This window comes from Centropristis striata, chromosome 8, assembly GCF_030273125.1.
Source record: "Centropristis striata isolate RG_2023a ecotype Rhode Island chromosome 8, C.striata_1.0, whole genome shotgun sequence".
In the NCBI taxonomy this organism is placed as follows: Eukaryota; Metazoa; Chordata; class Actinopteri; order Perciformes; family Serranidae; genus Centropristis; species Centropristis striata.
In genome coordinates, this window is record NC_081524.1 from 11287815 (window position 1) to 11739370 (window position 451556).

General features: G+C 38.7%; 31 protein-coding genes and 1 long non-coding RNA gene across 56 annotated transcripts in view; 15 read left to right on the forward strand and 17 right to left on the reverse strand.

The window, feature by feature from the left end:
• ube2s (ubiquitin-conjugating enzyme E2S) overlaps nt 1-750 on the reverse strand; it is a 5179-nt gene extending 4429 nt beyond the window's left edge. The window contains exon 1 of the mRNA XM_059340112.1: nt 568-750. Within this exon, the coding sequence (XP_059196095.1) occupies nt 568-570 (3 nt within the window). The 5' untranslated portion in view covers nt 571-750. The remainder of the gene's footprint in view (nt 1-567) is intronic.
• Nucleotides 751-3137: 2387 nt separating this feature from the next.
• Nucleotides 3138-10093, forward strand: josd2 (Josephin domain containing 2). The gene is made up of 5 exons (XM_059340118.1): nt 3138-3591; nt 3847-3975; nt 6010-6135; nt 8127-8321; nt 8709-10093. The coding sequence occupies exons 2-5, from the start codon at nt 3854-3856 to the stop codon at nt 8818-8820; spliced, it is 555 nt and encodes a 184-aa protein (XP_059196101.1). The 5' UTR covers nt 3138-3591; nt 3847-3853; the 3' UTR covers nt 8821-10093.
• Nucleotides 10094-10205: 112 nt separating this feature from the next.
• On the reverse strand, nt 10206-43720 carry ttyh1 (tweety family member 1). Of its 3 annotated transcripts, none has more exons than XM_059340049.1 (15): nt 43408-43720; nt 37415-37580; nt 34793-35022; nt 28923-29034; nt 26447-26781; nt 20998-21093; nt 20748-20820; nt 19126-19201; nt 17626-17681; nt 17243-17335; nt 17054-17146; nt 16169-16308; nt 14730-14897; nt 13073-13151; nt 10206-11321 (listed from the first exon to the last, which is right to left on the reverse strand). In XM_059340049.1, exons 2-15 carry the CDS (start codon nt 37547-37549, stop codon nt 11238-11240), a joined length of 1770 nt encoding a protein of 589 aa, XP_059196032.1. In that variant the 5' UTR covers nt 37550-37580; nt 43408-43720; the 3' UTR covers nt 10206-11237. The 3 variants fall into 3 exon arrangements, with proteins under 3 accessions (XP_059196032.1, XP_059196034.1, XP_059196033.1); XM_059340051.1 differs by having other exon boundaries at nt 14837-14897; nt 43408-43718; XM_059340050.1 differs by lacking the exon at nt 13073-13151 and having other exon boundaries at nt 14837-14897; nt 43408-43719.
• A 2954-nt stretch (nt 43721-46674) lies between these two features.
• On the reverse strand, nt 46675-55146 carry leng9 (leukocyte receptor cluster (LRC) member 9). 2 transcript variants are annotated; one of them, XM_059340052.1, is made up of 8 exons: nt 54896-55146; nt 54466-54593; nt 52123-52216; nt 50087-50211; nt 49641-49967; nt 49274-49523; nt 48385-48502; nt 46675-48296 (listed from the first exon to the last, which is right to left on the reverse strand). In XM_059340052.1, exons 2-8 carry the CDS (start codon nt 54587-54589, stop codon nt 47634-47636), a joined length of 1701 nt encoding a protein of 566 aa, XP_059196035.1. In that variant the 5' UTR covers nt 54590-54593; nt 54896-55146; the 3' UTR covers nt 46675-47633. The 2 variants fall into 2 exon arrangements, with proteins under 2 accessions (XP_059196035.1, XP_059196036.1); XM_059340053.1 differs by lacking the exon at nt 54896-55146 and adding an exon at nt 54677-54833.
• On the forward strand, nt 55028-66057 carry flcn (folliculin). 2 transcript variants are annotated; one of them, XM_059340054.1, is made up of 12 exons: nt 55028-55430; nt 55590-55802; nt 56817-56975; nt 57079-57300; nt 58303-58469; nt 58568-58659; nt 60258-60421; nt 61145-61258; nt 63661-63784; nt 63874-63999; nt 65044-65146; nt 65429-66057. In XM_059340054.1, exons 2-12 carry the CDS (start codon nt 55590-55592, stop codon nt 65634-65636), a joined length of 1692 nt encoding a protein of 563 aa, XP_059196037.1. In that variant the 5' UTR covers nt 55028-55430; the 3' UTR covers nt 65637-66057. The 2 variants fall into 2 exon arrangements, with proteins under 2 accessions (XP_059196037.1, XP_059196038.1); XM_059340055.1 differs by having other exon boundaries at nt 56817-56963.
• Nucleotides 66058-67791: 1734 nt separating this feature from the next.
• On the forward strand, nt 67792-72705 carry zgc:174888 (uncharacterized protein LOC558116 homolog). The gene is made up of 5 exons (XM_059340114.1): nt 67792-68146; nt 68498-68604; nt 69069-69140; nt 69396-69542; nt 70285-72705. The coding sequence occupies exons 1-5, from the start codon at nt 68134-68136 to the stop codon at nt 70636-70638; spliced, it is 693 nt and encodes a 230-aa protein (XP_059196097.1). The 5' UTR covers nt 67792-68133; the 3' UTR covers nt 70639-72705.
• Nucleotides 72706-73649: 944 nt separating this feature from the next.
• grwd1 (glutamate-rich WD repeat containing 1) lies at nt 73650-87379 on the forward strand. Its single transcript, XM_059340084.1, has 7 exons — nt 73650-73896; nt 75905-76022; nt 78927-79089; nt 79207-79417; nt 82430-82575; nt 83773-83964; nt 86768-87379. The coding sequence occupies exons 1-7, from the start codon at nt 73674-73676 to the stop codon at nt 87074-87076; spliced, it is 1362 nt and encodes a 453-aa protein (XP_059196067.1). The 5' UTR covers nt 73650-73673; the 3' UTR covers nt 87077-87379.
• An 879-nt stretch (nt 87380-88258) lies between these two features.
• Nucleotides 88259-91117, reverse strand: cdc42ep5 (CDC42 effector protein (Rho GTPase binding) 5). The gene is made up of 2 exons (XM_059340109.1): nt 90962-91117; nt 88259-90102 (listed from the first exon to the last, which is right to left on the reverse strand). The coding sequence occupies exon 2, from the start codon at nt 90098-90100 to the stop codon at nt 89204-89206; it is 897 nt and encodes a 298-aa protein (XP_059196092.1). The 5' UTR covers nt 90101-90102; nt 90962-91117; the 3' UTR covers nt 88259-89203.
• Nucleotides 91118-95184: 4067 nt separating this feature from the next.
• leng8 (leukocyte receptor cluster (LRC) member 8) lies at nt 95185-105026 on the forward strand. The gene is made up of 15 exons (XM_059340025.1): nt 95185-95541; nt 96265-96400; nt 96756-96932; nt 97124-97201; nt 97488-97923; nt 98056-98227; nt 98308-98478; nt 98609-98857; nt 98950-99111; nt 99244-99538; nt 99803-99904; nt 100026-100094; nt 100183-100312; nt 100426-100633; nt 100722-105026. The coding sequence occupies exons 1-15, from the start codon at nt 95501-95503 to the stop codon at nt 100882-100884; spliced, it is 2589 nt and encodes an 862-aa protein (XP_059196008.1). The 5' UTR covers nt 95185-95500; the 3' UTR covers nt 100885-105026.
• A 4066-nt stretch (nt 105027-109092) lies between these two features.
• rbfox1l (RNA binding fox-1 homolog 1, like) lies at nt 109093-122923 on the reverse strand. Its single transcript, XM_059340106.1, has 12 exons — nt 122837-122923; nt 116240-116476; nt 112600-112779; nt 112430-112483; nt 112243-112335; nt 112089-112158; nt 111940-111999; nt 111003-111138; nt 110872-110911; nt 110715-110785; nt 109660-109741; nt 109093-109559 (listed from the first exon to the last, which is right to left on the reverse strand). The coding sequence occupies exons 1-12, from the start codon at nt 122921-122923 to the stop codon at nt 109515-109517; spliced, it is 1155 nt and encodes a 384-aa protein (XP_059196089.1). The 3' UTR covers nt 109093-109514.
• A 1246-nt stretch (nt 122924-124169) lies between these two features.
• Nucleotides 124170-126613, forward strand: rps9 (ribosomal protein S9). Its single transcript, XM_059340117.1, has 5 exons — nt 124170-124202; nt 125105-125217; nt 125323-125445; nt 125626-125812; nt 126350-126613. The coding sequence occupies exons 2-5, from the start codon at nt 125121-125123 to the stop codon at nt 126525-126527; spliced, it is 585 nt and encodes a 194-aa protein (XP_059196100.1). The 5' UTR covers nt 124170-124202; nt 125105-125120; the 3' UTR covers nt 126528-126613.
• A 587-nt stretch (nt 126614-127200) lies between these two features.
• mboat7 (membrane bound O-acyltransferase domain containing 7) lies at nt 127201-133957 on the forward strand. 8 transcript variants are annotated; one of them, XM_059340068.1, is made up of 9 exons: nt 127201-127329; nt 128221-128300; nt 129052-129181; nt 129733-129859; nt 129951-130107; nt 130513-130708; nt 131416-131568; nt 131757-131933; nt 132726-133957. In XM_059340068.1, the coding sequence occupies exons 2-9, from the start codon at nt 128225-128227 to the stop codon at nt 133129-133131; spliced, it is 1422 nt and encodes a 473-aa protein (XP_059196051.1). In that variant the 5' UTR covers nt 127201-127329; nt 128221-128224; the 3' UTR covers nt 133132-133957. The 8 variants fall into 8 exon arrangements, with proteins under 8 accessions (XP_059196051.1, XP_059196055.1, XP_059196056.1 ...); XM_059340072.1 differs by having other exon boundaries at nt 127240-127329; nt 128218-128300; XM_059340073.1 differs by having other exon boundaries at nt 127257-127380.
• Nucleotides 133958-136293: 2336 nt separating this feature from the next.
• tmc4 (transmembrane channel-like 4) lies at nt 136294-146913 on the forward strand. Of its 2 annotated transcripts, XM_059340038.1 has the most exons (16): nt 136294-136823; nt 136982-137168; nt 138477-138625; nt 138750-138899; nt 140073-140158; nt 140614-140759; nt 141525-141672; nt 141776-141934; nt 142018-142175; nt 143094-143220; nt 144201-144298; nt 144438-144621; nt 145219-145349; nt 145573-145728; nt 145885-145963; nt 146085-146913. In XM_059340038.1, the coding sequence occupies exons 1-16, from the start codon at nt 136769-136771 to the stop codon at nt 146154-146156; spliced, it is 2085 nt and encodes a 694-aa protein (XP_059196021.1). In that variant the 5' UTR covers nt 136294-136768; the 3' UTR covers nt 146157-146913. The 2 variants fall into 2 exon arrangements, with proteins under 2 accessions (XP_059196021.1, XP_059196022.1); XM_059340039.1 differs by lacking the exon at nt 136982-137168.
• LOC131976907 (uncharacterized) lies at nt 138146-147405 on the reverse strand. 3 transcript variants are annotated; one of them, XR_009394830.1, is made up of 5 exons: nt 147349-147405; nt 146083-146149; nt 143052-143156; nt 140055-141781; nt 138146-138869 (listed from the first exon to the last, which is right to left on the reverse strand). It is a non-coding gene; the product is annotated as an uncharacterized LOC131976907 (long non-coding RNA). The 3 variants fall into 3 exon arrangements; XR_009394831.1 differs by lacking the exon at nt 146083-146149 and having other exon boundaries at nt 140055-140184; nt 147349-147395; XR_009394829.1 differs by lacking the exon at nt 146083-146149 and having other exon boundaries at nt 147349-147395.
• leng1 (leukocyte receptor cluster (LRC) member 1) lies at nt 146957-152593 on the forward strand. 2 transcript variants are annotated; one of them, XM_059340111.1, is made up of 5 exons: nt 146957-147038; nt 147354-147551; nt 148549-148740; nt 149896-150209; nt 151133-152593. In XM_059340111.1, the coding sequence occupies exons 2-5, from the start codon at nt 147420-147422 to the stop codon at nt 151350-151352; spliced, it is 858 nt and encodes a 285-aa protein (XP_059196094.1). In that variant the 5' UTR covers nt 146957-147038; nt 147354-147419; the 3' UTR covers nt 151353-152593. The 2 variants fall into 2 exon arrangements, with proteins under 2 accessions (XP_059196094.1, XP_059196093.1); XM_059340110.1 differs by having other exon boundaries at nt 146973-147221.
• Nucleotides 152594-153690: 1097 nt separating this feature from the next.
• Nucleotides 153691-184565, forward strand: lmtk3 (lemur tyrosine kinase 3). The gene is made up of 16 exons (XM_059339114.1): nt 153691-153899; nt 156607-156740; nt 157950-158097; nt 159277-159350; nt 159558-159676; nt 161667-161754; nt 164869-165017; nt 165110-165194; nt 166336-166457; nt 170051-170200; nt 170321-176573; nt 176679-176842; nt 178135-178268; nt 179226-179560; nt 179647-179731; nt 183050-184565. The coding sequence occupies exons 1-16, from the start codon at nt 153809-153811 to the stop codon at nt 183181-183183; spliced, it is 8265 nt and encodes a 2754-aa protein (XP_059195097.1). The 5' UTR covers nt 153691-153808; the 3' UTR covers nt 183184-184565.
• A 705-nt stretch (nt 184566-185270) lies between these two features.
• On the forward strand, nt 185271-194690 carry prpf31 (PRP31 pre-mRNA processing factor 31 homolog (yeast)). Of its 2 annotated transcripts, none has more exons than XM_059340066.1 (14): nt 185271-185439; nt 186470-186728; nt 186806-186866; nt 187015-187098; nt 187196-187293; nt 187863-187969; nt 188079-188248; nt 189022-189179; nt 189287-189376; nt 190138-190265; nt 190520-190592; nt 194033-194161; nt 194252-194350; nt 194434-194690. In XM_059340066.1, the coding sequence occupies exons 2-14, from the start codon at nt 186513-186515 to the stop codon at nt 194545-194547; spliced, it is 1527 nt and encodes a 508-aa protein (XP_059196049.1). In that variant the 5' UTR covers nt 185271-185439; nt 186470-186512; the 3' UTR covers nt 194548-194690. The 2 variants fall into 2 exon arrangements, with proteins under 2 accessions (XP_059196049.1, XP_059196048.1); XM_059340065.1 differs by having other exon boundaries at nt 186513-186728.
• A 2906-nt stretch (nt 194691-197596) lies between these two features.
• On the reverse strand, nt 197597-208316 carry cnot3a (CCR4-NOT transcription complex, subunit 3a). Of its 3 annotated transcripts, none has more exons than XM_059340019.1 (18): nt 208179-208316; nt 207518-207588; nt 207310-207377; nt 207145-207219; nt 206937-207026; nt 206689-206817; nt 206378-206473; nt 205873-206092; nt 205633-205760; nt 205361-205417; nt 204146-205076; nt 203939-204044; nt 203499-203640; nt 201177-201285; nt 200408-200606; nt 198804-198936; nt 198554-198679; nt 197597-198452 (listed from the first exon to the last, which is right to left on the reverse strand). In XM_059340019.1, the coding sequence occupies exons 2-18, from the start codon at nt 207540-207542 to the stop codon at nt 198354-198356; spliced, it is 2733 nt and encodes a 910-aa protein (XP_059196002.1). In that variant the 5' UTR covers nt 207543-207588; nt 208179-208316; the 3' UTR covers nt 197597-198353. The 3 variants fall into 3 exon arrangements, with proteins under 3 accessions (XP_059196002.1, XP_059196003.1, XP_059196001.1); XM_059340020.1 differs by having other exon boundaries at nt 201186-201285; nt 205633-205766; XM_059340018.1 differs by having other exon boundaries at nt 205633-205766.
• A 169-nt stretch (nt 208317-208485) lies between these two features.
• Nucleotides 208486-213967, reverse strand: tfpt (TCF3 (E2A) fusion partner). Its single transcript, XM_059340115.1, has 7 exons — nt 213830-213967; nt 212138-212239; nt 211492-211614; nt 211036-211106; nt 210887-210956; nt 209655-209813; nt 208486-209442 (listed from the first exon to the last, which is right to left on the reverse strand). The coding sequence occupies exons 2-7, from the start codon at nt 212237-212239 to the stop codon at nt 209368-209370; spliced, it is 600 nt and encodes a 199-aa protein (XP_059196098.1). The 5' UTR covers nt 213830-213967; the 3' UTR covers nt 208486-209367.
• ndufa3 (NADH:ubiquinone oxidoreductase subunit A3) lies at nt 213965-216001 on the forward strand. Its single transcript, XM_059340121.1, has 4 exons — nt 213965-214106; nt 214370-214444; nt 215320-215397; nt 215813-216001. Exons 1-4 carry the CDS (start codon nt 214049-214051, stop codon nt 215902-215904), a joined length of 303 nt encoding a protein of 100 aa, XP_059196104.1. The 5' UTR covers nt 213965-214048; the 3' UTR covers nt 215905-216001.
• Nucleotides 216002-217364: 1363 nt separating this feature from the next.
• On the reverse strand, nt 217365-236470 carry zgc:158689 (uncharacterized protein LOC791177 homolog). Of its 2 annotated transcripts, XM_059340041.1 has the most exons (15): nt 235951-236341; nt 233298-233438; nt 231995-232070; nt 231823-231909; nt 230300-230361; nt 229684-229755; nt 229228-229365; nt 227834-227986; nt 226395-226571; nt 224860-225508; nt 223780-223996; nt 223510-223572; nt 222260-222428; nt 222086-222126; nt 217365-220309 (listed from the first exon to the last, which is right to left on the reverse strand). In XM_059340041.1, the coding sequence occupies exons 2-15, from the start codon at nt 233343-233345 to the stop codon at nt 220237-220239; spliced, it is 2025 nt and encodes a 674-aa protein (XP_059196024.1). In that variant the 5' UTR covers nt 233346-233438; nt 235951-236341; the 3' UTR covers nt 217365-220236. The 2 variants fall into 2 exon arrangements, with proteins under 2 accessions (XP_059196024.1, XP_059196025.1); XM_059340042.1 differs by lacking the exons at nt 229684-229755; nt 230300-230361 and having other exon boundaries at nt 229228-229298; nt 231871-231909; nt 235951-236470.
• Nucleotides 236471-246069: 9599 nt separating this feature from the next.
• On the forward strand, nt 246070-255090 carry si:dkey-283b15.2 (neuronal pentraxin-1). The gene is made up of 5 exons (XM_059340125.1): nt 246070-246988; nt 249578-250118; nt 251422-251669; nt 252954-253133; nt 253902-255090. Exons 1-5 carry the CDS (start codon nt 246308-246310, stop codon nt 254109-254111), a joined length of 1860 nt encoding a protein of 619 aa, XP_059196108.1. The 5' UTR covers nt 246070-246307; the 3' UTR covers nt 254112-255090.
• A 3680-nt stretch (nt 255091-258770) lies between these two features.
• Nucleotides 258771-276877, reverse strand: cyth2 (cytohesin 2). The gene is made up of 12 exons (XM_059340087.1): nt 276724-276877; nt 274288-274438; nt 272754-272820; nt 272546-272664; nt 271763-271843; nt 271418-271530; nt 269889-270037; nt 269685-269796; nt 269016-269092; nt 268146-268217; nt 266769-266923; nt 258771-260277 (listed from the first exon to the last, which is right to left on the reverse strand). The coding sequence occupies exons 1-12, from the start codon at nt 276788-276790 to the stop codon at nt 260190-260192; spliced, it is 1251 nt and encodes a 416-aa protein (XP_059196070.1). The 5' UTR covers nt 276791-276877; the 3' UTR covers nt 258771-260189.
• Nucleotides 276878-278104: 1227 nt separating this feature from the next.
• Nucleotides 278105-291043, reverse strand: sphk2 (sphingosine kinase 2). The gene is made up of 8 exons (XM_059340024.1): nt 290968-291043; nt 287479-289057; nt 285036-285185; nt 284856-284950; nt 284248-284363; nt 283375-283578; nt 281533-283138; nt 278105-280557 (listed from the first exon to the last, which is right to left on the reverse strand). The coding sequence occupies exons 2-8, from the start codon at nt 287939-287941 to the stop codon at nt 280495-280497; spliced, it is 2697 nt and encodes an 898-aa protein (XP_059196007.1). The 5' UTR covers nt 287942-289057; nt 290968-291043; the 3' UTR covers nt 278105-280494.
• A 1447-nt stretch (nt 291044-292490) lies between these two features.
• Nucleotides 292491-297515, reverse strand: rpl18 (ribosomal protein L18; the record flags this gene model as incomplete). The annotated part of the gene is made up of 7 exons (XM_059340122.1): nt 292491-292623; nt 293683-293752; nt 294992-295115; nt 295287-295385; nt 296409-296516; nt 296654-296740; nt 297411-297515. Coding segments are annotated over 7 exons (669 nt in total), but the record flags the coding sequence as incomplete, so codon positions are not given.
• A 1809-nt stretch (nt 297516-299324) lies between these two features.
• si:ch211-120k19.1 (uncharacterized protein LOC563199 homolog) lies at nt 299325-304734 on the reverse strand. Its single transcript, XM_059340119.1, has 7 exons — nt 304632-304734; nt 303208-303361; nt 302847-303040; nt 301621-301949; nt 300098-300168; nt 299976-300005; nt 299325-299854 (listed from the first exon to the last, which is right to left on the reverse strand). The coding sequence occupies exons 4-7, from the start codon at nt 301937-301939 to the stop codon at nt 299735-299737; spliced, it is 540 nt and encodes a 179-aa protein (XP_059196102.1). The 5' UTR covers nt 301940-301949; nt 302847-303040; nt 303208-303361; nt 304632-304734; the 3' UTR covers nt 299325-299734.
• Nucleotides 304735-311644: 6910 nt separating this feature from the next.
• myh14 (myosin, heavy chain 14, non-muscle) lies at nt 311645-353515 on the reverse strand. The gene is made up of 44 exons (XM_059340007.1): nt 353359-353515; nt 348995-349172; nt 346832-347038; nt 344306-344462; nt 342376-342403; nt 339959-340070; nt 339222-339269; nt 336464-336556; nt 336299-336362; nt 335707-335805; nt 335481-335624; nt 335169-335383; nt 334932-335084; nt 333482-333655; nt 332621-332794; nt 332407-332521; nt 331252-331320; nt 329933-330138; nt 329277-329398; nt 329023-329092; nt 328773-328933; nt 327903-328011; nt 327386-327517; nt 327095-327301; nt 326818-326955; nt 326608-326731; nt 326239-326410; nt 325925-326137; nt 325446-325590; nt 325154-325360; nt 324205-324309; nt 323838-323990; nt 323353-323601; nt 323148-323261; nt 322439-322537; nt 322140-322352; nt 321888-322049; nt 321673-321801; nt 321494-321582; nt 321270-321393; nt 320944-321152; nt 320249-320357; nt 319594-319766; nt 311645-316631 (listed from the first exon to the last, which is right to left on the reverse strand). The coding sequence occupies exons 2-44, from the start codon at nt 349157-349159 to the stop codon at nt 316442-316444; spliced, it is 6141 nt and encodes a 2046-aa protein (XP_059195990.1). The 5' UTR covers nt 349160-349172; nt 353359-353515; the 3' UTR covers nt 311645-316441.
• A 4712-nt stretch (nt 353516-358227) lies between these two features.
• On the reverse strand, nt 358228-372521 carry kcnj14 (potassium inwardly rectifying channel subfamily J member 14). Its single transcript, XM_059340063.1, has 7 exons — nt 372449-372521; nt 364701-364858; nt 363677-364486; nt 363508-363548; nt 361268-363098; nt 359514-359831; nt 358228-358619 (listed from the first exon to the last, which is right to left on the reverse strand). The coding sequence occupies exons 5-7, from the start codon at nt 362321-362323 to the stop codon at nt 358389-358391; spliced, it is 1605 nt and encodes a 534-aa protein (XP_059196046.1). The 5' UTR covers nt 362324-363098; nt 363508-363548; nt 363677-364486; nt 364701-364858; nt 372449-372521; the 3' UTR covers nt 358228-358388.
• Nucleotides 372522-386496: 13975 nt separating this feature from the next.
• On the forward strand, nt 386497-387953 carry uts2r3 (urotensin-2 receptor 3). The gene has a single exon (XM_059340095.1). The coding sequence runs from the start codon at nt 386497-386499 to the stop codon at nt 387631-387633; it is 1137 nt and encodes a 378-aa protein (XP_059196078.1). The 3' UTR covers nt 387634-387953.
• A 13403-nt stretch (nt 387954-401356) lies between these two features.
• khdc4 (KH domain containing 4, pre-mRNA splicing factor) lies at nt 401357-410506 on the forward strand. Of its 5 annotated transcripts, none has more exons than XR_009394826.1 (14): nt 401357-401493; nt 402233-402416; nt 403155-403283; nt 403386-403465; nt 403555-403607; nt 403698-403876; nt 404335-404546; nt 404667-404727; nt 405798-405858; nt 405952-406238; nt 406316-406459; nt 407751-407835; nt 408284-408369; nt 409687-409749. XR_009394826.1 is itself a non-coding variant. In XM_059340043.1 (14 exons), exons 1-14 carry the CDS (start codon nt 401465-401467, stop codon nt 409917-409919), a joined length of 1851 nt encoding a protein of 616 aa, XP_059196026.1. In that variant the 5' UTR covers nt 401357-401464; the 3' UTR covers nt 409920-410506. The 5 variants fall into 5 exon arrangements, 3 of the variants coding, with proteins under 3 accessions (XP_059196026.1, XP_059196027.1, XP_059196028.1); XR_009394827.1 differs by having other exon boundaries at nt 409696-409738; XM_059340043.1 differs by having other exon boundaries at nt 407723-407835; nt 409687-410506.
• A 230-nt stretch (nt 410507-410736) lies between these two features.
• Nucleotides 410737-420337, reverse strand: LOC131976870 (NADH dehydrogenase [ubiquinone] flavoprotein 1, mitochondrial-like). The gene is made up of 10 exons (XM_059340077.1): nt 419758-420337; nt 416507-416589; nt 415738-415908; nt 415448-415631; nt 414693-414882; nt 413649-413861; nt 413376-413542; nt 413209-413290; nt 411109-411254; nt 410737-410979 (listed from the first exon to the last, which is right to left on the reverse strand). Exons 1-10 carry the CDS (start codon nt 419839-419841, stop codon nt 410884-410886), a joined length of 1416 nt encoding a protein of 471 aa, XP_059196060.1. The 5' UTR covers nt 419842-420337; the 3' UTR covers nt 410737-410883.
• Nucleotides 420338-423630: 3293 nt separating this feature from the next.
• On the reverse strand, nt 423631-448844 carry zbtb7b (zinc finger and BTB domain containing 7B). 2 transcript variants are annotated; one of them, XM_059340046.1, is made up of 4 exons: nt 448514-448844; nt 446333-446438; nt 428714-429762; nt 423631-427654 (listed from the first exon to the last, which is right to left on the reverse strand). In XM_059340046.1, exons 2-4 carry the CDS (start codon nt 446432-446434, stop codon nt 427030-427032), a joined length of 1776 nt encoding a protein of 591 aa, XP_059196029.1. In that variant the 5' UTR covers nt 446435-446438; nt 448514-448844; the 3' UTR covers nt 423631-427029. The 2 variants fall into 2 exon arrangements, with proteins under 2 accessions (XP_059196029.1, XP_059196030.1); XM_059340047.1 differs by lacking the exons at nt 446333-446438; nt 448514-448844 and adding an exon at nt 431337-431370 and having other exon boundaries at nt 428714-429759.
• Nucleotides 448845-451556: the final 2712 nt, after the last annotated feature.

Below are 451556 nucleotides of genomic sequence, written 5' to 3' on the forward strand. Positions count from 1 at the left end.
GTAACTAAATTATTAGTTTTATTAACGTTTTGTTGCTATTCATCATATTCTCATAATTATTTAATCTTTTAGAGAATCTTTTAAAAAACCTTGAGGTGTTTAGGCCGAGCTCATGTTACAGAGTTCTTTCATCACGTAAACATCCTATACGTCAAGAAAAAGTTTTGAAATTATAAGTTAATTTGTTGAACGCAAGCTTATCCGACATGTACACAATGGAGAAACCCAGCCAACATCACTCTAACGGGAAGGTAACTGTAACGACCATCCAGTCGTTAGGTAACTTTAACGTTACGTTACCGTTAGCTACGTAGCCTAGCCTCAATCCCATTACATTCGTGTTAAAGCTACTCGATGATTTTAAAATGTTTGATACCGCATTTAATACCTTCAATTTATCTATAACATTATACAAATGTAGATGGTGGTTCTTAATTAGCGCCAGAGGCACCAGTAAGTAGACAGAACCCAAATGAAAAGCTCGACGACTGGCGACGGCTAAACATTGGATCAAGCTAGCTGCTACTTCAGTTAGCCGTTAGCAATAAGCTTGGGCACCCGACTTACCATCTTCAAAAGGAGTTCTGTTTAGGCGGTGGATGTCTGGCTGCTGTCAGATATTGGGACACTTTTCCGTAATATTTCAAAAAACTATATTTGATGAAAGCTTAGCCGGTTCTCACTGGCTACTCTTCTTTTCTTCTTTTCGTTGACACAGGAACAAAAATACGATCCTCAGTTTAACCTACTGCCACTGACCAATGGGCGTCTCAGTGAAGTTATACGTCACGAAACATAAGCCAATCATGATACGGGTTTGCACTGCGTCACAATTAAAAACCCTATCAGCCACACAGAGTTGAAAATCTGACTGATGCCAGTCAGCCATAGGTCCGTTTGAAAAACTCACACACACCCCTGAACAATACTGGAAAGATAAATCTGTTCTAAGGAAAGCAGTTTGAAAGCACAAGAAAATGCATTGCATGTCACTTCTAACCAGAAGCAGGGGGAGGGAGAACATTAATGAACAAAAGAGTGTGAAAATGATTCACAGAAAACTGCATTCAAATGTGCAGCCTTTATGAAAGCATGCAAATGCAAACCACAGTCATTGGAAGCAGCAGAAGCAGACATGGCTCATATCAGTACAGAAAAGGTAGTGTTGAGAAATGCGTTGAGGAAACCTTTAAAATTAAGTTATCTGACCCCAACAGTAAATCCTCTCGCCTATTTCTCTGCGCAGATCGTTTGATGGGGAATGATGAGCAGGAGACGTCCAAGTTCTCAGTTTAACAATTTAATTACAATACTTCAAGAAATTTGCAGTTACAGAGTCTCTTGGTTCAAACTACACTTCTCTGATTTACATGATTAAGGCGGATCAGTTCATGAAGTCTATTCTATTCTAGCAAGCCTTTATGAAAGCATGCAAATACAAACCACAGTCATTGGAAGCAGCAAAAGCAGACATGACTCATATCAGTAAAGAAAAAGGTAGGCATTTGCAAGAGTAACACAAACACACACACACACACACACACACTTAAATCAAAAAACAACATTAAAAAATCTTCTCATTCAGTCAAATACAGAATGATACCGTTCCCAATATGCAGGGGGGGAAATCAGCTGGTTTCTCTTTAAAACATGAAAATAAATCCACATTATGACAAGATGTTTTTCTTGGTTTAATTGGGGACAAATGACCAAAACCCATGGGATTGCTGTTGAATATCATATATCATTATAACCATACAGCAGCATCATATTATTGTGAGAAAGTATGTGCCTAGTATAAAGTGACCACTTTTCAACCAAGACTGTCCTTGTCTACGTTTATTTTATTTTATTTTATTTTATTTTATTTTATTTTATTTTATTTTAATGTAGTTTAAATTACAAGAGGGAGTAGCATAAAAACCCACACAACTACAATTGCAAGGATATCACAATATTTAGTCTTAAGATGCAGGGGTTAAGTTGGACGGACAATTTACTACCAGCAAAACCAACACAAATAATCAAGACAAACAACCAGGAAGGCATTGTGAGATTGAAAGGAATATTAATAACCCTCTTTACTGCCAACCAGCTACACAGAGGCCACACCATCCTGACCAAGATTGCCCATAATGCTAATAACCCAGTTGGAACAACAAATTTCTGCTTTGTTCTCACTGCAGCAACAATACACTGCTGTAATTTAGTGAGATGCTTTTATTTGATATCCAGATTTATGAGCTCCAGCTACCCCTGCAAATATCTGTATCTGTAAGATTATGAGACTTGATCACAGTTCATGTGCTAGTTGCATCTTTAGTTATTTAATCACTGTAGCTTTTGGATATCTCTGGGGAGGCTGCAGCCTAGTGGTCAAAGGGCATGCTATATGATTGCAACGTCCTCGATTTGATTCCAGCTGAGGACCTATGTTGCATGTTACACTACTATTCTCTTTCTCTCCCTGTATGTCACTAATACAGGGGGAAAAAATCTGTATTTCTAAAATCACTGGTCATAAATGGATTTTTTGCATTATGATATAGCCTACTCTCTACATGCAAATAGAGCCTCATGTATAACTCTATGTGAGAAAGATGACCATAACTGGGTACTGTGAGGATTGCAATTTTTTATTTAATATGCTGTGTTCTACTGTGAAAGTGTATACAGTACTTTACTGTGTACAAACCCAGTAAAACACTGTGGATTTTCCATGCATTTTTCTTTTACAGTGCAGCCATCTAGTCATTTAAAATTCCTTTAGAGTGTATATATAATAATAATAATATATCAAATCATTGTCAAGAAAACCATGGAAAATGACTAGATATCAGCTCTTATACTAAACTATTATGAGCTATTTTTGTTGTTATCATTATATTTGTCCAAAAAAATTACCTTCAGTTGTACCAGGCATTAAAATGAACAAGAAATTGAAGAAAACAAGGTTGGTCTAATAATAATATTTTCCATGACTGTATACCTATATATATTTAAATCTTAATCTTTGTTTCACAATTTCATAATTTTTGTTTTTGTTTTGACCACAGTTTTGTATTTGCATTTTGTTTTATTGTTTTGTATCATGTTATAACATATATAGGGCCTACTGTAATATGGACTGTGAATTTAAAAGTTATTGTATTTAGGTAGAGGCAATCCATACACTCTTTGATGGATAAATAGACACAATAAACGTTTTAAATAAGCTAGAATCTGTTTTTTAGACCTAAAATTATAACCAACCACCACAAACATCAATACCCGGGATGAGCACGAGAGGGCGCTTTAACACAATGTCCACCGTGTTCGACTGGGAACGTTTGATCCGTATCCAAGGGGATAACTTTCCTTTGACGTTTATTTTTTACCCTATTTTCAACTAAACACAATCAATCAACAATTAAAAAGACGGTTTGTCTTGCTCCAGTGCGGCTGTGAATACTGTAAATGGGCGTGACAGCTGCACAACAACAACATCGACATCATCACAACAAAAACAACGGATCTGCTTCCGGTTTCTGGATGTAGCTGTCAGACTCCAGCATCTCTTTTTTATTTAACGGGGAAACGCTTTATCAGCAGGTCAGTAGCTTCATGTAGCTTTTGTCGATTAATAATAGTTCACTTTGCAGCTGTTTTGCTGCCAGCAACCAGACACGGAGTCTAATCAGCAGGCTGTGACAGTTGTAAGCTAACGACTTTTAAGTTATCGTTAGCCTGAATGGACTGAAAACTGTGCTGCAGCGATAGCTGCCCAGCTAACTGTGTGACATTACAGCTGGTGTTCATCTGGTAACGGTGCTTTCATTCTTCCTCTGTGTGCTTCTGTGTGTTTAGCTTTAGTATGAGCGAAGGAGAAGTGTTTCATGAGAAACAACGGTTGGAGCTGTGCGCAATCCATGCCCTCAACAACGTGCTCCAGGAGCGGGTGTTCACCAAGGAGACAGCCGACGACATCTGCAAACGGTAGGGCAACGGGTGGAGGATGAGTCGTTAAGAAAAAATAAATTTAGCTACTTTACATCAACCAAAAAGTATGACTCCAAAAGACATTAGTGAACAACAAGGGTGTTGCTTGTAAACTGTCCCCGGACAGAGTAATGACCCATAGTCCCATTAACTGACCTCAGCCCTCGTCACACTGTTAAAATAATCGCCTAAGTCATTTTTTTGTCAAATTGTTGTTGTTTTTTTTGCCTAAATCATCTCCTCAGGACGCCAGACACATATGGTAAAATCGCCTACATCCTCAGTTGATCAGATCATGTGATTTTACCCCTTTAAGATAATGGCCTATGTCAAGTGTGTGACTTAAGCGGATTTATTATGCCTTAGGCAATTTTTTGAACATGCCTTTGTGACTTAAGCAAGATATGGTAACACTTTATTTTGAAGGTGTCTATATAAGAGTCACATGAGCGTGTCATAAACATGACATGGGATGTGTCATGAACATTAATGACACTTTGAAGTGACATTAATGCTCATGATACTTGTCATGTCATGTTTCTGACAGGCTTTTGTGACTCTTATGTAGACACCTTCAAAATAAAGTGTTACCATATCTTGCTTAAGTCACAAAGGTATGTTCAAAAAAATTGCCTAAGTCATTTATTTCTCTTAAGTTACATAATTTACACACAATGTTATTACTATGCATTGGCATGAGTGAAATGATCAATAAATGTCATATGTTACACTTTTGGTGAAGTTTTTTGTGTTTCCTGCAATACTTGAAAAAATGAGTTAGGCGATTATTCTAACAGGGTGATGATATAGTACTCCATCATTTGGATACACAGTTTCCCTATCCAAACATACCTGTTATGCAGCAGCTGGTTGTATCTGCACAGCGTCTGCTTTCTGTCCAGTGATGCTGTTACTTATAGTTGTCATGTACTTGACTGATCGTTTGGATCTATAAAATATGAGAAAATAGTGAACATCGTCTTTCTCCAGTTAAGGTGATCCCTTTTTTTTTTTTTGTTCATCTAAAACCTAAATATATTCATTTTAATATGACATAAAGCAGGAAATCTATTTTTCGGTAAGACAAATTGTTGCAGCTCTACTGTCTAGAATGTTTTTTTAAAGTTTGCCAGTCACGAAACCAATGTTAACATGCAATATTACCACAGTCTGGCATAACTAATGCTGCAGAGAGGACTGCTTCAGTCTTGGTTTCGCTCCGGGCAAAGATTTTATCTTTATGCATGTGGGTTCACAAAAATACATTTGAAAATCTAGCCTACTGCTAGCATACCCTCACTAATAAATAAAACACATTTAGATTTTTTTTAAAGGTTTGCAAAGAGTACACTTTGTGGCTGAATTATGGAATAACATGCAGATGTTGAGGCAGATTGACATCTTAATCTAGTTTCAGATATAGCTGTAATGCTGGTTAACAGCGTGTTTGATAAAAATCACTTCTACGGATGGATGTTTTAACAGGGAATCAAACCCCAAACATAAATCACTCTGTTTTTTCAAGTCTGGAAATCCACAGCATCAAGATTTAAATTATTGGCACTTTAGGAGATGGTCAGCTTACTATAAAGTTATCACTACTTCTGGATTTCTTACAGCGTTTTGTGAAATATAACATTAACCTTCAGGGAAGAACTGTCTTGGTACAATTTCACACTGCAAAAGGCAATGCATTTCGTCATTTACTAACCTAATTCACTATGAAACAAGATGATTCATGATCTGGTAGCTTGTGACCTAAGTTAAAGAATTTCCTGAAGTAAACCCTGTGACTTTATTGACGCACAGAAACTTGTCTCTAGGTTGTTATGAACACATGAGTTGTATTCAAATGTAGGGCAGTTCTGAAAAAAATATGTAGCCTTATCTTGGTTACATCACCACAGATAGTGAGATGGGTGTGAAGGTCTTCATGCAAAAAAGACGGCCAAGTTTGAAACAGATCTTAACTTAATAAGAGGTCGATTTTCCTCTAAAATGCTCTGTCTTTCTGTTGCTCTCTACGTGCAGGCTGGCTCCACAGTGTGTGGTGAACCCTCATCGCTCAGTGTTAGGTACAGGAAACTATGATGTCAACGTCATCATGGCGGCACTACAGAGCCGGGAACTGGCTGCAGTGTGGTGGGACAAACGCAGGTGAGTGAGACACACTGTTACAAAATTCCAGCTTTACTGCACTGACTGACAGTCCATCACAAAATACACATTACTTTCCAATGTACTTTGCATTATCAAGGCTTATGTTTCTCAGTTTGTACACACTTAAAGATTAACACTAAGCGAGGACGCTTGTGGGTAAAAACGACAAAATATTTTATCGGAAGTGCCTTTCGTTTAGACGGTGACGGCGTTTTGGGGGCTTAAAGACGCAAAAATCTGTAACCACCCTCCATAGTGGAAAAGTTAAATCCGCTCCTCCGTAGCGTGTCGTCTACACTGACAAGACACAAAACTCTGCTCAGATCTGCTTATGTCACGTATGTGTTTACGTCACATACATGCTCCAGTACAGGAAAATAAACAAACGTGGGATTATTTCCATGCGTCGGACCTTCAAGCTGCTCTGGCAGCTCTAATAAACTTACAGGAGTCTTTCCACCAAATGTACAGGATATGTACAGATAGTATTAGTGAACAGAGAAGGATCTGTAATTACCTCTATCACATTTTGGATGCAGCAATTCGTCGGAGGCAAGCCAGACGGCTGTGAACGAGACCTGGGAGATCTAGTGGATGGTGGAGAACTTTGTGGAAGGAGTAGCTGATGAAAATGTGTGGCGTGAAAACTTCTGCATGCCCAAAGATGCTCTTATCGCTTTAAGCGCCTTTACCGACTGGCTGCATACAATCCAATTCACACACTTTTGCGTCACCGTATGCACGCAGATTTTCTCCCGAAAATGCTCGTCTAAACGAGGAATAAAAAGTAAAGACGCGACACCACTTTTGCGTCTTCTGTTCAGACCGTCCTTGTGTAAACATAGCCTAAATTAGAGAATAAATGCATTCTTTTTAACTCTCAGCCAGGATGCAGAAAACACAGTTTCCCTACAATCATGCAATGCAACCCCAAGGCACGTCATACTGTAAACTAGACTCTACTGAGGCCACTGAGGCATTCAGGTGCTACTCACATGGTCCCATGTCCAGAGTTTGGTAGAAGTTCTACCGACTTCAGTGTGTTCAGGAGCTTTAAATCGTAATGCAACATGGACGCTATAAGATGTGTTGTATTTTCTTACTCAGAGCATTTAAACAACACATTGATAGCTGTTCAGAGAGAGCAAAGGTAAGCCATGAAATTGTTACTGAGTGTCTGAGGTGTTGTTATGACATGAGGGGTGGTCACATGAGTTTTCCCAGTCAGGAACAAATTTTTCTAATTATTATGACACCACAAGTGCCCTATCTTGCAATGTTAAATGTCGTGGAAAAATAATTTGAGTATCCAACTCTGGATCGATTGGGTTCTTTCTTGGCACATACGAAACTTCCACCAAGTTTCTTGACAGTAATAGGGCTGGGCGATATATCGATGTAAAAAATATATCGATACATTTTTAAATGTGATATGGAATTAGACCATATCGCATATATCAATATAGTTAAAAAAAATGACGTTCTTTATATATAAATGCTGCCCTTACTAGGTTTGTCATAGTTCGTTTTTTTGTATTGTTCATTATTCTTCTCTCATATGAATATATTTAATTCAGAAAAAGATTGGCCTATTTTATTTCATAGGCTATTTTTATTTAAGATACATTTTTATTTGAATGTGCACTTTATGGAGCTTTGATTAAAAAATCTTGTCATACAGTATTTATGTTCACTTAAATAAACGGTTTCAATAAAACTACTTGTTACATGTCATGTTTGGCTTTGGCTTTGACTGAACATTTGCTCTCATTTTGCGATAAAAATAGTGGGATATATATCGATTCTCAGCTTAAATGTATCGGGATATGACTTTTGGTCCATATTGCCCAGCCCTAGACAGTAATAAGAGACATTATTTGCTTTTTACTCACACTCCTAACCATCTCCAGCTTAAGTGGCTATAGTCTATAACCATAGATAAGAAGTCATTTTTAATACTTCCTTTTTTCCCTTTAAAAAAAATACAGGACGGTTCAGAGCCTCTGCATGTCAAAGGTCCAGGGTTTTATTCTTAATGTCCCATCACGAGTATCTCTGGGGATCGTGTCCCTTCCACTCAGACGGCGGCACTGGCTCGCGGTTCGCCAAGTCAACGGTCAGTACTACAACCTGGACTCCAAACTGAAGAGTCCCGTCTGTATCGGGGGAGAAGCAGAACTACGGTGAGAATCTGCATTCACATCTTTCAAATGTCACGCTAGAGCAGGGACGTGTGTGTGTGTGTGTGTGTGTGTGTGTGTGTGTGTGTGTGTGTGTGTGTGTGTGTGTGTGTGTGTGTGTGTGTGTGTGTGTGTGTGTGTGTGTGTGTGTGTGTGTGTGTGTGTGTGTGTGTGTGTGTGTGTGTGTGTGTGTGTGTGTGTGTGTGTGTGTGTGTGTGTGGCTTTGGCGTGCTGCTTGATTTCTGTCTCAGCGAGTGAGTCACCCCATATGAGCAGTCACATGGGGCTTACCTCACTGTTTGTTTGTGTTAGAGCACTGCACTCTAGTGATCTGTCTTCTGTCTGTATTCATGTCATTCTAACCTTTTATCTCCTTGTTTTCTCTTTCAGCACATTTCTCAGCGAACAGCTTTCTCAGGATGTGGCAGAGATGCTCCTGGTGGTCCGGCGGGAGGTGGAGGAGGACGGTTCGTGGCTGAACTCTGACATCCCCAAGAAGTGATGTCTTGGGACATACCTTTGCATAGCATGGAGAAAAAAAACTCCTCTGGGAAAATGGCAGACTTTTTTTTAAAAAACAAAAACCTCATTACAGAACACTCTTCAGGGAATGCACTAAAATACATTTAATATCTACACACAGAGGAAATTCCAAAGAGAAGCAGAGATGGCGTTTACTCCTGACACGAAGAACTGTTTTGATTGTAACAGCTGTAGAAGCTTTTGCTCCGGTATGACCCATGTATCTGCTTTGTTCTTCTTTTAGTACAGTTGTTTTTAACACTGGGAAGGTGCGTTTAAGATAACAAAGTCTGAGCAACTGTGGGCTTGTTTGATGATATTTGAGTTGTGACATATGACTGAACTATCACTGTTTTATCGTAGAAGGATTGCAGTGTTTGTGCATGACAACCATAAGGATTATTAGACTATTTGGTTAGTTTAACTGTCCTAGACTTTTACGATCAAGTCACCAAAATCAGATCAGTATGTACTCTTTGAACAAATGTCAGAAAGGATCAGTTATCAAGCAGCACCTGAATGCACCATCTCTTCCCACAACAATTGTTGTAAACCTTCTATGCACTGCGGTTAGATTTGTTGGCACTGTTTGTCTGTTTGTGTGTTCACACAGATACTGTAAAGGCATCACCTGGTGAGGCATTGAAGGACCACCGGTGTCTTTGCATGTTTTCATTTACCAGAAAGCGCTTTCCATTTTTCATAGCGTGCCACGGTTCATTTAGATCTTTAAATGTGTTTTGTTCTCCTCCAAGCTGCCTTTGTCTTCCTCTCATTTAGCTTCAGTTTAAAAAGAAATCAATTTGTAGAGATTTGAAATGTGGTTGAGATCTGTAATCCATCAAAATTAACATTGTGAGCCCTTTTTTTTTGTCAAAGTGACGTTATCGATGTGTGATAACGCATCCATTTCCATTATCCATTTCATCAAGGTATCAGGTCTCTACAGGTTGAGTTTCACACAGATATAGCATTTCATTTTATTTTAAATCTAAAAAAAAATCCAGGTATATAAAGTACACTATTCTGGATTAGTTTTAAATAACTCTTAACATGCAAAAACACTGGTTCTGTGACTGTATGTAACCTTTATGTTTGTATTTTGTCTCCTATTGATCTATGCATATCCAAAATAATAGGAGTGCTGTCTCTGGTACACACTAGTGACTAACTCACACATAAGCCGAAGTTCAGAGGTTCATATTAGTGAAGCTTATTTATATTAAACTTTGACCTCTTGTTTTGACTATGAATCTCTTGTAAAGCATTTTATTTGTTATTTTAGTAACACTATATGAAGATCACATCTAGAAAGTGTTACGGTTACTTCAGTTGCACTGACTTGTAGACACGATGAAGACCAGCTGAAGGTTATTGAAGTTATTTTTATTTATATTAGACTCTTGAGTGTAAAAGGATGCCATTCAAAAGGAGCATTGATAACCATACAAACTCAATTCAAGGGTTAACAAGGTCAGTTGGCGAGGAAGGGGGATTCAATGAAATCTCCAACATACCAGACCATATATACACAAAACATCTTGGAGAGATCTCAGAAACCCAATGCTATACATAGTTATTATTGCTAGTTACGGTAGGGCTACTGCAGCACCAGTAGCAAGAATCATATTGCTATGTACCTGCTGTCGTTGCATGGGATTTGTAGTTCTCCACTCTCAAGACTTGAGTGGCAGTTGTAGTTCTCCATTCAATCATTAAAACAGGGTCTTTGTAGCCCTCGAGTATTTTTTTTCTCTTTTATATAAGACCAAATGTTCATGATTATTCAGATATTATAGACAGTGAGATATACAGAATACCATAAGGTAATACAAGGAAAATACAGAATTGCCACCTATAAAAAGTAATAATAAAAAAACATGATACCAGGTGAGGGAACTGCATAACCATTCACAGAAAAAAATGTGTCTTGTTGCTACGTGCCAGTGCTTTTCTACAACAATATTTATATAAAAACTTAAAAATAAAATTGGTGGTACTGATACATTTAAGAATATAAAACTACAACGTAGTAACGTCAATACCATTCTGACTTGCCTCACCACTGTTCACAGTTTACACAGAGCTTGGACAGACGAGGGGAAAGAATTTAGACCAAGTCCACTTGGTTCGTAGCTTTTCACAACCATATACCAGCATTATCATTGTCGGTTATATCAACAGTCCATTTGGACCTGTTTCTTTTAAGTGCTTCTAATATTCATAATGATAACAATAATAATAATAATATTCAGTGGTACTGACGTTACGCACTTTGAATTCACACCTAGCATTCATTTTATTTAGATTAGTTTCTTTTTCGTTTCAGTAAAGTGTCCATTCATATGAAAACTAAACATTTTTTTTTCTATACATTTCCTAACAAAAAAATAATAATCAACGTGAATACAGGTTCCTCGAATGGGCGGGGTTGGGGTGTGATTGACTTCCCCCGTAACCAGTCAGCATGCTGGGAGAGTACTGTACGCCCAGAACAGACGGAGAGGGCAATAGTAGAGACGACGAGATGGTCCACAGGAGAGAAAGTAAAAGAGAGGAGAACATGATCAGTTAGTCACACACGTGATCAGATAAAGAGTAAAAGACAGTGTGTTTTATTCACTATCTGACCAACAGGATTTAATATGTTTGAGCAGTCTAGAATACTGTAATGCAGCTCTCAATATGTTCATTATTTTAAATCAAGATCCACTTACTATCTTTACCCAGATTCCAGCTGCATTTTATGATCTTCCTAAATGCTTTTTTGTCATGGAAACTGTCAGCACAAGACAGCGTTATGGTCATGTGATAAATTGGAGGTGAGAGGGTTGCAACTCAAGACTTCATCTGCTGAAGAAGACCATGAGATGCGACTGAATTTCTCATGACAACTGAGAAAACTCTTTCCACTGACCATACGATGCAGCTGAAAGCTTAAAAAAAAAACTATTAAGAGGACCTATAGTCATGGGGAAAAAAATAGACCACACTTGTTTTCTCCTTGCTTTATTGTTCATTTTAATGTCTGGTACAACTAAAGGTACATTTGTTTTGGACAAATATAATGATAACAACAAAAATAGCTCATAAGAGTTTAATTTAAGAGCTGATATCTAGCCATTTCCTATGGTTTTCTTGATAATGATTTTGGTTATTATCAAGGAAAACATGGAAATGACTATGAGCTATTTTTTTGTTATTATTATATTTGTCCAAACAAATGTACCTTTAGTTGTGCCAGGCACTAAATGAACAAGAAATTGAAGAAACCAATGGTCTAATATTTTTTTCCATAACTGTAGATATTATTTCCAGCAATTTCATTTTGTCTGCTTCTGAATATTATTTCTTAGTTTCTTTTGTTCAGACAAGGTAAGTAGGAGATGTTTTTACCTGACATGTTTCGACTGACAACTTCAGTCTTCTTCAGAGGTGTCAGCTGATCGCTGTGACGTGTCTTTTTGTAGGTAAAAACATCTCCTACTTACCTTGTCTGAACAAGAGAAACTAAGAAATAAAACTGTAGATATTATTTTATTATTTCTAATTGAAGTTAATTGCCGTTAGTTAAATTATCAGTAATATGAATTCAAAATCCCTTAAATTATCATTATTTAAAGGGGCTTAAAATCGTTTAACAAAAGTATAAAAAGAACCTTGTAACATTATTACATGGTAAATTAATAATTAATTGAACTTTAGGTTATAGTTATTTTAGAGCTTGATGTTGTCAGCTCCTCTTACAAGTTGTTGTTTTTTAAGCTTTCAGTTTCACCACAGTAGTTTGAGGTTTCTCAGTTGTCATGAGACTGTAAGTTTAGTCATGTGATAACAGTGTGGTCATATGTATATATAGTACATATATATATAGTCTTCCTCAGTTGACGATCATGAGATGCCAATTTCACACTAAATATTCCTTTAATATTAATTTAAGGGAAGTTGGTCTATATAATGGTCAGAGAGTGATAATAACACATAAAGAGCTTTTAATTTCTGTTAGTAACAAAGAGTTATGTACAAGTAAACCAGGAACAGTGAATTTTTTTTTGGTTCATGTTTTTGCAGCATTTAAAAAAGAGAAAAAGAAGAAAAGCCCAGCCCCCAGGGTCCTGCGAGGTCACCATGTTAGTCCGTTTGCTACTGATTATTAAAGCGAGCGTGTGCACTAGCAGCAAATGATCAAATGGCACAGATAGCGATGGCGTCACAAGTACAGAGGAACTCACAGAGGGGGGTGGGGACTGCCTGTCAGTCAGGGGTAGGCTCTCATAGCCAGGGTTGCCATTGGAGGAAACGTTTGGAGTCCTGTATAGAGATAGAAAGAGACAAGGACAGAAGAGAGAGGGAGAGGAGGAACGGAGGATGAAGGAGAGAGGGAAACAGGGGTGAGACACATTGAGAAAGACAGACGGGACGGGACGGGGGGGGGGCCGCGGGGTGACGGGAGCCAAGGACAGGTAACAGGAAAGAAGGAGAAAGAGCGGTTAGAAATATAGTGCGGAAAAACACAGTAGAACTAGTAGGTATTAGTACTACTGGTACTACGCAAGGCACTGAGAGCAGCAGCAGCAGGCGTACAGTCCACTCCTGACTGGTGATGCACTGCAGGATTTATACAATAATCTGCAATTACATGCATTTAGAGCTGGGTGTGACTCACCAGGCCCATTTCAGCCGTGATGTTGTTTTCCTAATGAATCTGTTTATCTGCATGATAAACCCCAGAAAGCTTTTAAAGCAATCCCAAGCTTTAAAGAGGAGTGGACTGTTTTTTTTTTTTTTTTTGTGCTAGCTGAGTTTTCTGAGCCTTGACAGTTTGGTTCAGTCCTCGCATTTCTGTGGTAATATGAAATATGGGAGGAGTCAAGATGGTCAGCTGGCATTAGAATAGGGAGTTACATAGTCCACGATTAGGTTTCTCAGAGCTCTGACTAAGCTTGGAAACATCAGTGAGGGGAGAAAAGGGAAAAATATAATAAGATGAGAAAATTGAAAGAGAAGCGAAAAGGAAAAAGGGAAGGGATGATAAAGAGCAGAGGACAGATGCAGAGAGATAACTTGAGAGATTTGGACGTCACAGTGAGGAGACAGATGAGAGTGAGTGAGGAGGGAGGGAGGGGGGGGTTGGGGTTTGGGGGTTGGGGGGTTGGGGTGGGGTTACCTAGAGTCAACCTGAGCCTCACATCGCCGGAGTATTTACGAACGCGGCCTCGTCAATGACACCCTCCCCCCAACACAGCAGTACTCTACTACTGTTTAGGAGACAGGACGCCATTTGAGACAAGATCTGTAAAAAATGACCGATCGGCCTACATCGTCTGTCCTGAAACACTCGACAGACGGATAGACAGACACACAGACAGACAGACAGACCTCTGGAGTTGTGTCTGTTTCTCTGCCTACACTGTAGTCCATATTGACCTGTCTGTGTGTCTGTCTGCAATGCATGTGCTTAACCTGACAGCTCTGTGGATTTGGACTACGTGTCTACTTAGAGACAAAAGTGTGTGAACCTAGCTGACTGGACTGCACTTTCACTACACTGGAGTAATGCTAGGTGTGAAACATCTGGTGTGCATGTCATGAATAGTGTTGTGAGGGGGAAATCTGTGATCTTTTCACCAAAAATACTATGTGTGTGCAGAAAAATGTCTCCATCAGTCTCTATGTGTTATTTCAGTGTACTCTGTGTACATCCTGGACCTTTTACATCCCTGATCTCGGGGGCTTCAGTGTGAAAGTTGCCCATAGGTACAGATCTGGACATAGAAACACAAGCTTGATGCCAAAACTGTATCTAAGAGCAACCTCCTCTTCCTCCTCCTGCAACATCTGGGACGTTCTGTCTGTCTGTCTGTGTGTCTGAGTGTCTGTGTTACTCACGGTAAGGGCGGCGCGCTAGAAAAGGGGGGTGTCCACCCGGCCCCCGGGTAATTATAGAAGGGGGCCATGGCCCCTCGCTGAGACCCCGAGGCCGTCTGTCTACGTGCCTGATGGGAGGTGAAGGGGTCCTCACTCTCGCTGTCCGAGTCTTCGTACTCCTCTGATTCGCTGTCGTCGTCCATGAAAGAGACAGAGAGGGACACGTGTGAGCAGAGGAGTGATGAATACCACTGCGTCTTCATTCTTATAGTTCGTCTAACAACACGTCTAACTTCATGCTTCTCTCTGTAGCTCTTCGTGATTTGTTAGACCAGCGGTTTTCAACCTGGGGATCGGGGGCCCCAAGGGGGTCGCAATATAATTTCTATGGGTTGCCAGATGGTTGTGGAGAAAAAATAACATATCTAAATAAAACTAATTTTTAGAATGGGAAACAGTTTTCACATTACTGTGCCAGGCAGCTTTTATGTGTTATGTTCAGTACTTAATGTATAACTCAGGAGGTTCTTTGACGCTAGACGCTAATATTCCAAGATAATAACAGGTATACGATTCACACTTCAGATGATAAAAGTGATATATTTATCCACAAATTGATAACAACCTGCCCTCAGTAGATTCAACTAACCTGTGCCGCTGCTATTAAACTCCTGGATACACAAACAAGAAACTAAATCTAAGTCATTTTTATGTAATGCTGTAGTATTTCCAAGGATACATTTGAACCAACCACCTTTAAAAATGATATATTATGAAAAACTTTCAGTGCTTTTTGTATATATTTGATACATATAACAGCTGAAATAAGACACCCCAGTCAGCTTTTTTGTTGGCTGAACAGAAAACACGGGATTCAACAAGCCGCTCAGACTTGGCTCTCCTTTTCATGCCGTATGCTTGAGAACTACCTTTCCAAAGCTGTGCCATATTTTTCTTGCAAGCCAATCAGAGCAGACTGGGCTTTTCCAGGAGGGGGGCTAAAAAGAGGCAGGAGCTAAAAAGGGGAGTGTTATAGACATTAAAACATGTGAACATTTTCAAGTATGGACCTGAAGATTAGCACAATATGTCTCCTTTAACACACTTCGATGTTTTTCTACACTATACGCCAGGCAGCATGCAGAAACTCCAGCATTTTCAATCATTATCTGATCTGATTTATGAAAATGAATGGAGGAGCAGGAGAGTATTTATCCTCCCTGACACTGTGGGATGAGATGAATTTATTGCTTTTCAGGAACATCAATCTACGCTGTCTCGCAAGGTCTTTTTCTTTTACTACTTTTGGCAGTGATTACGCGAGGCAAGTCTCAGTGTGTAAATGAGCGTGAGTACATGAAAATAACAAGGTCGTATAAATTGACAGCCGATCACAGCAAAAAATAACACCGCTTATACCTATGTACTACTATACACTGCATCATCATGCTCTCTCTCACCTGGGGAAGCTTCTCCAGGCACCGGGCAGAGAGCAGAGGATGGCAGTGAAGGCCAGAGCAGAGAGGAACGAGTACAGGGAGAGGTAGAGCAATCCCTCCATCCCATCATAACACAGGCCTTTCAAAGAGTCAATGTAGTCCTGAAACAAAAACACATATATCAGTGAAAATAGTAAGTAATAAAAGGGTCCATAGACACTTTTAAAAAAAGGACTAAAAACTTTTTTTTCGCAAAACCTTTGGTTCCTCCCATCCAGAAGGTTTTTAGATTGTGTATGTATGTATATACAGCTGCATCTCAATAAATTAGCATATCATAGAAAGTTGATTCATGTCAGTAATTAAATTCAAAAAGTGGAAATAACACATTATATAGCTCCATTACACACAGAATGATACATTTCACGTCTTCATTTATTTAATTTCTTTTAATTATAATGATTTTGGCTTACATTTAATGAAGACCTAAAATTCAGTGTCTCAATTTTTTTTAAATATAATATTACAAAAGACCAATTTTAAAAAAGTATATTTAATATGGAAATGTTTGCCTCTGAAAAGTATGTCCATCTATATGCACTCAATGCCTGGTTGGGACTATTTGACTTGAACTACTGGAAATGGACTTTTCCATGATATTCTAGTTTATTGAGATGCACCTGTATGTGTATACTCTTTCTTCTGTTTTTAGCTGTTTCATCCTTTTTAATCCTTTTTATAGGAATACTGTTAGTTTGTTAATGCTGTTAATGCTTTTAACCTGTAGCACTTTGAGATTTCCTTTAATGTAAAGTGCATTATAAATAAAATGCATTATTATTAATATAATTAGGTGTTAGTGCAAGTGCTGTTACACACACACACACACACACACACTGTGGTTACCTTATTCAGACCTCTGCAGTTCAGCAGCGCCACCAGCTGATGAAAGTTGCCCTCTGTGGAGTTGAGTATCTGCTGCACCTCCCTGAGTGATTTCTGCAACAACAAAAAAACAACAAATTAGGAAAAAAAACACTTTAAAATGTGGCATAATATTTAATAAGTTTTGCATGTTTATTTATTATAACATACCTCAGCTTTGGGGAACTGTGTGAGAGCATTTCTGTCCAGACTGGAGAGGTGCGTGTGGATGTTGGACAGTGCCCTCTGCGACTGGGTCAGCAGCTGCAGCCAACAAGTCAGCAGAGTTAAAAGCTTTAAATTTGCATTATTCGCTCAAATATACCATTAATATGCTCAGGAGGTAGCTATTTATATAGTGAGTGAATCATTTAAGGACAGGACGTGCAGCAACAGCTGTGCCTCCTCTCCTCAAATAATTTGTCCTTAACCGGCCTTGAGTAAGTCTGACATGCAACCTGCTCACTGAAACCAGTGAGGTGGAAGAGTCTCGGCTAAACGCCTGCAATGTTCTACGTTATTTACATAAGACGAGTGACAGAAGGTCACATTACCTGCTGGAACGGACTGTTCATGCGCCTGCTGCAGGTCAGGTAATAATCCAACACGTCTGAATGGCCAGCAGAAACACCAGTGCACAACAGATCAGTGCATAGCAGAAAAGACGTATGAACATTTAACATTCGTTATATACTTTCAGTCATTTTATTGGATTGTGCTGCCGACCATGGGTGGATTAAGAGACAACGGGCCCCTTGGCACAGACATGCAAAAGACCCCACCACGTCTCCTACACAGGAACGAGACACACAGACTATACAGTTGTTGAGCCTTTTTTTGTGGTCGTTTTCAGTGGTGGAATGTGGAATGAATGTATATTTTGGAGGTCCTCTATTTGACTTTTTCCATTTTACACTCTTTATACTTCTACTCAACTACATTATGGAAGCTAATACAGTACTTTGGTAACACCCTCTATGAAGCCCATGTCTATGATGCATTATAAACAAACTTCATGATCATAATGATCTGCTTATAACACTGTATAATTGTAGTTGGAAGCACCCGGAAATCGTCATCATGCTTTATAACAATTATCAAAACACATTATAAAGCATTTTATAATGACATATTAGGTGATTTATCATAATTTTTCACTGACATTGATTTTACAAGCCCGGGTCACTGGGGATTATATATATACTTGTATTAGTTATAGGGTTAGGAATAGCCAAACCCCTACCCCAACCCTTATAATGCACAGTGGTGGAAAAAATATCCAGATCCCTTACTTGCATAAAAGTACCAATACAACACTACAAAATTACTCCACAACAAGTAAAAGTCCTGCATTCAAAACTCACTTGAGTAAAAGTACAAAAGTATCAGCATCAAAATGTACTTAAAGTATCAAAAGTAAAAGTACTCATTATGCAGAATGGACCCACTCAGATTATTTTACATATTCTAAATATATTTAGATTATTTGTATTGATGAATTTATGTAGGCAGTGTCTTAATTTGGTAAAGGTAGGGTTCATTTCAACTACTTAATATACTGTTTTGAGGTTTGATTTTTTTAAAAGTCTAATCACTTTATATTTATCATGTTTTTTATGTTAAATCTCGACCTGAAAAGAAACTAAAGCTGGCAACTAAATGTAGTGGAGTAAAAAGTACAATATCTGCCTGAAAATGTAGTGTAGTAGAAAGTAGGAGTATAAAGTTACATAAAGTGGAAACACTCTAGTAAAGAACAAACACCTAAAAACTTGTGAGAAAGACTGCAGTACTTGAGTAAATGTACTTAGTTACATTCCACCACTGATAATGCATTATAATGTTTTGGCATCTCTTTGTAGTGTTTTTCTGCCTTTTTTATAGTCAAAAAGGGGGGGGGGGGCTGACATTTTGGGCCCCTGGTCTTGTGCCCGGTAGGCCCGCTCAGTAATCCATCCATGGTGCTGACATAAGCACAGTTGGGAGGTTAATCAAGTACATGACAGAAAGGGGAAACAACCAGCACTTTGTAAAGGGACATGCTGATACTGTACCTGAGCTGGTCCCGGTGTTGAAGTGGGTGGAGTTGACTACAAACGAGTTTGGATCTGAGCAGAAGTCACTGAGAGCCTGGCGGAGCAGCGAGAGTGACGGGTAGAGTGAGAAAAGATGACGTGGGGGGGAACAGCAGGAAAGAGAGAGAGAGAGAGAGAGAGAAGGACAGATGAGGCGAAAGAGGGAGGGCAAGAGAAAATGATCACAAGGGAAAAGTTAGTAGGCACACTGACCGACTGACATACTTACCTCAACAGATATCTGACAGCAGCTCACAATACAGTGGCAGATATTGATATTGACCTGCCTGTATCACATGCTGTCCTGGATAAACCTGCGCCTCGCTCTTTCCATCCTCCCCTCCTGTTTTTCCATATCATCTCTATAGACTGCTGCATATACGTCTGGCCTACTTTTCTGAAGAGGATGCACTCAGGGCAGAGACAGCTCGCCCACAGACACACTCAGCTTGAGATCGCCCCACCAGAAGAGGGAGTGAGAGCCACACAGAGAGCCCCGGCGGCTGACGGGAAAATCGGCGACCCGGGACAGGATAAAGTGGGCCGGCCCACAGCTGGCCTATTGTTTCCCTGTCAGTGACCAGGGACAGAGCGTCTCTGTGTGGACTCACAGGCCTTGGGACCATCTCCCGCCAGCTCCACATGACACAGAGTCTCTTAAAGTGGGCAGCAGTGCAGAAAAACAGCCACCATTTACCCTCCTCTCCCACACAGTCTCCCCTTCAGAGAGTACGACCAAACTTCACAGGGGAAACTGAAAAAGGACACGACTCTTGTTTGAGACATAAAAACTCTCTCTGTGCTTTGTTCTCGATAAATGTTACTGTCTGGATTTAAGCCTGTGAGACGCGGCACACTGGCGGTGTTGTCATGTTTAGGCGTTAAAAGGAGAACATTGTGCAGCAGCATGTTTGTGAATTTTACTTTCACAGGATTACACTCACACTTCCACCTCCTTGCATGCTCAGTCTGAAGCCCCGAGGGGCGGCCGAGGTACAGCAACAGCTTCAAGTCTTGCACTGCTGATGGCAAGCTGATGGTTTACCCTCTCTCTCTCTCTCTCTCTCTCTCTCTCTCTCTCTACTTCACTTCACTTCAGTTCCCTCTCTCTCTCAAACTGATCTCGAGATGCACTCTCCCGCTCTTCCTCTCCCTCCTCACTCCCGTTGAAAGCACTTCTCTTCATCTTGCATCTTTACTTCTTGAAGCCAAACGCCTACACACTTGCAAACACACTTACACGGAAAAAAAACACACGCACTTTAATGCACAAACACAATTTGTTCACAAACACGCTTGTGCACACGCGCATTGAATCTTTAATCTCTGCCCCATTTTCCTGCCTTCTTGGTCCTCTGCCACGACTGCAGCGTTCCCTAGGAGGCAGATCTTTTCACAGTTTAGCACAATGGGCACAGAAATCACACACACACACACACACACACGGTTTTGGCCTCCTGTGTAGCTTTCTTCCCTCAGCCAATCCCTCCCATGACAGTCCCATTCACTTCCTATTCCTGCAGCCCTTCATCCCTCCGCTCCCTCCCTCCCTCGAGCCCCGGCCTCCGCTCCCCCAGAGCAGCTTTACTGGGTCTACTCACCACTACAGTGGCCGTCTCCAAGCCCAGGGAGCCCCAGCTTAGGAAGAGGGCCAGCCACGCCAGCACGGTCATCCTGTGGGGGAAAAAGGAGCACAAACTCTTCAGCCAAGAGGACACCCCAAACATCAAGCCATTGTATGGTTGATGTTTGTTGTATGGTTCGTTTCTAAAGATACAAGTGTGTGTGTGTGTGTGTGTGTGTGTGTGTGTGTGTGTGTGTGTGTGTGTGTGTGTGTGTGTGTGTACTCACAGGATGAGCAGCCAGCGGGCTTGCTTGGCCAGTCCCAGCAGGATGAACAGACACACTATGAGGTCGAGGAGCAGCAACAACACGTACGACAGCCACCTATCACAAAAAGCACACAAACACAAACACAAAAAAAAACTTAACTCAGGGTTCAATTACACGTTTTTTTAAATTGTATTCCATTAGTTAAGATTTTGTTTTTGAGAACTGAGTGCAAAACAGGGGGGTTTTTGTGGTAACCATGGCAGATTATGGCCTGTGGGCACAGATTTGCAAAAGGGACATTTATTTTGCCCTTATTATTCATGTAAATGTAGATATATGTAGGTGTGTGTATATATGAGATAGCCCTGACTATTGAAGGGTTTACATGTATGTACTAATCTACTCCATTTCTCCTTTCTTTTCTTTATTTTTTCTTTCTTTCTTTTATTTTCTCTCCTTTTTTTCCTTTTTTATTTTTATTTTAATAATTTGTTTACCTTATTGATTACTCTAAGTTTACAATGATTATCCACTATAACACATACAGTCATGGATAATAGGCAAAATAATTATCAAGAAAACCAAGGAAAATGGCTGGATATCAGCTCTTAAATTAAACTTGTATGACCTTTTTTTGTTGTTATCATTGTATTTGTACAAACAAATGTACCTTTAGTTGTATCAGGCATTAAAATCAACAAAAAAATTGTAGAAAACAAAGGTGGTCTAATAATTTTTTCCAAGACTGTATACATTTTGCAGGAATGCTACAAGTAACAAGAATATGATATGTAAATAAATGTAAATGTCTATTAACTCCTGCAATACAGAAAACACTACTTTTTGTACACTACTCCTTGTAGTTGCATTGCCTCTTTTTGTCACAGTTTTTTCACTTTTCATACTCGTTTGTAGTCTGTTTGAATCCCTTTGTAGTCTTTTTGTGTTTCTCTGTGGTCATTTTTATATTCTTTGTGATAATTTTGAGTCTCTTCTCGGTTGGTTCGTATCTCTTTGAGTGACATTTTGCAGGTGAAGTGCTGTTTAATCCCACAGGGAAGACTACACTGCAGCCAGAAATTGTATGGAGGGACTATAATTTTTATTAAATTCTATGTTCTAAAGTTGTATGTTGTTTTTGCTTTTTATCTTTACATTCATTATGAGGTTCTTTAAAGTAGCAGCAGCTCCTCACAGAGCAGTGAAGACAGCTAGAGTCAGTCTTGTCTGTTGCAATTTTCTTTTCTTGTCACCTTGTTCACTTATAAAAAAGCTTATGAGTTTTAACTTGTCGTCTTATCCAGTCTGTTCCCGGTGATGTGTGAAATATGCAGCGTTCCTTTCATCACATTCAGATTTTTCCACCTGATCTGGGATTAAAACCTGCTATCCGTTCCCAGAATTAAACTTGCTGAGAAGTGTAATAAGATTATTGAGATTCTGTTAACACTGCCGATCTGGAATATGTATTATGAAATGAGACGAGTGCCTGTGGTCAGATGAAAAGCTCCATTTCCTCTTTCAGATAAGGCAGACACAAGACTCCAGTTTATGAGATCAGTGAAATGGTGAAGTTGAGAGGAGGCTGAACTTTATTTCACCTCCCAGTGTTTAAAGTGAGGGAGACATTACATCCCCTGTGTTTGCTGCGTGTGGTTAGTTTACGGGAAGCAGCACTTTCACTTTGTTATCATTGTGGAATATGGAATATAAAAGCATCCCATAAAACCCATTACGTGTCAGAACATTTTTGAAAAAAGGTTTCCGTTGCATTACCTCAGTAAACCAGCCGTCTTAATAAACACGTTTATGAAAGGCTGGTTCAGATAGTCTCCTCACCCTCTTAGCAGGGGTGTGTCCGTGTGGATAAACAGCTCTGCTTGTTGATCATTGTGAAACTGCTGCAGATGGTTAATGTTCATTCTCCTACAAATGTGTTTATTTACTACATTCACTTGTCGGAAAAGGAAATGGTTGTAAGAGCGGACTGGAAATGTTTGCACATGGTCGCCTCGTGACTTAACTTGAGACATGATGACTTGTCCGTGTCCATTTTGTGTTTTTAGGCTTAGATTTAAAACATAAAAAATGTTTGATGTTGTTAATTATGACATCAAAAGTGTCTGTGTAACGTTACCAGTTACTGCAACATCAAACTTTGTTCTTAATTTCATTTGTCTCACAACTGACATCACTCATCAACACAATCGACAGAATAAAACGTCTGCATTTTTATGGTTATGTTTCTGCAAATCATGGACATTTTGAAACTCAATCTCTAAGTTATGTTACGTTTAATTGTTGATTACATTTTTAATTTTTCACATCATTTAATGCTGCATTAAATGGCCATTATCTGTTGAATACTTTAGGTTAAGTTAAACTTTTTTGTCCCTGAATGCAAATCAAGAAGAACCTGAGAAGCACTGACATGTTGTTATATTTCACACGATAAAAACATAAAAACAAAAGAGAAAGGATGCTGTTGACAACATGAAGCTAAATATTCGGTGAATTGAATTTGCTAAAGTGCTGGTGTGGTTGTTGCACATTGAGCTACGGTTTGAAAAAAAAAAGTACATTTGCTAAAGTGCTAGTCTGTTTGTTGTTTTACTTACATAGTTGCATACGAAAGTTGTTATATTTTAAATCCAAACCCTGATCTTTTATCTTTAAATAACCAAGTAGTGTTGTTGCCTAAACATAACCAAGTATTTTATCAAATCAATCAAATCAAATCAAAATTACTTTATTAATCCTGAGGGGAAATTTAGTTAGTCTGTTACCTCTTATGTAAATTATTGAAGAATTAGACAGCCTGGTGGATTATTCACAACATTATTTTTTCATTATTATTATTTTTTCTGCAAAGCTTTATTACTACCACGGGAATAAACGAGTTGCAGCCAGAACTCTCAGATCATCTGGGTCTGGTCTGCTCCGTGTTCCCAGAGTCACAACTAAACATGGAGAGACAGCGTTCAGTGTTTATGCACCACATATCTGGAAAAATCTCCCAGAAAACAGCAGGTCTGCTGCAACTCTCAACTCTTTCAAATCAAGACTGAAGACTTTTATGTTGTCCACAGCCTTTCAGTAATACTGCACTGTAACTTATATTATTTTCATATTTGATATTTAAAAAAAATAGTTCATCACTCCAAAACTAATGCATTTGAAAGAATATGGAACCCATTTCTTGATTATATTAATGTAAATATCTCTGCTATATTGACAAGAGCATTTATATAAAAAAAATATTATTTATTTTTGTTCTTCTTTTTAATTCAGCTCCCATTTTATTAGTATTATTGTTTAGTCTTAAAATTTTATATTTGAATGCCATTTCATATATGTGTCTTTCTAATGCTTTAAGTGTTTTTTTGTTGTAAAGCACTTTGAATGGCCCTGTTGTTGAAAGGTGCTCACAAACTTGCCTTGCATTAGCTCAGAAACGCTGAGATTTAACGTGTTTGTGGTTTGCTAGAAGAAAAGCTGTTACACTTGAATGATGGATAAAATTGGCTTAGCAAATACAGTAATGAATCCTTTACTAAATAAATATTTTTTTTCTCTTATTACCATAAAATGTACCCTCAGATTGATTGTATTTAAACTCCTGCTGCTTTTGCATTAACTTCTGTAATATTTGACTATGTAGGTAAATCGACGTGTTGGCGTCCACAATGATCTACTTTAATTAATCTACTGGACTGATTAGCAATGTTGGACAATGAGTTTTATAAATGGGAAAAACAAGAATCCAGATTTACGGGAAAATTGGACTTCCGCCACCTATTTTTATTGGAGTGTGCTTCAGAGGAATCATCATTTCTTGCACAAGTACTGAGAAACCTATTTGTCAACGAACAAAACTGCCAGTCTGTCAGAAAAAGAACATAAACAGCTACTAATCAAGATAAACTGGAATAAAGCTTTATTTCCCAGAAAGCTGATCATCACTGCCAACATTCTCAATTTAGTTTACACCTCTGTTTAAATACACAACACGCCTGTTTACACTCATCACAATCACCGTCTAATTTATATTACTTTAGTTTACATTTTATTCCTTGCACTATTTTAACTTCTTCCTCTTCTTTCTCTTATGCCTATTAAATTAACATTATTAAAAGGGGGCCTGAGGCTGAAGACTTTCACTGCCAACAACAGCTTCCATCTAATTGTTGTGCATGTGACAAATAAAGACCTTAAACCTTGAAACAGTTGCTGCTATGGTGATAGAGCCGACTGGCCCTGGGGAGTTGGTGTGCAGATTTCCTTGTTGATGCTGATTATTTTGTTGAATCTAGCTCACATCCCATTGTCCACAAGCATGCATGTCTTTTTCATATTTGTTTTCACTTTTCTGAGTTTAAGCATGAACAAAAAAAAAGGGAAATATGTGTTTCTTTTTAAATGTAGTTACTCAAAACTAATTCCAGTTGCTAAACAAGTAAAACTTTTAAATCCTGCAGATTCTGAGATTAAGCAATATGATGACAAAGTGAGACATTATTTCACAGCTCAGATTTCCTATGAAATTCCCCAGAAACAAGTATGTTATTTTAATACTAATCTTAAAGACATCTGTTTTAAGTTTGAACATCTTCCTGTAAAACAACAGGATGTTGCATCAATCGTACATTACTAATTTCTAAATGGATGGCTCTTTGATATTTCTGCATGTTCAGGTGAAAAATGAATCACTGGATTTTCCTTCCAGTAAGAGCCAAATTACATTGTTACATTGTGACGCAAGTTGAAACTGTTGGCCTCGAGTTGCAGTGTACAGTACCAGTCAAAAGTTTGGACACACTTTCTTTTATTTTAGATTCTTCACCTCGTCAGGAGTTAATTTGTGGAATTTCTTGCCTTCTTAATGTGTTTAAGACCAGCAAAGCAAAATGTTAAAGGCTACTATGAAGAATCTAAAATATAAAACATATTCTGGTTTGTTTGACACATTTTCGTTTGCTATATAATTTCATACGTTCCATCACAGCTCTGATTTCTTTTAAATATTAATCTACAATGTTGAAAATAATAACAACTGAATGATGCCCAACTGCTACAGACATTTATATTAATTTATTCATATTATGTATTTACTTTTTGCCTCCATACCTCTCTGGATGTAGATAGTTAAATTGTATGTCTTTGTTTTTGTTTTTTCTCTACATATTCATATTATTAAAAAGGGAATGGACAATGAACATTTGGACAAGAAGCTATTGATACAAAACCTTTGGCTCTGTACAGTTTTGATACCAACAGCTGTAAATGCATTTGTACTTGTCAATTGTTGTGAAATTTCCTAATAAAAAGATAATAACAAAAAAGAAATACACACATCCCTTATATGAATGATGGAAGGGATTTGAGCACACTAAAAAGTATTTCCAATGTGTATGTGATCCACGTTAAACATCTACTTTCCAAATGGCGCTCTGGCCTGCAGCCTCACCTGTAGTCCTCATTGACCATCAGCGTGTTGGCGGCCCAGCCGGGTGAGAAGGGGCTGGGCATCAGGCCGCCGCTGGGCACCACTGTGGGGGCAATGGAGGGCGGCACTGGGGTCAGAGGAATGATGGACGCCCCGCTGATGCTGTCGTTCCCCAGGCCCGCGTCCATACTGGAGCGAGCCAGGGAGATGGAGGAGAGAAGGCTGATGACGTTCTCGGACAACCTCCGGCAGTTCCGCGTGGACACCAGGAAGGGTTTACTGCCGGTAAACAGCTCCTCCATCGAGGTCAGGGGGCCAGAGACGGACAGCTGCAGCCCAGAGATTGTGTCTGAAATCTTGGAGAGGGGGGAAGGAAGAATGTGAGAGGCGTTAAGTGGGACGGAAACCACAAGCTAGACATGATGATGATGCTCATAAAATCGTGGTCGGCTTAAAGTGGTTTTGTTATAGATAGAGAGAACTGAAGATTATGGGCATCTTGGTGCCTCAGTCTGCTAATGCATGTCTCTCATAATGTATAGCTCAAGTTAAAACTCGCATAAAAAGTATTTCACTTTTGCTACTTGCAAACTTCAATAAAAAAGCAATTTATCTAATTTCTTTTTCTTTTTCATTTAAATACTTCACAAGGTATCTTAAGTCGGCTACACCACAGATTAATAGGTGAAACTGCTCCAGTTGGTTACTTACAATAAGAAAATTATAAAATCTTTTCTGAAATGTTATGTTTAAATATGCAAATATGGCATTATCAAATAGTAACTTGATTCATTTTGGAGAATTCTACAGACACAAATAAGACAAAATGTAATAAATTAAACACCTAAATGTGTATTTTGGATGTTTTCTCTCCACTAGTCTGAAAGAAAACATGTTATAGAAGCAAAATGTCAACCAGTGCATGAAGAAACTTTTTTTTTTTTGATTGCAGCAGTACAGACAGAAGTGACAATTTCCGTTCGAGACATGTTTTGTAAGACTGTGCAGTCATGATGAATAATTTGTTGTGTCTCAATCAGAATCCGGTTGTTTTAAGCCTTTTGTCTGCAGCTACTGCTTTTTTCTAAATCGTCGTGCTCATTAAATAAAAGTAAAACTGTGTGCATGTAGAGATTCACTGTGTCATTATCACCAAGACTAATGTTTGCAATTCCAATGAGGCACCTTGTTAAGCAGTCTTTTTTAAATAAAATGTTGAAAACAAAAAACATATTGTTGAAAAACAGTAAGGTTGCACAGTCTGAGTGTTGTGTGTGCAATAAAAAAAACCCACTATGAAGAGGTCTCATGGTTTTAAACAGTTTATATTTTAAAGAGTGGGATAAATCTTTTTCTCCAATCAGATACTCATGCTCTGACTTAACAAATTATTCTTAGTTAGTATCTTAATTTAGATTACAGATGTTATTTACTTTCTTTAACTGGAAAAAATGAGGCTCACTCTGAAGGCCTCATCAAGTAAGTTCCTGAAAGTGTGGCTCCCTTTTTGATTATGTCAAAAGACTCTATATTCTAACAAAGATAAGACAATAAAGCTGAGCAGATATATCGGCTATACACCACTGAATCTCTCTGTAAATTGTTATTTATTTTATGTTATTGATTTTACTTACTCATTTCTATATTTTTCCCCTTGTCATTTTCTCTTGTTCCCCCTTCTCCTTTCTGGATATGATGCATTATTAATATATATATATATATATATATATATATATATACATATATATATATATATGAATAAATATTATTTATGTATAATTATAGTAATATTATATTAATTAATTAATATAATTATAATTAATTAATTAATTACTAATAATTTTTAACATATAGTAATTATATCAAGTTATATTGTAATTATTAACATTTATATATATATGAATAAATAGTGTCAACATCATTATTTTGGTGCTCGTATAGTTAATTTATTTTAATTTATTTTTTATTCAGTTTTTTTATTAGCTCCTGGCAGCACACTGATTATGACAACCACCATTTTGCTGTAAAAATTCTGTGTGAAACTGAATAAATAAACTAATAGTGTTTATACTAAATATTATAACTATTGTGTCTATTCCGCCCCTTCCTCTCTTTCTGTATTTAATGATATTGCTTTGTGGGGGTCAGATGAGATACCCTGCTCTGATTTAATTATTGGTTCTTGAGCATATATGAGCTGCACTGATTAACTCAAGTGTGTTTTCCCCACTCATTCAGGTATTCTTTATCTGTGTGACTGTAGTTCTCCTGACCTGATTATCTTCTACAGTAGAAGGAGGACATTTAGCAGTCTGACACATAAACCACTGTCTGACCACAGGGAAATCGATAAAAACACAACTTTGTATCGGATTTTCTTTCTCTCCCTCTGCAGACCACACACACACACACACACGAGCACGCACACGAGCACGCACACACACACACACACACACAGGTTAGATATTCTGCATGACAGTTTACTTGCTGCACTCACCAGCAGATCGATGGAAGCTAGCGTATAATTGGCTGTGAGAAGAGACGAGGTCAACTGATACATCCCATCATTAGCCTCACTGTTGCCATAGAAACCGATGCCTATGGCAACACTGCAAAGGGAGGAGAGAGAGAGAAAAAAAAGGAAGCATGACAACATTGTGGGAGGGTGTATATTTACAGTATGTGTGAGAGAGAAAGAGAAGGGGATAGAAGAACAGATAGCAGAGGCATAAATGTAATGTTTAATTCAGTGTGTATGTACATTTTAAATGAATGTGACACAAGGAGATGGAGCTGGAGAGGATGGGATATGTGTGCTCTGGATGGGCATACCACCAGTGCAGCGCAGGGGAAGGAATAAACAGATGATGGGGGAAAAAAGCTGACTCTTAGCACTCAACAGTTAAGCTTCAGCAAGGAAAATATTCAAAATGTTAAACATAGCGACATGTTTACACATCTTTCTGTTATTCAAATATTCAGATTAAGGCTTGAGCCAGATGTTCGTCAAATCCCTGCAAACCCGAGAGGAATGGTATGACCCAATCTCCCACAAAGTATGTGACCCAGATTAGAAAGCAGGGGGAAAAGGAAAAGGAGGAATGTGTGTCTGTGTGTGCTTTGCATTTCAAGCTGCCAAATGTGAACGCTGTCTGATGCAGTCGCATTTCAAACAACTCTTTTTGCACTTGTGACAAAAAGGCCACCATCTGGAGGAAAGGATGTCACATGAAATATTTTCAAGAGGTAAACTGCCGCATTATTTTTCCAGAGTGCTCTTGTATGGAGCAGCAGAGGAGGAGACGTCTACATTTATATTACATTATGGGCCATAAGGGGGAGACACGAGCCATATCAACCTACAGTCTGTATATGATGACATCATTATGACAGCTGAAATCAGACCCCCAGTACATTATGTTCTGTGATATAACAATACAGTCTCAGTGCACATAACCGTGCAGCGGATGGACTGGAACATAATAACAAGCACTGCTGAAGCATTAAATTGTGCTATAATTGTATTACAGCACACAGCTGGGCCTGTAGCTTTAGATTTAAAAGGTCTGACAGGCAGCACAGCTTCCCCTCACTGACTCCTGCAGCACAACAGCATCCTGGACACATGTCAGGCAGCATTCCTGCATCAGGACCATGCAGGGACCTCATTTATATACAGGGACAGAGTCCTGACTTGATGGCTGCACGGTCACCAGATCTGAGGGGAACACCGGTGGGTAAATGACGACTGTACTGAAGGTGGGCGAACTGAGATCATCCTCACACACACACAGTGATGAGGAAACTGCACACAAACTAACACACACACACACACACACACACACACACACACACACACACAGTGCCGTCATAAGCCCGTGGTCGGTAAACAGCAACTTAACGTGACCATCAGCTGTCATGCAGGCCTCCTCTCCTCTCCAGTCACATTGTGACTGTGTGAGACACTAAGAAACACATGACGGTGGGGAGGGTGATGCCTTGTTGCTGTTCTAACTAAAAGAACTGAGCTTTAAAAGGGATACTTTGGATTTTTTAAGTGAGGTTGTATGAGATACAGGTGCATCTCAATACATTAGAATATCATGGAAAAGTCCATTTCCAGTAGTTCAAGTCAAATACCACCAACCAAGTATTGAGTCATATAGATGGACATACTTTTCAGAGGCCAACATTTCCATATTAAACATACTTTTTAAAATTGGTCTTTTGTAATATTCTATTTTTTTTAGACACTAAATTTTAGGTCTTCATTAAATGTAAGCCATAATCATAACAATTAGAAGAAATTAAATAAATGAAGACACTGAATGTTTAATTCTGTGTGTAATGGATCTATATAATGTGTTATTTCCACTTTTTAAATTGAATTACTGACATAAATAAACTTTTCTATGATATTCTAATTTATTGAGAAATACCTGTACTAATCGATAGTGTATTATAGATGCCGGTTGGCACGACAGCAATGTAGTGCTTTAGACGGGGGCAGCAGCTGAAGGTATAATAGCCACTGAAAGCCCTTTCTGACGCCTTTATGTGCATCTATGCCAGGGCTCGGAAACCTTTACTAACAAAAGAGCCATTGTTGGCCACAAAAAGAGACATAGTGTCAGATAATGTCGGGACGGAGCCCCAAACCTTATTTTGAGCCTTACAATAAAGATAAAACAGCCTACTACGTCTAAATAAGCCTACAAACAATATTATTAGTGCATAATGAGCATGTATTAATATTATTTTGTCTTTGATATCTTTAATATGATTGCAGCGAGGACCCACATGTAAATGAGAGGCTGATCACCAAAGATATATCTCAGGAGATTCAGAGTTGAAAGGGAAACTCAAGACTTATTTTTTATATTTAGAGGTTAAGGCACCAGGCCAAAGACCTTTTAACGCCATTTATAAAGGTCACATTTTTTACAATTTGATACAAATTGCGCCCGATACCAACGATAAATTCAAATTAAAATACAAAATAATATTTGGCCTGAAGAGCCACATGTGGCTCAGGAGCCGCAGGTTGCCTACCCCTGGTCAATAATCTCATCCTAGCCACCAGACTCCATTGACAAAAACAGTAATTTTATGTCACAGAACATAGGAGTTGAAGGTCTATCAAGTCCTGTTGTTTTTTTGTGTTGTTGTGTGACTTTGGTGAAACTAAACTAACTGTTGAAAACATTAAAGTCACACAATTACACAAACAAACTAAACAATCAAGGCAGCGGTGGACCAGCAACTCCTGTGTTCTACAAGGTTAAATTACTGTTTTTGTAAATGGAGTCTGGTGACTTTGACAAGAGCCTAGATAACAGCTTCAGTTCCCCCTATAAACAGGGCTGGCGGACAGCAAAGTAAAAAGCGATAATACTCTATATACTAAATATAGCGCACACTTAAACTGATATGGATTTTTTAGGAGGCTAAAATATTGCTGCTGCCCCCTGTCCACAGCAGTACATTGTTGAGATGCAGTACTCCTGTCTGGTTTTGAACTGGGGGCGTGCCAACTACCATCTACTGTAGGTAATACAATGACTATAGATAAGTACCTCATAAAATCACACTACTAAAAATGATCCTCTTCAGTAAAATGTTGGGGTACTTGGCTTGAGTATTTCTGCTTTATGTTACTTTATACTTCAACTCCACTACATGTTTTACAACATTTATCTGATAGCTTCAGTTACTTTACAGTTTAAGTTTTATTTTACATATTAGACAAAAGACACATTAATGAAAGGAAAGATTTAAACCAGTGGCTCCTCATCTTTTTGAGTTGAGACCCTTTGCAAAACCAAACCCTGCCTACCTGCATCCTGTTGTACAATTTTTTTTAAATCTGCAAGTTGTTAGCAGTTTAACCAAAGAATGATTCACCTTTTAAAGGGGACATATTGTGCTAATTTTGTAGGTTAAAACATACACATAATATGGGTTTCTGATAGATTACAGGGGTGTCAGACTGATCTATGAAAGGGCCGGTGTGGCTGCAGGTTTTTATTCCAACCAAAGAACAAACACACCTGACTCGACTCATACAACCACCTGAATATCTTTACTCAGTTCATCTGTTTCAGGTGTGTTTCTGCTTTGTTGGATCAAAAACCTGCAGCCACACTGACCCTTTGGCCGCGTTCAGACTGCCAGCCAAAATCCGATTTTTAGCCCATCCAGATTGGAACTGGATGGCTCTTTTGAAGTCTGAACAGTCATAAATCACATGAAATCCGATTTTTGCAAACCGGATCGAAACCACCTTCAGGAGGTAGTTTCAGATCCCATTTGGACAGATGCCTCTCAGTCTGAACCGCTCCAATCACTCAGATCGGTTTTGACTGTCCGTGACGTCACTCTACACAGCGTAGCGCCGGCAGCGCGGAGACGAGGTGTCCACCGGCAGCGGCGCCCGACTCATACGGGCCTGACGGGGGCGTCCATCCGCCCGGTTTCTCCCCTGGTGCGTCTGAGATGTTCTGCACCTCTACTGGACAGTAATAAGGCCAATATACTGAGGTGACCTGCCTCCATCATGTTTGTTGTTGTTGTTCTTGTCGCTGTCGCAATCATATGACGTCAGACAATCTGACGCCGTTACTACAGCAACCTGTCAGATCAGTCAATAATGTGGCCCAGTCTGAACAGAGCCATATCCAATTTGGACACTTGCTAAAAACAGTGTGGACAGTCAGCCCTAAAAATCGGATTTGAGTAGGAATCTGATTTGAATCAGATTTGCCTGCAGTCTGAACACAGCCTTTGATGAATCAGTTGGACTCCTCTAGAACATGTTCACATGCTTTATATATAAAAAAAGGCCCAGTCAGTGTTCAGTCAGATTGTTCAGTGTTCTGGGTCTTTCTACCTTTATATTATATAGTTGTGACATAATAACCTTACACAGTTCAGTGTAGCTCATTTAAAGGCACAGTAGCTGAATCCTGGCTTCCCTGTGGATTGAGAGGTTTCACAGTATTCTTATTTGTATTCGTTTTTATCACTTAAATCTCTTTTTACAACATGGAACCTTACAATTTCTAAAATGGATATTTTTAAAGGAATAGTTTGGGGGATTTGGGGGAGAATAAGCTTCTTTGTGACTTGCAGAGCATCAGATGAGAAGATTGATGCCAATCTCGTGTCTAAACAGTAAACATGAACCTTCAGCTTGCAGCAGGTTAGTTTAGCTTCACATTAAGACTTGAAACAGGAACATAGTGAGGCTAGCTATTTCCCCCTGTTTCCAGTGTTTATGCTAAACTAGGATAATCTAAGATAGCTGGTTTGCTGGCTTATGAGTAATATTGATCTTTTTATTTAACGTCCTGCAAGAAAGCAAATATGCATATTTCAACAATGTTGAATCATTTCTTCTAAAAAATCACGAAAAGTGACATGAATTAGAAGTTTCTCAACTTCTCAGATTTGACCAGCTACAACACTAAAATGCTGCTGATGCATTAATGTATCAGTATATTTTATTTGCTAATCACATTTTTTAGACATACAGTCATGGACAAAATGATTAGACCACCCTTGTTTTCCTTAATTTCTTGTTCATTTTAATAGCTGGTACATCTAAAGGTACATTTGTTTGGACCAATATAACGATGACAACAAAAACAGATCATAAGAATTTAATTTAAGAGCTGATATCTAGACTTTTTCCATGGTTTTCTTGATAGTAACCAATATCATTATCAGGAAAACCATGGAAAATGTCTAGATATCAGCTCTGAAATTAAACTCTTATGAGCTATTTTTGTTGTTATCATTATATTTGTCCAAACAAATGTACATTCAGTTGTACCAGGCATTAAAATGAACAAGAAAGCAAGGACAAAACAATGGTCTAATAACTTTTCCATGACTGTAGATTATAACAAAATAATCTACTTAAAGCAAAAGTCCAGAATTCAAACAATGGAGTATTAGCAAAGTGTACTTATATAATGTTGTATTTGTGTTATTGTATTATTATTTCTGGGTTATTATTATCAGAGATGCAGTTATGTCCGAGGGCAATTTTAATGTTGAAGCTAATTGATTGCTTTATATACTGCTGGTTGTTTATCCTACAGTACAGCAGTGTCACATGTTTTATGTGCTAACCACATGTTCTTTATGAAAAATCTTTCTTGATTACCGGTATGTTGTTATTGATTAGATATATCTAATTAAATCCAGGACTTTTACTTGTACTGGAGGAATTAAGAATGTTTCACTGGTATTATTCCATTAAAATAATACATGAATAATTCTTCCTCCACTGCTAAAAAGCAGCTTGTGTATGTTGAGGTTAATTAAAAGAGCTCCTGGTAAAGACTGAATCCTCCTTCTCACCAGCACAGCGTGACAGACGCCACCGCCACCCACGTCACGCAGCAGATGCCCCGCCCCTTCTTCCCACTGTAACCGTGACCCGTGCTGCCGTCTTCATCCTCCTCCTCCTCCTCTGATCCCTCGCTCCGGTCACCACGGTGACAGCAGCAGTAGTGTATGAGGAAGGAGAGGACCACCAAGAGCGAGATGACGAGAGCGATGGCTGACAAACTGGACAGAACCAGCAGAGTCTGAGAAGGAAGGAGGAGGGGAAATGAGTCAGTGAATGTGAAAAATGGCACTTTAATTCCATTTTTACAAGTAGAGAAGAGCAATTTGAGAGGGTTAAATACCAACTAATCCTGTTAAATTCCATCACTTGTCACATTGTCCCGCCCCCATTAAGCGGTGGCAGGAGATGGCGATTAAAAAGGTATGAGAATATAAATTGTGTGCTTCAAAGAGGCAGGAAACATCAAGGATACACACACATGATACATTTATAACGATGAAAATTTAACTCAATCAATTTTAGGTTGTTTTTTTTTTTAGCTTTTACACGGTTTAAATTTGGGAGCAATTTGTTTGAGTCTAACCCAAACTAATCAGCAGCTGTTTATAAATTCTTTATTGGCTGGAAGAGTCAATAACAATTCCAATCAGTGTTGTTTTCCCATCCATCCAAAAATGCACTTTATGGCTTCATCCGTTGTCTAAATATCTTGTAAACAAGCTTAGCTCTCAATTAAAACCTGATTTCTTTTTAGTTTAGATTTAACTTAAGTTTCAAACAGTCATGGAAAAAAATATTAGACCACCCCTTTTCTTCAATTTCTTGTTCATTTTAATACCTGGTACAACTAAAGGTACATTTGTTTGGACAAATATAATGATGACAACAAAAAAGCTCATAAGAGTTTAATTTAAGAGCTGATATCTAGACATTTTCTGTGGTTTTCTTGATAAAAAAACAAAATCATTATCAAGAAACCCTGGAAAATGAGAAGAGTGGTCTAATATTTTTTTCCATGACTGTGTATATTCTCATTATTATCTTCCCAGGGTTGTCCTTGCTGTCAGTGTTTCCATTCATTTAAAAAAAAATACAGTACATTTTGTAGTACCTTGTCATTTGTGAGTGCCATCATTTCAGCATCATCATTTCAAGTCTTAATTTTAAAAAATAATAAATGTTTCTCTCACTGAAAGGCTTTAACCCATGAATCCCTGATCTGCAGCAGAGTGAATATTAATGTCACTAAGCCATATCAGACTTTGCTTTTGATCAGGCTCCATGTCGTAAAGTCAACATTACTGAAATGCATTTTGCTCCGACACATATCTCCAGTATTATCCTTCATCCATCTGCCCGTCTGTCACTCCCCATTCCTCCACCTTCTCTCTATCTCACCTCCCGCTCTCCGACGCCGCTCCCCTCCGCCCATCCCTCTTTCCCCACGCTCCCACTCTCTTTCTCTCCCCCACTCTCCCTTCTCTTTCTTTCTATCCACACCACTGAATCTCTATTAATAATCTGTGACCTACTTAAATACATTCACTGCCACTCTCTCTCTCCCTCCCTCCCTCTCTCTCTCTCTCTCTCTCTCTCTGCCCGGTCTTCTGTTCAGCAACCTCCTCGCATTACTCATTCCCTCTCTCGTTCTCTCTCTCAGAGCACTTTCACTCTCTTTTGTCTTTCTGTTCTGCAGGATAATTTGCGTCCCCCCCTTCTTTGTACCGCAGAGAAGTCACAAACACGCACTGTGAGACACTGCTGGCTGGAGCGTTTTGTATGAGAGCCTGTTGGAGGAGAAGGAGGGATGAAACCTTGCATTTTGCAGTAGAAACTGCACAGCTCAGAGCTACACAGACAAAAGCAGCTGTGGAAACCTGCACTGTGTTGAATCTAATGCGCTCCCTGCAACTAAATTGCACAATATATCTCCAATTTGCATGCACAGAGAGGTAGAGGTGCAAGCAACAGTTTAGCATTTCTACATCTAGAGCAGGGGTGTCAAACTCAAATACACAATGGGCCAAAATTCAAAACTTGAATAAAATCGCGAGCCAATATTGAACAAATAAACCTTTTAATATATACCAAACATGTTTTGCTTTAACATTAAATATGGAACCAGCAACGCTTATAAACATACAATATATAACTAAATAGTGCAGACATGCAAAATCAAATTTCAAATAAAAAACACATCAATGTCATTAATTTACTTATAATATAATAATTTGGTATTGCCTCGCGGGCCAAATAAAATTACACTGCGGGCCAAATTTGGCCTGCGGGCCAGAGTTTGACACCCCAAGGTAGAAAATGAGACAAGGGGCTCTTGGAGGAGTCTAGTGCAATCTTCCCACCAGTAATTAGGTCAATGAGTTGGCATGAGAAGGTGTTTTAAAGGGCTGTAAATGCAGTCATCATGGCTCTGCAGATTGCTGTTACATTCAGGGATTTATGGAGCAATTTAAAGTGTGATGTAGAGCAAATTGCCCATCATTAGGTCACTTAATTGGAGCAGAATATACCTGTACAGTTCTAACCACAAATGGAGCTGTAATGATTATGCAATGTGGCGCCTCAGATTGGACAGTTACAGTGCAGCATGTGGCGTGGCAGGTGTCTGTTACCTGCTGGTACTCCCAGCTGTCCGGGACAAAGATGTTGTCCTTCATCTGCATGGTGAGGTCCAGCCGGGGGAGGGCGTGACACATTCTCACCCACAGCGAAGGGGCATAGCTTGGCACCGTGGTCATGGCAGCCATTTTCTACCTCCACTGGTCCCCCTCCTCCACCCTGTGGGGAGAAGAGCAGAAGAAGAGTCAGTGGATGTGAAGGAAGAGCAGAGGGGAGAGAGGGGAAGGAGGGGTGAAGGACTTCCCCGAGCTGAGAGGACAGAGAGGTCAGTGCGAGCTCTACCAGCCCACGTTCACCATCAGCGCTCAGTGGAGGCAATTTATGAGCAGTGATCCCCTGCGCAAAGTAAGGGTCAAAATGTCAGTCATAGTTACTTGAAACACGCTCTTGGGAGTGTAAATCAGTCTTCAGTGAAGTTAGTGTGACCTGTTTCTGTTGGCAACATGTAAGTCAGGAAGATACAGCGGTATGAAACGTCTTTTTCCATCTGATATTTATGTCATTTGGTCAGCGCTTCACATTCTGATTCTGATCTTTTAATTAACTAAAATTAACTATGACATTATTTTAAAAATAATATCTACAGTGATGGATAAATTATTAGACCACCCTGGTTTTCTCCTTGCTTTCTTGTTCATGTAATGCCTGGTACAACTACAGGTACATCATAACCAAAATCATGATCTATGGAAAATGGCTAGATATCAGTTCTTAAATTAAATTCTTATGAGGTATTTTTGTTGTTATCATTATATTTCACCAAACAAATGTACCTGTAGTTGTACCAGGCATTAAAATTAACAAGAAATTGAAGCAAAAGGGTGGTCTAATAATTTTTTCCATGACTGTATATTGATATTGTAACCGGTAGGACTGGGCAATCTCACTACAAATATTGTCAAAGCGATACAAAATGTATGTAGTCGATATTTATCTACATAATATCTACATAAACAGCAGCCAAACTGCGTAATGTGAATATTTACAACTGTTGGGCGATGCTTTACATTCTGATGCCTGAAAAAAATACTCTTTTCATTTGTTGAGTATCTAATTCATACAGATACAAATTAGGCTGAACCATGTGCTTATTTCTTAGTATATATTGTGAAATTCATCATAATCCAGATGTGTTTAGATCTGTGTTGGATAGAAATTTTTGGTCATATCACCATGCCCTACCATGATGAATGAATACAGATAACTTGTTTGCCCGTTTGTTGTTCAAGATTTTCTTTCTGTTTCCGTTTTTATCTTTGAAACTCTGGAGTCCATGAAAGCACCAACACTTCTTCATGACGTCATGATATAAAATCGAAGCAACATCGAGCCGTCAGGTTCCCTCTAAAGGATTGGCTTAAACTACAATCTTGTTTTTGATTGATGGTGACAGTAAAAAGAAGATATTTAATATATTTAGTATAAGAAAGTTTAAAAAAACAGATGTTATCCTCATTTTACCTTTTTATATATTATATTTGCAACCAATTTCAACATTTAGAAACTTTAACTCACATGTAGTCTATGCACTTTACTCCTATGACTAAAACTAATTTGCATGAACATGTATTGCAGGCACTTTATGTATTTGCACTCTTTGCAGTTTTTTGTCTCCGTGTGAAGTGATCATATTTAACTTGATTTAAAAGTCTTCATTGAGGATGAACGTGATTTAAAAATATATATATATATTTTTTTTTTTAAATCAGATTTTATATGGCGTTTTTTTGTTTCTTTTGGGCTCAAAATGTTGATCCAGTAAGTCAAAGTGAAAAAATAACTCTCAGGTCATAAAGGTGAGGTTGTGCTGAAAAAATTATTCCAACACCACAGCATGGCAAACATTTTTAAGTGGCAGAATGAAAAGTGTTCAATAACCGACAAAATATCCCAAGACTCCAAAGGGTTAATTGAATATCTTTGTGTTTTGTGGACAAAAAGAGAATATTTCCGGATGTAATCTTTGGCTCCGGGAAAAAAAAAGATTAATCAATAAGTAAAAAATAATCAACAGATTACATGATAATAATCGTTAGTAGCATCCAGAGGGGGGTTTGCCTTGAACACAGAGAGATTACATGACTATATATAACGAATGGCTGTTATTCACAGACCTCTCTTAACCTTATAAAAAGGGTATCTGCTATAGGAGCAGCGTGGATTATATAGGGGGATATATGGGGTCTTTGAAGAAGTCTTCCTGGCAGAGCACATGCAGGAGAAGAACGCTGTATAAGACACCGAGAGGACCAATATACAAAGAATAAGATATTTGACTGCATCATCAACCGCTGCTTGCTAAAGCTGGCCAGGGGGGAGAAAGTAGGGTAAATACAAAGGGCCAATCCGGTTAGCCAAAACATACTCTGAAATCCTCATTACAATGACGGAGCAGAGGGGGAACAGAGGGCGAGATGGGGGCCTGGTAGCCTTCTGATAGCGGCTGCACAGATTAAGAGACCGTCAGAGCTTTACTGTTTAAGAAAGGAGCGTTTTAAGTCAGCTCAAGAGAGGAGAGCACGGCCAGAACCAAAACAACAGCACTGATGTTTAAACACAAAGGGTCATACAGCTCCGCTCAATGCTGATATTACACACAGATACAATCCTGCATTTTAAGCTCCAATAATGTCAGATAGAGTCTGAATTAAAGGCTTGTATTATGTTTTAATGCAGCTGTTATTTGTTCAATACAACCATCAATCAGCACAGTATTCTACACTGCTGGGGCTTTTTACTGCCCCCATTGATTCAGTCTATTGCACATCATTGTGTGCATGATAAAAGTTTAGATTGAGCCACATGTTCAAATTCAATGCCACACAATTTCCCCCATTCAGATTTGGGGCGTTTATGGCTCAGAACAAGTTAACAGCTCGCCCACAGGCCAGACAGGGCTGCTGTAAGCCCATTACAATAAGCCTGTTCACCTTAATGGTTCCAGCAGCCCAACTGTCACAAATCGAATCATTGCCAACACTCCATTTCCCTTATTAAAATTGTGCTGAACATAATGGTTAACATGCTGCGAGAGTTGCATCCATCCACCACACATCTCGCAGCAGCGTGTAAACACACTGCGTGCTGTTTATGTTTATGCATTCCTTCATGACCGTTTGTCTTGAGTGAATTCATTAGATTAGATGTATTATAGGAGCTGTGAGGCGAGAGGTATGAGGTGCATTCATCAGACTTTGGAGGCGATAAAAGCTTTTTGAGCGGCATAATAATCAAATGAGGGAATAATTCAACAATCAAAGGAGAATCAGTCGACCTGTTGTGATCAGCACCACCAATAAACCTGTTCAATGACAGAAAAGCATTACCTGAGATGGATGACCTGCGGTGGAATGTAACTAAGTAGATTTACTCAAGCATTGTGCTTAAGTACACATTTAAAGTACTTGAACCCTACGCGAGTATTTCCATTTGACGCTACTTGAAAATTCTACTCCGCTACATCTCAAAGAAAAGTATTGTACTTTTAACTCCAGTGCATTTATACGATAACTTTAGTTACTAGTTACTTTCTGGATTTAGATTAGTGATACAATCAACACATAAAATATTATATTATTATAGTTTAAGCTCAATAATTATAATCTAGTGTTAAAATACACAGTATTCTGACATGAGCTTTTACTTGAGTTCCATTCTGAATTAGGGCTTGGCAATATATCAATATTATATCAATATTATCATCCATTTTGGATATCATAATATGGTATAATAAATGTCTTTTCTTGGTTTTAAAGACTAAAAGTAAAGTGATGTACATTTCTGAGCTTACCAGACTGTTATTGCTTTTCCATTCTTTGCCTTTACACACTTTGTTATTATATTCACATTACATATGATTATTTATCAAAAATCTCATTGGGTGAATATTTTGTGGAAGCACCAATAGTTACCTCTACAATAGTCTTGCAATAGGGCTGGAAGATATGGCCAAAGTTTTCTGTCCTGACATAGGCATTTCATACATCGAATAACAATATTTATTATGATATAGCATGTTTTCTGGTAATTCATTAAGTAAATAGTCTATATGAAATAACCACATGGTAAAAATGAAAAGTACTGAGTATTTTTTCAGAGATCAGAATGTAAAGCATCGTCTAAATGATGTAAATATTTACATTTGCAGTGCAAAGTATTTTTTGATACAGAACGATCCATTATATGCATTTTTATATTACTTTGACAATATCTATCGTGAGATCTATAGATATTCCCGTGGGTTGCAATATCAATATAAAAGTATTTGGTGAAAAATATTGACATAGTTAATTTCTCTGTACGCCTGTTTTGAATGCACGACTTTAACTTGTAATGGAGTTTTTTTACACTGTGGTATTGCTTATGTTACTTAATTAAAAGATCAGAACAGTTCGTCCACCACTGTGGATGCCAAAATGCACTAAAATTATTTTCATCATGAGGCAATAAGAGGCAGAATACACCTCTTATACACATCTTAATCACCAGCATGACAGCAGGTTATCTGTCCAACTGTAATTCTCGCAATAAATCATATTAAAGATGCATGAAGGATAAAAAAGCATTGGTGACGGACATGAGGTCAAAGTTCAGGTGAGATTCTCAGAAACCCAGGAAGTTATTGGGGCCACCTGAGGAGGTGCTGGTGGGGGTGAGGGGGGGGTCTCAGTCCTCTGGAGCAGCAGTTACTCAGCAGTTGTCACAGATAGGAAGCCTCAAGTTGACGTGATGTCTCCTGCCAGCTTGTTATCATGCCTCTTACCATTGCATAACTGAAGCCAAATAAATGTGATTTTGAGTTCAGACGGAGGAGGAAAGGAGAAGAAAAAAAGGGAGAGTCGAGGAGAGGGATGCTGAAGAAACCAACGACTCTCACCCAACTCCTTAAGCTTGTGACCAAAAAAAACAAAAAAAAGGGAACAATTCTGTTGCTTTCAGTCTGCACGGAGCTCAGACGGCACAGAATGAAATCACTTGCGTGATATGAGACTCCATGATGTCTGAATGTAAAGAAAAGGGCCATTTTGTGAGGCAGCTAATGAGAACAAGGCTGAGGCATCTCTGTCAGCTGAATTTAGGATCATATTTAGCACAGGAAATTCATCCCCACCTTCATCTCTTTATCACAATACAACTCTCTTGAGCAGAAGATATAATTAATGGGGTCCTTTTGCTGCTGAAACGAATCCAATTTGCCTCATAAAATCTGCTACGATTCACATTACAGCCCGAGTGGTCGTCTAACAGCCTCTTAACAACAACCTTAATGACCGTAATTTATGAGAAAGCGTTCAGTCCCATGACACACCATGTCAGCCAGGAGAAATTAATTAACATCTCTATGAAGGGTGCAAAGTTACCATTATCTACTGACATAAAACGACGGGAGAAGGACAATATTCTCAATTAAAATTAAATTTTTGCTTCACGTCCGTCTGTAAAATGAATGCTCAGCTCTGCAACAATGAACCTTCAAAGTGAGTGCAGCTGACCGAAGGTAAGTGAGTGCAGCTCATAGTCAGTAAGTCAGAGCGAATCAGTGCTTTGATGTGTGCAAGAGTCCAGCATGACAAGTTGATGGTGACAAAACGCTTCCACACTATCTGACCGAACAGACAATCCAGTGCAGAACAAAATATATAAATTATCCTGCAGATTTAAAAGCAAATATGAGAGAAATAAAACTACAACTGGGTGGAAAATACATGCAATCAAATCATTACAGCATCTTATTCTGCAAATGGGAGAAGATTCATCCATTAGGTGTGATAGTTGCAAAGATGAATCCATTTTGGCAATCTGGTGAAATGGTCTCATGAACATCCATTATTTAAAAAAGAAAAGCATGCATCCAGATTAGCACTACACTGTGATGTGGTGTAAAGTGCATTTATATCATAAATCACTTGATTGATGTTTGATCTTTGCAACTATATCAACAATTAAGCCACACTACATGGACAGGAGAGCAAGATGAGTCTCTTACCTCAGTCGGTTGTGTTGGGAGGTTTCTCTCTCCTCGTCTTCTCTTCGCCGGTGTCCGTGAAATATTTACCCACTCAAAGAGGTATGCTGCCAGCCATCAACGCTTGATGCTCTTGAAAAAACATCATCCTTAAAAAATGGCTTGGAGACATGCCAAAAATATGTCAAAATGAAGAGGGGAAAAAAGGAGAAGGGGAGGAAAAATGAGCCAATAATTCTTGCAGTTATTGAAATATTAAATAGCCAATAATTGTATGGTTGTCTGGTGACAGTGGAGAGGTGCTTGTGTTGATGGATGAGAGAGGAGCTCTCAGTGAGAGCGAGCGAGTGAGAGAGACAGAGAGAGAGAGAGAGAGAGAGAGAGAGAGAGAGAGAGAGAGAGAGAAAGAGAGAGCGAGGGATTAAGATTGAGGAGACACCCCTAAGGGACCCTTTATCGTTGCATTGTAGCCTTTCGTAACTCAACGCCCAATCGACTTCACAACACGGCAGCAACACGATATTGCCCAAAGATAATTAATCTGTTAACGGGGATTAGCAGGGTCTAACCCCTCACTCACTTCATACCGAGGCACACTTCTGATGCCAACCCCCACCAAGCATCCACGCTCACTCCCATCAACCTGACCAATCTGCATCCAGACTACCACACTGAACCCTGACCAGATTACTGAGAGAAAGAGTGAAAACGCAGGCGACGGTGTGTGTGCTGAATAATAGTGAAAAGAGATTTTAAAAAACACTCACATGTTGGATGCAAAATAGTGAACTCCTGCCTATGACAGCAAGGCTGCAAAGTGTCGAGAGCTAATGTGAGGTAGAGATGCACGTAAAATTAGTGCATAGATGGATATGGGGAGGGGGAGATGCAGGGGAAACAACATGAAATACTGAGGAGGGGGAAAAAAAAGTGGGTTCCCAGGGTGTGATGCTGAGAGAAAGAGGAGGGAGGGTGAGAGATGGAGTGAACAATGAATAGAGAGAGGGGATGAAAGCGGCAATGGATTTTTAGGCAGCTTTCAGTGGAGGCTGCAGAACAGCATCAACACTGATTCAGTGGTTGGGAGGACGTGACAGGAGTGATGGAGATGCTCTATGGGTGATTTGAGTGAGAAATGCAAATTGGTGATATAATTGAGAGTAAAAAAAGTATGGTGTTTGTCTGCCATTGGAGAAAGGGGGGCAGAAGCGAGCGAGCAAAGAGGGAGGGGGCGGCGTTAGTTTTTCTGTGTCACTGAAAGAGAGTGGGGGAAGGGAGGCAGGGAGATAATGCGAGCGAGGAAGCAAACAGTAGTGAGCAAGAGAGCATACTCACTGACTCATATAGCCCTATGTATAGTGTATGTGTGTGAGAGAAGATAGAAAATTATATTATGTATGCAAGAGTTGTTCAGGGAGCATTTACGCAGCCTCCATGTCTGTATGTTAAACCACGGCAGCAGCAGCAACAGTAGCGCATCCAGGCCATCCATCACTGCACTGATAAAATATCACCACGCACAGGATTTAAAATAACCAATTCAATATTTAATGTCCTTCACAATCTCGTGGTTATAATTCATTGTAAAAGGCATACAAAGTCATCGTTCTTGTGGAACACCCAGCCATGCAATATTCATATGAAAGAGATAAATTGTGGAATTATGAGCTGCATAATACAACTACTTTGGTTAATTCATAGCTGTAAAGAAAACATAATCTTTTCCCCTCATAAACAATGCATGCGTCGTACAGAAGCTTTTATGGCAGGTGCATATGTCCTGTCTGTGTAGCTGTGAAACAGAAGTGAAGCAAGAAGTTGGCCCACAACACCACATAATAGAGGAAAAAATGTTTAATGACTAAAATCGGAATTAAAAATCCTTTACAACTACTTTTATGTGTTTCCTTCAGGGCCCAAAGGCAGATTTGACCCAACGATACATCTACAGCAGGTGATGTTTACACTGACAGTCCTCCGTGGTTTATACTGTGATTAGTGCTACAACTATTGTTATTGTATGTTATTGTGATTATCAACAAATATTTTCTCAATTAAATGATCAATTTTGATCAATAAAACTGTAGCACCAACGGTCCTTTTCTTAAATTCCAAGGTGAAGTCTTCAAATTGCCTCTTTCAGTTGTGCTGAGTGTTTTAGATCTGTCCATGCTTCACAGCTGAATAACATGATCAACTCGTTAGGGGTTATTAATGACTTGATCATTTCAAGCTGTGATCAAGCAGGGACGGATCCAAAACTTGTAAGAAAAGTGATACTTCACTATTGTAACAGTCTGTAGATAGGCCTGTCACGATAATTACTATATCGACTTATCGTTCAATGTATAAAAATGGACACGGTAGTTTTTTCTGGGCTCAATATATTGTCATTATCATGCGTGACTTTTTGTGCTGTTGTTATTTTGATAATAAAATATAATACATAATGATTATCTCAGTAAAGTTTATTGATTTATGTTTTATTTATCTAGGATATTTTAATAGGATAGGATATTTCTTTTCCACATTTAAATTCCAATGTTTAATATTCTCGAGATTTAAAAATGAATTGCTGTGAAAAAGGATGTACTTATTATGCTCTAATATCATTCTAAAACTAAAACGACATTGATTATGATAGTATCATTTGATCGTTTATCGTGATAGTTTCTGGGAAAATATATCGTCCTTAAAAAATGTGTTATCGTGACAGGCCTATCTGTAGAATATGTTATGTAGGCCAGAATGGTATTTCAACACATATTTTTAACTAGAGATATTTCGGTTGACAGATATTATCAGCCGATATTGGCCTTTCAAAGGCATATTGGTGTTTATGCTGTCTGATATGTGCAGCTATGAAAACTTCTTTTTACACAATAATAATACATAATGTAGAAAATGTTGCTTGACATCATTTAAAAATGATTTTAAACTTCAGCCTTTAACAAATATTAAACCTCCTGGGATTTGGATATAGTACTCATCCAATTTGTATATAATTTTGAATAATTGTGCAGCCTTAATTTACACTGAAGGCTACATTTAGACAACTAATGTTGTTTTGATCAAAATAATCTGAAGATTTTCTTTAAATGATCCAGGAAATTGTAAAAAATAAAATAAAAAAAATTAAAATAGAATAACAAAATTTCTAAATTATGTCTTCAAATTGCCCCTTAGTTTAACCAACAGTGAACAAAGCTACATTTTTACTTTACTCATGAGAAAAAAAAAAAAAATAATATATATATATATATATATATATATATATATATAGCAGATTGGTTTGGACCCCGTTTTAAAACCCATATAAAAACAGAATGCACAAATTTTGTGAATACATTTTCAAAAAACAAACGTTTTCCAGTTTGAACATTAGATAACTTGTCTTTGTACTGTATTGAGTTGAATGTAGGTCACAAAAGATTGGCAAATAATTGCAATCTGTTTTTATTATCTTTTTCACAGTGTTCAAAAATTGGAGTTGAACAGTGGAGAAGACTGAATTACAGAAGTGATTTTCTTTTAAAGTGAAACTTTGGTGATTTTCAACCAGCTCTGTGGGCAGTCTGGTTATTCACCAGCCAAAACTCGGATTTTGGCTGGTGAATGAGCGGGGAAAAAATGGAAGAAAGTGAAACACAGTTCTTCCACTTATACTACCCACACTGTGGTGAAATATTGGAAAATTATCACTTTAATCGAGTGATTGATTGATAATAATGTAAGTTTTTAATTTGAATTATGTGTTATATTTGAAACTTTACTTTATTGTGCATTTTAACTTCTATCAACTAAACCAATAAAAAGTAAGACAATTAAGTGCTTTTGTTTTTAGTCTTGATATTCTTCTGTTCAGGCAGGCAAAGTAAAAATTTGTGCTTTCAGCAAGTTCTGGATGTATTGTATCAGCTTGCATTATCAAGTCCCTGTAATCCCTGTATAATCTTAAAAACATCAATATATGACAAATAACATAGCTCCTTAACAGATAAAAATGTATTTACTAAGGACAATAAATATATTATTTAATTAGATTATAATTAAAGTGTAGTGGGATCTTAGTATTGAACCAGGATACCTTTAGAAGTGCATTTTATCTGCATTTAATAACGCAATTAAAACACAAACATCAGATGTGGCTGATAAGGTCACATGGCTAGTGCAAATCTCAGTGGCATTGCTCCCATTGTTTGAACATTCATGCATGTAGTGTGTGTACAGTATGTGAAATGGCTCACTCATCGAAGAGTTACTGAGCACACGGTCTCATAAAAACCATCTACTCTGGACATTCCCATGGCACAAAGGTGTAAGGTGTTTATAGGCAGACGGCCAAAATTTAAACCCTTCCCCAACTTCAGGTCCCCGACCCCTTCAAACACCCTCTCTCCCTCCCTGCCCTCTACCTTGGCCAGGGTGAGGTGGTAGCGTGGGTTGAAGGAGTCCTTGTGGAGCCAGCCCTCCTTCCTGAAGGCCTCCTGCAGGCCACTGTTGAGCTGCTGGAGGTGAAGCTGAGGCTGCGGGCTCAGGTACAGCACCTTCCCGCCGAAATGTTTAAGCTTCACAGGGAAGCTCAGAACCACAGGAGGGTTACGATCCCAATGGGCGAACTTTCGGAGAATCTCCCCAGCGGCGGCTACCTCCGCCGGGCCGGACAACTTCAAGAGGCACATGGTGACGTGAAGGCTGGCGGCGGTCTGCCAGTGAGGGGCAGAGGAGGGCAGGAGGGAGGTGACCTCCTCCTGCAGCTGCTGGAAAGAGGAGAGGATACCAGGAGTGTTGGCTCGAAAGGTGATGAAGTGTGTGGGTCGTTTTTTAGGCGGACGACCCCCTCGCTTCTCCTCTCTCTGCTCCAGAGGTGCTGAGGGGTTCTCGCCGATGTCCAGGGCTCCGATGCAGCTCTGTGTATCAAAGAGGAGAGCATCAATGTGTTAACCTGAAATGTTACAATAGGAGTTTGTATTTCAGGGTGAACTGTGTTGTACCCACCAATTCATTTTCATGGCTGTCCCAGGTTTCTTTCCATTCTGCCTCTTCCCCACCCTCCTCTTTTACGCATGTGCCCTCTTTTTGGGAGACAGACATTTGGTCTGTAGAAGCCTCAGGTCTGAAATCAAAACAAGGAAAGTATCTTGTAAGATTGCTTTCACAAAGTATCATCATAGAACACAGAACAGTAACTTATAATCTTATGTCATTGTGTTAATTATATTCCAAATATGTGGAATACATATTTAATGTGTTTACATATTAATACGCATTTAAAAAGGTATAATATGCAACTTTCCACATAAAATGTGTAAAAAAAACCCACTAGACCTATTTTATATATTTTGTTCAGATGTGTAATTACATCATCCCAATTGTTTCCAACAATATTCAAACCCTCAGAAATCTGTAATTTTAATCAAGGTAACGGTCTGTTTCATTTAGCCACCTGACAATGCTATCATATCTTCTTTGTGCATTTGTCAGTGTTGTGGTATAAATATGTGGGATAAATTTACTATTTATCCATTTTAAGCAACAATTTTGCAATACACTTTGTTGTTTTTAACTATATATTTTGAGCGGATGCAAGATTTCATCAAACGTCTGAATCTTAAGTTTTCAAGGTGAGTAAACCTAAGCAGCAGCTTGGCTCACAGCCACCAAACAGCATCGGATGGGTGTAATATCATGTGCACTTTTCAGTTATTTAATCAAATTGACCACTTTTTGTCGTTAAAATATCAGAAAATTGTAGAAATGCCTGTTAGAATTTCCCACAGGCACTTCTGACTGGCTGAGTTTAGACAGCTAAAACGCTGTTTTGGTGTGTACAGGAGTTGTTAAATTATTCTCAGTTAAATTTAAAGGATGAAGATGAACACCAGACCTAATTTCAGCCTCCTCCATAACACATGCTGCTCCTCCTGCTGCTTCCTGTTGTTCCTGAGAAGTGTTTCCTCGGCACTTTGGGGCTGGCTGTGTTGCGTCAGAAGTGTGAGTTTTCATCTGCCTCTCTTCTTCCAGATGTTTGTTCTCAGTTTGAGCACACTGCTCCGTTTCATTCCCTTCCTGCCCACTGACAGCAGGTGGCTGCTCCTCTGTTGTGTCAAGGCCGTCCTGTTGTTGCTCTTGGACTTCTGTGAAATTTTTTGGTATTAGAAACAGTTATATTGGGTAAGATTGTACTGGCTTTTGTACGTTTTGTTTTTGGTTGTGTATGTAAGGTGGGGTAGAAATAAAGGGTCCTCTCTTACCCTTTACTTCCTCCTCCCCTCCAAAGGGGGGAGCCAGAGATTGGCCGGTGGAGCCAAACACCCTGTCAGTCCTGCTGTGGCGGTCCCAGACGCGGTGCCCTCTGTAGGTGAAGTACTGGATCCTGTGTCTGGGCAGGGCCAGCTCAGAGGAGTAATCACAGTCGCAGGGGTCCGTGTCCCAGTTGAAGTCATTGAAGGGACGCTCCAGCACCCCGAGGAACCGGTCCACATACCCCACTACAAATTCTGATCCTTCCACAGAGGAATCCCACAGGATCCGAGAAATAACATCATCTGCTGTGCGCATGCGAGGCTTTTTGTTCACCACTGCACAAGAGTAGGATATAAAAAAACAGAATCATGTTGAGGAAAAAGTGAATCAGCTTCTTAAGAAAATGTCGTCATTATCAGATGACATAAGAATTTTTAGCTCAATATGAAGTGACCTTCTGTCTCATATTTTGGCTTTGATGCTTTGTTCACTTTTTTCTTGTGTTTTTCTGTCGTTTCTTCATCCTGTTTGTCATCCGGGTCAGGTGTTACAGCTCCTGAATCCTCTGTGGATGGGTTACTAACATCAGAGAGCAACAAGAGTGGAAAACATGTCAGAGTCGATATGTGAAACATGACAGATGGAAGAAAAATGCTCTTAGTCTTAATTCCATTTGACACAGATTAACCTTCATGTAGCACGATGAACTTTGAACAGCTCCCATATTTAGTCATGGCTAAGTGTCAGAGTCTGTCTGGTATACACTATGAGCACTGATTGACCAACAGAAATAACAAAAAAAAACACTAAATACTTTTCAATTTACAAAAGACGCTTCACAGATTGAGGTTAGCGATCAGAAATTAGCATTAAGGCTGCCGTCAGTTTGATGTTAGCTGTTGTGCTTGAATTATTTTCAACCTCTTCAGTGTTGTAGTTATTAAAAAAGAAATTATGTAGTAAATAAGTATGCTCCAAAGTTATGGAATACTCTACCAAAAGCTATAGTAGAATATATAACATGTGGACTCTGTAAACAACAGCTGAAAATCTTTTTATTAAATTTGTCTTTTAATGAATGTCAATCTTAATATTTTAAACTACTTCTCTCACTTTTATTATACTTAATGATCTGTTTTTTTAATTAATCTATTGTTGTTTTATATTCCCTTGTTTAATTGTGTTGCATTTTTATTTTTATTTTTGAAGGTCTTTGAGCTATATAAGTATGTTAAATGCTCTGTATAGTGTCATTATTATTATCATTATTATCGTCATCATTAAAAAAAAAAGACAATTCCAATTCATTCTCTGTAACCAGCTGACTCTTAGCAATAACTGGTTGAAGGTTCACATTTGTCTTAAACCATACTGATATCCCCACAAGTACAATGAAAGAGATATTAGTGGCTGAAATTGTTGCAGAATAAAGAATTTAGATTTGCTTCACTATCACTTTTATAGAGCTTTCTTTAAGAAAGGATCTCTTGGCTGCCAGTATGAACAGGAGCCACAATAACAGTTCTGTCTCTGAGCAAGAGACTGAGTGCACGCTTTCATAACTAGCAGGCTAGACTACGCTCTGCTTTCTGGTCCACTGCTGGAAACAATAAATCAGCTGCTATTAACTCAAAATTCTGCTGAACAAGTGCTGACTAAGACCAAAAGGAGACGTCTATTTTAAAGTCTTTACACCAGAATCAGAGAAAGGTTTAATGCAGAGTAGGTCTTCACTTACAAGGCATGTGTCCAGGTGTTTGTTGAATAGAATAAAGATATTAACAGAGACAAAAATAAAGGCAGAGACAGTTAGTCATATGCACAAATATAAAATAGAAAAAATACAAAAATGTATGAAAATACTATAAAAAATATATATAACAAATATGCTACAAAAGAAATAATAAATAAATGGTCCCTCAGATCCTCTGGTTCTCCTCTGTTCCACAAAGCAAAGCAAAAAGAGCAAAAATCGCCGATGCTGCTTTCAACTGGAACAGCTTTTCAGAGGAACTGAGACGAGCTGAAAATATTAAGATTTTTAAATGTAAACTAAAAACTATTGATCTATTTAGTCTTGGTTGCTTTTTTGTAGGATTTTATAATTAAGTGGTCATTATTTATTTTAATTTATGCTTATCTATTATTATCATTACTATAAATGTTATTCTTTTTTATTTGTTTCATTAACGTTTTACTGTTGATTTATTATTATATTGTATTGTTTTATTTTATTGAGATTTTACTATTAGTTATTTTGGTTGAACACTAAACCCATTTTTTTTATTTGTTAAATGGAAGTATCGGTAAAGAGTCTACATTATTAAGAGAAAATTTTTTTTTACTGCTGTTGTTTTTGGATAGGCCTAAAAAATGTGAACCTATCCTTTAATATTCAGGCAGCCAGATATTTCCTGCGAGCCGCCTTGGTGCTACAATCATTTGCAAACCCCTTTAATTGTTGCAGTTACTAAAAGTTTGTGAGCAGACCTGTGAGAGAAACGACATCTGTGGCCAAAATGACACTTTCCCATCAGGAAAAACCGGCAAACGGTGACTCCGTTCTCATCCTGTTCTGCTGATTCTGTCAATAACAGAGCAACAGAGAGAAAGGATTAATGTAAGCATGGGCGTGCAATAAAACTGTAATGACATACTGTAATCAAAGTGAGCTGCCTCTTAATAAAATATAAGTATTTGTGCAGGTAATTAAAGGTTTTGGGATGATTGCCCTGTAATTTCACACCAATAGGTTGAGAGTTCTTGTAGTAAAATATTAACAAACATGATCAGCCAATCTTTCCTACTCAACAGCCTGCAGGTCCAGGTACAGGAGCACAGGAAAGAACACGTTGGCATTTTATAGGTATTTTATAATAATTTACTCCTGTGAAAAAAACAAATTTTAGAAATTCCCTAAAATAGGGAGGACGTTCGTTTAGAGTTTTGATTTTTTTTTTTTTTTTCGCTTTACTTAAACCAGCAGGCTGGATAAATTAAAATATTACACTGTAAACAGTATTATGTAAAATGTAAACTTAGAGCAGGAAATGGGGTATCTGTTTCTGCACGTGTTTTCAATACATGGCTGGGTTGGACCCCTGCATGAGCGTTCATGCCAGAGAGATGTGTTGAACAGTGACTGATCACTCAAAGACGTTAATGTCCTGCCCTCAAGTTTTAAACTAGATTCCTTCACATCCGAAACAGCTCTGAAATTACAATTAACAATTCAAATCGTAAATGATTAATCACCAAAAGGGAACTGATAGTGGAAAAACACCACTATATTTCCTCTCTAATACACTACCACAGAGTACAACTCATGTAGCAGGTGGCAGTGATTCGCCCCCGGAGACTCAAATGTCAGCCAAGTAGTCGGAACGTGGTTGCCTGTAAACTCAAACGCGTACCACACACCCTGCACTGCTATTTACAGATAGAAGTACTGGAGGTGACTCACGCTTCAAATCTTTTAATTATTAGCTGCAATATCTCCCTCCCCAATGAGATAGCACAGGTTGACCAAGTCATGTGAGAACATGAGCGCCTTTCATATGCTTCCAGTCATAAGATTTTAGTTTAAAAAAACAGACCAAAAGTGACTTAGTGAAATAATACTTGGGAAATTCTTTGTTCCTGGGAAAGTTGTCTGGATTTCCAATCAGTAATACATCAAAGGGAGATCAAGATAGCAAATCTGACTGATCTGGAGGTCGGACACCATGCCAGCTCTTGACTCACTTCCTGATCTCCAGACACATTTCCAGTCGAGGCATAAAGTGAAAATGTGGGCTGTCATTACAGTGGTCACCACACTCACTCAGCTCCGCCTCTCAGGGGATTCAGGACAGGCACATGATAACACAACTAAGAACTTACCAGAAATCAAACTGATCACAGTAACACAGAAATGTATCACAGACTGAGGATTGTGACGACAGAGAAAATTACTTAGATAGAATAGAACAATAGATTCAGACTGGTTTCAGTAGTGGCATTTACTTAAAAAAAAGCTAGGCAAGTTTTTCCACACAGAAAGTGTTTATAGTCTTTACTCAGGCTGTTTCTAAGTAATATTTATTTAATAGAACCACTTTTTTAAAAATGAAAATACCCAAAATTGCAGATTCGCCGATGTCCCTAAATTACATTTTACTTGGAAATATCAACTAATACAGCCAATGAACTGGTTTAGTGAATATTAATTAGAACGAATGATTCAATTTACATACAAAACTGAGGACACATAATAACAAACAATCACTAAGTAATGCACTACATGAAAAACTGCTGTTTTAAAGTAAAAGCACTGAATTCATATTTCTTTGTGGAATTTATATAGATAATTAAAATAATAATTACACACTTAAAAAGGAGGGTTTTTTTGGCCCTGTAATTATTATTTCAATCATCTATATAAATTCTATAAAGAAATATGAATTCAGTGCTTTTACTTTAGAATAGCAAATTTTCATTTAGTGCATTACTTAGTAATGTCAATTGAATCATTGGTTCCAAGTAATATTCACTAAACCAGTTCATTGGCTTAATTAATTGATATTTCCAAGTAAAATGTAATTGATAAAATGTAATCGGTGAATTTACTTGTATATTTTCATTTTTTTTAAAGTGGTTCTATTAAATAAATATTAATTAGAAACAAACACTTTCTGTGTGGAAAAACTTGCCTAGTTTTTTTTTTTCAAGTAAATGTCACTCCAATTTTTTTCAGTGTAGGGACAAAAAAAATTGTCAGTGTATCATAGACCTCACATAAAGATAGTCGCCAATTGACAATCTGAACAGTCACTGTGTATCAGAGTGATTTACCTGCTGTGGGTTTTAAGGTGTCTCTTTCACAGGTGGGCTCAGCGGGGACCCCTGCCTCTGGACGGGGGGTGTCTGTCAAGTTGGTCCCCTCATCTGAGAGCACCACCACTCCGTCTGACGCCATGCCTCTAAATATGTGATTTAAAAAGGCAACGTTACTTCAGAAACGTCTGCTGTGCCACTGTGATGTTTGCTGCTTTACTGGTCTGACCTGACATACAAAGACAAAGAAAAACCGGACACTCCTAAAACTCAAAAATTAAGTTGTCAACAGCAACAAGGAAAATGCGGAAGCTGTTCATTTAACGTTAAAAAGAACCTTTTAAAATTCAATAACCCCTGAAGTAATTAAGTGTCATGTTTAGATATGACATAAGCATTAAAAATCACCGGATATGTATAAATATTTTAGAATATTTGACATACTAACCGAAGAAGCACACGAATCTGATTTTGTATCGCACTTTGACCCTGAGTGTATTGTCGCGCAGGGGGTCATGGGTAATGTAGTTTTTCAAATGTCATCGGCCAAAAATGCCTTTCCAGGAACATTATATAAAGTCTGATATTCGCAAATGAATCTGTTGTTAGTTTACTTTCTTAACGCTTTAAAATTACTTCACAAATGTTCGTAATTTTTGTTAAAATTGCGAAAAAGCTCTAACGGCTGACTGCCATGCGTCATCTGTGCTCGAGCGCGTGACTCCGCGTCATGTGACAGGAGCTGTTGTTGCCATTTAGCAGCTGCACAGAAGAAAACAGAGCAAGAAAAGGGAAGAAAACCTCAATCTGAGACATTGAGAGTCATGGCTTTATGTGAAACAGACTGAATCAAGATTTGAGTTCTCTATTTTAATATGCTGCTTTTTATATAATGTTTTTTTTGGACGCTGCGACCAATGAATGTCTCTTTGTGAGGTAGCATAGAGCACCAGTCATTTGTGGAAGTTGGCTCTGTGCTGAAGGTAAGACTATTATTAGTTGTAATAACCACGAAGTAATCCTAGTGTAACATGTCAGTGACTGGCCAGAAACAAATGCTATGTTTTGAATTGTTTATTAATGCTGTCATCAAATATATTCAGCCTATTAAACATTTGAAAAACTTGTCCATCTCCTCTCAGATGAATGCTCTGGTGGCACTCTGTCACTTCTGTGAGCTCCATGGGCCTCGGACGTTGTTTTGCACCGAGGCACTGCACCCTCCATCCCCATCCCCTTCATCCCATTTAGGTGCTCCAGTCCCAGGGGACAGGGACCGAGATGGTGACCGGGAAGGTGAAGGGCTGACCATGAGGGCCAACAGCTCGGCCACACAGAGAGGAGAAATGTGTGAGGTGAGCACAGAGCAACAGGTTGAGTACAGAATCTCAACTCATCATGAACTTATCAGAAATTTGCCTCCATGTAAACCAACCCCCCTACCTATCTAATGCATTATTACACAAGGGCTATATAATATAACTGTCAAGGTTTCTTTATTGTCAGTCAAGAAGCAGTCATTGGCAATTAAAATCTTGGCTCTCAGGTTTCCTCTAACATTCATACATTATCCTTAATTGCTTGTCCAAAGTCTGGTCGCGAGTTGATCCCAGCTGGACAGGTCGCCAGTCTATCGCTGACACATGAGACAAACAACCATTCACGCTCTTTATTTACACCTACAGGAAATTTAGAGCCAACAGTTAAACCGAACCTGTGGGGAAAAAACCCACTCAGAGAGCATGCAAACTCCACACAGAAGAGCCCAGATTTTAACCTGTGACCCCCTTGCTATGAGGCAACAGTGTGGTGTGTAACTGTGTGGCCTGCTTCCTCCAACAGTGCTCATGAAATATGTATTATAAAAGAAGATCACACAAGTGAAAGCAAATTAAATTATGGGGTTTAAATATACAGTCATGGAACATTTATTAGACCACCCTTGTTTTCTTCAATTTCTTGTTCATTTTAATGTCTGGTACAACTAAAGGTACATTTGTTTGGAAAAATGAAAATAGCTCATAAGAGTTTAATTTAAAAGCTGATTTCTAGACATTTCCCATGTTTTTTTTGATAATGATTTAGGTTATTATCAAGTAATCCATGGGAAATTGCTAGATATCCGCTTTTAAATTAAACTCTTATGAGCTATTTTTGTTGTTATCATTATATTTGTCCAAACAAATGTACCTTTAGTTCAGGTCGAATCAACAAGAAATTGAAGAAAAAGGGTGGTCTAATATTTTTTTCCAGAATAAAATGATATCATTTGTGTAGAAAGTATTTTCTAATATTCTGGTATGCAGCCGAGTCTAGAGTCCTTTTCACCTTTCTTAAAGTGGTAATTTTCTCCAATCCTCGCCTCACAGGGATGTCGATCTCTTCCTGCATCTCACCCAGGCTTTATGAGCATCGATGATGAAACAGGTATACGCTTCCTGAGCCACCAGCATCCCAGACAGCCACAGCTCTTCAGCGTGGTCCGTCAGGCCTGCGTACGCAGCCTCAGCTGTGAGGTAAACAGCGACGTACGTCTGCATGTATGTGTGTGTGAGTCACACATCTCGTACACCAAATAAACCTCTGTCCCCACACACATTCTACCTATTTCCTCTCCGTCTGCTTCATCAGGTGTGTCCCGGCCGTGAGGGACCAATTTTCTTTGGTGATGAGCAGCACGGTTTTGTGTTCTCACACACATTCTTTATCAAAGACAGCCTGGCCAGGGGCTTCCAGCGCTGGTACAGTATTGTCATGGTAGCAATGGACAGGATCTACCTTATCAACTCCTGGCCTTTCCTGTTACGCCACCTTAGACTCACTATACAGAGCCTGCAAAGCACAGCCCTCAAGGTAGGTGCACACATGGACACAACATGCCTTGATTCAGTCTAGAAATGTGACTTTTTCCACAGACACGTATCTGGCTGGGCAGTTAAACAAAAATTAATCGAAACCAACATTCAGAGCCTCTTACCCACGTAATCTTGCCCATGGCAATTATTTTTATTATTTTCAGGGCTCGAGTGGCTTTTACTCAAGCTTTTACTCAAATAGAAGTCAAATGTAAACACTGCAGAAAAACTGTTCGCAAGAAATACAAGTTATTTATTTTCTACTGTTTTAGAGAAGTTGATTTCTACTTCATATCTAAAATGTGACGTTTTCATTTCAAGCGATGCTTTGATTTCAGTTCGAAATATTCTATAAATAACCACAAAATAGTTAATCTGTTTGTGTTTACTTTATTTCTTTAAAATCACAAAGGTATGTAGATACAGTCATGGAAAAAAATATTAGACCACCCTTTTCTTCAATTTCTTGTTCATTTTAATGCCTGGTACAACTAAAGGTACATTTGTTTGGACAAATATAATAATAACAATGAGCTATTTTTGGCTCATGAGAGTTTGATTTAAGAGCTGTTACGTAGCCATTTTCCATGGTTTCCTTGATAATAACCAAAACCATTATCAAGAAGGTCATGGAAAATGTCTAGATATCAGCTCTTAAATTAAACTCTTATGAGCTATTTTTTTGTTATCATTATATTTTTCCAAACAAATGTACCTTTAGTTGTACCAGGCATTAAAATGAACAAGACATTGGTCTAATAATTTTTTCCATGACTGTATGTCTTTCATGAGAAAAATATCTAGCTTTAATAGTTGAGCATATTTATAGAAGAGACCATATCAGTGAACTATTTGGTAAAAAAAACAAAAACAAAATGTAAGTCATTAATCGTAATCACAGTAAAATGTTCAAATAATCGAGATATTTAAGGTCATATTGCCCAGCCCTAGGCACGTATCTATAAGGGCACCTAACGCCTTGTTCCTGTTCTCTCCTCAGGTGTTTGACAATGAACAAGGAGTTTGTCCTCAGCGAGCCGTGAGGATGAACAGTGTCTTCTCACCTGCAGTTTTTCCACACCAAAGGAGCGGCAACGCAGCCCGTTCACTAACGTCTCTTACCCAGCATCCCAACCTGTGGGCCAGCCTGCACTCCTCCTTCAGCTGGTGAGTCCATCTTCTGTCAGTCTCACTGCGACATACAAGCTGCTGTCTGTAACAGCTCACCTTGACCTGTGGATCCTTGTTTTTACGTCTGTCTCCAGGCTGCTGAAGGCATGTGGCTGTCGTCTGACAGAGAAGCTGCTGGAGGGCGCCCCCACTGAGGACACACTGGTGCTCATAGAGAGACAGACAGGTAGTGACACTGTCTTCAATCAAACGGGATGATATTCATGCCTCCACACTGGTGATAGCCACCACCTGAGGCATTATGTTTTCAAGTTGTCTGTCTGTCCAATCCAATCCAATCCAATCCAATCAACTTTATTTATATAGCACAATTTTAGCAGACACAAGGTTTCCAAAGTGCTCCACAACAATTAATAGATAACACAATAAATTCAAAATAAAAAAGAGATGAAGTAAACAATAGAACAATAAAATACAATGAGATAATATCAATTAAAATAGAATAAAATAAATAAAATGCACTGCCCGCACAAAATAAAATATGCATGTATACACATAAAAACATAAAATCAACACTCTACGTGGTGTCAAAAGCCAAAGACAAGAGGTGGGTTTTAAGAAGAGATTTAAAATGAGACAGTGAGGTGTCCATCCCATTCTCGTTAATGTAATATGTCAGGAACGCCTTGAAGGAAATTCTTCAGATCTGGCACAAACAATCACAAACTTTGGTGGTCATAATATAAGATAAGATATTCCTTTATTAGTCCCACAACAGGGAAATTTCCATAGGTCACTGTGACCTCTCAAAACACGCTTTTGGCCTTAACTCTTGAATTCATATGCTAATTATGATAAAATACACCTTTTATCAAATTCCTACAAAGGTTTTAACTACATATATTTTGAGTCTGAACAGACATGTGACTTAAACTGTAACTTGATTCATTGGTGGAGGCCTACAACCATGAGGTGGTAATTCTAGAAAGACTTAACTTTCGTATTGAACATCTGTTCAAGCCTGTAACTGGATGAAATATGTCTATTGGCATAGAGCATAACACAAACAGGAAGATGATTTAACTTGGCAATGTTTCAACACGTCTTGGCTTCCAGGCAAGGTTCGGCCTCTTGCTGGAGGATGATATCACCAGATGTCATGTGCTTCCACAGAGTGCCATGGTTTTATCATCAGTCTGAAAAGTCTCCTGTGAAAGTATGATTCACTGGGTCAGTCAGTGTAGAGACCAGGAAAAAAACAAGGTTATTCAGTGAGCCATTGTACTCAAACACACTGCCTTTCCAGAAAGTGTTTACACAATTATTAGTCAAGATTTAGAAAGTGATTAAAAGATTTACAGCGATATTTCCGGGTCCGGCACGGCTCTTAGGTTGTGAAATTTTAATGCCCTATTTCCTTTTATTAATAGTGAGAGTACATACACTTTATTTCTGTAGCACTTACCACAGTTATATAGTGATACACGTGAAATACAACACGTGAAAATAAAAGCATCATCAATATTAAAGCAGTATACATTAAATGTCAGTTTGTACAAATAGTTTCTATTTGATCTTGTAATGTTGTTCAGACTCAGTCTATTGCAGAGGAAGCTGTAATATACATTATGAGTCATAGATGAGATGTGAGATTGTACAGTGATGTTAGTTCAGAAAATAAGATTCCACACTATATATGGTGTGATATACAATGAGCCTTGTGTAAAAAAAAATTCCTGTGGAATTTCCCCCACATTGGTAAATAGTTTGAAAACATGTGGTCATCACTATTTCTGTCCTCGTGTCATTCTCGGTTTGCAAAAGAGCAAGAGGAGGAAATGAGCTGCTGGGAGGGAGCAGAAGGAGGCGGATCCACGCCACAGCGGCACCTGTCAGAGAGCGACCTGGGCCTCGACTTCCTGTGTGATGATGCAAAGTTAAATGAATTACCTGGCCCGAAATTTAGGTCCTTGAGGCATTTGAGACAGGTAAACTTAGGTACTTTTTCAGCTTGCTGAACAGAAAACTGAAACCTCATATTTTTATTGTTTCCTCACATATTTGTGCAAGAATTCATGTTTTACGGCACTAATCTGATATATTTTAGTTAACGGTCCATGTAGTGGCAGATTATATATATAACAATAAAAGAGAGAAAAAAGTTATGTTTCAGTTGCCAATTAGAGTTTAAAAAAAACAGGAAGAGAACATGGATTATGTTTTTTTTATTTTCACAAAGAAATGTAATAACAACATAATCAGAATCAGAAAGACTTTATTGGGAAACTGCTTGTTACAGTTGCTGTTGTATAAGAATAATAAAGAAGAAGAAAAAAAGGATGCTACACTAAATATACAACAATATCAAATACAAATGCAACAAGTCTAAAGCACATGAAGACATTTACACATAGAAGAAAAATAGAAATATGGAAATACAGACATCATTTGAAGTAATGTACAAATATGTATATATGTAAAAACAGTGTGAATTATTGAATTATTGCATGTGATTTCTATAGAAAGTCCGTATTGGACAAATAATTACTATAATTATTATTATAATAATGCATTGTGTTTTTGTTTATTCTGCTTTAAAACAAGTTGAAGACAAGTTGATGGCTATTGTAGGCATTATTTCACATTTTTTACACTAGCACATGTGGCGTGTCTGTGAGCTGTTGTACATTACAGTCTGATTTGTTCTGCAGGTCCTCGGGGCTGCTGAGTTTCGTCAGCTAGTGTGGCACGTGCTCATGGGAAATCAGGTCATATGGAGAGGCGCAGACCCCGGGCTCATCCAGTCAGCTTTCACAGTGCTCAAGGTAGTTTGCTCCACTGCTGCATCCCTTCCTGCCTCGTTAGAAGAGATGGTGGTGTTGTGATGTGGGTAAATATCACTTAGGACAAGTGATAACACCTCTGAGGGCGAGTTCAGCCATTGTAGAGTAAAACACAGTGCAGTATAACACAATTGTGACTCTTGCAGTCATTTAATCCTTGCTGGAAGTAGGGAAAAAGTTATAGAAAAGGAAAAAACTAATTGAATTTCTTTAAAAAGTTATTTTACAGAAGTTGGGTTGAAAATGGAATCTATATAAGACAATTTCAGCGTCAATTTCAAGTGTTACCCATATCAGGGAGAAAAATGCAGGCTCCACATGCCATGCACATTAAACTATTTACATGTAAACCATTTTATCGTCTCCTCCCTGCTTTGTGTAAACAGCCTGCAGTTCAGTCCAAGTTTTCACATGACTGAGTCACCAGGTGCACTCAGGAGCGCCGGATTAAATGTTTTTATTGAGCGCTTTATTATTGGTAATGAGGCATGTAAAATAGTGATTGTTGAAATATCACTATTTTAAGCATAGATTTGGGTGTTTTTGTACAGCACTAAAGAAACATTTATTACACATGATTCGTTTAAGGATCAGTTTTTAAAGGAAAACACTTTCAAGCCTGCTAGCAGTTTATGAAAAGTACTTGTCAAATTTGATTGATTAAAATGATAAATACCTTCTTGTATAACCATATTTGATGTCATAGAAACTGATTGTATTCGATTGGGTTCCACAAAGATACTTTTGTGCCTTCACCTTTGCTTTTCTCACTCCCAATACTTGCCTGCAGACATGTTATTATTTAAGCTTCCATTACACGCCTTGAAATTGTCCTTGCCTGTACTCGTCTTTCCATGCAAAATACACAAACGAGACAGAGCATGTAGCTGTTTTCATGAGACGATTACTGTTGGTTTACACTGTGGAAAGATATTTGAGGGTAATGTTTCTGTGATCACCTTAAAAGTGTTGTAATATATGTCTTTTTTGCAATTGTTACAGATTAGAGTTACATTGTTGTATGTTTCCCCAGCTCTTTTTCACAGTGGAATTTTTTCCTTGTCATTATGGGAAAATCCGTGGTAACATAAACTATGACTCAGTCGTTTTCAATTGTTCTTGTCAGCCATGACCGTGTGAATTTGAGCCAGCATGCACAATGCCAGGACCCTCAAACCAAAGCAGCGAAATGGAGTTTAGCGTTCGTTCATTTTACTATTTTTACCTGAGACTTTCCTACTGTGACATGTCAAAATCAGGGCCATTAACATGCTTATAATATTTTTGAAAATGAGTTTCCGACTGTGAAGATTCATGTGAATAATTAAGTGATTTAACTTGGAAAAACAACTTGTCAAGTCCTTTAGAATTTTGGTACACGACTTGTGGAGCTTTAAGTAAATGTTGGGTTGATGGCAAAAACCTTTTTAAGAATTTATATATTGCATGTCACTTATTTGTTCATATTCAAATTTGCGATATGGCATTAGGTCGTAATCATTAGTTGCTGTTCACATAAGGCGTGTTTCCACTGAGTACTTTGTGGAAAGCGGTGTGTTGCGAGTGTTTTGGCTCCGCCCATTAGTTAGTTCCCCTCGGCCTCTGTTCCCATACAGGTACTTTTGTAGCGGCTGACCAACAGAGTCTGAATGTGACAACAGACCGACGTGGCAAGCAGTGTTGCCAACTTAGCGACTTTGTCTATATTTAGCGACTATTCAGACCGCTCCAGCGACTCTTTTTCAAAAAAGCAACTAGCAACAAATCTAGCAACTTTTTCTGGTGTTATTGGAGACTCGTTCCTACTCTTCTTAACAAGTAGCCCCATCCCAAAGCACTCACAATCGGCCCAGCCTTCCTACAGCAGTCTCTCCCAGCTGCAGTCATCAGAGTCGGAGCTGTTAACCCCTCAGCCTCCAGTTTGCACCGGTCTTCAAATGAATCACACATGCAGGAAATCGCTGCTCAGTAGCGGCTCAGGAAGTACCTACCTGAGGCAGGTACTTTCTCAGCTGCTACCTGAGCCGCTAACCGGTGAAGTTGGGCGGATCCTCTCTCCCAAGTCACACCCATAGCAGCTCACTAGAGGGAAAAATACCTAATGGAAACACGCCTATAGAATGACCTAGATAAATTAGAGAAAGTTATTTATTAGCATTAATCCTGAAAACAAGTCAGCTAAGACTACATTTTAGTGGTTTAACAACTCTCAACGTGTTTAAATGTTCTGAGGTATAAAATATAAAACATCTTCTTTGTAGAGTCCATGTTGTTTCCACATCACAACTCATGGTCGCACTGAATTCCCATTTCAGGAAAAGAACATGAATGCAGCATGAGCAAACCATGTTTATAATCTGAATCTCTGTCCTGTGTCCCATCAGTCTTTGCTCCCAGTCGGCTGTGTGCGTTCGGTGCCCTACAGCGCTCAGTACGAGGAGGCCTACAAATGCAACTTCCTGGGTCTCTGCCCAGATGTGCCAATTCCAACACACGTCAGCTCCTCAGGTACAAGAGTGACGGATCACTGTATTTAACCTCAAAGGCCTGTACATAAAGGTGTTTGTTATACCTTTTGTTATTTGTTTGTCCTGCAGAGTTTTCAGTGCTGGTGGATGTCAGCTCAGAGCGGAGCTGTCAGTTCGCAGCAGTGGGTGAAGACGATATCTCCTCACTTTATCAGTTCACCATCGGCAGTGCCAACACACAGCCCACAGACAGGGGTGAGCGTGCATACCTGACGTTATAAATAGTCGCTGTACATTTGCTGCCACTTTCGAGGTCAGAAAAATACTTTGCCTTATGGTCAAACATCAAAAGCAAAGAGTGCATATGTCTACCACTCTGCCCTGACTAATTCATTTTCATTAATCACCGAAAACATTCTAAAAACATAATTTGGATCTGAATCAGCATTTAAATACACACAGAGTTGGGTTATGTAAGTTTATTTAAGTGAGATGTGAGGTGAATGTGAAAAAGGCAAATGTTCAGACATGCCCTGTCCCAGGATTCGCACCAAAAACCTGATTTGTTCTTTGGCTTGCAGCCTATCTTTCGACCCTGTTTGATTCAAAGCTCTTCTGTCAACAGGTTTTTGACGTAAAGTACAAAAAAACAACAACATCCCTTTTGCCAACACCATCAAAGAATGGATGGAAAAATATATGATAAATATACATGATGGAAAGCTTAATTTTCCCTTAAAATCCCCCCAAAAATGTTTTTTTGGATTAAGACCAAGTAGACTCAGTACACTGGACTTAAGCCAACTTGTGAGAATCAACAAGTGAGAATATAAAATAATATTTAATTTAATAATAAAATTGTAAATAATTAAAGCTAATGTTATAAAAACAAACCTTGTGTCTTTAGTATGCAATCAAAAAAATAGATTTAAGAGCAAAACTTCCCAAACTGCAATTAGAAAATGTTAAATGGCTAAAAATAAATGTGTGATTAAAAATGTATAACCAATTTTTTTTTCTCACATTAATACATTTTTAATCACAAAATGATTTACTTTGCAATGAAATATTTTTTTACTTACAGTGCTAGTAGTTTTGCTCTTTAGTCATTTTTTATTGCATAATAAAGACACAAAAGTAACCTCACATTGGAAGGGCAGTAAAACATACTGCATTAATTTCTGTTTTAAGTTTGTACAATTATTTGTGAATCAAATGAACGAAGTGCTTTTTCAGAAAACATTTTTTAAAGAGTTATCAAATGTTTAACTGTCAAACTATTTTGTGCTCTTCCTGCAGGTCCCACTTTACTGAACAAGCTGGAGGTGGCTCTGTCTAATGAAAACTTGTCCGTAGACGTCGTGTCTCACTGCCTGCTGTGTCTAAAAGAAGAGTGGATGAAGTGAGTAAAATCCCATTCACTCTTATTGAAGACCACCTGCAACATGAGTTAGGGGGGAGGGGACGTGAGCAACCGGGTCATGATTTCTGGAAAGCGTCATTGCTGTTGAGTTGTTTCCAAATCTGTTTTTGGTGCTTTGAGCTCCACGAGCGTAGTCCAATATAGTTCTATTATACTGAAGAGACGGCAGACATCTCTATGGCCGATCTCTCCAATAATCTACACTCATAAATAGCACTACAGGTGAGAGAAAAGACTCAACGCTGATTCTCTGTCTTTCAGTAAAGTCAAAGTGCTGTTCAAGTTCTCCAAAGTGGACGGGAGAGGGAGGGAGGACACCCAGAAGGTTCTGGCCCTCCTTGGCGCCACGGGGCCGGGCGAGGAGGACAACGTCAGGCTGCTCAAGTTCTGGATGACTGGACTCAGCAAAACCTACAAGAGTCATTTAATGACAGCCGTCCGAGGAGGGGAGAGGAGCCCCAGCCAGTGAAAAAGAGAGCGAGGAGGAGGAGGACGAGGAGGAGGAAGAGGTGAAAAGGGAGCTGGAAAGAGGGGGAAATACTAATGAAGGGAAAGTGAAAGCAAGAATCCTTTGAACACTATTTTTCTGAGCTTTTTGGGGACTTTTAGTGAGATGAAAGAGGAATGTGAGTGGAAGACAGAAAGCTCATCCATTATCGTATTTTTAAGTAATGAGAAATCACCTGTTCCTAACCCTGATTATTATCCTGCACAGATTAACACATTCGGTCAGTTTGGATAATGTATGAGGGCTTTTGTTTGTCAAAGGGAATTATTGTACAAGACCTCTTTATACTAATATGTGAAGTTTAACTTATTACAGACAGACTTTGCACTTCGTCTACTCTTTTTCTGATGTTTTAAAATGAAATAAAAGAGTATGAACAGTTTGATCTGATGATATTTTTTAATTCCACACTTGGCTCCATCTTGTGGCGAACAGGAAGAATAAAGAGGGGAGTTGGAGGAGACGAGAGAGCAGCGTTTCTCTGCCAGCTCCCACTCACTTGTTTGAGTGGCCGTCAGCCAACAGGCCCCAAGTGGTGTAAGACAACACTTTTAAGGTTTTCTTGTGTGCTGAAATGTACAAAGTGGTTGCATAACACGGCCTCGCTCCAGTACAGGCGACCACATCAGCAGGATTTTTGGCTTCTTAATGAGCCAGTCGCACACAGATCCTCTGAAAAGCTTTTTTCATACCAAAGTTAATTTGAGCCTGTTGCTTTGTTGAAGCGTGCAGACTCAGTCAATAAAATCCAGCAACATACGGCTTTGTTTAAATTGGGTGCTTTTTATTTTTTTTATCTTTTACGTGTCGTGATTATGCAAGAAAAGCAATTAAAAGTTGTAGTCCAAATTCATTTCAAACACTAGGATTGACTGACTTTAGCTTTCTTTCTGAAAAGTGAATCTACTTCTCGGTATTGATCGTCTGCTACTGTGTAATAGAGTTAAACTTTCCATTGTTATGTTTTCCTCTGAAATCTGGTTTTCATTTTGCAAGTTTTACTAAAAAAAAAAGCCCAAATACAATTTGCAGCATCCACACAAATTAGTTACACATTTAGTTCCCCTGAATATGCAAGCGATGTACGCAACAGGAAGACGGCACAATGACTGGATATTTATAGCCGTCATTAAAACACATAGTATATGTGAGGAGGTCTTGAGTTGATGATGCCTCTGGGAGTGTTAATGCTCCGCTGCTGCTCTCTAGTTTCCTTTCCCCTCTGCAGAGATGGGACTTCGGGAAAGTGTCTTGCTTCCTTTGGCTCGCGTCCAGAAAAGGACTCGCAGAAGAACAAGTCCTCTTTGACAAGAAGAACTTTGTACTTCCTTCCTTTCATTAGTAATTACGTCCTCTTCTGACATCTATCAGAAAACCAAAATAACACGAGGCTTCACACGACCTGAGGGGACACAGCAACACGTTACAGACGGGATGATGACAGCTGTTCCCAATATTAGACGTCACACTCTCACTCTCAGCACCTCTTTGGAAGTGATTTTTGCAGAAATGACTGCAGAAAGCTGCAACACATGGAATGACTTGCATGTTCTGGCGACGACGTGTTGCAATCCTGTTTTTCAAGGAATGTGATTGTTGATTTGTGAGGGGGAAAAAAGGCAGATCATGTGATGATTAAACAGGATGATATTGCGCACTGACTCTAAAGGGATAAAGAGCAGGGATCCACATAGGCACAGAGGTGTGGGGGAGAGTCCAAATGAAAAACATACGCTCCAACTGCATGACTAAGCCTCCTTGGGCCTGGTTTGGAGGGGGGAGGATTGGGGTGAGAGGGTGGGTGTCAGGGAATGTGGGGAGCGCGGGGGAGGGGGCCGGGTCAGTCAATAGTGAGGTAAAACGTGTGTCGGTGGGAGGGGCCGAGACTTAAAGGGAGCAGACAAGCAATCTATCCAGCAGAGCACTTTCACTTTGAGCCGAGTGAGGATACACACAGTGGCCAGAGGGAGAGAGAGAGAGAAGAGGAGGCCAGTGTCTCTCCCGCTTTATCCATTAACCAGTTTCGAGGGAGAGAGGAGTGGCTCAAATTAGGCTGTTCAGGAAGATTCTAGGTCAGTAGTGAGAGGGCGAAAGGGAAAGAGACATAGTAAAAAAAAAAAGCAAACAAAAGCTTTCATAGGAAAAGGCTGCAGTCACTCAGGCTTAAGTGGGAAAATCCAAAGTGAGGGAGCAGGATGGCGTGAGAGGATAAATGAGGCATTTATTGGAAAGTACCAAAAGGACTCAAAAGGAAGGAATGTATAAGGGATGTCAACAAGAAGACTGAACATCAAGCCGTGAAGGAGAAGACACAGCAGCGCACTCTGTGTCAAAGACCTCAAGAAAACCACAGAGGAGGAAACTTTGCCTTTCACAGACTGACACAGAAACCCGCCTGCAGAGTGATTGTCGTCAACAAGAGAAATGGAGAAGTGTCCATTCTTAGAAAGATAAAAGGATGTCACTGCCAGGTGAGATTTAACTGCATGTTTTTGCAAACTTTCTTTCTCAGGTCTGTAGACAAATAGTTGAACACTTGAACATGTTATTATACAGTCATGCTCAATCAGGGAAGAAAGCTAATTTTGTTGAGTCACTTTGATTGTCACAAGAGCATTTCCTGTGTCTTAATTCAATTATATGTGTTGCAACAATAGGCCATGTTTCATGTTGTTTTCTGCAGAAACTGCTAATGGAGGCAGGAAATGATGTAATGCTTTTTAGTAGGTATGCAGTTTGAACAAGCTACAAAACCACAGAAAGTTTCCAGCAATTATCTTAATGTGGTCCGTCTCTATTCTTCTTACTCATGTCTCTAACAGTTTTGCTGTTGCTATCACTCTTGACTGTCCGATGTGGTGGATGTGACATTGACTGGGAAGGTGTGAAAAACATAAAAGCGACTATCGTCTCTAATCCAACTGGATTTGTAAGTTAAAACCTTTGGACTGTTTTTTTGTTGGTGGTGGTTTTATGCTTGTTTTTTTCTGAAGTTTTCTCTCTGTTGTAGGCATATTTTCAATGCCAAATGTATTTACTATCTTTTAAAGAATACAATAACTTGTACTGACTGTCTTCAGTCAGTTGGAGTAAAGATATGGTCAAAGGTGAAGATCTGAAATGAATGAGAATAATCAGCTCTGCCTTGTTATCTGATAACCTGTCATGTTATCAGAAGACAAACAGTGATATCGACCCGCACGCGTAGATTTATAAAGTCAAGGGAATCAAACAGTGTGTGGTCTCACCTCAGTGCTGTTTTCTACGTAAATACTCACTCCTGCCAAACTCAGTCATTACTAGTATAGTAATCCTGAAAGTACAAATGTGGGTTTATTCCATCATCTGTGGGTGTAGTCTCAATTTTTTCCTTTCTTTTCTTCTCTCTTCCAGCGGACAGTGTTTCCAAAAGATTACTATGTAGTGCACCGCTACACAAAAAGTATGCTCTGTGACAGTGACCCGGTGAGTTTCTTCTTTGGATTTGATGTGCATTTAATGGGTCATACATCTTCAAAGTCATTAATCATTAGCTCCTAATCTTCAGCAGCTTCTATAACACGCCTTCAATTCAGATAAAAGATTGTTGTGCCTTTTAGCCTTAAGTGTCACTTGTAATTGAGCAATTGATGTGGTTCTTGTGGTTGTTTGTCAGACGGGTTTTACACACTAAAGCTAACTTGTTGTTGGGCTTGCTGTGTTGCTCCCTTTTCCCTGCAGTGTTGTGTGTTCCCTGCTGCAATAGTCCTCCTGGAGTCCTGGCATGTGCTTCTCAGAAACCTCTGGGACGAGCACCTGAATCACTCCTTAATCCTCGATCTGAAGCTGACACTGGATAAAATTATAAAAAAGAACATAAATACAGAGGTAGGGCTGTTTTTTTCAAACATACATTACCATAATGTCTTCTTATATGACTTGCTTCATTCTATTTAAAAAGACGTGACTCAAATGCAAAAAAGGACAGAAATATCTCTGTCATTTGACTTCAGGGTTGTTATTATTAGTTACTTATCTTATCTTATCTTATCTTTTCTTTTTCAATTCAGTTTCGTTTCAGTAAGTTTCCAGAGTGGGTTTAAAGTTAGTTTCCAGAGTGGGTTTAAAGTTAGTTTCCAGAGTGGGTTTAAAGTTAGTTTCCAGAGTGGGTTTAATGATTCACTTTAGTTATTAACAAAGACGATTTGTTGGAAGTGGCAAAAATGAAGAAGTTCAGAATATGTAATAAAGTAACCACAACATTTTTGTAATTTTTGTGACTCACAGTCATGTCAACATCCTAAAATGACACATATATACATACTGTATATTTAATATTTTTAGTTGGTTATTTTATTCTAATTAGTTAAGTTAGTTGGAGGAGCACAATGTTTATAATTTCACTGTGTTTTTTCCCATCAAGTTTTTCTATTTTTTAAGTTTAGTTTAAGATGTTAACCTTGTTTGACTTGTGATTGTCATTAAGTTAAATTCATGATTTTTGTTTCAATTATGAATTTATGAAAATGCACATTAATAAGAGTTGTGCTCCTGAAGATCCTGTACATATGTCTCTTCTTCTTCCTCTTCTATTGTAAATATTGATTTGTTGCTTGTTTTCTTGTCTCAGAGGTTCCAGGAGGAGACGGACCTGTCCCAATTCGCCAAATTATCTTCCTCTCCTGAGGAACTCCTCAAGCTAACGTCAGAACTTTTCACCCGATGGCTCGAGGTCGGGTGCTTGCCTTCGATCGAGACCTGCACCCTGCCCACCTTGCCCCCCTCTATTGAGAGGAAGGACTACGGTCCGTCCAGGGCCAGACTCTTGACCACCCGAGCTATCAGCGGGGAGGACGAAGGTCAGCCTGACACCATGATAGACATTAAACAGCTTTCGTCCACCGGTGGCCGTCCATCCCCATCATATTACGCTTCTGTCTGGAGCCCCTTGCTATTCAGACTCTACTGGTGGTTGTTGCCATAGTTACTAAAAAGGATTTTTTTTTCTTCATGATGCACATAAAATGCAAGACATTTCCTGGCACTGAATGTTTGTTTTCTTATACTTGTGTCTTTGTGTTTTATTGCAGCAAGCTTTGTGAATATGAAGTGGCGTGCACGTTGCATTTAAAGGCGCAATGAGTAGGATTCTCCTAAAAATAAACAATGTACAGACTCATAAAAAATAATCAAGCATCACTTATGGCATAACTAGCAGCTTGTTGCAGTGTATCTGCAGAGACTGCCCTCTGCCTGTAGACATTTTATTTTGTTGTGTTCGTGACATTTCTGGGAGACTTTTCTACCTCCCAAAAAAACAACACCATTATTCCTTTGTACAAGCAGCTTATTAGGACCCATATTTATATTTATTGTTTGGCACCAGACTCTAGTGACTATAGGAATTATGACTGGAGCAAAGAAGTCAGGTGATGTAGTATAAAGACCCGAAAGTCAACAGAGGGAGGAGGCCGCAGTGGTTGGATGGATCAAACAAACAGGACTTTTCATGTCTCGTTTGAAACTAAATGTCAAAGTGGAGATTAAAACTGTAACATTTAGGTATGCGAACATGCTTGTCTCCTGTCATCAGTGACGCCGCTAATTTAGGAAACACCCCATGTGGTCGTATGGGTTGGAGGACGCTCGGGAAGCTCTTGTTGCCAATTTGATATAGTGGCAAACTGTGGAATTACAACTTCCAGTCCACATCTGTGCCGCTGAATAACTTTCATAGGAATGAATGGGGCCCTGTGTCCAATGTGTCCAGTTATCTGTAAACATCCAGGGTCTGGACACAAATACTACGCTCATTAGCTGAAACTAACTCCAAACTCCCTGCCTAATATCTGTTGTTGAGCCAGCAAGGATGGGTCGTCTTTTAATGTTTTGTTGTTTAACAACCGCATGGACAAATCCTGCTCATTGTGCCTTTAATGTCCAAAGTTAGTTCACACAGCTAAGTCCTCTGTGCAACAGTGCTCCGTAACAACTGATATCACAGATATAAACGTATAGCCATCCTCTCTAGGGCAAAGCCACAAGCTCCAGCTAGCTTTGCTCTTCATGCTAACCAGAGATAAATGCTGAGCAATGCACATAAGCCATCGTCTATTGATGTGGAATTCATCACTGTTTACAATGAATGTTATGTAAATGTAAGATATTACAGTCTGTGGGTGTTTACTTTTGTACATAATTGTAAATTAAAGACATTTAGATATATATTACATTGTTAGTTTTTGATATAATATCCCAAGGATTGTAAGCTATATTTATTGTGATCTCTGCTGTTTGTCATCAGTGATGGAAAGTAACCGAGTGCGTTTAATTTTGAGGTACTTGTACATACTGGAGTATTTCAATTTTATGCTACTTTATAATTCACCATTTATATTCTATATTCTGCAACATTTGAGAGGGAAATATTGTACTATTTCTCCCACTACATTTATCTGACATGTTATTCTACAGATACATTATTATAAATTAAACTACCTAACAGATTATTAACTACAACAGTACAATGTTGACACATTAGCCCATCAATGATACTATATAATAGTGTAACAACCACACATAGCATTTTCTGCATCATATACTTTTGATACTTTAATATATTTTACAAACAAAGCTTGCATAATTTTACTCCAGTATCCTTTTTAATGCAGACTTCACTTGTAACAGAGTATTTTTTCATTGTGCTATTTTTGCTTAAGTAAAAGATTTGTTTGTCAGTAAGAACATGTAGATATTTATATTTTTTGTCCATTCTGCTTGAAGAGATCACAGATTTGTTTATAGTTTTGCATTCCAGTAACATGACACAGAGTTTGTGTCGGGAGTCCACATTCATGTGAGCCCAACCGTTACTGCCGGCTCTTTTAAAGAATCATTCCTAGTGTGCAAAAGCTTCACAACTGTTTTGTTACTCTGATAAAAACTGAGATGAGTAGCAGATGAGGCAGGAATGCGCTCTGGATCCAACAGGACTACGGAGATGTTTCTGACTCCTGTCAGGATTTACTCGAGAAATAAAAAGTCCACCATTTGGTGCTCGCACTTGCCCCTGCTTGTACACACCCACGCATATAATGTGCATTGTCGTCACAGGATCTTTCTTGTTTTATAATCCTTAAAATACAGAGGTATGTAGCATTGGCCACTGTGGGAACAGACTTTTGGCTTGCACCCCAAGTTTTCTGTGACCTTTTTTCCATCAAGTTTATATCAGAGTTTGGAAGAATTGGACAAACGTAATGCAGCATGAATGCAGATTGCAAAGAGTTAGATAATCATAGTGCAAGAAGACAAAACTTTGGACAAATTAAGGAAAACAAAAATCCAGCCAAAGGCACAAATGCTTTCCGTCCAGGCTGTGGACAGTGCACTGGCAAGTAGGAAGTATTTTTATTAATCCCGCATTTGGGATATTCAAATTTTCCACTCTAATTTTAACCCTTTAAATATCAAGGCTGCCGCCAGATGTATTGTTTCCTGTCAGTGATTCAGGGAGTGCTTACCACAGTCTCGGTACCAGGCTGTGCTGCTGCTGCAGGTAGTACACATGTTGCAATTCATTGTAATAAATACAATAATCTGACTCACTGAGAGCCTGTGGGAGATCCTGTCTCTGGTCAGTACAAGCACATGACCCTAAATGTGGAAATGATTCATCTGATTTCTTAAGCAAGTGTTGGTAACCCAGGAAAGACGAAAGGAAGGAAGGAGGACGACCCTGAACACCCACTTAACTCCCCTTATATCAGGCTGAATTAACATTTGTATTCCAGCATCTTAGTTTGGGCAGTTTCCGAGACAAATACTTGCAAGTCTGATTTTTCCTGGCAGTAGGGAGCCAAAGGGGCCAGCTGAATTCCCGTAAAAGGGGGGAGAAGAGACAGGGTGGGAGTGAGGGAGCGAGGCAGCAGGGGAGGGGTGACAGTGCGTGCAGGGTGTTTAAACCACGTGGCCGCTCCATCGACATACCGGAAGTAAGCAAACGCTGCCTCTGCCAAGATGTCTGCGCCTGATGAAGACACGTTTGCCGAGGAAAGAGGCGACATGGAGGAGATGGATGAAGTTGGTAGCGACGACGACGAAGGAGTAGAGATGGAGGAGGAAGGAGCGGACGGAGAGGGAGACAAGAAAGTGTACGTGCCCGGGATACAGCCACTTCAGCCCGGAGAGGAGCTGGAGATGGACCGGTCCGCGTACCGCATGTACCACGAGTGTCAGACAGGTACCGAGAGTTAGCGACTAGTTAGCGAAACTTAAAGGTATAACATGTGACTTTACCGCATGGAAATGTCTGGGTGTGATGTTTTAGTTAAGTTTCTTGCTTGCATTATCCCAAATGTTTCAAATAATGTTCAAACTTAGAGAAATCTCTAGTTTTATTCAGTCTAACGGTAGGTTTGTTTTGTCGCCTGTCTATGACACCAGATTCACTCTGCGCATGCGTGTACAAGAAGCTATTATAATATAAAGGGGTGGGAAAAGTATTCAGATCCTCTACTGAAGTAAAAGTACTAACACTATGTGATTACAAAAATAGCTCATAAAAGTTTGATTTAAGAGCTGATATCTAGCCATTTTCCATGGTTTTCTTGATAATAACCAAAATTATTATCATGATAACCATGGAAAATGGCTAGATATCAGCTCTTAAGTTAAACTCTTATGAGCTATATTGGTTGTTGTTATCATTATATTTGTCCAAACAAATGTACCTTTAGTTGTACCAGGCATTAAAATGAACAAGGAATTGAAGAAAAAACGGGTGGTCTAATATTTTTTTCCCATGTCTGTATAATATCCAGTGGTGGAAAAAATATTCAGGTCCTTTACTTAAATAGATGTAGTAATACCACACTGTTAAATTACTCCACTATAAGTAAAAGTCCTGCATTCAGAACTTACTGAAGTAAAAGTACAGCAGTATCAGCATCGAAATGTACTTAAAAGTATCAAAAGAAAAAGTACTCTTTATGCAGAATGGACCCACTCGGATTGTTACATACAGTCATGGAAAAAATTATTAGATCACCATTGTTTTCTTCAATTTCTGCTTTGCACTTGGAGCATTCACGTTTGCATTTACACATGACGTACATCCACACACAAGGTGTTGCAACACTTACAAAACGCAATATTACAAACATTACGAAAAAGAGAACATTGGGTTATGGGCTTAACCAAAACCTCTGTTTGTTTCCACTTGAGCAGCTTTGCAGTTACAAAAACATCTCAGTATCATTCTGTAACACCTCATTGCAACTTTTTTCAAACAAATAGGAATATTCAAGATATTTGGTTTGTCTGTGACTTCCACTAGAATTAAAATAACATTTTGTAGGTTTGACAATTGTTTGTCAGCACAGGGTAATGAGTGGGAACCTGTGGGTCAGCAGGTCTAGGAGGACTCTCACCATACTGAAGACACTCTGTTCCTAACTTGATGAGGACATCACACCTACTGCAACACAAATTTCAACACAGCCTTCGTGACTACCATTAACACAATATACAGTCATGGAAAAAATGATTAGACCACCCTTGTTTTCTATAATTTCTTGTTCATTTTAATGCCTGATACAACTAAAGGTACATTTGTTTGGACAAATATAATAACAACAAAAATGGCTCATAAGAATTAAATATAGGAGCTGATATCTCGCCATTTTCCATGGTTTTCTTGACAATAACCAAAATCATTATAAAGAAAACCATGAAAAATGGCTAGATATCAGCTCTTAAATTGACATCTTATGAGCTATTTTGTTATCAATATATTTGTCCAAATAAATGTACATTCAGTTGTACCAGGCATTAAAATGAGCAATACATTGAAGAAAACAAGGGTGGTCTAATCATTTTTTCCATGACTGTATGACTAATTTTAACTACTTTAATGTACTGTTGAGGTTTAATAAAAAAAAATGTCTTTATTAACATAGTATAACAGTATGCAATTAATTTTACAGTACATTTGGTACATTTTTGAGAGACAAAAACTAGTAAAGGAAATACAAAAAATATATTAAAGGCAATAACACACTAAAAGGCAGTTATTTAAAATATGTGCATATAAGTGCACAGTGGATTTAGAATAACTGAAAATATACACAGTTCTATGTATTTCTATATTCAAGTTTATAGGACGATATTCAAGCCTACAGCAGAAACATGCTCCCTTTTAGTGTTGTCACCCTGCAGAGGCTGCTGTATTAATTGTTGTTTGTGTTCAGGTGCTCCATGTCTGAGCTTCGACATCCTGAGAGATGGAGACGGAGACGGCAGGGAGGAGTTTCCTCTGTCCATGCTGCTCTGTGCGGGCACACAGGCCGACACAGCTCTGAGCAACAGGTACAAACCTCCAGACAAACTGTAAATAATGCTGTGTGTTTCACGATTATTGCTATTATTATTAAATTAATTGAACTTAGGCCAAAGCACCACTGCTTTTAAGATTATGATGACAGCGTTGCTTCCCTAAAAGGTATAAATCGTCACACTGTTAAAATAATCGCCTAAGTCATTTTTTGTCAAAATTGTTTTTTTTACCTAAATCATGTCCTCATGACGCCAGCTTACAATGGTAAAATCTCCTACATCCTCAGTTGATCATATCATGTGATTTTACCCCTTTAAGATCATCACTTCTTTGATAATTTGCCACATTCACAGGCATCAGATAAGAACCCAGCAAAGAAGAGCTAGAGGGAGATTGTTTAGTTATCAGTTTAGTTTATCAGTGTTTTATTGTTGACACTAATATTGGTAACACTTTACTCTAAGGTGTCTACATAAGAGTGACATGAGCATGTCATAAACATGACATGGGACGTGTCATGAACATTAATTACACTTTGATGTAACATTAATGCTCATGATACTTGTCATGTCATGTTTCTGACAGGCTTGAGACTCTATGACTCTTATGTAGACACCTTCAAAATAAAGTGTTACCATATCTTGCTTAAGTCACAAAGGCATGTTCAAAAACTTGCCTAAGTCATTTATTTCTCTTAAGTTACATAATTTACACACAGTGTTATTACTATGCCAATAGCCATCCTTTGTTACATCCTTTTTGAGTTAAATGATTAATAAATGTCATATGTTACACTTTTGGTGAAGTTTTTTGTGTTTTCTGCAAAACTTGAAAAAATGAGTTAGGCGATTATTTTAACAGGGGGACGAAATGATATGCATACACAAACAAATGAAAATGTTAAAAAAAAATAGCACACCCCATTTAATTAACTCAATTCTAATAAGAAATGATAGTAATTTGACATTGTTGTCCACAATGTTTCTGAAGAGATGGGATGTGTTTTTATTCATTTTATGACTCTACCGGATCATAAAAGTCATAACTTCAACACAAAAACATTTTTTGGAAGAAACTTTGTGAATAAACCAAGGACACCACAACTTTAACTAGATTGTTGTTAGACTCAACATTCAAAAGCAGGTCCATATTTTCTGTAATAGGGACCAGGACCAAGATTAATAAGGTTGTTTGAGTCCAAAAGTTTATTCAAGTTCATGCAGAAGGAACATAAAAGGGTAAAGATCTGTTGAATTCCATCCAAACATTCATATAAATGCTACATTCATGTAATATGAGGTGAATGATGGAGATCACATAAGAAAAAGAGATAAATTGCTATGTGGCTGTTGAAATACAAACTGGGAAGTCAATAGAAGAAAATAGAAATGTACACAGTTGGTATTAGTGTCCTGTTGGATGTGTCAGAGTTTACAGAAAAATTAGTTTCCCTTCCAAAGTTTATTTTCTATTTTGCTCAGTGTGAACAAACACACTGCTTAGAGTTACTGAGTCATGTGGACTTTGGACACAGCTACAGGGTTTGGTGACCTCATAAGACACATAATACCCAGAATAACTCTGCCCACAGGAAGAAATGCCACACTATAAAATACTATAAACTTAAACTATAAGCTTCTGATATCCTCGAAGACATGTGGTAGGATTCACGATCCTAAGTATGCAGAATAATTATACTGAAGTTAAAACGGGGACATCCTCCCACTGATCCTACAATGATCAAAGATGTTGTTCCCAAATACCCATGTAAAGCAGTATGTACATTCTGTCTGTATTTTCTAATAATATTTTCTAAATTTATACAATTTATATAGTGTTTAGATGTTAATATTACCAACAAACATGCATTAAAAACCAGTAAAAAAAGTCCTAAATATAAGATACAGAAGTCAGTTGTTCTAGTTTCTAGATGACTTCTGTAATTAAAGACACAGTGTTCATTTACTTTTGTTCATTTTAATTAATAATTAATTGATTGTTAATTGTTCTTTCACTCCTCGGGGTAAACCAGACTGCCAACACATCTTTATATTTAAGAACACATTTATTGGAAACCTGAATATTGTAATGAGACTCTTAAGTTACTTTTTTATTAAAGGTATATTAACCATGAACCATGTAGGCAGCACCAGGGCTTTTATACATACAGGCATGGAAAAATGATTAGAGCAACCTTGTTTTCTTCAATTTTTTGTTCATTTAAATGCCTGGTAGAACTAAAGGTACATTTGTTTGGACAAATATAATGATTACAACAAAAATAGCTCATAAGAATTTAATTTAAGAGCTGATATCTAGTCATTTTCCATAGTTTTCTTGATAATGATTTTGGTTGTTATCAAGAAAAGCATGGAAAATGGCTAGATATAGTTGTATGGGGCATTAAAATGAACAAGAAATTGAAGAAAACAAGGGTGGTCTAATAATTTTTCCATGACTGTAGCTCTTTTTTATTATGACTTTAGGGGTATTTACAATACTAATAACTAATAGAACTAATAGTATTAATGTTCTTAAATGCAGTCTATTCAGTTGCTACTAGCAGGATATATTATTGAAAGGATAAGTAGAAATGAAAAAATATGCAAGTTTGAACAGCACATTTTTTTTAAAGTGTGCTCACTGAAGCACAACTCACAGTAAAGGGTTTATTTGGTTTCAGTTCTGTTTTGACACTATGCACACAGCAACTGAAACAGTCAGGAATTTTTAGTTTTTTTAATGTGTCAGTTCAAGGTTAATGCAAAACAGTTTTGAGAATTGTTTAGACAAATTAGTTTCATACTAAAACAAACACTTGTATCCAAATAATAGGCTGAGATGAAGATTAAACAACCCTCTTAAATAATGTAATTAGAGTGTCCGGTAATTTGTCACCTCCTTCCTCTTGAATGAATCATTTGACTCTGTTGCAGACTTCTCGTCATACGCATGCATAACCTTCATGGAACAGAGAAAGAGAAAGAAGAGGGGGAAGAAAGCAGCGATGAAGAAAGCGATGAGGAGGAAGATGAAGATAAGAAGCCACAGATGGAGCTGGCCATGATGCCTCACTACGGAGGGATCAACAGAGTCAGAGTATGTTGGCTGTCAGTTTCTATGCAGACATTTAGATAAATGAAGCCACAATGTCTCCTGTATCAGAGCTTCTCTTATCTAACGCTCCTTAATACTGTTTTTTCTTCCGACCTTCAGGTGACCCGACGTGGAGAGCAGTCATTGGCTGCCGTCTGGTCAGAGAAGGGTCAAGTAGAAGTATTTGACCTCCGACCTCAGCTGGAAGCCGTGCACAGCTCTGCTGCCATGGCTGCTTTCGTCAAACAGCAGAAGGAAGCCACGGCACTCTTCAGCTTCTCAGGACACATGACTGAAGGCTTTGCACTTGATTGGTCACCGACAGTACCTGGTAGGTGTCTCCTTCACCTGCGAGGCCGTTTATAGGTGGGAAAGGAGGCCGACTGCTCACATACATTCTGACAGTTGTGTGCAATAAATAAACAGTAAATCAGAGAGTCACATGGGAGTGGATCTTCTCTCTCCGTTTTACTGCACAGATGCCATTAAGAATTATAATTTGTGTAGCACTTTTCATACAGAAGAAATATAACACAGTGCATCACATAAAAAAGAATGAAAAATATATAATAATTATAATAATTGTAAAACATAAAAACAAGCAAACACAGACAGCCCATCCCAAACCATCCACCCCTGACCCTCCATCCCACCCATCCCATTATAAACAAAGCACAAAGTGAGGAAGCACCATCTCAACGTCGTATATATGTATATGTGTATATATATATGTATATGTGTATATATATATATATATATATATTTATGTATATGTATATATATATATATATTTATGTATATGTATATATATATATATATTTATGTATATGTATATATATATATATATTTATGTATATGTATATATATATATATATTTATGTATATGTATATATATATATATATTTATGTATATGTATATATATATATATATTTATGTATATGTATATATATATATATATTTATGTATATGTATATATATATATATATATATTTGTGTATATGTGTATATATATATATGTATTTATGTATATGTGTATATATATATATATATATATGTATTTATGTATATGTGTATATACATATGTATATATGTATGTGTGTATGTATATATGTATATATGTATGTGTGTATGTATATATGTACATATGTATGTGTGTATGTATATATGTACATATATGTATATGTACATATGTATGTGTATGTATATATGTGTATATGTATATATATGTGTGTATATATATATGTGTGTATATGTATATGTATATATGTATATATATGTGTATATATATGTGTTTATGTATATATATATATAGACTTGTAGATAATGGCAGATAAATAAATAAATAAATAAAAGAGAAGATGTTGTAACACTAAGATGCATGAGCAGAAAAATATTTAAAAATGGTTAAAGTAAACACTAAGTCTTAAGTTTAGGTAAGTTTATTATAAAAGATCTGTCTTATCCCAAATCTGGAAGAATTACTTGCATCCTGTCCTGTTTCTGAGTTAGTTAGTTAGTTAGTTAGTTAGTTAGTTAGCTACTTAGCTAGTTAGCTAGTTGCCAGAGCAAACAGGATAGAATAAATGAGATTTTAAACAGAAAGATTAGCATTATGTTCAAAAAAGAATGTAGTGTTTATTCATATTAGAACTGCATATTTATGCATAAAAACTGACCTATTAATATTATTATAATACTCACTCCTACTTTTTTCCCCCTCTGTCCCGTTATAATCACATAATTAAGTTGAAATTGACTCCCATCCTGTGGGATTCCCACAGCAATCATGTCACCCACAGGATTCCCCCAAAAATATCAGCTTTGAGTCTAAAAATGTCCCTGACTGCCCCAACTTTTTAGCATGTGAGGAACATGAGAAGAACAGTTTGTACTCGGTGTTAAGTAACTTTTCATCACTCACACCGAGGGAGGGGAATCGAACACATGTTCTAGTTGAGAACTGGTTGTAAATTGTTCAATCCTTTAGAGTCGTATTCTTATGAGCTTATCAATTCTTTTTAATAATACTGCCATGTTTTTCTGACATGGCAGGCATCATTTTCTGCATAATATGTTCTGTAAAAAAATGTTCCAGTTCTAGTCCAAACATCTTTAAACACTTAGATCCAGATCCATTCGGCTATGGAACAATTACTCCACGTGGCACATGGCTCAATTTGCCACCAAATTACATTGAAACTTTGAGTATTTTGCTAAATATGAAACAAATGGAACTTAAAACTAACTCAAAACCTGCTGTGCTTTGCTTTGCAGAGATGGTCTGCAGTAGTGTAACAGATGCACACGTAGTTATAGTTCAATGTGCACAACCACAAAGAATAAAATTGGAAGAATCTGAGTGGGACAACTCGGGTTGACCCTCATCAGGAGTGCAGGAGGTGTTGTGACTGATACATTTAAGATTTAAATATTAATCAAACCCAGTTCTAGTTCATGCACAGTCTTGGAAAAAAATATCAGACTACTAATGTTTTATTCAATTTATTGTCCATTTTAATGCCTGGTGCAACTAAAGGTACATTTGTGTTTAGATGTTAATAATATTACCAACAAACATGCATTAAAAACAAGAAAAAAAGTCCTGACTACAAGATACAGAAGTCAGTTGTTCTAGTTTCTAGATGATTACTGTAATTAAAGACACAGTGTTCATTTACTTTTGTTTATTTTAACTAATAATTAATTGATTGTTAATTGTTCTTTCACTCCTAGGGGTAAACCAGACTGCCAACACATCTTTATATTTAAGAACACATTTATTGGAAACCTGAATATTGTAATGAGACTCTTAGTTACTATTTTATTAAAGGTATATTAACCATGAACCATGTAGGCAGCACCAGGGCTTTTATACATACAGGCATGGAACATTTTGTTCATTTAAATGCCTGGTAGAACTAAAGGTACATTTGTTTGGACAAATATAATGATAACAACAAAAATAGCTCATAAGAGTTTAATTTAAGAGCTGATATCTAGACATTTTCCATGGTTTTCTTAATAATGATTTTGGTTGTCATCAAGAAAACCATGGAAAATGTCTAGATATCAGCTCTTAAATTAAACTCTTATGAACTATTTTTGTTGTTATCATTATATTTGTCCAAACAAATGTACCTTTAGTTGTACCGGGCATTAAAATAAACAAGAAATTAAAGACAAAGGGTGGTCTAATATTTTTTTCCTTGACTCTATCTTCTTTTTTCCCCATTTTTGTTCAGACTTCATCTTAGATATGTAGATGGTGTGTATTGATTCATGAGGTGCAATAGATGTGTGTGTCTGGCGATAAGAAGTGTTATGTCTGTGTTTTATTAACAGGTCGTCTTGTCAGTGGAGACTGTAAAAAGAACATCCACGTATGGGAGCCACGAGAGGGCGGGACTTCATGGCAGATTGACCAACGACCTTTCAGCTCCCACACCAAGTCAGTGGAGGATCTGCAGTGGTCGCCCACCGAAGCTACAGTACGTCTGTAGGAAAACAGTGACACCGTGGGTCACACTGAGGCTCTGTAGACGGTGCTCAGGCTGGCGGCACGCTGGTTTAGTGTTAAGCACTGTCTGCTCTGTGCATGCAAAGTATTAGACATGCATATGGGGATTTGACATGCATGTTAGGTGTCCTCGTTGCCCCTTTGTCACAGAGCTGACCTCAGACCTGGAATACAGCCAAATATTTAGCATGATTTAAATGCAGCGGATGAATTTCTCCACGGTGATTAATAATGTGAGACCGATCGAACCGGCTCACTGGTGCTTCACAGGTGTTTGGGTGTAAGAACAGGGTGTGTGGAGGGGAATGAATGATTGGAATGGAAGAAGCTATGTTGACTTTAAAACACCACCTATTAAACACTGTAGCTATGCACCATCACAGAACTGTAACCAAAAACAGAGTTAAATGTGCAATTTAACAAGTCACCAGACTAGTTTATAATAAGTGGATGTGAATCCTGCTGCCTCACATGGGAGTTACCTTTTTTACTTTGATTGGCAGTTTGTCTGGTTTATGAGATTCCTCAATGACAATGTTTACATGCACACTATTATTAGATTACTATCCCAAATATGACAATATTCTGAATGTGGTGTGTGTCATGTCAACAGCGTATTCTGTATGGATAATCTGAATTAGGCCTTATTCCTAATGTAGAATTTTCAGGTCAAAACATATGGATTATGCAGTTATTATTCAGCTTTTAGAAATATAGAGATGCATATCCAAAAGAAAAAACTGCATTTCTGGTTGGAAGGAGAAACATTAACTGTTTTTTTGCACAAATATCACAACACCAACCTTAATAAGAAGGTTGTTAAAGGAGTAAAAGAGGGAAAGAAGGAGGCTATGTTGGTGTTATGGAACAAGTCGGTCACCAGAGTGTCCACAGCTGCATTTAAATGGGAATATTGGTGGAATATTTATTCATATTAGCCATGTTAAAGACTAAGTAGGAATGTTAGATATGTATTAACAGAAAATGTATTCTCTGTTGCAAAGTTTTTGCAAAAAGCATTAGACACAAACATCTTACACACTAAAAGATGTTTTGCATTGAATACAGTAGAGTATCTTGTTTGGAATGACCCATTTAGTCTTGTTTTTTTTATACATTTGATCTAAAGGTTCAGATCTCAGATTCTGTACTGTGTTGTTTGCCTCAGGTTTTTGCATCTTGTTCGGTGGATCAGTCTATTCGTATCTGGGATATTCGCGCCCCGCCCAATTCGATGCTTTCAGCCGATGAAGCTCACTCGTCAGACATCAACGTGATCAGCTGGAACAGGAGCGAACCGTTCATCCTGTCAGGAGGCGACGACGGCCTTCTGAAAGTGTGGGACCTCCGACAGTTTAAGGTAAAAACCAACAGTTTAATTTTTCATATCTTAAAATAACACAGTTTTATAAATGTGTGGTGATGTTAGTCCCCATTGTAGTGAGACCATTTTAAAACTGGACCTCACTGTATAAAATGACCTGGATTATCTCATAATTTTACATATGTCACAAGTTTTTGATACCAAATCACAGCATAGATTTTTCTATGCTGTTCCTCAAGGTCTTGGAGTCGTACTGTGGTATCTTGGGGGGGGGGCATATGACCTTTTTTTTTTTTTATCAATCTTTGATCAGTAAAAGATTGTTAAATTTTGCACCAAACCTGTGGAACAAATGGCATCAACCCAAAAAAAGTTGCAGCAACTTATGAGACTTAATTGACCATGTGAATGTCCATCTTATGCTCCATCAATCCAATCCAATCCCCCTTTATTTGTATAGCACATTTAAACAACACAAACGTCTCCAAAGTGCTGTACATAAAATCAACAATAAAACAAACAATTCCATATACCAATCAGCAATAAATAATAAGTGTATCAATCTAAAATGATGCCATAAATAAAACAATACAATCAAACAGATAAACATAGTGAAATAAAATAGAAGACGTAGTTAAAAGTAGTAAAAGAAATAAAAGAAATAAAAGACACAGAGGACCACAAAACTCGCGCAGTGTTAAAAAGCCAAGGAATAAAAATGGGTCTTCAGACGAGACTTATAACACTCCACTGTGGGGGCTGTTCGGACATGAAGGGGGAGGGCGTTCCAGAGTCTGGGGCCCACCACAGAGAAAGCCCTGTCCCCCCTTGTTTTAAGTCTCGCTCTAGGCACCACGAGCTGGAGCTGGCCCTCGGACCATCATAGTGCCCTAAGCCCTTATACACTCTCACACTTTGAATAGGCCTAATCAAAACACAATGTTTATTTCACATTATTATTAAAAAAAACATGACACACATGCCTGAGCCTCGTCATAATTTAATCTTCAGGTTCCCAGCTTTCAGGTGATGTACACCACTTCTATGTGGCATCTACTGGTGACCTGTTATCTCCCCTTAAAGAGCCCCTGCCTCCCTATTAAACACTGGACCAGATCTAGTCTGGCGGGTCACGAAGGGTTAACGTGTGACACAACGTGACGATCTGTTTGATCAGCGCGTGTCATCACATTACAATAACCTGCCATTACTGCTACAAAACAAACAATGCTTACAGTGTTACGCCATCAGATAGTCAAACATCTTTACAGTTTGGCCCCACCTAACTAATAACATTTGTTCCATCATGAGTTGCACAACAGTGTGTCATTACTGCAGTCACCTTCCTAATGCAGGAATCCTGTTTTAATCTGCTCTTAAGACGCACTTCGCCACCCTGTCCATTTCTTGTTGAAACCTGTGAACAAAAAGGTATTAGATTTATAGGTCAGTCTTCATGTTAGGACTGATATTTTTTGAATCAATGAATATGATGTGTGACACTGGGAGTCAAAGCTGATGATGGGATCGTTTGATTTCAAATATTAAAATATTTTTGGTTTACATACAGTCACGGAAAAAATGATTAGACGACCCTTGTTTTCTCTGATTTCTTGTTCATTTTAATGCCTGGAACAATTAAAGGTACTTTGTTTGGACAAATATAATGATAACAACAAAAATAGCTCATAATAATTTAATTTAAGAGCTGATATCTAGCCATTTTCCATGGTTTTCTTCTTAATGATTTTGGTTATTATCAAGAAAACCATGGAAAATGTCTAAATATCAGCTCTTACGTTAAACTATTATGAGCTGTTTTTGTTGTTATCATTGCATTTGTCCAAACAAATGTACCTTAAGTTGTACCAGGCATTAAAATGAACAAGAAATTGAAGAAAACAAGGGTGGTCTAATAATTTTTCCATGACTGTAGCTCTTTTTTATTATGACTTTAGGGGTATTTACAATACTAACAACTAATAGTAAAACTAATAGTATAACTGTTCTTAAATGCAGTATGAGTCTATTCAGTTGCTACTAGCAGGATATATTATTGAAAGGAACAGTAGAAATGACAAAATCTGCAAGTTTGAACAGCACATTCTTTTTAAAGTGTGCTCAGTGAAGCACAACTCACAGTAAAGGTTTTTTTTTTCTTTTAGTTCTGTTTTGACACTATGCACACAGCAACTGACACAGTCAGGAATTTTTAGTTTTTTAATGTGCCAGTTGAAGGATAAAAATTGTTAAAATGAACAAGAAATTACAAAAAACAAGGGTGGTCTAAGAATTTTTTCAATGACTGTATGTAAATCAAAAATCTTTTAATATTTGAAATCAAACGATCCCATCATCAGCTTTGACTCCCAGTGTCTCACATCATATTCATTGATTCAAGAAATATCGATCCTAACATGAAGACTGACCTATAACAAATAAAATGGCAAATGTACCTTTAATTGTCCCAGGCATTAAAATGAACAAGAAATGGAAGAAAACAATGGTCTAATAATTTTTTTTTACATGACTAAGTAAATGGGTAGATGTAAAACAACAGATTATGTTCAAAAGAAAGCATTTTTAATTTCCATTATATTCTTAATATTGGAAACAATACTGGTGAAAGTAAGCTTTTTCCAAATGTCAAGACTTTGTATGAACCCTGATAGAAGGATCTTCACACTGAAAACGCATATTTTTGTCCTTTTTACCTAGGAGAAAGAAAAAAGAAAAAAAAAGGTCCAAGACTGATTTTAAAAAAAAAGTTGTGTTCATGTTAGGATTGATATTTCTGGTTAAACAGCTGTCACACCTTTTCCTCCACCTGTACCTGCAGACCGGGCGGCCCGTGGCCAACTTCAAGCAGCACAGCGCTCCCGTCACCTCCGTGGAGTGGAGCCCCGTGGACTCGAGCGTGTTCGCCGCCTCGGGAGCGGACGACGTGGTCAGCCAGTGGGATCTGTCCGTGGAGTCAGCTGACGTGGGTGCCAGGGTGGAGGGGGTGAAGGACTTGCCCCCGCAGCTCCTGTTCCTGCACCAGGGTCAGTCCGAGATCAAAGAGATCCACTGGCACCCACAGCTCCCCGGAGTGATGGTCTCCACGGCTCTGTCAGGGTTCAACGTGTTCAGGACCATATCTGTGTAGTGTGTGTGTGTGTGTGTGTGTGTGCATGTTTGAGAGAAAAACATGATTTTTGCATTTCCATGAGAAGTACACATTTAATGTGTAATGAGCCGTAAACTCTAACATGTTTCATCATTAAGGAGCTTGTAATAATGTACATATCTCAGCAGTGTAGGTAATAATTCTTCTTTTTGACATTTATTGGCCAAAATAGGCGCCATATGGTGCTATAATCTTTATCTTTGAACTCTGTACGATTTACAGATGTGTGAACTATTTTAGGCATTTCCTACCGCCTGCTTAAAATAAACTGTTTAAAAACTGTTTGTTTTTTTATGTTCTGTTTTCTTGAATTCAGGTCAACTCAATTTAAAAAGGCTTCAGAAAGTTTCCAGAGCAATTTTGCCAAAGCATTTAAATAAAGTATGGGACAGTATGCACTAATTATATATAATTATATTTTGTTGAAATAATATTTTCAGAGACTGGCATACTGTTTTTCTAATGGAGGGTAGCACAGAATTACTTTATTTCAGCTTTTAAGAGTAAAATTATTTTTTTTTACAATCAATTTTTTCAAACGGTGCAAAAAAAAAAAACCCTCATAAGATTATACATTTTCCTCTTTTTCTTCCCCCACCCCCCTATAGCTCCATTTTCCATTGTTTTCTTGATAATGATTTTGGTTATCTAGAAAACAATGGGAAATGGCTAGATATCAGCTCTTAAATTAAACTCTTATGAGCTATTTTTATCATTATATTTGTCCAAACAAATGTACCTTTAGTTGTACCAGGCATTAAAATGAACAAGAAAATGAAGAAAAAAAGGTGGTCTATTTCTTTTACCAGCTGATTCTATTTGATCGTTTTGATTACAAGTTAAACCTAATTTATGTTGTATAGAATCAATGAATATGATGTGAGACACTGGAAGTCAAAGCTGATGATAGGATCATTTCATTTCAAATATTAAAATATTTTTAGTCTACATGACTGATTGGGTAAATGAAACACCAGATTATGTTAAAATAAAGCATTTTTAAAATGAGTATTCAAGCATATTCCTAATATTGAAAACATAACTGTAGAAATTAAGCCTATTCCAATGTCAAGACTACAAACCCTGATAGGAAGATCTTCACACTGAAAACCTGTGTTTGTCTTTTTCACCCAGAAGGAAAAAAAAAAGGTCCAAGACTGATTTCAAAGTCCCAATAGTTGTTTTATTGTTTTCACTGTAATCCTCATTAAACCACAGGATAACACGTGTTTAAACCAGCATTTTTTTAACACATGAGCATAACGGTCTCTCCCTTTTGCAGCATCATGAAATAAAATATTTTTTTCAAAAATATAAGCATTATACAAGCAAAGAACATGTACAAAAATACGCTGCTGGTCCTGATTTACAAATCATTGACCTTAAAATCCCATGATTGTCTTGAAGAACAAGTCAAGCCCCACGGCCCAAAGAAAAGCTTTGGTAACTTGAAAACATGCAAAAATAACTGCACTAAGAAAAGAGATCTGAAGCAGATAAACACACACTGTCAGATTTGGAATGTGACAAATTCACAGTAATTAATTATACAAAGGATGACTTTATTTTATTTCTCTGGGACTTTTTGTAAAGCTTGTCAAATGCATTAAACATCAAGAGAAGACATGGATAATATAAACATGCAATATGAGGAACAATTCTTAAGACACTGATATAGCACATGGTACAATAATGTAAGAATACAGCTCTCTTTAAGGCACTATAACATGAGGCTCACCGTTTCTGTGCGCTTCAGATGGCAAATATAAGAAAAAGTAAAGCGTCATTAATTTAGTCTGTTTCATAGCAAAGCTTCCAGATGAATGAAATAAATCAAAGTGCTACAAATCTTTCACTGTAATAACCTCAACGACATGTTGATTTTGTAAAATGAGTCTAATGTAAATCTGTTACCCTTAAAGATAAAACACAAAGTCTTTTCCAGTTGAGCAACATCGTCGAACTGTAAATCTTTTTAAAAATCCAGTTTACGTCATTTTTAAACCTCCCATTAAAATTATACTGAAGTGATGAGTTTAGGAAAATACAGTATACTTGATTTTGTTGACAGCAAAGATCTGTTTAAGGGGAACCCGTGTCTTTCCCCTATAGACCAATTTCATCATCAAACTCATCTTCAAAAGTGTAGCCCCGTCCTTCCTCTTCCTCTTCCTCTTCCTCTGAATCAGTGTCTGAGTGGCTGTCCACCCTCCTCCTGTCCAATGACGTGACTCCTTCATACTCTGAGCTATGTGACGAGGCCGGACTAGGAGGCAAATCTACTTTGTGGTTGGTGAACTCACCTCCACCTACTGTGCTCTCGCCCCTCGTTGGACTCTGACACGCCAGCTGATCCTCGTCCTGGAAGTCAAACCCCTGACCCTCTTCCTCTTCCGACGCTTGACGAATTATCTCCTCTCGTTTGTCACTGAACCGCACTTTTGGTCGTAACCCCTTTGGCTTGATCCCGTTCCCATCTGGTATCCGGCTGTCTCCCACCTGGTTGCCATCCAACCCAACCAAGTTCTTTCCGTTCAGCTCGTTCTGCATGTCCACAGACATCTCCGAGGCTGCTTTCCCCTGTTTCGTTTCCACCGAGGATGTGGCACTTTTGGGATTGAACACATCCTCCTCATTGGAGTCCAGTCCCAAACCGTCCATCACCCCGAGTACATCCCCCAGCATAGACGGGCCCAGGTCCAGGTCCAGGTCGAATGAAGACACTGACTCTGAGTGCTGGAGCTCATTGTTCTGTGGGCTTCCCGGAGCGTCTGAATGAAGGTCGCTGTGGTTGACCGCCACCTGGGAGTCCGCGGCCGCCATCGTCCCTGAGCTGGCCTGGTCGGAGCTGGCCTGGGACGGGCCCAGGGTGGACAGGAAGGAGGTGTCCCCGAAGGCGTCCCCTCCTCTCCCTATGTGCATGGTGTGGCGAAAGTCACCCAGCGGGGCTGAGATCATGGTGGGGTCCAGGCGAGGGGCCCGGGTGGATTTGTGCAGCGGCATGACTGTAACAGATGGAGGAAGAAGGAGGCATATGATCGCACAGAGTGAACAAATCAGTGACAAAAACTGTGCAGGAAGCTGGGAATTCTTGATCTCCAGTCCAGGCTCATGATAAGACAGAGCAGCGTCAACACTTCACCACGTTGCGCAATATTGTGGGACACCAATGAGCATTTTGGCAGTGGTGCTGCTGTGAAGGCCATGCTGAGACTTGTACTTGAAACACTCATGCAACGCTAGCACATACTTTTCTCTACCCTCAGGGGTGTATGCGGACAAAAACAAGACTGTAACTTTCTACTGAAGCACAAATGAATCTATAACACTATAAGCCACTCATCCATGCTTCTCTGGTGGTCATTACATTTAGATTTCAGCATGACAAAAGGCAACAATTTAAGTTAATAATTAATACAGTAAGTGGTAGCCAATATTGAGCCATAAATTTGATAATGTTTTACAGGCTGAAACATTTGAATGACAATTCCTTTATCAACATCTACAGTTAAAACTAGAAAATACATTTGAGAAATCATTATTTTCAGTGCAGATGTGTGTGTGTCTGTGTGTGTGTGTGTGTGTGAGAGAGAGAGAGAGAGAGAGAGAGAGAGAGAGAGAGAGAGAGTTAAATTTGGGAGGGGAGGGGGCTCACAGGCCTACCCCAACCCTCAAGACTTCCCAATAATAATTAAAGTAAATAGTAGATTATGTTAGTTAAATATATACTTTATTACGTATCCGAAGAGCACGCGAGGGTTACATTTATTGACAAAGCAGTGAAAGGATCGTTTGGATCAATGTAAAACTAATCAATTGATCTGAGTGAGCGTCACCGACACATTCAAAGTTTTGAAAACTTACTTTAAAGGGAATATTCTGGTCTTTGGTTGGCTCTCTCCCCAGCATCCAACTTTTTCATCTGGCTTTTTGACTTTCGCTTCCCTCCCGACTTTTCCCTCGCTCTTTTTCTCGCCGTCCTTTGCCTGTGTGAGTTTTCTTTTTCTTTTTTTTTCCAAAGGGATGGGCATGGGCTCAGGAAGTGACGCGACACTTATTGAGGAGCGCTGGATCAACGTATCAGTCGACTTTACCAGACGTTGTTAAATATAAACGAGACTAACAGTCACCTCTCCGCAGACTGCCGCACAGCACATTTTTATTCAAACATTGTGAATGATTGTTTAATAATTAAGCAAAGCTATTTAATTATATTACTGTCTATTTGCTTTTTATGTATATTCATATATATTTGATATTTGATATTTTCATTATTGTCAGCAAATCCAATGGAAAGGTCACAGTCTATTTTTTATTACATTTCATTTATTTATTTATCTATTTATTTATTTATATAGATATATTACTGTCTATTTGCTTTTTATGTATATTCATATATATTTGATATTTGATATTTTCATTATTGTCAGCAAATCCAATGGAAAGGTCACAGTCTATTTTTTATTACATTTCATTTATTTATTTATTTATCTATTTATTTATATAGATATATTGCTGTATATTTGCTTTTTTATGTATATTCATATTTATTTTATATTTTAAATTTTCATTATTGTCAGCAAATCCAATGGAAAGGTCACAGTCTATTTTTTTTATTAAATTTTATTTATTTATTTATATTACTTGCTATTTGATTTTTATGTATATTTATATCTATTTAATAATTTACATTTTTCATTTTTGTCAGCAGATCACATGAAAAAGGTCATAGTCTTTTTTATTAAATGTAATTTATGCTATTTATCTATATCACTGTGTATTTGCTTTTTATGTATATTTATATTTATTTAGTATATAAAATTGTATTTATCATTGTCAGCCAATCACATGGCAAGGGTCATAGTCTATTTTATTATTATAAAATTTGATTTAATTCATTTTACTGTTAGCTTTTATTTAGTTTTAAAGTATTAGTCATTCCACCCCTATTTCTATTATATATATATATTATCATTAAAGCACAACATTAAACACCAACACTGTGTAAGTGAGTCTCAATATTTTCTAACTCTAATCATGTTTGTTCCACTCGGTCTCAAGGCCATTAATTCCTCCTGAAGGTGATTATTTTAAAAAATAGTATATCATTTTTTAAAAAATGAATGCTTAAGAACTGTATAAAACAGCTGGATGCTGTAGTTTGTTTGCAAAAAATACTCAATGATGCATATCTGTTTATAAGTAAAAATGTATACAGTGTACATAGCCATTTTATTGTATTGTATTGTTGTTGTTTTTTATCTCATGTCTTATCTTTTGTGTTGTTTATTTTGTATTATCACCCAATCAATTTTTTTATCTGCTTTTAATGACTCTTGAGTTGCTTTAAACAATGAATGTCCCCACTGTGGGGAGTTTATTTTTTATTATCTTATTAACATAATAAAATATATTTTTAAAAAATACTGTAATGCAGCCTAAAACGTGTAGTTTTTAATTATCGATAAATAAACATAATAACATAAACTCTGTCCAAATTCCAGAAAAAGATATTGAAATATTAAATTAAAAATGTTTTCTACAGTTAACCTTAATGCTGCAGGTCTTAGTGCTATACCAGACAATAATTTTCAGCCTGAAACTATTATGAAAGGTTTGGCTTAAAATTGACTGAAATTATGGTGGAATGCAGTCAGTGAAGTTAACCCTCATGTGTTGCATCACTTGGCTGTCAACAGCATATTTCTGTCAGACTCGTACATAATTACTCTCATTATGTAACTCCACATACATTCACTCATACAGCCAACATGAAAGAAATTCTCTTGTAAAAAAATCTGAGAAAATCTCAGTTTGGATCAACAACAGGAGTGGAGTACAGATGCTATTTAAGAGCTTCCTCTTGTGGGTTAAAGAAACAGAAGCATTACCGAACAGGTATTCACACAATGGTCGAGGCTGTGACTCATTGTTGGCCAGATTTTGTCACAAATGCTCGACATATTTATGTGATGATGTAGCCGACAAGACAACAATGGAAACAAACAATCCATTCAGCAGGCACATGATATCATTCAGTGTGAGAAATGGGCTGGAAATGACACCGTTATATGAAAGCTGTGTGTCCTGACATCACATAAGATAATATTGTAGTAACACATTCCTTTTTTTTTTTTTAAATGTAGATTTAAAAGGGAGCCACTAAGATATCTTTAACATCATGGTATTCATTTTTGTCAACCAAATATTTCAATATTAAAGCCATTTCATTAAAAAAAGATATGACAAGACATTCAGTTCATTGCTGTGCAGTAGATTTATGAACCTTTAAACAGTTAGACATATCATGCACACTCCACAGAGACTTTCAAAAGGCTTGAATTATTTGGGGGGTTAAGAGTGGGAGAGATTGTCTGACAGGATATGACTCCCCTCTTTGTAATACACTCACTTACTCACACACACACAAGGTCACACTAACACACATCCTGCAGCTGTGTGTGTGGTTCACAGGAAGGTAAGGGGGAAATGTATACTCCCCAATAATAGAGTATGCCTAGGATCTATGAATTTTGTAAAACACTTGGTAAAAACATACATTGCATTGTTGATTGGCAGTGGCGGTTCAACACAGGGGCCTCCAGGGGCCACTGCCCCTGTGAAGAAGCTTTTGGCCCCTGCTGTGGCCCCTGTGTCAAATTAATATTTAAATGATCAATTTATAACAATGAACGACAGAAGAATTCTGACCTATTTTTTGTTTAAACAATATCTCATTGTGCACAAAAGGAACCCAGAATGTGTACATTGTACAATAGTTTAATTGTGCAATAAAAGCTCGTGTATATGAAAAAAAGATCATTCTCACTATACTGCACTTTCAAAATAAAAAAAAAGTAATTGTGCACAAAAATGAGAAATGTCATTGTCATGCAAAAATAATTATTGTTGGTAAGTCTCAATCAGTTTCAATCAGTGTTTTTGTATTTTCCAAATATACTTAAATGAGATTTTTAAATTAGCTAAAATAAAGGTTTTGGATGCTTAAATATAATCTTTGCCGTTTTTTAATGTGCCCCTCTGATTAAACACTGGCCCCTGCTTGGCCCCCACAGTAAAACTGGTCTATAACCGCCACTGTTGATTGGTTATAGCTTCCTAGACTCTCACATTCAGCAAATCACAGTGAACAATGTTTCTGTTGGCAACACATGGTCTAATAACATCAGGTGTGATCAATACTATTAACCCTCTGGAGTCTCCAGAAGCGCCAAAGCATGACTTCTTCATGACATCCAGATGTAAAAACAAAGCAGCGTGGAGCCCTACCATAAATGTATCTCTTAAGAACTGGCTTGAAACTCCATGAGGCCAGTTTTAATTTGATGATGATATACCAAGTAAAACTCGAGACAAGGTCAAATATATTTTGTATAAAGATATAGAACTGGATGGAACCCTCTTATATGTTATATCTGCAACCTTTGTTCACATTTGCAACATTTCAAATTCTTCATTGAGCATGATAGTGTTTGGAAAGTAGAAAAAAGATTCAAAATCTAATTTTATGTTGGACTAAAGGACTAAAAAAAGACACAAAAGAAGACACAAAATGACCCAAAAAAGACACAAAATAACTAAAAAAAAGACACAAATTGACCAAAAAAAGACACAAAATTACTTACAAAGACAGACACAAAATGACTAAAAAAATACACAAAAAATATACCAACATGGCATTTAAACATTTTTAATTGGTGTATACAAGCAGGATGAAAAGGGTTCAAAATGGACAAAATAGCCCAAGACTCCATAGAGTTAATTTAATGTCTTGTAAAGTTTTGTTTTTCTTGACACTGCCAACTTGAGCAAAGGGAAGATTAGTTGATAAATTGAGGCCCTAAGTTTAGCCTGTCAGGCATCGCAAAGCTTTCCCACCGTTGTAATTGACTGCTTGTTAGACTAATAAGGCTCTAACCTAAACCCAAGGCTTGCTTTTGATTGGCGGGGCATGTAGGGGCAGTACATCAAAGGCGGGATAAAGGGGGAGTACGCTTTGCCTGAGAGGATGTACTCTGGGCAAGAAAAACTCCCAAACCACAGCGTCCGTTGGCTTGGCCAGTTTAACTGATCTGCCATTTTGTATCTTCACGTTCTGGTCAGACGAAGTTGGTTGTCAACGAAGAAGGAAGCAAATATGTTCACTCAATTTGTTAATTTGCACCTTTAATGAAAGTAAATTTGAGTTAGTCTTGTTTGGGTAGACTGACGTAAGTCGCGGTCGGTTGACTGCTCTGGTTGTAACCAGTTAATTATCGTGTCAGACTTCATTTTGTTTACCTTTTTTCTTTAGCAGGAGAGCTAACGACGTTAGCCGTTAGCCAGCTAGCTTAGCTAGCGAGCAGCTGCCCAAACGTTAGCTTCCTAACGTTCACTGGCGAAATGGCCGCCAACACGACACAAGCAACCCCTACTACAAACTGGTAGGTCGTCGTTTTTAGCTAGAGAAAACATACAACACACAGAGAGTTAAATACAATTTAATTTACGACTACAACATGTTCATGACACCATGGAGATGTGGCTATAATTGTGAGTTAATGATGTTCAGCTGAGCTCGGGGTGTTTACAAGTGCTAGCATGCAGAGCTACATACAGGCCATTGGGTCACTTAACATAAAGATAACTTGTTAGCCGCTAAATGTTAGTCTTTCTTAGACGGTCAAGTCATATTTTCTTAAATGTGATTTTGAATGATGTTTTTTTTAGTTTATCAAACTCTACTGTTAAATAGTATAAACACATGTCAGGGCAGGATTTTCATCCACAGGCTATAATTAACGCTAACACGGATAACTGCTCGGCTAATGATATGCTAGTCGTTAGACGAAGGATAAGGCAACTTCAAAGTAGGTCACAGTGATCTTACAGCAACACTTAAAGCAATGTTGTTTACTGTGTTGGCTGTTGTAAATATTTACACCTGTCAGACACAAAATGACAAACGTTAACTTAACCAGCCATAGCTGTTCTGGAATAAACTGTTATAATAACAAACTACACATTTGCTTTAGGTTTAGGTTAATGTGTTTATTATTTGATTTTCAACTAGTTACTCAACCTGAAGAGATCTAAGCTAACAGTTTTGCAACTGATATATAAAGCATATCCTGTATGAAACGATCATGTTCTTCTGTTGATGGCAGGTCCTATGGCGGTGCGGCGGATGGCCAGGTTCACGAAAACCCAGAATGGGAAAAGGCTAGACAAGCACTAGCTTCTATTAATAAGAGCCAGAGCTCTGCCAAGACTGCACAAGCCAACCGGACAGCAACAGCAGAGGTGTGTTTTAATCTCTTTGTTTGTCTCCGTTTGTTTTTATACCTTGTATCGGAATCAATGTTGCATTTTCTTCTGTAATATCTAAAAATTCGGATGTGAACACAACCATTCATCATACATTTATGTGTCCTGACTGCATTGGACCCCATGAGTCATTTGCAAAGGAAACTGGTATTCGTATATGCAAGCATGGGAAATGCCTTTAAACACAAGTGTTGGTTCTCAATTCGTTTCACTAACATTTCTTTTTATTTATTTATGTAGCTTTGTTGTTTCTATCCATGCTAATAAATCTGTTTTTATCTCAGTTGAGTCTTAAAATAACAAGTCTATTTGCGCATGTGTGTAATTTCAGGCCGGTCAGTTTCAGCCTGCGGTGACAGACTCTGCTGCCATTCAGCAGCAGCAGCAACAGCAGCAGCAGCAACAGCAGCAACAACAGCAACAGTACTATCCATGGTACCAGCAAACTCAGCAGCATTATCCTGGATATACATACCCCTATAATAATTACTACTACCCCATGGGTCCAGTAAGTATAGACAATAACTTTGTTCTTATCAGTATGTTACCATAATTCCATTTAAAATGAATGCATCTGCTGCATTCAACATGCATGTAAGCTAGGTTGACAAGCAAGGCATGTACCTCCCAATAATATCTGATACTTAGAAAGTTGGAGAAGGTTCTACAATGACAACATGGGTTTCTCTGAATTTCCAGTATGGAGCTGCATATCCACCAAATCAGTATGGTGTACCCCCAGGGCCTTATCCGGGAACTCCCACCTCTAATGGACAGGTAGAATGTGATGTTATTCATAGACCTCTAAGTTATGCCATGTTTATGATCATGGACCTAATCCATGAGGTTTTGTCCTTTACCGTTACAATTTCACAAAGCTAAAACTATGGTCAAGTGACAAGCTAATGCCTGAGTCACTGCACATGACAAGTGACCATGTTAAACCAGTTTAGATGAACTAATTCATGTGAATTTGGAGTAGCTGATGTACTGTGTAAGGTATGTCTGTAGCTTTTAGCAAAGAGCTGCTAATACAGCTATTTTTCCTCCTTTCTTTTCTTAGCCTCCTCCAGTGCCTGGAATGGAAGACCAGTCCTCTGGCTACCCCTCTCAACCACAACCCCCTCCCCCTTCAACTCCCCAACCACCCCACAGCCCGACCACCTCAGAGAAACCCCCTCCTCCTCCTCCCCCACCTATTCCTCCCCCACCAAACTCCCAATACCCCCCTCCTCCATCCCAAAATGCTTACACTGCCAATAACTCCATGCCATACCCACCTGGTGACCCCAGCCAAATGCAGGTTTACAATCATTCCCAGGGAAGGCCGAACTATGGACAAGGCTTCCAGGCACAGAACACCTATCAACCCCCTCAGAATAACTCCCAGCAGCAGCAGCAGCAGCAGCCAGGCCAGTATGTACCAGGGCTCGGCAGAGGAGATGCAAACAAAAACAAAAACCAAAAACAAGGACAGCAGCTGTGGCACCGCATGAAACGTAAGATTTGTTCTTTAAGTAGCTGAAATGTATTACATTTTTTCAACTCTATTACTTCAATGTTGTTTTTATTCAGCGTTTTTATATATGTAAAAAATATTGTGTTTTTATTATTATATATTTTTCTCACAGAGGCACCTGGGACAGCTTCAGTGAAGTTTAATATTCACAAGAGGCCCTATCAGGTTCAGTGTTCTCCAATGTCGAATCAGAACTTCCCTCCAGGCGAGCAGCCCACAGGAATGAATCCAACCCCTTCTTCCCCGTCTACTGCCAGTGCTGCAGCTGGAGGTGCTCAGACACGGTGAGAACTGGTCTGTCTCTACTCATTAAAAGACAGAGAATCAGTGGATAATATGTTGACTTAAAGTGCTTTCTCTCCAGACCCCAGGACTGGCCTCAGGCCATGAAGGAATATGTGCAGCGCTGTTTTACTGCCTGTGAGACGGAGGAAGACAAAGACCGTACAGAGAAGGTGCTGAAGGAAGTTCTGCAGGACCGGCTGAAGGATGGCTCTGCTTACACCATTGACTGGACTCGTGAGCCATTGCCAGAGTGAGTTTATTAGTGGATTAGTGTCTGCCTGGTGTTTATAGTAACTTATCCAAGATCTGAAATTTCTTCAAACTACTACTCGTTGTTTGGAGCATTGCCTGCAGGATTAACACACTTTTTTTTTTTGCAGTCTAAAGGTCAAGCAGTCACGGTGGGAAGCTGTTCCTTCCCAGAGGTCATCAGATGGCTCAATTAGTCGTGGTGGTAGTACAGTGGCTGCATCTTCAAGAGGCAGGGGTGGAGGACACAGATTGGGCCACTACAGGAATATATTTTCTCAAAGGAGTCCATCTTCTAGTTCGTCTCGTTCCTCCTCCCGCTCCCCATCCCCCTCCCATGGCCGACACAGGGATCGCAGCAACCAAAGGCACAGACGCAGGTAAGACACTATATCCCCACTTTTTCTTTTGGTTACTGTAGGCTTCCTCTGTATTTCCGTTTTTAAAATGTCTTGTGGCTCTATGCTTCCAGTGATTCTGGCTCACAGTCAGACAGCAGCATCTCCAGTGATCTCCGACCTCAGCTGTCACGACGCCAGAGAGGTGCACGTGGTCGTGGTAATGACAGGGATAGAGGACGTGGCGGTGGAGAGAGAGGACGAGGAAGAGGAGGAAAAGCAAACAGAGGAAGGCGGTAAATAAACATGTTATTACAAAAAGTGAACATCTAATCAGCCCCTACTTTTATTACTGATAACCGCTGAGAAAGGCATACTACTGTATGGCACTGGAGAGCTCGTGATTAACCTTTGACTTATTCTCTCAGAAACATGGACGATTCTAATGCGCCTGGTGGAAAGAAGAGGAAAGGTGGCAATGCTGGTCTGGATTTCCACGACCCCAACAGAGAAGCCAAGAAGCAGAGCAGAGCAGCTCGCTTCCACAAGCAGCTTCGCTCCGAGCCCCTGGTCCTCTCCATCAATGCCCTGGACCTACCGGACGGGACACAGGAGGGCCTCAGCTGGGAGGACTGCCCCATTGTGGGAACGTGTCAGGACATCACCAAACACTACCTGAGGCTCACCTGCGCCCCAGACCCGTCCACTGTGCGCCCTGTGCATGTAAGTTGTACTCTTCCGTCAGACTTCTTTATGTATTCTTATTGCAGTTTTTTCAGTCCTGACATTGTCAGCTTTTTGGAGATCTGTCAGTCTGAGAAGAATACCTTAGCCACACATTTATTCAGTATTTAAGTCAGTTTTTAGTGTACTTTATACCATGCAGACTGCATTAAACACAACACAAGGGGATATTTATGTCTTCTTCTGAATAACAGAGGGTCAAAATCCAGGCTTTGATCCCTGTCTGAACTTGTTTTTACCCAGGTTCTGAGAAAATCTCTACAGGCTGTGAAAGTACACTGGAAAACCAACCAGGACTACACCTACGCCTGCGAACAGATGAAGTCAATAAGACAAGACCTCACGGTTAGTTATTGTTATGAATGTTTCATTTGTACCTCTATCTTTTGTCTTGCTACGATATTTTCTTCTTTCTGTGTTTATCTTTGTTTTTAAAATGTGTTTATTTTTCCTTGTCATTCTCCAGGTCCAAGGGGTTCGTACTGAATTCACAGTGGAAGTGTACGAGTGTCATGCACGCATTGCTCTGGAAAAGGTGAGTCTGTTTTCCTTTAAGTGTTGCAGCAGCCAAAAGGGTTTTTTTCATTTTTTAAAATTTCATGCTTCATGTTTATTGTCTTCAGGGAGATCATGAAGAGTTCAACCAGTGCCAGACCCAGCTGAAGGCACTGTATAAGGACAATCCCTCAGAAAACATTGGAGAGTTTACAGCATATAGATTGCTGTATTACATTTTTACTAAAAACTCTGGAGGTATACTCACATCCTTTTTTTTTTTTTATCACTATTGCACATCATATACACATTCTCAGCATTTCTTCCTTTTCCTTCTTATTTTAACTTTGACTGTTCATTCTCCCCTCCAGACCTGACCACTGAGTTGGTGTACTTGACCCCGGCATTACGGGCAGATCCTTGTGTGGCTCATGCTCTTGCACTCCGTGCTGCTTGGGCATTGGGAAACTTTCGCCGTTTCTTTAAGCTGTACCAGGAAGCTCCCCGCATGGCTTCATACCTCATTGACAAGTTTGTCGAGAGGGAAAGAAAAGTTGCACTTCGGGCCATATTCAAAACGTAAGTCAAGTTCCTGAAAGCTATCTTTGCACATTTAAGTTCCTTATAACTTATGATTTCCTCATGATTCCGTTTCCTCTGTCTGCAGGTTCAGGCCTGACTTGCCGGTGCAGTATGTGCAGTCCACTCTGGGCTTCCAATGTTTAGACTCCTGTATGGCCTTCCTTACTGGGCTAGGTGTCACTTTCTTCCCTTGTGACCCCGAAAAGATAGACTGCAAAACCAGCACAGCTGCTTTGGCTGCCTCCTGAGAGGGTGGGGGGTTAGCACCATGAAGGGAGAGTTTAGGGACCATCACGAACCCTGAGATATACAATGCACTGCACTTAAGACACCTCAGCCTGTTCAGATAGAGTAGTTGGCAGACTATCCGCTATCTAAGACCAACACAGAAAGATACATGCAAGAATACTCTGCTGCAACATTCAGATTTTACATCTAATTTCTGACACATTTTGAACATGAGGAGTCCGCACACATTGTCACTCAAATATTGTAGGTTAGCTTAAAGCCCAAGTTACCTCATTGCATTTCTAATGCCAGAAAAGTGAGTGGGATTAATACCAGGCCCAAGAAATCACAGATGCAGATCAGGGAGGCCCCTCATGGTTCCTGTTCCGTAACCACCATCAGATGTCAAAGCTAACAGTGTTCTGTTATGTTTTTTTCCTTCCTCAAGTCAACAGCTCCAAGATCTGAAGATTCAAGCCTTGACAGCCAAAAGGGAAATACAAACAGCTCTTCCTCAAGTTGCTCATCCAGCTATCTCCTGTTTAAAGTCAAGCCTACAGATTCAAATCAACTAACAAGCTTCTCTTAGAGACTGTGAGACATCACAGAAAGAGAAGATGCCAGCAGTTATTCTGAAAGAAGAAGAAGAAGAGGTGGTGGTGGTTTGTATGTGCTGTCCTACGCCCGGTTTCATCAAGGTATCTACAGTTGGCTGTGCATCCTGTTCCTTTTCCCACAATCATACGGCCTGTGAGAGCAGTGGACTGAAGTCTTGTTCCTGATTGAATTAAGTTGTATTTATTCGCTGGTTAGTCATGAAATAGTTGGCCAGCTTTTCGGAAAAAGGCTCAGTCTGATGAGCATTGACTTTGTCTATGATAAAGGATGCAGGCAAGTGTTCTTCATCAAGGTGATCTCCTCTCCGTACCCCCGAAGCGCCAGCTCCAGATTCAAAGCAGCCAGCAGCAGAGAGGGAATCTGCCTCTGTCATCCTCAGGTAGAAATCCTGCCAGCACCTGGAATCCAGCACAGCTCGATCCATGCAGCAAAGCGATGAAGCCCCTCTGTCGTCCACATTGGCCGTCCTAACCTTACCACCTGAGCTGAGCTGCCATCTTTAAATACAGCTGAAGGTGAATTCTGTGTGGTGGAGCATCAGCGGGAAACGTGCTGCTGCGACAAGGAGAAACGACGAGTGGTTTGTATGCTACATCTGGCTCTGGTGTTTGAAGGCTGGTAAGCGAAAGGGACTTCTCTGGAAGGAAGTGGATGACGGCACAGCAGAGCCTCACATTTCTTCTGTGTTCATTGTTTTATGTCTTGTGTTTTTGGACAGCAGTGTTGGCCTTTCTGTTGGCAAAAGAAAAAGGAATTATGGCAGACTTTTATTGATATAGGACAGATGAATTAAGTGTCATAACAATTTGACAATATCATCAAATGCCAGAAATGGCACCAGTTCGATCCCAATAACCTTGAATGTCATATGGTAAAGTATTTAATCCAAATATGAATTTAAAAACTGATGTAGACAGTCATTTAATAAACAGGGAGATGCAAGTTGAGTGAAGGCTAGTGCTTTTATATCCATTTTCTCACGTAGTTATAAAACATTTAATCTGCGGTTGTAGCCCATTTACACAAAGTGAAAAAGTTTCCGTGGCAGTGGACTTGCTTCTATCTGATTTGATTTTGGTCCATTTATCTTAAGCAGTTTTGTGCTATTCAGGACCTAGAACACTATTGGTCGTAGTGCACACTATTTTAGGTGATAATTGGGAAAGATTTGTTTGACAATACTTAAAACAGTGATTGGATTGCTAGATATCAACAAACCTTCTCACACCGACCACACACATCTGACCATTTGGGTCCTCAGAATGATTGAGATAAAATTGAAAACAAATCAGCATTTTTCTCAAAAACTTAATTCGAGGTTGTTTTTTTATTATACTTTGAAAAGTATTATTACCACTGTAGAAATATTGAGCCTGAGGTGTTGAAGATTGTAGTGTAACTGACCAGAAGATTAGTGGAAACAGGCTTGCTGTACAATCTACACGTTTACTTGTCTACAGAGTATATTTTTGTAAATACTGTATAATATTGCTGTGATTTCTTTTCACATAGTGTATAGTGTAGGGTTTTTTGTTCACACATGGGTAAGTGTGATTTTTTTTTTTTTCTCCTGTGTTTTGCAAAACTACTCAGACCAATGGTGTGAATATGTAAAATTTAATGCAGACAGGTCTGGATTGATTTGTGTGCTATGTCTTCATCATTAGAGTGGATTTGATCATTGCCAGTTTCCAGAGCTAGTTTCTCCCACATCCTCTAAACAGCACAGGCTCTAAAAAAAACCCAAATTGTGGCAAGATAGAAAAGATCAATTTCCAGTTTTCTGACAAATGTCATTGTTAAAATTGACCCTTTAGGCAAAAATAACACAATGCTGCATTTGTGCCTGTTTCGGCAGTTTAGTGTTGGCAAATTGTTCCATGCAAAGCTGATATTTATTCAGAGATGAATGGGACTGCTATTGTCAAACACGTAATGTTAACAGCTTCCACAAAGGGACAAAAAGATTGACAAAATGTTCTTGTAATCCTGGATCATTAATTTCTTTGTCAAACTGTTCATTGTTGACCATTATTCCAGCTTGTAATGACAACGATCTCAACATGTTTTCTTTCTTCCCTCTTCATTTACCTGATCCCCTGTCCTCTGTGCTATTCCCTCCCCTCACTCCCTGAACCTCCCTCTCACACGCCACCAGCTCATAATACTGCTGCATTGCAGGAGCACACGGAGGATAAGTGGGCGAACCACCTCCAGACGCCAGCCGGAGAGAGTGAATTGTGAGCAATCCAAGTCTTGGTTTGACCCACTCAAGCTCACAGCTGATGAATTTCATGGGAGCCTAATATAATGAAATGTAGAAAATGTTGACGCTAAAGTGATCTGCTGCTAACCAAAACGTTTAAAATGTTCTTTTCTGTGCAACATGATACCTGTATAGTTTTTAAAAAATGCTTGATGATTGAATTCACCATGTACTGCTGTTTTCTGTCTGTCCAGATGCATTTATACTTTTTTTAATAATTCACCCACATTTGTTTGCTGGTAAAATTAGTCATGTAGCATTTGTTTTCTTTCACCCTGTTTCTTAATAGTTGGTTATAACTTGGCCCTTGTTTTCTTGATGGACAGACCTGCTTAAGTCAGTCAGTTTCAGTAGATCCTGCTTTTATAGTATAATCCCCCAACTAAAAAAAATGTGTCTGGACATACAGAACATGCTATTATCCTCAAAATTCACCTACATTCAGTAACATTTTTTTATTTTTCTTGGTATTCAGTCTTTAGGCAAAAGTTTCTCATTTGCTGGCGCGTGCTCCCATGCTAAGAAATGAACTTTTGGTTCCTCATGTGAACGAGCTTGACTGACTTGTTTGTCGCCTTTGGTTTGTGTAAATGTTAGATCCTTAACAAATAGACGAGTGTGTACATCTGATGTCTCAGGTTTTCAGCTTTGAAACAGGCCAGGATGTTCGCTTTGTTGTTTTTTTGTTTCTTTTCTTTTTTTAGTAGAGAATTCACCTCAGACAACTAACAATACACATTTTCATTTTGAATGTTTTGTTCTTCCTCTCCAATGCCTGAGTCATGTTTTCAGTATTTTTTGCTCCCATGTTACTGTATACCTCCCATCAGTCTTTGTAACTCCTTCCTTGATATTTACTGGAAAACTCCCTCCGTCCCCCAACTCTGCTCTCATCCTTTCCTACCATTCCCTTTAAGTTAATCTTTTTTCCCACTTTATCTTACTCCCTCTCCCTGCATGCTGTCCTCTCTTCTCTCTGACAAATCTCTAACCAGTATTTCTTCCCCCCTCATTCTTATCTCTTCCTTTTATGTTGAGTATGTTTGTGACCGCTTGCCCTGTGCAGTTAGTCACTCTCACTAGTAAGTATTGTATTGCGTCTGCAATGCTTCAGTAGTTAATTTATGTTGCCGCTCACTAACAACTGAAGCTGAAGGTTTATCTGCAATGCCTCCTCCCCATCTACAGATCTGACATGATAAACTGCCATTTTGTAAATATTGTGTATATATATTTTTGGAAAAAAAAACTAATAAACTTCAAGTATAAAGAGCACAATGTGTTGTTTTTAAATCCTGTAATGAATGCTGTTAGAATTGATTAAATAGTACAAAATATAAGAACTGAAGAATCAAGTTTTGCATCAACACTTTATTGTTAAACATGATAAATATTGAGAAGCACCTGTGATTAAGATTTTCTTTAATTCCTCCTATATACAGCTAATCAATGTGTAACATTTTTATTTGACCAACATATTTGCAGTATAAAAACAATGAATTGAATGGAGTAGTTGGAAAAGAAAAGAGGAGTTAGAGATAAATAATTGGTAGAAAAACATTTAGAAAACTTGAAGTTAAAGGGAAAATATATAGAAAATATATCATTATTCAAAGAATAATGCGGAAGAAGTGAATAATGACACAAATACACACTTGGTTTAAAAGAAGAAAAGAATAGCAAAAGTTTGAGCTCATGCAGTGAAGTTGAAAAGGGAAAAATAAAATAGGAAGCAAGTACAGCAGGAAAAAATAGTTCTAAATGGTTAAAAGCTTTGTACAGAAAGATAATTGAAAGTGAAAAAATAGACATTTCTGCATAAACCACTAATGAATTATATATACATATGCATCTTGATCATCTTTCTGAATGCCCATATAATAATAGAAGTTGTAAAAGGCAATTTAACGTTAAATCTAATATGAATTTGGTCAAAAGTTCTGCAAAAGACCAGGACATCTTCAGTTTTATCATTTAAGTAAAACTACAGCTGTGTGATTCATCCCAAGTGCCAAGTTTGAGATTATTAAAATGCTCTTTTCCATGAAACATAGCCTGGCTGTCCAGTTAAAAATAGTTTAAAAGCAAGCGAAAAGTAGAAAAATAACAGGAAATGAAAAAGACAGCAGATGAAATAGAGCTATATAAATAAAAGCAGAAGACAGAACTAAGCACTAACAGCTTAAGAGCAAGCAGAGAATTTAATGAAAATAAAATAAAGCTGGACCAAAGAGGTACGCAGAATAGAAGAATTATGCATCATGCAAAAAGAGAGAAAGTCATTAGCAAAGGTTATAGTCACTCAGATGAAAGTTAAGAAGAAAATTAAAATCTATATTGAGGATTAAACTGGTACAACTACGGCTACTAAACTACAACTAAAGATAAAGAAAAGGATAAAATGCAGAAAATAGAAGACGGACTGAGGCTACATTTCATGTATAAGTATTTACATATTCACCTCAATACATTAGAATATGATGGAAAAGTCCATTTCCAGTAGTTCAAGTCAAATAACCCCACCCAAGTATTGAGTCATATAGATGGACATACTTTTCAAAGGCCAACATTTCCATATTTAACATACTTTTTAAATAGGTCTTTTTTAATATTCAAAAATGTTTTGAGACACTGAATTTTAGGTCTTTATTAACTGTAACCTATAATCATTATAATAAGAAGAAATTAAATAACTTAAGACATGAAATGTTTCATTCTGTGTGTAACAGATATATATATAATGTGTTATTTCCACTTTTTGATTTGAATTACTGACATAAATAAACTTTCTATGATATTCTAATTTATTGAGATGTATGTGCGTTCTATAGTGGTGCACACAGAAGGAAGAAGAGAAAATAAAAGCTAGAGTAGCAGCAAAAAGAAGGAAGCAAGGTGGCAAGCTAGTAAGAATTGAAATTAGGAAAGAAGCAAAAATAAATAGAAGCAAGAAATAGAGAAAAGAGGCTGCTTTGGTTTCCATATCAGGCCTGATGGAAATTATCCAAACACATAAAATTCCAATCTGTCATAAGTCAAGGCTTCTTTGGCATCAGAGCAGCACAGAAACAACCCAAAGACACAGAGATGGAAATAAAGACGGGAAAATGTTAAGAATCAATAAAGGACAGAAGAGGAAAAGAGAGAAACCAGTTTTATTTAGAGGTAAACATCAAACACAGCAGAAAAGAGTGCAACGGAAACGAAAGAGAAGGCCAAGAAGAAATGATCAATACACGTCAAGAAGTCATTCAGCAGTTCTGAGTGAGAAAAATACAGGGAAAGATAGTAAAATAAGGCAGCATTAGAAAAGAGTGTGAAGAGAAGAGAAAGGGATGAAAGGGTAAGCCTCTGACCTGAAACATTTAAACGCTACAGCCTTTAATCCTGCAGTTTGTGCAGGAAAGCCGTCAGCAAAAGACGGCTTCTCGCTGCAATTCCCAGGTGTGTGTGTGTGTGTGTGTGTGTGTGTGTGTGTGTGTATCTGTGTGAATGTAAAACAGGGTTTAAAGCTGCTCAGAAAATAAAATTTCCCTGGGTGAGTAGAGGAGAGATCACACCTCACAGACATCAGAGACACAGAAACAGAAAATGTTAAATGTCTGTACAGAAAAGTGAAGAGAAAAGGAAAAAAAGCTCTGCAGAATCAAGGATCACAGACAAAAAAAGGATACAGGATTAATAAAGAGAGCTGTATTAAAAGCTACAAATGTATGAGAGGTAGATTGTTAGAAAGGCAAAAGAAAAGGAAAAAGAAAAGAAATCCCAGCTACATCCAGACAAACATTAGTTCTGCTGTTTGTAATAATGATACCAGAGTCACAGCTGTCTCTCTGTCGATGCCTCACTCATACGCTCTCACACACACACACACACACACACGCACGCACGCACACACACACACACACACAAACACACAAGCAGAGATTTAGTAAATAATTATCATCATAAATAAGTCATTTAACATTGTACAAAATCTGTTTTGTGTTTTGTACAGTTTGACACGTGAAAAAAATCTCAGATTTTACTCATAAAATTCATTCTCACAGTATTTTTCACAACTTCGACAACAACAACGGCTCTGCTTGCAACTATTTTTTAATGCCGTTATATCGTGGGATCATGAGTTATTTGGGTTTTTCATTTTTATTTTTTAAAGTTTTTTCACTGACCTTTATTTTGACAGTGAGAGACACAGAGTGAAAGCCCAGACTTGTAACGAGAACCAAGAAATATGATCACATCACTCCTGTTTTAGCGTCCTAACGCTGGCTCACAGTATGTTTTAGAATTGATTTTAAAATTTTACTGATTACTTTAAGGCCCTAACTCCCTGCTACATCTCTGACCTCTTAACACCCTACACACCAGTCCGTACTTTGAGATCCTCGGGCAGAGGTCTCCTGACTGTTTCAGAGGCCCGGCTGAAAACTAAGGGGGACAAAGCGTTCCCAGTCAAGGCCCCGAGGCTCTGGAACAACCTGCCTGAGGAAATCGGCTGAGTCAGTGAATTCTTTTAAATCTCTTATTAAAACATACTTTTATCGGAGAGCCTTTCCTGATTTTACCTGAACTTTACCGTCTTTTAACTGTACAGGACTATGTCATTTTCTAACATTATTTTTATCTGTTGTTTAATGTCTCTTTTAACTTTGTAAAGCACGTTGTAACATGTGTTTTGAAAAGTGCTCCATATATATATATATTAAAGGGGGAGACAGAGAGAAAGACCTGCAGGAAACGGCTACGAACCCAGGCCAACGGCTGAGCCTTAGTGGTATGTGCTCTACTGGTGAGTCACCAGGACGCCTCTAGGCTATTTAGTTATTTATTGTTATAAGAAAATTAAATGCATGTGGATTCTTGAGCAAGTAAAAGGCGAATTTCTTAAAATAACCAGTTCATTAATGGTTGGAAAAATACTTAATGGATAATTAATGTAAATCTCAAAAACGGGGGCCTGATCCAAACAAAGACCGTATACGTTGTCTTTCCCAGCAGGTCATTATATTTTACATGTAGTCAGGCATTGCCCTTTAGTGGATGTAGTAACTATGATGGGTGGAAAACAGTGAGGTGAAGGAGCATAAAGACCAGTTTATCCTGTTTGTGTTCCCTTTAAAACAAAACAGTCAATTGAGTTATTTTAACATAACTGTATCCCAAATCGGACACCGTTCGAATAAGAGTCTATCAAAATTTCACATAAACTGCTAATATAAATGATCATGTTATGCTTCCAATTAAATAAATGGTGTGAATCTAAAGAAACATTAAAAGTTTCAAGGAGAGACAACCATTTGTTTTCTTGTGATAACAGACTGATTATCTCAAGATAGCTACGCTCGTTTTCTTGTTTTCTTGTTTTCTCAAGATAAATAATTAAGTTGTGATCTGGAGTTTGCAGCATTAAAAAAATTATGATTGCAAGCACGGCCGTTCTCGGCTTCCGTACATTATGTTACATCATTACTCTTTAAATTCAGAAAACAATAATATTTTAAAGGTTTTAAGCAACTTTGTATATATTACATAACATCCTCTTCCAGGTGCTAAGTATTCATCAAGAGACCGGACAGTAAATGGGTCCTAAACTATTTACAACTTCAGTCTGTTTAGTCTCTCGAGGAGAGGTTGTGATGGAGGCAGGAAGTCAAAACATTTCCACATTTCCAAGGATCTCACACTCTGTCCTGCAGCGTCCACGGATCAGCCAAACCCAGAGCTCTGAAGAGACGTTTTCCCGTCCCGGGGGGGCGACTCGGCTCAGTACGGGGTGAAACGGTTATATCCTCCTCTGTACAAACTGGCCTGTTGACAGAAGCAGAGTGCCAGGTGTGATCAGGGTCTGCTGTTAGCTGCACATGTAACCAGAGAGCTTTCAACACAGGCTGTGTGTGTCTGGACTCACCATTGTACCAACTCCATATGTCGTTGTTGGTCCAACTGAGTGGTGATAGGGATCCGCAGCTGTGGCGTAGACGCGTCCGTATCTGCTCAAAAACATCAGAAGCAGATGGAAATGTCATGTGCAGGAGCCGAGATTAACCTCCTTTATTTATTCATTTAGCTGCTCAATTCTAAGTTCTCTCGTCACACTATTTTTTTTTTAAATGTGCATAAAAATGGTCCAAGTGAGAGAAAAAAAGAATCTGAATTAGCATTAATATAAACTGCCACATACATGTGCATCTCAATAAAGTAGAATATCATAGAAAAGTTTATTTATGTCAGTAATTCCATCCAAAAGTGGAAATAACACATTATATAGATCCGTTTCACACAGAATGAAACATTTCATGTCTTAATTTATTTCATTTCTTCTAATTATAATGATTACAGCTTACATTTAATGAAAACCAAAAATTCAGTGTCTCAATTTTTTTTATATTACAGAAGACCAATTTTAAATGTTTTATACGGAAATGTTGGCCTCTGAAAAGTATGTCCATGTATATCCACTCAATACTTGGTTGGGGTTTTTGACTTGAACTACTGGAAATGGACTTTTCCATGATATTCATGATATTTAATGTATTGAGATGCACCTGTATAGTTTGTATGTAATTATATAGAGCGTTTATTAACAAGGCCTAAAAAAACTAATTTAACTTCTTTTACCAGCTAATTTAATTATATAAAGTATTATTAGTGTTAGCATAACAGCTTGTTTTAGTTATCTATTTATTATTTCAATTACATTTTTGAATCATCACTTATTTAAAAAAAAAAAGAAAGAACAAAAACATTTGCAAGAAAATAAATATTTAATAAGAACATTTGAAATGCTCTGAATCACTTGTGCAAATGTGAAAGAACATAGCTGGAACCTAATTGGATTTTTGAGGCTTGAAAAAAATATTTGAAAGTCCAAAAAAAGACACTTAGTTAATTGTTTAATAACTGATTTATAAAGTTGTTGTGAGAAGCACATGCGAGGACTGTTTGTGGTGTTCTTCTGCCTACCCGTCACTGTAGGCTGCTGCTGTGGCTGCAGATGCTGATTGAGCCACTCTGTAAGCTGCAGGATAGCCACCCTGCACCGAAATAAAATAAAATAACGTGAATATATTATTACAGCACTTTAAAATAACTTTAATGAAAAGTTATTTCAGCGGCTTACATAAACTTCTGCTCCGTACAGTCCATCCTGATAAACCACCCTGACAAAAGTGAGTAAAAACAATATTAAAATGTTAAATGAGTGAATAAAGTGAATGTAGTTCAGGCAGTGGTAATTGGACAGCGTCTTACCCGGGGTAGGCGGGCACAGCAGCAGGTGTGGCTGCAGCAGAACGAATCGTGTTGTAAACGGCTCGGCCTCTGCCACGCAGCGCAGAGCCCCTGTAGGCCAAGGTGGGGGTTGCTACGGGATACGGGAAACTGGCAACTAAAGAAACAAAATAAATGATTGAAAAAGTGGATGGTACAATGCTGGTGATCTTATATTCCTGGACACACGATATTGAAATATTGCTGATATTTTCCGACTAATTTTGGCTGATATATGCACATCAAGTCTCTCCTGTTGTGGAGAAGAAAAATATCATTGCAAATAGTGACTTTGTATCCATTTCAATCATTTCAGTGGAAAAAAATTCTGGCTGAGATTTTTGAGTGTTTCCAGAGGACACTTAAAAGTGAAAAGATGATGATAATTTCACATTATAACCTTATAGCGTTATAACAATCCTATTGTGCTAATGTTAGCCGGTGATCGATAGTGTGCTAGCAAGACCAAGACCAACTTGGTGCCGTGGTGAGAGACCAACTAAAACGTGTATTATTCATTTCTTTGATTTGTTTAACTGCAATTCGATTGATACGGGCTAGGGGGCTAACACTAGCAGGCCAATGCTATATATCATGTTATAACATGAAAATATCATTATCTTGAAATAACGTGACAATATCACATGTGTGTCCAGACGTGTGCATCACTTTTAAGTGTCCTCTGGAAACACTTCTGTTGTGTTGTGGTCTTTGCAGCGTGTGTTCTAAATGTTGCGCTTTTGTTGTCAAATTGATGAAGATGTTTTCTCAATTTCTTTGTGTTTTGTGTATTTGCATGTGTTTTCTTAAGTTGCAGCACTGTGAGCTCGCAGGGCCAACGTATTTATCTTCTGATGTGCCTATATCATTGTGCATCCCTTCTTATTGTAATAGTCCAGTGTCAGAGAGAGGACCTTACCTGTATAGAGTTCAGGTGCGTACATCGCCCCCATGACAGGGTTGATCTTCCATCCAGAAGCTACACAATAAAAAATAAAGTGAGAATAAGTTCCACAGAAGCCTCCCAGAAACCCTCAGCGCCCAATGTGCAAAAACCAAATGTCTTACGTGAAATTTCACCATTTACAAGAGGCGTCTGGGGCTTCTTGGTAACTACTCTTGCAGTGGCATTATTAACCTGCAGAGACAGAGCAGCGATAAAGGAGAAGTACACAGAATATTAATGTGAAGAACCTTTGGATTGTTGGAAATTCTGCCTCACCTCGATCTTTCTCCCCTCCACGATTGTTCCATTCAGCTTTTCTCTCGCTCTGTCAGCCTCGCTCGCACTCTCGAAGGTGACAAACCCAAAGCCCTGCAAGTTCACACGGTAATATAATTTGTTTAGGTTTTTTTTGTTCATCAAAAAAATTCAGTTTCAGCTCTGATAATGTTTGTGTGAGGCTCACCTTTGACCCCCTCTCATTGAAGATTATTTCTACATCAAGGATCTTCCCAAATTGCTGAAAATGTTAGAATAAGTGATTTATATGAATATAATAAAAATAGATAAAGATAATTTAATTTATCCTACACAACAAATGTATTGTAACACTGCATGATATTGAGAAATTCCTACCCCAAACATCTGGCGGAGGTCCGGGTCTCTGAAGCGGAACGGGATGTTTGAGACGTGGAGGCGTTTCGGTTGCGCCTTACCTGACCCCTCCTCATCACTTCCACTTCCTGCTCCGCCCCCTGATGACACGGACACGCTCAGAGACTGGGGGTCAGAGGTCACAGGGGCCAAAACATCCTCCTGACAGTGAGAGAGTAAGAAAACAGGAGGAAGAGGAGGAGGAGGAGGAGGAGGTGGAGGAGAAGCGAGCATGTGGATAGAAGAAGAATGGACAGGAAGGAACAAACAAAAACAGAAAGATGGAAAACAAAAGATGGAAAAAGAAGAGAGAGATGAGAGTAGGTGAGAAGAAAAAAACGGGGAGAGGGCATCAGTAGAAAAGCAAAGAAGGAAAAGGGAAAAAAAATCATAAAGTCAATTCAGAGAACGAATTCTGCAACAAATAAATCTGTAGAGAACTTCAGTCGCGTAAGCATCACATGGCATTAGGCAAAGATCATTTTCACGAAGTGATTCAAACCAAAGTTCAAAGAGCATTCAGCAACCAGTGATCCCTCTCAGGCAAATGTGAGGAGACACGAAAAGGCTCCATTTTAGTGTCTTTGAATACATGCCTGTAGGACAGTACTGTACAAGGTCAATAAAGATGGTTCATCCCACACTAAAACTACTTATGTTCACTCAAGCTGTGGCAAAGAGGGTTAAATAATAAAAAGTTTGGGCTCCCCTGAAAAGCAAGAAACTGTAACTTAGTCCTCATATTAACAAAGCAGTTGTAATAATCTGTAATAAACATAGAGAACTACAGTAATATTTAACTAATTAATATTGCCCCATGCAGAAAAATTCAAGTACTAATGTGCCAAAACCAAAACATTCACTGTCCCACAATGCACCACGATGCTAGTGTGTGCACATGTGTGTGTTGGTCAACCAGCATCATCAACCATTGCAAAAATAAATGTTAAATATATGTTTTTTAAGTCAAATGAATGAGTCCAAACAAAATGAGAGTGAAAAAGGTCTGCAAGAACAGAAAGAAAAAAACACAGTGAGCTTCAGCAGTGAGAGCAAAAGAAAAAGAATCATTAAAAAGCAAAAGAAAAAATACTGGAAACTAATTGATATATGAAAAAAATGCAGTTCTGTAAGACTTGAGTATTAGCATTCTAGTACCAAGAGGCAGATAGTGTAAAAGGCCTCAGTGCAGCAGTGAAGAGTAACATTAAACCAAAGTAAACAAGGCAAAGAAGGTGCGCAAAAAGCTTGAAAAGGAAGAGGGTGATGGGGCAAAGAGGTCAAAACTCTGGGGGTCACGGTGCTGCTTTTCTGCCAAGGGTTAAAGGTCATCGGTCAAGGGGCATCATTAATAAGTTTGGGGATAGAAGGAACAGAAACACGTGTACACACAGGAGAGTTTTACACACATAAACACACACTGGATTACACTACACTGGCTCGTGACTAACTAGAGCAGACACATCCACCCACACACACACACACACACACCACAGACAGGCCACAGTGGAGGGAGACAGGGGGAGAGGGTTGAGTTGGGTGGTGGTGTCATGTCACGATGCAGAACTGTGTTTCTGGACCTGAGTGATATTTCAGAGGGGAAAGGGGGGTCATCTGGTCAGCCGCGCCCCCCCCTTTTGACCCCCTCCCTCCATGGCGACGTCTCAACTTTTCCCCGAAAATCAGCACGGACCCGAGTATGTCAGGGGCTCTAGTAATAAAATATATAGATGGGGCCACAAAACACCATTTATGAGAGGAGGAAGAGAGACGAGCGGCAGCAGGACACAGAGCTGATCAGACTAAACACCTCCGACCTCATCACGGCCGATGTGTTCAAGCCTGAAGGAGATTTCATTCACATGTCATATGTCATGTGTCTAAATAAAGTTATTGTCTTAGAATGTTTCAACCTGTTTCCAAATAATAATAGTAATTATAATAATGCATTTTTATAGGCACCTCATGGGCAGGCACAGTTAAAGACAAGAAGCAGTTTATCAAAACATCATAAAATGTAACAAATATACAATAATAAGTTAAAACAATATTCAGTGCAAAACACATATCCAGTAGTGGAATGTAGCGTACAACTGCGTAATGTACATTTACTCAATTACTGTACTTACATTCATGGAAAAAATGATTAGACCACCCTTTTATTTGTCCTCTTTCTTGGTCATTTTAATGCCTGGTACAACTAAAGGTACATTTGTTTGGACAAATATAACGATAACAACAAAAATAGCTCATAAGAGTTTAATTTAAGAGCTGATATCTAGTCATTTTCCATGGTTTTCTTGACAATAACCAAAATCATTATCAAGAAAACCATGGAAAATGGCTAGATATCAGCCAAATGTACCTTTAGTTGTACCATGCATTAAAATAAACAAGAAATTGAAGAAAACAAAGGTGGTCTAATCATTTTTTCAGTGACTGTAAGTACAATTTTGAAGTACATGTACTAACATTATACTTCTACTCCACTACATCTTGAGGCAAATGTTGTAATTTTTACTCCACTTTATTAGCTGACAGTTTTAGTTACTTTTCAGGTCGAGATTTAATATAAAAAACATGATCAATTTAAAGTGATTAGACAGTTTTTGTAATTTAGTTAATAAGTCAGTTAATTAATTAATAATAATATATATATATATATATTTAACTTCAGAGATGCATATATATGGTCCTTTTAATGTTTATGTTTAATTTTATCTGATAAATATTATATATCTTATATATGTTTGTCTATTAACTTGCCCCTGGCCTAATGTCAAGTGTCCCTGGGCAGAGTAAGATGAGAATCAGCTGCTGCTGTTGAGATATTTATGTGTGGAACAAATAGTTTGACCGACAGATAAACAGCACCATCTCAAGTGCCGTGCAGTCTGTCACGGTTAAAGAAAAGAAGGCAGGTCGCTGCACTAGAACAAAAGAAAATCGAATTTGGAACATGTTGATTGGTTTGTTGGAAACAGGTTGAAATAATCTTAGTGCACTGACAGATGTTTTAAAGTTCATTTAAGAAAATAAGACTTCAAGGACACATTACAGACAAAGTGTTTTTTTTACAGACAAAGATGTTTTTTGCAGTGTGTCAAGTGTTGAATTTTCATTAAAAAAAAAAAGTAATAGATAACCATTTTCTCACAATTAAATGGTCAAGCAAATCATTGTATTCCCTCTGTAACTAAATCTGTGTGATTTCTGAACCACAGAAAAACAACATACTATATAAGTTTATGTTACTTACATCCTCTACACACTCTGTAAACTGTCAACATCGTCACTAAATGTCACCGCTATAATCTTGAAAGGCAATCTGTTTTATTGCCTGCTAAATAAGACACAGGGGAGACGGAAAAGTGGGGATTTATTTTCATCAACAAATCCCCACTCAGCTGCCCCCCCCCACCCAGCCCCCCCTCACTTTGAGTGTGAGCGGCATCATTCCCGTACATGGACACAACAAGTGGACGTGGGACTCTAAATATAGAAGGAAACTCTATCTGGCCACGTTCCCCTGACAGGACATATGGATGTACTACCTGAAGCAGCAGGCCTTCTTGTGACATTAACTGGCTGGAGATCAGATTTTATTGGGACATGTTCTTACCGTGTTACTGGAGGTCAGAGGCTCCACCCCGTCCAGCTGAGGGCCCTGGTACACTCTGAGCTGGGGGTGCTCAGCGTACTCAGAGCTCTGGTGTGCAGAGGTGAAGTCCAGAGGTGGCAGTCTGCTCGCAGATGTTGGTGGACCCTGACCTGGAGGGGGGTAGGAGGGAGGAGGGGCGTAGACCTGAGGCAGGGCGGGGTCGCCGCTGCCCGGGCCGGCCTCCTGAGTGGGGCCTCCCTGCAGAGAGAGAGAGAGAGAGAGAGAGAGAGACAGAGAGAGAGAGAGAGAGAGAGAGAGAGAGAGAGAGAGGGAGAGAGAGAGAGAGAGAGAGAGAGAGAGAGAGAGAGAGAGAGAGAGAGAGAGAGAGAGAGAGAGAGAAATCAGCCACTGATTCCAGACAACATATCAGATGTATAAACAAACTAACCACCATGTTGTTCTTCTGCTCTCACAATGATGAAGTGTTGTGAGTTTGAATAGAGTTTATGAAACAAAAACAAACATCAGTAAACACAGATCTCTCCAAAGAATGAGAATAGCTGCAAAAAAATATATAATTTTAACTTCTAAACGTCTACATGCTTGTTTAAGCATTAAAAAGAATTAAAAGGAACTTTAACTGCCAGTGAAGTACAGTTACCAAAGTACTGTAGCTGAGTACAGGTTTTATTATTCAACTGTATTATTTTTTAACTACACTTACACCTATGCCTTATTAAATTATTATTTTTTATTTCTTACATTTCCCTTTTTGGAAATTCCCCATTTTCCATTTTATTTTTTTACTTTTTTTAGTATGATTTTTGACAACATTTTTTACGTGTGTTTCTGAGTACCTAGTTTATTTTGTTTATTTTATATAATTTTGTTTTATTTCTGTATTTTTTCTATTTTAGGGAGATACTTATACTTGAGTATTTCCATTTTCTGCTACTTTTTGTGTTTATTTACTTACATAACATTTTTTACAGGTTATTTTTCAGATTCAGAATGAGAAGAAAAATACAATCAAAATATTTATGCGAATACTTTTTTCCATTCACTTAAGAAAAATGTGAATGCAGGACTTTAACTTGTCACAAAGTATTTCTGTACTGTGCTACTTTAACAGCTAGAGCTGAAACAAAAAGCTAATTAATCAATTAATTTAAACAATCATTTTGATAAATTGTTAACCATGTTAGTCATTCAAACATGCAAAATATAGTTTTCTGCATTTCTTTGGTTTACATCATAGTTAAATTAACTTTTTCAGTTTTTCAGTTGTGAGACAAAAACACCAGGAAAATAGTGAAAGGAGTTTTGCACAATTTTCTGACATGTTACAAAATGAATGATTGATCAGCAGATTGAAAAAAATGATGGAAAGATCAGTGAATAATGAAAATAAGGTTCTTTAGTTCAGTTTTGAGTGATTGAAACCATGACTTAGATTCATCTACAGCTAGATATGTCCAGTACAGCTTCATCAAGTCAGACCACACTAAAAACTGAACTTTAACTCCTTCAAGTCTTAAACAGAAACCGTGAAGCTGTAAAAGGTAAATTGAAACAGATCACAGAAACAACCATCACATACAGCCTTGATACAAAGTAAAGTAAAGAAAGAGTTAAAGAAGCTAAAAGCATTGTCTTACCGCTTTACTGCATTCCTCGATCTCTGCTGCATTGTTCAACAACTGCTGCATGTTTTAATACCAGCTGACCACCCGCCTACCGCACCATAAGTCCTACTCATCCACCAATCACATCAAATGATCGCCAGAGCAAAAGGGACCAGCAGGCCACACCAGCTGTGGTCATCTGTAACTGTCAATCACCTCATCCCCCTCTACCCACACACACTTTAAACACTCAGGAACACAGACACACTGAGACCGCAGACAAGATGAAGTATGTATGAATGTAAACGCTCCTACAGTTGCAAGTCAGTATATCACAGTAAAGGTCGACTCTAAGAATACCACGTTTCAGAGGCCAGCATAGTTTTATTACCTTTCCACCTATATTTTTTAAATAAAATATATCTCTATCTGCTACTGCTCTGCTGGTAAAAACACACTTCCATTCCTTTCAGTAACATTTATGACTTCATGCTGAAATATTTAAGAATTATAAACATTTTTTTTTGGTGACAGTAAAACAGCCGAGATAATAACATCACACTAAAAGATATGGTTAGTACAGTAGTAGGCTACTTTTACTGTTTTATGCTACTAGTTTCAGTACTTTGCAGGTAAAGATTTTACATACGACATGAAATAACCTCATAAAAATACAGCTGGTTAAAATCATCTCATGGTTTCCGGTGACAATGAAAAAATGTACAGAGAGGAAGGTTAGCTTAGCTTAGCATAAGGACTGGAAATATAGCATGGCTCACAGTTCACTTTTTTAAAAACAGACTAAAACAAGATATGACATATTGATTAGTAGGCTTTAAATGTGCTGGTAGGTTGATTTTGTTACACTTTGATGTAGGCTAGCTCTTTCCCTCTTTTTTCAGTCTTTCTGCTAAGCTAAGCTAACAAGTTCTGGCTGTAGCTTCATAGTTAATAGTCTCAATCTTTTCACTTCATCAACATATTTCCAAAAAGGTCAAACTATTCGTTTAATCGAGGAGCATTTTTCTACTACAGTATTAATATTTTCACTTAATTAAAGGATTATAGAAGTTCTTCATCTCTGAAACCTAACTAAACTTATATCCACGTGCTGCCTTGCATACAAAAGGCCACATGTTTGTCAGCCAGCGTTGGGATTAAGAAGGATTTATAATAATTAAAAACTGTCTCAGCTGTCATTTCATAACCTCTCATATATCTCTATCAGCTGCTGCACTCGAGAGGTGAGAAAAACAAGAGATATGAAAATGTAGAGAGTACAATAAAGAAGGAATTGGTGGAAGCATGGTGGGTCAAAGTCTGTAGCTGGCTGCAGCAGGGGCTCGACCCCGGAACAAGGCCCACAGGGGGCCGTGCAAAGGTCTCTGCTGGTGGAGATGAGGGGCCTTATTTGGAATATTTTGTCCGTGTTTATAATTCCTAACGTAAATGCTAACGTCACCCTGTAACATGCTCTCACAATGAGAGTGTTAAATGCTGGTATAATGTTTGCCATGTTCACCATGTTACTTTAGCATCAGAGTGTGCTAATGTTAACCATTAGTAGCAGATGGAAATGGCATTAGTTCTGCAGTATTTGGTCATAAGCCAAAGAATTGAGATTTAAGTTTTAATGTGATAATGACGCTAGAAAAACAACAATTCATCCTGAGGGGGATATGACCGTGTGTACCAAACGTGTACCAGTCTGTCCAATAGCTGTTAAGACACCTCACACACACACACACACACACACACACACAAACACACACACACACACACACACACACACGCTGCCATATGTACAGGACATACAGAGAATTTAAATTGTGTTTCCCTCTTTTCCCCGGTGCAAACGGCAATAAACATTAAATATAAAATATAAGTAAAATATATAAAATATCAATGTAAAAACATATATATAAGTAAGAAGACATCGACGAAAAGACAGTGGCAAGTCCGGAAGATGTAAATAGTATAAATATGACGGTATGAACAGATTAATGGTATAAATATAGCGAATAGTATCAGTATGGCAATATGGCACAGTATAAACAGTATCATCAGTATGAATATACATATAAATATGGCAGTTTATTGTCTATTGCAGTTTTGCATTAAAAGTTGGCCTCCGCTCAACAACATCTAATATGCCAGAGAGTTTAACTAGCTACTATGCCTATTATTTGTGTCCAGACAGGAACATTTAGTGACGCTTCTAACTTAGTTGACATCCATTACAGTGTGTATGCTCAGAGACATCCTGAACACAGCAAAATGTAAAAAAAAAAAAAAAAAAAGAGAGAGAAAAGAGAGAATATAAAGGCAGGCTCTCTGTAGATACAGACACCGCCACACACTTCTAGTAGGTCATAAAGGATGAATGAGTCTTTTGTTTATTAGAAAATTCCCACTGTTGTGCCTTTAAGTCAGTAGCTTCATTCTCTGTAGACCATGAGTGTCTGAAAATATCACAAAAATTAAATTCTGGACTAAATTTAAGTCTGGACCAAAGTGGTGCACCAACTAACTGACGTTGCAGACACACTGGAAACATAAATCACTTTAGTTTATTTAATTCTGATGTAATGCTGAGTAGTACAGTATGATGAAATGAGAGATTCTCCAGTGTTAGCTACAGTATGTCATGCTGGAACATGTTTCCAAACACTAACTCATGTCTGTCCCATCAATCTCAAGAAACAACCAGAGTCTCACTGTCTGCTCCCTCCTCGCAGATAAAAAAGTGACGCATGAGTGAGCACAATCTGTTAGATGTCACTACCAGTGTTTGTGTTCCCGCAGACTGAAACCAGCAGCCACTGTGGCTGATTCAGTATCACAGTGTCAGCAGGCGTACAGACAACTTGTCCACCCTCTTCTCCTGCAGGCTTTTTTTGATTTCCATTTGTCTCCCTCCCTTCTCTAGTCTCCCTCCTCAGCTGTCAGTTGGCGGTCAGAGGTCAACGGCTCGGAGCCAGGTGCCTGCTGGGACAGCTGCCACAGGATTTACACACAGACGACACTAAACTGCAGATGTGGCCTTTTAGTGCCGGCCGAGTTACAAATGTTAACCAACATAGGTGGAAGAAGCACGCAGATCTTTAACTTAAGAAAAACTATCAATACTACAGAATAAAAAAACACTTTGCTGTGAAAGTCCTGCATTCATAATGTTCCTTAAAGTATTGAAGTATTAGCATCAAATATACTCAAACTAAAGTGAAAATACTCATTATGCAGAATGGTCCATTTCAGAGAAATATTTATGTTACTGAATTATAATTATTAATGGAATAAAGTGTTTATCACTTTAATGTAGTAAACATGGGTTTAATTTGGATTTTTCATACATTGGTGGGTAACTTAATCTATAATAATATATCATTATTTAACGCCCATTTCATATTTTGTATTAATAATCTAAATCTGCAAAACTGCAAGTAAATAATTGAGTAAAAAGTACAATATGTGCCTTAAAATATGGAGCAGGGGCATAAAGAAGCATGAAATAGAAAATGCTCAAGTAAAGTTCCTGAAATGTTTACTTAAGAACAAAGGAAATGTATCTATCTATTAACAAACACATAGCTTGATAAATTCAAGCCCAACCATCCATTCATGCTGCTTTTTCCTATTCAGGCTTTAATAATATGTTAAACTATATTTTTGGCTTTCATCAGATAGTTGATAGTGAAGGAAAACAGTGCAGACTATGAAATAGAGACACAGGGCAAAGACTGACGTGTGTCAAAGGTTACTCTGTAAAAAGATGCTGAGGTTTAATTATAAAAGACATTTCTGGGATGGAGTGCTCAGTACTTGGAAAACTGTCATTTAAAAGTTATAAAAAACTTCAGGATGTGCCAACGAGTTCAGGAGAAGTGTCTCATTCCTAATGCCTTGAAACTCTTTTTTTGGTCCCAGTCACCTCGAAACAATACCTCTCTCTCTAATTGTTTTCCCAAAGAACCCCATTAGATTTTCTTACATAAACAAATGGTGTAAATATTATGCTGGAACAGACAAATATTCAGTATTTAAATGCACAACCGGCAGAATTCACACCTATTTTAAGTGGAGTTGAGTGCAGAAAACAAGATAGGTGACAGAATCTCCTCCTGTGATTATCTGCTCAGGAGAGGAGTGCTAAAAATACAGCTGGTGTGAAGCACAGAGACAAGGTAGAGAGATACCAGACGCATTGTGGCATTAATGGTATGTCAGGGACACTTAGACACACACGCACACACACACACACACGCACACAGAGACCAGTGGACTAAAGATAACACCCAGTGTGTCCTTACTATTTAATAAATACGTTCTTTGGCATTCGGTGTGCTTCACTCGGCTCCCATCAGGCCTCTTTTATTAGTCATTCCTCTAATCTCTTCTGGACATGACACATTAAGTCACTGTTAAGCAATAAACCACAAAACTAAATTAGAAGAAAGATACGATGCATTAACTCAAGGAAATAAGGGCCCTTTTGTTGCTTCTGGTGAATTAAATGTTTCCCCCCTCACTGGGAAAATTATGTTTTGTTTTACTGGCTACACTTGACATTTATTTCTAACTTATAATAAAAACTGATTCAAAGCTTTAAGAAAAAGTTGATCAACAGACATAAAACAACCTTCTTAAATGTGAACCTTAATAATGCCATAAAGTTTTCTATGATTAAAAAAATGACAATTTATGGTTACCTGTCAACTTGGGATCACAGAAATGTGAAAAACAAGAAAGAAAAATCAGCAATACAATCAAATAATTGTTATTGCTGCCGTCTTATCATTCAACTATGCATTTTATCTATTTTTTTATTCATATAATGACACATCTAATCTAATCTCTTATTTCCTACCCCTGAATCCTGGACCTGAACCCCCTTCATGAAAACTCAACAGACTGCACATTTGTAGATGCAGGCCTGTGAAGACAAACACAACTGAGATTTTGCAGTTTACAGAGCACATTAAGGAGCGTTTACCTGAACTAGGCTGGGGTAGCATGTGGTTGTCTGTGGGTAGACAGGGAGTCCATAAGGCTGGAGAATCACAGTGGGTGAGGAGAGCATGGCCTAAAAACCACGCACAAGGAGAGAGGGGAACGGTGGAAGATTGAAGGAAAAGGAGAAGGAGAGCAGGGGGAAAGGAAGGGTTGATATGCACACAGGAGAGCAGGAAATCAGGCTGAGGAAAAAAGGAGGAAAAATCCCAACAGGAGAAAACTGAAGATCCAAGAGGGCAAAGGGGGAGAAATTTAAGACTCAAATTAAGCTCGCAGTTGAGTCAAAGAAGAAAGAAAGTCCACAAAACAACCAAATGTCCTGTCCAGAAAAGACAGGATATAGAGCAGTGAAACAGAAAGCTAGTGAGCCTCTGTGAGTCCATCAGTTGATCATGCAGCCTGACAGACAGAAACACATGCTCAGGGTCCGCTTTCAGAGTTTTATAAATAGTCACCCATGTCCTTCTCTCTGAGTTTACCACCTTACCACCTTCACTCTTACACATGTTGTCATGCAAGATTTCTCACTACACTACTTGTTACACACTCATACAACAACAGCCAATTCAACCGTGTATATGAGAAAACCCCTGAATTCAAAGCAGGTCAGCTGACTTCCCATTAATCTTGATATTAATCTTGAAATGATATGCTTCACCAGCTGAAAGTCGGTAAACATTTAGAATATGTGACTACATGATAACATGTTAATTCCCCCCCAACACCTTTATTAAACATCCTAAAATAACAAATTATTATTCTTAATAATATTAATATTAATATTATCATTGTTTACCACATCTAACAATAACTCCAGGCAGCATATTTAAAAAAAAAAGAAAATAATATATTTTTTATAATAATAATTCTTCTACTACTACTACTTCTACTACTATTACTACTACTACTACTAATAATAATAATAATAATAGTAATAATAATAATAATAATAATAATAATAATAATAATAATAATAATAATAATAAAGATAATATACGTTAATTTATAGGGGATTCATCAATATTTTACAGTGTTAAATCAGAGAGGCTTTTAAGGCACTCCACTATGTCAGATTTGTAAGGGTTAAAAAACATTTTTTAAGGAATTTTAAATAGCATGCAGTATATCATTGCAGGCATGTACGGACATTCACTCACATTTTTGAAGCGTCAGTGTTTTCTGCTGTTTTTATTCTTTTGACCAACAGAGTGCGACAACACCAAGATTGCCACTTCCGTTTGGGACGCAGAGTGGCATGCTGGGATATGTAGTGCACACATCGGCCTTATAAAGCAATGTGAACTTCCTTTTACTTCCTCTTTACTGCGCTGGCCTGAGCGAGACAGGTACGAGTCACCGCCTCATGCTACAAGATAACACAAACTCACAGTATTTAGACCGTTAAATGTACAAACCTTCATAGAACGTTGAAAGGAAAGCAGTTGTATCGGCTAATGTGTAATTTACGTAACCAACGTGTAATTTTGTAACTGTTAAAAGCGTATTAGGTAGCTAAGCTAACGTTAGCTTGTCACATTGAACAACGTGGTGCGCTGCAGCTGCGGCCTAAACCTAGTGCTCATAAAATGCCGGTTTCTAAAACGTATTTATGCATCTTATTTAGCAATATAGACACATTTAATGAAGCTTTACTGCCGTAGCAGTGACGTGACTGGATTTCGACACGTGTTGTGTAGCTGCTTGTCAACGACAGCAGAGCTAAACGTTAGCTTAACAGTGCAGCTCATCGTTTTTAACTGGGAGGTCTAAGGGCGACTTAAACGATAAAGCCTAAATGAGGATTCAGATTAATGTGCTATTTGGTAAATTATAAATTTGTGTTGCGTGGCCTGAAGCAAAGCTTTCATAGGCCTTTTTTTATTATTCAGATAAAGATATTCAAGTATACTAGTATGGACTGTAATAAGTTATCTGCAGTTTCCTTTCTTAACTCCAAATATGTCAAAATGCCATTCAGAAGTATTGTGACACTGCAAGCATATTCTTGCTAGTCTTATATTTTTTTTATTAAAATGGGTAGTTATGCATAAGTTGCATTGCCTCCAATATTGTGATATACTGCAATATCAAAATAATGGACCCCCCCAGTTGTGCAATCCTAGTGGATAAGTGTAATGAGAATAGTTTGAGTGTGTGCTGAGTAGAACTTATTGAGTTTATATTCTATAAAATTAGCATTGATTTACTTGCACTGACTAACTTAATATCTGCTATCTTGATGTTGCAGGCACATCTAAGCCGCCATGCCCGTTGCCAGGAGTTGGGTTTGTCGCAAGACATATGTCACCCCCCGTCGTCCCTTCGAGAAGTCCCGTCTCGACCAGGAGTTGAAACTCATTGGTAAGCTGCATTTTCATGATTACCAGTGTGACTAAGTAATGCCCTATTTTGCCGTCTGTTGGACTGGACACCACTAAATGGTTTACTGTTCCATCTTCTTTCAAGGCGAGTATGGTCTGAGGAACAAGCGTGAGGTGTGGAGGGTTAAGTTCACCCTGGCCAAGATCCGCAAAGCTGCCAGAGAGCTGCTTACTCTGGATGAGAAGGACCCCAAGCGTCTGTTTGAAGGTATGTGAAATTACTTAAAATTCAGGGTTGAGTAGTTTATTGGCCAATGATTTAAATATCAATTGTCAGACTTTCCTATGGTGTCAAGAATTCCTCGTCAATGAGGCCAGTATTATCACTGCTCAAATGGACATGAGTGCTGTAAGTTTGTGATTGTAAATGGCTCCTGTGTTTTTCCAGGTAATGCTTTGCTCAGACGTCTGGTGAGAATCGGTGTACTGGACGAGGGTAAGATGAAGCTCGATTACATCCTGGGTCTGAAGGTTGAAGACTTCTTGGAGAGGAGGCTGCAGACACAGGTCTTCAAGCTTGGACTCGCCAAGAGCATCCACCATGCTCGTGTCCTTATCCGTCAGAGGCACATTCGGTAAGCACCAATGCTTCTGGGGAACAAATATTGAAGGGGTCATAAGTCTTCTGAGAGACTCATCAGAAACTCAATGCTTCCTCTTTCATCAGAGGACCGTCAACCTTTAACGCTCCCCGCTGAGATAAACTAAACTTTTCAGCAAGGTCAATTCGGTATCAAAACCGTATACCTTGTCAGTAGACATTGCCCAGAGCCAATCCTGCCGCTGAGGGCTTGGACTGTGCCACTGTGGTGTGGTGGCTGTCAGGTAAGGTTTGGGGGATTGCACCTCGGGCAATTGTTGTTGTAGGCATTACACCTTGTGTGCTTTGATGTACCAAATACTCAGGCTGATGATTTAACTCACATGTTCAGATTTTCTGTGGTGTCAAGAATTCCTCGTCAATGAAGCCTGCAGTAACCCATATAAAAGATAAAATTAGAATATAATTGACACTTTGTCATCCAGTTAAATTTAGTTGTATCATAAAAACAAGACGTGAAATGGACAATTTGAATGATTTATTTTATTTTTTTAAATGTCTGTTTCTGCAGTGTGCGCAAGCAGGTGGTGAACATCCCCTCCTTTGTGGTTCGCCTGGACAGCCAGAAGCACATTGACTTCTCCCTGAGGTCTCCATACGGTGGTGGACGCCCAGGCCGCGTCAAGAGAAAGAACGCCAAGAAGGGCCAGGGTGGAGCCGGAGGAGCTGACGATGAAGAGGAGGATTAAGAAGGATGTCGTCCAGGAAGTGTGTTCTGATACTTCCTGTCCGGTCAATTTTCAATAAAAATGTTTTGGTCTAACCAGAGAACTGAGTTATTGCATTTCTTTTCTTTCTTTTTTTTTTTTTTTTTTTTTTTAACACTCCCTAGAATATTGGCTCTCATCAGGACCTAAAGGGTTTTTATCTTTGGTAGAAGTTTATAATTTGTGTACATGAAAAGTATAAATGGCATATTGAACTGAGTGGTTAATATAAAAGATGTACCAGATGAGACCATCCTGCTGAAAATCGGGATGGATCACCTCACCGGGGTCAATGATGTGATGTAACCCATTGTCAGTTTGTGTAACCAGTAATTTTTTCATAAAAATCTATATACAGGAAAATAAAAGTGAACTAAAATGAGAAATACAATCCACGTTTAAATTGCAACATTATAGTACAAAACAAATTTTACCTAATTTGTCAAAACTTTAGAAAAAAATAGTGGTTTTAGAATATGTGTTGCTCAATATTGACGAAATGTAGAAATACTCAAATGTGTTTCAATGAAGTAGTATTTAAATATACAATTAAATACCCTGTAGATGGAAAGTGTTTCATATTCATCTGTGGTTTCATTTTGTGGTTACACCATTTGACACCTTGCCAACCCTTGTCACTGACCCACCCCCCACATTTGGAATGGTACCGTCCAAGGCGACGTCATCACAACCACCCGGTAGTAGCTGTAGATTGAAGGTGTGTGTGCAGGCACTTCAAGACACCGGAGTTATTAAAAGCCGTGGTGATTTAAACGTTACAAACGTAAGTTAACTTTTTAACTGACTCTTGCTGCTGTAACGGTCGGTGACTGTGGTAAGTTAACGTTAACTACTAGCCTAACGGTCGATTGATTTGGACTTCCAGTGCTAACGGCTGCTCAACGTTTACTCCCTGCAGACTGATACCAGTAAATACAAATAACTACAGCGGGTTAGCCTCCAGCTATTTCATTGAGTTTGTGCCGTATTTATGTCTTATCTGTCACCATTTATAAAGCAGTGACTTAACTTGTCAGGCTATGTTGCCGTTTGCTAACGCTACCACAAACTCGCCTGAAGCTGCTTTTTTGAGGGTGAGGGTACATCCACAAGTCTATATTTGAGTCGAGAGTAAGTTAAACTTAATCATTTCTTTATAACGCTGTACAGCGAATGAGATTAAGCCACGAAGCAGTTGTTTGCCCCAGTTTTCTACTGTGAACTGTATCACAGTGTCATTATTCCGTGTTAAGTAATATTGATATGTCTTTTTTCCTCCCATTTTATGTCTTTATGAACGCCTGTTTTTGCGACTTATCAAAAAGTTACAAGGTGTTCTTGTTCTTGCACACACTTAACCGGAAATTGCCAAAATTAGGAAGATATTGGCATCACATATTGCGAAATACACCCTGACGATTTCCTGCTTGTTGTTGCTCGAGTTGAATTTAACTTATTCACTGAAGTTACATCCGAATTAACTATCCCAGAATTAACTATCCCAGAATTAGAGAAGTGTTAGAACAGAAACGTCTGCCCTCATGAGTTGCTTTGTCATGGCACGACATGCTGTCATTTACTCATAATTATAGATTGTTTATGAATGATGTTTCATATTTTGCATACTATTCTCAATGAAAAAGTTTGTAGCTGATCTGTGTTTCTGTGCCAGCAGAGCGATGTCTCCCGATGAGCTGGTGTACTTGGGAATTCTTGCTGCCTCCATCCCTGTTGGATTTCTCTTCCGTTACCTCAGTGAGTATTGTTTATATTTTATTGGTAGTATAATATTTTATGGGTCAATGTTGATGATTACACCTCATAGTCCCTGTAATTGACTATGCAAAATAAATTGTATCTTTATATTAGTCTTCTAAAGAGCATAAACTAGAATGTTACATTTGTAGTTTTGCATCTTGCATATCTTAAAAGGGTCAAATAGGACACTGGACCATTTATTAATAGTAAAGCTTTCTGTTCTGTGACCGGATGAATAAAGTAGAAATCTGCTTAACAGTCTCAGCTTCATAGCCGACTATTTTAGGATTAGTGATGTTTAATCTGGTGTTTAGGGAGACCGTGAATGATGCTGAAAGATGATTTATTAATCTTTTCCTTTGTTCAGGGTTTTGTGCGCCTTATCCTAATGTTAAGCCGGTCCATATGCTTTGCGGGATCAGTCTTTTCTTTTGCATCTCCGGTTTATATGTTGTGGAATGTTATACTTTTATATATATATTTATATTAAAGTTGTTGGACTCAAGATGGACAATTATGGACCGATAGATACAAATATAATGATCAAAATCATTGAGCAGAACCAGAGATAACATCTTTTTTTGTCCACACATTCTTCTTTTTGTCAAAACCAGTTGCCTACATTACCCACAATGCAACACATCTTTGTCTATTTTCATTACCGCTGGAGGAGACCACAATGTGGAGAGTTATAACACTTTCCATGCACCCTGGTTGTACTAATTGTATAACATTGCTGTTACTTCAGGTCCTCCGGTGAAGCAGGGGGCGTCTCTTCTTCTGGGCCTCTCTATCGCCATCGCCACTTGTCAAATCCACACCCTCCACTCTCTGGTGACGGTGATCGGAACATGGATTATTATAAAGAGCAGCTGGCGGTGAGAAAAGAGCTTTCACATTTCACTGAAGCACACACTGTTAGTTACAAGTCAGGAAAGTCGGCCTGTAGCTTTCAACCATTTCTCTTTGATTAATCTATTGTAATAATATGCCTATAAAGTCTCCAAAATGTCCTATGCAATTTAGAATTAGTTAGTAAACTAAAACTAATTTAATTTTAGCTTTAAACTGAACTTGAATGTATTTATCGCGCATCGGGATCATAGGAGAAGTATTCTGCACAAGCTTTTCTTTGCCTTAAATTCATGTATATCTGAGTCTATGTTGGTTAAAGTGTTTTATACACATGCATGCCTTTGTATACATACCATATCTTACAGCAAGTGCATTTCCTTATGTGCAAATACAATAAAGTAAAATAGCATTTCTAATTATTCAACTACTCCCTGAACAATGACTGTATTTTACAGTCAATGCTGATGCACAGAACAGGTGTCAACAAGTGAAAAGGGGACAAACCTGTCTACATGAACTAGACTGTAGATACTGTGCAAAAATAACTTGATACTAATGTGTTTTTGTCTACCAGGCATGCCCCAGCTCTAAGTCTCAGCTGGACCTTTGTCTACCTCCTCTTCTTCCGCCTGGTCACTTGGTTCGGTCTGCCACAGCCGACACCCTTTACTAACGCCATCCAGCTACTTCTCACTCTCAAGGTACATTAACCTCATCAGATCTATTGAATAAAAACTTAGTGTCTTTAAAATGTGTCTGATGTTTGATGCCCCCTCTGTGTTTTTAACACAGATGGTGAGTCTGGCGAACGAGGTGAAAAGCTTCCACATGGAGAAGAAAAAGGACGTGAGCTCATTTGCTAAGTCTCCCGTCATTGGTGGCCTGTCTCAGGAGCCCTCCCTCTACGATATTCTGTCCTATAGTTACTGTTATGCCGGTATAATGACCGGTAAGTCCATGGAAATGTCTTCTCTGAATAATGCCACTCATTTCTGATGTTTAAGTGAATGTTTAAAAATGAAACATTGTTGGTGTGCAAGCTGTTTACATTCATGTGTGTTGATGTTCATTTGCCTCTTGCATGAATTTTAACAGTTGTCTCTCTTTGTCTCACTCTCTGCTACTTGTTCAATATTGCGTGAGTCCATATCGTTTTCAGTATTATTTAGAATTACTTCTCTTTTTGTTTTCTTACCCCCCCTCCTTTAAAACACCACCCTCTCTTCTTCTGGAACACACTGTCCTCCACTGTTCCCGTTTGTGTCTTGCATTATCCTTGTTGTCCATTTTTGTCTATCACTGCCTTCTAAACACCGCCTTTATTCCTTACTCACCTCCCTCCATCTCCCTAAAGGTCCGTTCTTTCGCTTCCAAACATACATTGACTGGCTGAAGCAGCCGAGCCCGCTGGCCCTGCCCAGCTGGGTCCCGTGCCTGCAGCGTCTGAAGCTGGTCCCTGTCTACGGCGCTCTGTTCCTGGCCGTCAACTCCGTCTTCCCACTGGCCTACGTTCGCACAGAAGAGTTCCTGGATCGCAACTTCTTCTTTAGGTATTGTTACAGTGCATCATTGCCCTGATAATGTCTTTAATTTATTTAATAATTATTAATTTAATTTATAGTAGCAATGTCCGTCATAAGGGTTGTAGATTTAATATGTAATTAATGTGTGTTAATAATGTGAGCAACAGACAAATACTAAATTAGAATGAGTCAGTAAAGAGAAGAGAGCACTTAATAGTATTTAAGCAACTGACATAAAAGAAAGACCTTTTGCCCTGATAAAAACAAGCATAGAAATTACATTTTAAAAGTATTTCTTTTTCTTTAAAAAAAAGATCATTTTATTTAATAGAGAATAATTTGTCTTTCGCTTAAAAGCTACATACAGTTTTGTATGGAGGAGTGAAACAGCAATGAGTGACTAAATAAACGATAAATTAATTATTAGTGTTAAATGTACCAATATAATAATATTAAAAATAAATGTAGTGATTTATTAATTGATAAAATGTGACATAAATTGATATTTCTGTTTGAATTTGCTTCTTTAACTATGTATTGAATCCTATTTATTTATTTACCTATTTAATTGGACCTCTTATTTATTTATACAACTTTTTAAAGTATTGGGGTTTTTTGTTGTTGTTTTTTAGCATTTTTTTATACTTGCATACATTTGTATTTATTTATTATTTTCCCTTTGTTTGGTAAGAAAGAGATGAAGAATGTACTTTTCTCTTTCTCTCTCTCACTAGGTTTTTCTATATGATAGTAGTGTTCTTCGTGTTTCGGATGCGTTTCTATGCAGCGTGGTGTGGAGCTGAGGCGGGCTGTATCAGTGCAGGTCTGGGCTGCTATCCAGAAAAGGCGCTGTCCAAACCTGGAGGAGGACCCACCATCAACTACAGGTACATCTTCACAGGACCAACACGTATATTAAAAGATGATGCATCAGTATTTCTGTATGCTATGAAATGTTATTGCATTGCTCACCAATACCTACTTTTGTAAAAAAAAAAAAAAAAGTTAATATTTTTCCAGTTAAAAGGTGATAATAATGCCAATTTGTTTTGTCAATGTTTGCTCTCGTGACCAGTCCTGATCCCTCCACTGAAGAGAAATATGACTTCAAAACCATCCAGAACATCGACTGCTACAATACTGACTTCTGTGTGAAGGTCCGTCATGGCATGCGTTACTGGAACATGACAGTGCAGTGGTGGCTGCATCACTACATCTACCCCAATTCCCCCTTCAAAGCCTACGCTCTCAGGTAAGACTTTATGTGTGCAGCAGTTTCTGATGATTGTACAACAACAGCAACAACACCTGGGCACTTGTATTTTTTAACAAACACTACTCTAATAGTGCATTTTTTGGGACTGTTGGCCACGGATTTGGTTAACTAGTGAGTATTTAATGCAGCAGGATGGTGTTAAAAGGGAGTGATTAAAAACAAACTGCAGTGTTCATGTTAATGGTGCAACAATGTGGCTCATGTATGTGTTTTTAATAGTTTTTATGGGCAGATAATACTTCCTTGAAGTGGGATCATTGTTGGTTTTGGTCTTTTCATGAGATTTAAAAAACAAACAAAATAAATACAGACTTCCACCAGACTTACCTTTTAACCCATTGAAGCCTGGAAAGCGGATATATCGTTTTGTAGTATTTGTATAAGCTCTCAAATACTTTTTGAATTTCATTTCTATCTGCTACAGAGGCTGAAAAATCTATTATTTAGTAGAAGCGTTGACACTTCTGTTGAATTTCCAGAAAAACTTCAGGTTTTAGGGGCTTATTTTAAAATCGCCCAGAGGTTTTACAGGCAGTTTTAGGCGTCAATGGGTTAAAGTACATTTTTAAATACAGTTTCTGCTGGTTATTCCCTGAGAGAAGGAGAACATAGTAGTGATTATTTCATATCCTACCACACACTTTAAATAATACCTTTTGCACATAATCGATGTTGATCTGCCCCTGCATCTTAATTGTTTTACCTGAAATAACTAAAAGAAAAGGAGACAGAAACCCTCACATTGGCCTGTTTGTCTGTGGCTCTCAGGGCCGGCTGGACCATGTTCATCAGCGCCTACTGGCACGGACTACACGCCGGCTACTACCTCTCCTTCCTCACCATCCCCCTGTGCATCGCAGCTGAGTCTGCCATGGAGGGCTCCGTCCGAGCCAAACTGGGTCCTTTTGGACAAAACATCTTCGACTGGGTTCACTGGTTCTTGAAGATGAGAGCGTACGACTACATGTGCATGGGCTTCGTGCTGCTGAAGGCCTCTGACACCATCAACTACTGGTCGTCCATCTACTTCACCATGCACATCATCGCCGTTTGCTGCATAATAGTCGGCAGGGCTCTGAAGGGAGGGAAAAGGGAAGGTAAGAGAGGGGACAAGGAGGAGAAAAAAGAGGGAGAGAAGATAGAAAATGTGAAAACTGGAGAAAAAACAGACTAAATGGAAGCTACAGAAAAGAGCTTGGTGGATACTTTTTTTGGACATGAGGAGGAGTTACTTCAAGACTAGAACAGTTATTGATCGCACCAACACTCATATTTCTAGTAACAAACATCACACAGGTCCAATAAGATTTCTTGTGGAAAAATGTTATTCAAGGGATAGTTTGTATGTTATCCTAGTCAGTGTATTAACTACAGTAGATGGTGGTCAGCACACCACGAGTTTGGAGAAACAGGCAAAAGTACAGACACAGAAGCTAAGAAATGTACTGCTTTTGACGCAGGCAGCGGGATAGAATTTTAGCCACCTAAAAAAAATCAATATCAGTTTAAGTGTATGATATATTTAGAATATTTCCACTGCTTTACCTTGCTGTCAGACAGCCCTTTAGGACAAGGAAGTGAAGCCATTCTGCTCTCTCGTTAAATCCACCAGACTCCTTTAACAAAAACAGCCATGTTCCCCTTGCCGAACATGAGAGTTGCTGCCTTGTTGGTATTATTGTGTGACTTTGGCTAATTCAGATTCACCAAAGTCACGCAATAACACAAACAAACACACTGATCAAGGCAGTGGAAGACCAGCAACTACTGTGTTCTGTGAGGTCAAGTAACTGTTTTTGTGAATGGAGTCTGTTGGCTTTGAAGAGAGCAAACTGGGGGTGTGGCGACCACCATCTACTGTAACACACTGACTATGGGTAAATACCTCATACAACCCCACAAAAAACAGAACCATCTCTTTATGTAGTAAAACACATGAAAGTGTGACATGAAAAATCTGGTTGAAGACATTCCATGTATGTACATAAAAGAACTGTGAACACTGAGAGAGGAATGTTTGAGCTCAATGAATGTTACTTTTGTAGTGTGAGTGGCAACTTGGTTGTAAAAATTCACCCCGTCATCTGAGCATCTGCCTGTACAGTATGAGTGCTTTTATTTCACAATACCATTTCTAGTTTTAAGGTGTTTAAGTGAACTGTATTACTGGTCAAAATGAGGTTGTTGAAATGTCAAGATGCTGTTTTAAAAACAGGCAGTAGTGCAAGTCTAACAGTAACGAGCTGAAGCCTCATAATGATCTTAGAAATTGTTAAAAGAAAAGCAATTCTATGTGATTAAATTGATTTTCTATAACCAACAACACTCTGTATTGTTACAGTATGTTTATACCTGAGTACAGAATGGATGGATTGTGATCATTATTGGGTCTCAGCCATCATTTTTTGTGAGAATTATTAAAGAGAATTTATTATTTGTTACAGAACCAAATATTTTTGCTGCTATTTGGCGTTTTAAATCAGCACCTTGACCGTTTTTGACCACGATTACAAGTCTTAATAAGATGTATGTTGGTGGTTGATGGTTAAATGCAGTTAAATTATAATATAAACTTCCTGTACAGCACGTATTATAGGTTCAAAGGAGCAATACAAGGTCCAGATTACATTTGTATTGCTGCCTAATTACATCAGGACTTCATTAGGTGTTTTAGATTTTAGTTTAGAGTTTTGTTTTCCGGGATTTTAATGTATTGTTTGCTGAACATTTCTGTGCTTTGGTTTACTCCCTTGATGCAGTGAATCTGGAGTGATTCTCTGTTTGGATTTTTTTTCCCTTCCTGTTGTTCTGCCTGTAACTGTAAGCATATGAGGAACATCTTCACTGACATCTCTATAGCAGCGTTGCATCCAGTGAAGAGTGTGCCATGAGTAAGATTGCAACAGTTCATTCACTGCCAAAATGTCTGTACTGCCATCGTGGACCATTCAGGGTTGGGACCAAACATTTGATACAAAAAGTCGCATGTTTCACATCATAACTCAAAGCTGCCAACGTAAGTAATGAATTACAGCACAGTTAGGGCTGGGTGATACGGTTGAAATCATTATCACAGTGTAAACGAAGTTATTTTACAATAGTAGCTCCTCCGAGACAAAATGCTCTTTTTTGCAATTTTAGAGAAAGTGAAAGATAATTTGTGTATTTTCCCCGTGATTTGGATCCACCCCTAAATTTTTTTTATATTCTTCCATGGCCAAGCTATAACCTTCCAAAGATTAATGATAATCAGGCCAGTAGTTTTTCTCTAATCCTGCAGACAAACAAATGTGTGGAACTGAAAACTACTCCCTTGGCAAAGGTAAAAATGTTCAGTAGCCAACAACTGATGTTCAATGTAATACATTGTCAATTGACGATTCCACAAATTATTTTTAATTCAAGTTTGCTCTGAAACATTTATTCGGACAACAGATATGTCTAGAAGGATAACATTATATGATCCAGGAGTGTCACGATTTAAATTCTGAATAAAACATTGATCGAAATGAGCTTTCTAGCTCAAATATTAAAATCAAAAGCAGGATCATCGATCAACAACATTTGACCCACTAGCCTTAGTGTGGAATGTTTCCCCCCATAAATATGGCAGGCATGTCACACTTAATATGAATAAAATGTTGATCTTTACAAATAAGGACATGAAAGTCTAACAGTGGCAAAGCTGTCAGTGCTGATTGAAATCAAAAGTCGTGACACCCCTAATATGATTATACCTTCAACATTCGCTGCTGATGAACATTTATAAATTAGTATTTTGAGTTCTCATCTGGCCCTGATCCCGATAAACTGTGAACAACTGGAAAACACGTTGAGAGTTCTTTCACTCACTCCTGTCTCAAACTGTGATAGCTTCACTGTGTCTCTGTTTAATAATATAAGCATGGCTGACCACAGAATTGAAACTTCCTGTGTTTTGTTCCTGTGCATCTGTTAACCGAGATTATTTGAACAACAAATGTATTTTGTGACATGCCCTTACCTCTCTGTGCCAAAACTGCAGAAATAATTAATTTTGTTTTTATTGTTCCACTTGTACTGTTGACTGCTCCAGACTATTTATTTTTCACCCTTTTGTCTGTTGTGTTTCTGGCTTCACATACTGCACCGATTGTAACACTCCCTGCTCTGTAACGGTGTTACTTCTGGAATACATATCAACATTACCTCATCAATGTATTCACTTGCTTTTTTTATTCCTTTGAGGTCTATTTAATGAGATTATCTGTGCTTGTTCTGTTCATTTTGGAATTCCTAATTACACTGTGCAAGTCAGTAAGATGAAGCTTGTAGAAAAAGGCTTTCATACATCTCATTTTTTCAGTTGTCAGACTGGGAAATAATTAACTCTCCTCATTTGTGAACGCAAACACACCTGCTTAGTTACCTCACAACAGTGTTTCAGTGCTTCTTTGAGCTAAGGGAAGCAGCATCTCTTTGATAAAAACAAGACTCCTAAACAGCTCAAATCATATCATGTTTAACTTGTTTTCTCGCTGTACACTTCTTTTCTTCGAGCAGGTTATTTCACTAATCTAAATGGTGAATGAATAGTAATCTCTTTGGAAATAATGGGTTAAATCATACAAGGAAGTACCTGTGTGGTCATTACAGAGGGAGTAAAGTCCGTGAGAGAAGACAACAGGGAAGTGTTCCTGGATAGGGAGTATTCCCTCATGACGAGCTGCTTCGCTGTTTGTTTTACTCTGGATTTCTTGCTGGTAAAGTAGACTTTTAGATGTTACAGAGGAAAGTCTTTAAAGCTGGTTGTGTTAAACTGCATCAGAGAAATGGCCAGTGAACAACTGAGACAAGGATCAGGAGACGAGTATGACTATATTGAAGGTGTGTATCATATTTACTTACATAGTAGTACATTTGAAAATCGAAATAATGTCACTGCTGATATGGAATCATCTTTTAATCTGACTCAACTGTGCTGAAACACGTTGCTTTGGTCATTTTCTTTCCTATTTTTCTATCCTTCACTCAACCACACACAGAAATTAGCTACCCTGGTGACCAGCGGTCACTAAGGTTACGACGGGCTTCATCTCGAGTGTCCAATCAGAATCACCCTCAGTTCGACTGGAGCTCAACTCCTGCAGAGGAGGATGAAGAGGGCAACAGCAAACCGCCACGGGACCTCAGGGGCATTCCTATGCCCATGGCACTGAAAAGAGCTGTGAGGTACTAGAGTCCAACTGATATTGTATTTTTGAGACAGATGCCAATACTGATTTTAGAGGGGGGACATTCATCATTAACCGATATGGTATAATGTTGATTTTTCACAGATTTTTCACCACTCTGCAAATGTACCCACAGAGTGACTTTCTCCAACCTAAAACTTTATAAATTAATATCCTACATTGTTATACATTATTATGCATTAAACAAGCAGTGTATTACATTTTCAGTCAATTCTAGAAATGATAACTGAGAAAATAAAGAATAAGTAGCAATAGAATAAATAGCTATATTACTGTTCAGTTGCTGGCTGTTTTTAAAAAAAAAAAAAAGAATAAAAAAAGTTAATTACCGACACTTTCTTAATCACACAAAGCAACATTTTTGCATTTTTTATTGTGTACAAAAAGTTTGCATAAAAAAGTTTGGGCCAATATCAACTGTATATCTGTTGGGCTTAAACCTACTGTTGAAAGTTTAGTTGTTTTTTTTCAAAAACATTCGCTAGTTAAATATCCCCTCTAGACATATCTGGTTGATACAGCAGCACAAAGACAGCAATAGTATAAATAAATAGAGGAAAGTAAAAGAATACATCATAAGTGGTATATAAAAAATAAAACTTAAAAAGTAAGCCGCAGCTTTAAAGGTGTTATGTCGGTTTGGTGTTCATATTCTGTTTCAGCTGCTCCAAAAAGTGGCCAAAAATCAGTTATTGCAGGTTTAAATCAGTTCTTAGTGCAGTGTGTGTGTGTGTGTGTGTGTGTGTGTGTGTGTGTGTTTCACTTTCCACATTTGTGTAAGCTACATATAGACCAAAATTGGCTGCTGAAACTAGCTGTAATGTCACAAAAGAGCGCTCATACCCACTCATCTTTTTTTAAACATGTTTTTATTTGAAGAAATGAATATTGATCACAGATATTCTTATTCCCCCCCCCCCACCCCCCACCCATCCCCATCGTGCTGTCAATACGAAAAATAATGAAAATAAATACCCACTCATTTTAAACTCAAATGTAAGGTGAGCACAAAGAGACGTTTCTACTTCAAACACTCATACAGTCTTCACACATATATGGTGCAACATGGGGGTGAATTAACAATAAGCAACACATTTCTGATGGAAGAGGACTTTACTCATTTAAATTGTACACAGTTTAATACAGAGAATACTAATGTGACAGAAAAGTCACCCACGGTAATTATGTGGAATGAATTATTGTACCAACTCTCTAGTTTCCCTATAATTAGAACCAAATTACACATTTCTTTAAAGGGAAATGTCTTGGAATGTGTCCATTACAGGCAGGTGCAGCAGATGCAGGTGCCTGTGGTTTCCAGCAGGGAGTCCTGGAAACGGAAAAGGGCCAAATCACTGCTCAAACTCAAAAATGGCGCCAGAGCAACTCTCAACTTTTTCGCACTGTGGAGCAAGACTTTGCAAAAGATCGGAGGTACACCTTTAACAGCTGATTTCAGGATTTTAGATCATGCAAACTTAATATGGTCAAAGACAAGTGTTGTACACATGGTTTAAATCAATGTTTGCATTTCTTTAATTACCCTTTTCTACTACAGGGAACTTTGGAGGTGGTGTCCAGTCTTACTTCCTGTTCCTACGATTCTTGGTGCTGCTCAATTTTTTCTCCTTTTTACTGATCGCTGGATTTGTCCTCGTCCCCAGCATTGTCTTCAGATCTGTCGGGGCCAGCCTTGTCAACAGCACTGGTAATGAGCTCACAATATTTCATTTTGGATAGTTCAGATTTTATTAAGTAGGGTTGTATGAGGTACTTATCCATAAAACCAGAATCCGTTGACAAAAACAATAATTTTATCTTGCACAAAACAGGATTTGCTGGTGTACTGCTACCTTCATCTGTAAGTTTGTTTGCTTTATTGTTTGACTGCGGTGTTTTAAAGGCTTAGTTCAGATTCACCAAAGTATCCATAACACAAACAAACTAACTGATCGAGGCATAGGTAGTCCAGCAACTCCTGCGTTCTGCGAGGTAAAATCCTATTTTTGTCAATGGAGTCTGGTGGACTTGAAGAGACCACAGATGGATATAACAGCTTCAGTTCTCCATCTGAGAGTTGTGAAAATATTTGAAATATAGTGTACACTAAATTTTTATGTGGATAAAATACATTTAGCTGCTGCCCCCATCCACAACAGTACATCACTTAGCTTCAGTGTTACTTCTCCCTGTGTCTCCAATCTGGGGGTGTGCTGACCACCATCGACTGTAGGTGATACACTGACTTTGAATAAGCAGCTCATACAACCCCACTTACAAAAAAAATAATCTATCCCTTTAAAATGATGTTTTAAAGCCATGACATGGCAGTGGTTCATTGTGTGTCATGGTTCTTCCATTCTCCATGTTTCCTCAGTTAAGCATTATTTTTAATATAAACAGGAAGCCGTCTCACAGTTTGATTCAACAGTTTCCAGGCAACAGAGGCTTAGAAGCATTCACAGTGTAAATGCACTGCAGCGACAGTAGTACAGGCTGTGGTTATCTACTTGAAAATTAAAGTCACCAATACATGAGCAGAAGTCATTCAACATAATATAGAAGATATTACGCCGAGACATTTTATCATGCAGGAGTAAGAACTTAAGCTTCTTTTCTTCCTGCTCTCCAACCTTAAAGTGGTTTGTATCATTTTGTCCTTAGTCAAGTGTCACAATTTCTACCCTCCGCCTCTGCTATCAAGTGAGTCACAGTCCTGCATTAAATCACCACTGCAGCTCTCACTTGCATGTTACGTTTAAAACATTAAGACATGACCTATTGTTCAGAGAAGTGCAGGGAAGCCTATAGACTATATATACTATAATCTCTCAGAATGCATACAGAGGTCATAAAGCTTTACCCTTTCTGTGTTTTCCAGGTCCAGAGGTATGCATGGAATATGAGCCTAATCCTGAAGGCCTGGTGGTGTTCTATAATTACTTCCTTGACTTACTTTCAGGAACGGTGAGAAACTGCAGCATCACAATGACCTACAAAGATATGAGACATACAGAATGTATAGTGAAACAGATATTAGTTGTTGTTGTTGTTTTTTCTTTATTGGACATTCTGCTTCTTTATACATTTGTTTTTTTATATATGTTTGAACTCTACAACACAAAATCATTGCTAAGATTTTAGAAAGAATAGAATAAGTCCTCCAGGTTTATGTAGAATAAGGGTATAATGTTGTCATAGGCTATTTCCACACACAATTTTTTAACAAAACTGAAAGTTACACATAGCAACAGGATGAAAAATCCTCCACATCCCCCAAAATACATTAACTTGACCTCAGTGTTCTTCTGCTATCACATGCTTTTAATCTATTTTCTGCTGATGAAAGTACATATAAAGTCCATCCATTACCATTTTGTACATCAGAGATGCTCCTTGACTGTCCTCTCCTTTTTGTTCAGGGTTTCATGGAGTATTCATACCTGTTTTATGGCTACTACAACAACACAATGGTGACGGACAGTAACTTCTCCTACAACATTCCCCTGGCCTACGTCTTCACTGCCGTCTTCTACTTTGCTTTTTGTTTCATTTGTATCATTGCACGGTCAGTCCCACAACAAACTGGTTCACTGTTAGAAATCAAGATGCAGCCTGTGTGATGCATGTGTGTGAGTGTGTGTCCTATTACATTCACTTCCCATCATAAATGTTTCTTATCTTAAGAAAGTAATAGACTATAGGATTTGTATTACAGAGGTAAATCTTTGTCCCATCTGATCTTACAGGTGCATCTCAATAAATTAGAATATCATAGAAAAGTTTATTTATGTCAGTCATTCAATTAAAAAGTGGAAATAACACATAATATAGATCTATTAATCATAGAATTAAACATTTCATGTCCTAATTTATTTAATTTCTTCTTATTATAATGATTATGGCTTACATTTAATGAAGAGATAAAATTCAGTGTCTCAAAAAAATGTTAATATTACAAAAGACCAATTTTAAAAAGTATGTTTAATATGGAAATGTTGTCCTCTGAAAAGTATGTCCATCTATATGCACTCAATACTTGGTTGGAGCTGTTTGACTTAAACTACTGGAAATGGACTTTTCCATGATATTCTAATTTATTGAGATGCGCCTGTATATTACTTCATCCTACCATATCTCAGGTTGGGAACATTCAGTTCTGTTCAGATAACTCCCACAACAATTTATTCTAGCTATTAAATGTTTAACTCTGCCACAAGTTTCAGTTATACGGTCAATGAGTGAAATAAACAGAATGACATTTAAAAGCAGAGAGTTCAGTCACCTTGACCTGCGTCTGTATTGTCCTCTCTGACTGACTGCTCACGCACAGCATGGGGACTGCAGCGCGGGTTGCTGTGGCAACGGGAGGCAGCGCTGTGGGCAACTACAGCATGATTGTGTTCACCAGCTGGGACTACGGCTGCCCGGGAGAGCGAGCTACCAAACTGAAGCAGAAGAACATCCACTACCAGCTGCAGGTCAGAGGGGATCTGTCCCACTTAGCAGCACAACCTAGTTCTGCACAATCACTCCCTGCATGCTTTCAGATGACCCCTGTTCTCTTCTCTCACCCTCTGTCAGGTGGATCTGGAGGAGGAGAGTATCAAGAAAAGGGCAGCCAGTTTGACAATGTGTCAAAAAATTGTTTTATACTCTCTACGTGTGTTTATGGGTTTTTTTTCCTTCGGGCTCATTATAGCAGCTTTCTATGGCATCTTCGAGGCCACCAACTACAGCCAGGTAAACCATGTTAAAGCAGAGGATGATGTTCATGTGGTCTCTGGTCTTTTGATGACCTTTCATTTCCCATCTCTGACACACAGGACAGGAGCGGGCAGGACGGGATCATGGGTTTGATTTTTGAGTATCTGCCTTCCATCGTCATCACCGCCGGAAACTTTGTGGTGCCGCTGCTGTGTGACCAGATCGCCCTGGTAGAGCGATACTCCCCCAGCACCACTGTCATAGTGGCACTGTTAAGGTTTGCACTGGTGTTTCTGTGGGATGGTGATTATGTTACATTACTTCCATTCAGTTTATTGGTGTTGGTGATCACAAGGTATTTTATTTAAGGTGTTTTTGGCTGACCACTGAGGTCAGCCCTACACATGTTTGTGTATGTGAGTGAGTGAGTGAGTGAGTGAGTGACTGAGTGACTGAGTGAGTGACTAAGGGTACCGAGATTAATCTGAGGAGTTGTGATATGATTAATGGGAAAGGATAGAATAAAAGTTTATTCTGCAGCAAACAAATCAAATTCTCAAATAATTCTAAATGAACACAACTGAAATGTTGAGAGGCGATATCACCTTTTAGTAGATTATGCTATGTGAATACAGGTGCATCTCAATAAATTAGAATATCATAGAAGAGTTTATGTCAGTAATTTGAAAGTGGAAATAACACATTATATAGATCCATTACACACAGAATGAAACATTTCATGTCTTAATTTATTTAATTTCTTCTGATTTGAATGACTATGGCTTATATTTAATGAAGATATAAAATTCAGTGTCTCAAAAAAATTGAATATTACAAAATGGAAATGGTGGCCTCTGAAAAGTATGTCCATCTATATGCACTCAATTCTTGGTTGGGGCTATTTGACTCAAACTACTGGAAATGGACTTTTCCATGATATTCTGATTTATTGAGATGCACCTGTAATGTGACAAGGGGCCACACTTTTGTATTGTGACAATAACAGTCAAATAAGACAGATCTCTCTGAATTATAGTGAAGTGATGTAGTAGCATACTCGAGGGTGTGTATGATGTGTATAGTCACTCTGTTATATAATTTTAAACAAAATGATCTCTCATTTTTGTTTAATCGCTAAATCTGTCAAACTCACAATTGTTTTGATATTGACTTGCGTTTTGTCTTCCATGTTCAGGGCAGTGTTCCTTCGTCTGGTGAGTCTGGGCGTTCTCCTCTTCACCCTGTGGAGTCAGATCACCTGTGATGGCAAAACAGATAGTGGAGACTGTGAACCGTGCCATTACAACCATAAATTCTACCCGGTAATTATGCTAAAAGGATGCATGTGAATCATTTCTAAAGAGGCTTCTCCTTCACAAACAGGTTTCGGAGGACTTGCTAAGCTGTCAGCCAATACACAGGGATTGGGAACAACAAATAGGATACAATTCTGCAGTTACAAGATGGCAAAGTGTTTGTTTTTCTAGTCTAACTTCCCTGTTATGGCTGTGTTTACACGAGCAAAGGATTCTGTTTGCAGTTTGTTTTTGCATCACTGCAGAGACAGAGTGAGCTCAAAGTTAATCACACTAAGAATGAGAAAGAGAAGCAAACAGATTGACAGTAGTTTTGTTTTGCCAATCACCTGTGAGTCACTAGAACAAAGAGAGAATATAAAAAAGGATTCTGTAGCTGTCTAGCAGAGTCATAATTGGAAAAGATCAATCATCCTCACTTTGACAGTTTCTCACTAAACCATGATGGTGGCAATGATGGCCTCATTTAGCTGACACTGTAAAATGTATATCAAATATTGAAATTGAGCCCCCCAAAAAATCATACTTACATTGTTGTGTCAAAACTCACTTAAATTTATATGAAAAAATTATAAAATTATGTTAATTTACATTCACGGATGTAAAAGTTATAGGATATATTTTGAGATTGCAGCAGTGTAAAAAAGGCAATTAAAAAGAGAAAAATCTTTTAAATAAAGGCAATAATTAACAAATATGAAATAAATGTGTTTAAAAGAGACAGATTCAATCTAACATAAGTTAGATAAGGCAGTCTAGGATCATTTATTTCCAACCTTTATCTTTCCCCTTTCTTCTAAATGTGTATACTTCACAGCTTGTGGGTACAGTGTTAAGATTGGAAAATAAGGAACCTTCACTGAGTGGCACAGTCCTAATTTAAAAACTATAGAACGAAGAATACAGAACAAAGATAATTTATAATGTCTTCATCATTTAAATATTGTAAGACACGTTAATGTTTCACTGTTTGTGTCATCATGTAGTGCTGGGAAACACGTATTGGACAGGAGATGTACAAGCTGACGCTGTTCGACCTCCTCATCAACATCGCTGTGCTCGTCCTGGTCGAGTTTCCACGCAGGTACAAATCACAGTGTGAATCTGTGTTAAATAAGATGGAAATTATGCCGGTGAATACAGTACATTATGATTTTGGTAAACAAAAATTGTTGTCAGAGAGACATCCAGCTGTGTGATTACACTATGTTTGTGTGTGTCAGGATTGTGGTGGACAACTGGTCCAATAAGCTGGCTCAGTGGGTGGGCCGGCAGGAGTTTGTGGTTCCTGCCAACGTTCTTGGTCTGGTTTATGGTCAGACCGTGGTCTGGACAGGAGCTCTTTTTTGCCCTCTGCTGCCTGTCATCAACACCCTCAAGTTCATCCTCCTCTTCTACTTCAGGAAGGTGAAGATGTTGTTATTCTGTTTGACACAGCCAACATTTCATACAATGCTAGTTTGTTGAGCAAGGGAGGAGTAGATCTGTCTTCGACTTAAGAAATTCCAACATAAATACAATTTTTTTTCATACGATTAATATTTTTTCCTTGATTTAATCAACAGATCCAGTTTCTCCACAAAGAATCAAGCAAAAGAACCATTTTAAATGTGGCGTTTCAGAGATATGTGCTCCAAGTTTCTTGGAAATAGCTAATTCACAGTGAAGAAAGCATTAAATAATATAATAATCGCCTAAAGTAATCTTAATCAACTAAAGCTGTATTTTCACCAAGAAGTTCATGGTTATTTTAGTCTTTTCACTTTTTTGGAACAAAAAGGTTCATTCAGCCAACCTGCATAGATTAGTAAATTAGTCCACAGCAAACGCAACCCCATTTGAAGGGACCATTTCTGCGGTTGAAAAGGAGGTAAAGGCCGAGACGACCAATTACTCGAGTAATTGACTAAGAGGGAACAGCTCTAGGGAGGAGAAAGTTATTCACCTAAACACTGCTTTGGTTTTTGTCCCTAACACTGTGTACATCGTCACTTCCCTCCACAGATCACACTCTTCAATAACTGTCGGCCAGCACTGAAGACGTTTCGCTCCACCACCTCCACCTTCTTTTTTCTGGCGGTACTCCTGTTTGGCTGGATCCTCGCTTTAGTCGTCATGATTTACAGTCTGGCTGAGTGAGTGCTTATTGCTGCTTACTGCTCTGTAACAATCATTCACAGTTTAAAGCTGGCAGTGACAAATATTTACTGTAAAATAGCAGTAAAAAGTGGACATTGAGGTCTGTTACTCTGCAGGTCAGAAGATAAATAATTGTAAGAGGACTGACATGATTAGGTTTGATTTGATCATGTTTTATATTACATTACAAAAGAGAAGCGTTTTCCTCTTCCCACCCAGGATCCGGCCTTCTATGGGTTGTGGCCCTTTCCGTTTCTTCCCCACCATGTGGTCGATTGTTCCAACATCTTTCTACAACCTCTCCGAAGTGACACAGGAGTTTCTCTTCTTCATTGGTTCCCAGGCATTCTCCATCCCTCTGTTTGCATTGTTATTGTGAGTGAACTTGTGCTTTCTGTAGGATTATCATTCTAGTATATACACTACTGTACCAAACCTAAATACAGAATGCAGCCTATATTTTTCAAGTATTATATGGCCATTAACCGTGCATTATGTGACGTATAATCACTTCTTCTTTCTCCCTGGCAGTGTGGTGATGTGGTATTTCATAGCCTTGGCCTCCGTCTATGGGAAAAGTGTTGCCCTGCTAAGAGCTCAGATTAAACTGGTAAGTTGTTGGTATTTACTCGTTCAGTGTGTTGTAAAGCAAATTATTACACGGTCTTGAATCTTGACAATATGTAAGTTAGCATTTGTGACTAATGCAATGCTGCGTGTTTGGCTTACAGGAGGGCCGTGACAAGCAGTTCTTGTTGAAGCAGATTGAGCAGCTGAGTCGACAGCAACAGATAGCCTACTAAAACAATGGGACCATTTTTAGGTTTTACGGCCTTATAAATGTTAAAACAACATAATGAGGCATCTGAAAAGACTGAATGGATCCTATAATTTATAAAGTCAGTGTCAAATAAGGCTAGCCGGGGTTTAATTTATTGAACTAAAGATGTTATGGTTCTTGGCAGGTCAAACAGAGATATTTTGAATAAAGGGAAATGAACCTGTTCATTCTTAACCTACCAAAGCTAGCAGTATATCAGAATCTGTTTTTTTTTTTGCCAAGCAAGTGATTTGCTTTGGTGTTTTGGTGGATAACAATAAGCACTTAATACAAAAGTCAAGCAGCATCCATATAGAATTAAAAGATTTACATTAAAGTATAGAAAATACTATGAAAATGTGTTCAATATATGTATTAAATCAGAAGCTGGTTTATTGCCAAGTACGTTTTTATATACAAGGAGTATATACAGTGAAAGAACTGCACAGTTTTGTGCAGAAATGTGCAAATAATTATCAAAGGAATATAATATATAAAGTTTTGAGAATGCAATGTAAAAGATGATAATAATCAGGAAGATGTCTAAAACTGTAAGATACTGTATGTGTTAATGTAAGGCATTGTTGACAGATGTGGAGATAAAGCTATTATATATGTAGAAAGTCCAAGAGTGGAAAGAGTGTCTTTATAAATGCAGTTTTACTCTACTTCAGTTTATAAAAATAAACCCTAAATAAACAAGTATTTTTCCTTTTGGACAATAAAATGTAAGGACTTGTAGCACCCTCTGGTGTCGAGGGTTTTGTGTTGCATAAATGTGTTAATGTTTACTTCCTGTTGGTGTCAACTTGTTCCTGTGGGATACTACAACTACAGCCAGCAAGATACACTCTCCTCCCAGCAAGTTAGTGACAGTATTTGCTGCTGTTTTTAATATAAAATTGTTAAAAAGATGAGTTTATTATGAGGGAGCGGGTTAACTGTCTCTGCTGGCAGTGAATGGAAGTGAAGCGTTCAGTTGGGAAGTAACGTTAGCGAACCCTTGCTAAAATTAGCTTAGCCACAACGGAAAACAACTGATACTTAGGTTGGCATTTCTCTTTTTTCCGACTTCCTATTTGGCTTATTTTCAGCTCGACTCATTCACCACTTGCTTTTGCTACAGACATTTTGGTTTATGAGCAAACTGGATGTTTAGTCGTGTTTATACTCACTTCAGTTCGATCTAGCTAGCTGGCTGGCGGGTTGCTAACGCCCAGTATCAACAGTCACCAAGGCAACAACAATGAACATCCTCCCGAAGAAGAGCTGGCACGTGCGCAACAAAGACAACGTTGCTCGCGTGCGGAGGGACGAGGCCCAGGCAGCGGAGGAGGAGCGCGAGGCCAAGCGGCGTGTGGAGCGTGCTGAGCAAGAGGTGACCCGCTGCTGGCACGTTATCTCCCCACAGGATGATGAGACACGTACAGAGAGAACAGAGACTGCGTGTCCAGAAGTCTGAGTCCAACTCCATCACCACAAACACTGTGTGTCATTGTTATCAAACAATCAGTGGTGGGGAAAGTAATCAGATCCTTTACTTAAGTAAAAGTACTGATACTACACAGCGAAATTACTCCACTACATGTCCTGCATTCAAAACCTTACTTAAATAAAAGTATATAAGTATCAGCATGAAAATGAACGTAAAAGTTCATCAGTAAAGTATCAAAATAATCAGAATGGACCCACTCAGATGTGTATACTCCAAATATATTATTGTTTTATTAATATTATTGATGATGCATTTATGTAAGCAGTGTTTTTCTCAAGGTTGAACTATTTCATATACAGTTAGTATATTAAGTAGTTAAGAGGTTTAACTAAAGAAATCACGTATATATCAGATACAGTCATGAAAAAAATTAGGCCACCCTTGTTTTCTTCAATTTCTTGTTCATTTTCATGTGTGGTAAAACAAAAGGTACATTTGTTTGGACAAATACAATGATAACAACAAAAATAGCTCATAAAAGTTTAATTTCAGAGCTGATATCTAGCCATTTAACATGTTTTTCTTGATAATGATTTTGGTTATTATTTTTTCCATGACTATTTTAAATATATTTTGGTTGTAGACTCAGACTTTTGGACCTGACTCTGTGTATTTTGAAGAATTTCAAGACAAAGACAAAAGACAAAAAGACACTTTATTGTCATTGTCAGTGTAATTTGATAACTTTCAGTGCCCAGCAGCAACAGAAAACAAGTGATTATGGTGTTGAATTGAATAGAAAATAGAAAAATGTAATCCATAACCCTGAAGGAGACTAACTTCAGCCCGTGGAATTCCTATGATATGATGAATTATAAAGGTTTTATTTTTCTTCATATATTGAGTTTGGAATAATAATATGGACTGTTCCTCTCCACAGGCTCGTACAGAGTATCTGAGAAGGAAATCCAGAGCTGCTCTCCCTTCAGATGGAGAAAGGAGGGAGGATGATGATGGTGGTGAACGGAGTGGAGGAAGTGGAGTGCTGGAGCATCTTAATCTTTTTCCCCTGGAGGACTCCTCAGAGAAGAAGGGGAATGAAGAGTATCTCAAAGAAAAAAAAGAAGAAAAGGTGACTGTCACTCTCATACACCTCAATCCCACAAATGCCTAAATAGAATATTTAGTTTTAACTTTGAAAAGATGCATTCCATTTTCAACCTTTTGTCTGTATCTCAATACAAAATCCACTTATTTTGGTTTTCCAGATCTTTCAGCTACATCTTGTTGCCTCCATCAACAGTTTCCTAACTTGCAATGGAGATAGTTATCAGTTGACCTCCAGTAAATATACATTTAGGTTTCAGAAGTAATCAGAAGCAGGTCTAATTCATGAGAAAACTTTAATCACAGGAAGAGGGTTACTCTCTTTTGAACATATTGCATTGTGCGGTGGGCTGCCAAAACCAAAAAGGTACTAATGAAAGTCTTCATTTTTTAGACATATACATTATTATTTTATACATTTACATATACATTTCCTATCCCAGAGTGGCACGATGTTATAATATCGAGACAGCATTTTGACAGTAATATAAAGAAAAAGTATTGGAGAAAAAAGTACTTTTTGCCAGCTAGTTTTCATCGCGATCGCAGTGTTCTTATTGAAGGTCTGTTTTTTTTTTTTTTTTGCAACCGGCATGCACACGCATTGTCAATGTTTGTATACAAATAACTGGTCTATGATGATGATCTGACTGATCAACTCCATCCAAGACAACCAGATGTGGTGGAAAGCTCCCTTAAAATAAAACAATGAAGTACCTTGGGAAACTGAAACAAAACTTGGGGGGAAAAAATGGAAATATTCTCTTAGCTGTAGTAAGTATTTTACTGTAATCCTTTAGTCATGCCAAGGTGCTGACATATTGAACCAGATATTTAAAATCAGTGGAAGCAGTCAGTCAGTCTCGTTGTGGTCAAACAGCAATATATATTCTGGATGCAATCCAGCCACATTATGCATACAAGCAGTGTAAACAGATGGAGCATGAGAGCAGAGAAAAACGAATGCAGACAGAGAGTTGTAATAATAAAACCACAGGAGAATTATTCAAATACAAGGATGTGACACATATTTATTATCTCAGGCAAAAAATTAGCCAAAGTCAAAGTGAATCATTTGACTATTTTCACCCTTCTCTACATTTGGCATCTTTTGACACTGCTGTCACCACACAACACATTTTAATTACTGTTTTTTTTTTTCATTCTTTTTGCTTTTCAGGAGAAGCAGGAACGAGCCATCGGCCTGCTGGTGTCTCTCGGACCCCAACCAGGCACTGAGGTTACTCCGTGGTACATGAAAACTGGCAAAGAGAAAGAAGAAACCAGAGAAAAAGAAGAAAGGAAAGAAAAAGAAAAAGATAAGAGGAAGGGGATAAGCGAAGAGGAGAGAGAGAAGAAAGATCGCAGATTGAAAGACAGTTTAGACCCGTTGAACGAGATGAAGAAAGCCCTGGCTGTTAAAGACAAAAAACACCACAAAAGCAAGAAATATGAAAAAAGAGGCAAAGGGGAAAAGAGTAGCAATGGAGAAAGGTGAGAAAATGAATTTATCTTGTTTCTTAAAATATAATTATAAGCATCTGTTATAAACATTTAATTTAGTAGGTTGATTTGAACCCAATAACTTTTAGACATTGTGTGCATATTTTTGCAGACTCCATTGGCAAAAACAGTAATTTTACCTTGCAGAACACAGGAATTGCTGCTTATTTGTTAGTTTGTTTGTGTTACGGTGTGACTTTTGTGTTTTAAAGGTTTAGTTCTGATTCATTAAAGTCACAAAATAACACAAACAAACTAACCAATCATGGCAGCAGCAGATCAGCAGCTTCTGTGGTCTGCAAGGAAACAAAATGATGAGAAGGATGTGAAAGGAGTCTGAGAAGAGAGCATACAGGTGCTTCTCAATAAATTATAATATAGAAAAGTTTATTTATATCAGTAATTCAATTAAAAAATGGAAATAACACATTATATAGATCCATTACACACAGAATGAAACATTCATTAACATTTATTTGATTTCTACTTATTATAATGCTTAAGGCTTACATTTAATACGGACCTAAAATTCAGTGTCTATTGCAAAAAAAAAAAAAATTTTTTAAAAAGTATGTTTAATATGGAAATGTTGGTCTCTGAAAAGTATGTCCATCTATATGCACTCAATACTTGGTTGGGGCTGTTTGACTTGAACTACTGGAAATTGACTTTTCCATCATACTCTAATGTATTGAGATGCACCTGTAGATAACAGCTGCAGTTCCCTATTGGAATGGGCTTGCTGAAAGCAAATAGTAAAAATATTCTAAATAAAGCATAAACTTAAAAGGAAATATGTGTTTTTTTATGGTGACTAAAATATCTTGTATATATCCTAAATAGAAGCGTGTCGTAACTATCCATACTGAGATAAATAAAGCATTACAAAGCGCTGTCTTCTCTGTGTTTTCCAGCTCCATAGAAAGGTTGCGTGCCGAGCGCTTACAGAGGGAGGCTGAAGAAAGGAGGAGAACTCAGGCCCTGCTGGACCAGAGGAGCGGCAAAAGGAAGGAGCCAGGGAAGGAGGCGAACGAGAGGGAGATGCCATACAACAGTGCATACTTTCCTGAACTTGCACGAAAGCGCCAAAGGCGCGATCGAGAGAGCTGGAGAGAGGAAATATTAAAATCGTGAACTATTTCTATTTATCGTTTGAGGAGTGTGACCTCAGCTGACTGATATTGGGACCAGTGTGTTTCCAGATAAAAGTGTGCCAAAGTAGAATTACAGCCACTTTAAGGACATACTTGTTTTTGTCTGTAAGGTAATGAAGGGGCAGCTTGTATTCTACTTTTATATTTATTTCTGTTCACGGAGAAAGTCAGAGGTCAGGTTCACTTACAGTTACTTTTGCCCCCTGCAGTGTTTTGCTCATGATCACGTCAGCGGGGCAGATGGTTGCCATCACAGGGGGCGTGAAGCTCGGGCTGTCCGCAAAGAAAACACGCAGTGAACAGCTGTTAGAACCATTTGTATTATTGCTAAAATTTAAAGAGATGAAAGAAAATCTGAATGAAAAACAGTCTCTCGGTAGAGAATTTACACTGGAAAGTAGAGCTGAAACAAATAGTCTATTTGCCTTTTAGATGAACAACAGAAATGAATAATTTTACTCATTTTTTAATACAAATTGCCAACCAGCTTTACTTTGACATGTACATATATTTAAGCTGAGTTTCTTTGGGTTTAGATTGTTGATGTGTCCTTGGCCTCTAGGAAATGATAATGGACATTTTTAACTGTTTTCTGACTTTGTATAGACAAAATTATTAATCTATTAATTGAGAAATACATTCTCAGATTAATCAATAATAGAAATACTTGTGAGATCATACAGTATGTCTGCTGCAAAAGAGATTGTTTACAGTTCATTTATTTCTGAAAGTAAAAACATCCTTATTTCAAAACACTGTTTTTTGATCTCATATTTAAATGTCTACATTTTAATTTTTAAAAGCCATATAACATTTTTCACAGAGCACATATTGACCCATCACAGCAGGAAAACTGTGTAAATAATGACATTGAATTGGCTGAATTCCATTAGTTGGACCTGCTGTCTCACTGTCATGACTTACTGGGATTCTTAAATAAAACAAAGCCACTATAAATGTTATTAGTTACACATGCAGGTTGTTTCTTTTTTTGGCATTAAAGGTCATAATATCTGCTGTTAAAAAGCCCATTGCATCGTAAACCAACATCAATGAGCATCACAAAAGATTCACATTTACTTTCTTTTTTCAGTAATTTACAAACTTGGTTTAACTTAAGTTTATGCGGCTGATTAGTGTTATCGGGTTACAATAAGATCTTTCTTTAATGTTACTGTTTTGTCCGTTGCTTACCATCTAAATAAATAAAAAATAAATAGCTCAGCCCAAGCATTATTTCCTGCATTACATATTATGTAAAAAAAGTGTTTTCAAATGTGCATAAAGCAGACAACATATATGCCAATACTGATAAATACAAATATGCCTTTGTGAATATTGGCCGATAATATCTGTCAATGGATATATGTTGAGCTCTCATAACAATATAAATTCAACAATATACCCACAGAAAGTGTAAGTTGTTTTTATTTTTTAATGAAGTCTTAAACACTTTTAAGGCATGGTTAATAAACATGTTATATAATATTATTATTCGTATTATTATTTATTATTATTTAATAGTAGTAATTAAATCACATCACACCCAAAGAGTCCTCATACGAGTACAAAATTTACATTTAATGGATATATAGCTCTTATAAAAATACTAATATTTGGACATTTCAACAATGAACCCACAGAAAGTGTTTTCATTTATATATTTATATTCATTTTATTTTTTAAACTGAAGATTAATAAACACATTTTATTATTTAATAGTAGTAATCAAATCACATCATACCCAAATAGTCCTCATATGAATACAGAATTGATATTTAAAAGATTAAAAATCCAATATGAGATCAATATAAACCCACTACAGAGCACCACATGCACACCATCACCTCCCTGTGGGAATATTATCACAGATTTTTTTCTTCTTCTTCTCTGGGTAACATTATGATGATCAAGCTGGACCATGACAATGCGCGCCGTGTGTGTCTGACGTAGGCTGGCGGAGGAGAAAAACACAGACAACCCTCCAACACTGTGAGATAGGGGGAGAAAGGCATATTTATATAAATATATATATATGTGTAGGCCTGTGTGTGGATATAAAGCAGGAGAAATAGCGGGTGGTTGTTTTGAGCAGCGGTGCACACAGACAGAGGCAGAGCAGTAATGTATGTGCAGCGAGCGGCGGACTGAGGACGCACAATAGAGCATCTCGCACACCGTGTTTAATTGCGGATTAGAGCAGGGGGGAGGAGGAGGAGAGAGAGGAGGAGGAGGCGGGAGGGGGGAGAGCACAACAAGGAAGGCAAGGAGACGCTCTTTATTATTAGGAGAAAAAGCGGAGGGGGGAGACACAGACAGCGTGCGCCCGGAGACGGCACAGACCGTGGCGGGGGTGACGGGAGAGAGGAGGACACCGACACCGACAGTCGGCAGCGTCGCTCGGATGGTGTTGTTGTTGCTCCGGACGCGGCGACGATGCGGCCACACTGCTGGGTGATGGTAGCGCTGGCGGGGATCATGTCGTACTTCAGCCCGGAGAGAGCCCTCGGAGCCCCGCAGAGGGAAGGTGAGCGCAGCCGGAGGAGAGGAGGTGGAGGAGGAGGAAGAAGAGGGGGGTTTGGAAACCTGTCAGTGATGCTGGAGAAAGGAGCAGAGAAGGGGGGATGTAGTCAGTTATGAAAAGGCCTCTCTACATACTGTATTGTCAGCCAGACTGAGACATAATGCGAATTATTATTGCAGTACGTGGCTGACTTAATCAAAACAGGAGCGAGGCTGATTTGGTGATGGGTAGGGTACCATATTTGCATGCAGTGATGAAAATATTAGGGGAGGGAGGGGGGTAGGTGTTTCGATCTCGGGCCTCACATCATCGATGGCATTTAAAAACAGCATATACTGTATGAATAGCAGGCTAAAACCGTCGGTCAGTGCGAGATATTTGGTCTAAAAATAGCCCCCGCTTGGCACTGGAGATTATTTAGCCTATTAACCACTGCTGGCATCTTTATTTTTCTCAATATGAATGTGCCTTCTTCCCCCCAAGACCTGGCAGAGTGTTGTGTTTGTGTAATGTGTGCAGTCATTGTATTGGTGGTGTATTGTTTTGATAAGAGCTGCTGGCTGGCACCGGGCTGGTGGAAAAGGCCCTATGTTAGGTTCCTATTTATATGCAGTGTCTGTCTGGACATCTGTCGAGGGAAAGATGAAAGAATAGCACTGCACAGGAATTGTGCATCAGGAGTGAATCCGTCTGATAAATGTTTGTGGTGCATGACATGTTTAGGGCACCAAACTGCTATTTAGTTTTCATATTTAGTTTGCAGGTGCAATGATCAACAATTAGCTGTATTTGTCTCGGTTTGGGCTAAAACTCATGCTAGAGTGCTTATGTACAGTTTATTCTAATCCAGAGTACCAGTTGTGTTTTAATTAGCAACAGATTGGACCAGTGTGCCTCCACTGTGATACGAAGGTGGTTTTATATGCTGAACACATCTTTACTTACCTTTGCGCAGGATGTGTGAAACAAGTGAGATCCTGTTCTGTTTGTGTTGCAACTTTTTGTAAACAAGAATACACAAGAGGTGCTAAAAGCGTTGATAGAAATGAGGCCTACATATTTATCGTGAAAATAAAAGAAACATCACTTCAAGTCGAAGAGTTTTAGGGGAATGCTGGTCCTCTTTTTACAATATTTATTAAGTTGGTAAATTATTAAGTATACTTTGAAATTTATGTATGCAGTGTTTACAATATCATGACCTTGTGAATGAATGTATTTTTAGATTTGTGTAAGAGGGACGCAACATGAAATTGGGATATAGCACATACTTAAAAAAAGCATGATGAGAGTGATTGTAACATTATTTATAATACTTCACATGCTAATTGTTATTTGAGCTTTTAATAAAGTTTGTTTTAAGTGTAAGGTTGTTAAAAGAATTGGTACCTTGATACTTTTTGTGTTTAAAATTATACAATCTCAGTTAATTAAACATTCAATAGTATCTAATGTACTGAAGCTGCAAAAAATAATTTGATTTTCAACCCAGGAAATTAACGTATAAAACACAGTATATCGTTTCACAATAATCTTAATTCTTATTAATATTACAAATGTGTTATAATGTGCTCCTTTTCTGCACCAGGAAATTTTATCTATATTAATTTGCATAACAGGAAATTATCCTTTTTTGTATGTCTATGATTTTTTTGGTATCTGAAGATGTATCGAGTATCATTTTTTAATTCTAGTATTGCATTGAAGTTTAAAATTCTGGTATTGTGACAACCTTATTAGCAACTGTTTTAAATATGTGTTTGTAGTAATATCAGTAAGCTTTAAAGAATTGTTTGGAGAACACACGTGGTGAAATTCCTGCCAGCTACCTTCTTAATGTTATGAAATATACGTAAAGCCTTAAATGCTGCTTTATTAACACAGACTTTGAAAAGATAGGCTATGGTTTGAATATTAATGTTTATATTTAATATAAAAGTCCTTCACTGTGTTGAGTGTGAGTTGAGTGCCTCTCTGTTTCAAGGTGTCCTCTCTCTTGTCATCTGTCGTAAGTTATGTAATGTTTGACATATTTTGGCTACTAAATGAAGCCTAAAGATAATACCTGAAGGGTATGTAACCACCCTGCCCTGCCCCTTTTCTTTTCTACAGATGGTTCACTTCCCACAATCGACTACGTTGAGGTACAAATATCAAAATGTCCCGATCCCTCCCTCTCTCACCTGAGTAGTAAACCTTCCTGATTTGAGTAATTCTTTTCCAGTTTCCAACCCTTCCCAGTTAGCGCTCCTTTTTTTACCTAAATGACAACTCCAGCCACCCCTCCCCTGCTTCTTAACTGTGTTTCCTGAGTGGAATGCCATTTCTGATATTTCCCCTTTCCCCCCGTGCTTTTTTCCTTACTGGAATGGTATATTATCCCACTTTCAAACTTTGATTCCAGTCTCTATTTTCTTTTACTGATTCAGACAATTTATCTTCAGCTTAGTTTGTTTTCCTGCTTTTATTCCCCTAAATCCCTGATGCAAGCTGTCCATTGGGGTTCTCCACTGTGTCCCCAAACCTGCCGCTTAGAAAACGCTCCAATGGTTTCCCTCTAAACAAAACACCTGTGTAACAAGATTTTACACTTTCCTGATTCAGTGAAGTCTCTCTTCCTTCTCACTGACTCAAACCTAACACCTTGTCCCCTTGTATTTCAGTATTAACTCCTTTCCTCCATGGTATTGTCTTCCTGTCTTCCTCTCAGTTTCTCAGACCAGGGCTGCATCCCTCTCTCCTCCACCCTACGTCGTCATCCTCATCTCTTGCTCGGGGCTCGTCTCTTTTGTCCTGCTGCTCTTGACCTGCCTGTGCTGTAAGAGAGGAGGAGTGGGGTTCAATGTAAGTCTTCAACATGTAAGAGATCTATTCACCTCTCTGCTTTCTTTTGTTTGTCACACCTTTTGTGCATGCCGGGATGGTTTTCATTCAAGCTTGACTTGATAAACAGCGGGACTCAATGATTCCAATTTAAATGGACAATTTGGGTTTTTTGAAGTGGGGTAATTTGAGATACGTTATTACCTGAAGTAGATGGCAAGCAAGCCCCCAGTTTGGACAAACAGGCAGGAAGCTAAGCAACATACTGCAGTGGTTGGGGGGCAGCAGCAAAATTTATTTCAGCCACCGCAAAAAATAAACATCAGTTTAAGTGTACGCTATGTTTAGAATATTTTCACCGCTTTACCTTGCTGTCGGACAGCCCTGTTTAAGTTTACACAGAAACTATCCAATGCTTACATGCTCTGATAAAAGCCACCAGACTCCATTAACAAAAACAGTAATTTAACCTTGCAGAACACGAAAGTTGCCGGTTTATCATTTCTTGGATCGTTTAGTTTGTTTCTATGGTTTGTTTGCATTATTGTGTGACTTTCATGAATCCAAACTAATCATTTTAGACACCAAAGTCACCTAATAACACAAACAATGTAACCAATCCAGACAACAACAGACCATGAACTCCAATGTTGTGCAGGGTAAAATTATTGTTTTTGTTAATGGAGTCTGGTGGCTTTGAAGACAGCAGAGACGGATATAACAGCTTCAGTCACCTGTCCCAAAGGGCTGTCCAACACTAAGGCAAAGCAGTGAAAATATTCTAAATATAGTGTACACTTAAACTGATATTTTTTTGAGGTGTCTAAAATACATTTTGCTGCAGCTTCTCTTCACAGCAGTACATTGTTTTGCTTCTGTGTTGCTACTTTTGCCTGCTTTTCCAAACTGGGAGCGTGCCGACCTCCATCTACTGTAGTTAATACACTGACTGTTGATAAGTACCTCATACAACCCCACCTCAATGAATCTGAACTATCCGTTTAATGAAGTAGAAATGGTCAATAACCATCCCTCAGTCTAATCTTGACTAAGCCTCCATTTTTCGACCGTGTTGTTGTCCTGGGTGTCATTAGTTCAGAGTGGCTGCTCCTTCATTGTCTGCCCTTGATAGTTTCTGCTAAATCCAATCGTGTTATTATGTGACAGAAAACAGCTTATTTTATGCTGTAATCATACCAGTGTTGTGATTTGTTTTTGTTGCTCAACCAGGAGTTTGACAATGCAGACGGGGAGGAGTGCTCTGGAGGCTCCAGTCCCATCCAGGAGGACAGCCTGTCGTCGTGTCCCTCGCTCCCTGAGGTCTACACCTTACCAGTCAGAGACAGGCCCAACTGCCCCGCCCTGCAGGATGGAGCAGGTAACAACCTGAAACAACTTTCCTGTTCTCTCATTTCAGCACAAAGCCCTCAGAATGAAGCTGAAGTACTGTCCTGCATTAAACTCCCTCATGGTCTGTTGCCTGAGTCACTGATGTGGATCCATTAAAGGTCTCAAACCGAGTGTTCAACCAGTAGAATTTGGACTCCCCACTGAAGTTCAATGAAGTGGAAACTTTGATCTGACAAAATTCTGCATCAGTGCTTCGTACAGGGAGGCCAAGTTGGATGTTTGTCCACAGGCAGGGATGGTATCACATTATGAGTTTTTGTCTCAGGAAAGGTCTTGTGTTTTCTTATTGTTCCTTTGCTGTGAATTATGATGCATGTGCAATGGAAGTCTGTCCTCATGTTCTTCTGATGAATGTTTTTTGTGCTTAAGTTAAAACTGAGTTTAAGACATATACATATGAGCAAGATTTTGTTACATCACAACTGGTATGATGCACAAATGGCCTGATATTGATACCATTACCTGAGCTTTGAAGCGGTACAGAATATTGATATGAGCGCAGTGTTTATTTAATAGCCTTTATGCCTTTCTGTGGTCATTTTTTTATGTGTACAGCACAAACATGAGGCTTGACTTAAACATTATTTGTCCTAACTGTATAAGACAAAATATATACAACTAAAATATCATTAAAAATGATAATCTTTAATCAAAATGATAAATTATGCACCGGCAACTAAATCTTAAAAATGAAAACGAGTTACAATTGAAGTGTCAAATTGGTACATTCTTTTTAACAGGAATTTAAAAAAAAACAGTTAAAATTGGATATAGTCTATAAACATAGAATTACAACAACAACAACAACATCTTGTGTTGAGGAGTTGAACTTTTTGGACTGATTCATAGATTCTGGATTTTTCAAAAGAGAATATGGTGTAGATTTAATCTAATTGTAAAGGACAATATCATGCTCAAATTATTAGTCAAAGCAGCGAGTCTTAGGACACGTCTGAAGCGATATTTAATGTTTCTTTGATGGTCGTGGCACTGTAAATATTTTTCTCTGAGTAGAGAAAGCACTCCAAGTATATCAGTCTCTTAAAGTGATTTTTGCTCCTTTTGTGAATTCTGATGTCAAAAAAGAAAATGAAATGCCGACGTGTGTGACCCTGATCTTTTTTTATTTCTCCTCTTTTTTTTACAGACTCCAAGTCTCAGTGCTTCAAAAGACACACTCTAAACTATCTCCAGGAGATAGGAAATGGCTGGTTCGGAAAGGTAAGACGCTTGTCCTCTCACATTCAGATATCATTGTGTTTTAATGTAAAACACGACTCACATGATAGATTGTCTGTCTAGCAGCATGCTCTGCTCTGTTATATTTAATGCTGGCCAGCGACCAGATCAGGAGTCTTAACTCAAAATAGTTCTTTTACTGCCTCTCCTGGGCACTCTCCCATGTTATTGCCCATCGATCTCTCCTAGGTGATCCTGGCTGAAGTGCTGTGCGACTGCAGCTCCTCTCAGGCCGTGGTGAAGGAGCTGCGTGTCAGCGCCAGCCCTCTGGAGCAGAGGAAGTTCTTGGCCGAGTCTGAGCCGTACAGGTGAGGGAAACTGCTGAAACTTGGGTAGCCATTTTGGAGACAAGACTATGTTACTTTTAAAGGGGAACACCACCTTAATGAAGAACTCTAATCTGTTATTCACATGGTAGAGGAGAGTTCAGTCACTATTAAAGCCAGAAACCAGAGAAGTTAATCTCTACTGGTGATGTCATATACAGTCAGGAAAAAAATTACTAGACCACCTTTTTTCTTCAATTTTTTGTTCATTTTAATGCCTGGTACAACTAAAGGTACATTTGTTTGGATAAATATAATGATAACAACAAAAATAGCTCAAAAGAGTATAATTTAAGAGCTGATTTCTAGCCATTTTTCCATGGTTTTCTTGATAATGATTTTGGTTATTATTATCAAGAAAACCATGGAAAATGGCTAGATATCAGCTCTTAAATGTTGTTGTTATCATTATATTTGTACAAACAAATGTACCTTTATTTGTACCAGGCATTAAAATGAACAAGAAACTGAAGAAAACAAGGTTGGTCTAATATCTTTTTCCATGGCTTTAGTTTAAAATCTGGAGCCGCTCCATAGACAGTGAATGGGTAACAGGTTTTCAGAATGTTTGCTTTCTTTCATATATCCAAATGAGGTTTTATTTTATTATAGATTTCTCATTTCTACTACAGAAACATTCCTCTGGGTACTCCTTGTGTCATCTATAACATCTTTCCCAATAGACCTCTTATCAGAAAAAGTCATTCTAGTGTTACACTCGATTGCACACACACATAGGAAGTAGGCTTAAATATACGAGAAACTTTATTCACAGGAAGAGTTGTAATCTGTTGGGCTGCCAAAAGCCGAAAGGTACCGATAAAACTTTTTATGCTTGCCTTTCCCCGAGTGACAAATTGTTGTAATATCAAGACAGCATTTCGATAGTAAAATAAAGAAAAAGTCCTGTGAGAATGTAGTCTTTTTTTGCCAGCTAGTTTTCTTCGCGATCATTGTCAATGTTTGTATACAAATGATTGGTCTATTCATTGTCTATAAAGCAGTAACAGACGTCACAAAAATTTGAGTTTCAGCGCTCTAGTTTTTGGATTTCTGAGAGAGTTTGTGATGTTCACTAAAATTTCTGAACTGTCTTAGACCTGAGAATAACAAGGATGAATTTTGGGCACTGTGGCTGCATTTGATGACTGTAATTTAGCATAATAGTAGCTTGAGTAGAGAGAAGTCTAACATTATTGAACTGACGACTATAAGCTACTGTTAATAGCAGCCAAAGTCAGGCTGTATTGGCAAAACCTACAATTCAGATGATGAATGGTGCCTTTTATTGCTTGTTAATTCACTTAAATCATTGATAAAAGCAGCAACAATATGCCGGTTTACACTATAAAAATAGTGTTTTAATGTTTTGTTGTGTACTTACTGGTAATGTTACTGTAGGTACATGATAATAAAACTTGTCCTGCAAGATGAGAACTGCACCGACCTATTTAGTTTGACTCAGGATCCAAGTAGCATCTTGGCCGTCCTTCTCTCCCTCACACACACACACACACACACACACACACACACACACACACACACAGGAAGCATCCAAGGACAGGGCTGTCTGTTCTTTTTCTCTGTTCCTATCTCTGGGCAAAAACCACAACAGCCACCACCACCATCCCTACACACACACACACACACACACACACACACACACACACACACACATACACACACACATACACCCACAAGGAGTCATTTTCACACACATCCATATGCTGTTTACAGCTCCTGTTTCTTCTGCTCTTGCTGAGACACAAACCCTCCTCCTTGTCCTGTTTTCTTTTGTGTGTGTGATGTAAACACACCCACCAAACAAAACAACAAGCGAAACATACAAAACACCTATATGCTTTATTTCCATTTTCTAACTTTCACTCACATTTTATTTGCTGCAGTGCCTCTGTCTATCTCTCTCTTTCTCTCTATGTAATCTATCTCTGGTTTCTCTTTCTCCCTTTAGGAGCCTTAAACATCCGAACATCCTCCAGTGTTTGGGGCAGTGCAGTGAGAGCATCCCCTTCCTCCTGGTGATGGAGTTCTGTCAGCTGGTGAGTGCAGAGTTGCTGTTTTAAATATGGGACAAAAGGGAAATTGAACATAGGTGAGGCAGAAAAAAATGACACAAACACTTCTTAAAAAGGCTGGTGTTTTGAAATAACTTCATCATTATTGCAAACATTGTAGTGTGTCATATTAATGTAACACAGTGCAAAATTTGTTGTTTGGGCTTCATTTGTTTGTTTGTTTGTTTTTTCACAATCTGTGCACAATTAATATGTTATCTTTGGAGGTGCGTTGGTTCTCTCAAATGGTTCCCAAGGGTCCTTGAAATACTATAAACGTTGTGAAGTTGAAGGAAAGAATGTAGACATACTGTATATTGACATTGGTCGATGAAAAGTGCTGGAATTTATTCACTCACTGGCCACTTTATTATGTACACCGGTTCAACTGCTGGTTAATGCAACTATCTAATCAGCTAATCACATGGCACCAACTCAGGAGGGATGCATGTAGGGATGTAGACATGGTGAAGACAAGCTGCTGAATTCAAACGGAGCTTCAGAATGGAGATAAAAAAGATGATTTAAGTGACTTTGAACGTACCGTGATTGTTGGTTGCAGACACGCTGCTCTTAGTATTTCAGAAACTGCTGATCTACTGGGATTTTCACACACAACCATCTCTAGTGTTTACAGCAAATGGTCAGAAAAAGAGAAAATATCCAGTTAGATGTCACAAATTTGAGTTTCAGTGCTCTAGTTTTTGGATTTCTGAGAGAGTTTGTTCTGTTCACTAAAGTTTCTGGACTGTCTTAGACATGGATGAATTGTGGGCATAGTTTCCCTTTAACAACCATCACTGTGGCTGCATTTGATAATTGTAAAGTTAGCATAAAAGTAGCACAAGTAGAGGAAGTTCAGAATGGGGAAGAAAGGTGATTTAAGTGGCTTTGATCGTGGCATGGTTGTTGGTCTGAGTATTTCAGAAACTGCTGATCTACTGGGATTTTCACACACAACCATCTCTAGGGTTTACAGAGAATGGTCAGAAAAAAGAGAAGCGGCAGTTCTTTTGTTTGGTGCCAGAGGTCAGAGGAGAATAGTAAAATGGGTTCAAGATGATAGAAAGGCAACAGTAACTTAAATAAACACTTGTTACAACCAAAGTATGCAGAAGAGCATCACAGGCAGACAGGCTACAACAGCTGAAGACCACATTGCATCTTTATTAGGTAAACCTTCTAGCCTGTAGCTAATATATATATATATATATATATATATATATATATATATATATATATATATATATATATATATATATATATATATATATATATATTTCTACTTGATTTTAGTAAATAGGCTACGTTCCGCTGTCTGCATGTCTGTCAGTGATTGAAGCTGAATGATGCCGGTTAAACCGCAGCAAACAGCCACGCCTGCTAGTTCTCATTAAATAAATTCACAGGGTTTCACAGTAAATAACCTTGATCAGTGTCACTGTTTTGGGCCCCTAATTTTGAGAGAACTGGGCCTGGAAAGCCCTTGAAAAGTCCTTGAATTTGATGTTTAAGACGGTGTGGGAACCCTGTCTAAAAACAAAGTGCTAAATGTGACGCGGCTTTAAACCAAATGCATGAAAGCTATTATTCCATCTTCAATTGTGTTATAGTTGCAGTGTTTAGGTTATTATCATGAGGTTAGAATTCATTTCAATGTAATTTTACTATGTGTGAGTAGCTCTGCATATTATTTTTGCAGGAATGATTAAATTATTAGAATCAAAGATGTTCCAGTGTCACTGAAATCTGCTTTGCATCGGTACGATTGGTTTGTTTTCCTTCCCTCAGCTGGCTTAATCACTGACTGATTAAGGAAACCATATGAGTGGACTCTCAGGCCAAACAAAGACACAAGCAGATCAATTACAGCAACACAGCGAGAGAAACCAAACAACACCGGGGGCCTGCTAGACGGCTATTATCCTGTTTGATAAAGTCTCCTATTGTCCTTTCCTCACGGATATTTTCCATCCTTTTTATATAGTCCTCATTTTATATCCTTGCCCTTCCCCAAGCACAAATGACTAATACAAAGGCTGCCAGCTCATTACTAATTCCCCTGCTGCTTTTGAGGCTCTGTGATGGAAAACACCTAAAAAGGGACATATTTACTGCAGAAGTCACAAATATTCTCTTTGCCTGCACGGTGTTGCCTGCTAGTTTTATCTCTGTTTTAGGAGAAGGGCACAAGTACTTGGAACGTGCTCTTATGGCCAAACAATAACTCATCTTCTACTTAAAAGTATAATATGTTACTTTTCCGCATTAAAATGTCTGTAAACGACAAGACGTCTGTTATATATTTTGTTGTGTACTTATAATCCCAAATGTTTCCAACAATTTTCAAACTTGAGAGAAATGTATAACTTTAATCAAGATAATGTTCCGTTTTATGTGGTCGCTTCTCATAAGCGTCAAATGCATCACCATTGTGGTTGTCTACTAGAAAATAAGAGACAAGATAAGATATTTCTTCATTAGTTACACAACAGGGAAATATTCAGTTTTACAGCAGCAAAAGTGTACAGCAAAAACAGAAAGAAGCATCAATAAATAGTAAACAAGCAATATAAACCAGAAGAAATGTAAAAGTATTAATTTAAACAAGAAGAAATATCAGAATTAGGAATGATATATACAATATAGAAAGACCGAAACTGCCTTTTTTTTTTTTAACCCACATTTCCGCACAAACTATATTTGAAACTATATATTTTAATCGGATGAAGGATTTTAGTCATCAGACGTCTGGATCCTAAGTCATCAACGTCCTGATTTTAGACATGAAGCTGCTTTATTTTAGTGTTTTTACCAGTTTTAATCACCGGGTTTGTTTGTGTTTGAGAGGAGGAGACTTCTGAGGATAATTTGGCTCAGAGTAAAAACCTCCTGAACGATGAAGGAATCTGAACTGTGAGAAGCTGACGGCTATAAGAGCAATGAGAGTGATGAAGACCACAGCTCCCATGATCCCACACTACATCACCAAACTTGTCTTTTGTAATTGTTTTGATTGAGAGACCCTAAACATATATATTGTGCATTAAAGTCTGCATGCTATTCATCACCTGTGATCCTGTTGTGATGTTTAACCAGGGCGACCTGAAGAGGTATCTGAGAGCCCAGCGTAAGTCAGACGGGATGACCCCTGACCTGCCGACTCGGGACCTCTTGACTCTTCAGAGAATGGCTTTTGAGATCACCTCTGGTCTGCTGCACCTCCATGAAAACAACTACATCCACAGGTCAGTCCTGACTTCAGCACCCAAGTCTTTAAAGCAAGATTGTGTCTCTGTTCGCTGTGTGATTGTTGGAGTGTGTGTTCTCCTCTCTGCAGCGATCTGGCTTTAAGAAACTGCCTGCTGACCTCCGACCTCACTGTTAGAATAGGTGACTACGGCCTTTCACACAACCATTATAAGGTTAGTGGGTCTTTGATGGTATTTTTCTGAAATATTTATATCCTTTATTTAACCAGGTAAAAAGTCTCATTGAGATTTAAAAAAAATCTCTTTTCCAAGAGAGACCTGGCCAAGAAAGCAACATAAAAAGAGACAAGTTACAACATTTAAACACAGTTATCACAAACACTAAATACAAATACAGCCATCACAACAACACTGAGGGAGCCTCAGTAGCCTTATAAGGAGCAGTCACACTGACCGAGGGAAGAGGTTTCTTTGTCCTTTAGAATCAATCAGACAGTTTTCAGTCCTTTTGCAAAATGTTCCATGATAAAAGAGTGGCGTAACTAAAAGCTTTCTTACCTAACTCCGTTCTCTCTCTTGGCACCAGCATCTGTACAATATTTTTAGAAAGTCGAACATATTGAGTTTGGTTTCGACACATGTTGCAGAACGAAAAGAAAGTTGCAGAAATCAAATATTTCCTCGACTGATAAGACAAGCAAGATTTGTTTCTGAAAAATAATCCTTATTTTAGTTTCAGTTTTGTCACAACGGTTTCAATATGGGGTTCAAATGATAGCTTCTGATCAATAGTGATCCCTAAATATGTATAAGCTGTGACCCTTTCAATTTTATCGCCTTGTACTGTAATTATCTTATTTATTCTTATCTTATCTTATTATAGTTATCTATTTGAAAAGATCATAAGTAAAATAAACCCTATAATAAGTTTAGGATCTATCCATGCACACTACCAGATGTTTGAATTCTGTATTTATCTTTCAAAGGTCCTTTTGTTGATCGTTAATAAAGAATAAAGAGGGGAAGAAAGAATAAAAAAAAAAGAAAAGAAAGAAAAAATGAAGTAACTGTAAAGGGAAAATCTTGGAAAGCTTACACAAAACAAACACAGCAGACCATAGCAGATATATTCTAAATTATGGATAAATAAAGTTTAAAAAATTATAAAATTATAGACAAAAATACAGAGAAAATATCTATATTATACCTCAATAGAAACAGGAAAAGCAAGTCAAGAAATTATTTAAAATAAAATAGAAATGTAAAACTTGTAATTTCAGAAACCATGAAGCTTTTGTTTTGTCACCTGTTTTCTTCAGTATTTAAATAATTCTTAGTATATATCTTTGTGAAGGAGGACTATTACCTGACTCCAGACAAGCTGTGGATCCCACTGCGCTGGATCGCTCCGGAGCTGCTGGAGGAGTACAGAGGATCTCTCATCGTCACCGACCAAACCAAGACCAGCAATGTGTGGTATGTTTTAGAGCTGTTGTCTGTCAAGTTAATATACACTCAGCTACACCTGTAATCCACTGCATAATAAATCCAGTAAAACAGCTCTGCAATAACTTCTATGTATTAAAAATGATGATGTCGAGTTACACCAGAGAGGTGTAACTGTATAGACACTCTCCATTCAGAATTTTTTTTTATGTTTATGTTCTCTAAAACAAACAGTGTGAATAAATTCATAAAGATTGCATAAAGATGCGAGCAGCAATTTATATTCTGATATGGCTGCTAGTAACAGAATTTAGTGCACAACAGACTCATCAGTTCAGTCTGGAGGCCCAAAAACATGTGGTTGAATCTCTCAGTTGTTTTCTTGGGAGAAAATAGACCACATGCCAAAACCACCGCTGCAGATTGAAAGCCGGCTCAGAGAGTATTTTTGCATGTTTTGAAACCTGTCTGAGGTTGAACTTTAATTACACAGTCATGGAAAAATGTATTAGACCCTTGTTTTCTTCAATTTCTTGTTCATTTTAATGCCTGGTACAACTAAAGTATTATTTGGTAAGGTAGGTAATATGCTTGGACAAATGTAATGATAAAAACAAAAATAGCTCATAAGAGTAGTAAGAGCTGTTATCTAGCCATTTTCCATGTTTTTTTAATAATGATTTTGGTTATTATCAACAATTTTTTTCCATGACTATATTTATTACTGAGGTTGAAGGAAGGGGGAAGCATATTAGAACAAGATTTTATCTAAAAAAAAACCTACTACAGTACAAAACCACCACTAACTACAAACTTAGAAATAAAGATATAGTTGAATTATCAAAAACTGGCCAATATAAACTGGCAGAGCTGTTGTACTGGATTGCATTAGATCGTATAGATCAGGTGTGGCTGTGACAAAAAAAATACAAAATGAATGGTTATTTCTTTACATTTTCATTTTCATTTGTCATTGCTGTAGGCTCAAAGCACTTTGTATTCTTTAATTGTAAAAATGTTTAGCTTATACGCTATTACAAGAAAATGCTTCAACATTTTAGTCAACTACGCCTTAACCTCTAAATTTCGCCGACTTCAAGTCTAGTTTCCCTAGCTCGGCAAGCTTTCGATTCAAAATCTCCTGAGATATTTCTTCAGTGTCCAGACTCTTATTTGCACTTTTGTACTCGCATTCTTACGAAATCATGTGAATAAATGCACATTATGACCTAGACCTAGTGAAAGAATACGTTTTGCAGCTCCATTGCAACATTTTTTTCTCCATTTTTCGCCAACAATGGCTCTTTCATTAGTAAAGGTTGCTGACGCTATAGATCAGACCTGAGCATTAGGCGGCCCGGGGGCCACGTCTGGCCCGTTGGCTGTCCTTATACGGCCCTACCCGGAAATTATAAATCAATACAACTGCAGTGCTTTTATTTTGAAGGCGATTTACGTATGTGCTTGCATGTACGCACCTGCACAAAAATGTTTTCCACAAAAAACACTGAGTTACCTTGCTACCTTGTGAAAAACACTTATTATATTGCAGGTTTACTGCATAACATACATGCTCTATATTGTTTTTATGGTTTGAATGCATGTTGTGTTTAAAATAAATGCAAAAGTGAGATAATGATTGGAGTTATCACTACTCTACTCTCATCATAACATGTATTTTTACCTGTAGCAGCTCAAAACCAGATAATTTACTGCATTTTATAAAGCGATGAAATTAATATTGAGCAAAATTTAGTTCCGGTCCTCCATAACCTTCACAGTATCTCAAGGGGGGATCCTTGGGAAAATGAATTGCCCTCCAGATGCACCCTATAGAATGGCTGTGAGTGCATTTCGTATATATTGTATTTTCTTCTCAATTGGTCTTATAATGTTGTTTTTTATATTCACCTATTAAACCAGTATCAGTCCATAAAACACCAGCAGCGCTTGTCAAAAACCCTCGTTTTTCTGTGGAAAACAAAGTAAATCCACCTCTTAATGTCTGTGTTATTTAAATCATCTTGAGGATCAGATGTTCTGAGCGCTGAATGTATTGAAACTGTGTGTAAATAATCTAAAATGCTCTTTGAAAAGTCTTGTCTGTAGTCTCAGTAACAAGCTTTGATTTTTGCCCAAATACTTAAACTCTTTGGAATCTTAAAATGAAGCTTAGTGGAAGTAAAGACACAAAGGCAGAAATATTTCTCAAACAAATCAAACCACAGACTCTTACATAAGCCTTCCTTTAAAGATCAGTGTGACCTCAATTTTGGTGAAGAAGAATCTGAAGGTCCTTCAGTTTGTCAGCAGTTTTATGGCCATTGCCTGGCCTCCGATATTACATCTTCACTTTATTGAACCAACAAGTAAACATCCTGGGAACAAAACACACAGCGAGAGGAAGAGAGCTCTTTACTCTCACAGAAGAAATGAGGGCATGAAATCTAAGAAAGATATTCATTATCTTAATCCTTTTACAAACATGCTTTTTACTTGAATAATATAACACCTATTTTACATTTACGAAAACACATTTGAGGTGATTGTACTTTTCCTCAGAATTTACATTTTTTGCAACTTTATACTTCAATTCTTCCTCATTTTGTCTGGCAAATGTTGTACTTTTTACTTTGCTATATTTATATATAATAGCTTTTGTTACAAGTTGCTATGAACACACACATATTAAAATGTTATTTAAACAGAATGCAATCACTCGCTAATCCTTTGGGACATCTATTATATTTAAGACTGTACAAAGAGAATATATTTTTTATTCAAACTGATAAACTTTTGTTTTTTTGTCAATATACACTCTGAATTCTGAATTTAATGCTTTTTTTTTTTTTTACAGCATTCCAACTTTTTTGGAATCTGGGTTGTAACTTATGATTATTTTCATTTTTGATTAACGGAGTATTTTCTCCATCAATCGATTAGTTGTTCGGTCTATAAAATCTCAGAAAACTGTGAAAAGTGTCAATGAGTGTTTCCAAAATCCCAAGATGACTATTATCTAATGTCAAGAGTAAATAAGCCAGCACGTATTCATATTAATTAGCTGTTATTTACTTTTTTCTTGAAAACAAAAGAAATACTCAAACCGAATATTGAAATTACCAACATATTTGGTGATTAATTTAATAGTTGACAACAAATTGATTAATCTCCTAATCTTTGCAGATGTATTTCTAGGTTAAACTACAAAGCAAAATACAGTATATAAAGTACTAAAAGTAACCTCCACCAGCAAACATTAAAGCCATGAGCACATTAATGCATCACTAAATATATTATAAAACAAATACAATTCTGGAATTCTGCATATTGAATAAAATTACACTTAGTATATTTGGATGATAACACATGCATACTTAGGTAAATATTGATTGCAACACCTGTTTTTTTCACTGCAGTATTCTTACTTTTATTTTAGTAAAATATTTAAATACTTCTTCCACCACTGATGACACAACTGTACTAACATAAGCAACAAAATTATTTCTCACCTGTTTTTTTATTTTATTTTATTATTATGCCTCCTGTTAAAGCTCTTTATGACACAAGGTGTTGGTGTGAAGTTCTGTCTCTCACCGTCTCTCCACCTTCTCTCCCTGCAGGTCGTTGGGGGTGGTTATATGGGAGCTGTTTGAGTTTGGCTCTCAGCCACACAGACACCTGAGCGACGAAGAGGTGCTGACCTTCGTCATTAGGGAGAGACAGATCACCCTGGCCCAGCCCAGACTCAAACTGTCCCACGCAGACTACTGGTCAGTACTCATCCACTAAGTGAAGCTGTGCATAAATGATGATTATGTTAATGGGAAGTGATAATGCCCTGATTCTGTCTCTCCAAACTTAATTCCTCTCCTTCTCTCTCCTGTCCTCAGGTATGAGATCATGCAGTCCTGCTGGCTACCTCCGTCTCAACGCCCTTCTGTAGCAGAGGTGTTCCTCCTCCTCTCCTCCCTCCTGGCCGCTGAGCGAGGAATGGCGAGGGGGAGTGTCGGGGAGGAAGACGAAGAGGACGAGGAGTATGAGGAGGGCAGAGGAAGGAGAGGGGAGAGCGACGAGTCGTTTGAAAGACGATGGGACTTACTCCGTCCCCCTGCTTTCCAGACTGCAGCCCAGGAGCGGCAGAGAGAGAGAGAGTACGGCAGAGAGGACAGAGACCACTCTTACCCCCTGCTGGACCCCGTGGGGAACTGTATCACCCCGTCCTCGTCTGAACTCGACGACATCCTGACAGTCACTGAAACCAGCAAAGGCTTGAACTTTGAGTATTTCTGGGAAAAAGCTCATGCCAGACGAGGCTACAAACCTCTCCCTCCTCCTCAGCCAATCCCAACTGTGAACAATAACCACAGGCAGTCTTTGGACACCCCCACTGTGGTCCCGGTGATAAGCGCCCGCAGCCCCTCCCTCGCCAGCGAGTACTACATCAGATTAGAGGAGCACACTCCGCAGGATAAGTCGCCGACTCTTAAAGGGAAGACCCAGTCGTCTTTCCGTTCCAACTCGATCTGCCCTGGCGACATGGAGCTGGTGGAGATTCGCAGTGGAATGCTGGGAAAAGAGCGAGTCCCTTATTGTGGTTCTGACAAGTGCGGAAAGGGCCTCCAGACCGTCAGATCAAGCGAGGTTCAGCTCCAGGTGCCGAACACAGGCGTGGCTGAGTTCAGAGACACTTCGAGCAGAGTGACTGACTTCTCAGTCGTCGATTTAGGGGACGATGATGAAGACGAGAAGAGGAGGGGTAGTGAGGCAGATAAAAAATCCTCCATGAGTTCTCAAGCCCCGGTCCTTCCTCCCAAGCCTCGCTCCATGTCCATGTTGTCAGCCAACCACCTTCACTCACGCCCCCTCCCCGCCCCTCCACTCGGGTACAGAGGACTGCCTCACTACACCATCGGTGGGAAAATCGAAACAGACCCCCATCACATGAGCAGCTGTCCACCTTCTACTTTTGATCACCTGGGGCTCCATCGGTCCCGACAGACTCTACCCCCATCCCCGTCCCTCTCCCCCTCCCTGCCCCCATCCAGCCATCCCATTTACCCCCAACCTCCTCAAATGTGTCCCCCGCCCCTCCCTCCCCACTCCAAACCACAAAGAAGCTGCCCCAGCTACAGCACAGCGGACACTTATTCTCGATACGCTAAGCCGCAGATGCAGAGATCCAATAGAGACCCACTATCCTGTGACCTGTCTGAAAGAGAGGGTGGTAGCAGGCACTTAACGTCGTTGCACAACTCCAGGGAGACTTCTCATTCTCGCGCAAAAGACTTTGACTCTCCCATTCGTCGAGAAAACCCATTGCGCCCAATTTATCGAAATTTACCCCGCCCTCAGCCCACGAACCCCGAGCTTGACAGACAGTCTTCATCCAGTCCCACCTACTCAGACGAAGACGACTCTCCCTTCATGTCCCCTGAGAGAAACGGCAGTGGGACTACTGTCACTCACTCCAGCCTATCTGAAGATGCAGACCCAGCCTGTGCCGAGCTCTTCTCCCGGGGGATGAAAAGGACTCAGTCACGCCTTGACACCATCCTTCCCGCCATTTGGAGGGAAGATGCTGAACTTCATGCAGAACGTGTGGCAGCTGCCAAGAAATCCCCCATGCACCTGTTTCTGACTGAGATATCTAGTGTGACTGAGTCTACTGAGTCCAAGTCAGAGGGATCATGGGAGCAAGAGAAGGAAGAGAAAAGAGATGGAGAGAGATGGGGGAACTTTGTGCTGCCAAACAGAGGGATGCGCCGCTCCCAGTCACTGATAACAGAGCTGGGGTCAGCCGGACAGTCGTGGGGGCCGGAGAAACGCACCAACAGGACAGGAGCTGAGGAGGATGAAACAGTGAAGAAAGAATCATTCCAGAGGGATCTTTTCCTCACAGAGATCGACACAGGAGGGATGGACACAGATCCAGAGGGAGGATCAGAAATGGATCCAGTAAAATATCTCTATCCCTCAGGATCCAGATTGCGGCCCTATGTCTGCGCTCCAGGCCTCCCCTCGTACACCGAGGCTGAGGAAGCCTATTCAAAGGGCATACGGAGATCCCGCTCCCTCCTCTCTGAGATCACCATCGGGAGGCAGGAGTCTGACCTGCAGCAGACTGAGAAGGAGCCTCGGAGAACAGAAATGACCAGAGAGGAGTTCCTGAAGGAGATCCAATCAGCAGAGACCTTTTTGACTGAAATCATATCGAGACAAAATGCTACCGCAAACAAAAAGGAAGCAGACTCATCGTACTCCCCCACGCCGATGTCTCCTGAATACGAGTCCATATGCATTGACCCAAACTCGGCTCAGACCATCAGATTTCAGTCAGAGAGCTCCATACGAGCAACCAACAAAGGCAAAGATGAAACCCCGACTGAGGCCATCTACGCCCAGGTGACCAAGCGGGCTAAAAAGAGTGAGATAAAAGTTTCTATGAAACCTGAGATCCCGGTCCTTCATATAGGATCAAACAAACAACCTCTTAAACCGGACACCGAAGAAAGCAATGCTGACCACTGCCAATCCGGTGAGTTTGTGTTTTCAGAAATCATGCCCAAAAATGGTCTCCTGCACAACCAAACACTCGCATGTGATAAAGAGGAGGAGGAGAGTACAGATGGTCCCGCCTTACCTGCCAGAGGAGAGCAAACAGATCTCGAAGAGTCTACCCAGAGTGTGAAAGAATCCAACACTGTGCTTCAGCAAGAGAACAAATCAATTATTACAAATGACACAGCTGTTAAATGGAATGGTGAGTTAGTGAAAGAAGACGTACAAGCAAGCAGCCCAGAGAGAGGAGATCAATCAAAGACAGACACCTCGTCATATGAAGCTGATAAAGTTTCTGCAGCGGACTCTGGACACTTCACAGCAGCTGATTTGGAGAAATCTCTAAATAATGATGAGACACAAAGAGAAAATTTAATTCAACACAATGACACAGGGCGAGAAAAACACTGTCACATTGCAGAAAAGGCACCCACACCTGCTGCTACTCCAACTACTCCAGACTGGGACCCGTCCACTGATGTCTCACTCATCACCCCCTCCGACTCGGTTCTGTCACCAATGACTTCCAACTCAGCCGACTGTCTCACACCTAGTGACTCATGGACAAGCGGTGGAGGAGGAGTGGGAAGCAGCGGGTGGCGAGCTTTGGGAAATGAAACACCACACAGAGACTCTGCCTATTTCTCAGACAGTGAGTGGGAGGGTGACGGGATGAGCAGGAGGGGCAGCGATGGACTCATTGCCTCCAGGCCGAGCAGCGGCCGAGGAGGGGATCGAGGAACGCTGATGGGGATCGAGGAAAAAACCGAGGAGGAGGGAGAGATGGGAGAAAAGAGCCCCTTAAAGAATAGCATACAGACAAATGAAAGTGGACAAAATATTGAGATGTGTGACAAAACAAGAACTGTATCTCAACACGCTCTAGAAGATGCCGTCTCTAACTTAAGTGATGACAAAGATATTTTAAACAAAGGGCTGGAGTCAACACACAGAGACGATTCTGGCATTTTCCAAAACGAGAGCAAAAAGTCAACTCTGTGCGATGATCCGCAGGCCAAGGAATGTGTTGACTTGATTGATAAGTTATTCTCAAAATTAGATGATGAGCCACTGAAAGGGCTCCCTCACAGCGGTGGGTATCCGATAGACAACCATTACACAGATGGCATCATCTCTCAGATAACAGATTGCAAATACCAGGACTCTGCAGAGAACGATTTAAATCTACATTCCAAGAGCTTCGCAGAGACAAATATTTTGATTGAGTCTGTATCTGGCAGCCAGTCAAAGGAATGCATGCTGAGGCCCAGCAACAAAGATTACAAAAGTGTTACAGAGACGGATATTGATCTCTCTTCACTGAACTCCCTCAAATGTGGAAATGACACCGTGGAATGTGTAACAGCATCCCAGGTTGACAACAGAGAGTCAACATTATCTAAACTGTACGGCATTCAACCCGGTGACGCCACACACGGCGGTGAAATCCCGTCAGTAGTGGAGCCAAGTGATGACAGGAAGTCTGTCCATGATAAAGTGAGCGGGCTGTCGTGTCCTTCTTGGGCAGAGGAGTGTGCACAAGAGGCTGAAGAAAGGCCGGGTCTGGACCACAACGAGCTGGGCCTCAGAAACCTGCGCTTCTCAGACGGCAGCGAGGACCACAAGGTCACAACAGAGACGGAGAAACAGCTGGCAGCCGCAGAGCTGAGCAACGCCATGAAGGAAAAGTCTCCCCTGAGAGGAGCAGCAAGTCAGATGAACGCTGCTAACAATGTGAGAGACTCCTGCGAGGGCCTGGATGTGAAAGAATTATGGAGCACTCTGGAGGGTGACGAGCAGCGAGCAGGATCTGCTGTGGTTAGGGGCGAGTTTGACTGCCACCGTTTTTCACAGTCAAGAGACTTGCGCTTGTGGCCTGATGAGAACGACCAGTGGGCCTCTCCAGAGAGGAGGAGCCAGGATATTGAACTGAGATCTGAATTTTTCTCTGGGTTCAGTAATAAGGCCTGGGAGGTCGGGGAGAGGCTCGTTGTGGGTCAGGAGTTTTGGGAGACGGAAGAAAACGATGAACTCGCAGGAAGTGAACCTCACCCTGCGGTCTTGGAGGGCTGCGAAGAAACCTGGAACGATGAAACACAAGGAATCGCCGGTACTCTCGCCTTGAAGGAACGGTGGGACTCTGCAGGGAGTGACGAGCAGCAGGCTGTCCAAGTAGTAGACGTACAACAGGAGGAAAATATTGAGAACCTGGGAGAAATTGGCAGTTTTAACAAAGACCTGAAAAGAGAAACAGCAGATATTGAAGTAGAGAATATAGAAATCCCAGAACAGGAGTCATTGGAGCAAGCACAGAGGCTGATTTCATCATGCACAGAGACAGACGAGGACAGGGAAGGTCTGCTAGACTCCACAGGGACAGAGGAAAATCAAAATTTTAACAGATGGCCTCAGAATCACCTCTGCGAGATCCAAAAAGAGGGGCAGGCATCAGCCGAGCACGGTGAGAAAGAAACTGGCTCTAATTTAGAGAACTGCTTCAGTCACACTTTAGAGAGCTCGCACATATCCATCTGCATCACAGAAGCTCCTCATGAGAGCTTTTCAGACTCGGAAAATGTAGAATCAGGCGCAGAAACAGAGACTGAAATGAGACCCTGGCTTGCTAGGGAATGTATAGAGGGGAGAGTAAGCATTAGGGATGAAGAAGTTGATTACAGAGACTTGCCTCTTCCACCACATCCCATGTCCGGTGACCTTGATTCTCAGGACGAGATAGATCCACAGGTAGACAATTTCAGCTCAGTGGATTTTCCAAGCCCTCCACCCAGCATAGACCTTGATGTGCAAGATGATAAATTGGAGAGTTTAGACGACTCTTTTCCGAGTCCACCGCCATCTGTTGTAGAGGCAGAGGAGTTTATTAGTCACATTAATCTAGACGACTTTATTGCAAGCGCTGAGACAGAGCCGTATATTTCCCCAACTCACAACGCAGATGTCTCAGAGCCACCGCTGCAAGAATCAACACCTGCTACAACTCAGAGTAAAGGGATCTCTGCCAATCTGAACCTCCCCTCTGTGCACATAACACTCACCGACGAGAGTGACCTCACAGCCAGCATAGAAATACAAGATGAGGATAGTAATCTGTTCCAGAAAACATCATCCGCCACCCCATCTTCACCCCAAGTTCCCCTCAACAATCTCCCAGAATTACTGATTTCTGAGTGGAAAGATTTGGATGAGGAGCCCCTGGAGGATTTTGAGAAACTGGAACAACTGTGCTGCATATCAGGGGATGAAGAGGACTCTCTGGGCGACCTTTTCCTTGGGAACCTGGAGCTGCTGGAGTCTTTGAAGAAAACACCTGAGCAGAAGGGCAGCAGTGTCGGTGAAAGTGATACAGGTGAGGAGACACGTGGCTCCTCCGCTCCTGAGGGCAGCAGGTTGGAGTTAAAGCAGGACTCTGATGGCTCTGAAAGGCCGGCAGAGTCCGAACCACATCTGATCCTCGATTATGAAGATGAGAAGAATGACGAGGAGAGATCCCCAAGCCAAAAATCTGACGTCAAAGACCAGGGATCTCTCTCTAAGATGACAACAAAGAATGGCCTCATGATGCAGGTGAGCATGTTGTCTAGTGTTTTGTTTGTTGTAAAAGTGCTTCTTATATTACCTTTCTAAGTGTATTCCCCCTCTGTTCCTTATTGATTTGTTTTGTTGCTGCAGGTGTGTGAGGAGAGGCTGCAGTTCTCCCTCAGTGAAAATGTGAAAACCAATGTGCTCTGGGGGTCGACTGTTAAGGACACGGTGACGCTGCGGCCCTGGGGAGAGCAAATCACAGAGAACAGCAGCGAGCTGGTCACTGTGGAGGAACACAAAGAGGATGAAAGGTATGAAGGAGGCCACACTGAAATCTGAGTTTATGTTAAAGGGTTGATTCCCCACAACTACAAAAACAAGAAAAAAATCTTAAGGGGTGCTTCCATTACAGTCGAACACCCGGAATGAGGCGATCTCACTCGCCCAAACGCCCCTAATTTGAATATGAGCCGTCCTGAGCGGTCTTTTCACCAGTCTTTTTTTGGCCCTGTTGAAGAGAAGGGTCGTTTTTCTCCCCTGAAAATAGCCTGGTTGCTGATTGGATAGAACGCTAAGCAGGATGTGATGTAGTACTTGTCGCCACAACAACAAGCGCCATTTCCAAAAGCCGGCGAAGTAGCGAGTAGTCACAAGTGACAATAAACATAAGCCCCTTTCATAGTGTGGTCGGGCAAATCCTTGCTATATTGCTGGAGAGTTCTGTCTCTCTATCTCGATTTTCTTTTTTGTTTATGATCAGCAGCAACACTGTGCACAATTAGCCATGCTGGTTTGTTTATGATCAGCGGCAGACTTTGTGCACAGTTAGTGATGTGGCCACAGTTGCGTCTCCTGTGTTTAATCCGTCGGGTATGAAACTGAAACTGTCGCTGAGCATGAACTCGACCATCGAGAATCATACCTCACCTTTGGACTCTCTTAAATCCCTCTGAGGCCTCTTTTTGTAATGGAGACTCCATTTGAAAGGGCCTGGCCTCAGACTTTCCCAGCGGCCACTCTTTCCCCTAATGGAAAGACGGCTTTAGTTTCCCCAGGTGACATAAGCACAAATACACTGGGTTAGCAACAAAATAAACAAATCTATCGGTATAATTAGGAAGATTAGTAATCTGGTTACTATAAACCGTCTTCGTACACTTACTTATTACAGTTTAATTAATCCATGTCTTTCATATTGTTATATATAGTTTGGGCAAGCACCTTTCCTACTACACTCTACCGATCTGAGTCACATGCCGCATCTGTACCTCTTATTCAGAAACTTCAGATACTTACTGTTCATGACATCAATATCTCTCAAATGTGTGTTTTTATTTATAATGTTTTTTCTTTTGCAGCTCTCAGACCATAAAAGATTTATATCTAAAAAAAAAAATCAAAATCTATTTCAGAAGCAGGATCACTGTTTGTCAGCAACTAATTTTCACAGGGAATATTTCCTTTGTAGAAAATAGTTCCAATTAAAACTGTTGACAGCGACATCTGTGGATTATCTAGAGTAACTGGGATATTTTAAAGCTGGGTATAAAGGTATTGTTCATGTGTTTATTAATTGTTTTTTGTGTGTGTTTTGTTGTTGTAGGCATGAGGAGCAGGAAAGCTCCCCCAGCGTTCAGCCCCTCACTGAGTCTGATGAAACTAAAGCGGAGCCGCTCACTGTGATTGAACAACCTGAGGTCACGACCCCTCAGCTGACCGCGAACCAGGCCATGAAAGGTACCTTCATGTTGCTAACGTTCATGACCGAGATCACTAAATACAAACTACCACATCTTAGTAAAGCCTTACCCCAATCAATGAACGAAACACTAGTTAAAATGGGAATCAGGCTGCAGCAGAGCATTTTTTTCTTCTTCTTTTCTCTTTATATGCACAGAGAAATCATATGATCTATCACAGTTTTGCATAATGAAATAATAACAAAGGAATAAGTAAAGCATATAAGGTAGTAAATGAAAAAGTCAAACAAGATCATTTGGATTTCAAACAAATAAAGTAACTCTAGTTAGGGAGATATGTGATTTGGGGCTATCACTACATTAACAAGCCCGTCTATATAATTGGAGTTATCAATGCATCAATCAGTCTATAAGGTGAGTTGTTAAGTTATCTCTGCATTAATAAGCTCATTATAGGACACTTGTCAAATTTCTTCTTTTTTTAACCTTAGAGAGCAGATAACCTGCTCCCACAACTAGCTGCTAAAGAATTTTGACGATAAACTGTGAAGACAATTAGAAAAAAGATAAAAGAGCTACAAGGTACATTTCGATGCTGATACTTTAGTACTTTTACTTTAGTAAATTTTGAATGCAGGACTTTTACTTGTAGTGGATGAATCCACAGTTTGGTATTAGTACTTTTACTTCAGTAAAGGATCTGAATACTTTTACCACCACTGCTAAAACGTGCAGGGCGGTAGCTCTCAAGGAGCAGGGTAGCAAGAGCCAGATCCAGAATTTCTCAATGAGAGTAGAAGTTCCCGCCCTTTTAAAAAAATGTTTTTTTACTTTTTAAGTGGGGAAAAATAAATAAATATTTATAAATATATAGATGTAAATTATCTATATATGCTTTAAAATGCGTCTGGAAGGGGTTGTTTCTGAGTGGGAAGACGTGAACATTCATGTCTCTCTCTTATCTAACATCTCCTCCCTGCTCTCATTTTCACAGCCAAACTGGCCCGTCTGTCCCTCGCCCTCCCTCCTCTTGCTCTGACTCTCCCCCTCACCCCCACTGGTAAAGGAGGATTCGGGGACGGTGCAATTGGAAACCGCATTGGAAGACGGAGAGGACTGTCCTCGGGGAGCGACCCTGACGACGAGGAGGAGGACGAGCAGGAGGACGAAAGCTCCCGGAGGGTGATCGTTGTCACGGAGACAGACGTGGACAAGCGTGTCGGGCTGAGGAGTCTGCTGAAATCACCCAAGGAGCCGATGGACAGAGAGAAGGACAGAGGGAGGAATGTGTCCTTTTTTGATGATGTCACAATCTATCTTTTTGATCAGGTATTTCCCCCACTTTCAATAATTGATTTCTAGGAAATAGTTAATGCTTTAAAAAGGAGCCTGACTGTTATGTTTCATTACAACAGGAGACTCCAACCAACGAGTTGAGCAATTCAGCGCCCACAAGTCCAGCCCCAGTGTCCGTCAAAAACACCAAGCTGGATCTGCGCGGTAAGATCATAAACATTTAATCATCACACATTAATTATGAGATGCAGAATGAGGAGGAACACTGTTGTTTAATCCATCCACCAAAGATAAGATAATATAGTCCTTTATTGATCCCTCAGGGGGGAAATTCAGGTGTTGCAGCAGCACAAATACAGAGTAAAGACAGATTAGGGTAATAACAATAGAATAATAAAAATGAAATAGAATAAAAAATAGAATAATAAAAATGAAATAGAATAAAGATAGAATAATAAAAATGAAATAGAATAAAGATAGAATAATAAAAATGAAAAAGAAAAAGAATAAAATAGAGTAAAAAAAATGAAATAGAATAAAGATAAGGAAATATATAAATAGTATAAAATAAACATACAAACAAACAACCAAGACCAAACTAAAAAACTCGTAGTCCAAACACGTTAAAGTGGCAGTGAAATGGAGAAATTACAGTCATGGAAAAAATTATTTGACCACCCTAAAAGGTACTAAAGGTACATTTGTTTGGACAAATATAATGATAACAACAAAAATAGCTCATAAGAGTTTAATTTAAGAGCTGATATCTAGCCATTTTCCATAGTTTTCTCGATAATGATTTTTGGTTTTTATCAAGGAAACCATGGAAAATGGCTAGATTACACTCTTATGAGCTATTTTTGTTGTCATCATTGTATTTGTCCAAACAAATGCACCTTTAGTTGTACCAGGCATTAAAATGAACAAGAATTGAAGAAAACAATGGACTAATAATTTTTTCCACCACTGTAGTTGTGTACTGATCTTCTTTTTAATGGCAATCTACAACCTGATGTAGCATCAACACCAACATTTGACCAAGAATATCACCCACCAAAATATCTGATGGCTTAATTAATGTGATTCTACTTTTACTTGCTTGTGTGTCCTCAAACTAGCAACTGCAACTGCTGCAGCTTCCTCGTTGTCCATGTTTTAAAAGTTTGGTGATCCCTCCCCTAATCAGGTTGAGAAGTATCCAGCGTTAAACACCCAAGTTTTTGGCCCTCATGAGCACACCATCCTGCACTACTTTTTGCCATAATACGTCAGTTTAACTGGACTTCTGGATCTATATAATGTGTTATTTCCACTTCTTCAATTGAATTTCTGACTTTTCGATGATATTCTAATTGATTGAGATGCACTTGTAAGTGCTGTATGAAAAAATGTGAATTGAGACATCAAATGCAAGCATGCTAATGAGCTAAGCTGGTGAACATGTTTAACATCGGCACAGTGTCAGTGTGAGCATGTTAGCATCAGCTCAAAGCTCTGCTGCTGCAGAGAGCTGCTAGCATGGTGCATCAGACTGTAGCGTTAATGTGCATAAGTGCTTCTTTCTACCTGTATTATCACTCGGTCCCCACCTTGAGCCGGAGAATGACGTAATAAAATCTGACAGCCACTAACTCATCCCCACCCACCCAAATGGAAAACCCTCAGTTCAACCATCTCCTCTCCAAATATGCAGCCAGAATTAATCTTCTATAATTATCCCCCTCGACACTGTGACATGTGGAACTGAGCGGCGACATAAATCCCGCGCTCAACAATGCAAGCCTAAGCTGTGTCTCCCAACACATTTTCATTTGCTCTCTTGACTTCCTCTCTCCATCTTGTACACTGATTACCTCATTTCACAGAATAATGAAAGTTTGGGCTCAGAGTTTCCTTCGGGCTGTGCACATCCACAGATATGCAGAAACTCCAAAATTAGATGCTTTCATGATCTTTCCTAGCCTTTAGAGTTGAAACTTCAAAGCCCCAAAAGAAGAGTGTGTGTTCACTTTGAGTTATTTTTAACCAAAAACTGTCCAGAATGCTTCAGTGTGATTGTATTAATAGATATAGATCATTAGTTTATTTCTGACCTGTTTGGTTTGGTGCAGATATAATGTCTTATCTATCTCTACACATCTGTCACAGTCATGAATGGATTATAAGAAGAGTGAAACCCATTACAGGTTTTACCGGACGTTCTGCAGGTGAACCTGAACTCTTAGGTGCTGCTGTTATTGGTTTATATGTTGTTGTTTCTTAAACTAATTTTATTATGGGATAATAATGAAGCCTAGGTTTTCCTTACAACTGTAATCTGAAGGGAAAACCAATTGTTGCACTGGATTTGTTGGGCAACATTAAAGCAAGTATACTTTATTTTTATGTTGATTTTGGCGCCCCCTGTGGACAAAAGTGTTGTAACTTATTTTAATACTATTTTACACAGCTGTATGCAGGATGTGTAGCAATGAGTTTGTAGCCCTTTTCAGACTGCCATTTCAAGCCGTGATAGATTCAGATTTCAGATTCAGATTTGACTTTATTAATCCCACAGTGGGGAAATTTCTTTGTTACAGCCGCAAAGTTTCACACAATTAAGATAAAGATAAAAAATAAACAATCTAAGAAAAGACATATTAACAATATACAAATATACAATAATAATAATAGTAATAATATACTATATACAACTTAGTGCAAATTTAAGTGGAGAAATGTGCTGAGTGCAGATTTATGCAAAAATGTTCAGGTTGTGTTGGTGTTGTACAGTCTTATGGCAGCTGGAAAGAATGATTTGCGGAAGCATTCTTTTTTACACCGTGGGTGTAATAGCCTGTTGCTGAAAGATATTTACGCCTCTGTGACGTTTACCTTCAATCTTAACGTCCCAGAGGCTTAATGGGTGGACCAAGTGATCCCGGCTCTGAATCACCTTCAGAGGTAGTAACAGACGCGTTAAATTGGCGACACTGTTCGAGGTGAGAAATGTGAACAGGCGTTTCCCTTTATCTGTAAGTCACTTTGGATAAAAGCGTCTGCTATGTGACTAAATGTAAATGTAAATAGGCGGTGCCATATATCTGACGAACATACAGTTATGGAAAAAATTATTAGACCACCCTTGTTTTCTCCTTGCTTTCTTGCTAATTTAATGCCTGGTACAACTAAAGGTACATTTGTTTAGACAAATATAATGATAACAACAAAAATAGCTCATAAGAGTTTATTTTAAGAGCTGATGTCTGGACGTTTTCCATGGTTTTCTTGATGATGATTTTGGCTATTATCGAGAAAACCATGGAAAATGTCTAGATATCAGCTCTTAAAATAAACTCTTATGAGCTGTTTTTGTTGTTATCATTATATTTGTCCAAACAAATGTACCTGTATTAAAATAAACAAGAAATCAAAGAAAACAACGGTCTAATCATTTTTTCCATGACTGTAGGTGTACCACCTCAGAGACTCATGACTGCCTTCACATATGCTTAATTTTCTTTTTTTTCTTCTCCCCATCAGGGTCAAACATCAAGAGCAAAGAATCAAAAAGGAAAGATGATTTATCAATCAAACCGAGGTCGCCAGTGGGGGCCAAACCAGTGACATCATCTCGCTTCACTGTCAGCCCAGCCAACGACCCCCACTTGGTGTGATGTTACACGTCAGCGTGGGAACCTTTAGAGCTGAACCCTCTCGGACTGGCCACTGAATTAACCCCCCGACAACCAGCCATTCACCCAGAGGCTATTTTTTTATTGAAGAGGCAACTGAAAGAATGATGAGACTCCCGTTCTAAAGCTGGACACATTCCAGGTTTTACCAGCGACAGGATTTTGTATGACAGGCGTTGTGCTCCTGCCTGCCACTATTTACAGAGTTTATTCATAGCCTTCAGCTACAAAAAGTCTTTGAACAAGGCAGCATATGTTAGGAGAAGAGGAGCCTGGAGCTTTGTAAAATCTGAACCAGATTTGACAGCTATGCAGTGGGAGTCTTGCTGTGTACCAGCTTACCTTCTCTTTTTCTTCTTCATTCTGTTGTATTATTCCCCAGATGTGCGGGGAATGCACTTTCTTTAGTCATTCATCCGTCTATGTAAGCGCTTGGATCCCAGTCCTCTCTTTATTAAGGAAGTTTTTCATTGCAGTCAGTTGTTCTTGTAGGCAGCAGTTTGGAGCAGAACTCGATGACTCCTGTATTTGAGAATACTCGTTAACATTTGTACAAATATCATAATACAAGTGAATACAATATCATTTTAGAGCTGTTTACTTTTAGATGTATTCTTAGACTGCACGAAAAATGAAACAAGCTATGCTTCTTTAAAACTTTTAGTTCTAGATTATTTCTCTTATCCGGTTAATTTATATTAAATATATATTTATTATATTGTTTTATTTCTTTATGTAAAGCCAGTTTCCATGCAATATTTTATTTATTTAATTATTTATTTTTCCTTATTTATAAATCAGGTTATTTATTTGCTTTTCTGCAATTAACATATATTAACTTAGCTATAATTTGTTTGGGACAGAATGCATCTAGGTTATACCTTCTCTAAGATCTTCATAACAAATAAATCAAAATATTTTCCCAAACGTCTTAATTGCTAAAAAAAACAAGAAGTATTTTGTATAATTTTACTTGTTAATATATGCCAATCTGTATGGAACTATGTCCTGTAATGTGTCATTATTTTTCCAATGTCTATGAATTCTTAGCTGTCTTGTCATTATTTTACTTTGTTTAATGACCGTTAATGTAGCTTAGCATGAAAAATCGAAGCCTCTCATCAGTAAATAACTCCATTTGTTTGTATATCTGTTAATTTACCCATTTTCTACTAATAACAGTTCATCCTGCAGTTGAGGTCCAACTAGTCCATTCGTTTAGTCTGTTTAAATGTTGGTTTAAAACCTGTATTGTTTAAAGAATGGTTTTCAAGGGGTAATGTATAAACAAGGGGAAATAAAAACTACAAAATGTGAACCTCTTATTGAACTGTTTCATGACAATAAATCGTATTGTTTTGTAATCGTAAAGCACTCTATTTATAACCAAGAAGACCCTTACATATCATGCTTTTTTCATTCTTTGACAAAAAGGATAATATACAGAAATTCAGGTACACAATAGCAGTAATCAGATATAAGTGAAACATATACATTTGAAATTAAAATGTGACTATTAAAAAACAAATAAAAAAACAAAACAAATGAGAGTAAATATGTACATAGATACAGAAACCCAGGTCATATGGGGGGAAAAGTCACAGAATTTTTCAAGAGTTCATATATTTTTTTGTAACCAAGAAGTGATGAAGAGAGTGAAAACATAGGTAGTAATTTAGAAAAAAGTTCCTGATTTTAAAAAAACAAAAACCTAATAAAGTAATAAAAATAAATCTGATATTATAGAGTGCCATCATCTGGATTTTAATAGTAACAATTAATATGTTTATTGTTAAGAGCAGCTTCATAAAGGCAAAACTCCAGATCAGTCAGAAATTTGGGGGATATTTCATAATGAAAGAATAGTAGTTAAATTGTTTTACATTATATTTTTATATGGTTAAAAAAAATATCAATGTACTTAAAAATAGCAATCAGTTGTGTAAAATGTTACATTTTTCTTCTTTAGCCTTATTTAAGATACTTATAGGTAGCCATGCTCCAGTTTAGGTTCACCTTCTCTTTGTTTGTGCTGCGGATTGACTACATTTCCCAGAAAGCAGTTCGAAGATAACTACGTATTTAGTCTGCGTCAAACGTTTTAGCATCACACCACAGTCTGACGACGAAAACATCATATAAACATCGTTTCACCTGAACACAGAAGAAGATCTGGAAGTCTCCAAGAGACGTTTGTGGGTTTTTTTCATTAGGGCGACCAGGGTTTGACGGTTAGAGGTAAGTTTGTGCAACTTATAAAGCGCTTAGCAACATGACCGGCTGCGTTAAACCAACGTTGGCTAACGGTAGCTAGCTAGCTAGCATAAACCGAAACAATCACTGAATTAGAATCAAAATGTTTACAAACAGCTTTCTCAAATATTTACAGATTTATTGTTTGTCTGCCATCATCTTTTATCAGCTGAAACATTTATTGGTGATGTTATTCAAGTGTTTAAACCGGGCTATGGCACATTGAAATCATTTGTTTTAACTCATAAAACAACACCTATGTATGTAATATTGCACGTTACGATCACAAGAAATCTCATTAGTGGATTTTGTCTTTGGTTATAACAAACCAGCATTTACATATTTATTCATGTTTGCCCATTTGGTGGCCTAATTGCAAATTTGACTAAAATTTGACAAACATTACTCACAAATAGCAGTAGCACAAATAAGTATTTTGAGTTACCCCTTTAAATGTTTATGGCTTTAGTTATGAGCAGAACAAAATGAAAATGGTTTCAACAAAGTTGCTTTTGAGAATGATTCATTAGGGGCCTGAAGAAATTATAAAAATACATTTCTGTAACAAAAATATCATACAGTCATGGAAAAAAATACCCTTGTTTACTTCACTTTATTTTAGTGCCTAGTACAACTATTGGTACATTTGTTTGGACACATATGACAACAACAAAAATAGCTCATAATCTAGCCGTTTTCCATGGTTTTCTTCAAACCATTGAAAATGGCTAGATACCAGAAGAAAACAGTGGTCTAATAATTTTCTCCATGACTGTATATATAAAATATCATCTTTAATGATATTTTGTCCCTCTCCCATCTTGCAGTTCCTCTTCCTATTATAATCAGATCACTTATGTGGATATTTCCACATCATAGATTTCATTTTAACAGTAAGAAAAGAAACTTCAAGTCAGAACAGAAAGACAGCTTTTGATTTTTATTTATGTGCTATGTTCAGACATTTTTGACAGTCTTGCGGTTTAATTTTGTAAACTGATTTGAATTGTCTCAGTTTATCAAGCCAGTTACCATCAATTTCCTGCTGCTGATTGCAGATGTCTCTGGCGGACGAGCTCCTGGCAGATTTGGAGGAGGCTGCAGATGAAGGGGAGGACGGGTTGTATCCAGAGGGAGAGGAGGGGGAGAGTGATGGAGAGGCAGTGGAGGGAAGGACAGAGGGAGGGCTGGAAGACATCCCAGAGGAGATGGAGGTGGATTACAGTAAAGCAGAGAGTGTTGCATCCATCGCCAAGCTCCGCAATAGCAAACAGGTGAGTTGTCTCATATGAGAGCATTATACAATCATGTTTTCTGGTCACTGGAGGATAATCTTACTTTTTGCTTCCAGTTTTCAGAAATTATGGACAAAATTTCCGTGTATAGTGGAAAGCAGCGCAAGAACTCAGAGGGTGAGTGTGACCCATGTGTATGTTTTATCTTATGTGTTATGATATGGATTATGTTCAATAAATTCCTCACATTTAATTCTAGTTGAATGATAACTAAGAATCTGAATAAAGTTGGTATGATTCTGTTGTGTTTTTTGTTTTCTTGTAGTCTCAGGTCCAGTCGAGGCTGACCCAGAGTACAGACTGATCGTCGCCGCCAATAACCTCACAGTCGAGATCGACAATGAGCTCAGTAAGTTCTCTGTTCCTGCCTGCTTGCTAAAATTGTGTTTAATGTTGTTCTGCTGTGTATAGCAAAGTTTTCTTATGTTTTCCTTCCTGCGTTTCAGATATTATTCACAAGTTCACTCGGGACAAGTACTCCAAGAGGTTCCCAGAGCTCGAGTCTCTGGTGCCAGATTCTCTAGATTACATCCGCACAGTCAAGGTGAGATGAGACAAAATGTTTATTCTGCTTTTAAACCAAAAACCATTTCAGATTGAGAGTCGAGTGCACAGAGCTGCTTTTGCTGCACTATTGATCATTTGTATCTTTACCTGAACAGAAGACCATTTTTAGTTATTGATGATTGTAACCATCCGCCAAATGCCAGTAATCAATTAAAATTTTTACTGCATCATTTTATATATTTCAAAGGTTGAAATGTCTGTCTTTCCAAATTATAGCCACCTGTGTCAGGCTAATTTTAACAAAACGGTAGTTTGTGGTGTCATTCATATTTTAAAAAAGGCACTGATTTACCTAATTGGTTAATGCTGTAATTAAGTTATTGTATAATATGAAAAGCTCCTTTTTTCCTGCATTTGTTTTCAATTATTTATTTTTTCCTTTCAATTTTGTCTTTTTACCCCCCTTTTTTCCCTGCATTTTCTAGTTTCAAAATATGAAAGGATGGATTATTGTAATGCAATAAAATAAAAGGGCAGGCTTACTATTTTATTCTCTCACATGTTGTTTGAGAATGATACATTCTCCTTTTTATGTTTCCTGTGCAGGAGTTGGGAAACAATCTGGAAAAGTGCAAGACCAATGAAACTCTGCAGCAAATCCTCACCAATGCCACTATTATGGTTGTCAGTGTCACAGCGTCGACCACACAGGGGTGAGTCGACGGACAGATATTATCACTCACATCCACAGGACGTCTGAGGGTGACGGTCGCTGTTTACTTGCTCATCAGTAAGTTGACTTTGTGTATTTTCATTGTTTAGGTCACTGCTAAGTGAGGATGAACTGAAGCAGCTGGAGGAGGCGTGTGACATGGCTCTGGAGCTGAACCAGTCCAAACACAGGATTTATGAATACGTTGAATCCAGAATGTCATTCATCGCCCCAAATCTGTCAATCATCGTTGGAGCGTCCACAGCTGCCAAGATCATGGGTGAGAGCTGCTAAAAAAGACACATTTTTAGATTTAAATTGATTTGAAATCATTGATATTCTATTACCCATGCTATTGTTACGTCCACTGACTAAACCCAGCCAGCAGACAATAACCCAACAATCAGAAAATTAAACAAAGTCAAAGGTGATATGAACAATGATGATTTATTTTACAATAACCAAACAAAGACACACTAAGGTGGGGGAGGATGGGACAAGTGATTGTGCCAAAAGAAAGTTGAAACAAATATAACAAAACAAGGCCTATCTAAACTAGTTGTGAAGAAAAAACAAACAAAAGGCCTAACTAACTTATCTACAAAAAAGGCTTTCAAAACAATACAGGGGTGGCACAATCAATAAACTAATAGAGTAACAGAAATTATCCTACGTGATGCAAAAATGTACAGGGTACCCCAACTTACCTAGTCCCAACCTCACCACAACAAACAGCACTAACAAGTCGAATTTTAAATGTCAAAGCACACAAAAACAAGTCTCACAGACAGAGACACCACAAGAACAAGATGGCCTCCGGTGATCCTCAGAATGGTCCTTTTTCAGGCTGAACATACCACCTCTGATTGGCCAGCTCCACAGGTGGAAATCAGCTTTCCAGGTGGATCCAATCAGCTGGTTAGCACCTGGAATGACACAGAAAGGAGGGGGAGGGGGGGTGGAGAGAGAGGCAGAAACACACACAAACAGTCCTCTGGCACGTAACACTATGCATCCAAAATAAAATGGATTTGTTTTTCTCTCTGGCTGCAGGTATCGCCGGCGGACTCACTAACCTTTCAAAGATGCCGGCCTGTAACCTGATGCTGCTGGGAGCTCAGAGAAGAACTCTGTCCGGCTTCAGCAGCACCTCCCTGCTGCCCCACACCGGCTACATCTACCACTGTGATGTGGTGCAGTCTCTACCACCTGTCAGTAAATATATAAATAACATAAAGCCATTGCAGTGTGTTTTTGTGCATTTTACTCAGCATGGGCATCTTACAGTTAACACCTGACTTCCATTTTGTGACTTCAGGACCTCAGGAGGAAGGCCGCTCGTCTGGTGGCTGCAAAGTGCACTCTGGCTTCCCGAGTGGACAGTTTCCATGAGAGTTCAGTCGGCAAGGTGACCGTCGACATTCATGCTGAATTTATGATTAGCTGTCGGTGTTACAAAAGAAACCTAGACACAAAAAGGCTTACTCCTCTGTTTTTTTTTCTTAGGCAGCAGGGGCCCGTCTATTTATATTTTACAAGCTATTTCACAACCTATTTTTTGTGACTGATTGTTGGTCTCAGTGTAGTCATTCGTGGCTTTACAGTTGCGCCTAGAAGCACATAATTTATTTATTTTTGACAAGATCAACAGCACACTGATTATTTTTGGCAAAATTTTAAATGAGACCTCTAGACAGAAGTGATTTTGATAAAATATCACTATTTTTATCTACAATATTGGTTACTTTGATTGAAGGAAGCATTCGTTGCACATCATCCACGTCCATTGTTTTTTGTTTGTTTGTTTGTTTGTTTGTTTTAATCCTCAGTGCTACAATTTTAATTATATTTTTCTGATTAAGCAATTAAATTCAACAAACATTCCACATATGCACTGAAGACTCATTTTCATGACCCTAACAAGTGAGCATGTAACATTAGGAGCTCAAATATTTTTAATAAAGTGCAATAATACATTTGTTTTGCCTCTAATACAAAAAAATATGAAGAAAACAAGTAACATAAAATGATGATAAGAACAACCACGATCCTTAATCATGTCCATACTTTTGCTACCAGTTGATTTTGGTGTTCAGAGAGTTTAAAAAAATGTTTTATTCTTTTCTGATTCCTCTCATCTTAACTTCTGTGTAACTTCTTGTCTCGCAGGTTGGCTATGATCTAAAAGAAGAAATAGAGAGGAAGTTTGATAAATGGCAAGAGCCTCCACCCGTGAAGCAGGTCAAACCACTGCCAGCCCCACTGGACGGACAGAGGAAGAAGAGAGGAGGAAGGAGGTACGGTCAGCTGCTCTACAGCTGCAGAACTCTGCTGCACAGACCACACGTTTAGAGAAAAGTCTAATGCAATATGGAAACGCTTGCAACTTTTCATTTTCAGTAAAACATTCTGTAACATGAGAACAGCCAAACAAAACTCAAGACAGAGCGGCAAGAAGCTTACGTAACTTGCATAGCCAAGATTAGAATACCACCATCAACTCAAAGTGTATATGTAGCATAACCAACTGTGCTGCTCTCATCTCTTTAAGGTATCGAAAGATGAAGGAGCGTCTTGGACTGACGGAGATCAGGAAACATGCAAACAGAATGACCTTTGCAGAGGTCTGTATTATCTATCATCCCTTCTCTATCTCTCATTTCTTCTTTTACTGGTGTTTTTCAAGCAATAACATGTTCATTATTAATACTGCTGTCTAACAGTGACACATATTAGTTGTTTGGTGTTCAGATTTCATACTCAAGGAATGTGTGTTACCTTAAGAAAAAAACTATGCAGAAATACACATTAAATGCATAGAAAGAAACACTGATGATCACATTGGATACTCTTCCCTTCCAGAGCATCTAAATATAAACACACAGATTCAAACACTTGAGGTTATTGTTGCTCACCTCAGTTCCTGAGAGGATGGCGGCTAAAAGCAGCTTCGCTCACTGATTTCATCGGATACTGCAGCAGACCAGAGGGACATAGTTTTGCTCTAATATTTCAACCAAGAAGCAGAGTTGTCATTTATACTCTCCCGTTTACGGCAAAGCCACTTTAGTGATGTGGTTGTTGTGAGATGAGGTTTCATGTTTGACAGTGGAGATGGTAGTTAAAAAGAAAAGGACATTTATTCTTTTCTAGTCTGTAAAAAATAACAGAGAAAAAGCCAACAAATTCAGAAATCCCAGATGGAATGGTCCAGTAATGATGATGTTAACTTCATACCGACATAAGTACACATCAGCGCTTCTGAGTTGCTCACTTCACTTTCAGTAAATGAGTTTCAGATGGCATGATACGTTCATGATGGTGGTTTCCTCTTGGGGGGAAAGAACAGTTTTAAACATTGCAGGGCTCGACTTTAATGTAAAAGTTAAATCTGTCTTGTGCCAAAAAAGTATTGAGGATTATGCTGTGGCGTTCTTTGACATTTTGATGTCACTATACTATGACTTTTGCGAACAACATACTGTACTTTGACATTTTTATCAAATTTTGAACGCCATACTATACTAATTTTTTTTTTTTCATTTTACTGAACTACGACATACTTTTTTTTTTTTGGAATGACATATTATACTATGACAATTTTATCAAATTTTAAATGACATAGTATACTATAACTTTATGATATTTGTTGACATACTATAAAAAAATAACTGTTTTTTTTTTTTTTTAAATCAAATTTTGAACAACATTCATACTAACCTTGAACCTTGAGTTGACAAAACAATTCTCTGCTTTGTGCATCATGTTTTGTTCCGTTGGGTGTTATTTGAGAGAACAGTTGAGGCCAGAGCAGGAGGAGAGAGAGAGCGAATGTTGCGGCGGACAGATACTGCACTGGTCCGCCGCAACATTCGCTCTCTCTCTCCTCCTGCTCTGGCCTCAACTGTTCTCTCATCCCTCCCCTCATCGGACTCATTCTCACTTCTGCAGCCCAACTCTGCAACCGACACTCTCCTTGCCACCCTCTCCTCCTCTCTTGACTCACTCTGTCCTCTCACTCCTCGGAAAGTGCGCAAGTCCTCCCCTGCCCCTTGGCTGTCGGACTCTGTGCGTGCCACCAGAGCTCTCCTACGGGCAGCAGAACGGAAGTGGCAGAAAACTAAACACCCTGAGGACCTACGCAACTACCAATCTCTTCTTACTGCCTTCTCATCTTTAATCTCAGCCGAAAAAAGCTCTTTCTATCAGACCAAAATCCAATCCTCATTCTCCAACCCCAAGAAGCTCTACTCCATCTTTACAAACCTCCTGGTCCCTCCAACTCCCCCTCCTACCTCCTCCCTCCTACCAACCCACATTGTCAACCATTTCCTGAAGAAGATTGAGGACATACGCTCGTCATTTACCCATCCAGTCTCACAACCTGCCTCTCCTCCCTCCCCATCAGTGTCTCCCTCCCTCTCAGCATTCACTCCACTGTCTCCTCCTCAAATGCTCAGCCTTGTAACCTCTGCCCGTCCTACCACTTGTCAGCTGGATCCTATTCCCTCCCACCTGTTTCAGTCTATTGCTCCTGATCTCCTCCCATTCCTCTCCCATCTTGTCAACACTTCCTTGACTACTGGCTGCTTTCCTAACTCTCTGAAGGAAGCAAGGGTGAATCCTCTCCTAAAGAGATCCACCCTCGACCCATCCTTAGTGGACAATTACAGACCCGTCTCTCTCCTGCCGTTCCTCTCCAAAACTCTGGAACGGGCTATCTTCAATCAGCTGTCCTCCTATCTGCATGGGAACAACCTCCTTGACTGTACTCTGCTGCTAACGGTTCAGGTCCTACTTACATCCAGGACCTTGTCAAACTCTACACCCCTGCCCGTCCTCTCCGCTCTGCATCAGCCAAACAGCTGGCGACTCCCACCCTGCGTGGGTCAACTCGCCTCAAAACCACTTCCAGACTTTTCTCTGTCTTGGCTCCCAAATGGTGGAACGAGCTCCCCACCGACATCAGGACCTCAGACAGCCTGTACATCTTCCGCCGCAGGCTGAAGACCTATCTCTTCCAACAATACCTCGGTTAAGTCATGGTCACCTAACAGATATATATATTTAAAAAAAAAAAAAATTCTTATTCTTTTCTCTTCTTTTCTTCTTTAACATATAGCACTCCTTAGCAATGACAGTTAGCTCTTAAAGTTATGTACTTACTCGATTCCTATGGTCTATGTCTAGTACCATCAGGTTGAATGCACTTATTGTAAGTCGCTTTGGACAAAAGCGTCTGCTAAATGACATGTAATGTAATGTAATGTAATTTAGCCTCTTTGTATAGTTTTACTAAAAAAAAAAAATCTGTTTTCGTAGCAACTTGCTGATACCAGGACTGAGGCGGACACCGGTTCCTTTCATTAGTTTTGTATCTTCTCCTCAAACCCTCCGAGGGATTGTAGTTTTTTAAGTTTTCCAGGATAGATGCTTTCTGAACACCGTGAGAATGTTCTCCACTGTCGTTCCCCGCCTGCTTCTCCTGACATTTTTTCAGATGGTTCGTACAGTTGTATTTGGCGGTGTGGGTTCTGCTCTAGAAGCTATCAGACAGTATCTGTGCAGCATGCAACAGATTCTGGCTGAGAGTGCAACATTCAATCCCCCAGGGACATGCAGAGCAGAACCTGAATATGCTATATGCAATAGTACTGACACTTGCAGACATTACAACATTGCAAATAATTCATCCTAAAAATACTCTTAATCTGGCTTGTACAGGTGGTGGAGGGAGGTTAACGCAGCAGTGTGTGCAGCAGAAGGAATGAGAGGCAGAACAGTTTAAATGGACCGCCTAGTTGTGTGTGTGTGATAGTGATTGGTTGGGCTCGGCGCGGTTGTCAGACCAGCTGACAGCCAAGCAGGCGTGACTGCCGTATTCCGCCTGAACTAACGCAGAGCTTAATTTAATCACATTTTGATGGACATATTCTACTGTTATTTTTTTAGATTTTGAACGACATACTGCTATACTGTGACTTTTCTTGAAATTGTGAATGACATACTATGTATGACATTTTTTGGCATACAATACCATGAGTTTTTATGCCTTAATTTGCAGATTGAAGACGATGCATATCAGGAGGACCTGGGCTTCAGTCTGGGTCAGCTGGGGAAGAGCGGCAGCGGGCGCGTAAGGCAGGCTCAGGTCAACGAGGCCACCAAAGCCAGAATCTCCAAATCCCTCCAGGTAAACCATGTTATGGCTCATTTTCCCACCACCATTGTATTATTTTTGTTTTCATTCTTAACCTTCAGTATTTTTTGTTGTACACAACAGAGAACGCTGCAGAAGCAGAGCATGACATACGGAGGAAAGTCCACAGTCAGAGACCGCTCCTCAGGAACCAGCTCCAGTGTAGCATTCACTCCTCTCCAGGTAAAGACTTAAACAGACTCTTATTATCCTCTGAATGCCGCAGGCTTATTTTATTCAACTAACTGTTGTGCTCTTGTCTGTAGGGGCTGGAGATTGTGAACCCTCAGGCTGCAGAGAAGAAGGTGGCTGAAGCCAACCAGAAATACTTCTCTAACATGGCGGAGTTCCTCAAAGTGAAGAAGGAATCTAAGATGTGAACAAATGCGCACAGTGTTCCCGCACATGGACAGTTGCACTCACTATGAAGTGATGTTTTTCAGTTGTTTGGCATTGTGATTTGTTCTGTATTTTGTTTTACTTTTTTGTTCTTCCCTTTTAAATAAAATGTCATTTAACTGATGCTTTTAGCTTTTGATTGACAGGTAAACTACACAGTGCATTGTGTGTTTTCTTCTTGGAGCGTTTACCCTTTCCTAGTATGTTTTCTCAGTCGGTCAAAGTTAACTGTTTCCTGTTAAAATTGTAGAAACATACCAATTTAAGTACCAAAGACTATTTTAGGCATTTTACAATTTGACCATTTTTGACAAATATCAACATGCTACAGTATGACTTTTCTTTCAGGGGGTCATTTTTAGACATCCCATTTTTAAAAATCCTGTAATTTCTGGCAATATTATGCTCTAATATGTGACAACAGACTGTAATTTACCCATTTTAAGCATTTTTAGGCATATTACATTTTTTTGGATATCCCATAATGTGGTGTTTTTTGGACAAACTATACTACGTCATGTATCAACAGACTATAATTGACCCATTTTAAGGCATTTCAAAATTCGACCATTTTTGACCAAAAATCGACATACTGTAGTATGACTTTTTTTTGCTATTTTTGAATGAACTGTAGTACAACATGAATCAACAGACTATAAATGATCAATTTTAAGCATTTTTAGGCATTTTAAAATGTGACCCTTTTTTTGAGACATCCCATAATATGCAGGGGTTTTTTTTGCTATTTTTGGACAAACCATATTAAAACATGTATCAACAGACTGCAATTAAAAAGAATTAATTTTTGGACATTCCATAATATACAGTTTTTTTCCATATTTTTGGACAAACTATACTACCTCTTGTATCAACAGACTATAATTGACCCATTTCAAGCATTTTTAGGCATTTTAAAATTTGACCATTTTTGACAAAAATTGACATGCTGTAGTATGACTTTTTTTGCTATTTTTGAATGAACTGTAGTACAACATGAATCAACAGACTAAATGATCAATTTTAAGCATTTTTAGGAGGGGGTAATTTTTGGACATCCCATAATATGCAGTTTTTCCGCTATTTTTGGATTAACTTTAGTACAACATGAATCAACAGACTATAAATTATTGATTTTAAGCATTTTTAGGCATTTTAAAATGTGACCATTTTTTGAGACATCCCATAATATGCAGGGGTTTTTTTGTTGCTATTTTTGGACAAACCATATTAAAACATGTATCAACAGACTGTAATTGACCAATTTTAAGCATTTTATGGCATTTCAAAATCCAACCATTTTCGACAAAAATCAACATACTTTATGACTTTTTTCTTTGAGGGGTTCATTTTTGGACATCCCATAATATGCAGGGTTTTTTTTTGCTATTTTTGGATGAAGTATAGTACAACATGAATCAACAGACTGTAAATGATCCATCTTAAACATTTTTAGGCATTTTAAAAAGACCACTTTTGGACATCCCATAATATGCAGGGTTTTTTTGTGCTAAATTTGACCATTTCTGACAAATATCGACATGCTATAGTATGACTTTTTTTAAGGTAATTTTTGGACATCCCATAATATGCTGTTTGTTCACTTTTTTGGACAAACTATACTACGACATATATCAACAGACTATTTTAAAAGGCATTTTAAAATTTGACCTTTTTTTGACAAAAAAAAATTTCCACAGATTTCACTTTAACATGTATCAAAAGATTATAATTGGTTAATTTTTTTAGGCATTTCAAAATTTGATGTTTCTTGACACATTTTCACACAAAGTATGACTTTTTTTTCATTTTTTGGACATCTCAAAGCCTCGACTCCTTGCTGTGTGCCTGCTGTATGTGATCTATTATCTGCAGTCAGCAGAGACCCTCTTGCCCCTGTGTATACACTGTATATCCAGCCCTGCTGTACATGTAAATACATATATCATATCTTAGCTTGAAGTTTGTCCTGATACTTTGCCAACACACTAAGCACACCATCGATTTACCAAGGGAAAAAAGTCAAGCTCATCTAAAAATAGTTAAAAACAAGTGAATCCATATTCCATTTAGGAATGACAGGACTTTACACCACACACTGACTTGTAATTTCTTAAAAGTATTTATTGAAATTTTACAATCCTGTTTATAACCCCGTTTATGACATCTCCCATGCAGAACTGTGATGAGAAAAAATTGTAAATACGTCTTGAAATTCACATTTTAGCAATTTCTCAACTGACCATCCCTTTCTGAAAACCTTAAAAGCCCCAAAAAATAGAATCTATAAAAGGCAAATCTCTCATAACTTTGCTGTATTTTCTTTTTTTTTTCACATCCTCAAGCCAATCCCCCCTTTTCCCTCCCCAAAAAAAGCCTGAAAACTTATCACACACAACATAGAATTTTAACTGTAGTACAGATCTTAAGTTTTCATGGTTGCTTAAACGGAAAAATCTGATTCAGTTTAACACTCTCCCCATTCAAACTGCCAAGAAAAGGTGGGATCTGTCCCACCAGATTAAATCTTATTGTTCTTCAGTGTAGCACATGAACAACCACGGCAGAGGAGACATTTCTTTCTCGACCCACGAGTTAAATCTACCACCAGAATTTTAGGATTTCTGTGTTTTCACTCTACATGTAAACAGTTTCAGTGCACATTCACTGTATAGGGTTTCACTTAAAATATCAGGTGGTAAACTGAACACAGTGGATTTCAGGATGAAGTAACATCAACAGAATAGAATAAATTTTAACTGAAGGTGGGAAGTTGACTCAAACCAAACTTAGATTTATTATCTAATGCTATCTGTGTATTTTGAGAGTAATTAAGAGGTGATTTGGGTACAGGTACATTCACTACGGTAAGCGTGGCCTTTTGCATTGAGGGTGATGAGAATTCCTCAATGGTGAATGAATCAAACATCAAGTAGATAAATGTCTCAAACCCTATTTTTAAGATTTATTTTACAAGTTTATTAATTTGTCACAAACATGAATGCGCCATAATAATGCATTTTCTTTGACAGGTTAACTTAAAAACATTTTATTGGTAAAGAGAGGGAGTCAGAGACCAGTTCAATTGCATAGCAATTTAATCCATGTCCAATAAGGACTCTTTCCCTGTCACAGGGAGAGGCCCTGTGGTCACTCTCAGCGTTTTACTCGACCAAGACAATATCAATAAAACTATTGATAACCGCTCACTATCTCTAATAGTGACCATATTCAACAGGCATAGTAGGGTCTTAAAAGAAGCCAGTCCTACACACCATGACTAAATGTCCACTGTACCTCCCCATTCTAAACCACCAAATTACAGTAAATACAAGATGGGCAGTTTACTCAACAATCAAATCCAAGGTTTGTTTTGTGTCAAGTCAAAGGCTTCAAGGCTCATGTTGGGTAGGTGGTACAGAGAATCTTGTTGAAACGGAAAAAGAAAACAAAACATGAGAAACATGCATGGGGTAGGCTTTCCTAATGCCACATACTGAGTGTGCACACAGACAGGCACAAACGCAGATCTCTAGTGAGAGCCCTCCCGGCTCGTGCAGAGTGATGCAGTTGATCAGGCCCACGGGGCGTTTTTTTGGTCAAGAGCAAATCGCTACAGGAGGAGCGAGGGCTTCACGTTAAGATGCAGCCTATACAGACACCAGTCTCCATTTTAGGAGAGGGTTTCTACTACACATCACAATCTCTATCCACAGTTTGAAGTTCAGTCTCGGAATGTCAACAGCAGCACGTTTTGTCTCTCTCTGTCCTTTTCGTGTCCCTCTGTCCGTCACTGCAGGTCTCTGTCTTCGAGGTACCTGTACTCGAAGGTGAACCCCTCCTTCTTCCTCTGGCCCCATTTCTCATAGTCAAAGTAAATGTAAGTGCCCTGGAAGAACAGCAGAGGGGAAAGAACAATCAAAACCACAACAAAGCATCATCAAAAAGTCCTCCAACTAGTTTCTATTGTGAAATGTGGTGAGTCTGCACCTGTTCAAACTCGTCAGTGATAGTCTTGGGCTCCTCGTGCCTCTGGAACCACATCATGTACTTGGTGTGAAACCTCCATGACTGTTTCTTCAGAGCCTTGGCAGACAGATACTGAGCCTTGGTGCCCTGAGAGAAGGGGAGGTCAAAAACACCATCAAGCTTAAGAGGATTACTAAAATACATGGTTGAGAAAACCAAAAGGGAAGGTTGTGAGGGCGCACACATGGAGTGGATGTGTTGAGTGTTTTACCTCCAAGTAGTAGAAGATGAAAAAGAGAGTTTCTGTGGACAGTCTCTGGTAGAACTCTATGGAGTCAGAGTGGTGGGGTGGTATCTGATGGTGGAAGGGCAAGGTGGGACACGGATTCCTCATCAGGTATTGCCTTCGGGACAGAAGCACAGACCTTTATATTATAAATCTGTACAAAAATCAAGTTATCAAGGCTGCATAATAAAGTGATAGTATAGGATAGTGTGCTTAAAAACACTTAAGTTGATCATGGTAATAGTACGGTATGCCTGAAAATTAACCCTAACCCTAACAAAAACGGCATACTATACTATGTCAAAAAAGGTCATAATGTAGTTTCTCTAAAAATGCCTAAAAACACTTAAGAATAGTACGCTGATCATGGTAATAGTATAGTATGTATCAAAGATATACTATGACGCTTTTTTATTTTGAACATACTACACTATGACGTTTTTGTGAGTTTTCTAAATAACATACTATATATACTATGACATGTTTTTATGGACAACATATATTTTTTAAATTTTATTTTGAAGGATATTTAAATTTTTCTCCAAAGTTTGTCCTGATATTTTGCCAACACACTAAGCACACCATCGATTTACCAGGGGAATAAAAAGTCAAGCTCATCTAAAAAGAGTTAAAAACAAGTGAATCCATATTCCATTTAGGAATGACAGGACTTTACACCACACACTGACTTGTAATTTCCTAAAAGTATTCATTGAAATTTTACAATCCTGTTCATGACCCCGTTTATGACATCTCCCATGCAGAACTATGATGAGAAAAAATTGTCAATACGTCTTGAAATTCACATTTTAGCAATTTCTTTAATTTAAATTTTTCACCAATTTTTGGACATCCTCTAATATTGAATTTTTCTGTCATTTTTTGAAATATTATACAATAAAATGTATCAACAGACTCTTATAATGCAATTTTAGGAATTTGGGCAATTTCAAAATGTTACAACCTTTTTTTCTCCAATTTTTGGACACCCTCCAATATTGTGTTATTTTGTCATTTTTGGAAAGATTATACAAAAACATCTATCAAATGACTATAATAACACCATTTTAAGCATTTCGGTGCGTTTTTAAGATGTAATGATGTTTTTTCCTCCTCCAATTTTTGTACATCCTATTTTCGGTCATTTTTAGAAAGAATATACTAATATGTATCTACAGGCTATAATTAGACCATTGAAGCATCTTATAATTTGATTAGCTTTTTCTGAAATTCTCCCCATACAATTTTAAAAAATGCCATACTATAGTATACCGTAAAATGTCAATAGATATTCATAGTGCTGTTTCTCCAAAAATGCCTAAAAACACTTTAGACTAGTACATTGATTATTGTAATAGTACAGTATGTCCAGAAATATAAGAAACAAATGTCCCTGTAGTAAAATGCAAAAAAAGTCACAGAATAGTACATTGATCATTGATATGTCATTCAAAATGCCATAAAAGTCATGTTGTGAATTATCATTGTCAAAGTAAATGTGTGAAATTACTTTTAAGTTATTTAAAGCCCAGCACTATGTCATAAAATGCGTGCATCATCACTGGTTGTGAAGAACGTCGTGCCCTCACCTGATCCTCTCTGAGTCGGAGGGGTGTGGCATGTGTGTCCATGCAGATTCCTGCATGGCCTGCTGGTAGAGCTGGTCTTTGGGAAGAGGGGTGGGGCCGAGTGGACAGACCCCGAGCGAGGGGGGGATGCTGACTTCTGACACGGACGGCTGAGGGGCGGCGGGTGTACCGGGTGCTGCAGATGAACCAGAAAAGATATCTGCAGAACAAAGAAACAGTGGATTGAGTTGATGACCCAAATACTGCACATTCTGGGCTTGCATTCTCTTATTATTGTATCAATTATACATGGTAAATTTGACACACATAATTAACAAAATAAATATTTGCCCTAATTTCACTGTCTGCTGAATATTATTAAGCATCATTAACAGACTGCTGTTGGTCTTACTGAAAGTTTTCAAACTTGGCACTGATGATCATTCCCATCTAATGACCCTTCCTATTTTTATTTTTTTTTGGTTTAGTGCGATCAGTTAATAACAAACATTTATTTGAAAACTTGGAATCAATTTCCTGTCTGCGGATCAATTGATTTGTAGTGTCTGAACTTTATGGTCGTTTTGACTTGTTGCTGTGCTACATCATCTACTGCAGCTGATAAAAGGTGCTTGGCAATAAAAACAACCAATTAATCCCAAATGAAATGTCACTGTAAGCCGGCTCCTCTTCAGTAATTAGTTGATGTACAAGTGACAGAAGGTTTAAAGTGTAAACGTGCAAGCTTATTATTCCTCACTAAATCAGCGTAGAAGAAAAAATGTCTGACCGTTCCGACCTCTGTCTGTTAGGTGCAGGTTGGGAATCTCTCCATCCAGGCCTGACCCCATCGCTGCTCTTTCAGCCATCGCCTTCAGAGAACTGAGAGGCTCAGGGGCCTGAGGTGGGAATGAGACAGAGACAACATGAGAAAAGAGCTGTCGATTCACTGAGATCAAGCTGGGAAGAGAGAGAAACAGTTAAGGGCTTTTAAGAGTTGAATACAAATACATCTGCTACCTTGACCTACAACAGTTATGATGCACCCACAGCCAGCGCCTGTTATGAGAAATGACATGTATTTGATACAATGAGTAATATATTCAAAAGAGAGAAAACAATGTTTTTTTTCCCGGTAAAGCTAACGTGCTAACACACTATCATCATTCCACTGTGTTCAACTGTTTAATCGGTCTATATTGTTTCTAATTTTTGTATTTTCTTCGTTTATATTGTTAATACTTTTATATTTCTTCCAGTTTATGTTACTTGTGTACCATTTAATGTTGTTTTATTGATGCTTCTTCATTTTTGCTGTAAACCATTGCTACTTTAATACTGTAAATGTCCTGATTGTGGGACTAATAAAGGAATATCTTGTCTTATCTTAATGCATTCTGTACAGATTTATATCCAACACTGCCTTCTTCACGGTGTTAAGTGAAGAGAATAAGAACTGGTCATATGCTTTAATAAGTCCAAATATATGGCATAATCTGATTTCTATCCAAATACACCACTGGGTAAGTGTGGGCTTCTGTGTTTGGTATAAACGTGGATCTGAGCAGAGGTTCGTGGGCAGCCGGGACCATTTTTTTAATGCTATTTACAGCTGAGCACACCATTCACTCACAACACACTCCAGTATTGTGCCAAACAAAGGTACCTTAAACAACCCATGCCAGCAAACTAATTTGGTTATATGAAAATAATCCTGCAGCATGGACTATTATTATTGCTTAAGCATCCATGTAAAGTACAATAGTGAATGCATAATGGTGTAATATTCAATGCTCAGTAAGCAGGAATGAGAAATGTCTTTTTTTATTTTGCAATGGGGGCAGACACAGGGCTGTATCTTATCATTCACACTTCAAAGTTTCATTCATAACGTTAACATTAAGAAATTCTAACAACGTTTAAATGCTATGTGGTATTTCATTTTCTACACAGTTTCCTGATACAATGTGGAGTCCGGGTGGTCCAGGATCAGACCCCGACCCTAAAGTTTGCACCGGCTACAGGTGCTAATTGAAGGTTCCTAGCAGTGATTGATGAACCAAAAGGGACCACAGGCTGGGCTAACTAGCGAATTCTTGTGTCTTTTCTTGTCTGATAAACAAAGAGATACTGTGAGGCAAGAAGGGGCTGAGAGCTCCACAATGAAATAAGATTCAATCAAGATTAAATGGCATTCAATGCAGCCCTACAAACTCCCACATAAGTTGTGGTGTAGAAGTGTAGAAAGTAGGGATGGGCGTTAAGAAGGAACCTGCCAACTCGATTATCTACAACATCAACAATTGATTAATCGCTATGTTTTTATACATACTCCAGTATGTGTAAAAACATGCATACATGGGCAAAATAAAAGATATATACAGTACTATGCAAAAGCCTGTTTTGATAACGGGCGCTTTTATTTTTGAAAGGACGAAAAGAGACTTCCTGGAGATCGTTTAACCAACTCAAGTGAGATTAAACTGTAAAGATAACGTCAAGGAGTTCAATGTTTTATGTTTTAGCCCCCAAAGAGGCCTGAGGTTAGTTTTCACAGTTATCTTGCATATTTTATGTGTTTTGTGTTTAAATAAATTTTGGATAAAATTAAACTTAGCAATTCATGCTAGCAAGGTTTGATACAGTAAGCTAGTTTCGCTAAAATGAATACTCTTGTATTTCTATGTGTTTTATAATTGTTATTGCAAGTTTCAGTTTGCAAACTGTAGCTTTATCCAACTCAGCTCATTGGCTTATTGACGTACGGCTGCAAAACTGAACACTCAGCTGTGTTTCAGTTCAGTGAGTACTGATACGCAGTCATTGGTTAAATTAAAAAATATACACAGATCAATTAAAAATTCCACGTGATCGACAAATTCTTAACAACCATTAATCGACCATGGATTAATAATGACCATCCCTAGTAGAAAGCTTTTTATCCCAGTCTGACATCTGTTTGTCTCCTCTGCCAAATCTCTCCATGCAGTCAGCTAAAGAGGCTGCAGATACACCTGACTATAATCTCACTGGTTCAACTTTCAAACTCTGGCTACTCTATTTGACTCTGACAAAAGACTATGGCTCTTCCTTAACTGCTATGGCTTCTCACCTTGAGGGCCTCAGAGGCCTGTGTGTAGGAGTGGGGCCCGTTGAGAAGGCTTCCTCCTCCAGGTGTGCTGTCTGAGAACGAGGGGGATGGAGAGCTGGGAGGCAGAGTGATGGAGCTGATTAAACTGGGACCATTGTCCATCCTGCAGCAAGTAGAGTGGGAGTAACACAGAGACAAGTTAGCAACTGTCACGTACAGCAGTGATACTCAGCTCACAGCCCAGTCCCGAGTGGCCCACCAGCTATTTTCTTATTCACAATAAATTTAAATTGGTTCAGGTTGAGTTATGGGCCTTTTAATGTTTATTCATTTAATCTGTTTGTTTGTTTGTTTATTAATTGACTTCCTGTCATTTAGCAAAAGTGGCCTCTGGGCACAGCAAGTTGAGTATCCCTGATGGAAAGAATGAGAAGTGATAAAGTGACCAACAAATAACTCACGGCTGACTGGTTGAAGAACTGAGAGATGAGGGTTGGCTGCTTTGTGACTGGCTCGGTGTGCTTAGAGCTGATTCTGTGGAGCTCTCTGCCACTACAGCACTGTAACCTGAGGGCAGGTGGAGGAAAAATCAGAGAAAATCCTTTAGAAAGAGAAGACAATGTTGACTTAAACAGATGAGGTAAGTCAAGCACAATAAGTTAACATACTTGTGCTTCCATTTTGCTTCAGTCCGCTGGGTGGTCTTGCAGGAGCAGCATTTACCCCTACTCCTCCGACCACGCCGACACTTACTCCATTGCCTCCCATCATCCCGACTACTCCAGGGGTAGAGCTGACAGAACTTGGGGGCAATTGAGAGGCACCCGGGGCTACATTTTGCCCAGGAACCAGACCCAGAATACTCCCACTCAAAGAAGTGTGTGCCGGGCTGGAACCTAGCAGACCGAGCCCTATCCCCGCCCCGTTGGTGGTGACTCCACTGGAGCCAGAGGTGGGGATGGAAGTGCTGCTCTCTACTGAAATGCTGGACTGGGTGGTGCTGCTCAACCCCAAGCCTCCTGATGCTGCTGCCTGAGCGTAGGGGGCTGGTGTGGAGCCTGAAATGAGCCCTGCCATTGTGTTTAAAGGAGATGGGTGGCCTAGGCCTAAACCAGACATCTGGTTGGCACTGCTGGTCCCTGTCAAGCCAATTTTGCTCAATCCCAGCCCCAGTCCAAGTCCCAAACTGGATGCCGGGGTGGGCACAGATGTGAGCTGAGACTGGGAGATGGGAGCTGATGAAATGGGCGTGCTGGGCGTGGGGAGAGAGGGAGCAGTTGAAGCTGGGAGAAGAGGGTTGCTTGGCGGGCTGGGGGTGTTGTTTGAAGGGGCTGAGGGTTTTGTCTGAGGTGGCTGCTGCTGTTGTTGTTGCTGCGGTTGGTTTGGTGGCTGAGGTTGTTGCTGCTGTTGTGCAGGTTGATGCTGATGTTGCTGCACCGCGCTGCTGAAGCTCCCTATAAGACTGCTGCTTGTGGGAACCGTGGGAATGCCTCCGACAACACTTGCCATGGACACGAGGGAAGAGGATGAAGACGACCCAGAGGTGGTGGAGGAAGAGAAGGAAGATAGCAAGGATGGGGTGCCGTTCTTCACAGGTGACTAAAAATGAAAAAGCACCAGAAAAAAAGCATTTCAGACAAAACTTTCCAGAGCAGCTGTACAAAGTGTATGAAGAGCAATGTTTACTGTGAACTATGGGTACCCATATATGCAGATGATGGTACAAACTAAACAAGTCTCCAACCATGGTCCCAAAGAGAAAAAGCTTGTTCCTTTTCAGTGCGCGAGCACCCTTCAGGCTCCATGCCTCTCCAGGACCAAGGGTGAAGAGCACTGTACTAAACTGTTTATCTACAGGCACAGTACAGATGAGATCCTCTCACCTGACTAACTTCACTGTCTGTCGATCGTCCCCTTTTCTTATCGTCCTCTGAGTTCTCCTATAGGAGGAGATACCTTGATATGACAATCCACTTTTGAAATGTTGATTCAGCAAACTGGTCAGTGGATTACAACACAATGAGGCTTGAAGAAGTGTTAACAAAATGCAAGAGAGAAATATATGTAAAATTTTGGCAGAATTTACTTTTATTTTTACCCAGAATCCCTTTAACACACTGACCCAAGTTTGAATAATACAAGCACAAGAACTTACAGCAGTGCAAGTGGCCGGGGATGGAGGAATGGGTGAAGAGGAGGTTGTGGAAGTGGGAGTGCTGCTGGAGTGGAGATACATCTCATCCTCCACATTGCCCTGACCTGATGGAGACGTTGCAACTAATGCTGCAGCTTCCAAGAAAAAGACAGGAAAGAGACAAGAGACAGATGCCGTCAATTTAACATATACTGATGCCTGAATAAAAGCATCATCCTAACAGTCCATCGCTCTACTCACGGATATCTTCCAGGTCTAAGTCGTCATACAAGAACTCGTTCTCCTCAAAGTCCGGGTCTTGGGAGGAATCAATATAGTATTCAACATCATCCTTGATCTTCTGGATTGCATCAACCGGTACTGAATCATTATCCAGCATTCGTAAAATGGTTTCCAACATGCGAATGTGAAATCGATGCCTCTCAATCAACCGCTTGAGCTCATCAATCCGATCTTGCTTCTACATGACAGACAGAAGACAAGCATGTGATTTTACACAAACTTTTACCAAACTACACTGGACTACACTATATGGAAGCCTTTATCTGCCAGTAAAAGAAAAAAATATGATGAATGAACAATCCTGTGAGAGAAAGTCTTATTCAAAATATTGATTCAGTATCTCAAAATAATGAGAAACTTTCCAAAAAGTCTTTATTTTCAAAAAGTTTCCATTGTTTTGAAATATGAAGCTGTTATTTTGAGGAAGTTTCTCTCCTTGAAAAGAATGGGAGGGAGGACTTACATCTTTATCGCCCTTTTTCTTTCTTGTCTGAACCGAAAGAGATTCCACTTCACTTTCAAACTGATCCACCTGCATATTTAGAGTGTCTATCGTATTCTGTGTGCGAGGAAGAGTTAAAAAAAAAGAGAGAATTAATGTATTTTATCACAATTTCTTCCAAAAACACATTTTTCACATCAAACTGCCTTATTTAATAAACGCTTGCTGATATGTTCTTGTTAGTTTTTGACCCTTTCTGAAAAAAAATTGTAGCCAGAAAAATTCAGGCAATCAAAATGTACCACAGGCACAGATAATAGTGGATGTCTTACTGTTAGCCACTGTCCCGTTTCTTCTTTTTCCCTCTGTGCTGGATCCACTTTCTGAGCGAGCCCCAAGCCTTCTTTAGAGTAGGCTTTTGTTTTTGTTTCCCGTTCCACCACCTTGAACCGCTCCATTTGCTGAGGAAAAAAAATCACATAAAATCACTTGATTAGTTAACTGTTTGGATGAGCTGATGTCCAAATGCTACACTCTAAACACTAATAAACAAAAAATAGGAAAAGATGAGGAGCCTCACCGTCTCTATAAGTTTGCGGTTCTCGACTAGCTGCCTTTTATCTTTGATCTCGTTTGAGGCCACCCATGTTTTTATCTGATCTCTCAATCGCTGGGAAAAGGACAGACAGATTCAAACGAATTACTAATTTTAAATTGTGCACAGTTGACCAAGATTTCAGGTAAGGGGGCAACATAAAAATAAATGTGTGTTTGTTGACTTGTATTACCTGTAGTTTTTTAATCTCTTTCTTGAGGTCAGCCTCATATTTTTCCTTCTGGTTTGCATTGGCTGCATTGTGGAGCTAAAATAAAGGTAAAGTAATTTAGATATTTCAGCAGAAACCATGTTATAAAGAGAGTATTAAACAAATACAGGATTAAAGATCTCTCACCTTTTGCCAGATGTCTTCAAACTGTTCTACACCTTCAGCTACTTTTTTCAAACATCTATCGATCTCACCTGTGGAGATAAAAGATGTGCATAGATCAACACCAAAAACTTTGCTAGATGAATTCAGTCTAAGTCCCCGTGCAAGATGCCAGGCTGGACAGTGATGGACCCTGTGCCACATTACTGATGAGTTTCACCAACAGTCATACCTTGTAGTTTTCTCTTGTCAGCCATGGCTCTGACTACGACAATGTCCACATTCCGTCTGTCACAAAGTTAGCTATGTAAAGAAAACCAAACGTGCATTCAAACAACATACAAATCATTTCCACAGAGCATCACTACATGGAGAGTTGAACTGACGTTACCTCCAGCTAGCTGCACAAATACCCTTATCTCCTAACAATTTAAAGACACTTTAAACCACAACTTGTGCAAAATTGTCTGTCTATAGTTATATTTTCGTGAACGTAGCTGATCTTGCTGTTACCAATATGACTGACATGGTTGTCAGCTAAAATTAGCCACCTAGCCAGCTAGCGTTAATATTAGCCTGTATCTTAGCTCGTCCAGCTCGCTCGGTTACCAACTGGCCCGTTTCAAAACAATTACAAGTGGATGGAGGTCATATTCATGCATTATTATTTTGGGGTCCAGTATAGCTTTTATATGGTGGTTTTGCGTTGTGAAAGGCACAATATATCAGAACCCGTTTTAATCGTTAACATGCTAGCTAATATGGCTAACTGTCTGGCTAGCTAATGCATAAAATGCTAGCTAGCAGCTTAGCTAGCCAGCTAGCCAAATTTAGGAAAAAGGGAAACTGGGTCAACCCGAACATCTAGATTTATAGTTATTTACGACATTTACCTAGGGTATGGGCTTTCGTTTGTCTTTTTTCAAATACAGCCAAAACTAATTCCAGAAAGTCTTCTTTACTTCCAAATTGTGTTTTCTTTTCGACAAGCTCGCTCACTGTAATGTAGCTGAAGATGGACGGTAGCTAAAATCCCACCTCCGCCTTTAAGCCCCGCCCTAAACCCAATCTACGAGATGTGATTGGACAAAACTCAAGCCTGTCACCGAGACGCTTCCGCTGGAATGAGGCTCGCCCATTGGCTGGGCCGTGTGATGAGTTATGATAGACACAAAACCAAATCAGACTTACTCCAAAATGTATTTTCTGAAACATCTCCACAGTTTCTTTATTAACTCACAACCTCGTAGTATGGATTTTGTCTTGGATTTTATTAAACTTTAGACGGATATTCCTTGTTCCTTAGTGCTGAAAAGAAACGTGATGACATTTATCTCCATGACAACTGAGCAACCTCCATCCTATGAGAAAGACATGAGACTAAAAGCTCCAGAAAAACCTAACAAGGTGACCTGACATGGATTTTTTTTATTTATTTATGCCTGAAAAATTTCTCTACTGTTGTATAGAAACATGATTTTTTTAAATGGCTGAATGGTTGATGCAGATGTGAACATGAATAAAAGCGGTGACTTGCTTCAAGTTAATATTAGTAAAAATAATAAAAAAAAAACATACAGTACAAAACCTCTCTTAACACTTTGAAATGTTTTAAAGTTAAAAAACAATAATTCAGAAACTTTAAAATAAAACATTTCATAATACAGCCGAACAGCTTAGTAGCAGTTTATATAAGAAATAGCTGAAAATAAATCATGAACCATGAAATAATTGAACGTATTGTATTGTGAAATCCATTAATAACACAAGTTTGCAACCCTCCCATTGTATCTAAGTTGAGGGATTTTTACCAACAAGGCTGTCCATGAAAGTGTGCACAGTTTGCCATTGGTCATAATTATGTATTGTCCTCAATTACAAGTACAACAACAGAAAACATAATATACAAAACAAATGTATACATGCATCAGGTGAATATCGTCTCATTTCACCTTACATGAATGTGATCTGTTCACAGTGTTCAAGTAAAACTACAAACAGAGGCAGCATTATCTACTGAACAGTTAAAGAAACTTGGTGCTCCTTCATCATCATCATCATATCCAGGCCCTAGTGCAATGATCAGTGAGACAGAGAGGTTGGGCTGGGCATTTCTCCATACTGTGTCTCTGCCAACACTGACATGTCTGGTTCAGTCTGGGAAAAGAAGCGGAAACTCAGTCAACAGAAAACCAGTTAGGCTTACATTAATGACACCTGGCTGCATTTTATACCACCCATTCCTGCATCAATTACTACATGTCCATTCAAATCACCCAGACACAGAACAAGACAGAGTGAACTGTCAGAAAATGACTACTATACTATGACACTTGAATGGACAACCTCAGTCCAGCAGCTCTACCTACCTGTTGGTCTCGGTCCTTGTCTTGCCGTGGAATTCGGTGCCTCCTCCTCTTTGGTCCGGCAGCATGATGCAGCGCTGCAGACGAGGCGGGACCAGACACACCGTTGAGCCGGTCATCCTCCACTCCAGCAGCAGGATCTAAATGGGCTCCAGACTCATCCTCAAAAAATAAAATGAAAACAGCTGAAAAATTACAAAGTTGAAGGCGTAAAAAAAACTTCAGCATTATTATTTACTTATCATTGGTACATCGAACAAATCAGTAGACAGTCTAGGTTTCGTTTCATTTCGTTTAGTTTTCGTTTATTTCGGTCAATACATGTCATTAAAAGAAAAGTAACAAACCAGAAAACCAGAGAAAGAAAATTGATAATAGACATTTGGACCGAAAAGGCGTAGGCTGAAGCATAGCTTATTACTCCTACCCTGTAACAACTCAAGTTAGTTTAAAAATTGTAAAAAAGAAAAGAAAAAAGCAGTCACAAAGGAGAGAAAAGAGAGAAGCTGCTTGATTTTTTTTTCTTAGGTAACTGTCTCTAATCCAAAAAAGTTGGGATGGTGTTTAAAATGTAAATTAAAACAGAATGTGATAATTTGCTAATGCTTTGTGACATATCTTAAATTGGAAACTGTACAAAGGCAGTTTATTTTATGTTCAAACTGATATTTTTGGAAACACACACTCTGAATTCAGAATTTTATGAGATCTACTTTTATTTACATTTCCCACAGCATCCCATTGAGGGTTTCACAAGGGTCCTGTGTCAAAATCTAAATTTAAGCCTTTAATATTTTTTATTTTAAATTGTGCTTCCATCCTTTTTTTGCATATATATCATATATATCAAGGGTGTCAATCAATGTGAAACTGAAAAATCCATTATTGAAAACATAATTAGCTCATAATTATTTCATGTTTAGTTGATCTTTTCTTCTTTTTTTGAACTAGTGAAAAAACAAAACAAAAAAAACTTAACATGTACAACAATGACAGGAACGGGGCAAGGACAGACAACAAGTCATATAGAACTTGATGAAACATGTAAAAATAAACATTTCATAACAAGAAAAAGGTAAATAATGGTCACACTATTTTATGGCATGTGTCTTTATGTGTGTGTGTGTGTGTGTGTAAGGGTTATGAATTAAATAAAAAAAAAATTTAAAAGAGAAATCTTTCCTCCTTTTCGGTGTATTGTACCACATAGAGCAGCCTGTCTCTCTAATTCTCACCTCTAGGAGTATCGTGAACTGGGCGTTTCTGTAGTCGTCCCCATGAGAATCTAAAGTCTTCATGAGAAACCTGCAAGATTAACATAATCTTCAGTTGGGCCATCAAGTGGGAAATGCTGAAACTGAGTTACTGTAATGTGGTTTCATACCGTCTTTCCTTCTTCATGCGCCGTGTAATTCTTTGTACTTGATGAAGGCGGCCAAGAATCTTCTGATTTACCTGAAAAACACACATTTTGAAGAGATAGCAGATGCATGATTTTATTTGGCTGATATGAGCTTTAAAAAACAGTATTGGCTTAGTCCAATATCAGATTGTTGAATTGGAAATTCTTTCCAGACATAATGTCATTTGACAAAGCAGTAAAAAAGAAAAAGACAGTGTCACAGTGTCTTAAAAATCATCAGATTGCAACAGGAATTTCTAAAAAGAGTAGCCTGTTCTGCATTTGCAGCCTTACAATAATCTATCAGCAATTATAGCTGGTTTGAAAAAAAGTATACTGCTAAAAATGAGAAATTAAAAACGAAATGACTACAAACACAAATACAACACATTTATCTAACTCAAATACATTCATGTGAATATGCAAGCCTGCACACACCTGTTCAATTTCTTTACATCTCCTGTTCAGAGCCAAATATTTTCTTTTATCAAGAGCTCTTCTCTCTTCGTCCTCCTGTGCTGTATTCTCCAGCAGTTCGTTGCCTCCCGGGCCCAGCTCCACCTGGAAATAAAAATAAAAAAACCCTTGTTTCTGTTTTGTGTTTGCTCTTCTGTGTCTGAAGCCATCCTACAGAAATCTATATTTCTCAATAATGGTGTCATTATACTCCTACTGTGATACAATACCAGTTAGAAATGACCTTCAGCCCCAGCAGATCCTCCCTCCGCCCACCAAGCTACATACACATGACCACACTGTACAAGACACTCTGAATTCAAATATTGTGGACAGGCATCATCTCTAACTCTAATAGAATTATACATGTCTGTTATTAATGCAAAGTAAGATTTTTTAGTCATTGTGGCATGCATTGATCACATCTCAATTCAGATCAAGGGCTTCACTGTATAAAGATAGAGCTTACCAGAGCAATCTTAATGCTAATTTTCTTCCATACAAGCTGAGAGGTTTGAACCAAAGACAATGTGCAAAGCTTCTCATTACTCTGTGGCACATGGAGCAGTAACTACAAGGTGTCTGACGTCAACATTATCTTTACTATGATCATTAACATTAATATTACCTCTCCTGGTCCCAGCTCAACACCACCAGGCTCCAGCTCCGCCTCTAGGATGTGTCCTCCAAAGAGAGGAGGCAGAGCCAGACCAGAAAAGTCCTCCATCATCTGGGCAAACAAAGAGTGCAGATTATTTGTTATTATAACAGTTTTAATAAAAAATGTATGCATACAGTACAAATTCACAATATCTCTCATAGCACTTTGGATGATCATTTTACTACAGTGTAAATAGCCCTGCATTCAAGCTCTTACTTAAGTAAAAGTTCAAAGATATTTGCATTAAAATATACTCAGATGGCCAACAGTAAAAGGGCCCACTAGCCCATTTTAGAACTATATATTATATTACTGGATTATAATTAGTGATGCATGTATGCACAATGTTGCAGTTGCTAAAGATGGAGCTAATATGAATGGTTTTATATACTTCTGTCAGCAGAATATAATCTATAGTAATATATCATAATTTAGAAGTCGATTTATAATTTGTAATAATAATCTGTAAATCTGTAAAAGTAACTGGTAACTCTCAAAAGCCATCAGATAAATGTACAATATTTGCCTCTAGGGTCATTCTATACCAACTCATCTAGACCTCACAGTTCATGTCTCGGATTTCCTTGAAAAATAAAAAAAAAGATGAAACTGCAAAATCCTAAAGTCCCAATCAAAAAACGTTTAAAGATATGAATTGTTTAAGTTTAGCCCTTGAACCTAAATTTAATATTTTTTTGAGATTCATGCCTGTGCACCCTGAGCCTCACCAAATGCTTACTTTTCACAGGATTTGGCCAAAATTCATACCGAACATCCCAGAGACACCCTAAGGTTAGTTTGCAACACATGTATGCATGGAAATAGTTACTGCTAAATGTTTCACTGTATTGAAATGCATTTAAAAAACCTTGAAACCAACTTTGGATTGTGTGTAGTAATAATGTGGTTCTATAATGAAAACGAATGCCACAGATCTTGCTAAAGTGTGTTTTTCTGAGCTGAAAAACACACTGTTAAGAATATTTTGACTGCATATTGTCACCCTGTTAAAATAATCGCCTAAATCATTTTGGTTTGCAGGAAACACACTTCAAAAAAAAAAAACTTCACCAAAAGTGTAACATATGACATTTATTGATCATTTCACTCAAAAAGGATGTAACAAAGGATGGCTATTGGCATAGTAATAACACTGTGTGTAAATGATGTCACTTAAGAGAAATAAATGATTTAGGCAGATATGGTAACACTTTATTTGGAAGGTGTCTTCATAAGAGTCACACAGGCCGCTCATGTCACTCTTATGTAGACATCTTTAAAATAAAGTGTTACCATATTTTGCTTAAGTCACAAAGGCATGTTCAAAAAATTGCCTAAGTCACATTTTTTATTTTGACCTAGGTATTATAAATCCGCTTAAGTCACACACTTGACATAGGCCATTATCTTAAAGGGGTAAAATCACATGATCTGATCAACTGAGGATGGAGGCGATTTTACTATACGTATGTGGCTGGCGTCATGAGGAGATGATTTAGGCAAAAAAACAAACGAATTTTGACCAAAAAAATGAAATAGGCGATTATTTTAGTGTAACGACATTTTCCTTACTTAATTTCCATTTGTATTGTAAAGAGTTAATATCCATTGCAGATATAAAAATGTACAGATGTTAGACTGCTGATCAAACGTACTTACATTTCTGAAAGATAAGTCCAGTCACACTGGTGTCCTGCGGCCAGTCTGCTCCGTAGAGTGTGTATTAGTCTTTGGCTCACACTGTCAGGTTAACTAACAACATGTAGTAACTTTATATTCTGATAAAATCAACTCTAAAATCAAGCTACCAGCCTCCCCTTTCCATTCTCGTCGTGTTTTTATGCGACGGCGGGCGCAGAAATGTGACGTTCCTCAATAATGACTACATTTCCCATGAGCACCCGCTTGGTTGAAACTACGAAAGACAACATGGCGGGTATGTGACTATTTTCTTGTGTTTTGTACACACACCCGGTAAAATTAGCCATATTAAGACCTCCAGGCAGCACGAATAAATACTTAAAACATTCGCAAAACACTTAAAAATGTGTCAGAGCTACCTTTACACAATGATGCAATTTAGAAATAAAACTAAAAACGTGACCTTGGATATGCTGCTAACGGCGGCTAACGTTAGCTAGCCGTATGTTGATTGTCAGCCTTGGAGGATTTTGACCTGCCCTGTTTTTGTTTCTGCAGGAATCGCAGCGTTCCTGAAGAATGTATGGAATAAAGAGCCTGTTATCTTCGCCTCCTGTGCTATTGGAGCGATAGGTCAGTCAGCAGCCTCTTACATTGAGCTCAGAAATGTGTGTGAGTGAAAGAGAGCGCAACATTGTACAAGTTGCTTTTGAAATCCTGAGTAAGACGTTCTCTCTGTGGTCTTTGGTTCCACGTGAACTGTTCTGGGACCGATATAGGCACCATAAATACAATATAAAGTGTGATTAATATTATTATTATTATTATTATATCGTCACCCTGTTAAAATAATCGCCTAACTGATTTTTTCAAGTTTGGCAGGAAACACAAAAGACTTCATCAAAAGTGTAACATATGACATGTATTGGTCATTTCACTCAAAAAGGATGTAACAAAGGATGGCTATTGGCATAGTAATAACACTGTGTGTAAATTATGTAACTTAAGAGAAATAAATGACGTAGGCAATTTTTTGAACATGCCTTTGTGACTTAAGCAAGATATGGTAACACTTTATTTTGAAGGTGTCTACATAAGAGTCATAGAGTCTCAAGCCTGTCAGAAACATGAGATGACAAGTATCATGAACATTAATGTTACTTCAAAGTGTCATTAATGTTCATGACACATCCCATGTCGTGTTTATGACATGCTCATGTCACTCTTATGTAGACACCTTAGAGTAAAGTGTTACCAATATTAGTGTCAACAATAAAACACTAATAAACTAAACTGATAACTAAACAATCTCCCTCTAGCTCTTCTTTGCTGGGTTCTTATCTGATGCCTATGAATGTGGCAAATTGTCAAAGAAGTGATGATCTTAAAGGGGTAAAATCAGATGACAAAAAATGACTTAGGCGATTATTTTAAGTGTGACGATATAAAGTGTGATTATTATTATTATATATTGTATGTAAAGGTAATGCAACTTTGTATACCCTCAGGTGTTGCTATTCCATTCATCAGCCCCTTCACAAAGTATTCAGGAATGATCAATTCTGCTACGCCGTACAACTACCCAGGTAAGCACCATTCAGACTAATAACTTTCATAATCACATACATACAGTGGCGGTTCTAGACCGAGTTTACTGTGGGGCAGGGTTATAATTAATGCAATGTACACCTTCTGGGTTCCTTTTGTGTACAATGAGATATTGTTTGAACAAAAAATAGCTAAGAATTGTTCTGTCGTCCATCGTCATAAATTTATCATTTTATTATTAATTTGACACAGGGGCCACAGCAGGGGCCATGGACTTTTTCACAAGGGCAGTGGCCCCTGCAGGCCCCTGTGTAAAACTGCCACTGTATACATACATGAAAAAACAGCTCAATTATTTTAGTTTTAACCATTGACACTGTATTTTTTGTATCTAATCAAATATTATTATATTATAATATTATATTAAAGCTTCTTTTTCTTTCCTTAATGCAGTCCCCGTGCGAGATGATGGAAATATGCCAGATGTCCCCGCTCATCCTCTTGACCCACAAGGACCAAGCTTGGAATGGCTGAAAAAGCTCTAACTCCACATTCACAGGAGCAGCGCTTCCTCTTGTTCATATGTTTCTGAATAGCTGCTCCGCCTATCAATGTCCCACAATAAAGATTTATTTAATTCTACTTTTGTGCCTCATTGTTTGGCTTAAATACATTCAACACATTTCCATTGACATTACATTAGCATTTCAGGAAATGTTTTCATTGTAGAATTGCCTGACTTTAACAAGGCTTAAACTAAATCCTCTAGGAGTGTTTTTGTGATTTTTACTTTTCTTTTTTTTAAACTAATGGTTCGCTTACAGTTTTTTAACTTGAGGCAGACTTGTAACTTCACTATAATTTGCACCACTTAAGCTACTGAAATTTGAACACAAAGAAGTCTTAATTCCTTTCATGCGGCTTTTAGAGTAAACCTTAAAATGACCTCGGTTGGTAGAACATCTCAAAAATCACAGAAATGTGACAAGAATAAAATTTTCTGTCAGAAAACATGACTCGGCATCAAGATTTCTGTTTGATTTTGTTCGGAGCAGATCATGAGAGAAACTAAGCTTCAACACAACCGTGATCCTTCAGAAGAGGCTTAACTCGATAAAGCTGCAACCAGATTAACACTGTTTAAATATGAATTCCTTGTTTCATAAAAGTATTATTCTGCTTGCATGAGTAAGAAAGGTGGCAGAACAATATGTGGAGCAGCACTGCATGAAGACCTGCTGCTGCTGCTGCTAAAATATGAAACTGGAATAATCAAGATGTAATTCACTTTGACACCTGTGGAATGTAACTAACTACATTTACCTAAGTACAATTTAGAGATACTTGACTTGAGTTTTCTTTCTATTTCTGTTCCACTACATTTAAGAGGAAAATGATGTACTTTTCACTTCACTACATAAATTTGATTTGATTTTGCTTTAGTCAGTTGCACAAAAAAGGTTATTCGTCACCTCACAAAGTAATATCCTTGCACAGAAAACAAGAAGAGTTTTACTATAACAGCAACTTTTTTTGATAATCACTTAAATAACTATTCATACAAAACATAACATGGTTCAAATGTGAAGATTTGCTGATTTTCCTGTTAATTATTTGAATAATTTTAATGTTTTTTAAATACTTAAAACATTGAGTAATCGTGACAACATTTCTCACTATTTCGTGTTTTAAAAACCCACCAACCATTAATTAATGGAGAAAATAGTCAGCATATTAATCATCATTAGATGCAGTTTGATACAACATAGTTAAGAATGAGCTCAACCAACTACAACAGTTAATTCAAGTTAAATTAAATAGTTTTACTTTTAATAATTTGAGTACATTTCCTGATTTTACCATAACCTTTTCAATCCAGGACTTTTGTTCTAACGGAGTATTTTCTAAGTGTGGTATTAATACTTTTACTTAAGGGTCTGAATACTTCCTGAGCTTCCTGTGTACTCCATACTCATTAACAAACATAAACAAAAAAACAAAGATGTCCTTCATAGAACTTTTATTTCACATCACGTCAATATTGAATGTTTCATGTAAAGAATGTCTTCCTCAGCAGTATTCATCATCATAATATAATATCTTCTGCAGTCACCAGGATTTCATGTCGATGCAATTCAGAGAACAGACTGACGCGCCTGTTTACGCTGTTTCATGTTTCACACAGAACCGAGGAACTGTGTGAAACAGTGTGCAATATCTGAACAATATTTCACTTTGGAAGAAGAGTTTTTGACTTTGCATGAGTTCCTGTTTTTACTGTATTCATTAACATCTTAAGAAAACCCATATATTTTGTGTGTATATCTATACATATACGTTTGTACACAGCATCCTGCAGGCTGGCTGTAGATGTGAACATTAATTTCGCCATGCATAATTTGTTGTTACATATTTATACCATTTATGTTTATAATAAACTTCCCATGTATTTCTTACAACATATTACACACTTTAGATATATTTATATGCTGTACATACACTACATTATTTCTCTGTATACATTTATGCACTCTTAATGTTGCACATATTTCATTTATGCACTTTAGGGGCAAAATTATTGATTTATGATATTTTTTTAACTCAACTACAAATCACATTCTGGCCACTATAACAGCCACTAGTTACTGTGGCTGTGAAAGATTTAAGTCTATTCTAATCAATATTTCAGTTTAAATCTCATGGAAGCCCATTTCCTCCAGTAAAATTAAAAAAAAAACAAGATCCTGTCAGTCATTATTATGAGAAACTTTCTTGAAATGATGACTATTTATCTCAAAAATAATGAGAAACATTCTCAAAAGATACAAAGTCATTATTTTAAGATACTAAGCCATTATTTTGAGAAAGTTTCTGATGATTTTGAGATGCATTATTTTGAAAAAATGTTTTATTTTGAAATACTAAACCATTTGTATGAGAAAAGTGTATTATTTTAATATACTAAGCCATTATTGAGAAGAAGTTTCTCTTTATAAGGACTTCCAAGATCTTATTTATTTCATCACATTGGTTGAAATCATTCTGTATTTTTACTTTCTAACTATTACTTCCTGTTCGAGTTGAAGACGAAAGTTTAAACAAGGATTACTTCTTCTGCATCTTCTACAAAGTCAAAATGTTCTACCAAAGTGAAATATCATTATAAAAAGAAGTCAAATAAAAGTCTTACAATCACACGTTTTAAGCACTATTTACAGGCATGAATAAACATTAGCTCTATGATTTTTCTGTCACTTTTATTATTGATGCCGTACTACTAATATACATGCTGTTAGAGATTATTTACTACGACCCCTGCGGGCGTTATCTTGACTCTTCAAGGTGCTAAAAGATCACAGAAAGGCAGTTACAACATTTCAGTTTGCACTGACACAAAGTTTCACCACAGTTTTCTCCTACAGAGCTACAGAATATTACTTTGGATATCTCTAGTTTACCATAAACACTTGCTCAGACGTTGGTCAACTTCCTGTTTGCTTTCTTCATCACTTTCCTAGAAACATTTCCCCACTAAAACTCGATCCTGTCGTCTGTCCCGGCTTTTACATCTCTCTTGAAGATTCTGCTCAGTCTGATTGGTAAACGTAAGACTACGATCAACTAGTATAGGTGTTTTCTAGCTTTAGATTTGGGACTGAAAAGGAATCAAGAAGACATCAAATCCAAAGACTAAGCACGCAAATCTCTCGTTCTTAACACTTTGAACCCTCCACAACATGCTACTTTCTATTAAAAAAAAAACACTTTCAGTAATAACATCGTCCAAACGTTCAACTATTAACCGTCACAGTTTGTGTCTGTGAAGCTCATAAGCTTTTCTGTTTCTGTGTTTTATTGAACTCACTCTGTTTTAAATAAGTATTCCACTCAAAAACTAAAAAGTCTGATTGATCCATCATTTGTATATTTCAATTTAAGGTAGAATTTGTTTTCACAATGAGTCCAGGAGTTAAACCGAAAATCTACATTCATAAAATACTACTATGTGACTTTACAGCAGCAGAAAATGTTGTGTTAAAAGGCAAAAACATCATAATAACTGACTCAAACACTGAAACAGCACTGCCCATGCTCGGCCATTTTAAGGTAAAAATGACATGAAAATAACTCACTGTGCCAATTTCATTAAAATATGCCAAGTCTTTCTCAACCACATTTTAAAATAGAAAAGACACTTTGAATAAATTTAAAAGTTCCCCTTCACTGAAACTAAGAAACAATAGTAATAGCACTTTTAGTGTAGGAGCCTGTCCTCTTCCCGTAACACTTCATTACAGTCAAAGTCACAACCTGCTATTAGGAGCCAGTCCCTAAATCAGCCCGACAAAGAAAACTTTTTCTGAATATGGCACAAAAAAACCCTACATTAAAAGGTTATGTCGAGAAAAAATTGCACTGTAAATCAGTAAGAGATATAAGAGGCATCTTTCATAGGCCAGGAAAAAAGTAAAAATGTTAGTTATTCTGGACGATACAGTATGTTTGATCTCAAACACTAAGCTAAGTACAGCCAAACATCTTACTTTCATTAAAACTAGCCTAGATTTTACGTTACGTTTCACTCAAACAGAAATGTCTGATATTACAGTGTTTTTTATTCTATTTTTTTCCAATTAACTACCTCTAAATTGAATGGACTGTAATCAGATTTTATAACAGGCCAGCCTTTACACAAGAACATTTTATACTTTAATTTAGAAATGTTCTATTCCTGCACATTAAAACACAATTTGTGCTTAATTAATTTGTGAAAAAGAACATCCAAAGTCCAAGTGACCCAAAGAGATGTTTCCAGGATTCAACCTGAGGTCTGACAAACCACAGAGAAGCTGCTGCTGCTGCCGCAGACAAATCTCTTACTCAATGATAGGAGCTGAGCGATCGTTGGTCACAGTTCTTCTGAGTCGGACGTGAGCAAATGGATTGATCCTAAAAGGAGAAAACAATCAATATAAATATCCTTTATTTAACCAGGTAAACTTATTGAGATTAAAAACCTCTTTTCAAGAGTGACCTGGCCAAGACGGAAGCACAAAAGCAAAATGGTTACGCTAACCACACAAGACACAAATAAAATACAGTCACACACTACAAGAAAAACAAGAGTTGGATTACATGATTACACAGTGCAATTACAAGATCCAATTGAGTGTATTTGTCTGTCTTTTAAAATTGAGTTACCAGACATGTCAGTTTCAAGTCCTTCTGCACATCGTTCCAGGTATGCGGGGCAGAAAATTCAAAAGCATTTTTGCCCAGTTCAGTTCTGACCAAGGTTATTATAGTAAACGAAAACTAACGAAATAACGAAAACAAGAAAAGAAAAAACTGAAATAAAAGTAAAAATTAGAGTTTTAAAAAAAAAAGATAACTTACTGAAACTGTATTTTGTGGTTACAAAACAAACTAAAACTAACTAAAATTATAGTGAAAATGTCCTTAGTTAGTCTGCTTGCCATTTGAAAATAGCATGGTCTTTGATTTTTCTGCATTAGCACTAGCTTGAGCTAAGTCAAACGGAACTGAACAGTGACAAAGGCTGACTGCAAAAACTCAAGCGATTTTAAAGCTGAAGAATACAATAAAAATAAAAGGTACGACTAACAACGTATATTACAGATCGACGACAAATAAAAGGAGAAACCAACATGAAGTGTTTAGGTATGGGATCAGGCCACAACAAGCCTCCAGAACAGATTCAATGCTCCTTCCTAAGTCTGAGAAATGAACTCTATTCTACTGTATTGTAGAAATGAACAATATTCTCTTTTCCAAGTACAGCTAAATTGATGGTCATGTGCCAAACACAATGGGTCCTACACGTCCCATAATGCCCACATCAGTGCAACAACTATCAGGTTATCAGGTTACTGAAGCCCGAGGGTGGTAATAAGAAAAGCAGTCACAGGGTCATATCTTTGGGGTACAAAACATGCAGTTAGATCTGGTCTGCACCTGCTAAAAGGCTCAATACATGGAGCACAATCATAGAACAGCTTGATTCTGTCAGGTCAAGAGCAAACCATTACTTTATTTCTAGCCTTGTCTGCTGTAACCCTGCAACATCACAGTCCTAGTTAAGCTGTGCATGTTGCACCACAACAATAAGAGGCCATTTGACCCTGTGACTTCTCCTCTTTATATCCTCCTTGCTTTAGCCACAGCTGCAGCTCTCTGGTCGACTCCACACTCTGCTGCTGCTGCTGCTGCTGCTCTGCTTCACTTCTGTTTGACTTCTGTTTGGTTTGGTCATGTATTTCAAGGTTATCCTTATGTTTTACCTAGCAGATTTACAGCATTTGCACACACACACACACACACACACACACACACACACACACACACACATTTAACCTTTAATTATTAATATTATTATTATTGTTGTTGTTTTTATTATTATTATTATTATTATTATTGTTTTTATTATTATTAATAATAATATATTTGTTGTATGTATTCTGAACTGTTCACAAGACAATTTTGGATTTAAAGTGAGAATTGTTCTCTTTTGGGTGGGATGGGATTGTAGGAGGGATAAAAAGAAAAATTAAAGAAAGGAAGCCCTCTCTTTCACATGACACTGCTATGTTGTTGACTGTGAAATTGCTTTAAATAAAAAAAAAGTCAACAAAAAAAAAGTGACTACTAAAAAGAAAATTGGTGGAAACCTCCTTTAATGACACAAACACCTTTGAATTAGATTACCTGGTCGGGGAGGGTGGTGGAGAGACCAACTCTGCAGTGATCTGTAACGTAACGCAAAGTGAATATTAAAAGGACATTTTGACAACATCAACATTATTATTATCATCTCTGTATCTTCCATTAAGACAGGGAGGCTCCGTTAAGAGAAGATGTTGAAGGTTTCATGTTGCTGACCTTGTTGCTGTCGGCCATGCTGTAGGGGCGCGGGCGGAAGGTGCTGACCCTCTGGGGAGGAAGAGAGTGCTCCTCCTCGGATTCGGGGGTGAGGGCTGGGAGACCTGGAGACACCAGCTTGTCGAGCTGGCCTGTACTGTTGCTGTTGGCCTTAGATAAGAAGAGAGAGCTGGAGGGAAGGTCACAGACAGAGAGGAAAGAATATACAAGGAAAAAGACAGAGGAGTGTGTTAATTCGTCAGCAAATGTGTTGGTGTTGGAAGTGAACATGTTGGGGAAAGAGCGGTGGAAAGACTGAGAGGGCAAACAGTGAGTTTATGGGCTCTATGTCTGGATGTTTTCAGTTATTGAGAATACAGATGGAAAAAGGGAATGGTGTCAAATTAGTTTCCACATGAAAATGACCCCATTAAAGGGAGCTTCTTTATTTTTCAACTCTTTTCCCCCCTGTTTTCATGTCTCAGTGGGTACTGGGGACAACAATTTCTAAAATAGGTCCATTATTGACCGAGAGCGCTGCAGCCATCAGCTGCAAATCGGGCTGCAATATATATATCCTTTGGCGTTATTGTGCACCGTCAATGTGCGTCCACTAAAAAAAAGTGAATGTTTTCGCCACCGACTTTCTCAGATTGTTATTGTAAGTGTCTGAAAACTGCATGGAAATGGACCCTTCAAAAAAGAAATGTTTTCCTTGCTTTTCACTTGATCCAGTCTGTTTGTTATTGTGTCTGACTAAAGAAGTTTAGTTCTGAAATTGTGTGTGTCCTCTTCCACAAAACACTCATCCATGATATTAAAAATCTTCTAGATCACACCAAGTTACACTTTCTTTATCGAACAAAACAAACTCCTGACACCCCTTCTTCGAACAGTCAAAAAGACAAAACACTATCTCTTAAGTCTCTACACTTGACACAGGTCTGCCCTAGTGAAACTACAATGTTCAGAAAATAAATTACAAAAACTGCAACCTATATACTTCATCTTGTTTGTTCTTATTGTGTTGTTTCATGCAATTCACTAAAAACGTATGCTAACTATGCAATATAACTATATTTATATTTATATAAAGTTTCTGTGAATCAACCAATGTTATAAACTCCTACATTTCAGTATTGCTGGTATAGTGTGTTGTACAGTAACTAAGGGGAAGTGAGGGAGGTATTTCTGTCATTAACAGAGTCAAAGTTCATCAACAGTCATAAAATTTCAATGTAGATTTCAATGTTTGTTTTTCTTTGACTTACCTCTCGAGGTGATCCATCTTACTGTGGTGTGACTGAGTGTAGGAGAAAGGGAACCAGCCTTTCCTGTAAAGGAAAAGTTTACTACGTGTGACGATTGATGAAAATCAAGTGACAAGTCATGAAGAAAACTCTCAGTCTCTATTGTCTTATATGAATATGAAAGAGAAGTTAGCACACAACATGAGAAGTTTTCTGCAGTAGGAAAGGAAAAGCAGCTCTACTTATTGTAATTTAAAAGAAACACAAGTGCTACAACAGTGCTAAACATACCGTCCAGTTCGTTCATTTTGACCGTAGTGCCACCCGTCTCTGGGCTCAGAGATGAGCAGGGTGATGTTGTCACCAGGCAGGAAGTGCAGTAAGCAAGCCCCGCCCACTACACCGCTGCCACTGCCGCCGCCGCCCTCCAATGCTCCAGGAGTGTGAGCGAACATGGCTTCCACACGGCTAGGTCCAGTTAAAGGCAGCATCCTGGGAAGACTGGAGCCTAAATAGAGAAGAAAGGGGAGAAAAAAACATTCAATGTATTTCTATTTAGTCATATATGTTCTTGGAAATAGTAGTTAACATTGTTTGTGGCGTAGCCCAACAGTCCCGCCCTGTTGGATTCAAAAGGTCGACCTGGTCGAGGGATTTGAAATGACACATGCATGTTATCTCACTTATATCAGCTTGACTGTTTAAAAAAAGTTTTCACAACAATTTTTGATGTAATTCTTAATTAAAACAGCATGAGTTTGTTTGGCTGCTTCAAATAGTAGCTGCTTACTCAGCACTCAAGGTGTCCCCAATTCAACAAGAAAATAAAGTCTTAAGGATTACAACTTTGGACAATGGTACATTCCTTGGATGGTCACATTTCCCGAGTTGGTTAGTAGTTCTTATGCTACGAGGGGGATGTGTTGTATTTTATTGGTCAAGCAAATAGGCGTCAAGGAAGAGTGAACGATAGGGATCAGTTGAACCAAAAACTGTGTACCAAAATTTCTATCAACTTTTCAAGTTTTTGGGGAGCGTTAATGTGAATTTTCCAAGTCGGGATCTTCCTTTTCCCATTATTCAGATATGATGCAAATACAGAACAAATGCCCAATCTCACAAGGTTACTAAAAGTGAAAATTAATCCATGTATCTAGCTTGTTATTTGGATCCATTCCAAAATTTCATGGGTTCTTCCTTTGCCCATGCTACACTGTTCCAACAAGTTTTGTGAAAATTGGGCCAGTAGTGTTTCCGAAATCCTGCTGACAAACTGACCAAGAATGAAAAAAACAAACATAACCTCCTTGGTGGAGGTAAAAGTGTGGAGGGAGACACTCAAACATACAGAGGAGACTCGTCACATCTTACCCTGAAAGCCGGCCAGCTTAATTTCACTGCCAGGCCTCTTCGGCAGTGGGAGTGTTGCTGTTCCACACATGTCGGCGGTCTTCAGCAGCCAGGGATTATGAGACGGTGAGGAGGTGTTGCTCCCTCCTGGTCCCACCTGCTGGTGCAGTAAATGCACAGGAGTCATGGCCCTGGAGAGAGGAGCGCTGTGGGGCAGCGGGGGACTGTGAGGAGCACTGTGGGGGATGGGGAGGGTCATGCCATGCAAGGAGCTGCCAGCCTGGGAGATCTGGCTGAGTGACATCACGGTGGAGGGGATGAGGCTCGGGGAGAGGTTGGATGTGTTGGCGGCCAGGAGGAGAGAGCCTGGCGGTGCCGAGCCGCTGGACGTGGTGGGGGTGGACCCAACGGGGCTGGCGCTGCCGCCGCTGGCGCTGCTGTCAGGGAGAGGGCTGGCGGACGCACTGAGGGGCGTGCTGGTGTGCTGAGGAGACGCTCCCCGGGATGAACCTCCAGCAACTCCTCCGCCGGAGAGAGAGCGGAAAGTCTGCGGGGAGCCCTGAGGAGGACCGGCTTCACTCTGGGAGGAGGAGGAGGGGAGCGAGCGCTGCTGCTGGGAGCGGCTGGAGTCTCCATTCAACAGAGGAGGGACTTCCTGAACAGAGAGCCTCTGAAAAACCAAAGACAGATACCGTCAAGGGATTATATCTCTCTCCTGGCCTGGGAACGCCTCGGGGTCCCCCAGGAGGAGCTGGACGTTGTGGCTGAGGAGAGGGACGTCTGGAATGCCCTGCTTAGCTTGCTGCCCCCGCGACCCGGCCCCGGATAAGCAGAGGAAAATGGATGGATGGATGGAGATACCTTCAACTATATTGTGAATTGAAACACTAAGTTTTTAGTGACGATTATTTGATCAATTAACTATTTACTCTAAAAAGTGCGGTCCATGCCAGCATCTTAAAGTTCTAGGTGATGACTTTAAATGTCTTGTTTTTTGTCAAAACCCCAAATATTCAGTGTAACATTATATAAAACAGAGAAAAGTGAGAAATACATTTGAAAAATCAAAACAGACTTCGTCACCACATGTTGAATAACAACTTGTGACTTCACTTTAGCATTTTAACTTTGAAGGACTTGTTATCATCTCAAAGTTAGAAAAAAGTGTGCAGACTACATTTAATGTTTCTCAGATCACATAAAGACTTACAGACTATACATCCAAGACTTTGTTTGCTGAAATAAATGCCAATAAATCAGAAATATCTCAGCTTCAAATCTGTCATTAATGGGTGGCTGCTCTTAATTTCATAATGACTATTTTAAGACTTGGGACTTGATTCAGAACTTTATTGCCAAGAAGTGAGAGTAACTTGCCAAGCAATTACTTTTTTTCTGCCAGGAACAACTAATAATAGACCCGTTTTTGTGGTTTTCAAACTATTAACCCACCATTACATGTAATTCTTCTGTGAAAACCAACCACAGTGCGGCTGAAAATTAAGATTAATTCTAACTTCAAACATCTGACTCGGTATCAATAAAAATGATCTGACCTGTTCTGGCTGAGCAGAGCCGATCTTGGTGTGGCGGAGGGCCTCGGCTATCCCAGAGGCCCCGGAGCCTTGAGGCGCAGTGTGACGCAGCAGGTTCAGGGCGCGCTCCGGGAGTTTTGTGGGCTGAGAACACGACTGCTGCCAGCATGACAGTTTCTGTGACAGAAGCTCTCTCACCTGGATTATAGTCAAAAGCACAGAAAAGAGAAAACCACAACACTGTTAAAGGCAGAGACTTCTCCTTATTGTTAACAAACGAAAGGACAAAAATTTAACAATGCGTTTCTCAGCTGTGGATTAATACATCTGGATTTCAGAAAACTGAAATGTTGAGCCCATCCTCCCCCAGAAAAGACCTCATAGGTTGTTCATACAAGCAGGTTATAATGACGCATATTTCTGTTTATAGTGGCAATGACCTCTAGTAGTAATTATGATGGACACAATGGAGGGAGTCAGGTGCCGTAGTATAAAGAGCAACAAAGTCCATGTAGAGAAAAGGTTGGTGATGAATGGATAAATTAAACAAACAGCACTTCAACCCAGCAGTCCACTGTTTGTGTCCCATATAAAACCAAATGTCAAAATTTAGTCACTTTAACTTACACATGTTAGTTCACTTATAAAGACTTATGTAACGAACATATCCTGGTTTAAATTATGGACAAAGATTAGTTACATAGCAAACATACAGTCATGAAAAAAAAAATTAGACCACCCTTGATTTCTTCAATGTATTGTTCATTTTAATGCCTGGTACACCTAAAGGTACGTTTGTTTGGACAAATATAATGATAACAACAAAAATAGCTCATAAGAGTTTAATTTAAGAGCTGATATCTAGACATTATCCATGGTTTTCTTGATGATGATTTTGGTTATTATCAAGAAAACCATGGAAAATGTCTAGATATCAGCTCTTAAATTAAACTCTCATGAGCAATTTTTTTTGTTATTATATTCGTCCAAACAAATGTACCTCTTTTTGTACCAGTCATTAAAATGAATAAGAAACTGAAAAAAAAGGGTGGTCCATGACTGTATATTTTTTTCCATGACTGTATTTATTTGAACCCAAACCATGATCTTTTCCTAAACATAAACAAGTAGTTTTGTTGCCAAAGCTGCAACTGTTTCACAACATTAACTACATGTTTAAAACTGTAACTGTTACATTTAGGTACGAGGACATGTAGGTGTCCTGCCACCAGCCTATTCCCTCCTTTAGGAAACGCTCCTACGGGTCGTATTAAGCATGACTTCCTCTATGAGTTGGAGGACTTAGAATGACGTGGATGGAAATGTTACCCAGCTTGATAAATGAAGACATAAAATAAGATAAATAATAAAGTAAATGTGAACTTCACTCTGTATTGTGCTGCTGTAACACCTGAATTTCCCCCATGGAGGATTAATACAGGAATATTTTATCTTTTCACCTTGGAGTGGTAGTTGATGAGCAGCTTGGTGACACAACACTGTCTGTCCACCAGGAAGCAATATCGTCTCCTTTCTTCAGTGAGCGCAGACTTGTAACCCATAGCGACCAGCGTGTCCAGTTCGCCTTGGCGGCGACTCATCAGCTCCACAAACTGGAGAAAGGGTCAGAGAGAGTTCACTGCAAACCTGAACATCCTTAAACACACGGTTTGTTGTTAAAATAAAAAATGGATGGAAGAGGGATATTGTTTAAACTGTACAGTTTGAAACATGTTTGTCTATTGATAAAAATATATAGTCAGAGGAGATAGTGTTAGTAAGCTTATTTAAAAAAAGCATCTTTGAATGAATCAACAACAATCTTCTTCTCTAGAATTGTTTGTCTGATTGTTCAGAGCTTCACTTATTTAAATGACTTATTCAAATCCAAGACACAACTTTTATTGCTTAACCAACAAAGAACAAAGTCATTTTTATTTGATTTGATTTGACTGGAAATGCAACCAATGCAATGAAATGTCTTGTTTTAACCGGCTACAGTCATGGAAAAAATGATTAGACCACCCTTGTTTTCTTCAATTTATTGTTCATTTTAATGCCTGGTACAACTAAAGGTACATTTGTTTGGACAAATATAATGATAACAACAAACATAGCTCATGAGAGTTTAATTTAAGAGCGGATAACTAACCATTTTCCATGGTTTTCTTGATAATGATTTTGGTTATTATCAATAAAACCATGGAAAATGGCTCCATATCAGCTATGTTTGTTGTTATCATTATATTTGTCCAAACAAATGTACCTTTAGTTGTACCAGGCATTAAAATGAACAATACACTGAAGAAAGCAAGGGTGGTCTAATATTTTTTTTCCATGACTGTATCTACAAAACTGCTGTCATGAAGGAAAATGTATAAATCAAGTGTTAAAAGAAGAACACACGGCACACACATTCCTATGTTCACTATCACCTGCCCACATGTGTTACTCAAAGACACGGTGACCTTTAATGCACATTGTATGGAGAGGAATATGTGAAGTCACATCCTGCCTGTTGAACAATGATAACAAAATCCAAATCATAAAGCGTGATCCTTTTGCTCTAGTGACCTTTTCCTCCAAGTGGCTGAACCCTCTCACCCTCTTATATCATTCATATTTCCTGCAGTAGGAGCTTGTGCACTAAGTTGCTTGTTTCCTTAAGAATCAGCTGAGGCAGATTGTGCTTTAATCTTATTCACACTGGGCTACTTCTCACACAAATCGCCACGCAACTCTGCTTTTTAATCTGCCGTAAAGCTGAATGAGATCTTCAGGATATCGTTCTAAGTTTGGCTTACTTATAGGCAGTTTTAATCTTTTGTATACATATGTGTTTTTTTTTGCTCACCTGCATCTCTCTGTCTCCATATTTGTTCGGGTGACGGCTGCCCTGGCTCTTCCTGCGGAGTTTCTTCAGCTGGGACTGGCAGCGCTCGATAGACTCAGATTTAGACCTCCGCTCACTCTGATACTTCTTTAGGGTGGCCTGAGAGCAGAAACAGGTCAGAGGATTTATTCAGTATGAGTGAAGAAAGAAGGTTTGACAGCTTATATATAAGATTTTGCGTGGTGGTGCAAAACCATCAATGCAAACTTGTTTATAAGTTACATTTTACACCAATATTCTTATGCAATTATGTATTTTACAAAATGATTCATTATTTTCCATCATTCAAAGTAAAATGAGCTGCACAAAAAAACTTTGATCCAACTGTCCTATATTCCAGTCAAATATAATAAAATAAATATTTTAAACTAAGCAGAAATCCTGCTTTTCTCACAATTTATCAAAAATCAAACTTACTGTGAGGTATTTGATATCCAGTTCCAGCTTCTGCTCCAACTGGGCGAGCAGCTCAGAGTGAAACAGCTTTAACTGTTGATGAAAAGATCCAGATGCAACATTTTAAAAAAAGTATTCTGACAGTTGGGACATCCACGTGAAAGGCCTCAGCACAATGTTTCAAAGAAAATTAAACTTGCATTATTACAGGGTAAAAAATGTTTTCTTTATAAACTCTAATAATGTTAATTTTTTCTGGCCACTTTACACATTATTTTATATTTTGGCCGCATTTATCATGAATGTCTAGATTGCATTATAAACATAATTATAACATATTATACTAAGCTTATAGCAGTTATAATTATAGTTTTAAGCACAGATGAAAAATTCATAACGCTTTATAACAATAATTACAGCACATCACTTGACTTGAGCAAGCATCATTATATTTCATAATTGCTGGATGCACAATATAATATATTATCAGTATGTTTATAATGCATTATGGACATGGGTGAAACAGGTTGTAGCATTTAGAGAACAGTGCTACCAATGTGTTCAAATTGTGGCTAAAAATAATAATTTGTTGATATGTGAAATCATTTGTGCAGAGCAACAGAGCGATCGGTCTCACCACGTCCTCCAGCTGCACCTGGATCTGTCTGTGGACCTCGGCCATCTGAAACAGCGTGTCTCCTGTGAGCAGTGAACCAGTGTTAGAACAACCATGTGTACTCCTGCACTGACCACTGTACATACATACATATATATACAAAGTAGGGCTGGGCAATATATCAATATTTTTTCAAATGTGATATGGAATTAGACCATATCGCATATATCGATATAGTTCATTTTTTTTCTTTCTTTACATATAAATGCTGCCCTTACTAGGGTTTGCCATATTTTGTTCTTTTGAAATGATCATTATTCTTTTCTCATATAAATATATTTATTTCGGAAAAAGATTGGCCTTTTTCATTTCTATTTTTATTTAAGATTTTTTTTTATTTAAATGTGCACTTTATGGAGCTTTGATTTTTCTTAAAGGTACTCCTGCTGTATTTATGTTCTCTTAAATAAAACGTTTCAATAAAACTACTTGTGACATGTCATATTTGACCTTGTCTTTGACTGAACATTTGCTCTCACTTTGTGATAAAATATCAGGATATATATCATATATTGATATTCAGCCTAAATATATCGACTTTTGGTCCATATCGCCCAGCACTAATACAAACTATGTTTTATAACTGCAATTTTTTTTTATTGTTATCTCAAGTCATCCCTACTCATCTGTACATACACTCACCAGCCACTTTATTAGGTACACCTCTTCACCTGCTAATGCAAATATCTAATCAACCAATCACATGGCAGCAACTCAATGCATTTAGACCTGTAGTCATGGTGAAGACGACCAGCTGAAGTTCAAACTGAGCATCAGAATGGAGAAGAAAGCTGATTTAAGTGACTTTTAACATGACATGGTGACTAACACGTTTACATGCACTTCAGTTGTCCAGTTATAGTCGGATTTAGGCAATAATTCTGTTTTTTTTTTCCAAGTCTCATGTAAACGTGCTGAATGTAAATGTATGTTTCCTGTGCCAGTAAAGCCTTTGAATGGACTTGATTTATATTTATACACTGCATCTTTAACCGGTGCAGAAAATTCTCAACTCTGAGCTCTAATAGTGGCAGTCCACATCATACTGCAGGACATCACATCAGTAAAACATCATTAAAAAAGAAGCTGTTTTAACAGAGTTTCTGGTTTACAAAGTGGCGGTCAGCTGTGAGTCCCTCCCTCGGTCACACAGCGCTGTAGTATGTGGTGGCTGGCATCTCGCCCTCCGACTCTCCTGCCTGCCTCCCCCGCTGTTTTCAGCATTACAATGAGATCATGTGGTGTTGTTAATCTCCCAACAATGACCCTACTCTCTCCCTCTCCCTCTGTTCTCTCTCCCTCTCTCTCTGCATTTCCTCATTCCCTCTTGTCTTCATCTCCCCCCCTCACTAACACATGCAGCACAGACCATTTTCAACTTCTCTCCAGCTGTCACATCCACTCTCTTAACTTTATTAGCTCCATCACTAATTTATTTTTATTTCCCCCTCAGCCCGGTGCTTGTCTAGCAGCCGCCCACTCACCCAGCTCTTTGGAGCCTTGGCTGTCGCTCGCCAGCTCTCCCAGTTTCACCAGAGCATCAAAGTAGCCTTTGGCAGCCACAGTTACTCCTGCAGGAGAGAGAGCATTTTAGGGACAAACATCCTGCTCAGTGGTTCAGACAAATCAAACAAGAATTATCCCAGTTAGACTGACCTGTCAGGGCTTTCTCATAGTGTTTGCCCATGGTCACAAAGTTCTTCAGACTGGGGTTGAATTGGTCCAGAATCCCCTGTTGGCAAAACAAATCACACAAATTAGAGAACAGGCAAATTATGACACATGAATTCATAAGTAAGGCAAGGCAAGTTTATTTATAGAGGTCATTTATCAGCAAGGCAAAGTGCTTCAAACAAGATATCGAAAGCATCGTGACAAAGGGAAGAAAAACATATTTTAAAAGGACATTTAAATTTAAATTGAAACAAAACTTTAAAAAATCAAAGACAGAGAGAGATAAAGAAAACAGAAGTTATAATATAATAACATTTATATAACAAAAAAAAGAGTAAAAGTTACAGTTCAGAGATACATACATGGTTAAAAAACCGTAGTTAGTAGCAAGTTATTGTTTTGGAATTTACAAGTAAGTTTCAAGTCTTTGCACAAAAGTCCCAAATAAACTTTGAGTTTAGAGTCCTAAACAGTTCAAATTGCGCTCTTCAAAAATGTTTCTTTATTTGTTCTTCCTCATTCTCTCCTAAAACTTGAATGGATTCTGTTGGATTGGTTCAAACAAAGTGAATCTGGGTAATCAATAATGTTGATTCAGGAAAGAAGGGAAACTTATTAAGTCGTGGCACACTTTTTAATTAACATGCTGTTAAATCTTTGGGTTTGGGGGAAGATGCCAAGTCAAAAGGCCCATGTCTGACCAATATTGTTAGAAAGAGGGCTTCTGAATTTTATAACATTTGGAAGATATTACTGCAACTTTTGAGGAGTGGAGATATAGAGGAGGCAGTGGGAGAATAAGAAAATGAAAAATGTCTGATTTGTTGTTGGGAATGTACACTGTAACCTACACTAAGAATATTCTTATTTTATTTTATCTTTTCAAACTGTATTTATTTGTATTGTTTATCTACATTTATTTATTTATTCTGGTCCTGTAATTATTCATATTTTAAATATTATTTTCATTACTGCCATATGTTCTTGATGTTTTAAGTGTTGGATGTTGGATGTATTAAAACAAAAAAACAATAAATATATGTGGGGTTTTTTAAAAGGCCCATGTCCCAGGTGTTTATGTCCAAGTTGAGTTGCAAGTCTTTTTTGATTTTGTAAAGTCGATTATGTAAAGTCTGACTGGAGTCCAAGTCACACAACTTAAGTCCACACAATCATTTCAAATGATTTCAAGACAGTTTATTACTGACAGACAGACAGACAGACAGACAGACAGACAGACAGACAGACAGACAGACAGACAGACAGACAGACAGAGGAGTCGTACCTTATAGACATTTTCTGTCATCTTGTTGACCTCTTCTGTTCGAGACATTTTCTTCTCTCGGTTACGTGCTGCCACAATGAATGTTTGTGTTGCTTATTTCTGTTGTTCAGGACTTTAGGCTTTACAGCAGACAGCAGTCCCCTAAAGGAAAAATGATGCAATTAGAGATGGTCGGTCACAAAATTCTTAAAATCGTAGAAAACCCACACATACAATGCATCCAACTACACAGAAGAAAACAACAGCAATGCACTTTTTTAAATATATCTGCGACTGAGCTGAAGTCAATTACTGAATGAGTTGAAAGACAGAAAATGAACTATTTTTTGCAATACAGGAGCAAGCATTATGTCATACACTGTTCCTCATGTTCAAAGTAAAACAGCAAGAAGCTAATTTTAAGAACAACCAGAGCCCAAACAAAGGCAAAGTTAAGGACGCTTTGAGAAAAGTTTTCGTTTTAAACCAGGGGTGTGGAGTTATAAAGGGGACTGGTGGGTTTATGCTGTAATTGTTTGTTTCAAACTATTTTTATGTTTTGTTATGTGTATGTCCATTTTGGTGTTTTCAGTAATTCTGTTTTTGTGTCATGATGCTCTTTTGAATTGCTGTGCTTGTAAAATTCCAAATAAAAATCAAATAAAATCCAATTTTGACAAGCAATTCTTTCAAATCTTCATACAGTCATGGAAAAAAATGATTAGACCACCCTTGCTTTCTTAATTTTATTGTTCATTTTAATGCCTGGTACAACTAAAGGTACATTTGTTTGGACAAATATAATGATAACACCAAAAATAGCTCATAAGAGTTTAATTTAAGAGCTGATATCTAGACATTTCCATGGTTTTCTTGATAATCAAAATCATTACCAAGAAAACCATGGAAAATGGCTAGACATCAGCTCTTAAATTAAACTCTTATGAGCTATTTTGTTGGTATCATTATATCTTTATTATATTTAGTTGTACCAGGCATTAAAATGAACAAGATATTAGAGAAAACAAGGGTGGTCCTATATATTTTTTTTAAACTAGAATCTGTGCAGGACTATTACATGCTTTCTCTCTCTATGTCGGCATTTAAAATCATCCAGAGGACCTTTAAGGCCCTCGAACCTTCACAACAAGTGATGAGGATGTCACATCGTCTTGGGTTTTGTCTGAGGGCAGCAGTGTTATTTTCTCATGGAGCTCCTCTGTGTCTCAGCTGCCAGTTTCTACATTATCACTTCGCAGCATTACAGCAACCCAAATATTGCTCCAAGATTCCTTGTGCCAGACGAGTTATACCATTTCAGATAAGAACAATGGGCTCCTCCAGTCCGAGTCACAGGTGTCAGAGCGCTGAATAAACACACGACAACAATGTTTCCTCGGCAGAGAGGACGATGAAGAGGGGACTGCTCCGGGGTCAGAGGATTTCCAGTCTGGATTTAAAGGAAAAATGCTCATTTGGTTTTCCCTGTGCAGTCCCCTTTTGTTTTCACAGCGAGATTACAGAGAAAACGTTGACCCAGATCAACTAATGGTATATGACACAAAGAAAACATTTCCAGACTCTTGCTCATTAAGGCCACCCTGGTGCAGTCTGTAATTTGTCAGAAGAGCTGTAATAGTCTGCAGACAGAAAAGTGGGGGCTTTGTCCCAACTTTGTCCTCTTAGTTTGTTTGAAGGACTTTATAACTTATTTAAAATGATGAGGGAAAATATTGACACAATAGGGGGGGGAAATGCATTTTTGTTTGATTATTCTAGCTCAGTGTGGTTTAATTCTCAGAAATAAAGTGTTGTTTGTTTCCGGATGCAACAGGAACAGTCTGCAGGTGGTTGGGAAACTGGTACAGAAGGTGCATTCATGTGCTTTGGCCTCTTTAAACGTCTTCAAATGCTTTGAAGCAAACATTGCATTTAAAAACCATTAATGTCAGTAAAGGATGCAACTACTAATGCAATCAGCAGAAAAACTAAGTGAAAATATTTTTAATAATCATTTGAGTCATGATTTTCTTTTGATGATTTGTGAAGATTTGCTGTTTTTCCTCTTTTTATATGATAATAAACTTAATATCTTTCAGTTTTGGAATGATGATTGGACAAAACAATTGTTGGGGTAATTATGCTCTCTCTATTTTCAGTCATTTTATAGTTGCAGCACTAATGTCACTGCAAAACCCCAAGAAACTGCAGAACCTGAAAGAAAATTGTGTTTAAAAAAATGCATGCACGACTTCAAAACAACTGCAGCATTCTGGTTGTTTGAAGGAATCTTGTCCTGTTTTATGGTGAAATGCTGCCAGATATCCATACATCTACTTCTTGCATTTCTCTGAAGATCTAGTAATGGTGCAAAATTGCAGCTAAAACAGAACTTCTGTGCTAAATGAGCATTTTCTTCTATACTTTCCTCCAATCAATGTCTATGGAAATACTGACAAATAGCACAAAAAGCAAGTAAAACACACCAACCCTGCCTGTACATATAAACATGAATAATTAAGTCGCACAGTGGATGTTTCCCTGAGTAAAAAAGCACCCAGCTATACACACAGAGCAGCTCACCAACAGCTACCTGTTGATCTCTCAGCTCTGCTTCCATTTGTAAAACAGTAACACGTAATTCAGCAACATAAAAAAAGAGAAAGTTACATACCTTTTCTGATCTCATTGTGGGAAGTGATAAAAGCTTCCTGCGCGTCTTTGAGTGTTAAATGAACAGTACAACACCCCCTCCTTTCTTCCTATTAGGCTACTTTCCCTCTCCGTTAGTTAGTGGGGGGTTGTTTCATCCAGCAGAGCACTAAATCTCAGCTCCCCTCCACCCCTTTTTCACATGGCCCTCTCTCCTCTCTCTCACACTCTTTCTCCCTCTCTCTGCTCGCAGGAATCGGGGTCAGATATTTGGTGCCGTTCAGTACCTCTCCTCATTACTGAGCCGATTATCAACATGCCTTCACGCCCGCAAAAATCGGCCAGAATAAAAAAATAAAAAAAACACCGACAAAACCCCCCGCCCAGTGCAACCAGCAGCTCCCTGCCGTTGGAGACCACAGTCAGCCTCCCTTTCTGTGTCTCCCTCTCTCTCTGTCTCTCTCTGTCACTCGGGCAGAATAACAATGAGCCAACGGGACCTCGTCTGAATAGGAGCAGGAGGAGAATAATGACTTGAACTTTTTAAGCCAAAGACAGAGCAGCACATGCAGGGCCTATCACTGGCCTACATACACCCGGACCATCACATATTCCTGCGCCCCATTCTCACAGGAGGAGGAGGAGGAGGAGGAGGAGGCCCTGCATGGCCCTTCAGCTACTGCAATAAACTGCTGAGAAGATTAAAGGCTCATGTAAGAAATAAAGGTGCTGGAGAGGAGAGGTTAAAGTGGTGGAAAAGGTCCCCCAAATAGTTTAGGATCAGTGGGAAGTAATTAAGTACATTTACTCAAGTACTTCCATTCCATTTTATGCAACTTTTTACAGCAACTACACCTCATTTGTAGAGGCAAATACTGTTATTCTTACTCCACTACATCTATTTGAAAACTCTAGTTACTTTGCAGGTTTGGATTATTAATATCAAATATTTATAATGTAATAAATTATGATACATTACTATAGTTTAATCAGCAACATACAGATTAATACGATGGTTCCAGTGGTGGAATGTAAATAAGTACATTTACTCAAGAACTGTACTTAATACTGAGGTACTTATAGTATTGAGTGCAAATAGATTGACATACTTTTCAGAGGCCAACATTTCCATATTAAACATACTTTTAAAACTGGTCTTTTGTAATATTACTTTTTTTTGAGATACTGAAATGTAGGTCTTCATTAAATGTAAGCCATAATCATTATAAGAATAAGTTAAATAAATTAAAACATGAAATGTTTCATTATGTGTGTAATGGATCTATATAATGTGTTATTTCCATTTTTTTAATTTAATTACTGACATAAATAAACTTTTCTATGATATTCTAATTTATTGAGATGCACCTGTATTCAGATTGCTTATTCATGTAAAAGTACTAATTCCACACTGTGATATATCTCCACTTAAAATAAAAGTCCTGCATTCAAAACTTAGGTAAGTAAAAGTACAAAAGTATCAGCATTAAAAATGTACTTAAAGTATCAAAAGTAAAAGTACTCGTTATGCAGAATTGACCCACTTAGATTGTTTTATATATCCGGCAATAATATTACTGATGCATTTATGAAAGTAGCATTTTACAGTTGTCCAGGCAAGCTCATTTTAAATACTTAATATATTGTTATGTGGTTTTATTTATAAACATACATTTAATTTTAAATTGATCATGTATTTTATGTTAAATCTTGACCTGAAAAGTGACTAAAGCTGGCAGCTAAATGTAGTGGAGTAAAAAAAATATTTGCCTCTAAAATGTAATGAAGTAGAAATATAAAGTTACATTAAATTAAAATTGTACTTAAGTGCAGTACTTGAGTATATGTACTTAGTGACATTGCACCACTGGACTCAAGTACAGTTTAAATGTACTTTACCAGCACAACTCCCAAAAAATCCCATCAGCAAAGGTGAACAAATACAAACTACAACTTTTAGATAATTATAGTGTAGGAAAGTACCTAAATGTGCTGGTGTGGTTCTTTTAGGACATTCATGTAAAGTGTCAGTTCTTTATAACCATATATTTTATACACATAAAGCCCATTAAGACAGAGTTGGGAAAATATTTTTTAAATATACTTATTTTCCAGTGACTGACATCACATCACTTGTTGTACATTTAGGGGTCTGACTGAAGCTGCTTTGTGTTGCAGTTGCAGGTGTTTTCCAGGTGGTGGCGGTAGTGTGACATGACTTCCTGCTGCATGAGACCACACAGCCAGTAAATGTGCAACAAGTGCAGACTGTAGAGTCAAACTGAACTACAGCTGTGAGACTTGAAAACAGTCAACAGTTCACTCAATTTCGACTGAAACCAATGAATGAAATCATAACGAACACAGGCCCAGGAGCCCCCCCTCCCATTTTCACTAGCAAAATATCAATCAAAGAGAAACGAAACAAACAGGAAGAGACTCAAAACAACCACATAGAAACATTAAATGACTACAGAGAGACACACAATGACAATATAGTGACCAAAGACACAGAAATAGACACAAAGAAACTAAAAAAAAGGGCCAAAACAAATACATAAAACTTCAAAAAGTAAAAAAAAAAATACATAATTGACACAAAACAATCACAAAGAGACGAGAAGTGAAAGAAAGACAAAAGAACTACAAGGAGAGAAAAATGACCAGAGACACAAAAGCAGCACAAAACAACTACAAAGGGACACAGAATGACGATAGAGACACAAAGTGACCACAAAGAGACATAAATTGACTATGAAAAGAGGCAAAACAACCAAAGAAACAACAAATAGACATAAAAAATCTGCCACAAATGGACTCAAAATGACTAAAACAATAACAAAAAGAGGCTAAACAACTATAAAGTCTGTGTGTCTGGCTCCGAAGTAGGACAGGACGAGGGGCCTTAGCGTGTCTGTCCTCAGGGACCAGTTGTCCCTTAATCCGCCCTGGCTATGTATAAAAACTGTTCTAATCAGGTGTTACTTTACACTCTTCACTGTCTGGACATCATCTCTCCACACAGCTGACACTATGTTTCATTTCCCTTTCAATTTCTCTGTATGTGTTAAATATTTAAGCAATTGTTTTAATTAAAATCAATTATCTTAGGCTAATGATTTATAGGTTAAATTTATTTTTTAATGTACAGTCATGGAAAAAAATATTAGACCACCCTTGTTTTCTTTCATTTCTTGTTCATTTTAACGCCTTGTACAACTAAAGGTACATTTGTTTGGACAAATATAATATATTTTCTTGATAATAATCTTGGTTATTATCAAGAAAACCATGGAAAATGTCTAGATATCAGCTCTTAAATCAAACTCTTATGAGCTATTTTTGTTGTTATCATATCTATCCAAACAAATGGACCTTTAGTTGTACCAGGCATTAAAATGAACAAGAAACTGAAGAAAACAATGGAAAACAATATACAATACAATATTTTCTTCCATGACTGTATGTATGTTCAATGTATGTTTCATTGCTGCTACTGGATGCTTGAATTTCACCTGGGATAAATAAAGCATCCATCCATCCATCCATCCATCCATCCATCCATCCATTCATGCATCCATCCATCCATCCATCCATTCATTCATTCATGCATCCATCATCCATCCATCCATCCATCCATCCATCCATCCATTCATGCATCCATCATCCATCCATCCATCCATCCATCCATCCACCGTCTCTGGGCTCGTGTCCTTGGACCTGAGCCATAAAGCTGTTTGTCTCGCCTCGCTTCCTCCAGGCCTAATTTACACGTGCTAAGTAGACTGACAGACATGAGGGCCCGACTCACACTGACCTACTAAAACAGTGAGGATGAGTCATGCATGTCTCACACATCTATCTACAACTTAACCTGGGCTGGGTCCAAATGTGTCACATACAAAGTGTCTCAGATAAATGATGTGGGAAAACGTGTGAGTTTGCCATCTTCTGGTTCACTGAAGAGGTAAATCCAAGTAAAAGCTGCTGTCTATTATTGATTTCCTGCATAAAGCTGAATAAAAAATTAGAAGGTAAAGGTGATTAAAATTTTCTTTCAATGTTCTTTTTATTGAAATTCACAACTTATTAAAATACCCTGCTGTCACTTGACAAAATCCAACTTGCTCCACTTGTGTCCTGAGTGTGCACTGGGGTCAATAATGGGCACTTATTGATAAGAAATAACATAGAAAATATTTAAACAAATTAAATATAATAATAATAATAATAATAATAATAATAATAATAATAATATGTCAAATAATAAAAAATAGAAACCAAAGAAATATCTAATAATAATAATAATAATAATAACAATAATCCTTATTATTATTATTATTATTATTAATATTATTATTTTTGTTATTATTATTATAACAGGGATATGTCAAATAATTAAAAAAATACAAATAATTATTAAATAACACTGGTGTCAATACTGGGCACTTGGAAAATTATAAAATAAATAAAATATATAATAATAATAGTAATAATAATAACTTATTATTTTTATGTTAACAAAAGTAATAATAATAATAATAATGATAATAGAGATACGCATGTCAAATAATTAAAATAACAAAAAAATGAATAAATAAACAAAAAACACTCATCATGAGAAGTACAGAAAAACAGTTTGACCTGATTAAAGAACGTTCACTGAGTGTAATATAATACATAATATTTCTGGTTTTACAGTATTATCTTAACTTTTTATCTGGTTTTAAGTTTTAATTTTGGGCATTGGATAAAGTATTTAGATTGTTTAGTTGAGTAAAAGTAGCAAAACAGTGTAAAAATACAAACAAAATTAAAAAAAAAAAGTTGGGACACTCTAAAACGTCAATAAAAACAGTCCATTAGCATGAGTGTATATAACTGAAAAAGAAAACGTTTTCTCAGTTTGATCATGAGATATCTTGTCTTTGTACTGTATTAATCTGAATATAAGTCATTATTATTTGCAAATCACAGCATTCTGCTTTTATCTCATTTTTCACAGGGTCCCAACTTTTTTGGAATTAGGGTTGTGAAAACTTACCTAAGAATTAAAAATTTTACTTCAGTGAAAGGTAAAAAGGTATTAGCATCAAACTTAAAGTACCAAAATGAAAAATGAAAAAAAAAATAATAATTGTGCAGCATTTCAGAATAATGTATGTTTAATTATTGAGGCATTTATATGTTAATGTTGGGGATGCAGGCGTTGGCATACTGTATAATGTATAAAGTGTAAATGAAAAAACAATAAAAAACAGTTGAAAATAAAATGTAGTAATACATCCAGGGGCAGAGACAGAGTACAAGTCACAGAGCCGGGCACAAACATTAACTCCTCACCTTTTTCAATCCAATTTATTCCTCTATACTCAACGCACGTCAAAGTTGCTGAGAGGACATCTCTCGTAATCAGGTCTGTTCAGTTCAAGTGCACTTCTGACTTAACTGATCAGAGCATTAGTTGGATTATAATCTGTTCATTTTGTCAGGAAAAACTAGCAGCAGTTTGACAAAATAATCAGAATCAGAAATACTTTATTGATCCCTCGGGGGGGAAATTGATTTTGTTACAGTTGCTGCTTTATAAGAAATAGAAATAGAAATAGAAATAAATAAGTCTGTAAATAAAAAATAGATAAAAATTGCGCTACACTAAATACACAACAACAACATCAGATACAAATGCTTAAGTAAATAGAGATATGTAAAAATAGATAAAAATAGATCATTTAATTAATTCAATTAAGACTATTATGTTAATTCAAGGTCTGTTTAAATAGTTTTTACCACAAGCAGAAAATCCAATAAAACACAGCCAGTAAATTTGAGATAATAAGGAATAATAAAAAAACTGAGGTCAGGAGATGTGGAGGACCTTTTTTAAAAATGAAATATTAATGATGTTTGACTGAACTTGTAATTTAATGTAGGCTAACCTTTAAGTGTCTGACCTGTAATCAACATGTTGGCTGCATTGATTGTTTGTTTGTGTGCTTTTCTTCGACCTTAAATCAGCCATCTGCTGTCCTGCCGCAGCCTCGCTCCGCCTGTCAGTCAGACTGGAGGAGACGAGGAATTAATCAGGCCAATTACTCCCGTGCTGAGATCTGGGTGACCTGCGTGACGTCGACGCACTGACGGAGCTGAGCCATTGATTGGGTCCTGTTAGAGAGGATCACTGTAAATCAGAGGTCAAATAAAAATAAACACGTGAAGAAAATAAAGGTTTTCAGAGCAGGGAAATATGTGACGGATATAACAACGTTTACACGATAAAAATAAAGAGGAGGAAGTAAGCATGTAAGATGTTAAAGAGTCAAAAAGAGTCAGACAGGAAAAGAGGTGTGGTCATCCAAGAAAAACACAACAAAGCTGAAGGAGGGGAGGAGGGGAGGAGAGAAAAGAGGTAGAGACAATGAAGGAGGGATAGAAAGAGTTGAGCTCTCCTCCGGAGTAAATCTCTCTCAGTCTGATCAGTGGGTGAGGAGGACTAACTCACAACAGTGTGGATACTCAGGCTGCACCCACTGGGACTCCACGGTAAGGATGCCTGCACACTGTTAATGTGAACTATGTGTTAATGTTGTTTTACATTGGTTAGAGACATTTAAGTTAAAACTGATTATCAGTTGACCTTTAAAATATGACCATTTGGGCTTTATATTGACTTATATTTAACAGCTTAATCTGCATAACTATGCAAAAGAACAGACTGTTGATGCCAGTAACTAGTTGTTAAAAGCAACTTTTTTCCTTCTGCATGTAGCTGCAGGAACTTAATGGAGCTGAGACATTTCCATCTGACTGAACTGCAACTAAACACTTTCCTTAAGACAAGTTTAACTTTAGTTAAGTCAAGGTTGGCTCCTTGCACGGACATTAACATGGGTCTATTCATCCTAAAAATGCATTGGGGTTTTTTTGTAATCAAAATCATGGTATTTTATATCATACATCAATACATCATAATTCATTTGACGGATGTTTAAGAACTGGGCTGCAAAGTTTGTTAGATTAAAATTAAAGGAACGTCCGTATACAGTCATGGACAAAATTATTAGACCACCCTTGTTTTCTTCACTTTATTGTTAATTTTAAGGCTTGGTACAACTAAAGGTACATTTGTTTGGACAAATATAATGAAAACAACAAAGAAAGCTCATAAGAGTTTAATTAAAGAGCTGATATCTAGCCACTTTCCATGGTTTTCTTGATAATGATTTTGGTTATTATCACCATTGAAAATGGCTAGATATCAGCTCCTAAATTAAACTCTTTTAAACTGTTTTTGTTGTTATCATTATATTTGTCCAAACAAATGTACCTTTAGAAAAAGGGCGGTCTAATATTTTTTTCCATGACTGTATGTGTAGCTTGCCATGACAATGAACTAGACTGTAGGAAGGTGTCTCGATTTTTTTTCCTCCTTCCTGTACAGTAGTGCTTTTAATCATTATTTCGATGCAAGTTATTTTTCCCGTAGAGAACTATTCTCTCTGTAGTATAGCTCCTACATGAAACTACTCACAACAAAATCTGTTGATTATCTTGAGGAACAGGTTGATTTCTGGAAAGAGACAACGCTGTTGAGTTTTTGGCGCTTTGTCTTCCAGTTCTATTATATTTGAGATAAAGCAGGCGGATGAACTCATTCAGAGCTATGCAAACAATCAAAAATAGTTTTTTTCCCCCAAAAAAGGCCAATGTGAAAAGTAATGTTAAATTAGATGTTAAATAATGTTAAATAACATGGAATGTTAAAATAATGATCTTTCATTCATTTAAAAATGCCAGTTATATTATGCACATACCAGCTAGATTCTTCTGTTATTTAACATTTAGATATTTCATTATATAACATACTATAAAACAAAGCAGTGGTGAGAAGATAATCTTTATGGATTTAAGTAAATAGGTCTGTTGTTTTGGTGTCACACAGGTCAGAGCATCATTTAACACTAGAAATCTGAATTGCAAGTGGATGAAACTCCAGCATGTTAAATTAAATTGCACGGCTTTACACTGGAGAAGACTTTTGTTAAACTTTGATTTATTTCAAGTGTCTCAACATCTTACAGTAGAGCCACTCAGCAGAGGAAATGATGCTGATCCTGTAAACCACTGGGATGAGTCTAGTTTTAACGCCATCTATTCTGTCTAGAAATAATCTGTTTGTTTACAATGAGAGTGCTTTATTTTGTTTGTCAGAGTCGACAGTTTTTTAATCACAGGTCTAGCTGCTGTTGTCAGTTTTTAATTTGGGACTAATCGCACTACTTAAATACCCACCTGGACCATATGGTGCAGGGCTGTGCACGACCCCGGCGTTCAGCGTGGATTAGACATGCAAGCCCACTTATCTCTGGCTAAGGTAGCACAACAACTGTTAGCAATTAGGTTAATTAAGTGACCTGTGGGTGGTAATAAAGTCAGGGCTAAACTGTGGTGATTGGGTGTGACACGGTTCTGTACCTCGACCATCTGTCTCTCCTCTAAGCCCCGTAAATCACAGCAGGGACACAACTAAAGGTTGTTTCTTCTTTATAATGAGAAGAACATTATTATAACGATGATTCTTAATTAGGAGGTATTCTTCAGCAGTTTCTACAGCTTAAATGGTTCTTAAAGTGGCTTTTTATGAGATGTTTTTAAAGGTAGGCTGTCAAAATAGTCTGTCTGAGTGTATTTGTATGTATTTTTCACTGTGTTTCATTATTGATGCGACACATTGAATCATGTATGAACTATCAACACACACACACACACACACGCACACGCACGCGCACGCGCACACGCACACGCACACGCACACGCGCACACGCACACACACACACACACACACACACACACACACACACACACACACACACACACACAGCAGAGGCTGGTCACTGCGAGCAACAGGTGGTCAGTGAGGTTTAGCTGCCACATCACGTGTGTGCCATTTCAAAATGCCGACCCTGTATAATGAAGGACATGTTACAGCGCTCGGAGTGGTCACTCAGGCTTTATGATGCAGACACAGAGAATAATATATGTTATCATGTGTCATTCTGGGATCCAGGTAAAAAAAAAGATCCTGTTTTTAATTATCATCCTCTAAATAAAAGGCTCAAACAACCACCAATGAATGAATTTATATCTTTGGAGAAATAACTGAACAGCCAAACCCGTCGTCAGACTAAAGGTACTGTCAGAACATCGGGTCTGGTCAGGATGTCACACTTCTGATTTGGACTAATCCTTGTCTGGACAGCATCTCGCCACTTTGGCACATGCCCGTGCCATGTAAGGTTATTGGTCAGACAGACTGCAGCTAACAGGGACCGCGTCACGCTGAGGTGTTCATCCACCATCACATCCTGCTGAGAACGGACGACCTTTTGTATCTGTCAACCAGCTCTAAAAGTGTCTCTTCACGTTGTCCTTTTTGTTTAGAGACATTGACACTAACTCAAAAAAACATTTTAACTCATCGGTTAACTAGATAGATAGAAACAGGGTTCTGACAGCTAAAAGCTAAATTTAAGCACTTTTTAAACACTTTCAAGGCACCAAAACCAGATATTTCCAGCCTCTCAAAGACTTTATTTCATCTAAATTGTTACTATAAATGCAATTGTGAAGAATAAAGTTTACTGACTTCATTTATATTCACAGTAATCGATGCATGTGTCACTTTGCAGCTGTTCATATTAACTTTGTTAGTTTTGTCTGTTGTTAGACGCCAGGAGACAACAAAAACAAATATTAAGACAGGATTGTTTCATTTCAAACATTCAAATACCTTTGGTTAATATGAGTGGGTGTGTAGATGAAACACGTTGAAAATCAAGCATTTTTCAGGGAGTATATTCAAATTTAAGCATAATCCTAACCTTAAATAAGCTTTTTTCCAAACGTTCAAGGTTTTGTATGAACTATGCATGAATATAAGGCACATGGGAAGAAACTGGTAGATCTAAAAATATAAAACAACACCACCATAGGAAGAAAAATTAGAAACAGACAGTCTTAAGAAAAAGCCTCCTTATTGTGCAGGTGATTATGTGATTGTGTCCACCCTCTGTTGATGCTACTTTAAAAGGCCCTCATATAAAATCTGATGTTTTATTCTCAGGTTTATTCCAGTCGTCAGTGACGGAGTGAGAGAGAGAGAGAGACGGCAGCATCCAGAATAAAATAAATTCTATCGAGTGACAAAGAAGGTCAAAGACAAAACGCTCCTTCACAGACGAGTGGATTGAGATCTTTGTTATCGTGCTCCCTCATGTCTAATTTCCAACAACAAAGAAGTCAACACAGCCTTTACTTCCACTGGCATCACACATTCTGAAGTGAAGCCAAGCTCCTTAGTCTTCCTGGCTGAACTGTGGATGGAGATTATGAGGAACTCTCGGTTGCTCCACCTGTTCCTGGTTCCCATTGTGTTTTCTTTACTTTCACTCCTCCCCTGCCCGGCCTCTGCCAGCTCAGGGTCTAACTATGACTTCGGGGCCCACCCACGCTTTGTCTGCACCCCTCTCCCTGTGGATGCAGACCCTGCATGCTTCCCTAAAGGGGGTCCGGGCGTAGGAGCAGCAGGGCCAGGCCATCAAAGTGCACCTCCTGCTGGCTGGTGGGGGGCGAGCGAAGAGGCCAAAGCCACCATCCTCCACCTCAGAGAGAGCCTGGTCCAGCAGAAAGAGACCATCCTGGACCAGAGGGAGACCATTCGAGAGCTGACGGCCAAGCTCACCCTGTGTGAGGGCCTCGGGCGGGGCGTGGCGCCTCACGACGAGCACCACAGCACGGACACGCACTCCCATCACGCAGGGGTGTCCGGGCATCACACGTACACAGACAACGGGCACCACAGCACCCAGCAGGGTCACCATGGAAACCTCATACCAGACTCACCGCACTACCCGTCTGTCGGGGCGCAACGCCTGGATGCGGGGCACAGCAGCAACCACCAGGGGAAGGAGAAACATGTGACGCCAGGCGACATCACATCATCACCGGAGCAGATGGAGCGGATGCTGCAGGCGCTGAAGGAGAGGCTGGACAACCTGCAGGTGAGCAGACACCAGGGAACTTTAACTTGCAACAAAGAAAAGGTGCATTTATGAAAAAGTGTGTTAAGGAAAATAAAGGTAGAATATCATGGAAAAGTTTCCAGTAGTTCAAGTCAAACAGCCCCAACCAAGTACTGAATGCATATAGATGGAACATTTCCATATTAAACATACTTTTTCAAATTTGTCTTTTGTAATATTAATTTTTTTTGAGACACTGAATTTTAGGTCTTCATTAAATTTAAGCCATAATCATTCTAATTAGAAGAAATTAAATAAATTAAGACACGAAATGTTTCATTCTGTGTGTAATGGATCTATATATTGTGTTATTTACACTTTTTGAATTTAATTACTGACATAAATAAACTTTCCTATGATATTCTAATTTATTGGGATGCACCTGTATAATATGATTCATAGGCCAATTAATGCCATTTTGTTTGTTATTTATTTATTATGGTATTCCACTGAGCCAACACCAGGGAGGCAAACCAACTAACATTGATTATTTATGTATTATTATGTATTATCTATTTATTGTATTTTCAGTCTCTCTCAGAGACAATGAGATGCTGCTATGTGCTGATAAATATCATTTAAGTGCATTCAAATTCTATTCATTTTTTATTCATAATTTTTTTTAGATTCAGCTTTTTGAAGAATTGTGAGCATTTAAGAATAGAAAATAAATGGACTACAGACAGAGTGCAGGTCGACTTAAGTAAACAGAGACAATGCAGACAATAATAGAGCAAAAAATATATATTAATTTGAGTTTAGTCTCATTTTTTTGTGATTAAATTGATGTATTTTTTTATTTTATTGTTGTATCCTTATTTGGCTTTTCCTTGTTTGGATACATTAATGCTGTCGTCACTAAATTGTTTATCGAACGATCAGGTCCCAAAGTAGTAGGCCCACTAAGTACGTTAGAGACAGGAACAATCAATGACTTAATTGCATAAAGCCACTAACTGCATTGGCAGGAGAGTCAGTCAGTGGGACCTCGGAGCAGCAACAGGCTTATGGTCCCGTTTTCTCTTTAGCCTTGTATATAGAAAGCACTTTTTGTAGACGATAAAAAAAATGCAACACATAAAAAAAGGTCAAACAGACAATAAAAGAACACAGTACATGATAAAATATATATGTGAAGCTAAAGGACAGAGACCGTAAAATATAATACATATGAGAGATTTAGGAGAAAAAAAAAAGAGGATAAAATGATAAATAAATAATAAAAAAATAAGAATGACACTAAACAAAAGCCAAATTAAATAAATATATAATAAGCTGTTGTTTAAAAATGTTTACAGAGAGAAACGAGCTGTGCTGCCTATTTTCTTGTGCATATTATTGTGCATATTTAAAGGGGAACATCTGTGAAGGATTTTAAATGTTAGTAATGTAGGCTGGTCCCAAACCATTAAGAAAAAAAACAAGTAAAAGAATAAAAATCTAATCTAAAAAAAATACTAATATGCTGTCATTTCCTTGTCTTGGTTGCAGCATGAATAGGTTTTTCATCATCTTTATAGAAGAAGAAAGGCCGTACTTTGGCAGTGATCTTTAGTTACTCACTGTTTCTACTCTCTTGGTACATTTATCCGCCCCTTCCTGTTGGCTCTCCTCCACGGATCGTGATCACAGACAGATGTCAGGAGCTGTGGAGTGTCGGGGGGGTTGGCGGTGGTGGCACGGGTCTAACATCAGCAGTACTTACGGTGATCTCCCCTGACAGACTGGTAATCAGGGCAGGCACCGGGGCAAAGCCTGGATTACCTGAGAGGAAGAGAAGTAGAGACAGGGGGACACAATGAATGCATGATTATTGCATCTGACATTATAAGATTGTTAGTGAATGCAAAGAGCAGGCAAAGATGTGCAAAAGTGTTTTCTTTTGACTTTTAGGTGAAAGATCAGCAGATTCTCACACGATTCCTTGACGTCAGTTTGTGTCTGATCTGAAGTCTTTAAATAGGAGTTAACCACCATCACATCCTGCTGAGAACTGACAACCTTTTGTATCTGGCAGACAGATCTAAAAGTGTCTCTTCACATCGTCCTTTTTGTTTAGAGACATTGACACTAAATTGAAAAAACAGATACAAACAGATATTTTAACTCATCTGCTAACTAGATAGATAGAAACAGGGTTCTGACAGCTTTTTAAGAGCAAGATTCAAGCACTTTTAAAGCACTTTCAAGGTACCAAAAGCAGATATTTCCAGCCTCTCAAAGTCTTTATCACATCTAAATCATTACTTTAAATGCAATTGTGAAAAATAAAGTTTACTGACTTCCTTTTATTACTAAATATAACAATATGAGATAATTAAGGGGGGAAAAAAGAGGATAAAAATGATAACTAAATAATTAAAAAAAAGAATTACATTAAACAAAAGCCACATTAAATAAATATATAATAAGCTGTTTTTTAAAAGATCTTTACAGAGAGAAACGAGCTGTGCTGCCTGTTTTCTTGTGCATATAATTGTGTGTATTTAAAAACTCTGGAAGGATTTAAGTGGCAGGAAACTCTGGTTGTTAAACTCACCGGTGTGTTCTTCACCTCTCTCTCAGCAGAAGAGGAACACGTCCATCACGTACTCCAGCTCTCTGAAGGAGCTGCTCCAGAGGAAGATCAACGCTCTGGAGCAGCAGCTGCACCATCAGACCTCGGCCCTCAGCGGCCCCGAACATCACCACGACGACAGCAGCCACAGAGACGACGGAGACCACCACGATGGCGACCATCACCATGACGATCACGATCATGATGATGATGATGATGATCACCACCACGATGTCAGACACCCAAATGATCACCACGACGACCACAACGATGGCGATCACAGCGACAGTCACGCAGACCATCACGATGACAGCCACAATGACGACCATCATGATGCAGACGGTAACCACGGCGACCACGGCGACCACGAAGACAGCCACCACCACCACCATGATGATGATGATGAGGAAGATGATGATGATGAGGACCACCACAGTAATGAAGCAGACAGTCACAGTTATTTATCACACACAGGATACAGAGAACCAGGACCACGCACTGGTTACCACTCAAATAAACTGGAGGCCATGCTCAACCAGCTGCATCTCGCAGGTAATAACCACCAGATAACTGCATAAGTTTATATACAGGTGCATCTCAAAAAATTTGAATATCATAGAAAAGTTTATTTATGTCAGTAATTCAATTTAAAAAGTGGAAATAACATTATATAGGTCCATTACACACAGAATGAAACATTTCATGTCTTAATTTATTCTAATTATAATGATTAGGTCTTACATTTAATGAAGACCTAAAATTCAGTGTCTCAAAAAAATTTTAATATTACAAAAGACCAACTTTAAAAATTATGTTTAATATGGAAATGTTGGCCTCTGAAAAGTCCATATAGATCTATATGTACTCAATACTTGGTTGGGGCTATTTGACTTGAACTGCTGGGAATTTTCCATGATATTCTCATTTATTGAGATGCACCTGTAAACTGAGCAGCATTTGGTTTTAGTATACTTGAAGTAAAACTCCCAAGACTTTCACAATTATGGAATTACAATGTTTTTGGGGGGATATTAATTTAGCACATTTTTCTTCAAAAACTTTTTTTTTTTATTAATTTCCTCTCCATTTTAAGAAGCAATTCTCTGTATTTTTTTCTCAATTTTTTATGAGCATTTCTTTATAATTCCCACAAACAATTGACAATTTTTACCCTTAATTTTTGCAAACTCTTTACTTTTCCTGAATTTTATAGGCAATTCTTTCCTTATTTTTTCCTTAAATTGTATAAGCAATGCTTTACTTTTTTTTAAAATTTGTTATGAAACATTCTTTATAATTTCCACCATCAATTCACTGTTTTTCCCCCTTAACTTTTATAAGAAATTCTCTCCTTTTTCTTTTTTTAATGAGCAATTCTTTATTTTTTCCTCATATTTTATGAGCAATTCTGTATCATTGCCACAAACAATTAATAATTTTCTTTTTTATAAGCAATTCTTTATTTTTTCCTTATATTTTATAATTTCCACTTTTTTCTTCACGGTAGCTCTTTTCTTTTTTAACAGTTTTATAGGCAACTTTTTATTTTTTTTCCTCAAATTTTATAAGCAATGTTTTATTTATTTTTATCTCAGTTTCTATAACTAATTCTCATTGCAACATTTGCAATAATTGTGTGTGTTTGTGTGTGGGAGATAAAAGTTTTAGAGATTTAAACTGCTCAGAATAAAGATTTTAACCTCTGAAATACAATTTCATTGACGACTGAGCAAACTTATTCTGCTGAGGAAGCTCATATGATACGATCAAAAGCTCCAGACCAGAAGAGCTACTTAATGACATCGAGGTTAGATTGTTTTATCAATATATGATGTTTCTCTCTCTTCAAAAACAGGTACCGGCAGGAAAAAGAGTCCCGATGCCTTCCAGATCAGCTTCCCCATGAGGACCAACTACATGTACGGGCGTGTGAAGAGGACGCTGATGCACGAGATCTTTGCTCTCACTTTGTGTCTGTGGATCAAGGCGGGCGCGGGGCCCAGCCTGGGGACGCCCTTCTCTTACTCTGCACCTGGACAGGCCAACGAACTGGTGCTGATCGAGTGGGGGGACAACCCCATGGAGCTGCTGATCGACGACAAGGTGAGGGAGGAAATAAATGGAAGTGGGGTTGTATGAGGTCCTTATTATAGTCAGTGTATAAACTTCAGGAGATGGCGGCAGTAGGCCTGTCACCATAACACATTTTTTACGACAATATTTTTTCCGAGAAGCTATCACGATAAATTTAAATTTAATTTTGTTTTGTTTTTGTTTCTTCCACCTTTGTCAATTATGTATTTTATTGCAGTTTTTGCACTTTTATGTGAAGCACTTTGGTACGGCTCAGTCGTCTGTAAATGTGCTATATAAATAAATTTGACTTTGACTTTGACTAAACGATAGCATCATTGTATCCATGTCGTTTTAGTTTTATGAAAACATTAGAACATAATAAGTACATCCTTTTCCACAGCTATGCATTTTTAAATCTCGAGAATATTAAACATTGGAATTGAAATGTGGAAAAGAAATATTGAAATATCCTGGATAAATCAAACATAAATGAATAAAATACAACCAAAACAAATTAAATAGACTTTCAGGCTGTTAACAAAACATTGCAATGAGATAATCATTATTTATTATATTATTTTATTATTAAAATAACGTATAAACAGCTGGAATGGCTGCTTGGGAAATACTGATTTTTTTGGGCAAATTGTACTGTCTGTCAAACATTTACAGCATTACTTTAAACACAACACAAAAAAGCACAAAAAGTCACGCATGTAAACAACAATATATTGAGTCCAGAAAAAACTATTGTGTCAATTTTTGTAGTAATTATCGTGACAGACCTAGGCGGTGGGCACGCTCCCAGTTTGTTGAAGCACACACCAACAGTGCTATCAGACAGCCCTGTTTAAGTTATGCTCTACCAGACTCCATTGATAAAAACAGTCATTTTACTTTGCAGCACACACAAGCTGCTGGTCTACTGCTGCCTCGATTGGTTTCTTTGTTTGTGTTATGGTGTGACTTTGAATCTGAACTAAATCTTCAAAAACACCAAAGTCCCACAATAACATAAACAAACAAACCAATCAAGGCAACAGTAGAGCAGAAACTCCTGTGTTGTAAAATAGAATGAGAGTAAAATTACTCTTTTTGTCAATGGAGTCTGGTGGCTTTGACATGAGCATAGAAAAGCTTCTGTACCCACCATGTGAACTTAAACAGGGCTTATTCTGGCTTAACACTTTAGTCAGTGAGTTAAATATGGAGCAGATCTCTTTAATGACAAAATATTTCTCTTTACTCACCTGTATTACCCGTGGATGTATTTCTATCCGTGTGTCACCGTCTTCATTCTCTTGTCTCCAGGCTGTGACGCTGCCCCTGTCTCTGAATGATGGGAAGTGGCACCACGTGTGTGTGACCTGGTCAACCCGGGACGGACAGTGGGAGGCCTACCAGGACGGAGTTCAGAGGGGGTCCGGGATAAATCTTTCCCCCTGGCACCCCATCAAACCTGGAGGAGTCTTCATCCTGGGACAAGAACAGGTAAAGACAAAGAGAATCAATCTCTGGGAGGCAGATTGTAGAAAAGGGAGAGAATTTAATCATTAATTCATATTACAAAAAATACCAAAAGAAGGGCTCTCATCTCATCAAGTCACTATTTTTTCCCTTAACTTCCAGAAACAATTCACTAGTTTTTCTTCATATTTTTAGGCATTTTTAAGCATTTTTGTTTACTTTTTCTTAATTTTTATGAGCAATTTTTTTTATTTTTTCCATTTATATAAGCCTTTTTCTATTTTCTTCTTTTAATGTTTATACGCATCATTTTTCTTATTTTTTTCATGCAACTCTTTACTTTTTCCAAATTTTATAGGCAATTTTTTTCTTATTTTTCTTCTGGAATTATATATTTTTTTACGAGCAATTTATTATAATTTCCACAAACAAATTACTATTTTTTTCTTAATTTTATAAGCATTTTTTTTTTTACATTTTCCTTCATTTTCCAAGGAATTATTTACTTTCTTCTTTAATTTTTATAAGCATATTTTACTTCTAAATTTTTGCAAGCAATTCTTTACTTTTTTCCAGAATTTTTCAGGCAATTTTCAAGCTAATTTTCACTGCAAGATTTGAAATAACTGTGTGTTTGTGTGGGAGATGAAAGGTTTAAACTGCTGAAAAAAATGAAAATTATAAGGAAAAAGTACCAGAGAAGCTGCCAATCCACGCCTCTTTATGCCATTAATGCCTATTTTTGTGATTTAATAAGCAATGATCACTAACTGTTCTGTCTTTTTAATTCAGGACACTCTGGGAGGACGATTCGATGCCACTCAGTCATTTGTGGGCGAGATGTCGGACGTCCACCTGTGGTCACACGTCCTGACAGCCAGTGACATCTACAGCCTGGCCTCCTGCGGCAGCCACCTCCGAGGAGACGTCATCGCCTGGTCCGAGACGGAGGTGGAGCTCCGTGGAGGCGTCGCCAAATACCCCTTTGACCCCTGCCACTGAACGGCCGCAACACCAACGAAGAAGAACTTTGAGATATCCTGGAACAAACTGAGAACATTGATCAGAAGGAGCAGAGATTTTTCAGGATGATCACTCAGTGGCACCGACTCAATGCCTTTTCCTTTAATCACTGACTTTTTCTTAAAAAGGAAAAATAACAATAAGTCTAATCTGTGTTTACAGAGACTCTCTGTCGGGACTTTAGTGGTCTTTGGCCTCTGATGTAATCATGAGCTAGTGTTTTATTTTAAACAGACAAGTGCTGTATGTGACATATTGTCATATTGTTAATAAGCTTCAATCTGTAGGGTCTGTGATGAAATTAGCAGACCGTACACGGGTTCTGTTGTGGTGAAAGTGACAAACTGTTGTTAGTCTGAATGAAACTTTTAGAAATGTGTTGAGAAATCAACTTGAAATCTGGATGGCCTTTTTTTTTAAAAAAGGTGTCCACAAAAATACAGCTAACTTACCAAAGAAAATATAGAATGGATTTGTGTTACACTTTGTATTTTAATAATATGTGTCATAGATTGTGGTTTTATTTTGGGAGAAATATTGAAAAGCCTGTGAGATGAATTTAGTGTTCTCAGCTGCTGGTTTTAGATTTACTACGTGGACTCTTGAAACAATACTAACTATAAGCTAAGAAAAGTTTATTATACATGCTTTTTTATAAACTTTTATAAACTCATTAATACATCTGTCTGTTCACTGGACAAGTTGCTGAACATTTAACCCCCCCTCCCCCAATTAATTCGATTTTTTCTTTTTTTAAATCATGTATTTTTTTTGATCAAGTCAATGCACTTTGGCTTTTTGATGTCTTACATGATCTGGCCTTGACTCTATATTTGTTATTGAACCGTATATAAAACACAGAATGTGGGCCAGGTCAGATTTCTGATGTTATTTATTAAGTTGTGCTTTTTTTTTTTTTTCAAAATGTTATGACTGTAAATAAAAGTGTGAAATAAAGCAACTTGTCTTTGTTTTTGATGCCGATCAATCTAATCGAACGCAGGTGAACAAGTGGACAATAGACAGCAAGATTGATGCTTGAAATGCTGATTTAAATGTTTTAAAATGTTGATTTTAACATGTTAGAACATTGAGTTTTAAACAAAAAAATTTAATATTTTTAAACTTAAATGTAAATTTTTTATTTATTGTGCATTTAATCAGTTAGTCAGTCAATTTTAACGCATCAAAACGCTACTTTTTAACATGTTATAACATCGACTTCTAAAATTAAAAACAAATTGGAAATTTTAGTAAGTAAAATTGCTGAAGCAAAAGTTTAAGTTCCTATAAACTAAGATTTAATTTATTTTTTAAACGCGCATTAAACATTGATTCCTAAACTAAAATTTTATATTATTTTCTAAACGGAAATGTAAAAATGTTTGTGCATTTAGCTTTCACATTTTTTAAATGCATCAAAACATTGTTATAAATAAATTATTAAAATGCTTTAAAATGTAATTTACTTAAAACATTGATTTCTAAAATTAAAAAAATATAAATGTAGTTTGAACTGAACTAAAATTTTAGTATTTTTTACTATTACATTTTTAATAGTTTTAGTTGCTATAAACTAACATTTTTTTATTTACATATTCTTTAAATTTAAATAGAAATGTAAGTTTATTTGAAACTCCTCGCTCCTACAGCCATCAGGCAGACCGCCTTATTCATTCATCCAGAGTTACCAGACTAACTGAATTTCCACTCGGAGAAAAAATAAAGTAATTTTGATTTTTTGATTTGAAACTCAAGAGGATGAATCCAAATGACTGGTGATGAATGACTTCTCATGTAGCACCACCATCAGGTCAAACTCTGAATAACAAACTGTCAGATATAACACTCTTGTCAAAACTTTATCAGCAACTTATGACAACTCTAACACAGAGAATTATGGAAGGCATTTCCATATTAACAAACCACATTATATTTGGCACAGTTCATAATATTTGACCACTTTTTTTTTTGAGTTTTTCCTTCACTGAATTATGGTCAAAGGGATTTTTTTTTTTTTTTTACAGATGTTGACGCCAATTGAGGCAAATATTGAATTTGTTCTGTATGAATAAAGTGGACTTGACTCTGCAACAAAAATAAGAAACAAAAACACATGCAGCAACACATCGTCTCTGTTTACCTTTTATTGTTACACAGTAGTTTACTGGCACCAATGTATTGTAGTTTTCCTTTTTGCTACATTTACAGATGACCTATCCATCTTCACCTCACAGTAAATAAAAATAAATAAATACAAAATAAACACATTTTTCTGAAAGAGGTGGATTCAGAAACAGAGGCCCAGTTTCAGTGGATCATTTCAGTGTTCATTCTTTTGTTTAAATGGAAACGTTTGTCGTCCCAACAGTTATTTTTGGCAACTTTGCACTTCAAGAATACCCAGAAAGTGAAGGCCTGCGGACCGGCCATGTGGCGTGTAGATGCACTGACATGGAGGTGTAACGAGAGGCCTTATTGAATCAGGAGAGTAAAAGGCGATCTTTAAAATCAGTCTACGTGTTCTGATCAAAGAGAAAATTTCCCATTCAGCTTCAAACAACATGATCTTTATCAGGTGAACAAATACAGTACATGTTGGTCAGAGACTGCTATAGCTGGTGCTGACCAGGTGGTGGCGTAACACAGTTTTTCTACACAGTTCATGGTTCATCCTTCAGAATATTGCAGTGTGTGAGATCACCAGTAGAGGGTGCTACAGAGTATTGTCAGTCAAAGAACAGCATTTTCTCCAAAATGCTAAAATTGATAAAGTGCAGTAGACAATTATTTTCACTACCATCTAAAAAAAAAGAAAAAAAAAAGAAGCCAATTCAGTAAACTACTAGTAATAAGTTCATGAACTGGATGTCAAGCAAATCTATCACTGGACACAAATCTAAACTTGTTACTGATTCATTACATTTGAATACTTTTACTATTATATAATGAATCAAAGCTTTGTTAGTGTTCCTTGTTCTGTTGTCTCTTCATTCTGTCACTGAAATATAATGCAAAATTTAAATTCTCACACTTCAAGTGGACACTGGGCTGCCAATGAACCAGAAACTTCACGTTAGTTAGACAGAGCTTGTGCTTTACTGAGTCTGTTTTACTCGAGAGATAAACCAGACTGCTAAACATCTCCTAAAAATCTTATTTTTCCAAGAAACTACAATTAAGACATTTTTACTCTATGCATAAATCAATATTATTTTTTTTCCATGTCAACAGGGAACACTAACACTTCAAATCAGTGCACTAGCATGATCAGCGATGCATCGGTACCTACGACTGACGCCTCAGTTTATTAACATGCAGTCCTACAGTAGCTCGTACAAAAATCTGATTTTAACAAAAGATAAAGAATAAATTAAATCTATGTGTATCGTAAACAAATATGCTAACATCTATTTACAAAAAGTGTACATTGTAATGAGCTGCCTTTGTGATTTTCTTGAAACTCACTATATAGCGGACAGACCGGGCTAACAGTTAAACGTCTGACAGTCAGTTATTACGTGTGAGAGAGATGTCGGTGTTCGTCTTGTAGTGTTGAGGAAATTATTTGTGGCATGCGAGAGCGTTAGAGAGGACGTGGTGACCGTTGCTCAGTTCAGTGTGATGAAGGATTTCTCTCTGCTATTGCTCAGACATGTAAAGAAACATGCTAAAGGACATTTATGTCGTCTCAGTGAGCCGAAACAAGCAGCGATCTGCTCACAACCGTCTCCGTTAACTCTGCATTCAAAGAAATCTTTCTGCTTCGAGGCTCGACTCTTTTTGAAGATAAACAGTAACTTGGCAATGAACAGTGACATTTTCCTCACATCATGGTTACAGTAAGTGTAGACAGCAGTAGTGTGTGTGTGTGTGTGTGTGTTATAGGAAGCAACAGTAATGTCAGTAATGTGAAATCATTTGCTGTTTTGACTTCAACTGATTCCTCTCGGACTAATGTTAACTCAAAATAAATCTTGTTAGTGTTTAAATTCACATTTTTTCTGGGGGAGGGGGTAAGCACAATCAAGAAAGGCCATCGCTCATTTAGGCGACATCAATAAACGTGAAAGAAGACTTCACAGGAACTGAAGCTGCTTGCTACCCTGAATGAGACCATATCCACACTGACACGGGCTGATGTCAAGAAGATCTGAAGAAGATTTCTGTCCAAACTAAAATTTTCAGAGAGTAGTCGAAGGGTGTTTTAACTCTCACACTCAAGTCTGTTTACCAGGTTAGTACGGTTCATTTGGGCTGGTGTGAAAGCTGTCAATCAAATGCTGGTTCAGACCCAAAAAATGAGCCAAGACTGCATTAAAAGGGGGTCTTGGTCTGTTTTCAAGCGGATTCTGGTGCCGTTTGTTTGTGGTGTGAAAGCAAACAAACCTTCCGTTCCTTCAATTTCTTGTTCATTTTAATGCCTGGTACAACTAAAGGTACATTTGTTTGGACAAATATAATGATAACACCAAAAATAGCTCATAAGAGTTTAATTTAAGAGCTGATATCTAGACATTTTAAATGGTTTTCTTAATAAAAACCAAAATCATTATCAAGAAAACCATGGAAAATGTCCAGGTATCAGCTCTTAAATTTAACTCTTATGAGCTATTTTTGTTGTTATCATTATATTTATCCAAACAAATGTAGTTTTAGTTGTACCAGGCATTAAATGAACAAGAAAGCAAGGAGAAAACAAGGGTGGTCTAATAATTTCTTCCATGACTGTATGTGATTTTTGGCATTATTTCAAAAGATGAACTACAAATAAATCAATATATATATTGTGAAATTTGTGACAATCGCTCAGTATTATATATCAGTATTTTCTCTAAACCTAACCACATGTTTTTTATTATGCCTAAACCTAAATATTCCTGAACCACAGTAATGTCACACCATTATTTTTTAAGAAGCAGTCATTGAACTCCAGTGTGTTTTTGGGGTATTGGTAAATCAGACATGCATATTTATCCGTATAACCTATTTATGCAATCATTTGGTACTCATTATAAAGATCAATATCTGTTAATACTGTGGTGCTAATATCCAACTCTGTCAGTGCAATAAGTGAGTTAAAAAGCACCTGTCGGCCATTATTAATTAATTAATTAACGTGGTTAAACTGTAGTAGAACAGTAGTAGAACAATACTGATAATGCTTTTAAAAGAAGTATTTTTTGTGAGCTCTGAGCTCTTTGTGACACCAAATAACAAAAATATACACACCAGAAGCATTAAAGTGCTGCATATACTTCTATCAGACTCCAGAGTTAGATATCTCCATGACGACTGCCAAAACTGTGAAATCAACGCATTAACAGTCAGTCTGTATCACTTCATGTTCCTCTTGGTTCGTTTGTAAACGACAAAACGTTGTAAAAAAAAAAAAAAAAAAAATCAGCAAACTGGACGCAGACTAGAACAAAAATGCAACAATTAAATAACTTTCTTCCCCTTGGTCCGGAACAAATGAACCAAACTACAGGTGTGAAATCACCCTAAAAGACTCCAATACATATAGAGAAATATTGAATATCTTCTATTTACCATGCACAAGCTGCTTCAGCAAACAGCCAACAGCCTTTTTCTAGTGTTTGCAAATTTGTGAGTGATTTTAAGAACATAGTTAAATGTGGAAAAGCCCAAAACATGAAAAATGTGTTAATGAAATCACCAACGTTAGTGTGGACATGGTCTAAGACACGTTTCACAGTTCACTTAAATGCTCAACGAGAGAGGAGAGTGGTGAGCAGACGGGACGGGTGGTGTGCTCTGGCTGTTGTGTGTCAGGTTGTGTTTAACAGCAGTAGTAGTAATAATAGTAGTGTAAGATAACAAGAGGCTGCCACAGTCTGAATGTGGCTCTAAAGAGTCTGGTAGGCAGGATAGCAAGGAGTCCTCATAACAGGGAGAGGATACATTTTGGGGTAAAGAGGGGAAATGATGACCTTATGAACAGGTGGAGAGCAGCAGGAATGAAAACATGTGTCCAGTGTCGGAAGGAGGGATGAGAAGGACAAAGGAAGACAAGGAGAGAGTGAAGGGAATACTCTACGGCTGCTCCTCCTTCTTCTTCAGTGATATACGTTTCTTCCTGGCAGCGAGCATTTCGTAGAAGGGATCAACACTGACAGCAGATCTGTACGGGTGACAAAGGGACACTAGTGAGAGGGGTGGACTATAAAAATATACAATAAAAAAGGCACATCTATCATACAGATAGTTGATAGGATATTCAAAATTAGGCCCTTTATAAAATGATCATCTGGAATGAAGAAAGACCCAAATATTTGCTCTGTTCAAACACTACAAGTGGAACAGCCCACTCATAATTTAAAGAATAAGGGATAATATTGTAGAATTAATTGGAAGATATATTAACCCCTTATCATTCTGCCCCCTTTATAGAGAATTGGGGGTGGTGGCAGTGGATTTTTACGGGGAGATAGCAGGTCATCAATAAATGCCACATAGAAATGGTGTTTATTTTCAGAAAGCTGGGGATCTAAAGTATATAGGCTTTCTGAAGTCCATGTCAAGGCCAAATATGTCCCATAAATTGTTGCAGCAATTTTTTGGTTGATACCATTTGTTTACACACATTTGGTGCTCAATTTGGCTTTATTAATTTTCATTTGAATGGATAAAAAATGTCAAAAGCCCTCCAGAAATACCAATGGATTCCTCAGATCTTCTAGTTTCATTACACTATTTATAGCCGGGTCAGAGGAATTCAGGTTAAACAGGTTAAAATATCAGACATGTGGCAGTTAAAAATGCATCACATATGATTTGACAAACACACATAATTTGGCAAGCAGTCACAGATTCTCTGTGCAGTTAAGTTAATGTATGTGTTTTTGATTTTCATTAAATCCCGCACAGGGCTGGCTTTCTACAAAACTCGTTGTCTAGATTTGTTAAGATTTTCTACAAAAGAACATCTGAACCCTTAATGGACATCTGATCATGTGCCAGGCCACATTATGTAAGAGTTTAAGAGCTAAAACTGTGGCTGCAGCAAAACCCCTCACTCTTTTTTTATTTTTATCTTTATGTATTCAGTTCTTTTATCTAATCCACTCTAAATGTAAATTGTTATTAGTCCATCTAAATTCTATTTCGTACTCCCTTAACCCTGTAAGACCCAGTGTTGCAGAATTACAACAATTTTGGTTATCCCCAAAAAACCTCTAAATTTTTTTTTTTTTTTTGGTTCAACCATACGGAAGCCCTGAACCGCAAGTGAAGAAAAATTTTTTTGAGATGTTATCTCGTTATTTCGAGATAGTATCTCGTAATAACGAGATACTATCTCGTTATTTCGAGATACTAAGTCGTTATTTCGAGATAACACTTAGGCCTATGCTGTCTCAGTGAACGGACCGGGCTGTCCAGTCCAAGTCCCGGCTTCCTCGTGAGGAGATCCACCGCCTCGTCACGCTCGTGTCACCACACATCCAGAGGGCAACCCGCTGCAATTTTGCCCTCAGCCCGGAGGTGCAGCTCCTGGCCGCGCTGCGTTTTTACGCAGTGGGGAGCTTCCTGGAGGTGGTGGGGGACGGCACCGGCCTCAGCAAGGCACCGGTTTCACGGAGTGTGGCAGCCGTGACACCGATCCTCCTGCGCCATGCCCGGAGACACATCAGGATGCCCACCACGCGGGACGAGGTCCGCCAGTGGGGTACATATGCGTTAATGGCTTGATTACTACTCGGATACACCTGTTAGCTGTGATCACACATACACACACACACACACACACACACACACACACACACACACACACACACACACACACACACACACACACACGTAGCCTTATTGCACAGGTGTGTGGGGTGACTTAAGCGCTGATAAAGTGGTGGGTGATCAATTTGCCTGGCATCGATTGATTTATATTTCAGCACCACGGCGGTGGACAGCTCCCACTAAGAGCTTCTTAAGAAGCTTCTTTGGCGGGATCTTAAGAAGGCAGTTAAGAACGCATCTGTGAAACACCCCTATCTTAGCGCTCCTTCTAAGCCGAACCCTTCTTAAGAGCCTTCTTAAGTCCTTAAGAACGAGCGAATCTGGGAAACGCGAATTAATTCGAGATCTTGAGAAAACAAAACAATAGTGTAGTCCAGACGCATAGCCAGTAATGTAATGTATTTGTAACCCGGCCCGTATGGGATGAGCCTCTCCACACCCTGGGACTCTGCCTTGTGTTGTTTATGATGATGGAGGGCGGAGGAGGGACCAGTCGGACACGGGTGGTCGTTATATTGCGGCTCGGACCGCGTCGTGCTTTATTTCTCACAACGGCTGGCAGCTCAACCTTAAACAGTACCAGTAAACACTGGCGCGAGGCAACAGAAAGATTAAAGGCTTGTGTTGCGTCCTTACTGATTTCCACACTAACTGGTTGCCGGAGATCTGCGCAGTTTCTGTTACGCGTGAGCTGTCCGTGGCACTGAAACAGCAATCGCCCTTAATGTGATAATTTTCTGTCTGATGCAGGTCTATGTTATGCTATACGTTAACACTTTATCGAGCCTACTGATTGGGTTCATCTGTAGTCGGCACTTTGTGCAATAAAATTATTTATTGTGCCGTGCGATAGAGCCGATACGCATGTTTTGTCTTTACTGTTGTATTGTGTACAGCCTTTATAAAACTCTGTTGGGAGAGCTTGTGTGAAATATTATTTCTGCCTTCGCCACTGGTAGTATTCCCTCTGGGTCCAAAACGGATTGCACTACACACACAAAGTTTCTAGTGACCCGCAATCCTGCTGATCTGCATCTCTCAGTCATCATCTGGTATCCATGGAGACACCCGGTGGCGAAGGCAGAAATAATATTTCGGGTGGGCCAGTACAAAAGTGGATGGGCCATCTTTTCCCAGAAAAAGGACTCGTAAAAATGTAGAACTATAAAAATGACAAATATAGACAAACTGGAAAAATAGTGACTATTTTACTTTGCAACATTATGCATTACAAAGGAAATGACAGCAAAACACTGCCTATAAAACAAGCTCTCCCAACAGAGCTTTATAAAGGCTGTACACAATACAACAGTAAAGACAAAACATGCGTATCGGCTCTATCGCACGGCACAATAAATAATTTTATTGCACAAAGTGCCGACTACAGATGAACCCAATCAGTAGGCTCGATAAAGTGTTAACGTATAGCATAACATAGACCTGCATCAGACAGAAAATTATCACATTAAGGGCGATTGCTGTTTCAGTGCCACGGACAGCTCACGCGTAACAGAAACTGCGCAGATCTCCGGCAACCAGTTAGTGTGGAAATCAGTAAGGACGCAACACAAGCCTTTAATCTTTCTGTTGCCTCGCGCCAGTGTTTACTGGTACTGTTTAAGGTTGAGCTGCCAGCCGTTGTGAGAAATAAAGCACGACGCGGTCCGAGCCGCAATATAACGACCACCCGTGTCCGACTGGTCCCTCCTCCGCCCTCCATCATCATAAACAACACAACGCAGAGTCCCAGGGTGTGGAGAGGCTCATCCCATACGGGCCGGGTTACAAATACATTACATTACTGGCTATGCGTCTGGACTACACTATTGTTTTGTTTTCTCAAGATCTCGAATTAATTCGCGTTTCCCAGATTCGCTCGTTCTTAAGGACTTAAGAAGGCTCTTAAGAAGGGTTCGGCTTAGAAGGAGCGCTAAGATAGGGGTGTTTCACAGATGCGTTCTTAACTGCCTTCTTAAGATCCCGCCAAAGAAGCTTCTTAAGAAGCTCTTAGTGGGAGCTGTCCACCGCCGTGGTGCTGAAATATAAATCAATCGATGCCAGGCAAATTGATCACCCACCACTTTATCAGCGCTTAAGTCACCCCACACACCTGTGCAATAAGGCTACGTGTGTGTGTGTGTGTGTGTGTGTGTGTGTGTGTGTGTATGTGTGATCACAGCTAACAGGTGTATCCGAGTAGTAATCAAGCCATTAACGCATATGTACCCCACTGGCGGACCTCGTCCCGCGTGGTGGGCATCCTGATGTGTCTCCGGGCATGGCGCAGGAGGATCGGTGTCACGGCTGCCACACTCCGTGAAACCGGTGCCTTGCTGAGGCCGGTGCCGTCCCCCACCACCTCCAGGAAGCTCCCCACTGCGTAAAAACGCAGCGCGGCCAGGAGCTGCACCTCCGGGCTGAGGGCAAAATTGCAGCGGGTTGCCCTCTGGATGTGTGGTGACACGAGCGTGACGAGGCGGTGGATCTCCTCACGAGGAAGCCGGGACTTGGACTGGACAGCCCGGTCCGTTCACTGAGACAGCATAGGCCTAAGTGTTATCTCGAAATAACGACTTAGTATCTCGAAATAACGAGATAGTATCTCGAAATAACGACTTAGTATCTCGAAATAACGAGATTATATCTGACAGTAAAAAATGAAAAAAAAATATATGTATATATTTTTTTTACATAGGTGTGTTATCTCGAAATAACGACTTAGTATCTCGAAATAACGAGATAGTATCTCGAAATAACGACTTAGTATCTCGAAATAACGAGATAATATCTGACAGTAAAAAATTTAAATTTTTTTTTTTTTTTTTTTTTTTTTTACATAAGTGTGTTATCTCGAAATAACGAGATTTTATCTCGTTATTACGAGATACTATCTCGAAATAACGAGATTTTATCTCGTTATTACGAGATACTATCTCGAAATAACGAGATAACATCTCAAAATTTTTTTTCTTCACTTGCGGTTCAGGGCTTCCGTACACCACATTAACATGATCATTGGGTCCTATTGTTTGTTCTCACAATGTGTTTGGATCCAACATTTGTATATAAGGCCCGCCCTAGGGTCAAGAAGTCACACAACTTCCAATTTTTTGATCGAGCAACATCCCTTCGATTTACTGGACTGGATTAATCTGATTCAAGTAAGTAAAATGCTTTGAATATTTTTTTTTGTGTTTATTACAGTGTCTAGAACATGAACATATGTAGTGTTTGTGGAAAATGTGCCCTACATTTTATTTAGAGCTTGTTTTATAAGTGTTGCAATATTACAACGTTGGGTCAGAGTGGTAGTCAAAACAGCCCTGTTTTTGAGAGGAACTTCAATTAAAATTTTTACAATATAACTTTAAACTACACATGATTTACACATTCTAGCCTGAGCCTTATATTGAATTACATATTTATTGTATTAGAAACTAAAGTGCAAAGATATATTGCTGTATCTAAACATTTTAATTTACTTATAATGATTTTTAACCACCTTCAACACTCTCAGTATTTTCTCCTTATCACAGAATGCAGGACTTTTTACCAAAGAAATTCTGTTTGTGCATGTCTGCCCTTTGTCTTAGTCTCTATTGATAAGAAAATGCTCCTATCAATTCATAGTCAAAGCAGTTGTGGGGGATGCTCCTGGTGCACTTGTTGCATTGTTCTGGAACAGGTGCTAATGTTCAGGAATGTAAGGTGTGGTTGTAAGGTGGAGGCTACATGCATTCCTATTAGGATGATAATCACAGTCTACGATGGGTCAATCATACAGTATTGTATGGCCTGTGAAATGTGTGAATTGGCTACTTCAGTGCAATGTGTAAACACTTCAAAATGAAATCAGTCTCCCCACCACCCCATCTTTCCTGCTCGTCATCCGGAATCTAGTAAGCATGTGTGCTATTTGTATATACAGTGTACATTTGTTTCAATTTTATTTTTTCCATTTCAGAATGCCACCAGCAAAGAGAGCTTGCATCCTCTCTCATTCTGGTAATTATCTATTCATGCTATTTACCTTGTTTGTGATATATTTGACTGGTATCTTCATGCGTATTTGAGATGTATATAAATTGATATATTTATTGTTTTTTTTCCTAATCAGGTGGGCACAGCACCCAAAACTCCAAAGAGAGGACGGCCATCGGCAGGCAACAGGAGCCCAGACGCAGCAGGGAGCCCTTCGGATGCTGTAAAGAGACCATCCGTGGGTGATGGGAGTCCAAACGGTCCCTCCTCCAAAAAAACATGTGCACACCCCCCTCTGGATGTGCGCAGAGACCTCACTGGACACTTTCCATACAAGACGACAAGAGGACGCTGCAGACATTGCAGTAAAGGGTATACAAATACCCAATGCAGCAAGTGTGATGTCCGCCTCTGCTTTTCAGAGGACAAGAACTGCTTCTGGGACTATCACTGCAACTGACTGCAACTTAAAATGTAAATAATGTAAATAAATGTCAAAATGCTTGTTTGAATAAATCACACTTCATAACAACATGACTAAGATTATTATTCATGCTATATACTGGTTTGGGAAAAGCAAAACCCTGCAAATGAATCCTTAGTTCTGTACTGTTGTTCAGACAATGAGTGGAAATACAGGAGATTCTGCTACCCATTAAGCCCAACGTTGCAATATTACAACGTTTCCGTAAAAACTTACTAAAACATAAAATTTTTGAAAACACTCCATTTTCACCCCCAAAGGCCTCCTACAACAACATCTTAATGGTTGAAAAATTTTTTTTTTGCGTTTTTCTATATCTGGGTTTTACAGGGTTAAACAAAAGGCCACCTTGTGTTTAGTTAATCTAACACTACCCCCTTTATTTCCTGTGGCATTATTCTCCATTTCCATACTTGATGCTGTGGATCCATTCGTCCTTCTCCTCAGGTGTGGGGGCGGAGATACGGTACACCATGTGGTTTCCTTCCACGACTCTCCCATCAGCCTCCGTCTTACACGCCTTAATCAGCTGACCGCGGTTGTTGGGAATGTACAGCTCAAAGCAGTTCTGTCGGGAGGAGGGCAAAGAAATTGGATCACATTTGTGAATTTTTACTGCCATTTACCATCAGACACAATCTTAGATTAATATCAAAAGCTGTACACAGACATAAGCCTATATATATACACTACTGGTCAAAAGTTTTAGAACACACCAACTTTTCCAGAATTTAATTGAAAATGATGCAGTTTAATGTCTCAGTGTACTCTGAAATTAATGCACATTTGCAACATTTAAAATTCTTTATTGAGCATGATAGTGTTTTGAAAGTAAAAAAAAGATTCAAAATCACATTTTATGTTGGACTAAAGGACTAAAAAAAGACACAAAATTACCAAAAAAGGACACATAAAGACACAAAATGACTTAAAAAAGACACTAAATGACCAAAAAAAGACACAAAAGACACAAAATGACTTACAAAGACATGAAAAGAATTCAAAAATGGACAAAATAGCCCAAGACTCCATAGAGTTAAGTTGTTAACCCATTTCTTGTTCCCTGAAAAAGGCCTACTTGTATAATTCTGAAATGTACATTATTTTTCAGTTTTGGTTAACCTTACCTTTTTTTATTTACCTCTGGCAGTTCACCACTTAACTTTGTACCCTTTCAAGCTGTTCATTTGACTTGAACTGCTTGAATTTCAATAAAGAATTGAAAAATTGTGGTGTTCTAAAACTTTTGACCGGTAGTGCATGTCTAAAATGCCACATTTATAAATGTACGACAATGTAGTATAAAACATGTGGGGAGTGATCTTTCTTCACCTCCTCATTACAATCGTGTAAAAATAAAGTCTTTGGGGTGTTAGAAATTAACACATATAGTCATGGAAAAGAAATATTAGACCACTCTTGTTTTCTTTAATTTCTTGTTAATGTTAATGCCTGGTACAACTAAAGGTACATTTGTTAGGACAAATATAATGATAACAACAAAAATAGCTCATAAGAGCCATTTTCCATGGTTTTCTTTATAATAACCAAAATCATTATCAAGAAAACCATGGAAAACGGCTAGATATCAGCTCTCAAATTAAACTCTTACAAGCCAATTTTAAGAATTTTAAGAAAAAGTTATATTTGTCCAAACAAATGTACCTTTACTTGTACCAGGCATTAACATTAACAATAAATTGAAGAAAATAATGGTCTAATAATTTTTAATATAATTTTTCCATGACTGTATGTTAATATCAGTTGCCTATACAGAAATGCAAACGTACAGGTTTTCTGGGGTCCTCCACCTCACGGATGCTAAGGTTTTCCAAGGGAATGATACCTCTCGGTTCCTTATCCTGTAAGTGAAACAATCACAGGAGATTCGAGCTGAAACAGTTACTGCAACATTCAAATGTCTTTATTGTTCTAAATATTTGTGAGTGCAAGAATAAACCAAAATTCAACTCATCTTAGCATTATTTCTGCAAAGAGATTTGTAATTACTTTCATTGCCATCTGTTGATCAACTCATGACCGAAATGACGAGCCTGACAGATTACGTTACGAGGTACACAGAAGTCACGGTTGCAATACATAGAACAATAAACCCTGTGCATTAGGAGTGTTATAATTACTGCAGCAGCCCCACATGTGGCTGTGTTTAATAACACTGTATTTGGCTCGGTGGGATCATCCTGAGCTACATGAGAGTCCTCCTGGACTGTGTGTTGTGTTACTATTGTTATGGTAGTGCATCTTTGAAATGCTGTCTCTTGTGACCAGTCTGACTTGTGCCTCTTTTGTTACAGTTGTGCACGGCTACCAAACCAGTTTGTCCTCTGAGGATTAATACAGTCGTGCATCAAATCCTGGCGTTCAGGAACCAGACTTCCTTGCAGATACATTACTGCGAATGGGAATTTCAGAGTTTATTCCTACTCCCAAAATAAACAAAATCACAATTTACCAGCAGGCTTGAAACCCTAAATATTACCACTTTTCATTGTGAGATTACACAACGATGACACTAAATACATTGCTCCCCCCCCCCCAGAAAGGCCAATGTAAACATAGCAACAGCATCCTGTTAGGGCAGTTTAACGCATCAGATAAATCTAAAAGGAGTGGCAGTGTCAAATTCCAAAAGGACTTACTGTGGTGTATTCAAAGTAATAAAGGCAGTTATCTGTGAGAATGAACCATCGTCGTTTCCAGGTTTTCACTCGTCCCCCTGAAACACAAGATCATTAAGACGAGTGAGAGATTTCTTTAGGGAATACTACTCTACGATTTCTACATTCTTAATGCTAACTACGTAGCTAGATTTTTAACTACAACAACTGTCAGTACATACCTCCTGAGAAAACAAGCAGCGGCAGTAGAGGGAGTGGAAATCGCAGGGAAGAAGCAGAGACAAAAAGGGGGACCAGAGGATTTAGAGGAAGACAGAGGACAAACAGAGAAAGAGAGAGGGACAGGCGGGGAAGAGGAAGAGAAAGAGATTATATTAGTGACACACAGATCACAGGCCCCGCCATGCAAAAAGAAACACAATCAGATTATTTTAGACTGCCGTGACGCAAGAAAGTGAGTCTCTGGTTCACCATCATGCTATGGCAGGAGTTTAAAATCCACAACACTGTGAGCTGACAGTGAACCTCAGAGACAGGAGCAGCTTCATCATAGCACAAAGCCTTAAGAGAGAACAAAGTACATTGGCATAAAGAACTGGTCACTTTCTTCTCTCCTGACACCTGAAACATGTTGACTTGAACGAGCTCAGCGTTGAAGCCAACATGGAGGTCTCACTGGCATCATCTCACCAAGTTTAAGAAGCCAGCCCTCTCTGTCCGGGTTGAAGAAGGTGTGTGTCAGGTCGTTCCCGTCGTCCTCGGGGATCTTGAAGGGCTCATTTTTAATACTGTCGTAGAGATTCTGGAAAAAATGCACAAGACAGTAAAATAAGCTCACAAACAACCACCTTACTGGGTTCATTTTATCTTTCACTTCCTTTAACTTCATCGTACTCTGAGCAGGTCCTCGGGCAGGTCTCCTCCCTCGTTGATGCCTCGGTTCATCGAGATGAAACGGTCCACTCCGGGTTTGTCCCTCACATTTGGGTTGTGGAGGCTCGTGTTCAGCATAATGATGGCAAACGACAGAACGTAACATGTGTCTGTGAACAGGAGGGACACGAGAGACAACACAGTAGCTCTGAGATTTGTTCTGCACAACATCTACAATTTTATAACTAATTTAGCTGAATATCAGATAAAAACAACAATTGTTCTTTTTCTTACAGGTCTATGCCGGTTTCAAGGTGTAGTGTGGTATGAAAATTGACAGTATTTTATTAATGTTTATTTTAAACTTTTTGTTTCCATCAGGGAGACTTTTTACGTTTTTACTTCTTTATGGGTCTTTGTAAATTATAATAATTGTGTTATACTGTGAAACCCTGACATTTTCTGATATGTATATATATATATATATATATATATACACACACACACACACACACACACACACACACGCACACGCACACGCACACGCACACACAGAGTGCTTAATAAATGTATTAGACCACCTGTCATAAAAATGAGAAAATAAATATTTCTAAATATTTTAGAAAACTTTCAAAAGCTTGTTTAAAACTAAAATGTAATTGTTATTTGGCAAATAACAAACTTGATTCCCTTTTTATACCCACAATTGAGCCGGTTCACTGGGCTTCTCTGAGAAGTCAGAAATTAATCAAGCAGAACATTCAACCACTAAAACTCATTATTCTGCTCAGGAATGCAAATAAATAACAAATCATAACTTTTGAAAATTCATGGATACAATAACAATTATATTTTAGCATACAAAAAAATCATTTTGGTTAAAAGTTGCTACATACTGCTGTATTAACCATTACAGAAACGTATTTTATTTTGGTAATTACTAAAGCTCTTCATTTAGAACAGCTTTGGCACTGTATATAACTGCTGATTTAGAGGACAGTTGACATTTCAAACATTTCACCCTCTATAAAGAAGTTGCCTTACAGTGGCAGAGAACATTAGAGGCCTGCAACAACTGAACAGCACACAAAACAATTGTTAAGGGATAAGCAAAAGGATCTATTGTTCCTCTAACTGTCTTACAAAGTAATTTTGACAATAACTTGGTAAAGCTGGTCATTTAGGGACCAAAAATACTTCTTTCCACTAACATCACTCCATATGAAAGCCAAATGTTTGGCAATACTGAAACTCATCTTAACAATTTAAGGAAATAATAAATGAAAACTAAAAAAAACCCAAGATGGTTTTACTGAGAAAGGTAATGTTTATAAACTGGCAGACTCTCATATCTGTTCATTTCTGGTAAACGGCTCGTTGTTTGTGCCAGTGCACACTTTCTGGGAAGTTCCCCTTCCTGTGGTCCATTAAAGGAAAATAAAGCTTGATTTAAGGGGAAAGCTCCAAACACACAGAGACGTCAACACGTCCCTTATTTGGTTGGCAACAGATGGAGCTGCATGAAATGCTGTGTTTGTGTTTGTGTTTACCGGTGCTCTGGAAGACACCCGGGTTGCAGTGACAGTATCTCTGAGCAAACGCCTCCATCATTCTGTCGATCTTCTGGGCTTCACCGGGCAAACGGAAACTCCACAGGAATTGTCTGCAGAGCACAGGTCGAGGTTAAGGTCAAGTCATGGAAAAAAATCTGGCAATCAAGGCAGAGTTAGTCACTACTGCTCTACTGCTTAATTGTTTTCCCTCTTTTCACCTGAAGTTGCACTGAGAGCGGGACTTTCCATTGTGGAAATGGTTTGTTTACCAGAGAATGCCAGGACACTACTCAAAGAGATTTTGTCCTTGATTAAAAACAAAAAAGAACGGACTCAGCTTACCTGAGGGCCTGGACAAGGTTGAGATCCGTAAACTCATGGAGGTCAACGAAAGCCTGAAGCACTTTGATGTTGAAGTCGTCCCTGCAGAACAGCAACAGAGAGATCACAGTTAAAAATGGTATAGAAACAAAGAGCCGCCTTAATAATACTTTAGGCCCTGGGGCTACAGACTTGCAGGGTTCCCCCAGTGTGTTGCAAGCCTGGTGGCTGTCTGGACCTAAGCATTCATTTTAACATATTTTTAGGATGTTTCTTACACTACAGCCACAGTGGTGTGGCTTGGAAACCTCTGCTTATGATGGCAGTGGTGCAAATATATTTTATATAATTTATATGCTAATGTCTTGTGTGGCCCAGACACAACCCCGGTGCATTAAGGCACCATTGGATACAAAGTAGAAAAAGTAAAGGAGATAAACAGTGATGGAACAAATTATTAGACCATGGTTTTCTTCAACTTGTTGGTCATTTTAATGCCTGGTACGACTAAAGGTACATTTGTTTGCACAAATATAATGATAACAACAAAAATTGCTAATACAAGTTTAATTAAATAGATGCTATTTAGCCATTTTCCATGTTTTTTTTGATGATTTTGGTTATTACCATGGAAAATGGTTAGATATCAGCTCTTAAATTAAACTCCTAGGAACTATTTTTGTTGTTATCATTATATTTGTCCAAACAACTTTAGTTGTACCAGGCATTATAATGAACAAGACAATGAAGAAAACAATGGTCTAATAATTTTTCCATGACTGTAGATATTTTAAGAACGAGCACCTTTCTCCAAGGTAATCTCCTATAGCGGTCTTGTTGAGGCCCTCTCCTTTGTAGAGGAACTGAGCGATGTCCTCTGAAGTGTGTCTCAGCAGCTCGTTCTCCACCAGGAACACGATGCCCTGCAGAGAGGAGGAGGGAGAGACCGTCACCACACGGCTAAGACACAGAGGAGGCAGCGTAGAGAGGTACAAGTACTGAAGGGTTTTACCTTTTTGGGGTCCATGTTGAATTTCTTCCTTCCCATTGCCACATGCCTGCTTTTCTGGAGAGTTTTACTGCAGAGAGCAAAAATGGGAAATGTGAGAAAGAATGGCCCTTGAAGCCTCCAAATCATATTTCGTTATAGATAATGGAAACAGCTCAGACTTACAAATTCCAAAACACAAAATGATTACAAGCCATCTTATTTAAGATTATGGATTTAACATTAGGGCTGCTCAATAAATCAAATCTGGATCAAAATTGCTATACGGACCAGTTCAATATCCAAATCCCAGGAGGTGCAATATTTGATAAAGCAAATTATTTGTCAAAATAACATTCTGAACTAATTATTATGTTGCTGCAGAGATGTCCCAGTACAAAAACCATATTCTACAGAATGGTTGGGGGGTTGTCTACCTATTTTTCATCATTATTATTATTATTTTAATTTATAATTATTTTTTTATTTAATTTTTTCCTTTGTATTATTTTTCAACACTCAATATAGTTGATATATTGAGTTGATACTCATTGAAATACTTGCAAATTCCAAATTATTTTGAGAAAAAAGTTTACAAGATTGAAGTGGCAAATCTACAAAGAAAAGCGCAGATTAGTGAGTTTGATAGAGAGAATGATAGTTGATATGTTTGATTGGTAGTATTGCCATTGTTATTTATTTATTTTTTGTTTGTTATGCTACACTACCATTTTATCTTCTTTGTTGCTGTTGCTATTATTGCCCAATTGATGCTTGCCACACCTGCTTGTTTGTTTGTTTTAAACTAAATTAAAAAACAATAAACAATTGATCACAAAAAAAGAATGGTTGGTACAGTTCCTCACAAAAACAAAACAATTCACGATTGCAGTAACAGCCAAAATACTTGACATATTGTTTTCAACTAGTGTAATAAATTCCTTTGCTCCAATCACTTATAAATGCATGTTATCATTCAATGCATTTGACTGTTAAATGCTAAAGTAACATAAATTTGGCCAGTAAATTGCTTTTAAAAAAACAAACAAGTTGTGTATTTCTTACTTCTATGTACACTTTTATACCACTAGACTTTAAATTATATACTACTGGACTTTGAATGAGCACTCTAAAGATGGCAATTTATCAAAGAATATAATTTATCCATCACTGACAACATTAAAATGTCATCTAAAGAACATGAGGCATTAAACATGAACATGGATGAAAAAGTGATGTGGATATAGAGCAGCGGGGACTGCAGTAAACTCTGGACTGAACTGAATATGGTGATGTGAGCAAACACCGGTGTGACTGCTGAGCTTTGTTGGTTTCATAATGTCCATAAAGTCACAGTGGGAACCAGAAAAATGCAATCAATCAGAGCAAGCACAGTGGTAAAGTTGACTAACTGAGTGATAATTTACTCTGGGAATGATAAATGAAAATCTGTGCACATCAGGCGACCAAGAAAGCCAGCGCTCGTCATTCAGACCGTGCAAAACCACATATTCAATATTCTTTGGAGTAGCAATGTTACTGTGCCCGTTCTTCTTACCTGCCCTCTGTGCTTGTCTCCAGTCCCTCCACCTCCAAAATTGCCTCTCTTAATTCCTCTCTGAGCCTCTGGATCTCCTGCAGCAGGACGCCCTTCCTCCTGCGGATGTCCTCCAGCTCAGAGCGCTCCTCTGGGCTCAGGTCTACTGGGACTGTAAGGGAAGAAAAGAAGAATGACTCTGTTACTGCTGCTGCAGATATAACAAATGGCAAGTGTGCCCCGAGGCAGGCTGTGTCTTTATTAGTAGCATAAAAAGGCACCAAGTATAAGTATTTTGAGAACTGCATTGTTACTCATATTGGTAATGACTAATTCCTTCTATCAATATCTTACAATGGAGTGGGAGAAGTGGGGCAGTAACTAAAATTAGCGATGATGGAAAGGCACTTGGGGAGAACACTTAATTGTGCTTTTTTTTCTTTTGTAAAGATAAAAACCTCTTTATTTTAAATCAAAGATACACTACAACACCACACTTTTAAACATTTGCCTTTATCTGTCCATTTCTTGTCCATCTTACCCTCTCCCTCCCCTCTTCCCTGATCTCCTTATTGCCTTTTGAGCAATCTGTGGAAAAATACTGAAAATCAGCAGTCTCCGGATCTGTCACTGTAATATAATATATGGGAACATTAACACTGCGTACTGGCTGGGTCGTGTTACACTGAACGAATAGAGCAGACAAACAGTTCATGGACTCAACAGACTCCAACACAGACAGAGGCACAAGGCTACTGTAAAATCATTCTAGCTCCTCACTGGTTAAACATCCAGTCTAGTTCAATTTAAAAATCACTCGTGGTATCAAGCCAGGAAATTAGATTTTGTTGTATTTGCTGGGAGATGATCCCCCCGGAGATCACCACCACTATATCATAAATAATAACTGAATGGATTTTCATTTGTGCTCTTTATTGTAAACTGTTTTTATTGCAGCTACTAAATATTGAAGAATATTACCCGACTGAGAACTTAAAATACATAAAAATAAGGGGCTGGGTATTTATTGACATAACAATCAGACAAATTTTAAGGAATTTAATCTATTGTAATCTCATACTTGTTTTCCATGGTTTTAAAGGCTGAGTTACACAATGTTGACCAAACTTGATTGTACCTGTTGGTCAACATATATTACATTTCTGGAAAATGCTGGCATATAAATATGCTCTGACGGCACAAATAAACTCAGATGGACTTGAATACCTAGTTGCCAGTTTACACTTAAATAAAGCTTAGGCAGTGTAACATGCCAGTCCTGCACTTAATGCCATTATATTCAGTTTTATCAGGTTTAGAGATTTTGCTTTAACTATAGAGACCGTCAGCTGTGGTGGTGTTAAATATTGTATTATGCTGATTGGTTTTAAAACTTTGTCAACCCTTGTCATTGAGGGTAGACTAAATATTACAAACACGTCGAACATAAAGCAATACAAATTAGCAAAACAATCGTAGTCTCCAAACCATATGACTATTTTTTTATTTCATATTTTCAGTCAACACCTCAGTTTCAGTTTCTACAAAAACATAACTCCCATAATGGAGAGCTGAATTGCAGGGTTGTGATCCTTTGCACAATTTTACTAATTTCTGCACAAAACTACCACTTCTTAAAACCACACAGCTTTTTTATTTAGTTTATTTATCGTTTACATATTTTCAATGTCCTTTTTTATATTTTCTTGATTCTTGATTCTTGATTTTTGTAATACATGTTTTTTTCTCTCTCTTCTTTGTGAATAAGTTATTCACCAATACACCAAACCATATTCCTTGTATGTTAAAATCTACTTGGTAAAAAAATGATTCCAGTTCAGATTCAGCTCGGTGTACCTAAGTTCCATGAATATTGTATTTTGCTCCAAAAATCGTGATTATGGATTATATCCAAACCACCTAGATCTGCGGCTCAGAATAGCAGCTTGTGACCAGCTGTGGTTGGCAGCACCCAAAGGCTCCCAGACCAGTGTGTTTACTCTGCAAAATAAACAGCTGCTCTAAAACACCACCAACCACGCCCACAGTCTGGATCATACTACAGCAGCCAGGGTAACGTTACTGATAACAGTAGCTGGGCAGTTTCAGTAGTATAAGGAATACACAAATACATCAAGCTTTTGTATAACTTGGATGGACTGGGTGTTAAATACCCACCGACGTTTGCTTAAACGTTAGCCCCGAGCACACTGTGTAATAATCAATATTTAGTTGGCGTGAAGCTAAGCTACTGCATCGTTTAGGCTCATCTTAAGCAAACTGTGGTGCATGTGAACATCCATAGTTCTCGGAAAAACGTCAAAAGGTACATGGTGATCATTTTCATATAGATGTTTGGCGGAAAGCTCACTGTGTCACACTTGAGCAAATAAACTGAGCTAGCCACAGTTAGCTAGCGGTAGTCTAGGCTAACAGCTCATTAGTAAGCCCACTTACTGTAGTCCAGGTCATCCATTTTTGGCGCTTTACTTTTAGGCATAAATATTTCAGAGTCGACTGTCATTCAATATCAGAAAACTAAGGATATATGTGTAAATATATCCTCAAAACCTAAGGGAAAAAACAGACAACCCCTGGTGTCGAAATGTTGGGCCGGAGACAAAGAGGGTGGCGACACCGGAAGCGGTGTCTGGCTTTCTAGTAGCCTGCTTCCGGTCAGTTGTTTTTCAAAATACAATCACTTTTATTTTGTAAAGAAAAAGTTTGAAAGACGTGCATAGATGACATTGAGCCTACAAGTATAACGCTTTAACATTTATAAGTTAGTGTTAATTTGAATCATTCGTTCATTCATTCATTTCATAGTCACAAGACTATGCAGTCCAGTTAGATGTACAGATTTCTTTCTTTAATAAAAAAAATTTAATAAACTTTTTTTTTTAATTAATGTTTGGTTTTTATGCTAAAATAGTAGTTTTAGAGATATGTAGGCGAGATCATTTTGCAAATGAGTATTATGTTATTATTAGTAGTATAATAAAATATATTATTAGTTTCCCATTCATAAATATTATGTTTACATAGAAAAGAAGCATTATAATACCATATTTTCTTACCTTTGAAAAAATAGTATGTAGTTTTCAATCTTATAGGCAATGTTCTCATGTTATCATGGCCTAAGTAATTTTTTGACAAAAAATGATTTATTTATTTTTTTGCCTAAATCATCTCATGATACTGGCCACCTCTGGTAAAATCAGAAAAGATTAACCTGAAAAAAAGACATAGGTCATTATTTTAAGAGGGTGTCAATATGATACTCAACTACTACAGACCTATCTAGTCTACTATGTACAGTGTGTATACAGTATATATGTTCTAGATATTTGATCTAAATCACCAGTTCCCTAAAATGGGACACAATAGATGAGAGCATAAATACACGGCAGCTATATGAATATTGCACTTACTTACATGTTTGAATGAGAACATCTTTTGGATGTGTTGATTTGTTTGCAGATTTAATCATATCACAGTTAATCTGCCTGGTCAATAAAAGGCTAAAGGCTCTATCTAAATGAGACACATGAATTGATTTCTACAAGTTGGTAATTAATTGAGACAGTAAAACTGCTTACATAAAGAAAGAAAAGCCTGACAGAACAATTCACTGGAATAATGTACTTACCTCTTTTGTTTATTAAATTAGATTGTGAGATTACATAGAACATTATATATTGTTCAGACTCTATTTTTCCCACCTTTTACATGTTATTCTGTTCAGCACTGAGGATTTATTGTCTGGATGTGTGTGTTTTTGTAAACATAAATATAAAGACCCACTGGTATGACAAACTTACAGGAGATTTGCTCCAGACAAACTTATCAAGTTACATTTATTCAAAACCATGTAGAACTATTAACTGTACATTGTGTATGTATATATTTCATATATTCATATGATTTTAGTAATAATTACAATTTCATTACAGGCAGTCCACTACAGAAATCTTAATGGCATTATCAATTGAGGGGTTATACCCCGTCATTGTCATATCAAATTGGTCTATAACACCAAGTTCCAAGCTGTGGCCATAGATGACAAAATGTTTAGGAAAGTAAACTAGTCTCTTAAACATTGAGCGTAAACATTTTGGCAAAAAACTCCATTCAAAGTGTATACAGATCTTTCTATTTGGTACTGTTACAAGCCTAGATTCAAAATGTTGTATTCACATTCTGTAAGCACAGTGTAGATGTGGTAGACTAGCTGCATTGTGCGCTCAAAGGTAAAAAATAAAATCAAAAGAAGGAAAATAAAAGACCTGGTGAGCAAAGAGTTTTACTCCATTTTTCTGCAGTCAGGTTTAAACAGTTCATGATCAACAGCCAGAATTTACAGGCTTATTATACAAAGGCATTGATTTGTCCAGGCATGACCAAGACATACAGTATGTTGATGATGACCCAAGCAGTCGGCACATGATCTTACTGATTGATGAACTGCACATGCTAATGATTTATCCTTTGACCAAATACATCAGCAGGTTTTATTATAACATTTCAGAAATTAAGTTATAAAACATGACAATTCTTACTTTGGGCTCCAATATTTGCTGTTTGATTTCACTAAGGAGCTCATCATTATTTGGAAAAAGTTCTCAAGATAGTTTAAAGTTCAAATCGAATCACTTATTTCAACAGGTCAACTCTGCTGCTGGATAATTTCTCACAGTGAAAGTTGTTTATCTCTTGATTAAAAATCTGATGTGACAACACAGAGCTGCTGGATTTTTAGTGTTTTGCTCGTGTTTGTCTCCACAGCAGGATTTATAAGTTCTCAGTCAGTTCTACGCTTTAAAAGCTTTCAGTGTTTGAATTGAGACACTAAATTTATTTCAGGCTTGGAATGAAATGTGATCCATTTATTATAGTATCTGGACTAGGCTATACGTACTAGTGTGTCCATTTCTAGAACAAAGCATTGTATCAGATTCTTTGTTACTCTGTAGATGCATCTAAAAGTTAAAAGCATTCTAGTGTTGTGAATTTCTGTGCTGCTTCAACTTCAGTTGTGCAAAACAAATTGCACTGCTTACTAAACAGAGGCATGTAACGTCCTCCACACTTACAACGATGGTTACTCAGAAATAGTGATATATTCTAGTGTGTGATTCTGAAGCACTTCTTGAAAATGAACAGTCTAAAACCACTGACAATGAAGCTCGCTTCATTCAGAATTTTTTTTATGTTCAATACGTTGCAAAGTGTGAAATCATTGACATCATCATCGTGCATCCACTGGCTAAGAAAAACAGGCAGATTATGTAAAAATGTCAGCTGTGGTCACCGTTCAACGGTTCCAATGCTGCTATTAATGTCATTAAAAGCTTTGATCTCGCTGCTCTACATTGAGACACTTGCATGAACTTAATGGTCATTAAAGTGTGTATTTATCCACATTTTTCTCCACTGATGCTAAAACAGTGGAGAGTAGTGTGCTCAAAGATAAGAGTGGGTAGACGTGTCTACCAGTATATCTAAGTGTAGAGTTGTTTTGATGTAGTGGACGGACACTATGATAGGTGGACGGAGATTAAGAATATTTGGATTCCTTATACAAGTAAGAGCAAGTAAGGGCAAAGGTACAACTGTGTCCAGTGTCAGATAAGGCATTCCTTTTCATGGACGGAAGTTTTTATACTCAAACATTTTGACATTGGGGTGGGGTTGAAGATTTTGAGGGACAATTTTAACAGGGTGTTGGAATCTCAATGTATTTTTTTTTTATAGCATTTCATGTTCAAGAACACCTTTCTCTGAATTTTATCTGATTTCTTTCCATCTCATTAAAAGGCAAAATTCAGGTAGTGCTTCTCTGCATGCATACTACAATGTATACATCCAACACATGCACTGTCTGCACAAAAATATTCCATAAACATTCGATTGTTCTTCCCTCTTACTATCCCAGGCTGTGCAGTTTTCATGCTTCTCAGGGTACGCTGAGCGTAATCCAACAGCTGTGCAATGAGGCGCATTTTTCATCCATTTTCAAATTCGCTATTAATCCCTGCAGTCATGCTCCAATGATGCGTGGCTCGGTGGGTTATCCCTTTCATTAAACCTCAGAAAAGCAGTTTCTGCAATCCAGGCTATTCTAAGTCTCTCAGTTACTCTGCCCTCTCCTTCAGAGTATAGATGACAACAGAGATTACATCATTCAGTCGAGTGTTGTATCTGTCAATCAGATCAACCAATCCCTGATTAGAATCTGGTAATCTTCACCCCAGAGTCACCAACGATGAGACGAGCCAGGGAGGGATGAACCTGTAAAATATTGAGAGATCAGTAAATAAATATCCTGCCAATTAGAAGTCTCACATTAAGTCACTGACATAACTCCACAGCAATAATACTCAGTACTGTAGAGGGGGATTATTAATCTGTATCTAACAATACAACACACAAGCTTAAACTTAAAAGATAATTGACACACTATAAAAGACTGTCACTGTTAGGGATGTCAAGACACCAGAAGCTCAGTGGTCAATACTAACACCAATGAAATTCTAAGATTTTTGATACCGAATTCACAGTGAAAACAAAAAGAAATAGAGTAAATCCTATGCCATGCCCCCTGACTGCCGGAGATGGTATGAAAAACCTGGATGACAACTAGTTACATCCGTAGCGCTCTATTTATTTCATATAAGTCGACTGCCAAATTCTACGTCATCCACACATTTCATTTTGTAGAACTTTAGTTACATCCGTAACTCTCATTTTACTGTAAAATTCTTTCCTCTCCTTTTTTTTTTTCAGCCAATGTGGAGCATAGAGACAGGTCTACAGTCTGCTAACTTGCTGCTCTCACTTCTGATATTTGCTACTCTAAATGTTGAACCACCAACATTCCAATAAGTGGGGGACCACTCTACCAACCGAGCCACCTGCGGCTCTGTTGAAAATGATTAACTTTACATTTTCAGAATACAGGCATCAAGCTGGTGCCAGAATATATGACATCCCTGGTAACCACAGTACCTGCTTTTCTGCCTATTCTTAGTCATCATAGGGCCAAACCAAATAAAAAAACATTAAACATCGTCCACAATCAAAATACTGTCACTGACCCAGCTCTACAAAGCATATTACAGTCACAATAACATTCACTTTAAGTGTGGATGGATTTTGAGGAATCAAAAGTAAAAAAGGTGAAACTGAAATCTAATACACTCAGACCACAGCACTTCATAACAAGTACATTCATTAGTACCAAGCACCAGTTTTCCCCTTTCTGACCTGCGCTTGAAGAGGCCCATAGGGCACCAGTTCTCCGTCCACAGTGAGCGTTCCCCGTGTAGACAGAGGCTGCAGCCTGAAGGCCTTGCAGGTAATATGGCTCACATACGGCGAGCTGACGGAGTGGTGGGTTCCTCTTTCCATGGCAAAGAACAGTCTCAGTAGAGTGGCTCTGGAAATCCCCGCCCGCACAAAGGTCAGATGGATCAGCCCATCGTCGAACCTGGCCTGGGGTGCAGCATGAAGATCAGCCCCGAGGTGGGACTGATAAAGGGCCAGGACCAGGACAAAGTCCCCTTCAATGGTGACCCAGTCTCTAGTGGGAATGGGCTGGTCGAGGGGGGGTAACAAATCATCCCTCGGGATATTAAAAGGCAATGGGACATAAGGACGGTTCTTCAGGGGGCCTGCTGGCTCGGCAATGTCAAAGTTAAAAGATGAGGACGGTGTTCGTAGAGAGGGTGAGGGCGAGGTGGAATTTGGGGTGTTAGGACGGGGGACGAGGTAGGATGAAGAGTGTGGGGAGGCACATGATGGGGACGATGGGGGTGTGGGAGAAAGAGACAGGGAGAGTGAGGGGAGTTTAGGGGGGAGAGAGTTTGAGTGGGAGTGCTGGAGGAGAGAGAGGGGCCTCGGACGGGAGGCGTTCTGGTTTTGGTCCAGGGTCTTGGGCTTGTAAGAGAAAGGGGAGTGACGAAAGGGGGAGGAGATGGTGAGAGAGCGCTCACGAGCAACTTCCAGTGGATAGGGTTCTTTCTGGTAGTAGCTTCCATTCAGATCCATGTCCTCGACCCCGTACGAGGGGCCAGAATCTGTGTCCACCTCCTGACTGAGAGGCTGGTTGAAGAGAGCGTTGGCTATCTGGCTGGAAGGAGCTGAATTCTTTCTTAGTGCCTGTCTGGCTTCCTGAAGGGGTTCCTGGTAAGCGAGACAACTCTCTGGCTCTTCCTCTGCCTCTCGCCCCATGACTAACCCACCTCTCTCTCCCAGCTCTCTCCCATGCAGCACTCTCTCTGACTCTGCAGAGCTACCACTGCCTTCCCCATCCTTCCCCTCCTCCTCCATCTCACTGGAGTCTTGTTCTACCGTTCCCTCATCTTCCCTTTCATCCTTGATCCCCTCCAACCTTTCTGCCCTTCCCATATTGCAATCTTCCCTTTCAATTGATTCTGAACTCTCCGAACATGTTCCTGACCTCTCCTCTTCTGCTTCCATCTCCACCTCTCCCTCTCGTTCCCTCTCTCTGTCCTCTGCCAGGCTGCTCGCCCTCACCACGCCAGTGCCTCCTCCCCTAGCTCTCTCCCTTCTTCTCTCCCTTTCTCTCTGCCTCTCCTCTTTTTCCCTCTCCCCCTCACCCTTACGCAGGCTCCTCTGCTCGCTGATGCCCATGTCAGAGCAGGTGCGATGGATGGGCGTTCGACAGAAGCCCTCCAGGCCTTCTGTGATGCTGCGGGAGAGGGGTCTCCTTGGTGGAGGAGGTGTGGCATCTGGTGATGTGTTGCTAATAGAGGGAGGCAGGTAGGACAAGCGACCCTTGTAGGATCGAAGAGAAGCTATGCGCACCAGGGTGCCCAGGGTGAATCGGGCTGAGCCCAGGCCACGATACCTGGAATATGAAAGATTTCAAGTAAATATTTTATTTGTACTTGATTCCTGTGGTCTATGTCTAGTACCTTCAGGTTGAATGCACTTATTGTAAGTCGCTTTGGACAAAAGCATCTGCTAAATGACATGTAATGTAATGTAATAAATCTAAGTGATATTGCAGGAGCGTTAGAGTAATGATTAGATGAACAAAGCAAACAGTTTATGTTCTTACAGTTTCAGCAGTTACACACCCACCTCTCACTCTCAATATCCACATCGGACACAAAGCCCCAGGCGACAGAAAGGAAAGAAAACAGTCTCCGGGGTGCTGCATGACGACTGTTGTTGGAGGGAGAAGGGCTTGTTGTCACGGAGACCACGTCCATGGGTCGGACACCGCCTCGACAGAGCAAAAAGCAGCAATTCAAAAGGAGAGGCTCCCGAAGGCACATATCATATCTGAAGGAGACATAAAGATGACAACAACATCTCCTGTCAGTAAAGATAAGGAGAGAACAGTACGGATCAATACAGAGTCCTTACTCTCTTCAGAGATATCTCAGTCTAGATAGCAAGGCGACGACAAACAGCAACATTGTCAAATTGATTCTTTGTAATAAAAAAATGAAAGTCAAATAAATCTGCACATCATGAATCATTGATCATGAATCTCTATTTCTGCTAGTCTGTTTGACTTGATAAAGGTAAGCCTTTGTCGGTGGAAACAAAGTTGAAAATAGAAGTGCGGCCTCACGGTTTTATGCCTCCAACAACTAGTTAAGATGCACAAAATCAATGATCTCAGATATGTCGTGACGACTAAAGGAATGAAATAAAAGGCATTTAGAGATTTTTGGGGCGAAATGTAAGAAACATGCTGTCTACACTGAGAAACACAGAGGAGGACAGAGGAGAAACATGGAGAATGAAAATGGTTGATTGCTCAAGCAGCTGCAAGAAAATATAAGATAAGATACATTTCTTTCCATAATTTCCTTAATTTCCACATTTGTGTTTACAGAGTCGAAGGTTCACATTTTATAAGTTCACAGTTTCACACTGGACTGGAAAACAAGATTCAACTGAAAAAGAGAGACAATTCTCATGTTGACAGATCTGAAAGCTTACCCTGCGTGGTGGTTGATCGAGCCAGCCAGTGCATTCCCGGAGCCACAGGGAAGAATGCCGACAGGTGTTTTTATTGCTTGTTCCCAGTCAGGACGCTCCATCAGCCCATTAATTACCTGCAGGAATAACAACATTAACTTCTAAAAATCATATCGGTTGACACAGTTTAAGCTGCACATTTAAGAAATATCTTCACTGTTATATATAACAATATATATTGTTACAATGATAAAAAGAGATCTATCATATACATTTCTTTTATATTGTTTAATGTATTACAGTGATAAAAAACTAGGTGCTGAACCTTGAACAATGCTTTGTTTTCTGATCCTTTCAAGTGGATGCGAAGCTGAAGCAAACCATAGAGGTGCTGTTTTGCTAACATTGAGTGTGGAGTATACAAAAAATAGGCATTAGTGACTATTTATTTTACATACTATGTCACAATCTATACTGTTATCAAGATATGAAATAGCGTATATCAGAATAGAAGATACTGGCCATGTGGCCCTGCCCTATCCATAGTTATATGAATTTATTTATACAATTTCCCCCCCTGAACATGTCGCCTAATTTCACCATGCTTAGCCAACAGAAGCAGTACACACCTCATGCAGCAGGCCATCTCCAGAGACAATGATGATGCCATCCCACTCTGGGAGCGATATCTCTCTGATAAGCTCTCTGGCGTGGTTCTGGCGCTCTGAGACAGATTCATTATGTTAACACTAGTTATGTTTGCATGTTATACGTGACTGTATAATCCGTCTTTGTCCTTGGCGTGTTACCTGTCTGTATAAGGTTGTAGCTGATGTTGGCCTCTCTGATCATTGGCAGGATGTGGGTCTGACACCACTGCATTGCCTGACCTCTCCCACTGAAGGGATTGACCAATAACAGTAGTCGCCTGGGACGAGGTAGGAGACTTCTTGAAAATTCTTTATGAAAAAGAAGAAAGGAGAGCATTAATAAGTAAAAACTCACACAGGTTTTTTTTTCCAGGACAAAGAAAGGAACTAGATGTTCACTGCAAAGCAAGCCAACAGGGAGCTGTCATTACACAGTGTTGCCCAACCCTGGACTTTGAGTGCATTCAACCATTTAAGCCTTTTTATTTCACCTCGCAGGATCAACATCACACTGCATAATGCTGTCGCTCGAGAGTGTGTGTTAAACATTTAAATTCAGACACATGGTAAAGGACACATCTACCATTCTGAATATAGGAACTAAATAAACCAAGGTGGTGAAATAATGATAAATCATTAATTATCTGTCTAACTGGGGTGCACAGGCAACACTCTACACCATTTCTCTACTCTTTCATCAGCCCAGGTATGAAGCTTGGAATAAATAAAAAGCTTCTATAGTTAGCTCTGAACACCTATCTAAGATTTAGTGTGGTGCAGATGGATGCCAGCGGTGCAGGGAAGGAGATGAACTGACTGCACTCTCAGATAATCCTGGATTATGCAACAAACAACACTAAAGCAAATCAACAACAAACCCAGTTAACCAAAGCTATAATGTTCATGAAGCATAAAAACTCACAGAACCAAGGCAGCGAGTGATTCAGATATGGAGCGATTAGGTAAGAGAAGAATAACAGAGAGATGGAACAAAATGAAGGCTATGTGAGCAAAGTGGAAGAGAAAGTAGGGATGAAACAGAAGGCCAGCAAAACTGGGGAAAAAAGGAGTATGAATGAAACAAGGGGCAAACTGAGGAATGTGAAACATTTAAAAATGAATGACAGTTTTATCTCTGTTGGGGGAAGCAGACAGTGATGTTGTAGGCAAAGACTGTGAAAAACAAAGGATGGAGAGATTAAAGAGAATTAGGTCTAAATAGGAGGAAGGAGACAGGAAGATATGGGAGATGCTGGCAAAGAGTCTGACGCATTCTGTAGGTCATGGTGAGAAAATGATAAACACACACACTCAGTGAAAGTAAACACTGAGCGGGGCCTTGCTATCTGTTTGATTATTGAGGCTTGGGGATACTGTGCTTGGGAAGGGGTGGCAAGCTGCAGCAGCCCCACCCTCTTTGTCTCTGCATTTGGTACAGACCGTGTGCACAGGACAGATAAGAGCAAAAAAACAAGTATTAGATAATCAAGTATATTAGATAAATTTGAGATGTAGTTATGTGAAACAAACAAACAAAGGAAAATCCAAACTAAATTCTCTGAATTATAAATCTCACAGCCTCTTAGTGTGTATTAGTGTTAATCCCCATTTGTTTTTTTGCTACATAACCCCTTTTAATGCTTAACTACACTTGGACCCATTTGTGTCCTTGATAACCAAACATGTATGCTGTACATACAGGTCGTGGGTCACTGTGACATTAAGCTATACTTAGCAACGTTTACAAAGGAGGCATCAATCAAGGCGGCACGAGGCAACATTGTTTCGTTTCATGTAGTAAACAGGAATTCAAGACTTATTCATAGGGACAAACATTAAGGTCAGCCAAAGTAAATTCTACTATCGTCTACTGTAAACGAACCATGTTATCCTTTTGATAAATTCGCTCACTGTACCTCCTCACTGTATAAAAGGGCAGGATTATGAATAAAAACAGAGCTAAAAAGAATGAAAAACAACATGATGTTCACATTTGTAAACTGCCAATTGAAACCGTTCTATACAAGACAAGTTTTTAATAGATGTGTAAAAAGTTTTAAAATAAATTCCAGATCTCCTTAACCTCCTTAACCCATTGAAAGAGGTTTTACTGCCTGTGAAACCTCTGGGCGATTTTAAAATAACCTCCTAAAACCTGAAGTTTTTCTGGAAATTCAACAGAAGTGTCAACGCTTCTACTAAATAATAGATTTTTCAGCCTCTGTAGCAGATAGAAATGAAATTCAAAAAGTATTTGAGAGCTTATAGAAATACTACAAAACGACATATCCGCTTTCCAGGCTTCAATGGGTTGAATCAGTAATAAAAAGTAATTTATCTTTAGAAATAAATAAATTATTGCTTATAGTGTGTAACGCAAGGTGACGACACCTAAAGGCAGTCAAGGGGGAAAGCTGCTGTACACAACCAGGTTACATTGATTTTCAATACCGTATAAAGGCCAATGTACAACATGTGGGTGCTACAAAGGTAGGGAAATTCGTTCAATTAACTTCAAAACAAGCTGCAGTGAGGAAATGTACACAAATTGTGGTTAGTAAGTGACATGGACAAGCAAGCCTCTGATGAGACAAACACTCACCTGTGTCAGCAGTGACGGTCACTCCTCTGAGAAGACACTGCACAGCAGCCGACCACCTCTCAGCGTCAGACCTGCTTTCCGCCAGGTAGGCCCTCACCTGCCTGCGCCGAGACACCCCTTTCCGTCGCTTGCCTGGTGGGTACCAGTACAGGACCAGGAGAGGGGGAGCAGGTGCACGAGGGCAGCTGCACCCCACTAGCTCTATTAAAGGCAGCAAGAGACGGGCATCCTTCCCCGGCCGCGGTGACAACCGCTGGATATGTATGTGGGTGTGGGTGAGGGTCAAGGCATAGTTGGAGGCCGGAGCCGGAGTAGGGGAGGCAGCGGGGGAGAGTCCTCCCGGACCACCAGGGCTGTTGGGGCAGCTGTTATTGTTGCTGTTGCTGCCTGAACCCCAGCTGGCGAACTGGCCATGAAGGAGGGCTTCTGCTGTGGAAGGTGAGGACGGTTCTGGAGATCGCATCCTCACTGCTGAAGTGGACAAGGTTTATCGAGGAAAAGTCTAATGTCAGTCTTATCTTCTACAATTAGAGGCTTGAAGAGTGGAATCTCACACTCTTCAGATTTGCAGGGACATCAAAAGTATCTGAATGACAGTCTGAGAGCGTTATCCCTGAAATCTCCTCAAAATCATTCTTCCTCTTCAGTGTTTGGATTCAAAAGACAGTGTCAAAAAATCAGCTCTGGGATTCTGTTTCAGTCTGTCCATTTCAGAAGTAAACTTCTTCCAGTTTAAAGGTTCTTCTGTTTAGAGTATTAATCCAGTGATGATAGAAACTAAAGATCAGTCTTTGTGTCACAGTTAGAAAGCTCCCATCACAGTTTGATCGTGAGAGCGGTCAGCTTCTACAGTTTACTGCCAGTGAAAAAATGATCCTTCAACATATTCAAAGACAATAGAACTTAAAAATGTATATTTTCCACTACAATATCAGTCATTTAACAAAAGTGTTCTTCACAACGATTGCATAAGTAAAAAAAAATTGTTTACATTACAACTTAAAGCCGCCTATTGCGATAACAATATAAGGCAGCCGAGCAGCTCCTGGACATTAATAATAAATCTTTAAATAATTACACAAATGGACAAAACAGATCCATTAACTATGAATAAGACAAAAAACACACCTTGATGAAACAAGGAGGCTACAACAATTAATTTAAATTACTGCACAAGCAAAGAATTCGTCTGAGTATTTTGTATGGTAAGTGCTGGCCAAAATGTTGTTAATGCCACAAAGATATGATAAGTGTGGGCTTATCCGAGAACTTTGATGTTATCTTCAATTTCAGTCATATAGGAGGCAGACAGGGGGAGGGTGACTCGGCAAGTCCTCGAGACAGTAGTGTGATATACTAGTTTCACCCAAGCAGGTATTCCCACATTCTACTTCATTATCTGCTCTCCACAAGAAGAGTTAGCTAAACACCTGGTAAGACAGGTGGAGACTAGACAACAAAAAATAAAACAAAACAAAACAAAAGACAAACAAGTAAACAGTTCCGTTTGGGTCCTAAGTTTATGTCATGGTAATGTCCTTAAATCAAGCCTCACGTTCCCTCCCAAAGATCTTTGTTCCTGTATGAAGACAAAAGAGGAAAGGAGGACAAAATCAATTGTAAATGTGGAAAAAAACAATAAAACTTGAATGTATAGGTGAGCCACATAAAGGTATTTATAGAGCAGATAAATAAAACATTGACATAAAAGAGGCAGGCATACTAAATAAATTTTGCCTGTAAGTAACCTGAGATTTTAGTGTTCAAAGGTGATTTTTTTCTGTATCACATTTTCACAATTAGAGCAGAACAAGTACAGAGCTATCATGATAAGAGGAACAGATTACAGTTAAAGGGTGAAGCAACACAAGACCAATCATGTCCCTTGACCCCAAGTGCGTCTTTGTACATAATGACTAACAGTCACACATCCTCTACCACCATGCTGAGACGCCACATTATTTTGCATGAAAGGTTGAATGAGAATGACCACATCTGGTTTGGTATTGGTTTTTCAAATAGGGCTTTTGTGTTACAGAATTTGGGGAAACAGCATCTCTTTCACAATTTGAATCTAGGATTGAGATTTTGCAAATTGCTGACCTAAATGGTACTGGATTTTAGAGGTTTCACAATACGCATTAGCTTGCAATAATCTTATTCAAGAATCTTAAATTGATCCCAATAAAGGAATGTGATCATAATGAGTCTGTAAAAAAGTATGATCAATGAATTCACATGGGTATATGTAAGGGTATATGTAAACACTACAGAATCATAGTGTTGGTACAAACAAGTTTTGGACTCATTTAACAAATTAACAGCTGTACATAACTTGACTAGTTACATGGTTTCTGAAAAGGTCTCCCTCATAATAAAATAATAAAGTGCAATTTATTATTATCATCACATTTTTGTTAACAAAGATAACAGTAATGTTAAAGCTCCAAGTCAGCAGGGTCCAATCAATTAAACTTAAGTGTGTCAAAGTACAATTACTGGACTATCACCCTGGGACTTCGGTTTACCCTAAATTAATAAACTGGTCACATCTCTCTTTCAAGTTTTATTACAGCCGGAAAATATTATGCAAGCTGTGGTGCAGACAAAATCAATACTTGGCTGATGTCCTATTTTGATAAAACACACACAAAAAGGACCTCACTGATGCCCATTGTTGCACCTTACGTCCTTGAAATGCAGGGCGGGGACACCCAGAAATAATGTCAGCAAGCTAATTTTGTCCCCCCACACACAATGAGGCTGTTGTTGAGTGACTTCGGGGTATTTTGGGCAAGTTTCGGCTCGCTCGTACTTTGAACTCAAATGCCTTTTTACTCTAAGGGCACTTAAGACACCCAGCATGAGAGTGATGTTAACACCTTCTCTAATAACCCTGGTGATATAAAGGAAAAGCTAACCGTTAAACTTTACCGTTGGCATCCACCTAACGTTAGCCAGCAGGTTGACAGGCTGTTAGCCAGCTGAACAACTTCACTCCTACTGTAGTTTAACAGTTACAACACACTTAAGCTGAAGGAGCATTTTCATTAATGTTGCAGCCTTTGAAAAGAAGTAAGAGACATTAAAAGTGATGAATCCTGAGGTTAAATGAGGGTGGTAGCGGACGCTAGCTAATGTTGTGGATACAGTAGCTACAGTAAACTGACAGCGTTGTCAGTTAGCAGAGGCTAGCGGTTCACCTCACATGTAGCCTAAGTTTGAGCCAACTTACTTCTCTATTAAACTATATTCTCTAAACATCCCCATGGGTGCACTAAAAAGCCATTAGTTGACATGTAACACATCATTTATTGATTGGTTTAAAGGAGGCATCCAAGTTAGCGAAGATAACGGCTGATGACGTAAGCTAACGGGCGGCTTGGTCTGATTCCATCAAGCTACACTAACTTTATAAAGAGTTGTATCTTAGCGTAGACAAAGCCAAGTTAAAATGTTATATATGAAAGCAAAACAGCCCAAAATTACCTCATCTTGTCTCCCCCCTCTCGACGGCAGACAGTCGCTTGCTCTGAGAACTGTGGCTCGGTGCAGGAAGTGTCTGGAGACGCAGTAGCAGCAGCTGTGAGCGGCGGAGAGGAAGTCCAATGGCGATAAGGAAAACATTGCAACACCCACCGACATTCTCCAATCATTGACAGAGCAACACTTCCTGGACAAGTCATTTTTCCCCTCGGCCAACTCATTATCAATACTGTGTGGAAAAATGTTATTAGATTCTTGATATCGTCACCCTGTTAATAATAATAATCGCCTAACTCATTTTTTCAAGTTTTGCAGGGAACACAAAAAACTTCGCCAAAAGTGTAACATATGACATTTATTGCTTATTTCACTCAAAAAGGATGTAACAAAGGATGGCTATTGGCATAGTAATAACACTGTGTGTAAATTATGTAACTTAAGAGAAATAAATGACTTAGGCAATTTTTTGAACATGCCTTTGTGACTAAAGCAAGATATGGTAACACTTTATTTTGAAGGTGTCTACATAAGAGTCACACAAGTCTGTCAGAAACATGACATGACAAGTATCATGAGCATTAATGTTACTTCAAACTGTCATTAATGTTCACGACACATCCCATGTCATGTTTATGACACGCTCATGTCACTTTATGTAGACACCTTCAAAATAAACTGTTACCATATCTTGCTTAAGTCACAAAGGGATGTTCAAAAAATTACTTAAAACACATTTTATTTTGACTTAGGTATAATAAATCCACTTAAGTCACAAACTTGACATAGGCCATTATCTTAAAGGGGTAAAATCACATGACCTGATCAACTGAGGATGTAGGTGATTTTACCATAGGTGGCTGGCGTCATGAGATGATTCAGGCAAAAAAAAAATTGAAGGACACCCTGAAGACGTTTTTCATTTATTTTGGTTTTGCTTTCTCAACTAAATTATGGGAAGATATTTGTAAGCTGATTTTTTTTTTGATTGAACCTCATTTGTCCCTGTGCTTTGAACATATAGTTTGGTTTCACTGACTTTCCTATTGCAAAAGAAAAACAATACTATATCATCAATCTCATGATACAGTTAGCCAAATGACATATCCATAAATGTCGTTCAAAAACCTCGTCTTTGAAAATGAAACCAAACATTAAGTCGATTAAGAAATCTACCAACATGAAAGCTATAAAAACTTTGAATTTATGTACACTTTACAATGTTTTTATATGAAAGCTTGCCTTTATTGTTGAAACCCCCTGACAGCGTTTTGGTGTATTGTCTTGTGTTGCTTTAATAAAGTTTCAACAACAAAAAAAAATCAATACTGATCAAATGATTCATGACGCAAGGTTTACGTTAACAACCCAGTGAGGGCTGACAATGGAAATAAAATGTTAAGAGGGGAGAAGTTGTAAAGGGGAGATGTTTTTAGCTTTATCCTCTCTTGTGACATCAGAATGTTATTTTCTGCTTAAAATTAGCGACAGGATGTGCAAGGCCGCCAACAAAACACAAAGACAACTAATTTTGTACAGTCGGATCTTTTATTCGTATCAGTTTGCATGGAAAACAAAGACACAGACTAGTTCTTGTAGCCACGGCTGGCTCTGCGGCCACGGGCTCTCTCGAACTTCCTGCCCTTGGAGCGAATGTAGGGCCTGGAGGAGAGAAAGAGACGTTTAGTAATCACATCAAAAACATCTATACTATTTTTCCCCCCTACATCTATGCTACCATATTAATGACAAGGCCAATCTAGCACTCACGCTATTCACAATCACATACACCATAATGGTTTTTAAGAGTCATTTAACACTGCAGTTTTTCTTCTTACTTGACCGCTAAATACTCTGGTCTGTCAAAGCGTTGATTGTACCTCAGTTTTACAATAAAGCCTAATGGCATTTGGTTCTTGCAGTTAAAACTCTTTCAATAATTACCACACAGATTTGAGCTTTTGCTATGGTGTATTTACATGTACAAGGTCATTTTAACATTTAACAGTAAGAAAGCACTGGTTTAAATGAAAACAGTGATGATTTTTTTTTGCTGTCAGTTTAATAGAACAGTCTTTTTAATGTCCTTCAGTAAAACCTGTGCTTTTCCTACCAAGACAAGTCCTTGTAAAGTAAATGTCTGCAGTGAAAACATGTTATTTTAGAAGCTAATCAATCTGTATTTCTTGGCAAACAATACTTTTCCTAGGCATAACAGCAGTCAGAGCAAAATACCATATACAGTTTGTTTTCTTGGTTAACTGTTCAACAGAACATCCTGGCAAAATGTTTTTCCAGAAAACCGTATAAACAACTTACACCACTATTAGTTTTTGTCTTTGGCATTTTACTTTTACACAGGTGAAACAGCATGGCATCATAGCAATGCTGAGATTAATTACCCGTGCTTACCCCACTATAAAATATATCGAATGCCCAGGCAATTCAACATTTGACTTAATCTGATTAGGTTAACTCATCGTTATTAACGCATTGTAACAGGAAAAACCCAGCTACAAAGTCAATCAATGGGCAATTACATTATTGTAAGACTTTCAAATCCAAGACAACCTCACTTCAAAGTTTCCTTAAGAAAACCTTTTTCTTCCATTTGGGCTAATTTTGTAGACTGATAAGATTGATCAAAATACTTGTTTAGACAACCTTTAACATTTTGTTTTGTGTTTGACAACAGAACCAACAAATTAACTATACACATACTTGGTGTGGCTGTGAGGAGTTCCAGGGGCTTTTCCAAAGTGTCTGTACACCTCTCTGCCTTTACGGGGTCCTGAAGAACAAAAATGTTTCAGATTAAAACCAGACACAAATGCTATACAGTGTCTCAGAGCATTAATAGCAAAATTATTCCCACTGCCAATCATGAATTTAGTTCTAATATGCCACAGTTTTCACATTTGTATCTGCTTGTGACAGAGCTCAAGAACAAGGCTCTCAAAAGACAGAACTAAATATGGCTTTCACACATTACAGTTCAGATGACCCCACATAAAAATAAACAAAAACTTCAAAGTAGTGTTGAGAATTAGAACTGATGGTTATTTTTTATTTAGCAATCTAACACCACTTAATTTTGAGCACAGCCAGACATCCCTCTTTCTTTTCCAATGATCAATAGAGGAGCTTAACTAACCAACGATATATTACCAAAGTCCAAGACTAAATTATCACTCCCAGAAAACTTATTTTAGCACTTGGTAAAACTTTGCCATTAAAGAAATGCCTGTCATACAGATATTTAGATCTCTTAGGTGTGGAGTCAGGTATTCTGGAGAAAGATTTTCTATATTTGAACTCTAAGACCAAACATTTTTATACCAAGATGGCAAGGTAATATCTCAGATGTTTTTTTTACATTTCATTACTATCTTGGTAGGTCTGTCCCCCGTGGGTGAGGATACAGTAACTATATCAGATTTTTTTATTTTAGTGCACAGATTGAACAGCGTGTGCACTGTGAGGAGATATTCACTACATTTGACGAAGGGTATTGGATTAGAAGCATTGACTCCACCCTTCAGCCTGACAAATTCAGGTGAACTGTGCTCAACAGATAAGCTTACAGACTATGTATATGTGGTAATCAATTACCAACAGTGAAGTGAGAATACTGAACAAAAAAAAAAAAAAAACCTGTTTTCCTAATTCATGCAGTATTTTTATCTTATGGCAATACAATTTGCTCCTTCACAAAACTAAAACATGCCAGTGTAAAACCAGTTATGTGGACTAAAGGCAGTTCTCAAACAACTCTCTTCCTTACAAATGATTTAACCTGATTTAAGACAACCTGATTTAAGTACCATAAAGTGCAATAAGTATCATTTAACACGAGTAGCTCTAATAGCAATTTTAACTACTCAGACTATGCTGCGGGACCACTTTTGTATTTGTATATTCGCAGATAACCAAAGTTTCTCTGAGCACCAGATGCACAATGAGGGCTTACATCATATTACACCATCCATTGCATCATGTATTATAATTTGAATATAACATGTTTAGTTACCTGACAGCAGCACGGTGCCCTGTCCTTTGGGAGCAGCCAAAGCCAGCTGGTCAAAGGTCATCACCTGACCGCCTGCCTTCAGGATCCTGCGGCGGGCACCATCGGTAACCCTCAGAGCGCAGATCTGTGGGAGAACAAACAGGACATGAGGACCAGCTCAGAGACCGTCAGACAGCTTTACAGTGTTATGGGAAGATCCTCAATAGACTAAATGATATCTTTGTGGGGTGTGAAAACAACACTGTGATAAGTAAAATTCTGCCAATCTTTAAAATAAATAAATAAGAGGATTTACCTTCAGCTTGGGGATATCCTGAATCCTGACATCATCAGTGACAGATCCCACAACAACAGCGATTCTGTTCTCACGGCCGGGCATCTTCATCTTACGGATCTGGTTGCAATGAAAGCAAAGTCCGAAATTAAGCACCCATGATGCCTGAACAACCAACAGGACTCATACACCTTGAACATTAAGACTTCTAGTCAAGGCAAGTTTTTTAAAAGCAGATATTGGCTGCGTTTCATGCATAGCACGGTGTGCAAGATTCACACCTGTTTAACGTCTTTTCATACATTTGCCATGCCATTGTTGATTAGGGGCTAACCATTTTTGACAGATCTTGCAAAATGATTCTCATCTATTAATACATTAAAGTGATAACTGATTTTTTAAAATCGGAATCTGTACATAATTTCCCTATGTCTACAGAAGACAATTTGTAGGCTGAGACGTGTCTGCAGCAACTTTAAATCATAAGTCAGAATGGTAGTCTGACAGATACTTTGCCTTGAACAAATATGGTCACTGCGCTAATCCATATTGCAATTACAATCAAATTCCAATTTGGTTCCAAATTGAGCTAAATGGGAACAAACACTGACTGAAGTTAAATCATACTTCGTTACCCAATCCAAACTACATCACAAAAGTCAGAGCCACTGGACGGGTTACATTTAAACATTTTCTTTAACAAACACTCAAATCAGGGCATCTACTGATACCAAGATACGATTTGATAGCAATGCTGTTTTTACACCAGTATAATTTTGCTATAACTCACTGCACAAAATTAATTTAGTCATCTTCATGTAAGGTCACATGAGGACGGGATGCTGTGGTACTAACGACCAAGACATTAGCCCACTCTGACTGAACAGCAGAAACACCAAATTTTATACACTGACAACGAAACTGTATTTGATGTGGATTTGTCACAGCTGCTTTAATACTGATCCAGTGGGCCGAATCTGTGCATCCCGAAAGACATCAGTCAAATAAAATATTAAGTGTCATCAATTGACATTTGCATAAAAGTAGGCAAAACACACTCCAGTGTCAAAGAATGATATACTATACTTTACAACTGGCTCAAACATAAAACGTAGTTGACAGTATAAGAGAAATGAGACTGACCAGGCGAGAGATGGAGATGGGTGGCCTGTTGGTCCTGCTCATGAAGAGCCTCCTCAGGACAACCTTGTTGAAGGGAGCATTTGAGCGGCGGGCCAGGAACCTGTACAACTATAGGAAAGTAACAGGGAGTACATTAGATCCGAGTGCTCAAGAGATCTAGTATGATAAATATTTATTACTTCAGGTGTTGTATTTTTCCTCCAATGAGTAAAGCAACATGTAAAAAAAAAAAAAAAAAAAATTACCTTGACCAGGAGCCTCAGGTAGATATCCTGGCTCTTTGGCTCCTTCCTGTGTACCTTACGGTCCTTGTTGTGTCTGATGTCGACTCCCTTTAAAAAGATAAACAAAACGACATTAATACAATATGAAATACATTGAGAAATACTAATTCATTGAAGCCAACTCTTGCATTTTGTACAATACTGATAGCATTCACTATACCCAGGCTGCATTTGCTAATATTACACTGTACATTCAAGTCTACCACAACATGTTACAGTTCCAGCAGATATATTTATATCACTAATAACACAGTTACGTCCCTTCAGTAAATGTTAACTAAAGCAGCTCAACATTGTTATTATAAACACGTTATTAGCTACAGGCCGGTTCACACGTTGACACTCCACTGCTAACTGCTAGCACGAGTAGCACAGCAAACAACCTTACACTCTAAATTAAAGCAGAGTTTGTCATTTTGGAAACAAACGTTAACTTTGGGGAAATAAAAATGACGGTTTGACATTATATTCAGCTTTTTGAATCACTTTAAAAGCTCGTTTCTGAAACGACAGCCTGGGTAGCACTACATCGGCATCAAAGACGGTAAGCTTGTATCATAAACATGCTCAAATAACACGAAATCAAGACACAGCTGTAAGGTAAATAATGTTTGGAACAAGTGAAGGTTCACATTAAGTACATGAGATGTTTTAATTCAGAGGATGATCGTGGATAGTGAGACTATCGTATTGTACATTTTCTACTAGCAGCACCTACCATCTTGGACTCAGAGCGAAAAGGGAAAAGGAAGGGCCGAGCTCTCGCGATAAACACTGCTCTGAAATCTCGGGCCGCTGATTGGTCACAGAGCACGCGCTTCCTTCAGGACGAAGAAATAAATAGCAGCGACGATTTAAGATGGCGCCCCCTGTGGTGAGCAGGAGAAGCGACAGTTTATTACTTAATTTTATTTTGGTTTATTTTATGAATTATTTTTACTCTTGGGCCGTTAAGTCATAACACATTTTTAGAAAACAAGCACACATAATAAAGATGATAATTATCATTATTTTCTTCATTATAAGGTGCGGTGCTGTGGAATTACATAAACTAAAGAATCTAACAGAATCATGTTCTTCTTTAAATACATTTAGTATAAGACCAAGCTCAAAAAATCCCTACATAATTTCTAATCACCTTTGTATCTTCATTGTTTTGTTTGCATTTTTTATTTCATCTAGCTATGTAATTTAAGCTATTTATGGGTTTAAGAGGGAAGGTCGCTTTGGGCTTTTTGAACTTTCCTGCACATTTTATCTGCTTCCTGTATTGTTCTTTCTTTATGATTGTATGTTTTTTAAGTGCAAACAACAATAAATAAATAAATTAATAAATAAATGTGTGCAATATGCCTTTTTAATTATCTTAAATATTGCCCCAGAAACAACATGTTTTTGATGACATCTGGAGACCTTTTATCATTTTCTTAAGACATGATGGTAATGTTTGAAACTTGCTTCGGCAGGAGGAGGCTCTGGGGGAGTAGAATGTACATGTGATGTGACATAATGTCCCGAGGACACCCTTTATTTATTTTATTTTATTATTATTTTTGGTATCTATTTTTGCTTCATTTTTATCTTGTGTTTATAATTTGAACATGTTTTTCTTATACTTATTTGGTGGGGGGATGGGAGGGGGAATAGGGAGAAAAAGTTTGCTCTGTTCCATGTAAAAAAAATGTCTTGCTGTTTGATCTGCTGTAATTTGCAAACAAAAACTAATAAACACACTCATTAAAAAAATACTGCCCCATAAGAGACCTGTTAACAAGTGTATTTTGTATAATGTATTCATTCTTCATGCGTCGTCATATTTAAAGCCACAGGAAAACCAAATCCACAATAGCCTTAACATTATGTAAAATAGTTTCTAATGTATATAATAATAAACATCTTAATATATAAGCAATTTCAGTTTCAAGCCAAATAAATGAAATAAATATTTGGCATTTAAGTTTTCTAAGCTTTCCCCAGTAGCAGGTTGAGATGGTGCAGGAATTTCTTGGTGATCTATAACGTCATAAATAATGCAAACTAATGGTGTTAATTCAAAAATAAACTCAGTTGTTGGTTATCGTCAACTGAAGTTCTTTTTCAGACACTTTGAGATCTAACAGTGTGGTCGGCTGATAACTTAGTTCCTTTTGGTTGGACAGTGTGGTTTTTTATACAAGCGAAGCAACTTGGGACAACATGTTATTCAGTCAAACATCAGATCTCAGACACATGAGACGAAAACATCATCTGATTTTATCTTTATTTATATTTAGACTTTTTGTTTTAATTTGGGTGTTGAATTACGCAGCCTGTTCCCAGTTATCAAATTATGTGGCTTCAAACATGTTTGTTTTTTAAATCAGTTTATTAAAATGAGAGTGGCTGCATCTTTGTTTTTTGTGCCACAAATGTTTGTTTGTGCATTTGCGTGTTGTCACTAACCAATAAAATATTTTTCTCAAAAGCCTAATTGCAAAAAGAGGTGCCAATAAAAGGCTACAAAGTCTTATTTCAGGATTTTTTTCATGATGTTTATGTCAAAAGGAGATAATTACACAATTATACAATGTGCTTCTTGATAAAATGCTCAAAAAGAAAACCCATAAGTAAGAAAAAAAATAAATGAACAATAGATAGTTTAAGTTTTAATGGTTATAAAATGTGAAGCAACATCAACAAAGTTATTCCAGTTCATGAAACCCTGATTCAGTTAAATGAGGTTCTAACGGCTTCTTTTTTTTCTCAGAGGAAAAGATTACACCAACATGAGTAACAGCAGATTTAAACTGTGTTGCATCACTGTAATTCACATTTGGCCACAGTACTCTGGATACAGGGGACAGGGAAGCTGTAACTAAAAACCACACAGCTGAACAGTAACCCATGTGTTCTGATCAGCTGATTCAGAGATGTGACCTTTATCTTATTCTCTTGTTTCCTCACTAAATCTAATGACTCTGCAACTGAATTCTGCCCTTAAAAAGCCTTTTGTAATGTCACAGTCATTTAGTACAAAAACTCAAGTCTCCAGTTCTCTGAGGTTTATTGGAGTTTGTGTCCGCTCTGCTGCCTCAGGTGACACAGGAAGATGGTGAAAGTCAGAGCGATGCCTCCCAGAAACACGGTCCGCGCCACAGGAGGGACCAGGGCGAAGTTCACCGCCTGAGACGGTGGAAGAGATGAAAGATACGTCATTCTACATCTGTGTGTGTGTGTGTGTGTGTGTGTGTGTGTGTGTGTGTGTGTGTGGACAGAAAGTGACGATGATGCAAGAATATCTCACCTGCATTGTTGACCAATATACCACTCCAGCCTAAAGAGAAGAACAGAAGGTGGATTATAGATAAAGAGAGATTTATTATGTGGCACTTAGGAATAAATAATACTTTAATAAGCACAAAGTACCTTATAAGATGTCAAGAATTTCTGCCTCCAGTCTTCAAGCGGGTCGTCTTTCCTTTCTAGTAAACTTAAACCTAAAAGGTAAAATATTTTACTGATTATTTTATGGATGCATCGTTAAGAGTGACTATTAGTTTAGATATTATCAGATGCGTTTTTAAAAATATAACATGTCCATTGTTTCTGAATAATTTTCTCTACAGTTACCTGAATATAAATAACTGAAAATCTACTTGTGTGTAAAAAGGAGTGTTTCTATCAAGGACATAATTATTATGAGTAACAATAAGTAACAAATTGGTGCTTTGGCTAAAGGATATGACACCAATGTCATATCCCTAGAATAAGAGCATGGAATGCCATTTAAGGAAACATCAAATAAATAAATACATAAATACATAGAATGAATATGCCATGAAACAAATAAATATGGCCACAAAATAAATAAATGTAGCTATGAAATAAATCCTGAGAAAATAAATGTAAATATAAATGTATAAATGAGTCAATACAGTTCAAATAATTAATAGAATAAATAAAAACAACAATAAATAAATAATAAATAAAAACAACAAAAAAACATATTTATTTCAGGATACTTTTTTATCCTAATGCCCCATTTATTTATTTATGTTTACATTTATTTAGTGCTTGATTTATTTATTATATGATTTTGAATAAAGATATACATTAATTTCATCGCCTTATTTTTTAAATATTGGCATAAATGGCATTAAATATAATAAGGAGCTAATGGAGGACCACAAGTCATGGAAATAGTACTTAAGCATTTCATGAATTAATAAGTAATTTCACAATAACATAAAGGCATTAATACATTTAAAAAAAATAATTAAGTCATCAATAAATACATTCACTACATTAGAAAGTAATCCATTATTTAATATTTTAATGGGTAACAAAACAAGGATTTATAAATAAATAAAAACAACTTACAAATGGCATATCAATTCATCAATAAATATTAAACTAAATTTAATTTTAAACAAAAAACATTTAAACAAAAAACAAGATAAAAAGTGAAGAGGAATTTACAATTATCACCCACCAGCTGGGACTTAAAAGGTTATTCTGATTTTGGGGGTAAAAAATAAATAAATTAGAGATAGTGAGTATTTTTATACGGCTGACTAAAATACAGGTGCATCTCAATAAATTAGAATATCACTAAAAAAGTTTATTTATGTCAGTAATTCAATTTAAAAAGTGTAAATAACACATTATATAGATCCATTACACACAGAATGAAACATTTCATGTCTTAATTTATTTAATTTCTTCTAATTATAATGATTATGGCTTACATTTAATGAAGACCTAAAATTCAGTGTCTCAAAAATTTTTAAAAAGCATGTTTAATATGGAAATCTTGGCCTCTGAAAAGAATGTCCATCTATATGACTCAATACTTGGTTGGGGCTATTTGACTTGAACTACTGGAAATGGACTTCTCCATGATATTCTAATGTATTGAGCTGCACCTGTGTTCTTTGTAACACACTCACCAATATAAAAGGCGCTGATGGTGAGAGGAGCAGCGACCAGCTGATCCACCACCACCTTCCCCGTCACCGCCCTCAGCCCGCCCCCCGGCAGCAGCCGCTCCAGGCCCCGCAGCCAGTGGTAGTTGAAGTTTGCATGGAAGCAGAAGCCGACAGTCGCCACTCGAGCCGTCTGCCGCCAGTCGATGCCGGCGGACTCCTCTGACGAGGACCCGCCCAGCACGCTCTGCTGGATGAGGTCAGCGGAGGCGAACAGCGCCGTGTAGCCCAGGACGTTACTGATGTACGGGTGGGCCTTGAACACGGCCCAGGCCCGCTGCATGATGGGAAACCTGATCACAGACAGTAAAAAATATAGGCCTAATAAAGCAGCTGAGTATTATATCTTCACCCTGTTAAAATAATCGCCTAACTAATTTTTTCAAGTTTTGCAGGAAACACAAAAAAATTCACCAAAAGTGTAACATATGACATTTATTGCTCATTTCACTCAAAAAGGATGTAACAAAGGATGGCTATTGGCATAGTAATAACACTGTGTGTAAATTATGTAACTTAAGAGAAATAAATGACTTACGCAATTTTTTGAACATGCCTTTGTGACTAAAGCAAGATATGGTAACACTTTATTTTGAAGGTGTCTACATAAGAGTCACACAAGCCTATCAGAGCCATGGCATGACAAGTATCATGAGCATTAATGTTACTTCAAAGTGTCATTAATGTTCATGACATCCCATGTCTTGGTCATGTTTATGAAAATGTGACTTAAAATGTGACTTAAGTAATTTTTTGTACATGCCTTTGTGACTTAAGCAAGATATGGTACCACTTTATTTTGAAGGTGTCTACATAAGAGTCACACAAGCCTGTCAGAAACATGACATGACAAGTACCATGAGCATTAATGTAACTTCAAAGTGTCATTAATGTTCATGACACATCCCATGTCATGTTTATGAAACGCTCATGTCACTCTTATGTAGACACCTTCAAAATAAAGTGTTACCATATCTTGCTTAAGTCACAAAGGCATGTTCAAAAAATTACTTAAGTCACATTTTATTTTGACTTAGGTATAATAAATCCGATTAAGTCACACACTTGACATAGGCCATTATCTTAAAGGGGTAAAATCACATGACCTGATCAACTGAGGATGTAGGTGATTTTACCATAGGTGGCTGGCGTGAAGTTTCAGCTTTTACCCAAGAAGTAGTTAAACGTACCTTTCAGCGCAGCTCTTCTCACCCTCTCCTTATATCTCCACAGACAGAGAAGCACAGAGCTGTTTCCTGATTGGTTACGTTGGACAAGGAGGAAGAGGAGGAGTAGGGAGGAAGGTCTTCTCACCAGGTCAAAGTTCTGCCACTGTTGCAGAGAAGCTGTGATAAGAGCTTTTATCAGCCCGCTGGAGACGAAGCTGAGAAAATACCACATGTGGAGAATGTTAAAGGAGCAAATAATCTGCAGCAGACAGTGGAGAGGTCCTGAATGAAGCACATGGAGACTGATATACAAGCAGTGTCCTAATTTAATATCACGTGAATGAAATCCACTTGTGTGTGTGGAACAATAAATGCAACTCACCACAGGTTTTTCTCACGTGGTGAAGTGTTGCAGTAGAGACCAGCAGAAAGTTAAAGTAGTGCAGCTCTCTGGTCAGAGGCACATGTGCTGTCTGTCTGTCACTATAAATAGATGCCACTCCTGCAGCAACACTCACCATGCTTTGGGTAAATGGCTGAAAGATGCACAACACCTTCATTTTGTTACAGTGAAGAAGGAAGATAAGTTTAGTTGTTGCAAAAAGGTGCTTGAAGTAAAGTGACTTGATAACAGCTGAAAAAGCCTAGAAAACAATTTAGATGAAGAATAGTAGAAGTCAAGATGTGTGTGTAACATAATACTAATAATTCTACTGGAAGACTCTGAGGTGCCCTTAAGGAAAATGCACAAAACTAAAGATATTATGGGACAATGTGAATTAAACTATAAGAGACATTATGTACTTATTGTAAGTCGCATTGGACAAAAGCGTCTGCTAAATGACATGTAATGTAATGTAATGTAATGTAATTATGTCAGTTATGAAAAACTGTGCTGTGATGTACTGAGGGAACACCAATGAGGCTATTAATTAGAAAAATACATATCTGAGAAAATTTAGCTTCTAAAAGCTATAAGATAATCATTTTTTAGATGGTTGCCCTGACATTTAAATGTTCTACCTGAAATTTAATCTGGAGGATCTTGGTTTTTTTTGCTTGTGAACTTTATTGTTTATTTTATTCGTTATCAGGAGAAAACGATCTTTGTCATATTGAGATTACAAAATAATAAGTCATCATCACGAGATAACAGTGCAGCTGATCTCGGCTTCCAAACAAAAATTATAGCATCAAAAATAAAACAACTAACCAGTAACAAAGAGGAAACATAAGATGTATCTAAATGGGATAAAATCACAGACAACTGTAAGTGTGTTGAATAAAACCACATTTAACTTTCAGTCTTTACTGGTGTGAACAGGCAGGCCTCCCTCCGCCCACCTGCTGCCATAGATATGTAAAACTGTGTGTGTGGAAGGTGTGCTATTGAACTGCAAAGGTCAATTAAAGCCACTAGCAACGATCTCAGCTCTTCCCTCTGAGAATGTGATAATTAGGGCCACAGTTTAAGCCGATCAATTAAGGGCTTGTTAACTGTCTCAACTGGTGCGTTTGTGTGTCCCAGTATTTAACAAGCTGCCTTTAGTGCTGCACACAATGGAGACGTGTGCCCAGACCTGCAGCAGCGGTTGACTTCTCAGATAATTGCCTCTTTCTTTTCAGAGCCCCTCATCGTGTCCCACTTCCTCTCCCGCTATCAATTTGTTAAGTTGTTTTATATTCATGCGGCTGGAGGGGGAAAAGGGAGAATTTGTGCATTTGCATTGAGTGTTTGTGTCACTTGACTTACACACAGACACACAATACATGTAAAGACATACATCAACAAATAAATGAGCACACCTCTCTGTCTGCTGCTGCTGCCGTCAAGTCCTCAGAGCAATTTGTAGGAGGAACGAAGACACACACAGCAGCCTGCGAGGAATAAGGTAAACAGGATTTTATTTTTCTATTGAGCTGCACAGAATAGAGCAAAATTAACCAAAATAAATATAAGTTACTGTATTTTCTAGTTCACCCTCTATTATTATTATTATTATTATTATTATTATTATTATAGGTAGTGAGAATTCAGATGCTGTACTTAAGTAAAAGTCACATTATCATAATGTGAAAAATACTCCATTACATGTAAAATCAGAATTCAGAATAATAGTTAATTAAGTTATGCATTTGCAGTAAAAACTGTTGTGCAGAAAATGGCTCTAATTAGTGTTTTATTATGATGTATATTATTGGATTAGTATTGTCATTAATGTGTAAAAAGCAGTTCATGTTGCAGCGGGCTGAGACGAAGATTTTAATTCTTATATATTATTATTATTACGGAATAATATTCCGTACCATTTGGTAGATTAACCTCGGCAATGCAATTTATATTATACTCTCAAAGGTTTTGTATTTGCATATATGTATATATTATTTGTGTGTGAAGATATATGCATGTATGTATTTCTGCTTATGTGCATAAGTATGTTTATTTTTGTTTCTTCCAATATTTTATATTATTTTAAAATCTTATAGTATACTTTATTTTAGTTTATTCCTATTTATTGTAATTTAATTGGACTTTGTTTTGCTGTCGTGAAGCACTTTTTAACATTGCATTGAAATGTGCTATACAAATAAACGATAACCATTATTGTTATTATAATGGAATAATAATTACTTCATCTGCAGAGAAACTAGCTGCATTTTTTTTGTGATAAATAAAATATTTCACGCTGAAATGTAGCTTTTGAAGGAATAAAATAGCAAAATAATTCAGTACAAGTACCTAAAAATTTAAAATTTAAAACTCATAACATTTTTAAACAGGTTTATTTCCAAGAGAGCAAGGTATGCTGTTTACTGTATTAATATTAATTCAATGCATGATAAAAGATATCGGGGCTTTACAAGAGCTAATTAATCTACATTTTCATCACACATCAAATGACTCAAATTGCATTTGATTTAATCTGATTTCATCACAGTGTTCTTATTCCTTCCACGTCATATCCCGTCTTTCAGCCATGCGTCCGTCCATCTCTGTGACTCTTGAGCCCGGGTTGGAGCGAGGCGGCCCTTGGGGTCGTGACCTCTACACCTTTGTGACTTCAGCAGCGGGTCACATGATGAGGACTCTGCAGAAAAACCGGAAGAACCGCCCGTCCAAACGGCAGGTCAACCACCGCCGCTTCCTGCACAACATGATCCAGAGGTGTGTGCAACTGAGAGAAACATCTTTAAATGTTTTTATTTTTATTTTTAGATTTCAGATTTATACTCACATTCTTTTTTCGAGCATTAACATAAATCGTATAAGATGCTGAGGAAAGATTTGGGGCTGAACCTCCAGCCCAAAGCCTCAGTTTAGGATCTGTGATTAAGACTTAAGAATCAACTATATCTTACTCCAGTATCTGAGAGTGAAATAATTATTCTTAGCTCTTTTTATGATGACTCAACAGTAGCCGAGATATTGCTACACTTTAAAGGTATACTATGCAGGATCCCCCCTCCCCCCAATTTGCTTCCCTTTGGGCATGAAGCTACAAAATTAATGGACATTCTCTCCCCATTCTTTTCCTTTTCTTTCATGGTTTTTCACAGCAAATCAGTTCACAAACGCTTGTGTCTGTAGATCCTTGTGGACATCCATTTTTGGAGAAAAGAATTCTTGCATGCAGTGTTACGTCTTTTGTCGGACTACATTATGGCCTGGATAGGTCGTGGGATATGAGCAGTACACCCATCTACAGACTTTGAAGTTTGTCTAGTGTGTTGGTTCCATTAGCCAAGTGGCTGTAGCTCCATATTTAACGGAAAGACATGGGAATGGGATCAACATTTTTGTTCAAATTGCGGCAAAAAAGCAAATAAGCTTTCCTCAAACAATTCATTTGAGGTTAAAGGACAACTACAGTTGTTCCTTGTTTTTTGCTACAAAAAAATACTTGAATTGCTAGCTCCTCGTAGACATCCATTTTTGGAGGAAATAACACCTGTCTATTTTTTATTATTATCTTTTCCCAGATCACTTCTCACATGTTTTGATGACAGACTTGTCAGGGTCTCCTCCTGGTGAAATGTCTTATAATATGTGAACCTCCGTTACCAATCACTTGTGTGTTGTGCAAATTCCAACAACTACAATGTACTCCATTATAAGAAAGTTGTGATCAAGAGAGCAATCAAACCACTTTGAAAGTCGAAAAGTGTGTGGGTGTCATTAGCCAGCTGGCTTCATATTTGACATACAGACATGAGAGTGGTATTTGGCAAGAAAGCGAATGACCTTTTCTCCCTAAATGCAAAACCAATCCTTTGAGATTAAACAACAACTACTGTTGTTCAGTATTCTCATCGTTCTCGTCTGTCTTTCTCCACAGAAAATTTGCAGACATAGAAGCAGCAAACCACCGGCTGGTGTCTGCTCTTTATTTCAAGGACAAGGAAAAAAACCTATCGTCTCCGCCATCAGAGAAGCCAAAGACACATGACCGGACAGGAAGCCCCCCGCAAGGTGATTATCTACAAGAAGACCCAGATGAACCCGGTGTTCACACAGATGTAGACGTCTCTGTTGGATCAAATGAGACTGAAATCAGTGAAAAGAAGCAGCCAGACTCTAGACATCTTTGGAAACGACAACCCAAATCACAGCCGACAACCTACATGGTGAAAAAGAACAATCAGAGCAAAGAGAGCGAGAAAAAGGAGAGTGGAAATCAACTAACAAAAGGTTTAGACTATCACGACAGGGCAGAGCTGCTTCATACTGAGAGTTATGATGATGAAAGCCAGCTAAACTCACACAACAACCCCTCAGAAGACTCTAGTTTCATCCAGTTCAGCCAAGATGAGGACATCTCTCCTTCCTTCTCTCCAGAGCTCTCTCCGTTGTCTCTGGACTCATGTGACTTCTCGATCCAGATGTTCACAGACGCCTCAACCAGCACACCGGCCCAGAGGAGCATGGCCGACATCTCAGAGAGTCAGTGGACAGACATCATGGATCTGTTCAGCAGTAAGGATTTAGGAGGCTGCGTCGATGTGGAGGCCTATTTTGAAAGTATCTGTGATTGCCAAGGTGACGCTGGACAGGAAGTTGGTGCTGATGATGTTGGACCTGTAGGTCAGTCAGATAGTTTCAGATCTGAGGATCTGCACTGTGAGACAGGCGAGTACAGATATGAATACAGCTGTCATGCAGATCAGGGATCGACCATAAACCACTTCCAGAGCGATCAGATGAGCACACAGGCACCAGGACAGAATGAAGACGCTGCAGGGACACAGTTTAACTTAGAGATCTTCCAAAACCAGCTCCGCTCATCGATCAGCTGCCACTACAACGCCTCAGAGCCGCAGACGTACCAGGAGCAGAGTCCCTGCATGATGGTTAACTGTGAAAATAACCAAAACTTTACACCATTTGAGGGCATTGCTCAATCATTCTCTGTCCCGCTTCATAATTCAGAGCAGCGACCCTTTCTGACACCGCCGCATGACCACGACTGGCTGTTCACTGATATCTTAAAGGACAGGAAGTCACCCGACTGCTAGGGAAACAGCTTTTTATTTACGACTTGCTACACATAGAACGTCATAAGCCCCTTTCATAGTGCGGTCCCGCAAAAAGATCTGTGCCGGCTTTTTGCCTTTGGGTGTTCATAGTGATCCTATGAAGGCAAAGTGATATTCGTGGCCTTTCATAGTGCAGTCCGGCGTTGTGGAACGAGGTGGGAGGATAGTGGGAGGAGACGATAGTGGGAGGAGACGATAGTGGGAGGAGACGGTAGTGGGAGGAGACGGTAGTGGGAGGAGACAACAGTGGGAGGAGACGGTAGTGGGAGGAGACAACAGTGGGAGGAGACGATAGTGGGAGGAGACAACAGTGGGAGGAGACGATAGTGGGAGGAGACGATAGTGGGAGGAGACGGTAGTGGGAGGAGACAACAGTGGGAGGAGACGACAGTGGGAGGAGACGATAGTGGGAGGAGACGATAGTGGCAGGAGACGATAGTGGGAGGAGACGATAGTGGGAGGAGACGGTAGTGGCAGGAGACGATAGTGGGAGGAGACGATAGTGGGAGGAGACGGTAGTGGGAGGAGACGATAGTGGGAGGAGACGGTAGTGGGAGGAGACGGTAGTGGGAGGAGACGGTAGTGGGAGGAGACGATAGCGGGAGGAGACGGTAGTGGGAGGAGACGGTAGTGGCAGGAGACGATAGCGGGAGGAGACGATAGCGGGAGGAGACGGTAGCGGGAGGAGACGATAGCGGGAGGAGACGATAGTGGCAGGAGACGATAGTGGGAGGAGACGATAGTGGGAGGAGACGGTAGTGGGAGGAGACGATAGTGGCAGGAGACGATAGTGGCAGGAGACGATAGTGGGAGGAGACGGTAGTGGGAGGAGACGGTAGTGGCAGGAGACGATAGTGGGAGGAGACGATAGTGGGAGGAGACGGTAGTGGGAGGAGACGATAGTGGGAGGAGACGTAGTGGGAGGAGACGACAGTGGCAGGAGACGACAGTGGCAGGAGACGACAGTGGGAGGAGACGGTAGTGGGAGGAGACGGTAGTGGCAGGAGACGATAGCGGGAGGAGACGGTAGCGGGAGGAGACGGTAGTGGGAGGAGACAACAGTGGGAGGAGACGGTAGTGGGAGGAGACAACAGTGGGAGGAGACAACAGCGGGAGGAGACGTGCAACAGAGCAGCAGCAGTGCAACCTCTAGCTCTGTAGCAGTACAGTGTAAATGTGCTGCAGCAAGCATGTAGCAGTTAGCGACGTTGTTTTGTTGATGATCAGCAGAGGACACCATGTGTACAGTTAGCGTGCCAGTTTGTTTACAATAAGCAGCGGATGCTGTGCACAGTTAGCGACGGCGGCCGCAGTGAGCAGTGATTCGATGAGTGTCGGACCAAGTGGGAGGTGTGTGTTAGATGTCACGCACGGCGTCAAATGTCCCGCTTCGCCCGATGTCCCGTTCACAGTTGTCCCACTTCCAACAGATCAAATGATCCCACCAATTTTCCGTCTCTGTGACTACCTCTGGTGGAAAATTGGTGGGATCATTTGATCCCGGCATCTCTCTTCGGGCAAGTTCATAGTGGAGGCGAGACGTTACAGAGCCGTAAATGTCGCGGCATGAAACGGCACTATGAAAAGGGCTGTGGTAGTGTCCGTTCAAAATGTGCCTGTTTGGAACTCAATCTAAGTTTTATTTGCTTCTTTTGCACCAAACCTTTTCATATGTTACATATTTAAGCTATTTAACTATTATTTGAACTGCATGAGTGTCAATCTGTGTATTAATTACACTGGTTTTATTGTATAAACTGATATTGTGTGAAGTGTTGATAAATATTTATAATGCCAATAAATTAAAAATGCTGTTAAAATGCTAAAAACTAATTTTCTATATTGTATATGTGTGTATAAGTGATGGAGGTAATTCTAAGGTAGATTCTTTAAGTAAAAGTAGCAATTTTGCAATATAATAAATTTACTGTAAACAAAATCTGCCTATAGGTACAAATACAAGTAATCTAATCTAATCTAAAAAATATTCAGTTAAAAGTTAAAGTCCTAGATTGAAAATGTCACAAGTACATAAGTATCTTTGGCATAATGTACTGAAAATATCAAGTAAAATGATGCCTGTGAGTGTTGTATATATACTGTATTATATTAATGGATAATTATTACTGATGCATTCATGTTCAAGTAGCATTTTTTCACTGATGATGGATTTTATGTTGTATTTCAGATTTTTTTTGAAGTGGGGTTGTATGAGGTTCTTATCTATAGTCAGTGTTTTAACTACAGTAGGTGTTGGTTGACTCGCCCCCAGTTTGGAGAAGCAGGCAGGAGTAACGACACAGAAGCTAAACAATGTACTGTTGTAGACAGGGGCAGCAGAAAAATATATTTTAGCAACTAAAACGTATTTAAAATATTTTTACTGCTTTACCTTGCCGTCAGACTGTGCTCTCTTCTAATTCACCAGACTCCATGAAGAAAAACAGTAATTTTACTTAGCAGACCACAGGAGTTGCTGGTCTAAGGCTGCCTCGATCAATTATTTTGTTTGTTTTATTGTGGCTTTGGTGAAACACGACAATGAATGTTCAACGAAATGTTTAAACACTAAAGTCACACAGTAAAACAAACAAACTAACTAATCAAGGCAGCGATAGACCAGCAACTCCTGTGTTCTACAAAATAAAATTACTATTTAAAAAATTTTTTTTTAAAGGAGTCTGGTGGCTTTAAAAGGAGCATACAGTCATGGAAAAAATATTAGACCATTGTTTTCTTCAATTTCTTGTTCATTTCAATGCCTGGTACAACTAAATGTACATTTGTTTGGAAAAATTTAATGATAACAAAAATAGCTGATAAGAGTTTAATTTAAGAGCAGATATCTAGCCATTTTCCATGTTTTTCTTTATAATAACCAAAATTATCAAGTAAAACCATGGAAAATGTCTAGATATCAGCTCTTAAATTAAACTCTTATGAGCTATTTTTGTTGTTTACATGACATTTGTCCAAACAAATGTACATTTAGTTGTACCAGGCATTAACATGAACAAGAAATTGAAGAAAACAGGGGTGGTCTAATATAATTTTCCACTTACTATAGATTACAGCTTCAGTTTGCTGTCAGAAAGAGCTGTCTGACAGCAAAGTAAAGCAGTTAAATAATCTAAATATAACGTAAGCCCTCCACCCTCACCAGTACATTAATTAGCTTTCATGTTTTTACTCCTGCCTGCTTCTACAAACTGGGGGAGCGCCGCCATGCTATGAGTGAATGTGTCCAGCTTGTACTCTCAAAGAAACACACAGAAACACAAAGATCAAAACCAACGACATATATTAAAGTTAACCCCAGTCAGATGTTTTATAATTACAGCATCCTTAACAAAATAAAAGGCTAAAACAATAAAACACATTTTTTTTTCCAAAATGTTTCAAGTTCCACAGTAGCCATGAAGAAACACAGAGAGAAAAATAACACCTTAGAGAAGCACCGGCCTCGTCTCTTGCTACAGGCGAACAGAACGGTTCTCGTTCCAGCAGTTCAATAATCCACGTGTCTTCAGATTTTGGTCTATCAAGGCGTGAACAGCGTCTAGACGTTGATACGACATTCTGAAATTACGATGTTTAGGTGAACAGTTCAGAGTGACAGATTGTATCGTGAGGACACGTGACGTCAGCTCATTTGGCTTGATGCTTAATGTCGGCCTCTTTGAGATAAATTACAACCTGACAAAGCAGACATGACGAGCTGACAATGTCCGTTTATCTCCACTGGTAATGTGTAAAGTGCAGCGTTTACACAATATCTTAAAAAAAAAACAACACACAGCGTCAAACTAAATCAATTGCATATTGCTAAAATAAAATTGTACATACAGAAAATAAAAATAAAACCCTTTAATAGGGCGTTAAATATATGTCGTCAGTAGTCAAACTCTTGATCTTTCTTCACCTGTCACTAACTGTGAATCAGGGTGAACCTGGCATGGAAAGGAAAAGCTTAACATGTCTGATGGATACAGCAGGGACGTTAGCATTGTACACGCTTATTGTTCTCGTTTTACAGATGTTAGTTTTGCATTGCTGTTTCATTAAAATATACACTTGTTAATGTAAAACAGATGGAAGAGATAACAACCCCCCCAAAAGAACGACTGAACCGGTTCTGTGCGTAATCAACAGTAAACACCAACAGGATCATTAATGCTATGTATACAAAATCAGAATAAAAAGAAAAAACATTCAGAGCAACATTTGTGATTTATCTTTATCTTTCTTAAAGCGCCAGTGACATTCGTTATCATTTAAAGGAATAGTTGAACATTTTTCGGAAATGCTTACACGCTTTTTTTGTCGAGAGTAAGATGAGAGGATTCAAATTCACACGTCAGAACAGTAAATAAGAAACTGCACCCAGCAGGTTATTAGCACAAAGACTCAAAACAGGAGGAAACATTTCACCTGACTCTGTCCAACAGCAACAAAACACATCGACAAGCAAGTCTAAAGCTCACTGGTTGACACATTTTATCTTGTGTGTTTAATCTGCAGAAAAACAAAGTAAAAAAAAGTGACAAGCTGCGTTTTTACAGGCAGTTATTGACCTCATTTTTGCCTGACTACAGCATCATTTTCTAATCTTACTTCCATTTAAGAAAAAATGCAGTTTTTAAGTTTTGAAAACATTTTTTTTTGTTTTAATCTAACTTTATGTGAGAAAGTAATCATTTTTATTCCAGATATGTGATCATTTTAAGCAAATCATATCTATTTGAAAATTTGCACTGGTGTTTTGGAGCTGCTGGCTGTTTTAGTAATGTACTGTCATGGAAAAAAATATTAGACCATTGTTTTCTTACATGTTGATGATGATTTTGGTTATTATCAAGAAAACCATGGAAAATGTCTATGTATCAGCTCTTAAATTAAACTCTTATGAGCTATTTATGTTGTTATCATTATATTTGTCTAAACAAATGTACCTTTAGTTGTACCAGGCATTTAATGAACAAGAAAGCAAGGAGAAAACAAGGGTGGTCTTATATTTTTTTCCATTCACATTTTGTTTTTGGAGATAATACAATAATATAATGATAATAATAATAATAATAATAATACTATATAATCTAAAGTCCCTTCACCTCAGTGTGCAGCTGTTTTCACTGTTTATTCTTTTGACTTTTAACTGTATGTCATTGCAAGTGAGGGAAATCCTAAATGTTTCTGTCTAAAGAAAGGTTTGAATGAATAATCGAGTGTTAATTTGTGTACAGAGTTGTTAGTAGGTGGATAAGTCAAAAAATAGTGCAAGCTTTCCCCCCTTTGTTTCCAGTCTTTATGCTAAGCTAAGCTAACCAGCTATAGCTTCATATTTACTGTACAGATGTGAAAGTGGTATCTATCTTTCAGTCTAACTCGCCACAGGAAAGCTAATAACCAAATCTCCCCAAATGTTAAACTACTATTTCAAAACATTGTTTACGTCAAAATCTAGACAACACATTTCCTCCCTGGACAGCTCGAACGCTTTGACAGGCAAACAGGTGCTGAAGAAGCTCATGAAGACAAATAAAATAAAAAATAGACCTGTTAAACTGAAAATAAATAGAACATGCTGAAGAAAATGGAGATGTTTCACCAAAAGGAAAACATAACTGAAACCAGGTTTCACAAAAACATCGTCTGTTTCACAGCAGGGTCGTTATTAACTGTGTTTGGTTGACACCACACACACATTTATGTCGTTTTGAGTCGAAAGCTAGGGTAAAAAAAAAATCTACTTTTTGTTCTACTTGCCATTTGCGTTATAAAAATTCATTCCTCAGTGCGTCCATTGTCATTTTTTAAATCTAATACTACTAGTATCTGAAAATGCTTTGAGTAATTCTACACAGGACCTGTGAGCAGAGAGTGAGAATCTGTTCTACTGAGGAAACCAGCAGGAAAGCTCAGACTCTGCTCCCGTCAGCTATTCTACTGCTACTCTACGTTTACTACCTATTTAAGTCCCTTTTTCTCATCCATACGCCCACCATTTGGTTAAACACAAAAGCTTTGTTTAATCAATAATTTACACAGATAATCAATAAAAATCAGAATTACAATGTACAAGATGCTCGTCAAAATAAAATGTGATGTGTGCAATAGTCTAAAACAAGAAAAGAAAAAAAAAGATCTTTTGTCATAATTTGTTCTGCTTTGGATAATGAGATCAATTAAAGCAGTTCTCTGCAGGTTATTTCTAGTTGTATTGGCAACCGATACATTTTCTTTCTACACCAGCAGCGACCTTAAACCAGTCAAACCAGTTATCCACCAGAAAGGCCTTCCATGCAAAATCACCTCTAAGAGCCGGCGCTGTAACGCCGACTGACCCGTTAAGCGCCAGCAGGAGCAGAAACGACCCGACTAACGTGCTTCCCCACAAGACGAGAAGAGTAAAATAACCAGCGATCAATAACTTAAGTTCACATTGGATATAAATTATACAAATTCAAATTTCTGAAGCAATATGTTAAGATTTTAGTTAAAGAAACTATCTAATACTAGTTACTGCTTTGTCTAACAACATACGGTTTCTAATCTACAGAAAAAAGGATTTGTTTATTTATTTAATACAACTTTAATGCAGCTTTACTGCCTGTAAGCTGCTTTTTATGGTCAAATGTTTGTGTTTCTATAATTCTGACAAATTATATGAGAAATGAGATAATATGTTATGGAACTCAGTGTAACACCTCCCAATAAAAGCTTAATTAAATATTGGTAATTAATTGATTACTTGTTTTTCTTTTCCTTTCTGTTTCTGCCATATTATTCCAAGTTTCTCGTTTAAAGGAGCAGTGTGAGGGATTTAGTGGCCTCTAGTGGTGAGTTGGCAGATTGCAACCCTACTAAATATCCCTCCCTTTCCAAGCATGTCGGAGGGCTTAAAATTAAAATAAATTCTGATTTCTTAAATTCTAAATTTAGGGAAACTGCCACAGTATAAAGAACTGTGGCATATGCTTAAAATCTGAAAGTTTTTAAAACGTTTTCATGCATTCAGACCAGAGAGATCTACATTTACAATTATCACAGTCCCTCTGATCATTCTTGCATCATTGTTCTCATTTTCATAGAGATTTCCTGCTTTTTGGATATGAAACTATTTCATATTGTGATTTCAATAAAAAATGGATTATTTGGCAGCCCTAATGTGAACCTAATAAAATAAAAAAAACAATTTTTGAGACTCGATACAGTATTACAAAAGAATAATCCTGCATTATTTAAGTGTATCAATGTATATTAAACACAAAGATTATTAGCTTCAGTTGATAAAATATTATCGAAACTATAATTATGATTACCGGTATATTCCATTTATGCCAATAGTTCCCACTAAATCTTACACACTGTTCCTTTAATTTATTTTTTAAAACTGACATGAAAATGTCAGAGATTACATTACAATTATTCCATGTGTGTATTTGCCTTTGTTGACTTCTTTATGTATCATGAATATAGATTGTCTCAACACCTCTTAGAAGTATTTTCACCCTCCAACAGCCCTCTGTGAATCAAATCGTAAATAATCCTCATCAAAGGGTTAAACATGGCTTAGCTTTTAAATACCTCCTAATGTAAAAGACGTAACCACAGTTATGTTTTCTGCTTTCTAATTACTGTACAGCATCGTGAAATTAGTCGATAATAGTCAAATTTTCCCTCAGAATTATGGGAAATGCAGTTAAGTTTCTCAGAAGTGCATTACAGAGATGTACTGTAGAAATTTCCAGTCTTTGTTACGGTTCTTTTCATGTCACAGTTTGTTACAAAATAAAAATTAATTCCAGTTGCCTCTTTGTAAAATCTTATTTTTTACACCTTTTCAGTTTCTCAGTGAGGTTGTTTTACAGTTATAGCGCCTGATGTGTTAATCCTAAATTTACTTTTATAAACTACACTGTTGTTATGTGCTGTGTGTGTGTGTGTGTGTGTGTGTCACTCCTTCACCCCTGAGTAGTCGAGGCTATGAGAGGCCGACATGTGTGTGTGTGTGTGTGTGTGTGTGTGTGTGTGCGTATGTGTGTGTGTGTGTTGTGTTTGTAACTGAGTCTCTGTGTGCGTCACTCTGTGTTGTTGACGCTGTAGGGCGGCGGAGGGTCCAGGCTGTGTTCAGAGGAGGGAGTCGGGGTCCCGGGGAGTCCAGAGGAGGGGGTCGGCGAGGCGGGAGGTTCCTCTGAGTCAGAGTTCTCCAACGAGAGGTCGTCAACCAGCGCTCTGCGTCCACGCAACGCCAGGGGCAACGGAGCACGCCTGGACAAGAGAGAGACATCGTTACAGCTTGTCCTGCTGTGAAGCAGCTGAGTGCATTTCTCTGGAAAACTACCGCATTCTTCTGAATATAATATACACTACCGGTCCAAAGTTTTAGAACACCCCAATTTTTCCAGTATTTTATTGAAATTCAAGCAGTTCAAGTCAAATGAACAGCTTGAAAAGGTACAAAGGTAAGTGGTGAACTGCCAGAGGTAAATAAAAGGTAAAGTTAGCCAAAACTGAAAAATAATGTACATTTCAGAATTATACAAGTAGGCCTTTTTCAGGGAACAAGAAATGGGATAACAACTTAACTCTATGGAGTCTTGGGCTATTTTGTCAATTTTTTAATTCTTTTCATGTCTTTTTTGTCATTTTGTGTCTTTTTTTTTGTCATTTTGTGTCTTTAGGTGTCTTTTTTGTCATTTTGTGTCTTTTTTTGGTCATTTTGTGTCTTTTTTTAGTCCTTTAGTCCAACATAAAATGTGATTTTGAATTTTTTTTTTTACTTTCAAAACACTATCATGCTCAATAAAGAATTTTAAATGTTGCAAATGTGCATTAATTTCAGAGTACACTGAGACATTAAACTGCATCATTTTCAATTAAATTCTGGAAAAGTTGGTGTGTTCTAAAACTTTTGACCAGTAGTGTATATATTTTATTTTACTTTATATTGTTACCATTTATTTATTATTACATATTATATACTATATACTGTACTATTATTACAATTATATACCTAGTCTAGTCTAGTCACTATAGCATTGTTGCCTTCATATCATCAGTATCATTACCATCATCTTGCTAACCATCCTACCAACTGATCTGCTTTTTTTTAACTTGTGTCCTTGTTCTATTCTGTGTTTTTTTCTATTGTTGTTTTTATTTATGCTACCTCAGTATCTTATTCTATTGTATTTTATTATACTTGAATACCGGACTGCTGTGACAACCAAATTTCCCTTCGGGGATGAATAAAGTAAAGTAATCTATCTATCTATAAGACGACCCTGATCATGAGTCCACACACCCTTTTAACAACGGGACTTTTTGAAGCCACAAAGCTTTTACAAAAAATGTAGATGTTGTAAAGGTAGTTCTGTTTCTTTGTCTCTATTAGTCCAAGGAGAAAGTCCTCCTGATTGAAGTCTTTTCTCTTGTGAAAGCGAAACATGAAATCCTTCCTTTAAAGCAGAAAATAAATGCCATGTGGGCAGTAGGGTTGGGCAATTGGACAAATATATCGGCTACATTAACAATTTAATTTCCAGAAATAAATATAATACGATAACGTAACTGTATCCCAAATCGGACACCGTTCCCCTTAGATTCTTTATCAAAATTTCACATTAACCACTAATATAAATGATCATGTTATACTTTAATTAATTAAATGGTGTGAAACTAAAGTCTAACTTCTTAGCCTTGGTTGGTTTACCAGAGTCGGCAAAAGGACGCTAACGCCGGTGAATTAGCCGTGCGCTAACTGTATCCAAAATCGGACACTTGGATTTCCTCACTGTAAAAAAATGGGGGCTGCTGAGTTTTTCGGGGGAAATTGGATGTTTCTGGGTAAGCCAAATAAATAATACCATTATCAACCATCGTTATCGACACACCCGGACCGTACTTCTGTCCTTCACAATAAAATACAGTACAGTAAAAAAACAGATGTACGTAAAAAAAGATCGTCGCCTGAGTGTTGCCCAGGCGTTCTTACTGCTTTCTCTCATCAGAGTTACTTTCGTATTGTAATTAGACATGTTAATCTCCATGTACATAAATTAAATTTCACACGTAGATTGTTAAATATGTATAAAACAATTATACCTAGAATGGTGGTGGCGATCTTATTTGAAATGACTGTGAAAACACCAGAAAGTGCGGCATTGCAGATGTGTCCAATTTGGGATACAGTCTGTTTAATATTGTCTTGTGCTCAGCCCAATAGACACCTTATCAGAACACGTCACTCTAGCATCACAAAGGAATCAGAAGTAGGCTCAATTCACACACAAAAAGAAACGTTTTTTTACTTCCCTATCCCTGAGTGACAAGTTGTTATAATACTGACAGCATTTCGATAGTTAAATAAAGAAATGGTCCCGTGAGAAAGTAGTCTTTTTTGTTTGTTAGTTTTCTCCAGTTTCTCCACAGTGTTCTTATTGGTGGTCCGTTTTTTTTTTGCATTGTCAGTGTTTGTATGCAAATAAATGGTTTGTACAGTAGATAGTAGAGTAGATAGAGTAGTAGTATGGTCCTTTACTTGTTTAAACTAAGGCAGCTTCTCACAATTATTTCCCAGATTAATCGGTTGATTGTTTTTCCAAATAATAAATGATTTATTTGTTCTAAAAAGTGTCAGAAAAAAAAGATGCTGATCACAAATTCAAAATGTGATTAACACAGAATTAAAAATATTTTCTTGCAGTGATGCTTGATAAATGATTAAATAAGTTGTCAATCCAAATCAATTGAAGAACTAATTGTTCTTACAAAAAAAGCAAAATAAATATTGGAATAAAACAGTTTCGACAACGAGAGTTACAATTATTTTATACAATTGTAAATTATTAAATCACCTACATGATAAGTTCTGTAAATACACACATTAAATGTACAAAAAAGTAACATAAAACACACGTGCTAAATGAACTGTACATGTGCATAAAGCCTCCACCCTTTCACCAACACACATATGGACACACACAAATGATAAAAAATATGACACACACATTGACCTACTGATCTGCTCTCCATTCAGGGATGCTGAGTGTTGGTGTGACGGACACAGATGTTAGATGGACACAAACAGATGCAACAAAAGAGCACAACAAAAACAAATCATATGGAGTTAATGAGGGGTGGGTTAAAAACAAACAAAACAATAAATGATCATTCAGAAACACAAAAATGACGTGCACACACACAAACACAAAGAGACACACGGGGTTACCTGAGCTGGCTGCGGAGAGACGTGATCTCTCGTGCCATGCTCTGGCTGCTGTCGGTGAGCTCCTCCAGCTCTCTCTGCAGCTTCCTTTTCTGGGCGTTGGAGCGAGAGTTGTCCTCCTCCACCTCCTCCAGCTGCCTCTTCAGCTGCTTCAGGCGGACCATCGACTTATCCAGCTAGGAGAAGGAAAGGGGGGAAGGAGAGGAGGAGAGAGAGCGGAGGAAAAGGACGTAGCGTATTGCAGAGGTCGGGAAGGGAAAGAGGGGAACAAAAACAGAAGAGGAGATATATATAAAAAGAGAGATTAATGTGGGGACAGGAGGACTGATAGGGATCAGGAGTCAGATTAAACAGGCAGATTATCACCGATGATGTTTTGGGAGGAGAGTCAGTGTCTCTGCTGTGGCTGACGGGTTTCTTTATCGCTCTATCATCCCAATGAACACACAGATGCCGGGCTGGGATTAGGATTAGGCTGGACTGAGCCGGAGAAATCACTCATTTTAGGATAATTTTTCAACACTCTCTTTGTGTCCTGGGTCACAATTGGAACAGCGAGCTTAGCCGACCTGACCCCCATTAAATGATGATTTAATGTTCTGTCTCCGGCTATACGATTCGGTGAATTCTCCCTCTCGGATCATGTTAATTTTCTTACCTGTTCTCTGTACTGGTCTGCGTGTCTTCTCTCGTCCTCTGCCTGCATCATAACCTCCTTCAGTTTCTTCTCCGTCTTCCGCATCAGTTTGTTGGCAATGGCTCGTTCCCTGAGAGACGGAAGAGCTCATCATAAGATACCTGTTGTGCCAAGAAATTCTATAAAACCATTACCAATTACCATCTAATTGTATTTCAGGGGCATTCTGCTAGTTGTGGGGAAAGATTTAATGCACTAAAAGACTGTTGTAGAACTTTCCAGCAGGTGTCTCACTTTTTGGTTTTGGTTTCATTTACATACTAGTCAGGACTGGTACGCCTTGCCGGTGAGTAGCTGCAGACTAGCATGGTTGATGTTTAAATATCATATGAATGAGTGTATAATTGCATTCATTAATTCTGGGTTTTGTGTTTATGTTAGCATTACAGGTTTACAACCTAATCAACATCATCGTTTACTTTTCTAATTAACGGCACTAATAAGCTAAAGAGCGGTAGGCTATCGTAGTGTAACAGCTACCCAGCGTGTGGATGCTTATTGTGTATGTTGAGAAAATAAAAAACATAAAAGTGACTGGAGTTGTATCCGCCGTACCTTTCCCGATAACCCTTCCAGAGGGGAGTTTATTAAACTATAGAAGATAGATTAGTAAAAATCTGGACAGCTGTTTTGTACTAAAAGACTGTTTTTCTCACTGTCGCTCCTGTTCCAGCTGCTCCTCCATCGAGTCTATCTTGGCCTCCAGGGCGGCGACGCTGAGCCTGTGTTTACCCCTCACGGCGCCCTCCATCTCCCCTAGACGGGTCTTCAGCTCCTTGTTCTGCCTCTCCAGCTGCTCCCGAGCCGCCTCTGCCTTCTGGGCCAAAGTCCTCTCTCCCTGCAGCTGCACGGTCATAGTCTCCATCTGGACCCCCAGCAGAGCAGCAGTGAGTCTGTGCACTTCATGTGTATGTTATGAGGTGACAGAGAGAGTGATAGGTGTGTGTGTGTGTGTGTGTGTGTGCAGGTGCATCTATCGTACCTGAAGAGCAGTCTTCCTTTGTCTCTCTGCCAGCAGTTCAGCGTTAGTCTGCTCCTCCTCCAGCTCCTCCTCCAGCTGACTGACTCGTGATTCCAACCTCCGTTTCTCTTCAAACAGTGCGTTCCTGGACAAACATTATATTTTAGTAAAAACAACCAACCGAGTCCACACGCCGACCGACAACACACAGATTACCACAGCGTATCTGTAGCAGAGTGACTAACTTTCCAGTGCTGCTGTTGACCATCTCATCGGACATCTCGTCTCTCTCCTGCTGAGCCTGCCTCTTCTGCCTCTCTGACACAGAGAGCTCCTACAGAGAGAAGGATGCAAACAGGGGTTAAACACCATGTTAAAAGTATTGTCTTGATATTTCAGCAGGTTTCCAGTTAAACACACGCACTTCAGTTAACTGCAGGACTTCTGCTTCCAGAGTTTGGATCTTCTTTTCACTGTCCTTCGACTGTGCCATCACTTCTTCCCGACCCAGTTTGCTTTCATCGAGCTCGCGCAGAACTTCTTTCATTTGACCCTGCAACAAACAGACTCTTTTTTTAAAAATGGAGGCCGTTGACAAGTGCAGAAAATCAATGTAAATGCGTGAGAAAACATCTTTACCTGCAGCCTCCTTAGCTGCTTCACAGCCTCCTCTTTTCCGCGGGAGGAGTTCTCCACCTGAGCCTCGGCCTCCTGCAGTTCTGCTTCCAGCTGCTTCTTGGACGACACAGCCTGAGAGCGCTGACTCCTCTCCTCCTCCAGCTGGATCTCCAACTCCCTCACCTGGTGTAGGAAGGAGGATTCACTGTGATTCACAGAGAGGAACAGCAATAACACACACATTGATTGCCTCTATGATTTCTCTTTCTCTACCTGTTTGCTGAGCGCTCTCCTCTTCTCCTCTCCCTTCTCCTCGCTGGTGCTGATCTCCCTCTCAAACTGAGCCTTCAGCGCCTGCAGGGTGACCTCCAGCCTCAGCCTCGAGTTCTCCGCCTCCGTCAGCTCCTCCTCCAGCTCCTGCGTCTGAACCCGCAGACTCTGAGCTTCTGTTTCTAAGCTCCTGCGGGTGCGCTCCAGCTCATGAACCTGACACGAGAGCAGATGAGAGGCGGTGACACACTGAAGGCTGAGACAGAGACATAACAAAGAAATCCCAAGAGGAGGATTCTTACGTTCTTGCCGACGTCGTCCTGCTGGTTCACAAGCTGTTCCATTTCCACACGGAGCTGCTTGTTGGCCCTCTCTAGCTCTTCCCTCTGGTCCTGGGCTTCCTACACACACAAACACAAGAAGAAGATTAACTCTTGTACACCCTCTGGGAAATTTTTGCCTTTTTGATTTAGATTTACAGTCATGGGAAAAAAATATTAGAACACCCTTGTTTTCTCTAATTTCTTGTTCATTTTAATGCCTGGTACAACTAAAGGTAGGCATTTGTTTGGACAGATATAATGATAATAACAAAAATAGCTCATAAGAGTTTCATTTAAGAGCTGATATCTAGCTATTTTCCATGGTTTTCTTGTTAATGATTTTGATTATTATCAAGAAAACCATGTTAAATGGCTAGATATCTTTTTTTCAACCTCAGTTCCTATAATAAGTCTTTAATAAACTGTGTAGTCAGAATACAAACACTCAGACCCTTCAGGACAAAGATGCTCCCATCGAAACCCATTAAAACCAGAATTTTAATTAATTAATTAATTAATTAATTGATTAATCAGGACTGATACTGGTAAAAAAGTATTATAATTTATTTATCTTTTTGGCAGATTTTTAGCACCAACATTTTTGTCCTATAAGGATACCAGAGCATTGTTTTAAAGTTTTTATTTGATGGCTAACAAAATACTTATCTTCTGCTCTAGGTAAATTTACCTGCAGGGCTCGGGAAAGTGCCAGATATCTTGTCTCCTTCTCTCGGCTGTCTGCTTCTGCTCTGTCCCGTTCCTCTGCCAGCCGAGCACTCACCGCCTTCTCCTCTGCCAGACACTGAGGGAGTAGTGGGTAATAAACAATAAAGGTCAAGGGAGATCATTTTTAGGGAAAGTTTTGCATGGAAGTAAACGGATGTTGTGCTGACCTGGTCAAACTTTTTCTGCCTCTTCTCCAGGGCCGTGCAGTTCTGTCTCTCTCTCTGCAGGGCGAGCGTCATGTCCTCTATCTCCTCCCTCAGACGCTCCCTCTGCCTCTCCACCCTCTCCTTCTCCTCCTCTTTCTGTCGCTCCCTCTGGAGGGCACTGTCCAGCTCTCTCTGGAGTTTCCTACGCGTCTCCTCTCCCACTTCCACCGCAGTGTTCACCTCCTCTGACTGCTTACGAAGCTCTGCCAGCTGCAGAGGAGGAGCAGAGAGGGGGTTATAAATACATGATGTGGTTATCAAAACTTTACAAAGCATTTAACCATCAGTTTTACACCTTTGGTCTACTTTGGATATTGTGAATTATCAGGGGCATTTGCAACCTGTTTAATTTACTTTTGATCTTTTTGCTGCTACATAAAATGATTGATTGACATCTGTCTCAAAGCGACAAAGTTAAAAAAACCCTGCGTGGGTGTCTGATCTACCTGCTGGGTATGAGTCTGAATCTGTCGGTTCAACTCTTTGGCTCTCTCCTCCTCCTCCTCCAGTCTTTCCATCAGTCCATTCTTCTCCTCCTCCAGCGCTCGCACCCTCGAGCCCAGAGCCATCTTTTGGCGAGTTTCATCCTGCAGTTGTTCCTGAGAGAGAGAAGAAAACAAACCAAGTGTCAACCAAAGCGCAGTGACAAGCCTTACATGTGTGGGTGTTTCTGAGTCAGGATTGAAGCCAGTGGAGGATGTTTAGAAAAATTCTTGATATTGTCTCAAATGCTAAAAGTGGCTGTAGCCTGTAACATCACATCCGACCCGACCCGACCCGACCAGACCCTGTCTGTGTGTTTGACTTTCTTACCTTTGCATCGTTCAGCTGGCTCTCCAGGCTGCTGACCTCTTTAGTGAGCCGAAGAGATTTGGTGTCAGAGGAGGACACAGTGCCGGACAGAGTCTCAATCTCACTCTGAAAGAGATACAACAGGGATAAAGGTGAATTTACCAGAACAAATGAACGAATTAACGATCACTTTACTGCCCAACCAGAATCTAACTGTGTGATGTTCATAACATGCAGAGCAAAACCTAATCGAACACCCAAAAACTAACAACTAAAAGTGTAACCCTCTAAACCCCCAACTCCACCAACAGGTCTGAAAACCATGGTTTCTTTTAAGGAAATCACCAAAAAATAAACCCTTTATCATTGACAAACTGCAACAGAAATATCGTTGGATTTTCAAGTTTCAACTGTCCTTGAAATGATCAAATGTGACCCACACCTCTGTCAGAAAAGGTAACCAAATGAAGGCTTAAGATGTTGATATTTCATTAATACAGGTGCAACTCAATAAATTAGAATATCATTCAAAACTCCATTTCTAGTAGTCCAAGTCAAATAGCCCCAACCAAGTACTGAGTCATATAGATGGACATACTTTTCAGAGGCCAACATTTCCATATTGAACATACTTTTTAAAATTGGTCTTTTGTAATATTACTTTTTTTTTTGAGAAACTGAATTTTAGGTCTTCATTAAATGTAAGCCATAATCATTATAATTAGAAGAAATGTAATAAATTAAGACATGAAATGTTTCATTCTGTGTGTAATGGATCTATATAATGTGTTATTTCCACTTTTTGAATTGAATTACTGACATAAATACATTTTTCTATGATATTGTAATTTACTGAGATGCATCTGTATATTGTAGTGAAAAACAAAACTAGAGTGAGCAGTAAAATGAATGTAGTGAAACAGCTTGAAGTTCAGAGGCTTAATATCTGTGTGTTTGTATCCATTTGCACCTGTAGTTTGTGCACTCGCTCTTCCCTGTCTTCTCGCTCTCTGTCAGCCTGAGCCAGTCGGGCGCTGAGCTCCTGCAGCTGACCCTCGGCCCTCTTGCGACCTCTCTCGCTCTCCGTGCGACTCGCTTGTAGGCTCTTGAGCTCCGAGCTCAGATTCTGCCTCTCTTCCTCCAGCAGCACTTTGGCCTTCTCCAGGGACTGGCGAGCCTGAAAGAGAACGTGAACATGACACCTGATTAGAGACATGTTTACACGACATGTGAGTGTGTTTTGGAATGTTTGAGTCTCTTACTCTCTTGCTGTTGTCCAGCTGCTCCTGGAGGCTGTCTATGGCGGCGCTGTGCTTGACTCTGAGTTCTGACAGCTGGACCTCATGGCGGCGAGTCTCCTCTTCAACGCACCGCTGTAGATCATTTAACTCCGCCTCCCGACGAGACCTGCGGAGATGAAAGAATAAGAGCGTCAAAGGGGTCTTATTCTAAACCTTTCATTGTTAAACTTTCTGTTTCAGACCTGATCTGACAAGAGAATTTTTTTTTTATTGTATTTTTATACTTTATTGCTTAAAGTATGCCTAGGTTGTTATTGTATCTGTGTGTAATGCTGCTGCTACACTGTAATTTCCCAGCTTGGGATAAATAAAGTCTATCTCTCTCTCTCTCTCTCTCTCTCTCTCTCTCTCTCTCTCTCTCTCTCTCTCTATCTATCTATCTATTTATCTAAACACAAAAAGAGAACTATGAGTGCCTATTTATCATGTGTATTATTTACCGTAGCTCCTGCTGGGCAGCTGTGGTGTCCAGAGTGTCCTCCAGCTCAGTTCTCAAAGCCTCCAGCTCCTCCCCCAGGTCTCGCCTCTGTTTCTCCGCCCGTTCCCTCATCCCTCGCTCATTCTCCACTTCCTCCTTCAGCTCAGAGACCTGGGACGTGGCCTCCCTCAGCGCCCTCTGAGCTTCTGCACGACGCGCTCCTTCTTCCTCCAACCTGACAGAAACACAGAAAGATGAGGATGAATTATGTGAGGGATGTAGCGTGAAAAGTCTTTTTGTGTTGCTGTGTCTAACGTATGTCGTCCTGTGTCTCACCGGCCCTGCAGGGTGGTGATTTCCTTCTCCTTCTGAGACAGACTGCCCCTCAGCTCGGCGGACAGCATGCCCAGGTCCGACAGCTGCTCCTGGGCCTCAATCGAATCGTTCTCCATCCTCCTCTTCAACTTCTCCTGCTCCAAGCGACCCTGCTCCTCCCGCTTCAGGCGCTCTGCAGACAATCGTAGAAGCAACAGACTACAGATCACAGTATTTCAGGAGTTGGATTACAGGAATTACGACTGAATGATAAAGTTGGGAGACTGTTTTGTATTTGTCAGTTGCTTTAAGATTCTTAATCAAAAGTATTGATTGCTACATAGACGACACAGTCACGCTACACCTGTGGGAAGACATTAGGACAGTTACCCTCGAGGTCAGCGATGACAGCTTCCTGTTTGTTCTTGAGTTTGTTGAGACTTTTGCTTTTCTCCTCTTCCTCAGTGAGCTGATCGGTCACCTCACTCAGACGCTCCTCCAGCTGTTTCTTCTCCTGCTCAAAGAAAAATAACATTGCATCTTGGAACATGTAAAAATATGTACAAACCAGACTCACATAAGTTATAATGTGATGCCCACCTTGCTGAATCGGTCCCTCTGCTCCACTGCACCCAACAAGTCAGTTTCCAGACTCTTGACTTTGGTCTCGAGGGTAACCTTCTCCAGCAGGAGGCGCTGTCGGGCACTTTCCTCCTCCTCCAACTGCTCCTCCAGGTCCTGACAAGGAGAGGACACCATTTAAATAACATGCAGGGAGAGACTTAAAACCCCAACTTAATTGAAAATGGAACAAATGAGTCAGTATTTGTTTTTGTTTACATTTTTCTGTAGACTTAATTTTATTTAATCTCCTAACCTGAATATTCTGCTGCATCCTCTTCTTCTCATTGGTCATCTGCACGCCTCTCTCCTCCTCTTCCTCCAATCGACTCTCCAGCTCGCCCAGCACCTCCTCCAGCTCCTGCTTCCGACTGGCCAACCGGGCCCTCATCTCCTCTGCCTCCGCAAACAGCTCCGCCTCCGCCTGCAGCTGGTCAGCCAGCACAGCCTTCTCCTCTATGAGCTAGAACGTGACAATGAGAGGAGGAGTGAGTGAGGGAGGCACTGATTCACAGCAGAGGGGCGTCAGTGTTGGAGGTTCCTTTACCTGAGCGTGTTTCTTGTCCAGCTCCGTGAAGTCCTGCTCCACTCGGGTCAGGTTGTCCTTGGCTTTTTGGAGCTCGGACTCCCGAGCCTGGATCTCCTCGTCCTGCCGGGTGACCTGCAGCAGCGGCTTCACCTGGTTGGAACGGGGTCAGAGGTCAATGTGAAGGAATGGATTGTATGTTTCTTTCCCTGATTATGGATTTAAAGTCACTGTATGGATTTTACAACATATTAATTCTAATACAAAGTTCTAATACTCAATCCAGTTGCCTTTTTTTAGTTAATAATTTTGTTTATTGTGAGCTGCGTTTGACATATTTTCCTTCCTGCACCGTAACAAAATCTTTCTCTATAGTTTTGTGTTCACATTTCAGCACAACTTTTTAAACAATGCTTGTTTGTTCTACTCGTTAAACTAAAACAAACTACATCAAAATGAAGCTGTGTCATAGATTACTTGATTAAATGTGTTTACTGTATATTTTACATGTGTTGTGATGTGGTGTTGTGCTCAGTACCTTAGTGAACAGCCGCCACCACTGCCAGTTCCTGAGTTTGAGGTAAGCAGCACAGTTCCTCTGCATAACCCTCATAGCGCTCAGCTGCTGCTGCTTCTTCAGGAAGGCTCTGAGAAGTTACATTTTTAAAAAAAAGGCACAATAGTTAATAAAACAGTGAGACTAATTTGCATAGAAAGGGGGGACTTTGCACCAAATGTAAGCATGCTATTGCTTGACACCAAAGTTTGGGGGTTTATTTTATTCTTTGTGGGGCTTTGACAGTTGCATGGTTTCTCTTATTTGTGCAGGCACAGAAGCTGCACAATCCTTTGGTGAACTTGTATGCAAAGGTCAATCGCTTTTTTGCTTGACAACAAAATATCTTGTGATACCAGTCAAGGCCTTTACTAGGGACAGTTAGATAGTGACTTCAGGATATTTAGGGCACATGGTTTTAATTTTAATTTTAATGCTTTTATTGCATTATGTAAAGCACTCTGAATTACCTTTGTGAATGAAATGTGCCATACAAATAAACTTACCACTAATAAGTCAGCCTCCATTGTAAACATATAACTTGTATTATTAATGTCGTTAACAGGCCAAATACCTGACAATGCTGTTGCTATTCCTGAGTCACTGATAGGGGCTGACAAAAGATTAAATATTAATGAGCCCTTTAAGAGCGAAACACAAAACTGCGTCCTGAACAGCAGCAAGCGAGTGCTCCTTACAGAGAAACCCCACCTATCCCTTTAGTCTCATTTAATAAGAAAGTGTGTGTTGACTGACTGATGACACTTCAAAAAAGTACATTTTCGTGTCACAATTGTCATACCTATCATACCTCTTTCTCTGAAAATGTTTTCTGTTACGTAATGCTCTTACTTGCGTGCGAGGTAGCCTCTGGAGGCGCTCTGGAAGCGTATGATGGTGTCTGTGATCTTTAGGTCTCTTTCTTCCTCCAGATGGGCCAGGACTCCAGCTCTGAAGAAGACTTTACTCTGACCCACCCTGAACAGGTTGTGATCCAGTTCCAAGGCTCTGATCTGAACAAGGAAACGGTGGTTGGAGATTTTCACCATTTAAATTCTTATGTAATTTTTTGAATTCTTATAGCTACTGAAAAATGACTCACCATCAGTTCTGATGCATGTTTGCCATCCATGAAGGTGCGAGGAATAGCGTTGGGAGTCAGGATCTCGTATCTAGGGGAAAAATGACATTTATGAGCAAGAGACAGTAGGCTGAGGATTTGTAAAAATGGGGGATTAGCATGAGCCAGAGAAAGTGCTTGATGAAGCTTTTAGTGTGTGTTGTTCAGTCTCACGCACACACACAAACACAAACACACACACACACACACACACACATGCACGCACACACACACACCTCTGTCTGAACTCCTGGAATGGGATGCGGTTAGGAAAGCCTTGTCTGCAGATACGGATCCCCTCCAGAACTCCATTACACCTCAGCTGGTCCAAAACCAGGTGGGGGGACAGTTTACCAGCCTGATGACAAACACAGAAGCAAAAGTAAAAAGTAGGACCTCATGCTGTATTTAGACCTGGAGAAAATTAAATATAATCTGAGGGCAACACCTGAAAAATGTGTTTCTGTTTGGGGCTGTATGATTAGTTACATAGCTAAATTGAAGAGACTACAGGATAAATGAAATGCTCAGCTCTGGCAATTAACCTCTCACCATATTTAATCTGCCTCATTTCAACCCATGGACAATGCTACTTCTCTGTATGTTGTTGTTTTTTGTGCACCCATTTATTTGTTTATCTGCTTACGGTAAAAAGGAAGGATGTGTATTATTTCTCACTTTTTCTGATTTGTAACAAGACTATGTAGGACTGGGAGGGGGGAGGAGGGGATAAGGGGTTGTTGTTGTTATTTCTCACTGTATGTGCTTTTGCCTGTCAAATGAATAAAGACATTATTAAAAAAAAGAAAAAAAGTAAAGAGTGAAAAGAAGTTGAATTCTACCTCCAGCTTTCTTGTCTGTTTTGATTTAAAACCCTGTCCCTCTGTCTCACCCTCTTCTCGTGGTTGGGGATGATGCAGCGGAGGAAGTTGGGGTTGGTGTTCCTCAGCGTCGCCATCAGCTTCGTGAGCGACTCCTTGTAAAGCTGACCAACAGTCCTAAACATTCCCTTCTTTGTCTTCAGCCCTGCCGCTCCGAAATTGACCGGCCCGCTGTTCTCTCCTGTGGACACCTGGTCCAGACCCACGATCCTGTCCACTGTTAGATCACACGGAGAGAGGCTTCAGTTTCAGCAGCAGTTATCAGTTCAGTTGAGTGAAAAGAGTTATTGACAGTGTGAACGTCATACATTATGATTTCAGACATTATGATTTCACACCTGGTTACACATCATCTATCATCAAGTCTCTGGACAGATGATGGTGGACAGTGGAAGAGCTCATTAGAGATGCAATGATGTGGTTTTAAAGCTAAAACCAGCAGCATATATCTTCACACCCATATCAGCCAGTAAGGGGCACATACACAGTTTTTTAGTTTTACAGTGCAGGTGCAAAACAAGATTTCTAGCTTAACCTGCTAGTTTTAAACTTGTCTCAACAGGAATGACTGCAGGTGTGGTATCATTTAAAATAATAGGACCATGTTTATCTAATCTGTTCCAGATTTGACAGCTGTTTTGACTCATACACTCAAAAATTTTGTGAAATTGCCAAATCCACAATCAAGCCAAAAAGACACTAATATTACTATTAGACCAATACTGTGGTTGCAGTTTTACCCTATGACCCCACAACCTGCCTTTCACTTTAAAAGGCATGTTTTCAAAGCCAGAAGCCGTGAAAACAGAAATTATTGTCAGATTTTAAAATTTCTGAATGTCCTTGAATGTATCATGTGCGACAAATTAAGGCTATTTAAATGTTAGTAGTGTGTGTCGATATGTTGCATCTCCAGAGCTCATTCAGGATCACATTTCTGTCTGGCTGGTTTTCATAAAACCGTTCCAGTGGCAGTTGGTTGTTGCAGTACAACTCTTACGTGATCCTGAATGTGGTTTTTGTGACTAATAAAGAGCAAGCTGCTACCTTGACAGTCGAATTTCTACACAACCAAGGTGAATTAATCTACATCACACAAGCACAGCACTGTCACTAAAAGCAAAAACTTGGTGAAAGAGCAAAGAGAGAACAACAGAATAAACATCACAGCAACAACATGACCCTACAGCTCAACTGAAGAGGAACAAAAAACACACAAAAAAACAGCACACAATCTAACAGCAGACAGACAGAAAACAAAAAGGGTAATGTTAGCAGAGGTGGGAGTGAGGAATGCGAGTGTGACACACAGAGGAGGAGAAAAACCTACTGTCGGAGCCATTAGCCTGCAGTGTGGCATAGGAGTCAAAGAAGTATACACGGGGAAGAGTTTGAATATCTGATGCAGGAAGAAGGAAAGAAGGCACAGGGAGGAAAGAAAGGAGCCCAAGTGAGCACCAAAGTAATGGAAAGTGAAGAGAAAAGAACAGAAGGAAAAAAGACAAGAGGAAGCGAGCACAGGAGAGAACAAGGAGGAGGAACAGAGAGATGAGAAGAAAGTGAGAGAGACAGCAGGAAGATAAAATAGTTGCATGATAGAGAAAGAGAAGAGAGAGAAAGACAGTAAAGTTAGTACATTTTGCAGCAGAAAGCTTCATTATTTATACTTCAAAGATTGAAAAAAAAATACAAGGGCTAGCGACAGATTTAGCAACTTATTCAGCTCATCAGGGGAAAAGCGAGAAATAGATTAAAATATATTGTATCGCAAATAATTCCTATGCAAGCGGTTTAGAATAATCACAGTGACTAACAGTGCAGGGTCTCTCCCTCTCCTCTTGCTCTGTGCACACATAAATATATAGATAAATAGATTTTGATAGATAAATAGTTCACTGTAAATAGGAGGCCTGCACACATACAGTCATGGAAAAAATATTAGACCTTGTTTTCTTCAATGTCTTGTTCATTTTAATGTCTGGTACAACTAGAGGTTCATTTGTTTGGTGAATATAATGATAATAACAAAAATAGCTCATGAGAGTTTAATTTAAGAGCTGATATCTAGACATTTTCATCATCATTTCATCATTATCAGTTTCCTTGATAATGATTTTGGTTATTATCAAGAAAAACATGGAAAAGGGCTCTCAGCTCTCAAATTAAAGTCTTTTGAGCTATTTTTGTCATCATCATTATATTCGCCAAACAAATTAACCTTTAGTTGTACCAGGCATTAAAATGAACAAGAAAATTGAAGAAATCAATGGTGTAATATTTTTCCATGACTGTAGAATAAAATAATATTTTCCCAGAATAATAATATTAGATGTGTTGTGTTAGAGCTCTGTTGCGGGTGTTTTCTTTTGGAATGTAAAATATGTTAGATACAGTGGGATATACTGCAATTCATCATGAATTGGATTTTACTTGTACAAAAAAGTTGTGTCCAGTAACCTGAAACATGAGAGTTAATCAGCCTCACCTTCCTTCCAAAGCTCTGAGACAAAATGATCAGACGACTGGTGGACAAGAGACGCCACGTTGTCGTTCAGAGGATCCATGTTCTTCACTAACCAGTCGTGGGCCTTGTAGTCCACCTGAAAGACAATACGGAGGGCAGGGGACATTTTTCAGTTGGTTCCTTTTTAATGGGAAAGATGGCAGACATAGAAAGATGTTAACAAATGAGGGGATACCTTGCCAGCATAGTGAATGATGGAGAAGTCAGCTTCCCCGCGTGGCTGCTTTGGTTTGAAGAATTTTGGATGGCTGCCTTGCTCAGCAGACAGCTTCTCTACAAATGAGCGGTCTGTCGCACGCGGGAACCAGCACTCTTCATCCAGCAGGGCTAGGACACCCGGCGGGTGGGCCTAGTAGAGACAAAAACAACAGTTATTGTCAGTGAAATGTGGCCTTTATAATTCAGGATGACAAGGAATCAAAGCCGAGTGGGTGCCTGCATGTTTGTGCTTCTATTTATGGTCTTTTATTCACTTTCACTCCCTCATCTGTGGGTGTGGTTGAGTGAAGAGGTTTTATGAGCCACAGGTTGAATCCACAACCTGAATTTCATCATGCTTTTTTCCCAGTCACGAAACAATGCACACTACTTCTATGGTTAGTTTATATGGACTATCAGCATCTACAGTGATGGAAAAAATTATTAGACTATTGTTTTCTTCAATTTCTTGTTAATTTTAATGCCTGGTACAACTAAAGGTACATTTGTTTGGTCAAATATAATGATAACAACCAATAGCTCATAAGAGTTTAATTTAAGAGCTGATATCTAGCCATTTTCCATAGTTTTCTTGATAATAATCATTATCAAAAAAACCATGGCTCTTATGAGATAGTTTTGTTGTTATTGTTATATTTGTCCAAACAAATGTACCTTTAGTTGTACCAGGCATCAAAAGAAACAAGAAATAAGGGAAAACAAGGGTGGTCTAATATTTTTTTCCATGACTGTATATTCTGATCATTTAACAGGTAATAATGTGTGCTCCTTTTGAAAAAACAAACAAAACAACAACACTGTTTTTGTTTGCATGTACCGGTCTCTCGATGAGGTCAATGCAGGGCTGCAGGTCCAGGCCAAAGTCGATGAAGTTCCACTCGATGCCCTCCCGCTGGTACTCCTCCTGCTCCAGGATGAACATGGTGTGGTTGAAGAGCTGCTGCAGCTTCTCGTTGGTGTAGTTGATACAAAGTTGCTCGAAGGAGTTGAGCTGCAGAGGAGTGATTAAGGAGAGCAAACAAAGACTCAATAAGTCATGTAATGTAAACTGTGGAAGAACATGCGTGTGTGCCTAAGGTTTGTGAGACAAACCACACCACTACATGCCTACAAAAACCTTCAGTGTTCATTCTGGCAGCTATTGATTAAATGCTTATGAGCTTTAGTCACATTTTAGTCATGTTTTTCTTAAATCTACAACTCATAAAAATAATTTGGTCAACTTTAAGTCGAAATGTTTTCTCTCTTCATTTTGTCAGCTATTTTTAATTAAGTCTTAGTCCTCTTTCAAATATCCTTTTTTCAGTCATCAGATCTCATTGACCATTTCCGCCAATATAGCCCAGCCAATTATTATATAATTAGTTAGTCTTTAATTGCATCACTGCTGTCTCTCATCATCATGTCAGAGAAAAAAGGTTATGGACAAACATACTGTATTTAGTCATAGTTTTCATTAACGAAGCCAACCCTAATACTAATTGTAACCAGGTTTGAAAAATGAAACATCCCTGACACAAACATTTCAGAACAAATGCTGGGGTAAGGAAATGTTCAACCACCATCCATTGTGATAATTTGTATGAATAACAATTAGGGATGGGAATAAATAATCGATGATCGTTAAGAATTTGGTCGATCACATGGAATTTTTAATTGATCTGTGTATTTTAAAATTTAAATTTTTATCTCTGACTGCGTATCAATACTCACTGAACTGAAACACGGCCGAGCGTTCAGTTCTGTGGCCGTACATCAATAAGCCAATGAGCTGAGAATTAAGTTAAGTATAAAACACACAGAAATACAAGATTATTCATTTTAGCAAAACTAGTTTACTGTATCAAACCTTGCTAGCATGAATTACTAGGTTTAATTTTATCCTAAACTTATTTTCACACAAAACACATTTAAATATGCACGATTACTGTGAAAACTAAGCTCATGTCTCTTCGGGGGCTTAAACATAAAACATTGAGCTCCTTGACATTATCTTTACAGCATAATCTCACTTGAGTTAGTTTTATGATTGACAGGAAGTCTCTTTTTGTCCTTTCAAAATAAAAGTGCCTGTTATCAAACAGGCTTTTGCATAGTACTGTATATATATATATATATATATATATATATATATATATATATATATATATGTATGCATGCAGCAATTAATTTATTAATTGATTAATTGATTGTTAACGTGATGGATAATCGAGTTGGCAGGTTTCTTCCAAACGGCCATCCCTAATATCAATAAAACATGCACAAACCTGGAAAATCTCAAATCCAGCGATATCCAGGATGCCTATGAAAGAGGCTCCCTGTCTCTGTCTGCGGTCCAGAGCTCTGTTGATCCGGTGGACCAGCCATCTGAACAGACGCTCATAAGTGGCCTTCGCCAAGGCCTCCACAGCAAAGTCAGCCTAGAGGACGAAGCAGACGCTGTTAGGGACACTCTGCAGGGACAAATGTTTGTGAGCATAAACGTTCATGCACATAAATCTCACCTGTTCTTTGGTCTGGGCCTTCTGCACATACTCCCGACCCACTTTGATTCTGGGAGTGAGGATGGCCCGAGTGAACTCCAGCACGTTGATGCCCAGCAGATGGCACAGTTTCTGAGCAGCTGTGTTATCAGGCATTGAGGCCTGGTCGTGGTTCTTCTCCTTCATGAAGGAAATGTTCCCAAACTGGAGCACAGCGGAGATCACCTTTAGCATGGCTGAGGAGAGGTGAGGCAGGGAGAAAGATGATGATTCATAGCAGGGATCAAAGGTGCAAAAAGTACTTTCTCTCTTTTTGAACATCTGCTCACTTACACAACGACTCCTCCGGGGTGAAGCCCATTATAGCCATGGAGTCCATGGTCTGGGTGAAGTTCTCTGAATCGCTTTGACCAGGAACAGGGATGGAGCCTCCACTGAGAAAGCGGTACTCATCAGCAGTTCCTAAGAGCAGGTCCGCTAAGGATGGGAATAAGAAGCATAAAAACACAGGACATAGACACATTTGATAAGTAATATTTCATTATGGACTTCAGCTCACCTTTTGTCTCCTCTGATGTTCCACACAACAACTGGTAAAAGATGTGGAATGTCCTCTCATCTTTGGCCTGACGGGTGGCCCGGGACTTTTCAAGGAGGTCTGGATTTATACGGTCATGGACTTAAACATATACTATTTGTAAACCTTTAAAGATGCTATTAATTGTGCATGTTTTTTTTTTTTTACAAATGAACAACCTTTAACTGTGTAACATGTTCCAGAAAGCAACTTAGGCATGAAAAATCAACAGTCACAACAAATAAAACAACTTTTTGCCTAACTATGCTGTAATATAACAGCCAGTTTACTGAAGCCGGGCTCAGACTACAGGAGTTTTATAATCCTAACTGATTTTAAAATTGAGTCTTCAAGCAGTTCAAAAGGTTTGAGACTGGATCTGTAAACCACACATTTAACCAGATAATATGAGCTGAACATCAATACCGACAACTATACCAAGACCAGATTTCCTGATCCTCGGGAGGGATGAATCAGGGATCCATTGTCCCAAAACTGGTGTAGTACGAGCCTGGCTTTTGAAAGCAGAGTGTACTAATCTTTCAAAAACTTTGAAAATATTTAAAAAGGATACAGGTCTCGATGTTGGCACCAACAATGTACCCAGCCACATCAAAGTTGATGCGGATGAATTTACCCTGAGGTAGAAGAAAAAGTGACAATTTTCTACAGTTATTAACTCACACATAAAATAAAGCAAATGATCTGAACACATGATCTGTTTGTGCAACGCTCTTACAAATCTAGAGGAGTTGTCGTTCTTGACAGTCTTTGCGTTGCCGAAGGCCTCCAGTATGGGGTTGGCCTGCAGCAGCTGTCTCTCCAGCTCGCCCTGAGACACACAGCAGACGTCAGATCAGATTTACAGCACAACAAAGAAAATAGCCCCAACAAAAGACTTCCAGAGAGCCTGTCTAATAAAATGCACCATCTAATCTCGCTCTCTTTGGAGTAACTACTGATCTGTTATGTAAAACACAAAAAGCATGACTCATCCTGGAAGAGCAGTGACACACAATGGTGCATTTTAGGGCCCAAAATAGCATCTGCAAACACCATGGCCAGACCCGGGAACAAATGATTCTCAACATCAATAAGAGTAATAAGGCCCTCGTCAGTTTAACAATCAATAATGAGGGCATCAATCATGTTTCACGTTCAATTCATTAAAATTTAATCTCCTACATTATTAAAAGGCAATCTCAAGAAACCCACTGAGGAGAGTCAGTTGAGAACCACTGTTGTGGAAAAACAACGGCAGGGGGAAGCTGCAGATTTAGATGCTGACATCATACACAATCATAGACTTGATAAAAGAAGAGGACTTCATCACCCTGATGTCACCCAGTGGTCTGTGGACTCAAGCCTCAAGCCACCATCCTGGTTTTGTTGGAGCCAGAACTGCAGTGGTGGAATCTAACTAAGAGCATTTACTCAAGTACTGTACTTAAGTACAATGATAATGTACTTGTATACTTATACTTGAGTATTTCCATATATGTAGCTTTATACTTCTTCTCCACTACATTTTGAGGCAAATATTGTATTTTTTACTCCACTACATTTAGCTGCCATCTTAAGTTACTTTTCAGGTCGAGATTTAACATAAAAACATGATTAATTTAAAAATGATTACAGTTTTTTTAATCAATTAAACCACAAAGCAGCATATTAAGTAATTAAAATTACCCCTACCTACTACAGTTAAAAGCTGCTAAAATAAATTATTTAAAAAATAATAATCCAATAATAGATTTAGAATATGTAAAACATTCTGCGTAACAAGTATTTTTTACTTTTCATACTTTCAGTACATTTTGATGCTGATACTTTGAATGCAGTGGAGGAATTTCACAGTGTGGTATTAGTTTTTTTTTTTACTTAATTAAGAGATCTTAATACTTCTTCCACCACTGCAGAAAAGACCAAATTGGGACAAAAGGGTGAATCTGAATGAGTACCTGAGGACACCTGCCTCTTCCAGCAAATTGTGCTTTGAAATTACTAGAATTTCTCATTTTGATACAATAGTGTGAAAGTATCTATATTCAACACCATTCTCAATATTAGTGAGAAAAAATAGACTTTAACTAGACCAAAAAGTAATTTTGAGAATGTTTACTGAGTTAATATATCAAGAGAGAAGTAGGGTAATTTTCTCATATACTTCTATACAAGCTGATATATTTTGCAACCTGTGGAGTTGCCCCCTGATGGCCATTAAAATAATGCAGGTTTAAGGCACTTCCACATTTTTCACAGCAGTTATTTTGACTCATCATAGTAGGAAAAGCACAGGGAAGACTGATAAAGTGAGCGATGGCTCAGTTCCATTAAGTGTCCCAGTACACTATTCCAGTGAGCAAGCATGCACAATACAAGAACGTCCTCTGAGTGGAACACAGCCATCATTAATGTCTTTTACTACTGTGACATGTCAAAATGTCTGCTGTGAAAAAAGGTCTATTGGCCCTTTACATTACAGACCCAGAAGCTTTGTCAACTTCTTTTATCAAGTCTATGTACACAAGCTACATATTGGCAGATTTTTGCTAGCTGCAATGCAAAACTGCAGCTGTCGCATTGCCAGTGCAGCAGCTGTTGATGCAGCATCAGCATCAGCAGCAGCAGCAGCAGCAGCCAGTGATGGGGAGTTACAGTAGCTACAGGAGGTGGTTACACTGTGAATGCTGTCAAGGAATGCTGACAAGCCAACAGCAAAGGAAGGTACACAAACACACAGAGAGCAAGAGGTCATTCCTCTTAAAGTGTACACAGCACACGTGAAGAAAACCACATACTTAAGTGTGTTCACTTGATGCATACTCACCCAGGCTGCTGCAACAACAGCCACACCCACTCCCACACCTGAATCTGCACTCATTCAACATACACTCATAACCACCTCTACAGCAGAAATGCCTCACACTTCTACAGGTGTGTGAAAACCTGAAGTATTTACTAAGAATGTGAAGCCAGCCCTCAGCCCACTGAGGAGAAGAGAATAAAACGTGCCAAAACTAGAGATTTAATCTGATGACAGTCCAAAAGAAAAGCACTATGCCCAGAAGACATGATTCTTGTTATGCATCAAGAGAATCATTTCAGCTTTGCTAAATATTCTACAAGAAAGATTTCTACACAATGTCACCCCCAGTGAATAAACCCCAAATTGTCTAAATACTTTCATACTCACATATTGCATACTCTGACGAATTGTGGGGGGAAATGAAGTTTTAGGAGGGTAGAGAATGGGTGGATGGGATAAACAAACAAACAAAAAAAGACAAATAAGACAACAATAACAACAACAACAACAACAAATAAAAGAATACAAAAACAAAATCAAATCGTCTGTTCAAGGCATCAGCACCGCAGTTAAAGGTTTTAAAGTTAATCTGTAGGTTAGTCAGTATCATTGTGGAGTTCAATTAGCAGGAAACAGGACGGGACAAAAGCAGAGCACAGGACAGGACAGCAGGATAGATTCAACTCACCCTGTTTCCCAAAGTACTGCCTCGCGTTAAAGACCGAGAGCCGTCCATCTGAAGACGCAGGAAAGAGAGAGGGGAAATGTAGAAAGAAGAGAATGGAGGGAAACAATTGGAGGAAGGAAGGTAAGGAAAACTGCTGCGAAAATGTAGAAAAAGAGGACTGATTGACAGAGAAGACCCACTCCAAGGCAAGGTAAGATAAAACTGTACCCGCGGGAAAACCCATATAATCATAAAAAATGTTCTTTAATATGGATAAATAAATAAAGAAGAAAGTGATTGAGAGATGAGAGCAGCACTAAAACCCACTGAAAACATGGTAGCAAAGGTGGGTCCTATTTAGTTAACCTTCCTGTTATGTTCATTTTTTTAGAAAAAGCAATAAGTTTAATTATCCAAAAGTGTCAGAAACTAAAAAATCCAAATATACAATCCAATAGTTTTACATGACATTGATTTTTTTTTAAATTTTCTTCTTATATTTTCTTTTTTTTCTTTTGATGAAAAAATACTTTAGGCGATTTCTTTCTTTTAGATTTTAAAACTTGAAAAGGGTCAATTTGACCCGCAACATAAGAGGAGGGTTAAAGGAAAAGTTCAACAATTCAGGGAAATACTCTTATTTACTTTCTTTCCAGGGGTTAATAAAGAGAATCATCTCATCTGAGAATCAGAATGATTAAACTGTTCTTGTCTGTGTGCTTAATTCTTACTTCTGTGGTGTCTCTACTACGACGTACCTGTGCAGCTTCTTTGTTCCTACCCAGAGTACCTTTATGGGAAGAGGCAACGTGAGCCAAGTACTGGATTACTTTTTTCGTGTTCTCGGTTTTTCCAGCTCCAGACTCGCCTCTGGAACACACACAAACACAGAAAAACGGAGTAAGAAACATACACAATAAATACCATTCCCTTCTCCAAAATGGTCCATCTTAAACACATGTGGTCTCAATTGTGAATGGTATATATATATATATATATATATATATAAGCATTTTAAAGAGAGAGAACACACAGGAACAAGTGGCCAAACGCTCACACCAATAAATATAGAGCTCATGCAGTGCATTCAAAGCCACAGGCCTAAACAGAAAGCAGGTGTGGAGGATGCGGGCTGTGTCAGTATTGTTGCTCTTGGAGAAGAACGAAGGAGAATGGAGTAAAAATAGCAGCTGTAAAAGATCTAAAAGAAGCAGACGCCTTGTCCCAAATACACTGATTCAAGATGAACCTAGAGTGGGATCCTTGACAATGACAGGAAGAGTCTGGCAGGAAGACTTGATGACAGGGAGACGGATGGCAAGCCCTCAGGCAAGCAGGCAGGTAGACGAACCAACAGACAGGAGGACGCATTCATATCACAGCTCTGACTTTTTGCTAAGATTTGATTTTCTGTCATGATTTAAATTAATATTAGGCCCACTACGAAGATCAGTGTGACCTTTGATATGTCTTGCATTTTTACATCTGGATTAAAAACAATGCACATCATCAACATCATTTTTACTCTTTTATTTCCTTTTTAACTCAAACTCCGTTTTTAAATTGAGTTTTTATAACTTTTTTTTATTGTTTTAGTATTTTTTTTTTTTCATTACTTTATTAATCCCACAATGGGGAAATTCAACCTCTGCATTTAACCCATCCTTTTTTACACACAAGTGAAGACACCATGCAAGGAGCAGTGGGCAGCACATTGCTGCACCCGGGGAGCTGTGCAGGAGGGTTCGGTGCCTTGCTCAAGGGCAATTCAGTCCTAGACCTGTCAGTAACAGGATTCGAACCGGCGACTCTCCAGTTACAAGCCTGATTCCTAACCTCTAGGCCACGGACTGCCCATATTTTTATTGTTGTCGTTTTTTTAAATTTATTACTATACATGGGTATGATTTTATCGTATTTCAGGAACTGTTCATCACTTTGGTCAACTGAGGTTGTTTTTAAATGTGCCATTTAAATAAACTTTGACTTTGTCATCACACCAGAGCAATGCATCCCTGCAACAAATGATAACCATGCAAGATAATTAATCCTGGTAATCAATATAAAATGTGGTTAAGAAAGCCAAAAAGTGCTAAAAGGCAAAACTTTACATCTATGATTATGATATATATATTAAAGGGATAGTTTGGATTTTTTAAAGGGGGGTTGAATGAGGTATTTAACCACAATGAGTGTATAACTGTTTTTACAGTTGATGGTCGACATGCCCTCAGTTTGGAGAGGAAGGCACTGATGTAAACTTAAATAGGACTGTCTGATGGCAATAGGTGAAAACATATTAAATGTATTGTACATATAATGATTATTTAGGGTGCTAAAATAGGTTTTGCAGTAAGGCCCCATCAACAGCAGTGCACCGCTTAGCTGCTGTATGATTACTCCTGCCTGCTTCTCCAAAATTAGGGCATGTCAGCTGCCATCTACTCCAGGTAATACACTGACTATGCATAAATATGTCATACAAACCATCTTCAAAAAATACAAACTATCCTTTAAATGAGAGAAGCAAAGCATTCAGCTCAATGGAGTGCTTATAATACCCTTATACAGTCATGGAAAAAACAACTAAATGTACATTTGTTTGGACAAATATAATGATAACAACAAAACTACATCATAAGAGTTTAATTTGAGCTGATATCTAGCCATTTTCCATGTTTGTTTTTTTTTATAACAACCAAAATCATTTTCAAGAAAACTATGTAAAATGTCTAGATATCAGCTCTTAAATTAAACTCTTGAGAGCTATTTTTGTTGTTATCATTATATTTGTCCAAACAAATGTACCTTTGGTTGTACGAGGCATTAAAATTAACAAGAAATTAAAGAAAACAAGGGTGGTCTAATATTTTTTTCCACGACTGTATATTTATTTCCCCCCAAAATGTCTGTTAGTGTTCAAACAATTGGGAAATGTGAAATTTAAATAAAGACAATCTAATTTGATCCACATTTGCTTGAAATTTGACTACGTTATAAATACATGCATATGGGGATGGAGGCACTAATACGCGAAAAAATGAAGACACATGATTGCGAACCATCAGACACATACACTCCCACACACTCAAACAGAGGCAGACAGTCTCAATGTGACCCATACAGACATTTTCCTCACGGCAAAGTACAGAGCATTCACAGACAGGCTACTCACGTGCAGAGGATTGACTGATCTTCTCTGTCTGTGAAAGAAAAAACAACATGTGAGTGACACATAGATTGATGGATGAGTGTTGAACTTGTGGTTTAATACATGACATCAAACAACCACAACAACTCTTCCCTGTTTGGAAGTGTACACATGTTGACATATGATTCCTTGGAATAACAAACTGTGAGGTGCTGGATGGAAGGAAGGAGGTCATAACGTCAGTGGTCGGCTCATGTTACACCAAGCCCCCACCCCCACTGACCAGACATGACAGTCCCCATGTGGACTCTTCCACACTCGGACACTCAGGCAATATACAGTTATGGAAAAAACAATTAGACCATTGTTTTCTTCAATTTCTTGTTTATTTTAATACCTGCTACAACTAAAGGTACATTTGTTTGGACAAATAAAATGATAACAATAAAAACAACTCATAAGAGTTTAATTTAAGAGCTGATATATAGCCATTTGTCAAATGGCAAAAGTCAAAATGTCTAGATATCAGCGTGTAAATTAAACTGTTATGAGCTATTTTTGTTGTTATCATTATATTTGTCCGAACAAATGTAATTTTAGTTGTACCAGGCATTAAAATAAACAATAAATTAAAGAAAATAAGGGTGGTCTATTCACTTTTTCCCTGACTGTATGTTTGATGCATGCATAGGTCCGCAACAACACAAAGTTTGGGGCAGTGGTTCATTTTATGTTGTGTTGAAGATTCAGATGCTTAGATTACATTTTAAAAAGTTACCTTTTCTACTCTTTACTGTTGTGTTTTTGTACTGTGAGAATTATCATGAAATTCTATTTTTTAAAAACCCCTTTATATATAGCCGTGCCTACAGTATTGCAATATATGGATTTGTGACCCTGTGTCGTGATATGCATCATATCGCCGTATATACGCCAATACACAGATGTGTCAAACATGAGTGCTTTGAATTTTTAATAATATCCAGAGTGGAAGTAATTGAAACACTCCTCCTGATGGTATTTTTAAGAGCTAATTCTCAGCTTTGTAGCCTTTTGTTACCTGCTGCCTTTAGGCAAAGCATTGTAACATACAAGTGCTTGGAATGCTACTTATTTTCATAGTGACAATAGTTTAACAAAGACGCCAGTGGGGAAAATGTCATCCCAGTCCCCAGCAGGAGGATTCTGTCTGTCTTTGACATGTGCACTACAGTCTGTTCAAAATAAATGAAAATAATTTATTAATTAGCACTGTAGAGAGCAGCAGGTCCCCAGCTGAACTGGTCTCTCCAGGCTGCTTAACCACATTGGTAGTCAATGGGTTAACATTGTTCGCAACATTACCTAGTATTATTCAAGATTCCCACACGTTAAGCCTAGAAGAATTCAGACTGGTCCTACTGGTTCAACACTGTAGTAACACGCCTACAAGCTGCCTGAGGAGGTCGGGTGGTGGCTAATACAGAGACACAGAGCCTCATCTGTCCTGTCCTGTTATCTCAGGATAAACCCTGAGGCGGAGACATTGCTCAATCTAACTGCTTTTAGGTGGTTGCTGGGAATTTTCTCTCATAACTTCGACACGACACACAGGGCCAAAAAATGCCTGTCATCCATCCATTGTTGCCACAAGTATGTGTTTACTATCATCACCACAACAAATACATCTATAACAAATCTACAGTTCGTTACAAGGAGTGCCACACCTGGAAATCTCTGTTGCGAAAAAAATTCAGTCTTGCGTATTTGTTTTCACTTTTAAGGCTTTTGATAACAGCCACGAGTCAAGAATACACCACACCTTCAAATAGCGTTCACGGTGTGGCTGAACGATCAAAGATCACGGTCGGGATTCAGCACCACGTTCCAGGCCAGATGAGCTGATAGCAGATGTATGTGTTGGCTATAGTGTCAGTGTTAGTCAGGGGTCAGAGGTCACAGATAGTGTGAGTACCTTGTAGCATGCTGCGATAGGCCGCCTCTGATATGGCGTAGATGTGGGGGGGCATCTCGTGGCGTTTTTTGCCCCGGTACATCTCCACGATGGACTCTGTGTAGATGGGCAGGTTCTTGTAAGGGTTCACCACCACACAGAACAGCCCTGAATATGTCTAGAAACAAACACACACACAGATTGACATTATCATCACAATAAAGTCCATGAAGTGTTTTATTCATTTATTTATTTATTTCACCAGGATAAACAGGAAGTCAATCCAGGCACTCCAAATTATAATAAAAAATACACCAATGAGGAAGGAAATATTAAAAAGCCTTAATTGTAGTCACTAATTATTGTTTGGACCATCATAGTCAAGTCAAGTCAAAGTTTATTTATAGAGCACATTTAAAAACAACCTCAGTTGACCGAAGTACAGTTATTAGTGGAGGATTAGTGCTGTACAGTTATTAAAATAGAATAAATCATACACAACTGGGTATAAATAAAAACAATAAAAAGAATAAAATACTAAAAACAGTAAAACAATAAAATAAAATAGAATAAAATAAAATAGTAATAAAAACTCAATCCAAAACAGAGTTAGAGATGAAAAAAAAAAAAAAAAAAAAAGGGTAAAAAAGTAAAAAGAAAGCCAAGGATTCTTGCCTAGCTGGGACTGAACGCCAAGGAGAATAGGTCTAAATCTTTCTTGTCTTTAGGAATGCCTGCATTGCCTTCCCCTGTATCCTATTTTTTCTCCATTAAGATATCAGTCCAGGCATTCTGCAGGTCTGCATCATTTGGTTTTAGGGCTAACATCTGTTTTTGACTGCACATGCTCAGTTACTTGAGCTAAGTGGTTTGTGCTTAATTCAAGGAGACTGTCAATAGTTGTGGGTGGCTTGGCTTCTTCCGTTTTATAACTGCAGTAGGAGCATATTAAACCATTGCTTCAGCAGAAAGTGCAGCAGTAAACGCAGCGCCAATAGCTCAATGCAGTTGTTATTTATATGATTCAATATATTATGCAGGCCAGCAGCATTCTCCCTGATTGCTTACTGTGACACAGGTAAACACCTTATCTGAACATTCAGGGAACTGTTAATTAAACTGATTTCAGTCACGCAAACAAACAGTCATCCATTACCAGACTGGTGCTTCATTTACATAACTAGGGCTGTACCTAATAGTTCTAACCTTCAAAGCTTCATTCAATGCTGACATCTGCATTCTAGATCAACATCCAAAGCAGCTTTTTCTTTCATTTTTTTCACGTCTATTATTTCAGTTTGAATCCGATATTTCTGCAAAGTTGCAGATCAAATTTAGGCTACACTAATATCATTATACCATTTAAAAAATAGATTCTAGTAGGGGCTGCGTAGGATTGTTTCAAACTTGCCTGACTGTAACATTTCCAATAATACCAGAGTGTTGTATCGTCCAGAAGTTAAACAACTTGAAAAAAGATAGATGTGCTCATTTGCATAATTTGCATGTTCTTATAGAACAAAATGGTCTGCTTTAATTCATATTTGTTGGCATTTAGCCTTCCACAAAACAGTTTCCTCTCCCACTCCTGCACACAAAGTAAGGCAATAAAGCAGCCGCCTAATAGCAATCTAATGTATTTATGTTGGCAAAACTGATTCGTTTTATTCATCAAAGAAAGATTACCTCAGTAGAATTTCAATGAATCTCAATTGAAATTGAGTAATTTGATCATTTTTTTTGTGTGATGACAAAAGACAACCAAAGCCTCAGTCTATAAGATCGATAGAAGCTTCAAATTAATTTAAAAAAACCTGATATTTGGTACAGCCCTATACACAAGACAAATCACAACAAAACATCACAATGAAAAACGCTCTGTAATCAGCCAGCTACAAAATGCAAAAAAAAAAAAAAACTCTGCACCACCAAGCAGACATCTCTAAATGAATCACTTCACTCAGAAAATAACATTTTGTCTCGTGTAAATGCAGCCAGTGTCTGTCCACACTGTTACTGTTCTCACAATGCATTCCAACTGTATTGAAAATCATGTGTGTCATATTAACACACCTCTCAAAGCTATTCTAACAACCCATCCCTGCTCCTCTCTTAATCTTTCTTCTCAGCATCATCCTCCATCATTCACTCCATTAATAGGCAACTCAACATTTAATAGCCTATATATTATTCTACTTTACTACCTGCTTCCTGGGTCAATTATCATTGGCTTACATCACTATGACTCCCTTTTCTATCTATCCATTCTACTCATATCTCTTCTTTGCACTCTCGTGGCTCTCTTCTGCAGGAGAAACTGGAGATGCCTCACAACTTTGTAAACTGACTCCTCACCTCTCTTACCACCCCATATCAGTTGCACGGGAGATGCCAGAGGAGCTAACACATGCATGTACACAACATGACGGACTGACTGTGCATATATGTGAACATGTGCACTGACGTGAGAACCGTCTCCACATCTTTATTAGTTATGTGCTGTGAGCACGTTGACCTTTTCGTGTATCCATCATTTCGTGCACTCACATAGATCAAGCCGGAGTAGTATCTCTCTCTCAGGTTGTGCAGCACCGAGGCTTCGTTGAGGCAGGTGAGGTCGGCCATGTCCTCCACTTTGCTGAAGCGCGGTGGGTTCATTCGCTGCACCTCCTCCCTGGACAGAGTCACCTTCCTCTGGCTGTCTGTCAGCTCAACCTCCACCTCATCGCCGCGCTCCTCTCGAATACTGGCCGACTGGGGGCAGAAGAAGAGATAGATTTAGCAAAAACAGAATGAAGAAGACGCAACAATCAATTAACAGAGAATTTAAACTTGCTTTAGGTCAGTAACGCACCAAAAGTGAACATCATGTCTGCATTTATCGCCGCCAATGTCACAATTTTACAATCAGCTGCCAAATTAGCGATGCATTTGCAGGATATGCTGCAGGAAATCAATCCCAGAATATTTAACAAATAAAAATCCAGATCTTGTATCTAAGAATATGTTATTTCAGAGCCTCAGATCTTTTTAGACACAATCACTTCAGTAATCATTTTATTTATTTATTTGTGTTTATACTTTGGCAATAACACATAAAAAACTCTTTAACTCAACATTACCACAGCTGGCCTGCATATGAAATGAAGCACATTTGTGAAAATGTTTGCCAGTGAGCTTTAAAGGATGAGGAGTGATTGCATCCTGCAGCAGACAATCTGTCAGATGGTGACAGAAAATACAAGAGGAGCTCTCTTGTCATGCTGTTGGTCTTGTGCTTGTTGGACAGGAAGTGGTGAACTCTTATGTCTGACCAGGTCACAGGACTCTGCTCTGCTACACTTTATTCTCTCTGCTACTTGACATGCATAACACACAAAAATATGTGCGCGTCTGTGTTTGTGTGTGTGGGTGTATATTAGTCACAGATTGAAGTGCATGCTCAGAATATGAAACTGGATGAAAGCATGCGGCGTGTCTCTCTGTGTGTTACAGTATGAATGTGTAGATTTGGTTTGTGTGTGTGGTTTGTGCTTCAGTGCCATTCTCAGATCATGAGTGTAAAATGAAGTCAGTGTCTCTACAACGGCCTCTTTAACATTAGGAGGCTGAAGGAGAGTATTGTTCTATTCATAGAGCGCTCTATGAAACCAGTCCAGAGGAGAGAGGGAGGCTCAGAGATAGGACATCAAATTCATATGTTACATCCTACATTATGCACCAACGAAAACTCCTAATGTGCATTATACAAGTATCCACGAAATATGGAACAAATTAATATAATATGGGCCTTGTGATAGTCATTAGGCTTCAATCTGTTAGAGCACATCACAAGGCATATTGTGGAATCTAATAGTTCAAAACGACAGCACGGGAAATCGGGTTTCGTCACGGGGATAGAAACCTCATAAAACATGATAACACACACACAAAGACTGACACACGCCCTGTGCTGCCTCGCCTCACCTATTTGACACACCTACAATCGAAAGGCACTCACTTGGGGCTAATTATTTACCCGAGGATTAATACTTTGATAGTGGGAAAAATAAAAAAATAAACTTGTTTAACCTCTTGAGATTCAGTATGATTTTGATTAGATGTCTGTGCTTGTTGGAAACAAAAAGTCATAAATTTCTCTCATTACTGGAGCCAGACCAATATGGGATTTTGGAGACATATACCAATACCAGTTTTAAATGGAAAAAATAATTGACAACCAATATGGGGGTCATTATAGTGAATTTTTGAGCTGGAATGAAAAAAGGCCATTTTAAATATGGATTGTGCACCCATATGGCAAATGGGAGCTATTTGGTGTCTTGTGGGAGTCTTTTTCGTCATTTTTTGTGCACTGATTTCACGATGAAAAGGTAGGCTGCTTTCTTAAACAAATACACACAATTCTAGAAATTGAATTGGAAAAGGAGAAAATAAATAAATAATAAATACAACAAATCACTAATAAGTGCTATATGTTCAGTATCAGTCAATTGTTGACCATTTAAATGAAAATAATATGGCTATTTTACATAATTTCTCATCTCAAGCATCATTCTCTGCATTATATGTTCTGCAAAAGAAAGCTTTCATATTGGTGCGTAATGGAAAACATAAATGCTGATACGACATGTCTGTGATAGGCCAATATCGGCTGATAAATTGGAGCAACCGATAAATCAGTCCTGCTCTAATGAACACCCGTCTTACCTCAAAGCCATGCTTCTCTGACGGCACCCACACCAGCCTCTTTGCCGCCCAGTCGCCCTGGCTGGCGGCAGTAAACACGGAGTTGGAGGTAGGAGAGCTTGGTGGCGCCCCCGATGTAAGGAAGCGGGTGACATCGTTGACACCGCCCCCCGTTGGTTTGGACATGGTTCTACTGGCACTGCGTGAGAAAAGAACGAGAGAAGATGAACAATAAAAAGTGAGTCTGTGTTTAGACTTTTTTTCATCACAGGCCTACTGTCTTGTGGGAGGCTAAAAACTGGAGCGTTGACGATGATGTGAAGGACTGTCGGACAGTGACACTGATGTGATTCTGTGTCAAGAAACACTCACACACACTCCATGTGCACCCACACATAAAAGGCAGAGCGGTAGTAGCACGCAAGTAGCATGCAGCCCATACCCAGCTGAGATTGGGTCAGGGATGGCCTAATTGAAAGACAGCAAATCAAGGAGAAGATGGGAGGAAGAAAGACGAAGAGATGGGTGGGTGGAGGGGTGGAGGGTGGTGCAGGAGCGAGATACATCAATCGACTGAGGAAACTGACATGACAGTTAGAGGGGGAGGGATGGCGAGGAAGAGGGAAGAAGGGTGGAACGGCAGTGAGGAGAGAGGATGGAAATGGGCTGAATCTATTGTTAAGTGAAGGAAAATGAAGCGTCCTTCTACTACAGGCCACTCAGCAGAGATAAAACTCCACTGAAGCTCCCACAGAGAACCAGTGGACCCAGGATCCTGTGAAAGAGGAGGTGACAGTAGCTAAAAGTTGTTATGACTACTCTGAAACATGAAGGCAACCTGCAGTCAGAGGGCCTGTAACACTACAACAGGATGTTTCTAGATTTGCTCTGACAACTAAAAATAATGTTCAGCAGAGATTCTGTGACAGAAGTTCTCTCTGTGGAGGAGTACTCGTGACTTTAGAACTTTTCATTGAGGCGAGGAGTGAGATTGTTTCAGATTGCTGCTCATCCAAGTTGGCCGATAATGACTATTTAATGTTAACTGTCCCCCGTGTACAGTGCAAGATGTTCAATAAACATAGCTTAAACGATCAACTACCATACTAATAATCAGGAACTATTTAGTCAGTCGATTCATGATTTAAGTCTTTTTTAACACAAATATAGGAAAAAAATCAGTGGTTAAAGCTTCTCAATTAAGAATATTTTATGTTTATTTTTGTATTAGTTTTCTATGATCTGAATATTTTTGGGTTTTGAACCAAAAGACAAAAGAAAGAAAGAAAATAAAACAATTTAAGACACTGCCAGGGTCTTTTGAAACTTGTGATGGGTATTTGTCACCATTCATTTAGTTTAAAAAAGACCAAACAAGTGATCAGGACTAATCAGTAGCGCTGCAAAGATGAATTGATTATATGTCAACTATTGAACTATGTGCCAACTATTTAAAAAAGTTTAAATTCTCTGATACCAGCTTCTTAAATGTGAATGTTTTCTCGTTTCTTACCTGTATGACAGTTAAATGAATATATCTGAGTTGTGGAAGAAAGGAAGACATTTGAGGATGTTTTCTTGGGCCTTGGAAAACTAGTTAATTAATTTACATTTTTTCAATATTTCTGACATTTTATAGACCAAACAAATTTGGTAGATGCAGCCATGCTGATCACTATATCAACTAAATGTAGTCATACAGATAAGAACCTACTGAATGACTGCACAAGGCCACTGACATTTATCCAGCTCAAAATCTAATTATAGACTAATTACATAGCAACTACATAAAAAAAATAGATGACTGAGTCCAAATTCTGGCATTTTCTTTTGAACGCAGAGAGTATGCGGTCTTAGATTATCATTTTTTATATCAGAGCAAATTGCTTCTTAGCTGCTGCATCTTGATATACTGCATTGTTATAGATAGTTCATCTGAATCTATGGAAGTCCATGACCTGAATTGCATGTAGCCGCCAAGATAGACGTCCAATTTCTGAATTAAATCCTTCAAGCAGTCCCTCTACAAGCTGATGAGCTGTCTGGCAAACTGTTAAAATAATGTGTAAGATAATGAAAAGGCTTTCTGGAGGAATGAGCTGACGCAGGGTCAACTTAAGTAAACACAGGGGACGAAGCATGCTTGAGTTAAGGCAGATGTCAACTTTGATCAGACAGGCTATTGTCAGTGTGTTAACTATTAGGCGTCTCCATGCCTCGACAGGTATGTCATCTGGCTTGATTCCTGCTATGCATCTCAGTCTCAGTTTTTTCCACTCTGTCTGTTCATGACAGGGCCTGGTCTCAACCCTGCCTTCACCATACCTGTTACTCCAATACCACTCTGGGTGTGGAGTAAACACAATGACAAAAGACTCGCCACCACCCAGACACTCAGTATGGAAAATATGTGATCCGTCAGTGGCATTAAACAGCTGTGTGTCTCTTTTTAAAGGCTGGAGTCATTCTACATTTTTTCTTATTGTCAGGAAATCTCCCAACAGTGCATTTTTCAATACTTTAGGACTTCATTACTCTGTCTGAGGAACTTAGCCCCAAGCCAGTTTGTTCCTACTGAAGACAAATCTTTAGAAACTGATCACAAATATGTGGTTTATTGGCCTCTGATTTTCCGCAACAGCAGGGCAACATAGTTTTTAGTATAGCTTAAATAGCAGTAAGTAGTTCATATGTTGGGGATATTTTCAGCAAATTCATTTTATACAGTGAGTGTTTACTTATAAGTTTTTGTGGACAATCTAGCTTCCCTGTTCATAGTGACATAGGTTTAAATTCCAAATCAAAAATTTGCTTTTGAGTTCAGTCATTATATTAAAAGCAGGATCAGTGATTCTCCCAATACATTTTCTCTGGTAAAATGAGGTACTGCAACTACATTTCAAATAAATAATTTATATTTGAGCAAATGTTGTTAGCGTGGTAGATTCTAGAGTAATATGTCGGTTATATCACACTTGATACCATGTAGCATAGCTTTTTATAAGGGCAAAAAACAAATGATCTCTTTAACTATAGAAACCAAGACTTGATAGTTTAACAATGACATCATGGAGGAATCATGACACCCACAGAAGTAAAGATGAGTGTCAATCACTGCAATGTGGTGACTGACTGCTTTTCAATAGCCTTGTTTTTGGAAAAAAGTGGAGATCTATGGACAAAGGAATTAACTGGCTATCAGCCATTGGCTACACAGGCAATAAACCAGAATTACCATCATCAATTCATTGTTGCTGTTGGTCTTCCCCTACATATGGTTAACAATAAGATAAATAGAACAGACTGCCCTATTCCTCAATGAGCTTTAACACAGAAGAGTTTGCGTGCCGACACTAACTGCAGTATAGGATGCTGCTGACTCCCACCAATGCCAATGATTCCCCTAAAGCAAAGTCTTAGCACACACGCATATATACACACACACACACACACACACACAGACACACACACAGACCTCACAGGTTGTCGCAGTACAGCCTGGACTGACCAGCAAACTCGTCCTGCAGCAGCTGGAGTTGCCAAAACCTTACTGCTCTCCTCCATAGCAACACTAAGAAGCAGCCCACAGACAATACCTTCACAGTATAAACTGAGGTCATCCACTGCGGGGGGTCTCGTGGGGTGTGTGTCTACCCATATATGTGTGTGTGTGGGTAATTAATGTGTGGGTGCCTGCGCGTGATTGTGCGTGTGTTAAACGGGTGGGGGAGCAGGAGACGCCTTTTTTTCCCTTCAAGCTTTGAGTCGGTGATGATATTGTGTCATCTCAGCGGACAGTGAGGAGAGGTGACATTATTAAGCCACTGGCTATGATGATAATTACAGTGCGGCTGCAGAACAGAACAGAGCGGTACAGCTGCGACGTGACCCCTATAAATTACCTGCATTTTGGGTCTCTAGCTCCAGCAAAGAAACTGACGAACCACACCTTGAACATAAGACATGAACAATCACATGGGCCCCAGCCTTTTAATTGACTGGGAACCGCATGCATGTGGCAGCCACATAACCAAGCCATTTCCACTGAAAAAAAAATCAGCTTGGTATTATTATTACATGACACAAAGATCACAGTAGGCCACTCTCTTATCATTATATGGGTCGAAATCCCTTCTAATGTGGCCATTAGACAGACACAGTTTCCCCTGGCCAGACTTCGGGTCATCTCGATGTAAGACTCGAACATAAAGATCAAACCAGAGTAAACGCCTCTGGTCCCACCACTGATTTCATTTTAGGCGTTATGCCACCGCATTTAGACCAACCTAGCGAGGTTAGCAAGCTCCACTGAAATATGATACGTTCAGGATATTACACTGGCTATTTACGAGTTGGATTAGAGTAAAGGCAATTAAATCTCTCACCTTCAGGTTCCGCTCTGAGTCGTTGATAAGGCTGTGTTGCGAGGAGAACCGGGGTGAGGCTGTTTCGTGGGTATTTTCCTGCCTGATAGGTGTGTAGCCTACCGCATATGCGGCTTTTATCATTGCACCGCTCTCTCGGTGGAGCCGCACTCACACTTCTCCATGAGAATAAAACAGAGAGCAGTGAGGGCAAGGCGGCGGCTTCAGCCCAAGACAGCAACTTCCTGCTTGGGGACCAACCAGGTGAGAGAAGACGGTGTTTAGTCAACCCTCGGAGAGAAACAACTCCAATCCAAAGCTACAACCGAGCAGTAGACCCGCCTCATGAATACGACGGGAACTTTCCGCCCCCAAACTGGCATGAAACGGCTGCGGCGACGAATGGTGTTAACGGTAGAGCCAAAATCTCCGCCGTTAACCAATGGGAACAGATAAGAGGCGGGGCTAAATGTGACTGACGTGTCAAACAGCCAATTGGAACGCTGCAGCAGGTGCCTGTGCGGCACTCTCGCGCTAGAGTAGGGAGATTTGCGCGCCCTTTGTTTACCAGTCAGTAGCGGCGAGTGTCCGCAGACACAGATCCGGGATCAGATTTGTTTGAAGCCAAAACCAAACACAACCCCCGGTTCGCTTGGAATGATCTGACTCCAGGCGCGTGATTCAGATCATCTCAGAAAATCCGACTGAACCCGAGTACCCGAGGTACCAGGTTTCTGCGGCTGTCGGCACAGATTTACACAAATGTGTGTGTGTGTGTGTATATATATCGTAGGATTTATTTTATACATATATATATATGTATAAAATAAATCCTACGATATATATACACACACACATTTGTATATGTATATGTATGTATGTATATGTATATATATGTATGTATGTGTATATATATATATATATATATTTATATATATATATATAAATATATATATATATATATACATACATATATACACACACACACACACATATATATATATATATAGGTTTCTGCGGCTGTCGGCACAGATTTACACAAATGTGTGTGTGTATATATATCGTAGGATTTATTTTATACATATATATATATATATATATAAATATATATATATACATATACATACATACATATATATACGTGTATATATATATATATATATACATACATATATATACACACACACACACACACATATATATATATATATATATGGGATAGGATACGTAGGATTTATGGCCAAATCTTCAGTATTTTATAGCCTAAAATTATATATAGGAGAAACTAATAACAATAATAAATCTACATACATACAGAACCAGAAAACACAGAGCTTCACATAAAGTTAGGAGCTAGACATTAAGTTCTAAATTGCATTTATTTAGTCAAATTAAATTATACATGTAGCAGTATATTGTAAGTGTCTAATCTGTATAATGGCCATAGAAGTAATGCAGACATATTAGGTAAATATTTTATGACATAATTCGAATAGCTAAGAATTATTTAACAATTTACAAATCATAATTAACAAAAAAAATACATTATTCAACTTGAATCTGTAGAAACAAATACATTCTGAGACAGCCAGGATTAGCAATGAAAACGTAGCGTTGTGGATTTTACATAGAAAAAATAAGTAGACATTCAGTCTGTTAAAAACTACATTTGGTTATCTGGTTTGTCTATAGGAACATCCTAATCTATGTCAGAGTGAGGACATCAGGAGCACAGTCTGCATCCATTCTTCTTTTATAACATATGTGTTACAATCTTAGAGAAATTTACTGTAAATGCAAAAAAAGAGATTATGACAGCAGTGATTGAAAAACAAACTTTCCATCTGGCTGGCATTTTAAAGTCGTCAGTTGGCTTGCCCTGTGAGCTGCAAGGAGAATAAATAAAGAAGCAACCAGTAATTGCAATTCAATCCCTGTGTTTTATTTGCTCTACAACACAGTTAAGTTTCATCTGGAAGTGCTCTGTGCCTGAGGCAGCTCTGAAATTACATTTCAATGTTGGAGCTGAAAGGTTCCCCTTTCTTTTTAGAAAAATAACTTAAGAAAGGTACAGCTTTTATTGGTTTCATTTAACTCATTTATTAAAAATGTATGTAGTTTTCCAGTATATGTATTTTACACTAATATAAATACCTATGATTTAAAAAATGTGTGTACTGTTAGAAATGGATCCTAAGAAACCGGTGAAATTACTGTATAATCTGTATTTCTTTCTGGGTTTTTAAAAAAGCGCTATCTCAGTTAAAGTGATGGTGCATTGAGTTCAAGTTACAGGGGAGGCAGGGTGAACGTCATGACCCACCATGCAGCCTATGAATAGAACATGGTAGGCACAAAGGAGAAGTGTAAGGGAGAACACAAACATGAAACAGCATTAACAGTTACTGTAATAGATAATATGTTATTAATACCTCAACCCCCCTGAGGTAACCAGAAAAAAATCTTTCAATAGCTGAAGAGAAACACTGCGACTGATGCACTGAGGTTAACGTGCTGATCCAGCAACACTGTGCTGTTGTAGAGCTTCATGAGTGATATTTGTCTCCATATACTACTTTAGTGCAAAGTACAAAGAACAAGTTCCCAGGATGTGCGCTGGACAGGCTGATTATTGGTCAACACCTAATATCATGTTGCATTCCTGACACTGAGATAACTTCACCAGCACCTTCTGCAATCACACACTTAAATACTCAGGTGGCATAATTTACTGCAAATCATTACAGGGTCTAAATAAACAACATTCCAAGTGCTTTGTAATATAACTACAAAGTGCAACTATTACATAGTCTACAATACAATACAGCTAAAAGCCTCTTTATGTTATCAGTGCATGTTCATATTGAGACTACTCAGTTACTGAGCAGATTCACAGTATAGACATTTCTATCTATTTAGAAACACATCCTGCAAATGTAAAAAGGGACAGTTTAGCCAAAAATAAAAAATACAACTATTTTTCTCCTCGTTGTTAAACCTTGCAATCTAGATTGTTGTGGTATAAGTTACATAGTGTTGATACGGGCCATAGAGAGGTCTGCCTTCTCTTGAATATAATGGAACTACATGGCAATCGGCTTGTGGTGCTCATAACGCCAACCAATACATTTGAAAAACCTAACTGCAATGTCTCTTTCCAGAAATCATGACCCAGTTATTAAATATAATAGACAGAAGTTGTTGTGAACAGTTTCAAGTAGATGTTATAGTATAAATAAGATATCTGCTGTTGAGTTTTGCAAATTTGAGCTATTAGCAACACATACAAAGTGACATCTAGTTTCATTATATTGCAGGGAAGATGGACATCTCTGTGGCTAATCTCTCAAACCACAACTCAAACCAAAACAGTTGAGATTGAAAAATAGTACTACAGGTAAGAGGAAAAGGCATTTTTGATTTTGGGGTGAACTGTGCCTTTAAAGTGATTCACTCTTGCATAAGTAGCATTATGCAAATGCACACAATAAAAATAGGCTTTAAAAACATTTCAAACATGAAATCAACTGCTGCAGATGAAGGGCCAGTCGCAAAATCTCTGTTTTGTTATGAAGGCACCACACGCTACACTGTTCTCACAATTTGTGAGAGAAACCAACTGTAACACATTATTAGAGAAGGGTGTCACATGATTTTATGGGCACAAAAATGCAGAATACTTTTTCTATGAATCTTTCCAGTTCATTCCTTATCCATGTGTGTAGATGCTTGACAGATGTTTTATTGTCAGAGATGAAGAAATGGCAAGCCACAGTCACCATCATCGCAACACCTCTCCCACTCAGTTCAGTTATGTTTTAGTGATGTTGGAGGTGACTTTAGGCGTCCTGTGCATATACAGAGTCAAGGAGGGCAACCCAATTCATCATGGGTTCAGTCCGAACAACCACAGGTGTTCCTATTGCCAAGACACTTTAGAGATCATAATGTATATAGCTACAGAGCTAAGTACTAAAATCCAAAAGTAACAGAGCAAAACAATACAGTGTAGTTCATTTTAGCAACACAGGAGAAGATACTGTAGATAGTAGTGCAACAAAGCATGTATAGTGATGAACTAGTCTTAATGCAGCTGTAATTTGAAATATGACGAACTCTACTGTGCTTCCTCTGACCACATGACATTCAACTCAACATAAAATGTTAGATTAAATTAAACACATGCTACAATCAATGGACATGTTTCCTTATGTGACACATATGAAAAAGAGCCAAAAAACAAACAGCACACAGCACATGTCATGGACAAGAAACAGCTCAAAACTGCTGCTAGTTTTCAGCTGTTTCTCCATGTTACTGTTGCTCTGCTTTGGCTCTGCAAGTAGCCTTGCTTAATACTCAGCTACATCCTCAACAGCCCTCTTCCCCAAGCTCAAAACAACAAACTGTGCACTATCCATACTTACCATAAGAAAAAACATTACAATAGTCAGCATCATGGAGGAATACATTCCTGAGTTGTACCTCAGAAGGTACACTGCCATTCATTTCATACCATCTCAAATAGAGGTCAAAACTGTCTGCAGATCAGGAAACTGGAGGTGCAGTTGCATGGTTGAGCCACCATGGGGTGCTGCTGTATATTCTGCCAGGTAGGCATTAGAGCCAGATGGGCATGTTGTGGTGGTGACGGGCCAGATGTGAGACTTAGCAGACAAGTTTTCAATGATCCTGAAAGATTGCCAGGGCCAATCAGACAACTAAGCCAGTGAGGTAACCCTTCTCTTCAAAAGACTGATCCAAAATCTTCCACTGTCTATCTGTCCATTTCGTTTATCTTAAGCTTGAAGACTTTAAAGTTCTAATGGATCTCCTGACTTGCCCCTATTCTTTACTTTATTTCCTGTCCAATCATTGTAAACAATGTGGCTTCCTATCCTATCCTGACACTGGCCTTATCTACTTTTAATCCTGTCACTCTTGGTCTGCCCATTCTGACCTGTCTAACCCTCTCTTCTTGCCTGTTCTTCCTCTTGACCTCTGGGCAGATTTCCTGTCTCTTTTCCCTAAAGGCTTCCTATCCTGCAGGTTCAGTTGTAGTGGAGATGTTCTGCCAGGGATTGCCTCCGGGTTGGTGGGGAGGGACACTCAGGGTCTTGGTCAAGCTCATCCTCAGGGGAGACGAGTTGCAGAGCGACTTCATTCTCGTAGCAGAATGATGAGCGTGACCTTTGAATGTACTTCTCCTCAGCAAGCTCTTTAGCGCTGCACGAAGGTGTATTTGGGATTTCATATGTCCGATGGAAGAACGAATAGTCCACCTGGAAAAAAGGCAGAAGACGAGAATTTACCATACACAAGCTGGGTGATTTATGAGGCTGTAATCCAACTAAAGCTGTGCTTCAAGCTAAATGCTAACATTAGCATGCTAACATGCTCATAATAACACTGCTAACACTAAGACATGATGCTCATTTTGGTCAATTATGGTTCTTTTTAGAGTAAAATAGACAAGTTTGTATGGTCCTCCTCTTCATTCATCCTCTCGTCCAAATGATGCCATGTCATTGTTCTGATGTCCCATTTTTACAAGGGCCCACTAGTCAGAAGAAGTGACCTGTCTCTAACCCAGACTAAGTGTTTTTTGTGCCTAAAGCTAACCACTCCTTAACCAAAGCGTTGTCACACCATAAAACATAATTATTTTTTAGTAGCATTTCAGCAGTCACTGGACTCCTGTGGGTATTTCTAGACTATTGGGCCATCAGACCCATACATCGATGTGTCGCACCATTGGGATGAAAGAATAAGCAAATCCCCATCCAAATATGGTCATCTCTGGTTCCAAAAAAAAAAAAAAAACATTGGCCAAATATTTGTTTAGGTCATAAACCAAAGTACTGGACATTCAAGTTTTGACCTGTTGATGTTGCTAGGTTACAAGTTATTGGATCACTAGAGTCATTGAGATACATCGTCTGGGAACCATGTCTGTGCTAATCCATCTGATTGACATAATTCATTTTGGACTAAAGTGGTGGTAGACCAACTGAACAACATTGCCATCCCCAGAGTCATGCTGCTTCTGTGGCTGAACACTTAATGTGCACCCCTCCAAACTGTAGCGATATAATGGATAGCAGTTATGACATTGCATGACGGAAAAGAGAGGATCTATATTTTTCCTTTATATGTCTCAATTCTTCTTTTCTCACCTGGTAGCAGTCTTTCCTCTCGAAGAGCACTGGTTCGAATCGGTGTCCCCAGAGAATTTCAGAAGCCAGGTAGGAGCTACGGCACTGTGTGGTCATAGCTGTAGCCTCCACCATGCCCTCAAGTATGACCACCACCTCCAATTCAGAGTCAGTCTCCAGGGTCTTTCGGTCGATCTCAAAGAAGGGTGACTCATCGTTGATCTCGTGGACTATAGTCACTGGCGAGACCAAGAAGATGCGGTCTGTGCCAGTGTCAAAACCCACATTGATGTCCATATTGTCCAAGGGGAGGAACTCTCCCTCTTCTGTCACCCTAGGCTGAAGTTAGGAATGGAGAGTAAAATAAAAGTCAGTATTTGATACATTAAATTTTCCACATTAAATGTTGTGTTGTTGCAAAATAGATTTTCACATGGTGGGAACATATTAAATGGAGACCAGAAACGATTTCCAATATAAAACAAACATCGCCCAGGGCGAGGCACACTGCAAATTATTTGTTTCTTACCAAGATTAAAAAAACTTAAATCTAGAAATAAGCATGATGAACATGTTAAAATAAGAAATTAACTCTTAAAAGAAGCTTAATTATCTAACACTTCTAAATCTAACAATCTTAATTCAAGAAATCTTGTCAAGTGAAATTATCTGTCCATGCAGCAAGATAGTTTCCCTCAGATTTAGTATTTTTATCTTGTTTTTAGACACCCCTTTTTTGTAGTGCAGCCATGATTAAGTAAAGTTAAATAAAACAGTAATTCTGGCTATAGCCCTGCGATAGTCTGGCGATCTGCCCAGGATCTGCCCCCCGCGACCCAAGTTTGGATAACCGGTTAAGGATACTGAATAAATGAATGAATTCTGGCTATAAAATGCAACACAATCTAATAGAAAAGACGTAATTCATCTTGACACCATTTCCTAAGGTCATCTTCAGAAATTACATTTCTTGCCCTGACTCAAAAGATTAGCATTTGGTTATTATATTCAGATGAATTTGTCTATGACAGTCTTTAGTCATATCACCCATGCATAGGCTTATCACTCACCCAACCCTTGCTATGGAACAATATCTAGTCCCAGCATTTAGAATCGTATTTCTTTGATCCTCGTAAACTTAATCCCATCTGCCCTGTTTGAACTTTGATATGGTCATGTTATTAAGAGAGATCAAATTGTCTTTGCTGTAGCCCGAGTGTTCCACAGATTTTGACCCTCAGGACAACTCTGCACACTCACATGTGTACACACACAAACAGAATGGATGATGTCAAAACATTCACAAACATAGGAAACATGTTAAAAACTACCCATATAAGGCCAGACAGTAAGGTAAACACAAGCGTACAATCACCTAACCCACATACAGCACACATAAGGGAAAATGAGATGACGAAGGACAATGGTTCTCAGTTAAAGAATTGTGGGCAAGTTAATCCATGGTAAATCTTCCTAACCCCTGAGGGAAAATAAAACAAGCTCTCATTAACTACGGTTCACAGAATACAGGCCAGATGGTCTCAGCGCTCTCTCTCTCTCTACTGCAACCTTTTTTTTCTCTCCCGCCTTCTCTCACAGTAGCAACCTCTATTTTTTTATACAATCGTTTACTTTTGCCTGTCTGTTTTATGATCTCAATTTCACCTTTTTGACCTTTAAAAAAAAAAAAAAGGCTTTTAGCATTTATTGTTGCCAAACTTTCTAACCTCTTCCAGTTTTTTCCTCATGATCATTATCCATCTCCCTCAACTCACCTTCAGTAGTTGTGCTCGAACATGTGCCTCTACCAGGTGGCTCTTGCGTAGGTTTCCGACCCTCCACATCATGCAGAGTTTTCCGTCCCTCAGCGCCACCACGGCTGTGTCAGAGAACACCAGAGTCTCGTTGCGCTTCTTGGGCTTGGCAATCTTTGCCATAACTGCCCCGATGATGAAGGCGTCAATAATGCAGCCCACAATGCACTGCAAAACGACCGCCATCACCGCCAGGGGACATTCTTCGGTCACACTCCTGAAGCCGTAACCAATGGATGTCTGCGTCTCCAAGGAGAATAGAAAGGCCGCCATGAAGCTGTTCACCTGGAGGAAGCATGGCTCCTGAAACACCGCCTCTCTATCAGGCTCTCCTTCAGACCCGGCCTCTCCTGATCCCAGAGAGGAACCTGAGCTGGGGGTAAGCCGAATGGAGAGGTCCCCATGCAGGGTGGCAATGAGCCAGAAGGCAAATCCGAAGAGCAGCCAGGAGAGAAGGAAGGAGAGGGTGAAGATGACCAGCATCCAGCGCCAGCGGATGTCCACACAGGTGGTGAAGAGGTCGCTGAGATATCGCTGGCCCCTCTCGCTCATGTTGACAAAGGTGACGTTGCAGCGTCCGTCCTTGCCCACAAAGCGTTGTCGGGGCCGGCGGCTTGAGCGCCTGTTGCGCCGGCGGTTAGTAGTGGAGGGGGAAGAGAGTGAATTTTGGTCCTGGGATGAATGGCCTTTTCCTCTTCCTCCTACATTACTGCCTCTCCCACTCTTGAGTCCTGAGCACATTCCTCCTGTTCTCACCCCGCCATCTCCTGCATCTCCCCCGACTGACTCTCCGATGGCGCTCTGCCTCCGTGCATTGTTGGTGTTGCTCTGGAGAGGTAGAGTTTTGCCGTTCAGGGCATGGGTCGGGGAGGGGCTGCTTGGGGTTCCTGACCCTGTTGGACTCCCCCCTGCCCCAGCCGTGTCTGCAGCACTCTGTGCCAGCCTCATGACCTCCTCCTCCTCCACTGGCCCGTCCACCACAGCACTGAAGCGCCGTTTCACGCGCGCCGCTCCCATCTTGTATAATTAAGTCTCCTCTTCTTATGGTGTACAATAACTGTGTATTCCTGAGTATGCCTTGACTCGATTGCTGATGTAGCAATTAAGCACCTTGATACAGTCAATTAGATGTTTGGTGTCACCACAGTCAGTCCATCAGTCCTTCTTAATTAAGAGATAATTGCAAGTCCATAGTGGCCAATGGTAACCAGAGGAAAATTCCCTCCAAGGCCACTGATCAGTCACTTACTTTCCCTTACTTGTAATGGTGTTTCCCAGTGATGGATCCACTCAGCAAACAAAGGGTTTGGTCTTGAAGTAGGTCCACAGGTGCATTCATTAACAACCAATGTCCTTAAATTATACCCACTGACTGAGGTGAGTTAAAAAGAAGGATATAAGCAGCAGCCCAATGAGTCTATTTCGTTTGTAAGAATTCTTTTGAAAAAGGAGTGGTAGGGCTGGATTGAACTCAACAGACACAAAAAGCATGCAGGATTGGTTCTGTTCAATTCAAAACAAAAAAAGGGAAGCTTCGAGCAGGCATCAGTTGACAAAAATTATAAACGGATGCAATCGATCGAATAGGAGGATGCAGATGGAAACATGTAAAGGATATACAGCTAGTTAGGGTAGCTTCTATAATACTGTAACAAGATGCATACAGGACAGACAAATACTCCAAACTAACTTAAAATGAGACAATATGATATAAACATTTCCAACATGAAGCCAGAAAAGAAAAAAAAACATGCCAATTCTTACGATCACGTTCTCTCCAGTTTCACAACCCCTTGGTTTGGGCATGAGGAAACAAAGAGTACAGTTCTTTCAGTACCTCAAACACCACCATTCATCATTCATTGCCAATAAGTCTTGGATAAACCTTATGATAAGACTTATGTACACACAATTAAGTGTTTACCTACAATTATCAAGGAATTGTCACCTTTGCCCAACAAGAGGGTCCCAACTGAAAGAACCCTGTTTTGTTTGTCATTTCCTGTCCGATCATGTCACTGCTTTAACAATTGCACATTTTCTTTCTAAGAGTCTGCACATCTGTTTAATGGCCATTCTCGATTTGGTGACGACTTTGTTTTACTGACTGTTGTCAGTATTCACTGTGTGAATAATATCGACCTAAACTACACAGCTGTTGACAATCACCTGCAACAGTTAGTCTCTCAGAGCAGACATACCTCATTACAGCTCAGCATTACGGCTGAGAAATCTCCTATGCCTGACAGAAGATAAGAAGAAGGGAAGAAAACAACAGAGAGTTTACTTTGATCTTCCACCAAAGCTACGTGTGTTTTTAGCTTTAAGTGGAAAATTTATATGGAGGGAAAAGGTAAGTATACAGGTCACCTGAGGAAGTTTTCTAGATTTTTCTGGAGGTCGAGTGCCAGAGTAGGAAGATCAGGTGTTTGCCAAAGTAGGAGAAGATTTGAGAAGTGTAGAGAACTAAAGTGGCTGAAACTGTAACTGGGTGTTTGGATTGTAGTCTCTTACTCATCATCTCTGTTTGAACCAGATCACAAAAGGCTACCTGAACATCAGAAAGTTTCCACAAACAAAAGATTATCTTATGCAGATGCAATTCAAATTATATAGTAATCATCTAAAAAGGCATACACAAACATAGAGAATTAATTAATATATAGAAAATGTTCTTAAAGTCTAAAAAAAAAATCAATAAATGTGCACATACATCTGGAAATTAAAAGGTATGCTTGTAGTTAGTATTTACCTTTCCCAACCTTTTCCATGGTTACAGTTACACAGAGTATCCACATCCTCTCTGAAGCAGCAGACAGAGTCAAACCTCAACTGTAACCCTGCACTGTGGTGAGTACAAAGAGGACTGAAAAACAACAGATAAGAGCTACTGCTATAAGTGTACAAATATAGAAGATGCCATTTCATTTAATCAGTTAGAGAGAGGTAGACAAAAGTCTACAACAAATGGAAATGGGGAAAAAGATCCCTCCTGAAGTGTGAAGTGACATAAGGGTTCATCTTCGCTCATGTGTTGACCTTCCTTTATGACACATATTCAACAAAAGCATATGCTTTGGGGGGGAAAGTCAAGGAAAAAGTCCACTGGATTTTCAGTTCAGTTCTTTACTGAGTTGTATTCCTTTTCTTTAGGATGTTCTTGTTTAAAGCACTGTCAGTCTTGAAAAGAAATGAGAACAAACAAAAACAGAAGAATAATTAAAGGTGAGATATAAATTACAAAACTGTGCTGAAAAAAATGCTTAAGTTATTATAATGCTGACTTTTCTTGTCTCAAAAGAGACATTTCTCTCTATAAAATCATTGAATATATTAACATTTCAGATCAATTCAAATATGCTTGATATATGATAAATATCTAAATGACACCTACCGTTTGTGATGTATGTCTTTTCTCTCATGCAGTCCTTGGATTCTTCACTTTATTCTTACTTCTTACATTTTATCAGTCCCTTTTGTGGAGTTTTTCCTTTAGACAATCAAAGGACCTCTGTCACCGCAAAGAGAAAATCTTCACCGAGATAAGGGAGCCTGTTAAGAAAAACAGAGAACAAGAATGTTTGTCAACTTGCCTTTGTATCTTTTGAGAATAATTTCTGTACCTTTAGGACAAAAATCAGTATGTGAATATACAGCACTGTAATTACCTCCACCAAAGGGGTAATTTTTTTCCCCAGTTTTCATGAAACTTGGGGAAGGGTGTAGCATGCGTCAAAAAAAATTCCATTAATTTGAGGTGAATCCAAATCACAGGTAAGATACCCTTTTTGTTAACATTGCAAGATATTTGGTGCTGCATTCATTTGGTGATGAAATAAAATTAATGTAAAAGGCCCCTCAAGTTGGAACAACTTGGAAACTTAAATGGCTCATTTGATCTATATCCGACAAGAAACCATTACCAACATGTCCTTCAAAAACTCTAAGCAAAAAAATAGAGCATATCCTCTTTGAAGCATTCATGTTTCCAGATCATGATTTAAAGCTCATGAACACACCAAAGTCAGAAGAATTGGGGAAGTTGGCCCATCCAAGGAGCATGTGCACACACTATTGGCCTTGGCAGAGATCTTTGCTGTCCAAGTGTTATTCTAGCTAAGAAGGGCATTCTGAAGTGGAGCTGATATTCATTGTAAAATATGTCTATGTATTGATGGATACAGAACTTCATGAGGAGGAATATTCAGTTACAAAAAAGACTGATCTGCAGAGTTCTCATTTTGGGTCAGGGAACCAAGTGGTACAGGGTGAGCAATCTTTGATAAATAAGCAATAGTGGATTAAAGGCAATAGACTGGAAGAATTGGAGGGGATTTTCTTGGACAAAGGTTGAGACTGGGATTGTAGCTCAGATAAAGGACTGAGATAAACTGAGACTCTGGGTTGGTTGGGGGTGAAGAGGTAGTGTGTCTTGCTGTGGAGATGGTGATATGCTGTGGATTACAGCTGTGCTCGTGACTTTGGTAATCTCACCGATGGGTTTGCAAATCCCCTGAGGACTTACGTAAGAGCCACCGTCGCTATAGAAGGTGACAAGAATATCTATTAACACACACAGGATATGTTGTGGCATTCATAGGATTTGAGAAAATATGGGACAAAGCAGTACAATGGCACGAAATCTAACAAATTTCACCTTCTGCATTATGCACTTGCAACTATAGTGTTCACCTTGAGTCAGTGGGAACTGATGAATACTTTCACTGGCATTTCAGACATAACACGGATGATTAAATAAAACATTATTTTAGTCAGCATAACTAACATATAGCGTGCTGCATTATCATCCCTTGATGTGGTCGACCGTCATGCTTTTACAGTGTTAATACGCTAGCTGGCTGAGATAGGACAGTATGGATTTCATGCATCAAAAACTCATACAAGTCATCCTTCTTAGATCCATATCATATTAGTTTCTCACTACTGTACCTGCAGCATTGTGCAAATACCATAAAGGTGAAAGAATACCAATCATTCCAGGATTTACTGTAATAGATTCAACCATAAAGCTTGCATGCATACTTAATGAGACTTGTAGAGAGCAAAGCTTCACTAAAACTATGCCAAATCTAGCAATGTTCATGAAAGTGAATAAATAACTTGTGTATCCACCCAATGATTCAAATAGAGTCTAAAACGGAATTGCTTTTTCGTCAGCACAAGCTACACCCTTCAGTGTAAGTTTCATGAAAATTTAGTAGTCGTAGTAGTTTTTTCCGTAATCTGGCTGACACACAGACAAACCAACCAAACAACCAACTGGAATCACATCCTCCTTGGCAGAGGCAATAAATGAACTACTTAGGCTTCTGTAACTCTGCTAAATGTAGTAAAATGATGAAAAATAAAGGGAGCTTAATACCAAGACAACAAAAAGTAAATGTTGGAACAATAGTGGATCTGAACTAAGACTGTACCATGTGGTCTTTCAAAAGTCTTAACTTCCTCAAAATAACAGAGACCGTCTTTCCCAGGCTTGTGTTGAGGACGCAGTGCTGACCTTGAGGCCTCAACTGTAACTCCTGCCAACACTACCAAATGAACACGCTCTCAGGTTTGCTATCTCTGTGATTGGGTTGAAGTGTCGCCGGACAACTGACGACAGTAGCTGGAAGAGGTGATGAGGGAAGTGTGTGTGTGTGTGTGTGTGTGTGTGTGTAGGCAATGTGAGGGTACACTTGTCCTTGTGTTGCCTAGCCTTATCCTGGTGAGGTGGCAAATGTCTCAAATAACTTCTCATATAAGAACATGCAGGGGTGTCTGGGAACATTGTCTGTTGCTTCACACTGTCAGGACCCCCGGAGCAGCCACTGACTGCTTTATATGATAAAGGTTGAAACATGTGATAGGACTAATGTCTTTCTAATGGTCCTTTAAGCAAACAAATCTTTTGCAGCCAAAACCCGCCTCTGCTACATGATGCAGGTTGTGGGTTATTCATATTGGGCATTTACTTGAGCAGGCTAAACACAATGACCTTTAATTTGAATAACAGTGAATAAGTAATTAGTAGTAATTTACATTTGATTAAGCATACATTTAACTAAGATATTGGGATATTCACAACTAAACAGAGCTAGGGTCATTAATAAACCGCTCTAGAGCTGCAATGATTAGACAAAAAATTATAATAAAAGCAGGAAAATAATTGGCAACTATCAGGTATGATCGATACCTACTTAAAGCCTATTTGAGGCCAGCAAAAGGATTGGGAGATAGCTATGGTTTGTTATCCATTACGAGCCACCCCTCACTGTTGTGTTTTTTATACCCTCAAAATAACATAATTGTAATTAATTTGACTATATTTGACTTGATTAGGATGGGGAAATCTACATAAACTGAATAACATCAGCATAGACTTAAATCTTTTTTGCAAAGAATCAAAATAACCCACAGACTGGGCAGCAGTCATGGGGAAAAGATGACCCAACAAATGCTACAAACAAAAAACAGCAAATGTGCTTTATTATCCAAGGTTTATGGATCATTTTAAAAAGCCATGGATGTTTGAGCAAAACTGACCAAAAGTGTCTGCAGGGGACTGCACAAACAAAGTTGTTAAAGCCAGTGTTATTGTTTTATAGCTGTCACTTGTTTAAATCAACACCGATTCTGAGTGTTACATAACAAATGTACAGCAAAAAATTGAATTCTCCTGAAATAACACATTAATCAATTTTCACCACCCATCTTTTTTCATTGCACGTCTCACCATGTATTCTCTCTCTTTCTCTCGCTCTCTCTAGCACCTCCCCTGTCCTCTCTCTATCCAGATAATCTGACCATATTAAAAGGTGTTATGTGGCCAGATTAGATTTGCAGGGAATATGATTTCAGTGTCATTGAAAAAGGCACTGAATAAACAATGTTCTTCATTCTACCAAGCTTCTTGCCTTGTGTGATCGGTCCTACTTCTTGTTTTTTCTCTTCTTGTCTTTGTCTTTCTGTTCTTCAATTTTATTGACAATAGTTGATGCATGTTGACGACCAAAGAAAGTGCAGTGTGGACTGTGAGCTCCTGAGATCTATGCTACATTTTATTAGTGGTGAGTTATGTGCATGTGGTGTAATGTATTGAGGGGGGAGCCGAATAACTGTTATGGACATAATTCACATGGCACAATTATAAATAAAGTCAAAGCAAAGAAATGTTTCAACTCCAGCAAGACATTCGTGGGACACTGTGTCACAAAGACTTTTCAGCATTGAGATCCTCCTGCATGGCATAGCCCTGATTGGCATGAGCTTTGTTCAGAAAGCATGTTTGCTTGTCAGACACCCAGAAGCAGTGCCTTGAGAAGTTGCTCAAATTCACAGAGCTATCTGCACCTCCGGATAATATTATTAACCCAGATACGACAGCATTTGCTTTTCTGATGAATCCCGGACGTAAATCGGCAAAAAGAAGCGTTGCCGGCATCTACTCGAGCATGTCTTGCACAAGTTAAAACACAGCCAAACTTCTGAGAATCATGTGTCTACGTCGCTAAATACAGTACATTCAAAAACAGATAAAGATAGAGAGACCGGAGAGACCAGAGATGTTACACTGTAGCAATCTCAAACACTTCAAGCATCAGCTGTGAAACTGTCTGCTTTTGTTTCTGTAAATAGCCTGTTAGTTATGTTGTTAGGATAAACGATTCTCGAAAAAAGCTACAAGCAGCAATACCAGAAGCACGTTTTAAATGATGGGGAGTTTGATCAACTCTGCACACGATGTAACAACATAAAACCCTCAAAAGTGACCCTCTACATTGTGATGCCACAATGCAAATGTAGAGACATCAATACTTCTTATTGATCATGGAGGTTAGAAACCAGGACACAGACTGGCTCTTTCTCACAGTGTCACATGGCTATCCGTCTCAAGCCTACATCTCTTTCACTGCAGGCTTAATTATTATTAACTATTTAACTTCACTTTACAGGACAGATTTTAATATGTTTGTTGTGCACAAAGCTGCTACTGCAGCAGCTGTAACAGCTCAAACAAATGTCCAGTGACATTACAAAACTGCAGTGACCTTTGCTGATAGCCTATCTGATCAATACAGTTCTAGTGTTGATCTGCTGGCATCATTCAAACGTTGCAGGAGCTGCAGCATCAGAGCGTCACCCAGTCATTGATGTTACATCATAACTGAACATTAGGGGACATTTTACAGACTGTGTTGCTTAATAGTTTAAGCACATGCTGGTTCATATACACTACTGGTCAAAAGTTTTAGAACACACCAACTTTTCCAGAATTTAATTGAAAATGATGCAGTTTAATGTCTCAGTATACTCTGAAATTAATGCACATTTGCAACATTTAAAATTCTTTATTGAGCATGATAGTGTTTTGAAAGTAAAAAAAATATTCAAAATCACATTTTATGTTGGACTAAAGGACTAAAAAAAACAACACAAAATGACCAAAAAAAGACACCAAAAGACACAAAATTACTAAAAAAAAAGACACAAAAGGACCAAAAAAAGACACAAAATGACTTACAAAGACATGAAAAGAATTCAAAAATTGACAAAATAGCCCAAGACTCCATAGAGTTAAGTTGTTAACCCACTTCTTGTTCCCTGAAAAAAGGCCTACTTGTATAATTCTGAAATGTACGTTATATTTTACCTTTTTTTATTTATCTCTGGCAGTTCACCACTTACCTTTGTACCCTTTCAAGCTGTTCATTTGACTTGAACTGCTTGATTTTCAATAAAAAACTGGAATAATTGGGGTGTTCTAAAACTTTTGACCGGTAGTGTGTGTTAAAAAGTTTCAAGTTAAAAGGACCTTTATGGTGCTCTTTTGGTATTAAACTGCACAGATTTTTAAGCTATTAAATATTACACTCCAGCCAGCCACTGGTTTAATTTTAATGTAGTATAACATGGAAAGCAACTTGCTTCAGACAAATAATCCAATTATATTGAATTGTTGTTGTTTTTTGTCCAAGTGTGTTTAAGTAGTCTTAATTAAAACTACCACAAAAGTATAGACTAACAGGAAATATATATGAAGAAACACCACACTATCTATCTCTCTCTTATGAAAACGTCTGATAATAAGCACAAGAGTGGAGTAATCTTGGCAGTGGGCCTTATTCCATCTAATTGAAACTTTTCTGCTGCCATCCCTCCCTCAGCTGTGTGCTGTGAGCGAGGTCATTGTGTGATGACGACCAAATGTTAATCTGTGGAGTTAAGATGGTGCAGGTTGCAATATGCTGCTTCAAACTCTGCACAACTCCTTTTCTAATTAAGAAATACTGAGAATATTGAGTAGTATGCAATCAAGACTAATTACACTATTTAAATTAGACTCAAGTTTATTACTTTTTACAATGTTGGCCTATCATTTTTAGAAACATTCACATTCAGTTACACCACCATCTCCACTCAGTAAATAAGTGCACTGTAATGGACGCTATTACTATATAGAAACAAATTTACCTATTTAGAAAGACAGTTTCAATGTAATGTATGAGCCAAGCTGAATCAACAACAGCGTAAACTTCTAAAAAACATACTAAATTAACGGTGCCCCTGCCCCTGCAAGCTCACTAGTCCTCAGAGATCTCACTACACAACTGCACTAGTACACAACATATCATATCCATGACATATTTCATCCAGTGTGCCAAATAATAGCACAACTGAATGATGCTTTTTGCAGATATTTCCATTTGAAATGCAGCACAAAGAGGGCATGTAAATTACAGGGTACTCTGTGGTGTTAACATCACATTTCCTCATGACACAGACACACACTCACTTAATGTCACTTTCATGTCAGGGCGCTCCACAATGTCTGGTTCTGATGGTTTATACGATAGACATTCTTATATAGTTTTGACGATATATAGTCTTACCGTTCTTTATATATGATATTTTAATAAGACCACAGAAATAGAAGACTACAAACTAAACAGAGCATGACATTTGAAGCCCTTGAGGGTTTAACCAAGGAGGGAGGGTCTTGCAAAATATGCTATCAAATTGTATTATGGGAGGTGTAGGATCCAGGATTGTTGCAGGTTGAACAGTAATGGGGACTAAAAGCAAGATACCTTGACCTCTGTCACGTGCATGTTCACAAATTTTAATGGTAATGCAACACAAATTGCAGGAGAAGCGGTTCGCATTATTAGCTATAACAGTAACTTGCTAACTTGGATGCTTGGCATTGGTAAAATAACTTATTTTGAATTAATCTAGCCTCAAAATGACTCTTGATTTATAATATAAATTCAGTCTTGCAAAAAGGAACCTTTAAAGAAAGTGAATCAGCTGGAGGAGAAACTGCTACTGCTACCTTTTTGCAAAAGGTAGTGAGAAAGAACTGCCTTTACATTTATTCATTTAGCAGAAGCTTTTATCCAAAGCGACTTACAGGAAGAATAAAAGCAAACAATCAGGGTATAGTGCAATAAGAGCTTTACCCTGATTGTTTGCTTTTATTCTTCCTGTAACAATACAGATACATGTGTACTGTACATGTTTCCAAACAGCTTGTCTCTCAGTTTTTCCAAGGCATTACATCATTTTAAAATCTATTTCAAAATACAGCTGTGTTTCCAATCAGTTCTCACAACTCACAAAAACAAAAAAGGATTAAAGTATGAATCATCAGGGTACACTAGGACCTCTGGCCATCTCATCTGCTTTGTACTCTGACAGTACAACAACTTTTTCAACAATTTTTTTCTTCATCCTCCACTCCTGCACAGGACAAGGTCAATTATGCCATGCCTTAATGCAATAGAGCTCCATACAGTAAAACTGAGGGATGAAAAAAGTTTGAGGATCCTTTAAATTTCTGTTTATGATAAACATAATAATTTCATATTCTCAATTCCCATTTGAGATCAACGGCAACTCTAAGCAAAAATGTTTCAATTAGTAAAAGTCAGCATTTATAATACAAATATCTAAAAGTTTAAACTGCATCACCTCTGATGCTTTTCAAAATAAAATGCAGACTTTTTTTGCCAACGGAAGGTACAACACCACTGCCATATATCATCGATAAAATAATTTAAATAAATAAATAAATAAATTTTAGAAGCAAAAGTGGTGTTTTGACAACTTCCTGCGCAGTTAAATTCAGTCAGCACTTACCAGACTTTGACATTATCCTCCCGGTAATTCAGCGCGACGTAACGTCAGGTTACTTTTAGTTCCTTTTTAACTGAAATTAACGGTCGTTTAATTTTAAAAAAGCGCTGATTAGAAACCGTGCGCGAGCCGTCGTTTGTTGGCGCTCCTGTCAACTGTCCGCGAGCCCTCAGGTGGTGGATGAGCGCGTTCACGTTGCGGAGCTATCTGTCCCCAATCAAAGACGGGCACGCGCCTCTCCGGACTGCCAGAGTGACCTTGTCACAACATCCTGTCTGATTCATCAATGTTAAATTACAGTTTAGATGTGATACTCACGGAGTATTGATCCTGGAATACAGAGTAGCTTTTTATTATTAAATCAGAATAAATAATTTATTTATTTATTTAAAAAAAAAAGTATCTCTAGATGTTTATAATAGCATAAATGCAGCATTATTGTCATGTGTGGGCTAATTGGGTCTTTTATTAATTATTGTTGTAATTATACTATTGTTTTTGTGTTGTTTATTTAGAAATAAACCATAAACATTAAAGATAAACAATTAAATGAGAATATTTTTTCAATAATAACAATAATAATTAAAGATATCTCTATTGTTGATTATAGCATAAATGGCTCATAGATTATTTTCCCTTAAGTTGTCTACCTAAAAAGACATTTTACACCCTTTTAATAATTAACCTCTTATTTGTGTGGTATTTATTTAGAAAACATAGACATAAAAGATAAACAATAACATTATTTTTTTTTACATTTTTAATAATAATAATAATAATAATAATAATAATAATAATAATGATAATAATAATAATAATAATAATAACAATCATAATAATGATAATAATAATAATAATAATAATAATAATAATAATAATAATAATAAAAATGTATCTCCAATGTATTGTTGATTATAGCATAAATGGCTCATAGATTATTTTTTCCTTGATACGTGTGGTCTACTTAAAAATACCCTTTTACACCCTTTTAATAATTCACCTCTTATTTGTGTGGTATCTATTTAGAAAACATAAACATTACAGATAAACAATAAATGATATATTTTTAAACTTTTTTATAATAATAATAATAAAAATATATATATAATTTATTGTTGATTATAGCATAAATGCCTCAGATTATTTTCCCTTTATACAAGTATGGGCTACTAAAACAACAACACCTTTTAATGATTAGAAACCTATTATTTGTGTGGTATTTATTTTGAAAAAGAATAATACAAATAAAAGATAAATGATGAAATAAGAATATATATAAATATAAAAATAAAGAATGTTTTAATATTTTGTATCTCATGTTTATTGTTGATTATAGGATAAATGCCTTTTATATCATGGGGGCCAATAGTAAAAACAACCTTTTACACCCTTTTAATAATTAAGCTTTGTGTGTTATTTGTCTAAAAAATAATAAGCATAAAAGATCAATTATGAAATATCTTTAAAAATATGTTTGTTTTAAAATAAAGACAATTTAGTGGATTTATTATTAGCACAAATGCCACAAAGGCTAGGCTACAGTTCTGACACACTGAGTTGTCAGGTAAGAGTACTGTACCAACAATAGTTAAAAAGAAAAAAAAGCAATATATATAGTATTTCATATTTGTTTTGACAACTACTGATGTTTTATGAATAGTTTTATGAATGACTTGCTATCCTTGTGTGTGTTTGTCTAAAAGAAACCTTAAAATGCCAATAAAGCTAATTTGAATGTAAATTTGAAGGCCAGACAGACAGAGAAACAGAGAAAGATAAAAAGAGATGAAGTAACCAGTGAACAAACTGAGCTGTGTGTGTGTGTGTGTGTGTGTGTGTGTGTGTGTGTGTGTGTGTGTTTGTGTTTGTGTTTGTAGTGGGGGACAGAGCGACAGTGTGTGTTTACTAATACTTAATCTGATTTAATCTCAGTCAAGGCGCCCAAGAGGTGACCTATGATGTCATGAGCTCTGTCATTCTATGGACATGAGGATCAGATTGAAGATGACCGAGGGCGGGAAGCATCAGCAGCCACAACAGTCAGCTGCAACCATCAACACAAACACGTCAGCATTTGGGTATGAAAACCCAGTCATTTTAAATTACACAAGTGTTTGTGTAAAAAACACTACTAATTGACCCCTGGAAAACTGTCCGGGAGGAGGAGGAGGAGGAGGAGGGGTGGAGACACACACACACAGAGAAAGTGATGTAGGGCAGCATGATGATGTCAGACTTGAATGATCAGACAGACATGAGGTTCAGAAAGAACCAGCAGGATATTATTTATGAAGATTACTTTTATAAAATAAGAAAATATAGACACAGAAAATCACGCAATGTTCCCCCTTTTTTGTAAATTGTTAATAATTACAACAGAGGCAAAAGCTCTCTGGTTTGGTTTTGGCTTCTGATAATGCACAGAGGATCAGCAAGGTCAGACATGGCAGGAAACACCTGAAATACTTAATAAAAAAGGTCCTTTTGTTAAAGTTTACATTATTATCATCTGTCTCTCTCTAGTAAATTCTCCCTTCTATAAATTATCCAATAAAAAGGCATAAAATGCATTTAAAATTTAAATGCATGTTTACTGTAATTGGACTTATTTCTGTAAAGTAAACGGTGAAAGTACATTTACTCAAGTACACAATTTTGCATATTCAGATTAATAATACAAAATGACCCTGCAGTATATATTTGAAATCAGCTCCACCTTTAACCAGCTGCAACATTAACACATTAATGCATCAATAATTATAATCATTAGTCATAATATAATACAATTTGATGAAAATAAGCAATGTGTGCAAAAATGCAGTTAAACATATTAAACACTGGAACCTTTACATTATATTTATACATATATCACTATGGGCCATCCTGCAGCATGAGTCCTTTTACTTTTGGGTATATTTTGATGCTACTAAAGTAAAATTTAGAATGCAAGACTTTCACTTATAGCAGTATTTCTGCACGGTGGTTTTGCTCCTTTTACTTAAATAAAGTATTTGAGTTCTTCTTCCACCACTGCATGTAAACAATGTTTGACTGTTGCAGCTAGCGTAGCCTAAGATAAACAATGAGAAATGTGTTTATCTGGGACAAAACGTCCTTTTTTACTTATTTGACTGGTAATGAAGCATAAAACCACCAGCGGTGCTCGTTTCTAACTGCTCAACAGTGAGCCGACATTTCCACTATTTAGCTTCAGTCATGGGCTGCTTTCAGTTTATAACGACTCATTTAATGTTCAACAGTAATTTGGAAACTTTACTGTTTACTTTACTTTGTTTTTTGTAATTTGGAGTGAGTATCTGCTGCAGCAGTGTGGCAGAGAGGAGGGGTATGTGTGTGCCCTCGCTGAAGCATTGCATAATTAGTTTGTTATTATTATTGGATGAGTCTGTAGTGATGCAGTACTGATCCTGAGCCACCAGTGGGCAGATTCAAACTGTATTTGGCATCCATCAGTGAGCCTGCAGTCAGTTAAAGACTTGAAAGTTTTCATTCTAAACAGGTGATTAGCTAATCAGACTGCAGATCGACCCAAGGCTACACACCTGGTTTCTGAGGGTCTAATTACAAGCTAAGATTTAAAATCAGCAGCTGTTCTGACACTAAAGGAGCACGACTTCACACCTTAGGGTGTTTTACGATGTGAAAGATGCTAAACTGAGATGACAAGACAGAAACAATGCCTGCTTACACATTCGGTTTTATAGAAATTCCTTTAAAGTAAACTGTTTTTTTGTGAATCTGGAGTTTGCAACATGCAGACTCTATCTGCGTTCTTTTCTGGGTTTTTCAAATAGAAACCAGTGACCACTCTAGCAAAAAGCTGTACTAGGGTGATTAAGGTTTAAATAAAAATGTGATAATCTTCAAACTACGTCAGGTCACATGAGAAAAAGTTTTCATACTGTCTTGAGAAAATAGCATTTTGATGCAAAAACATACATACCTTCCACCAAAATGTGAATGTTTAGAATCATAAGGAACCTATTGGGAAGCCACGGAATAGGAAAAAAAAAGGACCCACTCTTTAATGAGATTTTTCTATTATATAAAAGTGTCACATTACAGTCTGTTTCATAACTCAGCTCTTACACCTATTCCTCATAAATCGTGGGAAGGGCATTACTAAATTATTCTGCTTGGTAAGCAGGAGCCCGTTTCCCTGCTGGCTGCTGTGATAACGTTCCATGTGTTGCCTGTGAAAGGCTGATCTGATTTCTGCAGATGGAGCAGCAAACCTCCGGCTCAGTGTCCTCTAACAGGTTCCAGATTTTGTCATGGTCACACAAGGTCCAAATCTAATGCTCCGTGATTTCAGGGGTAAGTGCATATTGGTTCAATGTGTGGCGTCTGCCCTCTGCAGACTTACCTCAGGGGCCAACACAGACAGCTTGGGTCTCCCTAGAAACTACTTTCCCATGCAATTAAACTGCTTTATCAATTACATTTTAAAGCAATTGTATTTAATTACAAATTGTTTCTATTTTTTATTTTTTGCACAAAACATTTTTAATCAAAGTTTGCAAATCCAGGAGGTTGTGGTGGATCGATGGGTCAAACAAACACAGTGCCTTCAACATTGGCTTATTACCTACCAAACACACTGATTTTAATCTAAGCCGTGATCTTTTCCTAAACCTAACCAAGGAGTTTAGGTGCCAAAACCTAAACAACTGCAACTGTTTGACAACAGCCCCTTTCAGACGCCTCTGTGATGTTTCGCCTTCAATCTGAACGTCCGAGGAGGGGTAATGGAGGGACCAAGTGATCCCGGCTCTGTACCGCCCTTCAGAGGAAGTTACAGAGGCGGTAAATGGGCGAGACTGTTTGTGACGTACATTATTTGTGCCACCAACACCTGGGTAATAACCTATTTTATACAGTCTATGGTAATAACAAAGGAAGTGGAAGTACACTTGTATCAACCAGTAATCAAATCATGTTAAGTAAAATGCAGAACAACTTTGCCTGAGTATGTTAGGGCTGGGCAATATATCAATAAAAAAAAAAAAGATCAATATATTTTTAAAAGTGATATTAGACCATATGGCATATATCGATAGAGTTCCATTTTTTTCTTTCTTTATATATAAATACTGCCCTTACTAGGGTTTGTCATATTTAGTTCTTTTGTAATGTTTGTTATTCTTTTCTCATATAAATGTATTTATTTCAGAAAAAGATGGCCTATTTTACTTCATAGGCTATTTTATTTAAGATTTTTATTTTATTTAAATGTGCACTTTACGGAGCTTTGATTTTTGAATTACTTGTGACATGTCATATTTGGCTTCGACTTGACTGAACATTTGCTATAAAAATATCAGGACATATATCATGTATTGATATTCAGCCTAAATATATCGGGATATGACTTTCAGCCCTAGAGTCTGCAGAATCTCAACAGGGAGAAACAGCACGACGTGCAACTCTTCCACCATTCCATCATTGTTTTGAATCCACTTTCCACTGCCATTGCTTATTGTTCAAATCCTGCCACTGCGCTGTTACACACCACTACCGTCTCCTCCCACTTCTTTCCTCAATGCCGGATCACAGACCAGGGAACACCAATATTACGCTTTTGCAGAATCAGTATGAATGTCCTAAAGCAAAATTACTGTTACGGATAGCCATAACCATGTGTTTTAAACTGCAACTGTGATCCAGGAGAAAATTTTCCCTCAGAACTTCATTGTGCAGAATGCAGTACTGTTGGGAAGGTATTTTAGACAGGAAACATGGTTGAGGCAAGATCTCCTGCATCTCAGAAAAACTTTTAGAGACGTGTACTCCCTATCAACCTCAGAGTGAACGTGTCAAGAATACTCCTGAATCAGCTCAACGTGGGCCACTAGATTAGGTCAGTTGTTATTTACTTGACTGCATGTAACAATTACCTGTAGTATCGATTAGACTGCTGATTGTCAACTTGATTAATTTGTCTATATTCCCAGATCCCATGGTGACATCTAAAGATGAACCATTTTGTTTAACCAACAGTCCAAAACCCAAATATATTCACTTTCCTATCACGTAAAACTAGGGCTGGGATATATTTAGGCTGAATATCAATATACGATATATATCCCGATATTATATTCACAAAGTGATAGCAAATGTTCAGTCAAAGTCAAAGCCAAATATGACATGTCCGTTTATTTAAGTGAACATAAGTACTGTATAGGAGTACCTTTAAAAAAAAAAAAAAATCAAAACTCTATAAAATGCACATTAAAATAAGAAAATAAATAATCCTAAATAAAAATAGCCTATGGAATTAAATAGGCAAATCTTTTTCTCAAATAAATATGAGAAAAGAATAGCCAACATTACAAAATGACTAAATATGACAAACCCTAGTAAGGGCAGCATTCATATATAAAGAAATATTTTTTAAAACTATATCGATATATGCGATATGGTCTAATTCCATATCACATTTAAAAATATATCAATATATTTTTTATATCGATATATCGCCCAGCCCTACATAAAACTAGTAAATCCAGTTATTTTTCCCTACTTTTGCTTTAAAATATATAATAAACTGATGAATCAATTATCAAAATAGCACATTTTTACTGCTAAGTAATCTCACATATTATATGAATCTTATTCAAAAAGCAGATGGAGGCAGGTAAATATGTAAAATTCTACAAAATGCTTAAAAAAGGACCAAAGACTTACTGTAAATCTGGGTGCAGAACAACTCTAAATCTCAGAGTGTACTCACACAGGAGGGAGGGAGGGGATCAATAACTCATCACAAGTTGTGAATCAGTCTGGTCCAACAACCATTTGTCACAAACAAGAAAATGTCCGCCCATTTAATCAAGACGACGATACTGAGGACGAAATGGGTAAGCTAATTAATGAAATGAATGAAGAAAGCAAGGACGGCCAGGAGAAGGTTAGGGGGCTGTTAATGTTTACGTGTCGGGGCGTTTGTCAAACTGGGACTACCCACTGATTGGACACGTTACAGCCCCTTCATTTGGGTGGGCTGCATAAATAGATGAAGATATACAGAATAATAAAGACTGTTTTTTCAGGGGAGTGTGAGTGTGATCTCAAGCTCCATTCTGTTTTTACATGCTCAACCTCTTGTGAACTCCCAGTAGCACAAAGACACCTTGGGGATGCTTTGGCCTCATGATATCCTCACACGAGGGGCAGAAACTCCAGAAAATCATACATGGCCGGAAATATTTCTGCACACAATTAGTACGATGAAATTCATCAGTGAGGACAGACTCTGATGTAATCTATTCACCGTCAGTGGTTGTGTTCATATGTTTCCATAGTGATACTGCAGCTGTTGCTGTTAACACAACTGAGCTGAACTGATTAACTGATTAATTGATCGACAACTTTAATAATCAGTTAAATGCACAATAGGTTTGCCACTGGGGGTCTCTCAATTTAAACTGTACCATAGACTGTATAAATAATGGACGTAGTCACTGTGACGTCACCCATTGGTTTGTGGCCCGTTGGAGGCATCGAGTTCAGCGTTACACTCGTCGCCATCTGATGTTGCCATCTTTTTTTCAGAAACGGCAAGCAGATGATATCTGGACTGTGGAGGAGGAGAGGGATCTGATCACTGACTACAGCCTCTCTACACCTCAACCTGACTGAGAGAAGCCGCTGCTAATTCATGTTAGCATTAACTGGAGCATTAACTTGGATGTTAATTTTGGCTAGCAAAAAACAAAACAAAATGTACGTGACTTACCTAAGAAAAATGAACAGCGACTCCTTGGAGTGTCTGTTAGTCCAACCAAACACTGAACAAGACATTTCACACATTACAGTGTGAAAGGGTCAAAGTTATGAGGGCTAATATATATATATATATACATATATATATATATATATATATATATATATATATATATATATACATATATATATATATATATATATATATATGTATATATATATATAAACTTTATTAACACGTTGCCGTTGATACGCATTGTTCTGCTTCTCTCCTGATGACGGCTCACCTTGTGAGTGACCTGTCAATCAAAGCTAGCCACGGCCCAAATCATACGATTCTTTATCTTCTAGTTTCTTCTAAATGGGGCCATTATTTACACTATTAACATCAAATTGTCTTGAAGAAGATTTTTTTTACGAGTGATTGAGACTATAGTGTTGTCCTAAAAAAAACCTGAGGTAATAAATCAAGTGAGAATTTTTCTCATTTTGCATTGAAATGAATGGAGGGAAATGCTTCTGCAGCCACCGTCAGCGCCCCCTGTTGGAACTTTCAGTAGAATGGCACTTCCTGGTTTGGCTCACTGCTCAGACCCGAAGATCGCCGCCTGAACGGTACCAAAAGAAAGGGACATTGTGGTGTAGTATGGGATTATGGGAGTTGTTGTCTTCACCACCACTGCCGTCAGTTTCTCCCAGTTAGGATCCAATTATTGTTCAGGAGGTTTTTTAATGGGAGCAGAATTATCCGTAGAGATCTCATCTTCACCAAAACAAAACAAACCACTGAAAAAAAACTGTCAAAAACACTAATTAAATCAGTTTTCATGTTAAAAATCAGTGTTTCTACAATGCTCTTTGGCAGACACAGGATGTCAAAGAGATGCTATGAGTTGAGATGCTGCTAACGTTTGCTCGGCTTGTTAAAAAATATACAGTAGTAACAAACAACCAAGATCTAAAAAGCTTATTGTAAAAATGTGCCTTAAAAAAGGCAATTTTTGGCAGACAACTACAAAGCTATTGCTGACCAAATTAAACTGGTTACCTAAGAGACACCTCCAAGATTTATCTGGGCTTGAAAATTGTTGGAAATAATGTGGGGATAATGAAAATACACAGCTCAACAAAATATGGACAGCAGGCGGGGTCATTTTTAGACATTTTAATGGGGAAACGTTACATATTATAGGCCTACCGTAATTTTCTAATCAGAAATGCTTCAGTTCTTTGTGTTTTGTCAAAGTAAACTGATTTTTTTGTTTTGCTTTAGACTGTAAGTTGTACAAAACAAGCAATTTAAAAATGTCCCCTTGGGCTTTAGGAAATTTAGAATGAATTAAAAAAATATATTCTTACAGTTTATCGGCTAAATTATTGCTATAGCTGATATCTAGTTATTTTTCATGGTTTTCTTGATAATAAGAAAAATCATTGTTAAGAAAACCATGAAAATGGCTAGATATCAGCTCTTTAAATTTTTTTGTTATCATTATATTTGTCCCAACAAATGTACCTTTAGTTGTACCAGGCATTTAAATGAACAAGAAATTGAAGAAATAATAATAATAATAATAATATTTTTTGTATATACTACTCACCTGATGGGGCTGATGATATCTTAGAAAACAAATATTAATAATAGTTATTCCTGTACCCCGCAAAGTGTACTGCATTTGAAGATAAACTATGACCAAAATGCAAGCAAGTGATTAAGTATTAAATTAATCACATATACTAATAATCTTAAAATCCCAATACAGTTATCATGTTGGCAATTATGAATTCAAACACAGCCAATCACTTTGAATACAGGTATTATAATTGACCCAGTCCTCATTTTAAAAGCTTCAGTCATAATAACAGCCCAGCAAAGCGAGTGAGTAATTCTTCTGTTCTTTCATCTTCACACTGTCTATATTTGCATATTAAAAATGTGAGATAATTAATGGGAGAAACACAAGCACTGCAGGTCAAAGCAGCAGAACAAAGCCCATAGCTCAGGTAAATGTAATTAGAAATGATATAAAGTGTCTGCACACACTGAGATTGATGTGCTCTGACAAAGACAAATAAACAGCACAGCAGTCAGACTCTCTCAGTCTTTCCCCCCACACTCCTTTTTTCCATGTTTGCATGTTAAAGTTGAGCAATAATGTTTCCAAATGTCACACTTCATCTTTCTCGCTCCTTTTTTCCACCTCTGTGTAAATTTAAGACTCACAGAGCACCTGATATCACTTCATTAAACCTTTTTTTTTTTGCCCCTTTGGCACTCAAGCGTCCTTCTCCACTTCCATCTAATAACTTGTAATACCTGTCCGTGTCCTTGTACGAGTCTGGACTTCTCATGGCTCCTCTCCCCCCCTCTCCTATTTTGGCATGCCTGTGCCAGGTATTTGTTCAAATTCCTCACACCCCGTAGGGATAGGTATGTCCCCCCCTTCCACCCGTCCCTCTCTCATCTTTACAGCCTGTCTCTGTCTATCTTATGTATGCCAGCACATGTATGAAGCAGCCACCGTGGACTCCCCGCTACCAGCATGAGGCGTACAGCCTACACATTTTACTGGCTAGTCACAACTAAATCATTTCCAAGTTGTTCGGCCTCTTGAAGCTGGCAAACCACAGCTGTGGGCTCCGCGTCAGCCGGGCCAAAAACAACTCGGTGGATAACAGGCAACTGTAAGTTGCTTTTGATAACTGCTGAAAGACCCGTTTATTCTGTGGTGCTGTCAGGGCTTTAACTCAGGCCACTTATTAGATCTAACAGTTAAACTTTTCTCTGACATGGAAAAATGTTGACACAGGCAAGTACGCTGGATAATTAATTTCCTCTATAATTTAAAACACCAGCTCATCGTATAAATCCTTGTGGGGGTGTGAGGCGCCTCGTGTTTGAACATGAGCTGATGTGGTATTGACGTTGGGTCAGAGTTGAAGTTATTAGTTATTGCAGTGCGTCATGATAGACAGCAAACACCGATGATACGCTGGCTCGCTGCATTTGTCTCTCTGCCCGTCCCACAGAGAGTCTAACCCCTGCACAGTCAAACTTACTGTTAGAAACAACACTACAGTTTCATATCCATGCTTATATTTTTTAGATATCAAGGAGAAAACTACATATCTACACAAACTCATGTCAAAGGCAATTTAACACGACTTTTGATTGACTTGTTTCTGCTATAGGAGAGTAACCTCATGACCTCTGGGTGCAGGAATGGTTTCTTTAACCACTAATCCAATATACACTGTCTCCAGCCTAATCTCTGTGTTTAGGAAGAATTTAAATTGTACATTAAAGAAAAACACGCCAGAGTCCAGAAGTTTAACCACAGATCACTTGACATTCTTTCACTGATGGGACCATTCAGGTTTTAACCTCTGCAACGCCTCGCAGGGGTCACGGTCATGCTTTTTATTACCATTTGGATCTGAAAGATTGGACCATAAATGCATCATTTTGTTTTAAGTGCCACTGGCATCGTAACAACAAGGTTTTCTTTATTGCTGAAGGAATATAACAGAGGTCAGTCATAAAAATAAAAAATAACCATTTAATTAAAAAGTATTGTATAGTTCATCATCTTCACTACAGCCTTGATAAACTATTAAAATGAATTAACAGTGCTATTAGGGAATAAACAGAGGTTTTTATAAATCCATCACAATAAATTGGTAGCTTTCAAATCATCTCTGACTTATACAGCAGCAGATTATTTGCCAAAATATGATGTTCGGATACCATTTATGGTCAGATTCTTGACTTCCATGGAAAGTCTTTGCAGTGAGCTCACTGTGAGATTTATATCTGGCTCAAAAGTATTAAAACCATTAGAGAGGCATCAAAGCGTGATCAAACTTACTGTAAATCCCCTCAAAACATGGCTATAAAATATAAGAATTTGCACACTAATATTAGTTTTATCTGCATTTTAAATTCTTATACCCCGACTCAGGCCAGCTGCGGGCTGAGCAGGGGTCATAATTTAAAGCAGATGAAATGGGGCCGACTGTAATTACAATGAAGTGAATGTTTTTAAATGAATTCTGAAATATCTTCATGACAACTAGTTTTAACCACAAATCCCATTTAATACGGCAAAATAGGCTCTTCCTGTTATTGCTACCTACATTAATAATTGTTGGATGGTGAAATGTGTGATTAGGAAGGACATTGTTATATATTCTGCTGCTGTCCTGCTTTAAATGAATAAAACAAGTGGGGCTCCCTGGTCCTGGCCAACAGAACATCATATTAATATTCAGTATGCAGGAAAAGCCCCCTCACTCAGCATCCCACCCCTTTCCCCTCACACACACACACACACACACACACACACACACACTCCTCTCCAGTTGACTCAGACACATCAAAGACTGCAGTGAGCAGCAGGACAGACAGCAGACAAGTTTGGAGGAAGATTGTCGCCACATATATTCCTCCTGCTGAACAGAAATTATCTTAATCTGGTGCCTGAAGAATTCAGAGGGAGATTTCAACATGGGAACTGAGTTTTACCCCCAAATAAATCCATGGAATATTATTTTTACAGCGTCTAGGATGAAACAGTTTTGAGGTAAGTTTTAGAAAAATAAATGCCGAATTTTTGCTTCATTAGCCTTATATATGTTAATATAGATCTATAGAAATAATGTGTGCATTATAGGCCTATACGGCACGTTTTTCAAAAACTGCTATTAGGGCCTGAACGCAGGCCGTTAGCAAAAATAAACCGTTTTTCTAAGGCGCTAATCATCTTAACAGTGAACGCAATCTTTAAAGCGTGAAACCAGTGTTTTTTCTAAATATTTTAAATGACCGGAAATTTATTTTTATTTATTGCCAACAGTGTGTTTTCCCAAAAGTTATGTTGAATTAACCCGCACAGTTTATGGGATTATTTTGTAGGTTTATGGAGAAAATAGTAAATTAAAAATGCATGTACACATTTGCACAAAGGATTGACGGGTTTAAAATAATGTGGTGGTTTTAATCTAAAGGCCCTGTCGTGAATATAACACAGCTGTTGTATGTAAAGCGAGCCGGTAAGGTATGGAGGCGCGCGGCCCCGCGGGGGTTTGGCTGCTCCTCCACAGTTCAACAGTAGCTCTTAACCCCGCGGTGCAGCCCGGGTCACCATGGGTCACACAGGCCGGTCCTGTCAGACTCCCCGCGGCTGCTTTCATGTCTCTGTAGATTACATGTCTCCAGAAAACCATCAGTCATTGAAAGAAATATTAAGATGTCTCGCGAAGTAGGCTTATATCACAATTCTTTTCTCTTATTTTCTTCTTTAACATATAGCACTCCTGTAGCGATGACAGTTAGCTCTTAAAGTTATGTACTTACTTGATTCCTATGGTCTATGTCTAGTACCTTCAGGTTGAATGCACTTATTGTAAGTCGCTTTGGACAAAAGCGTCAGCTAAATGACATGTAATGTAATGTAATGTAATGTAATCACAAAAGACACCGTGGATTATATTCACACATCTTCTTAGGCAACAAACTGTAAGTGTCTTAAATGTCAGCTTTTTATTTAAATTTTAAATATATAAAATAAAGCTGTCAATCCGCCTCATTGCGCCATTTACACTGACTAGGCAGATTTTCACGCACCGGTCTACGTCCAAACCACCAGTGCGCAAAAAACCCACATTAACCCAGAAATGTAAACTAAACGTGACCACGTAGAAAGAAAAAAAGTCATGTTTCTGTTTTATGTTTTCTTACACTTTTTCTGTGTCGCAATTAGCCTAATTGTTGTCCAACTGCTGACCTTAAGGAGGAACAGGAGGTTTGTAGATTTACAGCCTTCAGTTGGAGCCCTCCTACTCTGAAAATCCAATTATTTTACTAAAACCATGACAGCCTCGCCTGGCTCCCTGTGAAACTATAAAACTGTAAATGCTGTGCCAACCAGAGCAGGTTTCTGCTAAAACATAAACCATCCTGGTTTTGCTGACATTTTCATTTCTTCTACATGTTTATATGACTTTATTTGCTTTATCTGCCCTCATGATTCACATAAATCACTTTGCAGAACCCTCACAGATCAGTTTGAGCTTTGATGTCCATAAACCCTGAGTCAAACAAATAAAATATCCAGAAACCAGAGAAGATATCAAAGAAGCATTGTTGAAAACTAACAAAATATCCTTTTGTTCTCCTCTTCACCTGTTCTTCCTTTTGACCCACCCCACCTCCTCCTTTCCATCTTTCCATCTGAAACAGACAATCTAACTTTCACTTTTGGCCTTTCTTGCAACTTTCAATACTCATTTTATAATTCCACATTATGGATCATTCAGGCTCTTTGCCTCCTCCATCCCCATACACCTTCGCTATTATCCCCAACTCCTCTGTGCCCTCTTCCTCTCCCGCCATCTCTCCATCACCCAGCCTGGCGTCCACGGCTCTCTTCTGCTCCCTCCTCTCCCTCCTCTCCCTGCTGGGCATCACAGGAAACCTGTACACTATGGGCCTCCTTCTGAGACGCAGGAGAAGCAGGAGAAGACGTGGAGCAGGACCAAACTGCTGCCTGATGCGAGTCCCTGTACCGTCCTGCCTCGCCAACTCCTCCCCTTCCTCCTCCCCCATCTCCTCTTCCTCCCCCTCCTCCTCTCTTCACCTCCAGGTGCTGAGCCTGGCTCTTGCCGACCTGCTCTACCTTTTCACCGCTCCCTTCATCGTGTACGACAGCCTGGCGTCCGGCTGGGCCTTCGGTGAGCCGGGCTGCCGTCTCCTCCTGAGCCTCGACCTCCTCACCATGCACGCCTCCATCTTCACCCTCACCGCCATGAGTCTGGACCGCTACCGGGCTGTGGCCCATCCCCTGCACACCTCCTCCTCCAACTCGTCCAGCCTGCTGCGTGTGGGCCTGGCCTGGGGGCTGGCGGTGGCTCTTAGTCTGCCAATGATGATCACGCTGCACCTGGAGGACGGGGAGAACCAGGAGGGACAGCTGTGTGTGCCGGCGTGGGACGAGCAGAGCTCCAAGGCGTATCTGAGCGTGCTTTTCTGCACCAGCATTCTTGGTCCTGGTCTGGCCATTGGGGCCCTTTATGCAACTCTGGGCCGGCTCTACTGGGTGTCTCAGACCAGGCCGGCCTGGGCCAGTGGCAGTACTGCTTGCCCTCCTCGTGCCCCCAAACCCAAAGTCCTGCTCCTCATCCTGGGTATTGTCCTGGCCTTCTGGGCCTGCTTCCTCCCTTTCTGGATCTGGCAGCTGCTGCCTCTCTACCAGCCCGACATGCTGCGGACAGTACCGGTCGGGACGCAGGTGACGGTGAATCGTATCCTCACAGGGCTGACGTATGGGAACTCTTGTGTGAATCCGTTCTTCTACACACTATTGACTGGAAAACGACGACGCAACCGGCAGACGCTGACATCAGCAAACCAGCTCTGCCGTAAGAGCAGTCCGCTGCAGTAGTGTGTGTGTCTCTAACAGCAGAGACAACAATGTGAGTGTGTACATACATGTGTGACAAGGTACTGTATTTGAATGCTTTATGATAATAATAGGCACCAAAGACCATTGATTTATCCTTAGCCTACAAGCTAAGGAAACAGAACAATACTAAGCAAATGATAGCACTTTGTAGAAATGCTTTGTGAGAGAACTTCCTGTTAGGAGACAATCAAAAACACTCTCTCTGTAAGATGTGTCACCTGATTAATGCTTTAACTGAAAACGTTGGAGGGTCACTTTGTGTCTTTTCTTGCTGTAACCAAATTTACATATTGATTGTTAAGAGATAATGCACAGCAAGGTGTCAATTATCAGAAATTAATGAACTCCGGGGAGGCAACTATCTGAAAAATCATCCATTAATTCCTGATAACAGACACCTCATTGGATATTACTCCTACTTATACCATGTCTGGATGAATACTTAACTCTGATTGGCTGCAAGGTGTCCATTAATTCCTGATAATGGACACCTGCTACATAGTTCCATTTAAACTGTCTGTTCATTGTACCAAATTAAGGTGCTGGCTATTAGCAGCAGCCAAAGCCTCATTTTACAAATTATTGCAATTATTTACAACACCATGTGTCGTCCTTCTAATACCATTAGCTATACATTTTTTCATGAATTTCTTTTTGTGACTATGGTAAAGTGACATGATTCCATTTCTACCACAAGTGGTAAGGACAGTTATTTACCCAAATCAGCAGATTTAATAAAAGTTGACTGGTTTATCTAGTCTACAGCAACCTCGTACTGTATGCAGTGATATGAGGAGAGCAGAGTTTATGCCGTAAGTTGCGCATGCACAAGCATTTTCAGTAAAACCCTGATGCACTTCTGCTTTTCAGAGAACTATCAAAGAAAATGTTTGTTTTTTAAACAACTGGCTGTAACTGGTCAGGACCTTGTTGGGACATTTTTCTGAGACTTTGTTTGTTGACTTAATGAATTATGTTTGAGCGGGTCAACAGTCTTTTGTTTGCTTCCCCTGAACTCTGACATATCTAAAACAACTGACTTTTTTTTTTTTTTTTAAATAATCGTGACCTGCATGTTGGGTTTGAAAATGTACTTATTATTTTTGAATCATGCAATGCTTTGCATGGCATCATCTTGTGTTGATTGTAACTGATGTTTATAATAATATATAGCCTTGAATAAAGAGTATGCTTTCTGTAACTCACTGTGTGATTGGATCATTAACTCTGGGAAAACACAACGTCACTAAAAGTCACAGCTCATGGTGTTCAACAATAATATATGTGGAAAAGAAGAAAAACCAAATTGACATTTAAGGAGGCTGAGAAGCAGATGTAAAAGATGAGGCATGCTTTAAAAAAAGACAATCTGAGCAGAGAAACATTCTTACATTCACACTTTTGTTTGTGTGTCTGTGTCAGCGTGTCAGTGACTCTGGAAGGTCTTCCCCGTTCTTGTGTATACACTCGCTGGCTGGTGTGTCTGTGTCTCCCTGCAGCACCGGCTCGTCTCTGTCTGTCTGACTCAAAGGCTGCACTGTGCTGTATCGCAAACCCTGCTGCTCTTTGACGCAGATGAGCAAATATTGTTGTTTGACAGAAAGGAGTAAGGACTGGGATGGGACGGGATGGTGGGACAAAAGGGGGGCGGGGTGGTCTCACACGAGCATGGTGCTTTGGTCAGAAACGTGGTGTTACTTTGGGGGGGGGGGGGGGGGGGGGGGGGGGGGGGGTTTAAATGCTGTCCATGTGACTGCAAGGTCCCGGGTTCAAGTACGGTAGAGGATAACTGTTGCATCTTTCTCACCTTTCTGTCCTATTTGTTACTTGTCTGCTCTATACTGCATATTTTACAATTTTTCTTTTTTCTTACTGTATCTTTTACCAAATTTTATTAAGCCCAGCGTTATGGTAGTTGAATTTTATGTAGGTCCTGTTGCTTATTGCTGCTCTGCATGTGTGAAAAAATTGATTGGTTATGTTTTGTTGCTTTGTGTTGCTTCCTTGTTTGGCTACATGTTCTGAACAGTTGACAATGTTGATGTATTATCACTGTACTATTTCTATGCATGTGATGCATTTAATACAAAATTATAACTGGTTTCAAAACATCTCACCAAAGCACTGCAGTTAAGGATTAAGCTGATTAACACTGGTGCATTTACAGAAATGTTGATTAATGAGTTTGTTATGAATACATAAATTAAATGAGAATATTTTTCTAATTAAGATTTTAAAAGGGCATTACAAAAGAGACCATGGAGGGTTTAGAAAAACTAGGAAACTTGATGAAAGTTAACCAAAAATGCACACACAAGCTTCAAAATAAATGTCAGGACAGATTGAAGTGTTTTGTGAACTAATTAATCACATCTTGCAGCAACAACACAGGCTCAGTGTAAATTACAGTGCACGTAATAGCTTGGTATTCAAATCTTATTGAGCTTGTATAGGCTCACTTTTTAAATCTTACCGCATATCTACATCTGTGCTGATAGATGTATATGTGAACTTTCCACTGAAGAATACTTATAAATAAACTAACCAATTAATTTTTGAGGATGTTATTTTCTTAATGTGTACACTTTAAATGCATTTCAATTTTCACAGTAGAAAACCTGAGCCTGCTTTATACAAAATTAATTAAATACTGTATGTCAATAATACTAATAATAGGAAATATATGAATTCACTGAAGGCAAAAATTACAATTAACTCTAAATACTAAAACAGCAAAAAGCTTTTTCTGAGGGAAGAGATTGTAAGTAATATTCCAGACCACAGGGACAGCAGATAAAGAAGTGGCAGTGATGCGTTAAATTTTTTAATTCATCACTGGATAATGGTGTTTTTCTTTGTCCACCCAGATCACACAGAAGGACCATTAAGCTCTATTAACTAGTAAGCTGTGTTTTGACTGTAAATGCATTAACTTCTGTCAGTACAAAAATGTCAGGTAATGGATTATTGGAGTGCTTTCATATTAAATGCAATGTAAAATGAGATTTGAATTTTGTGAGGAAAGCGAACTTAAAGAGCAGCTTTATTTATTTGCACATAAAGAGCGTACATGTAGAAACATTACTGGGGAGAAGGAAAGCCGAGGGGCTGCAGGAGAAGCTGCAGTGGTAATACCAACAGGTTGAAGAGACACATACCGAAAGCATTCGTCAAGGCAGCTCGGTCGCTCTCTGCACTGTGATGCCATTATTTCTGGACTCTATGCGGCCTACCATGTGTTTCCATTTACCTGTCCCTGCCTACCTCTGAGCAGAACGTTCCCACTGCAGTTATTATCCGGAGCCCCGTGCGGTCACACCACAGGGGGCGCTTCTGTTGTGAAGCTAATGCAATATCCATCCACCTTTCACAGACAACTGAGGCCCTCGCAGCACATTTGTCCATTTAAACGGAATTTCTTGCAGACAAAGAGCCAACTACGTGTATGTTTGAAATCGTGAGACCTCATATGAGACCTGGTGATTTTTGGACCCCTGGGTCATACCAAAATGACAGAAGACAGAGGGTGTAGCTTGAGTAAAGACGAAACCTTTCCAAAAAAGACACTTAGCAGCGGTGTGGATATTAAAGCACAGAGGGCTTGTTGTTCAATTTTCTGAGTCTGCAAAGTGGGCAGGTTTTAGGTGTCTGCATGCTCTAAAACTCAATATATCAGATGATTAAGTCCTCCCTCATGTCTGCGGGGATGACTGAGTGTTTGATAAACTTCAAATACGTGGTGTTTGGTCAACCCAACCAAATGGATGGAAAATATTGTCTCAGTTGGCAGGCTGGCCGATCTATAAACTTCGTGTTGTTTGTGTTGGTGGTTGCCAGCACTGGCCAGCTCGCTCCAATCATAACTTTTTGTCCTCCTGAGCAACAGAAGCTTTTGATATCTTCCTGAGATTGCAGCAGCGTCCTCCTCCTCCTCCTCTTTAGTCCGCGGGGAAAACACAAGGACAAATATTTTCTTTTGGGAGCGTCGCTGTGTTCTACCTGAAGATTTCATAAATCCAGCACATGTCCGTTTCCTGGAACCGGCAAGCATCTTTCCATCCCCGCAGCACCCCTCGCCCCGCCTCTCCGCCTCTCCTCTTGACCAGTGTTAGAGGCTGCTGCAGGTGCCCCTCCCCTGGGCAGCCCGCTCAGGAAAGCACCCCGCTGTGTAGACGAGACGAGCCCACAGCCCGGGCCAAATTCACGCTGTGAGGCGTATAAGAGGCTCCCATTCTCTCCAGACATACACAAAAAAGATTCCCTTCGCACTCCTCCTCCGCCTGCCCTCTAAAATTCAATCTCCCCATCTGTTTTCTCTCTCTCAATCACTTTTTTGTCCCCACTACACTTTCTGCCTTCGCTACAGCCTCTCTTTCCTCTGCATGGCCTCACCTTATATGACATTCATAAGATTCAAGGTTTCTGCAATATGAATCATAGAATGTGGTACTTAAATGTCCCTGAATCCAAACTGTTCTTGTGATTGCATCCTAATTAATTCGACAAAAGTTGCATTGGAATTTGTAGCTATCGCACTAAATTTTAAGTAATCTTATAAGCCACATAAGTCCACAATCCGGCAGGACTTTCAACCGGGAGACCAGTTATGTCTGGAAGTAATGTTTTTCAAGCCGAACCCTTCTTTTGCCCGTTTTCCTAATCCTAGACAAGTTTTTTTGTTGCCTAAACAGTTTTACCACATTAACATGTTTCATTTGTCACGTTTGCAACAAGTTAAAAGCAGCACTTGTCACTTGTTTTTCTGGCTCTCTTCACAAACTGTTTGTATGATTTCCTGTGAAAAGTAATGTTCTGCAATTCATTTAATTTTTTTTAGTCTAACCCTATTCTTTTTTCCTGACCTTATGATAGTGGGTTTGCTGTCGAAACCTAACCGCTCTACGGCATTAATATTTAGTATTTAAAAAGTCGATCTTGATGTAGGGTACAACAGCGGTTGTCATGTGTCAGTAATGTGTTTAAAGGCACTAGTCACATTTCGTAGGATATCATACGATACCAGGAGACCAGTATTGAAGTTCTGTTGCAAATTATGTCCGGAAGTACTGTTTTTTTAAGCCTTCAAGTATTTTTGGTGCCTAAACCAGGCGGCAACCTCTGGGTCTGAGCAGTGAGGCAAACCAGGAAGTGCCTTAAGCGGCATTCTACCAAAAATGCCAGCAGGGGATGCACAAGCATTTCGGTCCATTCATTTTAATACAAAATTAGAAAACTTCTCACTCATTACCACAGAATTTTTTTAAGGACAACACTATGGTCTCAATTGCGAGTAAAAAATCTTCCTCAAGACAATATGATGTTGATTGTGTAAATGATGGCCCCATTTAGAAGAAACTAGAAGATAAAGAATCGTATGATTTGGGGCGTGGCTACCTTTGATTGACAGGTCACTAAGAAGGCGAGCCGTCACCAGGAGAGAACACTGTATTTTCACTTAATGACAGTTTATTTGAACGTTTTGTTCATTAAAAATGTCTTGTTGAGCATTTGGTTGGACGAACAGACACTCCAAGGAGTCGCTGTTCATTTTTTTGAGGTAAGTTACATACATGTTGTTTTTGTTTTTTGCTAGCCAAAACTAACATCCCAGTTAATGCTCCAGTTAATGCCAACATGAATTAGCAGCTGCTTCTCTCAGTCAGGTTGAGGTGTAGAGAGGCTGTAGTCAGTGATCAGATCCCTCTCGCTCCTCCACAGTCCAGATATGGTCTGCTCCCCGTTTCCCAAAAAAAGATGGCGACACAAGATGGTGACTAGTGTAACACTGAACTCGATGCCTCAAACGGGCCACAAACCAACGGGTGACGTCACAGTCACTATGTCCATTAGTGATACAGTCTATGGCCTAAACCTAACTGTTTTACAACATTATCATGTTTCAATCGTCACATGTTTGCAACAATGTCATATTTTATGCTGTCCTCATGAACTACGAAAAGTAATGCACTGGAATTCATAGGTATCCCACAAAATGTTGCTCAGTGACAAAGTAACTTAATGTTAAGAGCCAGTAGGTTGCTAGTTGGAAGGTCAAACATCTGTCTGTCAAACCAGAGAACAGTGTTCGTGTCCTGTTGTTGGAAGTCACAGTATACGTCCAGAAATAGTTTTTTTTAAGCCTAACCCTATTGTTTTTCCTAACCTTAGGGTAGTGGTTTTGTTGCCCAAACCTAACCGTTTTACACCAATAACAATGTATTTAAAACAGCGATTTTGATGTGCAGTACAACAGTGGTCATCACCTGTCAATAATGTGTTGAGAGAGAAGCTCAACACGTTTATATTTTTGTGTTAAAGCTTATGTGAATAAGTTGCCGAACATCTTCAACTTAACAGACTTCCACATCAGCTTGTATCAAACACACTAATTCCAGTTTTATGATACCCACACATGTAGCCAACACAGTATTAAAAAAACTGTTTGTAATTGCTGGTTTGACAGCAAACACTGAAACCAGGAGCTCACAGTGTTTCTTTGTTCAACCCATGGCAGCCCCACCGTGAGGCGCCCTCCTCCCCACCGCGTCCCATGACTTCACACCTCCGTGTCAGCCGCCAGCATCAGGCGAGACCCAGGCTTGTGTGCCTTGAAGGCCGGAGGTTACATCAACCAACATACACATTACGGTTCACACTTGGGCTCTTACTAGGAAAGACAGTAAATATGGCACGTCTGCCCCTCTCGCTCCTTCTCCCTGTTTCACCATTTCTCTGCGCTCTCCTGCCTCCTCCTCCTTCTTCTCCTCCTCCTTCTTCTCCTCCTAGCTGCCCGTAAACAGTCATCCCTGTCAACTCAGGCGTCAAAGCTCCCCTGACCTCTGACCTTCTGACACTTTACTCATCTGAACCCAACAGTCTGCTCACGCAGGGAGATCGTGGCTGAGGACGGACCTGATTCATTTCCATGACAGTGTTCAATAAAGCCTCTTACAGAAACGATAAGTCAATTAATCGATTGGCAAATTTAAATGTTGAGGCTAAAATACCTAACATTACCTAGTCCCTGTTCTTTAAAAGTGTTTTTTTAAGCCTTGCATGACCAAAAACTGAATATTTTACTGTTCTGGATTAAGGCTGGGCGATATGGCTAAAATCTTCAATCCCAATATTAGGTCATTTCATTTTTTTGGTAACGATATATATATCACAAAATACCATGTTTTCTAGTAATTCAATAAATAAGTAATGTATATGAAATAACCATATGGCAAAGCTCATTTTGTATAGTCCTGTGTGTATGCTTTTCTCTACTTTAAATTGACAAATCAAAAATATTTTTGCTTATTTATTATCATATTTAGCGCAAAATTAACATTAAACAGTTTTAGGTGAAATATAAGAAAGGAAGGAAATCCTGCATACTGCTGTTGTAAAATATTACTCATATTTTTTTAACCAACATTTGAGTTCCAGACCTTCACATTATATTCTCCACCATCATAATTTGAGATAACATATGCTTGTGATTATCAATTAGGACAACGTAATTGTGTATCACGATATCTCAATATATGGTTTCATCATGATGTGATTCCATTATAAGTCAATAAATCATCATGTTGAATCATCGCTCAACCCTGTTCTGGACCGGTCAGATAAAGCAAGACATTTAAACACAAAACCTTGGATTTAAGGAAAGGCTGATGGGGATTTTTCACTATGTTCTGACACTTTTAGACCAAATGGAAAAACTCAAGAATCTGTATAATTATCTGTAATGAATATAACTGTTAATTGCAGCCCTATTATTTATATACAGTTATGGAAAAATTATTAGACCATTGTTTCCTTCAATTTCTTGTTCATTTTAATGCCTGGTACAACTAAAGGTACATTTGTTTGGACAAATACAATGATAACAACAAAAGTAGCTAATAAAAGTTTAATTTAAGAGCTGATATCTAGCCATTTTCCATGGTTTTCTTGATAAAAACCAAAATCATTATCAAGAAAATGGAAAATGGCTCAGCTCTTAAACTCTTATGAGCTATTTTTGTTGTAATCATCATATTTGTCCAAACAAATGTACCTTTAGTTGTACCAGGCATTAAAATGAACAAGAAATTGAAGAAAACAAGGGTGGTCTAATAATTTATGACTGTATATGAAAACTAATAGACTAGTGTCACGGTTTCCAAAGGACTACTACTAATTGTTGTGCTGCTAAATGTGCATTTTTAAACAAAACAAAACAAAATATGGAGTGAAGTTCCAGGTATTGAAGTTAAGGCTTTAAGTACAAACTGGTTTGGTCCATCAGGTTTAAAGAAAACAACTGTAACATCACTATCACTGCAACATCTGAGAGTGAAGGCTGAAGAAAGAACAGTGATGTGTTTAGAATGAGAGCGCCATCTGCAGGTGAAATATGAGAACAAGACTTCATATTTTAAACCCTCTGTCGCCCTGTTCAGAAGTTTCTAGTTAGTTGACAAGAAGTTGTTGCATCACGCCTCTCCCTTTCTGTTCCTCATAGCAATCATTCATAACTCAATCTGTTTCTACATGTGTTGGCATCATGTTTTATAAAAAATGCCAAGTAACCAAAGACAGGAGGAGGATGGTACTCAGAGACAGACTTCACGTCTTTACATTAAAAAACATGCTTGGATATCCAAGCCTGCAACAAACAATTAATTTTAATTATTGCTTAATTTGGCTATTATTTTCTCAATCAATACATTTTTCTATAAAACATAAAAAAATAGTGAAAAGTTCCATCCCATCTTTAAGGTTCTGAAAACAGAACTCTCTTCCATTTCTGCTTTAAAAATGAGCGTATAATCAATTAAACATTAACATTATTTGATGAATATATTTGCAGCAGCTTCAATATCTACCCATTGTCCATGCTCATGAACAGATTATCTCTATTGTTTCTGCTATGAACATTACAATAACACAATTGAAATAAATTACTGCTGTAAATTACAATTTCACACCTAAACAACAGTCATGGAAAAAAATATTAGACCACCATTGTTTTCTTCAATTTCTTGTTCATTTTAATACCTGGTACAACTAAAGGTACATTTGTTTGGACAAATATAATGATAACAACAAAAATAGATAATAAGAGTTTAATTTAAGAGCTGATATCTAGACATTTTCCATAATTTTCTTGATGATAATTTTGGTTATTGTCAAGAAAACTATGAAAAATGGCTAGATATCAGCTCTTAAATTAAACTCTTATGAGCTATTTTTGTTGTTAACATTATATTTGTCCCAAAAAAATGTGCCTTTAGTTGAACCAGGCATTTAAAAAAGAAATTGAAGAAAAAGGGTGGTCTAATAATTTTTTTCATGACTATGTAATTTCTTTCTCCAGTTAAAATGAGGAGTTATTATTTCTCTGCCTTTCCTCAGTTTGATGCAGACATGCTTGTTCCAGCTCTGCAGCCAGTTCCTTCCACCTCATGGTTTGATTTAGCTCTGTTATGCATCGTCAGCTGTGAGACATTATATAGATAATGTGCCTTTCCAAATCATGTCCAATCAATTTAATTTACTGCAGGTGGACTCCAGTCAAGGTGGAGAACGTCTCAAAGATAATCAAGAGAAATGGGAGGCTCCGGATCTCAGGGGAAAAAAACGATTTAAATAATTTTAGCATAAGGCTGCAACATAACAATATGTAAAAAAAAGTGAGGGTCTGAATACTTTCTGAATGCACAGTAGTACAAATACATGACCATGTACCTAGTACCTAGTACCTAGTACCTAGTACCTAGTAAGTGCTGTAACATTGCTGCACATGTTCCCCGCTAGACAACATGTTCTTCCTCTTGTTTGTCTTTGAACCGCCTGAACTTCAGCTCGGGTGCTTTTCAGTAACTGACCCACCCCAGTAACAGAGTCCCCAGAGGGGAGGACACCTCCCGTCCTCCGGAGAGCTCAACACTGCACAACAAACTCTGTTCACCCACTAAAGAAAATAAAAATGATTTGATTCCACCGTGAACACTGAAATATTTACATCCACAACGCTTTTCATGGCTCAATGAAGAGATACATTAAAAAACTTAACACATTTAAAAAAAAAAAAAAAAAAAAAAATATATATATATATATATATATATATATATATATATACACACACACACACACACACACACAATTTTAAGCTACCAAAGCTCATCAGCCACTGAATCAAGAGTTTAGAATGGTTCATTTGAACAATGATGGAAATACAGTCATGGAAAAAAAGTTATTAGTCCACACTTTTTTTCAATTTCTTGTTCATTTTAATGCCTGGTACAACTAAAGGTACATTTGTTTGGACAAATATAATGAAAACAACAAAAATAGCTCATAAGAGTTTAATTTAAGAGCTGATATCTAGACATTATCCATGGTTTTCTTGATAATAACCAAAATCATTATTGAAAACCCTGTAAAATGGCTAGATATCAGGTCTTTAATGGAACTCTTGTGTGCTTATTTTGTTGTTATCATTATATTTGTCCAAACAACTGTACCTTTACTTGTACCAGGCATTAAAATAAACAATAAACTGAAGAAAACAAGGTTGGTCTTATATTTTTCCATGACTGATGGAATCCAATGATGGAAATATGAATACAAAGTCCTCAGCTGCTGTACTCTAACTATATCAATACTGTAATACTGATCATAAAATCTAGTTTTAACTCATTTAAATGCAGAAAATACTGAACAGCTATTAAGACAGAAAAGCATGGTTGAATGTGATCTATGACTTTAATATGCTAGACAAAGAAAGATCAAACTAGTTTTAAAATATATTATTTGTCATTTAAAAAAAATTCTCCCACACCATGAAGTCTTGGTGAAACATGCTCTTGACTTGAAAAGCAAACCAAATGTGGCATCTATATACAGTACATTAAAAACACATATAAATATAAAAAAGAAGCTTGTCGCCAGTGTGCAGATGGGTTTTAAGAGGTTAGGGTGATTATTTTGTTGTCATTCAATCGAATAGAGGAGCGTGAACAAAGCCAGTGTTTTGATTGAAATCCAACACCGAGCCTTTTAAAACAAGACATGTCCTCTTACGTACACACGACGGACCTCGATCCTAATCAAAAGTTTTACAGACTGTTGTCAACACCCGGCAACGCAGAACAAAAGAAATTCAACGAGGGCTGCTGGTTGTTCAATCTATTGATCCATGTCGCCCCCACACGGCGTTCTCACCTTCCACAGTAACCTGCACCTCCTGGCCGTGTCTCTGAGCTCCTGGTGGTCAGTAACTGAACACCTGTACCTGAGTGCACAGAGACTCGGAGTAACCGAGAACGTCAGAGCGGCCTGACAGCTGGCAGGTATGATGCTGTTGTCCGTCTCTGCACAGGATGCTGAATGTCAAGGTTAAGCTTTGCAGCTCCAACAAACTTCAACTAAGCTCAGTGCGAGAGGTTCAGAGGTTTCTAATCTATTTGCAAAAGAAATGACCAATGTTTTCAACAGATCAAAAGACAATTAAAGCCACAATTAGTGCCTGCAACTGGAATTTTAAATTAACTTTGGTGGAAGAGTTCTCTGTGTTTTTCTAAGCACAAACAAATAAACAAATTGGTGTTTTACCGTCTTTTCCTACTATATCTAGTCTTTGGGCACAAGGGACTGCAGTTTCTGCAATATACTCCTTTATTTTAAAATCTTATAAACTACAAGGAGCACAATCTAGAATTTGGTATATGAACAAATTGAATATCAATGATATGCACACATATGACTTGTTTAAAAAATGTCATATGAAAAACATTAAATAAACATAATGATGATGGCTTCAATTATTGATAAAACTGATTTCAAGACGTTTAAACCAATCATAAATGTTGTAGCATTTTACCTGCATCGTACTTAATATACTCTTTGTGCACAAATGGGTTAAAATATATATATATATATATATATATTTTTTTTTTTTAAACTGACCCTATCAGAATTGTTCTTTTGTCCAAATAAATAGTTTGTTTCACAAAGACAATATACAGTCATGGAAAAACATTATTAGACCATTGTTTTCTTCAATTTCTTGTTCATTGTAAATCCTGGTACAACTAAAGGTAAATTTGTTTAGCCATTTTCCATGGTTTTCTCGATAATAATAATAATAATAATAATCATAATAATAATAATAATAATAATAAATCATCATCAAGAAAACCATGAAAAAGGCTAGATATCAGCTCTTATATTAAACTCTTACGAGCAATTTTTGTTGTTATCATCATATTTGTCAAAACAAATGTACCTTTAGTTGTACCAGGCATTAAAATGAACAAGAAATGAGAGAAAACAAGGATGGTCTAATATTTTTTTCCATGGCTGTAGTTAAGGTTTTAAAGAGATTTTAAGCATGAAAAGATAAAAAGCTATTATGTATAAGTAACAACATGTGAATGGTTATGCCATGAGTGCAAACATAAAAATTACAGCAGCAGTTCAATTGAGGCCTTTTCCTATTGACTGCACCAAAATAAACAAACATTAAAAAATAAATCAGGAAAAATAAATCACAATCTGCTAATGCAACTGACCAAACAGTGGGCTACATTTCATGCAGTAGAATTACTACAGTAAAGTCAGGTAATAAACTAATTAAAAATACTTATAACTAAAAACAGTTAATTTGACAATGAGGAATTCAGCAAATGCTAGCTTGCATTTAGCTAAACCCATCTCTCAAAGTTCCCAGCACCACTCAAGGTATGGACAAACTCTTGACACGTGTTTTACAAGCTACTTATCGTCACACTGTTAAAATAATCGCCTAAGTCATTTTTTGTCAAAATTGTTTTTGTTTTTTTTGCCTAAATCATCTCCTCATGACGTAGGTGAAATCACCTAGCCTACATCCTCAGTTGATCAGATCATGTGATTTTGATTTTACCCCATCATTAAGATAATGGCCTATGTCGAGTGAGTGACTTAAGCGGATTTATTATGCCTAAATCAGAATAAAATGTGACTTAGGCATTTTTTTTAACATGCCTTTGTGACTTAAGCAAGATATGGTAACACTTTATTTTGAAGGTGTCTACATAACAGTGACATGAGCGTGTCATAAACATGACATGTGATGTGTCATGAACATTAATGACACTTTGAAGTAACATTAATGCTCATGATACTTGTCATGTCATGTTTCTGACAGACTTGTGTGACTCTTAAGTCACAAAGGCATGTTCAAAAAATTGTCTAAGTCATTTATTTCTCTTAAGTTACATTATTTACACACAGTGTTATTACTATGCCAATAGCCATCCTTTGTTACATCCTTTTTGAGTGAAATGATCAATAAATGTCATATGTTACACTTTTGGTGAAGTTTTTTGTGTTTCCTGCAAAACTTAGTTAAGGCGATTATTTTAACAGGGTGACGATATGCACTTTATAAAGACATTTTAAGTCGTAGGTAAGTTTGCTCACACCTACCTGACCTCAGGTGTCTGCTGCAGCTCCAGACTTCTTCCTCCTCTGGACACTTTGATACCTCTCTGCAGAAACTCACCAAGAGTGGCACGGAAATGATGACGGGGGGCGGACAGGTGAGGCTGCAGCACCACACCTGAACCTTTTTTTTAGATGCTCGTTAGAAACGTGCAGATATCTGGCGCCTCCTTGTGGTTTTATTGCTCACAAACATCATAGACATTAACCGGAGGCGGAAACCGTCTGAGGGACGTACAGTAGCAGCAGCAGCTAGCGGGCAGCACAACCTGCTGTGCACAACTAAAGCGAGGTTTTTCACATTTATAATAACACTAAGAGGACATTTTCGCTTGACAGGATATTGATGTCATTTTGTGGCACCCAAAACGGCGGGTGAGTGTGTGAAAACCGTCTGCTTTTATGTTTTATTGTGGGTTTTGACTCGCTGTCTGGACGCTTTCTGTTAGCCGGTCAGCTAGCTGTAACGTTAGCCACTTTATGTAATCATGGCGGAGTGTTATCGGGCAGCTCCGTGCTGCTTCATGCTAAATATACTGTAGTACATGTTATGTAAGACTTTTTAAAAATTGGTGCATGCGTGTGTCTGCTCTCCTGCATGGATACAATTTGTGCAATAAATTGCCCTTCAACGTGCAATATATTTATGAACACTGCATAGCATCATATCTGCTTCTGGCAAATTTAATTGAATTGAAGACTGCACCTTACCTCCCTTTCTTGCCTATGTTTACATTATATCGTATATATTTTTCTTTACATTTACTTGCCTATGTATGTTTATATTGTATATTTTATATATATTGTATCTATTGTCGCACTGCTTTTTGGAGTCAGCTCTCCAATCTCATTGTACATGTGTAAAGTGACAATAAAGGCATTCTATTCTATACTATTCTATACTTTTCTATTCTATTCTATTCTTATTACAATGAGGTAAAATCGCAAGAGAGGAAAGTAGCATAGAGCATGAAATTTAGAGTCTCACTTAATTCCCAAGACATCAACAAGAACAGTCAGCAGCAGCTGTTTTAAGGTATCTTAGGCTATACATTTCCTTTTTCTTGTCCTTATTTATGATTTTTCCCTCTGTCGTGTGTTTCTGTCCCCACAGCCGCCGCAGTAAATGGGACCAGCCCGGCCCCGGCCCGGGTTCCGCTGGGATGGGGGAGGCTGAGGCTGCTCCCACCGGGGCTCTGGATGCTGCAGCTGCTGTGGCTGCCAAGATTAATGCAATGCTGGTAGCTAAGGGCAAACTCAAACCCTCGCAAATAGGCATCCCGGGGCCACCTGATAAGGTAATCAGGAGAATAATGTATGCATAAGATATGCCTGGTATTATATAATCAGCTCTGATGCAGGATCATCCTCCAGTATGTTGGAAAATATGTAGATATATAGTGTAAGATTTAATACATTTGTCAATCATGACAGTTTTCTTCACTTAAAATATCTGTTTAACATGTCTGGTTGTGTTAGGCCTCTGTAGGCGATGTTGCAAATCAGTTTTAACCATATTGCCGTAACCCCTGCTGCAGCTGGATTTCTGTCTATAAGATCCTTATGATAGAAATTGCTATATGTCATAGTGTTCTTTCAGTTTTATAAAGTAATGTGCTTAATTGCCTAGTTGATGATTATCACACTTGGCTGCATGATAACAGCGTGTCGAACAGAAACTGACATTTTCAATTTGCGTTAAACATTTCTGATAACAGCCTGGGAGAAAATCTGACTTAATCCTGTTTTATGCTGATAATAAAGATGTTCCAGCATATCTCTCTTAAAATGAAATATTTCCAAGAGTCATCATTATGTTGTGGCACACAAAGCTATTTGTGACAAATTCTTTGAGTCCATAAGTACTCACTTTCTCTTCATACACATTACATTTACTCCTGCCACATATTGAGGAGGTTCTGCACAAACTTGCTGCCTCTCCAGGTTTTCTTCTTAGCACCAAATTTAATTAGAAATCTCTTGCTCCCACTTAAGTGACAGTAGCACACTACATCTCGTGACTCCTGTCCTCACAGGCTGTAGGGATTGGGAAGCCTCCAGCACCAGCGAAAGCCAAAGACGACCTGGTTGTAGCTGAGGTGGAGATCAATGACGTCCCTATCACCTGTCGGAATCTGCTGACACGTGGACAAACGCAGGATGAGGTCAGTAGCGATATGGGCAATCATAACTCGCAGAATTAAGTTCAGCATTAGCTTTGTGGAGTATTTATTGAAATGCACTCTCCCTCACCGGTTTGTCTGCAGATCAGTAAAGTCAGCGGTGCTGCAGTTTCAACCAGAGGCCGGTACATGACGGCAGAGGAGAAGGGCAAAGCGCTACCAGGGTGACTTCTCTCCCCCTTTATATCCAGACACTGATTATAAAAACTAAGTGATTATAGGTTAACACAAACTTTCTGTTCTTCTCGTGCAGGGATCGACCTCTGTATCTGCATGTCCAGGGACAAACAAGGGAACTCGTCGACAGTCAGTATTTTTTCAGACTTTTAAAAAAATAAATGCATGTCTTCATACATCACGTGATTAGACTGATGGTTTCTTTTCCTTGTTCTCCAGGGGCGGTTAATAGAATCAAAGAGATAATAACCAATGGTGTGGTGAAGGCTGCAACTGCCTCATCATCATCTTCTCCCTTCTGCCCAACTGGAACTTCAGTCACAGTTTACCAGCAGCACAATGCGCCTCCTCCCTCACTGCCCCCCATAACCCACCACAAACCACACTTTCAGTCCGGGGTAAGGGTTCCGGTTTTATTTGTCTTTTTTAGCTCATAAACCAAAATGATACTACCAATGGATATACAGTCACGGAAAAAAATATTAAACCACCCTTGTTTTCTTCAATTTCTTGTTAATTTTAATGCCTGGTACAACTAAAGGTATATTTGTTTGGACAAATATAATGATAACAACAAAAATAGCTCATAAGAGTTTAATTTAAGAGCTGATATCTAGTCATTTTCCATGTTTTTCTTTAAGGATTTTAGTTATTGTCAAGAAAACCATGGAAGATTGCTGAGTATATCAGCTCTTAAATTAAAATCCTATGAGCTATTTTTTGTTATCATTATATTTGTACAAATCAATGTACCCTTTACCAAGAAATTGAAGAAAACAATGGTCTAATCATTTTTTCCATGACTTTTTTATACTTAGCTGCATTTTAATGTGTATCTTGGTCTTTGCTTTCTCAGATGCATTATGTTCAAGATAAAATCTTTGTGGGCCTGGAGCACGCAATCCCGGGGTTCGTGGTCAAAGAGCGGGTGGAGGGCCCTGGCTGTTCATACCTGCAGCACATCCAGGCCGAGACTGGGGCCAAAGTCTTCCTCAGAGGAAAAGGATCAGGCTGTTTAGAGCCTGCCTCTGGACGAGAGGCCTTTGAACCCATGTACATCTACATCAGGTCGGAATGAATTCACATTAAGACCCTCTGCTTCTCAGATGATTCCTGCTTGTTTAACAATATCAACTATCCTAGTATTGTGGGCTCAGTAGAACTAAATACAGTCTGCTCTCTCTCCAGTCATCCTAAACCAGAAGGACTTGCAGCAGCAAAAACCTTGTGCGAGAACCTGCTTCAGACGGTGAGTAATTTCCTGCTATTGTGAAATGTTTAACCACGATAACCCAGGCCTGTGCTCTACCATTACTACAACTGACACTGCCATTGTTTACTGGTTGGAGGAAGAGCTGGATTACTGCACAGTGCAGGGTGCAGTCATTGCAACGCTTTGAAATTTGACACTGGTCTAGCTGTTGAAAACACTCATGTAGATCAAAGCAAATGTCCCAGAAACTACGTCATCTGTTACAATATATTCTGGACATATTCTGAACCATGACATATTGGTCCTAATCAGTATTATCCCCAGGGGTCACTGCTGAAATATCCAAAATGTGTTACTTTCTCAAACAAATGTAGGTGTGTATGATTGCACTTCCTTGTGGCACGAATGTCGTCAATGATCGGAGCTCTACAGATGTACCTTTGAGATTAAAAAAAACTATTGGCACACATCTGCAACTGCAGATAGTTGTGCAAGTATTTGGTATCAAGCCACAATTTTAGACCACACATTTGAGTGGTGTTTTGTTCGAACACAGCTTCCTGCATAAAGTTAAAAACAAAAAGGTAGAAGCTCAAAGGGAGAATTTGCTTCTAACAGGAGTTATCGTTGAACGACATTAGATCATTTGTGTAAATATAGTAGTTTTATACAATATGCATCTCAATACATTAGAATATCATGGAAAAGTCCACTTCCAGTAGTTCAAGTCAAACAACCCCAACCAAGTATTGAGTGCATATAGATGGACATACTTTTCAGAGGCCAACTTTTCCATATTAAACATACTTTTTAAAATTAATCTTTTGTAATATTACATTTTTTTGAGACACTGAATTTTAGGTCTTCAATAAATGTAAGCCATAATCATGATAATTAGAAAAAAAAATTAAGACATGAAATATTTCATTCTGTAATGGATCTATAAAATGTGTTATTTCCTCTTTTTGAATTGAATTACTGACATAAATAAACTTTTCTATGATATTCTAATTTATTGAGATGCACCTGTAGTTTTTACTGTAACTTGTGTTTTGGTTACTTGAACTACTAACAAACCTTATGTGTATGTTTCTCTTCCTCTCTAGGTCCATGCAGAGTATTCTCGTTTCCTCAATCAAATGAGCTCAATGATGCCGACACAACAAGGTACAACATGTCTTTCTGTTGGTGCAATAAATTGGTTGTATTAGTCACTGGGAGAACCTGAATAAATGTCTTTCTCTCCCTGTCCTCCTCCAGGCTTTGCTCAGCCTCCAGTGGTGAATGGGATGCCCCCGCAGCCTCCTTACTACCCCCCTGCTGGATTCCAGCCCGGCTACGCCATGCCTGTACCACCACCTCAACCCGTCTCTCTACCTTACGTTGTCCCACCTCCTTTACATCCAGCAGCAGCTGCTGGTGTCCCACCTCAGTACCCCCTCCCTCCTGTCCCTGCCCCTGTCCCTGCTCCCATTCCCACCCACACCCTTGCTCCAGCGCCAGTTCCCGCACCTGTACCTGCTCTTGCTTCAGGCACTCTGCCACAGGTAGGGCCGAGCCATCGTAACCACGTGTGTACGGCATGCAAAGCAATATCATTCACCACATCTTTCCTTCTCTGCAGACTCTTCCTCCTGTACCTTTTCTTCCATCAGCTGCAGCGCCACCCAAAGCTCCGCTTCCTGCCGTATCAGCCAACCCACCACAGAAGAGACGCTTCACAGAGGAGGTCCCAGACGAGAGAAACAGCGGCCTGCTCGGATACCAGGTGATTAACAGCTCTAACACCTTCAAAACCCCTCATCATTCTGCAGGATTTTTTTTTTTTTTTGCTTATTGTTCGTATGACTACATTTTGACCTGAGTGCAGTGTCTGTCTGTCTGTTTGTCTGTGTGGGTGGAGGCACTTAGTTTCATAAGCCAATCATATCCAATCTGTCTTCAGCTGCCTTAGGAATGAGTTCTTAAACCAGGAGTAAGTTTTAGCTACCTGGGGTCTATCCTCTCAAACTCAATGAGGACTGTGAATGGGTTGGTGGATGCCTGAAATAAGGTCTGTGGTTAACACAAGTTGAAGAGATATTTGCATTTTGTTGTACAACATAAAATATGTTAGTAAATACGACCACTTGTGATTTTTTAAGTTTTTACGTGTCCTTAAAAAGACAGTTGCTAACAAGTGGCTAAATGAGGCTAAATGAGGCTTGTCGGGGACATTAAACGTCGTCATTACAACAAGAACTCTCTCACAAGTCCGCCTCACAGCCTCTAGTCAGGTTTTTCAGTGCTCTTGCAAACTCTTGTAGATTGAAGATTAGGTTAATGAACAATTTATTAGGTTACAGTTTTACTAGCTTGTCAAAACGGTAGGTTAGCTTGTCTGAGACCGTCTGAAGCATAACAGTAGTGACACTGAAGTCATGCAACCGTGGTGTAGTTCTCTATAGCATAATGTTAGCCTTTTATTTCTGTCGTCTGCATTACCGCTTCAAACATCATAAAAGTGGTGTTCATTATCCTGCTGAACAAAACGTGTCAGCATCAGAAACATGTGTTTGCCACAGAGCTTATTTTCTGCAATGATCTAAAATCCAATGAAAAAACCCCATAGGCGAATTCTCAGTAGACCCCTGGTGATGCTACTTCCAGGTTGGCCTACAAAATTACTTAAGTCTGCTTGCTCTCTATTACTATCCAATTGCTGTAACTGAACTGCTACCATTTCATCCTTCTGTACATTGATTGAGATGGCATGGCTTGCTGTTTCCTGTTGTTGTTCACTTACAGTTTACGTGTTTCTTTCTACTGGAAATAAGGAGTTAAAAAAGTACTATACTAATACAGATAAGCTGTAAGTATCTTGCTTAGTTTCTGGGGAAAATGTGAGAGTAATCAGACTTGTGGTAAGCTACTAATAATGAGAGTTTTTCACTTTGGTGTTATCACAGTGATGAGTCATATTAGTTAGTGCCAGAGCAGGGCTTAGTAGAGGATGTCTGCTAATCGCGCCTGTGTGTCTTTTTGCTCATAGCATGGACCCATTCATATGACTAATTTAGGTGCAGGCTTCCCCGTGGGCAGCCCGGAGGCTACAGGACCCCCACCAACACAGAGTTCCTCCGGCCCACCGAGTGAGAGGGACAGGTACACACAGTTTTGTTTACAGGTGCATCTCAATAAAGTAGAATATCATAGAAAGTTTATTTATGTCACTGATTCAATTCAAAAAGTGGAAACAACACATCATATAGATCCATTACACACAGATTGAAACATTTCATGTCTTCATTTATTTAATTTCTTCTAATTATAATGATTATTTCTTACATTTAATGAAGACCTACAATTCAGTGTCTCAAAAAAATTGAATATTACAAGAGTGATTTTAAAAATAATGTTTAATATGGAAATGTTGGCCTCTGAAAAGTATGTCCATCTATATGCACTCAATACTTGGTTGGAGCTATTTCACTTGAACTACTTTTCCATCATATTCTAATGTATTGAGATGCACCTGTACATTCTGTTAGTGAAATCTTAACAGTGTGCAAAGGCCAGAAGTTAACTCGCCGTTTCTCCTTGTGTCCTCCAGTCGGCAGCTAATGCCCCCACCTTTGCTGCCGGTGAACGGAGTGAGACCCAAGATGGAGGAGAGAAGGGCACCTCAAGGCCCCGTGGGTAAGGGCATTAACCTGTGGACTGACAAATCCCTGTCCAAATCCAAATCCACAGTTCCTGACTGTGGACTGTGACCTTTATAAGCTCAGCATGGATCTATTCACAGCCTTAAAGGGACAGTTCGGATTTATTGAAGTGGGGTTGTATGAGGCACTTGTACATAGTCAGTGTAATATCTACAGGAGATGCTAACTGAGGGTAAGCCGACTGTTTTCTACTGTAGGTAATTCACTGACTGCGGATTAATACGTCATACAGCCCCACTTACAAAAAAAAATCCAAACTTTCCTTTTGATGTAGAGCTGCAGAGCAAAATGCAAATCCTCTCTCGAGTGAAAAGCTGTTTTACTTAAAGCCCAAGTACATGAATTCATGGAAAAAATTATTATGCCACCCTTGTTTTCTTCACTTTATTGTTAATTTTTAATGCCTGGTACAATTAAAGGTACATTTGTTTGGACAAATATAATGATAACAGCAAAAATAGCTCATAATAGTTTAATTCAAGAGCGGATATCTAGCCATTTTCCATGGTTTTCTAGATAATGATTTTGGTTATTATCAATTACAAATGTACCTTTAGTCGTACTAGGCATTAAAATGAAAGAGAAATTGAAGAAAAAAGTGGTCTAATAATTTTTTCCATGACTGTATATCATGATACATATCTGGCCCAAAACCTTATATAACTTTGAATTGGAATAATACATTTTTGTGCCAGGTTAGATGACGACTGTTGCAGGACTCTGCTGCTGTGACTAGAAATCTCCACATAGTGAGGCGGAGCTATGACTACGACATCTTTCATGCATTGTTCAATCCTTTGTGTAAAGAAGTCTGATAAATCGAGTCGACCTTACCGTCCCGTTCTGATGACATCATCAGTCTGGGGTTGCCTGCAGTTTGTTTGCTTTCCTCACTAACGAGAATCTCTCCTGTTTTTGTGTTTTTCTCTTTTTCTCTGTGTTTTTCTTCTCTTCCATGTGTCTCTGGGGCGATGCTGGATTCTGATTGGGGGTGGGGCACGACTCGTCCTGTGACGCTGTCCTGCCGCTCGATTGGACGGCCCTAACGCTGTCGCTCCCCACCAACCAATGGCTGCTTTCGAACGGCTGCCCCCCTCCTCTACTCTGCTGACAAACTATGATTTAAATCTATTAACTTTTTGTCTCTCCCAAATTGTGTTTGGAATAATTAACTTGAACCTGTCCTATTTGAAACATGTTGTCGCTGTGGTTGTTTTTTGTTTTCTCTCTGTCCCCATGTTTCTCTCCCCTCCTCTCCCTCTTTCTTTTGCTTCCCCTCCTCTTCTTTCAGAGCCCTCAGTGAAGAGATTAAAAACTGGTTTGGTGGCGTACACCGGCGACTCCTCTGATGAAGAGGAAGACCACTCAGCCTCCAAAGCCTCGGGGCAAGGTAACCCTGGGGCCGTTCCCCCCACCTCCACCTCCTCAGCCTGGACACAGGGCTATCGCTGCCCTCCTCCACCACCCCCTCGTGCTAAAACGCAGCCACAGCAACAGTCTATGCCTTTCTGGATGGCGCCCTAAAAGATGAATAATCTAAAACTCCTTCAGTGCTTTTGTGCCGAGTCTTACAGGATGTTCACCCAAACTGAGCCTCTCTCTCTTTTTTTCAATCACGTGGATGACGCTTAACAGCTACATGTTGGTTGCAGGATTATTTTAGTACTTTGGGTCCAAACGGGCCGACTGTTTTTTTTGGAAAACTTTATTTTGGTGCACACATCATAGTTTGAAGATGAACATTTGCAGGACTGACACTCAAACTATTTTGTGGCTGTATAGATGGTCAGATTGGTGATATTCTTCCTTATGTTTAATTTGGAATGGTTTTAAAACTGATGCCAGACTAATTGTTTGAATTTACTGTCTTTGTATGAACATTATTACAAGGCAATGATGTTGAACATCACTGACCACCTTCCATTTGATCCCTCGTAGCTTTTTGTACTCTGTCACCCCTTTTCCTTTCCGTTCTCCCTGTCCAAGTCAGTGACACCATCCTTTCCTATTCTGGTCTTTTTTGTACAGATCATATTGGACTAATGTGTAGTAAGCCTATTCAATTTATTTCATGCTTTTATTAAAAAAAATAAACTTAATTTATTGCCGTGTTTGAGCTTGTGATTCTTTGCAACGTGTATTTTCCTTATTAAAATCTGCTCTGCCACACTTAATCACAACATCTGCCAATTAGCTGTCAACAGTTCTGCCTGCCAAAATAATTAGTGGATTAAGTGACCAACTTGCTGCAGAATTTATATTACCAGAAATAGACCACTCATCCTCACATGAAAAACATTTTGCCTGTGAAGGTTTTGTGAAATAATGATGACTGTTAAACTTGGAAGAAATATAATTTTAAGAAGTACAACTTTGCAAGCCTTGTAAGTACAGGAATATTTTACAACTATGTTTAAAAAGAATGTACATAATTAGCAATTATAACTGTTATAAGGGACTGATAGCTGAAATGTAGCCCTGCACAGTTTCAGATCATCTCAATCACCGGCTCTCTGGGAGGGTTTTTCTTGTTATACTGAGCGATGCGGCTCTCCATGACTGGCCGGAAGTGGCGGATCAGTCCCTGCAGATGGGAAATAAAAGTGCCTATTAAAATGTAAATCGATACTTTTTTGAACTTGTAGCCTCAGTCAGTGTATCATTAAGCTTCATCTGTTGGACTGGTTAAAAAACAACAGGTGAGAGCTGTCACCTGCACCGGCCAGGCAGCTCCGTCCCCCAGAGCGCAGATGGTGTGTCCCTCGATCTGCTTGCTTAACTCCCAGATCATGTCAATCTCTGAAGCTGCTGCTTCCCCTCGAACAAACCTCCACATCATATTGTCCATCCAGTCGACTCCTGAGGGAGAGGAAAGGTGGATATGATCGAAAAGTAATCACGCTGAAGAGCATCCTCCGAGCATGAAGGGAAATTACAAGTACTTTTTTTTATACTTTAATGCTCAATAGTACTACATTTTAGTAAACTTTTGTATGCATGCCTTTTACTGACACCAGAGTAGGGGTTTTTTTTTTACATCATGGTAGTTTTTCTTTTATCTGAACATACAGGTGCTTCTCAATTAGAATGTCATAGAAAGTTTATTTATGTCAGTAATTACATTCAATAACTGGAAATAACACATTGTATAGATCCATTACACAGAGAATGAAACATGTCATGTCTTAATTTATTTAATTTCTTCTAATTATAATGATTATGGCTTACATTTAATGAAGACCTAAAATTCAGTGTCTCAAAAAAAATGTTAATATTACAAAAGACCAATTTTAATAACATATGTTTAATATGGAAATGTTGGCCTCTGAAAAGTATTTCCATCTATATGACTCAATACTTGGTTGTTGGTATTTAATTTCAACTACTGGAAATTGACTTTTCCATGATATTCTAATTTATTGAGATGCAGCTGTAAGATCTGAGTACTTCTCCCAGCGCACAAGTTCGGTTGTAAAAGCTTAAAGCAACTATAAGAAACTTCCATTTTTAGTTGATTTTGATGCCCCCTGTGAATGAAAGTGTTAGTGTTTCCATAAGCGCCACCGTCTGTTGTCGTAAAGATCTGCATCTAGCTGATGTGTGCATGTGTTTTGGATGCAAGTGAAAGAACGATGCAACCTATTTTAATATTTGACAAACTAAACTTTGTTTCACCAACATACATTGATTTAAAACCAAGTTTTGCAATTTATTTCATAAATAAAATCGACATATCACATACAGGTGCATCTCAATACATTAGAATATCATGAAAAGTCCATTTCCAGTAGTTCAAGTCAAATAGCCTCGACCAAGTACTGAGTCATATAGATGGTCATACTTTTCAGAGGCCAACATTTCCATATTAAAAATACTTATATACTAAATTGGTCTTTTGTAATATTCATTTTTTTTTTGAGACACTGAATTTTAGGTCTCCATTAAATGTAAGCCATAATCATTATTATTAGATAAATTAAGACATGAAATCTTTAATTCTCTGTGTTGTGGTTCTATATAATGTGTTATTTCCACTTTTTTAATTGAATGACTGACATAAATAAACTTTTCTCTGATATTCTAATTTATTGAGATTCACCTGTTCATGTCAAGGAAGAAGAGGGCCAGTTTTAAATTCCTTCAAAAAATCCCCCAGTTTTCTCCATCTCTTCAGTGTCAGACCAATTATTTTCTTTTTCTCTCTGCTGATCCTGGCCCAGTATCAGCAATAACCATTAAATATAACTTCAGGAAGGAAAATCTCCTGCTTCCTTTTTACTGGCTGAGATACTACTCACTGCCAGACTTTGCCCAGGAAAATGTAAACAAAGGCTTTTCCGGTCTGCGTGCCGTAAATAGTTTAGTTTGATTTTGTGAGGAATCGACCCAGGGATGGAAATTAAGAACAACAATATAAAAATAGCCAGTCTCAATCTCATTGAAGGTCTGGTTTGCTCATCTAGGTCATGTACAGTCATGGAAAAAATTATTAAACCGCCCTTGTTTTCTTCAGGTTCTTGATCATTTTAATGCCTGGTACACATAAAGGTACATTTGTTGTACAAATATAGCCATTTTTGTTGCTATCATTATAGTTGTCCAAACAAATGTAGCTTCAGTTGAAACAGGCATTAAAATGAACAAGAAATTGAAGAAAACAATGGAAAAATATTTTTTCCATGACTGTAGGTGGTGTGGATGTGACTTTTAAAAACAGAAAAGGTTGTGTTGATTGTAAGAAGAATCAAAGGTCGAGGTGATGCATTTTTAAACAAACTGAATGGTGATTGGATAATACACTGCAGTATCTTACCCTCCCTGCAGGGGGTGCACTGGCCACAGCTCTCATGTTTGTAGAACTCCACCAAACGTGCGATGGCTCGGATCACATCAGTCTAGAGTAAAATACAAGTCTCAGATTATCTTTCAAGAGTGATTACAGTGTGTTTTGTTCTGTACATTATTCAGGGGTCCGTTTACCGATTTATCCATAACGATGATGGCAGCAGTTCCCAGTGCGGTCTCTGCACGGACCAGGTCATCAAAATCCATCAGGACATCATCACACACGTGCCGAGGGATGATGGGAGTGGAGGACCCCCCCGGGATCACTCCTAATAGATTGTCCCAGCCGCCCCTCACTCCTCCTGCACCAATCACACACAGGGAGAGGAAGTCGTGTCAACAGCTCATGAAGTAAAGCAGCATCAACACACAGCCAGACTGTAAACACACACACACACACACACACACCTGCATGTCTCTCTATTAGCTCCCTCAGAGGAATAGACATCTCTTCCTCCACCGTGCACGGTGTGTTCACGTGCCCGGAGATGTTGAACAGCTTCGTCCCAGAGTTCCTCTCCCTCCCAAAGCTGGCGAACCAAGCTCCGCCTCGACGACAGATCGCAGGCGCCACGGCAACCGTCTCCACGTTGGAAACTGTTGTCGGGCATCCAAACACCCCTTAAAGGAAAGAGATGAAGCACGATGATGCATTTTATTCAAAAACTTCAATCAATTTTCATCAGTGGTGGTTCTACACAGGGGCCTACAGGGGCCACTGCCCCTGTCTAGAAACACTCGGTAAATATAAAAAAATAATAAATAATAAAAGTAATAAAATGATTGATTTATAACGATGAAAGACGGAACAATTCTGACCTATTTTCGGTTCAAACAATATCTAACCATACGCAAAAGGATCGCAGAATGTGTACATTGTATAATAGTTGAATTTTGCAATAAAAAAGATCATTCTCACTATACTGCACCTTTAAAATAAAATAAAAGTTATTGTGCACAAAAATGAAAAATGTCATCGTCGTACAAAAATAATTGTTATTGTTGGTAAATCTCAATCAATATATGTGTATCTTCCAAATATACTTAGATTTTTTAAGAAGCTAAAATAAAGGTTTTGAATGCTTAAATATCATCTTTGCCGTTTTTTAATGTGCCACTCTGATTAAACACTGGCCCCTCCTTGACCCCCACAGTGTAACTGGTCTAGAACCGCCGCTGATTTTCACACTTTACAAAGTCATCCAGTGTCCAGCTTCTGGTCCCAGGGCCACATGTTTGACACCCTTTTTAATTAGAAAAATATAATCTTTTTTTTTTTTAAAGATACAGTTGGCCTACGTCTCAGCATTTTATTCATTTCTGTGAAGAAAATTAAATGAAATGTTATTTTAAAACTTTACCTTATTACTTAAGTAAAAAAGGTTGTGATTTAGAGTGTTAAACCACAGAAGGAAGCTTCCTCAGGAGGCTGCTGTGGAGCTCGTCCCTCACCTATGTCTGCAGGAAACGGCGGCTTGAGTCTGGGCTTCCCTTGTTTCCCCTCCAGAGACTCGATGAGGGCCGTCTCCTCCCCGCAGATGTAGGCTCCGGCCCCGCGCATCACAAACACATCAAAATCGAACCCAGAGCCGCAGGCGTTCTTCCCTATCAGCCCAGCTTTGTACGCCTCAATGATCGCCACCTGATGAACAAAAAGAGAACAAAAATGATCTATCTATCTATCTATCTATCTATCTATCTATCTATCTATCTATCTATCTATCTATCTTAGCTGCCAGCTTTAGTTACTTCTCAGATTCATTATGAAAAAATACAGTCAATTTAAAATGATTATGCATGTCTGTAAATTCAACCAAAAACGGTATATTTAAGCCCTACCTTGACAATAGTAAAATGCTGCTCATATAAGGCTCTCATTCTCCTTTTAGTTTATTTTTTTTAATTCTCAGAAAACACACAAAAAATGTATTTCTTATAACACTTTGTTATAACAGTTGGCCATTGTCACAATTTGGTTTAACTTGTTTTTCACCTCTGGAGATAAAACACAACTTAAATTAGTTAAACATGCTAAAAAAAATGATCTGACATTAATACATACAAAAAAAGTTCAGTTACCCAATTAAACAGTAATTTTCCAGTTTGCAATCAATAAAGTCTATCTATCTACCTATCTATCTATCTATCTATCTATCCATCTATCTATCTATCTATCTATCTATCTATCTATCTATCTATCTATCTACCTGTAGATTTGACGACTCGTTGTAAAACTCTCCTCTGATGTAGATGTATGCGGCACGAGCGCCCATGGCTCTCCCAGCAATCAGACAGCCTTCTATCAGCTTGTGGGGGTCGTGACGCATTATCTCTCTGTCTTTACACGTCCCCGGCTCCCCCTCGTCAGCGTTCACCACCAGGTACTTTGGCCTGAGGACACGGAGAGGAAGGAAACAGTCAATAACATCAGCAGAGCCAGAGTCATTACTGGTGTGGACAGGGATGCCGGAGTGTCCTGACTGTTTCTTCCTCCTACCTGCCGCCGCTGGGTTTGTTCATGAAGCTCCACTTCATGCCGGTGGGGAAGCCGGCTCCTCCTCGGCCTCGAAGCCCCGAGACTTTCACCTCATTTAAGATCCAGTCTTGTCCCTTCAGTAAGATGTCCTTAGTCCTATACCAGTCTCCTCGTTTCAATGAGCCCTTCAGTCTGGTAGGAAAGAAAGAGAGATGAACAAGCACTTCTACTGAGTTTTAGTTCATTAGATTTTAAAATAAATGTTTGTTTCTTTTTTTGTTTTTTTTTATCCCACGATTTTGTAACCCATTTTATTTTATCACCCAATTTGTCCTACGACATGATCCTGGGGGCGCTACCTCGTCCCTGTCGGCCTGGGGAGAGCCCTGAACTGCCACGTGCTTCCTCCGATACATGTGGAGTTAGCAGGCCGCTTCTTGACACCTGACAGGGGGAGATTCCCCAGTGGGACGTAGCGCGTGGGAGGATCACGTTATTCCCACCGGTTCCTCTCCCCCCCGACCGACCAGAGGGAGGCCATATAGCGACCAGGATCAATACATGTTTTTGTGAGAGGTCCCTGTAAGGGGATCCTCAGGGGACACGGGGAGAACATGCAAACTCCACACAGAAAGGCCCTTTTGCCGACACCGACCAGCTCTACAGACACCAGAGACATGGAGCTGGGGACACGCCTCCAACGCCCACAGCGTCCTGGCGGGAATCAAACCCAAGACCTTCTAGCTGTGAGGCGAGAGCGCTACCTCCAATTACCAATTTACCAATTTACCTCCAATCATGCCGGCCATATAAATTGGTGAATATCCGGTCTTGGTCACTCAGAGGGCCAAATTTGGTCTTCTTTGGCTTCTCCTGGTGACAGAAAGAAAGATAAATAAAAGTGTGATTAAATAAGTGGCCAGGAAAATAAGAGCTGCCATTACTATTTTCATTATTCATCATTTTTATCAATCAATGTCAATAAAATGTGATAAAATAGAGAAAAACAACTGTTTTCATGCCTTTTTTGATCCAAAGCCCAAAGATATTCAGTTTATTATTATCTATGATGAAGAAAACCATCCAATTCTCCCAAGCGAGAAGCTGGAACCAGCAATGTTTTTATATTTTAACTCAGAAATTACTTGATTATCAAAACAGTTGGCAATCAATTTCCTGTCAATCGACTTATTGCTGGAACACTATATTAGTTATTTAATGACAGTGAAAACAGGTGGACGGCCAGTCCACACCTTTACTTGAAAAGTTTACCAACTTTTTTGTGTCACCGCTCTTTGTCAATCAGAATAATTTGTCTTTTTAAGATGCCTCACATATATTGTTTAACGTTAATCATAGACTATAAAAAGACTGACGGCCAGACAGCTCCCCAAAGTGAAGTCAAAACATCTGGATCGCCCCCTGGTGGCTGGGTGCAGTATAGATCTTAAGCCCCGCCCCCTCCATGTTAGTGGGTGGGATATGGGCCAGACTAAAGATTTTCACGTCAAATAAATGTTTCCCAAAGACGGTTTCTGTCATTTTAGGTCGTTCGTATCACGTTGATGTTTGTTCCATGTTTGTTTTTCTGACTAGTGTGGTTTTAATTAGTAACTTGATAATAAAAACCTGGGTTATAACGTCATTTTTAACAGCTTGTATTGTGTTTTGTCGTAAACTAAACTTCCCAGCAATTAAGTTTGAGCAGTCAAGTACAGCTGAAATGGTTGGTCGTATAATTTAAAAAATAATTTCATGGTTCGAACACAACTTCGATAATTTTGAGTGTTTAGGGTGCTCTTTTAAATGTATTTTTCTGCATAGAGTACTTTGTATCTTAATACCTAAAGTACATTTTTCTGATTACACCAAAATACGTTAAGATAATTAAAGTAAAACTCCTGCATTGAAAATGTTACTTTAACAGTTTACAGTGTGCTATTGGTATTTGAAGCCTAAGTAAAGGACGTGAATACTTCCTCCAACATTGTTAATAATACTTTTTTTTACAGTACATGAAATGTGGTAATAATTAGTATACATTGCAATACAATGAAAATATATTAAAGTCCACAACATATTTTAATACTATCTAACTAACACAATATTAAATAATTATTTGAGTCCCGAACTATATTGATGCAATAAATAAATGAATAAATAAGTAAGTAAATATTTATTCATCAGAAAGAAATACTTTATTGAACCCTGGGGGAGATTGTTTTTGTTACAGGTGCTGCTGTATATGAAATAGAAATTAAATAGAAAGTAAGTAGGCTATGCAAATAAAATAAAGTTCAAAAGGCATGTGATAATAAATATACAACAAAATAAAATACAAATGCTTAAGTCTTAGGTACATAAAGTCTTGAAAAAAATATTAGACCTTTATTTTCTTCAATTTCTTGTTCATTTTAATGCCTGGTACAACTAAAGGTACATTTGTTTGGACAAATATAATGATAACAACAAAATAGCTCATAAGAGTTTAATTTAAGAGCTGATATCTAGACATTTTGCATGGTTTTCTTAATAATTACCAAAATCATTATCAACAAAACCATGGAAAATCACTAGATATCAGCTCTTAAATTCTCTTATGAGCTATTTTTGTTGTTATCATTATAGTTGTCCAAACAAATGTACCTTTAGTTGTAACAGGCATTAAAATGAACAAAAAAGCAAGGAGAAAACAAGGGCGGTCTAATAATTTTTTCCATGACTGTAGAGATATGAACAAATATAAATAAAAGTAGAAATATGGGAATATAAAAACAAATTTGGAGTAAATAGAGATGTTCAAATATGTAACAACAGTGTAAGTGACACATTTATTTTATTTGCTGTCAAAATTGTCACATGCCGGCCATCCTGGGGGCCACAAGTGTCCTTTCTTCGGTCAATAAATTTGAAAGAAGAGCTATTCAGTTTGGGATGGTGATTGCAAAAAAGCTAATTTTACGTGTGTGGAAGATGGACTCTGTGCCTACATATAATTTGTGGCTTGGAGAATTGTCAAACACTTTACATCTGGAGAGACTGAGATTCTATAACGAAGGTAGAGGAGATAAGTTTGATAAAACATGGGACCCAGTATTGAATTATCTTTAAAATGTGATCTTATAGACTCGCCATTGTATAAAACCTCACAGTGCAAATGAGTATGTGATTTTGTATATGTCAAATTCATTTTTTTGTTGTTGTTACTTTTAGAGGTTTTGTTTATGGTATCCATCTTAACTATGACCATGGAATATTGTTGTAATCCAAGATGTGCTGTGTTCTGTATGTTATGTGATCTTTGGTAAGTGTTCTTTTTTTTGTTGTTTTGTTTTGTTTTGTCTCTTGAAAATTAATAAACATATTTCTTAAAAAAAAAATTGTCACATGCCTTTATATGAAGGCAGACATGTAGGCCAATGTGCTGAGTTTTACACTTCAGTGTGTGTGTGTGTGTTCTTGTACTTCCTACAGAGTGAGGACTGGAACACGTTTTTAACCAACAGAGTGAAGACATTTTTGCAAAGTGAGGACATTTCAGACGGTCCTCACTTCTTTAAAGGCTTTTTTGAGTTTTCAGACTTTGTTTTAAGGGTTAAAGGTTACATGATAATGATAGTTAACTGAAACTGTATTGTGAGGTTACAAAACTAACGTTTTCGTCTTTGTCAACTTTTTTTATACATAATGAAGATGGATAAGACAAAGGAATTAAAGGCAAAATTTACTGTGACCTCTTTTAATCTCCCACCCAACAAATACCCCATTACAAAAAACTACAACTAACACTAAAACTAATAAAAACTAAAGCATTTTTTAAAAAAAATACGAAACTAAAACTAGCAAACTCACTCTAAAAACACATTAAAACTAACTGAAATCGAAAACGAAAATTCACAACGAAATTAAAACTAGAACTACTGAAAAACCCAAAACTGTTATAACCTTGCAAGGGAATTCACTGTTCCAATGAGGGTCCTCACAAAGATAGAAATACAAGAATGTGTGTGTGTGTGTGTGTGTGTGTGTGTGCAGGCCTACCTGCGGCCGTGCTGCAGTGCTGTAGGTCAGACGCGGAGCGACCTGCCGCACCGCAGCGCCCCACAGCATCCGCCGAGGCAGCATCGTGCAGCAGACAAACACCTCCAGCTGTCCTCAAACTGTTTTATGCTCCGAAGCTTTTCCTCCCACAGCCTCCGTTTGACTTCTCACACAATCAGACCGATCTGTGAAACCTCCGCTGTGAGAGGAGCTGCAGTGTGGGGGCCTGCTGGTTCAGCTTAATTAAACTAAGAGGATTAACGAACGACGTCACATCCTATCCCAGCTGCCCGCGCGGCCTCCCACAGGTACCCAATCTTTCACAGGTGAGTGCACGTGCACACACAAACGCATCAAATGTATTGGTGAGTATTAGGGTCACTAAGAGGTGCTACCAACAAGGGAGTGTGTGCATGGTTTATAAATGGGTTATAAACGGATTGTTAATGTGAAGATAACCATTAAAGTTACGTGAGTCCAGAAATAACCACCGACTGACCTGTTTGACAACAAGGCTGAGGTCCAATAGTCTTTTGTTGCCTAAGAAGGTTCCTAAGTGGCAGCCATGATAATGCTTCAATGCTTCCTTTCTTATCTACCTCAGCAGAGGATAGACTGTGCCATATTTTACAAATAGAAAGAAAATAATGCCATCCCAATGTTGTTCCTTGTAGCTAAAGTGATGCCTATTTTGCATACATTAACCAAGTATTTTTTGTTTAAAATCATACTAATTGGGAATTATGTCAATAAATATGAATAAACAGGAGAGTGAGTGTGACCGTGAAAGCCATTTCATGTCACTATTTTGACTGGTAGCCTATATGGCTTTATAATTTGAATTCCATTCATTGTAAAGTAATATTTTCACAACATGAATAATATCTGCCGTTACATAATTACGGAGAAGTGTGAGTGCAGTCAAGTGTTCAGATCTCTTACTCAAGTCAAAGTCTTGCATTCAAAAACTTACTTCAATAAAAGTACAAAAGAATCAGCATCAAAATGTACTTAAAGTATCAAAAGTAAAAGTACTCCTTATGCAGAATAGACCCACTCAAATTTGTTAGATTATTTGCATTGATGCAGTTATGTATAGCGTTTTAATTTGGTAAAGATAGTGCTTATTTTAATTATTTAATATACCGTAATGTGGTTTAATTTTTTAAAAAAGTAATCCCTTTAATTGGTTAAATTGCGTGTATATATGTATTTATATATGTTTATGGAGAAATTAGAAATTATGTATATGTAAAGATATTTAAATACAAAAGATATATATAAAGATAGTCTATAAATTATAATAATATCAGCAATAGTAATAATAATAATATAATGAGCAGAGGAGAAGGTGTAGGAAATTATAAGTGTACACTTCTTCCTACTCCCTTTTGAACATGTGTGATTTAATTTTACTGAGCTGTTGCATGTAGATTTGACCTGTTCTCGTTTTTTCTTCTTTTTTTTCTGTCATTGTATATTTCTTTTAATTTCACTTTTATTTAATGTTATTTTTAGTGTTTTTGTTGACTTTTACACGTTAGAAACAAAATTCTCAAAACAAAAAAAACAAATGAATTGATCACATTTTCATGTTTAATCTTGACCTTAAAAGTAACTAAAGCTGGCAGCTAAATGTAGTGGAGTAAAAAGTACACAGACCTCAAAATTGTACTTAAGTACTTACATTCCACCACTCGTGCAGTCTGATTGTTGATCTCTTTCCCTAAGTTCTTATGAATTCTCCTTCACATTTTTTCCTGACATCATATCTTGAGGTCAAAGAAAAGCAGTGAGGAAAAGACTGAGGATGTAATTTCTGCTGCCCAGGCTTTTATCCGCACAGACATTTTGACTAGTCACAGTGGGTAAAATCACAGGTGTTAGGAACAACATTCACAATGTCTCTGTGCTTTCCGAGTGTCCCAGGACACCCTGACAGCAGAACACCATAAATAACACCAAGACCTTGAAACTGAAGCAGCTAAATGGAATTCAGCCATCATTAACGTTGTGATTCACACCTGGGCTTCTCCTACTGTGACATGTCAAAATGTCTGCAGTGGAAAATGGTCAGTTTCTTTCCACTCGATTACACTTCTCCGTTAATGGAAAATATATTTTTGTACACTTGGTAATAATGCGTTTGGAAGTGGTACTGGACAGGAAGTGAGCAGTCCAAAAATGATGGGGTATTTCAAGGTGGCCGCTAAAATGTATGTATTCTACTTTCATTGGGAACTGGCATTAGATCTTGTTTATTTTAAAGAACATTTACTTGAAAGATTCATATTAACAGAAGCTACAAAAAGTGACTGAAAAATCACTTATAATATTGCATATTTGTTTATCGTATAAAGTCATGGAAAAAAATTAGACCACCCTTTTTCTTGAATTTCTTGTTCATGTTAATGCCTGGTATAACTAAAGGTATATTTGTTTGGACAAATATGATGATTACAACAAAAATAGCTCACAAGAGTTTAATTTAAGAGCTGATATCTAGACATTTTCCATGGTTTTCTTGATAATGATTTTGGTTATTATCAAGAAAAAGAAATTGAAGAAAACAAGGGTGGTCTAATATTTTTTTTCCATGACTGTATATTGGAGTACATAAAGTATATTGGCCACTAAGTAACGTGAAATGTCAGAGCAGAAATAAAGTCTAAAGTATGTTTAAAAGAATACTTCACCCCAAATTGCGTTTTTATGTATATATCAATCACTCAACCTGTATCACCTTTAACTTGTGAAGAAATTTTTTTTCCCTGCATCCCTCCAGTGAATGAAAAAAACAAAAATGGGAGAAAATTCTTGATAAATTTAAGAAAATTGTCAATTTTGCTGCTTTACATTTAACAACAGCACAATTAATAAACCAAAACTAACTTAATGCCAAAAAAACGGTTAAGAAACTCTCAAACAACTCAGAATAGAGAATAATAAGAGTACAGAATATTCCAAGACTCATTTTCTAAAAAAAATGCATTTTTTCATTCACTGTGGAGCATGCAAATAAAGCATCAATAATTCAAAGTAACACAGGCTGAGTAATTCATAGACAAATGATAATTTTGGGGGTGAAGTGTTCCCTTAAGGCGTTACATAGTCTGTCCACCAGAGAGCACAACTCAACTGTAAAACTTCTAACTCTGCACACATTTCAGTCACAGCTCTTTAATTGCCTACTTCTCACAAAAGGCCTCATAAAGTCGTTTTTTGTCACTCAAATCAATACCAGAAACACAGGACAGCTCAAGCTTAGATATGTTTATTTATTTTCTTTACATTAACTGAAACCAATGATGGGAAAATGAATTCATATCTCTGAGAAGGTTCCACTAAAAACTGAAAGACAAAAATGTATCCCTGATAGCGGGGTCTCTGCACAGACCGGACCCCATGTCCCTTCACCGAAGCCAAGAAAACAAACAGCTCACATAGAAACACACACTTCACAGCTGGCATCAGTTAACCGTCATTCATTCACAAAGCTCCAACACCCTTCATGAACACGACCAACTGTCATACTGGCATTCCAGTAGGACTGGTTCCAGTAAGGCCAGTAGTTTACAGTCATGCTTATTATTTCCCCACTTTTTTTTTTTTTTTATCTCACAAGAATTCACTTGGTTTTTAACCTTCAAATGATACAAAAGCTCTTATTTTGAAACTACCAGCCTTACACTTTCATGAAGAATGTCAATCACCCGACAGCACCAAACAATTTCTTCCCATTTTATATTTTTGTATAATCACTTAGTGCATTGCTCAAGATTTCCTGAGAGTAGTTGCAGCACAAAAAAAAATCTAAGGCAACTTCATCCCAATATATATTATATTGACTATAACTCTGTACTATTATGCAGGAGGAAGAGTATTCAATGTATGCAGGTTTTAAAGAAGTATTTCAATCACAATCTTAAATGGTATCGAGTGAGTTAATGGACTAGATATTGAAGGTCAGACAAAAAGGCTTGAAGCTCTCAAATCTCATAGTGCAAATAAACTGGAAATAAAAAAATGATTTACTACACAACAAGGAGCGGATAGTGCACACAAGGCCAGACCAGCACGACTGCTACAGCAGGTTCTGACTACATGGGTTTCAAGAGAATTGGAAATAAAAAGACAACTGCTGTCGTTTAAAGCCATTAATGATTGCATTACACCGTGCAAAAGGCCTTAATGTACTGGTCCAGGGGAAGCATGATGAAACTAAAAAGGTTTTTGGTCGAAGACAGATGAACTCAAAGGATAATGGCCCCTTTAGACACAGCGGTGGCCGATCTATAAGAACTGCCATGTTATTATGTGATACAGTACTATACATGTTAAAGGGACAGTTCACCACAAAGTCAAAAATACTGTTTTTTCCCCATTACCTGTAACTCTCTTTATCAACCTAGCTTGATTTGGTACGAGTTGCAGACTTTTGGAGATATAATCGGCCATAAAGATGTCTGCCTTCTCTACAGTATAATGGAACTAGATGGCACTTGGCTTGTACCCATTTCAAACCTTAAATGTTTTCATAAGCTGTGTTTTTTTAAGGGACGTTTCCATCACTGGTTTAGATCAAATAAACAAAGCAATGTATTGTTGTAGGATAATCCGTCAGCAAACAGTAGAAGAGATTTGCGCGTGAAAGAAAAAAAAAGAAAAAAAGAGGTTGATAATCGGACAACTTTAGCCTCCAATTAGAGAAAATATGTCTTCAAGAATTAGATTAAATTGAGCAACTTATAATTGTTCTTTCATGTCAGCTCGTCTTGACCACAAGAGCAGAAAGAGTTAACTGTTCGCTACGCCAGAACTTATTCGCAAAAATCGTTTCAATCTCCTGTTAAGTGCATTAACTATTTTTTCGAAAAAGACAAAAACCACCTCAAGCTAGCGTAAAAACTTTGTGGCTCATTTTTGAAAGTTTTATCAAATTTAGTTGTTTCCATCGAGCTTTCGTCACGCAAATCTTCAAAATGCAAAGATAAATTTGTTGATGGAAACACGGCTAGTGATTTGTTTTAGTGTAACATTAACCTGTAATTCGAGAACGTTTTGCTGCCATATTCCTGATTGAAAACAGAGCAAGCACAGCCTCAACCTGCATGTATAACTCAGACATTTTGTGCTCTGATTGGTTGGTGGTCATGCTTTGTTGTTCTGATTGTCTATTCAGAGGCAATTTTGTCTGCACTCCTGGTTAATGCTTCTTGGAAATCAATCAAGAATAATCTAGGTCCATTATATTTGAGAGAGCACAGACATCCCTACAGCCAATATCTCCAACACTCTGCAACTCGCACCAAACAATCTGAAAAAAAAAAAAAGAGAAAAAATCTCGGAATGGAGCCATACATTTTTTTTGGAGCCTGACAATGAAGATAAAACAGCATTAATTGAAGCCTACCAAAATTACTTATAGGTCACAATGAGCGGTTATTAACATGGTTTTGTCAGAATTCAATGAGGACCCAAGTGCAAATAAGAGGCTAGACTCCTGAGAAAGATCTCACGGAAACTCAAAACTAGACTTGAAGTTGCAAAAATTTTGAGGTCAAGGTGCCGGGCCGCAGACTTTCATAAGCTATGATTCACATTTTAGTTGACTAAAATGTTAAAAGAAAATGTTTTACTGCCATTTATAAACCACACATTTTTACAATTGAAGAATACAAATTGATTTTGGCCTGCACCAATGATGAATTAAAATGAAAATGTAAAGAAATAACTTTTATTATTTTATATGATTTCTTTGGTCACAGGGAGCCATGTAGATGGTCTGAAGAGCCACATGTGGCTCAGGAGCCGAAGGTTGCCTACCTCCTGATCTAGCCTGACAAAAACCACTACAGGTAAAAAGGACAAATATGTATTTTTGATTTTTGGGGTGAACTGTCCCTTTAAAGTTAACAACAGAAAAGCATGCTGAAAATGTCAAACAGCAAAGTCATTTTGTGTTCCAGTTACATCGAAGGTTTTTAACCCCCCCGACTTCTTTTGCTCTGTTCCCTTCTCTCTGCCCCGGAGGATGGAATGTGCCTGTATTATTGCAGTACCTGACGGGGTTATTAAATGTGCAAAGAATGCATTTCGAGGAAGAATCGCCCAAAAGAAGACACGCAGCCCATAAAAAAAAGGCGTTAAGTTACATATGGAGATGTTGAGAGTCAAAAATCTTTAGCGCAATGCAACTTCTTGTAAGACTTGTGATCTGTGTCCCACCCCTGGATTTGGTCTCACAAAAGAGTTTCAGCAGAAGAACCATAATAAATAACAATAAATAAATAAGTACAGAAAAAAGGGGAACGCCACCTCATTCATCCTCTCACCTTTTTGCCCCTTTTCTTTTTTTTCTTTTTTTTAAACGAGGAACCCAAATGAGTGCATTGGAAGACTGAAATCTACAGCCTTTTGGAAAAAGAACAATCGTCTTCAAAATAATCAACTCATTGACCCAGACTTTGTCTCTTTTGGTCAGGCATTTAACACAGAGCTCCACTGCTCTGAAACACTCAAACATGGAAGCAGATTCTTTCTCATGGCTATCAAAACAGTTGGGAAGAGTCTTCTCTTCAAACCCAACATTGGCTACAATTCACCTCTCGCCTCTCCTGTTAACTTAAGATTTAACAGTTCAACTAAACATCTTTGGTTTAAGCACCAAATTAAAGCAAAGATTTAACCACTAACAAGAAAAGACACAACAAACATTATTGCTTACAATGTACAGAACAAGTTTGATTAACTAGACTGCGTTTTCACTGGTGACCACCAGAGGACAGCCGGCACACAAACTCATCCCTGTGATCTAGGTGATATGACTCTGAATTGCACCTGAATCAATAGGACGTTGTAACTAAAATAAACATCTTCAAATATCCCTTCATGTCGCAGCTCTGGATTTTAGTTTGCATAGTGAAAAGCATCCCAGTAACCACACACACACACACTCAACACACACACACGTCCAGCTAGAAAAATCGAATCAAACTGCTCAAAACTGAAATACATAAAATTAAACAGCAAACGAGAAATAAAATCTAAAAGACAAATAAAATCAAAAATGCTGAGAGCCAGAAGACAGTCATTTTAAAACATCTAAGAAAACCCGTTTTCCATTTTTTTCTTTTAATATCATTTAGTTGTTTTTATTTTTTAAGCGCTCTCTATATGGGAGCAGCAGGTCATTAGTCCAGCCACCTGAGTGAGATTTTTATTTTTACTGTGGATGCTTTACCACACAGACACACACACACACACTCTTCACTATTCCTCTTCTTCCGCTTCCTCTTCGCCAATATCCTCTTCAACTCCGTCCGCCCATTGGTCACGATGTGTTGCTGGCGAGCGGGTTCCTCCTGGATCTTCTCCCTCCGCATCCCTGCTGCCTCGCAGCTCCATACCTCGCAGGAAGAGCTCGGGGTAGCCGGCCAGCCTGTGAGGCCCCAGTTGAGCCAAAGCCTGAAGGGCGAGAGACCGCTCCCTCTCCATTTCAGCCAACATCAGCACGGAGCCGCCACCGGATGCACTCCTGCCATCCAGCACCGTGCGGGGGAGGAACGCCGAGGAGTGCGCCTGTAAAGACAGAGCATCCAGAGCGTTGGACTCGATCCCGCCTCCGTCTCCTCTCCCGTCCTCCCCAAACTCGGCCCCGCGTCTGGGCCGGCGTGTTCGCAGCTCGAGGCAGCTGTGTCCCTTGCGGTGGCGCTGGAGGTGGTCCTCTCGGGCAAAGGCCTTGTGGCAGAGCGGGCATTCAAAGGGCCTCGCCCCGCTGTGGAGGGACAGGTGGTTTTTGAGGTCATACGAGTGGAGAAACCGGGCAGGGCAGTGCGGGCAGGGGTAGGGACGCTCGCCTGTGTGTTTCCTCATGTGGATCTTCAACTTATCATTCCTGATGAAGGGACAAAAAAGGGAAGAAGAAGAAGAATGAAGAGGGCACGATAATAGGCTTGGGCATGTCTTTTTTTTTTTTTTTTATACCTTCCTGACATTCCACCAGGACAAAGGGTATATGATGGTATTTGTGTAAGTAAATAATAACGTAAAACTGAGCTACTGGTGATAGAAACCATTCTAGCTAGTATGACATTGTTTAGCACACAATGCTGTGTCTCCAATATGCAATTAACCTACAAAGATCTTGCTGGGTTTAAAGACTTGGGGACGTAGGGAAAGTTACCAATAATCAACCAGCACAGGAATTAGCAAGTTAAAACAGTGATTTCAAACAGTTGCAAAGTTGCAATTGAATACAGTATAAATACACAATATCTAGTGCTGGGAAACTTTTGTTTTTATATATATATATATATATATATATATATATATATATATATATATATATATACACACACTCATTCTGAACTTGATGCATTCTGTTTCAATTCAGGTTTCAAAAAAAGCATCCAAACTTTTTTTTGGAGTTGTAGCTAGCTAACTAGCCTGCCATTAGATGAGTAAAATTTAACAAGCACATGGCTAATTGCTTAAAAAGTGCATAAAAGCATAGAGGACTAAAAAAGCCAGCTAACCATCTGCTCATAAGCTAGCTTTAATGCTTCACTGCTAGAAGACTACTTTGCCAGGGGGAGAGTGGACGACAGCTGTGGAGATGGACAGTTTGCTAGCTAGCTAACTAGCCAGGGAACAGTATTAATGTAGCAGCTGTCTATGCTCCATTGAGGCTTCGGCCATACAAAGGGTGGTCATGGTTTTATCTGCAAACACTGTAGAGATCTCTGGTGGCGCGTGCTGCGTACTACGATACATCACCTAAATACAGCATCTCACCATCAAAAAGGAGCGTCTGTATTTGTGAATACCCTCGTATACCATTAACACCATGATACTACCCAAGCCTAAGCTATAACCATGATAAAAATATTTAATCAGGCCCCATTGCATCAAACTATTTTCTTGAGTGCAGATTATATGTGAGAAGTTCCTGTACCGCGTGAAACGAACTCCGCAGGCCGAGCACTGGAAGGGCTTCTCTCCAGTGTGTGTCCTCATGTGTCGGGGCAGCTTTCCTGCTCCGTGGATGATCTTCTGACAGACAGGACACTGCTGGGGCGTCTGAGACTTTCTCTTCCTGCCACCTCCCGCCGCGGTCGTCGCCGCACCCCGGTCAGCCACAGAGGTAGGTATGGAGGTGCTTTCCATCAGTTTACCATCATCGCCAAAACTGTCCTCTTCCTCTGACAGCTTGTCGTTCAATGTTGGGACAGGAGGCGGGTGGGCTATCTGGGGGCGCTCATGCAGCCAGTGAGGAAGCCCTCCATTCGGGGCCTCGTTCACTGGCTTTCTGATCGACCTGGGATTTCCATTCGGCCAGGATTTGAGGCAAAGCTCGTCCTGTTCGGGGCTGGGAGGCTGCGTAGACGGCAGGGAGTGGAAGCTGTCGGACGCAGGTGAAGGGTGAGAGACAGGAGACGCAGGTGGTGGGTTCAAAACTAAGGAGTTGATGTGATGTGACCCGACTTTTTTCACCTTCTTTCTGTCCGTTTTTCTTCGGGACCCTTTCTCCACCTCGCGCTCTCCCACCACCATCCTCTGGGTGGCTGCGTGTTGCTCCTCTGCCGTCTCCGCCGTCTCCCCCAGGATGTCTCTGCAGGCGTCGGCCACACACTGGATGCCAAGAAGCTGAGCCCCTCGCAGCACATCTCTCATCCCAGAGCTGGGGATGGTCAGGGTGGCGGTGTAGGCGAATTCCAGCAGGGCGTCCAGGGCGTCGGGGGCCACACAGTCCAGCTGGCACACGCTGAAACCTCCTCCGCCCTCGCCGCCGCCCTCCTCTGCCCCAAAGAGCCGGCGGAAGTAGAGACTGACAGCGGCCATGACGGAGCGGTGAGTTGGGTAGCGTGCACCGCGAGACGTCAGAGTGAGGTCACACAGGAGTCCCGTCCTCCTCTGGTCATTTAGGTGCGACAAGAGCTCGTTGCTGTGCTCCGGGAAGGGGATCCCAATCAGACCGTCCTCTCCTGGAGACATCGCCACCTGCTTGAAAGAAGAAGATCGGGTAAGTGGAAGGACTGAGGTCCGAGCAAATGAGTTCTATATCGGTCACAATCTGCAAAAGAACAAAACCTGCTTATTTTCCTATGAATCTATCAATCATTTTGATCCATCCTTGTAGTTTCTAACACTGAAAGAGACAATTCCCCTCTTCTTCTTTCAGAGAGCTTAAAAGCACCTAAAAGTAAATCTTCTGTAGCGTGACTGACACAAGGAGTTCCTTTCACGTGAGGGACAATTTAAACCAGGCTTAGCAAGAACTCTGCCCCCTTATCCTCCCCCCTCCACCACCCTGTACTTTCTCCCCAGATTACTAAATTAGGAGGCAGCGATTTTAGGCCAGTGAGATTTGGGTTTGGGCAGCAGAGGACAAATGCAATGCAGATCACAGTGGCAGGAGGGGTAAAAAACAAACAAAAAAAACAGCAAAAAGAAGAAGAAATAATCATTGGAGCAGAGAGAAATATAAAACCAAATGATCGATAGCAATGACGGGGAAAGGATGCAGGATTATGCAACGTACTGTATGTGCTGTAACCAGAGGGCAGTAGGTTAATTCCCGTGTGAAACCTTTATAGCATTAGCTGTTTGATTAAAATACCTGGAGAGGACTGAGAGGGACAAATGGAGGAGACAGAGAGAGAAGAAAGAAAGAAAAGCAAGTGAGGGACGGAGAGGAAGTGACAGGCTAGAGTGGGTGAAAGGGGGGAGCACCAGTGAAAGAATGAGGAAGGAAAAAACAGCAAGAAGAAGAATTACAACCTTTATGAAGACAGCAATAAAAGTACCTCACTCAAAATGTAACATGCAACAAATACAGTGCAGCCAGTTAGTAGATTTAAATTGATTTCAATCCATTTTTTTGTCTTTTTTAACAAAATAAAAGACATTTTGCCCGACACACTGTTGGGTTGAAGGTAAAATCGTACTGCAAGTCGGATAAGGACAATAACTTTCTTTATTTGTCTTTGTGAGACACTACGAGGCCCGCCGGTAATAAGACCCGACAACTCCCTTCTTTGGCTCCCTGAGCTCGCACCTCACCCTGTCCACACTATACCTGCTCAACAATATCTCTCCCACACACCTGAGCAGACCAGATTTTCCACAAACAACTCACCCTCCAGATTCCCCCTCCCTGCCCTTCATCTCCCTCCCATAGCAACTGGCAGCCCCCTGGCCATCCAATAACAGTGTTCACACCATGCCCAGAGGGCACTGCACAACGACGGTGCATCCACCTGACTAACCTGCTCCAAAACACACCCTATTAAACACACACGCACAGGCACAAGAGCACACATACTCATTGCGTGCCAATCTATGGCTCCCCCCACCCACCATTGTTAGATTTAACCTGTTCTGTGATGATCTTAACGTCAGCCTGTTTAAAACACATGTTTAAATGTACTCCACCCATTCAATGAAAAAGTAAAAGTACAGCCACTCAATTAATTGTGTCAAGAACTTGCCAGCACTTTTTCTGTCACCATTCCCGATATCAAACGTTCCCCTTCTCCTACGCTGGAGGTGCTGAAGAACCCAAAAGCTAAACCTACCTTCCCCGTCTTCATGGGCACTGGCACAGTCAGCTGGAGGCGAGGCAGCGAGTGCCTCATGGCATCCATCTTTCTTGCTCTTTACAACTCTTCTTCCTCCTCGGTCTTTTGAAAACCACTTTTCTTTTTCCTATTTCCTCCAACCCTTCGACGTCTAACCTTAAAGGTCTGATCTCTTTGTCAGAAGTCGGGGTTAAGCGTTCATCCTTGGGGATGTCTACCTCTTTCACACATTCTGTCACTCACTCTCCTTCCTGTTGTATCAAAAGAGGGTGCACGGTGACGAAGACAGATTCAGAGACACCCCTCCCCCCCCCGGGTCGCCTACGCGCCCCCCTCTCTCCAAAACTCAACGGCCCATTTTCCGAACACTTTCCGATAAACACCATGTCCTCGTCGACCTCTCCCTGTTCAGAACGAGGCCGACAGGTAGATGGGGAGCCACGTATCGCAGGTCATGATGTAGAATAAATACCCTCCAGGCTTCAGATCACACACATTAATTCAACTGGTTTGGCAGGAAGGAAACCAATGCATGCAACCAAAACACTTCAGAAATACCAATATGTTTTTTTTAGTCAGCTCACAAAATGTCAAAGTTGAACAATCATGTAAGAACCAAAATCATATTGGCATTATGAGTCATTTTAGACCCAGGAAGAAACATTCAGATAGGTGCAATATGAGAGTTTAACCATATTACATCGTACCACAGAGACAAACAGGTGCAGAAAGTGTTTCCTTTGATACTTCTGCATGCTAAACGTCATGAGTGCTCCTTATAAAATAATACCACGGTTATTTTTCAAGCCAGAGTATTCTTATGAGAGCTGCCGATACAGAGTGAGGAAGTTAAGGGGCCAGAGTTTGCTTTGTCTCTTTGCACACGCACAAACTCACTTTTTCCACATTTGCACCACAATGATAATAATGAATCAATCATTTAAGACACTTTGCAAGCAAGGATGCCAAAAATTATCTGGTTCAAGCTTTTCAAATGTGGTAATTATCTGCTTCTGGCTGACTGTAAACTGAATATCTTTGAGTTTTGGACAGAGGGTTGGACAAAACAAGATATCGGAATACGTCACTTTGTGGTTTAGAAAGTTTTGGGGTATTTTATGGACATAACTCTAGATAAACTGTTAATTGCAGCTCTACATATTACACAGATTTAGAATAACATGCTGGAAAAAACATCATAATATGGCTATTTTCTCGAGTAATCAATTAATCATCTGGTCTATAAAATATCAGAAAATATTGGAAAAGTCCATCCACTCAAAGTAAAATTGAATGTCTATAAATGATATTAATTATAAAAAACCTGAAGGTATTCCATTTAATATAAAGCAGAGAAAAGCAGGAAATGTTCATATTTCAGAGGCTGAAAACAGCATTTTCTGCCAATTTGCATAAAAGATTGCTTGATATGAATCATCAACATATCTGTTGAATATTTTTATGTAAGTTAGTTGACTAATAGTTGCAGCTCTCTAGATCATTAGACACTCATCACCTAAGCCTCTGTGAGTGTAAATGCATCCCTTGACCTTGTGTGCGCACAGTTTGCCTCATTGTAAGACGACACGATAACAAACCCGAATGTCACATTTAAGGATCAGCATCAAAAGGTAATCATCGTTTAAACGCAGCCACATAGAAACAGGGTTGCAGTTTATAATTAACACATGCATAAATACACAATAGATCCTGTTTTGCCCCGTTTCTGAAATGTCCGCAATGAGCTAAAAAGTCACTAAAGCACAAAAACCAGAAATCTTGAGCAAAGCAGTGCAGACAAGCGAGACACAAAGGGGTTTCAGGAGGAGCATACGACGACGCACGTTAAATTTCCGGCACAGGGGAGAAAAAAAAAAAAAAAAAAAGCATCATGGGTGGTTGGTGGTTCGAGCTGTTATTTTAGGCTCATTCCTTAGAACACAGGCGTGTTTCGGAAAATAATAAGATTGCAAAGAAATTGCAATGATTCCCATCAATTTTCTTTCCCTCTGGTGAGTCACCTAATACTGACACATCATGACATACAGACACTGTTCATATCCCCTCTTCTCCTTCCTTGTCATCTTGTTTCTGTTTTTTACTGTTTACCAAGGTCATGAATCTTGCAACACACTGGCAGTAAAGCTTAAAACAGACCACAGGCTGACCACTCAAATACAGTTTGTCTTGCAAACAAAATATTTCCCCAAGTCTGTTTTCAACTATTATCATAAAACTTAATGACTGTCATTGTGCGTTTATTCATGTTAATTACGGATCAGCACCTTCAAGTCAAATAACTGATACAACTGTTTGCCTTTAGGTGTGTCATTTAAACTCACTGTTAGTCTTTCCAAACCATAAAACCACAAAAAGGGTATTTTGTATCTTAAAAATCTGCAATTTTTTTCCACTTATTGTGTGTTTAACGCTAAGTGGTTAAGATATTATCCTTCCAACAATTGGCTCTTTATCTCTTTCTTTGTTCTCACCTCCCACTCTTTTGTCGACGGCAGAGGAATTCACCTCCTCTGCAACTCTACGGTTTCCTCATCCCTTACTTTCATTATGTGAACCACTCTTCCTCTCTCTTAACAACAAGGATGTATTTGTTTCTTCGTTAAAAGATACCAACAACGTTTTTTTAAAATCTTCTTTGTCTTTTTGTAACTTTCAGGCCAAGTGTCATTACCAAAAGCTGCAACGAGCAGGCTGTTAAACGAAGCAAAAATTGAATGAAACACGTTTAGAAGAGAATTCAACGAGGATTCATTTTTACAGAAGAGGAAATGGAAACTTAAATCCACCATGACTGTCCACTACCACGCTCCTAAAAAACAATTTGACACAAATCTGTGCGGAAGCCAGGAAAATTACAGCGGCAACATTGACCAAACCTGCACACAAAGATTTATTCTTCAGCATAAAAGCAGGTTACAGTATCCATCGTCTATATCATGAAATCCCTCTGCACACACTCAGTGTGTGATGACTGGAACTAGAACTGTTGCTGTTATTTTTATGGGTCTTATTTTCCGTTAAAGGCTGTAAGTTTTCCCAGTCCACCTCAATTATATCGGGCTCCAGTGCTAAGGGGGAAAATATGACTTTATACTATTCACAGAAAACTGCGGCTGAGAGGGAGAAGGAGAAAATGCTTTTATGAATTCTGATGTCAGATGTTTTCCAAACTGCCTGTACGTGTGTGTGTGTGTGTGTGTGTGTGTGTGTGTGTGTGTGCGCGCGTGCGCGTTTGTGACTGTGTGTGTATGTGTGTGGCATGTATGGATGGTTGCATGTGTAGTGACGGCTTTCACAGTATTTAAATAACCAAAAATGTGGATTATTCTTAGAGTTTAAAATTCTAATTGAATGTGCAAGTTAAAAAAGTGCAATTTTAAAGCAGATTTAGCTAAATTTAGTGACAATCTTTAGTGTTTTATGTCCAAAATGTTATGTTGTACAACAGGATACATTTTTAAACATTGTAGCAGCTCAAATACATGGAAAAAACGTACTTATTATAGTAAAATGTTCATAAAAAAAAAAGGAGCAGTTGTATATTCTGTACAGCAAATGAAAATCCTCTACATGCATGCAAAGTCTAAAAGTATTTTCATTCAGATAAAACCCCCTCCTCAAGACGTTATTCATAACACAACATAACAAATTATGATGCTAAACTACCACTGTGCCAGAAAAACAACAAAGCAGCCAAACGCATGGAAAGTAAGATTCAAGCTCATACCGTTTCTCCTCCACTCACTCGTCCTTCCTCTCACCACTTTTCTTCTGTGTGTCACACTGTTTTTAAGGGTTAAAAAAAGACAAACTCTGCACCCTCTTTACACCTCACTTATTTGGGGTAGTGAGTGGAGTGTGGTGCTGGGACACCTTCTCTGAGGAAGAGTAGGGGAGGAGGAAACAGGGGGGATGAGAAGAGATGTGAGTACACAAACGTGTGCCAAACCAAAGCTGCACTCAGCCTGGTGGAGCGCTCTGGCAGGACTATCTGAGAGCTAAACCTTTAAACGTTTAAGCAACAAATACAACAGGAGAATACAGGTAGGCTGACACATCCAGGTCTTCTAATAACGCAGCTCGTCCCTGCCAGGAGATAAAACACAAGCTCCACCTGCTCCGTGTCCCAGCAGCTCCCTCCGGGGCGAACATTTGCATCCACCAGGAGATATAAAAACATATGCAACCGGGGGGGGGGGGAGGAATTTGAATCAGCATTTGAATTTGTCAAAGACAAGACTTGAGACACCATGGAGATAATTAGAATGATTGCACTCTGTCATGACAGGATGTAAAAAAAGGAGAAGTCCAGTGGTCTGATGTTACTCAGCAGAAGTTCTGTCTTTTATTCAAGAAAGACCCTGCAACCAAGCCCTCCTCTGTCCGTACTGTAACTGGGGCATTATGTGGTGTGTGTGTGTGTGTGTGTGTGTGTGTGCAGACGCATGCGCACATTGTGGTCTTAGTTCCAAGAACACATTACATTATTCATTTGGCTGGCAGAGCGGAGGCCCTTATCCCCTCGCCCTCACACACCACAAACTCTCCGCTGCGAGCTACAACAGCAGCCAGTTTGCATGCCAGACCTGAACACCGATGTGAATCTGCAGGAGGATTATCAGCTTATCAACGCACGGGACGAGACATTTGGGTGCACATACAGTATACGCTCTGTCCTGAAATATCCACCAACTTCTAGCCTGATGTTTGTGTAAATAAAATTATTTTTTTTTTTTTTACAAAAACACTCAACACGTTATCATTTTTAAGTTTAAAAGCCGTTAATTTTTCCAATTATTTGACACAAATTATTTTAAATAAAACGCCTTTTTAATTTCCAAATTATTTTCAATAGTTTTACATTAATGGCTTTCCCCCCACCAATTATTTTACATAAGTTATTTTTAATTAAATGCTTTCAATTTTACAAATATATAGTTAATTAAAAGTTATAGTTAATTAAAAGTTTTAAAAATAATTTTAGTGAATCATTTTAAGTAACTGTTTTTAATTTTATGGCTGCATGTTTTTTTGAGCCCCTAACCTAAGACAATTTTCTATCATTTGGTGACAGACAAATCTCTTAATCTTGAATCTTAAAATAATTACTGAGGAATGTTTGAGGCTGTATAATGAGGATTGTTTGAGTATATTTGCTCACAAAGACAGCAGAGACCATTTATATTTTACACTGTAGAAAGTTGCGATATTGTGTTTTTTGATACTATATTGATTCAAAAAAAGCTGTATGGATTTTTTTTATTAATAATATGCATGCAAGTGCCATTTGTGCTAGTGGTTTAATTTGTATTGTATTGAAGATCCCATTTTTATGGTAACTGAAAAAAGTAGATAAAAAAAGTTTAATAAATATATTGACTTGTTTACAGTATCGCAATAAATCGCAACAAATTGAATTGTAACCCTTGTATCATGATACCTATCATATCACCAGATTATTGCTAATATAATGCCCCGCTACACAATATATTCATTAGATTGATACTTTACCCTGTTCTATAGGCAACCCAACATACCATCAATCTTTTTCACTTTTTAAACCTAAATATTATACCTGAAGTTAAAAACACGTATGTTTCCTGTCAGTTTTTCTCACTAGGCTTCGTGTTTGAAGTTTATTTATAAATATACAGAGTGGGATGTGTTGTATTCTTTTTTTCCCCAATGCAAGAATTTTTTTTTCTTTACAGCTTTTTTTAAAATTCTGAACAGACTTCGTGTTAACACTCTGAAACCGATGATTCAATACCAAACGAAAGTGATTTCCTATAAATTGAAAAAAAAAAAAAAAGTATTTTAGGACTTATTTTTTCTGAAATGAGTGTAATGTGCCACATTTTTGCCACGTTTGCTGCCGTGAAAGTAAGAGAGAGCAGGAGCAGGAAAATAAATAAATCTGAGGTTGGAAAGAGGAAAACGGTACGAGATTTGAGAAGAGACAACAAAAGGAACAAGAGGGAGGTATGTTGTCTAAAAACACACGTTCTTAGAAATCACACAAGAAAAATGGAGGGTATGGGGGAGGAGAAACACATGAGAGTGAGTGAACGGGGAGTGGGTGTTGAGAGATAATCTGAGAGATAAAGCAGAGAAGAGGGGAGGTTAAGACAGGAAAATCTAGTCTCGAGCCTCGAACAATCTGTGTTAGCGAGGAGACATGAAACAAGAGGAGACAGAGTTGAGTTACAAGGGGAGAGGAAGGGGGAGACAGAAAGAGAGAAGGGAGCAGTGACATGACGACTGGGAGATAAACAGAGCAAGAGGTGAACACATGCACGCAGCCACAGGAAGCAGCAAGAGTCCTTGCAGGTGTGTGTGTGTGTGTGTGGGTGGGTGTGTGTGCAGATGTGGTAGCAGCCACCTCTATCATTAGCATCATCAGAAGGGAGTTTCACCCTGAGAAGGAGAACACACACAGATGTGAGAGAGGAGGCATGCTGACGGAGTGGTTTCACACTTTACTCTCTCTTATAGCTCCTTATCTGGTCAGCAGTTTCTACCCCCCAACACTCTATAACTGTGTGTGCGTGTGAACGCTGGAGCGTGGGTGAATCAAACACTGCGACTCAATTAATACGAAAGAACAGGAGAAACTTATTTCTTTTCGTGCGGTTTTAATGACGTTTATAAATCTGATAAGCTCATCAGAGTACGACAATTGATTACACTGCAAACTGGAAAACTGTAATGCAAGAAACGAGAGAGTGATAAATGATTGCATGTTTGACTGTAATGACACTTTTTCGGTGTAGTTGATGTAACTCGGCGGGGTTGTTTCAACATGTCGCTCCGTGGTACAGACAGATGAACTGTGTAGGTGCAGAGCAACGAGAACAGTAACAATACAAAGTTAGTTATTCTACACAGAGAGTAAACAATCTTTCTTGATTACATTATTTTTAAAGATTACCTTGAGGAATTATTGTTTTAGCGGTAGTAGGATTTGTTCATTTGCAACTTGAAAGTCACTTTTCAGTCAGACTTTCCATCGAGGCCAATATTAGATTCTGTGAAATCAGCACCAAGAAGTAGCAATAATGTTTTTTCAAATATATTTCTAGTTTTCTTGCTTTACAAATATATATACAATGAAGGTATGAAACTAAAAATGTGTTGAGAATATGGATCTACAATATACACCAGAAATAAAACTATGCAATATTTAGTTGCACCGTCTCTTCAGCATGCTTTTTTTGTGTGTAGGGTGATATTAAAGGCTATATATATATTTATGATTTCTTTAAAAAGGTAGAAGTAATGTAAACATCTCAATTGAGCAGTTAGTGGAGTGAAAAAGCAATTGATGTTATTATAATACCAGCGAGTTTAATTAGTAGCAGTAATGTAAATACTTGTATAATAAATATTAGTACTTGATATTTGTGTATTGACACTATATTGCCATGCAAATTACTGTGAGACTATCCCCCACCACTAATATTAATATGTGTGTCAATAGAGGAACCTCTTTGATTGCAAACAATTTATTATAACTTGTAATGTTAGTGAAACAGAAATGAGAATTGGCCGGTGGGATGCAGAGTCGGAGCCGGTGGGATGCAGCAAGGGATGAAGCCTTTTTTATATCGTATGCATCATTTGTGTATTTGAATGTTTACGTCACCTCATGGAGGACGGTATGGAAAATCAATTAAAAGTTGGTCTACAATACTTTTTATATTTCTACTTGTTTATACTGTAAATTGTTAATACTTTATATTTTAACTTGTTTGAACTGCTGTTTGTTTATTGTTTTTTGCTATCCACTTTGCTGCTGTAATACTTGAAATTTCCCCGTTGTGGGACTAATAAAGGAAATCTATAAATACCCATGAACATTTTTTTAATTTTTTTTATTATTATTGTTTTTTGGGTTTTTTTTTTTTTTAAATGGTAGACTCTTTTTTCCAACAGCTAACAATATAATTTGATTTAATTCAATAGCTCTATAATCACTAATTACTATAAATCCCTTTGGGATGCTTATGATGAGCACTGCACCACATGAGGAAATATCCTGCCAACAATAGTACTTGAGATAAATAAACAGATCTTATTAGTGTACTCAATTCTGCCTTCCTGTTTTAGTATACTGCTAAAATAAAACAAACTACTTGTTGAACTAAAAAAAAAATCCCAAAATATCAATTTTAAACAAATTGAACACTGAACAACACAAATAAGGAGAATGATTGTTACGTTTCATTTCTATTGTTTTCTAATGATAATCTTTCAATCAAGTCAAAAAATCCCTTAGTATCGCAGTGTTTCACAGTGTGTATGTGTGTGCATGTGTGAGTGTTGATTACTGTGGGTGTACTTGTGTCGGTGTGAGTAAATCTGGAAATTTTTGGAAGATATTACTGTGTGAGTGTTATTATTCTTATTCACTTTTTAGGTGAGTGGATGGAGATGGGGATGGGTAGATGGGGGTCATTGGGATGGGGTAAAAATTAAAAAATGTGCATTTACAGTATGATGTCAGTGGTTTTTAAATGTGTAATAAAGTAATGTGTATTCATGCAAAGGTATGAAAAAAAGCAAATTGGTCTTCAACCAAACAGGTTTTGAAGTGAGCTTCTTAGTTTTCACATCTCGGTTGATAAAACGTTTAGAAAACTTTGATATTGTTCGTGTGTGTGTGTGTTGTGTCTTAAGTTGCCACATCACTGGGAGGGTCTCAACAACTGCTGCTCTCCTACACAAATGACCTCCCACTTTAGAGGAAGACGTTGCAAAAGCACTGGACACACACACACTTATACACACACACACACACACACACACACACAAACAGAGGCAGAAATGTCGCAAAACTAACTGATCCTGATCAGTTTCCTCTTCCTGTGTTCAGTAAAGATGGTCGACCAGCAGAGCAGATGGAGAGATAAATGAAAGACAGAGTGACACGTCGAAAAGGAGCAAAAACAGCTTTGAAAGAGATTAAGAAAGAAAAAAAAAATTCAGATCTGTGGAAGCTGAGAGAAGTAAAACAACAATTAGAGACATGAGTAAATGATGTGTCACCTTGTGATAAATCAGCTCGTGTTGGGGAGGAGAGCTTTGTTTTACTGTAACTATGATCCATGAACTCACTCAGAACGTATGAATAACTTGGACTAAAGCGCAGCACTGGTGTGGTTTAAAAAAAAAGTCAGGAACCAGACAGCTGCGAAAGTACAAAAGCAAAACATCTGACATGAGGTTAAACTAACTGATAACTTCTCTTTCATTTCCTTTGGTGGACGTGTTCTCTGGGCTTGCCTCTGCAAAAACGGTTTTTTGGGGGGTTGAAAAGTGAGTTTTTCTTATCATACTATATATAGTCTTTGGGCACATGGCACTACTATTCTGTTTGAAAGCATAAAGAAGCACAATCAAGTGTTTGGTATTTATGAACTCATAGCAAGTTAAATCTCAAAGATAATCACACATATGCATTGTAAAAAAAAACTGGGTTTGTTTGACTTTTAATTAAAGTAAAAATGAAGTTATCAATCACTTTAGAGGTAGAATTTACAGACATACTGTAAAATATACAGTATATACTATATGCTATATACTATAGCAATCAATGTATTTTTTTTTTCTATCAGCTGCAAATATTAACTCTGATTTTATGTTTTGAGGCTTTAATGCGCGCTAATTTCCAGAGTAAGAGAACAACCGAGGAGTTATCTGACTCCTCTCGAAAGACATTTTTTCATATTTGTTGTGGCATCCTGGCATGTTGCCACACTGATAACAAAATCCACCTGTTGAGCAGGTACAGTAGTTAGCTCTCCGCTCAATGTGCACGCACGCACATCAGAGGTCAGAGGATGCACTCGCATGTTGAAAGATGATGGTCGCCCTGATAACATTTCTATCATATTTCTAACTTTGGAAACATAAGCGTTTAAATGAAGCGTTTTCCAAACTTTCTAGATCCTGTACAAACTGTGTATTAAATATGGAATACTATTAATAAAAAGGTTTTTCATGTGATCTGAAAATAAGGTTTTACAGTTAAATACAATCTGCTGTGTCACATGCCCCCCCCAGCAACAATAACCCTGTTTGTTTTTAAAAAATAATAACAAAACAAAAGTGACTTTATTTTTCCATAAGGGGATGGTCTGCAGCCGTTTTGGAATAAAAGCCTCCATTTGCAGATGGAGTTCCCCTTTGAACATCACACATGAAAGGGGTCAGTTTCAGCAGCAATGTTTGGGTGTTTATTCTCACTTTCCCTGAAGTGTCGCCTCACTGTACCTATTTATGATAACCGCCCGCTCAATGAGTACAGAAACAATTGCCCTGTTACTAGAAGAGCTGAATCATGATTGCTCCTGCAGACTTTTTTTTTCTCAACTCTGGTTTTTTCTCTCTCTTCCCCGACTCTTTACAAGAAGAAGAAGAAGAGTCACGGCCACCTGCTGACTGGTTAGCTCTGGGTGGCGTGGGATGCGAGGCTGGTGGTCGAGAGCGAGGGAGGGCTGTCAAATGCTACAGAAACTCATGACTGAAAAGAGGAAATGGCAGATACATAACTTCCTCTATTGACACAGATCGAGTGGGGGCAAGACTCAACTGTAGTAGCAGCACACTGGATTACGGACACCGTGTAGTCACCCCTGTGCCCTGACTGCCTAATGTGGGGAAACAACCGCCATATATGGTGAAAAAACGGCGTTTGTGCAGAGGTCAAAGGGGAAACGGTCATGGTTTATGCACATTTATAAATTAAGGGGACTTCCAATCATGAAAACAACAAGTTACAGCAGTGAAATAATCACCGTGACGCCTTGAAAATAAACCACCGACTCAAATATTTTCTTCGTGACAAGCGAAACACACAATGATACGCCTGCCTGACAGCAGGGATGCAACTTCTCCTTGTTTTTTTGCATGGGTCAAGAGTAGGGAAAAGAATGATTTCTTGAAGTTTAACTTTTTCCCACAAAGATAAAAAGCCTGAGGGTGAGACACCTTCAGATATTACCTCTTTCAACTCCCGTTCTCCTTCCCCCGTTCTGTCTCTGTCTCCCCCACCTTCCTCCCACTCAGTCGGTTTGTATGAAAGTGAAAGACCCATGTCTGAAAAGGGGGAATTTATATGGGCTCACATGCCCTAATTAAAGCATTTCCTGGAACTGCATGCATGTTTGTACATATGTGTGTGTGTTTATGTGCATGTATGTGTGTGTGTGTGTGTGTGTGTGTGTGTGTGTGTGCTCCTCGCCTGACAGACCACTCAATGTCACTTCCCCTACCCACCAGTTCACGGACACATGGTTGTCACCAGTCATACTCCAGCAAAGCCGAGGTCACATGATTCGTCACACCAACTTGCCCACCACACACACACAAACACACCCACTGAAGTCACAAGAACATTCAAACTCAACTTAAATTTAACTATATGTCGATGACGGCACGGGACATGTAATCCTTTTTTACACTTAAACACAGTTCAAAGAGGCGACTGACACCCTGTCATTCGTTTGTGTTAAAGTGTCTTAAAATAAACTTTTGCAGGAACGAAATTTTCACGATGATCTGCAGGAATCAGGAGGGAGACAAAGTCTGCTTTGTGGTTGTTTTGCGGCTGAAATCAGTGCATTAAAACTAAAAAAAAAAAAAACATTAAATGTAGTCGTAGATGTTCTTTATAATACAATGAAATACAACATCATCATCGTAAAATGATATACACATTCACTCTGAAGACTTCAATGTAGTATCGGTATCCATCAGCATCCATCATTTCCAATATAAAAACTTTTTCCAGAACATATGATGCAGAAAACAATGCTTTAGAATTGTTGTTAGGCATTTATATTATTTTTTTATTATTTATTTTAATGGTCATCAATTGATATTGAACATACAGTCATGCTTTTTCAGTCATCTTATTTATTTATTTTTTCCCCTTATTTCAAGACTTGGTTGACAACGTATGTATTTATAATAATGTTAATATTTTAAATAAAATCATTTGCAATCAAGCAACATACTGAGAAGGTTTTAATTCCAGCTAAAAAAGAAAAAATTATTAGCTGCCATGTCAGTAATGTGTGATTTTCTTCCATCTAAAATCAATGATGGTCCTAAAAGTGCCATATATCTCAATGATAATTAATGAAACATATTTTAAAGCGATTTGTAAAAGACTTTTATTTTAGGTAACAGTCTTTTTAGTTAGTTTGTGATAATGTAATGAAAGAATATCACTAATGCGTATTGTTGGCTTGTTGTTCATGCATGTGGTGCAATGTTAAGTCCTATAACGGAGGTAAAATGAGCAGAATTGAGTAGATGAGTAGAATTTGAATGGCTTTTAAAGCCTGAAAAAGTCCCTGTGTGAGAAATACTACAGTAATATTCTTTATTAATTATTTATGAGGTGAAACAAACCATTTAATTAGCTGGCTGTCATTTTTATGTGCTCCAATAAAGCACATTATTAGATATAGGAATCAGAAACTCAGCTTGAGGCTAGTACAAATAACGAGCACTTCGATTTCAATTTAAAAACATCCAAAATTATATTTTCTCCAGTTGTATTTTAATTGCAGGTTTTTAAATTAGCTAGCATGACCTTAGCCTGAAGCTAAAGACGCAGGCATCAGTATTGGAGAAATGTGTCCTGGTTTAGCCGAGTGTTTCTGTTACACTAACTAACATCAATACGGCTTTAAAGCGTCTCATAAGCAGCGCTGCTTTGTTGTGATTTTATCACATACCAAAAACCTATAAATATCATAAGCCCGCTTTAAACACAAGAGTGTAATTTTGGCATCATTCCCAAACCTTCTTTAGAAGCCGATTGCAGTCATAGAGCGCATGCAGCCTACAAACTACAGAGGAGTTAACTTCCAGGTTGCCTATAAAATATTCAACTGCTTGACCACTTTATTCAGCTCATATTTATCCCAAGGACAATGGTGTTTTCAAGAAGCCCCTCCTCTTTAGCCAAACTATGAAAACTATATTAAATGTGTTTTGATCACCACAATAATGTGTTTAGCGTGTGATCTGCATTTGACGCACTGAATAGATAAGATACAGATTTAGCCGTTATGGATGATTCATATTAGGGAAATTAGTCAAGCCTTTTTGAGGTCATGTCTTTTTTGTGTGTTATATGGTCTGACCTGTGTGAACTCAAATGATCTCAGTCCGATTTTTAATCATTTAAGACCAGAAAGGCAGGTTTTGTGTTGTTTTAAAGATTAAATCTAAATTCATCTGTATGTTGAATTATGCTACAACTCTAATAACTGTGCCGGTTAGAAAAGCTCTTTATTAGGGCTGAAACGCTTTTTGTATTTGTACTGACCTATCACGGTGCAAGCAGCATGTAAAGTACATGACATGCAGACTGATAAAAGTTCACAAGCAAAATCTGCCCGGAAACTTTTAGCCGTACATTGTTAGTAACATATGCTGAGGTACAACAAGCAGATAGGATTACATTCAATGCAGCATTAAAAATTACAAAAGAAACGCCATCAACATTGAAACGTAACTTGTGTTAGGTTGTGTTGATTGCACAAACATAACGTTACAAATGACAACGCTTATTCCATTTATTTGGGCTGATTGGTAGCATCGATCGTTATCATGCTAACGATAGCTAGCTACGCAGTTAGACGACAGATCAAATTCATCTGAAGTTATCCAACTTCAACCCTCACAGTAGGCCGATCACGATAATTACTATATTGACTTATCATTTGATATATAAAAATAGACACGATGTTTTTTTTATGGACTCAATATATTGTCAGTGACATTCGTGACTTTCGAGCTTTTTTTGTGTTGTGTTTAAAGTAATGCCGGCTGTGGCTCAGTTGGTATAGCGGTCACATACTGATCTGAATTCGATCCCAGACCATGGCAGCCTAAATGTCGAAGAATCCTTGGGCAAGATACTGAACCCCAAAAGGCTCCCATTGCTGCGTTCATCAGTGTATGAATTAATTCCCAATGGTGGCAGGTGGCACCAGTGTGCCCTGGTAGCCTCGGCCACCAGTATGAATGTGTGTGTTAATGGGTGAATGAGCGCAGTCTGTAGTGTAAAGCACTTTGGATAAAAGTAATATATAAGTGCAGTCCATTTACCGTATAATGCTGAAAATGTTTGACAGGCAGTACGAATTGCAGAAAATATATATATATATTTTAGTTTATATTAAAAATATTTCCCAAGCAGCCATTCTAGCTGTTTATATGTTATTGTGATAATAAAATAATATACATAATATTTATGCAATTTTTTGTAAACAGAACCTGAAAGTCTATTTTATTTGTTTTGGTTGTAGTTTATTTATTTATGTTTTATTTATCTAGGATATTTCAGTATTTCTTTTCCACATTTCAATGTTTAATATTCTCGAGATTTAAAAATGAATTCCTAAAAAAATTGTTATCGTGACAGGCCTACCTCACAGACACTTTCTAATCCGAATTATTTTTTTTAAATGACAAACAAAGTTTGATGTTTTAGTAATTGGTAATGCTACACAGACACTTGTAATGCCAACGTTAACAACATCAAACATTTTTTATATTTTAATATACATTTTAAAATTATTTTATTTAAACTGAAAACATGAAATGAATGTAAATAAGTCATTTTAATCATCATGTTTGAAGTCAAGTCAGGAGTCTCTCCAAGTCATCAAAACAGTGACGATGACTCAAGTGCATGTCTCTATAGGTTAATATTCTGGTGGTTACCTGAGTGCATGAATGATTTTAATAAAGGCTTGAAGACTTGACAGCATCGTTTAAAAGGATACCAACCTTTTAATATAATCTTTATTTGGCCTGATATCTTTTGAGAAACCACAACGATAACCAAAATGATTGACAGCATAAATAAAAGTGTGTTTAAAAGAGAGAGAGAGCTGTTGGTGACCTATAGAATAACAGACAGTAATAATATGGCGAGTGATTCCTACCTCCGGTCCATAAACCCAGGAGAAGATGGGAGCCTGCTGTCCTCTGACTCTCGCTCGCCCCCCTCCTCTTTGGTCCTTTGCTAGGAGGTCAGCAGAGGTCATACACCTGAGGGAAAAGCCACAGAAGTGTTAAAAACAACCTGACTGGATTCCAGTGTCCCAAAGGGGGGGGGGGGGCTCTGAGTCAGGCATTCACCAAGTATGTAAACAAAGATGTGACGAAGTAAATAGAGAGAAAACACAAAGTGCTGACTAACTGAGCCAGTTGTTTTCTCCACTCTTGTAAAAATAAGTTAGATGAAGCGACAGTGCATGTTAATTAAAACACACACACTCTCACACACACACACACACACACACACACACACTCTCACACTCTCACACACACACAATCGTATGATGCATCGGATGTAATTTGGGGTGGAGTGGGGGGGTTTCTTGTAAAAGAGCCGAAATAAAAAGACGCTGATAGAAACCAACCGCTTCCTACTTTGACTTCGTCGGAAAAGAAGTTCTCCAACAGTCAGTAATGTTGAGAAAGCCCACACACACTCCCCCACACGCACACACACCTCTTTGATATGGATGTGATTAACAGCATACTGTAAATGCTGTACTGTTATGATTTCCACAGCTCTCGAAGAAACATTTTAAAAATGTAGGCAATAATGTGCAGAATGTGTCTGAAGTACAGATTCAGACTAAACACAGGATGATGAAACCTTTTGGGGGGGAAATGAAGAGATAGCTACGAGAAGCAGGCCTGCAGAAAGCAGAGCAGGACGGAGGTCGTGTCAGGACAGCAGGAGCGAGGGATGAAGCACAGATGTCTAATTATGTTGCAGACAAAGTTAGGGCAAACAGAGCTGGCATTAAGAATTTATTTCAAAACCCTGATCGCTCTTCCATATGTAGGGAGCCGTCCCGGCACGACAGAGCATTAGATGTCCACTCACATGAGGACACACAAAACAGAAGGGCAGTCCTCGACTAAAGAAACGATTAGTCGACTAACGCTGACACACAGATCTGTAAAACTGAGTTTCTCTGCAAAGAATCGTGCAAAAGCACCACTTTAAATCATGTGTTTACCAGATATGTGCTCAGAAGTGTTTTGGAAATAAGTCATTCAGCATGAAAAAATGATAAATTGACTACAGAAATCTGAGTCGACTGACAATAAAATGACAGAATAGTTGTCTTATTGAGGGGGCTGCACTACAAAACAGTGACCCAAAAAAGAAAACAAACAGGACTTCTTCTGTTCAAACTTTTCTTCCCTTGGGTCACAAGTCGATGAACAAAAAAAGCTGCGACAACACCTGAGCCTAGAGGGCATGAGGCATTAACTACCTGCATGGACGGCTAAAGATTTAACCAAACAGGCTGTGCCCAAGACAGGGAAACCGAACCCAAGCCAGTTGAGCTTGTTCAGCCGGTCTGTCAGAGGGGCGAGTCAGCAGCAACACATCTACCTCTGTAATCACAAACACACAAAAGCCCACTTGCATGCCAGCCCTCCCCACCCATGAGGTAGGCAGGAGCCTTTAACCTAACATTACTGCCTGAGCACATCCTATTGTAACACAGGATAGTGCCAGGATTAAAATAAAACACTGGGTGCGCCATGAGGGATGATGATGATGATTAACAGACCACTGATGGGACATCATTTAGGTGCAAAAAAACCAACAGACCCACTGCGTGCTCTGCGTGCCCGGAGAGAGGCAGGTGATGTGCGTGAGAGCAGGTTAGGTTTTGGATGTCAGCCGGTGTTCTCGGCTATAATTAGCAGCGAGTCTCCAGAAATGTACCCGCCGACCCTGCTCTCCCTCTCACCTGGCCGCACAGAACAGCGGCTGCAGCACCTGCTCCAACTTTAAAAAACCCAACAAAACACACAGCAAATAAAAAAAGCATTTGTGCGTTTAAAAACGGAGCTGAAACGCGCTCAAGCGGTCTTATAAAACGGGGGGAATGAATGTCGACGGGAGTTACTGAATACCCGTGACGTGGAAAGTCCTCCCGTGACCCCGATCAGGACCGGGACGGGGGGAGGAGGGAGGCTATAGGTTGAGCCGGTGCTGTCACGGCAAACAGACACTTACATCACATTTAACTTTAAATGTGCGTTAGCTGTTAATTTTCATTCAAATCGACAGCGGGCAGGTGAAGCGTTACCTGAGTGCCGGTGTGTCACCTGTTCAGACTCGTCGCCTCCCACCTGACCGGCCTCCACACTTCCTGGATTATTCCGTCCCACCCTGCCTACTTCTTCTACTTTTTTTCTCCTTCTCTTCTGGTTGTCACCGCTCCCGCCGTGCTCAGCTCCAACACCCGGCAGCTTTTGATCAAATCGTGCGTCGGCGTTTTTCTCTTGCGCGTCCTGCTGTCAGGGCAGACCGCCGGCCGGCTCTGCGCTGCTCTGACCCCCTGCCTGTCTGTCTGTCGGTCTGCCTGTCTGTCTGTCTGCGTGCTGCCACCGCCGCCTCTGCTGCTGCTGCTGGCCCACTCAGACTCCCAGCTCCTTCTTTCTGAGAACCAGGAAGCGGCTTGCCCTACTTACACCCAGTCGCGGATTGGCTCTGGCAGGGCTGGAGAAGAGACCGCCGGGGTGGGCAGGGCACAGGGGGGAGGAGGGAGAGGACGGAGGGAGAGGACGGAGGGGGTCCGGCTCTGATGCGATAGGCCGAGAGCGGTGTCTGTCGTGGTGCCGGTGGCGGAGGGAGGAGAGAGGTGGGCAGGTTTGGAGACCCCGCTCCTCCTCCTCCTCCTCCTCTCTCCTTCGGGCATCACCACGCATAGGTGGGTTGAGTAGGGCGGGCAGCGAAAGCGGATTGAAGGATATCTGCCTATTACTGAGCCTACCTGTCAGATGCAAAAGCATTTTCAGTTGAAATAGATTTAGCCCCCCCTCCTCCTACTCCTTCTCATGACTCAGCAGTATTCCCCCAGGAGCCATCTGGAGGTGACCACGGATGGAGAGATGTAGCTTAAGTGCTGCAGAAACGGCGACCTGCACTGAGGCTCGCACATGATTCAACTTTAACGGAACTTACTATGATAAATGAAACTCTTACAAAGGATGTGTCACATCCAGTGTGAGGACCAGCAAAGGGCAGCACCGGCCGGGGACTTTTTAAAATGACTTGTAATGAATCTTTCGCGATTAAACTTCTGCGAATCACAGAAAAGAAAGCACATCTGTTTAAGAGAAAATCGCAGTAGCCTGTTTATGAACTTTTTTTTTTCACAGAGAGAGAGAGAGAGAAAAGTAACACAAGCACTGACACCATTTCACTACGAAAAAGTTAACACGCATGTGGCTCCTGTTTGAAGTGGCTATGGGTATGGGAATCACCCCGCTTATTCTCAATCTCATCCTCGTCTACTGTCTGCAGCTCCAGGGGTGTGTGTGTGTGTGTGTGTGTGTGTGTGTGTGTGTGTGTGTGTGAGTTGGTGGGTTTTGCAGTGAAGGTGCAGGAAGTCTATATATAATTTTGCGGTGAGCTCAACCAGCCCACCCATTACCACCCCCCTAACCTTAAATCTGTGCTTGTTCTGCGGTTGTGCTACCAGAAAAAGACATAAAACTCAATGTGCCCCACATGTTCCATAGATGATTCCCAATGTTAGTTTGTTTTAAACAGTGGTTACAAACCTGGGGGTCGAGACCTGCTGAGGGGCCACAAGATAATTAACAAGATAATAACAAGGAGTGCTGCTACAACCCAAATTCTCTTTCATTTTTATGACTTTTTAAGTATTTTATTGTGAAATTTTGGATACTTTCATCTATCCAGGCCATTAAGAAAGTAATTAAGAAACAATCTGAAAACTTTTTAAACTTTTAACGTCTGTTAAAGGTCTGTTAAATTGAGAAAAAAAAACCATCACTTTAATGTAATACAGCATTTAAAACAAGAAAAAGACTAAACTTATGCCATATTACAATATCCAAAATCTAAGATATATATGGGATATTTTGCCCAGTCCTACTTTTATAGTTTTTTTTTTTATGAAATGTGCTATATAAATAAATGTTATTAGTATTATTTTTACTTTTTTTTACTATTATTATTATTATTATTATTATTATTATTATTATGTTACAAGGGGTCACAAACACACATTGCACTGCTTTTAAAGTTGTGAAAGCATATTTGAAAGCATGAGCATTTGCACTTGAGAGACCCATCAGTATGTTCATGGGTGAATTGAGGATTATATCAATCCAGTGATTAAACTTGCAGCACAAGTACACATTACATTACCATGTACTGCAACACTGTAGTTTGATGAGGAATAAAATATGCATATGTGTGAGCTTTTAGCCCCTAAAAATTGAGTCTAGTTTGTGTCCAGCGCACAGTAACGACTTCCCTCTGACTGTGTTCAAGAGCCAAAATCACAGGCAGCAATTACAGACCTGTTTATCCCCCCACCTCTATTCATGGCAGGTAATCCAGGACGCTCTGCCATCATTAACCTCTTTTCATGCTCCACTGTGGCCTCTCCTCTTAACATTAAACGTTCTTGTCATTTAAATGTCCCTCCTGCTCTCTCATGTTACTGCGAAGACACAAACTTAAAGAATATAATGGTGCTATTGTGCAAGATGCTCCTGCTTCCTGCTGGGTTGATTATTAAAGTGTCGTCGCCATCTAGTGGCCATGTGGTGAGCAGCTAGCAGGGCCTGCATCCTAACACTTGTCTGCTAAAGTGAGGCCTCCACTACTTTACTTCTCCACTGTGGAAATGCAGTTGGAGTCTCCATCCTTTAATTAAAAACATAATTCCCAAACAGCATGGAAACAATTCAAATAGTTAAACCTAAAAGGTAGTTATCCTCTCACTGACAAATGAATGATGCTTTGCGAGACTCAGAAGGGGCTCTTCAAACAGTGCGCAAATAATAACAAGTGTAAATCCACTGTGTTAATGCCTCTTAACTCGCCTACATGGGCTGAAGGGCTGTTAAAACCTCTTGGACATTTATGAGAGAGGAGAGGTAAAAATAAATGTGTTTGAGGGAGAGAAAGTTACAGGGAGGGAAGGAGAGGCAGGTGTATCAGCGAGGCTTTAATCTGCCCTCAAGAAGCCGTATATTCATTCAGTTCAGTCAAGAGCGGGAGAGATTTAAGTGTCCCCACATTCACAAGCTTAACCTTGGATGTGAGTGTGTCTGCCCTCTGCTGAGAGGTGCAGGATTAGTGTTGGGGAT

Excerpts from the sequence above, each read along its gene's own strand:
- josd2 (XM_059340118.1), top strand. The coding sequence starts at position 3,854 with ATGAGCGAAGGAGAAGTGTTTCATGAGAAACAACGGTTGGAGCTGTGC. Across the intron at positions 3,976-6,009 it reads GCCGACGACATCTGCAAACG|GCTGGCTCCACAGTGTGTGG; the intron begins GTAGGGCAACGG and ends CTCTACGTGCAG. Across the intron at positions 6,136-8,126 it reads GTGTGGTGGGACAAACGCAG|GACGGTTCAGAGCCTCTGCA; the intron begins GTGAGTGAGACA and ends AAAAAAATACAG.
- ttyh1 (XM_059340049.1), bottom strand. The coding sequence starts at position 37,549 with ATGGCTGCCATGACCACGGTGCCAAGCTATGCCCCTTCGCTGTGGGTG. Across the intron at positions 29,035-34,792 it reads GCGTCTGTCACGCTGTGCTG|TGTTGCCATAGGCATCGGTT; the intron begins GTGAGAAGGAGG and ends CTCCCTTTGCAG. Across the intron at positions 21,094-26,446 it reads ATGGTCAATGAGGACTACAG|GTGGCTGTCGTACGTGTTGT; the intron begins GTGAGGCTGCAG and ends TTTTTGTGATAG.
- leng9 (XM_059340052.1), bottom strand. The coding sequence starts at position 54,589 with ATGGCGTCAGACGGAGTGGTGGTGCTCTCAGATGAGGGGACCAACTTG. Across the intron at positions 52,217-54,465 it reads CACCTTAAAACCCACAGCAG|AATCAGCAGAACAGGATGAG; the intron begins GTAAATCACTCT and ends TGTTATTGACAG. Across the intron at positions 50,212-52,122 it reads AGATGTCGTTTCTCTCACAG|TAACCCATCCACAGAGGATT; the intron begins GTCTGCTCACAA and ends CTCTGATGTTAG.
- flcn (XM_059340054.1), top strand. The coding sequence starts at position 55,590 with ATGAATGCTCTGGTGGCACTCTGTCACTTCTGTGAGCTCCATGGGCCT. Across the intron at positions 55,803-56,816 it reads AGAGAGGAGAAATGTGTGAG|GGATGTCGATCTCTTCCTGC; the intron begins GTGAGCACAGAG and ends CTCGCCTCACAG. Across the intron at positions 63,785-63,873 it reads AACACACGTCAGCTCCTCAG|AGTTTTCAGTGCTGGTGGAT; the intron begins GTACAAGAGTGA and ends TTTGTCCTGCAG.
- zgc:174888 (XM_059340114.1), top strand. Across the intron at positions 68,605-69,068 it reads TCTCTAATCCAACTGGATTT|CGGACAGTGTTTCCAAAAGA; the intron begins GTAAGTTAAAAC and ends TCTCTCTTCCAG. Across the intron at positions 69,543-70,284 it reads AAAAGAACATAAATACAGAG|AGGTTCCAGGAGGAGACGGA; the intron begins GTAGGGCTGTTT and ends TTCTTGTCTCAG.
- grwd1 (XM_059340084.1), top strand. The coding sequence starts at position 73,674 with ATGTCTGCGCCTGATGAAGACACGTTTGCCGAGGAAAGAGGCGACATG. Across the intron at positions 76,023-78,926 it reads GACACAGCTCTGAGCAACAG|ACTTCTCGTCATACGCATGC; the intron begins GTACAAACCTCC and ends ACTCTGTTGCAG. Across the intron at positions 83,965-86,767 it reads GGGACCTCCGACAGTTTAAG|ACCGGGCGGCCCGTGGCCAA; the intron begins GTAAAAACCAAC and ends CTGTACCTGCAG.
- cdc42ep5 (XM_059340109.1), bottom strand. The coding sequence starts at position 90,100 with ATGCCGCTGCACAAATCCACCCGGGCCCCTCGCCTGGACCCCACCATG.
- leng8 (XM_059340025.1), top strand. The coding sequence starts at position 95,501 with ATGGCCGCCAACACGACACAAGCAACCCCTACTACAAACTG. Across the intron at positions 96,401-96,755 it reads ACCGGACAGCAACAGCAGAG|GCCGGTCAGTTTCAGCCTGC; the intron begins GTGTGTTTTAAT and ends GTGTAATTTCAG. Across the intron at positions 98,858-98,949 it reads AACCAAAGGCACAGACGCAG|TGATTCTGGCTCACAGTCAG; the intron begins GTAAGACACTAT and ends CTATGCTTCCAG.
- rbfox1l (XM_059340106.1), bottom strand. The coding sequence starts at position 122,923 with ATGCTCTCCTCACCCACTGTGATTCTCCAGCCTTATGGACTCCCTGTC. Across the intron at positions 112,336-112,429 it reads TCAATGAGAGGGGGTCAAAG|GGCTTTGGGTTTGTCACCTT; the intron begins GTGAGCCTCACA and ends GTGAACTTGCAG. Across the intron at positions 109,560-109,659 it reads CATATGGAGTTGGTACAATG|GCCAGTTTGTACAGAGGAGG; the intron begins GTGAGTCCAGAC and ends TTCTGTCAACAG.
- rps9 (XM_059340117.1), top strand. The coding sequence starts at position 125,121 with ATGCCCGTTGCCAGGAGTTGGGTTTGTCGCAAGACATATGTCACCCCC. Across the intron at positions 125,446-125,625 it reads CCCCAAGCGTCTGTTTGAAG|GTAATGCTTTGCTCAGACGT; the intron begins GTATGTGAAATT and ends GTGTTTTTCCAG. Across the intron at positions 125,813-126,349 it reads ATCCGTCAGAGGCACATTCG|TGTGCGCAAGCAGGTGGTGA; the intron begins GTAAGCACCAAT and ends CTGTTTCTGCAG.
- mboat7 (XM_059340068.1), top strand. The coding sequence starts at position 128,225 with ATGTCTCCCGATGAGCTGGTGTACTTGGGAATTCTTGCTGCCTCCATC. Across the intron at positions 130,108-130,512 it reads TTATGCCGGTATAATGACCG|GTCCGTTCTTTCGCTTCCAA; the intron begins GTAAGTCCATGG and ends ATCTCCCTAAAG. Across the intron at positions 131,569-131,756 it reads GGACCCACCATCAACTACAG|TCCTGATCCCTCCACTGAAG; the intron begins GTACATCTTCAC and ends TCTCGTGACCAG.
- tmc4 (XM_059340038.1), top strand. The coding sequence starts at position 136,769 with ATGGCCAGTGAACAACTGAGACAAGGATCAGGAGACGAGTATGACTAT. Across the intron at positions 138,626-138,749 it reads GACTTTGCAAAAGATCGGAG|GGAACTTTGGAGGTGGTGTC; the intron begins GTACACCTTTAA and ends TTTCTACTACAG. Across the intron at positions 140,760-141,524 it reads TTCATTTGTATCATTGCACG|CATGGGGACTGCAGCGCGGG; the intron begins GTCAGTCCCACA and ends GCTCACGCACAG.
- leng1 (XM_059340111.1), top strand. The coding sequence starts at position 147,420 with ATGAACATCCTCCCGAAGAAGAGCTGGCACGTGCGCAACAAAGACAAC. Across the intron at positions 147,552-148,548 it reads TGGAGCGTGCTGAGCAAGAG|GCTCGTACAGAGTATCTGAG; the intron begins GTGACCCGCTGC and ends TCCTCTCCACAG. Across the intron at positions 150,210-151,132 it reads AAGAGTAGCAATGGAGAAAG|CTCCATAGAAAGGTTGCGTG; the intron begins GTGAGAAAATGA and ends TGTGTTTTCCAG.
- lmtk3 (XM_059339114.1), top strand. The coding sequence starts at position 153,809 with ATGCGGCCACACTGCTGGGTGATGGTAGCGCTGGCGGGGATCATGTCG. Across the intron at positions 170,201-170,320 it reads CTGTCCCACGCAGACTACTG|GTATGAGATCATGCAGTCCT; the intron begins GTCAGTACTCAT and ends TCCTGTCCTCAG. Across the intron at positions 179,561-179,646 it reads CAATCTATCTTTTTGATCAG|GAGACTCCAACCAACGAGTT; the intron begins GTATTTCCCCCA and ends TCATTACAACAG.
- prpf31 (XM_059340066.1), top strand. The coding sequence starts at position 186,513 with ATGTCTCTGGCGGACGAGCTCCTGGCAGATTTGGAGGAGGCTGCAGAT. Across the intron at positions 187,099-187,195 it reads CGAGATCGACAATGAGCTCA|ATATTATTCACAAGTTCACT; the intron begins GTAAGTTCTCTG and ends CCTGCGTTTCAG. Across the intron at positions 190,593-194,032 it reads ACAGAATGACCTTTGCAGAG|ATTGAAGACGATGCATATCA; the intron begins GTCTGTATTATC and ends CTTAATTTGCAG.
- cnot3a (XM_059340018.1), bottom strand. The coding sequence starts at position 207,542 with ATGGCTGACAAGAGAAAACTACAAG. Across the intron at positions 205,077-205,360 it reads CAGACAGTGAAGTTAGTCAG|TCACCTGTGAAGAACGGCAC; the intron begins GTGAGAGGATCT and ends TTTCATTTTTAG. Across the intron at positions 198,680-198,803 it reads TCATCTTCTACTACTTGGAG|GGCACCAAGGCTCAGTATCT; the intron begins GTAAAACACTCA and ends CCCTTCTCTCAG.
- tfpt (XM_059340115.1), bottom strand. The coding sequence starts at position 212,239 with ATGATGGAGGACTTTTCTGGTCTGGCTCTGCCTCCTCTCTTTGGAGGA. Across the intron at positions 211,615-212,137 it reads TTGAGCTGGGACCAGGAGAG|GTGGAGCTGGGCCCGGGAGG; the intron begins GTAATATTAATG and ends TTTTATTTCCAG. Across the intron at positions 210,957-211,035 it reads CGCATGAAGAAGGAAAGACG|GTTTCTCATGAAGACTTTAG; the intron begins GTATGAAACCAC and ends TTAATCTTGCAG.
- ndufa3 (XM_059340121.1), top strand. The coding sequence starts at position 214,049 with ATGACTACATTTCCCATGAGCACCCGCTTGGTTGAAACTACGAAAGAC. Across the intron at positions 214,107-214,369 it reads TACGAAAGACAACATGGCGG|GAATCGCAGCGTTCCTGAAG; the intron begins GTATGTGACTAT and ends TTGTTTCTGCAG. Across the intron at positions 214,445-215,319 it reads CTGTGCTATTGGAGCGATAG|GTGTTGCTATTCCATTCATC; the intron begins GTCAGTCAGCAG and ends GTATACCCTCAG.
- zgc:158689 (XM_059340041.1), bottom strand. The coding sequence starts at position 233,345 with ATGTCTCGAACAGAAGAGGTCAACAAGATGACAGAAAATGTCTATAAG. Across the intron at positions 231,910-231,994 it reads CTATGAGAAAGCCCTGACAG|GAGTAACTGTGGCTGCCAAA; the intron begins GTCAGTCTAACT and ends TCTCTCCTGCAG. Across the intron at positions 225,509-226,394 it reads GCTCTGCTCAGCCAGAACAG|AGGCTCTCTGTTCAGGAAGT; the intron begins GTCAGATCATTT and ends TTGGTTTTTCAG.
- si:dkey-283b15.2 (XM_059340125.1), top strand. The coding sequence starts at position 246,308 with ATGGAGATTATGAGGAACTCTCGGTTGCTCCACCTGTTCCTGGTTCCC. Across the intron at positions 246,989-249,577 it reads AGAGGCTGGACAACCTGCAG|AAGAGGAACACGTCCATCAC; the intron begins GTGAGCAGACAC and ends CTCTCTCAGCAG. Across the intron at positions 250,119-251,421 it reads CAACCAGCTGCATCTCGCAG|GTACCGGCAGGAAAAAGAGT; the intron begins GTAATAACCACC and ends CTTCAAAAACAG.
- cyth2 (XM_059340087.1), bottom strand. The coding sequence starts at position 276,790 with ATGACAGTCGACTCTGAAATATTTATGCCTAAAAGTAAAGCGCCAAAA. Across the intron at positions 272,665-272,753 it reads TCAACATGGACCCCAAAAAG|GGCATCGTGTTCCTGGTGGA; the intron begins GTAAAACCCTTC and ends TCCTCTCTGCAG. Across the intron at positions 268,218-269,015 it reads ATTACTTTGAATACACCACA|GATAAGGAACCGAGAGGTAT; the intron begins GTAAGTCCTTTT and ends TTTCACTTACAG.
- sphk2 (XM_059340024.1), bottom strand. The coding sequence starts at position 287,941 with ATGCGATCTCCAGAACCGTCCTCACCTTCCACAGCAGAAGCCCTCCTT. Across the intron at positions 285,186-287,478 it reads GACCGTCACTGCTGACACAG|AATTTTCAAGAAGTCTCCTA; the intron begins GTGAGTGTTTGT and ends TTTTTCATAAAG. Across the intron at positions 280,558-281,532 it reads ATGGGCCTCTTCAAGCGCAG|GTTCATCCCTCCCTGGCTCG; the intron begins GTCAGAAAGGGG and ends AATATTTTACAG.
- si:ch211-120k19.1 (XM_059340119.1), bottom strand. The coding sequence starts at position 301,939 with ATGCAGCGGGCCTGGGCCGTGTTCAAGGCCCACCCGTACATCAGTAAC. Across the intron at positions 300,169-301,620 it reads CATCAGCGCCTTTTATATTG|GTTTAAGTTTACTAGAAAGG; the intron begins GTGAGTGTGTTA and ends TTTACCTTTTAG. Across the intron at positions 300,006-300,097 it reads AATTCTTGACATCTTATAAG|GCTGGAGTGGTATATTGGTC; the intron begins GTACTTTGTGCT and ends TCTTCTCTTTAG.
- myh14 (XM_059340007.1), bottom strand. The coding sequence starts at position 349,159 with ATGTCCAAACCAACGGGGGGCGGTGTCAACGATGTCACCCGCTTCCTT. Across the intron at positions 331,321-332,406 it reads CTCAGAGCTTTGGAAGGAAG|ATATTCAAACTCTTCCCCGT; the intron begins GTGAGGCTGATT and ends TTCCTGCATCAG. Across the intron at positions 328,934-329,022 it reads AACATGCATCAGAACTGATG|ATCAGAGCCTTGGAACTGGA; the intron begins GTGAGTCATTTT and ends TTCCTTGTTCAG.
- kcnj14 (XM_059340063.1), bottom strand. The coding sequence starts at position 362,323 with ATGGGAGCGGCGCGCGTGAAACGGCGCTTCAGTGCTGTGGTGGACGGG. Across the intron at positions 359,832-361,267 it reads TTCGAGCACAACTACTGAAG|CCTAGGGTGACAGAAGAGGG; the intron begins GTGAGTTGAGGG and ends TCCTAACTTCAG. Across the intron at positions 358,620-359,513 it reads AGAGGAAAGACTGCTACCAG|GTGGACTATTCGTTCTTCCA; the intron begins GTGAGAAAAGAA and ends CCTTTTTTCCAG.
- uts2r3 (XM_059340095.1), top strand. The coding sequence starts at position 386,497 with ATGGATCATTCAGGCTCTTTGCCTCCTCCATCCCCATACACCTTCGCT.
- khdc4 (XM_059340043.1), top strand. The coding sequence starts at position 401,465 with ATGTCATTTTGTGGCACCCAAAACGGCGG. Across the intron at positions 403,608-403,697 it reads AACAAGGGAACTCGTCGACA|GGGCGGTTAATAGAATCAAA; the intron begins GTCAGTATTTTT and ends CTTGTTCTCCAG. Across the intron at positions 406,239-406,315 it reads CTTCAGGCACTCTGCCACAG|ACTCTTCCTCCTGTACCTTT; the intron begins GTAGGGCCGAGC and ends CCTTCTCTGCAG.
- LOC131976870 (XM_059340077.1), bottom strand. The coding sequence starts at position 419,841 with ATGCTGCCTCGGCGGATGCTGTGGGGCGCTGCGGTGCGGCAGGTCGCT. Across the intron at positions 413,543-413,648 it reads GCTAATAGAGAGACATGCAG|GAGGAGTGAGGGGCGGCTGG; the intron begins GTGTGTGTGTGT and ends TGATTGGTGCAG. Across the intron at positions 410,980-411,108 it reads GAGCTGCCTGGCCGGTGCAG|GGACTGATCCGCCACTTCCG; the intron begins GTGACAGCTCTC and ends TCCCATCTGCAG.
- zbtb7b (XM_059340046.1), bottom strand. The coding sequence starts at position 446,434 with ATGACCTCTGCTGACCTCCTAGCAAAGGACCAAAGAGGAGGGGGGCGA. Across the intron at positions 429,763-446,332 it reads CCTGGGTTTATGGACCGGAG|CAGGTGGCGATGTCTCCAGG; the intron begins GTAGGAATCACT and ends TCTTCTTTCAAG. Across the intron at positions 427,655-428,713 it reads TGCGGAGTTCGTTTCACGCG|GAATGATAAGTTGAAGATCC; the intron begins GTACAGGAACTT and ends TCCCTTCATCAG.